The sequence below is a fragment of the Lepidochelys kempii genome, chromosome 7 (genome assembly GCF_965140285.1).
Source record: "Lepidochelys kempii isolate rLepKem1 chromosome 7, rLepKem1.hap1, whole genome shotgun sequence".
In the NCBI taxonomy this organism is placed as follows: domain Eukaryota; kingdom Metazoa; phylum Chordata; order Testudines; family Cheloniidae; genus Lepidochelys; species Lepidochelys kempii.
The window spans coordinates 75,825,903-76,297,902 of NC_136386.1; the positions used below are offsets into that span (position 1 = coordinate 75,825,903).

At 41.6% G+C, this 472,000-nt stretch overlaps 2 protein-coding genes and 2 long non-coding RNA genes across 12 annotated transcripts; 3 read left to right on the plus strand and 1 right to left on the minus strand.

Moving 5' to 3' along the window:
* The first annotated feature begins 57,240 nt into the window (after window positions 1–57,240).
* On the plus strand, window positions 57,241–250,923 carry PHYHIPL (phytanoyl-CoA 2-hydroxylase interacting protein like). 3 transcript variants are annotated; one of them, XM_073353378.2, is made up of 7 exons: window positions 57,241–57,330; window positions 82,511–82,585; window positions 160,078–160,149; window positions 232,389–232,585; window positions 243,083–243,257; window positions 244,313–244,430; window positions 249,591–250,923. In XM_073353378.2, the coding sequence occupies exons 4-7, from the start codon at window positions 232,421–232,423 to the stop codon at window positions 250,123–250,125; spliced, it is 993 nt and encodes a 330-aa protein (XP_073209479.1). In that variant the 5' UTR covers window positions 57,241–57,330; window positions 82,511–82,585; window positions 160,078–160,149; window positions 232,389–232,420; the 3' UTR covers window positions 250,126–250,923. The 3 variants fall into 3 exon arrangements, with proteins under 3 accessions (XP_073209479.1, XP_073209478.1, XP_073209481.1); XM_073353377.2 differs by lacking the exons at window positions 57,241–57,330; window positions 82,511–82,585; window positions 160,078–160,149 and adding exons at window positions 187,854–187,958; window positions 194,645–194,911 and having other exon boundaries at window positions 249,591–250,922; XM_073353380.2 differs by lacking the exons at window positions 57,241–57,330; window positions 82,511–82,585; window positions 160,078–160,149 and adding exons at window positions 193,933–194,005; window positions 194,645–194,911 and having other exon boundaries at window positions 249,591–250,922.
* On the minus strand, window positions 250,635–450,618 carry FAM13C (family with sequence similarity 13 member C). 6 transcript variants are annotated; one of them, XM_073353371.2, is made up of 20 exons: window positions 450,537–450,618; window positions 449,856–450,065; window positions 448,283–448,466; window positions 439,299–439,434; window positions 402,935–402,978; window positions 347,061–347,099; window positions 340,782–340,838; window positions 334,701–334,899; window positions 324,683–324,804; window positions 312,293–312,356; window positions 294,918–295,008; window positions 284,352–284,562; window positions 282,390–282,528; window positions 278,776–278,857; window positions 276,738–276,949; window positions 268,456–268,539; window positions 258,627–258,722; window positions 256,936–257,135; window positions 254,024–254,125; window positions 250,635–252,538 (listed from the first exon to the last, which is right to left on the minus strand). In XM_073353371.2, the coding sequence occupies exons 1-20, from the start codon at window positions 450,559–450,561 to the stop codon at window positions 252,415–252,417; spliced, it is 2,421 nt and encodes an 806-aa protein (XP_073209472.1). In that variant the 5' UTR covers window positions 450,562–450,618; the 3' UTR covers window positions 250,635–252,414. The 6 variants fall into 6 exon arrangements, with proteins under 6 accessions (XP_073209472.1, XP_073209471.1, XP_073209470.1 ...); XM_073353370.2 differs by lacking the exon at window positions 450,537–450,618 and having other exon boundaries at window positions 256,936–257,132; window positions 449,856–450,119; XM_073353369.2 differs by lacking the exon at window positions 450,537–450,618 and having other exon boundaries at window positions 449,856–450,116.
* LOC140914766 (uncharacterized) lies at window positions 321,495–337,256 on the plus strand. The gene is made up of 3 exons (XR_012159975.1): window positions 321,495–321,725; window positions 325,816–325,915; window positions 336,868–337,256. It is a non-coding gene; the product is annotated as an uncharacterized LOC140914766 (long non-coding RNA).
* Window positions 349,804–422,901, plus strand: LOC140914767 (uncharacterized). 2 transcript variants are annotated; one of them, XR_012159976.1, is made up of 3 exons: window positions 349,804–349,928; window positions 374,154–374,246; window positions 377,834–380,487. It is a non-coding gene; the product is annotated as an uncharacterized LOC140914767 (long non-coding RNA). The 2 variants fall into 2 exon arrangements; XR_013636073.1 differs by lacking the exons at window positions 374,154–374,246; window positions 377,834–380,487 and adding an exon at window positions 421,815–422,901.
* Window positions 450,619–472,000: the final 21,382 nt, after the last annotated feature.

The following is a 472,000-nucleotide window of genomic DNA, read 5'->3' on the forward strand; positions in this document are numbered from 1 at the left end:
TGAAGGTCCCATTGGTCACTGTTCCCCGTTCCCGGCCAATGAGAGCTGCGGGGGCAGTGCCTGGAGGTGAGGGCAGTGCACGGAGATGTGGTGCCGGCCTCTTCCAGCAGCGGCGCGGGGCCGGCAATCCCATGGTCCGGATCCAAAGCCCTGACGGGTTGGATCCAACCCACAGGCCATAGTTTGCCCACTCCTGGGATAGATAATAAGACAGAAAATATCATAATGTCTTTATATAAAGCTATGGTACGCCCACACCTTGAACACTGCATGCGGATCTGGTCGCCCCAATCTCAGAAAAGATATATTGGAATTGGAAAAGATACAAAGAAGGGCAACAAAAATGATTAGCTTCCATATGAGTAGAAATTAATAAGACTGGGACTTTTAATCATGGAAAAGAGATGACTAAAGGAGGATATTATAGAGGTCTATAAAATCATGACTGGTGTGGAGAAAGTGATTAAGGAAGTGTTATTTATTCCTTCACATAACACAAGAACTAGGGGTCACCCAATGAAATTAATAGGCAGCAGGTTTAAAACAAACAAAAGGAAGTATTTCTTCACACAATGCACAGTCAACCTGTGGAACTCCTTGCCAGGGGATGTTGTGAAGGCCATGACTACAATAAGGTTGAAAAAGAACTAGATAAATTTAATGGAGGATGGATCCATCAATGGCAATTAGCCAGGATGGGCAGGTATGCAAACCCATGCTCTGAAGTGTCCCCAGCTTCTGATTGCCAGGATGGGCAATATGTAGATCACTTGATGTTCATTTCCTCTGAAGCACCTGGCATTGGCCACTGTTCTGAAACAGGACACTGGGTTTAGATGGACCATCGATCTGACCAAGTTTGGCCATTCTTATGTTTTCTTAGGTATGCACCTATTGGCATAGTGCTATTGTATTTTTAAGGTACAAAATTTTCACCCATCATTCATGGATTTAATAATTAGGTGTAAGTGGTCACAGTTATCCTGCATTGATGCACAATAAATGTGTTTATATAAGGGGAAGTGAATTATCTAATGGCTTGTCTTCATGGGGACACTGGAAAATTAATCCAAATTAACGAAATGTGTGCATTTTAAAGTGAATTCAAAATTAAAGTGAATTTAATTCAAGTTAGCCAATTAAGGTTAAATCAAATTAAGGCCACTTCACTTCTGAATAAGTGTGTCCCACATGGATTTACTGCAGTTAAACTTATTCACTTTAAAATCACACCTTTTAGATCATTTGGATTAATTTTCTTGAGTGTCCCTGTATAGGCAAAACTTTAATTTCTTTACATGTACTTGAGACAGATCTTTCACACATGCATTTTGGATGAAATCTTTTCCCCTCTGAAGTTTTTGTGAGTTTTACCACAGACTTCAGTAGGAACAGGATTTGTCCCATAGTGTACTTTTCATCTGATACATTGTCTTGCCAAGCTTGTAGTCACTAAGTTCTGAACAGCTGTATAGATGCTTAATGTACCAAGTTCTATGTGCACAAGGACCTCAAACGCTATACATTTCATTTATTTATGCTTTTCCACAATTGGAAAATATAATTGTAAGGTTTTGTGCCTCACTTTTATTTTATGTATAGTACCTCTGATAATTGGCGCATGTGTAGTCGGGATTTTTTACAAGCAGAAAATGTTCTTTGCCATCAAGATGGCGGACTACAGAGTGTTATGGCAGGAAAATTTTGTACAACAAATTAATTTTGCAAAGCCCTGGACAAATTCCCACTGCAGTTTTCACCACTGCAAGGTTAATCCATGCCATTTCCATTGGATATTCTCTTTTATGAGGGGTTTATAATGTAGCTATTTGAATTTGCTTAGGGCTGAAACTATTTTTGTTCTTTATTGTAGCACTTTGTTAATAATGAAATCATGCTCCGGTACCAATACAAAAGAGAAGAAATAATTTTATAGTAGCAACACAACCAGCCTGTCACTTGGCTCCAAAGGCAATGAGAGGAAGTTTACAGCTATAACAAGGATACACAGAAAGACAGATTTGCTAGTGTGGATCAAATATAAGAACACTATTAAATTGCTGTAACTAAGCTTCAAAAGCTGCTAGAGAAGGTAAGATTATCCAAATAATCAGAGAAGTGAAGCTAAGTAAAACTCTTGCAGATAGTGTCCAGTGCGGGTAAGGAATTTTTAAAGCAGCTGTTTTCCGGGGTAACCATGAGCATGGGACCTGGGAGGTTTCTGGCACTGACTGCTGGCTTGCCGAGCAGGGCAAGTCCTAAGTCTAGCCCAGGCTGAGGCACCCCTTGTCTGTATCCTCTTTCATTCTCACAGTGGGAGGGTGGTTACATTCAATTGGATCCTGTAGGCCAGATTTATGGGTTTAGGCTAAGGGCAGCCAACCTCCTTTCCCATTGCTAGTTTGACTTGCGTCTGGTTTTCCCTGCAGTAGGCTCATAATGCCTGGCAGTTTTGGAGAGGGAGTTGCTGCCATTACTTGATATCAAGTGGCAGCCTGTGGCTTATATCCATCCTCTTTTGAGTGTTTCAATCTCTTATACAATGAAGAGGGGATCAGTTATAGCACATGATTCCGTAAATCAATTTATCCAGTTACCTTCCAACTTTAAATTAAAATAAAAATCCTCTCTAACCAGGGCATACACATGAGCGGTCTGGTGTAGAAAAAGTTTGAGAGCTTGGTTGTAAGAATCAGATGAATAATAGAAACTTTTAAAACCTCAACTAAGCAGTCACTATCTACTGAGGTCCTTCATCACTAGTATCTGAACATCTCCCAGGCACTAATGGATTTTATCCTCACAACAACCCTCTGAGGTAGGGAAATACTATTATCCCCATTTTATAGATTAGGACCTGAAGCACAGTATAAATTGACTTGCCTGAGATCACACAGGAAATCCATGTCTCAGCCAGTCCCAGGCCACTGTTCTAGTCATTAGTCCTTCCTGTCATCTCTTCATAAAATATACTAAGACTGTGTATTGCTGTTAGCTCCTGGGTTGGGTCCTGAATGCCTCTGTTCTGTCATCTTGGGAGAGCAGCTGGGAAACTCCAGCTACTAATTCCCAGATTTGATATATATGGGGTAAAACAGCAAAGGATCAGTGGAGAATCCTCATCTCGGGCATATGCTTCCTCAGTTAGACTTAGGAAGAACTGCTTTTTTTATTTCTCACTCTTTGTGTTTGGGATGTGTTGCGGGATCTATTTATTTGCTGAAGCTTTTTCTGAATATGTGGTGTGATCTAGGGGGTTGGGATTTTTTTTCATGTGGGGAGTTCTGCTTTTCAGTTGACTTCTTGTTCTTGTTTTTAATATTGTAAATGATCCCAGAGAATGTCAGTGAAAGCATATATTAAAAATCTAAATAAAAAAGCAGGACAATCATTTGTCACCATTTGTTTCCACTGTGATATGCCAATCATAAGAGGACTCAACTGTTCTTAATTAGAAGAGATTTTTCCTCCCCCTTTGAAGAGAGAAAAAGTATTGAAAGGCAGACTCTAAAGTTAGAAAGTAAGCTTCACTTGCTGTTCTTATTTCATGATAGTTCATTTTATTATAAATGTTTACCATCAGCAGCAAACGTACAATAATGGGGAAGAAATTAATCATAGCTTTCAGGCAAATAGAGCTTTCTAAAAAGATGACCCCAGAGCAAATGTAATATCCTATTAATTAAGCAGCTTGCAGTCCTTGTGGGCCTGTGTATGCAACTTAAAGGCAAATTTTTAGCTGGCCTTACTTCATTTGTTCTGATTTTGTGAAGTGCTTTGGGAAGGGGCTGCTACTATAAAAAGTATAAATACAATCATTTAATAAAATTTTTCACATCTTTTCACATTGTCCTTTCAAATTAGTCTTAGAGAAAATGTTCTGAAAACTCCTTGGAATTACTGAAATTCCACTTAAGGAAATACAGAGTGAACATGTCTGTACCTAGGATTTGAGTCATTGTGGGCCATAGCCATTAAAAAACAAAAAGAAATATCCCAGAATCTTCAATACTAAATAGAGTCAAAGTAGAGAAGAGTTACCCTCAACAGCAAATTTTGAACTGAACACTGTTGCTTGTGACAATGTAGCTGAATATTATGTTAGTTAAAAATCATTCCTATGTCAACAGTTCTCCCACTCTACTCAAGTCTGTAAGAATGGGACTATTCACTCTGTGGAGACGTACATAACAATCCCAGATGTTTAAGCAAAACATCAAGAAAGATAAATAGCTTGTGATGGAAATTATCCACTTTCTGCCAAGAACTGTTGAAACATCATGGAAACTAACCGACAGAAAAGACAGAACATAATAAAAAAGCAGTTATATAAAAGCTGAAAACTTGCTGTTTGTAACAATACATGATGAATGTTGAGGAAAACACTGTTACCGTTAATGTAATAATCCAAGAATCATATGAATTAATAAGGATTATTATTAGACATTTATGCCATTATAAAAGGCAGAAAAATTAGTGGCCTGTGAAAGAGGGAAGGTTTGGAGGGGGCTGCAACTTGACTTTTTTGGTGGGCTAAGGGAAAATGCTAAAATGGAAACTAGCTAGGAGAATGGAAGCTGACACATGCATGTGCAATGTAGAACCTATAGGGAAAGGGGAGTTTACTACCTATTACCTGAGAGCTAATTGCTGTATTACTGTTAAATAGTAGAGATATTTTAGCAACTAAGTATTAAATAGGAAATTGTACAGATTTTGAAAAATCTCTCTGGGGGTATGTAATGAGGCAGTGTGGTTCCCCGGCACCCCGGAGAGGGATGCCAAAGTGGGCGGAGCCAGTGGAACCTGCACCCGCCCCCCAGAGGTCAAGGTGCAGGACAGGATGTACAAAAGCCCCACCCCAGAGCTCACTAGAGCCCAGCTGCCGGAGAAGCCAGATGCCTGTGGCCTAGATCCCGGCTGGGAGACTCCTGCAACTAGCGACCGACCCGAGGTCTGATGCCGACCAGACCCTGGAGAAGTGGTTAAGCCTGCACGTGGCAAGTTACCCAGAGAAGCTGCCAAGCCTACTGCTCGCCGGGTACCCTGAGGAGCCCATGGTGCTTGATTCCTTGGAGGACACCGTCCCGACGCAGGTACCTCTAGAGGGGGAGGTAGGAAGTAGCCTGGGGGCAGCCGACCCTAGTCTGGCTGCAGCACATCCAGAGCCTAGGTCAGTGTGTTGTGGCCAGGAACCCCACTGACAAAGCAGCGGGCCTTCTTCCACTGCTAGGGCCCCAGGCTGGGATGCAGTGGAGTGGGAGGGCCTGCGTCCCCCCTGCCACCCCAACGTGTGGGTGGCAGTCTCCCCCTTTCCCAGGCCCTTTGGAGCCAGGGCCTGGGCTTGTTGAACTTAACTGTTTGCTCAGCCTCTGCCTGAGCCATAGACTCTGTACTGCCCCGCCCTGACCCAGGACCTGGGCCTTTCAAACTTACTTGTTTGCTCGGCCCCTGCCTGAGGGCCTGAGCCACAGACTCTTTGCGACCCGCCCTAGCCCAGGGCCTCGGCTTACTGCTTTACGGTTTGCTCCGTCCCTGTCCAAGGACCAGAGCGTGGGGCTCGCTACTGTGCGCCAACCGGGTGTGCGTAGCCCTTGTTTTGCCTCTACCACGGCCGTGGTGCGAGAGCCCGCAGCCAGACCAGTTCCCCGACAGAACTGGACCGACGTAACAAGGCGTTGTGGTTCCCCACTGCCCCGGAGAGGGACGAGCTCCGGCCGAACCCTTCTACAGGGTATAATTGATGGGATCAGAAACAAGACTAATTTTGATTATATTCTGCTTAATCTCCATATGAATGCTAAAACCTACCACAAATAGCACATGAATGTAAGAAGGCAAAATAATATGGAAACAGGGCAAGTAAAAGTGTGAGAACATTAAATTGTGACTGCCTTGAGTACGCCTTTCTAACTCTATCCAATAATATATTTTAGGATGTCAGGAGTAAAGTCACATTTACCTCTGTGCAGTAATGACAAAGTCGCTCCTGACACTGTCCAGTTAGGACCCCTATTCTGAAATATAACTTGGATGCAATATTGTACCCCTGGAAATGAAAGTTCAGTGCTACAAATGCTGATTTTTCAGATGCTATAAAGTAATTTTTGTTCCAACATCCAGAACATACTGACCAAACTCACAACTTAGGGTAAATGTTATGAGGTTACTGACTGTTAAACTTTGTTTGTGGGATGGAGGGAGATGGGTTGCTGCATATTCATCTTGTGTGGGCCAGTAGATATCTTCACATACAAATAATTTCTGCAGTTCCTGCAGTATCTGTTTCCAGCAGAACAGCAACAGTTGCCAACTAAGTAGAACTCAAGATATCTGCCATGTATGCAGGCTGCTCTTGTATATAGTCTCTAGTAAAGCGTCACATTCTGTCTTTACTGAAACTGGTTGCAGACTCTCCCATGTTGTGTCAGCCCTTTTCTTGCATCATATGTACATCCTGCCTCTAATCTTTGAATGTTAAGGACACAGCTGTCATTGCAACCACACACAGCTTCATGAGCTTTTTGCTTGTACGAACACAACATTGCCTACTTTTTGTTTGAAGTGATTAATGAGAACAATGTCAAAAGCAGTTAGCAACATGGATGAAAACTTTACAGGATGCTTTTTTTTAACATGATTAAAAATAATGACTGTAGATGAAATAATGCTTCTGGCAATACTAATTTTCTTGGCTGCTGGTGTTGTCTGCTCACCTCTCGTGGATCTTGGCTTTCCCGTTATTGGCTCCAACTTTCTGCTTTCTCTTGGTTCGCAGTCAAGTTTCAGACAGATGCTGGTGGGAAATTTTAGAGCCCTTTAAATTTTCAAGTCAAGATTAAGAAAGCAGAGATTAGTATCAAGGTGCCTGATGCATGTCTTGGAGCACTCCAAAAGTATCAGCAGCCAAGGTACTGATGTTAGCTGGTTGCCAGTGTGCCAAATGAAACCCATGTCTGTGTAAGGGCCACATAAACAGTGCCCCCTCTGGTTGTAAGCACAGTTCTGGTAGGTATAGTTGTCTTTAAGTATCCACAAAAACAACAAGGAGTCCCATGGCACCTTAAAGACTAACAGATTTATTTGAGCATAAGCTTCGTGGGTAAAAACCTTACTTCTTCAGATGCATGGAGTGAAAGTTACAGATGCAGACATAAATATACTGACACATGAAGAGAAGGGAGTTACCTCACAAGTGGAGAACCAGTGCTGAAAGGGCCAATTCGATCAGGGTGGATGTACATTGCGCTACACTGATGACATCTTCATCATATGGATCCACGGGAAGGAGGCCCTTGAAGAATTCCACCTGGATTTCAACAATTTCCACCCCACCATCAACCTCAGCCTGGAACGGTCCACACAAGAGATCCACTTCCTGGACACTACAGTGCAAATAAGTGATGGTTACATAAATACCACCCTATACCAGAAACCTACTCACTGCTATACTTACCTACATGCCTCCAGCTTCCATCCAGGACACATCACACGATCCATTGTCTACAGCCAAGCCCTAAGATACAACCGAATTTGCTCCAATCCCTCAGACAGAGACAAACACCTACAAGATCTTTATCAAGCATTCATAAAACTACAATACCCACCTGGGGCAGTGAGGAAACAGACTGACAGAGCGAGACGGATACCCAGAAGTCACCTACTACAAGACAGGCCCCACAAGAAAAATAACAGAACACCACTGGCCATCACGTACAGCCCCCAACTAAAACCTCTCCAGCACGTTATCAACGATCTACAGCCTATCCTGGAAAACGATCCCTCACTCTCACAGATTTTGGGAAACAGGCCAGTCCTCACTTACAGACAGCCCCCCAACCTGAAGCAAGTACTTACCAGCAACTACACACCACACCACAGAAACACTAACCCAGGAACCAATCCCAGTAGCAGATCTTATTGCCTACTCTGTCCCCATATCTACTCTAGTGACACCATCAGAGGACCCAACCACATCAGCCACACCATCAGAGGCTCGTTCACCTGCACATCTACCAATGTGATATATGCCATCACGTGCCAGCAATGCCCCTCTGCCATGTACATTAGTCAAACTGGACAGTCTCTACGTAAAAGAATAAATGGACACAAATCAGATGTCAAGAATTATAACATTCATAAACCAGTTAGAGAACACTTCAGTCTCTCTGGTCACTCGATCTCTGACCTAAAAGTCGCAATATTACAATGAAAAGACTTCAAAAACAGACTCCAACGAGAGACTGCTGAATTGGAATTAATTTGCAAACTGGATACAATTAACTCAGGCTTGAATAGAGACTGGGAGTGTATGAGTCATTACACAAAGTAAAACTATTTCCCCATGTTTATTCACTCCTCCCCCCACACTGTTCCTCAGACATTCTTGTTAACTGCTGGAAATGGCCCACCTTGATTATCACGACAAAAGGTCCCCGCCCCCCGCTCTCCTGTGGTAATAGCTCATCTTAAGTGATCACTCTCCTTACAGTGTGTATGGTAACACCCATTTTTTCATGTTCTGTGGGTATATAAATCTCCTCACTGTATTTTCCACTGAATGCATCCAATGAAGTGAGCTGTAGCTCACGAAAGCTCATGCTCAAATAAATTGGTTAGTCTCTAAGGTGCCACAAGTACTCCTTTTCTTTTAGCATATATTGTATATCTTAGAATCTCTTGTCCAAGTGAAAAAGGGAAAGAATTGAGAGTCTCTCTATCTCTGCGGGTATGTCTCTACAGCAGCTGGGTAGCTGCTTCCCAGCACAGGTAGACAGACAGGCTAGCTCTGATTAAGTTAGCGCACTAAAAATAGCAGTGTGATCACAATGGAATGGGTGGTGGCTAGGGCTTGCCACCAGATTACAAGCCCGCCTGATCCCCTGCGTATGTACACAAGCAGCTAGCCCGAGCTGCCACTTGTGCTATCAAGGCCACATTGCTGTTTTTAGAGTGCCAGCAAGCAGAGCTAGAGTATGTCTGACTACCTGCACTGGGAGGCATGCTCCCAGCTGCTGTGTAGAAGTAACTTTTGGGAGCCCAAAGCAAGTTTTATGAAATATCACCAAGTCAGTGACTTCAGGAGGTAGAGAACTTTTCATGACGGCTACATCAACTTTGTGTCACTTATAAAGAACTGGGGTGAAATCCCAACCCCGATGAAGTCAAAGGGGAAACTCTCCTAGACTGCAGTGGCCAGAATTTCACCCCTGGTATTTAATAAAGAAGCACTCCTAAATGTTTCCTATCCCTAATAGTGTTATAGTTAATAAGCGAAATCTGCATGTGGCCTGTGTATAAAAATCTCCATCTGAAGATCTCGACACACTTTACCAACATTAATTTAGCCTCATGGTAACCCCTCAGGTATACAGTTCCCCCATTTTACAGGTGAGGAATTTCAGAGGCCATGAGATTTAGTAACTTGTTCTAAGATCTGCACTCAGGTATTTTCAGGAGATGGGTGTGGTATCCCACTCTATTAGGGGCCGTTCCTCCACTGGTGCGAATTGTCATAGCTCCATTGAAGTCAATGGACTTCAGTATGTATCAGTCTGGATATGCATCTGCCTCGGTAGCTCTTCCCAAATCCCAGTGGTAGCACTGGCAAATTCTAATGAAATAGCAGTGTATTTTGGAATGAGAATATCTCTCATTGTCTACATTCTAAAGAATGCATTTTAATTACTGCTAGATTCCGGTGTGTGTGTGTGTTGGATGTGGGAAGTTAGATGGACTGTGTACCAGTCCCCAACACTGAGCATACTTTTAGAAACCCATTTATTAATGATCGTCTTCTTCATTATTTGTGGTGTTGTAATGCCTAGGATCCCCAGTCATGGAGCAGGACTCCTGTGGTAGGCACTGTACAAACATAGAACGAAAAGACAGTCCCTGCCCCAAAGATCTTACAGTCTGAGGGTTAGACAAGAGATAACAGATGGATACAGACAGATGGGGAAGTACGAGGAAACAATATTGCCTAAAAAGACCAGTCAGACTCAGGGTGGGGGAAGCAGAGTGAACAATGCATTCGCAACAAAATTCATGTTAGTTCCATGATGGCTTTTTTTGTTTGTTTGTTTTTTTTCAGTGAGTTTACTTATGAGGGGATCAAGTAGATGGAAGGAAAGGGAAGAGGAACTCAAGGAGACGGATGAGGGAAGAAGTGACACAGCACAAATACTACAGTGATGAGTGTGGTATAAAAACCTACACAGAATAGAATAGGTGTGAAATAAAGCTCCAGTGAAGAGACACTGAGGGAGAGGGTGGGAGAAGGAGGAGGGTTGGAGCAAACGGTCAATCAGCATATGGCACAGAGAGAGAACGTTCTACAGTTTTCGCAGGAATGTCCAGAGGTCCCAGTTGGAGTCTCTGGTGGGCTGCTTTCTGCAGTTTTTCCCAAAGGCCACTGGAGAAGGGGAAGTGAGGCAGCATGTGGATCCTAGTGTCCCCAGATTGTAGGTGTGGGATTCTGGGTCCATGGGGAGCTGGGGGAGAGGGACCCCAGCTGGGCCATATTTTACCCTGTCACCCCAAGGGCAAAAGTCCCTGCTTTGGCTGCTTCTGGTCTTACTGGCTGGATTCTCTGACATGGGAGGACAGATTTATTTTCTTTTTACCTTTCACTGTTCTCACCACAATGCTGTTAGTCTTAATAGATAATCCTGGACATGCCGTGTGTGTGTGTGTATTCTATAGAACTTTCTGCAAATTCTGCCTGTTGCCACAGAATTATGCTCTAGAATCTAAGCTCTCATTTAAAAAAGAAAAAACATTGTTTTTAGCCTTCTTGGCTGTGAGGTCAACTTTAAAAATGCAGACTCAGTGTAAATGGAGCAGTGTTTCCTCAGTGCCTGCAGATAGCCTGAAACAATAATCCCAAGAGGGTGTGAACTGACCCTTTCACCTCAAATGGGTGTTAATTTAAAATCCTAAAGATGACTCATATATATATATATGATATAGATATTCATGATTTTCTAGATTTGAAGGTCAAAAGGACCAGTTTGATACTCTAGTCCGACCTCCTGTATAACACAGGCCATGGGACTTCACTGAATCGATTTCTGCTTGAAATCCTGCAGCTCTGATTCAACTACAACATTTCTTTAGAAAAATATCCAATCTTGATTTTAAAATTTGCAGTGATGAAGAATCTACCACACCCCTGGTAAATTGTTCCCATAGTTAATTATCCTCACTGTTAAAAATTTGCACCGGGTTTCTAGTCTGTTTGTCTAGCTTCAGCTGCCAGCCATTGGATTTTGTTATACCTTTGTCTGCTAGATTGAAGAGCTCCCAGTTATCAAATTTCTGTTCCTCATATGAGTACTTATAGACTGTAATTGTCACTCCTTAACCTTCTCTTAGAAAAGCTAAATAGACTGAGGTCCTTAGACTTTCACGATAAGGAATGTTTTCTAATCCGTTAATCATTCTCGTGGCTCTTCTCTGAACCCTCTCCAATTTATCAGCATCCTTCTTGAACCAGAACTGGATGCAGTAGCAGTTGAACCAGTGCCAAATACAGACATAATATAACCTCCCTACTCCTACTTGAGATCCTTCTGTTTATACATCCAAGAACCACGTTAAACTTTTTGGCCACAGCATTGAACTGTGAGTTCATGTCCAGCTGATTATACCCATTGATCTCCAAGTCTTTTTCACATGACTGATTCCCAGGATAGAGTTCCTCATTTCACTGCTGATTATTTTAGAAACATCCAACTAGTCTGTTTATCCCATTATTTAAAGTTGACTACATCCTCTCTCTGGCCCATACACACTTTTTGTACTTATTTAATTGGTACAAAAATTATATGTAGACAAGCTCTAAATTCCAAAAGCCCCCACTCTGCCCCCTAGCCACCTGCCAGTCCTCTAATTTCCCTGACAATATCTACAATGCATGTGTGACTGAATTCTCAATACAAAAATCTGTGGCCTACTGAAAACTCAAATGGAACAGAGTATAAAAGTTTTAATAGCAACATAAAGAACACCGGAGTTTCCGCACTGACTGTATTCTTATATGGATTTTTAAAATTTTATGTAAATGAAGCTGCTGCAGAATTTCTCTTCTAACTCGCCTCGGTGCTGCAGAAACCAGGAAGATTGCTGCAGAGTTTAGATTCAGTTTACTGTGGCTGGGAGTATGACAGTAAAAATGGTTGGAGTTTACTTAGTTCTAGACTTATGTTTGAAAGTGAAGGTTTTGCTGCGGGGGGGAACCCATTTCAGCACAATAGGGCTTTTAAAATAATGTAATTGTTCTGTTGATACAGTGCTCTGAATTTTTAAGAAAAGATTTAGGTTTTGTCTGTAACTCAAACAGCCCATGTGCAGGAGATGTGTGCTTACCACAAAACCGCTTGTATGTTACTGTCTTTTCAGGAGCAGTACATTGGTGAACATGTGCAATGAAACCCTATAATTATTATTATACTTTGTATTACTGTCAGAGCTGGGAGCCCCAGGCATGGACCAAGAGCCAATTGTGCTAGGCGCTGTGCGCACACAGAACAAACAGATAATCCACTCCCCAGAGAGCTTAGTCTAACTGTGCAGACAGTTATGGGGTCACATGTGTCCATATTTGGGCCACAACTAGGATGCTAACAAGGAGCCTTTTCCTGCTAATATAATTAGTTGAAAAAATAGCATGTTATTGTGAATTTTATTTAATAACAAACACAACAACACTACCCTATTCCAGGGCTAGGTTTGTCAACTGTGTTTAAAAGTACATGACTGTAAAACAAGTATTAGCAAAATGGGGGGAGGAGGAAATGAAATCCCTCCATTCCAACATATTGTTCTGGATTCTGCACAAACTGAGAAAGTGAATGCTTCATGCACATGTGGTGTAACAGTTCCATATGTTTTTAAAGTTCAGAAGCATTCTACATTGATGAGGTTGCTGTGATATAATCAGACCTCAGCACTGTGGGAGAGAAGTCAGGCATTATTCACATGCACCATGCAAATCAATAGTAAAAATGGTCACAAGTAATCTTTATTCCCCAATCTGTGCTTATTTGCTACATTTTTGTGCAAACACAACAGCAAACATTTACATTTTAAAAATAATCATTTTAAACATCCAATAGAAGGATTGTCGTATGTTTAAAGTCACCAGTACTACTGCAAGAGATAGAGTTAGAGTTAATAGAGGGCAGAGAGTTTCCAGCAACAGGGCTGGAGCTAGGCAGAGCTTTCTCAACTCCCCTATTGTGGCAGCAGATGGAAAGGTTGGCAAGAAGGGAAGATAGTGCTTTGATAGTATGCCATACTTCAGAGGGCTGGCTGCATCGGATGAGTTGCTAATTAGCTAAATTCAGGTAAGTGCATTAACTAGGAAGAGAGGAACAACAACAAACACTGTCAGGATGAGGGAAATGCCAGAGATATGCCAAAGTGGCCACAAAAATGTAACCAAACAGTTAATGGTGTTTTGAGGGTTTTCCCTGCTTTTGACCCTCTGTAACTTTTTTCCCAGGCCAGAAAATCAGAATTATGGGTTTCCATTAACTGTTTCCATTAACAATAAACAAAAAACTTCCATTTCAGCTTTCTGTAAACTTCTGCAAAACATGCTGAAGTTTCAGAACTTTGCTGTGTCCTGAAGCTCTGACAAATTGAATGTAAAAGAAATAGCAAAGTATATCCCTCAGGGAATTACTTATTCATTGCATTTAACTTTAATTGTCTGAGGCTCCTGCTGAAGGCATTATTCTGTAATTTGAGTAGTAAAGGAAGTCAGTATTAGAGAGAGAGAACCCATTTCCCTTTCTGTTATAGAAAACTGTCAAAAGCAGGAGAAATATTTTGTGAAACATTTCAAAATATCTAACTTTAAATTTTGCAGCATTGTTTTGTTTTGTAAAACATTCATATTGTCAACTGAAATTTTATCAACATTGATGCATTGCTATCTCTCATGATGTTATCAATAGTCATAACATTCAGTGTTTTTTAAAGCCTAAGCTCCTGAAATCAGGTGATACATGACCGTCTCAGCTTAAGAGTAATTTTACAGCCCACATAGTTGAGGAGAAAAGCTTTACAACATGATCCCTAAAGGGTTAAAATAAGAAGGCAAATAAAAAGACCCACACTCTATTGTTTTAAATTAGGGCTATCAAGTGATTAAAAAAATTAATCTCATTTAATCGCGCTGCTAAACAATAATAGAATACCATTTATTTAAATTGTGTTAATGTTTTCTACATTTTCAAATATATTGATTTCCATTACAACACAGAATACAAAGTGTACAGTGTTCACTTTATATTTATTTTTGATTACAAGTATTTGCACTGTAAAACACAAAAGAAATATTTTTTTCAATTCAATCTTTTTCATGAAAGTTGAACTTACAAAGGTAGAATTATTTACCAAAAAACCCTGCATTCAAAAATAAAACCATGTAAAACTTTAGAGCCTACAAGTCCAATCAGTTCTTCTTGTTCAGCCAATCGCTCAAACAAGTTTGTTTACATTTGCAGGAGATAATGCTGCCTGCTTCTTGTTTACAGTGTCACCTGAAAGTGAGAACAGGCATTTGCGAGGCATCGTTGTAGCTGGTGTCACAAGATGTTTACATGCCAGATGCGCTAAAGATTCTTATGTCCCTTGATGCTTCAACCACCATTCCACAGGACATGCTTCCATGCTGATGACGGTTCTGCTCGATAACGATCCAAAGAGGTGCAGACCGACACATGTTCATTTTCATCATTTGAGTCAGATGCCACCAGCAGAAGGTTGATTTTCTTTTTCGGTGGTTTGGGTTCTGTAGTTTCTGCATCAGAGGGTTGCTCTTTTAAGACTTCTGAAAGCATGCTCCACACCTCATCCCTCTCAGATTTTGGAAGGCACTTCACATTCTCAAAGCTTGGGTCGAGTGCTATAGCTATCTTTAGAAATTTCACACTGATATCTTCTTTGCATTTTGTCAAATTTGCACTGAAAGTGTTCTTAAAATGAAAAACGTGCTGAATCATCATCTGAGACTGCTATAACATGAAATATATGGCAGAATGTGGATAAAACAGAGCAGGAGACATACAATTCTCCCACAAGGAGTTCAGTCACAAATTTAATTAACGCATTATTTTTTTAACAAACGTCATCAGCATGGAAGCATGTCCCCTGGAACGATGGCTGAAGCATGAAGCGGCATATGAATCTTTAGCGCATCTGGCACGTAAATATCTTGCAACACCAGCTACAACAGCGCCATGTTAATGCCTGTTCTCACGATCAGGTGACATTGTAATTAAGAAGTGGTTGGCGTTATCTCCCGTAAATGTAAACAAACTTGTTTCTCTTAGCAATTGGCTGAACAGGAAGTAGGACTGACTGGACTTGTAGGCTCTAAAGTTTTACACTGTTTTGTTTTTGAGTGCCATTATGTAACAAAAAAACCCTACATTTGTAAGTTGCACTTTCATGATAAAGAGTTTGCACTACAGTACTTGTACGAGGTAAATTGAAAAATACTATTTTTTGTTTATAATTTTACAGTGCAAATATTAGTAATCAAAAATAATATAAAGTGAACACTGTACACTTTGTATTCTGTGTTGTAATTGAAATTGTTATATTTGGAAATGGAGAAAAAATCCAAAATATTTAATAAATTTCAATTGGTATTCTATTGTTTAACTGTGTGATTAATCACGATAAATTTTTTAAGTTAATCGCATGAGTTAACTGTGATTAATCGACAGCCCTATTTTAAATATTTCATTATTGTGGAGGGCCTTGACTCATGATTTTGAATTTTGGGGGGGTTGTCGATACTGCTACCACAAAAGCCTATCTGAATATTAACAGTGCCCTGTTTGAAAAGACACCATGGAAGATTTGCTGTTGTCCACTTCTAAAGCTTTATCATCAGTTTGGAAAGGTATTTTCAAGTTTCTTTTTGAAATAGAAAATAAAGTTTTTAAAGGGATCATAGGAATGGCATATGTGAAGGAGCAGATCCAAGATGGTATGCTAGTATTTCACAGCTACTTTGGTATGGAGTCAAATGGGAGGTATGTGCCCATCACATCTTTAACCTAGTACGGAGGGTTAAAAAACTTCTAATGTCTGTAAAGTAGCACTGTAGGTCAAATTTGGGTCATATGGACAATTAAAAGCTCCCTATAAATGTCACTCTTTTAATTATTAAAGAGACAGATTTATCCTACTTCATCAAACTGTCGTAGTTGAAGCTGTTTTGTGTCAGTTATTAGCACAATATACTTACATCTGAATTAAGTCACATCTGAGGATAGTGAGCTGTGAATTGTATTTTAAAATCCCTCACTGAGCTATGAGATGACAATTCTGCCTGGAGGCATCCATCTGGAATCTTAGAAAATCATGAACCAGATGTATTTCATAAGAGTCTGGAAACATGCCCTGTAATAACTTTACAAAACACAATTCTGGCTGAACTAATACCCTTCATTAGGTCAATATAAAAATGGTAGATATTTAGCAATTCAAAGCTTCTCTTTAAAAGATCGATCACATTAAAAAAATACCCACATATTTTAAAGGCCTGTCTTTTCCTTACAAGTATGGTTTAAGAAAATTGCCTACTGCTTATTGAATCTTATATCTTTCTTGAATTTCTCTGATAATTAAGTGGAGAAATACTTTCAATGTTACCATACTATTTTAAAAAGCGGGTGTCTTACAGAACAGAAAATTAGATGTAAGTTAAACATATTTATGGTGAATATGTATAATTGATAAATTCCCTTGTGTATATGGTCCATATATTATAGTTCATTATTTCTATTTTCCCCAACTGGATCAGGTGACTTTCACCATTTCAGAAAGCGATGTAGAAGGGTACAGGTGGATTTAGGATAACCAGCATCTTGTAGTTTATTTCTGTGGATGACATTGCAATACTGTAAAGTGCTGAATCGTTAGACCTAAGGAGCTCTTCTGAGAAACGGTAGATATTTTTGGTCTCACCATTGTCCTCATGGGTACACCTGCTTATTGCCAATTCTCTCTATGGTAACATGAAAGCAAAATACAGTGCTGGATACTGAAGATTTAGTGTAAACTCCTGTTGATCCCCCTGCTGCTTGTACTAAGCCTTAAGGAGGATTAAGGGAACTAACATCCTGACATCAGCTTATTTTTTTTAAATAGTATAGTCTCTCTTTATTTAGTGTTGGGTTTTTTTCTGAAAATACAGTGGGCTGCTTTGGCTGTAAATCTAGGGTTTTAATAAAGGTTTTCACCATATGCTGCTGCTACTTTTTATTGGAAGTTGCAGAGAGGTTTGTGAGTTCATTGATGTGAAGAGGAGGATCCCCCTGAAAATAAATCAAGTGTAGCCTTTGTGATTCTGGGACGCCAGGGGAGGAGGAAATTTCTTGTGACCATAATACTCAGATAGTTTCCAGAAGATTGTTACACAGTGTTACCATCTCTCACAATTTTATCAACCGTCTTATGGTATTTAGTGTTTTTCTTACAACCCCATCCCCTGGAGTCAAGTAATTACATGAGAATCTCAGCTTTTTTTTTTTTCCCCCTTTAAAGGAAGTTTCTATCCCTCATGGCTGTGAATAAACGTTTGAATACATGATACAGTGCACCCTAGAGGCTCAGAACACAGAAGGCAAAGGAAAAGAACCCAAAATTTATTATAATTTTTTTTAATTTCATGAATTTAAAATCAGTCTCAGGAGTTTTGAGGCCTGACTTGTGATTTTTGAATCATTGGGGTTGGAAGTACTGCAGGGGTTCTCAAACTTCATTGCACTGCCACCCACTTCTGACAAAAAAAAAATGACTATATGACCCCAGAAGTAGGGACTGAAGATTGAGCCTGCCCGAGTCCCACTACCCTGGGTGGGGGTGCCAAAGCTGAAGCCCAAGGGCTTCAGCTCCAGGCAGGGGGCCTGTAACCTGAGCCCCACCCCCCCAGTGCAATGCAATGCTTCAGTGCTGAAGCTCTCGGTCTTCAGATTCAGCCCTAGGCAGGGGGCCTGTAACCTGAGCCCTACTCTCCAATGCTGAAGCCCTCGGGCTTCCAGGTGGTGGGGCTCAGGCTTCAGGCCTGGGCCCCAGCAAGTCTAAGCCAGCCCTGGCGGCCCCATTAAAATGCGGTCATGACCCACAGTTTGAGAACTGCTGCTGTAGAGAACTAGGAGTTTAATGGCAATATAACATTAGGTCAAAGACTTGTGTATCAAAGCAAGTGATGGTACAGTGGTAACAGAACTGCTACCTGAATCCATCAGTCATTATAGGCTAGATCCACAAAGGGACTTCGGCGTTGCAACACTTAGCATTGCAACACCTAACTTCTAGGCACCTTGTCACCCACTGGAATCCCACAGCCATGAGTTAGGCACCTAGGCTCCTTATACCGTGCATGAGGAGAGTTAGGTGCCTAAGAATGGGATTCACAGAAATCAGCATACTGAGCAGGGAGCTATCTAAGCTAGCCAATAAGAAATGCTGAGGAGAGGGTGTGGCCTAAACCCTGCCCCTCAAGAGGACCTAAATGCTTAAGTCTGGCCCAGAGGGAGGCACCTACCTCTGCTTGGGATTCTCAAACACAGAACCTCTCCTGCAGTTAGGTGCCTGAAGAAATTTTTTGTAAGAAACACTAGTGGGCGGGGAGTGGGTGCCCCCTTATAGTTTTCAGCCCATTGGTTAGAGCACTTCCCTGGGATGTGAGAGCGCTAGTTTCACTTCTCCCCTTGGCTTGATCAGGAGAAGGGATTGGAACTTGGGTCTCCTACCTCCCCGGTGAGTGCCCTAACCACTAGGACATTGGGTATTATGCACCAGGGTTCTCAATCTATCCTGCTTAAGCTGTTCCATTGTGTATCAGTATTCAAGTAGTCCCTGGAGGCCTGGACTGGAACCTGGGTCACCCACCTCCCAGGTGAGTGCACTACCCACTGGGCTCTAGAGAAGTTTTCACACTCTGTCTTTGGTCCAATGAATATTTAAGAATCAGTGGAACAGCTCCAAGAGCAGAGCTCTGCCCTAGAATACCCTTCAGTCCAGTGTCTAGAGTACTTGCCTCAGAGGAAGGGAGACCCAAGTTCACATTCCTTCTCTGCATTAGGCAGAAGGGAAGTGGAACTGAACTCAGTTTCCCTGCATTCTAGGGCAGTGCACTAACCACTGGTCTGAAAAAGTTAGAAGGGTCAGGGTCAATGTTCCCTCTAATTTTTGACAAGCTGTGTGTGCAAAAAATTTCTTCTGTGCAAATTGTTGGGCTTCTGTGCAAATTTTTGTGCGCGTGGTGTTTCACCGTGTGTGTGGGGTTTAGCTTAGAGGGTACAGTGGTCGGGGTACCATCATGTTGTTCCCACCATCCGCAGCTGATTTATGTGGGGTTAGGCATGCTCAGAGCAGACAAGATAGGCTGGGGATACCTAGTTTGAGGATCCTGCTGTGGCATAGGCATGAGATAAGCACCTAGACTTGTACAAACTTAGGTGTCTAGTAGACTTTAGTTTTCTACAGAGTTAAGTGGTAGCTGAGTGGGGTTTTTGAGAAACTCAGTGGTGCTTAAATGTTGGATTTAGGGGCCTAAGGCATCTAGATGCCATTAGGAATCTCTGTCCTTTTGTGGATGTGGTCCTATGGCCCTGTCTACTAAACACTGGTCAGCAAAGTTATGTGACAACGTCACTACTTCAATCATGCTTAAATACAGGTGCTGCCAGGATTTCCCTTGTCAGGAAGGCCTCACCTTGCTATCAACTAGTATGTAAAATAGTTCATATCTAGCAAAAGGAGGGCTGGGGGTCATCAACTCTGACTCCTTCTCCTGCCCTAAACACAGTTTACAAAGCCTTTTTCTTTTATGTGCTTAGTCTGGCATAGAGAATGTGTCCCTTGAAACCACTCCCCTTGGTGTGGTATCCAATCAGAACCAATGTCCAACTGGAGTCGCCCCATCTGGGATTCCTTGGCCAGACAAAGGGATTGCTCGCTCCCATCCACCATGTCTTTGAAACAAAACACAGCAATACGGCAATGAAGTAGTACCCCACCCAAGTACTAGGGTTATTGCAGCAGTTCTAGCTAAGCCCCTCAGACCCCAATGTTAATCACCCCCGCCCCCGTGTGGAGCTATTAGCTTAATTCTCCATGCATCTGAATAAGTGGTTTTTTTGTCAAGGAAAGCTTATGCCCAAATAAATCTGTTAGTCTTTAAGGTGCCACCAGACTCCCGTTGTGTTTGTGGATACAGACTAACATGGCTACCCCTCTGATACTTAATTTCTTTAACATTTTTTACCACCTAAATGAATTCTGAGTACAATTCTGACCAACAGAGTTAGTGTTATCTTTTTTATTTTTACAATCTGCACCAAGGATACATCTAAGCAAATTGTATTGTCTGACTGGAATATTAAAGACAGTCCCAGTACATCCTCCGTCCCTCTTAATTTGAAGAATGATAGGGACACTTCACTCTTCAGAACTGGAACTTGGGCAAAATTCTTCTGAAGAAGAAGAATTGTAAAGAACAGTTGTTTAGGTTAAACTATTAAACTCTGAACATTTAAAACATAAAATCTTAAGAGTTTCCTATTCTCTTCCCATGGGGTGATTACAGCTGTCCGAAGTGGGATGAAGTCAACAGAAGAAAGCTTTTGTCTTCCTGTGATTGTATGCTGTCTAGCTGTAGTAATTTCACAAGAGTAGGAATGTGTTTTGAGTCTTATGGCTCCTATTACATTAGGAAAATCCTCCCACAGCATGGGCCTTTCCAAATATCCCTCCTGAGTTACTGGAATGCGAGCCTTTCAGCTGATTCCTTGTGGTCTTCAGAAATGGGCTGCAGTCACATGGCCTGACGAGTGGCACTGATTATTGCTGCTTTCTCTAAAGGAGACAGAATTAAAAAATAACAATGAAATAGTTATCTCTAAAAGTGACTCTCTTCCATGCTAAAACGTGGGACAGGATGGCTTTTAAGAGGCAGCACTTTTAATAAATAGAAAGTGAGGACAAGCAAAAGAAATGGGAGAGTGTTTCACACAAACTTTTGGGAGGGAGGTGAAATATTCCCATCTTTTTGACCCGATTCTTTCACACAGACCGTGAAAGGTCCAATTAAGAAAAGACATGCCAGAAAAGATTAAAAAACAAACAAACCCATAAACGGAGGGGAAAATGTATTCAGCCTTCTTCTGAGGACTTTAATAACCCTAAATACGGTTTAAAAGCATTTCACAATCACACACTGGCAAAGTGCGTTATGATCATGGCCAATTTCCCTCCCACACATGTGCAGTCTCAAAGGTAATAGGGCTCTGAATGCTGGACAGTTAATGCATTGTAGGAAAATCTGTTGGAGACTGTTGCTCTTTGTTGTGAGGTGCTTGTAGTTCAGAGTCATCATTTCAGAAAAATTCTTGGGGGGAGGGCAAAGTTGTGTCGGTGCCCCTGCTTCCACCTCCCTGCTGAGACTGTGGCTGCTTGTGGGGGTGGGGTGCGGAGGGGGGGTTAGCGGAGGTGAGCAGGGAGGTGGCAAGCTGGTCCTATCCCAGGAACAGGGTGGGAGAGGGGGGTCACATCTTACCAATGGCTGACCGAGACAGGGATTGAGGCCCAGCTCTCTCTATGCATAGCTGTGGCCCAGATGCAGCTGCTTCTGCTTTCTGGCTGGCTGGCGGGGAGATGGAGGTGGTGATGACAACGTGGCACTTAGGAGCCCCACCCCACCCCACGGTAGCCTCCACCGGCCCAGGCGAGATAATGCAGCACCAGCTGGTGAAACTCTATGAAAGGTTGGGGGCAAACCAAGATCTGGAGGGGGGGAGGCTGGGCTCTCCTCCCACCCCACCTTACCTCACCTCATGTAGCCCTGTGGTAGTTTATTAATATTTAACACGCTGTCGTGAATAGTAGATTTAATAGACAACCCGCTGGCTGCCTCTTCTGTTGGCTTTTGTTATTGCCTGAGATTTGGCAATTCGTCAAAGCTGAATTTCTCTTTTCTGTTGCCATTTCTGTGGTGGGGATGGGAAAGTCTTGTACAGCGCAAGGGGATGGCCGTCAACTCTGGACCTTGCTGCATGGCATTCTTTCCATTATAACATGATCTCAAGAGGAACTCTTGGAGAATGAAGTGCAATTTGTTCCTCTCTGTAGCTGGTTGCAGTTAAAGAAACACTGTCAGCTCAGAAATTGCATTTAAAAAAAATCATCGTGTGCTTTTAGGCTGGGGTTTTATTCAGGTTTGAGGCATTTTTCTTTATGCAAATTTTAATTCACATAAAAGATTTTGAAGCCCACACATCCTAGTACTTGTTGCTCATATGCAGAAATCCACTAGGCCTAAGCACTATAGAATCCATGTACATTCTGTACTGTCGTGGTATTGATTCTTTCTCCTCTCCCCTTGAGAGTCCACTGCTTCAAGGAGGCTGATTCCTCCCTCCTCCAGGACAGACCCCCACCTGAAGACAGGGAGCAGTTGTCCAGAGAGGGGAAGGCCCCAGCCTGCCCCAAAAGGATGCCCCATAGCAAATGGCTCTTGGGAGGGTGGCTCTTTTCACTGCCACCCCACATAAGGGCAAACTTGCAGTGCAAGAGGGTGGGTCCATGGGGTGTGTCTGTGCACACCTTGGGTCCTAGATTGCATTTATTCAGCTGTGGTCTGGGGCTTGGGCCCACGCCAGTTACCCTGCTGGTATCTGGGCTGAACAATGTAGCAGAGAATCTAAACCATCCTGAGCCTCCACCCCTTAAAAAAAAAAAGTCTTGATAATATGATTTTTAAAATGAAATAAAAAGGGAGAAGAGGGTGTGAAACATCATACAGTACACATTAGGATTTTTTACACAAAACTGTTGTTACCAAATCCTTTCAATGAGACAGATTTGGAGATTAGGACTCTCAGCAGTGGAGTAAGCATATAATATATTGGGTACATGTGCATATGTAACCCACTGGTGAGTCTGAGTCCCTCTCTGTCCACTCTTTCTGATCTATAGGCCATGATTCCTTCAGAGACACCAGCTACAGAGCTTTAGCTCAAGCAGGTCCTTAGTCTGCATCTTGGCTGACACATCAGAGATTAAACTATCTATTATAGATAGCTGATATAATTTCTTGATTTCACTGTAATGATGGCTATTTTTATAATTTAAAAGTGTAAGCCCCTGAAATACATACATCAAAAGACATTAGAATAGCCCAGTGAAATTCTCCAGTAACATACTGACCACATAGAACTCTCTCAAAAAGTATACACCATATAGATTACAAAGCAGAGAGGTTTTTTAATATGCTGACCTTGCTCAGTTATAAGTCTCCGAGAAACAGCATGCAGTACTTCAAACTTTTCAAAGTGGTTTAATTGATATGATTTTTCCTCTATATTTTCCAGGGGTCTCTGAGGCCTGAACAGTATTCACTCTGGTTAATTTTGCTTACTGATTTACAATTTCTACCAGTGTTTTGGCATTCCTCCTTGCTTTGAGTGTAAATTTATCCCCAGTGGAATGTCAATGAAAGTTAACATTTATAATCACATGGATTTCCACCGGGGATGAATTTGTCCTCATCTGTGTGTTTGTTTTGTTTTTTTGAATGTTTGGAATATTTTGCAAACCTTTAGTAGAAGCATTTTTGGATCTGGGATAGGCTCCATGTAGGCTGTTACTCAGTTACTAACTCCTTGCTGCCCAAAGGGACGACCTTAGAGCATTCCTGATATATAAAATCACCATTTACCCTTCTTCAGTACCTTGGGGAAATAAGTAGCAACTGCAGACTCCTAACACCTAAAATGATTAATAATATTATAAATATGTTTTATTAAATGTTGGAAATGTCACCAAGTTAGTTCCAGGGGTGGCTCTGGAGAGGGTACTGTGTCTTTAAATGGAATGGAATGCACTTTGGAAGCTGAGTTTAGAGACAGGAAAAGGAAGTAAGAGCTGAGCTCAGAAGAAGCAAGCATGTGGCTGCAAAGGCACTCTAAGACCTGCCCAGAAATAGTCAAAGGAAGCTTTGAGGAAACTCTCATAAGGGTGATACCCCTGAAGACACACACACACACAGGGTGAGTAGCCAAAAGCAGAGAAGGAGGGGCAAGGGGGGAAATGTTTTATACTGCCCCACCCCACCAATCTGGGGAGGAGGAAAATACCACCTTAGTGTTTCAGAATAAATAAGTCACTTTGGGTCAAGAGGGAAAAATAAAGCTGTTCCATGGGCAGTAGAGCTTGCCCATTAACTTCAGTGGACTTTCATAAAGTGTACTGTACTTGCTAAGTATTATTCTCCAAGCTTCTTTGCAAAAGCTAGGAGAAGAAATTTGATCTCATGAGTTTGGCTTCCTAGTTGTGCAGGAAGGAGCCCTCGTGCCACACATGCAAGGCTGCTTGATATCCAACCACCATGAGCACTGTCAGCTTCTTGACCCTGAGCCACAAGACCATTCGTGTTTCAAGATAAAACCTGCATGATATAATGGTAGGCTAGAGAGGCTGAATCCTGTCTCTCTTACGCATTAATAGTAAATCTTTCTAAAGTCATCTCAAGCATGGGCGGCGGGTATCATAGGCTGGGGTAGGCTGTGCCTCCCCAAACAGTCAGACGTGGCCCTGCCCATGCTCTGCCTCCAGGCCCCTCACTCCTGCTTCCTGCTCAGCATGGCTCCACTCTCCCTGTGGGGTGGCCCCGCTCAGGCCAGCGTGCTACCTGCCCTTCCGGGGCTGGGGAGAGCTAGCCTAGCCAGCTGTGGGAGAGGGTGCTCTGGCCTCCAGCCTCGGGCGTGGAGGGGGTGGGGTCTTGGGCAGAAGGGGTAGGGCTGGGTGCTAGCCTCCTCCAGCCAGCGGTTCACGTGCCTCCCATGATCTCAAGGTGTTTCTGTGGTTAAGGAACAAACTAAAATGTCAGTTTGGGGAGAATATTTTTCGGGTGGTAACCTTTCCACATAAATGTAAATGGTCCCAGCATTCCATGGCTGCTGTTGTGGCAGTCAAAATAGAGTCCCAATTTAATTTACCATAACTCTTTATAGTATTAGGTACTTTCATAACTTACTATCTCTGGTAGTTGCCTGTTTAAAGTCCCAGTCAGTATAATAGGAATTATTGTGCCCAGCAGAGATATGCAGGATCTCAGAGTTAACTCCATTTACTCTGTATGATGATTAGCTGGTCTGGCAAAATTTCTAATGTAAGGCCTGATTCTTAGAAGTGCTAAACATTTGCAACTTCCCTTGAAGCCAAAGGGATTTGTAGGTGCTCAGCACTTCTCAGGACGAAGGAAATCCGGTGCTCTGCTTAATACAAGACAATGACTTTATACCCTCTCCTTGCTTGATACCTGTCATGCTATCGAGTTACAATTGTTGGTGGCTCCAATGCTATATTAATCAGCAATGGAGATAACTGACAGTTTAATAGGGCTCCATTAGGATTTTTCTGTACAGGGCTGCAGTGTCAGGGCTGTGGCCAGCATTGCTTTTATTTAACATCCAAATGCTTGGATTAGAAATTGTGCAATTTTTTTTTGATTCAGCCTTTCTCGAAGATATAAAACAGGAGAACTGGGCTGCCGTGCAGGGGAAACGCTTTTCAGAGCCATGTGTATCTGCTTAAAGGTAAACCAAAAGGCAGCCCTACAATCAGAAGGGGCCCCTAAAGCTGTGCAGCATCTGACTCCACTGTTTAGATGCTCGATCAAAGCAAACGACCTTACGCTCCACAAAGGAAAGAGCAGCTGTGGTGGCACTGAAATGGCAGGCACAAAAGAAAAGTGCGTGTGATATAAAAACAATTTATGTTCCATTTGGAATTATTTTTGATGTAGTATTAATGTAAAAAATATTCCAAACCTTGGGCGCTATTAGGTTTTGATCTGTACGGCAACAGCGCGAATATCTTGGCGTATGCAGAGGATCTGGTCCTGATCATAGACGACCCCGAGTATCTCCAACAAATGTTTGACATCACCAGCCAGGCTGCCAACTGGGTGGGACTCCGCTTCGTGCTAGGAAGGCGCATCCCTGCATATCGATGGCAGTAGACGGGACTCAGTCCAGGCGACATCTTTTCAGATCCAGGGTGAACCGCTGATCTTCGTCGAGGACGGGCAAGCGTACCAACATCTTGGCAGGCCCACGAGTTCCCGCATCCAGCGGACACCTGAGGATACCATCGCGGAGATCCTGCGAGATGTGGCCAGGATTGACTCCTCCCTACTGGCAGCATGGCACAAGATCAACGCCTTGAACACCTTCCTGATCCCCCATATCTCCTTTGCCCTGAGGGGATCTTCTGTGGTTCCTCTAAATGAGACAGACAACACCATCAGGCAGCTAGTAAAGAAGTCGATGATTTTTCCCTGGAGAGCCAGCAATAAGCTGGTGTATATCTCGCACAGGCAGGGTGGTGCCAACGTCCCTCATATGGATGATCTGTGCGATGTTGCAGTGATCACTCATGCCTTCCACCTTCTGATGTGCCCAGACGCCCTGGTGAGGAACATCACAGAAAGTGCCATGCAGGATGTCATCAAGAAGTGAATAACCAGGACCCCCTCCAACCAAGATGTTGCCACCTACCTGAGCGGCTCTCTGGAAGGCAAATTTGGAAGAGATGGGGAGACTTTACTTAGTTTTGGACTCGTGCCCTCACTGCTACACGACGACTGGAGAAGCGTATCGGCTGCCACTGGACGTGGTGCAAGGAACGCCAGGAGCTAGGAGTCCTGGTGTCACAGGTGAAGAACACAGACCATACAATCCTCACTCCAAAATCTACAACCATGCTGGAAAGGACCCTGAAGGATACCATCTGCTGCCAGTATGTGGAAAACCTGAAGCGGAAGCCAGATCAGGGCAAGGCATTCGAGGTGACATGCAAATGGGACGCCAGCAACCACTTCCTCTCTGGGGGCAGCTTCACCCGATTTGCCAACTGGAGGTTCATCCACAGGGCCTGGCTCAACTGCATTCCGCTGAACAGAGCTGTCAGCCATGGAAATCGGGACAAGCAATGTAGGAAGTGCGGCTATGCCAATGAGACACTACCCCACATTCTGTGTAGCTGCAAGCCCCGTTCCGGAGCCTGGCTGCTGCGACACAATGTGATTGCCTGGTCAGAGCCATCCCACCACCCATAGGGAAGGTTGACGTGAACTCTACCATCCCCGGAGTGGACAGCCAACTGCAACCAGACATCATCATCAGCAACGAGGACTGAAAGAAAATCATCATGGTGGATTCACAGTGCCTTTTGAGAACAGGACCCCAGCCCTCCACGATGCCCGAGCTCGAAAGGTGGAAAATACGCCTTTCTGGCCAAAATCTTGAGAGCTAAGAGTTACCAGGTTCAGACACACGCTCTGATTGTCAGAGCCTTGGACCCCAGTAACAAGCAAGTTGCGGGAATGCGGAATTGGTCAATGCTATGCTCATCTGATGTGGCAACCCATGGTGTCAGACGCCATCAGCTGGTTGAGGGACATCTACATAGAACACATCACTGGACATCGGCAATACCAGGAGGGATGAGCTGGACAGTGGATGAGAAGCACAGTAAAGAAAGTAACTGAAAGACTTCCCTGATAGATTATATTTCCTAAATGAACAACCTACCCTAATTCTCAATTACTGATGGACAATCTCCACTCATTGATATATATTTTGCTTTCCACAACCAAATTTCTGTACAACTTCTCATGAGTGATGTACCCAGATACTTGGATGCTCATATCTAAACTCTGTTCTTAAATTTATTCACCTAAATTTGGGTTATTGCTGATTAAGTACTCTATGCGTCATGTGACTTCTAAAAACAAACTCTGTATTTGTGGATAATCTAAGCATTATACCAGAGATACAGACAATCTTTTCTCAACCTATGTATTACATTTTTTTTTACATTAGCTTTAATAAAAATTTTAACTTGAAAATATTCAAAACCTTGGGCACTATTAGCATTGTCTAGAGCCATGAATGGTACAAGCCAGTGACTCTCAACCTTTCCAGACAATTGTACCCCTTTCAGGAGTCTGATTTGTCTTACATACCCCCAAGTTTCACCTCACTTAAAAACTACTTGCTTAGAAAATCAGACATAATAATACAAATGTGTCACAGCACACTGTTACTGAAAAATTGCTTATGTTCTCACTTTTACCATATAATTATAAACTCAGTCAATTGGAATATAAATATTGTACTTACATTTCAGTGTATGGTACATAGAGCATAGAACATAAGGACATAAGAATGGCCATACTGGGTCAGACCAAAGGTCCATCTATCCCCATATCCTGTCTTTTGACAGTGGCCAATGCCAGGTGCTCCAGAGGGAATGAACAGAACAGGTAATTATCAAGTCTATAAACAAGTCATTGCCTGTATGAAATTTTAGTTTGTACTGACTTTGCTAGTGCTTTTTATATAGCCTGTTGTAAAACTAGACAAATATCTAGATGAGTCGATGTACCCCCTGGAAGACCTTTGTGAACCTCTAGGGGTATGCATTTCCCTGGTTAAGAACTACTGGTATAAACCACATAGCACTGCCAATAGACCTCAATCCTGAACTGCATCCACGCTTACTATATACCAAACTGCATGCTGATTTGGTGCTATATGCCAGTAGAGAGGACGAGACAACATAACTAACTTTTACTGGTGACCGCTACAGAATTTGAACCCAGATATAATTGAGCATACACCACGAAACCTTACATTTATCTACATAAAATCAAGATGCAAAAGGCTGAACTCGGTAGTGTTGGTTCAGTGACCAGAAACATCAGTAATAAAACACAACTGCTCTGACTTTCAAAAGTGCTCAGCACCTGGGTTGAAGGTCTAGTGCTTTAGGGACTGGACTGGGACTCAGGAGATATAGCTTCGATTCCTGGCTGTACTCCATGTGTGACCTTGGGCAAGCCACTTCACCTCTGTAGGCCTCAGTTCTTCCTCTGTAAAACACTAGTTTTCTTCCATTCTTTGTCCGGTCTGTTTAGACTGAAAGCACAGACTGTCTCTTACTATATGTTTATACAGAGCACTAGCGCATCAGTGCCTTGATCTGGGCTGGGGACCTCTGGAGGATACTGTAATAATAATAATAGACTAGTAGATTTTTCTTGAATGGTAAATGACTTTTTTTCAAAAATGAAAATCTGGGTGACATTCTACTTCATGTTCTCTGCTAGATCTAGATTAGAGATAGGTCTGCGCTACAAAGTACTGATCCAGATTTAAATCCGAATTTTCCCCAAAGATTAGATGTAGGGTTTTTGTTTGGCTCCTCATAGGCATAGAGGCCATCTTCAGTGTATGGATCTGTATCTCAGCTTCTCCAGGATTCAGGAGTATTCAAATCTGTTCAAATCAGGCCACTCCTGGATGGAGTTCCCTGTCATCTACAGCCCTGAGTTGCACTTTTGTCTGTTGTTCTGTGCCAGCTTCCTTTGAACTGTTGTGTAATTCTAAGAAGTCTGAATGGTAGCATCATTTGATCTTGCATATTGTGGCAAGGCGGCCCAGAGGGAAGGATAGGGTTTTGTTTTCATGACTAACTGGAACAACTGCTGTATAGTTCATTATATATCATCTAGTAAGGATACCATATTTTCAGATCCTCAATTAGCTGTTAAGTTAACCTGGCCCACTTTCCTCACTGTACTTCGGGTGTGTATTTGGCACCAGTTTAATCTTTCTAGGTGATCCAAATTGCTGCATACCTAATAATTTCAGAAATATTTTATCTAGAACCAAAATTCTCAACAGAGACAATTTTCTCTGGACACATATTGAGCTGTAACTTAACACATAGCTGTCCAGTAGCTTGTGGCTTGTAAAAATTCTCTGAAGTTCTTAAAATTACATTGTAAAATGTGGCCACTTCCAGCATTTACAATTTGAGCAACAGAAAAACAGGGACTATGCAAGCATTAGTAACTTTTCCCAGCAATAGTCAAATGCACTATACATTTCCTTCTTACACATGAATCAGAAAGGTCCAGGTTCATATGAAAATACAATAAAGGGCAAATTAGTTCACTAAATGCAATAGAACATTCACATAACAAAGTCCTAGTTATTTTTAAATATTTCCCAAATATCACTTACCAAAGTCTATTTTCTTAACCTCAGTGATAGTCCTCTTAAAGGTACATTAAGGGACCAATCCTGCACTGAAGTGGATAAGATTAATGTCGTGACTAAAGGCCTTGAGACTGGGCAACCCTTTTTTTCTCCCAGAAAAGAACCTGCTCTCAGTTCATTTGCTGAAAAGTAAAAACACAACATACATTTTCAAAGAGCTGGTGCTTAACAATTTTCAGCAGGACATCTGCTTGTCTCTACAAAAGAAGACTGGTTTTCAGAGGGTTAACTGTCCCCTTTTTTTTATAGCACAAAAAAAATTGCTTGCTTATACAGCTATAGATTATCATCACTCCACTATGACCATCTTTGCTGTAAAGTAATCCATTCTGTAACTGATAAATCTTATTTTTAAAGATGATTCCAAGATCTGTGTGGAAAATTCCTCCCTTATCAAATCACCTCTCATTTCTAGGTATATATTCTAACAGCAATTTAATCAGTTAGTACATATACTGATAACAACTGACTCAATCAACCATTGTGATAGGAAATGTCAACAGCAGGTTAGGTAATCTCTGTTTACAAAATGATTTTGAAATAACAGGCATTTCAGAGTCATGACTCAATTTGGTTTAAATAGCCAACTTCTTAAATTGGCAAGTCAGAACAAATTATATGTTGACTAATAAATCTATAAAAGCAGTAAGAAATTAGAAAATGAACTCCTAATGCTGTACAATTTCTGATCACTCAGCAAAGCTTAACACACATTGGAATATGCAGTTTTCTAGGAATATAGGCCCTGGTCTGAAGACTTACACATGTGCTTAACTTCATGTACTAAAATGCTCACACACAAGTCTTCGCAAGATTGGGACCATAGTTAGGATCCTATTTTCTCGTAATGTTGAGTTGCACAGAGTTTTCTCTTTTGCTTTGGGGACTGAAATAAGTTTTGCAAGTGATGTATGTCTACATCCCTAGATATAGAATTGTGGTTTGTATGTGCCCATGTTTTGTAATGTTCCTACACTAATTACTTTGAATCCTGTTAATGTTTGTAATCCCTGAGTTTGCATACACTTTGTATTTCAGTTTACATATACTGTTCTTAGTGTTTGCCTTAGTCGTTTGTAACCATACTTTGGAGTAGAGATGAACCCGAATAAAAACCTTGAGTCTAAACACCCTCAAACTTCGGTTTGTCCAAAATCTAAATGAGAATTCACCTGACTTTCACCATCTCTACTGTAGTAAAGTGGTTGTGAACTTTCACGGTTGATTTTGTCTGTGGCGGAGCAGCTCTTGGAAGCAGCATAGCCCAAATGTTCACACTTGGTTACCCAAGGTTAAACACCTACCCCCACTTTAGGCAGCTATATAAGTGGAGTGATTGACTGTCAGAGGTGGTGTTTACCTACAGCTCCTATTAAGTCACTGGGAGCTGCGGGTGCTCAACATCTCTGAAAATCGGGCCATGTTTATCTAAGTGTCTAATCTTAGTTACCCAAGTTTGAAAGTTCTGGTTCTTTTTTGAGTGATGGCTCGTGTGCATTCCACTAGGTGTGTGTGCACGCACTGCGTGCACGATCGTCGGAAGGTTTTTCCCCCAGCAGTACCCGTCGGGTCGGCTATGGAGCCCCCTGGAGTGACGCCTTCATGATGGTGTATATAGGTCCCTGCCAACCTACCAACTGCTCAGTTCCTTCTTACCGCCAGTGACCATCATTGGAACAGCTCAGTCTCTTGCATTCGCAAGTGCCTACCTAGTGGTTCCTTCTTCTTAGTTGTAAATAATTTCATAGAGTCGTAGTTATAGTAGTTAGTTAGCTAAGCTTACTTTGGGGAGTCCCCCCTCCTAGTTTTCCCCAGACACCAGGGCATGCCTCGGTCGAAGGGGTTTAAGGTGTGCGAGAGGTGTGGGAAACCTGTGCCTCGAGGCGATCTGCATGGTTCTTGTCTTAAATGCCTGGAAGAAGGTCATCAGACAGACAAGTGCTCAATTTGCAGGAGCTTTAGACACAGGATTAAGAGGGAGCAGGACTATCATTTGAAGCTCCTCCTAATGGAGTCGGCCCTCTGCCCTCAGCCGGTACTGGAAATGGCACCGGCAGCATTGATGTGCCTTGGTGGAGGACACCCCGGGATCGAGAAGGGACTCCTCCAAGGAGCATCGGCACCACTCCCCAGCTCGTAAACCCAGTTCTAGCAGGTGGCTCTGTTCGTAGTCCCTGGTGCCGTATAAGAAGAAGAAGGCAGACGGGGGTCGTTCCCCCATCAAGAAGCCACAAGAGGATTCCAGCGGGGTGCGTCCCACATCGGGACACCCATGGCCTGGCCCTCAGGACCCGGCACCATTGACTCTGGTCCCGACTGGAGGTCCTTCAAGTCAGGTAGCAGTGACTCCCCGGCTCAGGAGAAATTGGAGAAAGAACTTGATCTCTCCTCCCCTCCACGCCAGATGCCTTTAAGGCAGCGCGGGACCTTATTGCCATGACAGCACAGTCCCTCGCCTTGCAGCCGCGAACACCAGCACCGATCCAGACATTGGCTCAAGTTCCGGCACCGGCACCAGCACCGGCACCATCTGCAGCATCAGAGGCGGCGCAGCATGTGGCACCGTCTCTGGCACCTTTTGCCGCACTGCCCCCTGCTCACCGGGGCAAGCCCATAGTGTTACGCCGACGTTCCCCACTGCCCCGGTACCGCTCCCTGGCACCACCGGGCTCCGCCCCGCACCATGGTCAGGCTCAGAGTACTGTTCCGAATTGGAGGCTGAGTCTTCTGTCTTCTGACCCAGCTGGTACAGCACCAGTTCCGGCAGCACAGAGTTGTGGACTCATCGGCACCGATGGTATCCTGGCCACCCCAGTGGCAGGGCTGCGTACAATGTCCCTTTTGGACTCCTTGGGCCTATCAGGCTCAGGGACAGGGCTACAGGGCCGCATTGGTGGCATCCGTGCCCTGTGTTCCCACCTCAGTGACATCGGTGTCATGCCACGCCCACAGGGCTCTGGGGGACGCCCCATGGGACAAGGATCCTGGGCTTTCACACCCAGGCACAGCATCTGAGCCAGCACCACCAGTGGTACTGGAGCCGCCTCCAGTCACAGGGTGGACCAACACACCCAACCCAGCCTTTAGGGAGCTGTAAGGTCAGGAAGACCCGGTCCCATGGACCACCTCCTCCTCCTCACCGGACAAGGCGGTGGCAGGCACCACCACCACCCTCCTGGCGATGGACACCAGGGTGCACCAGGACCTTCTTAGGAGGGTGGCCCAAAACCTAAACCTCCAGGTGGAGGAGGTCACAGAGGAGTCGGACCCGATGGTGGACATTCTTGCCCTGGAAATTCCGTCTAAGGTGGCCTTGCCCCTGATAAGAACTATCCAGAACACCACTAAGGTGCTCTGGCAGACCCCATCCTTGATACCACCCACTGCTAAAGGGGTGGAGAGAGGTACTTTGTCCTGCAGAAGTGGTATGAACACCTATTCACCCGCTCCCAACCGGGGACTCTAGTGGTTGATGTGGCAATCATAAGGAGCAGCAGGGACTGCCAGGTCCCACTCTAAAGTCACTGGACACTGAGAAACTGGACCTTTTTGGCCAGAAGGTCTACTCTACCAGGGGGCTCCAGCTTTGAGTTGCCAACCAGCAAGCAGTACTCAGCCGATATGCTTTCAATTCCTGGAGCGCATTGGCAAAAGTTTCAGGAGTTGCTCCTGACTGACTTGTGCCAGGAGTTTAATGCGCTTCTAGGGGAGGACAGGGAGGTGTCAAGAACCTTCCTCGAAGCTGTGTTACACTCGGCAGACTCGGCAGTTCGGACTATGGCCACTGCCATTACTATGAGACGTAGCACGTGGCTGCAGATGTTGGGGATACTGGCAGAGGTCCAGAACAACATTCAGGACCTGCCCTTTCACTGTGCAGGCTTGTTTGCCAAAAATACGAACTCCCGCTTGCACAGTCGTAAGGACTCACAGGTGACCCTGAAATCTTTGGGGATCCACACTCTTGCACCCCAGAGAGAGCCATTCAAGCCTCAGCCCCCTTCCCACTTCTACTCTGGGCCCCTGAGGTGGGACTCATCCAGGAGACGGGGCAGAAATAATAGGAGGTACCCATCGCAGCCCTCCTCAGGCCGAGGCCAGGATTCTTCCAAACAGCCCCCTTGCCCAAAGCCAAACTTTTGAAGGTGCGCCCGAGGACAGAGCACCAGTACCGAGCTCAGATCCTTACCCCCCCTTTTGTGAATCAACTATCCCACTTCTACCATGTTTGGTCCCAGATTACGTCAAATCACTGGGTTCTGAGCATGGTGGAGGTGGGATATTCTACCCTATTCTGTTTCCTCCCACCGTCCCTTTCCTGTCCCTCTTCAGGGACCTTTCTCATGAACAACTCCTTTTGCAGGAGGTGCAATCGCTCCTCACTCTAGGGGTGATAGAGGAGGTTCCTCAAGAGTTATGGGGAAAGGGGTTCTACTCCCAGTATTTCCTCATCCCCAAGGCCAAGGGTGGGTTCTGGCCTATCCTGGATCTGCGAGACCTCAACGCATTCATAAAGAAAGCGAAGTTTTGCATGGTCTCCTGGGCCTCCATTATTCCTTCCCTGGATCCGGGGGACTGGTACGCTGCCCTTGACTTGAAAGGTGCGTACTTTCATATCTCCATTATCCCGGCTCACAGACGGTTTCTTCACTTTGTGGTCAGCAGCCAGCACTACTTTGTGGTCAGCGGCCAGGGTACTCCTGTTTGGGCTCTCGGGTATTCACCAAGAATATGGCGGTCGTGACAGCCTTCCTCCGCAAACATCAGGTGCAAGTTTTCCTGTACCTGGACAACTGGCTCATCAAGGCCAAGTCACAAGCACAGGCTGCGGAGCATGTGTCTTTGGCTCCTGCCACCTTCCTCAGACTGGGGTTCATACTGAACGTGCCCAAATCCACACTAGTGCCAACGTAGAGAATAGAGTTCATAGGGGCTCTCTTGGACTCCACGCAAGCCAGGGCATTCTTGCCTGAGCCGCACTTCCAAGAGAACTTCCGCCTGTTCCCCACAACAACAGCCAGAAATTGCATGAAACTGCTGGGGCATATGGCAGCTTGCACATACATGGTCCAGCATGCCAGATTGTGCCAGATTCGGCCCCTCTAGGCATGGTTGGCACAGGTGTACAGGCCCAGCAGGGACCCACTGGACAGAATAATTACCTTCCGCCTTCACATTCTCGAGTCTCTCAGCTGATGGCTACAGCCACAAGTGGTCTGTGCGGGAGTACCCTTTGCCAAACCACATGCCAAGTTTTCCAGGCCCGCCTTCAGTGCACATGTGTGTCGGTGCTGACGGACAACACCACAGCGATGTTCTATATAAACAAACAGGGTGGTGCTTGCTCCTCTCCCCTGTGCCAGGAAGCCCTCGAGCTGTGGGACTTCTGCATCGCCCACTCGATACACCTAGAGGCATCATACCTTCCGGGAGCGCAAAACAAGCTAGCCAATCTCCTTAGCCACTCGTTTCACGATCACAAATGGTCCCTCAGGGTGGACATCACTCTCGATTTTTTTAGTGATGGGGCATTCCCCACATAGACCTGTTCATGATGCGGAGCAACAGGAAGTGCGAGCGGTTCTGCTCCTTTCTGAACCACAGCCCAGGCTCCATTGTGGACGCCTTTCACCTTTCATGGACAGGTCACCTGCTGTATGCATTTCCACCCTTCCCTCTCATACACAGAGTCCTCCTCAAGACTCGCCAGGACAGGGCTTAGTTGATCCTCATAGCGCCAGCGTGGCCCCACCAGCACTGATTCACCATGCTGTTGAACCTCTCAGTGGATAGACCAGTAACCTTCCCATGTGCCCGGCCCTCATCACACAGGGCCACGGCCGTCTACAACACCCAAACTTGGAGTCCCTCCACCTCACAGTGTGGAAACTCCATGGTTGGACTCACTAGAGCTCCAGCATTCAGACTCAGTTAGGGAAGTTCTGATGGGAAAAAGGAAACCCTCCACATGTGCCATGTATGTGGCGAAGTGGAAGCAGTTTTCCATCTGGTCTCTGCAGCAGGGCAGCCCTTTGCAGCAAGCATCAGTTCCTCTTGTTTTGGACTACCTACTGTATCTGAAGCAGCAAGGGTTGGCAATATCACCTGGTGGCCATTTCAGCCTTCCACCTGGGACAGCGGGTAGGTCAGTCTTCGGGAATCCCATGGTGGGCCGGTTTCTCCAGGGCTTGGACAGGCTTTATGCTCAGGTGTGGCAACCCATCCCCCAGTGGGACCTCAATCTGGTCCTGTCCATGCTCATGAGGCTTCCTTTCGAGCTCATGATGACCTGCCCTCTGTCCTACCTTTCCTGGAAAGTGGCCTTTATGGTGGCCATAACCTTGGCCAGAAGGGTCTTCGAGCTCAGAGAACTGACTCCCGAGCCCCACTATACCATCTTTTATAAAGACAAGGTGTAGCTATACCCTCACTCCACATTTCTGCCAAATGTAATGTCCCAGTTTCATGTGAATCAGGACATATTTTTACTTGTGTTCTTCCCTAAGCCACATGCCAGTAACAGAGAGTGAATGCTCCATTCCCTGAACATCAGGTTTGCCCAAGCCTTCTACATTGAGTGCACAAAGCCATTTCATAAGTCACCACAGCTCTTTATTGCAATCGCCAAGAGAATGAAGGGGTTTCCCATCTCTTCCCAGGGCATGTTGTCGTGGATCATGTCCTGCATCAGAACGTGCTATGACCTGACTACGATTCCAGCCCTCCTCTGATGGTACACTCCACAAGAGTGCAGGCTTCATCCGCAGCATTCCTTGCGCAGGTCCCTATTCAGGACATATGTAAGGCAGCAATGTGGTCTTCCATCCACAACTTCACGTCGCGCTTCGCCATCACCCAACAGGCGAGGGATGATGCAGCCTTTGGCAGGGCAGTCCTGCACTCAGCAACCAGGTGAACTCCAATCCCTCCCCTAGGGAAACTGCTTGGGAGTCATCTATTGGAATACACATGAGCAATCACTCGAAGAAGAAAAAACGGTTACCTACCTCTCATGTTGGTCATGTCCATTCTAAATCCCTCCCCTCTGTCAGCGTATTCTGGCAAGAAGGAACTGAGCAGGTGGTGGGTTGGCAGGGACCTATATACACCGCCAACCTGACGGGTACCGCTAGGGGAAAAACCTTCCAATGATTGTGCACTCGGCTCATGCACACACACCTATTGGAATGGACATGAGCAACACATCTCAAAGAACAACAGTTCTGAGAGGTAGTAACTCTTTTTTATTTAGGGATACTGAAGTCTGTGACAGTCTCATTTTTCATCAGCCTGTTCCTTTCTGGCAAACGCTGTTATCATAAGCTTCTTGTGTCTTTCCAAGCTGTGCTCTAGAATGTATTTGGTCTAAAAGCAGCCCCATGTAGTCACAACACTTAGATCCATTGTTATTTCAGTCACAATGCAGCACAGGGGTGTAGGGAGCGTGGATGAGGGTGGGGGCAGATTTCTCTCTTTAAGACTATAATTTCAGTCATTCTTCATCAAACTGCGTCTCCAGCCTCACCACCAGCCATAGTCATTGCCAGCTGTTGCCCACAGAGCTGCACCCTCTGCCCTTTCCCATTATTGTCCCCACAACATTTCCTTTTGTTATTCCCTACAGGCAGCTGAGAAATTGGAGCTTCAAAGCAGCAATTATGATCATTGTCCTTCAAAAGTACGGTTTCTCCCCAACCACATAGCCAGCTGTTGCCATTACCACTCGCCAGCTGTTATTTAGATTTGCGCTGTCTGAATCACAACTGTTCTTTCTTCAGGCCTTGTAATCTACCAGCTATTTTGAAATGGAAAAGGATTATTCTCTCCTGTCTCATCTCCTATACAAGGCTGGTGGACTTATGTAGTTCGTTAATTTACTCTGATTTAGAAGACGAGCATGGAAGATATATGGGCCCAAACTCTTCAGAGTAGGATCTCAGTTTTTAGGTATTGCTCCTCCACTGAGCGTCTGGTGCTTTTGAGGTCTCTCCATCACAAACTCACTGCCACATGGATACATAGTAGACTGCTCGTATCTCAGCAGAAATTCCAAACTAGCAGCTGCTGTAATGTGCTACTTTGCGTTGTAAAGGCATCAAGTGTTTTCAGTCTAGCTCAGATATGAAAATTCAACTGCAGATCATGTATCAAATTACAAAGTGGTACCTACAGAAGTGTGGGTAGACTGAGTAATTTGCTACCAATTATGGTTTGTACTGTGTCTGGTGAAAAAAGATAATTGCTGAAATGTAGCCATCTTAACCCATGTCTCATGTATTCCTAGACATCACATTTGTTGACCTGCCCACATTGACAGTGTCACAGGTTTTGAGGAATGAAGCTTCCTTCCAGAATAGGGTGAAATCTGCATTTCATTGGCAATCTTTCTGCTGATTTTCAGAGAACAAGACAGCTATTTTGTTAGCATGTTTTTAATCAGTTTAAACTCACAAGCCTGTCAGATGGTCAGTAGCTGGAATTTACTTGCAACTGTTATCATCTGCTAGCTGTGAAAAGCAAACAAAACTTTAAGCTACTTAAGGAATGGGATATAAAATAATACTGGAAAAGCTTATGCTGTTACATAAATGATTGGTGTGCTTGTGGCTAGAACATTGCATTCAGTTCTGAGCACCTTTATTGAGAGGGATGAGTGTCTTGTGATTAAGGTCCTAGCTTTGGATGCTGGAGATCTGAGTTCAGTTCCTGATTCTGCTACAGAGTTCCTGTGTGACCTTTGCCAAGTCACTTAGGGCTAGTTTCACAAAGGAACTTAGATGTGGTGATGCTGAGTGTTGCCACATCCAATTTTTAGGTGCCAAGAAAGTTGGAGTTAGATGCTTATGCTCCCTAGACAATGAATGGAGGGAGACAGGTGCCTCAGAATGGGATTCACAAAGGTCAGCCTCCTAGGTGGCTCCTCACCTGGGCTAGCCAATGGGAGATGTCAATCCAAGGCTACAGGGAGGCACCTCCCTCTAGTTGGGATTCTCATCTGCAAACCCTCTCTTAGTGTTAGGTGCCTCTGCCATTTTAACAAGAAGCTGGGGGGGGGGGGAGAAGTACCATCTCCCTCATAACTTGTAGCCCAGTGATTAGGGTTCTCACCTGAGATGTGTTAGAACCCCCCGGTTCAAGTCCCCCATCCACCTCAGAGGAGAAGGGATTTAAACTGGGATCTGCCACCTCCCAGGTCAGTGCCCTCACACTGGGCTATAGGATATTCTGATGTGGGGGCTCTCCCACTTTTCCCTTGAAGCTGTATCACTGTGGATAAATTTTTTTAAAAGGTAATTGGAACCAGGGATGCTGGAACAACTTTTATAGCGGGGGTACTGAGAGCCGTTGCACTGAACTGAAAACCCTGTATATAATGGAAACCACTTCAAGCCAGGGGGATGTGGCAGCTTCCCCTGTCCCAGCACCTATGTTTGAAAGAGGATGACTGGATCCTGGGTCTTCCACCTCCCGGGTGGAAAGTCAGTGTTCTATCCGCCAGACCACAAAGTCATTCTCATGCTCTCTCTCTGGCCCAATAATTCTTTTATTATTTGTCCACACTGGAACAGCTTCCACAGGACAGACTGAGAGAGCCCCATACGTCAGAATATCCTATAGTACCCTCGTGCTGCTGCTGCTTTTTGTAAGCTCCCCTATATGGGGGCCTGATTCTGGGATTTAGGTTCCTAAAGCTGCAGTTGGGCACCTAAATCCTTTTGTGAATCTAACACTTAAACTCTCATATCTCCACATGGGGATAATAGTACTTCGTTTCTCCCAACTCTTGTCTGGGTTGTCTAGTTATATTGTAAGCTCTTGCAGGCAAAAACTGCCTCTTGTGAAGTGTTTGTGCAGTCCTGTTACAATGAGGCTCCAATATCAGAGAGGGCCTCTAGATGCTACTATAACAAAAATAATAATAGCTTTGTAAACCGTGGTTTTTTGGGGGGCGGGGTGGAATATTTGCTGTATTTCCACCAACAATGTAAAGGATGGACTGGATGAGGACAGGCAGAGGATTATTTTATTCTGTGTTTTTTCATATATAGTTGGGAGCACAATATGCCTCTTCCCCACCCTCCACCCCCCAACCCCTATGAACCATAAAACATTGCACAATGTCAGCTTTCCATGTCAGATTTTTCTTCCTGGATTACGTTGTGTGTATTGAGATTTTTAGTTAAAAAGAGTAAATAAAGCGTGAAAATGAAATTTTTGCTAGCGTGTAACTTGTGCACCCTCTTTTACCAAAAAAAAAAAAATGTTTCTGGGATTTTTTTATTTTTGCATTGAGTTTTCATTGACAATGGGGAGCTTCTCATGGATCTGATCCTACATTCCTGTGCATTAACCAGGTCACAGTGTTTCTAGAAAAGCAGTTTACCAAGCACTTATTTCCCATCAGAAGGTGAATTTATTTCTCTATGCCTGAATGTAGTCCATTAGAAAGATGTAAAAATGTCTTAAACATTTTTAATAATTCTGTTCAGAGAGTATTTAGGACCTTACATTGAGACAAATTAGAATGCATTGGGTGGAATTTACCTAATCCACATTGCTAAACACTTAGCCAAGGGTGTTTGCATATTGCAAAGGGCTTTGCACAGGGTCTCTGCACTAAGGTGAATCTCACCCCTTAACTCAAAAAAGTGTGAATATTTTTAAAGCAATATTTCCTCATCACATAAAAGGAAAGGTGCTTTCAGCATGGGCTTCTTGGCGAGGGGCCCCTTTCCTTGGGAATAGTCTACTCTCAACCCTAAAACAGCCTAAATCGGTTGACCTTCCAGGCACGCTCACCAACAGAAGTTGGTCCATTAAAAATAAGCCCATCTCTTTGACAGGCATTGGTGGCGGTCTGAGGCAGTTGAGAGTGGAAGGTTTGGCTGGTGAGAGTGGAGAGTCTAAGTCATTCAGAGATCCCAAGGCTAGAAGGGGCCATTGGGAGCAGTCTCTCTGGCCTGTTATACAGGAGGTCAGAGTAATTCCCCAAATAATTCGTACAGTAGGTCTTTTAGAAAAACATCCAGTTTTGACAGTTGCACTGGTCTACTGACTGATAGCTAGATGAGGTGCACTATGGTGGAAAGAAGAGGTGGTGGTGCTCCTGCTCTGGGGGATTAAAATGTTGTAATTCATATAGTAGTGCTGGTTTTAAATGAACTTCAAGAGCTCCCAGAGTTTCAGACAGGGGCCTTGTGGTGTAGGGTTTCTTTTAGTGTGAAATCCAAGAGTAAGATTTTATGACGCTCCTACGTGAGTGAAGGAGCACCAACCCTACGGAAAGGCTTTTGAAAATTCTACATCAGATAAATACATTTGTTACGTTTCCCAGGGCAAACTAGTTCCGATGAAATATGAGCTGATCTGAGCATTTGCCAATGCTCAATGAACTAGGTTAAAAATAATAATCGTTTTCATTTCTCTGTGAATCCTGATTTTCATCAGGGTGAGAAGCAAAGTGCCAAACAGTTGAAAACAAATTTCTTCTTGAGATACTTCTACCATGACCAGATCCAGGAAGCAATGCAAATCTCACAAAAGAGTATGTTCTTGTGAAATTTCCAGCCAATTTCTGGTTAAGTTCAGCAGCCAAACGGAACCTCAAGACTGTGAGGATTTGTCTGTAGCTAAATCCTCCCATTTGTTCTCAAATTACCCTTTTGGGCTGCCATCAATGGTTTTTGAAAGACAGAAGAAAACTGGCAGTTCAGCTATTTATTGTGCAGGTTGCTGAGAGACGCACAAAGTCAAACTCATAAATCAGTCTGCTCTTTGGAGATACACGCCTGTACCAGAGCACAAATTAAGTCTTGTGTGTATGAACCAGATTTTGTGTAAAGAGGCAGCGATATGTCTGTAGTACTTGGGTTACTTTGCTGCAGAATTGCATCATGCATATGTGTGTAGTTTGCCATCTACTAACACACCATAGTTGTCTTTGGTGTTGCCTTTTTCACAGCCTTTCCCTGTGGTTATATATTCACAATTAAGCTTTTTATTTCCCACGTGTATTAATTTAATATATATAAATATGTGTAAAGTGGATAAATATCACCGTATTACTTCTAGCACCTCTAGGTGCCTTTGTATTTTTCATAACCTCTCAGGCATTTAGCATTACCTCTAGTTTAGTATCATTGTGAATGGAATGTGCTCTCTACTTAATTTTTCAGGTAATTTACATAACTTAAAATAGGATCCAAACTCACTCTTTGGGGACTCCATTAGATGCTTATCCCTATCCATGTAGACTCTTATTTATAATTATACTTTTTTATGGCCTTCTTTGTATCCATTTAATTGCATTTCAGTCAAAGTCAACTTAATTAATGGTTTCCCTTAGGATATCTTCCAGCACTATATCAGATTCCTTACAGAAATGCATAAAACATGACATTCCATCCAATCCATTTGTTTTTTTTTTTACTTTTGCACTTGTGTTTAAAATTGCAATAATTTTCAGTACAGCCAGGTGCTTGTCTGGCAACGTTTATCTTTAATATGAACTTATGGTGTTTGATAATTATGATACTTTTCACCACGACCTGATTCTGGGTTAGCATTTCATGCTCTATGTAGCAAAGCAGCTATTTCCTTGCCCTGCCACCTGTTGAAAGTCTGCTTTTGACACACAGTTTTGGGAATTTTACTCTTCAAGGAAGACGCTACCAAAATTTCTAAGCATCTCCCTGTGGGTGGGCAGGGAAATACCTGAGCAGGAAATGTCTATATAAGACTTTTTTCCCCTGTAACTATTTGTTTGACTATTTTACAATGGTTGCAAGTTAACATCTCTAAAAGGAACTGCCTTAAATATCCTCTTCAGTTATTGGAACTGCAGCAATCCCCAGTCTCACTGTCATCTTTTGTCAGTTTTTTATCTGCATGTTACCAAAATCTCTGGGGATCTGATCCTGCTTCCTTTTAAAACCATAGGAATTTTGCCATTGACTTCATTGGGAGTAGGATTGGAGCCTAATGCTTGCTTGGCCTGAGCCCTTTCATTATTTTATCAGATGAAAAAATCAATTCAAAATTAGTTTTTCATTAAGATTACAAATTACTGGCATTAACTATACAGTCATCCTTGCTGATGGCCAATGGGTCTGTTTTCCTGGAAATTTCTTATTACATATAAAAATAGCCCTACTCATCTTTACTACACTTAGCAAGTGATATTTCATTATGCTACTGTGGAGCTCCTGGACATTAATCTCTTACTTAGCAACCTACATTTGGCCTCTAGAATATCTCTTACCTTTCCCTATGTCACTAGTACCTACATGTACCACAACATCTTGCTTCTCTCCAGCACATCCTCACCCTTATAGCACATATTAGTTCATTTTTCCCTTCCATGTTCATTATTTTGGTTTGCTCCTATATTGTTTTTTCTATGTATGTTGTTACTTCCTTCTTTTTTCTCTTTTCTGTCTGGCTCAGTTTGAATCTGAGCAGCCAAGAAAGTAATTTTTGGAAGAAGAGAAAGTATTGCTCAGGTCTAAAAGGGGGTGAAAACTAGGCAAGCATTTCTGGGCAAGCAACTCAAGATTTCACCAATCATGACAGCATTGTGCAGGTAATGTCTAATCTCGGATTAAACTAAAGAGACATTGTCAAGTTGTTTTTTTCCCAAAATGTGCTAGGAAAATAGGAATTGCTAATCTGAACCAGATTAGTGGATCCACTGTTCCCGTATTCTGTCAGAGAGAGTAGAGACATCAAATGCTGCAGAAGAAGATGCAAGAATGTAAGATGCAAGACAATTATGATGCACTTTCAAATCCTTACAGCATATTCTAGTTGTGAAAGTTCCGCTTGTCCCTCATAACTTTGGAGAGTCTTTACTCCATCAGTGATTTTTTTTTTTAAAGAGAGAGACCGTTTTCTATAGGAGTTTTAAAAATATTTTCTCTCGTGTGCTAATTCTACTAGGTTACATAATCCACACATAAAATATATGGTAGGCAGCTCACTCTATTTCTAGTACTTGCCACAGCATCATCCAATTCTTAGGAAACCTCATGGTATTTCAATCAGTGAACTGTGGCAAAACTTTCTCTTGGCAAGTTGAAAGTTATTTGTGAATGTGGACTGCTCAGTAAGGCCCCAATTCTGTAATATGCTACATGGGGGTGGAGTCCTGGGGCTATGCAGAATATTGTGGGAACAGGGCCTTAATCAGCACATGCTGGGGGGGCTGGGTATCTCTGGCATTTCATTCCTCGTTCTTCTACCACTTCTATTGACTCAGCTCTCTCTAGATATTCCTAGGTTTGAATGCAGTTGGAGAACTATACTGCAAAGTTGTTAAATAAGAATGGTAAAACCAGTTTCATAAAGCTTTAATTCCTTGAGGATTAATTCTGTAAGCGCTTTAGTTGAAAGCTTGACTGCATGATGTTTCCCCTTGAGTTTGTATTAAATATTTTAAAAAGGAGCTTTTGGTTGAAAAGTATTATTTAAAGCCTTTTGTGACTTCCAAACCTGTTTTCTGTAACCCTTGATATTTGCAATGCCTTGCACTGAGCATGTTTAAGGTATGTTAGGTGATTAACCACCACAGAGGATACAGTAGATGAACACTAGCTTAAACCCAAAGGCATGAGCATCCAATAGGCAAATTGTGGCAAATCCTCCTTTTTTAGTCATCACATTCCAATTATGAAAATTTACTCCATTTGCACACAAGCTGAGTAATTGACTTTTACCATCCTTCGTCCATCTGCTTCACCTGTGCATGTACACACATCCATGTGAATACACTGAAGAGCTGAACTGTGGAATTATTCTTGGAATAGCTCCCTCCTGAGTGTGTTTCTTGTGGGGATAATGTCCCAGCACCAGCCAGCCAATGTTTCTGAGAAATGCTGGTACCCCCTACACTATGGAAAGACCAGAGGTGGCAGAATGCGTGTCTCTCTTGCAACTAAGTGTTTGCAGGAACTGTAGCCACAATTTCTGTCAATCTATTGAGCCCATTTAGATGAAGGGTATGTCTGCATATAATACGCTTTGCTTATTATTTTGTGATGATGTTGAGGGTACAGCAAAATGTGTGTGTTTTTTTCTTCTTGCTGCTGATTATGCTATCCATTCAACAGGTTTGGTTGCCTATAAGCTTTAGTTAATCGCTGGTGTAACTCCATTGACACCAGAGTTGCATTTAGCCATATGTACTCAAGTGACCAATGTTCCAAGACCCTCAAGCTCACTTTTCATTAATGTCTTGCTGATAATATATGCAGCTAGCTGAAAGGAAAAAAATGTCTCCCATTGTTTCATTTGAAGAAGTTAGTTAAGATTAATGAGATTATGCCTCTGTCATGGAAAGTGTAATAATTGAACATCAAAAGAATGGATTTATCATTCTGATGACGAACAAATTATTAAAGTCAATTTCAGGATTTTTTTATTGCAGTAAGACTACTGGGCTTCAAATTCTAACTCTGGAAACACCATATGCAACAGATTTGTCATGTCACTGACAAGTAAAAGTATAGTAAAAGAGGATTTTTTTATTTGCCTTTTTTAAGTTCTTTCCCTCAGAATGTCTGGTAATTTTGTTAATACATGTAGTAAAGAAGCTGGTAGCATTTCAGAAGCCAGCTTTTCTTGGTTATATTAAATCAAGCCAGATTTCAAAATTTAGGTCACATAAACAACAGAACTGTATTTATGTATTAATTCCTTATTAGTTAGTCCCAATTCACAATATAGTTTAAACTCTGGAAGCAACAATTGTTTAAAAATAATAGTACAATTTTAACATGAAGTTCATACCTAACAGGGGTAAGTATTTTATCTGAGAATCAGGCTAGTCAAACTGGGCTATAGACAACTCCCTCTAGGTTTCAGATCAATGTCCTATAAGAAAATAATTTACTGTCCTCTTTATAACAGCATCCTCTCATAGTGACCTGGGGGGAGTCCTCCATTGCTTGAGTGAGACCTGTTTAATAAGAGATTCAAAATTCACTTTCTCTCCTATACTTTCCTCTAAAGGTAGGGATAACAAGGGTTAACATAATGGGCTTTTTTTTAAAATACTGATGTCTAAACTAAGAAAATAACAAAAGGACCAAACCTAAACAGGATCAAGTACAGACAATTTATTTTTCCCATCAAAAGGCTACCTCCTCCATCTTGTGATCCCATTGTGCTCCTCTCCATCCCCCTATTCCTGCTCCATATTAAAGGACAGTGAAAGAGACCTTTAATATATAGGGTCTTATTTCACTCTCTCTGATGTGTCAGGACCTCCAACAGAAGGGTGGAACCTCTTTCAGTCCACAGGCCAGGGATCTACAATCCCCAACATTCCTTTGAAAAAATGACGGACTCTCAGCTTCTCCTTGTTCCTAAGCTTTCCATATAAGAAGGAGCTCTTGCATTGCTCTTTCCCCCCTTTTTTTGTTTTGCGGGCATCCTGGAAGAAGGAGTGGAGTCTGAAAGTCCCCTAGGACCTGCATGTAGGACCGTATTGTAAGAAGGAAGCCAGCAGGAGTGACTCCAGAAGCAAAGCCAGCAGTTAACGAAATGTCCTGGCAAGTCCAATAAATGTTTAAAATGGCAGAGGACAAGCATTTAAAAAGAAATAAAAAGTTGGCCAGGGTACAGCAAGACCCTCTCCTGCCATCTCACACATGAGTGGGATAGATTCAAATCCTGTGCTCCTATGAGACATTCCCCCAAGCAACCTTACTCTCTGTTTTGTCACTCGTTCTCAGACTGTGTGTTCTTCACAATGTTTCTCTCTCTACGCTAGTTGCAGTAGCAGATTAAATTGATTTAAATCCAAGGGTCTGGTTTTCCCGCTCAGTGGTTTTAGATCAATGTAATTCCATTGGCTTAATGGAAGCTGTTCCTGATTTCAGACAGGGAGACAGAGGGCAGGTTTACACTACCGCTTACATCGATCTAACTTACATTGCTGAGGGATGTGAAAAAGACACTGCCCTGAGCAAGGCAAGTTACAGTGACCTAAGTACTGTCAACAGGATTGTACTTGGGACAGTTGCACCTTCCAGCTGCAGTGTAGACCAGCCTTTAGTGTATATACTCTTCAGGGCAAGGACTGTCTTCCTCTGTGTTTGGAAAGTGCATAACACAATTAGGATGTTACCACCACATAAGTAATATATTTATTTAGGGGACTAGCCAGTCCCTCCCATTTCAACCTCCTACCGATACTATTTTTTATTTGTTTTACCTGCTTGAAAGAAGAGACCTAACCTCTATCTGTCTGGTGCCACCCCTGCAAGCTGGTCCTATTGGGGGGGGGGTTAAGTTTTGGGTAAGCTAAAGCAATTGTGAGAACTTTTCAGTTATTTTTTTATTATTGCCATTGGCTTGCTTTGAAACCATTTGAAATGCAATCATGTTGGCTTATGCTCTATTAGAAGCAGAGGGGAAAGGAATTTGTGTTTGCCAAATGAAAAAGGATAAAACTGGTATAGTGATACGTTGCAATAATGCTGCAAAAACTACCACAGTAAATAACTGTGGTAACAATCTCCTTCTTGTTGTGCAAGTTCCAGCATAGACTTTCTTGTGCTCCTCATCCTGACATCGCTGTTCTGAGGGACACTCATCTTTACAATCATTAAGAAATGTTTCTTCTTAAGATTCTAAGACAAGCAAAAATCATAGAATATCAGGGTTGGAAGGGACCTCAGGAGGTCATCTAGTCTACCCCCCTGCTCAAAGCAGGACCAATCCCCATTTTTTTGCCACAGAACCCTAAATGGCCCCCTCAAGGATTGAACTCACAACACTGGTTTTAGCAGGCCAATGCTGAAACCACTTAGCTATCCCTCCCCCGCCCACAATGGAACTATAGGAAACAAAAAAGGGTTCTGAACCAACATGACATTGCAGTAGGGTAGTTCTATTTGTCAATGGATGCTAAATATGCGCAATCTCTGCTTGCTGTACTGCCAACAGCTCTCTGCCATGCGTATGTCTGTCTTTTTGGCAGAGTTGCTTAGCTTACTTACCAGCCATTAGCTATCAGTATCTGTTAGTAACTTAAAGTTTTGCTTTGGGCTGTCTATGAAACCAAACCTTGGGGAACATCCAAGTGGAGCCTTTCACCTCTAGGTCAGTGGTTTGAATTTGGCCCACGTTGCTCGTGACTGGAAGTCATTATCATCTGAGGACTGTGTGACTGTTTATGAGTTAGAATTCCGAGTCTTGTCTGTAGTAGAAAAGTGTGCCTTCCACAAACACCACCACCGCATTTGGCACAGACGGGTGTCTGTTAACAGTCTGAACTAAGAAGCTAAAAACTGAATGGACAAGGAGACTGAATTATTCTTTCATCACAGAAGTGGTCCCTCCAGACATGGGTACAAGGATATTACAGAGGGGTGTAAAGAAGCTTTCAGTGATGCTGTCTGTGCTGTTTATGTTCCTTGGGTAAAGTGGTTCAGAGTTTCAGGGCTGACGGCTGCATCTTCTATGAAGAATAATTCATTTAACATTCTGAAAAAAAGAAACATTCTTGAGATTGACAAGTAATGGCATCCCTGCAGTTTCAGAGATGCATGGTGATTTTCATGCAGTGCTTTCTGGAGAAGTTTCACTTAATCTGTTTAGATGGCTAGAATTAACAGAAAAAGGCTGGAGATAACATCTGATGCCTTCAGCCTTTGAAATCTGGAAAATTCAAGGGCCTCAGTACAGCCAATCTCATGAGGACAATAACCAGTATTACTCCTCTTAAACCTGCTTAATTCTCATTCATTAAGGTGAATAGTTTATCATCAAGGAAATACGACAGTACAGAATCAGGCAAAATCTAAAAGCTCTGCATGCTGTCTATTAAAAAAAGTTCCCTTTTCCTTTAGCACTTCCTAGACCAGTAAAACAGATTACTGTCACCTTTGGCTGAGCTCAGTATATTCATCAGGCACAGATGCTCTCAGGGTTCCTGCTGGGGTGAATGTCATCTTTTTTTCTTGTTTCTTTAGCAGGTACCCAGTTACTTTAAGTGAATATATTATGACATATCAGTTGCAGCTCATCTGTAAGGGAATGGCAGAATCTGATAAACCTGTCGCAGAAGGCTGAAGGAATGGGAAAATTAGAGAAAAAACAAATAGCCAGACGTTGAGATTTTCAGGGGATTCAGCCATACCACCTCGATGGAAATTAATTCGATCTGTGTGGCTAAATCTTTGAGTTGGTTTTGAAAATATCCACCGAGATGTTTATTGGCAGAAAAGGAAGCCTTGAGTGATCCAATGGACCATTGTTTTAGTAATCCCTGATTGGCTCCTTGATCCTATATAAGGCCATCGTGCATGCCAGGAAATGTCCAGGCAACAATGTGGATCCCTCGCTAGCTGCCATGAACACCTTGTTTCTCTGCCTCTAACTCTCAATATTGACCAGAGCTTCCGACTTAGATCCTGACTCCCAGTTGACCCACAGAACTCCAACACTGACCCTGAGACCTGGTATTGACCCTCAGTCCAATTTCTGACTCCGGCTCTAATCCTTGGCTTGACTCCTGACTCACTCAGGCTCTGGCTTTGACCCTCATGTTGACTCTTGTCTCAGACATCTGCTCTGACCCCTGGTTTTGGTTCCTTGCTCCCAAGCTCCTGCTACTACTTCTGTCCAGAATCCTGACAGTTTGTCTGGACCACCCCATAAGCTGTGGAGAAAGTCGGCCCTGTGGGGACATCTTGGCACGTCCGAAGGGCACCAGGCACATCTGAATGGAGTAATAGCCTCCAGGAAGAACTTTTCATGTTGGGAACACAAGTTATGCAGGTCTCATCTGAGAACTGGGCCCTGCAGGTACAGATCCCATGGCTACACAAAGAAAACACAGTGCTATGGGCCTAACTGGCAGAGTATGCCACCAAGAACCAGACATTGCAAGAGCAGACCTCCCAGGTGCAGGACAAGAAAACAGCACTCCAGATGCACTGTGGCTGTGCATCTGGACCCTGGGCCTATAGTTCCCCTCCTGGAGCATTTCAACAGAGACTGCCAAAAATTTAAGTATTTCCTCAATTAGTGTTACATGCTGTTCCTGCTTTGTCCTGGTTCTACCGCAATGACCAGGCAAAAGCAGGACTCATAATTAGTCTTCTGATGGGAGAAGTGCTGGATTGGGTTTTGCCCAAACTCAAATGATAGAACTCGACACCGTCAAACTGGGATGCTTTCCTTTACCTATATTTTCGATTACTCCACTATGCTTGCTCTGCCAAAGCAGCTCTGCAAAAGCTATGTCAAGGGCAGGGACTGGCCACTTCCTATGCCACCCACTTCAGGCGACTCTGTATCTGATACAGAGTGGAATGAAGTGACCTACCTATTCTGGTGTGGATTATGTGAGAGATCAAAGATGAGCAACTCATGTGAAAACCTCCACCAACCTCGATGTCACCTGACACATAGACAACATGCTGCATGACCTAAGCAAAGAAAGGGGGGGAGCTCCATTGCCCCCTAGCTGGTGTTCCCAAGTGCCCGTCTTCAGCCCAGTCCTAGAACACATGCAAATCGATGGAGCCCATTGTCACATGACCTCCGAGGAGAGGGAGTACTTCCTATACCACAGCTTGTGTTTCTACTGTAGAGAAAAATCCGAACTTCCTCTGACTGACTCTCCCTCATGGGATCTTACACAGAAAACATCAGGAAATGCCCAAGCCCAGGCGTGGTGGCAGGCGGGAGTTGGCCTGAGAGGCCCTGCGGTTTCCATCCCACTGGTTGCCCCCCACTTCTTACTGAAGCAAGTCCAAGGCACAAGCCCTCACTCCAGTTGCAAGTCCAGGTTTGTCTGAATGTCACAGAGAAGCCTCAATAAACTCCAGCAGAGGACACTCAAGGACTCAGACAATTTTATAGATGCCAATATGGCACAAGCCTTGGGCATCTCTGTGCAATGAACTTTGGTTCCATCCCTGTCTCTATCCAGCCATACGTTCTACCTCTATGAACCCTGCAGCCACCAGCTGGGTCTGGCAGATGCACGAGGTCCAGGAGGAGCTTAAAATACATCTTGAGAATGCAAAGAACTGCAATGACCCACTGATTGTCGATGTCGGGGAGGCCTGGTGTTTGCTGTGGGACAGAATGAGTAGCTGTCAACACAACTCCTCTGCATGGACCAGCCCTATTGCAAATTGGACCACCAGTACTTTTGCTCATACCCAACTGGACCACCATTATCTCAGCCCATACCAGCCAAGTGATCAACCTCAAGGCTGTTTGGCTCCAATTACCTAGATCTTTCAGACTACACCCAGTAGACATATATCAATAACCCCTCTGAACGCAACCACCTTCCCCCGCAGTAAAGGCCCAGAGTCACAACAGATATGTGATCTGGTATCTCATTGATTGGGAAGGGTATGGCCCCAAGTACTGATCCTGGAAGCTGATGTTCCAGGTCCACACACCTGACCTTATGGCAGCCTTCCATGCAGCCCACCCAGATAGGTGGTGATGTAAGAATCAGTGGAACTTGAACCCAGGCCTGGAGAGCTACTAGGTAACCCACAACCTTGCACTGCCACCTGGTGGCAGCTGTAACATAGCCACTGCCTGTGACCTACAATTTTCAGGGATTGCATGCCATTGGAAGTTCCACCTCAAGTGATCTGAGAGTGGTTTTAGTGATCCCTAATTAGCTCCTTGATCCGATATAAGCCCATGGGGCTTACCAGGAAGTGTCCAGGCAACAATGTGGATTCCTAACTAGCTGTCATGACCACTCTGCTTCTGAACTCCTGGTATTGATCTCAGCTCTGACTTGGATCCTGAAGCCTGATGGACCCCCTGAACCTGAACTCCTGGTATTCACCCTTGACCCGATTCCTGATGGTCTCTGGCTCTGACTCTCAGCTTGACATCTGACTCGGACTCCGGCTTTGCCCTCAGACTGACTCTTGACTCAGACACCAGCTCTAACCCTGGCTTCAGTTTCTGGCTCTCAACTTCCTGCCACTAGTCTTGCCTACCTTCGCCCAGGGTCCTGACACTTAAGGAAGGGCTCAAAATTAAAGACAGGCTTTGCTGAAAAGGGATGGTTATTATTCACATGCTTAAAGTTGAGCTCTTGTTTGAGTGCTTTGCTGGACTGGGGCCTATGTTACCAGCTCTCTGAATGCCAGACAGCCCAGGATTTTCCATAGCTGAAGCCTAGTGTTCCGTTTCCCTTGGATATGAATGGTCTCCTTTTGTTTTGCTTCTGTTAGTTGATGTTTATACAATTTAAAATTTGATTTTTTTTACATCATTTGCTTCGCGTGCTTGAAGTTCACTACCACATCCTTACGCTCCCCAAGTCCCCGCTCTCCACCGCCTCTAATAATAATAAAACCTGAAAAGGCTCATTATGTTCTCTTTACAGCTACAACAAAATGGACGTAGATTTAGTTGTGCTGTTCCCCTCAGATACCTGGCAGAGCTCCCTCCCTCTGTCTCCAAGTTCTCCTTGTGAAGAATGAGCACAGTTGATCACATGGATAATGCTTAGCTCATCAGAGTATGTGTCAGCCAATGGATTTTTCCTTTGGTCTTCAGTTCTCCACCACCACTTTTTGCATTCTCTAAGTGCAAAGCAGTTACGGTGCCACAATTTGCTTTTTTTTCCTGGCAAAACCGAATAGAATTTCATAAGGGGACTTGCCCATCTTAGAATTTATCAACAAAATATTTTGCACAGCTCTCGATGAGGCACCAAAGTATTTCCTCACTTATGTCCAGTTTGAACCCAAGACTGCTGTGAAGGAAAGATGGATGCTTCATTAACTTAATGGTAACTTTTGTTGTAATCCTTGAATAACTTTGCATAGACAAGATCCTGCTAGCTAACTTCAGAGTTTTCATTGTCATCTGGTGTAAACGAAACTTTCTGATTTAAAACCTAATCTGATTGTAAAGGAGTTCTTCGTTCCCTGAGAAGCTGCCGATACAAGTTACTCATGAAGAGACCAAACAGCATATACACAGTGTGCAGTGTAGATAAGCATATGGCATGTGTACCTTTAAAAGAAGAGAATATTTATAATTCTTTTTATGTTCAAAAAAGTTGATGTTTAAAACTGAACATGACACATATTTTCATACTCCATGCGCTAGATACCCATGTAGCGCCCTGTTTGACCTCTCCATTGCACTGCACAGCATGAAGAATAGGTAAAGGGTTTCCATTTCCCTATGGAAAATTCACAAAGCCAACATTAGAAACCACTCCAGTCTAGTTCATATTAGGAAGAATGGGGAGCGGGAAGTTTATGAATTGTAATGGGCCAAGCAAAAATATCTCCATTTCCTTCTAAAAGGGAAAAGGAAAAAATGAGAAATCTCATGCACAATAGGATAATAAACTTTTTGGCTGCTGGATTAATGTTTTTAATAAGCAAGGAATTCTGTTGTAGTACACATGATATTAAATCCCCTTGGCCACAACTATCTTCAGTGCAAATTTCCCAGGATATCAATTTCAAAACAAGTGAGTGTAATCAGCATAAATGAAAAACAAAAAGGATGCATTATATATTTAAGGTTTTGAATATACCGGGATGACTAATCTCAAAATATAAAATAAATTGGAGATGGCAAGAACTGAATCCAGAAGACATGAAGCCTATGCGTTGTAGTGACTTCTTATTTTTCTGTGTGTATCTTTACCTTCCTGCAGTGACTGCTTCTTGTCAGATTTCTTCACTTCATAACAGGAAGCACTAACCTGTTCCCGGAGTATTTTGTTCTAAGTGGTATGTTGAAGCGCTGGAAATGTTTATTGGCAGATGTTGTGTGTGGTCCCTTTAATATAACAATGTATCAAGCCCATGAATGACCGAAAGCAAAACTAGATTAAGGTATAGACACTAGAGGCTCAAGCCTAGGGCCACAGCTCTTGGAGTCATATCATGAGGGAGAATCCTAGGTTTCAGTTTAAAACACAGTAAGTTTCTAGACTTCATCGTTGTAAAGAAAAGCTTGAAAATGTTACCTAAGTGTAACCAGTGCAGTGATGCCTACTTGAGTCTGCAGACAACCTGAAACAAGAGCTCTGAAGGGTCTGAATAATTACCTGTGATCTCAGGGAGATGTGATAACTCCCTCTGCTCTCTGGAGCTCTACTAGACAGCCCAGCAGAGGAATCTGGCGTGTGGCAGGAGAAGAGTGAAGCAAGCCAGACCCAAGCAGATTTACCCTACTTGCTGGGTTACGTGTGCCCCCCCTGCTGCAATTCCTGCTCCTCCACAGGGGAAGAGCAGCAAGAAGGACCCTTGTTGCTACCCCTACACCAACATTCCACACAAAGATGGACTACAAGCCGTCAGGAACAATATCCCCGATCATGTCACGGCAAACCTGGTGGCTGAACTTTGTGACTTTGTCCTCACCCATAACTATTTCACATTTGGAGACAATGTATACCTTCAAATCAGCGGCACTGCTATGGGTACCCGCATGGCCCCACAGTATGCCAACATTTTTATGGCTGACTTAGAACAACGCTTCCTCAGCTCTCGTCCCCTAATACCCCTATTCTACTTGCGCTATATTGATGACATCTTCATCATCTGGACCCATAGAAAAGAAGCCCTTGAGGAATTCCATGATTTCAACAATTTCCATCCCACCATCAACCTCAGCCTGGACCAGTCCACACAAGAGATCCACTTCCTGGACACTATGGTGCTAATAAGCGATGGTCACATAAACACCACCCTATACCGGAAACCTACTGACCGCTATTCCTACCTACATGCCTCCAGCTTTCACCTAGACCACACCACACGGTCCATTGTCTACAGCCAAGCTCTACAATACAACCGCATTTGCTCCAACCCCTCAGACAGAGACAAACACCTACAAGATCTCAATCAAGCATCCTTACAACTACAATACCCACCTGCTGAAGTGAAGAAACAGATTGACAGAGCCAGAAGAGTACCCAGAAGTCACCTACTACAGGACAGGCCCAACAAAGAAAATAACAGAACGCCACTAGTCGTTGCCTTCAGCCCCCAGCTAAAAACTCTCCAGCGCATTATCAAGGGTCTACAACCTATCCTGAAGACAACCCATCACTCTCACAAATCTTGGGGGACAGGCCAGTTCTTGCCTACAGACAGCCCCCCAACCTGAAGCAAATACTCACCAGCAACTACATACCACACAACAGAACCACTAACCCAGGAGCCTATCCTTGCAACAAAGCCCGTTGCCAACTGTGCCCACATATCTATTCAGGGGACACCATCACAGGGCCTAATCACGTCAGCCACACTATCAGAGGCTCGTTCACCTGCACATCGACCAATATGATGTATGCCATCATGGGCAAGCAATGCCCCTCTGCCATGTACATTGGTCAAACTGGACAGTCTCTACGTAAAAGAATAAATGGACACAAATCAGATGTCAAGAATTATAACATTCATAAACCAGTCGGAGAACACTTCAATCTCTCTGGTCACGCGATTACAGACATGAAAGTTGCGATATTACAACAGAAAAACTTCAATACCAGAGTCCAGCGAGAGACTGCTGAATTGGAATTCATTTGCAAATTGGATACAATTAACTTAGGCTTGAATAGAGACTGGGAGTAGCTAAGTCATTATGCAAGGTAACCTATTTCCCCTCAAATAAATTGGTTAGTCTCTAAGGTGCCACAAGTACTCCTTTTCTATTTCCCCTTGTTTTTTCCTACACCCCCCCACCCCATTCCTCAGACGTTCTTGTTAAACCCTGGATTTGTGCTGGAAATAGCCCACCTTGATTATCATACACATTGTAAAGAGAGTGATCACTCTAGATAATCTATTGCCAGCAGGAGAGTGGGGTGGGGGGGAGAGAAAACCTGGATTTGTGCTGGAAATGGCCCACCTTGATTACATACACATCATAAGGAGAATGATCACTTTAGATAAGCTATTACCAGCAGGAGAGTGGGGTGGGAGGAGAAAACCTTTTGAAGTGATAAACACCCATTTTTTCATGGTCTGTGTGTATAAAAACATCCTCACTGCATTTTCTACTTTTATGCATCCAATGAAGTGAGCTGTAGCTCACGAAAGCTTATGCTCAAATAAATTGGTTAGTTTCTAAGGTGCCACAAGTACTCCTTTTCTTGTTGCTACCCCTGTTGCACTCAAGCAAAAGAGGTTTTCATTATGGTTCCTCTGGCAGAGATGAGAACCCCATGCTACGACCACTCCCAGTGGAACAGGGTGACAGCTCAGGGGCAGGGAGATGGAGGTGGAGCCATGGGATGACCCTGTGCTGTGGTGTGCCTAGGGTTTAGATTGCTGTAATCTGGCCCTGACTAAAAGGATTGCTGCTGTGAAGACCATACTTGCATCAAAGTTAATGCAGCTATAATCCACCCCATCAAAAGGATGTTGTTCATTTTCTTTAAATAAGTTGCTTCATTAGCAATGGCTGTCATATTTTCAACCCAGTAACAGAGAATTTAACACTGGGAAACAACTTCCTTTGTTGATTAGTGCAGCCACTCCTGGTGCCTTAAGTAATGGTTTGTCAACGTTACCATTATAATTCCTGAGTTTTAGATGACAAGCATCTTGATTGTTTCACGCTCAGCAGGTATTAGAGGCTGGCATTCAATTCTGCACCGGCTAAGACGGATACTTGTTTGTCCAGTGCTCCGTTAGGAGTGTGCAGATTACTGGGAAATAGTTGGGAACATCTCCTAGCATTGCATTTCCTTACAGATTAGACAGAAGTTAGCCCTGCATTTTTATCTGTATTCTCCTGCTCAGTGAGTTGTAATCATACAGAGGGCCAGACTCTCAGCTGGTGTGAATTGGCATAGCTCCAATTAAATCAACTGAGTGAAATCAATGTATTTCAGTGAAGCCACACTGCTTCACACTGGATGAAAATCTGGGCCATTAGCTGTACAAGAAAATATTCAATACACTTGGAGACTGGAGTATTACCATAGAGAGCCACTAGATGGGACACTTGCATTAGATTATCTGGGAGTGTAAATTGTTGAAGGGCTGGTGCTTTTGATGGTAATGAAGCACATCTATGTGCAAGAGATGCATTATGACTCAGATCTTTTTACACCACTCTAACAGAGATCTCACAGTTCCCTTGCAAGGATTCGGGCACTGCCAACCACAGCATCAGTGGCTGATATGCTTGTCGGGTAGGTGTTTTGTGAAATCTTCTTCAGCATCTTTTCTGCACGCACTGCTTCTGAATGGTGATTCTTCTGAGAAGGATGATATGGCACCGGGAAGTCTGCTGTCATTCTCAGGCATACCACATTCCCAGTGCAGCAATTGGGGAATAAGGGTGTGATCGCTGATCTGTGAATGTGCAGGTCTCTTGGCAGTAGCTACAGTCACTTTTTTTTTTTTAAAGAACATATTGGCTCTTAAAATGGAAAGAGGGTGTAAATATTTAAATATATGCCTAAAAATGAAATGGTCAAGCCCTATAACTGTTCATGCATGTAAAAGCTCATCTTTGCTCCAACAGATTCCAGGCCATACACAGAAGGGAATTCATACTCTGGACTTTCTCCTGATTTGCCCACCACCATTTGGCTACTGCTAAGCCATTAGCTATTTTGATGATACAGTATTTATATAATGTTTGGCAAAGCTGAAAGTATGTAGTAAATCCCAGTCTGGCAAGGGAAGTTAAATAAAATCAAGAAGATATTGCAGATGGAGGCTGATGATGAAAACAGAAGAAAGTCAGACCAGCCTAGAGATCAAGTAAACTAATGTTATTGCCAGGAGAATATTCCTAAAGATGAGTGTTGAAATGTTGATAGCAAAGATCTTTAGGTATCAGTTATTTAACTACCAGTTCAACTTTATTTAAAGTCAAAGTTTCACAGAAAGGAGGCATTAAACCCCACTTTATTATAAAACCGCAATAGGATTAAGTAGGGTGAATTTACAAGATCTCCAAAGCTATAAACGTGAGGTGAATTGGATGACTTGATGGTACTGGTTAAAGATGCAGATGAATTACCAGTGATGTACAGACCATGGGAAAAGCTTCTGCTGCGGCTGCAGTGTGCTGAGTGTATCCTGACTTGCTGCAAGATAGCTCAGCAATAGGAATTTATTAAGGACTTTCTCTTTACCGTGTTCTTATGTAGAATAGACATGTGACCCATTAACATGCATGGTTTTTTTTCAGACTAATACTACTATGAAGTACATGATACAGATCCTTGAAAGCAGTTTTGCACACCTTTTAGGTTTTGTCTGTATAGAACTGTTGTGCCACTTTATATCAATATAGTTAACACAGTACCATCCCCTAAATGTGAGCATAGTTTTACTGGTGTAACTGCTTAGACTAGTATAGCTAGTCCTGTATGGAAAGGGGAACAAGCTATATAAATACATCTTTTTACTGGTATAACTGCATCCACACTGAAGATTATGCCAATATATTTATTTCAGTTTGGCACCCCTAACTATACTAGATATATTGGTACAAAATCTGTATGTAGCGCAGTCTTTATACAGTCAGCAGAGCAGAGTTCAGTTTCTCATTCAGTTACCATAACTGATACATGTTTTTATAAAAGTTCAGCTACTCAGTATCAATGACAGCTAAGAAAAGAGCAATAAGAATATGTTAAATGTGTTCCTATGCCTTATGATTATCCGTAGCCACTCTAGATACCCTGGCCACAAAATCAAGACAAGTTTCATCCATGTTAAAAATGATCATCTAACGATTGGCATATACTTAATTTCAGAAACAAAACTATGCATTTTTATTACTGCAAATGTCTCATAAAGGGAGGCAGATTATGAAGGATGGAGGTTGGGAAGTCAAAGGTGTTAGAAAAAGAAAATATCCACAAGCAACAATGAGTATCTGTGACTCCTTGTCTAATTTCTGCTCATTGCTGAGGAGGGTAATTTATGTGTATTCAGACTTGCCACTAGGACTACGCACATCTCAATATCTTTTACTGTTTGAGTAAATCATCTGAGTCCTTTAATCCCTTTCCTTAGGCTAAGCAGTGTCTGCGTAACATCTATTCCAAGCTTGCTGAATCAAAGATACTAGGAGTGTTTTTCCTCAATTCATAACAACATCACTTCATAATATAAACCTTATACTTATGGCAAAGCCTTGTTGAGATTTGAAAGAAAGTAGATCAGATGTGCCAGAATGCTAGAGATAGTCCTGGAATAGACACAACTGCCCAGGATGTAGACAAGAACGGGTAAGTATCGCTGTGTGCAAGGAAACATCTTGTGACCACTTAATACCTCAAAAGGCAGAAAAATATATATACCTAGGTCTTATGTAGTGCCTTTTATCCCTAGATCTAAGAGCTTCACAAAGCAGATAAGTATGGTTATTCCCATTTTAAATATGGAGAAAGTGAGGCACAGGGAGGTGGAGAAACTTGCTCAAAGTCACCCAGCAGATCAGTGCAGAGCCAATGCAGAACCAGCTCTTCTGAGTCCAACTCAACTGAGTTCCTATCCACTGAAACACATTGCCTTTCATACAGGGTGTGATGGGGTGCACTCACCCCGCACTGGACAGGAAAGGGTTAACTCCTCATTTTGGGCTGAGGAAGCCATGCCCCCACATTCCTACTGGGCATGCACCAAGTGCAGTACAAGTCACTAAAAAGGAGCAGCCCAGCTCACTCTCAGCTGACCGCCGGAGAGGAAGGACATCTGTTGCAGGCTCCTGCCTCAGAGCAGTGGCAGCCCCTGAAAGCGGAAGCCAGAGGTGCTGAGACCCCGGCAGATGCCCTGATACCTGCAGACACCCCAGGGACTTGGGCGCCACCACAACCAGCCCAGGCAGAGGAACCTGGGAACCCTGAAGTCACCCAGGCCACGGATGCAGGAGTGACAGTAGGAAATAGCCCAGGGAAGGGACTAGCCATAGTCCCAAGCATAGTCGGTGTCTTGTGGTTGGATCCCCTCTGACTCAGTGGCGAAATCACTTGCTGCCTCCAAGGCCCTGGGCTGGGACCCGGGGAGTAGGGAGGGCCCAGGTCCCCCTACCCCAGCTACCAAACCCTCCTCCCCCGCCCCCCCCCCACCCGGGTGGTGGTCCACCCCTTTTCAGGCCATCATGCCACCCTATAAATCAGGGTATCTCTATTGATTCTGGCCACTAGGCCTGGCTGCCCGGCAAACCAGCGTAGCTTTATTGACTCTGGCCTCTAGGCTTTATAGCCCTGCAGAAAAGGGTCACTTGGTTGACATTAGCCCTTAGGCCTCACTGCCTGGAGACAGAGGGTGGCTTGAAGGATGGGGTATACTCATCCCCCACTGGACACAGTCCCCACACCCCGTCACACAGGAAGAACCTTATCAATTGAACTGGAACTCATCTTTGAGGGGAAAGGGATAGGAAGTCAACTCTAGAACATCTGTCCTAATTGTATTGTCAGAAAATCTGTAGATGCATGTAGTTAATATCGTTCAGCAGAACTATTATCCATTGTTATTGCTGGCTGTACCACCAAAGATTTAATGTGAGCTGTCCTTCACTTCTTGAGCCAAAGATAAGCATTCATAATGGACACCATGGTCAACAACTGGGCAGTAGTGGCTTTAATGACAAGGGATCTCAGATACCATCTCTTACGATAGTATATGCCTTTCCCTGAGCTAGCACCTTTGTGGCTCAGTCGGGATTTCCTAGTCACTCTTCACTTGCCCCTACAAAGCAAATTTTCTTACCATTAAATAGATGCGCTGAGACTTCAAACTCAGAGTTGCACCATATGTTCTTTCTGCATTCTTACCCATACGGACAAGGTAGATTAATTTGATGATATGCCTTGGATGATGGACAGTCCTTTTATATAGGAATTAGATGAGGATTCTCATATAGTATATAATGGAATTTATTTTCAGAGAGCCTGTCTCAACATTAAATCCAAACATCTGTAAGTAAAAAACAAAGTGAAATACGGGAGCTCAAATGTAGTCACATACTTGGATATTCCCTAGGCCAGGGGTAGGCAACCTACGGCACATGTGCCAAAGGCAGCACGCGAGCTGATTTTCAGTGGCACTTACGCTGCCTGGGTCCTGGCCACCAGTCCTGGGGGCTCTGCATTTTAATTGAATTTTAAATGAAGCTTCTTAAACATTTTAAAAACCTTATTTACTTTACATACAACAATAGTTTAGTTATATATTATAGATTTATAGAAAGAGACCTTCTAAAAACGTTAAAATGTATTACTGGCACGCAAAACCTTAAAGTAGAGTGAATAAATGAAGACTCAGCACACCACTTCTGAACGGTTGCCAATCCCTGCCCTAGATTCTTAAAGGTACCAAAATGGATATTGTTATGGATGTCATTGATACCAGTGCTCTCAATTCTGTATTGATAAGATATCAGATAACTCAGCTCAATCAAGTTATTAAGCATAGATAAATTGGCACAATACAGAAAGGGTTAATACTTCACCCAATCTGGAGAACAGGCTTGCTGTTTACATTTTCACTCTGTTCCAAAATCTTGAACTAAATTTTGCCCATATTTATACCCCACTTGTTTACAACAGAGAGAAGATTTCACAGATTTTATTATATTAGCACAAGCCTGTCATTGCTTTTCTTATCTACTTTTCTGCATATTTTGAAAGACATCTCTACTAATTGTACCAATTATCCCTAGAAGATAACCAACTGTGCTTAACACACCATTTATATTTGGCATTGCTTCTGACGGGTTCTGCATACACAAACAACAGAGGTTACAAACAGTTTTACCAGCTAGTACGTTTTCACAATAAAGCTTAATGTGAGTACAGAGCATTGTGGGGAATACAATGTTAGTTATACATTATACTAACTATGTTAGTCATAGTCATACAGCTTAGCATGAAAGCAAAACATTCTGAGTAACTTATCATATTGGCTAACAATATTAAAGAGAAAAGGCTGGTTCCTTGTACCTGCTACAAGTACTTTGTGCTGCTCCACTGGCACAAAGCAACCATAAGGTCAGCTTTGTGTATGGGCAATCATAGGAGGTGCAGAACCAGCTTAATGGCCCCCTGCCTTCTCCTCCTCCTGGCTGCAAAAAGAGCACTTTGAGGTCATTGGCAGTGCAAGTCATTTGTGAGATCGGGATCTTAGTGTATTGCAGGTATGGAGTGCTGCTCCCATCCTACAGGAGTGTTTATATTTATCACCCATGTGTATGGCCTGGTGCTGGCTAGACCTGGTTTTGTAGAGACCATGTGGGAGAAAAATAAAGTAAATGTCTGAGGGCAACAGCTTCCTTAGTCCCCGAAGGGCTTTCTGAAATTCTGTGTTTGAATGCTCATTTTTAATGGGATAATGTCTACTTAAAATCTCACCTTGTTTGGAAATGTTTCCACGCTGCTCTTACAAGCAACACCTAAGATTGCTATGGCTGAAAGAGAGTCATGAAAAATAATTACCTCTTTTGTTTGTTTAGTTCATGCATTTGGCAGCACTTTATCAACAGTCAGTTTCAATGTTTCCCCTGCATGGTCAATGAGTCAATTTCCCCTTTTCTTTTTGTGGGGAGGGTGGCTTGTGGGACGAAAAAAGGTTAGGATAATGTTATTGTAACTTAACAGAAAGTATGGGCAGATTTACAACCTGATAACTACCTGAAAATTGAAAGTGACTAGATTTTGAGTTGTTGATAGTGTTCCTTTAAGGCCCAAGGTATGTTTGATCCAGAATTGTAAATACTTAGTTTCTCACAAACTCCCCATAGGTCAGGAAGCCTGATATTTTCACAGGGCTTATGGTGCCAGTGTTGCTTTGAAGAAACTTCTTGTTGCTGTTAATGAGTTAGACAAAGAACATTTCCCATTTCTTTTATAGAATAACATGTCTGATTCATATCTTTGTTTTCAATCTTCTTGACTTCTAACACTAGAACCATTTGCATAGTCAAAACAGATTTGCTTCTTCAGCCTTTAATATGCAATTAGAACTCCAATCGATCACCTAGCCTTTACCTTCTGATGTTATTAGCTAGTGTCTGTTAATTACTGAGGTTTGGCTGATTTCCAGACTGAATTAATTTTGAGAAAGATAAGTCCTGAAATGAATTGGTACTGCATCTGAACCATTGTTGAGCCCTGTGACAGAGTGCTAGGAACCTTGAGCTGACCCAGTACTCTGGTCACTAAAGTACTAGCTGTTTCCTCCATGGAATGGATTTAATTTCCATGCTGTTCAGAGGGAGGGAAGATGGGGTGGTACCTTCCCCTCCTTTTTCCCTCCTTGCCCTCGGGCTAGTAAGAATAAAAAGTGAACCCATGCTGTAACTGTGCATTTTCAGGCTTTCTCTGGTGGAGGGCCTGAGACTGTTCATAGAATTGTGCGATAGGGAGGTTTGCAGATGTCTGGGTGACAGCTGGAGTAACTTTTAATACCCTTCCAGCCTTAACTATCTTTATAATTTTGTGTATGGAAATAACATAGTTCAGCTACACAAGAGCAGTTTAACACTGTGCACTTAATGGTATCCATTCCCAAATAAAAAGAGATCCTTTTTCTATTGGGCCCTTATTTTGCTGGCTGTCTCCAATAAGATGTCTGTGCAGCAAATGGCTAAATGAGAATACAGAAATCCCAGCTGGGGGGTTACGTAAGCCTTCTGCTTCCAAACCTGGAGCTCGGATAAAGAATTACTACATCTCTACTGTTGTGCCTTTGTGGGCAGACCCCAGACAAATGCCCGCTTGTTCCTGACATAAAATGTCCCAAGTGTCATAAGCCTGAATTGAAACACATTTGGCATTTTTGGTTACATCAGTAACACACACAGCTGCACGCTGAATAGGGACATTCTATAATTTAGCTGATATGTAAGTGGTAGTGGATGGCACAGAAAAAGCCAATCCAGGAAACCTGTTAAAGTTTCAGTGAATCACATCCAAAGCCTTCCAGAAATTGCCACCCTATGTATGTCATCACTCTCAAACTGCCAGTTTTGGAGTGTGGGGGAACAACATGGGGCAATGACCCCGTAAACAAGTGACATTCCTTCTCTGCTGTGCACAGGAAATACAAACTCTTGATGTAATCCAGAGTCTCCTCTCCTTGGGCTTTGGCCTTACAGGGATCTTAAATACCAACAACAGAACATTACACTTCAGCCTAAGATTTCAGCCCATGATTGGCTGTTCCTAGGATTTCCCTACAGGTTCTCCTGTATCCCAGAGTCTATTTCCCTCTGCCAAAGAGAGACACTTGGATCCCCTTCTACCCAGCCTTGAGCTAACAATGTTAAGCCGCAGTCAGCAATAATTGCTCTCCCTCTTTATGCTATTTCCTAGCCCGTCTGAGAAACTGTAAGGTTAAACTTCAGCTGGAAGCTGAACTGCAAAAACTTTCCCCAGCTCACTGTCATTTCCTCAGCGAGGCCAGGGGGCTGTGGCTGTTTCTTTGCACAGAGAAAGGAGAGTATTAACTTGCTCTCTACCAACTGCAGGATGAGGTTTAGACACAATGTTGCATCCATCAATTAAAATTTAAACAGTACTGCAGTACCTCCTTCACTGTGGCACCTCTAGCTGTGATCAGCACTTTCCTGAAGTGTACACTGTACAGATTTCCATAATACTGCCACATAGTAGAGAGTCATCTTCTCACATGTAGTGCTCCCCCACCATCTATTGCTTATTCAGTCTCGGCACTGCGCCTCTGTTCTGTTGGGCTGCACTGATTGCAGTCTGAAAGTCACAAGGATCCCATTCATTGCAGCACTGCAGAGCAGAAGGCTGGTCCTCTCTGGTTTATCTGCATTGTACTACTACTGTGACAGGACATTTAATTCACTACTGCAGAGCTGTACTTGAGAGTCTGTTACTTAGAGATCACAGAGCAAGATACCCGGGCACAGGTCTCTGAAAACAGAAGAAGGTATATCTGGCGGGGGTGCTCTTTTGAGAAACAGTATTGCTGAGGGGGAGGAAGGGAGGTTGCAAGAGGCAGGAGGTGAGAATGAAACAGGAAAGCTGAACATCAGTCACAAGTTCTGACTTTAATCCTTTCGTGTGTAACCTCAAGTCCCTTGTGATTTCAGATAATCCAGTTGGCGACATTTTAAAGCTAAAAAATGACAGTATGAACTAAGCTTAAAATTGCTGGTAGTTACTGAACTGCCAATCTATTTTTTAATAACATGGTCTGCTCACTACACTGTCTCTTCAGTTTTTTGTAACTGTTTTGTAACAACCAACTGTAACCAGCATAAATAATTTACTGCATGGGTTACTACAGTAAAAGTGCTATTCATCAGAAAAAATTAAGGGATAATATCATGGTAGAAGAGTACAGTAGGCAGTATGCCATAAACAGCTTATATGGATGACTAAATGTCGGAGCATAGTGGGGGCATTTAATAAGCACAAAAGCTGCTTCATCTGAGTATAAAAAACAACACGAGAAAATATTTTGTTTTGGCTCACGAGGATTTGAAAGTTCCATGCTGCTGCTGACCCCTTGGTCTTTCCACTGATCTTACTGGGGAGATGTGGATTAGGGAAATAACTGCTTGAGAGAGAGTTCGAAAAGTGAATGATTGGCCTTGTCTTCAATGGTGTTTTTTATTATGTGTTAGCATATGTGGCGAGGCCAGATCAGACCTTTTGTTCATCATGGGCACTGGCTAGTTTCTCGTGGAAAAACTTGAGCCCTGTTAGCCTTTCCTTAAAGGCCAACATCTACTCCACCACTGATTTTCCCCTCTGCAGCGGCTTTCCCCTGCCAATCAGGCCCCATTGGGTCCTCCTTCCAGAGAACAGTTCTAAAGGGAAAAACCTTGAGAATACTTGGGGAACTTCCCTGTAGGCAAACAGCAGATAAGGTAAGTACTCATCTCAGTCATATGGGTGCTGATCTGCACAAATTTTCAGAATCGTTTTAAGTGTCCCGTTAAACCTTTCCGCCAGCCCATTGGTTTATGAATGATACAGAGGCCCAGAAGAGTCCAGCCCCATATTACTCCCACAAGACCTGATGAAGCATGGACATGAAATTGGCTCTATGGTCCGCGAGGCCCTTGCTGGGGAAACGCACCCTGCTAAAAATTGTCAGAAGAGCATCAACAACCATGTCAGTTTCTATGGAGGATGGAGTTATAACAGCAGGTCAGGGAGTGGCATAGTATATCACCACCAATATGTACAGTATTTCTTTTTTGTCACCTTGGTACATCATCCCACTGTATCCACGGCCATGCTCTGTAAAGGTTCCTATAATATAGGTAGAAGCATCATGGCTGCTTTACACTTATCCTGGACTTTTCCTGCCCTCTGGCAGAAATCACATTTTGCAGTAATTTTTAACTGTCTTAAAACTTCAGATCAGTAAAAATTCTGCAACAGCCTACGTTTCCTGTGCTGGTTGCCCAAATGTCATGAGAAAAGGATATTATGTGCCAAGTTCAATCACAAGTACCTTTTGGGGCACCACCCAATTGATTCCTAATACCCCAAGTCTCAATCTCTCCTAGGGGGAATCCATTTTGTATAAAGGAGGCCTTTTGTCCCACAGAAATCTCTCCATGCATTTTTCAGTAAGAGGATTTTCAGAGTTGGGGTGGGCCGCAGTAGCCCTCAGCTTCTCTGCGGAAGGATTGGCCTGTAGCTCTGTTTGGGACACAGCTTCTGGGGCAGGGTAGTGTAGCCTGCTCCTCCCCACTGGATTCTGCCTCTCATCTTTTGGATGGGGGGAGTAGATCACTGTATCACAGTCTGTCCACATGCACTCCTTCATCCGACCAAGGTGATGTTCTCTGGCTCCTTGTATGAACCAATGATCTGTGGATGCATTCAAAGTATGAAATTTCATATCCACCAGTCATGCCCCCCCCTGCAACCTCAGTGTAGAAAGATCAGTGTTTCATGGGGTGGGCTAGATCAGACAGCCAGTCACAGTCAATAGTTTAAGATTGCAGCCTTGCTAGCTATCAGTTATGGTCCTTCAATAAGGTGTCAAAGGCCTTTCCATGCCAGGGCAACATAACAGACTTCACAGTTTGATAGTCCTATTCCACTCCATCACAAGAGGTACAGCAATATTTATGGTACAGAGATTTTTTTTGTCTGTGCCTTCTGCATTGCAAAATCACTACAGAGTAGTTAGTGCAAGTCTTGTGATATTTGGTGTTTTTCTTAAAGCCCCAGCTCCAAGAGTCTTGTGAATACATGAGAACTTGAAGCCTGGTCTAGATACAGTTTTTGTATTGTTATAACTTTTTTGATTAGGGCTATAATTTTATATTAATATAGTTATATCAGTACAATGCCTAGTGTGGGCACAATTATACCAGTAAAAAGTGCTTTTCCTAGTGTAGCTTAGTATCCTTCCTGTACAAGAATAACCCATTCTGGTATAACTTTGGTACAGCTTTTTTGTGTAGACAAGAACTCAGTTTTCATTTTTTTTTTAAAGGAAGTTCTAGCTTATGTGGTTGCAGAAAAAAACTTGCAAATGTACCCCTTAAAGGTTCAAAAACAGAGCGAATAAAAGAACCCGACGTATATTATTTATGAAATCTCATGATTTTTAGCCAATCTCATTATTTTTGGTGGCCTGAATCATTTTTGGTTGTTTGGCATTGGCAATGCTGGAATTAGATTTTGGAGGCCTCACCAATATTACATGACTGAAGCGAAGAAATAGAGTAGTCTTTTGCTAGCAAATCCTGTATATCACACAATTCCCCCATTGCTTCACTTCATACATCAGCGGAGAAGCAAAGTGAAGTTGACAAAGTATCCAGTCATTCGAGCAGGCATGATATGTCAGAGATTGGAGTTAGTCAACTTCAACAGAGTAGAGGAAAAAAAGTGCTGATCTACCGCAGCAATCCACTTTGAGCACTATGCTTTGAGTTTCCCATTTGGTGAAATTTATAGGTACATTGCCTTGCCTGACAGGAATGCTGAACCACAGGGATTTCCTAAGGAGAAACTTTCACATGCAGAGTATGAAGTTTCTCACTTTTCTTTTAGCTGTAGTGGCATTTCTCAACTCCACTAATGACGTTATTAACCTGATATAAACTCCTAGAAGAAAAGGCAAGCTGCTGTGAAATACTTGCAGCCTTGCTTCCTGGAGTTCAGAAAAATTGCAGTTTTCTTAAAACAATAATAATCTGAAAGCTAATATCAGTTGGTAGTTTTCACATTGGTGCTCTTTTTGTGGCTTCTGTTTTGTTACAGTATTAGGATATTTCAAGAAAACCTGTCCAACATACTAGCTGTTAGACCAGGGAGAAACAGGAAGGTGGAAATAAATCTCCAAAATGGAGGGCTTACTTGGTTAGTAATCTTAATTAAATATAACTGTTACAAATATATAGGCATTTGCAGGAAGTGGTAAAGGTGGAACAATATGAAGTATATTAAAGATAATGGTTTACATCAATCAGTGCTAAATGTTGTTGGTAGTTACTGGGACATGGATACTTGGAATAGGGAAGGGATATTAAAGTACCTACAAGGGTTCTCAAACTGGGGTTGGGACCTCTCAGGGGTTGCCAGGGGGGTTGTGAGCTGTCAGCCTCCACCCTAAACCCTGCTTTGCCTCCAGCATTTATAATGGTGTTAAATATATTAAAAAGTGTTTGTAATTTATAAAGGGGGGTCACACTGAGAGGCTTGCTATGTGAAAGGAGTCACCAGTACAAAAGTTTGGCTGAAGTTTCTGGGACTCTTTGCGTATGTCTACACTTCAGTTAGACGTCCTAGACTGGCCTGTGCCAGCTGACCTGGGCTTGGGCTAAGGGGCTGTTCAGTTGCAGTGTTAACTTTCATTTGCAGGGTCCTAGAGTCTAAGCACCAGCCCAGGCTTGAAAGACTACACCGCAATTAAACAGCCCATTAGCCTGATCCCCGCGAGCCTGAGTCAGCTGGGATGGGCCAACCGCGGGTGTCTGATTGAAGTTAGACATATCTTTACAGGGTTTGGGCCCATCACACCCACTGCCTGTTGGATGCAGTGCTCAGGGGAGACCGTAGGGGAGAGGTTTGAGCTATGTCACCCTATTGTTAATTCTTTATAAGCAGGGAAGAGTTTTGTTGGTATATCTAAAACATTGATTTGGGAATTGGATTAGAGGTGTTGACCCATGAATAGGTTCTAGAAGGACATTAGAAGAACAAGTCTGAATTGTTTAGGTGGTAAAGGGTTCTTTAGCAGTGGTGGTTGTTTCTACAGCACAAAACTGAGATTTCTTTTAGACACTACAGACGTGGCTTGTCAGGATGTTTGCTGGAGGGGAGTTTCCTGGGGATGAATGATATCTGTGTAATCAATCAGTGTATCAAAAGGGATAGTTTCTCTGGTGTGGTATCACCTGACAGAAACATGCAGAGCAGAAGCAAATCTTTGTTTAATGTTTGCTTTGTTTTATTCTTTTAAGGTTCCCTCTTTCCATTCAATGTCCTGCTTCAGTGTACTGTGAGGCCTTATTAAGTCAAACTATTCCTGGGTTGAGGTCACTAGAGAATTGGGATCATAGTAGAATCCCTTAGGGTGGCGTATATCAGATGATCCTTCATGCCTGGATATTACCAATGAGTTGATCACAGTCATTGTGAGCTCCTTAACCTTGTCACTAATTTCAGATACACTGGAAAGTTCAGAATTTATTCATTTTACAGATCTTTTAAAACAACAATTCTGTTCTTGATATAATATTTCTGTCCTCTTCGAAGCTCTGACCCTTATCTTTGTGAAGGCTTAAGGTAAAATCCTGTCCATACTGAAGTCAATGGGAATTTTGCCATTGACTTCAATGGCGCCAGGATTTTACCTTTATTACTTCTGATATATTCCTGGTTTTACCATGGGGAGCTGTGTATGTTTTCCTTTTTTTACAGATTCAGTTTGTAGATAAAACATGCCTCCCATTAAACTCTTCTTCCTTGTGGAGCATCCAACTGCACGAGAAAAAATATGTCATTTTATCTTTTAAAATTGTTTTAAAGAGAAGATTCAAGGCTATAGAAGTTTCACAGACACCCATGACATAAGGAGCCTTTTCTGCAGGGATAGGCGACATATAATGTCTGATTGCATTACCTGGAGGCTAAAAATGACATGAATCTCAATCTAGATGTTTCTGTTTATAGTTTGGAATAGATGCCAAGATGTACTGAAGAAATAAGAGCTATAAAAGGAAAGTAGACTGAATGATTCGAGGCAAAGATAGTGCTCACTACATAGGAATCTTTTAAAATAAAGGAATCTTTGTTTTCTGTAAATGAACTGTGTTCAGCCGCTCCCCTGTCCCTCACATCTTTCTTTCCTAGATAGGATTTAATGTCTGTTATTTTTATGGGTATTACAGTAGATATCAATGAGAGTTTCTTAACTTTTGCAGGAATTTTGTCTGAGATTCACTAATGCACGTTTGTATAAAATAGTCACCCTGTGGATCTGAATAATTTTAAACATTCCTAGTTTGCTTTTCTTTTACATGTAGCAGCTTTCCACTCTTGAGATGATCCGAAGTACGTTTATTTTATTTATTTTGATGGGAATATGGTGCCTAGCAAAAACCTTAGGCACAGATATGAATTTTAAACTATGTACAATTGATTTAAAAAAATAGAAAACTAGCTTGTCCTTAACAACCCCCTAATGACAACAGAAACAATAAACTAGCTAAACTATCAACTCCCTTCTCTAATTGTCCTCACCAAAGGCCTTGCATGCCATGAAGGTGAAGGAATTCAAGCTATCCTGTCTCCAGTGTCAGGAAAAGCAGGAAATTCAACATCAAGGAACCTTCATAGTTAATATCCTTCCACTAGCTCCCTCTTTTTGTAATTACAGTTATTATTCATTTGTATTTCAATAGTACCAAGAGCTGAGATCAGGACCCCATTGTGCTAGCCACTGGACAAACACACAGAAAGGGAAAGTCCCTGCCCTAAAGAACTTAAAAACTAAACAAACATGACAGATATAAAGGTAGGAGGGAAAACAGCGGCACAGAGGGTGACTTATGCAGGGTCACACAGCAGGTCAGAGGCAGACCCAGGAATTAGAACTTCATGTCTCTTGGGTTCCAGTCTGACATTCTCTGTCCAGTAGACCATGCCATCTCTTGAAACCGAGGGACTCATAACTCAAGCAGCAATGCTAATCACAGCTAAATCCTCTGAAAGAATGACAGGTTTCAGAGTAGCAGGCGTACTTGTGGCACCTTAGAGACTAACAAATTTATTAGAGCATAAGCTTTCGTGGGCTACAGCCCACTTCATCAGATGCATAGAATGGAATATATAGTAAGAAGATATATAAAAGTTGGAAGTCACCATACAGACTGTGAGAGGCTAATTAGTTAAGATGAGCTATTATCAGCAGGAGAAAAAAACTTTTGTAGTGATCATCAAGATGGCCCACTTAGACAGTTGACAAGAAGGTGTGAGGATACTTAACTTAGCGAAATAGATTCAATATGTGTAATGACCCAGCCACTCCCAGTCGCTATTCAAACCCAAGTTAATGGTATCTAGTTTGCATATTAATTCAAGCTCAGCAGTTTCTCGTTGGAGTCTGTTTTTGAAGCTTTTCTGTTGCAAAATTGCCACCCTTAAATCTTTTACTGAGTGGCCAGAGAGGTTGAAGTGTTCTCCTACCGGTTTTTGAATGTTATGATTCCTGATGTCAGATTTGTGTCCATTTATTCTTTTGCGTAGAGATTGTCCGGTTTGGCCAATGTACATGGCAGAGGGGCATTGCTGGCACATGGCATATATCACATTGGTAGATGTGCAGGTGAACAAGCCCCTGATGGCATGGCTAATGTGATTAGATCCTATGATGGTGTCACTTGAATAAATATATGGACAGAGCTGGCATCAGGCTTTGTTGCAAGGATAGGTTCCTGGGTTAGTGTTTTTGATGTGTGGTTGCTGGAGAGTATTTGCTTCAGGTTGGGGGGCTGTCTATAGGCGAGGACTGGTCTGTCTCCCAAGATGTGTGAGTGAGGGGTCATTTTTCAGGATAGGTTGTAAATCTTTGATGATGCGTTGGAGAGGTTTTAGTTGGGGGCTGAAGGTGACAGCTAGTGGCGTTCTGTTATTTTCTTTGTTGGGCCTGTCCTGTAGTATATCTTCTTACTATACGTTCCATTCTATGAATCCGATGAAGTGGGCTGTAGCCCACGAAAACTTATGCTCTAATAAATTTGTTAGTCTCTTAGGTGTCACAAGTACTCCTGTTCTTTTTTCTGAGAGAGTGGTGGCCACAATAGATAGCTTGAGAGTGACCCATTCAGTTTCCCTTTGGTTATTATTGTGCAAATACAGTAGTGCCTGAAGATTTTATACTACAGTATAGGCTTGCTGTTACAATGGATTTAAATCAGTTTTATGGTTTCCTTTTTTATTTTGAGAAATGCTAGTTTTATTGATTTCTAATATATTATTAAAAATAGTTGTTGAAGCCATTTGCTTCATGCAGCAATGAAATTTGCTACATTAAGTAACCATTTTTTGGAGACTGGGTGCCGTACTGTGGGGATATGTTCTCGAGGATAGTGATAACTACTTTGCTCCCAACCCCCATGCCTTACATGCTCGATCACTGTAAGCAGCATTAACAATAGCAGCTGGTGAAAAGGTAGCACAGTGCTTCTACTATAGAAAGGAAAACGGAGAGAAAGATTGATTGGGTGAATGTGATAGCTGTGGAATAATTCAGTGTTAATAACACACTTCCCATGTGTCTGAAAGGGCTTGTCATTAAAAATATACCAAAAAAAGCCCTTTCATGCAGAATTAATTTCACTATTCACAGACCAGCAGGCAGACAGACCTATTTGATGGCTTCACATATGCACCCACGCTGGAATATGTGCCCCTACAGAGATTTTTTTTTTAAATCAATCTGCACCTTGCTACTGTGAAGCATCGTAAGCAAGACCCAGAAATATGTTATAAATAGGGCCCTACCAAATTCACTGTCCATTTTGGTTAATTTCACGGTCATAGGATTTAAAAAATCATAAATGTCATGATTTCAGCTATTTAAATCTGAAATTTCATGGTGTTGTAATTGGAGGGGTCCTGACCAAAAAGGGGTTGTGGGGGGGAGGTTGCAAGGTTATTGTAGGGGGGCTTGCGGTACTGTTACTTCTGTGCTGCTGTTGCTGGCGGTGGTGCTGGGCACCTGGAGGGCAGCGGCTGCTGGCCGGGAGCCCAGCTCTGAAGGCAGAGCCGCCGCCAGCGGTGGCACAGAAGTAAGGATGCATGGTAGGGTATTGCCACCCTTTCTTCTGTGCTGCAGCCTGTAGAGCTGGGCCCTCAGCCAGCAGCCGCCACTCTCCAGCCACCCAGCTCTGAAGGCAGCAGAGTAGAAGAAAGGGTGGCATAGTATGGTCTTGCCATCCTTACTTCTGCGCTGCTGCTGATGGGGAAGTGCTTTCAGAGCTGGGCACCCATCTGACAGCTGCAGCTCTCCAGCCACCCAGCTCTGAAGGCAGCTCAGAAGTAAGGATGGCAATACCGCAACCCCCCTAAAATAACCTTGCGACCCCCCCCGCAACATATTTTTGGGTCAGGACCCCCAATTTGAGAAGCGCTGGTCTTCCCCATGAAATCTGTATAATATAGGGTAAGAGCACACAAAAAAACAAATTTCAGTCTGTGATGTTTTTCATGGCCATGAATTTGGTAGAGCTCTAGTTATAGATAAACATCTCAGGGATGGACTATGTTTAGAAGAAGTCAGATTGGTGTGATGCTGAGGTTACAGCATGGATAGTTTCTGCTTCATGAACCATGTGCAATGCCTAGACAATATGTTATATTAAGAGTCTGCAAAGATGTATCAGTTCTTCTTCGACTGATTGTACACATCCATTCCAATGAGGTATGCATGCACCACGTGCACGGAAGTCGGAAACTTTTTCCGTTAGCAGCTCCCGTCGGGACGGCAGGGGAAACCCCTATAGTGGTGCTCTCATGGCAGTGTATATATTACCCTGCCGGCCTGACCCCCCCTCAGTTCCTTCTTACCGTCCGTGGTGGCGCTGGAATGTTCTCTTGCTCTCTCGCTTGCAACTGATCCCTTAGCCTTTTCGTACATAGTTATCAGTTAGTTATCAGTAGTTTAGAAATCTTTTGTTTCAGGTGTCTGGAAGCTACTTCCAGCACCAGCCTTGGGCTGCAGGGCATGCCACAAGCCCAGGGTTTTAAAGCTTGCTCCACGTGCCTCAAGTCTTTGCCCAACAGCGACCCCCACGACTCCTGCCTCCGGTGTCTGGGAAAGTCTCAGCAAGCTGAGTGCTGCAAGATCTGCAAGGCCTTTAAGCTGTGCACCAACAAAGAAAGAGACTTTTGCTTTAAGCAGTTGCTCATGGAGGCCACGTTACAGCCTCCAGGCTCTGACTGTCCGGCACTGGCCCCAGCGCCCTCGGTGCAAAGTGCCTCAGCATCCGTGCGTGACCCGGCATCACCCAGGCACCGAAAATCATCGATACTGAGACAGGATGACAAACTTTGGCACTGGTCGACTTCTCTGGCTCCAACTAAGCGGCACAAGCAAGGGGAAAGAGGGCGCTCACCCCGGAGAGCTGACAAGCTGCTCAAAGACGCTCCCGGCATGCAAAGATGTATTGCGGGCCCGAGCCACGAACTGGCACCATTGACTCCAGCGCCACAGGCCCCGTTGAGTCCAGTACCCAGCCAATTTAGTGCCGACAAAGAGCTGGAGGAGGTCCTCGAACACCCCTCCACACTCAACACTTTCAAGTCCGCAAAAGACCTCACTGAGTTGTCGGTACCGAGCCCCCTCCCGTGCAGGGAGAAGCCTCCGGCACCACCTAAAGCTCTGCAGCACCTCAAGAAATGCCAGCCCCGCAGGGCCTGAGGTGACCCAGGTCTGTGGGTACGCATAGGAGGGTCTAGATGAGGACAACTTACAGCACCTCACTTCCTCCTTTTCCCCAGACGAGGCTATCATGGGTACATCAGTCTCAGGACCGCCACCTATAGACCACAGGGCTCACCAGGAGCTGCTCTGCAGAATCTCCCTCAATATGGGCCTTCAAGCGGAGGAAACGGTTGAGCACGAGGATCCGATGGTGGACATTCTGACCTCCAAGGGTCCCTCCAGAATCACGATCCCCCTCATAAAGACTATACAGTCAAATTACAGCACTATTTGCCAGACCCCGGCCTCCATCACCCTGATGGCTGGGGGGGTAGAGAGGAAATACTTCACACCCCCCAAAGGCTACGAGTTCCTGTTCTGCCACCTGACTCCTTGTACCCTAGTCGTTTCAGCAGTCAACAAAAGGGAACGACACGGCCAACAAGCCTCGGCCCCCAAGACCAAGGAAGCTAAGCACTTGGACCTTTTTGGTAGAAAGGTCTACTTCTCCGAGGGCCTCCAGCTGCGCATAGCCAACCAACAGGTGATCCTCAATAGACAAAACTTTAATTCTTGAATGGCAGTGTCCAAGTTTAAGGATTGCCTGCCCCAGGATGCACACCCTGAGTTTGCGGCTTTAGTTGAGAAAGGGAAGACGGTAGCTAAGACTTCCTTGCAAGCCTCCCTCGACTCGGTGGATGCTGCGGCCAGAACCATCGCCTCGGGAGAAGTCATGCAACACTGAGCGTGGCTCCAGGTGTTTGGCCTTCCTCCAGAGGTCCAGAATACCCTCCAAGTCCTCCCTTTGGAAGGTTTGGGCCTCTTCTTGGCGCAAACAGACACCAGGTTGCATGGCCTCAAGGACTCCAGGGTGACACTGAAGTCACTAGGAATGCATATGCTGGCGACCCAGAAAAAACCCTTTAAGCCTCAGCTGCCGCAGCAGAGGCCGTACCAACCCCGACCTAGGCAGGAGCTGTATCACAGGCGGGGCAGAAATAACAGGCGCAGACAAAACAATGCACCTAACCAGGGCCAGAATAAGCCTCAACCCGGTAACAAGCAAGGGTTTTGAAGGCACGCCTGAGAACAGCCTACCAACCCAGTTCCCGGATCCACTCCCAAGGTTTTCAAACCGATTATCCCACTTCTACTGTGCGTGGTCCCAAATAACATCGGACCAACGGGTCCTACGCATGGTACAGGTGGGATATACTCTCCAGTTTTCCTCCTCCCCTCCCTCCCAACCACCTTCCCCATCCCTCTTTAGGGACCCGTCTCACGAGCAACTCCTTATGCAGGAGGTTCGTTCGCTTCTTGAGATAGGTGCGGTGGAGGAGGTTCCACAGGAGCTATGGGGAAAGAAGTTTTACTCCTAATTTATTTTCTAATCTCCAAGGCAAAAGGGGGGTCTTCAACCCATTTTAGACCTTCATGGAGTCAACAAATTTTTGGTCAAGCTCTGGTTCCACATGGTTTCCCTGAGCACTATTACTCTGTCTTTGGATCCGAAGGATTGGTATGCTGCCCTCGACATGAAGGACGCATACTTTCATATTGCTATTCATCCGGCACACTGACACTTCCTCCAGTTCGTCATAAACCAGCATCACTACCAGTTCACAGTTCTCCCATTTGGCCTCTCCACAGCCCCCCGAGTGTTCACAAAATACACGTTGGTGGTGGCAGCCTTCGTGCGGAAAAGGCATGTTCGAATTCACCCATACCTCGACGACTGGCTTCTCACAGGTCGTTCCATGGAAGAAGTTCAGTCCCACATGACGATGGCCATAGACACATTTCACAGGCTGGAACTTGTCTTCAGTGTGCCCAAATCGTCTCTCATACCCACCCAAAGATTAGAGTTTATAGGGGCAGTCCTGGACTCAATACACATAAGAGCGAGCCTTCCAGAGCCCAGATTCCAGGCTATAGAGCAGATAGTAAATTCAATGCTGCGGTATCCCACTACTACAGTCAGGTGTTGCCTACAGCTAATAGGACATATGGCAGCATGCACATACATGGTCAAGCACGCCTGACAGACTCAGACCCTTACAAGCATAGCTCACGCTGTCTTACCATCCATACAGAGACCTCCTGGACCTTGTGGTGACAATCTCGGCTCAGGTGCTAGAATCCCTGCGCTGGTGACTGGACCAACCGGTGGTCTGTGCAGGGGTCCACTTCACCAAGCCCCAAACTTCTCTGATGCTAGTAATGGACGCATCAGATCTGGGCTGGGGCGAACACTTAGGGGACCTGAGGACGCAAGGCTTGTGGTCGAGGGACGAGATACCTCTCCATATCAACCTGAAGGAGCTCAGGGTGGTTCGTCTGGCCTGCCAAACTTTTCACCCCATATTACAAGGTCACAGCATGACAGTCCTGACAGACAATACCACCACTATGTTCTATATAAACAAACAAGGCGGAGCCCACTCCTCAACTCTCTGCCATGAGGCTCTCCTTCTCTGGGATTTCTGTATGGCCTGCTCCATTCAGCTCAAAGCATCCTACCTCCTAGGAGTGCGGAACGAGCTTGCGGATCGCCTCAGCAGGTCTTACCACATGCACGAGTGGTCAATCAGGTTGGACATCATACAGTCAGTCTTCCAGAAGTGGGGTTATCTCCAACTAGACCTCTTCGCCACTAAGAGCAACAGTCAGTGCCCTCAGTTCTGCTCTTTCCAAAACCACGGTCCGGGTTCGGTCACCAATACGTTCTTAATACCATGGGGCAGGAGTCTGAAATATGCCTTCCCTCCTATCCCGCTTGTCCACCGGGTCCTCCTCAAAATTCAGAGAGACAGGGCGACGGTAATCATGATTGCCCCGTCTTGGCTTTGTCAGCATTGGTTTACAACACTTTTATAGAGTCGTCCGTGGATGCCCCAATTGCACTGCCCCTCCACCGAGACCTGATCACACAGGACCATGGGCACCTCCTTCACCTAAACCTGCAATCCCTGCACCTCATGGTGTGGAAACTCCATGGCTAAATTCCATGAAAAGACAGTGCTCTCAGTTGGTGAGGCAAATTCTCCTCGGCAGTAGGAAACCTTCCACTAGGGTGGCCTACCTGGCGAAATGGAAAAGGTTTTCCTGTTGGTATGAACCCAGTCACTTTCAACAGCTCCAGGTTACCATCCCAGTTATTCTAGAATACCTCCTACACCTTAAACATCAAGATCGAGCCCCTTCCTCCATCAGAGTACACCTGGCAGCCATTTCAGCTTTCCATCCAGGGGACTATTTAGAAAAACTGGACGTGCACAAGTCCATGGGGCCGGATGCGCTGCATCCGAGAGTGCTAAAGGAATTGGCGTATGTGATTGCAGAGCCATTGGCCATTATCTTTTAAAACTCATGGCGATCGGGGGAAGTCCTGGAAGATTGGAAAAAGGCTAATGTAGTGCCCCTCTTTAAAAAAGGGAAGAAGGATGATCCTGGGAACTACAGGCCGGTCAGCCTCACCTCAGTCCCCGGAAAAATCATGGAGCATGTCCTCAAGGAATCAAGGAATCAATTCTGAAGCACTTAGACGAGAGGAAAGTGATCAGGAACAGTCAGCATGGATTCACGAAGGGAAAGTCATGCCTGACTAATCTAATTGCCTTCTGTGATGAGATAACTGGTTCTGTGGATGAAGGGAAAGCAGTGGACTTGTTATTCCTTGACTTTAGCAAAGCTTTTGACACGGTCTCCCACAGTATTCTTGTCAGCAAGTTAAAGAAGTATGGGCTGGATGGATGCACTACAAGGTGGGTAGAAAGTTGGCTAGATTGTTGGGCTCAACGGGTAGTGATCAATGGCTCCATGTCTAGTTGGCAGCCAGTATCTAGCACAGTGTCCCAAGGGTCGGTCCTGGGGCCGGTTTTGTTCAATATCTTCATTAATGATCTGGAGGATGGTGTGGATTGCACCCTCAGCAAGTTTGCGGATGACACTAAACTGGGAGGAGTGGTAGATATGCTGGAGGGTAGGGATAGGATACAGAGGGACCTAGACAAATTGGAGGATTGGGCCAAAAGAAATCTGATGAGGTTCAAGAAGGACAAGTGCAGAGAAGAAGCTGGATATGAGTCAACAGTGTGCCCTTGTTGCCAAGAAGGCCAATGGCATTTTGGGATGTATAAGTAGGGGCATTGCCAGCAGATCGAGGGACGTGATCGTTCCCCTCTATTCGACATTGGTGAAGCCTCATCTGGAGTACTGTGTCCAGTTTTGGGCCCCACACTACAAGAAGGATGTGGAGAAATTGGAGAGAGTCCAGCGAAGGGCAACAAAAATGATTAGAGGACTGGAACACATGACTTATGAGGAGAGGCTGAGGAAACTGGGATTGTTTAGTCTATGGAAGAGAAGAATGAGGAGGGATTTGATAGCTGCTTTTAACTACCTGAAAGGTGGATCCAAAGAAGATGGATCTAGACTATTCTCAGTGATAGCAGGTGACAGGACAAGGAGTAATGGTCTCAAGTTGCAGTGGGGGAGGTTTAGGTTGGATATTAGGAAAAACTTTTTCACTCGGAGGGTGGTGAAACACTGGAATGCGTTACCTAGGGAGGTGGTGGAATCCCCTTCCTTAGAAGTTTTTAAGGTCAGGCTTGACAAAGCCCTGGCTGGGATGATTTAGTTGGGATTGGTCCTGCTCTGGGCAGGGGGTTGGACTAGATGGCCTCCAGAGGTCCCTTCCAACTCTGTTATTCTATGATTCTATGACTCTGGGCGCTCAGTGTTTTCTAATCCCACAGTGGGGCGATTTCTCAAAGGTCTGGAAAGGGTGTTCCCATATTCTTGCCCACCTGTCCCAAACTGGAACGTGAACTTGGTCCTCTCCAAACTCATGAGCCCACTATTTGAGCCCCTGGCCTCTTGCTCCCTCCTCTACCTTTCTTGGAAGGTGGCGTTCCTGGTGGCCATTACATCAGCAAGGAGGGTGTCCGAGGCTCACCTCCGAACCCCCTTACACAGTGTTTCATAAGGACAAGGTGCAGCTTAGATCGCACCCTAAATTTCTCCCCAAGGTGGTCTCCCAATTCCACATGGGTCAGGACATTTGCTTACCAGTGTTCTTTCCAAAACCCCACACGAGCCTGAGACACCACAGCCTGCACACCCTGGATGTCCGGAGAGCCCTGGCGTTCTACATAGTGAACAAAACCTTTCCACAAGTCGACCCAATTGTTTGTCGCCATAGCTAACAGAATGAAGGGTCTTCCTGTTTCTGTGCAACGCATATCGTCCTGGATCGCAGACTGCACTCGCACGTGCTATGAGCTGGCCAAGTTTCCAGCCCCAGCAATCACGGCCCATTGAACCAGAGCACAGGCATCTTCGACAACCTTTCTGGCTCAGGTCCCTATCCACGAGATCTGCAAAGCTGCCACCTGGTCTTCAGTACACACGTTTATAACCCACTATGCTATTACCCAACAGGCCAGAGATGATGCGGCAGTTGGCAGACCTGTTCTCCAATCAATTGTTCCATGACTCCTACCCTCCTCCTATGGTAAGCTTGGAAGTCACCTAATTGGAATGGACGTGAACAATCACTCAAAAAAAGAAAAGACGGTTACCTACCTTTTCGTAACTGTTGTTCTTCGAGATGGGTTGTTCACATCCATTACAATACCCACCCTTCTTCCCCTCTGTCGGAGTCAATGGCAAGAAAGAACCGAGGGGGGGTCAGGCCGGCAGGGTAATGTATACACCACCATGAGGGCGCCACTCTGTGGGGCTCACCTCCTATCCCGACAGGAGTTGCTAAGGGAAAAAGTTTCCAATGTCCGTGTACACTGCGTGTGCACACCTAATTGTAATGGACGTGAACAGCACATCTTGAAGAACAACAGTTACGAAAACGTAGGCAACTGTCTTTTTTTTCTGCTGAAAACCTGGTATGGAATGGCATCACTGTAAAACCAAAAGCCAGTCAAGAATGGACCAATCACTGGAAAGGAAGGAAATATATTTAGAACGAGATTTATTATAAACAAACACTATGAAAATCGGAAAATTCCAAATTTGGAAATTCAGAGATAATGGTCCATAAACTGCCTCCTCTCTGCCCCATAGTGTGGATTCTTCAGTGAAATATATTGCAACTTTTGCTAAGTAGTTTTCAAATATTTGTCAACTCTACTTTGTCCTCTCTGTAAGGTTATGCTTTTCTGACATGCCAGTGAATTTAATAAACAACTAGGCCCTTAACCCTTTTAGAGGGTTTTTATATGTATATTTGCAAGTAGCATATTGAATTTATAGTCTCTGCTGGAGACGGACTGCTCATATAAACTTTATAACAAGAATTTCTGTGGGACTTATGGAGTTGGCATCAGAATTCGCTTGGAGCCTCTCTCCTGTATCAGATCTTCCTTCTCCTTCCTCCATCAGAGCACAAAGAGTTATGAAAATATGTCTTCAGATGCAGCTTGATTTGGCTTGGCTCAGCTCTAGACTTTAAAAGCTCTGTCCAGCTGTTCATCTTCCTGGGCAGAGTTTAATTCCATTCCACTGAGGGCCATGGTATTCTTTGTTAGTCCACCTACCTAGGTTATGTTTATTGTCTTCTCTCTCTCTCTCTCTTAGGGTTTTATACAATTGCGGATCACTGTGGTATCTGAGTGCCTTCCACATACAATCAATACCATCAGTGAAGTCCCTAGTGGAGTTATGATTGAGACCTCAATATTGATGCAGAAATGATATTAATAAAATTATTATAACTTTGTTTTAATATTAGGTCATTACCAACTTGTTTGCTGAAGATTTACTAACTATTAAGATACAGCTACAAGTATGCTATAGTCATGATGCTTTAAAATACAATACCTGTGTATGTTTTTGTTAGTTATGTTATAAAATTTTGAGGCTGGTTAAAGAAATTGCAGAATGTTTTGCTTTCAATCACCCAAAGACTGCCAGTGCCAAGAGGACAGCCCTCATTAGCCATAAAACTAGGTTTAATACCCCTAACAGTGTCTGACCTCCCTCTCGTGTAAGTTTGTTAATCCTTATCTTAAGAAAACAAACCATGAAAAACATTAATCTTCTAGGAAAAGACCTGATTGTGAAAAGGAATTTATGGTTGTGTTAGCGGACCAATAAATCTAGTCTAAAGTGGGCTTTTTCACCCTTCCAAGAAAATCTCAGTAAACCCACACAAAGAATTCTAGAAATATCCTTGTTGAAATAAATGTTATAATTACTCTGAAAACTTCATTCAGAATAGCCTCTAGGAAAAATACGTGTAGTTGATAATACTTTAAACCATTATTTTTTAAATGTTGAAAGGGCATATTTACAAGTATTTTAACTAAATGCAAAATGCCTAATGTAATTACTATATAAACTGTAAAATGCTTGATGTACCAATATGGAATTTAATGATCTTGATAAACTATTTATGTAAAAAGCCATTTAAATATAAATATTTATATTAATGGAGAATTAATTAATTTGTTGTAGTTCTTAAGCAACTCCTTCACCCAACTGAGGAAGACCAACCCAAGGAAGACATCCCCAAGACTTCAGCATGGATTGGTAAATGGAAGTTAATTAAACCACTGCCAAGGGATTAGAATTAAAACACTTACAATGCTGTTATTGGGATATGAAAATGCTGTTGTAACTTAAGATACTAACAGTTTATCCTATTAATCACCAAATGGTTAGACTACATGCTCCTGGAGAGGCTAAACATTGGTAAACAGAGAAATAGTGGGATTTAATTGGATTTAAGAGTCTTAATATTTGTAGCTGGCCTGTCTCAAGACAGCTCCTTACATGGCTTTTTTAAAGTAACTGATTTAAATATTTTCTTTGATTTAATGGAATTTAGTTAAGATTGCTTAACCCTTCTCCGTAATTATCACCTGTTAGGTTATCACTGATAAACTAAACAGGGCCCACCTGCCCTTAAACAAATTCTTTTGCCCAGTTATAAACAGTTTGTGTGTTTATGAGATACTAAAATGGGCTAACAGTAAATTTAGGAAACCATATAATTTGGTTTTAACTCACCAAATGAAGAATGCCAAAGGTGGTCCACTCTCCAAAATGTAATCTTTGTTAAAAGTTCTCCACAGGGAGACATACAGCAGAGGCTGTAACAGAAGTAACCAGTTTATCATCTGTGTACTGTCATTTGTGTTGTTTTGTTTAAAGTTTGCTTTTCTTTAATAATAAAATAGCCATGGTTCATAATTGTGGTTATTTTGCTTGGTTTGAATCATGGTGTCCTCTAAGGTATGTAAAAAGAACCCCAATGAATAAAATAGTGGAAGTCACTTCCTCTGAGATGGTCTCATAAATAACCTGTATCAATAATTACATCTTTTAATTTTGGTTTTCCCTGGCTTGGCAGTAAGAGAAACAAGCAGCAACAGCCGGTCTACCATTTCTTGTTTCTCTGGACTAAATATTTTTAGTAATTTTAAAAATAAAATTAGTTGGCATCCAACAATTTAAAGTTATCCCTACAAAGTCTGTGACATTCTCCCTTTTTTTTGTTGTGAAAACTATGCTTAGGGTTGGGAAATTATTTGTTTTGTTTCGTATCAGATTTTATTATTTTCACCACTTTTTTAGTAGGTGTTTAGGAATAAAAGGGTCTGTCAGTGTTGTGAGTATCATTCTTATGTTTGAAAGACTTTTTCAAAGAGGAAGGTTTTTCTAAAGATGGTCAGACTCTGGATTTTCCTGATCTCCTCTGGAAGTTCATTCCATAGTTGGATTCCCTCGACTGAGAATGCTTTATCGCCAGCTCTCACATGCGTTGTACTGGGCTTAAGGATGTGCATTGTCCCAGAGGAACTCAGCTGTCACAGTGGTTCATAGATTGAAAGTCAGTCTTTGATGTAATGGAGCTTGATTTATTACTTGTTTTGAAAATTATTACCCAGGCCTTAAACTGGCATCATAAATGACTAGGAGACAGTGGAGGGACTTGAGCATGGGCTTAATGAGCTCATGGTGGCCTAAACCAAGGAGAAGGTGGACAGCTACATTCTGTACTAAACTGGAACTTGAACATCTCTTCACATTCAGCTTCAGATACAATGAATTACAGTAATCCAGCCTGGAGGTAACAAATGGTGTCATCCCATCATGTTACTATGGGTTAATATCTGTAGTTGTCCTGTTTCCCAAAGAACACATCCGTGTTTATTAATTAAGAGTTTAGAAGCTATCCTTAGTGCTTTCTAATGGGAGAATGATTTCTGGTTAATGTATATTGGGCATGGAAGGGCATACAGAATTCACTTTGTAACATATGACCTCTTGTATATTTTTGCTTACATAATCCATGGAATACTGTACAGCCTTTATTATAAACTGAAATTTCACAAGATGTCCTCGGAGCTTATGCATAATCCTTCTTATGGCAGCAGATTATACAAATGACAAGTTACTTGAAAGATGTGCAGCCCAGTCTGATGGGGATAAGCAAGTGGTAGCCTTGCTTTTCTCAAAGACATTCTGAGCTTCCAAAACAAGACAAGGTTCCATCCAGTACAATAACAAACAGATTTCCTTTGATTTTAAGAGGATGCAGTGTCTTTCCCTAGTATGAGTTATCACCGGTCTTTTTAACTCTAGCCTCAGCTGAGGATTCTAAGACTGTCATGGCAAAAATTTGAGACTCCACTTACCTAATTAGGTCTAACATTTTGTGTCTAGCTGACTTTGAACCAGCTGTGTTGATGTGCAGGACTGGGGTAAGATCCTCATTCCTGTTTTAGCCCCATCACAGGGGTAAAAAAGCTGGAATGACAGAAAGAGGCTCTAACACCCTAGTTCAAGGCTGGGGAGAATTCACTCAGCACAATGATTGCTGGAGAACTATCCTATGAGACTTGGGGTGCGAGGGCCTAGCAACAGTGCTGTGGAGATTCTGATTTGTCCTGGGGAGGATTCCATGATTTAGGATCCTATGTGTTCTCTAAATTACACTGGGGCCATTGAAGCATCTGGAGCAGTTCATGGTGGTTTAAGTCCATCTTTGCCCCAACCCCAACCTCCACAATAGGGGCTGCAAATTCCCCAGTCACTTATAAAGAATAAATAGAATCATAATGTCACTGACTGGGGAAATCTGTTTTTCTGAACATGGTGTTAAAAATATACACAGAAAACGTTTTCTTCTGGCCTCTAAGTTTCTCTACTCTGAATGGGCATGTTTGGCTTTCAATTGCTAATTGGTGTTCTTACCGTATCACATAGAAGCCATAGTCATGGACCAAGACCCCATTAGATCCTTCTCCTGCAGCTCAGTGGAAGAAGGTCAGAACTCTAGAGGCCTGATCCAACTCACATTGTAGCTAATGACACTGTTTCTATCCATTTCAATGGAAACTAGATTGGACACTAAACGGTCATTAAAGACCCACTCACTGGTATGTAGCGTGCATGATCTCATTGGATACCTGGAAAACATTGAACATACATAACTGATTTGCAGTCTTCTGTGTTGCATAGTAGAAGGTAAGCACGGGCCCCTTAAGTATTTGGAGGTATATACTCGTAAGGTGGTGTAGTCTTCTGTCACCATATGTATATTCCAACTTGAAAAGTTTAGATACTTGAGTATAACAATTGATAATCCTCCTTGTACCTGAGATTTAAATACAAGAGACACAATCCCAAAGGACATACTTAAATAATGATTTCACAAAAAGTGAGATAAATGTAGGCTGATAACTAAAAATAAAACTAGTTTCTACTTAAAAAGAAAAGAAATAAAGCCAGTTGTTATGTCTGCACTAGAGGACTAATTCATTCACCTTATATAAACACTTGACATAATGATCTTCCATCGGTATAGTGACTTTTATCCCAGTTCCTTGTACATAGAAATTGCTTTGCTCTGCCTACCATTGAAATGCAGCTGCCTCTGGGATAAAACATGTCCGTTAAACAATAACCAGAAAGCTACCTATGAGAGGAAGTGAAGAAGACATCATCTATTTGAAACTCCAGGGGAATTTTAGGAAGGCAAAATGGAATGTCTCATATTGAAATTTGTCCAGAAAATTGAGGGTTAGCACTCTTGTTTCTACAGAAAGTGCCAGAGGAGAATTCTTATTCACAAGTAGCGTGTTTTAAACAGTGCATCACCAGCATACAGGGCTTCCTAATGTCAACTAGCATTGGCTCAAATGCTGATTCAGAGCAACACCTATTATAAACCCTCATCCCCACACTACACAAGATGTCCTATATCCACCATTATGCTATCACATCAGTGTTTTAATGTTTAGCCTGACTTTGAAAAATATCATGCGGGCAAGTTCTGTTGTTGTTCTGTCCTGTTTAGGTACTTATCTGAGGCCTACTATCACGGCACACCATAAGCATTAAGCACCACGACTAGCATCTGCCACACATGGTTTTTTCTTCTCTCATTCTTCTTGGGGTGGGACATAGAACATGGATTCTTTGTTCATGTGTGATGTACTCTGAGGTTATGTGAGCGAAGGCAGCTGGGAGGAGTGTATTGTGTACATGGAATGGAGACTGGTGAGGTTTGAAGTAGTTCTTGCCTCCTGGGGTAGTTTGTTCCGCCTGCCCTTGACAAAGCTCTGTCTCTCTCACAAGTTAGCTTTACTCCTGCTGTAGCAGTCTTGTCCACAGCACTGATCCTGGAACTTTAGGCAATATTTTAACTATCTTCGGACAGGTCATTATTACATAAATATATGACCCAATTTAACACCCATACAGTAGCTGCACATATTACTGTATATCAATGTCTCTGTAAAATATAGTCTAATACTCGTTACTCATAGACCAAATATCACAATGTATTGTAAAGAATATTAACAGTTTGTACATCTAAACTACATCTTCTCTGTTCATCCTTGTAGCCATAAAGTACAGCACCAGGGTAGAAGTAGTGTATCTGTGGCTTTGAGAATAAGCTTTAGTATGCTCGATGTGGTGCAACTTAACTTCCAGCCTCATAATGAGAAAACCCAATGAACTCTTGAATAAAATCAACCCGCCAGTAGGTGCTCTAAAGAGCTGGGGGTGGGGAGCATCTCTTCAGTTTCTGCCCTCTAGTTTCACTTAAAATAATGAATTTTAGAGTAGATGCTGACCTACATATGTGGAGAGGCTGTGCCTGTAACCATTTTTGGGAGGTGAACGGTGGCAGGACAGAAGTTTTATACTTCTTAGCTATTTACTGTCCAATCTCATTAAATCCATGCATTAAAATTCAGTGGCCTTTGAATGAATGGATTAATTCAGTGTTATTTTATCACTTTCCTTCTGCACCCTGCAGCTGTGCAGTCTAAAGTTATCTTGTTTTCTCATTTATAAGTGTTGTTAAGGAAGCTCCCTGGAGATGAGGCAGTGTACTGAACATGAAAGCCTTTACTGAACTGAATTGCTGGGAACAATCACAATAACAGCTCTTTAAAGCTGCAGCATGGGCAAAAGTACAAGGGAAAGAAACATTAGTCTCAGATATTTCCCTTTTGCCTTTTTGGCTAAGCATCTATATGAAATGCCTAAAAGGATACAAAAAGGAAAGGAGTACTTGTGGCACCTTAGAGACTAACAAATTTATTTGAGCATAAGCTTTCATGAGCTACAACTCACATGGTTCCTTGAATGCATCTGATGAAGTGAGCTGTAGCTCATGAAAGCTTATGCTCAAATAAACTGGTTAGTCTCTAAGGTGCCACAAGTACTCCTTTTCTTGTTGCGAATACAGACTAACACGGCTACTACTCTGAAACCTAAAAGGATACAGTGCAACAATGTGCATGTATTGAACTTGTGCATTTTTATTGCTGGATTATCATGAATTGGGCATTCTGGCAGAGAAGTCTAAGGCAAAAAAGAGAAAGCTGATAGTATGAGGAGTATACTATGAATATAACATATTCAGATTGGTTTTTTTGGGGAGGAATTAGAACTCCTCTAACTAAGCAAAGCAGAATTTAGGTGCCTCTTCCAGGACTTTTCACTTGTGCTCAGTTCTCTAGGTGGGTTCTCGTAACACATACTCCCTGTTAATTAACGTTCCCATATATTTCCAGCCTAGGAGAGAATTTTCAAAAGTGCTCTGTGATTTTTGGTTTCCTCATTTGGGAGCCATGCTTGGAAAACCTTGGTTTGATTTTCAGGAGATCTGAGTAGCCACAATTTTAATCAAAGTCCACGTACTCAAGATGCCTGTCCTCAGCACTGCTGTAAAACAGGCACTCAAAGGCCGCTTTTGAAAATGTTGGCCTTAGTACAGAGTTTAGTTCATGATTGCAGAATAACAAATGAAAGATTATGCAATGCAGTCTACCAGCAGGATGGTTTAATTAATCTTATCAGTTTTCTTTTGAGTGCCAGATAAATTAGAGAGGAATCCCTAGCTCTTCACTTTGCTCCTTGACTGAATTCTTTGGACTCTACAAAGAGATTCTTTTCAATAACACCTCAGGAAAACTCAGTCATAACCGAGCCTGGGTCAAATAAATCTGAGGCTCTGTGCAAAGACTGATGCCACTAGGTGCAAAAGGCTATGATTAAGTGTGCAGTCTTTCACCTCTCTACACGTCCACCTCCAAGCCTATCCTAAACTCTAGGGCTGTGCCTGCAGAAAGAGGGGCAGTCCATGACGGGCCAGGGGGAGAACAGGGAATGTATCCCAAATTGGTGTGTGTGTTTGTGGCAGAGTTAGGAGAATACAGATTTCCTATCAAACAGTGGGGAAAACAAGGGGGAAACCTGTGATGTTGCCCAGCCAAGACTGTGATAAAGTGAGCCTGGGAAGGGTAGAAGAGCCTATGGAGGACTGAGCTCAGGAATGGCCTGGGAGAAAGGTCCTAGAGCCAGGCCAAGGTTGGACATGGTCCAGGGTGGCTGCACAGAGTCTGAGAAAACAGACCTTAACTACTTACTACAGGGTCCCTGACTGGCACCCAGAGTAGCGGCGAGCCTGGGTTTCCCTACCAGACACTGAGGAAGGTGGTGTGAAAGCCCCCTCAGACACGGAGCATAAGGACTATTTGAACCCAAAATCAGGCCGAAGACCTGGCCTGAAATCACTGGACTATTGTTTGGTGGGACTTGTTGTCCTTAAGAGATAGGACTGAACGTGGCCTGGGTGGAGTCAGAAGTGGAGAAGGCCTCTGTTCGGCAGAGATAACTGAGGGGAGTGCTCAGCAATGCAACACCTTGCCATGAGGGGGCACTCTGATCACTGAGTCACTTGTCTACAGTCCCTCTAAGCCATGTAGGGACTAAGATAAACTAATTAGCCTTCTCCCATGTGAACTCTTACTATTTTAAAACTATGGGAAGGATTCTCCTCTCAACCACAGCCCCTGCTGCTGTTGTGGCAAGTCCCTTAGCAGACTTGGATAAAATTTCCCCACTGTAGGCACTGAGTAGGAGAGCTGTAAGCCCCTTCACAAGCCTTGGCACAGAGGGCATGCTGGGGGTGGAGCAAGGAATGTGAGGGGGTGTGTAAGTGGTGGGAGGGGGCAGGGCTGCAGGGCAAATGGCTAAAGCCATTCAGGGCAGCTGCAGGTTGTTCTCCAGATAGAGCTGCTGTATTTCAGGGTATTTGTTTATTGTATGTTCTTAACTTGGGATAGCTAACAGGGGAGCTAATAGCAATGAAGACCCACCACCTCATCTTTTAACTTGTGTTAGCAGCTTAAGTTCAAACCTAGGTTTCCCTTTAGGTTTTAACTTGAACTGCTAATCAATTAAAAACCCAGTTGCTATGTCTTCACTACCATTTTAACCCAATTTGATTAACACGAGTTAGCTAATTTGAGGGCAAGTCTACACTACAAAATTAAATCGACCTAAATTATGTTGACATACAATCATTGCAGTAATTAAATCACTTTTGCATGTCCACACTACCTTCTTTGTGTCGGTGTTGCGCGTCCTCACCAAGAGTACTTGCACCGATTTAACTGTCAGTGGGGCATTGTGGCACAGCTTCTGAAAGGCAGCAACAGTCAATGTGAGCAATGCAATGTCTATACTGACATTGCATCAACGTAACTACATTGACCTAAGCACTATGCCTCTCACAGAGGTGGAGTTTTTAAGTCGGTAGTGCATGAGTTACATCGGTGGGAGCTACATTTTAGTGTAGACGCTTACAGAGTTAAGGCAACCTAACTCTGTCGTGTAGACCAGGCTTCTGTTAAGCACACACCTCTTTTTGCAGTGTAGACTTACCATTAGCGCAGCTCTCTGGGCTGCCTAAATTGTTCCGGGGCTATTTTCAGCCCCCCAACCAGCCCAGAACCCCAAGGATACAAAGATGACTTAAAGTTGTCTATGTGTGCTGGGTCTCCTGGGGGCGCAGCACACAATCCTACCTGGTGACTTGGATTGTTCTATTGCTGCAATGTAATTGATTTTAAACTAATTTTCGAAGCACTTCTGGAACACAGATGGGTGTGGTACACAATAACTCCTGCCTTTATGTAGTAACCTGCTCAACAGAGTGGAAAATACGGCTCTGTAAGGATAACAGCACTTATGGGACAGCAGAAGTCCACAGGTAACTGCCATAATGTAGTAAGGAATATATCAATCCAACTTAGTCTTTCTTCTCTCCTGTATTCTCTTTACCAGTGCTGCTCGATAGGCCAACCAGTCTTATTACTGTGGATATGATTAATTCTGTAAAATCGTATTCCCCATCATTACATAACTTTCACTAATGTAGTTCTTCTAGTAGTTTGCTACAGTATTTAGTTTATCCACAAGTTTCTCTTTTCAAGGCATGCCTGTACATTCATAAATTTGGGGTAGCATCTTTCCACATCACACTTATTTCCTAATTTAACACACACACACACACACACACACACGCCTTCTAGGGCAAGATTTTCAATAGTGCTCAGCACCCATAATTGGGGCCAATTTTTAAAATAGCTTCAGCTCCCATTTAAGCATCTAAATGAAGCAGTCAGATTTTCAAAGAGTGCTCAGCACCAAGCAGCTCTCATTGAAGTTCCAAGTGGGAGCTGAATCGTTTTGAAAATCCAGCCACTTATTAAGTGCCTAAATAGGAGCAAGGTGCTGAACTCGTCTGAAAATCTGAACTCTGGCAATGAGAACAGCATCAATGCTTTCTAGTCATGAAGACAAGGAAAATCCCACTTTCTCATGCACCAATTTCAAATTGTGCAAGTCTCTCTTTGGTGGGAGTTGAGGGGGAGGGTGTATTTATATTGGCATGTTTGTGTATTTTTTCAAGGCTGGAGAAACTTCTTCTTCCTGTCTTGGGTTATCAAATTTATTCCCTCTTTCCTCTAGCTTTTTTCAGTGTGAGCCCAAGATTAAGGATAATTTTTCCTCCCTCCTGTTTTCCTTCAGAATTTTTTTCCCCCTAATCTGACAGCTTCTCCTCACTGCTTCCACCTGGGTCATTCTGAGTGCATGATCATAGACTAATAGGACTGGAAGGGGCCTCGAGAGGAAATGCTAACAAACTGCAAATCCTTCTTAGAACAGGAAAAAGAGAAGCAAAAGAGAAACAATCCCAGGAGGGTCTATTATATTTCCAAGGGCAAACTCTAGGCTCCAGAGTAGCAGCCGTGTTAGTCTGTATTCGCAAAAAGAAAAGGAGTACTTGTGGCACCTTAGAGACTAACAAATTTATCTGAGCATAAGCTTTCGTGAGCTACAGCTCACTTCATCGGAATGCATCCGATGAAGTGAGCTGTAGCTCATGAAAGCTTATCCTCAAATAAATTTGTTAGTCTCTAAGGTGCCACAAGTACTTCTTTTCTTTTAGGTTCAATATAGTTATTCTTTTCCCCATTCTGTGTTTTTAATTTTCTGTTTGAAGATGATGTTACAGCAGGGAACGGTAACGTGTAAGGGAAGCTGAAGAGATCCCAATGGCAACATTCTTAGATAAACTGTTAGGGGGAGAATTTTAAGAAATCTATATGTGTTTAGCCAACTACACACTGAGATAGTTTCCTGTTTGTACATGGAAATATTTTACAGCCCTCATTCCATAGCTGGTCGGTATACAATAGCCAGGCATCCCTATGTGGAAAGCAAACTACTATTAAAATGGTGAATTCTTACCAGATACACTCTTTCGTCTATATCCCCAATGAGCAAATAAAGTCATTATCACATACTGAAGCTAAAACTAACTGGGGTATCACCTAAAGCCATTTAAAATGGAGTTCATTTATGAATAGCAAAAAGATAAATCTGAAAGGTGGATAATCAAAGCAGTTCACCATAGAGGTGGACTGATATGTTCTCACAACTGGCCATTGAATGGGCTGACGTGCAGGTATGGTAGGCTGAATAGATCTCATATTTATCAAGCAGAAGGCATGATTCATCACTCTGTTGCTGAAATTTTGAGTAATACAGTAAAAAGCTAGAGTAATGCAGTGGTGAATCATATGCATCGTTTTCAGCATCTCACCAATTCACCAGTATCAATTCCAGAAAAATGTGCCTTTATTTGATTTGAATAATGCAATATGATTAGAACAGTGCATTCAGCATAACTCATTCAGTGACTCTCTTAGGCCGTTTGAATAATCATAGCAGGTAAGTCTGCATGAGCACCATGTGATCCCTTGTGATAGGGTTCTCTTTCCACATTTCTGGTGATAAAGACAAACTTATTCTCTTTTTGTGAATTCGGTTGTAGTAGAAGTCTTTCTCTCCCTTGATATAGAGAGCATTCTTTTCTGTCAAAGGGTTTCTAAATATTTCTCTACAGAGGACTCCAAATTGCAAGTCCCCTTAGTGCAGAGAAACAGTGAAGGAAAGATCTACTAGATGGTAGCTGTCTTTGTCTGAAAGTAAAGCATATTGTTTTCAGGATATGTCATATACTACCCCGAGAATGAAAAATCCTCTTCCCCATCAGTCTTAGGCAGGATTGAAAAGATGGTTATTTGCCACTGTACATACTGTTTTTTTCCTTTTTTAAAATCTATGGTACAGCCAATTATCTGAAGAACAGTTCTGTCACAGTTACAGGGCTAGCTGTACCTGTGACCCCCTGCTGTCTCTGGGTGCACCCCCACAGGTCTCAGGCTTCATGTCTTCATCTTTCTCAGGAATCCAATGATTCTCCCACTGTTAGACCAGCTCTTGAGCGATAGCACCCGGTGTATCGACCATGCTTACCCTGCAGGTCCAGCTGGGTTCAGTACCTGTGGTTGTTCCCTTTAGGAGTCTATTACCAGTGGTATAGTATATGGAGTGACCAGACAGCCTTCTTAAAACAAAGTAATGTTTAATCTTAGGAGCAAAGCATAACATAAGAGAAAAGGGATTTTAAAACAATAACAGTTCTATAGGCATGTCTGTCTTACCTAGAGTGTAACTGTCTTTCTGATGGGGAGACGCCAGTAGTTCTTATTTCTCAGGTTTCATACCAACCTCTGGATCTTAGTTCACCTAAGCTCTCTGTCCTTCTCTCGTAGAGGGACTGCCTTTAAATCCAGCCAAAGTTCTTTGCTTTCTCAGCTCACATGCTTGAGCCTGCTGCCCAAACCAGTTTGAGGAGCTCCATATTGGGTCAAGCCACAGCAGCATCGAAGAAAATGTCTCTTGCATTGTCTCTCAAGTGTTTGCTGCTAAGTGTATATCGGGAAACCTCTACCTTCCTGAGTGCATTTCCTGACAATCATGCTACTGAATCAATTCAGTATTTTATAAAGTAAACATCAAATAACCTAGTCAAGATACAGCATTCATAAATTATTACAGACAAATTCAAATCCATCATATGTATATATTAGCTTTTATATATTTTAATCTTTTATGTGACATTGTTGCTTTTATATATATATAGGCACATTTTAAATAATAAGAATGAAGTAATTGCAAAAGTGAAGTAATGTAAACTTCTGTAGTGAGTAACATTTTAATTTGCAAGAGTAGATCAATAAATTAGTTTAAGCTTTTGATTGTTTATATTTTTTTGAAAAGTACAAAACAGAACACATACAATGAACTGAAGAAAGACTCTTAATTAGTATAAGAATCATTACTATTCTAATCTATTACTTTCTGTTTGTAGTCTCAGCTCTTTCTTTTAGACTTTATTTTGAAACAGGGAGTCATAAGAGCTTTGTGTACTAATCATGTATATAATCTAGGGGTGGCCAACCTGTGGCTCTGGAGCCATATGTGGCTCTTCAGAAGTTAATATGCGGCTCCTTGTACAGGCGCCGACTCCGGGGCTGGAGCTACAGGCTCCAACTTTCCAATGTGCTGGGGTGGGGAGGGGAGGTGCTCACTGCTCAACTCCTGGCTCTGCCACAGGCCCTACCCCCACTCCACCTCTACCTGCCCCCTCCTGAGCCTGCCGTGCCCTCGCTCTTCCTCCCTTCCCCCCAGAGCCTCCTGCATGCCATGAAACAGATGATCGGGAGGTGTGGGAGGGAGAGGCGCTGATTGGTGGGACTGACAGTGGGTGGGAGGCCCTGGAGGAGGGGGCGCGGGGAGCTGATGCGGGGCTGCTGACCTATGACTGTGGCTCTTTCGCAATGAACATTGGTAAATTCTGGCTCCTTCTCAAGCTCAGGTTGACCACCCCTGATATAATTAATAAAACATTTGTAGTAATAAAGTTATATGAAAGATATATCAAAACCAAATGTTACGTATCCATTTTGATTTTCAAATGCAGTGTAACTTTTAATGTCAAGTTACTTCTGCATGAGAGCTGCGTTTTAGCTGATCCAATGGTACAGGACATGTTTGGTTCCATTTGCTAGGTATTACATATTTTGCTGCTAACAGACATCAATAATAATGCATAGATGTTCACTGGAAGAGTTGCATCATTTCCCAGTCTCCAGCATACATATTTTTGAGAAGGGATATATCTATGTATTCAGGATTATGATAAAACTTTGCATATATTTCTCCTACGTTTTTATAGTTTGTGGCAAGAAAATATGATGGGGCAGAATAGATGCTGATTGGAAGCATCCTCACATTTACTATGATTAGCTAAACCAGCTTTATGTAAATGGTCTAGAATTAGGCCCAAGCGCTCATACTAACTGGAGCATAACAGTATATTCAGCTTTGTGATTTCAGTGGAGCTTACTAAAAAGATAAGTTGTTGCCAACATACAATAGCTTTTGAAATGTGGTTAGAAAAATTTTCAGTATTTAAAGAGATTGTGCTAGATAGCTTAGCACACAGTTGTAGTTTCTGATACCTGATCTCTCTGCATGAAGCTTTTGTTTTTCTGCTTAATGTTTTAAAATAGTGTTGGAGGTATGCAAATTGAGATGCTAACTTCAGTCTCAGACAGCTGCAGAGGTTCTAAATGTGAATTTGTTGGCTCACAATAATTTGTCAACACACTCATGTTCAGTCTCTAATTCCAGGCTGAAGAACTCCTTTGTGTAACAACATAATAACTAGCGGTCAGATGATTTCTGACTCCCTCAGTCTCATGAGTATATGAATAGGACATAACGAAAGTTGGGAAGAGACAGGGAGTGATGTGTACTTGATTATGATAGTAAAGATAGTTCTTTCTATCTCATAATAAATCTGTAACAATCTATCACTGCTTCTACAACACATTGGTAGGGGGAAACAACTATGAACAGAATTATCAGAGAACATTGTGATCTGAATGCATGTTTATTCTAATAAATTAATATAAGCATGCTCTATATGGCATTAGCAAAGTGGCAGAGAAAATAAAGCAATTTTGTCACTCAACCAAATCTTCATTTTGAAAAGAACGTTTTTAATCAAGGATGTTTGGAAATGACAAATTAGTGCTGATGATGGGAGGAGGTAGGGTTTTTTTTCTCTGCTCATCTTTGTAGTTTCAGAAGAAAGAAGAATGCCATCTAAATAAAAAGCTCATGAGAAATGATAAGATATATAAACAGACCTATTGTCTGTAGTTCTGATGTACTGTCATTTTAATAATTTATGAGAGTCACTTATCTTTCCTGAAATGACATTTGCTCTTTTGCTTAAGGACAACAACAAGATTGGATTGTTGTTAGCATAGTTAGTCAAGGCACTGAGACAGGTATAAGATAAAACTTGCATCCAGTAGTAAGTTGAATGGACCTAATTGCTCTCAACCCTCCCATACCGAAATAAAACAATGTCTGATCTTGTAGACCATTAGCTAGAAAAATTCCAGTTGAATACTCCAAAGTCAAATGTGCTTTGCCTGCAGAGGGACTGCAGATTGGGTCTCTAAAAAGAACCTTTACCATATGGTGAAAACCATTTGGTCCTTCAGACAAAACTTCGTTCTCCCTTTGTCATGCATTTCCATCCCCAACCTCCTAAATGTTATTAAATTAAAATCACTGTGGAGGAGATGTATGTGGAAAAGAAAGGTTTCAGAGTAACAGCCGTGTTAGTCTGTATTCGTAAAAAGAAAAGGAGTACTTGTGGCACCTTGGTTAGTCTCTAAGGTGCCACAAGTACTCCTTTTCTTTTTGTGGAAAAGAAAGTCACACACTGGGGTTTTTTATAGTTGTTTAACTGTGTTAACTGTGCAGTGATTTTGCAAAAGCTTGTCTCTCCTACCAACAGAAGCTGGTCCAATAAAAGATATTACATCCCTCACCTTGTCTCAGTGATTCTGAAAACATACCCATACGCTCTCCTCCCATTATCTTCTGTTTTGGACCATCACAAAATGCATTTTATGTAACTATGTAGAAGTCAACTCTGGGATCCCCCCAGTTCTATTCTTCTTAAAAGTCTGTGCTATACACCCAACATATACTGCATATACTTCATATGCTACCTGAAGCAGGGGTCTCAAAATCAAATGACCATGAGGGCCACATGAGGACTAGTACATTGCCTGAGGGCTGCACCATTGACCACCCGCCCACTGCCCCAGCCCCACCCCCACTCCACCCCTTCCGTGAGGCCCTGCCTCTGCCCCACCTCTTCCCACCCTTTCCCTGCCCCCATTCCAGCCCTTTCCCTGAAATCCCTACCCCAGCTCCACACCCTCCCTGCCCCCATGGGGTGCAGGAGGGGTGCAGGGTGCATCAGGGGGCTCAGGGCAGGGGTTGGGATGCAGGGTGTGGCAGGCGGCTCAGGGCAGGGGGTTGGGGTGCAGCAGGGGGTTGGGGTGCAGGAGAGGGCTCAGGCAGGGGGTTGGCTACAGGAGGAATTTGGGCGGCGGGTCTAGCCCGGCGCGCACCAGGGGCAGGGCAGGCAGGCAGGCAAGCAGGCGGGGAGCCTGCCCTGCCCCCACACTGCTCCGGGAAGCGGCCAGGACCTGCGGGGTGGGGGGCACACAGGTCTGTGTGTTGCCCTGGCCACTCCTCCAGGTACCTCCCCCGAAGCACCCATTGGCCGGGAACAGGAAACCGTGGCCAATGGGAGCTTCAGAGGAGGTACCTGGAGAAGCCGCAAGGACAACACACAGACCCCTGTGCCCCCCACCCTCCCGTCCTGGTCACTTCCTGGAGTGGCTCCCCGCCTGCCCTGACCCTGGTGTGTGCCGGGCCAGAGCCGCTCTAGGTAAATTCTGTGGGGGAGAGGGCCTGTGGGGATCTGGCGGGCTGCAGAAAATAACCCCGCGGGCCACGTGTTTGAGAGCCCTGACCTAAAGCCAAGATAGTGCATGCTAATGTGTATCAGTGGGAGGAACTAGGCAAAATGTAAAGAAGAAAAAACAGCTGTTCTTTTGAAAACTTTATCTTAACCGTAAGAAATCTATTTGTAAAGTTTTCTTATGGCTTAATCCAAAACCCCTTGGAGTCAATGGAAAGACTCCCAGTGATTTCAGGGAGCTTTGAATCAGGGCATTAAAGCCAAATCTTGCATTGTTCACTTTGGAAAAACTCCCATGAACATCAATGCCCCGACTAGGGAGGGAATAATCATCTAAAAAGAATGGTGGAAGCCCTAGTACTTCAGTCATTTAAAACTGGATTCGATAAAGCTGTAGAGTACTGAACAGACTTTTACTGAGAGGGGATTGATCTAGCTGAACTAATAAGTCTTTTTCTTCTCTATCATGTACAATTCATGATGAGTCACATAAGGTAAAAATCCTGTTACTCTTTGAAGTCATTGGCAAAATTATCATCAAAGTCAGTGGGTACATGATATGGCCCTTAGTTCCCACTCCGAAGACTGCCCGTTAAGTAAATGCAGCATCCTCTCTGACGGTCACCTTTCCTGCCAATATTGAATTATATAAAGCCTTCAGAACCTGAAAATGTGTAAAGATCATTAAGACTGTGACTAGAAATGGGCAAACGATTCATAGTTAGCAATCTGCTAGACAATTTTTCCCCTTTTCTCTGTTTGTGAATTATTTGTGAACTGGTGATTTTAATGAAATTTTCAGTATTTAAAATTGCTTGATGAGCACTTTTATGCAAGCATATTCGAGCCTATTAGATGTTTGTGGACTACTAGTTTTGACATTTTCTTTGGCTGTTTATGCTATGGGGTTAGTCAGTTAAGTCATGTGGAATTATTTCTGATTCCCGATTGGATAACTGAAAGTCGTATTGTAAGAGGAATCAGGAATTTAGGCTCCAATTCAGAAAGGTATTTAACCGTCTGTGTTACTTTAAATATGTGAGTCATAGAATCATAGAATATCAGGGTTGGAAGGGACTTCAGGAGGTCATCTAGTCCAACCCCCTGCTCAAAGCAGGACCAAACCCCAACTAAATCATCCCAGCCCGGGCTTTGTAAAGCCTGACCTTGTGATCTCTTTGATTTTGTATTACTGATGTGTTTAAGATTATACATAATTAAGTACCTAGCTGACTCTCAGGGCTTTAATCCCCATACCAACAAAAAAAAGTTTAATGTAAACATGTTTTAAAATTTAATTAATTTGACAGAAACCCCTTAACAATCTGTCCCCAAAGACTGTTTGTAACCATTATTGTCTCTGGAATGTGAGATGTTTTAAGGAATACCTGCCTTCCTCTATAAGATATGTGTTTCGGTGTTCTGGCATACTCCAGTACAACCAGCGCACATGTTACTTGTGAACGGAATGCAGATCAGAAAGAGCTGGGATAGAAGGTGGGACAAGTTAGTAAATGGTTTAAAAGAAGAAACAAAGCTGTTCCAGAGTAAAGGAGTACTTGTGGCACCTTAGAGACTAACCAATTTATTTGAGCATGAGCTTTCGTGAGCTACAGCTCACTTCATCGGATGCCACAGTATGCCAACATTTTTATGGCTGATTTAGAACAACACTTCCTCAGCTCTCGTCCCCTAAAGCCCTACTCTACTTGCGCTATATTGATGACATCTTCATCATCTGGACCCATGGAAAAGAAGCCCTTGAGGAATTCCACCATGATTTCAACAATTTCCATCCCACCACCAACCTCAGCCTGGTCCAGTCCACACAAGAGATCCACTTCCTGGACACTACAGTGCTAATAAACAATGGTCACATAAACACCACCCTATACCGGAAACCTACTGACCGCTATTCCTACCTGCATGCCTCCAGCTTTCACCCTGACCACACCACACGATCCATCGTCTACAGCCAAGCTCTGCGATACAACCGCATTTGCTCCAACCCCTCAGACAGAGACAAACACCTACAAGATCTCTGTCAAGCTTTCTTACAACTACAATACCCACGTGCAGAAGTAAAGAAACGGATTGATAGAGCCAGAAGAGTTCCCAGAAGTTATCTTCTACAGGACAGGCCTAACAAAGAAAATAACAGAACGCCACTAGCCGTCACCTTCAGCCCCCAACTAAAACCCCTCCAACGCATTATTAAGGATCTACAACCTATCCTAAAGGATGACCCAACACTCTCACAAATCTTGGGAGACAGGCCAGTCCTTGCCTACAGACAGCCCCACAACCTGAAGCAAATACTCACCAACAACCACATACCACACAACAGAGCTACTAACCCAGGAACTTATCCTTGCAACAAAGCCCATTGCCAACTGTGCCCACATATCTATTCAGGGGACACCATCACAGGGCCTAATAACATCAGCCACACTATCAGAGGCTCGTTCACCTGCACATCCACCAATGTGATATGTGCCAGCAATGCCCCTCTGCCATGTACATTGGTCAAACTGGACAGTCTCTACGTAAAAGAATAAATGGACACAAATCAGATGTCAAGAATTATAACATTCATAAACCAGTCGGAGAACACTTCAATCTCTCTGGTCACGCAATCACAGACATGAAGTTCGCTATCTTAAAACAAAAAAACTTCAAATCCAGACTCCAGCGAGAAACTGCTGAATTGGAATTCATTTGCAAATTGGATACTATTAATTTAGGCTTAAATAGAGACTGGGAGTGGCTAAGTCATTATGCAAGGTAGCCTATTTCCTCTTGTTTTTTCCTACCCCCCCCCAGATGTTCTGGTTTAACTTGGATTTAAACTTGGAGAGTGGTCAGTTTGGATGAGCTATTACCAGCAGGAGAGTGAGTTTGTGTGTGTATGGGGGTGGGGAGGATGTGAGAAAACCTGGATTTGTGCAGGAAATAGCCCAACTTGATTATCATGCACATTGTGTAAAGAGTTGTCACTTTGGATGGGCTATCACCAGCAGGAGAGTGAATTTGTGGGGGGGGGGGGGGTGGAGGGTGAGAAAACCTGGATTTGTGCTGGAAATGGCCCAACCTGATGATCACTTTAGATAAGCTATTACCAGCAGGACAGTGGGGTGGGAGGAGGTATTGTTTCATATTCTCTGTGTATATATAAAGTCTGCTGCAGTTTCCACGGTATGCATCCGATGAAGTGAGCTGTAGCTCACGAAAGCTCAAGCTCAAATAAATTGGTTAGTCTCTAAGGTGCCACAAGTACTCCTTTTCTTTTTGCGAATACAGACTAACACGGCTGTTACTCTGAAACCTGTTCCAGAGTAGTCATTGACAGCGTTAGAAAAGAAAAGGGCTCAGAACAGGCTTTTAAGCAACAAAGCCAAAGGCACTAATGCTAGTTACAGGCTGTAAGAGAAGGTGTGGAAGCAGTTCTGAGAATGCCCTAAGTCTCGCGTGAAGTTTCAGAATGACTGTTTCCGGTTTCATATCAGATATAAGGGAGACCTGTTCGTCCTTAGTAGGCTGCAGTTTCATAGCTAGTTAGGCTTAGGTTGTTGCAGTCTGAGGTCCCCAGTTCTGACGTGTGTGTAGTCCCATTGGAGTCAATAGGACTACCCAGCTAAGCAAAGTTATACATGTGGTTGAGTCTTTTAAGATCAGGACCTGCTACTACTACTTTATACATTACACAGAATTGTCTGGACTTATAATTGAAAGAAGGACACGTTTAGTTATGTTTCTGATGTATAATGTGTGTGCTATCATCTTTATTTAAGCTCTTATTGCTATATAATCGTTTTGCATTCCAGGATGTTTTAAAAGCTCCCTTAATTTTATTACATTTTTTAAATTATGGCTTTTCTGACATAACTTTCTAAATTAAAGTTGATTTTCAGAATTTCTTATTAAGACTTCTCTTCTGTTATTTCAAGTTTTTTAAAAATCAAACTGAATTATCATAACTTACTACCAGGAAAATTAGCAGAGTCAGTATGTTTTAGCCACCAACTAGAAATTGCTTAATATATTTGAAAAAGAGTGTATACAGAATCTGGCAAAATATAGACTATACATAAAATATAGTCTTTTGTCTGGCAAAAAAAAAATTTCCCTGGAACCTGACCACCCCTCCCCCATTTACATTAATTCTTATGGGGAAATTGGATTCGCTTAATATCGTTTTGCTTAAAGTTGCATTTTTGAGGAACATAACTACAACATTAAGTGAGGAGTTACTGTAATGTGTAAATGTGCAGCTAAATTACAAAGACAGCTTTGATGACAAAATAAATTCAATTATTAGTGTGATCCCTGGCAATCATGATAATAATAATCTGAGAGGTTTCCTCTGAATACACACTTTTTCAAATATATTAAGCAATTTCTAGTTGGTATATATATACACACACAGTATAAATTTTAAACAAACAATTTAATACTGTACACGGTAATGATGATTGTGAAGCTTGGTTGAGGTGGTGAAGTCAGAGGGTGGGATATTTCCCAGGGAATGCCTTACTGCTAAATGATGAACTAGCAATTGGCTGAGCCCTCAAGGTGTTAACTCGTTGTTAATGTAGCCTCACACTCTACAAAGCAGCAGTAGCATTTTTGAGTAGCAAAGCTCATCTTAAATGTACTGATTTCAGCTGGTATATTGGCACCTGTTTCGGTTTCTTGTATTGAAGCTACAGATGTAGACTGTTTGATTAATGTGTTAGGCAAGCAATTGGCCTGGAAGTCTATTCCCTTGTTTCTATAGAAGTGAGCCTGTCATAAATATAAAGGGAAGGGTAAACCCCTTTGAAATCCCTCCTGGCCAGGGGAAAGCTCCTCTCACCTGTAAAGGGTTAAGAAGCTAAAGGTAACCTCGCTGGCACCTGACCAAAATGACCAATGAGGAGACAAGATACTTTCAAAAGCTGGGAGGAGGGAGAGAAACAAAGGGTCTGTGTCTGTCTGTATGCTGGTTTCTGCCAGGGATAGACCAGGAATGGAGCCTTAGAACTTTTAGTAAGTAATCTAGCTAGGTATGTGTTAGATTATGATTTCTTTAAATGGCTCAGAAAAGAATTGTGCTGAATAGAATAACTATTTCTGTCTGTGTATCTTTTTTGTAACTTAAGGTTTTGCCTAGAGGGGTTCTCTATGTTTTTGAATCTAATTACCCTGTAAGATATCTACCATCCTGATTTTACAGGGGGGATTTCTTTACTTCTATTTTTTATTAAAAGTCTTCTTGTAAAACACTGAATGCTTTTTCATTGTTCTCAGATCCAAGGGTTTGGGTCTGTGGTCACCTATGCAAATTGGTGAGGCTTTTTATCCAACAATTCCCAGGAAAGGGGGGTGCAAGTGTTGGGAGGATTGTTCATTGTTCTTAAGATCCAAGGGTCTGGGTCTGTAGTCACCTAGGCAAATTGGTGAGGCTTTTTACCAAACCTTGTCCAGGAAGTGGGGTGCAAGGTTTTGGGAAGTATTTTGGGGGGAAGGACGCGTCCAAACAGCTCTTCCCCAGTAACCAGTATTAGTTTGGTGGTGGTAGCGGCCAGTCCAAGGACAACGGGTGTAATATTTTGTACCTTGGGGAAGTTTTGACCTAAGCTGGTAAAGATAAGCTTAGGAGGTTTTTCATGCAGGTCCCCACATCTGTACCCTAGAGTTCAGAGTGGGGGAGGAACCTTGACAGAGCCACCTTTCCAGTTGTAATCCTGCAGTTGTTGTTATGCAACGTTAACTTTGTAAATGTTCTTAGGCATGAGACAAAATGATCTGAACATCTAAATATAATGAATGAATATAAATCACTTTTGTCAATGGAACAACCAAATAATGCCATTTCTTAGTATCTAGATGTTGAATTGATTTAGAAGGTGTGAGGTAATAAATGTATTAGATGCACATTTAACACCAGACTTTAGAAAGAATAATGTAGTCAAAATTACAATGGTAAAAAAATTACAAGGTATTAATAGAAAACAGAAACTGCAACTGTAAACAGAAAAGAAACTGAATATTAACACCTTCTAGGATAGTTCTAACAACATTTCCGGTTCAGAATAATTACAACTTTACCATAAGCTTCACATATAGAAGTCAATAAATAAAATGCTATATATTACATTAGAGTTACTAACTTTTGACAAATTAAGGCCTTGATCTGGCAAACACTCATACACAGGCATAACTTTTCTCATTTGAGAAATCCTGTGGGCTTCAATGAGACAGCTTGTGAATAAAGTTACACCTGGCCATAAGTGTTTGCAGGATCATGATTTAATACTAGAATTCAGTGTTGCCACCACACTGCAGAATGGAGCATTTCACGATTTGTCCTAGTTAATTTCTGTGGTCAGAAATTTTTTCTTAAGGTCCTTTTCTCCCTTCCCTTCAAAATGGCTATCACACTTAATCAAGTCATTTGACAGATTATGCGAGGTGAGAAAAAAACAAGCAGGCAGTGTCACAGAGACCAGCAGCACTTATTAATGGTGTTCCTCAGATACACTGTTATCAGGGGAATTGAAGGGTTCCTACAGGGTTTTTTAATTGATTTGTCCCCTTTATTTTTCCCCACTTTTTGTTTTTCTGTTAATGTTATTTTCAGGGGTGGCTCCAGCCGCTTCCGGATGGGGGAGCTCAGTTGGGTTGTCGGCGGGCTGTGCTACACATCTTGTGGGCACACATTTATATTTTTAACAATATGCACTTAAACGTGTGTTTTATCTGTGCTATCCTCAAAAGGGGAATAATACTATATAGACAGATCACTTTTAAACTTCAACTATGGAAGCCTATTAGTGCAACATTTATTCACAGAAAATTAATGGGGAAGAAACAAAGCCAAGAAATAAATAAACTAATAATACTAACAATAACAACAATAAACAAATGCAAACTTCTGGAAAAAATATTGGTTGAATAATATTAATAGCTAATTACTTTAAATTGGAATGTACTGTATTATATTTTAAAAGTAGCCACCTGCATATGGCGAAGTAGGATATTTGGAAGATTTGGAGACTCAGAGCCATTATACAACTCTCACTGTGGTCAGTCTGGAGGACCTCAGTACTAGAGAGAGTTAACTGAGCACAGCTGCTGTAGGAGGCATTACCTGGATTCCTTCCCTCTGTCCTTCCTCCTTAGCAGTGGGTGGAAAGGGGGGTGGATGCTGTGTCTATGCGGCTCCTGAGCCCAAGCCAGTTTGCAAACCTAAGCTAGGGTTGCCAACTTTCTAATCGCACAAAACCAAATGCCCCTGCCCCAAGGCCCTGCCCCTGCTCTGAGGCCCCACTACCACTCACTCCATTACCATGCCCCCTCCCTCAGTCAATCACTCTCCCCCACCCTCAGTCACTGTCACTGGGGTGGGGCAAGCGGTTTGGGATGCAGGAGGGGGATGAGGGCTCTGGGTGGGGATTCGGGCTCTGGGGTGGGGCCAGAAATGAGGGGTTCAGGGTGTGGGGGGGTTTCTGGACTGGGGCAGGGAGTTGGGGTGAGGGCTCTGACTGGGGCTGTGGGCTTTGGGATGGGGCCAGGGATAAGGAGTTTGGGGTGCAGGAGGGGGCTGGAGCAGGGGGTTGGGGTGCAGGTTCTGGGAGGGAGTTAGGATGTGGGAGAGGGTTTCAACCTGGGGGTTAGGGTGTGGGTGGGGGTTCGGGCTCCAGCCGGGCGGTGCTTCCCTCAGGCAGCTCCCTGTCTGCTCTAGCGCCGTGCAGCTCCCAGAAGCGACCAGCATGTCCGGCTCCTAGGCGCAGCGGCCAGGAGGCTCTGCGCACTGTCTGCATCTGTAGGCACTACCCCCACAGCTCCCATTGGCCCCGGTTCCTGGCCAATGGGAGTTGTAGAGCCAGCACTGGGGGTAGGGGCAGTGTGTGGAGCTTCCTTGATTTCCTCTTCTCCTAGGGACCTCAGGGGCATGCCGGCTCCTCCCTTAGTCTTCCTTAGCCCCACTGCACTGCCAACTGGACTTTTAAAAGCCCAGTCAGCACTGCTGACCGGAGCCACCAAGGTCCCTTTTTGACTGGGCATTCCGGTTGAAAACTGGACGCCTGGCAACCCTAACCTAAGCGTTGTCAGTTTGAGCCAGAGCATGTGCAGCTTCAGCAGGCACATGGCAGGGACTGCGTGCTGAATCAGGTGGGGAGGAAGCAGGGGCACCATTTCAGATTTTGGTTGGGGTGAGGAGGAGGGAACTTTCACTGTGATTCTGGGGCTACTTGGGCACCTGAAAACTCTAGAGTTGTTTTTGTTTTTTGCAGATAACTTAGAAATTAGCTGACTGGAGCATTATATCTAATTCCTTTATAAAGAGAGAAAAAAAATACACAAATACAAATACACAAACACCAATTAAAGCCATATTTTAAATTTATATGTAAATTCAGAACAATCAGGAGATAATACAGCAAAAGATTCCCAATCCCAAGCCTTGAGATACCAGTTTTGGTATCTTAACACAGATGTCAGAAACACAAGTTTGATACTTCGTATGCTATTTTTTGTAGAGGTAAATAAAATCTGCTTACTTTCTTTTACAGACACACTCTACTAAATTGTTTTTCACTCCACAAAAAATGTATTTGCTTTACTCTAACATACATGATTAATTTTTTTCTCTCTTTTATTAAGAATGGAAATGTATTCTAATTATTTTGGCATTTATGTTTGGTATGTACATGACTCACTAACATTTGACTCCATCATTACTGTTAGTATCAGACTTGGAACCACATTTATTTTTGTATGAATTTTAAGTTATTTTACAGATATAATTAAAAATACAATTTGAAAATAAGCAACCTTAATCTGCACAGTGTCTGAAGTTATGTGGTTTGCTAATATTTGGGGGGGGGGTTTGAACCTGGCACTGCTAAGGTGAGTATAAGCTACATTTACATTCCAGAAGGATACTATTATTTTATTGTATCATTATAAATAATGAATGACAAAAGTATGGTAGTAAAAGTAATAATGATAATTACTCCAGCCAGGACAGATTAGGCATTTTAGAACTCACTACTCAAAGAATTAAATTTAAGCATGAGAGAGAAATAAAATGATGAAATACACAGAGTAATATAACAGTACTATAATCCTTAACACATTTAGAAAGAATAAAATTACAGAAAATGTTTGTGTATTGCGCATTTTGACAGGAAATACCAAGAAGTATCAACTACTACAATAATAATACAACTGTGTCTGAGAGAGAGAATATGTGTTGAGGGAGTGTATGATGGAGAATGTGTGTGTCTGAGTCGCTCTGGGGAGGCAGAGGGCTGTAATCAGCTCCCTCGCCGTGAAATGCAGCCCCTACCAGCACCTCTTGTCGCCTGCCCGCACCTTGCAGTTTGGGGGGCAATGCCACTGTGAAGCGCTGGTGCTGCTCCACTCCTGCCTGAGCCTTGCAGTTTGGGGGAACAATGCTGCCCCCCCACCCCCAAACTACACCCATGTTAAAAAGTGGCAGACATGACCTCCTGGTGCTCCAGCCCCCCACCCCAAAGGTTCCAGTGCCCTTGGCCAGCGTGCTGTCTCTTTAAGCAGAGCACTCAGGAGCCTGAATGCTTGTTCAATACAGCAGCAGACGCAGGTCTCACTCCTCAGCCAGAAGCACCAGCAGAGACAGGATCCCTGTCCCCCATCGCAAGCTCAGCAGAGACCCACTTGGGCATGGCCACATTTAGCATCAGGGAAGCTCCCCACCAGCCATGGATCAGCTTCTCAAAGGAGGGAAGACTGCTGTGGAGGCAGGAAGTGGGTAACCGGAGAGCACCAGCTACTGGCTGGCTGCCCAGCTCCTGGAGGGGTAGCTAAGGGGGGGAAGGGGCGCTAAGGCACATTTTGGGATGGCTATAGCCCCCGCAAGTTCCCCCTAGCACTGCCCCTGCTCATTTTTATACTAGCTTTTCATATTTGTTTGATTTGTTAATTTTTACATGAAAGTCACTGCCTTTTGGAGAAAGGAATATGGAAACTGTCCTCAGAATTTTTCAGTCACTGAATTCAGCAGTGCCTGCTTGAGAACTGGGCCTTACAGTGCCGCAGAATTCTGTGAGCTCTGATTGCTGATAATACTTTTCCATTATTGTTGAATAATTTTGCATTTTGAGAAAATGTGCAGAGTTCCTCCAACCTTTTGTTTGTCTCCTTGATAATCTCATCTTGAGAGGCTATAATTGCCAGGGAATTTGATGGAAATTGCACAATATTTTGAGTCATGTAATTTGAAGTTTGCATCCATCACTGCAGAATAATTGCTTCTTCAAAGACCAGCCCTTTTGTCTACAAGAACAGTGTCTTTATCCAACCTCTGACTTCCAAAGGCATCTTGGCTTTGATGCAGGGATTGTATAATTCAAGACTTTTAAAAAGTACCTTATAATAAAGGTCTTCTATGGCTTGAATTTAATTTTCCTCATCAAAGTTGTGAATGTACAGCTGAGGGATTGACATAAGAGCTGTGCAAACCCATCCAAGTTTGTTTGGAAACGGGTTTATAATTCTTCTGATCAGAACCAGTTGGCAGGCTTTTAGGCTCCAATATGTAGTTCGCTCCATGTGGAACAGGAGACTGCTCCACACAAGCCAGGAACAGGACATGGCTTTGGTTGGAAACTTTATGGAAGCTTGTGTCTTCAGTACATCCTCAGGCTGTCCTCAGTCACTCAGCAGTCTCTGCTATCAGGGTACCTTTGGAGCCTTGGTGGCAAACTAAAGCTACCCTTCTCTGCAGCAGAAACCTTAAAGGAAAGGCACCACCTAACCAGTGTTACATGCCCAGAGCTGTAAGCCCCTGTGTTACTTCTCTGCCTCAGCAAGAGTGAGCTTTGCTGGAGATTAGGCTGTGTGTCAGACCCCTGCCACACCAGTCTCCCTTCCTCACCAGCAATCTCCCCAGGCATGGGCGGCGGGTATTGTAGGCAGGGGTAGGCTGTGCCTTCCCAAACAGCCTATGTTGGCCTTGCCTATGCTCCGCTGCCAGGGCAGGCCCCCTCCTGCAGTTCCCAGTGCTCTGCCTTGGCTGGCCCAGGCTGGCTAGGGCTGTCTGGCATGCCTGCCACAGGGAGTCAGGGCAGCTGGTGCTGGGGCCGTGCCACCTGGAGCACGGGGCCAGGAGCACTGCCGCTTGGCACACTGGGGCTGTGGCCTTGCCCCTTGGCTGCATGGCGCTGCGGTGGGGGTGCTCTAGGCATCTGTGGGGGGAGGGGGAAAATGGGGGGCAGATAGGGAGGGCACAAGGGGAGGGGCTTGGGGCTACCCTCCCCCAATGGCTGGGTCACCTGCCGCCCATGTCCACAGGACACTGTCAGTCTTAACTTTGCCTAGCAGGTAACAATCAGTGAACTCCAACCCCCAAGCTTCTCGGAGATGTGCCTCTGAAATGAACGTTTACCCAAGTGCATTCACAGAAGATATTAAGTATGCTGCTCTTTTAGAGTCAGTACATTAGAGCTTATTAACCTAATTGAGGTAAACACATCCTTCCCTTCAAATGCAGCACTGAGTTGGTTCGTAGTAAAAATAAAACAAGTTGATTAACCAATGGACATAGGTTATTTTATTCCAAGTAGAAGGAATAAAGTCAGAGAAATGGTTACAAAGAAATAAAAGGAAAAATATACTTTCTAATGGCCAAGATATAACTTATCAAGCTACAGTCTTCGTTCAAGGTAGTTTCCTCCCAATCTTCCTTTTCCAGTCATAGCTGGCTAACTCTTAGCCAGGATCCCACAGAGTCCAAGGTGCTGGTGTTTCTTATCTCCTCAAGTGACGGATAATCCAAAGTCTTTCTGGGTGTTTTAGTCACAGATTTTAAAGCATAATATCAGTGAGTATCCATAATTCCACATTATCACATACATTTCACAATAACATTATTGAACAGTGTGTAATGAGTTTTCAAATAATGCCTTGCAAGGCATGTATTGTACCGATACTATTGCTGTCATATGCAGGGTGTGGACACAGGCATGCCTAGGGTCACAACCAGATTTAGAGAATTTAACTCAGCATCTCTCTGAGAAACAGAATGAAAATAGCTAATGATGAATCATGATGGGTGATGGTTACTACTAATGCTATTTTATATGTTTATTTTGGCATGAAAATGCATTGGATGAATGATCCTGATCAGATAATACTTTTGTGTTTGCTGAACCAGTTAATTGTCCTATTCTTGTTAAGTGCCTAGAGCAGAGATGGGCAAACTATGGCCTGCGGTCCACATCTGGCCCTCGGGACCATCCTGCCCGCCCCCTGAGCTTCTGGCCCACTAGGGGATTGGCTAGAGGGCAGGGGAGTTTGGGGGGTGGTCAGGGGCGTGGATAGGGGTCGGGCATTCAGAGGGTGGGGAATGGGGGTTGAATGAGGACAGGGGTCCCGGGGGGGCAGTCAGGAAGGAGAGGAGGGGTTGGATGGGGCGGTGGGCGGCGGCCAGGGGACCAAGGGGGGGTAGATCGGGCAGCGGTCCCTGGTGGGCCGTCAGGGAACAGGGTGGGTTGGAAGGGGCAGCAGTCCCGGGGGGGGCCGTCAGGGGGCGAGAAGCGGGGGGCTGGATGGGGGTGGGGGCTGGGCCATGCCTGGCTGTTTAGAGAGGCACAGCCTCCCCTAACCAGCCTTCCATACAATTTCAGAAACCCGATGCGGCCCACAGACCAAAAAGTTTGCCTGCCCCTGGCCTAGAGCAATGGAGACAGATATTTTATAAATTGAAAGTTTTAAAAATGCTCCTGGTTTGTGGGAATTGGAAAATCCAAAACTGAAGTCTGAGTTTTGCCACTGACTTTCTCTGTGTTCTTTGGCAAGTCACTTAACCTGTCTGCCTATTATCTCCAGCTGAAAATGGGAATAACATTACTTACATACGTATTTCACAGGAGTATTAAAAGTATTTTAAAGTATTTAGAAAATATTTGTGAAGTGCTTTGAATATGAAATGTGCTGAGTTGTTATTAAGGTCAGCTTCTATTAAATGCATTTCAACTTGGATCCAAGGTATTGGAGTAACTTTTGGTAACCACAAAGAGCATTGCAAATGCACACTTATTTTGTGAAGTAGCACAGGTACTGTACCATTTTAAAGCCACGCCCTTTTCTGTCCTGGACTTTTTGGAAGAATTTTTACAGGGAGTAGCTGAAGAAGAGAACTATTGAAGGCCTGGAAGAAAAAGCCTACTCACATGAAAAATATGCTGACATTTAGCAAAATGGTTTACAGTTCTTAGTGTTATTTTTTAAAATGAGTAGTCTGATGTGTAAAGTATTTAATTTTTATTATAACAATGAATACATGAGAAAATGGCTTATCATGAAAATAAAGTTGTATAGAGCTAAAATTACCTACAAACGTTGATTTATAGAGCATATTTAAAGAAAGCCTTCTGGATAAATAGCTGGACTGGGATTTAGGAGATCTGGATTTAATACCTAGCTATGCCACAGATTTCCTATGTGACCTCGGGCAAGTCACTCAACCTCAGTTTCTTATGTGCAAAAAGAGGGTAATAAGAATTTCCTTTCTCCCTATCTTTGTCTGCTTTGTCTGTCAGATTATAAACTCTTTGAGACAAAGTCTATCTCTTATAGTGTCTGCATAGCACTTTACAAAGTGGCTTTCCCCCTTTCCCAGCACCTCCTCTTTTATCTGCTCTTGGGGGAGAAAGCAGGTGCACAGGACCCACTCGCTTACTTCTGCTCTACTCCTACTCTAGTGTGTAAAGAAGGTTTTGACTTGCATGTGTGTGGAGTAGCTCAAGGAGTAGAATCTTTCTCTTGTTCTACTTTGAGATAGTTTTAGCACAATATACATTTTGCTTATTATATGCCCAAATTTCACAGATAATTTATGGAGTAAGTAATTGTAGAGGCCTGTTGCTATTTCAGTATGCACAGGCTACAGGTATTCTAATAGTAATGCATCTTATTAAACAGCAACTTCTAATAGTTTTCGCTATGTGATTGTGTACTAGTAGTGTTGTCCGCAAAATTTCTTCTGAAGTGCTTGCAGTATTTATTGCTGGATTTAATGAAAACTGAACCTGTTTCAGTCAGAAGCCACTAGAGACCTAAGAGTTGTGTAAAAACATAAAATGTCAATAAAATAAACTTGGCAACATCATTAATGTCCATTTCAGTATACAAACCAACTTTACTGACTGGAACTGAACCAGAAATTCTGAAGTCTCCAAACAGCTGTATTTTCCTTAGTGGGTTTCTTATTTGGACCTGGTGGCAGTGTAGGAAAGAGAGAGAACAACTTATTCCTTAGCATATGGTGCACACACACTTACAATGCACCGCTGGGGCTATAATTTCAATAATATTGAAACATTCTGGGCCAGATTCTCCTCTTATTTATGCTAGCATAAATTAGGAGCAGCTAATGTAAGAGGAAAATCAGTTCCACTGTATGCACAATTGAAGTGCCCTATTTAAGACCACACGCTTATACATTGGGAAGCCACACTAGTTGGCCTAAGTTCTGTATAAAGAAAAGGAGTACTTGTGGCACCTTAGAGACTAACAAATTTATTTAAGCATAAGCTTTCATGGGCTAAAACCCATTTCATCAGATGCATGCAGTGGAAGATATATATATACAGAGAGAACATGAAACAATGGGTTTCAATAGTGTGTATGATAACACCCATTGTTTCATGTTCTCTGTGTGTATATATATATCTTCCTACTGTATTTTCCACTGCATGCATCCGATGAAGTGGGTTTTAGCACACAAAAGCTTACGCTCAAATAAATTTGTTAGTATCTAAGGTGCCACAAGTACTCCTGTTCTTTTTGCAGATACAGACTAACATGGCTGCTACTCTAAGTTCTGTATGTGGATGTATACAGGTCCTATGGAACTCAATGTGAGCCACATGAAAATGGCAGATATTAAGTACCTTAGTTGGGTAGATACTAATAATCTTAATTGTCTAAGTGTGTGGTACCCTGTACATAACAAAAATGTGCTTTAGAAAAATTAGAAATTGGATTAATCTGCTCATTAGGGGCAGATTCAGTCACCCTTACTCCTGTTGTATAGTACCTCACTCCCTTAGTGGCCCCATTGACTTCAGGAGTAAGGAGCATGAGTAAAAGCTGTCAAGATCTGGTCCCTAGCCCCCAGTTAGTCATCCTTCCTAATACTGAGGACTACTTTTTTTATGCGAGTAATCCCGTTGATTTGATTGAAACTGCTCATATAAACCAGCATAGCAGAAGCTTGTCAATCCTCATTCAGTTAAAAAAATCATACATTAAAAATGTATTGTTTATCAGATGTAAAAAAAAGTATTAGTAATAATTTACACCTATAAAATGTCTTTCTTTCAAGGTGCTCTACAAGCCCTAATTAAGACTTGCAGCTCTCTTTGCAGTAAGGAAGTCTTATCCCCCTGTTACAGACAACTTAACTGAAGTACAGAGCGCTTGTCGTGCCCAGTGTCAGGTAATCAGTGGCAAAGCACAGCATAGAACAGGGGCGGGCAAACTTTTTGGCCTGAGGGTTGCATCGGGTTTCTGAAATTGTATGGAGGGCCGGTTAGGGGAGGCTATGCCTCCCCAAACAGCCAGGCATGGCCCGGCCCCTGCCCCCATCCGACCCCCCCCCCACTTCTTGCCCCCTGACGGCCCCCCCGGGACTCCTGCCCCATCCAACCCCCCCTCTTCCCTGAAGGCCCCCCGGGGACCCCTGCCCCATCCACCCCCCCGCCTAACTCTCAGTCCCCTGACCGCTCCCAGAGCCCTCGCCCCTATCTGCCCCCGCCGCCCCATCCAACCCCCCCCGCCTTTCTAACTGCCCCCCCGGGACCCTTGCCCTATCCACCCCCCTCTGCTCTCAGTCCCCTGACCACCCCCGGACCCCTGCCCCTAACTTCCCCCCACCACCCCATCCAACCCCCCCTTCCTTCCTGACTGCCCCCCCCGGGACCCCTGCTCCATCCAACCACCGCTTCTCCCTGTTCCCTGACCACCCCTCCTCTCCTTCCTGACTGCCCCCCTGGGATCCCTGCCCCATTCAACCCCCGTTCCCCACTCTCTGACCACCCTGATCCCATCCATGCCCCTGACTATCCTCCGAACTCTCCTGCCCTCTAGCCAACCTCTCCCTGCCCCCTTACCGCACTGTCTGGAGCTCTGGCGGCGTGGCTGTACCGACCAGCTGCCACGTAGCACAGAGCACTGGGTCAGGGCAGGCTCTGCAGCCCCACCGCCCAGAGCATTGCACCGCGTGGCGGCGTGGCTGTGGGGGAGGGGGGACAGCCTCCCGGGCCAGGAGCTCAGGGGCCGGGCAGGACGGTCCCGCGGGCCGTAGTTTGCCCACCTCTGGCATAGAACATAGAAATCCTTAAAATCTCAATCTGCTGATGTAGTCACTAAGCACAATGAGTCCCTGCTAAATCACTACCTGACTTCTAATGATATATAAGAAATTTTGTCTCTTATTTAATTGTCTAGCTCTTGATATGCTCTTGAGGTAGGAGGACCACAAATAATAATTATACATGCAAATATTTAGTGGAGACATTTACTGGGCTGATCTGTTCTTGATCATACAGAGAAGCAACCTTTCCAATTACCGTATAGGGATCTGAGTGGCAATCTGAGGTTTCTGTGAGGTGTTGTGAGGAGATTTTGATAGTCAAACATAGTGTAGCCAAGCTTCACCTTTAGAAGCCAAGCCAGTCTTTCATGTAAAGGCTCATTTCAAATAAGGGACATTGCTGGCAAATTCTAGTCTGTCACTGTGCAAAGCATAGATCTGCTTATAGAATGCTCTTCTAAAAGCAAACTAATCAATATAGTGTGTTTGTTTTTCTGTGACTGTACAGTAGCAACAGTAAGCAAGGCAGGAATACTATACCACAGCGAGGTTTATATTCCTTATGGGACTATATGCTCTATACATGGTAGCCTATTAATATTCTACTGTATGATGTCCTTTATGAAAACAGAAAGATACATTATTTATTGTAAAGGGGATATGATACTAAATGCTACTGTGGATAAGTAATGTAGCCACAGTAAATTCCCATGGTCATGACATGATTTATTCATTTTCATGCAATACAAAAAGCCTGTCACATGGTTAGATTTCCATCAGTCATGAGACTACGTGCACTACAGAAAGTTGCTGTGTATTCTGTACTATATGATGACCTCTGTGGAAATGGAACCGTAAATTATTTAACTTGTAGGTGATCTGATACTAAATGCTACAGTGGATAAATCATGTAGCTACAATGAATTCACGTGATCATGACATGGCATTCATTAACCATTCATTTGGCCCTACTTCTATGGAACCTGCCTCTCTCCTCCGTTCTAGCAGAGGGACGTCTGGCAGTGGAACTTGTGCAATTCTGTTGTACAAGGAGGAAGATGCTACACAAGGCTACACTGTGCCTGTCTGCACAGTGTGGAGCCCAGCTCCATGGGGGCTCCATCCACAGCTGCAAATTGGGGGACATTAAGGAGTGGAGAAAACCTCCATTTAGGTTGAAGCAACTTTCATGGAGTGGTTCTTCTCATAATCTACAGCCTGGGATGTATTGAGGAAATAATTCTATCTTCCCTCCCAGTCCAGTTAAGATGCCCAGTGCCCCGTACAATTATTCTGGCTGGGTGCAAGGAGAGAATTTCCCTCATTCTGTTCTGCATAGAGCAATGCTTACTTGGTACATATAAATATTAATAATAGTTTCAGAAATTATCATCTGCTAATTTTCCCACAGTGATGGCTATCTTCTGAAGAACTGGCACAGGACAGTAACACATGCCGAATTACCAGCATACCAACTAGACTTCCTCAGATTCACCAGAAAGGGGATGTGGAATATAAGAAACAAGCTGATAGTGAGCTCAGTATTCTAGTGTATCGAAAATGTGCCCTATCTTTTTATCTTGCTGTAATTCAGGGCCAGCTCTTGCCACTGTTGCCTATGCTGAGCAGAACCTACTCCAGGGATATTCCCCTGGCTTCAGTGAGGTGGTTTGCAGAGTAAGGGTGGCAGATTCTGGCCCTGTAATGGATTATTTTTAAACAGAGTTGTATACCATAGGCTATCTACAATGTGCTCCATCCACTTAGTGTAGTGTACCATAGTGATTGTAATATAATATGATGCATTATAATTATTAACCATAGTTTATCTTTAACAGAGGGTGAGCTTAATATGCAAAACAACAATAAAGATGATGGGTAAAATCCTTGCTCCACTGAAATTATTGGGAGTTTTCCCACTGACTTCAATGGGGCCAGGATTTCACCTGAGAGTACTTCTTTAATGTATTTATGCTCACAACATACCTCTGAGGTAGAGATGTTTTGTTATCTCTTTTTTTTATAGATGAAGAACTGAGGCACAGAGGTTAAGGCCGAGATTTTTAAAGGTATTTAGGCATTATGGCACTCAGCTCCACAATGCCTAACTGATTTAGAAGCCTAACCCTGGGTGTAGTTTGGGGAAGCTTGAGGGGATGTCCCCCCCAAAAAAACTGCAAGCCTTAGGCAGGCATGGAATTTGCTCCCCCCATGCTGTGCCCTGTTGGCCTTACTGGAGCTGCCCCCCTGAAATATAGAAGTCAAACTACACCAGTGCCTACCCCTATTTTCAAAAGGGATTCGGGCACTTAGGAGCCTAAATCCCTTCTGAAAATGCATTAGACTCCTAAATCAGTACCTTTTAAAAATCTGGGCCTCAGGGACTTGCCCAAAGTCGCGCTGGAAGTTTCTTCCAGTGGTTACTGCACTAGCACATACTTCCTCTCATCTGTATCCTTGCACTTCTGGTGAGAAAAAGGTCTGTTGTTGATATTGTACATTATATTGTAAGCTACGGATACAGACATCAACAGTACAAGGAAGAGAGCAATATCTACTGATATAGTCCTTGTTTACACCTAAAACTTGGGTTGACCTAGCTGTGTCTCTCAGGGGTGTGACAGACGCAGTTTAGCCAAGCTCAACCCAGGTGTAGACACCATTAAGTCAACAGAAAAATTCTTCCATCAACCTAGCTACTGCCTCTGTGGGGGGTGGGTTTACTATAGCAATGGACAAAACCCTTCTGTGGCTATAGCAAGTGTCTACACTGTAGTGCTAAAGTGGCAACACTGCGGTTGTGTGGCTGTAGCATTCGCAGTGTAGGCATACCTGTAAAGTTGAATCCTGCTTGCCTGACTCATTTGAGCCATACCCATGTAAATGCTTATTTTTGTGAAGATTAACAGTAGAGTAGTTAGTTTGCTCTTGGCAGTTTTTATTCATCATGTTAATTCTTTTAAATCACCATCAGTGTTCCTCTCAACATTTCTTAATTCTGTTTTAATCCTAACACTCCTTTACACAGCTCTGAAAAAATATTTACGGTCTTTATATCAAACACATCATTATTTTCACGTAAAGGGCTCCTGACCTTCTAAGGCCACTTCTATACTTAAAACTTCTGCAAGTATAGTAATGTCCCTTCAGGGTGTGTTTTTTTTATTGACATTTTTATACCACTATAAGCCCTAGGGTAGATGCAGTTGTACTGGCAAAGAAGTGTGTTTGTTTGTATAAGGTGTGTCTACACTATGAGGGTTTGCCAGTGTAGCTAAATTGGCAAACCTTTGCTAGTGTAGATTTGGCCTGAGTATTATGTCTGAAATATAAATTCATTTTCTTTTCCTGCTGCCCTCTATCATTTCCTAAATACTGCTAACTAGTTCATCAGTCCCATTAATCAGAGCTCACCCAGGATAGATTGCTGTTCCTCTGTCTTGTTTGGATTAATTTCATTTTCATATTGGTCATCCTGATTTTCTGCATCTCCAGCAGTCTGCAGTAAATGATTCATTTGTGAAAGAGAAGTTTTTATTAGTGGGCTTGTCACCTGAATCTTAGGGAGATGGGCTGTCTATTCTCTTATTGCTTCGTATTATCTTTGGAAACAGATGTACTTGTTTGATCAATGTCTAGGTTAATACAATAAAACCGTCTTATTGGATCTGTTGATTAAATCCTACAAATTGCTAGTCAGGCACAGCCCTGTATGTAGGGGTGGTGTGGAGTCCTTTCACCCATGGAGAAGTACCGGCGGCCTTTCTGCCTCTATGGGATCCCCACTGTGCAGGGGGAATGGGTACATTGCTAAACCTCTATAAAGGGTACAGCATACACCCTCCTAGGCAGCCAGCACTGTGGCTCCACCCAGTCTCTGCCCCTCCCAACCTTCTCTGAGATACCGTTCACCCCTCGGGGAGTGATAAGGGAGCAATCCCTGTGATCCCCTGAAGCTAGGGGCTGACATTCTGCCTCACATTAGGAAGGACACACATGGTGATGGAGTGGGTAGGATGACCGCCCTAAATTAGTATAGGTTTTAATAAAAAATATTTGATCTATAGAAAATGTTAAATGACTTATGGTTTTACACAGACACACACACACAGAGACACACACACACGTTAATTAGTAACAAAAACTAAGCAAACAGTCCACATCAAAAAATGTATTCAGGGAAACATAGGTGCTGAAACAATTTTTATACAGGGGATACTGAAAACCATTGAACAAAACTATATACCCTGTATATGATGAGAATCACTTCAAACTGTCGCATCCCTCCGTTCCAGCACCTATGGAGGGAAACATAGTCCTTTTTCCTGTTTGTGAATGTCCACAGACTGATTTTTTACAAATTTATTTTCTATTCAGAATTGTTCAATGAATATTCTGGGCGAACAAATGTCTGCGTATAGATTGTTCCTGGACTGTCTGCAGCACATGTAAATTCAAGTGTTCCAATATTTGAGCTCTGTGATTGGTCACTTAAATCTCATGTAATTATTCCTGTTTCCTAATTGGATGGCATGACCTTTATAAAATACTTTATGCTTCCACCCAAAATGATTTTTTATTTTATGATTGAGTCTTAGCTCTGGGTGTGAAACTCTTACTACGAGCATTCATACAGCCAGAACTTTGCTTGTATGAATATCTGTAAATGCTGAATAAGAATGGGTGCAGGCATGGGCCCTGATTTTTAAAGGCATTTAGGAACTGCCATGCTCAGTGTTGCAATGCCTAAGTGTCATTTTCAAAAGGCACTTAGAAGCCTAATTCTCTTTTAGCTGTCTATGGGATTTTGGTTCCTAAGTGTCTAAGTCCCTTTTTGAAATGACACTAAGGCTTCTAACCAAGTTAGGTTGCTGAGTGCAGCAGTGCCAAAATACCTGTAAAAATTTGGGCCATGTTATGGTTTGTCAAACTGAAGTTGGAGAAATGTTTGTGAATAACTTCCCTCACTGCTCACCCAGCTACTCTATTTTATATAGGTTCTTTTACCAGCTACATCATGATAGTGCCTGCATGCCTTTCAGTAGCACATAAAGTGATGACAAACATCTGTCACATGTGGCTTGTCCTCTCTCTTTTGTCCTCTCTCTAGGAGGAGAACTGTATGTGTTGTTTAATGTGGCTTTTTGTCTGTTAAATGAACATGCTGTTCTAAGTTTGTTAGCAAAGTGAAGTCAGGTTGAAGAAGTGTTTCTTGCACTTGGAGCAGAAGGTGTTGAGGTTTGTGATGGTCCTTAGTTCCTGTGGGAGTTTGTTCCAGTCTTGGGCTGGCACCCAGGAAAGGTCTGTCTCCGATCAGAAAAGTTTTACTCTTATTATAGAGACTTTCACTGTTCCTAAGGAGTGGAGTTGTTGACCATAGTCTTTATCATGGAGTTTTAGGTCATCTTTTAAGTGTTTTGTGCCCATGCCATTAAGTGTTTTGAAGATAAGGACCAAAACCTTGAACTAACTTACTTGATAGTCAGTGCCAAATGTGGAAGACAAGTTTACTGTGCATCCAGTAGCCTGTGTTGCCGCGGAAATGTGCTGCAGTGTACTATTAGTACAGTTTTTGAGTATGATCAACAGGAAACAAAGGCACATAGCTGAAATTCTATGTCCCCCTACTTCCTCATGTGCAACGCTCAAGTAAAAAGATTTTGCACAGGGGAGTTCTGCAGGGGTTCCTTTGCCACAAAGTGCTCCATAATTGCAACTGTAAGCAGGGGCTCCGTGGCTCTAGCCTCATATATAAAGTGATCCCTTCCACTATAGAGCAGATGTAGGCCCTGTATATCAGTGTTCCGCAGCACATGAGGATCTGCAGGCTTGGATCAGTTGTTTGCATCCCTGCCTGTTCCTTGCTCAACACAAACACATTTGTTTTCTGCTCTGTGGCCCTTACTTAGCCATAGATTTGTGTCTATGTGCTTATAATGAGACTGAAGTTTAAGATAGGCTTGAATGTATGTGAAATACAATAGATAAGGAGTTCAAAAAAGAATCAAATCCAAGTTCTGTTGGTGTTTTTAGTAGACTCAGGTGAATCTCAACTACTGAGATCTATGCATGATCTTTGAACTGTTTGATCTGGTTTTGAGGAGGAGGGAGGGCTTGAAGGGTAGATTTTCAAAGGCACGGAGAAAGGATAAATGCTTAACTCCAACTCTCATTGAAAGCCAATGGTGGATAGGTACTAACCTGTGCCTTTTGAAAATCTCCCCGAGTTCTGAAATCTCCACTAGTGTTTAGATCTGAAATAGTTAAAAGTAAATTAATTTCTCATGTTGTTAGGCTTTGTAAAAATGTAGTTTCAAAGATACATGTCCAAAGACACATTTTTATATTTCACATTTAAGTCAAAATCTGCCTCCTCAATACTAAAATGTATCCTGCCTTTAAGAAATGAATAGTACAAAGAACCCTGACCGAGCCTGTCAGTCATTTTAAAATCCTTCATCATGAACTTCGATGTGTTTTTGTGAAGATTGAGTGACATCCATACATGCCATATTTAACAGAATTTGCAGAGTGAAATTAAAGAATGCATGTGTAAATTGGAATTGACTGCATGAACAAAAAGCATTAGCAAATTAAAAGAAAAATTATTTTAAAAAATGTTATCTCAAATACAATATGCCAGTTGCTGTTTGACTTCACTGAGTACCAATTCCCAGCATAGAAAGAAATTTATAATACAGATTTCAAAATACTTTTTCATCAAGAAAAAGATCCTTGATAATTTTCTCCAAATAAAAGGCCAGATTGTCCCTCTGACTTTAACCAGTCCTCCAGCATCTTTGTTTTTGTAACTTAAGCCATTTAGGTGTTGAGGGTGTACTGAGGTACTTAATCAGCTAAGTGACTACAAAATGATCCAAAAATATGGAAACATAATATACTGTAAATTCATTGGTATCCATTAAAATTGTTCCACACCAACAACATGACAATGCATCCCTTTTTAGCTGCTATATTATCTCCATCTTGATAAAGGTAAGACAGTAGCAACTCCTATGACGAGAGACTATGTGCTTAAATTCATATCCAGAGCTTAAATGTTACAAGATAGGAGTGGAATACAGCAAACATTTCAACTGAGAACTCCTTGGCAAGTCTCAGTCTTCACAAACAACACATCTTGGGGAGTTAGACTAATTAGTGGCTGTGCTAGGATGTCCTCATCTTTAATGAATCTTTGATAACTGCCTGTTCTAACAAAAACCTCATGAAAATTGTGCACAGATTTGGAGCATGGGGGGATTGGCTGCGTTCACTTTTCTTACTTAGTTTTGTGCTTCACAGGCTATTGGCAGACCATGTGCCCCCAAGAATAAGTTATTGTTTGTGAGGAGTGGTTACTTCTTTACAGTAGCTTTATACTATAATCATTCAAATGGTACTAGAAAGCTGGAACTGCTACTTCGATGTACTATAAGGATAAGACAAAGATTTAGAAAATAAAGCACAACATGCCTGCATCACTGTTCCATTATGGAGACCAACGTTGAGCACTAGATATTAGGAGGGAAATAGTAGATGGGGTAGGGCAATCACCAAGCATAACCAAAAGCAATACACAAGATTTTTTCAATATCTGGGTTGCACTGTTCTTTTCCTTCTTCCTTATTTATTTGGTATTAAGAGATTGGGGCCTAATTTTTCTAGGTGTTGTAAAAACACATAGTAATCGACAATGCTAACCATAATGAGTTTATAATCTAAACAAACAAGACAGATCAAGGGTAGAGAAAGGAAAGTAGTAGTAGTCTCAGTTTACAAACTGAGAACCGAGACCCAGAAATTATGCGATTTAGTCAAGGTAATGCAGGATGTCTGTGGCAGGGTTGGGAGTTGAAGCCGGATCTCCTGAGTGCCTTAATCGTAAAGCCACTCTTCCTAACACTAATATTTCCTCAAAATGGAGACATCTTATTTTTGGGACTGAAAGGTCTGTTTTGGTGATGCATTGAAATCATCTTAAATTAAAGATTGTCCCGAGAGAACATTAGTCAGACATGGTTAATTTGTACATTGCTGGTTCAAAACCTTTACTGTATGTTATGACAGCATGGGTTGCTTTTTCTATTGTATCTGTAGAGAACTATTTTAGAATGGCATCTTGGGGTGTCTATCAGGTACCAATTTTGAAACCTGGAGTTCATTATTGTGGGTCATGGCTGATACTTCTGGGGATTGTGGGAGGAAAGCATGCAGTCTCTGCTAGCGGTGATACTTCAGACAGCATAAGCTTAGAGGGGGTGGATATTCAAAACACTGGTAAGTTTGGCGTCTTCTAACTGAAGGTATCTAGTTCAGTCGGAAGAGCATGGGTGAAATGTTTTTACAACAGCCAAAATTTACAATGGAATCTGTGATGGGGTGTTCGCCCACACTGGCCCTGAAGGGGTTAATGAAGGCCTGATGGGCCAATTAACCTATTAGGCTGAAGGCTGAGAGGAAAACCCTAATTTAGGGAAAGCTCACCTGTGCAGGAGCAGGCAGGGCTTCTATAAAGTGCCTTTGGCTCTAGCAAACCTAGAGAGGGGGAAAGCCAGGAAGGTAGAATAGGGCTCAGGAAAAGGCATTAAGGTTTAGAAGGGAACAAAACTTGGCGGCTGGCTAGAGGATCCCTGAGCCACAACTTGGAATAGAGGGCAGGCCTGGGTTCCCTTGGTAGCCACTGAGGGAGTGGCACTACAAGTCAGTCAATGGTATAACTGCCTAGGACTGCTGGCAATAAAAAAGAATGTTGATACCGAGAAAGGGGAAAATGCTTAGAGTGACCTGGCTGGAGGTCTGAGTCGCAAAGAGGCAGCAGCAGCTCAGGGAACAAGAGAGGGGCTGCAGACCCAGAGAGAGAGACGGTGTGTAATTGCAGGCAGGGGTGTTGACCTGGTGAGCTATTCCCCAGAATGGCCAGGAGGAAGTGCCATTCTAGCAGTGAGTGGAGCCCTCTGTCACAGGATCTTCAGAGTAATACAGGGAAAGTTACATTCTAGAACAGTAACTGTATGTAGGTCTTGAGTGGGGCAGAGTGAGTTTTCTATTACCTGAAGTGTACATGGAGTTATAAAAAATGTGTGCTCTTTATTAAACAGTGCTAATTAAAGCACGGCAACTTCATCTGAATTATTGATCACAGCATCTACGCAAAGAAAAGAAAACCAAATACAAAGTGCTGGTGTTGGCTCCGATGTCACAATGGAGCCATTATTTTAACAGAGGAACTAGGTTTGGCAACACTGAATTTTTGAAGGTAGGCTGGGGAATTCATCTTCTCCGGCACTTGCCCTTTAGAGCATTTTCCTCCTCAGAGCCATAGATTCTCTTTCATTTCTCTGCAATATGTCTGACATGTCTACTGTGCCTTTTGCTGTTCTAATTGAGGCTTTCCAGCTAAAATGCTGGAAAATTGTGATTGTATCCATTCTTGAAGCCTTCCTGACATCTCTCATTTTACTAAGTGTCCCATGATTACCTGTCTTTTGCAGTTCACGCTTCTTATATTGCTCATCTTTATCAGATCTCACCGTGCTTTGCATGTGCCAGCTCACTGCTACATAATCATTCCCAGCTGCCTTCTTTAAGGTGTCTTTTCAGTCTGAGCTCTTGTACATCTTTTTGCAATGTCAAATAAATCCTATTCAAACAGCAGCATTTTGGGTGCTTTGTTCAACTTGCCATCCTGCCGTGCATCAAATTGCTCACCAGTTTTGACTGTGCACTTCCTTGCCACTATGTGCAGTATATTCCTGGGAGGCTGAGGTGAAGTGCATATGCAGCAAGCCTGGAATTTTGAAAATAATTGGCTAGTGACTTGCTCTCAGCCCCTGATGGTGCAGAGCAGCTGGGGATGCTATTTTTTTTTTAATCTTTCCTGCAGAATATGTAATACTGTAGTTTGAATTCCTGGGGAGCTGATCTTGAGAACAAAGAATGTATTTTCTCTTGCTGAGATGTTGAAATGGAGTGCTTTCAGGGAACAGCTGATGCTCAAAGTAGAATTCAATGAGTTATATAATTATGCATTGGCCTTTTCCAATCAATGTCATGCCATTAGATTCTAATAAAAATGCTCCTTCTTATTTTAGCACCAAAGACCCTCAATTGGCATGATGTCATGCTGTGGAAAAGTATCAATAAGCCCCTGTAGGCAACTGTAGGAATCCCAAGGGTTGTTACGTGCACCCTCCTGTTGAGTGTTAAGCTATTTTTAATATTAATGTCTTATTTATCAGGGCCTTAATGTTCAGGGTTCAGATAAGCCTTCAAAGTGTGGATGCTTATCCAGACCTATTGAGGCCTTGAGCACCCCTGCCCTCAGACAACCTCCTGTCCTCAACAGGCTCCCCTCACCTGCATCTGCTTTGTGTGGACCTGTTACCTCCTTTCTCAAATGTTCTGGGAAAGAAGCATATTTGTTTCCCCACCCTGGTGTCTTCAGTGGGGAATTCCCCCTCCCCCATTAGGGGGCCTTCAGACTCTCCCTCCCATGTGTCTGTTTCCTGGCAGTCAGTTTGACCCCTTATCTCCTCCTCCCCACCCCACCCCACCCCCCGCCCCGCACTCCCAGTGTCATGTCTCCAGGTTACCCATGCCACCACAACATGTACCCATCCTTCCTTTTTCCTCCTCTGCCTTGAGACTGTGATCTTGGGGTGAAAGGAGACTTTGGCCAACCCTTCCCTATATATGTAACATGACTTACTGCAGGGACTGGGACCAGGCTGTCTGGGCCACAATGGGACAGCTGACAAATGTATAAAGCTTTTTGCTAGTTTATTTTATTTTTCTAAGACTCCTGGACAATTAATCTGAATAACCTGCTTCCTTCAACCTTTGTTTTCCTTTTACTGTGCTACATTTAGTGAATGGGCATCTGTTCAATTTCCAGATTACACCTTTGAAGATGGTTATTCTCTCCTGTAGTACTTACTATAATTGCAATATACAGCTATTCAAATGATCCATATTTCAGTAAGGTCCTCCATGGCTTTGGTGTTTTAGCTGAGAGAATTAACTTTTCAAAACGCTTTTTACTGAGTTCAAATGATAGTTTTTATGATCAGTGCAGTAAGAGAACCCCAAAGACGGACGGTTTTGTTGAACTATTTGTTAGATTCAGTCACTCATAAAAAAGATTATTGCAACTTTCTGTACCTAGCTATGATGTCCTAAGGGGGAAATTAACTGGAATGCAAGGATGTGGCACTATGCAAACATTGACAGTTGTGGACAGACCACATGCACTCCCTGTGTGGAGTGGGACTGCCTATGAGTTCCACAAAAGCCAGCGTGGAGGGAGGTGATGTGCTGCTGAATCCAGTACTATAGAATCATAAAAATGTAGGGCTGGGGGGGGCTTTGAGAGGTCATCTAGTCCATCCTCCTGCACTGAGATGGGACCAAGTAAACCTAAACCATCCCTGACAGGTGTTTGTCTAACCTGATCTTAAAAGTCTCTAATGATGTGGATTCCACAACCTACTCTTGGATGCCTATTCCAGTTCTTAACTATAGTTAGAAAGTTTTCCTACTATCTAACCTAAATCTCCCTTGCTGCAGATTAAGCCAATTACTGCTTGTCCTATCTTCAGTGGATTCTTTTTATAACAGCCCTTAACGTATTTGAAGACTGTTTCTTTTCTCAAGACTAAACAAGTTATTTTTCAGTTTTCCAGTATAAAGTACCAAGAATTTTAGTCACGCAAAAGGGTGCAATTAGTGCTAAGATTGGTTGGGTTATTTTGGTTGCCAAGATTTGTTTAAAACATCTCCAAGAATCCAGACAATATTGGGAGGAAAACTGGAATCTGAAAGGCTGTTAGTCACAAATTAATTAAATGAGGGATTTGTTGGCAACTTGTCTGTTAATCATCATATCCTGTTATGACAGATACGTTTTACAGCAAGTGAAGAGCATTGGAAGCATCATCGTTTCTGTTACGATGCTCAATTCTGCAGCAGATTTTCATAACTCTAGGCTGAGCTTGTAAGGAAATGTTTTTTTCTATGAATTTTTTTTCCAAAAATGAAGTTTTAGTTTTCATCTAAAATTCTTGGAAAATGTGCTGGTTTTTGACAAACTCAAATTCACCATGAAAATTTTTTTCATTAGGATTTTCATTTAGTCAAAACAGCCATTTTCCAGAACTCCAGAAAACATTCTCTGATAGAAAAATGTTGACTCTCTAACAGTAGGACTTACTGCAGTAGCTGTGAGAATCTCCAGTAGCCCTTGCTGTGTATCATACAGGGTGGGATATTTGTTGTAAATCCATGGCTTGCTTTTATTTTGGAATTGGTGCCTATTGAAAGGAAGTGGAATGACAGCTCTCAGGTTGTGATACTGAAGTTCTCCATCTGTTCACAGAATAGCTAGTAGATACCAATGTATCTTTACTCTAACCTTCAGGGACCACCCCTAGCATTGAGAGGGTAATTTAGTCTTTTCAGCCCATTCATTCATTGACGCTGCAGAGACTGCCAACAAAGCTAACAATTAATGCGAATTGTGGTAGGTGTTTTTATGTGGACACCTGTCCCTGAGGAACTAGGCTGAAGTAACTCATTTCACTGTTTCAGAAGCCATCAGAATCCTGCTGGAGCAGCAGTGTATATAGTTGGGTAAACCATTTTAGGGGCCTCACTGAAACTGTATAGTTCCTTCATATTGCATATGGCATGTAAAGAGCAAATGCACAACACTAACAGACATCAGACACTAGCAACCTTTAATAACTCCAGCATGGGCTGGGTTCACACCAGCAGTGTTGAGTTGAAAGGCTCCATATTGTTACCTCAAATCATCTAGTTCCCTATGAAATGCATGTTCATTAAAGCACACATTTAGATTAGGGCTGAGTAGCACTAGCAATCTTACCTAACACAATCCATAGAAGGCTTTTGTTTCCGTTCAGAAAAATGAGCTCCTCTTTACTGTTCTCTAATATAAACCATATATGCATTAATTTGCCAACTATTCATCCGATCCAAATTTAGAGCCAAAATCTACCCCACCCCTACAATTTTCATTGAAATCAATGTGAGTTGCATGCACATATCTAAGGGCAGAAATTGGCCTGGAGAATCGGTCTGGTCCACCCATGAAATGTTCAGACTGTTTAATTGAAAGAATCCCTCTGATAGGTGGAAGGCTATACAGTTTTAAAATGTAGCATTGGATTGGACATTTAAATGACTGGAAATGAGTATACATGTTTGAGGTTTCACAGTTATACTGTATCTTTTTGCTAATAAAACTAATGGAAAATAATGGAGAATAGTTTATTAGCATATGAAAATATGTAAAGTTAATTATGCCTGATTATAGAGCTTGTGGGGATTATTTGGCAAATCAAATAAAGACTCTAAAGAATCTCTACAGAGATGAATGTTATAACTGTGTAACCAAAATGATATATTTAATTTAATGTATAAACACTGTGCTCCATTAACAAACAAACAGGATGATTGAATATGACTAATGTCAAAATCAACCTCCACAAGGGCAAATATTTACTTAGGATTAAAGTCAAAATTTCAGCTGCATGGAGGCCAAAATAAACAAAATCCAAAACCTGGATATAGTCTAATTGTATCAGGAACAATAGTTTGGATCATTTTTGCTTCAACCAGTCGATGTACTGTATAAAATCCCAGAAGGTGTAATAGCGCCAAGGATTTATGCTTGGAGGGACATCCTGTTTTCAAACACTAAATAATGGGAAACACTTGAAAAACATCACAACCCTTAAAATCAAGAGACGGTGGGGAAAAATTTGCACTTTGGAGGCATAGGCAGAAAACCCATAATTATCACTATGAGCCTAATGCATCTGTAGTATTGTAACAACTAGAAACCAAACAATACAGCTATAGTTATGTGCAGGGGTGCAGAGAACCAACACTTATAAGCATTAGGCTCCAGTGATATACAAGCAAGTCTTAGGATAAAAGATAAGAAACGTAGAATTCTATTGCTCTTCTCACATACAATCTTCTTTCATTTTCTTGAAAACTAACTCTGAATGCAATCTGTGGAGATGAATCACTGCTATGTAACTATAACAGTATGAATACCCTAACAGGAAAGCAGTAAAAGAGATTTTCTTAGCAAACCTGGTTGAACCGAAAAAACTTAATATTTGAGAAGTGAAGTCTGAATCTTTTTTCTTTTAAATCTTCCTTGTATCCCTATAATTCTAAGCAGGAAAGACTGCTAAATAGAGTTAAGTATTCTGGTGAAAGAAACATTTGTGAACGTACCTGGCTACCAGCCAAATGTTGGAGTCTAATGCACTGTCGCATGTGACATGTTAATGCTCTTAAAAGCAACCTGGACAAGTCTTATTAGTTATGTTTCTGGCCTCTACATGAATTACACTGGAGAGTCCTTACTGTTCTGCAGATCTAAAAAAATAAACAAAATAAGATTTGTTTGAAAAAAAACAACTGTCACTCAATAATACTGCATAATTTCTTCTGCTGTATTTATTCAGTCAACACCCGAGTCCCTCAGTCTTTTCTCTTTATATTCAGAGGTCCCTAGGCTTATAATCCACTTGGCAACAAAATGTAGTTGACTAATTACTTTGAAGTGCAGTTGGGAAGTAAAGTGGTTGATTAAAAGATGATGCTAGGTGGCTATTGTCTGTGACTCATGAGAGAACAATAGTCAGAAAACATCCCTTTCGGAGGGTGTTAGCCACTACAGTTTTCATTTCTGATCTACAAACTATATATAAAATACATATATCTTTCATTCTTTGTAGTAAGAAAAATAACAGAGGGCCAACTTCATAGATGGATAACAAGCTGACTCTGACCAAACAGTGAATCAGATTGTGGGCTGTGCTTTCATGAAGGCAGGGGGGGAGAAAAGGACACAAAGCGTGCACAGCCTGCCCAAGAGCCAGCCACTATTGCAGTCTGTTCCTGAAGCCCAGTCCCTCCCCAAGCACCTCGTGTGACATTAATGCTCAACAGCACTGCCCCTAACTTAGGCCATTGCCACAATTTGGATTAGTGTACACAGGCTCACAAATTCACCTTCCTCTGCAGCATGGGGCATGGGTCACTTGCAAGTTTAAACTAGTGTAAATGGTGGATTCTCTGTAACTTGAAGTCTCTTAAATCATTATTTGAGAACTTCAGTAACTCAACCAGAGATTAGGTGTCTATTACAGGAGTAGGTTGGTGAGGTTCTGTGGCAATGTGTAGAGTATATGATCATGATGCTCCCTTCTAACCGTAAAGTCTATTGGAGTACTATGAGGCAAAAAGTTAGACTGTATGGCTGGCATACGTTGATATAATTTCTGGTCATCTGACTCCTGCATAATTGGGAGTGCATAATTTAGAAAAGGAACCTTCCAGACCACAAGTAAATGAAGCACTCGAGTAAAATTAGTGTCATTGGAGATAACAGGCCAGGGCCATAGGTGTTAAATATTCACATACCTCTGTTGGCTCAGTGGAGCTACACTGATTTACACCATCTGAGAATATGCTTCATTGGGAGGGAAAATTGGTTTAAAAACAACTGAAGACAAGAGTTGGCTGAGAAGATGTAAAGAAAGGAGGAATAAGGAAATTGGGTGATGTCAACAGAACATAAAAAGCAAGAGGAGTGGATGCTATTCAAGTAGATTGGACTTTCCTAAATAGATTAGAACTCCTATTTATGAGATTAAATATCAACACTTAAATCAAACTAGCATTTCCTCCCCACTCATAAGAGGTGTTGAATTTTAAACTGAGTTAGGGCTTAATCCAGCTCACACTGAAGTCCACAGAAACTCCCATTGACTTCAGAAGGAGTTGGATTGGGCCCTGGACCCTTGATGTGTTTCAAGTTATTGAATTATAGCTTTAATATTAATTACTGTCTCCTTAAAGGTGGATGGTGGGAAGCAGCCTGACATTTGACTAACTTTTTCTCTAGCCAATCAGTTTGAATGTGGGGAATGGGCACAGGAAAAATGGTGGTAATGGGAAACAAGTAAGGTTCAATGCAGTGGTAAATATGAAGCAGTAAGTAGCACATGACATCCTCAGAAGGATCCAGTATAGCTGTAGCATGTTGGTTCTAGGATGTTAGAGATACAAGGTGGGTGAGTTTACACATAGCTCTTCTTCAGGTCTGGGAAAGGTACTCCAAGCATAACAGAAAGCTTGTCTCTCACCAACAGAAGTTCATTCAATAAAAAATATTACCTCATCTTCAGAAGAAAGCATACAGCAAGGTGGCAAAACCAGATGACTCACGCAGTTAAGTAGGCTACCCATGGTGATAGTTTTAAACCTATTTCCTAACAAAGTTTCAGAAAACCCTAACAAGGCAAGGCAACTGGACAACATAGCCACAGATGTTATGCCGACAAGTGCAATGTAATGCATGTTGGAAGGAACAATTTGAACTTCTCATCTATGTTAATCAGAGTTGGATTACCCAATATGCAGACTAAGCATGTGCTTAGGGCACCAGCAAAGCAGAGGGCACCAAAAACAATGAGGTTTGGGGTTTTTTTGGAAAAAATATGATATTTTAAAAAAAGCATCAAAGTAGTCATCATGGAGAAAAATCAGAACTTTGTTAGACTTCCTTACACTCCACTACACCCTCTTCCCCCTTTTTTCTGTTCTTTTTATTACTTATCCCCACCTAAACCAGGGGGGCATCCTACTAATGTAGATCGAAATAATGCGAGGAAATCAGATCCTGTCATGTATTGCAATAAATTTGCTTTATTATTCATTTTTTTCTTTCTTATTTATATATATATATATACACACACACACAAAAATAGTGTATGTTGTGTAATTTTGGGGTTTTTTTAAGTTCAGATAACTGAGATAAGGGGCAGGATGAAACGTAACCAACTGAGTGGAGCACAGAAACATAAACTGGCAGAAGAAAAGAAACAAAAAACTAGTGAAATGTTTCAAAGTGAATCCATCAGAAGTAACATCTTCTCTCAGTAGCACAGACATCGTTCCAAAACCTGTAAGTGTTTCAGAGACTGACCCTTCTTCTGTTGGTGAAACAAACACCATTCCAGAACATGTGGATGTGTCAGAGACTGTAATTGATCATCCTACTCTGGTGGTAAAACAGACCTTGTTCTAGAAGGTGTGGATGTGTCAGAGACTGAACCTGCTCATAGATTTATAGATATTAAGGTCAGAAAGGACCATTATGATCATCTAGTCTGACCACCTGCACAACGCAGGCCACAGAATCTCACCCACCCACTCCTGCAATAAACCTCTCACCTATGTCTGAGTTACTAAAGCCCTCAAATTGTGTTTTAAAGACTTCAAGGAGCAGAGAATCCTCCAGCAAGTGATCCGTCCCCCATGCTACAGAGGAAGGCGAAAAACCTCCAGGGCCTCTGCCAATCTGCCCTGGAGGAAAATTCCTTCCCGACCCCAAATATGGCGATCAGCTGAACCCTGAGCATATGGGCAAGATTCACCAGCCACATACCCAGGAAAGAATTCTCTCTTGTAACTCAGATCCCACCCCATCTAACATCCCATCACAGGCCATTGGGCCTATTTACCATGAATATTTAAAGATCAATTAATTGCCAAAATCATGTTATCCCATCATACCATCTCCTCCATAAACTTATCGAGTCTAATCTTAAAGCCAGATAGGTCTTTTGCCCCCACTGCTTCCCTTGGAAGGCTGTTCTAAAACTTCACTCCTCTGATGGTTAGAAACCTTCGTCTAATTTCAAGTCTAAACTTCCCAATGACCAGTTTATATCCATTTGTTCTTGTGTCCACATTGGTACTGAGCTTAAATAATTCCTCTCCCTCTCCGGTATTTATCCCTCTGATATATTTATAGAGAGCAATCATATCTCCCCTCAACCTTCTTTTAGTTAGGCTAAACAAGCCAAGCTCCTTGAGTCTCCTTTCATAAGACAGGTTTTCCATTCTTTGGATCATTCTAGTAGCCCTCCTCTGTTTCAGTTTCAATTCATCCTTCTTAAACATGGGAGACCAGAACTGCACACAAAGTATTCCAGGTGAGGTCTCACCAGTGCCTTGTATAACGGTACTAAAACCTCCTTATCTCTACTGGAAATACCTCGCCTGATGCATCCCAAGACCGCATTAGCTTTTTTCTTGACCATATCACATTGGCGGCTCATAATCATCCTGTGGTCAACCAATACTCCAAGGTCCTTCTCCTCTTCCGTTATTTCTAATTGATGCGTCCCCAGTTTAAAACTAAAATTCTTGTTATTAATCCCTAAATGCATAACCTTACATTTCTTACTATTAAATTTCATCCTATTACTATTACTCCAGTTGACAAGGTCATCCAAATCTTCCTGTATGATATCCCGGTCCTTGTCTAAATTGGCAATACCTCTTAGCTTTGTATCATCCGCAAACTTTATTAGCACACACCCACTTTTTGTGCCAAGGTCAGTAATAAAAGGATTGGTCCCAAAACCAATCCCTGAGGAACTCCACTGGTAACCTCCCTCAAGCCTGACAGTTCACCTTTCAATATGACCCGCTGTACTCTCCCTGTTATCCAATTCCTTATCCACCTTTCAATTTTCATATTGATCCCCATCTTTTCCAATTTAACTAATTCCCCATGTGGCACGGTATCAAATGCCTTACTGAAATCTAGGTAAATTAGATCCACTGCGTTTCCTTTGTCTAAAAAATCTTTTACTTTCTCAAAGAAGGAGATCAGGTTGGTTTGGCACGATCTACCTTTTGTAAAACCATGTTGTATTTTGTCCCATTTACCATTGACCTCAATGTCCTTAACTACTTTCTCCTTCAAAATTTTTTCCAAGACCTTGCATACTACAGATGTCAAACTAACAGGTCTATAGTTACCTGGATCACTTTTTTTTCTCCTTTTTTAAAAATAGGAACTATGTTAGCAATTCTCCAGTCATGCGATACAACCCTGAATTTACAGATTTATTAAAAATTCTTGCTAATGGGCTTACAATTTCATGTGCCAATTCCTTTAATATTCTTGGATGAAGATTATCTGGGCCCCCTGATTTAGTCCATTAAGTTGTTTTGAGTTTCGCTTCTACCTCAGATATGGTAATATCTACCTCCATATCCTCATTCCCATTTGTCACCTCACCATTATCCCTAAGATCCTCTTTAGCCTTATTAAAGACTAAGGCAAAGTATTTCTTTAGATTTTGGGCCATGCCTGGATTATCCTTGACCTCCACTCCATCCTCAGTGTTTAGCGGTCCCACTTCTTCTTTCTTTGTTTTCTTCTTATTTATATGGCTATAGAACCATTTTACTATTGGTTTTAATTCCCTTTGCAAGGTCCAACTCTACTTGACTTTTAGCCTGTCTCACTTTATCCCTCATGCTGTAAATAATAGGAGAAAAGATCCTGGTATGTGAGTTGATTTCATTACCAATGATTACTGGATAGATCATGGACCAAATGGCTGTCAACACCACACTGGGCCATTTGAGAAATCACATCGGACTTTTACCAATGGCAAACAAGATATTGTCCACAAAAAATATTTTTTGGCATGAAAGCGAATGGTGAGAAATACACTCTAGAATGGCTACTGTATTCACCATCAGCAGGGTCTGTGTACTGTTTTGTTTGCAAACTTTTTGCATATAAACCTTCAAATCCCAGTTTGCTGTAGATGAATTTAGTGATTGGCAGAATACTGTTTTAATTTAACAACATGAAAATAGCACTAATCACAGAGATTCAATGCTGACATATTTAAATCTAAGACAGGGCTTTGGATTGATACAAAAATTGGAAGAACAAATTAAAGGGGAGCATGAATACTGGCAACATGTCTTGCAGCGTGTTATAGCTGTTGTTCAAACATTAGCTGAATGTGGTCTGCCTTTCCGGGGATCAAATGACACATTTGGATCATTGCAGAATGGAAATCCCTTGGGATTGTTAAACCTTGTGGCTCAGTTTGACCCATTTTTAGTAGGCCATATCTCAAAATATGGGAATGCTGGCAAAGGTAACCCATCATACTTATCCAAGACAGTATGTGATGAACTCATTGGTCTAATGAGTGACAAAGTTTGTTCAACTATTGTGGATGAAATAAATACTGCCGGGTACTTCAGTTTATCTGTCGACTCTACACCTGATCTTTCACATATGGATCAATTGAATATTGTACTAAGATATGTGTCTCCCACAGATGGAAAACCAGTTGAACGATTTATAACGATTTATAACATTCCTCAATTTGAAAAGCCACACTGCTGAAGAAATGGCAAATCAAGTACTGCATTATCTGTGCCAAGTTTGCAAAAGAGATTTCTCAAAGTGCAGAGGTCAATCTTACGACAATGCTGCCAGCATGTCAGGGCGTTATCAAGGAATGCAGAAGAAGCTTTTAGAAACGAACAAATATGCCATATTCATACCATGTGCTGCACACTCTCTCAATCCTATTGGCAGCAGTGCTGTTGATTGTTGTCCAGTGGCAGTAAGTTGTTTTTTTTTGTTTGTTTGGTTTTTTTTCCCCTCAACAGTCCAGTTACTTTATACATTTTTCTCTGCCTCAACACACTGAGGGGCAGTTCTTAAAACATATTTGGGCAATGATCGTGTGTTGAAACCTCTTTCTAATACTCACTGGGAGGCACATGCAGTGGCAACAAATGCAATTCTGGAGTCCTACTGAAAGATTGTTGATGCATTAGAAAGTATAGCTGAAGACCAATCGCAAAAGGGAGAAACTATACGAGAGGCAGAAAACATTGCAAACAAGATGCAAGAACTAGTGTTTGTATTCATGTTGACCATGTGGAATGAAATTTTACAACACTTTTACCACACAAGTCAAGCTCTCCAAGAAAAAGAATTGGATTTGAAAACCGGTGCAGACCTCTGTCAATCATTAGCAGACCACTTACACGCTTTGAGGAATGATTTTGAAAGATTTGAAGACCTATCAAAAGATATCTTGCCTGATACTAACTACAAAGAAGCCCAGTCCGCAAGAGAATCAGGAAAAAACAAGCAAATGATAGCAGTGCAATAGAAACAGCATTGAATCCTAGAGACCAATTTCATATATCTACTTACTACGCTATAATTGATACACTTGAACCTCATATGAAGAGGAGAGGTGAAGTGTACAAAGAAGTATCAAGTAGATTTTCTCTTCTAAACAATATGGACTTATCTATGCACTATAAGGTGGGTAGAAAGCTGGCTAGATTGTCGGGCTCAACGGGTAGTGATCAATGGCTCCATGTCTAGTTGGCAGCTGGTATCAAGTGGAGTGCCCCAAGGGTCGGTCCTGGGGCCGGTTTTATTCAATATCTTCATAAATGATCTGGAGGATGGTGTGGATTGCACTCTCAGCAAATTTGCGGATGATACTAAACTGGGAGGAGTGGTAGATACGCTGGAGGGGAGGGATAGGATACAGAAGGACCTAGACCAATTGGAAGATTGGGCCAAAAGGAATCTGATGAGGTTCAATAAGGATAAGTGCAGGGTCCTGCACTTAGGACGGAAGAACCCAATGCACAGCTACAGACTAGGGACCGAATGGCTAGGCAGCAGTTCTGCGGAAAAGGACCTAGGGGTGACAGTGGACGAGAAGCTGGATATGAGTCAGCAGTGTGCCCTTGTTGCCAAGAAGGCCAATGGCATTTTGGGATGTATAAGTAGGGGCATAGCGAGCAGATCGAGGGACGTGATCGTTCCCCTCTATTCGACATTGGTGAGGCCTCATCTGGAGTACTGTGTCCAGTTTTGGGCCCCACACTTCAGGAAGGATGTGGATAAATTGGAGAGAGTCCAGCGAAGGGCAACAAAAATGATTAGGGGACTGGAACACATGAGTTATGAGGAGAGGCTGAGGGAGCTGGGATTGTTTAGTCTGCAGAAGAGAAGAATGAGGGGGGATTTGATAGCTGCTTTCAACTACCTGAAAGGGGGTTCCAAAGAGGATGGCTCTAGACTGTTCTCAATGGTAGCAGATGACAGAACGAGGAGTAATGGTCTCAAGTTGCAGTGGGGGAGGTTTAGATTGGATATTAGGAAAAACTTTTTCACTAAGAGGGTGGTGAAACACTGGAATGCGTTACCTAGGGAGGTGGTAGAATCTCCTTCCTTAGAGGTTTTTAAGGTCAGGCTTGACAAAGCCCTGGCTGGGATGATTTAACTGGGAATTGGTCCTGCTTTGAGCAGGGGGTTGGACTAGATGACCTTCTGGGGTCCCTTCCAACCCTGATATTCTATGATTCTATGATTCTATGATCTGACTAACAATATTCACAAAGTTCCCAAAAACTAGTTGACTCATACCCTGTTGACTTGAACATGAATCTCTGTGGAGAAGTACGGCAGTTATATGTTATATAGTACGCCACTGTTATATGTGCGCAAAGTTTAACGAAACAGGAAAAATGAAATTCAGTCACATTGATCTTCATGACACACTATTGAAAGACGGAATACAATGTGTATTTCCAAATGTAGAGATTGCACTGCGTATTTTTCTAACATTGATTACTAACTGCTCCGCAGAATGCTCTTTTTCTCAGCTTCAAAGAATAAAAAACCCTCAGAGAACAACAATGTGTCAGGACAGACTTGATTCACTTTCCCTATTGTGTATGGAAGTGGACATGCTTCGTTGAGTCAGCTTCGATGAATTTATCCAGAATTTTGCAATCCGATTTTGCAATCAGAAAATCTAGAAAGAAGCTATTTTAATTTTAGCATAGTATTCAACACCAGGGTTGAATTTATCGCAGTATATTGTGCAGCAGATTTGCTGCACCACCAAACACTTACCAGTGATCGTCTTGCCTGCATTTCTTGATGACAATAATATAAAGCCATTAGAAGGTGCTGTTGAAGATCTCAAACTTTAATTATAAAATAAGTGAAGCATTTTTGGAGGACAAGCTTTAATGTCTTTTTACAATGGTGATAAAAGGAAAATAAACCTGAACAGAGTTGTTGCTGATCAGTGTAAAGACATTTATCCAAAATGTACAGTAATTTGAGAAAAATGAGCGAGAGAGAAAGCAGATAGCAAAAGATACAAAAAAGTTACTCATCCATTCGTAAAATCTGTGCTGTTAGCATCATTTTAAGTCATTATATTCATCTGCTCTAATATTGGTTCTAAATATCCTCATCTAATTTAAGAGCCACTGGGTCTATTTAAAATAACTGCAGTTTTGTCCATTTTTCTGGGTGTTTTTAAGTGGAAATTCTGTATTAAAATAGATAAAGGTCTGAAAGGTGATACAGATAAAGTAGCCAAAGCTGGCCATTTTGATACAGGTTTTCCTTTTTAATAGCCATGTTTGTATAGTTGTTGGATTTGAGGGCATAGAATTATCAAGCCACAGGTATTTCATTCTTTTAAACCTCTTCACCAGTAGTCTCTCAGCTAGTTAGACAGTTTAAAGGCAGAGATAGGAAACCTGAGCTAAGGGTAGGGTCTGGCTTCATTCTAATCTAACACAAACCAAATTACTCGAGCTGATAATGCACAATGAATATTAAATCACATGAAGTGATATGTAGTATTTTTGTGACTGCCTAGAAAAGTCCATTGGCTGCATGGACTTTTCATAGCTCTCTCCCATGGTGATAGCTTGAAGCTGGCTCCTTCACTGCAGCAAGACCTAGCTGTGACAGGGTTGGGGTAACCCCATCTGGTGTGGGGAAAGTGCGCTCCATCCCCCTTAGGGGGTGGGTGTAAGTAGCCTGCATTTGTCTCTCTGGCAAAAGTCAATATACTCTCCCCTATTAGCAGGGCAACAAGGCCTAGAAGCCAAAGTCCACAGATTCATCCCCATCATCAAGGCAGTAAGGCCGAGCTGCCCAAGTCAACAGCTTTGCCCCTGTTAACTGGGCAGTACGCCCTAGTGGCCTCAGTCATGGAAGGGGGGCACTATGCACAACAAGCCGGGGCGGGGGAGGGTGGCAGCCCAGGCCCAGCAGCCTGAGCGCTCCCTCTCCACCAGGCCCCAGCCCCAGGGCCCTGGTAGTGGCAAGAGTGCTTGCCACTGAGTTAGCAGGGGGACCCAACTGAAACACACTGATTCAGTGGCCCAGTTAGTGAACCAGAACTTTATCAAATTCTCCCAGGTAACCACTGTTGCCATCTGGGCATCTTCACTGTCCCCAGAGACTCCAGAATCTGTGGGGCCTCTGTGGATGCCCTGGTATCTGCCTGGGTTGCACCATTTCCAGCTCCCACGGGCTCAGGCTTTGGCTGATCCTCAGCTGGCACCTGCAGCATGCATCCTTCCTGTCTAAAGATCAGCCCACTAAACTAAGCTGCTCCCTTTTATACTAGTGCATTTGGAGCATGCCCAGTAGAGTTGAGGGGGGGTGTGGTTTCCTCAGCCCACAATGTTGGGTTAACCCTTCCCTGTCCAGTGTGGGGCGAGTGTGCCCCATCACATTAGCTATAAGCCATAAATCATAAAGTAAGGTCATTTTCATTGTCCCCATTTTACAGATGGGGAAACGGAGGCACAGAGCTGTAAAGTGATTTGCCCAAGGTCACTCGCACATCCGTAACAGAGCCATGAATAGAACCCAGGTCTCCTGTGTCCCAATCCAGTGCTCTAGCCACTACTATTGAAGGAAAATAAAATGGAAATAACTTCATTCAAGTTAGAAGTTTCCAGTGAGAGCTTCACCCCTCAGCTTCATGAGGTAAGGGTGGGGAACTCCACCTTCATTTAATTATACAGATTGAATCCTTTAACAATTTACTGTTTAGCTTCCCCATGGATCACTGCGCCGCTTACAGACTTTGTGTTGACTGCCAGCCAGATACTCAACCAAATCTTGGCTTGTGTACACTCCTATTTTCCACTGATTACTTAAGACTCAAATAAAAATACTGACCATCCAACTTGAAAGTTTTGAGTAGTATTCCTTTAAAAAATAACATTACATGCACTTTAACTAAACCTCAGAATTCTTGAACAACATTTTTTAAAACAACAATTTGTAAAATGTCTTGACCTCATGTCATTCTGTACCAGCATCTGTTTTCATCAGTCACATTGATCCATATTATGTGAAAAACATAACAGGACAGTGAAGAGATTTTAAATAGGTAGCTCAGAAGGCTGATAAAGGACTACAGATATTTGCACTTTTAAGGCACTTTTTTGAATTCATTCTGGATGGATGAGGCATGCTCTATGTGGTCCACAGGTGGGAGATAAGTTTCTTCTAAGGCCTGTTGTTTTCTCTAATGGCCCTTTAACCTGAATGGGCCCTTCCCAGCCAGCCATCAAGACAGAGAGCCTTTTGCCTAGTGGGCATTCCCCAGGTGTAAACACATTTGAAATACAGATACATCATCAAGATTCCTAACTTCAGATACAAATATTATACATGCATATAAATAGGAAAATCATATTCAGCAAATCATAACCTTGTCAATGATATCTCACATGACCTATGTTGCATAACATCATAACTGTCATCGTATCATAATATCACTATGAAGAATATGAGGTGCAGTGTCACAATGTCATTTTTTATCAATATAAAATAGTATGCACAAAGACTGATCTCAGATGGACTTTCCCAAACATTTCAATCCAAGCACACTGGTTTAAATAAAAACAAGTTTATTAACTACAGTAAGAAAGATTGTAAGTGATTACAAGTAATGAGGCATAAAAGTCAGAATTGGTTACAAGAAAACAAATAAAATTCAACTAATACCTAAATTAACAAGCTAAGTGGATTCAAAGCAAAAGTCTCTCTCATCACATGTTTTTAGCAGTCTTAGTGGCTGAATCTTTCAGTCAAGATTCCCTACCTCAGTCCAATTATGCTTCCTTTGTTGTCACTGTCATGAGTAGAGATGGAGGGGGAGAGAACTTGGGGTATCTGTACCCCATTATTATACTTTTCCTTGTCTTTAAGAATCATCTTTAGTTGTGGAGACAAGAACTTCTAGTTGTTTCTTTGCCAAGATGTAAATATCTTGCTCTCACCTTTTTCCTGCCAAAGAATGGCCACTTAGCCAGCTGATGGTTCATCTGATATCTGTGACACCTGGCAGAGGCATCAGTTTGCTTTTTGTCTCTAATGAACTGGTGTGTGGCTGCTTCCCTAGATTTGGAATATGACTTAGTAACATCATACAGTAGACTTATAACTTTACATACAATGTTGCCACACATATTTTACCAGGACAATAATGATCAGCAAATTATGAGTTTTCAAATGATACCTTACAAGGTATAATTTATACAAAATGTATCATAGTTTTGAAAAAAGTGTGAACATAAGGTTACAGACTGTCAGTTGCCTTCTATGACTTTCCTCAAATAGTTGGGTTTTTTCACTAACAGCTTTCATCCCTTTCCTTTTATTTAGCTGTGATTGTGTCCTTTCTTTATTTTGTCATGTCACTCCAACAGTACAAAGTTTTAATCAATTTTAAGTGTGTTTCCTTGGCTAATTGTTTTTCCACACTGATTTAATTAGTTTGTGTTTAAAATGTTACCAAGTCCTATGTAACTATTCAGTGGTGAATAGAAAACCTGTTGTTCTAGATCATGTGTTATGTGTCTCTCTTTATGGCTTGGGAGTATATAACACTGTTTTCTCAGTCAGGCACTCTTTCCCTAAAATGATTTTCACAGCCTGCATTTTGTGTGCAGGCGAGCAGACATGTGCTGTTTTTCAGTGTAAGCGCCTGTTTTGCCAGGCTGCTCTCCTCTCCCTTCCCTGCTGGAACTCTGAATTGTTGAACTTTTGAACTGCTGAAGCAAAAAGGAAACGAGCATTTGTGCTGCATTTTTTTTTTTAGAAAAGTTGTCTAGGGAAACAAAAACCAACAGAGAAACACTGTCCCGTTGGTTAAAGAGCTGATGGTAAATAAGAGCCTTTTCTCTCAAGCTTCTATTCTCTTCCTCATTGTCTCAGTTATGCATGACTCTCTATATAAGTTTCCTGTCTGTTGCTCAGTATTTTTTCTATTTCATTTTGACTTGTGAAAACTCGAATAATGTCTGCCAGGTATTCCATTAAAAGACTGACACTCAGGATATAGAGCTTAAACCATTGCCTAAACTAACTGTTGTAAGATTCTGATGATCTAGCCCATTTCTGATGAGTCACGCATGCTACAAAGATTATAATAGTCTGTAAGGAACTGGAAAGGTAGCAGGCTGAATTAGGAGCTTATGGAGTTTGTTGGGGAAAAGAAACAAAATAATTCATTTGTACAGTAATGTTCGTTCTTTATCCAAGCCTGCAAATAACCAATCATTTTAGGAAATCAGCCTATTTGCTGATGTGGTGTTATTTATTATTTGTACTAAAATATATATTTTAAATATATGATGTCCTTTCTATTATATGTCAGCCATAACCTCCATAAAATTAGGTCAGACTGATAGTCTGACCTCAGAATGCTATGCTGCTAGAATGCAGCAGACAGAAAAGATTAAATGAAATGTTAGTCCAAGCTCATCCTATTATTAGGGCCCTACCAAATTCACAGCCATGAAAAACACATCATGGACCGTGAAATCTGTATAGTATAGGGTAAAAGCACATAAAGGACTAGATTTCACGGGGGAGACCAGCGTTTCTCAAATTGGGGGTCCCGACCCAAAAGAGAGTTGCGGGGCATTGCAAAGTTATTTTAGGGGAGTCACAGTATTGCCACCCTTACTTCTGTGCTGCCTTCAGAGCTGGACAGCTGGAGCGTGGCGGCTCTTGGCTACATGTCCAGTTCTGAAGGCAGCACCCCACCAGCAGCAGCGCAGAAGTAAGGGTGGCAATACCATACTATGCCACCCTTTCTTCTGCCCTGCTGCCTTCAGAGCTGGGCAGCCAGAGAGTGAGGGCCCAGCTCTGCAGGCAGAAGAGCAGAAGTAAGCGTGGCAATAACATACCATGCATCCTTACTTCTGTGCTGCTGCTGGCGGCGGCTCTGCCTTCAGAGCTGGACTCCTGGCCAGCAGCCACCGCTCTCCAGCTGCCCAGCTCTGAAGACAGCACCGTTGCCAGCAGCAGTGCAGAAGTAAGGGTAGCAGTACCATAACATGCCCTACAATAACCTTGTGACACCCCCCCCCCCACACACACACACACACAACTCCTTTTTGGGTCAGGATCCCTATAATTACAAAAGCATGACATTTCAGAAATCATGGAAATGTACTATGTTTAAAATCCTATGACCGTGAAATTGACCAAAATGGACTGTGAATTTGGTAGGGCCCCACCTATTATCATATTAAGATGAATGCATGAGGAATTCTAATCTAGTAGTTTACTTACTTTATAAACAGATTTTTGATGGATTTCTTCTCACTTGACCTAAACATAGCCCAGAACTTCTTGCATGCCTTCTTCAGAATGATGTCCACATTTGATGAGATATTACATCTTTTAAAAGGCGAACCGAAAAGAGAAGTTATGCCCTCATTTCTTAGGTGAAAAAAGCATGGATTCAACTTAACTCAACAAATCCTGGATCGGCCACAGAGGGCATCCTTTTAGGTTTATTTAGTGAAGCTGCAGACTATGCTTTTGAATTCCAGTTTCACTAATGGGCAGAACAGATAAAATGAATTCCATCCATCCACTGGAAAAGGTACTTTCACCAATTGATGAAAATATCTCCAGTATCTGGCCAATAGTTGTTGGAAACCACACTTTGCTTAATTCCTTTACCAATTCTAAGGCCATGTGTATACGTACAGTGTTGCCTGCAGCAGTCCTGTTGGCATAAAAAAACCTGCCACCTCCTTGAGCAGCAGAAGCTATGTCAGGAGGATAAGCTCTCTTGTGGACATAGCACTGAGCACTTATGTCAGTGAAACTATGTGACTTGGGGGTGGAATATTCACAGCCCTGAGTGCCATAAATTTTGCCAACATAGGGTGTAGTGTAAACATAGTCTCAATGGATATTCTCTCTGCTTTTCCTTCCTAGTGACTAGAAAGAATTCTGCTATATTCTGCATTCGCTCACCTCTGCCAGGAATGTGAATGGTTGATGAAGTTGAAAGCACAGTTGTGAAAACTACTGTAGCAGTTGGCTTCCTCTTTTTTCTTAACACTATATTAATGAATCCTCTTTAGGATAAGATAAGGTATGTGATTTATACAGCCCTTGACAAACGGGCATCTGGCTACCTTCCTGATTTAGGGTTGGTCTATACTGAAAAGTTACATCAGCATAGCTCTGTCTCTGAAGGGTGTGGAAAAATCCCCCCTCCTAGGAAATTTATTTAAGCCCATTTAACCCCTGGTGTTGACAGTGTTAGGTTGATGTAATAACCAGCTCTCGGGGAGGTGGATTACCTACGGTGATAGGAGAACCCCTCCTGTTGCTGTAGTAAGTGTCTGCACTGTCCCTGAAACACTACAGCAGTATAGATTCAGTAAGGTATTCAAGCACTTGCCTAAGGCCTGGTCTTCACTAGGAAATTAGGGCAGTATAACTATGTTGCTCAGGTGTGAAAAATCCACACCCCTGAGCAACATAGTTAAACTGACCCTACCCCCAGTGTAGACAGCACTGTCAACAGGAGAATTTGAATTCCAGTGTCAGCTGTTCCACTTTCAGCAGTGTCAACAGGAGAATTCCAGCTACTGCCTCTTGGGGATGTGGAGTACTTATGATGAAGGGAGAATCCTTCCTGTTGGCATAGGTAATGTCCTGACTGAAGCGCTACAGCTGTGCCATGGCTGTATTTTAAGTGTAGACAAGCCCTAACTTTAATCATGTAAGTCAGTCAATGGGACTACTTATGTAGTTGAAGTTAGGCCCATGCTTAATGCTTTGTTGAATCAATCCAGTCCTGAGGACCCAATCCAGTGCCCTATAAAGCTGATAGATCTTTCATTAATTTCAATGGGCACTTAGGAACTTCTTCTTCTATTGGTTGCCAGCTCAGGTCAAATGATAAAATTTGCCAAAAATGCAATTTTTTATCTTCATTGTTCTGTTTCTGTGGAACCCTTTGGCCCATGACATCAGGAACACCACCATCACTTCATTGTTAAAAACCTAAACTTAATTCATCCTGTAGAGTTAATAATTAGTTGAAATTAGCTAATAGCCAGTGAAAATCAACAGTCCACATTCCCTGCTGGCACAGCTCCATTATGCATTAACTTTTTCATTTTTACATGATTTTTAAATACCTAGAGATGTTGCATCATGACTAAATCCTATAAAGGCCTATGCTGCTAAACCCATAAAAGCAAGGACATTTGGATTTAATGTTTTAACTAGGGCATTAACTTGCCTCACTATGTTTAAATGAGAACTTTCACATTGGTGCAAACTTGAAAAGAACACATACAAAAATAAATGTATACTTGACAAGTATTTTTCTTGGTTGCCTAATTTATCCTCCCCTTATTACCCAGCTCCTTCACTGGCTAATAGCTGGACTCACTGATTCACTGCTTCAGGAAACAGATTACAAAGAAGAAAAAGAAATGTGCCAAAATTTGACACACAAATCAATAAATCATATGGTCCTTTAAAAATAATGAAGGAAAAGACTCCCATTGATCGTGGCTGACAGTGATTAGAAATGCATGTTCCCTTGAAAAGGGCAAACGAGCTGTTGATGGACTGCAGATATTGTATGTGTAGCTTACACTGTAGGGTATAACAAAAATTAATGAGTCAGACACATGACATGTAGGATCCTATGGGATTTCACAAATTTCTATAGAATTGTGTTGGTGAAAAACTGAGTTTAGAGTGCAAGTTTCACAAAGCACATGTTTGCCACACTTTTCATTTGCAGGAAACAAATAGCCAAAACATAAATGGTAGTTGGAAGATCTATGTGAGCAGATGGAATACTATGGTGACTATGCATTTCATCTGAGTGGGTTTTTGTTGTTTATTTTTTAATGAAAACATGCTAAATCTGCTGTAATCTGATTTAGGTCACTGACATTCGCATAGAGGAAGTAAAATTGACCTTAAAATAACAGCAACCTCCTCCTTCCTGTAATAGTCAGAATTTTTTTTCAAATATAAGTATTTCCCGTGGCTCAGTACCCATTTCAGTAGAACTAATTTTCAAAGGTGCTGAGACGTGCAGCTCTCATTGATTTTCGGAGCTCAGCACATCCATCCTTTCTTCCTTAAAACTTTGTGGTGTCTGAAAATCAGACCACAAATTAATAGTCAGAGAGCAAGCTGTTCAAGAAAGGTTAACTAGCCTAGTTCAAAACCAGGCTATCTGTCGGCATTTCGTGTGTCAGCATATCCAAGTGTCGCTGGTGTGTTTTCTGTATCTTCCTTTGCAGCACATTAATATTTTTATTTGTGATTACTTGAATGGATTGAGCATAGGAAATGCTCAGTTTTTCTTGGTTTGGAATACAATGAGCATGTCTCACTTTATCAGCATAAGCTTATTGACACTGAGTTTTATTTTACCTTTGACTGCAGACCTCTATTTGATTATCTTCCCATGGTTTTTGCAAGATGAAATATTCAGAAATGATTTTAAAATGATGACTGTGGAACAGACAGAAGATCATTGCCAGCTGCAGGAAGAAGCTTTCTGATGCTGGTGATTAGAGAGCTGTGGCTGCAGTAGAAAGTACAAATTCTCTTTTGGGGGGGCTCAGTGTTTTGCTCAACAGTGCAAGTCTTCCATTTGATGTGTCATGAACAGCATCAACATGCCCACTTGGATTTCCTTCACAAAATGGTGAAGTTCTATTTAAGATGTAGAGAAAACTCTAAGGAGCACTTTTAGAGAGTAAATGAATACCAGATGAGGACAGAGGGGGCAGTGGGGATGGGAGACAGTGGCTCCCTGGTATCATCCTCCTAACACATTCTCCTCTTAACAGTGTGATTACACATGGGAATTAAAGGTGTGCTGAGCACCATAACTACACCTGGGGATGCATAGAGAGATGAGTAAGACTGTGACCAAGGCCAGAAAGGGCAGTTTTTGTAGCATAAGCTTAAGCATAAGCATAAGCTTATTGACACTGAGTTTTATTTTACCTTTGACTGCAGACCTCTATTTGATTATCTTCCCATGGTTTTTGCAAGATGAAATATTCAGAAATGATTTTAAAATGATGACTGTGGAACAGACAGAAGATCATTGCCAGCTGCAGGAAGAAGCTTTCTGATGCTGGTGATTAGAGAGCTGTGGCTGCAGTAGAAAGTACAAATTCTCTTTTGGGGGGGCTCAGTGTTTTGCTCAACAGTGCAAGTCTTCCATTTGATGTGTCATGAACAGCATCAACATGCCCACTTGGATTTCCTTCACAAAATGGTGAAGTTCTATTTAAGATGTAGAGAAAACTCTAAGGAGCACTTTTAGAGAGTAAATGAATACCAGATGAGGACAGAGGGGGCAGTGGGGATGGGAGACAGTGGCTCCCTGGTATCATCCTCCTAACACATTCTCCTCTTAACAGTGTGATTACACATGGGAATTAAAGGTGTGCTGAGCACCATAACTACACCTGGGGATGCATAGAGAGATGAGTAAGACTGTGACCAAGGCCAGAAAGGGCAGTTTTTGTAGCACTGCAGAAAGGCAGCAGACTGTGTCCTCTTCTCCTCGGCTAACCCCATTGATTAGGTCAGGGGTTCTCAACCTTTTTTTCTTTCTGAGCCCCCCCTCTTCCCCCAGACATGCTATAAAAACTTCATGGTCCACCTGTGTCACAAAGGCAGGTTTTCTGCATATAAAAGCCAGGGACAGTATAAAGGGGTAGCAAGCAGGGCATTACCTGGGGCCCCACACCACAATGGGCACTGCGAAGCTAAATTGCTCAGGCTTCTGCTTCAGCCCCAGGCTTCAGCTCCGTGCGGCAGGGCTGGAGGCCATACTTCCTGACTTGCCATGGCTTCCCAAAGACCAGCTTTCTTTTGGAATTAATATGCAGGAAACTCTGTGAGATGAGGCTTGAAAGTGAAACAAAGGAAAACTGTCTCCCTTCCCCAGTTTTTATCATAGGGGAATGATATAGTGCTCTGTTGTTAGTCCAGAAGCCAGCACAAATATCTGCTCTTTAGAAGACAAAACCTCACTTAACAAAAGGTGCAAATTTGAATACTGCATTTGCCACAAAGTATCTCCTTTCAGTGTTCCCTGATGTCTTATAACAGTGGTAAAGAATCAAATAAAGAGTTTTTCTTCTAATGCTGAACAAGGAATTTTATTAAAATAAAGGAAACACTTCTCTTGTCTCACTGCTTCACTGGAGAACTGTCACTTAGAACTTCCCCATCCCACTCCTCTCTGGCTTCCTGCTACAGCTTTAGATAAATAGTACCAATATCATCACACTTGGCATCTCTAGATTTTCTGCTGAGAGTCCCAAGGCAGCTGCCACCCTGTTGTGGATTTCTGTGCCTGCGGGTGTCAGCCCCTCAGGGCAGGGATCTGCTGTTCTTTGGTACACTCAGTGCTTAATTTGCAATGAAAGAGGTGCCAGGCCTCAAGCAATTTTTTTTTACTTTCATAACTGATGTGGCAACTGGGCAGCACTACAGATACATGGACTCCCGCTTAGCCCCTGTTTATCCATGCTGAGAACTTCCTAATACCATAGTTATTAGACCAAACCATAGCACAGTACCTAATGCTCTTCTCTTGGAAGTTGTCCAAGCATGGTTAGGACATAGATACTGCATCTCGTTTTTATGCTCATGTAGATTCTGAATGAGTCTCTAATTCAAATGTAATGCTATATTTATTACTACTGGACACGTGGCCACATTTTATAAAAGTGTTTTTTATAATTAAATTCATAGAATCATAAAAGAGAAGATTGTTTCATGACACAACAGTCTCTGTCTTGTAGGATGATGGATTGCTTTCCAACAATGTAAGATTATTGATCTATGTTTGGGGATGAGGGAGAACACACTCATTGAGGTGTCTTGTTATTGCATTATTCAGAGCATAAATGGAACAGTATGCACCAGAGTGTCATACATGTAAGTGTTGCTGTTTACCCCTCTACATTCCATGTAGCTAATACCAGGTTGTAGGAGAGCTGGAGCAATGCTTTATGAATGAGAAGTGTGGTTAGATCTCCCATCCATCCATCCATCCCTGCCTGTAGTCCAGGTGGACTACTCGTGTTGTTCTCATCACATCTTTTTCTATAAGTTCTCTATGATTTTGTTTAAGCGATATCTTATGATTTTCAAATTATTCTCTGAGAAAGGTAGGCAACTTGATAGGCCAAAGTTAGAAAGAAGAGGAATTGAAAAAGCAACAGGCCTCTTTTCCTTTCATCAGTGTGGATTATCTGTGCTGTATATCTGAATAACAGGTACTGTAAAAGCTTTGGTTTCTTTAATGTAGTTCTCTGTGTCTATAAATTAAAATTCATTTTAAACTGATTATGAACATCAGCTGCCCACAAAAGATTAGGAATCCTTAAGGAGCATTTAGCCAAGCTCTAATCTTGTATACAATTAAAATCCTCCTGCAATTAGATCTAGGCTTTGAAATTCAGATTGATTAAGACAAAAGCTCCTTAAAGAGAATAGTGAGATATTTTATTGTATGTAAATGGTATATAAGCTCAAGGGCATACACACACACACAGGGAGAACATGATGGCATGCTTCAATGTAATGGTTTGATTGGAATGAGTGTGAGCAGTCCTCTCACTCACTCACTAGTCGTGAAGGGAGTTTGTATGAGAGATGCTTCCTCATGCCAATAAAATATTTATAAAGCCCAGCACTATTGTATATTCCATGTATGTTAAAATATTTTATGAATGTTTTAGAGAGTTTAAAAATAAATGTATTTGGACTATGTTTTGTATCCTTCCACATGCAGTAGCCTTCTGCCTTAGTTGCTAAGGCTGGGAAATAAAGAGTCTGAGAGGTAGGTGCCCAAATACCACTGAAATTCATTTAGTTGGGTGCTTAATTCCCTTAGGACCCTTTTTCCTGTCCAAAAGCCTTATTACAGGAAGCCCAGAGGAAGATGTAAAAATCTTTAAAATTACCAAAAATAGCTTTGATAAACCTTAAAATGACATGATTTTAAAGTCCTGTATCTCAGGACTCTCCCCTTTCTCATGGTATTAAACACCCATTTCTAGCCCTGGAATGCAGTGAGATACTGTGCTTTAAAGCTGTAACATATTTTTATGTTACAGGCTGAGGGATGTGCTGGCCGCCGCTTCCCACAGCCCCCACTGGCCTGGAGCAGTGAACCATGGCCAGTGGGAGTTGCAGTCAGCCAAACCTGTGGATGCAGCAGGTAAACAAACTGGCCCAGCCCGCCAGGAGGCTTACCCTGGCGGGCTGCATGCCAAAGGTCGCTGATCCCTGGTTTAGCACATGGTTCCACAGTTTATTGCACTGATATCATCAACAACACCCCCACAAAAGTTAGGGAGCAGAAAGAACTTTGTCTTAAAAATAACTGTGAAACAGAAGAACGCTGCCACGGAAATCTTCCCTGCACTGGTATAAGCATAGGAAGCAACCACCCTTGTTGGAGACACTCATGATAAAAACAACGAGGAGTCCTTCTGGTATCTTAGAGACTAACAAATTTATTTGGGCATAAGTTTTCGTGAGCTAAAACCCACTTCATCAGATGCATGGAGTGGAAAATACAGTATCACTTTTTCCTCCCTTGGTATTCACCCCTTCTTGTCAACTGTTGAGAATAGGCCACTTCCACCTTAATTGAATTGGCTCGTTAGCACTGCCCCCCCACTTTGTAAGGCAACTCCTATCTTTTCATGTGCTGTATATTTATACCTGCCTACTGAATTTTTCACTCCATGCATCTGATGAAGTGGGTTATAGCCCACGAAAGCTTATGCCCAAATAAATGTATTAGTCTCTAAGGTGCCACAAGGACTCCTCATTATTTTTGCTGATACAGACTAACACAGCTACCACTCTGAAACTCCTCATGATGTATCCCTCAATATCTCTGAGGTAAAGGTTTATTTGTGGTGTTATACAGACTGGAATTCCGAGGTTGTATTCACATAGGAACCACAGTGTAGACACAGATGTCACTAAGGAACGTGTCTTTTCCTGGACAAATGGCTTGATTTCCTTTTTCTGTCCCAATATCCAGTTGTACATTGCAATCAATATTTGCACGGAACTTGTTTCTTTGAACAAACTGAGTGTCTATCTCTTACCACTCCCAAGTTTATATAATAATCTACTTTGAATTTAGAAAACAAGAATGGCCATTCTGGGTCAGACCAATGTTCCATCTAGCCCAGTATTCTGTCTTCCAACAGGGCCGGTGCCAGATGCTTGAGAGGGAATGAACAAAACAGGGCAATTATAGAGTGACCCATTTACTGTTGTCCAGTCCCAACTTCTGTCAGTCAGAGGTTTAGGGACACCCAGAGCATGGGGATGATTGTGGGGAGTAAGACTTCTCTTTGGAGACAGAAGAATGAAATAATAGGTCTTTTCTTGGTTAGGACTGAACTCACACAGGAAAAATGATAAGTCAAAAACACCCAATCACCTGTTGGTGAACACTTTTCACGAAGTGATCATTCTATATCTGACCATTCAGTCCTCATTCTCAAAGGAAACCTGCATGTTAGGGGGCTTATTCCTTCACCCACTTACTTCCCTGGTCCTTCTCGCATGAACAGAGAGCAACAATACCCAAAGTCCAAAGCTGCAAACAATTCGATGTTTATTGGGGTGAACTTCCAGCAAGCATGATTCCAGTTTCCTTCCTTAGTGTCCTCCTTCCCAGCTCTGACACCACAGAGCCTTACACCTGTGTCCCTGTTCCCATTCCTGCCCTTAGCAAAACATGATTCCAACTTCCTTACTCCCATTCCCTGTTCCCATTTCCCCCTTTAGCAAAACATGATTCTAATTTTCTTACCCCCATTCCCTGTTTCCATCTCCCCCACCCACACCCACCCACTTCCTCATTGACTACAGATTATATAGTAAAACTTGAGTTCTGCTTAGCTATACCTTAACCAATCATTTTCCTGAAATTTAACTAACCAATCCTAACATATTGTAACATGATTATGTAACCAATTATATCCCACCACCTTAATTAGTTTACACCCAGCAAAATTAATTATACAGCAGACAGGAACAATCACAGAACCAGACAGAGATTATACAGACAAACAATAGCAAAGTGCAAACTATAATGACATGACAATACAGAAGTGAGGATTTCACATCCCAGCTATTGATAAGTGAGTTCTTGCCAGACAGGATGCTATCAAACTAAGTTTCCTTTTACATTTTCTAGGCACTTCCCTTTCTCTAGAGGTGATAGGAATACAATCCTGTCCTGATAGTGCCTAACAGCCCAATAGCACCTTATTTCAATGTGACTAGTTTGGAATGTGAGGATGTGACCGGTCGCTTCCCAGCTTATGGCTGCCTCTGCTGCTTAGCCAAAGGCCTTAGCCTAAGAACAGGGCCTCAGACTGTCACAGTAAGAGAAGGCCCTTACACCAGCAGATAGTGATTTTGATTCTCTCTTTTATACCTCTATAATTAGCCAAGTGATAAGAATATACCTAAATTCTTAGAGTATAGGCCTTTACAGACAGGCCTGAATATCTATATCCTAACACTGCATAACACCTTCAAACGATGAGCTAGGGAGCTTAAATTCATAACTTTGCTAGATACTAAAAATCATGGACTGAATAGGGACACTGGATTTATAGTTTATTACAACAATCTCTAACCCCCTCCCCCGCTGCTTTTTTTCTTACCTTTGCCCCCTATGACCGGAGAAATGTTAACTGGCCACTTCATCTTAAAGGGTCCCTTGAAATATGTGTTAACTTATACATTGTCTTTAGCGGTGATATTTGAGTACATTTCACAGTCCTAAAGAAGAGCTCTGTGTAAGCTCAAAAGATTGTCTCTCTGACCAACAGAAGTTGACCCAGTAAAACGGTGGCCCTCAATCTTTACAGACTACTATACCTTTCAGGGATCTGATTTGTCTTGTGTACCCCCAAGTTTCACCTCACTTAAAAACTACTTGCTTACAAAATCAGACATGAAAATACAAAAGTGTCACAGCATGCTATTACTGAAAATTGTTACCCTATAATTATAAACTAAATCAATTGGAATATAAATATTGTACTTATATTTCAGTATATCATATACAGAGCAGTATAAACAAGTCATTGTTTGTATGCAATTTTAGTTTGTACTAACTTCGTTAGTGCTTTTCATGTAGCCTGTTGTAAAACTAGGCAAATATCTAGATGAGTTGATGTAACCTGTGAGTACTCCCAGGGGTACATTTACCTCTGGTTGAGAACCATTGCAATAAAAGATATTACCTCATCCCTTTCGTCTCAGTGGAAGGTGAAGACATTTTGGGGTAAGTTTCCATCCCCCTCCCCTCCCCGCCATGTTTTTATACTTATAGGTTTAAGTGACTTGTTCAAAAGAAAATTCTTCTTTTTCTCTGATGGGGCATGCACAAGGGGGGACAGGGGCAAGCAGAGACATAGTCCCCCACCCCCAATAATTGGCAAGGGCACAGAACTCCTTCAGTCCCAGGACTGCCATGGGGAGGGGGATAGCTCAGTGCTTTGAGCATTGGCCTGCTAAACCCAGGGCTGTGAGTTCAATCCTTGAGGGGGCCATTTAGGGATCTGGGGCAAAAATTGGGGATTGGCCCTGCTTTGAGTAGGGGGTTGGATTAGATGACCCTGATATTCTGTGAGAGCCAGCTCTTGGGGCCGTGGTGCAGGGCACAGAACGTGCATTTGCAAAAGTGGCCAAATTTAAATTCCTGCACAAGCCCCTGATAAAAAAGTAGACTTTTCTATACTGTAATCTTATTCCTAAGCAAAATACAATGTACATTAGTGGGCTTGAAGCATGTCTCAAAGTTGACTGTGCACTGGGCCAATTCCTGGCATTTGTTTTAGTTTCCTTGCAATATGTCTATAAATGTGGTGATAAGCTTTTTGGAGAAGGATTTATGAGCTTTCCTTGGTAGCCTGGGTTTGTCATTGTATTACATACAATGTTTTATTGTACTTGGTTTTACATTGATTGCACAAGTAGTTGGGGAGAAAAAAAGTTGGATTTCTCATATTGTTTTTTTTTCTAGCTGGTGCAAATGGTGGAACCCAGGCAGGAATTGCTGACTTTGTGTTTAGTATTTAAAATACTGAAAAGCTCCTGTAATTTTTGGATAAGGTCTTCTATCTTCTGTTTTCTTTTCCTCATTGCTAATAGGAAATTCTTTGTCCTGTTTCCTAAAGTGAAGAAATCTACCCTTCATTAAGTTTGCAATTGTTTAGCACTCTGAAGCATAAATTGATTAGGAAATACTTCACAATCGCCCTCAAAATGCAAGCCTTTAAATAAATGTTTTTTTAAGCTATTCTTACACTTTCTAGTGCTTTTTATAGTGTCTAAACATGCTTTGTACACTATTCTTTGACTCTGCTGGGCTCCTGGAGAGGAATGAATTAGAATATTGTGAATGCTTTATATATTTAGAGAACTTTTTTGTTTGTATCTTTGTCTGAACTTCTTGGACTGAATTAATTAATGGCAACGTTTCAAGGCCAAGCTGAAATCCTAGTTGACTTAACACTGGAGCTCAGTTTGTATTCTACATCAAGGAAATGTTTGGAAAGAAGAGCACCATTATCAAAAAGATTTATGCAGATAGTTCTGTTCCTTAGAGCAGTATATCTTTACGGCCGGAGTTAGGGTTTAATGTTAGAGTAATTGAAAAGGAAATGCAGTCTTTGAGAGAACAATTTTATTGAATTGAATGCTGGGGGTTTGGGAAAGAAATCTGAAAAGTATGACTTCTCCCCAACCCATGGTAACTTCATGGAGTGAGTAACTAAAGCAAATTTAAGAAGCTGTCCTTTTCCTAAAAGCCTCCACAGGTTTTAGATTTGTGCAGGGCCATAAGGCTATAAGTCAAAGGTTCAAAGAGGTCTCAACTTAGACTCTAAATTTGTATTTGCAGTTTTTACAAATGTAATCATTTGTGGGGCAAAAAGAACAGTTTTGAGGGGACAGATTCACAGCTGGTGTAAATGATTATGGCTTTACAGAAGCTAATGGAGCTATAACAATTTATACCAGACACGGATCTACCATGAAATGTTTGACTGAGCACTCTTATGATAAGGATGTTAGAAACTGGAATCCTGTTATTTGGTCCACAAGTGTAAGTGTATTCACAAAACTGCTGGTGAAGTTGTAGGGGCTCATTTTGAAAAAATGGCCCATCGTATATTTAACCCTATGTTTCACTCCATTTTGCACCAGGGAGTGGAAGAAATGGTGCTTGCTCCAGAAAATTGTGTTAAATCCAGGGTGGATTGATTTAAATCAAAGAGATTTTAATCGCCAATTTTAATTATGATTTAAATCAGCAGCAGGACCTTTGATTTAAATAAATGTTAATGTTTTGCATTTATACTTTTTAGGAAATTAACTAAAGCAAGGTTTATTCTCACTGGATGAGATACATTAAAACATGGTGATTTGCAGTTAAATATAGCCTTTACGATACTTTTCTTCTAACCAGGAGGGATACACCAGATCTATACACATTTAAGCAATTATATAGCACAACTTATATTGCTTCAGATTCTTAATGTTAACCTTTTTAATGTTAGAAAATGGTGAATGATGCATTTCTTATTTACTAGGGCCCAGATTTTAAAAGATATTTAGGCATTGCTATGCTGTGATCAAGGAGATCACTGGGGATCAACTGATCAAGGAGCCCAAATGTCATTTCAAAAAGAATTTAGTTACTTAGGAGTCTAAATTCTAAAGTCGATGAACTTTTTAGGCTCCTAAGTGCCTACATTTCTTTTTGAAAATGAGATTTGGACTCTTAAATCACATAGGCGTTGCTTTGCTGAGCACAAGCAACGCCTAAATACCTTTAAAAATCTGCACCTAGATGATGTCTGTTTTACTTTTGATTCTCTATTTGGATGGAAATTCAATTAAAAATGCACAAAAACACCATTTAAAAATTTTTATTACATAAAATTACCTTAAATGTGTTGGATACATAAGAAAAAAAAAGTTTACCAAAACATGTTTTGCCTTTAAAAGTGATTTATTAAACAAAGCAATTGTTATCTGTAGTTAATTGAAATGATTCTGGTCACCACAACCTTTAGAATTTTAGAACTAGCAGATCTCATCCACTCATACCTAGTTTTTATTACTAGATTGAAAGGAAAACAAGTTTTTCTGCTTTTTTCAAATTCCAATTGGTTTCTTAACTTGGATGAATTAGTTGAATATGCTGAAATAAAGAAGATATTTATCTGCAGTAGAGGCTATTGCTGTCAAAAGCTGGTTTAGCACTTCAACAAACTCTGGTTCCAGATGACTTCCACCAGTTCAGTAGTATGACTTTTTTTAAAATGTGACAAAACCATGAACCGCTTAATACTTTCTTGAATTTAATTTAAATTATTTGACTAGATCATCATATGTTTAGGCCTTAACATAACTTATCAATTTCAAATTTAATTTTAAATAGGTTTTTTTAAAATAAACATGTATTTAATTTAATTTTTCAAAAAATCCATTTTTAATTTAAAAAAAACCCCTGATTTTTATCCACCCTGATTAAATTGCAGAATGCGTGAGTGCCATGTACAACGTGTAAATGACATCTATACTCATGCAAGGCCTTCAACATGGACAATGCAGTTGTGATTTTGTGGGATACCAGTGGACATGTCAGGCCAGAAGTGGAATAAGCCAAAGTTTCCCTCTAAAACTAGTGGATTTTCTCCAGTGAGTGCCATGGAAGCAACATTAATTTCTGCTCTATGCTGTGTGAGCTCCATTGGAAGTGTGATGGAGAGCATGTGCAGAGAGGGGGGAACCAATGGCAGTGTGGTCACAGAGCCAGGCAGTAGAAAGGAAGGCCAAGGAAGGTTTCTTAATGCAGTTAAGAGCAGAAAATTTTCAAACTGGGAAGAGCTTCCTTGCCAGTCCAGAGATCTTCCAGGTTGATTACGGCTATCCCTTGTATTTCTTTCGATTGCCTGGGCCTGATTCTCCACTTCCTTGCACCTTGTATAGTCACTTAATGCTGTGTAAGGTGAGTACAATGTATTGATGGCTGCACCAGGTGCAAGGCAGTAGAGTATTAGTCCTTTTGTGTGGATGAGACCTTGTTTTTATCCGTTCCGTGCTAACACTCATCCTTCTGGCTAAGAGGAGATTGACATTAGTGGTTTCTGAGCCATGGGAACGTAGATGTAATTTTCCCTTTAGGAACATTTGTATAGAAGAGGATTGTTTGGCCTTTTATATTGATTTAAAATAGAAACATTCTCACTACTGCAAGGTTAAATAAGTGACATAATTCAAAAATTAGGAAACCATACAAATAGTGACCTCAGTCTAAATTTAGGACAGCCCTAAACCTCTGACTGCCAGAAGGTAGGAGGGGAAGACAGTGGTAGATCACTCCCCTGTATACTCCCACTGAATTCTGTATACTCCCACTGAAGCTCTGGTATGGGCAACCGTCAGAGACAAGACACTGGGCTAGATGGATCTTTTGTCTGACCCACTATGCCCGTTCTTATGTTCCTGTTATCTCTCAGAGAGAGTAATTAACATATGGAATAAATTAAACAATGTATTTTTGCTTTCAAGAGAAATGTACATTAGAATTGTTTCTGGAGGAGGAAATGGTGTATGGTGAATACGCAGAAAGATGAGGTTATGATCAGCCAATTGAGAATAGGTGTATTGGGCTAAATGGCTGTTTTCTGTTCTAAAAATGTTTCATGATCTCATGTGGAAGAATGTGTAAAATACTATGATCTCCTTGTGCAAATTCACCATATTGGGTGAAAACCTACCACAAAGGTCGGACATGTTTATGCATGTACAGTAAAAACAGTGAAATATGCACTGTCAAAAACCACACCCAGGTAACCTTATATGGAAGTGCAATTTACAAGTTGAATGGGGCAGTTACATAGCCCCGAGCCACTATGATAATTGCGGGTACTGTATTGACAAATGCTTTTCTCACTAAGGCCAAGGTCTTAGTGCATGACCCTCTTCTTGGGTCTGTCAGGGGAAAGGACAAACATATGCCACGAAATCTAGGTGACAAAGGTGACAAAAGAGAACAAAATATAGGAAGCCAGAAGGTATTGTATTCATTTGTCACTGAAAAGAAATAGGTAACCAGAATGTACTGCATGAAGAGCAATCATGTGAGCCTTTTGGCTGGAACTTCTGTAGCTTTAATCTATTTGTGAAGGTTCCTGGGGAATAAAATTCCTTTGTCTGGCTAAAAACCTTCAAATCATGTAGCATACAGAAATCTGAGTCTGATACACATATGTGAAACTCAGAAAAATCACACTAATTGTGCTCAGCTCTGTCTAGGCTATTGTTCAATGCCAGTAAGAGATGGTTTTTAAATGTCTCAAGACCTTGATGTATGAGTTTGCTTTTCCCCTAGCAACGTAGCCCCTGAAGCATTATAGCTGTAGCTTCAGGGGATGCAACTGCTGCTCTGGCGTCATCAATCAGCTCAGATAGCAGGTGAGGAAACGGAGTATTCGGCTCCTGAGGGAGACAGGAAGACTCTGTTTCGCTCTCCAGTGAGCCCTTCTAAACAAATGAAGGAGCAGCAGCAATTGGGACTGGAGAGAATGAAGTCCATCCCTCTGCTCTGGAGGAAATGTGTTTTGGTAGGACCCCTCTTCTGAGAGCATGGAAACGGGAAGAAATTGCATAATCTCAGGTGATTTTTGTTCACCGCCAAAAAAAGCTCACCCCAAAGGCACCACAAGTCTTGTCCTCAGAGTCTGGAAACTGTTAAAAAGCATGCAGTGCAAGACTCTGACTTTCCAATAATGGGTTTTTGCTGAAGGGCTGTGTTTTCAAAGGGGCTTGTGCCCTGTACAGACACCTCCATTTAAGCATGCAAATGATGTTTGTGCAAAGAGGTCCAATAGTTATGTTGCTAACTTGCTCAATGTGCATGAGCAAACAGTTAACTTGTGCAAATAACTGCGTGTGCAAAAGTGACTCACCACTGCAGTGCACTTAACCTGCTTACTTCCCTGGTTGTAGTGGCCAATTACATCTTGGGATTTTGTGGTGGAGTTTGGTCATTTTCAGGTGAGGCACCTGTGAATTGTATGAATGGGGGTAGGCTCTGAAGGCATTTAGGGGAAAAAAATTAAAGCATTTATCATTCCTATATTGTGTACAGTTTTGATCATTAAAAAGCAGGACTGGTTCCCCTGGGATATTTTTACTTTAATTATGTTGACTAAAAAAAACCCCAACCACTTATGCTCAAAAGAATAATTTACCATGTGTCTTTTTCAGTTCTTTCTTTTCCCCTCACTTTTTCTTTTCTTTTGTATATTTTCCTATTATATTTTCTAAAACCTATTTAAATTTGCTATTTACTTTCTTTGCTCTGTTTGTCTCATCTGATTTCTATTATATTTTTCTCCTGTGACTATCTCTTTTCTCCTTAGTTTTTCATTTCTATAACACTTTCCAACACTTTTATGTATTCAGTGATTTTACGTTAGCTCTTTTAATTTGCATTCCCCCATATATTTATTTTAATTCCTTTGCCTGAATTTTTTTTCTCCCTGTCCTCTTCCTCTTTTCTCTGGTCCCTTCCTTTTTCTCCCAGCTTATCTCTCACCACAATGCTGTGGGAAGGACATGTGCCATTGAGATGCTAAGCCCCCTCCACTCCCATTGACTTCAGTGGCAATGCAGTGTGCTCAATCCCTTGTAGCATCAAGAACCAAGTTAGAAAATGTGTCCCATACACACGAAATCCAATAGTACCTCCTTTTCTGAGCCGAAAGGACTTCCCTGGTCCGACAGAAGCTAAAGAATAAAGACAAGGAGAATTGCTGGCTCATTGAAATTGGCGTGCCCCATCCTCTTTAACACTGGATGGCCATGGATTTCCTCCAGAATTATAGCGAAAGCCCTGGACAAGTCAATGCTTACATTCCTGCAGTACAGTGTGTGCAGTGACACAGGGAGTCAGTTGGGCATGTGCCAAAGGCCATAACAAAGGCCAACAAATAATTTCTATGTCATGAGAAAATCATGACAGCAGGAAAGTGTGCAGTTTGGGTACAGAGAGACCTCCTCCACCCACAGCCCAACATGATTGGTAGTAGGGAGACTGTGAGGCCCTCTGCAGAGGAGAAGGACATCAGAAGCACTGAGTTCTATGAAGAGTCAGGGGTGCATGTTATCTTAATAATGCAAACCCCAGACCCAGATCTGCCTAGTTTTTTGCTGGAAACAATGGCTTTTCAGTCTGTTTTCTGCCCCCATGCCCCCAAAGCAGGTTTGTCTGGCTTTAGCTAGTTGCCAAGGTGGGTGGAGCTGGTGATTTTCCTTGTCAGCCAGTCAGGCTGCATTCCCAGCTTCAGCAATGCCCCTGTTCTCTAAGGATAGTTTCAGAGAAAGCTAAGGGAGGAGTCCAGGTCTAGATGAGCTGAGCACAGTCAGCAGGGGAAGGAAAAAAGGAGGGAGAAATGCCCACCAACACCAGCAAGCCGAGCAACTGCATCTGCTAAGCAAAGAGGCCAGCCAGCCAGCCCTGCCTGAGTATTAGGTAGTGGGGTAAAGGGGAGGAGGGAAAACTGAAGGGAGGAGAGGAAAGGAAGGCTAGGGAAATGGGAAACTGGGGGACTAGAAAGGGAAGATGGATCAATAGACCAGGGGAACCAAAATAAGAGAGTTGGAAGAAGGGGACTGATGGATAGTAGGCAAAATCAAATTGATGGCGGAAGATAACTAATGGATGGAGGAGGAGTGGGGAAAGAACTGATAGTGGGAAGGAGTGGATTGATGTAGTTGTGTAGGGATAATTGAGGGATGTGGAGGGTGCCAACTTCAGAATTTTAAAATTTGCATATACAATTTTTATGTGCATTTTTCTTAGGTTTTTTACTCTGTCAATGTAGGCAGGTTTTGTCTGGGGAAAATCTCAAGTTAATTTATAATAAAATTGCACCCCTCCCCCACATCTCCATCCACGCTCAAAGTAATGGAAATAGGTTGGAAACTTTCCTAAAGGCAACATTCAAAGGCAAGTGTTTTCTTTAAATCAACAGGAGAGAGATTTGCTGCATATCAACTCAAGTTTCCCATCCGTTCATAGATATATGGCTGCTTCTGTGGAATAAGTAAGTTTTACTGATTTTTTTTTAAATTGTTTGTTTATGTAATTGTATGTGTATGTATGATGGGGAGGAGGGGGAGAGACTGAGATGGTGCCCTCTTCTGGATGGAAGGCCGGAGCTGCTCTCAAATATGTGTCATAAGCCCAAACACTGTTATGACTCAATAATATTTCTTATTTGTATAACTGGCACCAAACTCCAGGAGCTAAACTCTAGGGAACTCCAGATGCTCAAGGACAAGTGGTTTTTCTAACTGGGCCTTCTATTGTACTGGTTAGTGTTTACATAAAACTGTGTGCACTACTGGATGGAATGTCAGACCTACTCATGTGACCCTTAACTTGAGAGGTAGATGCTTGTATTTTGGAATTTAAGAATATAAATCTTATGCCTCCTTATGATTGTAAAGTTCTTGGTGACCACTGAAGCACTTTAAAATAAAGATTAAATAGTACTCCTGAAGTAATACTTATATTCAGCCATATTATTACCTTAAACACATTTTTTTTTCATTTTCTGTATGTCTAATTCACATATATACTGCATTAACCAACATCTTAATCTGATATAGGTCAGTGTGTGTGCATATGCTGTTTGTTTTTTGTATTTAAATTCATATTGGAATGCTATATATGTGTGATATTGTGTCCTTATTTTGATAGTGTTTAGTATTTGAGAAAGTGATTGGCCTCAAACTTATACAAAAAATCATATATACAAGTTACTTTGTATTTCAAATCTTATTTTACTGCATTTGTTCAGGCATGTTGTTTCCGGAATTCATTTTGGTGCTTGGAATTCATGTCTGTGGCTTCTTGAACCAATAAAATGATATTTTAAGGCCTTGTTCTGGAGTTCCAATATGCACAGAGCTTTTAATGAAGTGAAAATTCTGAACATGGAATGGCTAAATACGAAGGCCCTAAATCAGCATATAATCATATAATTGAATAATCTGAAAAAGAAAAACATTCAGGGTTCATAACTGTGTGTATATTTAATATTGCTAATGAAGCCTTCACCATAGTATTTTAGATATTGTGAATGATAAGTGAGTCAAAATCTTTGTAACTAGGGGAACCGTAGGAATGGATTTTGACTTTTTTAACACTACCTAAACAGGTTTATTTGACAGAGTTCAAATGTTTCATGAATAGTTGACTGCAAACATGCTTTTGTTCATACTTAACATTTCCCTATCTTTAATAGAAACCAGCTGGCTCACGTGTTTGCAACAGTCTCATTTTCCAGAGCAATATTTTTGAAGTCTGGGGTTGTAACCCAAATGTGGGTTGAGAATCTGTTGTCCTGGCCTCAACAATTTTCTACAGACCACCATTTTTTACTTTCAGTGGGGGAAAATGTTTCTCTTCTTTATGTTTGTGACAATAATATTCTAATGTAAATAGCTGCGTTAATTAGCCTATTATTTAGCCTTAACTATATCTCACTAGGGAATATGCAAGTCATTAAATTTTCAATAAGAATGTATAAATTACAGGTTTTGATATTTTAATTGTGAAATTATCACATTTGTATGAATATGAATATAAAACCTACTTTGTCCATAATACAGCATTGGCATTTTTTAGTTTTGTCGGTTTTCTTTTACTGAAGCAATATTAAGATTTCTGTCATAAGTTCACAAAAGGATTTGCAGATATAAAGCCATGGAAGAAAAAAATAGAGTAGTTTAGTAGTCACAGAAGTAAAATTTTGGTGGCAGGTGGAATAAAATTGGGAACCCTTGCTCTGGAGGTTAGCCTAACAAGCAGATAAGCAATAAGAAAAGGAGTACTTGTGGCACCTTAGAGACTAACCAATTTATTTGAGCATAAGCTTTCGTGAGCTACAGCTCATTTCATCGGATGCATCCGATGAAGTGAGCTGTAGCTCACGAAAGCTTATGCTCAAATAAATTGGTTAGTCTCTGAGGTGCCACAAGTACTCCTTTTCTTTTTGCGAATACAGACTAACACGGCTGTTACTCTGAAACCAGATAAGCAATGTTACTACTTAATGTTAATGGAAATTCCTCTTCAGTTCACTAAATAGTAGCCTGTATTTATGCAGCTGGAGGTTTTGAATTCAACCTCTCAATGCATGTTTGTAGTTTAGCTGGTGCTGATGATTAGCTGTGGATTAATGGTGAATTTTTTCAGTGCAATTTTGTCTTGTCTTCTTTCTGTGTTAAACATTCAAATTCCATATTTCTTGTGCATAGGGAAATCAAAGTGCAAAATTAGTGGGTAGCACAGTAAGAAAGTTCACTTTTCTTATTTTTCTAAGTCAGGACTTTTTCATATGCACTGATTAGGCTTAGTGGGATTCAATTTTTATATTTTTTTATAATTTTGACAGGTCACATGGATTATTTTAAAGCTTATTTTTTCCCCCAAGTTTTATCCTTTTTAATTTTCACAGCTGTGGAAAAAGATGGGTTTTTAATTTTTCCCTGAGCTATATTGATTTCAATTTTCAAAGTTGGGGGGAATTATGGGGTGTGTGTGTCAAACAATGGGGGGGAAGACAATAATTATTTAATGACACTAGACTCTGAGATTAAAAATATTAAACCTTTATAACCATTACAAAACAAATTATCACCATCACGAGTCAAAATGTACCAAGTAAATATCCATAAATCAAACACTAATAAGTTCTCAAACAGCATTTTTCTAACATTGCCTATCTGTAAATGTTGATTGTCACTGATGCAAATATTTTTTCATTGTTTCATTGTATGTGTGGTGAAATTGATGTTTACCAACATTTACTGATAAAAACCTAAGCCTTCCAACCCCGACTGATAATAAATATCCACTATTGCATCATCTTAATATTTGCAGCGTGGCCATTTTCCATAAAACAAAATGGAACCAAGGATTAAGCAAGCTCTATCTTGTACGTTTTACACTCAAGCCCTGTGAATGTTGCAATTTGCTGCTCTCTGTGCATCTTGTCAAAGATTTGCTATTCCCTGAACAAGTTCCCTTTAAAGTGTTAATCGTGCTTGGCCCTCCAAAACAATGATGTTGTAGTTGTTCGTGCTGTTATAGATTCTTATGATAACACATTGAACTTATGAGAGTGCACTTGCCACTGGATGACCATCAGTAGCGTGGGTACTGAGTTGGGTGAGCATCAGGTAGAAACTTGAGAGGTAGCCTTATCAGAAGAAAACTCTTTGTGGGAAGGCGTGACAGTGTGTGGGAGTAGAGAGGGTAGTAGGGCTTAATTTGTGCCAGGGTTAAGTCCCCCCACCGCTAGGGTTGGCAGTTCATAGCCCTGGCACTTCTGAGCTTGCTGCATCAGTTATGAATGTTAAAAAAGAGCTTGAGCCCCTGCACCACTTTCATTACAAATTAAGCACTGGAGGATAGTCACAAAAATAAGGAAGGGTGTCTAAAGTAGATGGAGGAGGAAGTATCTTCGACAGACAGACATAGTTCTCAAAGAGAGAACTTGATCAGAACAGAGTTCTGAGACTCTGAGAACAGTGTTCACATCTGTCTGTGTATCTGGTGCAGAGAGCTCCTGGTCCAAAACATGTTACCTAAGGACCCATCTCTAGAAGAGCTAATTGCAAGAAGTAGTTTTAGAAATACATTCTAATTGCATTTTTTGTAATTTTCTAAGTTGTGAAAAGTACCAGACTTGTGTGGAATTGATAACTTCTGAAGGTTGCCCACTCATATAAACAGTTACTGTGAATATTTATGTGGCTCTTACTTTTAAAGTCTAGTGTTCTTTAAAAAGAAAATGTACTAAACAACTTTAGAGCTCAATTTAAAAGAAAAAATTACATACAAACTAAATATAATAATAACAAAACATTGTCAAATGATTTTGACAGCACAGACATGTTTTCTCTTAGGGCTTGAATCATCTGAGAAAAACCACCATAGTGAGCATTACACCATTTTTCTGTGAATATTTTGGACATGAATTATCTTTTGCTGTGTGCTAGATTTTCAGAGGAAAAAAACTTTAAAAACCCTAAGAATGCCTGTTGCCATTTGAGTGGGATTCACATAAAATCCTGCCTTTGGCACTATGAAATACTGAGCTTGGTTCTCCAAAACGCTAGCTAGACTTAAAAAATGGACTGAGATTTATTGAATCAAATGTTAGCAGCTACCATATTGTTGTATTCCCACATTAACACTAATATTGGCAAAATCTGCCATACCAGCTGCCCACAGATACACTCTAGGCCTGGCACCTTTGTTGTTCCTTACATCTGCAATTATCATTCTAATCCAGTTAACCCTCAAGTACTGTTACTTTTATGTCTTTGGTTTATTTAACAGAAATGAGCTGGCTTTCTTAATATGAAAAAGATAAAAGATAAAAAGCATTGTTAAAATAGATTTAAATCAAGTAAGTCAGGATTTTCAGATTTAAAACAAGCATGAAGTGGTCGCTAAAAATATTCTCATAAAATATGATGAGCATACATTGGGGTAGTTTAATCTTAATTAAACTATCCAGTCATAGTAAATTGAGTCTCTCCCCTTTGCTTATATTTTTCCTAAAAATTGTTCTTCCATTAACTAGTTTGTAAGATTGGGGTAATTTACCAGAGTGACTATTGGTGTGATGGCAAGATAGATCTATTTGACCCTTTTTATTTTTAAAGGCTTTTTATGGTTCTCATCACTCTAGCCTCTAAACACCTCACCCAACATTAATGGAATTATGCTTGCTACACCAACACTGTGAGATAGAGAATTACTACTAAAATTATGGGAAACTGCTGCAGAGTTTAATTAAGGGCTTGATCCTGAACTGTTAAAGTCAATGGGAGTTTTGCCTTTGACTATAGCAGGAGCAGAATCAAGCCCTAAGTGACTTGCTTAAGACACAGGAATGTCTGTGGCCAAGCAGGGAAAGAACTCAAAACTCTAGAGTCCCAGTGCAGTGCCTTAACCACAAGAACATCTTGGAAATTCCTGGTTTCTTTTTAGCATTTCCCCCTCTTCATTAGTAGTGGATACTTTGCTTTGTTGCACATGTACAACTGCATTTGGGGGGTGGGAGGCATCGCTTTCTTTAGTTACATCCATGCAATCCCATAACTGCCCATGTACTCTTTGCAGAAACCCAGTCTTGAGGGTACACTTTGGACCAATCTGGAAACTGAAGCTGGTGCAGAATGCAGCAGCTTCGCTGTGAAATTGTGTTTCTCAATGACAGCACGTGTCATCTGTGCACCAAGATCTGCTTCAGTTTGTGGACTGAATTTAACATGTTGGGTGTGATCTATAAAGATCAAAATGGCTTAGGACCAACTTGAGAGACCACTTCTCTCTTCAGGCCATACTACCACACTGCAATCAGCAGTCACTGGACCTGCATTCCCCTGGCAAGGAAAGTGATAGTGTTATCTGTCTATGGTAGACAATTCTGAAACTAGCTTTCTCCCTGGTCCAAAATGGCCTAAGTCTATTGACCGTTTGTGACACAGATGCTTATTGGTGGTTCACTACTCTGTCAGCAAATCTTGTCAGGGCTGGCCTACTCACTACATCTAACACACTGTTGTCACAATATATTCCCAAAAGGTGGCATGTAATATGTCACTGGAAAACTAATAACTCACTGATCATAATATTCTTGCATGACATATGTACAGTCAGCCCACAAAAGATTATACAGAGGTACTGGAATTATGACTAAAATGTGTTTAAACCAGGTATGTCAGGGGGAGTAGATAAACAGTTTTTTTCCAGTCACTGGAATGTGTTTCTGCCTGCTTGAAGGTGTGACCAAAGAAAATCACAATTACATGCCAAGCAAACAAAGCCATCGGGTCAGCAAGTAGGGAGAAACTGATCACTTAACAATCTCAGTGTGGAATGAAGACTGTAGCCCTAGGAATCCTTCCTGCATCTTGAAGCAGGGTCAACGAACTTTGACAGAGAATTTTCAAAGGTTCACTGGACTATAAAGAGAGGCGCAGAGAGCTGCTGAGTTCTCCTTCACCTGAGGAGACAAGGAAAGCCAGTGCCTTAAACTCTGTGGGGATCCTGACTAAAGGTCTACTCAGCCATTGCTGTAAAAGGAAGATTGGTGAGGAAACTACCTTGAACAAAGACAGTAGCTTGTTAAATTTGGTCTTAGCCATTAGAAAACCATTTTTACTTTTGTTTGTAACCCTTTCTGTCTTTATCCCTTATACTTGCATTCACTAATACTTTGATTAAATAAATTGTTTTATTTTTCATCTAAACCAGCCAAGTACTTTGACTGAATAGAAGTGATTGTTTAATTCCAGACAAGATAACAAGCTGCTGTTTCTGTCTCTTTAAAGAAGCAGGGAACTTAACTTCTGTGGCTGTTCCAGGAAAGACCTGGACACTGGAGGGAGGGTGAGAAACAATTTTGGGTAAATTTGGGACTAAGGAGATGTTGGGGTTACTCTGCAAACAGTAACTGGACAGTGGAAGCCAGGGTGTGACCTGTATGCTTGTGTGTTGGCTGTTACTCTCGGGGCTGTGAGCACAGCAATGTAGCATGTAAGACACCCAGAGTTGAAGGGCAGGTGGTGATGCAACCCCTTACTGGTCTGGATTGAACCCCCCAAAATCAGATCTTTGGAGCATGCTGCAAAGTGCATTTATTTATGGGGGCTGCTGAGGAAGTGGCATCTGAGGAATATCAAAAACAAGGGAGAAGAGAGGGGAGTTATGATTCACTGGTGTAGAAGGAAAAGCCAGAGATTAAAAAAGCAGAAAAAAGCTATTAATTCAGTGTCCAGCAAAGCAGCATCTTTGATTCTTAACAAGGTAATAACATCTACAGAGGCATATACCAAACAAAATCAGCCATCCAGTGACCACCAAACGATATTGCTCTACAGATGATGCCTTCAATACAAATAGCTCAACACATTCAAATATTCTTATTGGAGGCAATGAATCATCTAGCAAACAGAACAGTCATAAATAAGAGCTTCCATTCATATAAATTCAGTTATTTCCTCAACCAAGCTGCATTTTCAGCCAAAGGAAATATTTGGATAACAATGTCACGCAGCTAGAAGGAAGGGTGTAGGGAATGCAACAATATTGCCAATTGACAGCATAGGTCATGAAATAATTGACATCCAGACTTCAGTGCCTCGATGCAATTTTTCAGAGCCGAAGCATTACCATTCTCTGTAACCTTTCTAAGGATGTTGGCACCTTAGGCTTAAGTACCCGAATGTCACAAAGAATACAGATATCTGGACAGCCAGCTTATTGCTCTTGAAGGAAAACAATTCAGCAAGTGGAAATAGAACACTGAAGTCATATTCTTAGGAAGCATAGTATGGTTTAAGACAGGTTTCAGAGTAGCAGCCGTGTTAGTCTGTATTCGCAAAAAGAAAAGGAGTACTTGTGGCACCTTAGAGACTAACACATTTATTTGAGCATAAGCTTTCGTGAGCTACAGCTCACTTCATCGGATGCATACTGTGGAAAGTGTAGAGACTAATCAATTTATTTGAAAGCTTATGCTCAAATAAATTGGTTAGTGTCTAAGGTGCCACAAGTACTCCTTTTCTTACTTTCCACAGTATGCATCCGATGAAGTGAGCTGTAGCTCACGAAAGCTTATGCTCAAATAAATTGGTTAGTCTCTAAGGTGCCACAAGTACTCCTTTTCTTTTTATGGCGTAAGAGTAATTTTTAATATGAAAGTCTTTTTTGAGCATAGAGCTATCTCACTAATGTTGTTCATGTCTCTTCATTTCTCCTGTTCAATGTCAAATTTGAGAAGAAATGCTTGAAAGTCTAGAGATTTTCGAAAAGACATCTATTTGTCAGCAACATAAACAAAAAGTGTTTTTATATTACGAATAATTAGAATACACATTCCTATGCCATGCATTACTCTTTTGTAAGCTCTGTCTTACACTTTTTAAATAAATCATGTTGAATTCACTTGCACTTTTTACACATGGCACCATGGAACCTCGTTAGCAGGCTTGCTCTGCACTCCTTACAGGATATGTGAGGGCAAAATGGGAAACTCACATAGTATTGTGTGAGCCAATAGTACTAATGTTAATTTGATCGGTCACGATCCTAGACCGTGTGATCATATTGGATCATCAGTACAATGGCAAATGTGCTAAACCAGCATTATATATTTCTTAATTGACTGATTCTGCTTTGGTCATCAGTACAATTCAGTTAGGTTTTTTTGATCTGTAAGATAAGAACAAGGAGAAATTTCAAGAGGTTTATCCATTTTTATACTCTTTCCCCATAATTACTTCTCTTCCTTTCTCTCTTTGGCCATTCTCCAAAACTTTTAGCTTCAGAGCTAATCTGAGAGGATGGAGAGCATATTTGTAGAATTATGATATGTGGATGTGTAGTAACTTCGAAATGTAGCTGAATTTGGGAGCTTCTTCCATATTCTTCTTGATCTCTGCTGTGACCTTGCACCCCATAATGCTTTATAGAAATATGCTTATGAGGGTAAATATGACATAACTGGAACATGTTTTATGCTATATATGCAATGTAACATATCTTTGCAAAGGTTATGATCTACTGAATATATTCATCCTATTTGTATGCATGTATCATTTTTATATCTGAAGTTATGAGCGTTGGCTCTATGCTTGTATTTAAAGTGTTTGCTGTAGGAAGCACATAAGGCAGATTTGGTCAACATAGTGTGAAGGGGTTATTCAAGTAATAGGGAGTACTTAACTAGCAATGGACTTTGGGAGACACCAATCCACATCTGAGCTTCCCTGGGAATGTTCAAACTAACATGTAAACAATGGCATCGGCCTGCAAAAAGCTGAGTCATTCATAGACATGTGACTTGCCCAGGTGGCTACAGACTCCATCTTGTTGCTGTGATTTTGCACAGGAGAACAAAGGGGTTTCTGCCCACAAGAGAGAGAATATAAAAGGTCCTGGAAACCCCTCCATTTTGTCTTCAGCTGGCTCAAAAGATAGCCTCTGCACCCCAAAGAAACAAACTGGAACAAAGAACAGTAACTACGGGGGTGTGAGTGATTGCTGGACACAGACTAGGAAGGAGTCTGGTCTGTGAAAGAAGCTTATTGGCACATCTCTGAGGGTGAGAGTTACCTGCATTTAGTTTCCTACTGTATTAGGCTTAGACTTGTGTGTTTTTGTTTTATTTTGCTTGGTAATTTACTTTGTTCGGTCTGTTATTACTTGGAACCACTTAAATCCTACTTTTTATACTTAATAAAATCACTTTTTGCTTATTAATTAATCCAGAGCAAGTAATTAATACCTGGGGGAGTAAACAGCTATGCATATCTCTCTATCACTGTTATAGGGGGTGAACAATTTATGAGTTTACCCTGTATAAGCTTTATACAAAGTAAAACGGATTTATTTGGGGTTTGGATCCCACTGGGAACAGGGTGTCTGGGTGCTAGAGACAGGAGCACTTCTTAAGCTGTTTTCAGTTAAGTCTGCAGCTTGTAGGGGACATGGTTCAGACCTGGGTCTATGTTTGCAGCAGGCTAACGTGTCTGGCTCAACAAGAGAGGGTACTGAAGTCCCAAGCTGCCAGGGAAAACGGGCTCAGAGGTAGTCTCAGCACATCAGGTGGCAGTCCCAAGGGGGTCTCTGTGACCCAACCAGTCACATCTGCCTTAACCTTACAAAAATTAAATGAAATCTTCCAGTATTTTAAATTTTCATTAAAAATGAATACAAACAGAAAAGCGTAGACAAGTTTGTTAGAATTTGAAAGCACACGTGTAAGTTTTGCAATTGGGCAACCAATGAAATCAGTCATGAAACACATCTCAGAATTCTTCTAATAGTCCTTCAGTCTATAATACAGGGAGGCACAGGACAGGGGTGAAATTTCTCAATTTATTCTTACCATTGGGAATCTTCTGTCTTAACCTGCTCATTATTCAGAGATAATTTGCATAATGCCTTCTGTTTCTGCAAACATTCTTGCCAGCAAACATCACTAGAATGTATATGAAGAGCAAATACAAAATGGGGCATGAACACAGTTGAAGTTAACTCACAAAGTTTGAACAAAAATCAGTTGCATTTTTGTTGCAGTATTTGCTCACCTGTATTCAGGCCTGATCCCAAGTGCATTGGAGTCAATGGAAACACTCCGAGTAGTCATCTTAAACTGACTTTTGCAAACAAGGTTAAAAGTCCAGATTTATGCCTAGTAATAACAGTCATCATGAGGAAGATTCCTTTATGGTTCTGATTCATGCTACATGTCTGAAGCTTACAAAATATTAAGATCATTGTTTTTCTTCTGAATCTTCCTCCTGGAAAAAGAAACTCTCCTCAAATCACTATCTGCCACCCCTATCCCTGAACACTGCTTAATCTCTGAGCTGTTCAGCAGCTACACATGTACTGGCTTGTTGCCAGTTTATCTGCACGCCAGCCAGCCATTGCCTATAGTGACAAAAGAGAGTGGAAAGAAAGACAAGGAAAGAAAGGAATAGAGTGGGAAAGTGATAAATATGGAAGAGAAGGGAGAAAGGGTTTCTCATCATTTTCCCTTTGTTCCTCTAATCCCTTCTCTGATAGTCTCTTCATTCCATTTTTCCATTTCACTTATTTCATGTTCTCCTCTCCCTCCTCGCCTCTCCTCCACTAAGATGTTTAACTTATTTTGAAGTCACCCACTCTGCCCTCATTTTTCCTTTCAGCCTGAATGAGGATGAATGAGCAGTCCTGGATGCAATGCTGCTTCTTTGTAGCAGACAGTCAGAAGCTTGCAGTATGAGATGTGGATTCAGCACATTTGAAGACCTAGGGACTTAGTAGTATGGCATGACTTTATCAACCAGCATGCTAAAGAATTGTCAGTGTGCGCCATTAGGGTTGAGCAGGAGGGACATTTCTCATTAGTCCTCCTCCCACCTGAATCCAATCCTAAAACAACCCTTTTCAATTTCTAGCATACAATTTTTTTTTTTAATTTAGGATGTACATTATAATTTCCTATGAATCAGATTTGGTTAACTAAAAACCAGGCTGTGGATTATCTGTGGCAAGATACAATCCTTATTTAATTGCCTCTCTCAATATATAGGTAAGGACATGGGTCATTTTTATTTTATTTATGGATTTATTAGCTTTGGATGCACAGCAGAGAGGACGTTGGGGAAGGCAATATCCAGGCTGTATTGAGGCATCGATCCCTCTGTATTTTGCAGTTCAAACTTTGCACTTTACACATGCCTTTTCCTTGTTGTTATATAATGTGAGATTACATAATGGAGAACTGTAAATTACATAATCATTAACCATGTTATACTGTAGCTACAACTGGTGAATCATTATCAAATGCCTGGGGTTAGAAGGGGGGCATGTACATGCTGGAAACTGATTATGTTTGCTCATGATTCATGAGTAAGATTGAGGAGAAATGGTAGATTTTTGTCAAATGTCTTCATACATCTCTGAAAATAGAATCAAATGAGACAGGCAATTCCTTAAATAGTCAGTATATTACATCTAAACTGCATAACCTCTTGCAGTCTATTTTTTGTTATTGCCTCATTTGGGGCCTGTTTCTGTGCTCTTACGATAAGAAACGATCACTTGCATGAGTGCTGCATTGAAATCAGTGGATGTATGTGCTGCTCATTGAGTGAGGATTGTAGGGTTTGGCCATTGTGACATTAACACTTTTGTGTTTCATTGTCACCTAGATTGTGACTTGCCTCTGTGAGAGGCATTACAGTCCGTGTACAATTGGGGAACTAAGTTCCCTGACTAGTGCAGCATTTTCCCTGAAAGTGGAAACAGTTGCACTTGCTCCCTGATGTTCCTCCCTATTTCCCCAGGTGAAGCAATGGTGAGTGAGAGAGAACAAAGAAACCCAAGGGAAGAGCAAAGTCCTCTTTTTTTTTTTTTTGGAAGCTACCAAGAGAGGCAGAGCTCAGAGGGAGCTCTCTGCAGCCTCCCTCTTTCAGCTGTTGTTGTCTGCTGTGGGAGGGGTGAAAAGAGGCAGCACAGCCTCTGAAAGGTTGCACAGTACAAAGTATCTTCTGTGTCTTGAACCTGATCCCCAGTTCTTGCTAGCCTACTGGAAAAGAAGAGCTCACTGCTCTGACTGTGAACACTCTCTTAACTGCTGTGTCTAGTAGAAGACAACTACCTGCTGTGGTTCAAGGGTCAAGCGTTGACCGAAATGTGGCTCTTCCAGCATGTGCACAGGAAAGGGGGACAGGCTAGGGAGCCTCTGAATTTGTACAGGACTCGGACAGAGTGTTAGTGGTCCTTGCGTATAAGGAGCAGCTGGCTAGCACCGCTTGTAACACACTAAGCCTCACACAGTGTCCACCTGACTTAGAATCATAGCCTGTGCCTTGAATCCACATTGCTAGTCACCTGCTGGCATCTGACGCCAGCCAGCAGGTGTAGAGAAAGGAGACGGCTGGTTATACCACTTAAAAAAAAAATTAGCAGGCACTTGCCCCAGCTTCCATGCACCCCTAAAGCATTTTGTCTGTATCTCCACTTAATAAGCAAAAAGCTACAAGTGGCTTCTACTTAGCCATCTCACCTATGCAGGCCCCTCCCCCCATAGTGCAGCTGCTCTGCTTACAGCTGTGATTCGTGCACGGTTCCCCCTGCCCACCCCAAATGTATTTCTTGGGCCTCCTGGAGGTGCAGTGTTCAGTGAAGTTGTGGTGTTACTGAAATACAAGACTATACCGCAAAGGTCACCGTAGTTGTTGATGGGATCTATCTTATTTTGTTAAAGAGATTTCTCTTTGAGAATTGTATTATATTCATAAAAAATATGCGTTAGTAAATGTGATAGCTCCCAGTCCTGGAGTGGCAGAAGAGGGTCTGCATAACCTCCCTCTACCCCATCTCCCACTCTGATTCTGTGAAAAAGACTTCTCTGAGACAGATGGCTGTGGTCATCTAACGGTACATTCTCTGCATGTACCCTCTCCCCACTTCCCTCAACCACTACACAAATAGGGATTATGCTACAGAAATTATTTCTATGCCATAATCATCTTTTGAAAATAGGAATGATGGGCTGCATTGGTTATTACCTGAGCTTATAAAATATGTTTTATCTATCTAGAAGTAATCTTTTCACTTAGGGGAAATGGTGCAATGGAAAGTTTTGTGACATGAGGTTTTTGTTTGTTTTTTTAATTTTGCTAGCTCTTGCTCATTCTCCTTGAGAAGCTCGGGTATGAGATCGGGTATAAATCTGAAAGAGCTAAATGACTTCATAGTGTATTACCATTTCAGGATGAATAAGCATTCAGGAAAACAGCCTGAGGCAAGGGGGAACTGATGTGATATTTGAAAAGCATGGCTTTATAGTTGATAGGAAAATCTCTCTGTGGGAGCATGCCCAGTGCTGACAGTTTTGCCATAGGGTTCCGATAGATCAAGTGGTAGGAGAACTCTGCAGCTGGTAAAAGTGGGGAAAAATACAAAACCACAGTTTTATAATGACTGAACGTTGATATGTGGATTTTTCATTGTAGCAAGACTTCCAGGGTCTATGGAGTTAGGACATAGTACAAAGGCTTAAGGAGAAGGCTGCTCTGCTCAGAAAGCCTGACTGTTTCAATGACCAGTGCTGACGTAGCCAATCCTACAAATCTGGGGGGTAGGGGGGGATCACTATATGAAACTTCATGGGAATAGGCCTAATAAGGCACCCTTTTCTGAGGCGAATCACCTGCTGGAGTCACTAAGAGTTTTCTGTGTGACTAGGGAGCACGGAGTTGGACCTAAAGAGTAAGGGAGAAGTCCAAATATTGTCTAAAATGGTGGCCTCTGATTTAATCACAACCACAACCACAATACAGTTATCCATAATTTGTTTCCAGTGGGGTTTTCCACTGAGTTGCATTCACAGCTCTGTGGAAAACTTGCATAATGCTTCCTTCTAGATGTACGATGTTCCTAATTTTAAGGAGCACTGAGAACCTCGAGCCCTATTGTAACAATCTCACCACCAGCTCTCATCTTTTCCTTGATCCTGTTAGCATCTCCCTAGGTGTTTGTCTGCTGCTTTTGCCCATAACTTGTTTACAGAGATGAAAATTGAGGAGTAGAAGATTAGGCTCCAGAATGTCTCTCGCCTCCTGTACCCATCTTACTTGAGGATGCAGGGTGCCTTTTTTGTCTTGAGGATGCACTGAGAAAAACTTCTCCCCCACAACTGCAGATTTCTTAATAACAAGGTTTACTAAAAACAGAAAATGGAGTAAAAACAAAGAAATAGTTGGCGTAACATACCTAGATTTACACTTCACTTAAACTAGGCAAGGCAGTTTTAGTTGATAGAAAAGAAATGGAAATGCTTGCACATTCCAAAAATCAGTCTGTGACTCTGGCCTCAGTGTTGAACTTCTAGCAGTCCCTAAAGAGAGGTCCTCCTCTGTCACAAAGCTCAGAGCTCTCTCTTTTTCTCCTGTCCTTCCCTTACTCTGGGTCTCTTTCCTTTCCAGACAGCAGTTGCCCATCATCTGGGGCAGCCATGCCCATTCTCCAAACATATTTTCCCCTATGACCTACTGTACCATCAATGTTTTTCATTTTCTTCTTTGTCTAGCCAATACCTAAAAGATGATCCCTTGAGTATACAGTGGCTTTTAATCCTGCCTTTCAAATGTGTATTGTCCCCCTTCAGCAACTGCATTTCAGAGACTTGGCCATCAAATAAAATAGTTTCTGATGGGCCATACATTGTGTTCATTTGAAGAACGTAGTTTCATCTGTCTGGGTGGAGCTTTTCTAAAGATGAAACTATTCTCTGCGCATGTCTACACTATAAACTTTTGCTAACGCAGTTAGTACATCACTTGTGCATATGCATACTTGGCTCCTTGTATCAGCGCTGCATGTATCACCAGGTGTTTTTGTTGCACAGTGTGTGCACCAGGGGTAGGTATCCCAGTGTGCAATTCATCACCATCCAGCACACTGTCTTTTGGGAAGTTTTAGCATGTGTGGTGGGGAAGAATTGAATCATGCAAGGGTGACTGGGACTCCGGGGTCAAGTTCCCATCATGCAACATATTCACCCCATAATGCTATCTCTATCCCAAAAAATTTTTCACCTATTTTGAAAATCCTAAAAAATCCCATGTGTGATTTGTTGCTGTCTGCCACATCTGACAGAAACATGGAAGTTACACAGCTTTACACTATTGTCAGAAACATTGTGGGCAAGAATGCCATGATCCTCTGGTATCTGTAGCGTCGTAAGAAGAGCCACAGGAAACATGACAGTTTCGTGGAGTCTGATTGATCGGGACATAGTTCAAGATTGTTGGTGGCATTCTCTGAGCAGCTGCAAATGGTGGAGTGCCATTTGTGGGCCTGAAAAATGAACACTGACTCGTGAGATTGCATTGTAATGCTGGCTTTGAATGACGAGCAGTGGCTGCAAAACTGTCATATGCACTAGGCCACATTCATGAATGTTTGTGCAGAGCTTGCCTCAGCCTTCCAGTACAGACACACCAGAATAAGAGTTGCACTGACCATGGAGAAGCAAGCGGTGATCGCGCTGTGGACTTGCAGTGCCAGATTGCTTCTGGTCAGCGGGAAATAATTTTGGAGTTGGAAAATCCAACTGTGGGGTCCATTGTCATGCAAGCATGCAGGACTATTAATCATCTCCTGCTATGCAGGACTGTGAGTCTTGGCAATGTGTAGGACATGATGGATTTGCCACAATGGGGCTCCCAAACTGCAGTGGAGTGATAGATGGCATGCATGTCCCTATTTTGGCACCAGACTGCCTTACCACAGAGTATATCAACAGAAAAGGCTATTTTTTATGGTTCGGCAAGTGCTGGTGGATCTCTGGGGACATTTCTCCAACATCAGTATTGTCTGGACAGGGAAGGTGCATGACACTGGCATCTTTAAGAGCACAGGACTGTTCAGAAACCTACAAGCAGGGATTTTCTTTCCCAACAGGCAGATTACCAGTGTGCCAATAGTGATCCTGAGGGACCCAGCCTAACCCGTGCTCCCCTGGATCATGAAGCCGTATACCAGCCTATTGCAACAGCACCAAGGAAAGATTCAATTACTGGCTCAACAGATGCAGGATGACAGTTGAATGTGCTTTTGGTAGGCTGAAGGGATGCTGGCATGTTTACTCACAAGCTTGGATCCCAGTAAGAAAAATATCCAAATGGTTATAGCTGCCTGCTGTGTACTGCATAACATCTGTGAAGCAAAGGGGAAATAGTTGCCACCAGGGTGGAGGTGGAGCAGCTGTCTGAGTTTGAACCGCCAGATACAAGGGCTATCAGAAGAGCTTAATGTGGAGCTATGCAGCTCAAAGAGGCTTTGAAGAGGACACTAACAGCGAGCCCCAGCAATGCATTGTGGTGTACTATGCTTTATTAAGCTCTGAAGTTCGAGGGCCTGTTAGGAACCGAGTGATGCTTGGCACACATCTAAGAATGTAACTGTACCAGTGCACCTATTAATATTGTGGTGTTTGCTGTACATTTATGATTATTACATTCTGTTGGTCACTAATCCTATGAGTTGTGTCGAAGTACACAATCACATGTTAAGTGGGTGCTTTGAATACTGCCAGCCATTCTGCAGGATATGTTGGGAACTAATAAAGATAATTCATCTTCCAAACAGTAGAGCTTTTTGAGTAACAAACACTTTAACAACATTTTGTGCAAGTTAAAAGCAAGTACATTAAAATCTTACTCAATTTATGGAACTGGGCTTAAAGAAGGAGAAGGAACATTCTTTTCCATGTTAGCTACACATACACTGACTTGAGAGACCCAAGGCTAATGTATGTGAAGCTGTGGTTGTCCTTAACGTACCCCAGTATGGAGTTGTAAGGGTAGGGATGTGGCTCCTGCTGCCATGTGGAATGTTGGTCAGTGGGGAATGTAGAGAGATGCTGAAATTGAGTTCTCCATGAACTTCAAAGGGAGACAAGTCCAGGATTGTTGAACCTGTACGTCCACAAAAACAGCTATTGAGTATAGGGTGATGGCCTTCAACACGGGCATCATTTTTCACAGGGTGAGGGTGATTTTAGCTGGTATCTCACTCCTGAGGGTAACAAAGACACAGAGAGCACAGCTGTTGCTGGCATCCCAAAGCCACCCTGGCCCATATACTGCGCCATATACTGGTGCCTGCTGAAGTTATCACCAACTGGTGTGGGAAAGTGTCTTACCACAGAGGAAGAAATAAGGCTGCCATCCCCAGGAGCCTTCAGGAGAAGATTCCAGAGTGCCTCCATGGAAGTTCCATCGAGATCTCACTTTGTTCATAAACAAACTGCTCTTCCCATCTCCCCCCTCACTCACCCTCCGCCCAACTCTGTAGGAGAATGAAAAGCTGAAACTCTACCTCTTTACTCATACTAGAAGAGGTAGTGGTACAACAAATTCATGAAAAGTCTATAGCGGTGTCCTGCTAAGTTGGGGGTGTTATCATTGTAATGGAAAATATATTTATAACTTACCTGAGGCTCCTTCCCCTGCATCGGGCTCATCTGTGCTCAGCTGCCAGGATTGACTAGACTGTGGAGTCTCAAATGGATTCTGACTTGTGGCATAGCTGGACCTCTCAGTCGCATGTCCCCCATCCTGCTCCTCTTCCTCACTGTTCCTGGCAGGGGTCTGTGACTCAGGGTCCAAAAAGGTAGCCACAGTGGTCTTGGAGGATGGTGGAGTCTCCATCAAATATGGCAAGCAGCTCATTGTAAAAGTGGCAGGTCTGCGGCTCAGCATCGGATCGACTGTTGGCCTCCCTGGCCTTCTGGTATGCCTGCCTCAGTTTCTTCTCTTTCATGGAGCACTGCTGCTGATCCCTGTCATACCTCTTTTCCTGCATTCTACATACAATTTGCTCATCAATGTCCACATTTCTGTGGCTGGTCCATAGCTGTGCATGCACAGCCTTTTCTCCCCACATGCCCAGGAGCTACAATATCTCCTGTCTACTTCAGAGCGTGTGGGTATCTGGTGTGGTCAGCTGTGATGAGTTTACATTGGTGGGAGACAAATTTAAGTGTAAACACACGCACAACTAAGTTGATGCAAGGTGGCTTACACTGACCTAACTCTGTAGTGTAGATCAGGCAGCCCTGATGCCCCTTGGTTCTCAGATATTTTTATTGGCTGATATTCAATCTATCGTACTCCAATTCTTTCAAAGGAAAAATAAATGCATGCAATATGTTCTGTAGTACTGTCTATGAACAAAACTCTAGCAATGTGTCGTCATTCTCAGGAGATAGCTTGTTAGTTAAACATAAACAGCCTTCTCATCCTCCTCCTCTGTGTTTATTCCCAGCATCTACTATAAATGCCATATAAATTGCATCTTTTACATTATTTATTACATTGGCATCTTCATCTGTGTAAGTTTTCATAACAGATTTAATTTGACTGAATTGGTCTGTATCTGTTTATTTCTTTCTGATTATATAGTTGCCAATTTTTAGCTTAGGTAGGTAGGTAGGTAGGTCCTGGTGGTACTGATCTTACCAGTTCCCTGTGGGTCAGCTGTTCTGCTCATAAATAAATAACTCCTGCACTGGTTCTTCTTTCAGTGCTTGCTCATGTCGATTCCATTCTAGGTGTGTGTGCGCCCACGTGTGCGGTCGTTGGAGATTTTTGCCTTAGCGGTATCCGTAGGGCCGGATGTGGTGCCCTCTTGAGTACTGCGCTCATGTGCTGGTATATCAGGTGCCGCCAGCCCTACGCCCTCTCAGTTCTTTCTTACCGCCCATGGTGGTTAGTCGGAGAACTTTTCCTTGCTTAGCAAGGGCTAATGGTTTTCGTCTTTGGGCTTTGTATATAGTTAATTCTTTAGTAGTTAGTATTAGGTAGTTCCATGGTCAGGAGCCTTCCTGCCAGTGCTGTTGATTCACAGGGTCCTTGTAAAAGTCAAGCAAGACACAGCAAATATTATCCCGGTAGCCCCCGCATGGCCTTGCCAGCACTGGTTTGGCATGTTGCTGAGCCTTTAGGAAGCCGCCCCACTACACCTGCCTCTGCTGTCCCAGAACCACGGCAGTCTGTTGCACCTGAACCTGGTGGTACTGCACTTGATGGTTGGCTACTGCATGGCTAAGCGCGGATGAACGGGCATGCTCGACCCCATGTTCAGCAGGTCCTTCTGGGCAGCAGGAAACCCTACACCAGGGTGACCTATCTGGCAAAGTGAGAAAGGTTCATGTGTTGGGCCTTGGAGTGGCATATTCAGGCCTCAGAGGCCTAGCTGCAGGACATCCTGGATCATTTGCTGCACCTCAAGCTCCAAGACTTGTCCCTCTCTTTGACCAAGGTCCACCTAGCCACCATTTCAGTGTTCCATCTGCCGTACCAGGGCAGGTCTATCTTCACCCACCATATGATGGCACAGTTTTTGAAGGTCTGGAGCGCCTCTATCTGCACGTCCGGGACCTAGTTCCCCCCCGGGACCTGAATCTTGTGCTGTCAAGGCTCATGGTATCTCCCTTTGAGCCTTTGGCTTCCTGCTCTCTCCTGCTTCTCTCCTGAAAGGTTTCGCTCCTGGTCACGATAACATTGGCCTGCAGGATGTCCGAGATCAGGGCGTTCATCTCGGAGCTGCCCTATACGGTCTTCTACAAGGACAAGGTCCAGCTGCGCCCACACCTGACATTTCTGCCTAAGGTCATTTCCCAGTTTCATACTGGCCCCAACATATACTTACCAGTCTTCTTTCCAAAGCCTCATGCATCAGATGAGGAATGCGGGCTACACACCCTGGACATCCAGAGGGCACTGTCCTTCTACACAGATAGAACGAAGCAGTGTCGTAAGTCAACACAGTTGTTCGTTGTGGTAGCAGACAGGATGAAAGGTTGCCCAGTGTCTGCTCACAGGATCTCATTCTGGATCACGGCCTGTACCTGGTACTGCTATGAGCCGGTGAAGGCACCTCTGCCGGCGATTGTGATAGTACGCTCAACAAGGGTACAGGCATTCGGCAGCCTTCCTGGCAGAGGTACCGATCCAAAAGCTCTGTCGGGCCACTACCTGGTCGTCCATCCACATGTTCGCTTCTCATTATGCACTGACCCAGCAAGTTTGAGACAACGCTGGCTTTGGCAGAGCAGTGCTGAAAGCTGCAAGACTGTGAACTATGAGCCCAGCTCCGTTGATACTACTTGTGAGTCACCTAGGCTGGAATCGACATAAGGAAGCACTTGAAGGAGCAAAAACGGTTATCAACCTTTTCATACCTGTTGTTCTTTGAGATGTGTTGCTCATGTCCATTCCATTACCTGCCTTCCTGCCCCTCTGTCGGAGTTGTCGGCAAGAAGGAATCGAGAGGGCGTAGGGCCGGCGGTGTCTGATATAACAACACCTGAGCATGGCATTCAAGGGGGCACCACAGCCGGTCCTACAGATACCACTAAGGCAAAAATCTCTGATGACTTTACACGTAGACGCACGTACACCTAGAACGGAATGGACATGAGCAACACATCTTGAAGAACAACAGTACGAAAAGGTGGGTAACCGTTTTTTATGGAAATCTAGTCTCATCATATTTAGGGTTTTATCATTTACCTCTTTAGCATAATGTATAGCAAATTGAAGAATATACCATTGCATTTCTGAATTTTGACCAAATTATTACATTTCATGACTATCTAGTTAATGTATTTGTTCCTTAGATGATTATATGTACTTCCTTCCTTCCTTCCTATAAAAAGAATATCATCCCAATGAGCAGCAAAACTCTGAATGTTGCAAAACCATGTTTTAGTATATAGAGAGCCCCCACTTACCAAGAGTGGAGTTTGTGTTCTGGTGATGCTACAAGGTAGAGAATGGCAAAAACTGAGTCTAGTTGCTGTCTTTAAATCAGAGGAAAATACAAAATGTAAATTGATGCATGTTAGAATATAAAGAAAAAGCACAAATATTAGCAAAGCAATTGCTCTGAGAATGAAATGATGGTTTAATACACTGACGGGTTCTTTAACCATATGTAGGAAACTTGAAATTTCCTTTTTGGCACTTAACTCAAACTTTAGATGCCTCTTTGCTGCACAGGGAATCCAAATCATGATAAACATGGGGTATGACTCTGCCTAAGGCAACCAAACGGTAAGGGTGATTTCCCAGTCTTTAAAGGAGCACCCCCTTTTCTGGATACTACTGGATCACCCCTGCCAGAGATGAGTTATTTCCAGTACTGGGTTATTGCCAAGTTAGGGGGTGGTTTTGTCACATGGGCCAGATGTCCACTACTTAGTATCCTGTTCTTTACTATAATTTCAACCAATTTGCCTGGTACTGAAATTACAGGCAACCTGTAATTGCCTGGATCACCTCTTGAGCCTTTTAAAAAAATTGGTGTCAGGTTAGCTATCCTCCAGTCATCTTGTACAGTAGCCGATTTAAATGATCGGTTACATATCAGAGTTAGTAGTTCTGCAATTTCATATTTGAGTTCCTTCAGAATTCTTGGGTGAATACCATCTGGTTCTGTTTTATCAATTTGTTCCAAAACCTCCTCTAATGACACCTCAATCTTTGAGTACATGATTGTGCGTTAGCTGAATTCAACTGATTAAGACCTAATTAGGAACAAATAGTTGCACAGTATGTCTAATGGTTAGAGCAGAAGAGTCGGAGTCAGGAGGTCTGGGTTCAATCCCTTGCTCTGGAGGATGTGTTGACATTGAGCTTCCTCTTACCATTTCACTACTACCTAGTCAGCTAGGCTCACAGTAGATTGGTGGTGGTTTTAGTATGGACAAGGTACCACTATTTTTACCACTGTTTCATCTAACCCTGCTCAGTGGAAATCTAGATGGCATGATGGTAACAACGCTGGCAGCCGACAGCACTCTGTCTACACTGGAGCACCCACTTGTTGCCATCATTGGAGCTGCACTAATGTTAATGCAATAGTGGGAGAGAGTAAGAAAAAGTAGAATGTAGGCAAGGCCACAGGGTGATCTCAGGTAAAGCACTTAACCTCTGTGTGCTTCAATTTGTCCATCATTAAAATGGGGATAACAATTCCTACCTCCCTTACAGCTGTCTTGTAAAGTGCTTTGGAATCTTCAAATGATAGAATCGTAGGACTGGAAGGGACCTTGAGAGGTCATCTAGTCCTGTCCCCTGCACTCGTGACAGGGCTAAGTATTATCTAGACCAAAGAAAGGGATGACATAGCTACAGTATTATAAAATAAACTTGGTGCACAGAATTATTAATGGCAGACTACAACTTTTAAAAATATCTTTGTGGAAGGAGGAAAAGAGGGAAAGGAAAGGTTCTAAAAGTTACTACAAGGGAAACTCAGCAGGAATTTACTATGCTTCAGTGAAAATGAGGAAAATTGAAGACAATTGACCACAGTGTGCTTACAAAAGTAACCATAAAAATTAATTGCAATAGAAAAGAAAACTGAAGAGAGCAAAACAGGCTTTTATATGGCAGGAGTTGCGTCCTGAAGGAAAAAAACAAGGGTAGCAAGATGATGCTATTTGCTATGTGGGGGTTAAGGTGATACATATTAAGTCTCCTTGTAACTCCTAAGGGGACATGCAACAAAATGTTTAACCAAAAAAAAACTTTACTTGAAAACTTGGTAATAAGTAGATAAAATTTGGAAACAGGTCATATTCGTACTGAAGTGAATGGGGCTTTTGCCATTCACTTTAATGAGAGCAGGATTAGACCCTTGAATAATGACTTGGTTAAGAAATACACAATGTAATTGTGAATTTCTGGAAAATAGGAACTCAGAATTACTTAATTAAAAATAAGCACTTGAACAGGCCCTTGTGAAGTGCACCCTAGGGTATCTATAGAATTTTCTAAACAGCTAGTAATTATTTTTTAAAAATCAGAGAATTGGAGAGGCATCAGGGGACTGGTAGAGTGTGAGCATATCACAGGTCTTTAAAAATGGAATAAAGAGTAACTCTGGAAACCACTGTCCTATGAGCATAACTTTCAGGTTCAAAGAAATGGAGTAACTATTCAAAGCAAAAAAAAGTACTTGCATATAGGTGAATAGCATCATGAGACCAGATATAACAGAATAAATCAAGTTAGACAAACTAGATAGCCTTTTTGGTAGTTTTTTTCGTAGACAAAGCTAGAAGATATACAGAATATAGAGTTAACATTTGGACTTCAGTAAGGCATTTGATACAGTGCTGCATGATAGCCGAAGGGAAATAATTAATCCAGTTGGCCTGAGCAGAAATACGATTCAATGGATCAAAAGCTCATCACTGAACGACAGCAAGTAATTATAAATAAGGCTGCATTTATGTCACGGAGGTCATGGAAGTCATGGAATCCGTGACTTCCAGAGACCTCCGTGCAGAGCCGTCCCTAGGGCGGTGTGGGGCCCAGAACATAAGCGCCGAGTTTCTAATCCGCCGGGGGGTGCTCCCCTCCCCGGCTCTGCCTAGGCCCCATCCTGCCTCTTCCCTGCCCAGTTCCGCCCCCTCTCCCGAGCACACTGCGCCCTCGCTCCTCTCCCTTCACCCCTAGCGCCTCCTGATACCACAAAACATCTGATCTATGATAGATGCTAAGAGGGAAGATCAGGCGCTGATCAGTGGGGCCTTCCAGCAGGCAGGAGGCGCTGTGGGGAGGGGGAGGTTCTGGTAGGGGGGCTCCTTGCCTCACCTCACCTCCCCACCCGCCTCCTGTGGGGCCCCCCAAAGCATGGGGCCCAGAGCAGTCTCCCCGATTCGCCATACCCAAGGGAGGGCTCCACCTCCCTGACATTCTCTGCTTCATCATTAAAGCACTCTGGAGCTAACAGCCAGTGGGGCCCTGGCAGGGTTCCAGTGACAGCAGTGGCAGGGGGCACCCTGCAAAGTTCCAGGGACAGGTGACAGACTCCTGAGGGGGCCCTCCTGAGGGTTCCAGTGACAGGTGACAACCTCACACAGGGGAAGGGGGATGCCTCAGGCAAACACCTGGGGTGTCCCGTTTTCTCTTTGGGAAATATGGTCTCCCTGCAGCTCCCAGCTGCCGTGGGCGGATGGGGAACCCCACAGCTCCCAGACATCAAGGTGGTGGGGAAAACCATGGAGCTGCAGCAGCAAAAGTCAGACAGGTCACAGCTTCCGTGAATTTTTGTTTATTGCCTGTGACCTATCCATGATTTTTACTAAGAATAACCATGACAAAATCTTAGCCTTAATTATAAATGATAGTCCACATAGCCAAGGATAAGCTTTCCGTGGGGTCCTACAAAGATCGATGTGGGGTCCTATTTTGTTCAATATCTTCATAAACTATGTGTAGGGTAATGAACTAATTAAATTTTCAAATGATACTAAACTAGGAAGAGTGATAAACAATACAGGGGATATAGAAAAATTATAAAAGGATCTAGAGGTTCTCTAAAGATCTAGGATTAATAAAATGAGGTTTAACTTGTGTAAAAGCAAAATAATAAATTTGAGGAATGAGATTTCTAAACAGCAACACAATGTCTTGAGGACTGTGTGTTCATAAGCCAATAAATAGATTACATGTAAATACAAGTATAGGATTTTTGTTTGACTGACCTCCTCTTCTTCCAAAGTTTGTTCATGTTTTATAAAGGAAAACTGACCTTCACATCAGAAAATTGAAATTTCAAAAGAAAAGAAGCATCTTTAAGTGGCATGAATAAACTGGTAATTAATTTGGCATCTTCCTGTATGTCTGAGGTGAGCAGAATGGGTACAGTTTTCTTTTAATTGCTTACAGTGCTCACACTGGGATGGAAATTGGATATCCAGATTACAGAATAGGGGTTCAGTATTTTGGGTCAGGTGTCATGTATGTCATTTGAATAGGAGGGCCAGATTAAGTCATACATACTATATAGGTTTGTATATAGGTTTGCTCTCCCCCAGCCTGAAACAACACTTCAAGATGTGTGCATCTCAATGGAGAGTTAACTACACCTAGGAGTTGTGAACCCTGCAAACAACCAGTTCAGCAGAGGACTCTATATGTGGCCAGCCCACCTACCCAAGTAGGTGCACCCTGGCTGCCAAGCTAAGTACTGGGGGGAGGGACAGGGGCTGCTGCCACCTCTGAGGGAGGGAGATGGGACTCTTAGTGCTGCACCTCAGGGGAAAGGGTCCTCTGTTGCCATTCCTGGAGGAAGAAAGGGGACCCATGCCACTGCCCCTGTCTCTTTGAGTGGAAATAGGGGCTTCTTCCCATTCCAAGCAAGAGAGTAAAAAAACAGAGGAGTCTCATGTCATGGCATGTCTAGGTCCTTGTGTTCATGCTATTTTGACTGTGATGTGAAAACTAGGCTTTCTTATGCCATAAATTAATTGTACCCAGGCACACCTTATATTAAGAGGTCTCAAATTTTCTTCTTGTGATGCTATCAGCTGTCAAAGTATCTGGCTTTTACCCTAATCTCAAACTATTTTGTGATTACATCCCCCACAATCCTTTGGAATGATATCGCATAAACCATATTGTTACAATGTAACTGCTGCTAAAGATGAAGAATGACTATAAGATAGAAATATTTATTCCCAGGTAAATAAAATATAACATTTGATTAATAGCTGTTAGGGTCCGTCCTAAATTCAGGACCCTACCTTTGATGTTTTCCACATTTCTGTACTTAATTTTTTTATCCTGATGAAATGCAAATACCAATATAAACAGAAAACGGATATAAAATCCCTTTCTTCCACTCCCGTGCAAGCTATCTACATAGCTTCTGTGCACTCTCTGCTTCCACAGCCCACTGCATAATAAATAGATGCCTCTCTTACCTGGGGGCAGGGAAGACCTGGGAATTTGGGGTCACGCCATTGCCTGGAAAAGATTTTTTTTTCCAACTGTAAATGAAACCTGAAAATATGGAAAGGAATTGTTTTCTAAATTACAAAAATTCAGTCGCCCCACGGAGCCCCCTGCCCCACTCAGCCTCTGAGCCCACTGAACTCACAGTGGTGCCAACTGTCATGATTTGTCCTGGGTCTCTTGATAATTATTGTTTTCCTTAAAGCCACAGCTCCTGGAGTCAAGTGTGTGTGTGTGGGGTGATTATTTCAGCCTTCATTTTTAAAGGAAAAAGTACGTTTCTAGCCCAGATGACTGTGGAGAAATCTTCAAAATGTGACCCCAGTGCATCCTAAAGGCTCAAAGAGCAGAAGGTAAATAAAAAGACCAAATCTGTTGTTTTTACATAATGTCATGATTTTAAAGCCAAACTCATGGTTTTTGGTGAGTCTGACTCATGATGTTTGAACATTTGGGGTTGGCAATACTGGTAGTGGTAACCTAGCATACGAAAAGCAGAGCACAGTAATGAGAAGGAAAGGGTACACAATCTCATTTCCCCCCATGCTTCCGAATCCTTGGATGGGACTGGCTTTTCTGCTAGGAAGCATGTGTGTAGAGGGTATGTGCCCAGATCACAGGAGAGCAGTGTGAATTTTTCTTTTAACTGGAAACCCTACACCAACAGCATTGTGACCCACCTTGAAAGTCATGGCCCCCAGGCTAAGAAACAGCAGCGGAGATGATTTACCATAGCCAGAAAAAGTGTGTGACATGTCTCACGTTTCCCTGATACACGTGACACGTGCTACCAAATGCTGCCTCCGCTACTGCATAAAGTTGCAGTGCATAACAGGCGCGCTCCCTCGTTCAGCTGTATAAATCACTGTCTGGAAATATCCTGTTACTCTGTTGGTGAAAATGCTAAAAGCTAGCTAGATTGATGTTGTGGCAAAATCTCTGCAAGCTCTTGCAGTCCTAAGTACACAGCACTGTACTGTCTCTAATATTGTACTACTACTGTCAGCCCTTCCCTTATGTAATGTTGACCCATATTTGTGGTATGTGACATTTTTGCTAAACACTGTCTGGGATAATCTGTCATAGAACAAACTTTCTGCTTATATGCTGAGACTTTGTCTTCTTTGACAAACATAAATGGGCTTGAGTGTTACTCCTTATTAGGAGGACAACCACAGCACCGTACTTTCTCAGGTAAGAGAAATATTAAGGAAAGTGCTGTGTGCTTTGAGACACTTTGGGACAAATTATTCCCTGATATGATTCCATTAAAGTCAGTGGAGTGGCCCTAGGGATGAATTTGTCCCCTGGATTTTAAAAAATGCTTTGATGCCCGTCCTTTTATGGGGCTGGCTATTGGCTGTACACTGGCAAGTATTTTTGAAGTGCCCTCAAAATGCTGCCACAGCCAGATCCAGAGAGTGTGTGCTCCATGCTTCTGAAAAGAAGAGCTGTGGTAGGTTTGGCTGCCCTAATAATGCACTGAGGTCCACCAGTATTTGTGGCTTAACCATTCTTTTCTTCAAAAAGGCATACTAGTTTTGGTATAAAAATGGGTATAGATAAACTGGAGGCTGTTTGCTAAAAGGCAGCTGAGAGGCTAATGGCCGTGGGGGAATTGGAACACACCCAAGGCTGGCTGTTCTCAGAGCTCAGTACAAAATCCATCTTTGCTCAAAAGTTTTCTGTAGGTAACAGAAAAGGGGGATGGGGGGGAAGAGAAGGAAGTAAAGACCTGTGTGGGAGGGGTAATGAGGCAAGGGGAAATAGGAATTCTCCAGGTATTCAAGAACAGGAACAACTTCAAATTAACTGTAAATTGTAATACTGTGTTTGAGAACTAGGTAATATGATTGTGGGGGCTGTATAAATGTCTTTCATCGCTATAGAAATGAATTAATAGAGGAGGAGAGATTGAGAGACTAAAGAGCATCAACTTCAAGGAATAAAAGAAGTTCTTCAGGGTGGTGCAGGAAGGAAATATCTGGAGCAATTATGTGAAACTGAAGTAAGTAAAACTCAGCCTTGAAATCAGGAGAGTTTTGTGCAGTATGAACAGTTACAATAGCATGGAGCAGGGGTGGCCAACCTCTGGCTCATCACGAGTATTTGCATAAATGCAGAGTGAAGTGCAACATGGGTAGTTGTCCTACTGTGCAACTAACCACCATCCAGCATGGGGTGTATTGACAAGATTTTGCAATGCCTCTTGGGGCTGAAACAAATTGTGCAGGGATGACTGATACCATGGGTTACACTTCCCATAATGCAGTGTTTTTCCTTCCCGTAATTTCAGCTGCAATCTGTAATATTTGATGCCTCTTTTCAAAATGCCTGCAAACCCATGCATACCTCCTCACTGTCTGCCATCTCTGACAGAAGCATGAAGCCTGCACAGCTCTGCACTATTGTCATGAGTAAGACTACGTTTTAGTCACGGGTATTTTTAGTAAAAGTCATGGACCGGTCATGGGCAATAAACAAAGAGTCACAGCCCCATAACCTGTCCATGACTTTTACTAAAAATACCTGTGACTAAATCTTACCTCCTAGGAGGGGGACGCTACTGAAGACTGCTGCTGTGGGGGTGGCGGTGGCAGCCTGGGACCCTGCCGCTGCTGGGGGGGGAGGTGCGGGGCAGCCAGGGACCCACCCTGCCGCCACTGCTGGTCCGGGCGGGAGACGGGCCTCTCTCCTATCCCCCAGCAACATTCTTCAGGAGCTCAGGCCCCTTCCCCACCGCCACCATCAGTCTGGGTGGGGGACGGGCCCGGGCCTTCCCCCCTACTGCTGCTGCTGGTTGCGGGATGGCCTGGGGCTCCACCATCACTGGGGCCCGGGGTCGCACCGCAGCCGGTCTGGGTGGGGGGGCCTGGGGCCATGCGGTTGCCGCTGCTGGTCTGGGGGGGGGGTGGCCCGGGGCCCCTCCACCGCTGCTGCTGGTCCCAGACCGCTGCTTCAGGGCAGTGAATGGGACCGGCTGCCAGAGCAGTGACCAGTGCGGCTGGTCCCCAGGCTGCTAGGGTGGTCGTGGGGTCAGTCACACCTGCGCTGCAAAATTCATGGGGGTCACGGAAAGTCACAGAAGCCGTGACTTCCATGACCTCTGTGACTGATCCGCAGCCTTAGTCATGAGCATTGCAATACAAGGTGACTGATCCTACAGTATTTGTGGAGCTGCAGGGAACATGATTCCTTAGAGGCTAGATTTCTGTGGGACACGGAAAAAAATAATTCAAAGTTGTTGGTGGCATTCATGGAGTAAAGTTGCAGATGGTGGAGTGATGGTTCTGGGCCTGAGAAACAAGCTCTTACGGGTGGGTCGCATTGTCATGCAGGTTTGGGATGATAAAGTAGTGGCTGCAGAACTTTTGGATACACAAGGCAACATTCCTGGATCTGTGTGCCGAACTTGCCCCAGCTCTCCAGTGCATTGACGCCAAAATGAGAGCCATGCTGACAGTTGAGAAGTGAGTGGCGATTGCACGTAGAAACTTGGTACAGATGTTTTGTGAATGGTCAGTCAGGAATCAATTTGGAGTCAGGAACTTCACCACGGGGCAGTTGTCATGCAAGTGTGCAGGGCCATTAATCACCTCATGCTACTCAGAACTGTGACTCTGGGCAATGTGCAGGCCATAGTGGATGGTTTTGCAGCAACGAGTTTCCCATTTGGGGTTCCCAAACGGCAGTAGGGTGATAGCACCCAGATCCCTATTTTAGCACCAGACCACCTTGCCACAGAGTATATTAACAGAAAGGGCTACTTTTCTATGGTAATGCAAGCGCTGGTGGATCACTGTGGATGCTTTACTGACATTGGTGTGGGCTGGTCAGGGAAGGTGCGTGACACGCACATATGACAATACACAGGACTTTTCAGAAAGCTGCAAGCAGGGATTTCCTTTCCCAACCAACGGATTACCATTGGGAATGTTGAAATGCCAATAGTGATTTTGGGAGACCGAACAAACCCCTTGCTCCTGTGACTCATGAAGCCGTACACCAGTCACCTTGACAGCACCAAGAAGCGCTTCAACTACAGGCTCAGTAGGTGCAGAATGACAGTTGAATGTGCCTTTGATCGTCTGAAGGGTTGCTGGCAGTGTCCATGTACGAAACTGCACCTCAGTGAGGAAAAAAATCCCAATGGTTATTGCTGCTTGCTGTGTCCTGCATATTATCTGTGAAGCAAAAGGGGGAAAGTTTCTGCTGAAGTGGAAGGTGGCAGTGGAGTGGCTGTCTGCTGAATTTGAATGGCCAGATATAAGGGCTATAAAAAGACTTCAACAAGGAGCTGTATGGCTCAGGAACATTTTAATAGTGAGCCAAAGTAGTATGAGTTGCTGTAGTGTGCTCTACCTGGCCTTGTTCTTTTGGAGCCCAGTATGAATCTTGCAGTGAGTGCTGTGTGCATAAGAATATAATACTGCCAATGCACCTATTAATATTGTTTGAGAACGATGTTATGGGTTCCATGTCAAAATGAAGTAACAGGCGATTTGGGGGTGTCAGATCTGCCCTGCACCAGCCAGTGTATGTTGTGACCTAATAAAGATGAATTATGTTCCAAAAAATAGAATTTAATTCTGTAACATGAACCAGGTAACTAAAACACATTTAGAACTTTATAAAACTTAAATTGAGTTGCTTTAATTTATTATGAAGGGGTAAGAACAGTCATTTCCATTTTCAGGTACACCTACACCAACCATGTCCTTTTCACAAGTCAGTATATGTGGAGCTTTGATTGTCTTTAATGTCCCCTGAGGTGGAGTGGTAGGGGTAATGTAGTGACTCCTGATGTCACGTGGAATGTTGAGGATGGAGGTGTAGGGACATCCTGACATTGAGTTGTCTATGGGCTGCAGAGCGGTGAGCATGGGATTCTTGGACCTGCAGGTCTACAACAGCATCTTTGTTTGCTGCCTGAGAGGTCCCATTATGTTCTGGGGACTCTCCCTCTCCTTTCCTTGCTTGGATTCCCAGGCTTTTTTCCTCTCCTCTCTTTCCATCTCCATGCTGTCTGCAAGGATCAACTTCCATGCCCTAGTCTCATTCTCTGATGCAGCACAGGCTTGCAGCATCTCCTGGAATGTGTCAACCTGAGTTCTCTTCTTTCTTCTCTTTATCTGGCTCATGCCTTCTGTGGGTGTGGAGGGGGAAACCCTCAAGGCTACAATAGGATCAGCTGCAGATACAACCCAACCCGCAGAGCTACCATTGTTAGTGTATACATGACAGAAATCAAAACTTAGGATACTGAACTCACCCCCTTGATCCCCAAAAGTTGTAAGCACTACATTCTCACTTCTCCTTGGGACTGATACAGCACGGTGCCAGTCAGAGCACCAGCCTAGTGAGTATGGCTCTGGGGAGAGGAGTGTGGGGTTAGCTCACAGGCATGAGTATATGTTCATAGGACAATGGGGCTCAATACAGGCACAGTTTTCCACAGGTAGTGGTGATTTCAGCTGATCTCTCACTCCTGAGGGTAACAAAGGCCAAGAAAGCACAGCTGCTGCTGGGGTCCTGATGCTGCCTGGGCCTGTATGCTGTATGCCTGTGTACTGTAATGATGCTTGCTGAAATAATCACTGAATGACAGGAAAATATCCTACCACAGCGGAAGAAATAAGCAGCCCTCCCCAGCAACCTTTGGCAGAGGATTACAGAGTACCTCCATGAAAGTTTAATTGAGATTTCTACGGAGGATTCACGGGACATGCCAATGCACATAAACAAACTGCTCTGTGTGGTTCCCTCTGCTTAACTCTAGAGGGAAAGAAAAGCAGATAGTAACTCTATCTCTCTCAAAAAGAAAAGGAGTACTTGTGGCACCTTAGCTGTAGCTCACAAAAGCTTATGCTCAAATAAATTTGTTAGTCTCTAAGGTGCCACAAGTACTCCTTTTCTTTTTGCGAATACAGACTAACACGGCTGCTACTCTGAAATTTATCTCTCTCGGTTGTTTCACTACCTCTTCTAGCAGAAGTTAAAAAATAAAAAAAAAAGGTAAATCAACAGATGTGTCCTGCTACTTTGGGGGTTCCATCCCTGTAATTTCAAAACAACCTGCATACTTACCCAGAGGTTCCTTCCTCTGCATCAGACTTGTCTGTGCTCAAGTGTCAGGACTGGCTGGACTGCGCTGGAGTCAAAATCATATCCTGGCTCACTGCGTGGCTGTATCCCCCTCTCACCTGTCCCCCATACTCCTCTTATTGCTCGTCCACTCTTCCTCCTCGCTGTTCATGGCGGAGGCTGTGATTCAGGCTCCTCCGAAGCATCCACAGGGCTCTTGCGGATAGTGGTGGGGTCTCTGCTGAGGATGGCACACTGCTCTTTGTAAAAGCAGCAGGTCTGCAGCTGAGCACCAGATAGATTGTTGGCCTCTCTCGCCTTCTGGTATGCCTGCCACAAATCCTTAGCTTTCACATGGCACTGCTGCTGGTCCCTCTTGGAGCCCTTCTTCTGCATGCCCCGAGCAATCTGCTCAGAGAGATTGATGTTTCCAGGGCTGGATCAGAGCTGTGCCTGCACAGCCTCTTCTCCCCACAGACTCAGAAGATCCAAACATCTCCTGTGTACTCCAGACAGGAGTGTGTTTGCAGCGTGTAGCTGCCATGGTCAGCTGAGCAGTTGCACACAACAGTGGGGAGCTGCTAGCTAGGCAATCAGGACAAGGAATTTAAAATATTTATGGGACTTTAAAGAAGAGGGGTGGCCACCTGGCCCCTGGGCAGCAAAGTTCACAGCAGTGACCAGAACGGTCACTGTTGGGCATTGTGGAACAGCTCTTGGCGACTAATAACAGTCGATGTAAGTAATGCAGTGTCTACACTGCTATTGCATCTACCTAACTACATTGCCCTTGATGCTACAGTACTTGGAGAGGTGGTGTTATTAAGTCAGTGTAGCAGGGGAGTTATGAAATTTAAGTGTAGCTGCATCCACAGCTAGGTTGGGTAAGCTGCCTTGTGTAGACCAGGCCTGAATGTGTATAGTGCAGTGGTGGGCAACTGACAGGCTGCTAGTGGCCTATCAGGGTAAGCCCCTGGCAAGATGCCAGACTATTTGTTTACATTTGCATGGCTGCCTACAGCTCCCAGTGGCCCACCACTGGTATAGTGCTTCTGCAGTTCACTGTAATTTTGGGGTGGTGTTAGTAACATATTTGTTCAGAAATGGAAAATCAATACAAATACATGTGTGAGAGTAACCCTGAAATAAGAAACCACACTGTGTGGAAGCAGGCCAAAAAATACAAACCAAAACCAGAATGAAGTTTCCTATGTCCATGTAGGGCTACCTAAACTTTGTCTAGTGAGGCTAGCAGCTACATGGACTGCACTTAACTGACCTAAACTAGAGGAAATTGCACCCACCCTCACCTTTGAGTTGGAGATACAGCTTGTGGAGACACCATACCCTAACACCGCAGCTGTCCTTTTAATCCCCAGTACCTTCTGCAGCATCACATGAAAGGGACCTGAGGTTTCTCTCTATTGTACACATGGGCTACAGTTTTAAGACTGGAGATAAAAAAAACTGGAGATAAAAGTGAATCCAAGTGCTGCAAGGGTATTTAATCCCTACCCCAACCATGATTATCATGGGGATTGTTCATAGCATTTTGGGGGGTTATTTTGTTCCTGCCCCTCCCTTGTACTCCTAGAAGGCTGTGAGGGGCCAGACCTACCTCCCTCAGCACACAGAGCCATGTGCAAGACACAGAGCCCAGAGCAGGAGCAAAAGGCCTGAAGATTGCAAGGGCAAGGGTGTAGCAGGAATCCTGGGAGCACAGGCTGCTGGGGTGAGCTGTACCAGGAGCAGGTCAAGCCCCTGGCTGGGCTAGCTCAGGCTGGGTGGCACTTCAATGTCCCAGGGAGGCTGTTTTGCTGTGTGGCCTGGCCCTTCCTAGGATTTCTGCCTTGCTTCCCCCTCCGGCTGGGACATCACACCCACGTGTGGCAGGGGCCCGGCCACGTGAGGGAGGGGCGCTCACATGGTGTGTAGTGGGGAATGCTTGGGGCTGGCCGTGCGCGCTTGAAGGTGAGGCGGGGGCCTGTCGGTGTGAGGAGGGAAGGAGTGAGGGGTTGGGGTGAGTGGAGAGGAAGGAGGGGGTGCGCTGGGGAGAGCCGAGCGGTGCAGAGGGGAAGGGAGGAGATGGGGTGAGTTGGGGAGCGGTGCAGGGGGGAAGGGAGGGATGAGGATGGGGGAGTGGATTTCCTCGTCTGGGAGCCAGGTCCTGGCAGGCGGGGAGCTGTGCACTGCCAGGGCCGGTCTGTGAGCTCCGGAGGAGATGGCGCCCGGAGTGGCAGCCGCGGGGACCAGGGCTGCAGCGTCCCCGCCCAGCGCTCCGGGGTGAGCCCGGCCTGAAGCCGCTGCTCGCTGCCCTGGGCCTGGGGGGAGAGGCTGCAGGACCCCTCCCGCCGCGGGCGCCCGGGGAATGGGGCGGGGGGGCTTGGTGCTGGCGCAGCTGGGACTGCCGAGCCGCCAGAGCCGTCGCATAGGCAGGGCGCGGGAGCGGGAGAGGGAGGCCTTCGGCCGCCGCCCGCTGCACAGCGAGGTGTTTGTCCCGCTGTGGCTTTGACTCAGCAGCCCCGGGCGGCGGCCCCTTTAAATGCAGAGCCTGAGGTGTGATGAGTGCGCGTCTCTCTGCTGCCCCCTCCCCTCCCCGCTCCGCTGCAGTGACAAATCCGCTCGCTCCTGCTCTGCCTCCACCCCCTACAGCGCGCAGCTCTGCACCCACCGCGCCAGCTCGTCCGCCCCTCTCCGCCGGGAGCCAGAGCCGCTGCCCACCGTGCGGCCGCCCGCAGAAGCCGAGGGAGGAGAAGGAGAAGGGGACAATGGAGGTTCCGCGCCTGGATCGCAGCAGCATGAGCAGCCCCACCAGCCCCTGCGAGGATGTGATCAAGAATCTCAGCCTGGAGGCGATTCAGCTCTGCGATAGGGACGGTAAGTCCGGGCTCCATGGGGCTAATCCTCGCAGACGCAAAATGCTGCTGCCCGCTGCCCGATGGAGGCTAATGCAAATTAATCCCCGTGGCGTATGGTCCTTTGTTACCCCCCACCCATGTATTTGTAGGTGTAAGGACCCCACACACACACACACACACATCCTCCTGCCGTTGGAGAACAAAAGAAAAGGAGAAGGTTGCACCTTATTGGGGGAAACCCATCCCTCTTTGAAATGTTCCCTTACGATGCAGTGCATTTACCTGTGGGGCTGTCGGCTCGCCTGCTTCCCAGTCTTGCCCTTAACATGAATGTACGTTGTGGGTTTTATTCCAAGAGAGACATTAAAGAGCTAGGGGTAGATTTGCAGCGAGAGTCGGAGTCTAGATACTGGATATTGGTTGTAATGATTTCCGTTAGCCAGGATCGAGGCTGAGGCTCAAACTCCTTTGTATCGTTTTGTATCACTGGGTAATGCTTGTACCGAACATAGGCATGGGCGTCTGGTAGCTCTCGTTGCCTAATACAGAAACTTGTTGCCAATTCCTTTTTTTGTTTGTTTGTTTTTGAAGAATAACCCAGAGAATGAACTAACGATCTGTTTCTCAAAATGGGGTTTGGAGTGGTAACGCGAAATTGGGAAGGAAGGAGGGGTTTACATATTTCAGCACCATAGACAGATACAACCTTCATGATTCTGGGCAGTGTTTCAAAAATTGCCAAGCATCTGCACTGAATTGGCCTGGTACATCTGGTATAATGCATGACTGATGCTATACATTTTGTGTATTAATATTAAAACCTTTGTTCTGTACATAGAGTTCTAAGTCTAGTGCTCAATAGAATTGGAGAAAACAGATATGCAAGCTAAGTAGGAACAAAATTGGTGTACAATGTAGGTAGTTGTGCTAAATGGCATAGCTGGACTGTTAAACAAATGAAGTTTTGTTTTACAGTGCAGAAGCAATTTTAAGGATTAGCTGAGTTGAAGTAGCCCAAACAATTATAAGGTTGTAGTGAGGAGCCAGGAAGGAACAGTTTACATACTGATGCACAAATACTGAAGACTAGAAATTATAAGTGAGGTTAATATGAACTATGTACAGTTATGTCTAACTTCCAAGAGTGACATGATCAGGAACAGAGAAACTTGTGTTCCGAAAAATGATCTGAGAGTATTATCTTGCAGAACAAAATTTAGTCTTGTGTTCAGTTAACTGAATTATTCTTGTTTTCTCGCTTTGACATAAAAAAGCATTAATAATTTTAACATAATTTGATAGTATTTTTCAGTGTAAGTGGTGAAAGAACAGAACTGAATTTGGCTTATTTAGTGACTTCACTGAACATTTGGGTTATTATGGTCAGAAGTTATACTGCTTGGATTAATTTAACTTTTTTTCCACATAGATATATTTTTGCAGCAAAATTACTGTAGATATCAATTGATTATGGAAATAATCATTCTGATTTTCTTTACTATTCTGTTAAAAGCATGTTATTGTTAAATGTTTCAGTACTTTTGATTTAACCAGACTTGATTGTCTCAAAGTTGAGGATCTGTAAAGTCTTGATTTTTTAAAATGTTGTTAAAGAAACTGAGAAGGTATTTCAGTAGAGCTTTCAGTTACTTTTATGGCAACATAAGAAATTCTTTTTGTTTACATATTTTAAATTCAAGATAGAATGTGTGCTTCTATCGCTACATTTATACCTAAATCACTGGTTAGGGAAACTTAATTGTATATATATGTGAGTGGATCACAGATAAAATAAAGCTTTGGTTGTATGTTGATAGATGGAGCAGCATACTGTGAGAAAATTAACTCTACAGTTACAATTTCCCCTAAATCTGAAGGAATAAATTGCAGTTGTTTGACAAAATACCCTTATGTGTGATTCCCTATATTGGAAATAAACAAATTACGTAATCTTTAATTTTTGCCTGCCCCAAACTAGGCTGATAAAGTCTGCTATGTTAATTGCTGCAGTCTTCTAATTGATTTAGCATACTGTAATTAAGCAGTGCTCAATTTTTATGGAAGAGTCTCGTGCAGACTAGCAGATCCAAATAATTAATTTTTCTTTCTTTCTTTTTTTTTTTTAATCAAGAATTTCCTGTTTAAACTGTCATCACTGGAAAACAACAACTTTTGCTTCTGTAGATCTGGTTTTACAAGCTAATCCCCATGCGTATTAAGCCCCAATATGAGATTGCGTCATTGCTTCACGCAATACAGATCTAAATTTTAAAAAGATGCACCTGCATTGCCCATGTAAAGTCTGCAGTTGTGTGCCTAATTGGGCACAGAATTGTACTTGAACATACTTTAGTATTTCCAACAGGTGGCACTTAAAAACCAAAAATTCATGCTTTAATGTGAACACAAAAACAAGTAGATGAGCCTGGGGACGTTGAGCTGTGTAGTTGAGAGTGCAAGAACATATTTAGGCATTTAAATTGGAAATTATATTTAACCCGTGCATTTGTGTGTATACATATTATTTGATTTATGTTAATACACCTTCTTGTAAGGTTTTTGGTGCTCATGGCGAAATGTGCCCCCATTGAAGTCAGTGAGGGTTTTCTCAGACAAAGTGTCTTACAGATAAACGTGACTTTGAATCCTTTAAAAATGTTTTTTTGTATGCAAATTGTATAAAGCTAAAAGAGTGGGCACTCTTTTTAAAAAAAAGTGTGGAAAAAAACCTATGAAAAATAGAACTATGCATGTGCCAGCAGGTTCTACATGGGTCAGCTGGAGCACAACACATTAGAGCGCTTTTGCAATTGCACCCCTCTAATGCCTTTGGCTGGGGATTTGTAGACAAGACCTTAGTGTAAGGAAGTTTTTTTTCTCAATAGTTGTACAAAATGTCCTCTTCTTTATTCAGTTTCATCATTTTTACCATAGTATTCCTCTCCTTTCCCTCCTTGTTCGTCTCCCTCAATGCTGTATACACACTTGAGATATGGGTACAGGCAGTCCTCAGACTTACAACACAATTGGTTCCTTACAATTGCGTCATAAATTGGAACTCGGAACCGCAATCTCCATTGCGGGACCGAGCATTGTAAATTCGAAACCTATAGTCATAAGTCTAATCAGGGTGTCTACGTAGACACGTCGTAAGTGCCGTTCATCATAACTCGAACACTGTAAAGTCGAGGACTGCCTGTAATTGGTTATTAACCACATTAGCTGTCTTGTAGCCAAACTATACGTAATTAGCTCTTTTACTCTTTCCTCATTAATTAATCCCTTCACTCCCCTGCTCGTTTCTTTTACTCGTCTCTGAACTGCTTCCAGTTTGTCTGTAAAGAGGTGCCTGAACTGAACGAAATATTCCACGTATAAATACAGCAAGCCACATGGGGTATGTCTGCACTGCAGCGGGGAGCGTGTCTCACAGCCCAGGTAGACAGACATGCTAACTCTGCTCAGGTGGGCTTGTGCTTGGGCAACTTGTCCATGCTGCTGCCTATTCTGCAATATCCATGCCACTATTTTTGGCATGGTAACTTGAACAGAGCTAGTGTGAGTCTCTACCCAAGCTGGGACTAGATGCCAGTTCATGCCCAGGCCTCACTGAACACTTACAGATGCATAGCTAGAAACCAGTCTTGCTTACCTGTGTGAGCATTACTAAAATAAATACTAGATAGTAAGTTGATTAGAATGAGTTTATTGTTTTATAAATTGTTTGTGGGAAACTGTATGTATTCTCACTCAACTATACCCCATGTTATACTGTGATACCTAGTATCTGCATTGTAAACCTCTGTGACTACATAACTCATCAAACAGGGAAAAAGCCTTGTGTAATGCAGATGATGGTCTGTAATAAGATGTTAAATCCTGTCCAGTAAACACAAATGAGCCATTGTGCGAGGTCAAGGATAAAAGACTTAAGCGCATTCCTCCCCATCCCACTTCCATGAAGAAGGGATCTCCGTGGGAACGGTTTCTGTCAGCTTGATGTCTGGGGGAAGAAGATATAAAAATGCCTCACAAGGAAAAATGATCATCTACTTGCTGTTTGAACTCTCATAGGGCCAGAAACACTAAACTAAAGCAGAGATCCCTAGGGTCAACCTGGGTCTACCCTGACAGACATTTTGAATGGACATATTACTACATCTCTTTAGGAATCATAGATGGTAGCTCATTTATGTGTATATGTTTATTTGCTTTAACCTGTAAATTACTCTAATTTCTTTTTCCTAGTTTATAAATCTTTAGATAGTTTATTTCAGGATTGGCTACAGTGTTGTCTTTGGTGTAAGATCTAGGGTATCAACTGATCTGGGGTAAGTGACTGGTCTCTTGGGACTAGAAGCAACCTGAATATTTTGTGATTTTTTGGTGAAAGTGACCACTTACCACAAAGTCCAGGATGCCTGGGTTGCAAGATAGACTGGAGTGCCCAAGGCACTGTCTGTGACTCCATGGTAAGACTGGTATAGTGATCCAGGAGTTCACATTTGTTACTGGGTTGGTGAAATCTAATTATACATACCACCAGTTTGGGTTGTCTGCCCTGTTTTTGACTGTCTGCCCTGAGATAGTCACTCGTGGTTGTAAGCTACTCCAGACAGTGTGACAGGAGGGTCTGTCCCAGCTGCAGTGTAGACACACCCACAGAGAGGGTATGTCACTTCCCTTCTCTGTAATATATCTTTGGGTTTGCAGCTCAAAACTGCATTATCTTTTTTCCCAGTTAGTCTGCAAACTTTTGTCTAACTTCTGTTCACTATTTATATTTTGGACTTTTTACTGCTTTCCATATTTCTCCCTTCCACTGAGTATGTTTGTTTCAGATTATTTTTTCCCAGATGTATTATTCTGCTTCTTCCCTAATGGAATATGTTTTGTCATTTTCTGCCCACGTTTCTAAACTCCTAAGTATTTGCAGCTCCTCCTAATTTAATATTATCTATTAATCTCACTAATGTGCCCTCTCTTCCAGATCATTAAGTAAGACGTTAATTAAGACTGGAACTAGCCACAAGTTTCGTGGTACCCCACTAGACATCTGACCCCATTTGACACTTTGCCATTTATCCTTATCCTTTGTTTACTGTCTCAGCCAATTTTCAGTCCATGTATCTGTGTTTCTGCTGAGTAAGATTTCATGAAACATGGTTTCACAATCATTTTTGGGAGAGGGCACCTACTGCCTTCTGCGTCTGAGGATTAAGAATCTCAAACCATCCCATAACAGGGATCTTGGATAATCACGAGATGTTTTGTTTTGTTTTTATCTTTTAAACAAAAGACAGATACGCCTCTCTCCTCTTTTCTATCTGTCTCCTAGTGTTTGGTCATCTTATCTCTACCTTTAAACTTATCTCTTGTACTTTGATTATAGTAATTACATATCGGTTATCACCTCCTCCCCGTTCAGCCTCTCTGGCCTTTTTGATCACTTAAACTTGTGATTTCTTTTAGCTCTTTAAATTAAAAGTGTTGAAAAGGCAGAAGTACTTTTCTTGGGCAAGAGAAGCATCTTCAAACACATCGTCATCGCCTCTCTCTTCCTTCTTGATCTGGACCTCAGGCTTGCCTCCTTTGCACATGAACCTGACATAGTTTATGCTGTGCTCTCTTTCTTCTTCCACCTCATACAGATCATATTCTAGGCTCACTTAAATGACTTCACTGAAGTTATTCTTGGTTTACACCAGTATAATTTAGATCAGAATCTGTCCTTACATGTATCTAAATGTACATGTCAGCACTTTTTTGATTCCACCACTGGTGAATCTTCAGTCATGTTCTTATTGCCTCTCACTTTGACTGTTGCAGCTGTATTCTTATTAGCTTCTGAAAATCCAGATCTGTAGACTCCAGAGTGTGCAGAAAATAGTATTACCTACCATGTAACATGTGCAAAGAAGTGTGGCTACATCACTTTATCTTCAGTCCTCTCCAGTACCTCCCCATTCATTTTAGGATCTAGCTCAAGTAATGCATTGTTTTTAATTTTTTCCGTAGACTTGCTCTCACCTATCTCGCTGAGCTGGACTTTCCATTGGTCCTCTCCCTTCTCTCTTTGTTCATAATACTACTGGTTTCCTCTCTCCACTCAATTGCTTCAGACAATCTCATGGCCTTTGGGGGTTTCTCTACCTCATTAATTTTCCATCTGATCTTTTTTTCAAATCTGGAAAGATTTCTCTTCTCATTTGCCTGTTCCTCTTAATTTCTCTTTCTCTTTATTATGAATGATCTCTGTACAGTATGTTGGGATACAGTTTGTATGACAAGTATTATACCCTGTTCCTATCCCCTCGTGCCAGGGACAGCTCGGGGAGTGTTACCAGGGCATCAGTATAGGGAAGAGGACCAGCCACAGGAAAAGGATATTTAGGGTTGGATCTCAGCTGCACTGTGCTCAGGCTTGGTGGAGGTGCAATGTGGGACAGGGCAAGGCAAAGCTGCTAAGCAAAGGTTACCCTCAGCAAACGTTAGAACCACAGGCTGGAAGGGTCGCTGGGCACTCTTGCTGTGCCCCAACATACACCAGAATGCTGCATATGGAAAAGGGGTAGGAAATGGGTGATGTGAAGTAGTGTAGCCAGTATCAACCAAGGACTTGCTGTGCTGGGTGACTCCTCAGCTGTCTGATTAAGGCAGCTTTAGGTCCTCTCTGTGCTACTGGAATGGTGTGAAGAGGACTTAATCAGGACTGAGGATCTGACCCATTGTGAGTGGGAGATATGTTCTCCAAAACTCCTTACAGCTGGATTTTTTTCTGTCAGTCTACAAGGTACAGTGGGTAGGCCCATTGTGCTGCCAGCATACATGGCCTTCTGTGTTTTGTGTGACCTAGAAACCCACATTTAATTCTGGCTGAAGAGACCAGAATCAACCATAGATTTACTTTTCATGTTCCTGTTTGAAATATGTTCTGAGCATATAATGCACAGACTGATTTTTCCTAATATTTAGGAACATATTAAAATTAATTGTGCCATCATTGTCAATATGATATATCACATATAATACTTCACTGTTGCAAATGAAAAGAATGGATAAAATAATTATATTGGAGCAAAAGAAAAAGCTTTCCCAATGTCAGTTTCTGAGGTATTTGTACTATATATTGTTATGCATTGTCACACCTTTTATTTGACCTTGAAACTCTTTCTTTTAACATGTTAGACTTGGTTAAAATTCATTGTAGTGTTTGCAGTGAATCAATTTTCATTGTGGTGCTTGTAGCTGAATCATTAATCAATTTTATTTTATTGTTATCACAAAGTGTTCTTGTTTTATTTATGCTTCAATGCATAAGCTGTTTCGCATGGATGTTTTTAAAAACAACCATTGGCTACATTGTTTTTATAAACTACTGAAGGCTTCTCTGAACCTTGACACTTTTAGCTAGTGATTAAAAAGTGAAACCATGAAGCTAGTTTGGTCTTACTTTTTTACTTCATTTTTCTGTTGTTTTACAGGTGCAAGTATTACCAGAACTGCATTCTCTCACCTAGTGTTTGGTATTGATTGACATCGGGAATTTGCTTCTCTTATGCTTGCTCAGACTGACGAAAAATGGTAGCTCTGGGAGGAGAGCCATGGTTTGAGAAACTACTAGGTTCTGCACTCTAATGGACCCCACTAAATTTGTGAAAGTTGCAGGCCCCAATCCTGCAAACATGCATTGCATAACTTTACTCACCTGAGCAGCCCCATTGATTTCAATGAGCCTTCTTGCATGAGTAAATTTATGCACGTCTATAAGTGTGCATGATCAGGGCCCTAATCCCGCCACCTTTTCCTATAGATTTGATTTTGTAGTGTGTATTCTTTTTTGCTTCTGCTTTATTCAAGTATATTTCTAATATTGCCTTCCCCGCTCTTTCCTTTCAAGTTATTATTCAGTGGAATTTTGTCCAGGCTTGATTTCTGACTGAAGATATATTTCTGAAGGATTTTTTGTTTGTTTGTTTGTTTTTTAACATTTCATTTTTATGTGTACTCTTACATGGAGACATATGGAGAACAAAATTGGCAATATAAAACATGGGTTAAATGTTTCATTGCGGGCCAGCTAAAAGAATAAATGCATCAATGGAGTGTTGCATACTGTGTTTTTGGTCCTTTCTTAACCTGATTAATGTAGCTTCTACAGAGAGAAATTATGCATGAGTTTGTACCAACTTCAGCATAAAATTCAGAAAATAGTGTGAAAGCAGATTATACTTTAATACTATTAAAATGAATCTGCAAACATAAAGTAAATAATATTCAACATGCATGCTTTTAGGATGGAGTTTATTTCAGTGATTTAAAATAAAACTCACCAGGAGATGAGAGTAGATTTCAGATTTTTAATGCTTTTGATATGGTTTTTGACTTTTAAATTTGCAGTGTCATTTTAAGAAGGACATTGCATCATGGCAATTAGAGATTGAAAAACCTATCCATTCACAAAGTCCATTACTTTGAAGAAAAGATATAGTTTGATATAGTTTCCTGGTATAGGACACTTCTGATACAATATTAAATTTTAGTAAGAAGATTCTAGTTATTATTCAAAATTCTTATCTTTCATACAAGGTCATATTTTTAGAAACAGGACTTTACAAAAAGAACTTCATGCTGTTATATAGTCTTTGAAAACATATCCATACTTTAAGGCTATTCTGTGTTCCACCAGTAGGTGGAGACATCTGAAACACTACATAAATTTCATTTGCTTCATCTTTCTTTTCACTACCCTAAGGGTCTTTCTTTTCTCTTTCCTAAGTTTGTTAGTCTCTTAGAACAATATGGCTGTATGGTAGGGTGACCAGATGTCCCGATTTTATAGGGACAGCCCCGATATGCAGGGTTTTTTCTTCTATAGGTGCCTATTACCCTCCACCCCATCCCGATATTTCATACTTGCTATCTTGTCACCCTACTGTATGGACGCCATCTGATGATCTATTGGATGTGTTATATATGTCTTTTTACTTCACTCTATCATTCTGTTTAGGGAATATATGGAGTTTTTAATGTTTGGTTTGCCAGCATGTAGACGTAGAATACTTTCCAGAATACAGGGGCCTAATTATATGTTTCTCTGCATCTTGTGCAGCCATTTACATCTGTACAAAGTAAAATGCTGCCATTCAGATTTGATGTAAATAGATTACACAAGGTGCAGGATGGAAGAGAATCAGGTATACTTTCTATTTTTGTATATTCTGTGTTCACCTTATTTCAGGATTGTTCGCTGGATCAGGGAGATACAGAAGGTAAAGTAAACAAAGATCTCAGTCTTTCTACTGAGGCTCTCAGTCTTAATGTCATTGTGTTCTGGTTGAGAGGAAAGTGTTAGGCCAATACAGAGAACCTAAATCCTTTGAGGTCATTCTGTTTTTCCAGCGTATTGTAGTGTCTGTTGTTTGCATAGTATGAAACTGGAAAATATTATCTAGGATGGTTTGAAAGAACACAAATTAAAAACATGCACTGTGGATCTGAATATTAATAATTTTAAAGGAACATATTTATCCAAGGAGAACTAGATTACTCAGTGAATTTGTATTGGGTTATGCAGCTTTCCTCTGTTGGATGGATTTGAACTGGTGGCCTAAATTGTTAATGAGAGAAAGTTGTTACTATCTGATGGCTTTTTGGTGGTCAGCATGATATGAGTTGTGAGGGTTAGTTCAGTTTGAGTTGATGGGTGTTCTAAAAGGAAGCTCTTTGTGCAAAACATTAAACTGAGCTATTTCTTTTTTTTTTTAAACTGTGTCCTTCATGTTACAGTTAGATTGACAGAGATGTTTAACCATTCAGAAAAAATGAAGTTTAGCGTTGGTATAAAGAAGGTGTAGTCTTCATTTTACACAAATGTTTTGGAAGCGAACTACAATTAATCAGTACATCGATTTGCAAACCAGTGTAAATCATTGCTCAGGGCCAAATCCTATTCCATGGAACAAGTCTGGGTACACAGGCTGGGGCATAGGAATTATGGGTGTATTGAAGTGAAGAAATGTTCTCCATGCAGGCTGCAGACTGCCAGTGAATCCTGTGTGTGGCAGTAGCTCGCCCACATGGTGCACCACCCTTTCCCAGGAGAACAGCTAATAGGTCCTCATAGGTTGGGTTCCAGCTGCTCTTCCTCCATCCACCTCACCTTTGCTGTATCCAAGTGACAAGTCCCACCTCTCACTTTGGTGTTGTCTTCACTGCAGAAAAAAGGGTATGTTTTTAACTCAAGTTAAAATCCTAGTGAGGACAGGGAAGTTGGAGTTTACTCAGGAGTTAGCAGGTTAATTTAAGCCTACGAGGAAGCACAGGTTTTAACTCAACCTGCTAACTCATGTGTAAGTGGCAACTACCATGTCTTCACTAGGGTTTTAACTCAAGTTAAAAACACCATTCCCCTACCACCACCCCCTGCCCCCCGTAGTGCAGACAAGGGGCAGGGTTTGCCACTTGACTGGTAAAATTGTGCAAACTAGTGTTAGTTTGTACTAATGTTAACATGAAGTAAAATGAAAGAATACATGGCTTACAGGTATGAAATGACAAAATCTCTGTGTATGGACATATACATAATGTTAGTGATGAATAAATTAAACACAAATGATGTGTAAATGAATGATTATGTCTATAATGTAATTTTTTAAAGTTAATTTTACAAGCAGTAGAAAATTAAGGGCCAGATTCTAATCCCATGCTCTCGTCTAAATGAAGAGTTACAATGCTGTTGTTCCTGATTACTCCCGAGGAAGCTTTACTTCAGAAAAGGATCTGGGGGTTGCAGTGGATCACAAACTAAATATGATACTCCTGGGGAAATTCTGTGCAACTGTGTGCATGCAGAATTCATGTCCCCTGCAGATTTCTCTGCTTCGCCTCAGAAAACGACAGAGAGGCAAGTGGAAACTACAAGTGTAGTCACACGCCCCTCCCCAGTAGCCTGGACGCATCGTTTCCCCCCAGAAACCTCCCCTGGATGCAGGAAGCTCTGCATCTCCCACTCCCTCCCTCGCCCCCGCTTCCTGCCCTCATTGCTCCTCAGCTGCAGAGGAGGGGGTCACTGTACGGGAAGCTGATCCCCCATCCGCCCAACTCCCATGCATCCAAACCCCGCCGAGCCTTACCCCCTGCACTCCCCCGCTGTTGAGCCCCTCCTCCCTGCATCCAGACTTCCCCCACACTCGAACCCCCATCCCAGTGAATCCCACCCCCCCCACACCTGGACCAGCCCAATGAGCCCCCGCACCTGGACTCCCACCCCACTAAGCTCCAACCAACTGCACCCTCCACCCCACTAATACCCTCTCCCCCAGCATCTAGACCCCCTGCTGAGCCCCCTCACACTGCTGCCCCCCACAGAGCCCCAACCACCTTCATCTGGACCACCCTGCAGAGTCCCATTGCCTCTGCACTCAGAACCCCCCAACAAGTCCCTGTGCATCCAAATCCCCCCACACCTGGATCCCCCACCGAGCCACTCACAGCCAGATTACCCCATACCTGGATCCCCACACACTAAGCCCCTCCACACTTGGATCCTGTCGGGCTGAGCCTGCCTGCCCACACCTGGTGTGCCTGGTGCAGAAGGGCAGGGCTCTGAGGTGTTTCTGGGGCAGGCCTAGCTCTTGCACTGTGTCAGGGTCTGGTGCAGCCTCTCTGCTGAGTCCCTGTCCCGGGGGGTGGGAGCTGCAGGGTGATATGCCACCTACATGCAGCCAGTGGTCTCCCCACTGCCATGCTGGACCTTCCACGTTTATTTATTGACAAATAAAATGTTCAGAATTTTGCCAAATTTTAAAATATTGTGTGCAGATTTTTAATTTTTTTGGCACAGAATTCCCTCAGGAGTACTATGAGTCACCAATGTAATACTGCTGCTGCAAAAAAGAAAGCGAACATCATTCTTGGATGTACTAGCAGGAGAGTAGTAAGTAAGACATGAAAAGTTGTTCTTCCACTCTATTCTGCACTAATAAGGCCTCATCTGGAGTATTGTGGAGTCCAGAGGTGAGCACAAAAATTATTAATAGCACAGAAAACTTGACCTACAAGAAGGATTGAAAAAATTGTGGTTTTTTTTAGTCTGGAGAAGAGAAGACTGAGGGGGGACATAACAGTCTTTAAGTCCATAAAAATTCATTATTAAGAGGAGGGTGATAAATTGTTTTCCTTAACCACTGAGGAGAGGGCAAGAGGTAATGGATGTAAATTTTAGCAAAGGAGATTTAGAATAGAACATTAGAAAAAACTTCCTAACTGTAAGGGTAGTTTAAACACTGGAACAAATTAGCTAGGGAGGTTGGAGGTTTTTAAGAACAGGTTTGACAAACACCTGTCAGTTATGGTGTAGATAATACTTAGTCCAGCTTCAGTGCCCGGGACTGGATTAGTTGACTTAAAGAGGTTCCGGCCAGTCCTACATTTCTGTTATTCTGTGATTTAGACCAGTATAACTGAGATTAGAATCTGGCCCTAAGTGGCTTGCCTGGGATCACATATTCACAGCCTTAGTCTGTTACATCAGTTTTTCTTTGTTATTAATCTTTGAGACATATTCTTAAAGGATGGCTGTACCATTTTATTCATCACGGTAATCTGAAAACTCATGTCATGAGAAGCCCCAAGCATTTCACATTTTACGATCTGCACCTCACTAATGCACACAATTGATAATGATAAACATGACTCTTCACTTTCCAGACAAGATTTAATAGTGGAGCGTTCCAGTGAAGTCTTGTATTACTAAAACATCTTTACTTTAAAAAAAATTATAGTACAGACCATTTACATGCTTATTCTGAGGTATTATCAAAAATAATTAAAGTTCACTTGCTAATAAATGAACAAAGTGTATGTTGTGATGCATTATTCTCACTTTTTAAAATGTTGTTTCTTGGCTTAGTTGCTCATTTGCAAAATTCAGTATTTACCAGTGATTTCCAGTATTAGTATGAGTTGTGAAATTCTACTGTTTTTAAATAACTATATAATTCATTTCATTTTAAAATCACTTTTAAAGTAGAATAGAAGGTGGTTTACACTGGGATTCCTTACTATCTTTGATATTTTTCAGCAGTGCAGAAATTCCAATAATAATTAAAACTTTCTTAAAAATACATCTTGCAGTAAATAAATGCTCAGAAGAGCTGCTTACAGTGTACTCTGTTTGCTTCCGGTGCTGAATAAAATAGGAGCATTACTTTAATTAAGAGTGAATATTGAGGTGGCTTAGTGTTATGGACTGCCATGAGGTAGACTTAGGTTTGATTCCATGCTATGTCTACACTACAGACTTCTGCCTACATGGCTGTGTCAGATGGGGTGTGCAGAGGTATGATTCCTGACCAACATCCCTATGCCAGCAAAAGGCTCTAGTGTAGATGCAGTTGTACAGCAAAACTGCACTTTTACCAGTATAGTTTGTTTGCTGATAGAAGTGGTGTCCATACTAGGAACACAATGCTGCTGTAGTATACCTGTACTGCTAAAGCGATTCTAGTGTAGACTTGGCCCTAGTCCCTTCCTTCTGAGATCACCTGGAAGTGGTGTGGATGCAGAACATTGTGTTTGCAGCTGGAGTGCCTTGCTGCTCTCACCTGCAACTTGCTGGGCTAATTAAGGGAAACTACTTTTTGGCACAGATGAGTTACAAAGGGAGTCCTAATCAGTCCTCTTTAGCCTTGACATGGGGCTTTGCGTAAAGCAGGGGAAATCTCTGCAGATCCACATACTTCTGGTAAGGATGTAAAGTACCTCCCTTTCTCCCCTGGCCCCCGGGGAAAAAAGAGATGTTACAACATATTGACCTAATCTCCAAGACTCATTCTTTTTATTGAATTGTGGATTTTCTTGCACCTTAGTGGAAAAATGTGCACCCACAGAAATTGTTCAAGCTTCTATTCAAATGTCCTGTTCCACATTTAAAATTTTCTATTTGGAATTTCTCTCCTATTTTTAGTGCAAAAGGGAAGAATTTGTGTGTGTGTATAGCGTAGCAACTTCATTGAATTTTAAAGTGACACAACTCAATTAGAATATTAAAAAAACAAAAGGAAACAAAACCCCCCATAATGATACAGTAGACCTGACTTCATGTGATAAACAATACTTAATAGAATTGCTGAGGGATCCCATTGTCAGAATTTCTATCTACCAAAATATATAAGGTAGGGAGAAGCTTTAAAAGTCTTCAAAAGTAGCTGCAGGGACTTGCTTGAGGTGCCATTTTAGTACTCACTCCATTGAATTCTCCTGGCTGCTTTTGATTCTTTAAAAGCTTTGTTTTAGATTTTAAACGCTTATTTGAGCATTATTGAATAAAAATGTAAAAGCTGAAAGCTTTTAAGGCTTTCAGAGTATCCACTGTGTCCAGTTTTGGGCCCCACACTACAAGAAGGATGTGGAAAAATTGGAAAGAGTCCAGCGGAGGACAACAAAAATGATTAGGGGACTGGAACACATGAATTATGAGGAGAGGCTGAGGGAACTGGGGATGTTTAGTCTACGGAAGAGAAGAATGAGGGGGGATTTGATAGCTGCTTTCAACTACCTGAAAGGGGGTTCCAAAGAGGATGGCTCTAGACTGTTCTCAGTGGTAGCAGATGACAGAACGAGGAGTAATGGTCTCAAGTTGCAGTGGGAGAGATTTAGATTGGATATTAGGAAAAACTTTTTCACTAGGAGCATGGTGAAACACTGGAATGGGTTACCTAGGGAGGTGGTGGAATCTCCTTCCTTAGAAGTTTTTAAGGTCAGGCTTGACAAAGCCCTGGCTGGGATGATTTAATTGGGGATCGGTCCTGCTTTGAGCAGGGGGTTGGACTAGATGACCTCCTGAGGTCCCTTCCAACCCTGATTTTCTATGATTCACTGGGAATTGTTTCTCAATGGAGTAAGTTCATTATAGCCACCTTGGTCACTGTGTGCAGGATTTTGCTAAGCAGGTTTCATCCCAGCCTCTGGTTTTATGGGTTCCAATTTTGTACCCACAATTCACTGTGGGTCAAAAATACAAGTAGTTGGACATCTACGGTCAAATTTACAAATGTACATACGTGACTAAGTCACCCATTGACTTTCAATGAGACTTAGGTTTCTAAGTGCCTAAATCACTTTTGAAAATGTGACTTAGGCTCCTAAGGCAGTTTGATGCTTTTGATACTTTTACGCCTAATAGTTCTTCTCCCTTAATAAATAGTTGGTGCAAACTTGAAGGTACAAGTACTTGTTAACACAGAGGCTATTCTGCAAATAGTTTTTAAATAACTATTTATTATAGTTATAATTGCATTATAAGATCTCGTGAGGCCTGTGGGTTCTGTGCTCCCTGAAAGGGACATCACGGAATTTAATTTATGTTAATAAAACAGCAGAAACAATTATGTCTAGACTAAGTTTAATAATACTAAAACAACTTGTACATGACGTGAGTTTAAAAGGACATTTACTGATTAGAGTGGAGTTGAGGGAATTGTGTTTCTCTTATGATCGCAGAACAACATTCTGTGGGAAGATGGTGAAGGTATCTGAAATTTGATCCTGAAATTCATAGAATCACAGGGTTAGAAGGGACTGGAAGAGTCATCTAGTCTAACCCCTTGCCAAGCTGCAGGATTTTTTTGTGTCTAAACCATCCAAGATGATGGCTAGCCAGCCTCCTTTTGAAAACCATTATTCAAAGTAATTGTTCTTGGAAAGTTCATTGCTTTTAAAATATAAGTCTCGAAGATATTTCATTAGCAATATCATGTTTGTGGTGTTTGGCAGGTAATTCAGAAATTTGCTTTATCGTGAAATATGCCTTATTTTTACTTGATTTTCTTCTTGTTTCTGTTTACAGAGAGTCCTACAAATTATTGAAGCCGATTGTTGTAAATAATCATGTCAATATACAAGCATAATTTAATGTCGAGGATTATTAGTGGTTTATAGAGTAAAACAGCATGCTATTATTATACTCTACTGTAAAAAATACAATTAATCTTTTGGGTAACATTTTTCACTTTAGATTAGAACAGGGGTTCTCAAATTTCATTGCACCATGACCTCCTTCTGACAACAAAGTTACTATTACATGACCCCAGGATGGGGGGGGGGTCGCAGCCTGAGCCCCACCACACCAGGTGGGTGGAGAGGGGGCCGCAGCCCAAGTCCCGCTGCCCCGGGTTGGGGTGGAGCTTGGGTTTCACCTTTAGCCCTGGGTCACAGCAAGTCTACTGCGGGCCCTGGTGACCCCATTAAAATGAGGTCATGAGCCACTTTGGGGTCCCGACCCACAGTTTGAGAACCACTGGATTAGAAGATGTCCCTGTTGTACTTCATGTATTACATTTACCCCTGGTGTATTTCAACTGACCACAGTGGAGTTGCCCCAGGGATGAGTTGTTCCTGCTTTTTTCTTCTTCGTTTAAATATTGTCACTTTTTAAATATATAAAATCAAACTTTCCTAAAAAAATACTGGCTTTTATCATCTTTAACTTTTAAATGGAAGGGGTAAATATGCCCTGGAAACAACAAATCTTCTCATGTAAATTAAATTTTTAAATTAAAATTTATGTTCCACAGAAATGTTGAACTACGTTATTTGATTTTGGTTGAGTAATTAGAATGATTGTCTCTATGAACAAATATTTGCTTCTTGTTTAATCTAATCTTGCCTTCACCCTGCACTGATTAAATGCATAAACTATAAACCAAAGCCCTGCAGCTTTGCTGATATAATTGTATTCTAAAATATAAGAAATATATAAGTGTAATCTTTTGATTTTATTTACTACTACAAGCCTGATTCTTCCACACTTACTTATCTGGTGTGTTCCCATTGATGTTAGGGAAACATGCTTATATACATTTAGGGAAAATAGACTCCTGATATTACATCTAAGTGAACTTGCAGAATGGACTCTGAAAACAGTATTCAAGCACTTTTGTTTAGGAAAAATAGCTGTTTGAATCCGGTTGGTCATATACCAGGTGACATACCGGTACTTTTTAGACTTTATACTAAATATATTTCTTTCATTGAAAACTAGTCATGTAAGGTTGGATGCTGCCACCAGGTTGCCCATGGAGTAGTAAGTTATTCCACGAGCAGTCCTACTGAAATCAAGACTTCACTGTCCACCTGTATGTTGGCAACTTCAGGACTGAAGTCCATGGTGCTCTGCATGAGCACAATAGTCCGTCCATATTCTGTCAATTGCAGGATCAAAGCCTCTGTCTGTAATTAGTCCTATTGAGTTATGGGAGCTAGTCATGGAATGAGTTACAACTCCATAAGAGAGGTGGTGGCAGAATTGAACCCTACAGGATTGGTGTTTAATACAAGAAGTTTCTTCACTACAAAGTCCAAAAGGTTTGTCACCTTACCTCATATCAGACCAATCAGATTGAGACTTTATTTGCCCTGGACAAAATTTGCTTTGTAATATTCTTGAAAACCATTTTCAGATGTCTTATTTGGAAAGTTCACTTCGATGTAATTTCTCTATTCTCCCTAAATATGTATGTGAATAATTCCACTAACATCACTGGGAATACACATGTATCAAGGGGAACATGTAGACCTTAGTGATAATCCACCAAAATGATTAGTATTGGTGCTTTTCAACAATAATCCACCAGGTAGGCAAATAAATAAACTATAGAACACTGCAAGATTCCGTCCATGTGTCTCACTTGTATTTAGACTGTAGTTACATTGTTTGTATCTGACTTAGACTGTCAGATTAGTATAACAAGGATCCTGTCTTCTTTGGGCTAAAACTTACTTACCTTTTGCTGCATAACATGAATGCAAACTTGTGTATTCATATTTTGGGCATGGATCTGTGCACCATGCCAAAAAAAAAAAAAAGACTGGAACCAGGATATAGTTTATATTTAGAGCCAAATTCTGCTCTCGGTTATAGCAGTGCAATCCTATTGAAGTTTCTGGGGTTGCATGGTAGGTATGGGCAAAATTTAGCCCTTAGTTAAACAAGGTAACAGGAGAATACAAATATGTATGAGATTTCCAAGACCATTCATTAAACATATTGCTAATTAATAAGACTATTTTTTTATTTAGAACATAAAAGGGAACATACCGTATCACACTGAGAAAAATACAACCGTACTATTAAACATAAAGAGGAAAACAGGAAAAGATTTAGAAAGGTTTATCTTTCTAACAGGATTTATAGAGGTAGCTAGGCATCCTTTTTTATCTAATATATGAATTGGCTTTACAATGGTACTGATTCATAAAACAAGCTTTATGTATGTGATCTCTATTAGGAGCTCATTTCCCAGGATTTGGGGAGACTTTAAGCAAAAATGACATCCATTTTTGGTAGGAGGAGAATTATTCAAAAAATATTTAAACTTTTTTTTTAATCACTCTGGTGCTAAATTGGTTGGGATAGAAAATTGAAGTTTGACATAGGAACAGCTGTCTTTTAGAAGAAACACCTTTGAACCAGTACTCTAGTGAAAATTTGCTTTGGTTTGACCAGGTTCTGAGTCTTTGTTATTATACATCCTGTATGTGATTCTATTTGTCTGACATACATGGGCTAGGGTATAACACTGAAATATTTGGGATATAAGCACATATTTAAAGTTAAATGCTTTCCTCATTTGAGATGTATGGTGTCAATCCTGTAAGGTGCTCTGTGCAGCTAGGCTTGTTTGCCTGCCCAGAGCTACATCATCTTCAGATTGTAGAAGGAGAGGTATCATATTGTATTGTGCAGTTAACTTAACTTTAACACATGCAACCTTAATTTGCAGTTTCCTGACCCTTGCCTCTCATTTCCTGACATTTAGAAGCTTGACCTTGCAACTTCAGAGTCCTCTTATAATTCTTTTTGGAATAGTAAGTGGTTTTCTCAAAACTAAATCATGCTTTTCTTTTGTTGTCTTGTGTTGGCCCTTTTTGCCTGCTGTAATTTACCATTTTTCTGTCTTCTCAAAGGTCTGATTTGTGGGATCCTTTCAAAACAGGTCTTTAAATGTATCAGCAATGGTGAAAACAAAGACAGGAAAGAAGACTTTCATACAAAAGATGGCACAGTCCTTCTATAAACAGTAGTTTTATTTATTTATTTTATGAAGCTGGGAAGTCCATTTTGGATACGTGGTCTTTCGAGTGTTTGAGAATCCTCGTTGCTTATCAGAAGGGGCTTCCTCATCCCAAAATACAGATGGTCCTTTTTAAGAAATGGATTTCCTCTTATGACGCTCTTTTGCTTATAAGGAGTATAGGTAATGTCCCTCATCCTTTTGAGACTGGAGACAACATTTTCTTTTTCCCTCAGGCTAGCGTATTTATTATTTCAATGTGATGCCATTAATTCCTGATGAAAGTTTGCCAGAAAAGACTCCTGTTGATAGCTCTGTTTGTGCTTGTTAATGTGATTCTCAGAAGGGCTATTGATATCCTAGTGCACTGTAGCCTTTGTCTTCAGGGTTTTAGATATTTGCTTTTCCTCTACAAGGAACCACTCTTTACTTCTTATCTCTAAATATTTATTTCAATTTTTGATTTATAAATCTCCTTTCAGAATTTATTGAGTATATAGGTTTAGCTTTTCATGTTGCCCTGAATGGTTAGTATCTCCTCTTATTCATTTTCTGGCTCACTTTCTTAAAGAGAAAAGGAAAGGTATGAGCTTTACCATCATTGCTGCCAACCCCACCTATCTGGGACCCTGCGATCCAACATGATGCTATTTGGCCAAATTGACCTGATCCTGAGAGATGTGCTGACCAGACTGGGCTCCAGCTCTGGCTAATCCCAACCACCACCTGGGATGTGAGACTTTGTTCTCATCTCACCCTCATCTCCCTTTGTGTTCTTCCTTTCCCCACCTTATTTCTTCTCTTCCCTGTGCCTCTCCTTTTTCCTTCCATCTAATAAGAGTCATCCAAGACTGTGTATTTTGCACCCGTGCTATTAGTCTGTGAGCAATGAGCCAGTTAAAAGCAGTGCCCTAAACAGCCTGATGCTGGTACTAATTTGCCACATCTCAGATTGGTTAATAAGACCATGAGCCATGCCTGTGTCATTCCAGCAGTGAGATTGAAAGTGAGAATCAACACCAGAAACAGAAACTGTATTTTCTTCTTTGCTGTTTTATTCTTTCCCCTCTTGCTGTTTTAGTTATGAATTAGAGTCGGACTTTAACAACAAGAGCTTCAGCTCATCTCAATTAACTCCTCCTCCCAGTTTTTCCTTCTCATTTGTATTTTTAATAAAATATTTTTTAAAACTGTGTTTGTCTTGGTATTAAGCAGGCTGAGGTATCTGTATAGCAAATCCCAAACCTTATTTAAAGGTGTTGGACAGTGACAGCGTCACGTTGATGCCTTTGACTCTTTGGGCCCAGTAATTCCATCAAAATTAATACAACAGGCCACATATACACCCTTTGCTTCCTGTGCGAGTGGCTGTGGCCCCAACTCACTGGAATGCTAGTGCAAGCTGTTCTCATTTTAGATTTCTGAAAACCTTCAGAACAGCCTTTAATATCAGCATCATGGATTGAACAGTCCTCATCTGGATCACCCAGCACCTCCCTCTTCCCTCTCTCACCATGGTGCAGACCCCCTGTACTTCAAGAAGGACCTTGAGATGGCAGATTGAACAGACTAATTCTTCTTAAAGACAGGCACAGCAGGTGCCTGTTTTACCTGGATGAATCCCACATCCCAAGCAGGTACTCAGTTTCCCTCTCGTTCTGAACTCAAATTCGAAAGATGCAAGACTGAAACTCCATCTCTTAGAACAATTTATGAGAGTGGTATCACCTGCAGAAGACTTGGGCTCCATTGATTAGATACTCTAATGGTCAAACCTGCACTATCCAGTGCTCCATTGAGCTGGCAGATGATGCCCAAGACCTTAGTGGAGAAGTCTACACTGAGTAAATAATCAGCACCAACCATGGCACCAGACCCATCAAGACCATCAACACTGAAGGCAATGCCCCAGATGTCAAAGCACGGCACAGAAAGACGATGCCCAGAACTCAGGGGCAGGAGAAAGAGCACAATGTCCTCTCACATATAGAGATGCAGAAAGGCTTCGGGGGAAGAGGGGATAAATCCTCCAAAACTCATTCAGCACTGAAGCTGAGCAAAAAGGAATAGACTACATGGCAGCAGACTCCATTGGTACCTTGCCCAGTGTATCATACTCCTGTTCAATCACATTCCATTTTCGCATACATTCTAGTGTTAGATACCTGCAGGGCCTTCTTCAGACCTGCCCCCAGGTTAGTGGCCCAACTCCAACCTGGGTCCTCAGTGGGGTCCTCCTTTGGCTCACGGAGCCCCATTTAGAACCTCTGTCAGGTTTTTTATTATACCACCTTACCATCAAGCCAGCCTTCTTAGTTGCCATCACATCAGCACAGAGTCAGCGAGATCCAAGCTGGACTGCTGTACTAGTCACTTTAGAGGGACAAAGTGGTGTTAAGACCACACCCAAAGTACATTTCCAAGCAGTCTCAGAATTCCATCTGAATCAGTCAGTGACCTTACCAGTCTTATTCCCGAAACCTCACTCTTCTCCTCCAGAAAAGAAACTTCACAGTCTGGACATCTTCAGAGCTTCACACTCTTACCTAGATAGTACTTAATTCCTTCTCTTTATGGTCATATCAGGTGTATTGAAGGATCACGCAGTCTCTTCCTGGGGACATTCAAAGTGGATTGCATAGTGCATTTCCACCTGTTACCAGTTGGCTAGTGAGTCTTTCTCCCCAAACCTCAAGGCTCTCTCCACTAGAGTACAGGCAGCATCATCAGGCTGCATCATAAATGTGCCAATCTTGGAGATTTGCAAAGCAGCCACGTGGAGTAACCCACTGACCTCTGTTAAAGATTATGCACTTGACATGGCAGCCAGGGCAGATTCCAAGTTTGGAATCTTTGTTTGATTGATCAACTATGACTGCTCAGTCCCACAATCTGGAAGAAGATACTGCTTGCCTGTCATGTACAGTGGGATCCACGCTGACACATACTCAAAGAGAGAATGGTTACTCATTCTACAGTAACTGTGGTTCTTTGAGATGTAGTCAGCATGGATCCCTGGTCTGTCCTCCATTCCTGCTTTTTTGAGGCCTTAGCACCACAGACTTTGAATTGTGAAGAAACTGAAGAAGATTGCAGCTGCCTTGCCCGTTATGCCCTCGCACAAGAACATGGCAAGGCCCCAGTAGATAATGGTACCCAAAAGAATCTGGTTTTGTGCTCACGAGGTGACTACATCATCTTGAAGAACCACAGTTACTGTAAGGTAAGTAATTATCCTTTACCCTTTGTATGGAGCAGATAGACTTTTCTTCTTTCAAATAGAAGGAATTATACTCCTAAATCTTTAGGAAAATGTGTGTCTATGGTAAATTGAATTGCTGTACATGTGTGGAATGCACTTGCTTTTGAAACATAACTGCAGAGAAACATGCTGTTTGCAAAATATTTACTGAATTAGGAATTTAAAACAATGTAACAATAACTATGTGATGTTGATGTTTGGTTTTGTCAGTAAGAGTAGTGCAAGATGCCTCATGCTGGCGTATTTGTATATTTTGTTGATGCCGTTTTCAGTGTTCCTGAGTTATCCTGGAGTGGATTTTTATGTTTAAGATGTACCAGTATAGCAGAGGGAAAGCTTACCCCTAAACAATTCTCAGTCTTCTGGTTTGTGATTTGAATGCTGATGCACAGTGTTAGTAGCATCTGGTGTACCATTTATGGAAAAGAGCAAAAATTATCGGAGAATAGAGAGAGAAAAAAGTTTAAGTAGAGATCATTTTTGTTGTATTGCTGTTTTATGTACACACATGCCAGATGCATAACCTTATAATAAAGCAATTTAGTGTGATAACAGATTGGTTGTTCAGTATATATTCAGTGACACTTTAAGAAAACGAGCAAGTTAGGGAAATTTACAATAGCATCGCTTTACTCCCTGAAAACATACTTGACAGTTTGCCACAACAGACTGCACTGAGCGTTGTCTTTCTCTGAGTGGTCAAGGTAAGTCGGACTAGTGAGCTTTTGCTTACATCCCACTTGAGCAGGCATGAATGGTTAACAGAACTCAGCATTTTTAAGCCCAACCAGGTTATCTCAAGGCTTCTATTAAGTATCCTAGTCTTGATCTTTCTTCTAGAATGTTCACTGTTGTGGTTTTCCCAGTTTCATTAGATTTCTCTCTTAATGGGAGGCCAAAGAATGCTCAGGGACAAAATCTGTGTGCTCATTTGTGGTGAGGCTGACTCTGTCATGCCAAAAGTGCACAGGTATCACCGAGGTATCAAAACCTCCAAGCCATGCAGCACAACTGCAGCTGGAGAGGAGCAGCCTTTCACCATATAAGATTCTCTAGTCCAGTTCGGCCTGTGTGTGACCTTAAAAATGGAACTCACTTCTACGACATATTTCTTCCCTCTTCTTTTCTCCCAAACTTATCTTCTCTGATAGCCAGGGCTTTTGTGGCAGTCAAGGGAGTTAGACCTCATCAGCTTTGTCAGGCAGAGTGAAAGTAACCTTAACTCACCTGTCATCCCTTTCTTACTTCTTCATTCAAAACGGATGTACTGATGTCCATCATATTGATAAGGATTGTCTCTTCAAGGAGGTTCCTGACTGGATAGGCATTTTGTCCTTAAAGAGCTTCCAAAGCTATCCCAAAATATCACAAAGATATGAAAACAAAACACTTTTGCACTACCTAAGACAGGACAGTTACCTCATAAATGTTGAGGAAAAAGTCAGATTATTCTGTCCAATATATTCTCTCCCCCTAATATCCTGGCTGATTTCCAATTTGTAGGATATATAGTGTCAGAATACTTGCGCGTTGCCTTTCAAGATTCCATATACCTGTGGCAATGCTGTACTAACTGTGGCTCGCAGGGCAGTTTATTTGGAGGGGAATTTAACCAAATGCAAACTTACAGCATTTCTAATAGTAGTGGATACCTCTTTAGGGAACTCATCTGCCACGGGCAAGTTTTTTTGGCCCTAAGGAAGCCAAATGATTGGCTAAAATGATCCTCTGGTCTCTTTGGTCATGCCTTCTATGGGCTGAAGCAGAATTTGGACCAACTAATAAATATTGTTGCCCAGCATCCCCTCATGGTGGTGGCGTCGGGATTTGAATCTTTCAAAGGGAATTTCCCTGTCCAATCTCTATTTCATTTCTTGTTCTTTCTTGAAGTGCAAGTCTGAAAGTGCTCAGGAGAAATGGTCTTGCTTTGAGTCCACACAAAAGTTAACAATATGAAACGAAACAAAGCTCCTGTTTGCACCCATAAGAGTTCTGTTAGGCACAGCAATATTAGGACTAGTCTACACTAGAAGCTGCAGCACTTCTAGTGAAGATGCTCTGTGCTCACGGAAGAGAGCTCTACTGTCAGCATAATAAATCCACCTCCACAAGAGCCGCTAGCTATGTGAGCAGGAGAAATGACGTAAATTATACCAAAGTAGGTGGTAGTGTAGAGCTGGCCTTAGTCTAGTCTGACTATTCATTCGTAGTAACTTATCTAAAGAGACAAAAGAGAAACTATTCTCTTCAGATTAAGTTTGTTGTTCCTTTGGATGGAGAAAACCCCTCTTCTCCCTAAAAATAGGAAAAGGGGGTAAGCCTTTTTGGGGATACTGTGAAGAGTCACTAAGCTTTCCCCAGTGAGTCTACTCTGATTATGGTTCAGATTATTCCAAATAAAAGCGAAATGAATTTATTTCTGTAGCCAATTTGCCTCCCACTAGGGTTTTTTATCTCCCAACCTAAAGGTATATCTTTTTGTAAGTGCTATGGGTTTCCTGGCTGGGAAACCCAACGGGAACCTTAGACAACCAGTGTCAGCTTTTTAAAATTCTGCCGTTTCATTAGTCACTCTTGCCTGTACAAATACAAAACCATGTAGAGAATGATTTTGTCTATTGGAAGAATATGCAAGAAAAATATCTGATGTGCCAGTTCAAACAGTAGGTCTCTAATCTATTGTGTGAAATTCACCCCTGTGCAGAAGGCCAGCACAATGACCTATGCACCATTTATGTCACATTTAAACCCTCAAAATTGGGCGTAAGTGGAATTTAAGTTCTGCACCTGGCTATGTTTCATCTATTGTGCATATTATCGTCCTGCAACCACAGTAAAATGATTCAGTTTGATTTCCTTATCAAGCTTTTATTACCTCACCTAAATGCCAGTTTTATTTATGGGCTAAGGTTTTTTGTTTGTTCATTTTAATATGCTATATACAAACCTGACTATTTGACTAATGCAAGTTCATCTTTATGTATAAAATTCCATCCTCATGAGTGGATCAGAGATGAGGAGTCATGACATTGTTTCTCTTTTACAACTTGGAAAGTGACTTCTCTATAGATTTTTTTTTCCTGCTCCAAATAAGGATATCTGTTTTCTGAATACCTAGGTCCCAGGGGATCTCGGCAAGGAAGTGTGATCGGACTGAAACTGGGCACCCCAGTTTTGAAGTTTGTCAAAATGCAGGCCATGTTAAATGCAAAAGATATTCCATTCCCTTGAGCAGAGTAAATGATATGCTGCAGACACCTTAGATGCAGACACCAGGCTCATGGATGGTCACATGTATATCCACATCTAAACTGTAACGTTAAAAGTTACAACTGAACAATAAGTAATCCAGAATGCGAAGTCGTTTGTTGACGCTCCCTAAATGACATGTTTTCCAAGATCCTGTGAAATTGCATTGCAGGTTGGGAAACGTAATACTGTTCTCACATTTCTCATGGAAGATTACAGGAAATTGCACCCATGTTTTGCACATCAGGACTCAAAAATTACCAGAGATTTACCCCTGAGCAGGAAAACCTCAATATCCCTTGCATATTAAGTCTTCAACAAGAAGTCAGATAAGGCACTGGAACTGCACATGGTGGGCCAGATTCAGAGGTGATGTAAATGGTAATGTACACTACACATTGTTAAATAGTTATAATTTACTCACTGATGGGGCATGAGGATGGGATTGTAGCAGGGGAAATAGCCAACAGGAAGGTTTAAAACAACACTGAGGGCCCTTTTATCACTTTCTTACACCCTTCTGTTGGTTGCTTTTCCTGGTTTAATGCTTGCTAGTATGTAAATTGCACTTCTATTTATACTGGTTTAGAGATGTATAATTATCACCATTATTTATGTTACCTCTGAATTTGGTGAGGTGTTTCACAGGAAAACTGCTTAATTCCAAATTCTGTTCTGATATGACAGTTTAGCATATGTAGATACACATAAAGTCCTAGACACAGATATGGAATTAACTATGGGTTGAACACTAATCATGTGCCAGGGAATTATCAATATGAAAACTCCTCCCACAGTCCTCCTAGAACCGGAACCAGAACATCTAGGTCCAGGGGGCAGGCAGAGGATAATTTTAAAAGATATCCACTGGTCTTTTCCTGCATGGCCATCCATAAACAACAAATAGTATGTTCCACACAGGAGGATTTCATCTTAAGTGATTATTATGCCTTCTTTTTATTGTCTCTGTTTTAAAGAGTGCCATTGCAATTGAGTGAATGTTTCAGAAGTTTGTTTTGCTTTGATAATACAGTCATGCTTATTATTGCTTTAGGGATTTTTGTTTTGTTTGTTACTTGTTGATAGGTGCTCATTATTTCATTGTATTCAATCATTTCCAGGTACTGTTTTCCATGGGTTTGTTTGACTGATGGATAATTCTTCATGCTTACACAGTATAGGAGACTGCACAGTTACTGATGTGAGAGGTGGTGGATATCATGCAAGCTGAGCTATTTGCATTAGGGATGGAGTTATGGAAGTGAAAGCATGATTTGATTGCTAATACAAATCGCAGCAACTCTGTAGCAAGTCTGAATGCTCAGTAGTCTCACTTCAGTGTGTCTGGTGCGTAGCATGAGTGTATATTTTAATGTGTTGACCAAATGATGAATTATATGCAAAACAGAGGTGAGGAAATCGTATCATATATAAAGCAATTTATATAGGGACTTGCTTGCTAGTCATGCGATAGTTAAATATCTTTCCATTGTTAATGCCTCATTTTAAATGTTTAATTTGACTGTTAGGGTAATATCAAAGTCCAAAAGCAACTATTATTTTATTTTTCCAGTTTTGTAAAATATTTCTTCCGTGTATATTTAAAAAAAATGTATTAGAAGTGAATGTCTTCAGGGTCTCCTTGTGGATAATTTAAAAAGCCTTTGTGTGTTGAATGAAAAATCAATAGGCAAGTTCTCCATGCTGTGGACTTCTGTCTTTTGAGTATTAAGGGGAAAGTGAAGAGCGTTCATATTACTAAAATCAGATAATGCAGTGTATGCACAATCACCATTTTTCAGCAAGAGGTTCCAATAGGATTTTTCTGTTTCATTCTTCCTCTACTGCAGACCTAATGGTTCAGCTGCTTGTTTTCCAGGTAGTGAGACAAATTCAAAAGCAATCCCAGACATCTTTCAAGTCCTTTTCAGCTTGGTTTTATCACTTCCCAAGTTCTATCATTTGTCTCCAACAGTGGCAAGTGAAAAACCATGAATGGTCAACAGAAACATCAGTGCTATTTTCTTTCTTTCATTTATAGCTAATTTCTGAATTGGGGATATAATGAAAACACTGAGTTAAGTATGTATTTTATATAATTTATTTCTACTCAATTGCCAGCATTTTGGTTCAGCTTCAGTTGTGACAATCACAACTGCTTTAAAATTGATTAGACAATTTAAGTTGAAATTTAACTCTGGATGTGGCAGAGAGAGATAAGCTTGTGAATAGGAGCATAAAGCATTAATCTTGTGGTTCTCCAACTGATGTCAGTGAAGCTGGCATTTCGTGTTTATTCTGTGGCTTTGAGCATAAGATTTTAGTCTTTCAAAGTGTGAACAGTACACAAATTAGTAGCTTCCTTGGCTTCTCGTGAAAGAATCAAGAATTCCTTGGACTGTTTAATTATTAAATAACTAAACTCAGACTTTGTGAAAACAGATGTTTCTGAAGTGTCTGGTCTCTAGTTTCAGGGGAAGACATTTCCCATTATGTGACACTGGTGAGCGGGTTCATTTGGTTGTTAGTCTTTTCTTTTGAATTTTCACCCAGAGGACATGTGACAACAGTATTGTTTTCATATTTCCCTGTTGCCGTTCCCAGTGTTGGAGCATCAGGAAAATGCAAAATGAAAGGGGTAGCTTTAAACAGAAGCTGCCTCATTTTAATTTTCAATTTACAGCTCACCATTCCAGCATTATGTAGGTTATTTTCATTTTTGCCTCTAAGTGATGTTTCAGCAAGGAAAGATCAAGTCATCCATAAAGAACTGACAGAGAGGCAAATACGAAAACAGCTGGCTACCAAACCAAAGTGGTAAATTCTTTTTAATTGTGATTTTGGACTACCTCAGAGCAAGTATCTACTGGTTAAATTGCGACTTCTGTTTACCCTAGCGTTTATTTCCTTTTGTTAACCTATCCTTTGAGTGGTTCACTACTAGATTTCAGCATGAATGGGTGGGCATGTATCAGTAACATCCTGAGATGAGAATAAAGGGACAAATTAGATGCTGGATAGAAAAATCACTCAAGAGTGAGTGGCAATGGGAAGCTTTAAATGGAAATTTACAAGTGTGATTGGTCAGTTGCAGAACCTCGCATATTCATAATGCCTATGCTCCAGTTAAGTGTGTAGGCTCCACTTCAGTCCCGCTTAGCTTTTGCATACCCCTCATACTACCCCTCAAGAGGGCTAAATTTCATCGAACGTGTAGAAGCAATTTGGGTGACAATATTGAAAACAACTTCCAAGTTCCCAACGGTGAGGTCTGTTCCTCTTGGAGACTGTTCTGCAGTTTACATAGTTGAAGCCTCGTTGCTTGAGTGATTTAAAACTGGATTGAACAGCATTAGAGAATATATTGTAAGAAGCAACCCTTCACTAAATGGCAGGAAAATAGACAAACTAACGTAAAAGGTCTTTTCCATTTCACTTTCGTCTGCACTGAACCTTATGTCAGTCTTATAAAAGTGAAATAATTATTCTGGGTGCAAAGAACCAAACTAAGGAGTATGTCCAGTTAACTAGTCTGGTATAATATATCCAGTTTACAGATAAGTAAAAATAAAAATATTTTGAGGGTGGGGTGGATATTGTAAAAGAAACATTGAAATAATTCTCACAGTGCACAGCTGCAATAAAATGGGAAAACTACCACCTTGTACTAGCAGAGTTTTGAAAAAAGAAGAAAGGTGCCATTCAAATCAACCAGATAAGATCTGATTGATGCCTTGATAGCCTTTTCCTGTTACTAAAGTGTTTTACATATTTAGGGGTGTTTATTCTGGAAGTCTGATCTTAATGAAGAGTGTGAGTCAATAGTGAAACATGAAATATTGTCATGTTCATAAACTGTGTCTCTTCATTTTTTTCCGACGTAGATAATAACATATAAAATATACATTTGCAATTCAGATGGGGGAATGCAGTGCCCTGGGGGAAAGACCAGATCTCCAGAGCCATCATCAGCAAAAGAGCAGGGTGAAATAATTACATGATAAAGTAGAACGTCATGGCTTAGAATATTTTTTTCAGTCTCTCACAAGGCCTCATTATTTGCAGGAGATGTGTTAATTGTGTTTACAACTGCATGGTTGTTAATTTAGGTATATTAAACTCAATATTGAGTTAAGAAAAGAAATATCAGTTTGCACTACACAAATGTTGACACTGGGAGTAGCATGTCTGCAACTTCAGTAGAAAAGGTATTTTTAGAAAAAAAATGTTATTTTTGGAAAGCAGCCTTTTTTTTTCGTAACTGACTTTTGAACCTCAGAGGAGGAAAAATAATCTTTTTTCCCCATGTGTTTCTTTTTTTGGAAACACCTATTTCTGCAGTCACATCAATCTAAAACAACTATCAGACTTGGAATTATAAAGGTTCAGCTTTCAGTTTCAATGCTGCACCGGTACAGGTTGTCAAGGCTTCAGCTACTTTTACAATCCTGACAGTCTTTTTCATTTAACTCTTCATATATGGTATTAGTGGCTATCCCTTGTTGAGGGTAGCACTTATTATTTGTTTTTAATATTTTGGTTCCAGCATTTTGATGCCATGTTACATATATAAAATTATTCATTTATCTTAATGTGTGTGTTCGTGTGCGCATTGTCATAAATGAATGCAGTGCTCATGAAAGGTGTTGGACGCACAGATCTGGGGACTGAAGTCTTTCATCCGCAAACACAGCATAGGCAGTGGTGGCACAAGCTTACCCAGACTGCTCTGCCAGTGTGCCTCAACCCTGACCTTGAGGGACAACAAACAGGAGTGAAAGGATAGATTTAGTCACAGTGCCCATTCAATCCTCAGTTTCTCTGCTGTGTCTGACAACTAGTGTCAGTTGTGATGGTGCTTTCTGGTGATGTGGATTCTTCACTAGAAACTGGCTCTGGACCGCTGTCTTATTTCACTTCAGGCACTGAAATGTCATCAGGTGGTAATGACTTTAATTCAATAGCAACCTGAACTGGATTGCACTTGAGACCACGTTGCACAGTGGGCATGGGGAGCTCAGCAACTCCCGGGAGGTGTTCAATACCTGGTAAGATCAGGCCTGTAAAGGTGAAAGGTTCTGTATCCTGGTACTAATCCTGGGATGCTACGGAGTTTAAAAATCAACAGTATTTAAACTAATAAGACAAAATTAATTTAAAATAGTTAAGAATTGTATTTACATAGGAGTAAGGGGCATGACAGCAGTATACTTTGGAACATCTTATTATACAGAATATTATAGGTACTGACTTTTGGATCTCCCATTTCCTGTGGTGTGGACTTTATAGGCGAGGTAGTGTAACTTACGATGGAGGTATGTGTTTGCCCATTTTATCAGGAGTTATTTACATGTCAGCTCTGCTGCTGGATTTTCATCATGTGTTGGTGATTACAGACTCATGCCTCTAGGTCACACTGCAGTCACTCACAGAGAAGGTGCAGCGAGGTAAATCTAGCTATGTATCAATCAGAGGCCAGGCTAACCTCCTTGTTCCAATAAGAACAATAACTTAGGTGCACCATTTCTTATTGGAACCCTCCGTGAACTCCTGCCTGAAATACTCCTTGATGTAAAGCCACCCCCTTTGTTGATTTTAGCTCCCTGAAGCCAACCCTGTAAGCCGTGTCGTCAGTCGCCCCTCCCTCCGTCAGAGCAATGGCAGACAATCGTTCCGCGCCTTTTTTCTGTGCGGACGCCTTACCAAGGCAAGCATGGAGGCTGCTCAGCTCACTTTGGCAATTAGGAGCACATTAAACACCACACGCATTATCCAGCAGTATATGTAGCACCAGAACCTGGCAGAGCAATACCGGGCGAGGAGGCGACATCAGCGCGGTCACGTGAGTGATCAGGACATGGACACAGATTTCTCTGAAAGCATGGGCCCTGCCAATGCATGCATCGTGGTGCTAATGGGGCAGGTTCATGCTGTGGAACGCTGATTCTGGGCTCGGGAAACAAGCACAGACTGGTGGGACCGCATAGTGTTGCAGGTCTGGGACGATTCCTAGTGGCTGTGAAACTTTCGCATGCGTAAGGGCACTTTCATGGAACTTTGTGACTTGCTTTCCCCTGCCCTGAAGCGCATGAATACCAAGATGAGAGCAGCCCTCACAGTTGAGATGTGATTGGCAATAGCCCTGTGGAAGCTTGCAACGCCAGACAGCTACCGGTCAGTTGGGAATCAATTTGGAGTGGGCAAATCTACTGTGGGGGCTGCTGTGACGCAAGTAGCCCACGCAATCAAAGATCTGCTGATATCAAGGGTAGTGACCCTGGGAAATGTGCAGGTCATAGTGGATGGCTTTGCTGCAATGGGATTCCCTAACTGTGGTGGGGCCATAGACGGAACCCTTATCCCTATCTTGGCACAGGAGCACCAAGCTGGCGAGTACATAAACCGCAAGGGGTACTTTTCAATAGTGCTGCAAGCTCTGGTGGATCACAGGGGACATTTCATCAACATCAACGTGGGATGGCCGGGAAAGGTACAGGACGCTCGCATCTTCAGGAACTCTGGTCTGTTTCAAAAGCTGCAGGAAGGGACTTTATTCCCAGACCAGAAAATAACTGTTGGGGATGTTGAAATGCCTATATGTATCCTTGGGGACCCAGCCTACCCCTTAATGCCATGGCTCATGAAGCCGTACACAGGCAGCCTGGACAGTAGTTAGGAGCTGTTCAACTACAGACTGAGCAAGTGCAGAAAGGTGGTAGAATGTGCATTTGGACGTTTAAAGGCGCGCTGGCGCAGTTTACTGACTCGCTTAGACCTCAGCGAAACCAATATTCCCACTGTTATTACTGCTTGCTGTGTGCTCCACAATATCTGTGAGAGTAAGGGGGAGACGTTTATGGCAGGGTGGGAGGTTGAGGCAAATCGTCTGGCTGCTGGTTACGCGCAGCCAGACACCAGGAAGAGCACAGGAGGGCGCGGCACACATCAGAGAAGCTTTGAAAACCAGTTTCATGACTGGCCAGGCTACGGTGTGAAAGTTCTGTTTGTTTCTCCTTGATGAAAACCCCCGCCCCTTGGTTCACTCTACTTCCCTGTAAGCTCACTACCCTCCCCTCCTCCCTTCGATCATTGCTTGCAGAGGCAATAAAGTCATTGTTGCTTCACATTCATGCATTCTTTATTCATTCATCACACAAATAGGGGGATGACTACCAAGGTAGCCCAGGAGGGGTGGTGGAGGAGGGAAGGAGAATGCCACACAGCACTTTAAAAGTTTACAACTTTAAAATTTATTGAATGCCAGCCTTCTTTTTTTTGGGCAATCCTCTGTGGTGGAGTGGCTGGTTGGCCGGTGGCCCCCCCCCACTGCGTTCTTGGGCATCTGGGTGTGGAGGCTATGGAACTTGGGAAGGAGGGCGGTTGGTTACACAGGGGCTGTAGTGGCAGTCTGTGCTCCAGCTGCCTTTGCTGCAGCTCAACCATACACTGGAGCATACTGGTTTGGTTCTCCAGCAGCCTCAGCATTGAATCCTGCCTCCTCTCATCACGCTGCTGTCACATTTGAGCTTCAGCCCTGTTTTCAGCCCGCCACTTACTCTCTTCAGCCCGCCACCTCTCCTCCCGGTCATTTTGTGCTTTCCTGCACTCTGACATTATTTGCCTCCACGCATTTGTCTGTGCTCTGTCAGTGTGGGAGAACAGCATGAGCTCAGAGAACATTTCATCACGAGTGCGTTTTTTTTCTTTCTAATCTTCACTAGCCTCTGGGAAGGAGAAGATCCTGTGATCATTGAAACACATGCAGCTGGTGGAGAAAAAAAAAGGGACAGCGGTATTTAAAAAGACACATTTTATAAAACAGTGGCTACACTCTTTCAGGGTAAACCTTGCTGTTAACATTACATACATAGCACATGTGCTTTCGTTACAAGGTCGCATTTTGCCTCCCCCTACCGCGTGGCTACCCCCTCAATCCTCCCCCTTCCCCGTGGCTAACAGCGGGGAACATTTCTGTTCAGCCACAGGCAAACAGCCCAGCAGGAACGGGCTCCTCTGAGTGTTCCCTGAAGAAAAGCACCCTATTTCAACCAGGTGACCATGAATGATATCTCACTCTCCTGAGAATAACACAGAGAGATAAAGAACGGATGTTGTTTGAACGCCAGCAAACATACACTGCAATGCTTTGTTGTACAATGATTCCCGAGTACGTGTTCCTGGCCTGGAGTGGTAAAGTGTCCTACCATGAAGGACGCAATAAGGCTGCCCTCCCTAGAAACCTTTTGCAAAGGCTTTGGGAGTACATCCAGGAGAGCCGCAAATACCAGGGCAAAGTAATCCTTTCACATGCTTGCTTTTAAACCATATATAGTATTTTAAAAGGTACACTCACCGGAGGTCCCTTCTCCGCCTGCCGGGTCCAAGAGGCAGCCTTGAGTGGGTTCGGGGGGGGTACTGGTCCAGGTCCAGGGTGAGAAATAGTTCCTGCCTGTCGGGAAAAGTGGTTTCTTCGCTTGCTTGCTGTGAGCTATCTACAACCTCATCATCATCATCATCATGTTCTTCGTCCCCAAAATCTGCTTCCGTGTTGCCTCCATCTCCGTTGAAGGAGTCAAACAACATGGCTGGGGTAGTGGTGGCTGAACCCCCTAAAATGGCATGCAGCTCATCATAGAAGCGGCATGTTTGGGGCTCTGACCCGGAGCGGCCATTCGCCTCTCTGGTTTTCTGGTAGGCTTGCCTCAGCTCCTTAAGTTTCACACGGCACTGCTTCGGGTCCCTGTTATGGCCTCTGTCCTTCATGCCCTGGGAGATTTTGACAAAGGTTTTGGCATTTCGAAAACTGGAACGGAGTTCTGATAGCACGGATTCCTCTCCCCATACAGCGATCAGATCCTGTACCTCCCGTTCGGTCCATGCTGGAGTTCTTTTGCGATTCTGGGACTCCATCATGGTCACCTCTGCTGATGAGCTCTGCATGGTCACCTGCAGCTTGCCACGCTGGCCAAACAGGAAATGAGATTCAAAAGTTCGCAGTTCTTTTCCTGTCTACCTGGCCAGTGCATCTGAGTTGAGAGTGCTGTCCAGAGCAGTCACAATGGAGCACTCTGGGATAGCTCCCGGAAGCCAATACCGTCGAATTGTGTCCACAGTACCCCAAATTTGACCCGGCAAGGCCGATTTAAGCACTAATCCACTTGTCAGGGGTGGAGTAAGTAAATCGATTTTAAGAGCCCTTTAAGTCGAAATAAAGGGCTTCATCGTGTGGACGGGTGCAGGTTTACATCGATTTAACGCTGCTAAATTCAACCTAAAGTCCTAGTGTAGACCAGGGCTTAGATATTCCAGTGTACCAGGACCCTTCACCCTGTCCCCTACCGCTTAGGCACTTTATAGGCTAGACTTTTCTATTCTTCATTGCATGTGTGTTTATTTGAAGATTACAAAGAAAGCTAAAATATTTTTACTGTGGTTTTAATTCTTACATCCGCCACATCCCCTAACATTATAACTGTGTGATGATATCAATAATAATATTTGTCAGAGAAACACAGCTAACAAATCAGAGGTTGTCATATTCTATCTTAGATTCTTAAATTCTGCTCATATCACACTTGTATTTTGAATTCCTGATGAACAGCTTAACATTTTACTAATATGAACAATCAGGCCCAAATTTTCAAAAGCCTGTGAACAGGTTTTGTCTGGGACCAACAGTAAATACATAGTACTGATGCATAAGCACAAATATGGGATTTGCACACATAAAACAACCTCTGCTTTACTGCATAAACTTGGTGTGCACTTCTGTAAGTTTAGATCATGGTGTCCAAAGTCATAGAATCATAGAATATCAGGGTTGGAAGGGACCCCAGAAGGTCATCTAGTCCAACCCCCTGCTCAAAGCAGGACCAATCCCCAACTAAATCATCCCAGCCAGGGCTTTGTCAAGCCTGACCTTAAAAACCTCTAAGGAAGGAGATTCTACCACCTCCCTAGGTAACGCATTCCAGTGTTTCACCACCCTCTTAGTGAAAAAGTTTTTCCTAATATCCAATCTAAACCTCCCCCACTGCAACTTGAGACCATTACTCCTCGTTCTGTCATCTGCTACCATTGAGAACAGTCTAGAGCCATCCTCTTTGGAACCCCCTTTCAGGTAGTTGAAAGCAGCTATCAAATCCCCCCTCATTCTTCTCTTCTGCAGGCTAAACAATCCCAGCTCCCTCAGCCTCTCCTCATAACTCATGTGTTCCAGTCCCCTAATCATTTTTGTTGCCCTTCGCTGGACTCTCTCCAATTTATCCACATCCTTCTTGAAGTGTGGGGCCCAAAACTGGACACAGTACTCCAGATGAGGCCTCACCAATGTCGAATAGAGGGGAACGATCACGTCCCTCGATCTGCTCGCTATGCCCCTACTTATACATCCCAAAATGCCATTGGCCTTCTTGGCAACAAGGGCACACTGCTGACTCATATCCAGCTTCTCGTCCACTGTCACCCCTAGGTCCTTTTCCGCAGAACTGCTGCCTAGCCATTCGGTCCCTAGTCTGTAGCTGTGCATTGGGTTCTTCCGTCCTAAGTGCAGGACCCTGCACTTATCCTTATTGAACCTCATCAGATTCCTTTTGGCCCAATCTTCCAATTGGTCTAGGTCCTTCTGTACTTCGTCTAGATGGAAGGGCATCTGGGTCAACTTTCAGTGGCGTTGCTATCAGGTAGCCGGAGCGATGCTCCAGCAGCAGTCGTATTGATGCTGTATGGGACCACAGCTTAAAATGGTCAGGCCATGCCCCTCCCTACCGTCTCCCAAGCACTCGATCCTATGAAACTTTCAGCAAGGGCAAAAACCTTTTGCCCTCCCACTAGCTTCCGCTAATTAGTACCACTGCCTCTAACCCCAGTGCAGTTGTCAGTGGTAATTCCCCCACACTCCTCTTTTCCTCTTCTCTTTGTCTTTCTCCCCATCTTTATCGTCTTGTTTCTTATCCTCTGTCTCTTCCTTCACACCATACTAGCCATGTATCTTCACTGCTTTTTAGCTGTCTGTGCTGTGTCCTTTTCTCTGTTTTTCTCTTGCTCTTTTCTGTTGTTGATTTGCATCCCTCTACAGTCTTATGGAATGTGAGTCTGGCAAAGATCACCTCATCCCTTAACACTTGCTGGCGGCTCCACTGCAGGGAAGCACTCATTAGGAGTGCAGGGAAATACCTAATTTTAGTTCAGGTGTTGCTTGTGGGGTCAGTGGACAATTTGTTCTCTCTCTCTCTTTCATGTGCATTTGTAGAAGTTAGAAGAAGCTTCCTGATGAAACTGCAGTGGAGTTCAAGTGTACAAACATTACAGATAGAACCAAGGGACGAAGTGAGACTATCACAGTGTCAATATTTGGTGCTTGTTGCAAGTACGACAGTACCAGATTTTATATTTTCATGCCTCTTGTAAATGTTGAAAGCGTTGTTTTATACTTGATGTTTGAGAATCATTGCTAGGACGAATTCCATTTCTAATCATATTTCTTGCATTTGACAGTCAATAACTGCACTATGAAATTAAGTCATTTCTGGTCCTGTTAACTTTTCACTATTGGCCACCAAATACTTCATATGTCTCTGAGGAACCATATATGTAGTGGCACAACATCTTTGTTATATAATTTACTATGATCCAGATTGTGGAGCCCTTAACTTCATATTGATGAGCATTTACTAATGTGAGTATTTCCACTGACTTCAAGGTGACAGCTCATGTGAGCAGGTGCTTCTCCCCACCCCCACCCCCGAGTATGACTTACAGAATTGGGCCTTAGTGTGCTCCTAAGCTGTGTGTATGTACTTTTGTAAAAGAATGGTTGGAAGGGACCAGTGTTTGCCTGTGTTAAAAGTTGAAACAGTCATAATCTAGTGCATATTTGTCTAATGCAGTCAATGTTTATTTTTACACAGGGAATAAATCACAAGATAGTGGGATCGCAGAGATGGAGGAACTTCCAGTCCCACACAACATCAAAATAAGTAACATCACATGTGATTCTTTCAAGATTTCATGGGACATGGATTCTAAATCCAAGGACCGTATTACTCACTATTTTATTGATCTAAACAAGAAAGAGAACAAGAATTCCAACAAATTTAAACACAAGGTAATTTTTTTTTAAATAGCAAACAGTGGAAATGCATGATCTTAGAATAACTAAATGTAAATGTTGTGACAATCCTCCTGACTGCCCCAGAAAGCCACATGCTGAATTCACTGGAAGGCTGGAATTTTTAATAGAGCTGATTAAAAAAATTCCAACAGAATATTTTTGGAAAAACTTGTTTAAAAGAAATTGAAATGAAACATTTTGATCATGTTAGAACATTCCATGTAATTTGTATTATATTATCATTCAAATTTAAAAGTCAAAGCAACAAAAAACATTTCAGTTTTATAGAAATGAAATGTTTTGAGTCAAAATAATTTTTTGAAAATTTCATTTTGCAGGTATGTTGAAATTCTTTGTTTTCATTCCAATTGAGACCGAAAACAGATTTGAAAACAGAATTTCCTGCAAAACAGAAGTTCTGGTTCCCCTACAGCTCTTATTTTTTGTTACACAGTTTGTGTATTGTGCACCTCTGTGTATCCATGACGTCCAACACAACAGCAGTACGTGTCTTCGTGACACAAGACTCGGTAATTGGAATTAACTTTTTGGAGGGTTTCCAGAGGTCCTTCTTCTCCTCTTAATGCTTGTTCAGAATGACTTAGCACACGTGCTCACACATTTCAGCAGCTCTGACCCGAATACTTACTCTCCATTCTTTCCATTAGTTCTCTATTCGGTGGTACATTGAATTTGTTTGCACTCATGGGGACTGATCCTGTATCCCTCAACTCAAGCAAAACTTCCATTGACTTCACAGTATTTTAAAGTTCCATTAGAAATGTAGTGGGATGGACTGAGATGGAAGTCAAGAGAGGACAACCTTATCAAGGCAGAATCACCTGCTGATTTAAAATGTGTCGGTAGGATCAATAAAAGATGAGTGGTATCAGAGCACAAATACCCAATGGGACAAGATCAGAGCATGATATCTTTAATGTTACTCACACCTGTACCACTCAGGGCTTATAAACTAATGAGGTAATCAGGAAATTTCCGGTAACTTATGTTGACCTTTTTACCTGCAAAAGTATTTTTACTGTGACCACAGTTATCTTTACATTTATAACCCTTCTCTCCTCCTTCATTTTTCCTGTCTCCTTTCGTTTTCCATACTCCTTTGGTTTTATGAGGATGGTTGGAAGTAATGTTTTGTGTGTGTTGTGTACCTGAAAACCATCATCGCAATTTTAAAGAGTGAGTTTTAAAACATTATCCAGTCCCTATCCTCAACTGGTGTAAATTGGCATAGCTGCATACACTTCAGTGCAGCTATGCCAATTTGCACCACTGAATGATATGACCCATTTATGGTTGTGGCACCAAATGAATTAGAACAGGGTTTCTTGCTGTTTATCTTGCTTTTGCATTGGCAGCCTTTTTAAGTTAAATTCCCACTTCATGCTGCAAGAAAAAACATACTTTTCTTCTAATAAAATGCTTAGTTAGGTGGATGCTTGACCTCTGGGTATCTCTCTCTTAATTCATATTTTTTTCCTCTAAGCACAAATTAATATAGATGTGTTGATATAAAAGCTGTGACTGTCCAGAAAGGATCAATAGCAAATTAGTGTACCTGTTAACGTCAACATTTAAATCAGTTTAGAAACTGTTTTTAGATACAAGTAATGTAATAAGGATAGGCCATTATTTTGTTTTTGTTTTTCTCAGCAGTTGCCTAGCGCCTCACTGAGGTAAACTACTTGGTCAAAAGGAAGTGAATAACTGCTTTTGTAAAACAGCAGAGTGGTGTTGGTGTCAATTAAAATGATGGGTAAATAGGATCTGTTTTGTGTTGCTGCATGCAACTTGAATCATGTTGATACTAATTTGGTTAGTGAGCGTGTGAAAGCTGGATTTCTTCTGTTCAGATGGATGGAAATAAGTACAGTTAGAAGGGTTTTAGTGGAGAATTCTAAAGACCATTATTTTAATAGTTTAATAATAGTACATGTCAAAGGACATTGTGGTTCATTTAATCTGTCTTTAGTGCTAAGAACAGTTTCAAGCCGCCTGCCATATCTACAAATAAGTTTGTTTCAGAAAAGCATGGCACAAGCTTAAGTACTCTGCTAAATAGGAATAGGGGATTACTCAGTGTGTTTTATATGTCGACTCACAACGCCTTCCATATATTATTATTTGTAATAGTTTATACTTATAGCCCCTTTTCACCAGAGTATCTCAAAGCATTTAACCAAGGCGAGTAACTTATTATCCCCATTTTACAGGTGAAGAAGCTCAGGCACAGAGAGGTCTACACTTAAAATTTAGATTGACCTAACTAACATTCACATCCCCTGAGTGGCATAATTAAGATGACCTAATCCCTGGTGTAGATGCAGCTAGGTTGACCGAAGAATTCTTCTGTCAGCTTAGCTGTTGCTGCAGTTCCTGTAGAGTGGGCATGCCCTGAGTGACTTGCTCAGAGTGACAAAGCAATGAGTAGCAGGGCTAGGAACACAACTCAGCTCTCTTGACTGCTCTACCCACTGATCTATCCTGCCTTTCATTGTGAAGAGGAAGATCTTGACTCCCAGAAAGCCATAACAACATATGCAAATAATAGTTTATTTTTTGAATGAAGTTTTGTTCTTGTTGTTTAGATGGTCACGTAGCCCCTGTGTGGCAGAGTCTACTCACCACAATGGTGCCTCCTGCTGGCCGTCACAGAGATTAGCTCTGCCAGCCGGTGCGCCCACTCCAGGTGGTGCCTCTCCTGTTGTTTCCTCCACCTGCAGACCCACCTCAGTCCAAGTACCACAGCAGGCTCTTCATGACTCGGCCCCGAGTTGTGTCTCCATCTGGGTTTCCCCCTTCTAGGTATCACTTTCCACCAGTCTAGCTACTGCCCCAGTGGCTCCCTCTTGCTCCCCCCGATCATTGCCAGCAACTACTCTGTCCAAGATGCCACCCTTGCTGTACCCTACTGGGAACACAGTCCTCGCTCCTTAAGCTCCCCACAGCAACTGACATTGCGCTGCCCTGCAGCTCCTTTTGTACTAGTCCACTAGGCCCTCATGGGCAGCTCCGTGCAGCCTCCCTTCAATTGGCTGCTTCCTGTGCAGCCTCCCTAGGCTGCTAGGAGGACTGACCTCCCCTACTCCTTTCTGGGAGGGGCTATGGCAGGCCCTGGAGGCCTACATTAACCCCTTCCACTTAGGTGGGGAGTGAACATCCCATCACACCCTGTTCTATAGCCCACTGAAGTTAGTCTTTCCGTTGTGTCCAGTGGGCTTTGGATCAGGCAAATAAAGCACATACTTTTGTATTCTTATTTTAATGCAGTGGTGCTGTCCAAAGAAGGGTCACTAACTCTTCCTCATTCATCACTCTTCAAAGGTCCCATCCTCCAGGACCTGGGATAAGACACACCATATCCCGCTATCCAAATGGGGAATGACACCGGCAGAACAATTTTTGTACTCTGTTACTGCAGCTGCTTCAGTATACTTTAACCAACTACACTTTTAAAAGTGAACAGAAATTGTAATGATAGAAAATGAAATCCTTGAAGAATGAAGTCCCCCAGATGATTGCCTGGTTCTTTAACGAGGGGCTATAGCTGTGTTGATGTGTCCACACTATGAACCAAAATGAGCTTGGATGTAGACATCTTGAACTTTGCATAACAGTTACGCGCTGCACCTCTGAAAAATCAGGTCATTTATTTAGATACCTAATGAGTCACCCTTACATAAAAACTTGCCCTCAACTTTTTTGTGTCTGTTTCCCTGTTGGTAAAAATGACATATTATTTATCCCTTAGGAGGATGTTAAGCTTTAATTTATTAATATTTGTAAATCACACTGAGTTCCTAAGATAGTGCATGTTGTTATTTATTACTGTAGTGTCACCATATTTGTAGAAAATGGAAATGTGTACGTGAGGAAGTCTGTAGTTACTAAAATAGATTTAGCAATAACAATGATACTATTTTATCTTCCATGAGAGGATGTCAAAGCACTTTACAAGGCTTGAGCCTTAGCACACCTTTTTGAAGTATGGAAATATTGTTATTCCCATTTTACATATGGGGAAACTGAGGCACAAAAGGTTAAGTGCCTTGTCATGGTCACAAGTAAATTTTTGGCAAAGCCAGGAATTGAACCTAGCTCCACTGTCTTCCACTCTTGTGCTTACCAAGAAGAAATGGTGGCAAAAAGGAAAGAAGGCAAAAGCCCTGGTTTTCAGGTGCATTCTAGCCCCCTTTTACTCTTCTCTGCCATAAAGGGGCTGAAAAGCAGCCAGATCTCTCCAACAAGGGGAGGGAGGGTGACTTGCACACACCCTCTAGTGCTCTTACTATTTTGTGCCATCAGACTATTTCTTGGGGACTGTTGCAGCCCCTCATATACTAGAACTGTCCTATCTTATGCTGATAGCCAAACTAGCCTCTGGTAACCACAGAATCCTGATGGTGCAAAGGTGACATTCAGCTCCTCTGCATATTCTGACTCAGCTGACCATTGGGGCCAAATGGCAAAGGGGCCAAAAAAAAGAAATAGTGCCAAGTGACATCTCAAAGTGAAGATTTGTTTCTGAGGTTAAGGTAACGGTCTTGAAGAAAGTCCCTGGATTAGAAAAGTGATCATGTTAGTCCTTTTTATAAAGGTTATTATTTCCCATAAATATAGTAGAGGTAATTTTTTTTTTTCCATTTTGTGACTGGAGGTCGATAGGGCCTTTCTGGTACTCTAGAAGAATTTTCTGATATACACTAATGTGATGGCTGTGAATATACATTTTAGAGGCATGAAGATGTAGAGCCTTCAGTGGCAAGCCCAAGAAGGCAGCATTAATGGTGGCAATAACCACTTCTATGACATGTGCACAGAAACTAGATCCAAGATGAAGACAATTTTTATATGTCCCCAGGAAATATGATAAGGAGGCTAAATAATGATTGCATCGCTAGCAGACTGCTGAGTTCATTAGCTTTGCTGAGTGCAGTCTGGCTGGAGTCCTATAATAGCTAGTTAAGATGTGGTTTTGTGTAAGGTCTACTGCTGGGGACATGAATGTCATTTTTTAATTCTTTCCTTGTTTTGCTTTCTCATCCTTGTTTTTCTGCTTCCCTCTCGCTGTGTTTCACTTAGTTAAGGGGAAAATCCCATGAGTGAACATTGTAGTTTTCTCAAAATCCACACATTTCAGTCTGGAGACTCAAAGTTTAAGGCTGCACATTAAAAAATAAACCCAAATACTAAAATATGAAAATGCACAAAGAAGGTTACCAAACAACCTTTACTGTCCCATCCTGCTTATTTGTTGCTGTATGCTGAGTAGTGACATGATGAGGTATGTGTGGAGGACTTTACAACCTATGACCAGGGACATCTTAAGTCTTTATTTGCAGAGTTTGCTAATAGAGTCAAGGACTCTGAAATATGTGACTGGTTTTGTATGGCAATGGCTGTGATTCCTTAACCACACTGTACCCCTGGCCTGGATTCTGCATGTTTTCCATTTATTAAAGAGGACGGACACCCTATTTACAGTAGCTACATGCCCATGCCAAATTTCACAGTACGACACCAATTTACAATTGAAACTTCCCACATTGGGGTGAGGGGAGAATCATCCCCAAAAACCATAGAAAAAACTGGAACTGGAGCTTTCTCAGCCATCAGTTTAAGAGACGGGGCAATTGAGTCTCTGACAAAAAGAGTTTTTCCCTCAACAGGTTGTTAGGAGGCTGAGTAAAATAAGTATTAAGGGGGGAAATTTTCTTGATGTGTCACATTCCTGCTAGTTTTTCCATTTCCAAATAATCCTCCTACACAAACAGGGAAGACGAAATCTGTTATTTCTGATATAAAAACAACAGGAAAATAAAACTTTTTTCTTAATTTAAAAAAATCCTTTCAGACCATGTTTATCGGTCATGCAGAAGCAAAATCTTGTGGGTTTTTTTTTTTATTTCTAGCTAGCTGGCATTTGTGCTTGGATGAAGCTAGGTTAATTTAAAATGTCCACTGTTCGTATGGCAGCAGCCACTTTAAGATGCTGTGGCTCCCATCTGCCACCCAGTCCATGCGCAGGGAATTCCTTCCACACTCCATCCCAATTCACAGAATCATAGAATATCAGGGTTGGAAGGGACCTCAGGAGGTCATCTAGTCCAACCCCCTGCTCAAAGCAGGACCAATCCCCAACTAAATCATCCCAGCCAGGGCTTTGTCAAGCCTGCCCTTAAAAATGTCTAAGGAAGAAGATTCCACCACCTCCCTAGGTAACGCATTCCAGTGCTTCACCACCCTCCTAGTGAAAATGTTTTTCCTAATATCCAACCTAAATCTCCCCCACTGCAACTTGAGACCATTACTCCTTGTTCTGTCATCAGCTACCACTGAGTACAGTCTAGATCCATCCTCTTTGGAATCCCCTTTCAGGTAGTTGAAAGCAGCTATCAAATCCCCCCTCATTCTTCTTTTCCACAGACTAAACAATCCCAGTTCCCTCAGCCTCTCCTCATAATTCATGTGTTCCAGTCTCCTAATCATTTTTGTTGCCCTTCGCTGGACTCTTTCCAATTTTTCCACATCCTTCTTGTAGTGTGGGGCCCAAAACTGGACACAGTACTCCAGATGAGGCCTCACCAATGTCGAATAGAGGGGAACGATCACGTCCCTCAATCTGCTGGCAATGCCCCTACATATACATCCCAAAATGCCATTGGCCTTCTTGGCAACAAGGGCACACTGTTGACTCATACCCAGCTTCTCGTCCACTGTAACCCCTAGGTCCTTTTCTGCTGAACTGCTGCCAAGCCATTCGGTCCCTAGTCTCTAGCGGTACATTGGATTCTTCCATCCTAAGTGCAGGACTCTGCACTTGTCCTTGTTGAACCTCATCAGATTTCTTTTGGCCCAATCCTCTGATTTGTCTAGGGCCCTCTGTATCCTATCCCTACCCTCCAGCATATCTACCTCTCCTCCCAGTTTAGTGCCATCTGTAAACTTGCTGAGGGTGCCATCCACACCATCCTCCAGATCATTTATGAAGATATTGAACAAAACCGGCTCGAGGACCGACCCTTGGGGCACTCCACTTGATACCAGCTGCCAACTAGACATGGAGCCATTGATCACTATCCGTTGAGCCCGACAATCTAGCCAGCTTTCAATCCACCTTATAGTCCATTCATCCAGCCCATACTTCTTTAACTTGCTGACAAGAATACTGTGGGAGACCATGTCAAAAGCTTTGCTAAAGTCAAGGAATAACATGTCCACTGCTTTCCCCTCATCCACAGAGCCAGTTATCTCGTCATAAAAGGCAGTTAGATTAGTCAGGCATGACTTGCCCTTGGTGAATCCATGCTGACTGTTCCTGATCACTTTCCTCTCCTCTAAGTGCTTCAGAATTGATTCCTTGAGGACCTGCTCCATGATTTTTCCAGGCACTGAGGTGAGGCTGACTGGCCTGTAGTTCCCAGGATCCTCCTTCTTCCCTTTTTTAAAGATGGACACTAGCCTTTTTCCAGTCGTCCGGGACTTCCCCTGATCGCTATGAGTTTTCAAAGATAATGGCCAATGGCTCTGCAATCACATCTGCCAACTCCTTTGGCACTCTCAGATGCAGCTCATCCAGCTTTTCTAAATAGTCCTGAACCACTTCTTTCTCCACAGAGGGCTGGTCACCTTCTCCCCATGCTGTGCTGCCCAGTGCAGTAGTCTGGGAGCTGACCTTGTTCGTGAAGACAGAGGCAAAAAAAGCATTGAGTACATTAGCTTTTTCCACATCCTCTGTCACGAGGTTGCCTCCCTCATTCAGTAAGGGGCCCACACTTTCCTTCACTTTCTTCTTGTTGCTAACATATCTGAAGAAACCCTTCTTGTTACTCTTAACATCTCTTGCTAGCTGCAACTCCAGGTGTGATTTGGCCTTCCTGATTTCACACCTGCATGCCCGAGCAATATTTTTATACTCTTCCCTGGTCATTTGTCCAATCTTCCACTTCTTGTAAGCTTCTTTTTTGTGTTTAAGATCAGCAAGGATTTCACTGTTGAGCCAAGCTGGTTGCCTGCCATATTTACTATTCTTTCTACACATCGGGATGGTTTGTCCCTGTAACCTCAATAAGGATTCTTTAAAATACAGCCAGCTCTCCTGAACTCCTTTCCCCCTCATGTTATTCTCCCAGGGGATCCTGCCCATCAGTTCCCTGAGGGAGTCAAAGTCTGCTTTTCTGAAGTCCAGGGTCCGTATTCTGCTGCTCTCCTTTTTTCCTTGTGTCAGGATCCTGAACTCGACCATCTCATGGTCACTGCCTCCCAGGTTCCCATCCACTTTAGCTTCCCCTACTAATTCTTCCTGGTTTGTGAGCAGCAGGTCAAGAAGAGCTCTGCCCCTAGTTGGTTCCTCCAGCACTTGCACCAGGAAATTGTCCCCTACACTTTCCAAAAACTTCCTGGATTGTCTGTGCACCGCTGTATTGCTCTCCCAGCAGATATGAGGGTGATTGAAGTCTCCCATGAGAACCAGGGACTGCAATCTAGTAAATTCTGTGAGTTGCCGGAAGAAAGCCTCGTCCACCTCATCCCCCTGGTCCGGTGGTCTATAGCAGACTCCCACCACGACATCACCCTTGTTGCTCACACTTCTAAACTTAATCCAGAGCCACTCAGGTTTTTCTGCAGTTTCATACTTGAGCTCTGAGCAGTCATACTGCTCCCTAACATACAGTGCAACTCCCCCACCTTTTCTGCCCTGCCTGGCCTTCCTGAACAGTTTATATCCATCCATGACAGTACTCCAGTCATGTGAGTTATCCCACCAAGTCTCTGTTATTCCAATCACATCATAATTCCTTGACTGTGCCAGGACTTCCAGTTCTCCCTGTTTGCTTCTTCATTTGTGTATAGGCACTTGAGATAACTCGCTGGTCGTCTCTCTTTCTCAGTATGAGGCAGGAGCCCTGCCCTCTTGCGCGCTCCTGCTCGTGCTTCCTCCCGGTATCCCACTTCCCCACTTACCTCAGGCCTTTGGTCTCCTTCCCCCGGTGAACCTAGTTCACCTCCACCTCCCACACCACGCCAGTGCAGGGAATCCATCACCACTGCCTCTTGCTTGGATTCCCTCCTGCCACAACCCCAACCAGTCCTCAATTTCCCTGATCCCTTTTCACCATTTGACCTTGATACACTGAATCCCTCATTCACAGCCATCCAGGTGAAAGCAACCACTCTGCCTATTTCCTTAGGCAGCGGTTCTCTCCCAGCAGTTTCTCAAATGCAGATTCTCTCACCCCAGTTTCTGCTCCCACAATGACAGTCAGCCCTTGTAGCGTTCAATCAATGAATACTGACGGTCTCTATTTGCTATTCTGATGAATGGAAACATTGTGAATACATCACAGCTCTTTTTTATTCAGTGCTCTGGTAATAAAAATAATACTAATTCTAAAATTACCTGCCCGTTCCCAAGTATGCTGCTATTCTAATATCACATACCATTAAGTTTGCTTACACATAAATGGGGAATAGAAGATTACAGTTAAGTTAATCAGTATAGTCCGTTTAATTATTATTGCACAGCTTGTTCCTAAGATCAAGGCTGTTACTATCTTCTGCAGGATTTTGAACGACGCAGAAATCAGCCATGTTTCCTGCATAGTACTGGCAAGGAAACCTTTGCATACCAGCTACTCCCTTGTGGCGAGATCTAAGCTGCTGTCCTTGATGTTGTGGAGTTCAAGCAGTTCAGCATCTTGTGAGCTTCGCTAGCTGCAAAAGGGAGTCTTCATTATCAGCACAATGTAGTTTGACGCTCTGCCACAGCAAAACAACAGCGGGGGGGAGGGGGAGAGAATAGAACCCAGAAGACTATAGGGATAGACACAAAGCTTACAGCCCAAATTCCGCATAAAGGCATGCATTTGCCTTTCCCGTGTGCTATTTTTAAACAGGCTTGTTGTGAAAGAAAGAAAAACAGCACTGGTTTTGAAATATTTAAGAGTCACTGTCTTTATTTTGTGCTGAGCTGTGCGAAAGGCTGGTCTTCCCTAATGCTGGTGTAAATCAAGCAGTAAGCTACTAAGGTCAGTGAAGTTACATTTAGTTAAAAGCTGTGAGAAGAGACTTTTTTAAGCTTATGTTTTGACAGCCTTAACATTTCCTTAGCAGGATAGTGTATCATGATCAAATTATTGTCTTCACCCCCACAGGCTTGCATTTTTAAGTACAAATTGATATCCTTGATCTATCGTGTATATTCTATGCTGCAGGTAATATTATTATTCTATGTTCATATAGACCCAATATTAAAAGAATCCACTTAGCTAAAGGCTAAATCTCACTCCCCTTCCTAATGTGTGTGGCATCCTATTAACTTCACTGCGTTACTTGTGTGAGAAAAGTTAGCAGAATTTGGGCCTAAGGGGTTTAAAATAAGGTTACTGAACTTCATCCCCCCAAAATTAACTTATATGACCTTCTGAATATAGTTTTGCTCAACTAACTGATCAGACTTTTTTGTCCCATTAGGATGTACCCACTAAACTGGTTGCAAAAGCTGTTCCTCTCCCTATGACTGTTCGTGGACACTGGTTCTTGAGCCCAAGAACGGAATATACAGTAGCAGTACAGACGGCATCAAAGCAAGTTGATGGGGATTATGTGGTTTCTGAGTGGAGTGAAATCATAGAGTTTTGTACAGGAGGTAAGATTGCTGGGAAAAGATACAGCACATAGGGACAGAAAGAAAGCAGACATGCTGTATGAAAGGGACTAGCTTCTGTCTGGATCAGCTATTGCGACACAGAATAATTGGCAGCAGTCAGTACCTGTCACATCTGGAAATGGAAGGGTTGGTTTAGGCGGCTTATTTTCTGTTCAAAATGTATAATTCAACGGTGGTTGCTCTTTTGTTGGTGCCTTGTTGGGAGGTGGGGAGGGAGACACCTGGCACACTTCACACACTGTCCTCCTAGTGTACCCGCATACTGAGCAGTTGACCAAACATTGCACTTGGTGGCACTCTGGGTGCGTGGTGAACCAAACTGAAGCAGGGCCATCCTTGCACCTGTCTTTAGCCTCAAGAGCTATGAAGCTTCCTGAAAGTGCTTCTGTTCAGTGTGGCTGCACCCAGCACCCTATAGCCCTTAGGCAGTCTGCCTGTGGAAAGCCCCAGAGCACCACCATCTCCACGCCACAGAGCATACATTTGTCTCCTCATTTACTAACACACATCTTCATTGGGATGAAATTCACCCCAGTGTGCAGATCCTGCCTGTAGGAAAGCCCTGTACTCCTCATTAAGAATTTTAGTGAGTCCTTGTCTGTGCTACCTGCACTGGAGTGAGTTTAACCCTGTATTGGTTGGGCTGTATGAGAGCCCTAGTACTTCCTCTGGGGTAGTGTGTTGTGCTACCAGGTTATAGGCACGTGGGAATTAGGGAGCAGTTTCTAATGGAAAATACCATTAGTAGGAGATAATGCTGACAACCCCTTGTGAAAATTATCACGTATCACAGTCATGAGAAGTAGTGTGGTCTGGTGAATGGGGCTTCTGTTCCTGGCTCTGCCACTGACCTGTGGTGTCACTTTGGGGCAGATTTTTGAAGCTCTAATGCCTAAGTCCCAAAAATCTGGCCGTTTGCTGCTCTTTGCCTTCCCACCCTTTGTCTATTTTGTACAAGTCATCAAAATAAGTTTAGACTTATTTAGGAGATGATGATGTTTCTTTCTTACTAGCAGATAGTCTTCTCTTCACAGATTATTCAAAAGTTCATCTAACACAGCTTTTGGAAAAAGCTGAAGTGATTGCAGGACGTATGCTTAAGCTTTCTGTTTTTTATCGGAATCAGCACAAAGAATACTTTGATTCTATCAGGTAAGAAACAAACACATGCAAAATTGTCCACATTAATTCCATCTAAGTATTAAAACTATACACAAAAGCAACTCATTTATGTAAGTTTGTACAATTCAGTACTGAATCTCAGGAAATAAGTTTTTGGAGTAAAAGCTGTGTTTTCACAGCACCTGCTGCAATGACGTTTCAGGACTGAGCAAGCCTCTAGGCACCATCATAATCTAAAGACTAAGTAATGATGATTGATGATGTACTAGAAACTAAGAATGAGATTTCTAAAGATAGGGGGTGTACAATTTTGCACATACATTTGCCTGCAAGTACTTGATGTATACGTATGTCTCAAGTATCTGCATGTGTACATTGTAATCAAGCATATGCAACCTGAATACTGTCATTTAAACTCAGATCCACAGAGAAACGTAGGTGCTGAAATGTCTACTGGATCGGGCCTCGCAAGTGCGATAGCTAGGAATGCCTACTCTGAGGCTCCTGCAGGGGCTTAGGCTCCTGATTCCCTAAACTAAGTTGGCTGTGCACATGTTCACTGGCAGAAAGCCAGGTGCCTAGGGATTGTTAATGGTGGAAACTCCAGCACATAGGGATTTTAGGTGCCTCCAGGGTTAGGCGGCAGCTGTGCAGGGAGTTTGAGGATCACAGTGGTGTCTAAGAGTTGGACGTAGATGCTGACAGTGGCAGTCAGGCACCTAAGTCTTTTTGTGGATCTATTCCTTACTGACTTTTGAATGCCTTGCTGTGCAACCTTAATGGTCTCTTGATGGGGGTTTTTTGATTAACTTCTACCCATACAATGTATTTGCTTATTTTGTGTAATAGTGCTGAAGTTACAATATTCTTCTGCATAGGCAGCAAATGTAGACAGTTATCCAATCAAAATATAGATGCCATCACCCCCCATGCTAGAGGTTAGCGTTCAGAATATTGACTGATCATGAAACAGTAAGACACCATGAAGTGGCAAGAATAGTATTCTAAGAGAAAACCGGTTTGGGGGTACATTGCAATCCGCTAAGCAATGCAGTAGAGCCCTGTTTTTGTATTGCCTTTCAGTGGTAGAATCTCTGATTACTTGCCTTAAAGAAATTTAAACATGCTTATTTCTTATATTTTAGCATATGTTAAAGATTTTGGGCCTGTGTCAACACTGCATTACCTCAGTTTTACTCAAATGTAACTCAGCTGCTCCAGTTTTCTGCAAGTGTTACTTCACTCAGACTGAGTGCTGGATAAGGCCTTTTGAGTCCTGTAATAAGAGCACATCATCCTTTTGGAATGCCCAGGTTTACATGATCCTCATACCTACTGGGTGGGGTCACATGGGTGAATCTGTCACAGCTCACAGTATGTGCGCATTTGAGTTCACAGAGCTTTGGAAGCTCTGAAGGTAGCCAGATACACCCCTGCTGAGCCCAGCCACCATCACCTGGATCCTCTGCAGAGTCCCATTGCCCCTGAACCCCACAATGAGCCCCTGAAAATCCATATCTCCCACTGAGCTGCCCACACACAGAAACCTCTCACCCCATGCCTGGATCCCTCCGCACTTGGATCCTGCTGGGCTGAGCCTGCCTACCCACATCTGGTGCGCTTGGCACAGAAGGGCAGGGCCCCAGGGTGTTTCTGGGGCAGGCCAAGCCCTTACACTGTGGCTGGGTCAGGTGCAGCCTCACTACTGAGTCCCTGTACTGGGGAAGGTGGGGACTTCAGGGTGATCTCCCACCTCAATGCAGCCAATGGCCTGTGCTCCCCACTGCCATGCTGGAGCCACATTTATTTCTAGACAAACAACATTTGCAGAATTTGGGTGCATAATTCCCTCAGGAGTATAGAATACATGAAGATGTTCAGAAACAGGCAAATTCAGGGTCTTTTAACAGTTGGCAAAGAATTTCTGTCTCAAAAGGTACTATGTTGTGCTCTAGACTAAGCTGTTGGTGACCACTGAACCTGGCAACAACGTTTTAAAAAACAAATCATTCCATCACTTGTAACCGTTCAACTAGCATTCCCTGCCTCAAAGTGTTGTTTTGCCTTATGATTCAGAAGACCTCTGATGGGCTCCATGGGTTTTTAAGTAGTAAACAGTAGTGCACAGAGTGGTGCATTTAGAGTGGGAGGGTTCCGATGGGTGTCTCAAGAGAGCGTACAAGACCTTGGCATGTTTACTAGGTAAACTTTGATCCTGCAACACCATTACAGGTTGGTTTTTTTTAATGTGGCATATAATTAACGTACACTTTAATCATGACTGCTTCCTTTAAAGAAAGTATCAACTCCCTAGCGAATACTAACAATTAGCGTAATCGGCCACTGGATGTCAGTATCTTGTCACAGAAATACAGCTTCAAGCACATTTTTCAGGTTGCAGCGAAGGTGACCTTTATCTTTTTTTTTGGAATTTGTTTGAAAAGGAGAATAAGTTGCTATGAATTAGGCCCTATCTTCCCAGAGCATTACTTCTGCAACGATAAAGATGGTGGTCTTGAGAGGGTCAGAAAGCTTCTGAAGTTTGCCTCACAGCTATATGAAAAATTGTAGTTGGAAGAAGGTATATGATTAGAAATGGTAAGAATTCTCAGGTGCTAGCACTATAGGTGATAAAGCCATTGTTCCATAAGCCACTTTAAACCATCTTTGGACAGCTAGTATATTTACCAGCATCAGGGTTAACAATTGTCTTACAAAGTAACTATGTAAGAAACACTGCTTCTGTTGAAATTAGTAGCATAGCTCCCATTCCCTTCAGTAGCAGCAAGGACTAAACCTGCATTCCATGAGCATATAAAAAATGAAGCAGCCTATTGTTATAGTTTAGCTGAAAACAAGAATTTGTAGTCGGATTTACCGTGGACTGTCGCAAAAAATAAAAATCCACCCCACCCCACCCCTGAAACTACAGTATGCCAAAGCAGTGAGCAACCGGTACGAGTCGTCTGTTAGCCTGTTGGGTAGTTCAATTTTTACAAGCAAACAAATTTTTTCCTGTGCCGGTTCCAGATAAATCCGATGCTGGGTTTGCCTGATGTTTAAATTCCTTACAAGAGTACAGCTGCCATTGAATTCAAAGGGAGTTTTGTATGTGCTGTATTGGGCGCTAGCTATGGCAGGTGGGCACTAGTCTAAGGTAGTGCACATGCAGATGTATTTGCCTGGCTGAAAACAAAATTTTCTCACAAAGGCTGTGTGATGGGTTTGGTCACAGATACCCCCTTGGGGCTGTCACCTGATGTGCTGAAATTACCTCTGAGCCTGTTGGCCCTGCCAGCTTGGGACTTCCAGAACCCTGTTTTGTTGAGCCAGACACACTAGCCTGCTACAAGACAGACACAGGGTCTAGTCCACACCCCCAAAGCTGCAGACTTGACTGAAAACAGCTCAGCAGGTCACCTAGCTCCAGCACCCAGACCTCAGTGTATAAGATCTGTATGAAGCTTATACTCCACCCAGTAGGTCTGAGGATCAGGTGTGCAGCCCTTTCCTGGACAAATTGCGCATCAATTTCCATTTGTCTCCCCTCAAGACTGTCACTCAGTGAGCTGGGATACCACTGAGAATAACCCTCCTGCCAGAACAGGTGCCCCTCCACTCCTGTCTTGCTGAGTTAGACACTCCCTCAGCTCCATCACAGACCCAGAGGTTGGGCCATACCTCTCTGCAGTTCACTGAGATTCACTCAGGGGCTTCTCAGTTAACAGGGACTTTCCCGGTGTTCAGCCTTCAGCTACATCAAGTCAGTCAGCCATTCTGTTTGTCCTTATACTTAGAGTGTGTGACTGAAAAGCGCTCACGTGATATTTATAGCACAGTGGCATTGGAGCTTCACTTGCTACCACCAGCCTGAGAAACAGCTCATGCCCCACGCTACCAGATGGTGGCCTGACTTGAGCATGGCGTTCTTAACACAAGCAATTTTCGTTGGTGAATTAATGTTAGAAAGCTTTCTGAAAACTGTTTTAAGACTGGTCAATTTGCATGAAGGGATGATGGCGGTTTAGCACACCAGATAGGTGGCAAGAGTTCTGTGAAATGTAAAGGAGTAGGTGGACATGAGACCTGGGATGGAATTGTCTTGTGGTTGAGACTTAATAGCCTACAACCAAGGCAGAAAACGAAAGGAAATCAGTCATAGCTTTGACAAGAGAAGTGACCTAACCCAAGTGGTGATAGTAAAATATTTTTTCTAGATATGAGGATTCATTGCACTTTGAAAGCATTTAGGCAAACAGAAAGTGTGATACACCCTGGACATGTTTGTGTACATATGTGTATATATATAAAAAGTCTGTGCACTTCACTAACAGTTGAACTGCAATGCAAAAGGGATCGGATTTGTGTATTTTTGGGTTTAGGATAATTACAGTCGGAAAGAACTAAATTATATCTCGTCTTGGGCCCAGTCCTGCTTCCACTGAAGTCAATGGCAGCCAAATGGGGCCATGTATTAGCAATGTGGAGAGAAAGATTCTTTAGAAGAAAATGAAATGGGGTCTTAGTGGGGCCAAAACTGATTAATTCTCCTCAAATTTATTAGACTGAGATTATCATTTTATTATCACCACTTCTAACTTCCAGAGCTGCACAAGCAGGACTCCACAGTGGTTAAGCACAAAATCTGTGAAGACCTATTTAAATAAAACAGAGAGACTGTTTGTGTCTGCTTAAATTACTCCCGATCGTGTAAGTAGGAGCAGAGTAAGCCGCAGGTTTTGGAGGGCATGTGGGTATTCCCCTGCCGTAGTGTCACTGGAAAAAAAAAAGGGGGGGGGGAACTAGCTATCATGTGAATTTGTGTACAGCATCCACTGAAAACATTAAAAAATATATTAATTTGTAACTTTCAATGTAGACTTAAAATCCCACTATTGTTACAGTTGCTGAGGAAAAATATGGTGGGTGGGGTTTCCTGTACTGTTTTTACCTCTTCATCCACACAACTCACCTCCAGAAGCAGAGACAAGATGGAAAAGCAATCCCTTCTCACCCTGGTCATGTCTTCATTTATTTGTCTTTGCTTTCTCTTGAGAGTGGGGTGGCGTTAACCTTATTTTTCAGATGACTGGCTTCTCTTTGTGTCCCTTGTGACACGTGGTAGTCCTATAAGTAATCAAACTTGTGCTCTTCACTGCAAAACAAACAATAATAGTCATTCATTTTTAGAGACCAACATGGAAATGCAATGCAGCTTTCTGTCAAGGATAACAGTGGTAGCCATGGCTCTCCAATCAGTGGGAAGTTGGAAGGCATCTTCTTTAGCTGCAACACTGAGTTTAACACGGGGAAGCCACCACAAGATTCACCTTATGGAAGATACAGGTTTGAGATTGCAGCTGAAAAACTTTTCAATCCAAATACTAACTTGTACTTTGGGGACTTCTACTGCATGTACACAGCTTATCACTATGTCATTCTTGTTATTGCCCCTGTTGGGTCACCAGGAGATGAATTCTGTAAGCAGCGCCTTCCTCAGCTAAATTCAGAGGATAATAAATTTCTGACCTGCACCGAAGAAGATGGCATCATGGTTTATCACCATGCCCAGGATGTTATTTTAGAAGTAATTTACACTGATCCTGTGGATCTTTCCCTCGGCACAGTTGCAGAAATTACTGGTCATCAGCTAATGAGCTCGTCTACTGCAAATGCAAAAAAAGATCCCAGTTGCAAGACCTGCAACATCAGTGTTGGACGTTAATCCCTACCCCAATATATAGGAGCCTTTGAACCTCTGTTGTCCATTTCCATTGTCAGACGTTCTCTTCAGAAGCATGCACATGCCGCTGTCACCAAAAGCAAACACCAGTTTTTCAAATTCATTAATAGCATTTTTAGTATAACTTTCCTCCTTCCTTCTAATAGTTTATAGCATTAGGGGAACAGAAGTCCTGGATTTTCTTTCTGACAACATTTACACCTAGATGCTGCAATTTTTGTTTGTTTGTTTGTTCCTGACCAAACATAACAAAAACCTATATAAACCGCTTTAGCAAAATAAAAATAATGGCTTATAATGGTGTTTAAATATGCATTTATTTTAATCTACTGAACAAACACTGGGATAACTCTCCAAACAGCATGAAAGGTTGTAATTGCAGCATGATTTAAATCTCGAAGCCTAGAAATGTCAGCACTTCCAACTTGTTGTTTGACAGTGTTATTTATATTAGCTAACTGGAAACAAAAATTGTGTTTAAACATCATAAATATAATAGAAAAATATTTTATTTGTACTGTTGTATAAAATATTATACAATCATATAGAATATATAGAGTACATTTTAATAGCAATTGTATACATGTCATGAAACCATTTTCCCTTATCAAAGATGTAGTTTGTAAACTTCAAATAGTTGTGTATCTGTTCCTGTTGCTCTTAGATTACTTTAATTAAACAGATTTAGAAAGGAGATCATTCCGATTCATAAAAGTTATAAATTGTCAAGTCAATACAGTGAAACAGCAAACCTCATAGAAATAAAAAAAAAAATCCACATTGTGTAGTGGTCACACTTTTTCCTCCAAACCATTTGAAAATGTGTACTACTTAAAATCATGCTGAAACATTACATACAATAAAAATACAAACATGGTTGGTATAGAATAGACTTCAGAAAATGAACATTTCCTTAAGATAGCAAAACAGGTGGTTTATATGCAGTTAATACAAAATGGCAATTTAAACAAAACACTAAACATGATGCAACAATTTCCCTTTCAAGCTCTTCCTTCATGTTTGGTTTAGACATTTTCCCATTATATGTCTTTGATTTGTAATGAAAAATACAAAATGCTGACAATCCTTCTGTGAAATATTGCACTTTACTCAGAAATGATCTATCACAAGAGTGAGGAAAATCCCTTTACATTACAAAGTGGGGTGTGCTGAAGGATGTATAATTCCAACAGAAAAATATTTTTGTAGTCTTACTTTTAGGAAGCAAGGCAGCCAGAGTTCCTCATCTCACAACCATGACTTTCAATTATATACTGCATACATTTATCTATCCAAAATATCTTGTCAGAATACAATAAACTATTCTCCTCATTATTTTAATATAGATATCTAACACAGGAAATACTTTAACATTTTACAAAGTGCATGCTTCCAAACAAGCTTTGGTAGTCAGAAAAGCAAAATTTTATAGCTTCAGGCAAAATAAAGTGCTAAGTTTAATACAGAACTAAAAATCAGCGTGTATGATCAATTTATTTTACTGAATTTTGTTTAGGGTACTATAAAAGTACTGCCAACCATATTTAACAGGCCAGCACCTAGTGCCTTTACATTGTCTTATACTCCCTTTGGCAAACCTGAAACAAGCATTCCTTCCCTAACCACTGAGTCCTTGTTGCTTTGCCAAATAGATGTTTTCTCATTTGCAAAAAATGTGATTGCATTTGGCAGTTATTTTACCACTTTCTTTTTCTCCAGCAGCCTCAATTTACTCAACTCCAAGAATTCAGGGCCCAATTTTGTCCATGTATATGCACCTCTCTTTGAAGCCAATGGGAATTGCACCTATGTATCAAAGGGTAGAATTTGATCTACAGGTTTTTAGTTAACATATGATGTTCTAAGTTGTTTTGCCTACAGAAATAGTGGATTATACTGCTTTTGAGCGAGACAGAGTGGTGGATTTCTGATTACTTTTAGAATCTGGAGGGCATGCCCTAATGGTTTATAAATGTTAAGATAAAGCGGGTTAGACTAAGGGCCAAAACAACTTTACAGTGTCCCTTTAACTTCTAACATTATCATAGTGCACTTCAAGGCTATTCCAAAAGGAAAAATATAGTTCACTCCCTCCCGTTTACATACTCTTACACACATTGCCATCCTCTCCTAGTCTCAGTTAATAAGATTATTAAAGTGCATCAGATTCTCAGTGTATCTAATAACTGTGCAGAAAGACCCAGACCTGTACAATTATTTTTGTTTGTTTTGGTTTTTGCTAGCAAACACTAGCTATGTATTTCATTGACTTCAAATTCCTTTAGAGACATCATGCTTAGTGATGAGAACCTCTAAAAGCCTGAGTTTGGCTTTCGTGTGCTTGTATTCAGAGTACTCTTCAGCCATAGGTATGCGATCTTCCTTTTGCGGACTCCTGAAACAGTCAAACAGAGCTCTGTCATTTTATGACACAGAAGAAAAATGAGGTTTAAAATGATTTCTGCTGTGATTTTTTTTTTACATTTTTTTCTAATTTTAGATGCCCATAGACATATGAAAAAAGCACACTCTTGTGAAGTAGGATTATAGGAATGGCAATTAAAATACTGAATTCTGAAGTTTAGATTATACAAGGTAATCACATTTCTTGTCAACTGTGTAAGTAATAATTACTTCACTCCAAAATATGCAGATATGTTGTTGTACAGGATTATGGAAAATATAACTACCATGGTACTACACTATGGTTTTCTTTTTGAACTATATATAGGCTAGCCCCAATACTCAGGGAAATCCGTGGAAAAGCTCCCATTGATCAAGGGCATTGGACTGAGCCCATAGAGTCTAAGACCATACACGTTCTTTCATCACAATAGGAAATCATCCTGACCTACCTGAGATCACTCAAGGAGTTGTTTTCATTCAGGACTTGTCATGAATTCAGTAGCATTTAAGCAGATTGAACAATTTAAATATTATACCCTCACACATTGCTCCTCTTAAGATGAGCAATATTGTGATGTGAAAGTGTGAGGAGGCCACATTTTTGAAAATTCTGAATGAAAGCTCACCTTATTTTAGGCATAATCTGGAATTTACCAATAAACCCCCAAAAAACACCCTCCTCCGCCAAAAAACAAAAACAGAAAAAACCTCATCGGTAAGGTCTGTGTTATAAACAACAAAATGGCTCCTCTCTGCTCATAGGGACTAATCCAAAGCCCACTGAATTCAGTGGAAAGACTATTGATGTCAATGAGCTTTGGATCAGGCCCACACTACCTGCACCTCTGGCCACACCTAGCCCATTTAAGAAAGGGGAGGGGTGGGACAGAGCTGCCTGCCACCAGCATACCAGTCATGGTAAAAAGTCTCCAGGAAAATGACATTTCAACTTTACATTTATCAAAAAGCACTATATGTATTTGTCTGCATATGAATTCTGTAAATCAGGGGATCCTAATAGTACATTTGTGGCAAACACAGCTGCTGCTGGGCTAGCCCAACCCCTGACTAGGGGGTCACATTGCTCCTTCTGTCGGTAAGTCTAAGGAAGGAAATTTCTGGACTGATCCTCTGGCAGAGTTCCCTGTGGATCTTTGCCCTCTCACAGGATATGTTATGGGGGCTATCCTAAACCTGGAAGAACTTCAAGGATCTGCATAGATCCTGGAGGAATTGTCGGAGCAAAAAATCATCTCCATAGAGACCCGATGCCTCCACGGTGCTCCCAGCAGTCTCCTTCCAATCCTGGGCTGTAGCTACCCTTGGGACTCTGAAAGCACAAAAGATAACACAGTCCCATCCCCTCCCTCCCCCCAGCCCAATTACTACAGGTAAGTCCCTGCTGCCTAAGAATATGTTCTTTAATGGAAACATAAACATCTGCTTAAAATACATGAAAGAGGTTTTTGTTTACCTTCCTGTTTGTTTAAAGAACTGTTCCTCAAATTCTCTCAGAGCTTTGCGAAGCCTTTTCTTGTCCGCTCTTGTTTCTCTGAGATGTTCAAGAAGCACAGGCCTACAAAGGAGGTAGAGGAAGTTGAAGCCTATGTGGACTTAGAAATAGTTAAAACATTAGGGCTGGATGTGGCCCTTCAAAATGTGCACAGTGACAGGTGTCACCTGAGTGCAGAATTAGACCTGTTAAGTTCAAGGAATCCTAAAATTTTCTTCCAAGTCTGATGTAATGGACTTATGACAGCACAAGTGTAAATCTACAGCATTTCCTTGCTTTTGGTGTCATTCACACTCCTCTAATAAAGGGAATGCAGAGAATCTATGGAAGGAAGCAATAAAACACTCCGACCCTAATCTTGTGGGTACCCTTAGTTCTATGTGGAGTTCATGGTGTTCAGCATCTCACAGGAAGCACTTGGCACCTTACAGTTTCAGGCCCGTAAGTAAAAAGGGGGATACACGATTAGCAGCATAGGACCTGATCCTGCAAACACCATCAAATGCAGTGCTGTTTATTGTGAGTCAATGGAACTGCAGACTGTAGTAAGAACTACGCTGGGCAGCGTTTGCAGGATAAGGTCCTTAGGCAGAAGATAAAACACTTTCAGAATATGTCCGAAAATATACTGTTCCATAATAATGTGATGCGCTAAGAAATCTCAGCAGCACTTCTCCATGCTGCATCATTTACACAGTGAGAGTTCCACAGAACAACATACATTCTTTTTATCTTCACTCACTTAATAGGACCTAACTGCCTTTATTCATGTCTCTGACTCTCAGGTGTCAATCAAAACACATGGGAAATATAAGGAATAGTATAAGATACAGTAACTCCTCACTTAAAGTTGTCCCGGTTAACGTTTCGTTGTTACGTTGCTGATCAATTAGGGAACAATGCTCCCTTATAACGTTGTTTGGCAGCCGCCTGCTTTGTCCACTACTTGCTGGAAGAGCAGCCCGTTGCAGCGAGCTGGTGGGGGCTCGGAACCAGGGCAGACCAGCAGCTCCCCGCTCCCCTAAGTTCCCTGTGCAGCAGCTGCCCAGCAGGCTACCAATTGCCGGCTTGTTCAGCTGTCCCTCCCCCCACTGCCGTGTGCTGCTCCTGCCCTCTGCCTTGGAGCTGCTCCCAGAGACTCCTGCTTGCTGTGGGGAGGGGAGAAAGAGAGGGGGGCTAATATCAGGGTGTCCCCCTCCCCCTTGCTTCTGATCCCATTTACCCCTTCTCCATATAGAGCAGGGTGGGAACTGGACAGGGCTTAGGATGGAGAGAGCTTGCTGGCAGTAGCTGCTATCTCAACTTCCTGATCTTTTTAAAGGCAATGTACTTAAAAGGGGCAGTGCACATCTCTCTCTGTCTGCCATGCTGTCTCTCCTCCCTCAATTCGTGCTGCCTTGCAGAGTGAGGTTACATTAACAATGTGTTAACCCTTGAGGGCTTAGCCGAAAGCTAGTTCATTATTCATCAGTAAGGCATTCCATGGGAAATATCCCACCCTCTTCCACCCTCTAACTTCACCACCTCAACCAAATTTTACAGTCATCATTGCTGTGTACAGTATTAAATTGTTTAAAACTTATACTGTGTGTGTGTGTGTTTGTGTTTTGTCTGGTGAACAAAATTTTCCTGGAACCTAACCCCCCATATTTACATTAATTCTTATGGGGAAATTGGATGTGCTTAACATCGTTTCGCTTAAAGTCGCATTTTTCAGGAACATAACTACAGCGTTAAGCGAGGAGTTACTGTATGAGATCACATTCATCCGTAGGGTTTGTTTTCATCAGTGAGCACCAGGGCTGAATGATATCAGCACACGTGTATTCCCACAACTAAACAACTTGACCATAAACTGCCCTTTTCACAGAAACACAAAACATAAGATTCCAAATCACTGTTTCTATCACTTATAGGAGTTTGTTGACCACCCTTGTTGACAACAATAATTTTCTTCAATAAAGATATAGATAGAATTATGTTGACACGTAGTGAAAATACATGAACAATTATACCAGGCCAGACCATGAATTTACAATAATTCTTACAGTCTACTATTGTACGTTTTAGAAATGTGATAATATAATCCAGATTCTTCAGTTGAAAAGGTGTCCTCTTTCACACCAGCGACACTACAGTTGTGAAATATGAAATGTAACCAATACAACTGCAATATATAAATGAAAAAAAAAAACTAGCCTGGTTGGTCAAGCCACCACTAATACTGAAGCCTCCTCATCCAACGTGTGTTATTCCACAAATACCTTTTAAGAAACTAAGTAGATAAATGTCTAAACTTTCTGACAAAAATAGGTAAGTTGACAAATCATTTATATTATGTCATCATGTGGGCTCTACCTATTGGGGGGAGGGATAGCTCAGTGGTTTGAGCATTGGCCTGCTAAACCCAGGGTTGTGAGTTCAATCCTTGAGGGGGACACTTAGGGATCTGGGGCAAAAATTGGGGATTGGTCCTGCTTTGACCAGGGGGTTGGACTAGATGACCTCCTGAGGTCCCTTCCAACCCTGATATTCTATGATTCCGTTGCATATATCATTCTCTCTCATATATGTATATTTCCCTGCCTCTCTCCTTCTGGATTTAGGCAGTTCTCTCTAGAGCTGTCTGATTACACGAAGTGTGGCAAAGCACAGGTAAGCTGATCACATAAATATCCTGTCTCTGCTTTCTCTCATAAAAAGGATAAAACTCAATCCTTAAGGTCTAGAGCTTCCTGATCCTTGGGAGATTTTGACAGTAAATACAGATCTTGCTGTGACTAGAACATGTAAGTGCGTGGTTGGGTTGGTTGTTTTTTTTGGGGGGGGGGCGGGGGAGCGAGAAGATCAGGAAGAAAAATTGCAACGCTCACATTGTGGCCTCATGTAAATTGGACAGAGACGGGGCTGGTTGTTTGATTGCCTTTTTTTCATCCAGAGGTGAAACAATTGCAGGCTCATTCTCCTCATCCGAGCAACACAGATAGTCATCTACAGGAAGGTTAGATGCCGGACTGGATGATAATTCGTGGCTGCTTTGAGAACGGTCTTCATCTGAATCTTCTTCCTCCTGCTTGTAATATGTAACATCATCATCAAATTAGCTGTCTACATACTATTTATTGAAAATACAAGAGGTTACAGGTATTAAAACCAATAGCTAAACACACTTTGAGATTTCTCACTACAACCTCTAGTGGGGCAAATTCCGTTGTAAGGCATTACTTGCCATGACTAAATGTGGCAGAATCTGGCCCTTACTTCCATAAGTAGCTCTACTAATTACTTACTGTGGATTACTCATACAACAAAACATTTGCAAGAGCATGCTTTTAAATAGGATTTAGGGCATGATCCTGAAACCCTTATTCATTAAACTAGTCCCATTGAAATCAATTAAACTCCCCATGAGTAAGGTTTGCAATGAGAGAGCCCTTTGTTTAATTGTCCGTAAAGTAAACTTGTACCATTTAGTGTCAACAGTTCATAAATTAAAGCTACAATATGCATAAAATAATAATTCTAGAGGTATTTTTAGAGTTACAAATGGTTTTAGCAATCAAAAAAGAATGACCATATTGCAACACATTTTACAGTTGTACTACAGTACAAGAAAATGATGAAATTGTCCACTTCTTAAAAACTGTTATTTATAGATTTTAAAAAATGCATTGACCAAAGTTCATTCAAAGTAACATGAAGGAAGCTTTAAAGAGATTCTGAAGTAATAAGGTTATGGCTGGGATTTTCAAAGGAATCAATGAACCCATTGAAATTCAATGAGAGTAGGATGCCTATAACTCCCTGAAGCTCATGTGCAAGTCCCATGCTAACATTACCACAAGATGTGGAACAAGGCTTTGTAATTAGTATTTTCTTTTATAGTGACCAGACAAGCGATTTACAAAGGGCTACTGCAGCTCACATTCAGTGGTACTTCATCCTGCAAGAAGTGCTACTGAAATGGGGAATTCACAAGGTAAAGCACTACCCAGTGAGAGTAAAGGCACCAGTTCTGGACCAGTTCTACCTCAGCAATTTTTGACATGTATTTTATATTTTTTAAAAAAAAACATTGTTATTTTTAACAATCAGAATCATATACATGAAAAGCTTTTTTCTTTCTTTCACACTGGTATAGCATTGATCAAAATGTTATGCTAAGATCTTAATGTGCTAAGTAATAAAAGTATTTTCAACAAAGATCAAGGAGGATATATTAACAGTATAATACAGATAGACACAGCTTTCATTTTGTGGTGTAGATTTGTTTGTAATGGTGAAGGTTAAAAGCTGAACTCCCTCATCTGATCCCTTCCCCACCCATGTAAACTGATTGATTCAGAAATTGATGTTTTACATCATGACCTCTGGCATGCTTTGGGGTTGAATCATGTAGGATGTTTACTCCTCTTTAAATATCAACTGGATGATTTGATCAATAAGCATTCTATAAGCCCGGCATGTGTAAGAGTGATTAGAATGTCACTGAACTGGCATACAAAGCACAATTCAGAATCTCGTATAGCTTCTTTACAATAAATACTAATTCTTTCCAACTTACAATTGTTGTAATCAAAGATGGTGTCGAGAGAAGTTGCTTGATAATTCTGTATCTGTCATAAAGAGGCTTCATAAGACTCCTCTCTTGTTTAGTTACCTAAAAAGAAACCATAAGAAAGTACATTCTTCTCAAACACAAGCATTATGGGCCATATTCTGCTCTCATTTATACCAGTGTAGCTAAGGAGAATTTGGTCTGACATGTAATATTGCTTCAGTTAATATTTATGCGTATTTATGGTAACAGTAGCATAATTCATAAAACATCACAGTGTACAATTTGAAAACAAAAGTGTAATGTAATTTTTCTAATGAAAAATATACCACGTGGAATCTTTGCCTCCTTGAGGCATTCATTTTGGGAAAAGGGTGAACTGGTTACAGTTCCCCTTCTGAAGATGCAGATATTGTTAAAGGAATTAGTTTTCTCTGTTCTCTCTCTAGTTAACCCCTGAGCATCAGATGCACCTAATTTAGGAATAATGCTTTTTTTTTTTTTTTTAGTTTGTGTACTATGAACTCAATCCAACCAAAAATACTTACAGCCTATCAAATTGCATAAGTCATGTATAAGGCTATGGATTCTGGTTGTACAACAGGCCATCCTACTCTATTAAAAGAAAGAGTTGGCCAGTCACAGTAGCCCAAAGAGGAAAAAACATACCTAATTTATTTAACTGTGTACGATACCTGCATCTTTGGCAGGGGATTAGACTAGATGACCCAACTCTGTGGTTCTATGATTGCATCATACCTGTTGTAGGGCAACATTGTCAGAAAGAACGAGGAGTACTTCTGGCACCTTAGAGATTAACAAATTTATTTAAGCATAAGCTTTCGTGGGCTAAAGCCCACTTCATCAGGTGCATGCAGTGGAAAATACAGTAGGAAGACACACACAGAGAACATGAAAAAATGGAGGTTGCCACACCAACTCTTAACAAGACCAATCAATTAAGGTGGGCTATTATCAGCAGGAGAAAAAAAAAACTTGTGTAGTGATAATCAGGATGGCCCATTTCAAACAGTTGACAAGAAGGTGTGAGTAACAGTAGGGGGAAAATTAGCATGGGGAAATAGTTTTTAGTTAGTGTAATGACTCATCCACTCCCAGTCTTTATTCAAGCCTAATTTAATGGTGTCTAGTTTGCAGATTAATTCCAGTTCCGCTGTTTCTCATTGGAATCTGTTTTTTAAGATTTTGTTGAATAATTGTGACTTTTAGGTCTGTAATTGAGTGACCAGGGAGATTGAAGTGTTCTCCGACTGGTTTTTGAATTTTATAATTCTTGACGTCTGATTTGTGTCCATTTATTCTTTTTACATAGAGACTGTCCGGTTTGGCCAATGTACATGACAGAGGGGCATTGCTGGCACATGATGGCACACATCACATTGGTAGACGTGCAGGTGAACGAGCCTCTGATAGTGTGGCTGATGTGATTAGGTCTATGATGGTGTCCCTTGAATAGATATGTGGACAGAGTTAGCATCGGGCTTTGTTGCAAGGATAGGTTCCTGGGTTAGTGTTTTTGTTGTGTGATTGCTGGTGAGTATTTGCTTCAGGTGGGGGGCTGTCTGTAAGTGAGGACTGGCCTGTCTCCCAAGATCTGTGAGAGTGAGGGATCGTCCATGCTCAAATAAATTTGTTAGTCTCTAAGGTGCCATAAGTACTCCTCGTTCTTTCTGCTGATACAGACTAACACAGCTACCACACTGAAAATTGTCAGAAAGGAATCACCTGCAAATGAGTTCATCTCCTCCCTGTGCTCCTTAACACCCTATTCTCAAATCCCTGTCAATCCCCACACTGACCATTTAAGCACCCATGGGAGTTGCTGCCACTCTACTGTGTAGAAATCATCTCCACAACTTCAGGTGAGTATGTGGGGGCAGAAGTGGAAGGATATGGACAGGCTGCAGGCATGGGCAATAGCCCAGAAATGGAAAGTTATCGAGGTATATGGAGTAAGGAAGAGAGAGCAGCGGAATGCTGCTGTATGCCATCAGCCTGTCTAATCTAATCCAGTTATAGAGTATCTCTAATGTATCCTTCACTGTAGTCTGTGAGTGCTACTTCTACCCTAGCTTGTTGCCCTCTGTAGGGGAAGGTGGTGCTGTTTTTACTCCCAATCATCACATTCAGTTTCATTGCAGTTGACAGGCCTTCTTGCCCTTGACTTACAAAATGGAGAAAAATATTTTTAAGGCTACAGCCCCTTTTAGCTTCTCCTCTGGCTGACTTTTCAGATAAGGAGGGAAGAGCCATCCCCCCCTCTCATTAAGACATCATCAGACTTTCCCAGCATGCTCACTGGTGACCCCAGTAACATTCCTAAGCCTGCTGTTTTAATAGTAATTAGCAACTTGGCCGTTTTCTTTAGTGTAGTCTTTCACTGCACTCCTGCCTCCACAGTGAAGTTTGTAGAACAGTGACATTTTGTTTATGGCTGATCTTTAGTATTTGCTAAAAATATAAAGGTAAAATCTTATTTCTAACAAGTTGAGTTTCTGAATTTTTTCACTAAATATGTTTTTAATTAGTGTTTTCCATTTTTAAGCAGTTAGTTAGCCTTCAAAGGTAGGTACTTAGAAGTACATTCCTTACATTTGATACAACTGTTTGATACATACAAATGCATGTGTTGTGCTGGTTGCTATGGGCCAAGCTTTCAGAAAGGGACATTCTACATTTGTGTACAGGTCTATATCTATATATGCATAGGCAGTTGCCATTAATGTGCATTCATGGCACAATAACTACTAAGGCTGTATGCCTGCACACACAATAGCTACTAAGGCTGATTTGCCCTTGCAATCGAGTTAACTGTACATATAGACGTAATCGCACAATTGTGTAAGGATCTTGGGCCTGCTCTGACAATTTGGCTGTTACCGTTATGAAGTGTAAGATTTTCAGTAACTGTCGTATGGTGGGATAACACTGCTTAGAATGTTTTGTTATCCAATCAGCATGCAGGATTTTCTATTATGATGCTATAATGTTTACTAGGTAATGTTCCGTTATAGTGCTGTCTCCAGGTTCTGGTTCTAGCATTACATGGAAGTATTCCTCAATCTATGTTGTGCAGTTGTGTGCACATCCTGCAAAAAACCAGCATGGAACACGCAAAGTGAGTTGGTGTAGCAGTTGCCCTTGCAAATCTTTAAAATGATACCTTTGGACTAATTAAATGTAAGCAGTATTTGCTATACTTAGTAAAGGAGATACTGGTTGAAGTTTACCCCGTGCACATGGCCTATACACTAATTAAGTCCCAGTTAAGCCTCAGCCTGCACGAGAGGGGATTTCACCCACCCACCACCATGAATAGAAGAGTAACATTTTTTACTTGAAACAACTGTTGTAAATATCCTCATGTTGACTAATACACTGTGCAAACTTCTTCTTAATGGTATTTTTTTTCTGTAAAAAGTGAGTGAATACAAAACACCTAGGTATAATTACAGATGGTATAACCAAGTAACGGAAAGGAAAACTGCATTCCACCCCCTCACATCCATATGATTATCATAGGGGATATGATAGCTGCTCTTGTAAGTATACTTGTAGAAATAATGGGCGAGATCTTCAAAAGAGTTCAACGCCCAGAAAGGACAGCAAGGGCAACTCAACAAAGCAAAATATCTGTGAAGAGACCCTGCCAAATATTCTGGGCTAGCAGTTGATTTTTAAAAGAGCATATAATACAACCCTACAATACTAGAAATGTTTTTATTAAATTGCTGAAAATGTCAATGAAGTCAGATTTTATGGTGGTATTAACACATTTTCCTGCATAGTTAGCAACCCAAACACTGTAGCCTTGTGCCAGATCCTCTACAAGTTCACCCTTGGTTCTCCAACTTCTGATATAATTAAAGTTATGACTAGCTTGTAAAAAATAAATCATGGATTTTATTAGGCAATTTAATATCTTAATGTCAGCACAATGTTATTTTCTTCCTGGAAATAAACACCTGACTTCATAATTGGTTAGGCTGGCATGGCAAGCAAACAACTCTTCTGTATTTGAAAATATTAGTAAAGCAGATTTTAGGTGGGAGACAGTACCAGTAAGCAGCACTACACATACTAAATTAGCTGAACTGAATGTAGGGCAACAGCTATCTCATGTCTCGCCATGTTTAGCCTAATCTAAACATCTTTTCTGCACCCCATTGTACCATTTCTCAAAGGGTCTTTGATACTGCTTGTGTCATAGATGGCACTTTCAAACAAAATGATCTCCGCCAGCTCTTATGTTCGAAAGGCCAATTTAAATTAAATACTTTGGGCCCTCCGTTTTGTGTCATCAAAACATGTGGGCACACATATCAGTAGTCAGTTCTGATGTAGTTTGTAGTTTCTAACCCCTTTTTCTATGCTTCCCCCTCCACCCTGATTTAGGTGGACAGAAACCGGTAGAGATCTACTAATAATTGCACCTGAAAAAATTTGGCCAGTTATCACACCACCAAGAACAGAGGCTGGGCTGAGACCCTGCTGAAAAACATTATTTTCAAACTCATTTCACATAAGTGAAGTACAGCTTTACTTCATACAACTGTAGGATAAGTAAAGAATTAAAGTTAGCTTAAGTTTGGTTAAGGAAATGTATGACTAACCTAGATGATCACAAAGGTCCCTTCTGGCCTTAAAGTCTGAGTTTATATATGTGTTGTAAAGAAAGGCCCTGACCAGCAAATAGAAGGAAAGCCTTGAAAATAAAAAGTGGTAAAGCCAGAAGGAATAAAGCAGAGAGGACGTCTGGTTGAAAGAATAACTAATGAGATAAGAGGCAGTTTCTAAAAAGAAGGCCTCTGACCATAGGGGTGACTGCAAAAGGCTTTAAATCAAATACAGAGAATCCGTCTGAAAATGAGCCAAAATGCCCCTTTTCCAACCCACACCCCAGTGTTAAAGTCTGTGTGAACCGAGGTGGAATGGGAAAACTGTAGGTCATCAAGAAGGAGGGGAGGAATGGAACTCTCCAGTTGTTTTTTAGCTGAAATCAATAATTGGCAATAACATCCCTTGATTGTTAAAGGGTATAAAAAGTAAACGCTCAAAGGGGTCATTGCTAATGCCTGCCTGACCACACTGGAGCCAACCAATATGGATCTAAGCACCCTTGGGCTTAGCCTGTTTGTAACTATGCTGCTTATAAATGTTTTGTTACTGTTTGGATGTAATAAATTGCTTATTATTTAGGCTTTTTAGACACGTTTAGAGCAACTGTATAAAATACCATTTGGTCTCAGGACTTAATAAAGGAATTTATGCTTAAACTGGTGTTTGGTGGTTTCCCATATTAATAATTTCAAATATTATTCAAATAATTCCAATAACAACAACAAACTGAAAACAATTTTGACAATAGTCAGTTGAATCCTTTTAGTCACAATTTTAGGGTTACATAGTCTACTTATATTGTAGCTAAACTCAAATGTAAGAATACTTTCAAGATTTTAAAACTGAAAGGACCATAGACCACATTCTGCTGCCAGCCATTACAGAGTAAATCAGAATATCTCCATTAAAGTGAATGGCATAACTTCAAATTCACACTGGTTCAACTGAAATCATATTCTAGCCCCAAGGCTAAACTGTCAAGGCCTGATTCTCCTCTCACTAGTGTAACACTATTGATTTTAGTGCAGTTATTCCTGATATACACTGGTATAAATGGAAGGATAATTGGGCCATGTGATGGTAAGAGGCCAGCACAATTCATGCTTATAATTTTGAGGGGCTTCCTTTCACAGATAAAAGGCCAGAGAGGTCCAATCTATTTCCACTGAAGAGCACCACGTCTGATGTTAGAGTCAAGTTCCTGTCTCACCTCTTTCAGAACAATGTGCTGTGGTAAATATAGGTACTGTTAAGGTCTCTTCGAAAGGCAAAGAATGCCCAGCTTTGCTTAAGACTTTTCCATCTCATTGCTGTACATTATTATCCTACTAAAAAGGGTTGTCGTTCAAGAAGTCTGTTGCCCAGGATGCTTTATTTATTACTGTATATGACAATATTTTCCTGCCTATCCAACAGTAAGTAGATGTGTGAACAAAACCATAATTAGCAAGGGCCAAACACATCAGCCACAAAACCAAACCATTTTGCATGCTTGCCACTGAAATTAACCACCCTTCCATTCCATCTCCTAAAAAACCCAACCCAACCCAAGACAAAAACAAACCACTCCAACAGGTTACCTGTTTGTATTATGTCCTAAAGCAATCGGGGGGAGGGTTGCAAGATATCAGAAATTTATTCCAATCTACAGCAAAGAAAAACTCGCTCCCCTATACGCTTATCCTTCAAGGTCAAGCATTCTCTGTCAACCTCTCAAAACACACAAATTATATATAAGTGTATCATTGTTATAACTGAAACTTTTTTTACTCTTATAGTAAATGTAAATAGGGGTGCAAGTCACAAAAATGACTGCAAATAAGGGATTGTTAACCTGAAAACACAGTTTTAAATGTTGCCAAACTGTTGTTTGGCAGACCAACAAAGGTCAAACTTTCTAGAGCTGAGGATCTACCACTGAGAATTCATTGCCACTTACTGCCAGGAGTTCAATGCTAGGGATATACAGTGAGAATATCTTAGGCAATTGCAACAGCTAAGAAGGGACATAGCTGTTTGGAAAAGAGTTGGATCTAAGGCCACTTTATAGAATTGCTTCTAGCATGCATGTCTCAAAGCACCATTGTTCTCAGCACAAATATGGCACATGATAGGCAGACTCTATCAGATGTGTGGATTTGCAGATCATGCACCAGAACATTTTGGTCAGTCTGTGGCTACTGAATAACCCTATCTGGGGTACAGGATGGACATCATCAGCTTTCTTTAATACAAAATCCCACAATCCTAATGCAACCATTAGTGATATCCCTTCCTGTAAGCCAACATAACATTTACTCTGTACAAAAGGACTTGGTTTCCTTGTCCTTGGTAATGAGTGGGGACATAAATACAATCACTTTCTTTGATGCCCTTCTGTGTCTTTAGCACAAAATGCTCCAGTTTCACAACCATCAGTTTCACCAGTAATGACTCAGCTGTGGTTTTATTTTTCGTCTTTATGGTGTTATTACTCATAACTGGATCTATTTGAAAAATGCAAATTATTTTGTATGGGATTTTTTTAAATTTCCCTTTTTTCAAAATTCCCCATAATCTATTTTTCTTCTTTTGACAAAAACTGAAAAAAGTTGGGTTTTGAAAAATATTTTCTTTAAAAATCATTTTTTGAAAACCAAATTTAAAATTTTACTGAAAATTTTGGTTTTCCATCAAAAAGCTCCAACATTTTTTACCAAAATAACATTTTTCTATGATTGTCTATAAATTTCTATACCAAGAAAAAACTGCTTGCTTCCTGAAGGCGACACTTTCATCTTTGCACGTCCATTCCTCACTGGTTGTAGCTACTGAAATCTATCAGGTTTCTACACTAACTCTCACTTTTTGTCTTTCTTGCATAAAGAACCCATGTTTCCCTGGGTGCTTTTCCTATCTGGGCTTTGGACTATGTACTTGAAAACCTAGCGATGTTCCAGGAATCTTAGAGTCATCTGCTCCACAAACACACAGGGAGGAAGGGAAAGGACAAGAAATATCCTCTACTTATGCTTCTGTGCAGCAGTCAGGTATGCTTTTCACCGGGCAATACACAAACTACAGAGAGTGGAGACAAGGTGGGGCAAACATGGGCATATACTGCACCTCCTAAAGAGGGGTAGCATCAGTGCACTCCCACAGTACCCTGAAGTGGAGGCCCCACTGGGAACATGTAGCTCTGTGGTTCCTCCAACAGTGGGGCTGTGTCTTTGACAGACAGCAGAACCCTTACAGAGCCATTTGATATTTCAACAAATCTCTTAGTGCTACTTCTTCGAGACTTACTTTGGTGGTAGGCTGTTCTTGATCTTGCTCCCACGTTAAAAGGGAAATTGTGGGACCTTCCTTCTTACAGCAACAAAGAACTGCTTAAATTAGGTGAATTTGAAAAAAAAACAGCTCAACTTGTAGAAGCTGCTGACTCTTAAATCAAACATAATGAGAGGGCACCCTAGAAAATGTTACATATACTTCTAATTACTGGCTCTGAAGTGCAGCACTGTGATTGATAAATTCTCACCTTATTAGGACAGCTCTTCATGCTCAGGGACTGATGGTATCAGCAGCATTTATGATCAGTGCTAGAGCATGAAATTTGCCTACTAAGGTATACAAGTCCATTTTTCCCAACAATATTCATTAGTTGTCTAACAGGCAGATTCTCCACTGAACAACATGCTTCCAATAAAGTCGTGAGAACACCACCAGTTTACTCCAGCTGAGAATCTGGCACAATAATTTTCAATATTTTTATATATATACCACCAGGTAAGAAGCAGGAACATGTAATTGCTGTACCAGTTAAAATAAGCAGCCCATCTAGTCTGGTACTCTGCCTCCGTCAATAACTGTTACCTGATGCTTCAAGGAGGTACAAGAAACTCCCTAACTGACAATTATATAATAACCCCTTTTAGAGGAAGTTTCTTCCAATCCTAGACAGTTAGTGGTTGGATTGTGCACTGAAGTATGAGGTTTTTAGCCTCTTGAGTATAATTATTTTAAAAGCAATATACAATTGCTAAATATAGAAAAAACTGTCTAACAAAACTCTTATCAGCACAATCTTAAGGTATATATTTTAGTAATTATCCTAAAAAATCATTATATGGTGACTACTATTAAAAAGGCAAGTTTTGCCCAGCAGTAAACCACAGTAACTAAACCACAGTAACTAGACCACAGTAACTATGACAATGTAGTTCTGAGACTACTGCTCGTCTCAGAATAGGATAATGAGTGCCACATTTCAGATTCCTTTCTGTGGTAACTAGGTCAATAACAACTTCCTAATGATGACCACTGCACATCTAGGAAGTATCTTTAGATGGTAACACCTGACATCTGAAAAGAAAATGAAAAGATACGATAATATATCTTCACAAAATGTCAACTGCCCATCATTTTAGGCATATTTATCTCCAACACACATAAATTTGCCATTCTCACAAGTAGTTACATCAGAAATGCCAAATCATGAAACTGAACATTTAATCAATATAAATTATATCAGACACATCAATCCCACATCCTCTTAAGATTCCTGCACCATGAGCTTTGGTTAAATAAAGTGCTTAGGCATGTGCTTAACTTTAAGCACGCAAGTAATTCCACTGACTTCATGTTCCATGGAACTTTAAAGTTAACCACGTATTTGAGTGCTTTGCTGTATCTTGGCCTATTTTAGCAGGTTTCTCAGCATAGGGATAGGCTTAACATCTTCAATAAATAAAGGAAAATGTAGGTGATAACTCATAACATTGTCACATTCTGTAGTGTGGTCTGACTTGTAAAACTTTTCTCCTATGCTGTAAAATGCTCTAATAATGTATAAATTTCAATACCAAATTACAGGTCAGACCGCACACCACCTAAGTCAAGGTGCAAATTGTGGAAGATCAGAACGGGGTCCTGAGCATTGTTACCATTATGTTTGCAATATTTTGCTATTGAAGACCAATATAATGCCACCAAACACTGGCTTTGTTATTTTATTTCTAAAAAAACTTGGTCACAGTTTAGCATTTTCAAGCAATGAACATTTACATCTAAAGATTGCTTTGAACCAACTACAGTAATGTTGAATGTGTAAGAGTGATCTAAATATATTTAAGGTGTAATCTCAAAAGTATTTGTTAAAGAAATTCTACGTAATATAATTTGAAATTTACCTATCTTTCCATGGCATACTTACAGGTCGTCCATGAATACTCTCAAAATATAGCAGACATTTCTGAAGACTGATTTTTTCCAAAGCCATTTGCTTTTTTGTCATATCCTATTTAAAAGAGTTATTTATAAGGTTATGAGTCAAGATTTCATCTCAAGGATGTAGGAATGTATGTTTTAAAATGTACTTTTCCCAAACACTGATATAAAAGATCCTGTTCCTGCTCTCATTGAAGTCAATGGGAACTTTGCACTGAAATCAGTGGGAGAAGGCCCCAAGTTTATGTGAATCAAATGCATGTATTAATTTCTTGGGGGCTGATCCAAAGCCCACTGAAGTCAATGAACAGGACTTTGACTGCAATGAGCTTTGGATCAGGCATTTAGACGAGAAATAATATATTATACTCACTTTGCATTAGGGAAGTGAAGTCTTATTTAGGAAAATCCCCATGGACATCAATGAGAAGTTAAAGAATGCAAGAGCAGACCCCGGAAAATGTATTTAATGATCAGAAGTTTCTTTGTTAAGTATATAACTTTATAAAAATCTGAACCTTTGATTTAACTCATTTTCTTTCAAGATATCCAGTTTGTAAATGAGATTAAGTACCTTGCAACCTCCAAAAAGTATATTGGGACAATTATGTCCTTACCAATAAGTAAAATTTTCTGAGGACCCTGATTCAGCAAAGCTGAATATGAGTTTGTAGCATAGTTGGGACAGCCCTGTCGAAAATGTACAACACTTTTCCAACAATTGCAGTGGATCTGGGGCTCTCACTCTCTCACACATGGCCACGGTTTCTGTGGTCTATTGAACACCCAACACTATTCATTTTCAAAACTTGGGAATTCTACTAAACAGAGACTCACTTGAGAGACTGTTCAATACTGCCAAAGGCATCTCTGCAGATCACTGATACCAGTGTCATTCCCAAGAATGCAGGGAAGCTGATTTTTTTCAAATACAATTTGCAAATGCTAATCTACAAATATTAATATTTGTGTCTATATGCTGCAGAGTGAAGGTCCAGTCCTGCACTCCTTACTCAGGGAAAATCCCATCTGAGTCCCATAGAGAGTTTTGTCTGAGTACAGGCTGCATAATTGGGCCTAAAATGTGCAATCCAACACAAAAACAATTTTCTTTGCATTTTCTGCTGTAATTTTGTAAATCAATTATATAAGGCCAGAACCTCAGCTAATGTTAATTAACACAGATCCACTGAAGTCAGTGGAGATATACCTAATATACGCCAGTTGGGGATCTGGACCGTAGACTTTAGTAATTATCCGGATTCTAATTCATGGTGAATGACACTCACTATAAATGGTTATGAAAATTACTTTGGAGCGGTCGTTCCCACAAGAGCTTTGCACAGAGGGCCTCTGCACAAAACAGGATAGTCAGTCTCCTCAGCAACATTGTCCCCCCCACCCATGTGGAAGCACCCTCTGTGGCTCCAGGGATCTGTGGGTGGCATGTGGAGAACAAGGAAGAAGTAGGGAATCCACAGAAATGTTAATTCAATATGAATCACCTGTCCCACCTCCAGCCCATGAAACCTCTCTCAATGGAGCGTTCAAGGGGGAGTCCTGAGCAGGGCCTAGCCACAGTCTCTCAAAGTGCTGTTCTGTACCACTAAGTGGGGCCACAGTAGGGAGCAGCATGCAGAGCTGGTGCAGTTTGCCATGGCTTCTGGCAGATCCCCAAGATCTGTGGGAGTTGGGGCCAAACCTCCTACATTTTCCATGTCAGGGAGGGGAGAATTCACCCACTACATAGGAGGAACTGTGTGATGAGAACCTTTCCTCTCCTCCCCACGACTGCACATGTGCTATATTTCTGCTGAAGAGGGTGATTCCCCACTCAGTAAAGTATTTGCTGAACACAGAGTTGTATTTAGTGTGAAGCTTTTTAAAAGCATAGTGAAACGTGGCGTTTAGACCTGTATCATCAACCGCTAAGGGAGCCATCCTGGTCCTGCTGATGTCCAGGAGAGTTTAGTCCTTCATTTCAATGGGAGCAGATTTTGATTTATTTACGGACAATTCCAAGTTATCTCAGTTGGCCATCCAGACACTAAGGCACCCAAAAATCATTTATCACTTTAGAAAACCTTGGTCTTAAAACTCTGCACAATTTGATCACTTAAAAAAATTCCTATTCATTTTTTTTTCTATAATAGCCACTATTTGGCATTCAGGCACCTAATGAAAGTGCAAGCTGCCCCATCACTAGTTTAACACGTAACACAAGTTAATTCTTCCAATAACTATTATGTCTATCCTCCTCTGAGTGTGCCTGTGACAGCTGGATGATTAATAGTAAACAGAGTGTGATCAATAATATTGAGTCCTACACGCGGGGACCAATATCAAAAGGGATACTGCACAGATCACCCATGTGGACCTATATTATTTACTACTTTCATTAGCAATCTAGAAGAAGGTTTAAATTCAACCATGATTGTATTTGCTGACAATTTTAAAAATCAGAGGGGGAGCAAATGAGAAGAAAAAGTCCAAACTGCAATGGCTTAGAACAGTAGGCTGCGTGCAACAGCATGAGATTCAATGCTGATAAAACAAATGCATAGTTGTGCAGTGAGGGAGAAGAATAAATAAAAAGCACAGATATAAGCAGGGGACAGATAACTAGAAAGTAGCCAGTTTGAGAAAAGCCTTGGGTGAGAGATAGCAAACTTGCTAACTGAACACAGGTTTGCAGTATGAATTTGATGAAATAAAAAACATGGCTAACATTGTTCAATATACTTAGGGAGTTTACATATGAAATTAGGGAAGAAGATTGCTCTCCGTAATCCTGAGGCAACGCATTTGAAACTTTACATGAAGATCACCTCAGCACAATTCAAGTTCTGATGCCCCTATTTTTGTCATCGTTATGTTGCCTCCGGCACTCCTCTGCATAGCAAAATGTGAGACAGTACAAAGCTGGGCAACAAGTAGGAGGCAATGACTGAAATTTAAACAGAATGAAGAGAGACTACCCGGATCGGCGGGTAGTGATCGATCTATCGGGGATTGATATATTGCGTCTATCAATCCCCGAATCAATGCCTGTAGTCCACCTCGGCAGGAGGAGTAAGAGGAGTCGACAGGGGAGCTGCTACAGTTGACTCGCCACCGTGAGGACGGCCAGGTCAGTCAAACTAAGATACTTCGACTTCAGCTACACGAATAGTGTAGCTGAAGTTGAGTGTCTTAGTTTAAATCCCCCCACAGTGTAGTCCAGGCCTCAGGTCCTGATCCTGTGAGATGCTGACTTCACTGGAAGTTGAGGAGACTCAGAATTGTGCAGGAAAAGGCTCTAAAATAGTAACATTTATATAACCCAGAAAAGTAAAGGTGAGAGCAAGAATGAGAGACTGTCACCATCTCTGAAAATCTTTTAACTAAGCATATACATGAAGACAGAAATTTAATTTATAGTCTCAGAAGAGAATGAACAATGGTCCAAGTCTAAGGAGGGAAAAGTTTAGGCTTTTGTCAGGGAAAGTTTCTTAAGAGCAACAGAAATTGGGAAGTGGAATAAACTAAGAGAGCTCTAGATATTCCAGAGCAGGTTTGACTTAGAATAGTCCTATAAAATGCCGCCGGGTGGGGCCATTATTTGATTATAGTGTTTTGCCCATCCTATTTTCCACTATTCTCCTTCACCATTCTGGTCATAAAGCAAACTAGCCCTGAACCTAGTAGTCAGCCAAGTTGCTCAGTTATTCCCATTTTATAATTATTAGTAATAAAATATCACTAAAATCAAATTGATTAAAACATTAAGAGCCAGATTCTGATACATTTGCTCAAGTTGGGCAGTACCTTATTTCTGGAGTAGTCTATTGGTTTCAGTGGGACTCACTTGGTTTCAGTGGGGCCATTTGTGGAGTAAAATACTATTCTGAATGAATAAGAGAATCAGAAATTTGCCCTTAATGTTTGGCCTCAATCAGTTTGGTCTAAAATAACTATGGTTTGCAGCATAGAACGTGATCTCATTAAATCTTTAGACCTCATTAGATCAATTCTATGTTTCATCCAATTAAAATAACAAGCAAATAGTCTTCTTGACTTCCTGTTTCTCAGTTGCTGGTGGTGTTAGTTAGACTCGCACCCCAGAAGTGGCTGCATTCTGGTGATAGATGAAGTGATTCCAATAATATAGTTTTATAATTCTGCAAAGCACTCTGAGACTTGAGAAAGACCCTGGAGTATTACACTCAATAAGAGAGAAGAGAAAGAAAAACAAGAAACTGCGTAATGACAGATAAATACCCTAAATGGATTCACAAATATAAAATGAGCAGATTTGCAGTCAGGAGAAAAAGATGGGGTGGAGTGTATTCAAAGCACATGTAGTACAGATCTAACTGTTGAGCAACGGGAGCAAAATGATTAGCTCACTGTCCTCTGAGATGTGCCCCCTGGAGCACAAGTCAGGATGTTTGAATTCAGGTTCAAACTTTCCCAGTTCAGAGTTTAAAATCCAGTTCTCTAGTTCAAGCCCATCTTTAATTATACTATTGATTTTAGCCCCCAGGGCCACATACTAGAGGCCATGTGACCTAGTCATGGGGACCTGCAAATAATACAAAAGAGTAACTTGTTTTCTGCTCAGTGGTTTAATAAGTGCAGGAGACAGCAAGAAAACAGCTTATTGTAGACACGCTGGAATTGATGAGCTAGTAGTCACTTATTTTTTGATATATCTGGCTCTGCTCAAATATTTTACAGCTCTGGATAAAGAAGTCTACTTGCAAAAAAGACAATCTAAAAAAGAATTCCTTGAGCCAGATTCCACTTTGAGTTACCCCCATAAAGCCCCTTTAAAATCAAAGGGGCTATACAGAGGTAATAGGGAGCAGAATTTGGCCCCTTATCTTTAAAGAGGAACTGATCACAAAATTAAAATGTAATAGTAGCTTAGGTACAAGTACTCATGACTTGATCACATTTATAACATGCAAGCAGAACAACAACTTGGGTTTAGAGGGGAAGTGAAGGTATCTATAAAAATAATATATAACAAATGGAAGAAAGGGGAAATTCATATGAATTAATATAAATCAGAAGTTTGGAACTGTAGAAAATGGATAAGGAAAGCAAAGGGTCACAAGGAGAAATCTATAGCCAGCAGAGTTAAGGATAATTAGGAATCTGTATATAACAAAATGAGTCCTGAGAATGATATTGGTCCATTACTCAATGGAAATGGTAAAATTATCAATAATAATGCAGAAAAGTCAGACGTGTTCAATAAATACTTCTGTTCTGTATTTGGGAGGAAAAACAGATGATATAGTCTCATCATATGGTGATAACACTTTTTCCATTCCACTAGTATTTCTGGAGGATGTTAAATAGAAGCTACTGAAGTTGGACATTTTTAAATAAGCACTTCCAGATACTAAGAGTTTTTAAAGAGCTGGCTAAGAAACTTGCTGAACCATTAATGTTGTTTTTCAATAAGTCTTGGAGTACTGGAAAAGTTCCAGAGGATTGGAAGAAAGCTAATGTGCCAAGTTTTAAAAAGGGTAAACAGAATGACCCTGGTAATTATCATCCTGACAACCTGACATCGATCCTAGGCAAGATAATGAAATGGCTGATCCAGGACTTGATAAATAAAGAATTTAAGGAATGTAATGTAATTGATGTGAACCAACATGGCTTTAAGGAGAATAGATCCTGTCAAATTACCTTGATATCTTTTTTTGATGAGATTACAAGTTTGACTGATAAAGGTAATAGTGTTGATGTAAAATACTTAGAGATCTCTAAGGCATTTGACTTGATACCACACTATATTTTGATTAAAAAGCTAGAATAATATAAAATTAACATCACACACATTAAAAGGGGTAAAATCTGGCTAACTGGTAGGTCTCAAAAAGTAACTATAAACAGAGAATAGTCATCGAACAGGTGTGTTTCTAGAGGAGTCCCACAGGGATCAGTTCTTGGCTCTACATTATTTAACATTTTTATCAATGACCTGGAAGAAAACAAAATCGTCACTGATAAAATTTTCAGATGGCACAAAAATTGGGGGAGGGGGGGGTAAATAATGAAGAGGACAGGTCACTGATTCAGAGCGATATGGATGGCTTGGTAAACCTGGTGCAAACAAACAATATACCTTTTAAATACAGCTAAATGTAAATGTATACAGCTAGGAACAAAGAATGTAGGCCTTTTTTACAGAATAGGGTTCTCTATCCTGAGAAGCAATGACCCTGAAAAAGATTTGGGGGTCATGGTGGATAATCAGCTGAATGTGAACTCTCAGTGGGACACTGGCCAAAAGAGCTAATACAATCTTGGGATGCATAAACAAGGAAATCTCAAGTAGGAGTAGAGAGGTTAATTTACCTCTGTATCGGCACTGTTGCGATTGCAGCGGGAATACTGTGTACAGTTCTGGTGCCCACTATTCTTGTGTATACTTTACCTGATGGTAAATGTGGTATTATGATATAGCTGTATATATCTTGTATGTGCCACCGACAGACAAGTGGTGGCATCACTATCTACTTTGCTGTATATACTTTATCACTGGCTGGTAAGTGTGGCATTTCTTCTAGGTTTTAACAACAGAGTAAGATTCATCAAGTGTCCAAATTGGAGTGCATTTTAAAATGGAGAAGACATTTTTTTTAAAAGTTGCACAAAATGGTCCTTTTCTCTAACTCATAGGGGTCCCACAGGATACAGAGCCCATAGCCTATAAATACTAACTGCACACCACAGTATCTCGCCAAAACCCATGGTTTTCAATGACACTGCTTTGCGTGTGCCTCAGGGTGTGACACAGAATAGACACTTGAACCTCTTCAGGCTTGTCTTCAGAGCACAGCAAAGCACATTAGCGATTTGTAGCACGCTCTACTGTGCTTCACACTAACTGCCCCGAGTAAACCCTGCTAGCATGAACTAACAGGTGCTTAGTTCATACCAACAGGGTCAACATGGGACAGCTAGAGCGCAGCATGTTAGAGCTCTATAAATCACACCCCTGAAGTGGGCTTTACCACACCTTCTAAACAAGCCCTTAGTGATTCTTTGTCATCACACAGTCTGTGTGGACTGGAGATATGGCTGCCTGTGCTCTATCACCAGCTTTGATAGATTGGAGAACATGCTTTTCATGTACCTGTAATCTGAAATAGTGAAGCTATTACAATTCCTTTCTAATACAGATATTGACATTCACCTCCAAACACGGTGCACTCAGTGCTACCTGCAAACCCTGCTGAAAAGAATGGACACTTCAGGCTAGATTCACAAAGAACTTAGTTGCCTAACTGCCACTTCAGGCAAGTAAAGGCTCAACACACTCTGCCATCTGTCCAGTTTTATGGGCTCAGGATCATCCTGGATGTCCCAATTTTTTGTATTTCAGAGGTAGCAATGCTAGAGAAGAGGAGAAGCGCAGTAGTGCATAACTAGCGCAGTAGTGGGAGTGGGAGACCCAGGATCCAATCCCCCTGCTCCAACTGCTTCAACAGGAGAGCCTCAGGGTGCCTTATTTCAGAATACCCCATAGTGCAGTGGTTAGAGTACTCACCAGAGAGGTGGCAGATCCCAGTTCATATCCCTTCTCCCCTCAGGTGGATTGGGGACTTGAACTCTAACCACGGGGCTAAGAGTTATGAGGGAGATGGTACCCCCCGCCCATCGTCCTCCTCCATCCAACTTCTTGCAAAAACAGCATAGGTGCCTAACACCAAGAGAGGGTTTGCAGCTGGGAATCCCAAGCCGAGGGAGGCATCTCCCTGCAGCCTCAATTTAGGTGCCTATCTCTGTGAGAGGGGTGGGGTTTGTGTCACACACTTGGCATCTCCCATTCTCTAGTTCAGGTGGGGAGCAGCCTCGCCTGCTGGTTTATGTGAATCCCTTTTGAGGTGCCTCTCTCTCTCCGTTCATTGCGTAGGAAGCCTAGGCACCTAACTCAGGCTTCGTGAATCCCAGTCAGTGATATTCTAGGCATCTAAAAGTTAGGCGTGGCGATGGTGAGCATCACCACACTATGTTTCTTTGTAAATCTAGCCCTTCTTTGTCTTTGTAACTCTTCCTAGAATCGTCACTCCAGAAAAAGTGCACTAGGGTCAGTGATTTTGTGAGTGCAAAAATATGCTGTCGGGGTTGTGCTACTGTGGTGTAAGACCTGTAGGATACCAGTGCAACATGGCAGTTCAGAATACACCGAGTAGGGTACTGACAGCTAAAAACAATATTTGAGGTCTTCCCCAGATGCGATTATTCTGCAAGGAAAACACATACCTTTATAGTCTCAGGGAGGTTAAGCTGTTGTCTTTTCTCCTTTAATCGCTTCATTACGATATCCATGGTTTCTTCGACGGATGGACTTTGTTCAGTACTTGCTGCTTCTTGCTTCCTGGTCTCCTTATATATTCCAGTGCTCTCCTGCTGCACAATTCTTTTGGGTGCTTTAGGGGTACAATTTTGCTCTTCTGACATTTTGAGTTTAAGCTCTGTTCAAAAAAGCAAGTTACTTGGCAAATGAGTTTTTAAATAAATATTTGTCAAAAGGTTTCTTCTGACACTATAGGAAAAACACCCCAGCTCCTGTGTTAGTTTGTTAACATACCACAATCATTTGGAAAATTAATAATCCTTAATTTGAGTTTTTAATTCCCCTGCCCCTCATCTGAGAGCATTCACTCAAACAGGCGGGAATCAGGTGCAGCATAAACAGCAGAAGTTGCCAGGTGGCATAGAGCTGCCGCTACCCCATATCACCACCCTTCCAAGCCCCTTACATAGTGGGTGTGACCATGGACAAGGAAGTAGGCCAGGCAGCCACTATGCCTGGCTGATCTCCACTGCCAGAATGATGTCCAGCATCAGACAAGGCATCCATTATATTATTGTAACATGATGTTACAGTGGGGACCAGTTTGGACCCTGGCCAGCCTTGGATTGAGTCTAAACATGACTTAAAGACACCCATAGTTCCTAGGATGTGGGAAGAAGTGAAGAGCTGTGGACAGGGCACTGGCCTGAGCCTTCGGAGCTTGGACTCTATTCCTGAATCTGCCACTGGTCTACTGGTTGACCTTGGGCAAGTCATTTCACCTCTTTCTGCCTTACTTTTCCTGATTCTAAAATAGCACCAATAAGTCTTACTTTCTTTGTAAAAGAACCCAATACAAAAAAAAAAAACTCACACAAGCATTTAAATTTACTATTGCGAGTACTCCCACTGAAATCAATGGCACTTCTCATGGTAGTAAAGTTAAGCATGTGTTCAACTGTTTGCCGGATCAGGGTCTTTAAGGTGTATGAAAATTTACGTATGAGAATTGGGTTTTATCATTTTGAAAGATAATCAATTCAAAGTGGCAATTTACAGGAGATTACGCGTGTAGTTTGGCCATTTTACAGCTATTTTGCTTTTCTTTAGTTAAAAAAAGGTTTATTTTAAAAACGTCTTGCGACAATGCAGACTAATCACTTGATATTTAAGAGAGGGATTTTCAAATGAGTTCAGAGAGAGTTTGGTGCCCACCTCTCACTCACTGTCAATGGGAGTTGAGTTTCTAGACCCTTTAACCACTTATCAAAATCCCACCCTACAGTACTGAAGTGTAATACTATGATTCACTTAATGGTGAAAATGGATCTAACACAAAAATGATTCTTTTATTACTTAAAAATAGCTTGTGTTTTATTTTATTTTTTTTTAAATCAATAGTGGCTACATTTTCCCCTTGGTTACGCATATGTTGCTCACCAGGGAGCATGGTCAATGGAGCCACGTACAGGCTGTCAAGGGAAAAATCTGACCTTTGGTATTAAATCTCATTTCAGGCAAGAGGCTATTTTTATGCCCAAATAATATGTGCTTTAAAATGGAGTTCTGTAATTTAAATTCAACAAACCCCCTTTACCACTGCAATGTGAAATGTATCAGTATAACAAACCCATTAACTTGGCAATTATGTACAGTATGCTAATGATGCTGAAACAACAATCAGACAAACATTGAGGCTAATATTTAAAATTGTATCTCTGTTTGCAAGAATGTTGATAGTTACAAAGAAGCTCTCTCTTTTTCAGCTCTATTGAATAGGGTTGAACTGACTCTCCCCAAGCATGGCTGGGAGAGATTGGCGCTGCATATGCCATTTCATCTTTCTTTTTGTCATTAGGGAGCCTTAGTGAAATAGAAGTAGGGGGCAAAGAGCAGAAAACAAATACTAAAATGCTCCTACTGCATTAGCACAGCTTTACAAAGTTTCCAGTATTATGAAATTCCCCACTGTGCAATAAAATGGAACTATACGCTATTATGTACCTTTGAGCTGTTTACGACCTTTAGCCAAGTCATTCATCCATTTCAGGACTTCAGGATTGGAAGTTTTGTCACCATGTGAAGGCTGCACATAAGAGAACAGAAAAGAACTGATGATGGGACTGTTCCTTTTCCTGTATTCTCTATGGACTGATCCTGCAAAGAGAGTCAATGCACAGTGCATAAGGTTCAGCATGTGCGTGAGTCTTTGCAGATTCAGGCCTATGTTTGTAAAAATCAAACTTCTGCTCCATGGAGCAGGAATTCTGACGATACTCCCAATATACTTATCCAATAAAGAAATAGCTTCTTTAAAATACAAAATATTTCAGAACATAGATTCCATGTGAATCATAGTGAAGGATGAGATATATTTCTTTCCCTTATACAAAAAAGAATAGGCATCTACCTAATCCTTCTACACCCCCTCCCCCAATAGGGTGGTCATTGTCAACATTTCTATTCAAGGATCCCCTCCCAGGACCTCATTGTTATTTATCAGGATCTATTCAGGACTCTCTCCCATTTAACAGTATGAGAAGGGCAGGGTGGTCACAACAGCCTGAGACCAGTTTGTGACCGGATACCTTAGGTCAAAAAAGTATTCCCTAGCGGAACCCGGAAGATCTCCCCCATTCACAGCCACACTCTTCCAAACTGAAGGAGACTGCATGGGATTCACTTTGGTGTCTATCCAGGTGTGAGGAACTGTGACAAGGTGCCTTATAGTGACAGCCTATATATGAGCCACATCAGGTTACCGTGGTCCATGTAGATGGTGATTCTTCCACACATCATATGGCCAGAAATACTTATGATCCCAAATCACTGCTAAGCATTATATTACATACACTGTCCATTTGACATGTTTGGCTCAATTATGCTATTAATCTGTCATGTTTATTATCTTCTTGGATTGGGGCTCGATAATGTAAAGTGCTGAGCATTTTGCCCCTGGTCTTACACACATGCTAAACTGTATGTGAGAGTAGTCTCATTGACTTCAGTGAGATTACTTACATGCTTAAAGTTTAGCATGTGCAGGATTTGCAGGATGGCAGTCCAAATGCTCAACACTTTTCCGGATGGAGCCCTTACTGCAGTCCTTAAGACCAGGGTGCCTAAAATCTTTGAAAAGTAATATTTTATGCATTTCAGCTCAAATTTTTCACCCAATTTAATTGAAAAACCTGTAAAATGTGATTTAAATCTGTGCAAACACTGCTACCAAGATAATCTTCCTCTCCTACTCCAGCCATGTCTTCTTCTCCTTGAGTCTCTACTGGCTTCCTTTCCACTTCCCTCCTGTATGTAGTTCAAGCTTTTCTCCACTGTCAAAGCAAAAGACTGCTCCTGACTACAGCCTTTCACTGCCTTCATCTCCTCCCTCTTTTGATTCCTGTCAGCATTTACTGTACAGTGGTAGTTGCACAGAATCAAAACAGAAACTTTTTAAAAAGACTGAACACCCACAGTAATTTAAACATATTGTGTAGGAGAGAACGGCTTTGGGAGGGGGTTAAGCAGGGGAGAGGAGGGGGGGATGCTGTGAGCCTTCCCGCCTGCCTAGTTCATCTGCCACATGCCTGTTTTTAAAAAAGTCATATAGTGACTTAACTGCTTCCCTTGCTGTATGTGGCAGTGAGACTAGTGATTCATCCACTCTCCTTCCACCTGACCGAGTCTTAAGGTCACACACTCACTGCTCCCCTCTCTGTATCTAGTACTATTAATTCATTCACTGTACCCAGTGGGACTGCTTACATATCCCAGGTCTTTGTGAGGTCACTAGATGGACACCCCTCTGTATCCTGAAGGACTGCTTACTTACTCAAGCCTCTATGAGGTCAGTGATGTGATCACCACCATACCCTTCAGGATTGATCCTGATGATTTATATGACAGAAATATTATCTATGTGATTGCCCTGTGCTTTCTTCATCAACTCTCCTGAAGGTCAGAAGAGGATTATTAATTTAGCTGTGGTAATATTAAGAGTACTACACTTGACACTCGCTTCTGCTTCCCAGATCAATGGTTTCCCCCAACCCTATTCAAGTATCTATACAAAAAGGGATGGATGAAAATCTTTTCATTTTTATTACTTCAGGGTTGCCCCGGTGTTTATTTGGGTTTACCAACTAGTAAGTACAAGTGTTATTCAAATCCCAATGTTGGCCATCTAGCTATACACTGGCAGAAGGATCTTCAAATACCTTTTAAAATGACTGCAGCAATACAGGGCCTAAAAAATCATAATTCTCTGAATAGATATAGACCACAATGAAAGTCGTTCATGCCCACTACCTTTCATTGACTATCACTTATACCAGCCCCATGACATACAAAATGGGGAAGTAAACCCCACTCAGCTCCCTGACTTCCCCTTTTTAGACAAAATTCCAGGGAAATCTCCAGTTTGAGGGAGTGGAGTCTGTTGATCCTGTGCCTCTCTCTGTAAACTACACAGAGGTGTAGCCCTGAAAAAGGTTGCTGAATAATGACCAGTGATGAAGATGATGAATCCCAAGGTCCGGAAGTGGGGTCAAGGCTGTGGCATAATATTCTGATTATTTAAATTTATTTTACAACATCTATCTCTACCTAGCTATAAGAAGCTCAATATGGAAAGGGATAAATATGTCTGTTTTTTATGTTCCATGGCTGCCACCAAAATCTCATAGATGCAGCAAAGTTCTTCTGCTTTAAAGAGTGCTATCTTCCACCATTTGAGCTGAAGGAGAATCTCTAGAAGATGTCAGTAATATTAGGGCTTATATTCTCTTTACTGACCAATCATTAGAGAGCAATATAATGTCAAACAGAGAAGGAGGTCTGATTCCAACAAAGTAAGGTTGGAAGGTGCTTATTATTTTTACACACTATAGCAGTAGCTGTAATATACCATAGTAGTAGCAAAGGAGCACCATGGCCTCCAAGGAAACTGTTTTCCCTTTCAGACACCAGCGGAATTCTCTGACAGATGATGGGATACTACCGATGCCACAACTTGTGTATGGGGAAACTGCACAAGAGGATGAAACCTCACAGACCTCCACTCACACCACACAATATCCTATACCCTAGAGATGAATGACTCCTTAGCTTTTGCTTTAGCCAGAGTCAATACTTGGGGCTCTCTCTACCATATATTGTACATCTCAGGACAGGGATACCACTTAGCCACACACCAGAGCCTTCATTTTTTATTTGACAAATGACTTCTAAAGAATGTTATTGTTTTGTTGATTTTTTCAAAAGATAACTCAGTCTGCATGAATGAGAAAAACTACATAGCAGAACACAGTTGCCAAGCAAATAATTTTATCTACAATGCAAGTAAGAAGCTATTTATAAGTATCAGAACTTTCCTTTGTCTTACAGATTTTCAGGATATTTTAAAGTAGTTAAATGTTACCATCACCCATCCTGATTGATGGATACTCCCCAATGAAGGTAACTCAAAACAGAGCTTCACAATTTTAGCCTGTAATCACTCAGATATCGTTTTTTCCCCTATTATTTTGCAAGAAGCAATTCTTCCTACACCTTTAAGGACGATATCCGTAATACATGGAGCATTCACCCCATCTTATTTTCTCCAATTATTTTCTTACCCGATATTTTTTTTCTTCTTCAAACTTTTCTTCAAACTTCCTGATTTTTCTCTTCAGACTTTGAAGATGTTTGGTAAGTTGCATTACTGTCTGCGGTTCTTTGCAGTCCTCACAGTTACACCTGGAAGAACTTCTTGGCCTGCAAAAGTAGAAGTAATAAAGTCTCTGTTAATGCAAACAACACTTCTGAACTCCTCCCATGAAATCAGAACTATAGTCACACAGAACCATCTCTAGTCTAAATCACATGTAAATTGTGTTAGAACTCCAGATGTTTCTCCTATAGGTAGGCACAAGGAGAAATGGTTAGGCTTTATGAAGTAAATATATGAAATATCTGTTTTTCTTTGAAGGTGGCATAGTGTTTCGTGGGCAGCACCCACCTTTCCTACCTTACTTTGATCATTAAGTGTGGGATTCTGAAAAGGTCTCAGCATTGGCCTAACTTTTGAAAATCGTTTTGAAAATCCCACCCTAACAGGCCAGATTTTGATACCTTTGTTCACACTTAATAATAGCACCTACTCCATGAGTAGTCCCACTGACTTCAATTAAATTCTTTGTGGAGTAAGGTGTGATGCGATGTGAATAAGGGGAACAGAAAATGGCACTTCTTTTATATGAAGTGCATTTAGGGCCAATTTCAGGAAGATACTAATTCCCGAATCAGACCCTAGGGCAGCCTATCATGATTTCTGTAGATTAGAATTAATTACTGGCACCAACTGGTGAAAATGTAGTACTGAAAATCAAAGCTTGTCACAACTCCAATCCACAGGAAATATTAATATTTCAAAATTTATTTTTGTTCCAAATCAGAACAAACATTTTTTTAAAAAATTTCCCATAGAACAAAAATTCAGAAAAAAAGTTGAGTAAATTGAAATATTTCATTTCAATAAAATTAAAATGTTACATTCCAATTTTGACTTTTTTCTTATTTTATATTGCATTATAATTTATAATATAATGAAAGAAATTCAAAACAAAATTAATTTTCAAAATACAAAAATCCTTATAATTATTCTTTTAAATTTTAAACAGAATTTTGTCAAAATCAACATGTTCTCACAAAATGTTTAGATTTTGGGAAAATGGCATTTTCTGGCAGGAAAATATTGTGTCAGAAAGTTTTCAATCAGCTCCACTGAAAATGATTCAGACTAATTTCCATGCACCAAAAAAATGGGTTTGATGAACAAAAATGTTATTTTTTTAAAGTTTGTTTTATTTCAAGTTAAAATATTTGTACATTTTAATTTTGGACTTTAAAACATAGACGTGTTCATTTAAGAGTTAGTCACCATAAGTTGCCAAGAACTTGGAAAAAGCACTAACTATTTCATTATTATAGTGCCTTCTATTCTACAGGAATTTAGCATTGCAATGGAGAGTTTATCCTTACTGGCAATAGGCTTAAACATTTTGTAGGATATTTCATGTGAGACGTTTTAGATTTGTGAATAAATAGGCTTGATTATTTCTATTTGCCTAAACTTTATTTTTAAGATTTAAAGAAAACAGAGTTCCAGAATGAAATTAATTCTAAGAATTTCCGAAAAGGACTTACAAGGACTATTCAGATGTTTTGTGACATTGCCTTCCATTTCCAATGAATGACTCATGCAGTAATTCCATTGCAGTTGAACTTTTCTGAATTAGACCTTTAATAACCTTTTTTACCCTGTATTCACTTTTCAGACTGATTATGAACTAACCTTTAAAAATGTCATTACTAAACTATAATTAACTGAGATTGCAGCTAATGTTGTACTTCGTTCATATTGGAAAATGTTAGGTCATATTTATGGTATTTCAAATTAATCATGCCAAATTATATTATATTATGAAACATCCCTGTTTAGAGCAAATGACATGACCATATATGAGAAATACGAAGAGTCAAATGTTCTAGACTGTACAAACATAATAAAAAATAAAGTTAAAAATGTATTTTCTTACATCATGAAAGGCTGAGCACTTGGTGGGGAAGGGGCCGATTCTGTGTCTAAATTAAATCTCTGGCTTTGACTAAAGATTGAGCAGCGTGGTGACAGAAGGGGATTATCTCCATCAGTAATATGATATAGTAGTCTACTGGTCCCTAAGGAGCGATGATCTTCTGGGCCGTTGTCTGCATCACTCTGCCAGTCTCTATGGGCTGGTACAGGCTCTATAACGACAAGATCAAATCAATATGGGACTGAAGGTCTCTCACAATACACCCTAATTCGTTAGCTATAGAGGTAAATAAGAATCTATGTGAACAAATGTGTTCATAGAAGCAAAGTGTGCTGCTTGAAAACTTTTCAGTTGATACAATGAATAATATATGGTATAGCAATGCAGCATATACTGGTAGAACATGGTACCAAATCAGAGCATAACAAAGGATACATAGGTTACAACGACTGGTGTAACACCGTACTCTGAGGTCCACAATGGAATATAGATAGGTGTCTGTGTGTGTAAAAATAAACCATAAGGTTTTGTTAAAAGAAAGATAGTAAATTTCTCAGAATAAAAGCATTGTCTCTGTTTTTATAGATCAGTTTTCGCTGAAATGCACTCTTTGCAGAAGAATATGAAGATAGATGTAAAACAAGACTCATTCCCTAATTTAGGGCTCAGTCCTTTGCTCAGGAGGAGAATAGGACACATCTGCAGAAGTAACACATTTTAGGACCCTATCATGCAGCATATTGAGTGCTACTAGCCTGGTGACCCATATCCTGTAGAATTCTGCTCTTAATTCTCAGGGTAAAATGCCACTCAGCAGAAAATTACTAACCCATCATGTATTACTAACCCATTCAGATCAATGCATATGAACAGAAGGTTGAAACTGATTGGGTAAACAGTAAAATGTAAGTGCTGCACTCTGTCTGTTGCCTTGGGGTGTTAGGTATATGACATTATGCTAGCAATGTCCCCAGGCATTAATGGGCGCATAGGCTCCTAAGGAGCGGATTGTGCCTAGTGTATAAGAGAGGGAATGCAAAAGGAGCATTTTCAACAGTGAGCTTAATTAACCATTGGAACAACTTGCACCAAGGACGTGGTGGATCCTCCATCACTTGAAGTCTTTAAATCAAGACTGGATGTGTTTCTAAAAGATATTCTGTAGCTCAAACACAAGATCCAGCTTGATGTAGGGAACACTAGGTGAAATTCTGCAGCCTCTGTTAAGCAGGAGGTCAGACTAGATGATCATAATGGTCCCTTCTGGTCTTAAATCTATCTGTCTATGAACCTCACCTCCCTCCTTTTGCTCATTGGCAACAAGACTTGCATGGTACTGTACTATCCATATCCTGCCCTGACTCTCCATTGAAAGGGTGAGAATCCCGGTTCCCTCTTCCTCAACCTTACACAAAATAGGCCAGAATTTCATCCTTAAGTAGGTCTTTTTTTTTCCTGTGGGGAGTGCTTTTATGAGGATGCTGCTTCATGATGGAGAAATCCTGTACCAATCTACAAAGCCCTGTTGAAAATATATGTACAAACAAGTTACAAAAGCCAGAATAGAATTCTCAATGCCAAAAGAGAGTTTTCTCTCAGCTACATGGGTAGAGATTTTCATCTATATTAACAGTTAATGTATTATAGTGTAACTAGGCAAAGTTGATTTTATTATTTTCCCTCTAAAATTGTATCTATATGTAAAAATGGAGTCTGCAATTATTTTTATATTTAATGTAGGTTCATACCATGAATTAGTTGTGTATCATACATACATTACAAGGGATTCCTTATAGCATATATTTCTCGGATATTTCAGCAGGAGAAATTGAACATTAATTTGCTCCCAGATCTGCAAGGAGATGCCAGTTAAGCAGCAGATCTGAAAATGTTCCTTCACCTTTGCTTTTAATTAAAAATGAAATTTTAATCAATGATGTTACAAAAATTCAGAAGACATACCTCTACCTCCTATTAATTTAGAGCACTACGTTGTGGATTTCCCCGTGGTGGAGGGTAGGACTTGCAGAGATAAAAAGGCCATTTCCCTTAAGATTTTGATGGAACTGTTATACTGTATTTTAATTAATATCTGCACAATAGATAATGAAGCTCTCTGAGCTTGTTTAGCAGTGGGAAAATAGTGGCTCCAAGCAGCCTCCCTCCTTGAAAGCAGAAAATTGGGCACCTTCAAAATAAATATTATTTTATCAGACATAGTCCAATTGTTTCTATGTTACAGGCAACACAATACCAAATGTTCCTAAATTGTGTAATTATGGGTCAGCACAGGTCATGCACAGTCTCTGCATGGCTTTTATATCTTTTGATAAATTTGTTCATACTGGTTCCTCTTTCCATGGGAATTATTTAAGGGGATGAGAGTACAAATGGGGAGAAAATGTTTTTTCTGTCCTGCAAAATATTTCAAGATTTCAAAATTGTTCTCAGTCCATACTGGGATGAAACTGAGACCTTGCAAAAAAACTGCTGCACAGAGAGAAAGGAAATAGCCAATACCCCAGTGCTTATGGCACCCTTCTGGGATGTGGAAGACAGAAGACCCGGGTTCAAGTCCCTGCTCTACCTGATTCATGGCCCAGGATGGAATTTCTGGTCAAATGAGAGCATGAGAGAGAGACCAAGCCCCACCTCAGAATAGCCAATAGCGAAGTGACTAGGGCACTCCCTCATCTCAGGTGTTTGCCCTAACCACCAGGCTTATTGGCTGTGCTGGGGTGGGTCTCTCTCCGTCTTTCCTCTTGGAGCTGTTGGGGCATTCTCCTGGGATGTGGGAGTGCCATAGCCACTGGGCTATTAGAATATCAGGGTTGGAAGGGACCTCAGGAGGTCATCTAGTCCAACCCCTGCTCAAAGCAGGACCTAATCCCCAACTAACTCATCCCAGCCACGGTTTTGTCAAGCCTAACCTTAAAAACCTCTAAGGAAGGAGATTCCACCACCTCCCTCGGTAACCCATTCCAGTGCTTCACCACCCTCCTAGTAAAAAAGTTTTTCCTAATATCCAACCTAAACCTACCCCACTGCAATTTGAGACCATTACTCCTTGTTCTATCATCTGCTACCGCTGTGAACAGTCTAGATCCATCCTCTTTGGAACCCCCTTTCAGGTAGTTGAAAGCAGCTATCAAATCCCCCCTCATTCTTCTTTTCCACAGACTAAACAATCCCAGTTCCCTCAGCCTCTCCTCATAATTCATGTGTTCCAGTCTCCTAATCATTTTTGTTGCCCTCTGCTGGACTCTTTCCAATTTTTCCACAACCTTCTTGTAATGTGGGGCCCAAAACTGGACACAGTACTCCAGATGAGGCCTCACCAATGCCGAATAGAGGGAAAGGATCACGTCCCTCGATCTGCTGGCAATGCTCCTACTTATACAATTGCCTATTCTGGGGTCGGTCTCTCTCTCTCTCTCTCTCTCTTTTGTTTGACCAGAAATTCCATCCTGGACAGAGAAACCTTCCCAAGGAAACTTATCAAAGCCAAGATATTTCTGTGAAAAGTTTCAGTTTCGACTAATTGGCACTTTCTGATGACAATCTATTTCACTGAAAAATTTCCTGACCAGCACTAGTTGTGACAAATAAGGCCAATGTATCTTGTTTGCAATTCTATCCAATAACTTTTGGCTTAATAATTTCTACTTCATTGGTCAAATTCTCCTCTCCAGCACACTAGTAGCTCCTCAGGCTCAGTGGAGTGGGAGAACTGGCTATATTGTTTAATTTGTCTTCACAGGGAAGATGTTGCTGCTTATTGTTGGCCTGGCCAGATAGCTGCACACACAGGTGCTGGAACTAGGGGTGCCGTGGGTGTTGCAGCCCCCCCTGACTTAAAGTGGTTTCATTATATACAGGGTTTACAGTTTGGTTCAATGGCTCTCAGCACCCCCACTACAAAAATTGTTCCAGCATTCCTGGCTGAACGGGCAACCGTAATTCTAATTATTTAGCACAACACTTTGCAACCATTATAACATGCTTCTACCATGCTTTTAATGTCATATAGTGTCTGAATAAGTAATGTGGTAAACTGTAAACAGATACTCTATTCACTGTATCGATTAATATTCCAAACAGAACTATTTATATTGCTCCTAAAAATGAAAACAAGTAAAATAAAAATGCAAAATAAAATATTACAAATGCATTTCATTATGTTAAAAATGACAAAATACTCTATTCCAGAGTTACAAAACATCACTTGTTAGCTAACAGTGTAAGCACTATAGAATCCTTTTAAAGTAGCTCAATATAAATGACCATTTTACATTTTGTGAACCCATCAAATATAGTGTAAGTTGGTGATTTATAATGAAATGTAAATGTAAATGAAATTAAAAGTTTACACTTTCTTCTATAACTTTCATGGTTATCAACTGACAAAAAACAGATTATAAGACATATATTTTGCAGAATTTATCGAGTATCCAAATCCTTCCTTCAGTGAAATATGCAGAAAGGAATTTTGAAGAAATGTAGGCCATTGTCCCTGCCTAAGTTGGTGACTTGCACAAACAATTCACATGTGAAATAAACAGAGATTAATGAATGCTACATAGCAAAGGTAAACAACATTATCTTCTGGCAGTGAATTCTTTCATTGGTTTAGAAGACATAATACAGTTACAGTACATGAATCTAACCTACATTTTTTTTCTCAAAAACAATACTGTGCTGTCCTCTGGATTGAACTGTATTAACTTCTTTCAAATTTCACATAATTTTCCAGCTTTGAGAAACATAAGGAATCATTGTGGGGAGGGGTGGAAATAGCTTCTGCTACTGACCATCTATTAGCATAATTAAAAGGAAGTACTCTTGTCAAGGTTCCTTCCTCACTCTGAACTCTAGGGTACAGATGTGGAGACCTGCATGAAAGACCCCCCTAAGCTTATTCTTACCAGCTTAGGCTGAAAACTTCCCCAAGGTACAAACTTTGCCTTGTCCTCGAACCCTATGCTGCCACCACCAAGCATGTTAAACAAAGAACAGGGAAAGAGCCCATTTGGAGACGTCTTCCCCCAAAATATCCCCCCAAGCCCTACACCCCCTTTCCTGGGGAAGGCTTGATAAAAATCCTCACCAATTTGTTCAGGTGAACACAGACCCAAACCCTTGGATCTTAAGAACAATGAAAAATCAATCAGGTTCTTAAAAGAAGAATTTTAATTAAAGAAAAGGTAAAAGAATCAGCTCTGTAAAATCAGGATGGTAAATACCTTACAGGGTAATCAGATTCAAAACACAGAGATTCCTCTAGGCAAAACCTTAAGTTACAAAAAGACACAAAACCAGGAATATACATTCCATCCAGCACAGCTATTTTACCAGCCATTAAAACAAAAGGAAATCTAAACGCATTTCTAGCTAGATTACTTACTAACTAACAGTTGTAAGGCTGCATTCCTGATCTGTTCCTGGCAAAAGCATCACACAGACAGACAGACCCTTTGTTTCCCCTCCCCTCTCCAGCTTTGAAAGTATCTTGTCTCCTCATTGGTCATTTTGGTCAGGTGCCAGCGAGGTTATCTTAGCTTCTTAACCCTTTACAGGTGAAAGCGTTCTGACTCTGGCCAGGAGGGATTTTATAGCACTGTATACAGAAAGGTGGTTACTCTTCCCTTTATTTTTATGACACATCTTATTCTGAAACCATATTAAGTACCGGGTTTTGCACTGTCAAACAAAAATGGCAGTGTTAACATTTTGGCAGGTCCGTGAATACCACAAGGGCAGCAGAAAGATTTCCATATTTTGCACTCTGATTTTGGGGCTCTTGGTGGAGGCTGTTCACAAATCTGTACTTCTGCCAAATACAAGGTGTGATGAAGTGGGAATTTTTTGTAATATTTTATGAGTCCCGAGCGGGTCTTAGTTTTCCCTATATGTTGCATTGTTGCCCAGTGGAGGGGCAGGGAGGCGGGGGCGGGGGGGAAGAAGACTGACTGTTCTCAGGGCAAGCTAAGGCCATGTCTACACTTTGCTGTAGCTCACGAAAGCTTATGCTCTAATAAATTGGTTAGTCTCTAAGGTGCCACAAGTACTCCTTTACTTTCACTTATGACGGCAAAATTTATGTTGCTCAGGGGTGTGAAATAACACAACTCTGAGTGACATAAGTTTCAACGGCATAAGTGGAAGTGTGCACAGCACTATGAGGTCAGACAGAGATAGACAAAGTTTGAACAATGGGGTTCATTACAGCTTGGCTGGGCATAAGGCAACCACAGCACTACTCGTATCCCTAAGCCTAGATTAAACACACAAACTGGCCCTAAAAGTAACCTGGGCTCCTAAATTGGACCTATGATGGGATGTACCAGGCCCTTCGAGGTGCCCTGCTAGAGGCGTTGCGGTCCTACCACAACCCACCCCAGAAAAGGAGCAGTAAAGGTGGGTCCTCTTGGCCTGGGAAGCATCCTATCAAAGCTCAGCAGGCTCAAATAAAAGGAGTTACAGGGGCTGAGCTAGTCAGTTCCTGGCAGGGACCAGAGGAGCAAGAAAGATGCTTCTTACTGGAACTCCAGGGAGAACCAGAAGATGAGTTCTGTTGACACTGGCATTCTGCGACGAAGAACTTCAGCCATGAGGTAAAGGTGAAAAGAAAGGGGGTACGTGGGAAGTAGCCCAGAGAATAGCAGCAGCAACTATTGCAGGAAGCAGCATGTGGCTGATATTTATAGGGTTTCTGGGTCAGGACCTGGAGTACTTGGCAGGTACAGGTCCCCCTACCGGCCATTGGCAGGGTGTCCTAAGCCCCAAGAAGGGGATAAGGCTTGTTTAGAGGCCCAAGTGAACGGCAGGACTTAAAAAGTCTCCAGGGAGAAAGCCCTTAGGACACTGCTCTATACCAAGGCAGACAGAGACTTAAAGCTAGCCCAGAAGGGGCTGAGAACTGAGCCCAGAGGAATGGCTAAAGACATTACCAATGGCACAGGGACAAGCCCGGTTGGACCTCTTACCCTGGAAGGGGTTTGTGCATTCATGCATATTGATTGTGTGTGACTTGGCTGGAGGGCTGAGCCACTGAAGACCCGCCTGACAAGGGCAACAGCAGTTAGAGAGCACCGTGAAGAGAGAGAGTGAGTGCAGGTTCAAACCCACCCGGCAAGAGGTGCTTGCAAGAGGTGAGTGTGTCCCCTGTCACAGGACCCAAGCACAATTCTAAATAGGGCCCATAAAACAGCCCCAAGTCAACCATAGCCACAGTCCTAAACTCATGGCATCCTAGCACTAGCCCAAGTTCACAAGATGGCCCCAATCTTAACAGTTTCAGGCCAAAATCCTCGCATCAACTCTATACTCCAGCCTGGGCCCTGAAAAGGATCCCAGGCTTTAGCTTAGACCAATGAATGGGCCCAACATTTACTCTAGCCTGTGCCTATGCCTGCCCTCACAAGTTGGACCTAACCTTAGTGAAAAATCAAAAGCTAAAACCATCCTTAACCCAAACCAGCAAACTGGCTCCAATCCTAGATCTATCCTAATCCGACAAGTTAGCACTAAACCAGAGCTCATAATCTGACATTAAGCTAAGGGCTAGTAACTCATGCAAAACATGCAATATGCCTGATCAATAGGGACACCAAAACTACCATAGAAACAATTTCAAGTCTGTGTTCTCACATGATGTTCTTAAACAGTTAAATAAAATAAAAATTATCCACATCTGTTACGTGTGAAAAACCACATATATAAATATAATATACATATGCATTAAAATATATACTGTGTCAGTGACTGTGAGAATTAGCATTTTTCATAAAAGATGTGTAAAACTTCTTATAGTTCAACCACTCACAGTTAGATACATACTCTGTGTTAGCTGTGTAGCCACATACCCCAAAGTTATGCTAAGTAATAATTTACATTTATTAATTTTATTTCCTCCTATTTTAATATGTTTGAATACACGATCATTGAAATTCATCATAGCTTCCTTATACAAACACTGGTTCAAGGAGTTACGGGTTTGTAAGTAAATTTGAACATGCTTGTCCCACACAGTCTTCAGGGACTTATATAATGAGAATCACTAAACATTTTGGGATCCCTAGGAAAAAAATGCTGTCCTAAGCACTCCATTGTTTTGCCAGTATGTTCTAGTTAGCCTTGGTTCATAAAAATGGTATTCCCTTTACTTTTATTAATTGGAATGTGAAATGAGAAGTGAAATTTATTACGTAATCATGTTTAAATTAAAAAAATATGCATTTTAAATTTTAAATATTGCTATTTATTCACGGAAAAAAACGCAGATTTGGTCGACTTGGAACAGTTTCTGAATTTCTACGGCATTCTCTTACAATCCGGGAGACCTAACTTCACTCTCTGTCTCCACATAAGGCGGAAGGAGAAACTGAACCCAGGTCTTCCACATCCCTGGAGAGTACCTTCACCACTTTACTAAAGATTAGAAGGGACTGCAGGTCCTTCTCTCCTCTCCTTCACCATCTCCCTAGCCCATGTGTTTTGGCAATCTAGTCCTCCTTGGTAAAATTCTGGCAAAATGCCCCCAAATTGAAACATTTCAACACAACTCTACATTTTTTCAACTTTTTGATTCAGTGAAAATTAAAAAAAAACAAAACACATTTTTGGTTTGACCCAAAACATATTTTTTTCCAGTATTTCAAAATTTCCAATGAACTGAAATATCCATTATTTGCCCAGCACTAAATATACCCTAAAGGCCAGATTCTGCTATCAGTTATCCTGGTATAAATCCACTGACTTCATCCAGATTTACATTGATATAACTGATAGCAGAATCTAGACCTTTGCGACTACTGTATTTCAACTGATTGAACTGATAAATTCCACCAGTAGTTTAAGAGAGAGAAAAAGGACCAGTGTTGTTTATGTTAAAATAAGAAGCCAGTAAACAAAAACAGCAAGAAGCAGGTGCTACCGCAAAACAATGTATATCAAATGCATATCAATGCATAGCCAAGCTTCCCCTAAAGCACAAGTTGGAAACAACTGAATAGCAGATCATGCTCTATTTGGACTGTGTGAGAGAAATGCTACATCTTCTAGTATCCTGCTGTGTAAATGTAAATTAACAGATTAATGCTGTAAGTGTTATTTGAAGTGGGAGATTTTTAACAGTTTAAATGCAGTCAGAATCAAATCAAAGGTAAAGATTGCAGAGTTTTCCATTTAATATCAAGTGTTCTCTGATTATGAATTATGAAACTGCAGAAGCAAAATATTTATGTTAAATTGGAAAAGGACAAAAAATTGACTTTGCCAATGAATGGAAAAGCCAATGCAGTTTTAGTGCAAACTACAAAACCCCTTTGGCCTGTGTAGCATTTGCATGGTCTCCATTCTTGACTCAAATATACTGGTGAGAAACTAGGCTTGTTAGGAATTCCTACAGCTGTATTTGAAACCTGTTAAGTGTTTTTCCACCTATGTTGCAGCAGCCAGAAAAAACACCCACAAAACCAAACAACCTATTCCTAATCAACTCAGAAGCCAAAACGTTACACACTCTTTTTGGCTACAGTATGCATCATCCTTTGCATTGCTTAGATTTTCAATGATAAGGAATTACATGTACATGTAACCCTAATTTTTTGCAGTACATAGACATCATTTGAGAATGTCTAAAGTGGAATAGCGTAAGTAATAAAAATAATATAAAATAATCGCATTTTACAGAAAATCCAAACAAACAACAGCTTCTGACATAAGCTTTTCTGAACTCACCTTTCTTTTATCCATAAAATTACCTTGTAGAATTAGGTTTAGACCTTGTATTACTGACCTATTTTGCCTTAATGTGGACCATACACAATTTAAGATTACATATCATTCCAGTATGTGGGTATGTTAGTCTCATTAACTATGACCTATTTTTCAGAGCCAATGATTCTCCTTCTGCCTAAAATCATGATTCTGCCATCTCTGTGATTATAAGCTATGAACAGACAGAAAATGATGCCGAGTGTTAGGGCCATTTATTTGGAGGAATTCGTTTCCATGTGTAGGGCTAAGAAAAGAAAAAGGAACACATCATAATATGCAAGATGGACAAGGCAGATTCATGAATGATTAAAATCAATGTGCTGTAAAACTCACCTTCACTATCTCTCTGCTGATGCATTAAATTAAAATCAATAAATAGGAGAAATGAAGTGACATTGCTCTGACAAAAAAAACTGCAAAACAGAATTACATGAAACGGCAGAATATCACAATGCAGTGTAACACAGTAAAGAAATAAAGAACGTACTCTCTTGAAAGAAACAAGCAGCTCAAACTGAAAAAGAAGGAATTTGGACTCTTAAAATTGCCTCTAAAGCAAAATGCTGTACCTAAGTAAAGTAAAAGATTGTTGCAATTTATTTCTACCCTTACTAACACATCTTATCCCTTTGTTTACATTTTTTAGCATTTGCAGCAGCTCATTGTGCTTCAGCATTCACACTTAATCTGTGCTGTGTTCCATGGGGCTGCAAATATTAGATTATACTGGAACATAAGACTATCTTATAATTGCAAATGAGGACACATCATGACACAGCAGCTTACCTCCACAACTGGCCCCATCAGCTTGCACACCGGATTGAATTGAAGAAGGGGCTGGAGGATCCCTGAAAGCCTGCAGCTGAGGAGTTTCTTCCTGGGTTGGCAAAAAGGCAGAGCACAAGTCAGTTTCAAGGGCTTGTAGCTTTAACACAGAATTCTGCAGACAAAAGCAGAACATTGGGCTAGATAGAAAACAACAGAAATACAGCGACAGGTCTTCAGTTCACTGAGTCCATTAGCAGTATCTGCAGAAAGGGCGATCCACTAACAGCTCTTAAAGGGATGTGTAAGAGATCAAATTTGCATTATTCGATGTGTATCTTCATGTCCTCTGCTTATCTAAATCCTAACTTATATGGATAATTTAACACACGTGGGGGGAATGGTGATTTCGTCAGCAAAAGACAATTTGTTCTAGGAAGCCAATCTGAGACGGTGTCTGTTTTCTTGGTCTTGGAGCAATATGCTGCTATGCAAGCATTTCATTCATTGTGCTGACATCAGGATCTGATGACATTATGCCCCTCCCAGTTTACCATTCATAAAAAAAACCCTAAAAACAAAACCTCTCTACAGCATATTGTGAAGCATCCCGCAGTGAACAAAGAGTTACAGACAGCTACACAGTCTTCCTCAGGGTTCTTGGAAGAGGTTGCATTTTATTTGTTCTTGTACAGACATTTTTTGTATGGAGGTTGTCGCTGGTTCTATCGGGCTATCATATCATTTTCCATCAGCTGCAAAGGCAAAATTAACAGATCTTTGTCGCTCACTGCAGACAACTCAATGAGGACAAGGCTGCTTATCTATACCAGTACCTTCAGCTACTGTTCCACGCTTGGTCCATTTTTCATTTTAAATCTTCAATGCTGAGTGTAATATTCAGATGTACAATCTGACACAAGCATCTTGCTGTGATGCAAATGCTCTGAAAGCCTAATCACCACCTGACTGGATTAAATGAGTCACTCCTGACACTCTGTCTGTTCAATTACTCTCCCTCAAGGGGAATACAGATAGCAATGGAAGATGCATGAAAATACAGAGGGCTGTCTAAAAGCTCACATAGTTGAAACACATAAAACCAAGACAAGTGAAACAATAAAGCACTTGCTGACAAAATCAGCATTGCCCAAAAATATTTGTCCTCATGCTTATGTACCCTTAATTTTATATCCCTAATTACATCTGCTAGGGTTATCAAGATGTAGATTCTTTCTGAACAGGGATGACCCAAACATCTATGCAAATTATAGCTTCCCCTGTGTACCATAATCAGTGACGCATCATGCAAATTAATAAGTCTATGCAATTTTTACTCTCTTGTGACATAGCCACTTTATAAACCCCATGTCAGTAGAGTTTTCTGTTAAAGGTACATTTGGGCTGTGCGCAATAAAATAGAAATTTGACAGAAGATTCCCAGCTCTGATCTGCTCCCTCTGTGGCGTTCAGGCAGTGCAAGGGAGTGGAAATTGGCTCCTTGTTGGGTATACCCAGGGAGGGGGAATCTCCACCAGGCATAGACTGGCATAATCTGGGTCCAGGCCACTCTTCCGCAGCCTCCAACTCAGTCTGTGTGTAAGCGGGGGATTTGTCCCGCCATAGTAGGGAAATTTCTCTATGTACGCAGTATCCTGGCTGAACCAAGTGACGAAAGGATCCAAGTCCCCACCTGAAAGCACTTTCATAGAGTCATAGATATTAAGGTCAGAAGGGACCATTATGATCTAACCTGACCTCCTGCATAATGCAGGCCACCGAATCTCACCCACCCACTCCTGCAATAAACCTCTCACCTACGTCTGAGCTACTGAAGTCCTCAAATCATGGTTTAAAGACTTCAAGGTGCAGAGAGTCCTCCAGCAAGCAATCCATGCCCCATGCTGCAGAGGAAGGCGAAAAACCCCCAGGGCCTCTGCCAATCTGTCCTGGAGGAAAATTCCTTCCCGACCCCAAAAATGGCGATCAGCTGAACGCTGAGCATGTGGGCAAGATTCACCAGCCAGATACCCAGGAAAGAATTCTCTCTAGTAACTCCGATCCCACCCCATCTAACATCCCATCACAGGCCATTGGGCCTATTTACCATGAACAGTTACAGATCAATTAATTGCCAAAATCATGTTATCCCATCATACCATCTCCTCCATAAACTTATCGAGTCTAACCTTAAAGCCAGATGGGTCTTTTGCCCCCACTGCTTCCCTTGGAAGGCTATTCCAAAACTTCACTCCTCTGATGGTTAGAAACCTTCATCTAATTTCAAGTCTAAACTTCCCAATGACCACTTTATATCCATTTGTTCTTGTGTCCACATTGGTACTGAGCTTAAATAATTCCTCTCCCTCTCCGGTATTTATCCCTCTGATAAATTTATAGAGAGCAATCATATCTCCCCTCAACCTTCTTTTAGTTAGGCTAAACAAGCCAAGGTCCTTGAGTCTCCTTTCATAAGACAGGTTTTCCATTCCTCAGATCATCCTAGTAGCCCTTCTCTATAACCTGTTCCAGTTTCAATTCATCCTTCTTAAACATGGGAGACCAGAACTGCATACAGTATTCCAGGTGAGGTCTCACCAGTGCTTTATATAACGGTACTAACACCTCCTTATCTCTACTGGAAATACCTCGCCTGATGCATCCCAAGACCGCATTAGCTTTTTTCATGGCCATATCACATTGGCGGCTCATAGTCATCCTGTGGTCAACCAATACTCCAAGGTCCTTCTCCTCATCAGTTACTTCTAATTGATGTGTCCCCAGCTTAGAATTAGAATTCTTGTAATTAATCCCTAAATGCATAACCTTACACTTCTCACTATTAAATTTCATCCTATTACTATTACTCCAGTTTACAAGGTCATCTAGATCCTCCTGTATGATATCCCGGTCCTTGTCTAAATTGGCAATACGTCTCAGCTTTGTATCATCCGCAATCTTTATTAGCACACACCCACTTTTTGTGCCGAGGTCAGTAATAAAAAGATTAAATAAGATTGGTCCCAAAACTGATCCCTGAGGAACTCTACTGGTAACCTCCCTCCAGTCTGACAGTTCATCTTTCAGTATGACCTGCTATAGTCTCCCTTTTAACCAATTCCTTATCCACCTTTCAATTTTCATACTGATCCCCATCTTTTCCAATTTAACCAATAATTCCCCATGTGGCACCATATCAAACGCCTTACTGAAATCTAGGTAAATTAGATCCACTGCATTTCCTTTGTCTAAAACATCTGTTACTTTCTCAAAGAAGGAGATCGGGTTGGTTTGGCTCAATTTACCTTTTGTAAAACCATGTTGTATTTTGTCCCATTTACCATTGACCTCAATGTCCTTAACTACTTTCTCCTTCCAAATTTTTTCCAAGACCTTGCATACTACAGATGTCAAACTAACAGGCCCGTATTACCCGGATCACTTTTTTTAACCTTTCTTAAAAATAGGAACTATGTTAGCAATTCTCCAGTCATACGGTACAACCCCTGAGTTTACAGATTCATTAAAAATTCTTGCTAATGGGCTTGCAATTTCATGTGCCAATTGCTTTAATATTATTGGATGAAAATTATCTGGGCCCCCCGATTTAGTTCCATTAAGCTGTTCGAGTTTCGCTTCTACCTAAGATATGGTAATATTTACCTCCATATCCTCATTCCCATTTGTCATGCTACCATTATCCCTAAGATCCTCATTTGTCTCATTAGAGACTGAGGCAAAGTATTTGTTTAGATATTGGGCTATGCCTAGATTATCCTTAACCTCCACTCCATCCTCATTGTTTAGCAGTCCCACTTCTTCTTTATTTGTTTTCTTCCTATTTATATGGCTATAGAACCTTTTACTATTGGTTTTAATTCCCTTTGCAAGGTCCAACTCTACTTGACTTTTAGCCTTTCTCACTTTATCCCTACATGTTCTGACCTCAATAAGGTAGCTTTCCTTGTTGATCCGTCCCATCTTCCATTCCCTGTATGCTTTCTGCTTTTTCTTAATCATCTCTCTGAGATGCTTGCTCATTCAGCTTGGTCTACAACTCCTGCCTATGAATTTTTTCCCTTTTCTTGGGATGAAGGCTTCCGACAGCTTCTGCAGCTTTGACTTGAAGTAATCCCAGGCCTCCTCTGCCTTTAGATCCATAAGTTCTTCAGTCCAATCCACTCCCCTAACTAATTTGCTTAATTTTTGAAAGTCAGCCCTTTTGAAATCAAAAACCCCAGTCGCAGATTTATTTTTGTTTATCCTTCCGTTCAGTTTGAACTGAATTAGCTCATGATTACTTGAACCAAGGTTGTCCCCTACAACCATTTCTTCTATGAGGTCCTCACTACTCACCAAAACCAAATCTAAAATGGCATCCCCTCTTGTCGGTTCAGCAACTGTTTGATGAAGGAATCCATCAGCTATCATATCTAGGAAAATCTGAACCCTATTATTATTATTACTAGGACTTGTCCTCCAGTCTATATCTGGGAAGTTAAAATCTCCCATGATCACGCAGTTTCCATTAGTATTTACTTCATTAAAAACATTAAAGAGGGCTCTATCCATATCCAAATTAGATCCTGGAAGTCTGTAGCACACCCCAAGCACTATCCCAGGGGAGGATCTAGTAGTTTTCTTCCCCAATGTGATTTTTGCCCAGACGGACTCTGTCTTATCCATTCCATCGCTTCTTATTTCTTTACAGTCTACCTCATCACTGATATACAAGGCTACTCCACCACCTTTGCCTTTATTTCTGTCTTTCCTAAACAGCACATACCCTTCAATACGTGTAGTCCAGTCATGACGACTATTCCACCATGTTTCCGTTATCCCTATAATATCTGGTTTCACTTCCTGCACCAATAGCTCTAGTTCCTCCATTTTGTTACCGAGGCTCCTCGCATTGGTGTACAAACATCTTAATTTTTGTTGTTTGGCCTCGCTCACATTCTTCACCCGATTAGGCATGGACATTCTACAGCCAGTATGACCTATTAGACTGGTATCCACACTGCCCTTCCTCCTTATGTCCATTCTCCTAAGCATGGCTGTATCCTTTCTTACTTAGTTTTCTTCCCTCTCAATGCTAAAATCTGGCGTGGAGATTACCTGGACAGCTCCCCCAAATTCCTAGCATAAAGCTCTCTTTATCAGTTGTGCCAGCCTCCATCCTAGAAGTTTATTTCCTTCCCTACTCAGATCCCAAGAGAACTGTCCTCTGTCCATGAATGCCTCCAAGTGGCCATACATCCCAAAGCCCTCCTTATAGCACCACTGCCTGAGCCATCTGTTGATAGTTATAATCTTGTCACATCTTTGTTGCCCTTCTCTAGGAACAGGCAGAATCCCACTGAAGATCACCTGAGCCTCCATTTCCTTAAGCGTCTTCCCCAGCCTGGCATCGTCTCCCTTGATACGTTCCAGCGAGAATCTACCGGTATCATTTGTTCCCACATGAAGGATGATCAGTGGATTCTTTCCCGCTCCCTTTAGGATCCTCTTCAACCTTAGTTCCACATCCTGTACCTTAGCACCTGGAAGACAGCACACCCTTCTATTCTCTGGATCAGCTCTGGTTACAGGCCTGTCCATTCTCCTCAGTAAGAGTCCCCGATCACGTAGACCAGCCTTTTCCTGGTGACGGTGCAATTCTCCGGTCTATCCACTGTTCCCTCTGGCTGCAAGTTCTTTCCATTCCTATTCTCCCTGGCGCCTGCCCATCTTTACTTTCCCTCGTGGTGCCAAGTGAATAGGACTCACATCACACAGGAAGGACTGAGCTCAGGGGTTCCTGGATATTTATCTCAGTACTCAATGGGCACCTCTGGGATGGGATGAGGGTGCCCCTATTCTAGGATACTCCTAACTCACTGGTAACCCTTTAATCACTGCAATTCACTTAAACACACACAAAATCCATTTACACCAAAACCATTTCTTGGGGATTAAACAACACTGCACAGCATAAACATTGTGAGAAACTGGCTTTGGTAAGGTTCAATGCAGTAGTCTCTGAAGTGCAGTAAATTTCACAGTTACAACAAATGTACAAGTCCAGTATCTTCTTCCTGGACTTGGATGTGTTGCTAGGTATGCATGTCAATGAGGACTAACACATTTTCATTCTTCTCTTGCAGGGTGTAGTACATTGCTAAGACTACCATTGGGGCTGTAACATTGATGCAAATTAAAGGAGCGCTGGTACGAAGAAATATGTCATTGGCTAGGGCATATTGCTTGCTTAACCCAGGACCGCACATCACTAACCATTGTGGGCCAGTAATGACTTATCTCCAGGGTACCCTATCTCTGAAATGCCTTCCGTGGTCATGGTTAGCCTCATCAACTTGCTTGCATAATGATACCAGCACTACCAGTTGCCTCACTTCTCCTTCTCTTGGGTCATATAAAACCCAGGACAACACTCCACGGTGAAATTTAAGCTGTTCCCATGGCTGACTTAATTTCCTGGATTGTGGGTCCTTGATTCCAAATGTCCAGTTACATCTAGTTCTAACTTCTGCTAGGACTAATCTGATGTTACCCTGCTGCTGCAGAACCTGAATTTCTTCCCAGGAGTACACTGAAATCATTAGGTCATTCCTGAAAGACAAAGGATTTCTCCCCGATGCATTCTGGGAAGTTTTCCTCACACATTAATAACCCTCAGGTTCTGGCTCCTCCAGCCACAGGCATACCTGCACGACATCTTCAGGGATTACTAGGAAATCCTTTTCTAAGTCCTCACTCACCTCTGGGTCTTCCATTAGGGACAGTCAATACAATGAGTCAGAATGGGTGTTTTGTCTTCCCAGCTTGTAATGCACTTCAAAAATGCTCAACATCATCCAGGTTGGTGGTTGGCAGGTATTGGAAAGGATTGTGATCTGAAACCAACGTGAACATTGAGTATATCAAACTTTTCTGTGACAGCCCATTTAACAGCAAGAAACTCCAGCTTAAAGGCACTGTAGTTCTTGTCATTTTTCTCTGAATGCCTTAACCTACAGCTTGAATACACAACCACATGTTCAGCCCCACCTCCCCCTTTGTTTTTGACTCAGTATCGCATCTAGGCCATGGAGGCTCTTATCTCTGGTCACTATGAAAGGCAGACTGAAGTCAGGATATGAGAGTACAGCTGGTGTCATTAACTGTAGTCTTAGCTCATTGAAGGCTTCTTGACAAGGCAACATCCCACACAAAGTGTAGTGCATGGTCATTCCCCTTCTTTCAGCCCATTTGGCAGACTAGCTGATGTAAAGGTGCAGCAATGTGTGGAAATCTGGGGATGAACCATCTGTAGTAGAGACAGGCCAGTTTTTCAATGTATTGGTCTTCTCTTTGTCTACCTGGATGCCATCTGTCAACATCATATGGCCCAAGAATTTGACTTCCACTTGTAAGAGGCAACACTTGCTAGGTTTCAGTTTCAAGTCATGCTCCTTCAAACATGTGAAGATCAAATCCAGCTTCTGTATATGACTTTTGAAGCCTCTGGAGAACACAGTAATATCATCTAGATATATCAACAAGGTGTCCAGAATGTAGTCTGCCAACACTCCCTCTGTTAGCCTCTGGAATGTAGTGGGCACAGTGCACAAGCCAAATGGTAATCATGTCCATTCAAACAGCCTGAAAGGAGTCGGTACTGCAGTCTTTTCCCTATCTTGTGCTTCCACTGCTACTTGGAAACAGCCCGAAGTCAGAGCAAGGGTTAAGAATACTCTTGCATTTTCCAATACATCTAATGATTTCTCCGCACGGAGCAGTGGGCAGATGTCCTAACATGTGATTTCATTCAGTTTCTTGAAATCACAACCAAACCACTCTGCCATCCTTTTTGATCATGATTACTGCAGGCAATGCCCAGGGACTGTGGCTTTCCTTAAGAACACCTTGGAATACCAGATTGGGGACATGCTTTTTAACCTCTTGAAACACTTGTGGAAAAATTCTCTCAGGTTTCTGCTGTATTGGGTTAGTGACCACCGTGTGTATACAACCCATAACCAGGGTGGTATAACCAAAGTCTTGATCATCCTTAGAAAAGACTTCTATTGCTTCTCTACTGACACCCTTAATTCACTCATCTGTGCTGGAGTCAGCCCTTGGAGCTCCTAAATTGGAACGGGCAGTTTCCTACCACGTCCTTCTCTAGCAGAGGCAACTTGTTCTCCTTTCTTGTCACCAGCAGCTTATCTCAATTCTCTGCAAAGGTCACCTCCACCTAAGAGATCACTTCCTCAGACCGACGTACCCCTGCAACTCTGGTTTGAAGATACAACTCCACAGCCTATACATTTGAGTTTAGAAGTCTCACTGGTATTCTTCCTTTGATGGCATTAGCCAGTACATTGGCTATCCAATAGGTAGGCTTGCCCCAGACATAGGATCTACAAGCACTTGATATCCATTGATATTTCCTGATACCCAGCAGTGTCCATCAATGATCTTCTCATTCTAGGGAGGAATGACCACTTCTGTCTTCCGGCCACTTTAAAATATCAGATCTGCCCAGCAGGATCCAGAGAATCACACTCTCTCTCCACTCAAGCCAGTACTCTATTCAGTGCAGCATTTTTCTTAGAGTGCTCATGACAGTTCATCCCCCCTGGTTCTCTCTCTTCAATAATGATGTTCATCACTAGAATCTCTGGGACTCCATCTCTGGGACTTCCTCCAGAGACTGTGGCTTTCAGGATGAAGATGCATTTTTTTGCGGTGTCTCACCCATGTACTCTATGTCTGCTTTGAGGCGTACCAGCACTGGGATTGCCAGTCCATTAGCTGACATTAGACATATGTGTTGTGTATAATTGGCTCCTTATCCTTCAAATATTTTCAAAAATGTGACTCATTCATTGGCGGTGACTTCTGAGCCAGTGTCTAATGAACAGCTGGTCTTCACCCCTGCTATAAGTACTTCAAATATTAAGCATCCAGTAACAGTGCTTGCAAGAGCAAGACATTAATTCAGAATTAATTACTTAAATTTCATCACTATTCATTCAAAAATTATATATTTTATATGATTTCTGTGGTCTGAAATAGTAGATACAGCTCTTCCTGTGCCACTTCCATGAAGTGTTAGGGCTACATGATCTGCATAGATGCAGCCCACTTATTATTTACATTATCCTATCACCCAAGAGCCCCAGTTGTGATCAGAACCCCACTGTGCTAGGTGCTGTACACACAGAACTAAAAGACCATCCATGTCCTGAAGAGCTTATAATCTAAATAGACAGACACAGGGTGGGGGTAGGGGTAGAATACACAAGCAGAGTGAACAATGTGATGGTGGCAAACATCATGTTAGTTTCATATTTTTTTCCTTTAGGTGGGTATGCTTTGGAGGGGCTAAACTAATTGGAAAGAAAAGGAAGGGGGACACTGAAAGAAAGAGGGGGTGAGGGCACAGGACAAGGGAAAAGAGGGTAAGACAGGCAGGTGTGGGGTGATGCAGAGGTTGAAAAGACTGTGAGGAAGGCTGTGTTAGAGAAAACAGCCAATCAGCACACGGTAGAGAAAGCCCAGTCAAAACCGTATAAAGTTCTTTAAACATCTGAAGTTCCTTGCTTTGGCTGTTTCTGCACCTACCAGCGGGCATCTCAGGCTGCTGCCTCTCTGCAGCTTTCTCCCAAGTCCATGTGACAGGTGGAAAGGGAGATAACACATGGGTCCTAGAGTTTCCAGAGTGAATGTATGTGGGGTCTCCCATGCACAGTTCTGGATTCAAGGGGTGTCAGGAGGACGAGCTGCCCAGCTGGGCTCCACTCTACCTACCCCTCCAGTACTGCAGTCCCTGCTTTGGCTGCTTCTGATCATACCTGCAGTTGTCTCAGTATCTCTCACCAAAGCCTCATCAGCCTACATGGCACCAGAGTGGAGAGCCTTTCTGCAGTGCATAGGAGATGCACCTTGTGTGATCATCCCCTGTGCAGCCCTGTGTGCATTTTAAGTGGTGGTGGAGAGAGTATTTTGCTAGCCCTCCACACCAGGGCTGCTGAATTTCACCCCCACTGAATAATGTTTGGAAACAACAAGGTGGCTAATTATATTAAAGAAAACCTTTTTTAAAACGATCTGCTACCAGTTGTCTTGGTAAGTGATTCTGCCTTAGGGCCCCCTCCAGCTGAAAACAGCCACAACCAATGGTGCGGATCATGAGTTTTAGTGGGCAATAGCCTTTCTTCAGTGGCCATGGTGGCTTAGTTAGGCATTCCACATGTGTCAATCAGCCAGTAAGAGTTTGGGAGAGGCTATGGGCCTGATTCTCCACTCCCTTGAACTTCATGCTCAGTTACACAGGTGCAAAGTGAATGGAAAATAATACCAATTCACAATGGTAGTGTTTTACCATTGGCACAGGTGTAAATGACTGCAAAAAGTGCAGGCTAATGGAGGGTCTGATCCTATCACTGAATTTCCTCTTGTGCTTCTCCCTGATGACAAAGGCATACAAGGGAGACCTACTTAGTGTCTCCAACTTGCCTAATACTGAGGGTGAAGGCAGAGGTAAATATGGTTGGCCAGGGGAATGTAAACAACTTATTTCCATAACAAGGGGAAATTATACTCCTTAATTTAGAATCGTCCTATTAATTTTTTTTTAAATTACCCATAGCACTTACGGTAATCTCCAATATAAAAGCACTCACACAGACTACAATGCCTAACATTGTATTTTAGAAACGCTTATGCTGTAATTTACCAGCTGGTTTGTATTCAGCTGCTATAAATTATATTTTTCACCATCTGTGGAAGGTGGGTGGATGGTGGATTTTCACTGACTGGGGAAAGACTAAAAATAATTAACAACAAATACACTTATATAATTTCCTGAATATGCCCTGGATAACGACTTGTTACAGGGATATCAGCATATATAATTCTGGTTAGTGTAATGTTAACAGAGTGCTGCAGAGACTGAAATATCCCATCAGCCTAACTATCTGCCCTTACCACCAACAAACTGGGCAGCCTGCTCAAGCTAGTGTGCTAAAAATAGCAGCAATAAATTTGCAGCAGAGGTGGCACTAGTTAGCTGTCTGTGTACAATCATGCCTGACCATCTGGGTCTGAGCCCAGGTGGCTAGCCCTTGCCACTGCCCATACCACAATGCCCACACTGCTATTTTAACGCGCTAGCTTGAGTGGAGCTTGGAAGAGGTATACTAGGCCAGCCCCTGATATTCTGCTCACACTTCTACAGGTCACTATCCTAGAGATATGGGTGTACCATCAATGCAGCATTCCGATATGGAGTCCTCCTCCTGAGCCCAGCTTCCAAGCCCTCACTCCTTTTCTTTTCTCTCCCAGTGTGAAAGGTGGCCATTGCTAGGCATAGCCAATAAGTACCCATGGGTGGACCTCATGTGCCAAAAAGAACATTTTATTTCTACCTATAAATGTACAGCCTCCACCAAAATGGACCTCCCCCGCCAGTTGTCTGACCATTAAAAAGTGGACTAGCTTTAGAGTTGTAGAACACATTCAGAAAGCTACAGAAATCATTGAGGATTCAGAAATAGAAGCTGAGATATCAACATTTGCATTGATTAGAGACCTACATGAGATCATGGACAAGGAGACATAGCTTGTTAGTTAAAATTCTCTCTTTCACTAACCCTTAGGAAAATGGCCAGTTCCTAGAGGACTGACTGACTATTTGCCAGGTTTTTGTCCAGGCTACTAAGGGAAGGAGGTTGGTCAGAGAAGCAAACAAAAAATTAGATGCAGTTTTATACAGCTACAAAGAAAAGTTAAGTCACAAAGCGTGCTCACCAACCCTAACAGTATTTTGGTAAGATTATAAACTGAGAGTCACCTCCACTTAAGACAATTAAGCAACATTGATTTACACCAGCTGAGGCTAATACTTAGGACCTGATTCTGACCTCATATGGTTCTATGCTAGTGCAACACCACAGACTTCAGTGCAACTATTCCTGATTTACTTCAGTGTCAATGAAATAAGAATCTGGCTCCATACAGTGTGACATGAATGTCTAACACAAGCTCCTTGAAAGAACACATCGTAACATTTAAAGTTATGCCTTTTTAAACTTTCTTAAAGTCAGAAGAAGAATATTTATGAGAAAATCTGCATGAATATAGATCTTTACTTCAAACATATTTTGGAAAGCTCACTGTAGGGTCACCTTAATAAGAGTTTGTGCTTTACAAGTTTGAGAAAGGAGTTAATATCCTCTGGAAGGCAGTTTATTCAAACTTTAGCATCCTTTCAAAGCAATTAACAATTCAAAAGAATGGAGTGAGTGCCATTTAATTCCATTGCAGTGTCACAAGAAAAAAGTAAAAGCTTCATTAACCCAGATCAAAGAAAAATGTCTTGACTGCTTGTATTAAACTGAAAATAGATTATTACAGTTCATAACTTTAAAAAATGAGGAAATTTTCAGAATGCATTAAGGTGACAGAAAATAGAAATGATATATGATGGCATTCCTAGGTAGTAATTTCCTTTCTATGTGGAACCTACGGACAATGATAAAAAAAAAAGCTGTGAAAAAAGCTAATGTCGTCTTGGGATGCATCAGGAGAGGTATTTCCAGTAGGGATAAGGAGGTTTTAGTACCGTTATATAAGGCACTGGTGAGACCTCACCTGGAATACTGTGTGCAGTTCTGGTCTCCCATGTTTAAGAAGGATGAATTCAAACTGGAACAGGTACAGAGAAGGGCTACTAGGATGATCCGAGGAATGGAAAACTTGTCTTATGAAAGGAGACTCAGGGAGCTTGGCTTGTTTAGCCTAACTAAAAGAAGGTTGAGGGGAGATATGATTGCTCTCTATAAATATATCAGAGGGATAAATACCAGAGAGGGAGAGGAATTATTTAAACTCAATACCAATGTGGACACAAGAACAAATGGATATAAACTGGCCACTAGGAAATTTAGATTAGAAATTAGACGAAGGTTTCTAACCATCAGAGGAGTGAAGTTTTGGAATAGCCTTCCGAGGGAAGTAGTGGGGGCAAAAGATCTATCTTGCTTTAAGATTAAACTCGATAAGTTTATGGAGGAGATGGTATGATGGGATAACATGGTTTTGGTAATTAAATATTCATGGTAAATAGGCCCAATGGCCTGTGATGGGTTTTTAGATGGGGTAAGATCCAAGTTACCTGGGAAAGAATTTTCTGTAGTATCTGGCTGATGAATCTTGTCCATATGCTCAGGGTTTAGCTGATCGCCATATTTGGGGTCGGGAAGGAATTTTCCTCCAGGGCAGATTGGAAGGCCCTGGAGGTTTTTCGCCTTCCTCTGTAGCATGGGGCACGGGTCACTTGCTGGAGGATTCTCTGCTCCTTGAGGTCTTCAAACTACAATTTGAGGACTTCAATAGCACAGATATAGGTGTGAGGTCTTTTTTAGGAGTGGTGGGTGAAATTCTGTGGCCTGCATTGTGCAGGAGGTCAGACTAGATGATCATAATGGTCCCTTCTGACCTAAATATCTATGAATCTATGAATCTATGAAAAACACAATGAGATCTGCACTCTGATTATATTATGGTATGGAGGAACTGTGAGGTTGCAGAAGGACTTCGGTGACACAAAAGTGACTTTATCCTAGTATGACATGTCTATTTACATCTTAGTTTCCCTTCTTCCCCCATTTCTAAAAATGTGCCCAAAGCCTCTAGCTCCATGTACAAACTATTACAGCTCTTCTATATATTCTTTAGTTAAAATACCAATCAAAAATTAAATCACCCTTGACTTTCCCCACTCCAAAAAAACCCTACCACCACCAAAGACTCTTTTAATGTTTCCCTCAAACTGCCACTTCAAGAAAAGTCGGGGAAAATACTATGACCTAGTTCAACAAACTCAGGTTCAGTTCTTCCCTATACCTTTATTGAAGAGCAAATTAAGAGTCCCCCATTGAAAACATCCTTCCCCAAACATCCGGTTGAACAGATGTACGAACTGTCCACTTGAGCATCCCAGATGATCCAAACCACTGGGTTGGACAATGGAAGACAGGCTGCATCTGAGACACAGATCCCAAACCATGAACAGTTTGATGGATCAGTATTAATCCCTTAAACTACACACAGCCTCAAGCACTGCTGTGAAGGAGGCTAAGACAGCCTGCTTCTCCTCTGCCTCAGAGATCACTAAGCCACGCCCCCCTGAGAACTTTCTGGACCATAAATGTTTTTATATGCTACAGAAATTCTCACTGTAAGGAATTATCGTATTTCACAGAGAAGATCACTTGCATCTAGAATGGACTCTCGGGATACTAAGAACAAGCACAGAACTGAAAAAACACCACCATCACAACACAACTTGGCCCATTTGCACACGTAGCAGTCATGGAAGCATAGAGAAATCACATATGTTTCTGGACCCCTGCCCCCTGTACCTAGGAAAATAAAGTAGAGAGATATTGGTTTTTGAAGAGCAAGATCTATCAATCGCCCTAATATCCACCATTATTATTAAATTAGTCTTAAACCCTGTGAACCTCATTGTTACTGGATACCCAGAAAGCTCCAGTGCCACAAAGCAGCCAGTCAGGCAAATTTAAAGTCGTGGGAAAAGACACCTGGAAAAGAAGGGAAGAGAGGTAGCAAAAGCTGGGACAGAGCATGAACCCTTCATCTGGTCTGTCCTTTCTCAGTTTAGAAGGCAAATGGGGAGACTGGAAAATAACCAGAACCTCCAGTTGGTATTCTCTGGACAGGGGCGTTTCAGGCCTCCCTGTCACATACCAATTACCCCCATAGGCCCCAAATGGCCATGCTCTGCCCTTCCCCAAGTATACAGCCTGTGCGAGAGGTAGGGGATTCTCTTGTATCTGGATTATTTTTAAATAGCACATTTGTGTTTAATTATTGATGGACTTTTCAGATTTGTAAAATTGTCTGGGGCAAAAAGCATGATAAACCACTCTTTCAACCTTGAAAATCCTTTCATAGAATCATAGAATACCAGGGTTGGAATGGACCTCAGGAGGTGATCTAGTCCAACCCCCTGCTCAGAGCAGGACCAATCCTCAATTTTTGCCCTGATCCCAAATGGCCCCCTCAAGGATTGAACTCACAACCCTGGGTTTAGCAGGCCAATGCTCAAACCACTGAACTATCCCTCACACTGGGAGTCGGGACCCCTCAGGGGGTCTCAAGGTTATTACATGGGGGGGTCACGAGCTGTCAGCCTCCACATCAAACCCCGCTTTGCCTCCTGCATTTATAATGGTGTTAAATATATGTAAAAGTGTTTTTAATTGATAAGGGGGGGGGTCACACTCAGAGGCTTGCTATGTGAAAGGGGTCACCAGTACAAAAGTTTGAGAACCACTGCTTTAAAGTAATTAATATAGAAAAGAACTGGATTAGTATCAACTTGTTTGATTTCTGTATTGCAAGAAAATAAAAAGTGGCATTAGAACAATATAAAAATCCCGCCCCTCTTATTAATCTGAAATCACAGTTCCAGCTAAAAATAAATTAGAATGTTTTCAATACATATTCTCGGCAAAGAACAATAGAGAGCTGCAGTATCTGTTTTGGCAGTTTGTGCGTCTTGAGGCTTATGACATTTTAAGTGCAGAATTTCCTTTATGTGGAACAAACCAGGAGTAATAAGACACACACAGATCTGCACTGTGCTTGTATCATGCCATGGGTGAGCTGTGAGGAGGCAGAATGCCCTCAATGACCCAAGGAGTGAATTTATCTTGGTATGGCACATGCCCACTTGGGTTTGCATTAGTCCTGAAACAGTCCTGAAATATAGAAATTCTGATTATGTTCCCGTGGACTATCCCTCTACCATTACAAGTAAACATGATCCATATTAACAGTATATTTTAATTGCTTTTATTTATTGTCTTTACTGCATGTTTATCATAACATTTGAAGTACGTTCTGCATGAATTTTAAATTCTGATATTTTAATTGTGGAAGTTTCACTGGTTTCTGCAGCTGAGCTGTCAGAAGAACTAACAATTTATTGAAGTAAATTTCTCACGCACTTTACATCCTGGCACCAGACTACCACAGGACATTTCCACATGCCTCTCTTCCAATGGTTGGACATTGATGGTGTCTTCTTATTTATATTATAAATTTTAATATTGATCTGAGCTATGGTGACATCAGCACACAGAAAAGGACTCCGACTAATGAACTGATTACACCTGAATTTCTTTAAAAGGACAGATGGTGGTTTTCTATTAATATACGTCAAGGCCCTATTAATAGGAATGGATGTTCTCTGGCTCATTGTGGTAACAATCTTCTTCCATGGCCTGAAAGTGACCCCCTCCCCTCATCTTCCTTCCCCTTTTATGTCTCTGCTGCCTTATCCTACACCTTATAAAATAAAGTCTCTTGTTCAGAACTTTTCAGAGTGTAACAGGCCTTTACACTAGTATGAGATTGCCTTTATTTGTGAAGTGGCTTTGTAAGGTTACCCATTACCTAGGCCAATTGCACAGCCTGTATTTTGGCTTCCAATATGTTGACTCAATTGTTTGAGTTTGACATAAGGCTGCCCATTGTTTGATACACAGTAGGAGCTTGAAAGTAGCAGCCGTGTTAGTCTGTATCCGCAAAAACGAAAGGAGTGCTTGTGGCACCGTAGAGACTAACAAATTTATCTGAGCATAAGCGTTCACGAGCTGCTCAAATTAATTTGTTAGTCTCTAAGGTGCCACAAGTACTCCTTTTCTTTTTAGTATGAGCTTGCTGTCACACAAAGAGCTTCTCTGTGTCATATTCTTTGACATCCACGTTAAAACTAACTATTATTTCAACAGTCAGAAATATGTGCAATTCCTTTTGTTTTCGTTTCTTCCTTTTCTCTCTCCCACAATCTGCTCCTCTGATCACTGAATAAATGCACCTCATGCATCAATCTTTTTTCATCTTGCCTAGTGGCGTTTCCTGACTACTTTGTCCCCTCCCACTCCTTAATATAGCCTTAATTTTTAAACAAAATGGAAGTGCTGTTCTAATGCATTTCAGTTGTGATGTGAGGACCAAACAAAATTATAGCAACTTAAGATCTCTCTCAGTATTGCTAACACCAATCACTTAGAAATCATGATTCAGACACTAGAAATCATAAGATTGGCTTAAAATCATGAGACTTTGAAAAAATTGGGGTTATTTTTATTTGCCTTCTGGTTTTTGAGCTCTTAGGGTTCGCCCTTGGGTGATATTTTCAAATATTTCTCTGCCAACATGAAAGCTAGAAACTTACTTTTTTTTTTTAAATGAAAGCCAAAATTCTTATGTAATCACATGCTTCCAGGAGCAAGGGTTCTATGTTAAATGTCAAATACAGTGTGAGTTTAGCAACACTGCATTTATGCAGTTAAAGTTTTGGTTAAACTTACCTCATTTAAATTCTGCAGTTGTTCAGTAGGTTCCTTTGGTGAAAGAAATGCGCACTGATCTATTCTACAACAGAAAAAATAGAAAAATTCCATTGAACACCCCATTTTCCTCTACTGCAAATATTTAGACTTTGAATATCTGAATTTACATTACAGCAGTTATGTAGTTGTTTCTGTGATAAGATTATACAATATTGTATTGAAAAGAAATAAAATTTCCCATTAAATTTACCTCAGGATTCTGTATAACTCATTTAAATACACAATGAAGGGAAATACTGTTCAAAGTAATAGTGATTTTATTTGGAATCATTTGTGATGCATTTATACCACAAATGCAGTCCTGAAAACTATCACAGTTACTAATTCAGAGGAAAAAACAAAAACCAAAAAACACTAAAAATCTGGGATCATTCCTTCAATGAATGGGTGCACAAAAGGGACCCTGTCTGGTGACCAAACCATGAGCAACAGGCAGCAAACCACTCATGGATATGCCTAACTTTAAATATGGTTAGCCCTCTTTATTTCAATGGGACTACTCATATGCTTAATTTACATGCTTAAAGTTAGGCCGAGGTTTAAGTATTTTGCTAGATCAGAGCCATAAAAGATAAATCTTTCCAGAATAACTTGATTATTATTAGGGCTAGCAAGCGATTTAAAAAATAAAGTGTGATTAATTGCACTGTTAATAATAGAATACCATTTATTTAAATATTTTTGATGTTTTCTACATTTTTAAATATATTGATTTCAATTACAACACAGAATACAAAGTATACAGTGTTCACTTTATGTTTATTTTTTATTACAAGTTCTTGCACTGTAAAAAAAACAAAAGAAATAGTATTTTTCAAATCACGTAATACAAGCACTGTAGTGCAATCTCTTTATCATGAAAGTTGAACTTAGAAATGTAGAATTATGTACAAAAATAAGTGCATTCAAAAACAAAACAATGTAAAGCTTAGAGCCTGCAAGTCCACTCAGTCCTACTTCTTGTTCAGCCAATTCCTCAGACAAACAAGTTTGTTTACATTTGCAGTAGATAATGCTGCCCACTTCTTGTTTACAATGTTACTTGAAAATGAGAACAGGCCTTCACATGGCACTGTTGTAGCCAGCATCACAAGATATTTATGTAGCAGATGTGCTAAAGATTTATATGTCCCTTCATGATTCAAATACCATTCCAGGGAACATGCGTCCATGCTGATGACGAGTTCTGCTCAATAACAATTCAAAGTATTTTCCTCATTGGAGTGTTGCTCTTTTAAGGCTTTTGAAAGCATGCTCATCCCTCTCAGATTTTGGAAGGCACTTCAGATTCTTAAACCTTGGGTCGAGTGCTGTAGCTATCTTTCAAAATCTCACATTGGTACCTTCTTTGCATTTTGTGAAATCCGCAGTGAAAGTGTTCTTAAAATGAACAACATGTGCTGGGTCATCATCTGAGACTGTTATAACAGGAAATATATGGCAGAATGCAGATAAAACAGAGCAGGGGACATACAGTTCTCCCCCAAGGAGTTCAATCACAAATTTAATTAACGCATTATTTTTTTAACTAGCATCATCAGCATGGAAGCATGTCCTCTGGAATGGTGGCCAAAGCATGAAGGGTCATACGAATGTTTAGCATATCTGGCGTGTAAATATCTTGTGACTGGCTACAAAAGTGCCATGGAAATGCCTATTCTCACTTTCTGGTGACACTGTAAATAAGAAGTGGGCAGCATTATCTACTGTAAATGTAAACAAATTTGTTTGTCTTAGCAATTGGCTGAAGAAGAAGTAGGACTGAGTGGACTTGTAGGCTCTTAAGTTTTACATTGTTTTGTTTTTGAGTGCAGTTATGTAACAAAAAAAATTAACATTTGTAAGCTGCACTTTCACAACAAAGTGATTGCACTACAGTACGTGTATTAGGTGAATTGAAAAATAATATTTTCATGGTGCAAATATTTGCAATCGAGAATTTGATTTCAATTACATCACAGAATACAATATGTACGAAAATGTAGAAAAACATCCAAAATATTTAAATTTCAATTGATATTCTATTGTTTAACAGTATGATTAAAACTGTGATTAACCATGATTAATTTTTTTGAGTTAATCGCGTGAGTTAACTGTGATTAATCAACAGCCCTAGTTATTATTATTTCTTTTCTAAAGAATGACAGAATCAGGCCCTGATCCTGCAAACATTTATGGATATGCTTAATTTTAGGCACTTCAGTAACCCCTGAAATTGACTCCACTCAGAGGGTATGTCTACACTGCAATTAAAAATCTGCAGCTGGCCCATGCCAGCTGACTTGGGCTCATGGGACTCAAGTTAAGGGGCTATTTAATTGCAGTGTAGATGTTCAGGCTTGGGCTGCAGCCTGGGACCTGGTGAGATGGGAGGGTCACAAAGCCCACAGTGCAGTCCAAACTGGAACATTTACACCGCAATTAAACAGCTCCATAGCCTGAGCCCTGCAAGCCTGAATCAGCTGGCACAGGCCAGCTGCAGGTGTCAAATTGCAGTGTAGACATACCCAGAGATCTTTATGATCCTTCAGCTATGGAAGTTCTCAGGGCTCGATCCTCTCCTTCATCCTGCCCAACTTCTATGGGAAGCTGGTAGGGGAGACTGCTGAATTGTAGTTCATCCTGTCCCACAACATACAGCTCTAAACCACCTTCACGTTAAGTGAAAACAGCATCATCTCCAAACAGTCTATAGGCCTTGCCAAGATCAATAACTGGGTGAAGGGCAGCTGTCAAGGAGTAAGTACCGAAGAGGAAGAATTATTTGGTGTGATACAGTATCTATGGCTATAACTAGGCATAATGGGATGAAACAAAGAACAGGAAAATGTAGGCTGAATATCAGGGAAAGTATCCTGATGGTGAGACATACATCTCTGTGCCCATATAACGCTGTCCTCGGGAGCCAAAAAAATCTTACCGCGTTATAGGTGAAATTGCATTGTATCTAACTTGCTTTGATCCACCAGAGTGTGCAGCCCCGATCCCCCAGAGCGCTGCTTTACCGCATTATATCCAAATTCATGTTATATCAGGTCGCGTTATATCGGGGTAGAGGTGTATTTGGCTATGGAATACTCTCCCAAGGAAAGTGGAGAATCCCCAATGCTTGGGACATTTAGAACTAGACTGGATAAAACATTAGTATGTGTAGTCTAAGGAGCAATTTTGCATTGACAGGAAGATAGAGATGGACTGGAAGTCGTAAAAGGTCTCTCTCATCTCTAACTTGTATGATTCTAAATATCTATAGTGTACAGATTCTTGTAGAAATTTCAAACCAGTAGATACATTGAGCAAGTTAACCAATGGTACAAGTGAGCACCACTTGATGGACATCTGTGGAGCAGTACCCCCACAAGACAAATTCATTTGGCCTATTGACTTAATGTTGCACTTGTGAATTCAACAAGCTACTCTCATACCAATTGCTCCATTGCTTCCATAATGTCTCAAACAGAAAAGGCAGGCATAGGTCAAAAACAAAAGAAGCATGAGAGGAACTGATGTGGCGTGGACTTCTATAAAGTTTGTATTGGCTCTGTGTTGGCTGACCTGCTTAGCTCACTCATGGCTCCACCTCTAATGAGCCCCACAGTTATTTTAAGCTCATGGGGGAAAAAAACTTTCTAGCACCCTTAAAGCATCATCTGTCGGTCTCAGTTGCTATTATTGTCTGCATTTTTGGTGTGTGATGGTCTTGCATTCCACTGTTTGTATCGTACAAAATAATACTGGAGTTAATACTCTCTCACTGCTGTGTTCCTCAGACCCTCACACACACTAGATGTTTCCTGAAGTTTCTCTAGCCAGCAAAATATTTTTTCCACTCTGTGAAGACCACTTACTTAAATGGTAGTTCATGTGCATGTTGAGCTAAAAACACCCCATAGTCCTTTTTTACAATTAAGCTTAATAACTCTGCTAGGTAAATGCAAATTGACTGATGGTAACCTGGCAACAGTGTACATGTAATTTAATAACTTAGAGCCTGTCCCTGCTCTCATTTAAATGAGTTACAAAGCAACCACTATCCTCAAAAGCAGCAGGATGAAACCCTTATTTTCCATCTGAGCTGACATATTAAAATTGCTTTAAGTGCTAACAGAAATTTAAAATAATTGGGACAACTCTGCCTTCCACGTAATCTAGGTCATGAAAAATAAGAAAATATAATTCTCTGTGTTATTGCTACTTTTCATATTTTATAAAGCGGCAGAGTAAATATTTAAAGGGCTTGATCAGTGATCTCACTTACACTTCACAGGAGTGTAACTCCGCTGATTTCAGCAGAGATACTCCTGGTTTACATCATGGTGTAGATGACATAAGGCCCATATGGAATATCTTCAAAGTTTGTGGGCATGACCCAAAAAAAAAAAAAAAAAAAAAGGATAAACACATCAAAATAAATACAGCTCCTACCAGCACCAGGGTGGAGTCAATTTGTAACAGCTCTGAGCAGTTGTTTAAGAACAAGGCCAGAAGAGGTGAATTAAAGATCACGCATGAAGTCATTCTTAATGTCATATTTTGAAATAAAATCAGACTTTTAATTGTAGATGCTGTAAACACTGGAGAAATTTGAAAAATTGCATAAGGACTAATGAAGCAAATTCTCTGGATTGATGGATTAAAAAAATACATATCTGAATTCAAATATTAGACTTGATGCTGCTTTCAAGGGCCCACTGCAGCTTCGGATTAGACTTTGTGCGTTCCCTAAAACAGCTTGCTTGTGTATATTTCTAGTGTGCAAGCAGCACAGCCAGCGTAGCAGTAGCTACTTCGTAAACTGCAGTGGCATATGTAGACCCTATTCACATGCTACCCATCGTTTCACACCCACTGTCTTCTGAGAAAAGAGGCATCTCTGGCTGGAGAGGAAACATTTCATGGTCAAAGTGGTAATGATCCACGAGCTTCAGACCCAAACTGCTCAAGTAAGTCAGATCTTTTAAATACATGGTAAGCCTGAAGTTTTCCCAGGTTTTTTTTCCCATTCTTTAGGATAAGAAGAACTGTAGGTCCGTACGGAGTGAAATATTATTTAGCTTGAAAAAGAGGGTGTAATAAACAATGGAAGAACAAAGTGCCACCTCATATTTGAGAAATGCAGCACATAACTCTACAATTGCTCTCCATTTTTTAAAACACTTCCAATCACATTTAATATGTGAAGAATATTTTTAATAGCACATTTTTGGGATTGTACATCAGCGCTCACACAACAGCTTTCCCATCCTTTTGGTTAAGGAGAAAATCCCCTAATCCCGACATTTGCTGCTAGGGAGGGCTTATACATTTTATCTCCCCAAGATGCAGATTGCACTCTACAGTAATCCAAATCCAATTATTTGTGGCTGGTAGAATAGTATTCAATGTAATTACTAACAGTATTAGAAACTCAATTTTAATGGGGGTGCACCAGTTTCCTCAAGGCAGTTGGTGTTTAATATTTTAAAGTGACTTTAATGCTCATGAAATATGCTGGACAGACAGCTCTGAAGACTGAGCAGATATGCAAAGGCTACAACAGGATAGTACTTCTCCATCACCCTAACCATTTCTCTAAACTCTGAATTAGAATATGCTCTTCAAACCTGTTCACCAGACCACCTCTCTTGCTGCATTCAAATACCTCCTAAAACTCACCCTCTGCTGTCTTGCCTATGAGAAATGAGTGGGAGGAAAGGACCCAGTAAAGGAACAGACACCATCAAGATGCATACATGGGCTAACAGGTGATCTTATTGTCACCGCATCATCCCTCTCCCGTTCCTCCTACTGCTTATCTGTATATGAACCTCACTTGTTGTGTCATGATGAATTTAGATTTCTCTACTGAGCAGGGACTGAGCCCAAACTTTCCAATCTGGATGGCTCTTTAATCTATATTTAGGCATCTAAATAAAAATGGCCTATTTTTGAGAAGTGTTGAGCATCTGCAACCCATTGACTAGTAGTATATGTAACGAAAAAACATTTACAATTCAGAACTCTGTAGACTTTTAACTCCACCCAAAATGAAAACAATTGATACAACATAAAGAAGAAACTCAATAAAAAAAAGGAACCGTTAGTGGCACAGCCATACTAGACAGCACAAGACACCATCAACTCTTGTGCCATTCTGTGCTTGTAAATAAGGAGAATGAAAGCATCAAGGTTTCTACACAGCAGCCTGTCCAATGGTCTCCCAGCAATGGGAAGCAAAGGGGTGCCCTCAGTCTGAGGTTCCGGTCCCATGCTCCAGGTGACAGGAAAATCTCCTGGTCCAACAGATGGACAGCCCATGAAGTTTCATTTTATCTAAGCATTCATTCTTTTTACCAATAGTCTGGCAAAAACTGAGCTGGGAATTATTAAAATCTGTCTGTTGTTCATTTAAAAAGTGAGTGCTGGGCTGGAATCACTGTGCACTTGGAAATGGTGAAAGCAATAAACCTAAAACAAATGCTCTAGTACATTTTAATACTGATGGACAATGGGCCTGACTTGGAGTTACACTAGTGCAGAACTGGAAGAAATGCAGCGGTGAATCAGGCCCAGGATGTAAAAGCTGGTGAACTAACAAGTGAACTGTAAAATTGTTTAGCTAGTTGGGGATCCCTGGTCTGCTTGGTATTCTTAATCATGTACACTTCACTCTTCTTTATATCTTTAGACGTTATGCGTGGTTTGTGTTACCTTCAACATCTTTGGTAATTACTTGGGACTTCATTACCTGTCTGTGCACCGAACGGATATTGGCACAGCTGCCACAAGTCTCACTTGCTTATGGTCCCGTTCAACATAGAATCATAGAACTGGAAGGAACCTCAAGGGGTCATCTAGTCCAGTCCCCTGCACTCATGGCAGAACTAAGTATTATCTAGATCATCCCTGACAGGTGTTTGTCCAATCTGCTCTTAAACATCTTCAGCGATGGAGATTCCACCACCTCCCTAGGCAATTTATTCCAGAGTTTAACCAGCTAGGAAGTTTTTCCTAATGTCCAACCTAAACCTCCCTTGCTGCAATTTAAGCCCATTGCTTCTTGTCCTATCATCAGAGGTTAAGAAAAACAATTTTTCTTCCTCTTCCTTGGAACAACCTTTTACATACTTGAAAACGGTTATGTCCCCTCTCAGTCTTCTCTTCTCCAGATTAAACAAACCCAATTTTTTCAATCTTCCTTCATAGGTCATGTTTTCTAGACCTTTAATCATTTTTGTTGCTCTTCTCTGGACTCTCTCCAATTTGTCCACATCCTTCTTGAAATGTGGCACTCAGAACTGGACACAATACTCCAGTTGAGGCCTAATCAGCGCAGAGTAGAGCAGAAGAATTACTTCTTGCATCTTGCTTACAACACTCCTGCTAATACATCCCAGAAGGATGTTTGCTTTTTTGGCAACAGCGTTACACTGTTGACTCATATTTAGCTTGTGGTCCACTATGACCCCCCAGATCCCATTCCGCAGTACTCCTTCCTAGGCAGTCATTTCCCATTTTGTATGTGTGCAACTAATTGTTCCTTCCTAAGTGGAGTACTTTGAATTTGTCTTTTGAATTTCAGCCCATTTACTTCAAACCATTTCTCCAGTTTTCCAGATCGTTTTGAATTTTAATCCTATCCTCCAAAGCACTTGCAACCCCTCCCAGCTTGGTATCGTCCACAAACTTTATAAGTGTACTCTCTATGCCATTATCTAAATCATTGATGAAGATATTGAACAGAACCAGACCCTGAACTGATCTCTGTGGGACCCCACTCATTATACCCTTCCAACATGACTGTGAACCACTGATAACATTCTCCTCTCTGGCAGAAATCCTCTTGAATTTTGACTAAAGGAGGAGTAAATAATGCTGGAAAAGGGATATCTCCTAGTTTGGTGTTTATTACATGCAGCTCATTTTTATGAGGCAGAATTTGCAATGTGTTTCACCCCTAGTTCTTCCCCCAAAGAGTTTATAAACTAAGGCTCTTGGTCTTGGAACTGTGAACATGCAAGTGTAAGTGTCCTCCTGGGTGATTCCTATTGCATGATCAAGTACTAATTTAGTGCAAAAATTAAGAGATGACATACACTGGGGAGTGGAGGAAGGATAAGGGTAAAGACAATAAGATCATGGAGTCACATGGAGTCACAATGTTTACATAGCTTTATATAAAACAAGATTTTTGAGAAAGGATTTAGTGGAAAACAGTAGACAGGTGGGATTGCCAGGTGTCTGGTTTTCTACAAGAATGCCTGGTCAATAAGGGACCCTGGCAGCTCTGGTCAGCACCACTGACTGGGCCGTTCAAAGTCCGGTCAGCGGCGCAGCAGGGCTAAGGCAGGCTCCCTGTCTGCTGTGGCCTCCACACAGCTCCCGGAAGCAGCGGCACGTCCCCCATCTGGCTCCTACATGTAGGGGCATCCAGAGGGCTCCGCGCGCTTCCCCCGCCCCAGGCTCCAGCTCCGTAGCTCCCACTGGCCGGGAACCATGGCCAATGGGAGATGCGGGGGTGGCACCTGCAGACGGGCCACTGCATAGAGCAGCCTGGCCTGCGCCTCCATGTAGGAGTCAAATGGGGGACATGCCACTGCTTCCAGGAGCTGCCTGAGGTGAGGCAAATACAATATATTTTCATTTAGCCTCATTCTGAACCGATTTTGTTGAAAGTTAAAACAAACAAAAACCCACCACTGTTTCTTCGGCCTGGAACAACCATCCACGATGGAATATTTCAGCCCAGATGCTTCAAGTTTTTCAAAGTTATAAACAATTGAAAACAGGATCTTAAATAGTAGAACTCTCATTATATGAACGACTCGTTAGATAAACCATTTTTATCTCTTGATCTACAAGGTACATGTGTATGTGCTTAAGCAGTGAGCAGAGGTGCCACACACTCAGAGTGTGCGTGTACTGACCTTCAGTAATTTATTTCACCAATGACTACAGGGACACTAACAGCACGGTATGTATGTATAGTACTGTTTGATGTAGTGCAATCCATTAGCAAGATTGTAATAGGCACACTGTATGCATTGAATGGTAAGAAATATACACATTATCATTATATTAAATTAACTTACACGTGGTACATACTGTAATTTTGAGATGTTTAATTTTATGAACACCTCAATTCCCAGTTAATTAATAAAATAGGGGTTTTACTGTAGTGGAAAGTGTTATGCAAACAACTAGAGGCAGTGCTATCAGCTCTGCCCGCAATTACCATTTCTCACTTTAACTTCTTTTTTTAAAGAACAGCTATGATATCACATCCATAAAGGGAATCTTCTTAGAAGAACAAAGTAAATAAGAATTTCTACAGCACCTTCAGACCAAGGACCTCAGCCTGCCCACAAACATTAAAGAGGCTACCCTCATAACACCACTGCAAGTTAGGAAAGTAAGTATTAATATCCCCATTTTACAGATAGAAAAGATGAGACACAAAGGAAGTAAATGATTTGCTCAAGGACACACAGAAAGTCTGGGACATAGTTAGCCAGCACCTCCTCACCCCCTGTCCTGTGCCTTAATCACAAGACCCCTCCTTCATCCCATCCAGAACTGATTGAGTAATTGCCTTCAGCTATAAATATTGGCTATATTAAGCGGTTGTTAAACTTTAGCAACCCAAGGACCCACATTTTGATTAAAAATTTTTCAGGGACCACCAACCGCCCGCACCAGCCCTTGCCTGGCCCCTTCCGCACTCCTTCCCTGGTGCCCCAACCCTGCCCCTTCTCCGAGGCCCCACCCCTGCTCACTCCATTGCCCCCCCTCTGTCGCTCCCTCTCCTCCACCCTCACTCACTTTCACCAGGCTGGGGAAGGGGTTTGAGTTCAGGAGGGGATATGGGCTCTGGGAGGGAGTCTGGGTGCAGGCTCTGGGCTGGGGCAGGGGCAGGGGGGTTGGGTTGTGGGAGAGGGTGAGGAGCTTACCTCAGGATGCTCCCGAAAGCAACCGGCACATTCCTCTGGCTGTGGCTCCTAGGTTGGGGGGAGGTGCAGGGGGGCGTGCTGCCCCCGCCCTGAGCGTCGATTCTGCAGCTCCCATTGGCCAGGAACTGTGGCCAATGGGAGTTGTGGCGGGGGTGGGGGGTGCCTGTGGGCAGGGGCAGTGTGCAGAGACCCCTCTGCCCCCCCACCTAGAAGCCACAGCCCAGGGGTCCACGCACCCGAGTTTTAGAAATGCTGTGCTATAAGTATCTGAATTCTGAAATGAGGGATGCCATTGTGCTCAGTATTTTAAGTAAACTTTAACAAGAGGAATGACCATAACAAGTCATTTTCTTAGCCTTGCTGCCTTATGGTATGTTCATTTAAGCTTCTGTGTCAGAGAAAATTTCCTAAGCGTCGTTTAGCTACCTAGGACATGGGTCAGGGCACACCTAATGAAAATGCATAGTAGTTTTCAACTCTTAAGACACTGGTTCAAATTGGGAGATTGAACATGAGCTCGCAAAACTTATACAAGTTAGATACCAGGGGACAGATTCACTTAATGTAGTACAGGGAGCTATGAATTACACCTTTCTCTGATAGGTAAGTCCCAAGAACTCACCTCAGTGAGTTCCTCCTTCTAGCGACTAACCTCCTTGAGTTCCTCCTTCTAGCACAGTGAAGGCAACCAGCAGCTTCCTGCCAGGGGAACTGTGGCCCAGATCTTCAAATGTATTTAGCTATCTAACACCCATTGAAATCAATGGCAGTTAGCCACTTAAATAGCTTTAAGATCCAGGCCTATGCCAGGGTGTACCGCTGACATCAGCACCCTCCCTGATTTCTGTCACGATCACATACTCCCACTGACCAGCAGCACTCACCGCGCTAGCCCTCTACGTCCACCCTGCCATAAGCCAGTTGCAGCATTTTTGCACCACTGTCCCTTGGATAATTTATTAGTGCCCTCCCTCAGGTATTAGACCTGCAGAAGCCTGAATGGATCTAGCCCACATTACTGTGCATCAACTTATACTGGGGATACCAGCAGTAGAGGCTGAAAGCAGTTCACTTTGAAAGCCAATTAAATCCTCGGCTACTCTATTAAGACTGCGCCCAAGAGTGTGAATTAGTGTCATTTGGGATGGTTGCTTACTAAAAAACATAACTGAAGGCGATCAGCTTATTTCACATAAAGCACCAAACTGCCATTAGACTAGAATTGTCACTACTAACCTAGTCCCAATTTGAACCAGTGCCTGAGAAGGGAAAAGCACTATATATTTCCATGAGCTGTCCCCTGACCCATCCAGCACTCTGGGGAAGAAAGCTGCTTCTACAGGCCCTCTAAAAAGTGATTCTTTTCCTGACTCCTCTTGCCACTTGGCCCCTTGCATAGATTGGATAATATTCTCCAGCAAGATGCAGTAGGGACACTACTCAGCGTGTTTTTATGAACAGTTGGCACTAGGGACTTCAGAGTGACTGGGGTTGGTACCCTCTCCTGATTCAGGCACTAAAAGTACTAAACGCGGGGTGCCACTTGAGACAGTGAAAAAAGAAAATATACAAGACAGTCCCTCCTACGTTCACCCAAGAGAACCATTATATCCAGCTTAGTGGTGTTGAGCCATCCTGTAAGAGATCTGGTGTTTCAGACTGATTTTTAAAGTGGTGACTTAAGAACTGCAGGCTCAGCACAGTGTAATCTTCAACACTGAATCCAATCCTGTCAATAAGGGCCAAATCTTCTCCTTGTGACATAATCTACGTGAACACATTGGACACTGGGGAGGCTATGTAGGCTGAAACAGAAAGGAGTCCTTCCTCTAGGCTGCTTCATAGCTGCTATGGATCTTTGGCTACAGTAGCTCCCAAATTGCTGTGCCCCATTAAATGGGGGTGAGTTAGGTCATGAATCTGTGTAGTCCCCTGCACTGCAAACACCTCTTGTATAGGGCCCAAGGAATCCCCATTGAGCTCTGAGGTGAACAGGGGGTGGGGCTGCACTGCATGGGACCCTCCCTGATGGAACTAGACTGATTCCACTGCATTCAGGGCCTGATTTATCCCTAAGTGAATCACAGTATCAAAACTATGCCTGCGCTTGCCATTCCCTGACTTCTCAGTAGAAACACAGATCTGAGAATCAGTGAGGCAAGGGAGGAGGGGAAAGTGACAGGATGTTTCTGAAACTGGCCCAAGGGAATTGAAAGTTCTGAATTAAGATGAGGGAACAGATGTTCATCTTGCTTGGAAATTTAAAGTTAAAGAAGTATGTTATCTCCATCCGCTTTACTATCTGTGAACAGCTCTAGGACTCTAAATAAAGAATACAACTGCCAATGAAAGTCAGGAACTTGAATATTTTATACAGCAGGCAGCATACACATTGGCATTTCTTGCAGTTAAAGCCTACCTTGGTTGAAGGTTTACGACTGTTTCCTGGCATCTGAAAGCCACGTTCTGGGTGTAGTCATTAGCAGACATTCCTGTTTTCCCCTGACATTCTGAGAATCCTGGCAATACATTCTCCTTCTCCTGCAGAAACCAACAGAGCACCCTGTCAGCACAGGCCTGGCTGATGTGAACATTTTGCTTTAAAAAAAAAACCAAAAAACAAAAAACAGCTGAAGGAAACAAAGCTCATGGGGCGGGAGGCAGGGGGAGAGAATGCTCTATACTGATTTTTTAAAGAGTTATTCCCCTGACTATGGTAATAACAAATGGATAGCAATAACTATAAAAGGTCCCAAACCACTGTCATTCTTCATTGTACAATGTTTTCTGAAAGCAGATTGTGTACAAAAAGAACCAATGGGACAAATCTTCTGTTTCTATTCATTCATTATTTAGACAGCAGACATCAATGTGTGTCCTACACTTACTGCTCAATATGTTTATCTATAAATATTTATATTTGATTCCAGATCATTCAATCAAATAACGAGAAAGATTTCTAGTATGGGCCCCATCTTGAAAACCCTGACTCACAAAAGTAATCTTGGTTCATATGAGTAAGGGTTTGTAGGATCAGCTTTCAAATTTGCAACTGATTTTTTCAGTTTACTAATTTACTTTATTTACTAAAAAAATCTTACTTTAGAGTGAGGGAAGGTGCGTGGGACGGAATCTGTTGATTCAGTCACCTTGCCATGGGGATGCTGTGTGTCGGGGGTGGGGGGTGGGGAAGCCAGGTTGGTTTCGTGAATGGAATCCAGGACTGGGAATTAGGAAGGCTTGAATTTTAGCTCAGGGTCTCGAAACCTAGCCCTGTGGACTTGAATTAGTCACTCAAACAGTCTCTGCCTCAGTTTTGTTATGTGCAAAATGGAGTAATAATACCTCCCTATCACACAGGGGTGTTATAAAGATTAGTAAGTTGATACAGTGTTCTGAAAATTTAAAAGGGCAAATAAATTTTTTCTTCTCCATTATTATTTTTCTTCTCCATTATTATGCTAGCAATTTAGAAATCTGAAAATAAATGTACTTTGCACAGTAACATGTTTGTTTCCACTGCTAGAGTATTTTATTTTGCTGCTGTTTTAGGGCCCAACCCTAGAAATCCACCGAATGACTTCAGTGAGACTACTCATGGAAGAGTTTGCAGAATGAAGCCCCCTCCTCTCTGTCCAGGAGCAACGAAAAGGTACTCTGGCCCTTTAAGATCTTGTTCTCCTAGTTTTCTGGCCAATGTTGGCTATTCTTTAGCTCCCTGTCCTAAGCTAAGGGCCTGACTACATAGACCTCTAAGTCCAACCCTTTCCCCTACTTTGTAGGGTGGAGGGAAAGAAATACACCTAGCTGCTATTCCCAGCAATCTCACCCTACCCTCTGCGGGAGTTGCTGGGTCCGTACCTTAGGTGGTTCATTGCCAACCCTTGCTGAGAAGTTTCTCAGGGTACTCCTCACCCACTCTGTCGGCTGATTCCTTCTGCCTAGGTGGAAGGCTTTCACTCCAGCTGTTGCTACTCAGGCAATTAGTCACAGGAGTGGAGGTAGACACTCTGTCCATCAACCAGTGCTTAATTTGTTCCAGGGCTGAGCCAGGTGTCTTGGCACCTCTAGGCTTGCCTCATCAGTTATAAAAGTAAAAAAAAAACAAAAAAAAAACTGCTGGAGTCCCAGCAACTCTTTCATTACAAATGTAGCACTGTCATCAACCTATTTTTGGTGGTTGCCATGTAGGGTTCATATACCTCAGAGACCCCTACTGCTTCAACAGCAAAAATGCCTGTTTTCATTTGCTTCTCTGTCTGTCCTGTGTCTGACACATTACCCATGAGGTTTGTTTAAATGTGCACTATATTGGGAACCCATCTTTACATGAACACATTTCTGTTCACACTGCTGCCTATTCAAAAACTACAGAATTTAAGGCAATTTCTAAAATGTCTCTGCTTAGGAGATACTCTCAGTGGATGTCCCTTTGAAGTTTTTTATGTTGAGGGATGAGTTCAATTGAGTTATTCCTGATTCAGAGTGGAGTAAGTGGGACAGGAATCAGGCCTCAAGTTGCTAATAAGAAGAGATTATACTTGTGGTTTCTACTTCAGGATAGAACCTCAAGTCCAAGAAGTGATCGTTCAGAACCTGCAAGATCTACTGTCACTATGTTTACCGCAGCAGCCTAGGACACTATAACAATATTTTTGATTCATGTATAAGACGGCTTTGGTGCATGCCAACTACCATTTGTTCTGGGCAAGATAATATGCTACTTGACTTTCATGGGGTTACTAAGAAACCTTGTTTGTTAGTTTCCTTTTTTTAAAAAAATGTCCTTCAGAGCTTTATGACATAGATCCCCCTGTATTTATTTAATTTAGTTTAGCATTGAATGACTAATATTTTATCCAAAAATGGTAACAGAGATCCACATTACAGTGACTGGCACTTTTTGCAGCTGTTCCAGTTTTTCCATTATTAGCTAAACAAGATTTTCCCTGGGTTATATAAAATGATGATATACTCTTGGAGACAGAATAGGTCAACACAACTGTTTTAATTAAAGCTCAAGGTAAAAGCAGGCTGAACCAGTTCAGCTGACTCTATTTACCCCCAAACCTTGGAATGTTTTGTAGTCCTTGGGCAGAATAGGCATTTTACTATTATTTGTGTTACAACAGCAGTGAGAGGCCCCAGATGAGACAAGGACTGTATTGTGCTAGATGCTGTACATACACGTAGTGAGAAACAGTCCCTGCCCCGAAGAGATTACCATCTACATAGACAAGAGAAAGTGTGGAAGAAAGGAAGTATTATCAGCACCATTTTACGTAAGGGGAACTGAGGCCTGGTGAGAGTTAGTGACTTGCCCAAGGTCATGCAGTAAGTCTGTAGCAGAATTTGCACTTACACAGACATCTCCTAAGTTCCAGTGAAGTCACAAAACCCTCTGTCCTCCACTGTCTATGCTCCACCACTAGATTAGCTAGTTCAACCTTCCAAGGCTGAGTTGGACCATAAGAGTTCAGCACATGGGGAAGATCCTTTGTAAAGAAGAGCAAAATCTGTCCCCTTGTATAATTGTAAAAGGCTTCCCTCTCTCTCATAAGCAACCCTCAGCCATGCAATCTTCTCTCGGACTTCCTGGTACCACCACCATCAGTTTCAGTTTGTTGTGACTGGGGCAATGAATTGAAAGGCAACAGAAACCCAACTTAATTCACTTAAACATGTACACATTTATTTTTTAGAATTTATTTCATTTTTACCCAGTAATTAAAAAGCACTGGCAGAACGGGGACCCAGCATATCAGGATGTTTTGTGTGTCTCTTCCAGAAGTTTTAGCTCATGGAAGGAAAAAGGAATATCCCAAACTGATTTATCTTCAGATTTTTTAAGAAGAATGTTGCCTGAATAGTGTTTTCTTGTTGCCTGAATTTTCTTGTTGCCTGAATAGTGTGTCAAGTGTACAGCAAATACCACAGTAGTGATTACACAGCACTGTGTCTTCTCGGCAGTGACCAGAGATTTCTCTTTTTCACATGCCATTTACCACACGCAACATTCATAAATCTTAACCCAAAGATAAGGAGAAACAAATACATTACAATGAAATATAATACTATTGGATGCCCTTGACACACAAAGGTTGGATTTTGTTGCACTACAAAAGCACAATTCTGGTACAAAATTGCCTAAAAATCAAGTTTGTTTCTGTTAGGGTTACACCATAATCCTAAGATGATGTACACTATTCTTAGAAAGATGCAATTGGCTCCTTATAAACCACATGTGTTCAGGACCTCGATTTTACATTTCACCTGAAAGAGAGCATCTCTGATAGTGCAGTGTCCCTTCCTGCTATTATGCTGAGGCTGTTTTGTACAGACCTGGAGGGAAGAATGTCTTCTGCTGAACCATATGTACAATTTAACACAGATCTCCCATCCAAATCTTGAACTGGACCCACTTTCTTTGACTTATGAAATCTGATAGTATCAAAGCACAAGGTGTCATGGCTAAGTGTCAGTCAGGGTCCAGACACCCCATGGGGAGAACAGGCAGGTTGAAACCCCCCTCCCCCAAAAAGCAGTTGAATCAACTGATCGTACACAATGTCATTGTGCTATAAATATATGTCAACTAAGGCCTTTTATGAAAGCAGGTAATGTTCTGAACTTAACAATCATTATGAGATATGTTTACAGACTGTGGTTATGAATTTAAAATATTAGTGAATATATAAATGGTGCTCATAATTTGTGCTGTAACATTCAGCTCCTTCTCACAGTGGGGTGGTCGGCAGTCAGGCAGGAGCCTGTAAAATGCTGTATCCCCTCTATACATTAGGGGGTACACTGGGAAACTGTTCAAAGGCAATAAGTAACTTGTATTAGAGAAGAGATTTTACCTAATATAGAGGTGTAAAGCCTGAGGTTGTGTCTTTATGTTTATTTTCTGTGCAACTTGTATGTTTGCTTCCCCTGCTATTTCATCTATGATTTTTTTCTCTCAAATAAGCTTTTAGGGTTTGTGTTTTTTTTACCCCAAGCAGGTCTCTGGTGTGCAAATTATGAGGAGAGTATATGTCAGAGTGAGTCTTTTTTGCTGCTGATGTCAGGGATCTGATCCATAGCAGCACAGCATTAACACACCCAAGGTTACAGAGCAGACCGTGACAGAAGGCCTCTTATTTTGGGGATCACCCAGACCAATGTCACAGGTGGTAAGATAAAAACAGCCAGGCACTGGAGGAGGTCCTTAAAACGTTAATGGATGCATAAAATAGTGCATCTTGGTGTTTTCTGAACCTTTCAACTCATTTGCCTCATCCTCATCAGCTCATTTAAGGAATCAGTAGTGAATACCACATTCACTTATTTAATTGCATTCTTGTGGTGAATTTTAACACTAGCAAAATCATGCCTACATGGTACCCTGTTAAAGTACTGTTTGCTCTTTAAAAGGTGAGAACACCAAAGAACTCCTAGCCCAAAGAGCAAAGAACTCCTAGCCCATGCACAGGTACCGTACACAAAGCGGGAGACTGCTGAGGCCTTCCTTCTTTGGCTCTCCCACTCAGAAACCTGGCACAATTGCAATTGTTCGCTCTGAGTCCTGAACGTGGGACTGGTCCAAGCTGGCAGCTCCCCTGGGATGCAAGCCACTCCAAACAGGATAAGAAATAGGTAGTGTACCAATAGGTATCATTATAGTATTGCCTTTAAAAAGTTACAAATCGCTGCAACTGGTTTATATGGAAATCAAACAGTGAAAATGTTGGGGGTGCACAACAATGCAAGGATCACCCTGGACTCCTTCCAGCAACATTTTTACTTCATACTAGTCCTAGAAGGCCACAGGCAGGGTGCCCTGCCCATAGAAAAGGTTGGCCGGAGACAGAAACCACATGCTCTCTCCTTCTCAGAGCACCCAGTTTTCTTTTTACCTCACTGATCAATAGCTATGATCGAGTCATGAAAGATGCTATTAAAAATATATCTATGCATGGATGCAGAGTTAAAACCTTGGTGAGAATTTCATGCCTAAGCCACCCACAGCCGGTGTATATTGACACAGCTGCATTACTCAGTTCTCTGACTCTTGTGTGTTTAAAACCATAACTTTAATGTTGAATTAATAGGGGTGCTTTTGTATTAATGTATTTTTCCATTTAATTTATACCAAAGTACTGAATTTCATGTAGCATCTGCATTTCTGTTTCTTGGGATTTGTGTCAAGTTACCATTTACTTTTCTTAGTCCTTTACCCTGGTGATTAGACTGAGAAATAGGACTTATTTGCTCTACTTATTAGCTGGTGAGCTCAGAATCAGTAAAGAATTTAAAGGTGAATCATTTCATAATCCAAATTCATGTTAATGTGAATCAAAGATGAGCTACAGAGGAAGGGGATTAATCAAGAAAAGCAGACTTTGAATTCCAAAACCTCACTTCTTATATTGTCTCTCCAGACTATATACTGTACATACTTGATTTTGGTATTCCAATGGCCCATAACATTTGATTTATAGTAGATTAATACTTCAGAATCACTAAAGTGGCTCCGGGAAACAAAACAGATATAGACCATAGGAACCATTTATAGATCCACAGATTTTAAGGCCAGAAAGAACCATTGTGATGATCTACTCTGACCTCCTGCTGAAATCTGGCCATAGGACTTCCCTGTATTAATTCCTGTTTCAAATCCAACAGCTGTGCTTGAGCTAGAGCATATCTTTTAGAAAAATTTTCAATCTTGATTTAAAAATTTCCAGACATAAAGAATCCACCACAACCCTGGGTAGGTTTCTCCAATAGTTAATTACCCTCTCCATTAATGCACTTTATTTCCAGTCTGAATTTGTCTAGGTTCAACTCCCAGCCTTTGGTTCTTGTTATACCTTTGTCTGAGAGATTGAAGAGCCCTGTATTGTCAAATTTCTGCTCCCTGTGTAGGTTCTTATAGTCTGATCAAGTCTCCCCTGAGCCTTCTCCCTGATGCACTCAAACTGTTTGATGGAGATGTAAATTCACCTCCCTGTGCTTGATGCCCCTGCCCATATTCCCTAGAATGGATTCGCATTAAGGGAGGATAGGTTGTGATGCCACTCTGCCCGCCCCTTAGCCTTTCTGGTAGGTGGGGTTTATGCGAGGTCTTCATACCCTTACAGAAAAACATGTATAGATTTTAAACAGAAGATGATAATTTCTGTATAACTGTTGTGAACTGTCAACTAGGATTTAATCGAGAATTATATACCAGCTATTGAAATCTACAGTACAGCTCAAAATGCCCATGGAAAGGCTATTATTCTCTATTAAATTCTTTGGTCTAGTTCTGCGTTATGTGCAAAGTTGTCTCTAAATCATCTTTATAGCAGGCTACAATACTCCCTACTAGTATATTTGTGTCTATCACATGGCATTTGTGTCTGTACAGATTCAACTACATAGTCCTCTTCACTCAGACATGTTATCACATTAGATTCTATATAGCGCTGGTCAAAATTTCTATCCACAGGAAATTCTGGCATTTCAAAATTATCAGAATGAAAAAATCAAAGTTTGAATATTTGCCACAAAATGAAATTTCTGAAAAATTTTCTTTTGGGTTAATAAAAATGTTTGGCTTTTTTACATTTTTGTTTTATTTGCATGCTTTATTGTATTATATAATTTTATATTATTTTAAAACAAGGGCTTAATAATGGTTTTTAAATTAACATATAATATAAAATAAAAATTAATATATACAAACTACAAACCAATATAAAATAATAATTTTTAAAACAGTCCTTTCAAAATAAAAATCAGAGGGCTCCACTCTGAAATGCTTTGTTTCCATTTTTTTCCTAGAAAAAATGTCATGAAAATTGACCAGCCCTAGCTCTATAGAATCTTTTAGGTTTCATGCTTCTCTCCCACATCTGTCCTTCCTGTTCAGTTCATAGCCACATATCCCAGTATCCCACTGATCTCTGAAATTTGTTCAAGTTTCACAATGCCCATTATGGGCTATATGTTCAAAAGAACTCAGGCTCACTTTTGGACATCTTAATGAATGGCCAGATTTTCAGTAGTGCGCAATGCTAAACAGCTCCCACTGGCAAGAACGGGAACTGAGTGCTGAGGTCTTTCGAAATGTGATCACGTATCAAGCTCCATTGCCAGGTATTCTAGTTTGCTTTCCCACCTACTCCCATCCTTGTAAGTTTCGTGCATTGGCATATAAACATTTATAGATTTATTTTTGGCCATGTGCTATTTTTATTTTGATCTTTAGTCTGACATCCTGTTACTTTTCTAGGATTTACCTCTGCCATTGCAACATGTCCCAGCACCAGTTCACCTGTAATTTCTGCCCTATTCTTTTATGTATACAGAGATACCGCTCCCTCTACACAGCCTTTCCACTACCATAGCCATGCATCTGGGTTTCCACTGATGGAAACTTATAGACTCTGGCCCTATGCACACAGATTGCTGTGTATCAAACAAGTGCACCAATTCTGTCCCTAACTCTCAATAGCTCAATACTTGTTCTGTTATTAAAGAGCTAAATTCTGTCAGGAGCAGCTCAAGGTGTTGTAACTGCTCAGAGCTTAGTAGCTACTAACACAGAGATGTGAATAATCATCAAATCTCTGGTATGTCAAAGCAAAATCTGTAATTAGATATTGTCATGATTTGAATAAATGCTTCTTTACGCATTGTAGGAGTGAAATTGGGGAGAGGATGTCATTAAAGGAACATTCTGTGTCAATAAAAATAGGGAATCACTTGAGCTAGAATGACAATCATTTTGTGGAGAGCATTCTCATTTTCAAATGAACAAAATTAGGCAGCAGAGCCAGCCAGATGCATATTGGCTGCCTTATGTGTACAGTTGTGAGCTTGCTGAGAGGCTTGGTGGTGGCAATATGTTTAGAAGGAGCCCAGGCGTGCACAGTAGCACACTGTTTCAAAGCATCAGTCTCTTCCCCTTTTTCAAGATAATGACAACTTGCCATATAATCAGCAGCTACTAGAAAAACAACAACACTTTGTTTTCAATTTCAAGTAAAGCAGAGAGTCAGAATGGAAAGAAGCAGATTAGATACAATCAGTTAGTAAAACAGACAAAGCGCTTTAGAGTTTGAAGGTTATAGTATATTGGAGCTCTTGACTTGAAAACCTGCCCCTGAACATTTCTACAAGCAGAGCCCTTACTTTTCATAAGCACTTTAAACAACAGCCTGGGTGCCAGATGTGCACTTGGTTCAAGAAAACAACAAAACGAATCTAGAGGCTCATGCAGCCACACCGGGCCTGCAGATGGGGCTTAGTGAATGCATATTCTCTTATATGAGAGTGAACTAGGAGTTTGTAAAATGTGCGCCTTTTTCCCAGAAAGCCTCAATCCAGCAAACTGTTCCATGTGGGCAGACTCCACTGAAATCAATGAGTCAAAGAGGTCTGCCCCTGGAGAGCTCATTGCTGGATCAGGGCCCAAAGTATAACCTAATCAGTGATGAGCGTACTTTAACTTTCTGTGATGAAGTAACATTTATTTTATGTGGGGACGAATCATATTCATAGTGCTAATTCTGTTCGCTGAGATACTGCATCAGTGCTCAGTTCAGAGGTGGGGGCAGAATGGTACCCACGCTTCTCACTGATTGGAAACAGGACCTGGGGAACAGCAGGTATGAGTGGAACTCATCACTTTTTTGTTTCCCAATCCAAGCACTGTATCACAGGAAAATGTCATGGTTTATTGGGGGGGTTTCCCCTCCAGACTCAGGGTAGCAAGAAAAATCATTAACAAGAGGGTAAGAGACCAATCATCTCTCCACCTTACTTTATGCCCTCATGATGAGCTGCTTTTCCTGATACACCAGTGAGAGTCTGTCTACCCTTTCTGGGAGAGTCACTCTCAGCTGTAGTGTAGACATACCCCGAGTATATTATTTTCACTAATTTTTCATACTACTGAATGGGATAAAGGGATGAGATGTAACATCTTCCAGCCACCTTACCAAATATCTCCTAATAATTAAGAATTAATAAAACGTTACAGCATTTAGAGGTTTGACATAGACCCCAGTTTAAATCTCTAGCACAAGCCACAAAAGAGAAAGATCTTGCCATTATTCCAGCACATCCAGGAAATACAAGAAGATAACTCAGAAGGAGAAATAATTTGCACATCCTCACTATGGGCCATACTGTGACAACCTTATTCACAGCAGTGAGAAGTTGTGGATTCACAATCACTATGTCAGGGAATTCTCACTGATTCTGCATGATTCCCTTAGTGAAAGAATTACTTCAACTGCAGTGTCACTTGTACCAGATACATGGCCCAAATCATTGTGGAGGTGAGTCAGAGCAGGGATTAATAATGCTATCATTTGCATCACTTTGCATTTAAAACATATTCCTGCTATGACACTGCACCATAAATATCTAGCAAAAACAGATCAGCTTTATTTTATTACCTGACTTTCTTCATGGTTCTTCCCATTTTCTAGTTTTGCAATGGTTTTGGGCTTTCTTAATTTTAAGTTGCCCATTCCAACCCGTAGTGTGCAGTCATGGGCTGTCTGTTCCACGTGCTGCTGGGTGTCTTGTAATGCTGGTTGGCTGTCCTCTAAGACTGTAGTATTGTTGGGATAGTTTTCTTTGTTGTTTTCATCTCTAGAAGAAAATAAAACCAAAAGGTGTAAGGCAGGATTTTAGCCATCTCTCAGAACAATACTGAGGAGGACTGGTGCCAAAGTCTCAGTTTTGATATGTTAGCATTGCCAGGGTAAGGACATATACGAGCTAAACATTGTGTACATTAATAAAACAAGTCTCCATTATAGTCTGGAGTTTATTATCCGACCATATGCTAAATGCATTAGTACACATTTGTATACAGAGTAACTTAAGCAACTGTAATTTAGGTGCCTGTAAACTATGTGGCCTCAGTGAGGCCTGAGCTACACTATAAAGGTAAGTCGACATAAGTTGCCTTTCACTGACCTAGTTGTGCATACATCTATATTCAAATGTGTTTCTCGCTGATGTAAGCGTCCTGTTCCAGCAACACAGTAACACCAGCTCCCCAAATGGCTTTGAGCCACGGTCGATCTACTGCGCTCGACATAGTGTGAGTGCAGACACCGTGATCTATGCCAACCCTAGCAGTCGTCCAGAAGCTGTGCCACAATGCCTGACACTGACCGCTATAGCCCTGTGGTCCTGGGGAGCAGAAGCCAGCCCCCCTCCCTTTATAAACCCTGCATATTTTTGAAATGCCTTTTCCCGATTGCCCAACTCGACATGCACATCTAGCAGCTCGACATGCACATCTAGCAGCTCTTCCTTCTTGTGTGCAACTGCCCAACTGACCATGCTGACGCCACGCCATGCTTTAGATGAACATCTGGGCCTGTGGGGAGAAGAGGCTGTGCAAGCATAGCTACGGAGTAGTTGTAGAAACATGGACATCGACAGGCAGCGAAGGGGCACATCAGGGATCAGCAGCAAGGCCGCGTAAAAGCAAAGGAACTGCAGCAGGCCTGCCAGAAGGGCAGGGAGCTCAAAAGTCGATTTGGTGCCACAGACCTGCTGTTTTTAAAATGATCTGCATACTTGGCAGAGACCCCACCAGCATCCCACAGCGTGACGTGGATCCCTCCAATGAGCCCAAGACACAGACCCCTTGTTGTGAATGGCAAGGAGGAGGAAGATGGGGGACAAGCAACTGTGGGGTCCAGCTATGCTAGCTGTGGGGTCCAGCTAAGCTATCCAGATTCCAGCCAGAATCTGCCCAAGACTCCACACAGTCCAGTAACTTCCTATGGGTGAGCCCTATTCAGGGGAAGGAACTTCAGGTAAGCATATGCAGGCATTTCCCATTGTAATGTTGAAATGTCAAGTTGGTGCCTGACCCCAGCATAGCAGGACACAGGTATTGACTTATACTAGAAGAGGTAACAATATAACTAAGAGAGGCGGAGCTGTTATTTGCTTTTCATTCCCTGCAGAGTTAGCTGGGCTGCCCATGAGCAGTACTTGGTTTATAGACACAGGTATGTGCCTTGAATTCTCCTGAGAGAGATCTTGTTGCAACTTTCTTGGAGGTACTCTGCAATCTTCTTCTGAAGGTTTCTAGTATTGACAGCCTTATTGCTCCATGATAGGACACGTTCCCACACCGGTCTCTGTTGACTTCATCAGGTACCAATGCAGTAAACAGGCTAGCAGAGTATGGGTCCAGGTGGCTTAGGAACACAAGTAGCTGCTGTGCTCTCTATGCCTTCGTTACTCTCAGGAGTGAGATAGCTAAAATCACCATCACCTGGGAAGAACAGCACTGGTGCTCACTACCATTAACATGCACTCATATACATAGAAATAGGGCCAAAATTTTACTGTTGCATGCCACCAAACAATTCTTTCCTCATATCCCCCCCTTCCCTACACCTGCCCTTGGCCATACTCACCATGGCTGGGATTGGATAGCCATGTCGTGCACAGGTGCTCCAAGGCGGAAGTAGCAATAAGCATGTCTTGTTTAAAATGTTAGGGAGAGAAAGGGAAGGAAGTTCTGAAACTTAACTTGTGCTTTCTGCTGTCACTATACATACAATGAAACCTCTGTGTGTTTATCCATAGATGCTGCCAGTGCATTCCTCCATACCCACAGATTGCCTGACCATGATAAGGAGGAGAAAGAAGAGGACACAGGAGGAGATGTTCATCAAGATCATGCAAACCAGTGCTGCATTGGACCGTGAACAGAGTACTTGGTGGGTGAACATTGCAGACAGCCTGGAGAAAGAAAGAGCAGACAGAAGAAAGGCCCAGGAGTTCCAGCAGAAAAAGGACAGGGAGCACATCAAGGGACAGTAGGAAAACCATAGCTTGTGAGAGTCACAGTTGCTGTATGGGTAGCCAAAATGGACTGAAATGGACATGAATGTTCTGTCCCCTTATTAAGTTCTGTTCCATTAATTTATTTTAGAAGTTTTTATTGAATGTCTTTTTAATTGCACTTTTTTTGCACTGGTTTTGTTATGTAATAAAAATCTATTTTTGGTAAATAATTGATCTGTATTATTTCATAACATATGCTGAAGAATGCATAGCACTACTGAAAGCTCCCACTACCTGTTATTGTAGAGGTCAAAAAACTCATAGGATCAGTGACAAACATAGTGTAATAATTATAAATTCACAGCAAGCACCATATAATTAATAGGCACATTACCAGACAGTGTTATATTAATAAATGTACACCAAGCACTATACAGTTCCTAACAGCCCCCAAAATTTCAGGACACGTAGAGCACAGTCCACCCAGTGCATTGCTGAGGCTGACTGCTAAAGTGCTCTTTCAAGGCCTCCCCTGATTGTACAGCTCCGCATTGAGCTCTAATAGCCTTTGTGGCTGGCTGTACAAACTCAGGGGACAGACACTCCATCTCCACCATGGCAGCAATTTTTCCCCCTTTGTTTCACAGATATTATGCAGGACACAACAGGTACCTATAACCACTGGTTTTTTTCTCTTGCAGAAATCCAGTCTTGTGCATAAACACCACCAGCATCCCTTCAGCCACCAAAATACATTCAGCTGCCATTCTGCCCCTGCTGAGCTGGTAGCTGAATCTTTCCTTGGTGTTGTTCAGGTGGCTGGTGTATGACTTCATAAGCCAAGGAAGCAAGGGATAGACTGGGTCCTCCTGGATCACTACTGGCTTTTATCATCACCAACGGTAATCTGCTGGTCATGAAAAAATGTCCCTGCTTGCAGCTTTCTGAACAGTCCTATGTTCACAAAGATGTGTGTGTAATGAACCTTCCCTGACCAGTCCACACTGATGTCAGTGAAGCATCCCTGGTGATCCACAAGGGTTGCATAACCATAGAAAAGTAGCCCTTTCTGTTGAAGTACTCTGGGGCAAGGTGGTCTGTTGCCAAAATAGGGATACACGTGATATCTATTGCACCACCGCAGTTCGGGAGTCCCACTATATCACGTACATTATTGAGAGTCACAGTCTTGCGTAGCACAACACAATTAATGGCCCTGCATACTTGTATGACATGTGGATTTTCCAACTCCAAAATGGTTTCCTACTGACTGGCAGCAATTGGGAGTTGCAAGTTTCCACAGTGCAATCGCCACTCGCTTGTCAACTGTCAGTGCATCTTATTCTGGTATCCCTGCACTAGAGCTGGGAAGAGCTCAGCATCCAGATCCAGGAACGTAGCCTTTCACATCTGAATATTCTAGAGCTACTGCCGATCATCCTGAACCTGCATTACAATGCATTCTCAGCAGTCAGAGATCGTTTCTCAGGCCTAGAAGCAGCATTCTACTGTCTGCAGCTTCCCCGTGAATGCCACCAACAACCTTGAATTGGTTCTTGCTATGTCCCACAGCAATCTGTCCTCCACAAAATTGTCATGTCCCCCCACTGCTGAGGTTCTTCCTATGGCTCTGCAAATACCAGAGATCATTCGTCCTGTGTTTGCAGTTCTCATGACAATAGTGCAATAGTGAAGAGTGGTTTAATTAGACCCTGAGACACTCTTGGGAGCTCAGGCTCCATGCTTCTGTCAGAGATGGCAGACAGACAGAAGTGCTGCTGGGTTTTGTGGGATTTTTAAAAAAGGCCTGAAAATTATGGGGTAGGGACGGCATTATAGAATGGAGAAAGCTGATTGATGTGAACTTGACCCCTTGCTCCCAGTCACCCCTATGCAACTCACTTCTGCCCTACTATGCAGTGCCAAAGTTTCCCAAGAGACAGTGCTCCAGATGGTGGTGAGTTGCACACTAAGATACCGCACATTGACCCAAGTACTCCTGATGAGTACATGCAGTGCCAACACAAGGAGCCAAGTGCACATGCATGAGTGATATACTAACTGTGGCAGCTTTATGCCAACATAACTTGCATCAACCAATGTTTGTAGCATAGACATGGCCTTAGAGATGCTACTTTTTGCCTTCCCTACTAAAAGTCAAAAGCATCTTTTCCCATATAATCACCTAATGCCACAGGCTTCGGAAGCCATTAGTTTAGCAGAGCTGTAGCTCTTCTAGTATTTTGGTCTTTCTTCTCACACAAACCGTTCCTTCCTACATCCATGACCTCTTTCTGCAAACTCCCTGCCCCCTCCTTTCATATCTTCTTGCTCTTTCCACTTAGTTTCTTACCTTTCCTATGGGCTACTAGATTTCCTCCATGTCTATTGAAATAAGGGAGAGAGAAGGGCACATGAAGTAGGATTTGGACAGCCAGAGTAGGCTAGGTTTTGAGCTGAGAGGCGGGAAAGCATGCCAGTCTCATTTTTCCTACCTCGTGGGCTTCCAGACATGTTCCCAGCCATACTGCTGCCCTTCCCTCCACTCCCTCACAGGCAGTCATTGTCACTCCCTAGAGGAAGGCATCCACCACTCACACTCCTTTCCCCCACCCCAACCCCGTATCTTAGTCCAGAAAAAAAAATGAGATAAGGTTGGTAGTTTGTGGGAGGCAGCTGGATAAGTTGGTGAAAATTATATCAGAATCCCGATTGCAGGAAAGGGTTACCATGCAGAACAGCAACTCACAGTCTCGGTGGTTTAATTAGACCCTGGGACACTCTTGAGAGCTCAGGTAAAAGCTGGGGCTAGGACAGAAGTCTTCCATCTTTGGCAAGCAGAGTACAACCTTTCTACCCAGATGCAGACTTTGCTGTAGTTATCCATGCCTTTGTTACTTCGAGGTTAGACTCCTTTAATATACTCTGTATAGAACTACACATCAAAACCATTCGGAAATTTAAGCTAGTGAGAGAGTAGGGCTGCCCACCTATTAAGCAGTGCATCATGAGAGAATAGGTTACTGGCCATGCTCTGTACTCTACACTGGCTGCCAGTTTTCAGATAGAAGCCAGGATGTCAGTTTTAACCAATAAAGCCCTAGGATCTGTGACCTGACTACCTGCGAGATCACCTCTTTCCCTGTCTGAACTCCCAGAGCTGAGATTATCAGAGATGCTTCAGTTGGAGCCCCTCAGGAGTTTAATAGAGAGTAGTCTGTTGACACAGCGTTCTCTGTGTTGGGACCCCAGCTAATGAACCAGCTTTTCCCTGCTTGGCTCACTAGAGCCCGGATGTGTTAACCTTGTAGGCACAGTGCGAACCCCAACTTTTCCCCCAGGGAAATGGGTTGTGGATAGAAAGTTTGGTCCAGGGTAGCTATTATTGTTACTGGGTGGATTGCTCTCTCTTGTATGGACAGTTCTATAAATATATTGAAACACAGTTGGTTTTAAATTGTCTAAATTTTAAATTGTCTGGAATGTTAAGCTGTGTTGTCCAAAAGCAGAAATACACAAATATACCGTGGGTGATTTTCATCGCAAAAATACTTAAACTAAACTATTCTGTAATTTAGAAGAATTTTTATTCACAGCGATGATGTTCCTTGAGTTTTTGGGTACCATTAACAGATGATCCCTGATAGATGGGGATGAAAGAGAAAAGTCAGATCCCTTGCCAAGGGTTTTCAGATAAGATATAGAGTAAATACCTGTGGATGGAGTTTGCTGCTTGGTCTTCATGTACAGACTCTGTATCCTCTTCACACCTTGAAAATGGATATAAAATCATTATTCACTTTCTGCCAGTTGTACACTTTATCTTTTCAGTAACAAAACTGGTCAGTTTGAAGTGACACGTACAATTCTCTAAACATTCCTCTTTCTCAAGCTTTAACTGAAGTCAATTCATGGCATAGTTTCTCTGTTTGCAAAGTTTGTTGTGATATTTTAAAATCTGATTTTCTACAGAATTAGATACACCATTTGCTCTCTCTCCTTTGTCTTACTAGAAATAAAATGCAGCTTCTACTGTAAAAATTGTAGAAAATAAAGGAGACATCCTCCTTTTTAATTGCTAATAGCCTACTTTGCTCAAAGTATTATAAACAGTAATTAACACACCAGTGCAGTTTTTCCTCCAAGACCTATTAAAGAAATTAACAGTTGTAGAGCAGTTGGCCTTTGTAATGCTACTGGAAAAAAATCCCAGTATAAATTAAATTACTGAGGTGAAAAATAATCCAAAACATTGAGATCAAATCTCAATAGAATTAAGTATTCCTAAAGCAAAACTAGCATAATAAGGAGAAAATGCCGAAAAAACAGTTAAAAACAGTTAAATACCCAACTGTTGACCAGAGATTCAGAATGACATCAAGTATAGATTAACTTTGCAATGCTCAGTGCAAGACAATCTGCTGATCCAAACTGCAATGCACAATGGGGGCTTCTCTTCCCATCTAGACCCTGATATAAAGAAGATTCTACCTTCCATTCTATTAATTCTGGACAAATGTTTGCCCCTCCCAGCCCCCCCACTCCCTTCTCCTCACCCTCTGCTCATACTCACACTGCACAAACACTTAACAGGCCTGGATTACTTGATGCTAGCTGGCAGAAGAATCTATTCATTATGTGGGAAGCAACCTGTAATTCAATTGATTAATTAATTATTGACGAAAGCCGCCTGGCTCTGGAAAGAACACGTTAAATGATAAACGTGTATCCCCGCATGGCAATTTGATGGTAAGATTTTAATATGCTCCTCTCCCTGCCAGTCTTCTGCTGGTATCTTTATCAACAGGCAAGCTGATGATGAAATTATTTAAAGGGATACTCTCTCAAGCTGTTTACACTTCCTACATTGACCTACCTATTTTTTAGAGGGGGGGCGAGAGGGGGAGGAGTTAATAAACGCACCCACTGAGGATGCCTTGAGTGCATTTCTTTTAAAAGGAAAAAATATTTTTTCTCTTTAAAATTACTGAGCGCCTTTGATTGGGCATGAGTATGACCCCCATGCTTGGATTCTGCCTATAGAACTGCAGACAAGGAAGAGAAGCAATGTATACTGAGTAATACATTGCAGTTGCAGAAACAGTTCCAATGGCAAGCCTCTCCATAGAGCTCCTGTTGTCAGAGGAGTATTGCCTCCTCTATTCTCCTATGGTTTGATACTGGTAGGGGAGTGGCCCTGAGAGCCACTCTCCAGCTAACCAGTGTTAAAGGGAGAAAGCCACTTGCCAGAAGAAATCTTCATCTAAAATTGGGAAGGGAAAAATCAGTTGGAAAATTTGGGGATAGGAGTTGGGAACTTAGAAGGGGAAAATCAGGGAAAGGAAAGAGATGGGAGAACACAAGGAGAGGAGATAGAGAGGAATAATGTTCCTTGACAGAGGTGGAATGGCCCTGCTAATCAGCCCAGTGAAGACACCAGAAGGGAGCAGAATGCCACCAAAGCTCCCCACAGGAGACTAAAATAAGTGAGAGGCCTGGACCGGTTTAGGAGAGGAGCAATTATTGGGTGGGGAGGTTGTGTGGCTTGGCTGGGGCATATCTGAATCAATTAAGAATGCCAGTAGATAGGGTTTCCACCCTGCTTTGAATAGAAGCTCTACACTGGCCTGGTTTCTCCATTCCAAGCTAAGCTTGTAACGGGAACAGAGACCCAGAGGAAAAGGTAGCTTTATACCATCTTTACATTTCTCCTGTTCTGGTGGCCAGTTTGAGCTGCTCTTACTCATACCTGGCTCTCTGTGGCTCTAAGGGACCACTCTGACAGCCAAGAATAGTCAGAGCATGTAGGCACTCATGGCCATGGCTCTCTTCACCAGGAACATCCCCTACATGAAGGGACTGTGAGAGATGCAGCATACATACATCAACTGAACGCCCTGGGGATTCTCCCCTCTACTAAGCAAATCCCCTGTGTGTTGGTTCCACCGAGTTTGCTCAGGGGTGATCCTGTGAACTACAGAGCACTGAACTTTACTTCAGTACAGGTAATTGGTTGAAATAATAAATAAAAACAGAATTATAAGACACCTATGTGAACATTATATGATGAGGACTGTTAATCCAGGGGGACAGTATAGAAATACACAAAATAATGAATAGCATAGAGAAGACAATTGGGTGTTTCTATTTACTCAGCTCATAAGAACAAGGGGGCAATGAAATTAAAAGGTATCAAATTTAAAACTGATAAAAATGTTGTTTAAAAAAAAATACCAAGTTAATCTGTGAAATGCACTGTCACAAGATATTGCTTGAGGCTAAGACCCTAGCAGGATTTTAAAAAGGATTAGTGCATTGCACTACATGGAAAATGAAAATATCCACTGTTACACTATATAGCATTTTTTTTAAGAGCAGGGAGATGTCCCTTAATGGTAGGTTATTCCATTAATGACCTTCATCTGACACATCTGGCACCAGATGATCAGAGACAGCAGAGCTACTAGATGGACAGATCCAATCCAATATGGCAATTCCTATGTACTGTTTTTCCAAAGAATGTGGGATTTAGTGGATGTATTGTGATTTGTTCCTTCTTTGTCCTTTCCGAGGACCTGGAAAGCTGTATCTATTTTGGGGCTATGATATTTAAGACATGCATATAAACCAGAGGTGGGCAAACTACGGCCTGGGGGCCACATCCAGCCCACAGGACCGTCCTGCCCGACCCCTGAGGTCCTAGCCCTGAAGGCTAATCCCCAGCCCCTCCCCTGCTATTCTCTCCCCCTTGCAGCCACGTCGCCACGCACGCAGTGGGGCTGAAAGCTCCTGCCACTCTGAGTGGCATGATGCGGTGGTGCGCAGCAGTGGGGGGGTTGGGTAGGGGGTCCCGGGGGGGCAGTCAGGGGACAGGGAGCAGGGAGAGTTGGATGGGGGTGGGGTCCCAGGGGGCCTGTCAGGGGGTGGGGGTGTGGATAGGTCAAGGCAGTCAGGGGACAGGGAGTGGCGGGGGGGGGTGTCCAAGGAGGGGGCAGTCAGGGAACAAGGAGCAGGGTGGGTTGGATGGGTTGGAGGTTCTGAGGGGGACAGTCAGTGGGCGGGAAGTGGGAGGGGGCGGATAGGGTGCAGGGGTGGAAGCCAGGCTGTTTGTGGGGCACAGCCTTCCCTACCCAGCCCGCCATACAGTTTTGCACCCCGATGTGGCCCTTGGGCCAGAAAGTTTGACCACCCCGATATAAACAGTAACTTCTCATTCACCAGATGCACATATAGTCCACAAGGAGACTGGCAGCTCTGGACTTTTGGCTTATCTTGAGAAAGGTCCCTGGAAAAAAGTGAAATTTGATGTTTTATATCAAGGTCCTGTGTACTGTAGGATTCTGGAGCATCTGCCCCTTGCAACAGAATTGTGCTTCAGAGTGTAAGACCAAGATTGGATGCCTAAAGTTAGGTACCTAGATCCTCATTTACTCTGCTAAATAGAAGTGACCTCATTTTCGGAAGTGCGCAGCATGAACAATTTGCACTGAAGTCAATGGGAGCTGTGTGTTCTCAGAACCTCTGAAAATCTGCCATCTTTTATTTCAATGCGTAAGTAGGGATAAAAGCGTCTAACTTTAGCACCCAAGTTTGACAATTCTGGCCCAAGCAGGTTTTTTAAAAGAATGTTTCAAGCCCCCAGGGTTTATCAACTTGCTAAAAATAAAGAAAAAAAGGACAAATTCGATGTGAAAACAGGGTTCTGTTTCTACTGTGCTCTAGCAAACTTCTCCAGTGCCCCACACTAAGTGGGATATACCATTTCTCAGATGCCTTTGGACCAAGGACCTGCTATTCCGCCCGGTTGCCACCAGGTCCCACTGCAGTAGTGGCTGCTGTGCACATACACTAGCACTGCCAATAGGGAAAAGGAGGAGGAAGGGTAACGCCAACAGACCCCAGTCGTCGGCGGGCGGGATCAAACCTGAGGCTTTTGGAGCTTAGTGCATGAGCCTCTACCACATGAGCTAAAAGGCAACTGACTATTAGCTTCAGAGTAGCAGCCGTGTTAGTCTGTATTCTCAAAAGAAAAGGAGAACTTGTGGCACCTTAGAGGCTAACAAATTTATTTCTGCCACAAGTAGTCCTTTTCTTTGGCTTTTAGCTAAGGCTGTAGAGCAGACTCAACCTCTAAGTGGTCTCGGTGCCACTAGATGGGACAGAACACCACACCCAGGTGGTGTGTGGGTTACATATTTCCCCTAGCTGAGGAAGCGCGTTCCGAGCTTCAGAGACTTCCCAGTTGAAATCCCGGACAAGCCCCCGCTTGTAACGCCGACAAGACCCTGGTCATCGGGATCAAACCTGAGGCCTCTGGAGCTTAGTGCAAGAGCCTCTACTACATGAGCTAAAAGCCAACCAGCTCTTAGCGAAGGCTGTAGCTCAATCAAATCAATCTCTCTCTCTCTGTCTCTTCCCCCACCCCCACTAGATGGAACAGAACACCACACCCAGGAGGTGTGGGGCTTACTGGCACTACAAAGCAGGCCTCTCTGCAATGCTTCCTCTAGATGGTGACAGGAAGCCTGGCAGAGAAAGACTTGCACCTTTGGTCCTAGTGGCATGACCAGGGGAAAGGCAAAGATGTGCACAGGCAGGGGGAAGCCCTGAGGCTGAGGAAGAGAAAGGAGCCGTTGAAGGACTGAGGTTGAGAAGGGGTGGGGAAAGTATTAAAAATGTGATGTCCTACTTCGTCCCTCATTTGGAAAGTCCCACATGTTGTCCTTCATTTTAGACCTCGCTGTCCCACAATACAGCATTTAAAGGTAGAAATGTATAGTGGCAAAACTAATTAAAAATAATATTAAAAACCATTTTCTGATTTTTATGCCATTTAATTTCATGCTGATTACTGTAGCACTACTAAAATGGGATAAAATACATACATGAAGCAAAGAGAGAGGTATATAGGAGGTTAAAGGTGTTTGGACCCCTAGAAAAATGTTACATCCGTTCTTCTCTAGTCAGTTTGACAGCACGTATGGATTGCTCAAACTGAGTTACAACCTCCACTGCTTTCAAAATATATAATATCCCCTGCAACATTTTAGCAAACAGCTCATAATCAACTTAGGCTTTTTATTCCCAGCATTTCGGCAATGTGAAATGTACCTTACATGCAAGCTAATCTATAAAATTATCTCCCTTCTGACAAACTGCTGGCCACAATTTAGCTGAGCAGTCTTCTGAAATATAATCAAGTGTGTGTGAAATTTGGGGATAAAATACACAAACAGGGTCACAATGCATATTTTTCAGAGCCAAAAAGAGCTATACTAATGTCAATGAATAATACAGAATAATCACATCTGAAATTAAAGCATGTTCCTTTAAGGAAAACCAGAAGTATATTTAATTTTTAAATTGTTAATGGCATCTCAGTGTTTGTAACTTTACGATGTTTTCTACTGTTCTGCTGTCTGTCCACCTTCTTAAGATAAAAAGCCAAAACATATTTCTTTAAAACCAAAGTGGGGGGAAAGTGCGTGTAAAAAGTTTACTGCATTAATTGCAAAGGGAAACTGCATTCAGATACTGAACCTGTCTAAATAATGTAGTGTTTTGCTCAAAACATGCTTAACAAATATTTTTTGCCAATGCTGACAGTAAGCATAGCCCATGTGCTCTTAGAAAACTGACACTTCTGCTTGTCATGATCATCAGTAAGAAGAATTAGCAATATTTTCTCATGAGATGTACAGTATACATACAATCATATATTCAAACACATGTAAGATATATAAGGCAGAAAACAGCAACAAAGATATTCTTTCATAATGCTACCCCATTGCTAATGGATAGTTAACCATATGTAAATATTGTTTTATATCATATTCAGCATATTTTCAATAAATATTAAAATCACAGAAGACCGTGCCCCATAAAATGTTACAAAAAGCTTTTTCACTTTGGAAATAGTATTTAAGATTATTCTCTGCCCTGCTTAACATATTCTTATTTAATGGTACAGGTATATATATTTATTCACTTACTCTGCTAATGCTGTATTGTTGAAGGAATGATCCTGAATGCTGAAACAGAAACAAGAAAACATCAGATAGTCAATAAAGCAGGCAGCCTCCCCAAATGTTTTTCAGTTGCTGGAACACATACGGAAACATGGCATTGCAACACAAGGCTCTGTGTTAGCTCTACATGCACATGCCGTACGCTGGGCTGCTCTGCACATGCTCATAATCAAAGAACCAGAGGGATTAGCCCTGCAACACTCTCAAACCACAAAGCCCATCCAGCAGTGCTTTGAATATATGAACACAGGTTGCCAGGAGAGTCTCAGAAAGGGATCAGGCACTCTGCAGTTACAACTATGCTGTTAAATAGCAACTGGGGTTTCTAGCACATTGATACAAGTGTTTGGTATTCTGATTCTTTAAACATTTATTAGCAGTCTGCTCCTTATACACTATGTTGTGTTTATTACTTCAAATAGGGATGACCAATTAAGGTTCTCATGAGACTTTTCTTCAGTTGTCTCTTACAAATTCTGCTGATAGCCAAACTCCAAGGGAAGTTGTGAAAAAAATTAATCTGAATTGGAAGGAAGGGGTGCTAAACGAACAGAGGATTTTTAAATGAGCGGCATGGAAACTGCTTCTGCGAAAGAGGAATGGATAGCAAAATCCAGATTAACCCTGTAGTAAAGTGTCTGCAAACCTGGTTTTATAAATCTAGAGAGGTCAGATCAGGATACAGTTAAATGTGCTGATTCTGAGATAACCTGGAGTTTCCTGTCTACCTGCATCTTAGAAATCTGATAAATATACTGCTAGATCATCCTACAGTAGAAAAATATATTCTTGCTGCTACATGTTTTGCCAAATAATGGAGTATTACGAGCATTCTTGATGTGTGACGATGGTACTGCACAGACTACAGCAAGAAACCAAGCAGAGATTCGGAGGCGGGGCTTCCCACTCACTGAAGCAGCCTGTGCTAGCATGATGTGTGAGCACAGTTTACAATCATGGTTAGCACGAATGAGGATCCAAAGCCACATCAGGACAAGGCAGCTAGAATTCCCCTTCCCTTAAATAATATTGACGTGGTCTCTTATTCTTGTCTCTTCCGAGCTCACTCACCCAATGCATATTGTTTTATAGACTCAAACTTTAAGGCTAGAAGGAACCGTTATGATCTTATATTCTGGACTCCTGCACATCACAGGCAACAGAGTCTCAAACACCCACTCCTGTAAAAGACCCCTAACCTCTGGCTGAGTTACTGAAGTCCTCAAATCATGATTTAAACACTTTCAGTTACAGATAATCCACCATTTCCTCTAATTCATACCAGCAAGTGATCTGTGCCCTATGCTGCAGAGGCAGGCAAAAAAAACCCAGGGTCCCTTCTAATCTGACCTGGGGGGAAATTCCTTTCTGACCCTATATACGGTGATTAGTCAGACCCTGAAACCCAGCAGCCTGACACCTCGGAAGGCATCCTCTTTAGTAACTCAGAGTTCTCCCTATCTTGTGCCCCATCTCCAGCCATTGGAGATATTTGCTACTAGCAGCCGCAGACAGGCCACATGCCATTGGCCTCCATACCCTTATCAAGTTCAGTCTTGAAACCAGTTAGTTTTTTGAACCAAGTGCTCCTCTTGGGAGGCCGTTGCAGAACTTCACTCCTTTGATGGTTAGAAATCTTTGTCTAATTTCCAGCCCAAACTTGTTCATGGCCAGTTTATATCCATTTGTTCTAATGCCAATATTGACCCTTAACTTCAATAAGTTCTCTCCCTCCTGGTGTTTATCCTTCCGATGTATTTATAGAACACAATTGTATCTCCCCTCAGCCTTCTTCTGGTTAGGCTAAGCAAGCCAAGCTCCTTAAGTCTCCTCTCAGAAGATAGGTTTTCCATTCCTCTGATCATCCTACTAGCCCTTCACTGCACTTGTTCCACTTTCAATTAATCTTTCTTAACCATGGGAAACCAGAATTGCACACAGTATTCCAGATGAGGTCTCATCAGTGCCTTGTATAATAGTAATAACACTTCCTTGTCTCTACTGGAAATCTCTCACCTCATGCATCCTAGAATTGCATTAGGTTTTTTCACAGTTGCCTCACATTGATGGCTCATAGTCATCCTGTCATTGACCAATGAACCCAGGTCTTTCTCTGCCACAGTCACTGATAAAACAAGAATTTTTGCTATAAACCAGAACGTAAGTACCTAAGTGCATGATCTTGTACCTTGCACCACTACATTTAATTCCATTTCTGTTACTCCAGGTTTCAAGATCATCTTGGCTATGCCATGCTGGCAATACTTCCCAGCTTTGTGTCTTACACAAATCTTATTAGCACACACTCATTTTTTGTGCCAAATGTGTCCCACTGTATAGGGAGACTTTGGCAAACCAGTAAAGTGCCTAAAATCACTATGGCTTATTGCTAAAAGCAGCCAAGTCAGCAGGCTGTAAATTGGCCATCCAGCAGTCTCAGTTTAACCAAGCGGGGTGGGTGCCACAGAGAGGGCAGCTTGACCCCGCGTCCTTCCGGATAAGAATTGTGTTGAAGTTGCTGATACATGCATCTTAGAAGAGCAGAATGTGCCCCAGGAATGTCTACTGGGGCCTCAGGGCTGCAAACTCTGGAAAAACCCACACCTGGTTAATTGATAATCAGAAGGAACCTCTCACTTGACCATTGAAACTGCTTACTTAACAAGTTTGCTTTAAGGGACATGTCATTCTATTACTAACGTATAAATAAGGGGGAAAAGTTTGAGGTAGGGGGACTCTTCAGGACTGGACTCTCTCTCTCTGGATGCCTCTTGTGTTTCCCACTGGCAGATGGATTACCGCTGTGCCACTCGAGAGCCACACTCAGCTTTGGTAATTATCAAGGGTTGGGGGTGTTTTACTAACCTGTTGCAGACGTGTGTATAAGTGCTTGAGACTAAGTAAAGTTTAGCTTTAAGTGAAAGCATGCTTGTGTTGTCCTGTTTGTGTCAGCCGTCTATCGTGGACGGTCGTGTCTCCCCTGATTTATTTCCTGACACCACCTCACACAGAGTAAAAGTTACCAAGAGCTCTGGGTTGAAAGAACCCCAGGTAACACCACAGCAATCTGTCCTCCAAGAAATTGTCAAGTTCCCCAATGATGCCATTCTTCCTACGACTCTGCAAATACCAGAGGATTATGCATTCCGTTCTTGCAACTCTTTTCACAATAGGGCAGAGCTGTGCAGGTTAGATGCTTCTGTCACTGGTGGCAGACAGCAAGGGGTGGTGAGTCACGTGGGTTCTTGGGATTTTTTTTAAAAAGCATGAAAATTATGGGATATAGATGACATTATGTGATGGGGACAGTTGCATGCTGGGAAGTTGACCCCTTGCTCCCAGTCACCCCTGCATGTCTTGTTTCTGCCCCACCACGCATTGCCAAAACTTCCCAAAAGACAGTGTGCTGGCGGCTTGCACACTGGGATAGCTACCATGGTGCTCCACACTGTGTATCGACACAAGCACTCCTGGTGAGTGCACACAGTGACAATGCAAAGAACCAAGTATGCAAATGCACAAGTGATATACGAACTGTGGTTTTATGTCAGTGTAACTTGCGTCTACCAAAGTTTGTAGTGTAGACACAGCCTTAGATGCTTAGCCACTAGAGTATTACGACTCTCATGATTTTATCACAAGTCTCATGGTATTTGGTGTTTTTCTTAAGGCCCCAGATACTGGAATCAAGGGATTGCATAAGAGTCTCAGGTTTTCTTTTTCTTTTCTTTTTTTTTTAAAGTTGGTTTCTAGGCCTCATGGTTCCAGAGAAAAGTTTGAAAATGTGAAGCTACTGTGAGCCTAAGGGCTCAGGCACCAGCAGGCAAAAGAAAAGAACATAAAATGCATTATTTTAAATATTTTAAATTAGATTAATAATCCCATGATTCTTAAATCAATCTCATGGTGTTTGGGGGCCTGACTTGATTTCTGAATGCTTGGCGTTGACAATACTGCTGGTATTTGAATTTAATGTGGGAGCCATTACTTATGGACAGTAAATTGCATCAACAAAAACAAATGCTTGGTTGAGGCAGAGCTAAAAATCAGATCCTATGTATTTCGCAGACATGCTGAAAATGTTTCACAACCTGGGGGGGATGGGCATAAAATGGTCTCGTAAATATAATCTCTGCTTTCCTACACACAAATTTAGATCAAATTCCCTGCTGATTCATACCCTAAATAAATCCACTAAAATAAAATGGGATTACATTGCTGTTACTTAAGGCACAATTTGACCTTAATATGGAGTTCTGAGTGATTTTCCTCAAGGAGCATAGTATTCGCAGTGATTTGGATTGGAGGACCCCTACATTGAAAGGCACCATCAAACTGTTTAAATTACTCAAACTATTTTTAATGTCAAACCTCTATTACTAAATTGCTTTCCAAGCATATATTTTACACTGGTTTGTGACTCATTTGCAGGCATAATTTAATTTATTTTGGACTGGAGGATGCTTTTAGCCAGTGTTTCTGGAAAGACTCTCCATGAAAAAGCTACTGCTGTAAAAATCATTTGGTAAAAACTTTCTCTTATAAAACAGGTTATTAAAAAAGAGCCACATTAATAAATACACAGAAGAGAAGGCCTACTATAAGGTGCAAAAAGAAAATGTGTATTTGTGGCACCTTAGAGACTAACCAATTTATTTAGCATAAGCTTTCGTGAGCTACACCTTCATCAGATGAAGTGAGCTGTAGCTCACGAAAGATGAAGTGAGCTGTAGCTCATGAATGCTTATGCTCAAATAAATTGGTTAGTCTCTAAGGTGCCACAAGTACTCATTTTCTTTTTGCGAATACAGACTAACACGGCTGTTACTCTGAAACCTACTATAAGGTGGATGCACAACTGGTTGGAAAACCATACTCAGAGTAATTATCAATGGTTCACAGTCACGCTGGAAGGTTATATTAAGTGGAGTCCCACAGGGATCTGTCCTGGGTCCAATTTTATTCAATATCTGCAGAAATGATTTGGATAGTGGCATTAAGAATACACATATAAAGTTTCCAGAGGATACTAGGCTGGGAGGGGTTGCAAGTGCTCTCAAAGACAGGGTTACAATTCAAAATGACCTTGACAAACTGGAGAAATGGTCTGAAATAAACGGGATGAAATTCAGTAAGGACAAATGGGCACTTGAGAAGGAATAATTAATTGCACAAATACAAAAGACTGCCAAGGAAGGAGTACTTCAGAAAAGGATCTGGGGATTATAGTGGATCAAAACGAAATATAAGTCAACAATATAATACTGTTGCAAAAAAAGGTTAACATCATTCTGGGATGTAGTAGCAGGACTGTTTGTAAGCAAGATATGAAAAGGCCTTAACTGGAGTACTGTGTCCAGTTCTGGTCACCACACATCGAGAAGGATGTGGACAAGTTGGAGAAATGATTAAAAAGGTCTAGAACACATGACCTACAAGGATAGATTGAAAAAACTGGGTTTGCTTAGTCTGGAGAAAAGAACATGATGATAGTCTTCAAGTACAAAAAAGTGTTATAAAGCTGTTATAAAGAGGAGGTTGGTAAATTGTTCTTTAGATCCACTGAGGACTGGACAAGAAGTAATGGGCTTAAATTGCAGCAAGGAAAATTTAGGTTAGACATTAGGAAAAGCTTCCTAACTGTAAGGGTAGTTAAGCAACGGAACAAATTACAAAGGGAGTTGTGGAATATCGGTCATTGGTGGTTTTTAAGAACAGGTTACACAATGCTTAATTTGTAATGAAAGATGCTGGGGCTAAAACAATTTGTTTTACATTCATAACTGATGCAGCAAACCCAGAGATGCTGGGGCTACAAACCGTCACGGCTAGAGGTGCCGGGGCTCAGTCCTGGCAAGCCCTGGCACAAATTAAGCACTGAGTTAGACAAGCAAATGTCAGGGATGGTCGAGATAATACTTAGTCCTGCCTCAGTACAGGGGACTGGACTAGATGTCCTACTGAGATCCCTTCCAGACTTACATTTCTATGATTCTAGTGAAAACTGGATCACTAATTGTGTTATGGCTAGGTTTAGGGTTGGGTTGATTATGCTGCACTGTGCCCAGGAGCCACTGTAGGAAGGGAATGTGATTCACAGATTCATAATTCCTTCCCTGATCTCCCCTTGCTCCCAGATGGAAATAACTAACCTCTACTCGTTAGATTTCCTACGGGCTCTGGCTCTCTGCTGGCTCTCCCAATTTCTCTCTGCTCTCCCCCCATCCATGCCCTCCCCCCTGCTCTGGGCATGCAGCCCCTGCTCTTATTCCCCTTTCCCCTCCATATCTGGAACGTCAAAGAGTGGAGCACTAACATGACCACCTAAAATGGTGGGGATTTTATTCTCCATTAGTCCCTTGAATGGCTAGTCACAATCCAAACCTTACTTCCTAATTTTCAGTATAGCTATTTGAATTGTTTTGGTCTGAATTATATACAATGGCAATTCAATGTACTAAAACACAGGTACATTTCACTGCAACATATAGATAAGGCACTGTACCTATCATTCTCAAGCTTTGAGAAAAAAATCTGCTACTGTACATGCAGCTTTGGATTTAAGCACAGAATTCAAGACTTATTTTTAATAACTTCAACTTTTAAAATTATTCATATTCATCTTGTTATTTGCAAGTAAAGTTTTATCTGTGTTGCATTATTTTCAAGCTTTAGACAATTTCGCTGCTCTATATATTTTTGTAAAATCATAATTTTGGAGAGACACATTCTCTCTAAAAAAGCCAACCCTTCCCATTAAATACCCACTATTGATTCCACCACAATTTTGGCAAAATAGTATCAAACCATCTAAAATCTCACATGCTGGCACTCAGAGGATTGGTTTTGGAAATTTTCAAGCAAGTAAGTTTGTGCATTTTGGAGAGATGAGTATTCAAAAATAAAATGAGATTTTACTTCTGAAAATTCATTCATATATTTCTGTCCTATCATAGCTCTAAAACAGCTTTGACTAGAAACTCCATATTTGTTTTATTCTGTTGATCATGATTATTCTGCAGTAACAAATACTAAACACTAGCCCAGAAGCACAAAATATTCATGTGTGCAAGTGCAGAGCTCTGCTTTCTCGATATGCAGCCTCATTTTTATTCTGTTGATCTTACTTGTTTTCGGGTTGGGAATTATTTAGATATTAACCACACTTTTCATATATTTAATAAAGCCACATGGTCAATGTGCACATTATGAACATTGTTAGTCATCTGTAGGCACTAGAAACACACAGCAGTCCAATGCCTGCTCTGCAAAAAGTACATGGCCCAGGTTGTGATGGAACAAGGGGAGGCAGGGAGACATAGGTGGAGGATAAGGTGGATTCAGTCTGAGAAGAGCAGAACAGGGAAAGCCAATGGAGGTCACATCATCTGAAATGGGAGGGAAGAATGAAAGCATATGGAAACTACAGGTTGTGAGGAGAAGGAATGTATTTCCTTTGTGCTTGGTTTGCAAGGCTGTGGTTGTCGAAGTGACTAACCATGCATCCGCAGACTTTCTAATGGTTTGGTTTCTTCTACAAAGTGGAACCTTACCTTGGAATTTCCAGGATATGATTTTGTGTTTTGAGAAAACTACCATGTTCTCACCACAGATTTTTGCCTGAAGTAAATAATGAAATATTTCAACTTTAAGTCTGTAATAATGACAATTTTGTCCTGGGAATTAAACTCTTTTTTCAGGAACATTTGAAGGAGACATACATATTTACAGGGAAATCTGAATTCTCTGGTGCACTGGGAGAGTTAGTATTTCTCCATTTGGTGATTTGTTGTCAGATGATGCAAAGTACGGCACAGTCCTATAGAGTGTGATTAGCAGTGATTGCAGTCTTTTTTTAAAATCTGATTTTCCTCACAGCCCAAGATTACTCCTACTGAAATGCTGCATAAATGGCAATTACATTTAGCACTCTATTTTATAACATACAACTGTACTGAAGTTAAAAAGAATGCAGAACACTTCAAATGCTCACTAACAGGATGTATGTAATGATGCACTGAAGACAACTCCCTGGGGCTTCTGGGAGGACCTTATTAAAATCCCATCGTCAAACTAAAGGGAAATTGGAATGATATCCCTGTCTTTGATGGATCCCCTCCCCTCCTCTGGATTCAAATAATCCCTGCCAGAGTTAATTTATCCCTGAACCTCATAAAAATACTAAAGAGCAAATAATTGCCTTTGGGATGCACTAGGTCTTGCCAAATAGCAGCTTCCAACCCCACATGCTCCTGCAAAGTCTTTACTTCCACTCTTATGTCCCTCAAATCACACTGGTGGGGCACTTTTCTGTACTACACAGTATACTTTTTGTGGACCCAGAGGTGCAGATTTAATATCAGTTTGTTTGCTACCTCCCTCTTTAGTCATGGTTATGACAGAATATATTTGTTTCAATAGAAAACAAATTTGATAGATTCCCCAGTCACTCAAGGTATAAACCAAGCAAAAGCCTTGGGAGTAAGCAATCACACGCCAGTTTTCTGCAGTGATAAATACTGAACACTCTGCCAGCTGCACAAAACGTTCATATGTGCACCGCTCTGCTTTCTTGATGTGCAGCCTGGCTTTGCAGGGATAATGTTAGCAGAGACATGAGAACATTTTTTAGACAAATTAAACCAAAACACAGTGATTATACAAGGAAGCCAGTTTTGAGCAGTGACTCCAGTTTTCTGTATCTTTGATTCTATCAGTGACCTAATTAGCACATCATGTGAATAGCAATGGAAGACAGCACTCAGATGCTCTTGCTGTCTCACTTCAAACAAGATACACAGTCAAGCTTTCTGTGTAACCTACATGTGGAGTTGCTGTCATAAAATTATACAGAAATAATCCCATAAAAATTTAGGGGCACATTTTCTCAGGGTGTTTTACTGTCTTCCTTAGTGAACATGAAAAATTATACAGGCACATACTTGAAACTGAACTTTCCATCTGCCAGCTCACCAATATCTGCACACATTTTTTATAATCTAACACCTGCCTGTATGAAAGTATTGGACTTAGAACCGTGCAAGAACCAGAATTCCCATTCTGTGGGAAATTTTCCATTTTCAAAAAAACTTTCATTCCAAATGGAACAAGAAATCAGATACGCAACATATTTCACATGAAGGATATTTTTTTGAAAAAAAAAATCTGGTTTGGAAGAACTGAAAATAGAATTTTTTGAAAATTTCTCATTTGAGCTCCTCACCAAGTGGGCTGCTGTAGAGCCTGGGGATGCAGGTGAGCAGGAAACCTGATTTCCATCAAAACATTTGATTTAATTGAATCAGCATTTTCAGAAAGAAATCTGTTTTGTTGCAAAATTTTCAACCAGTTCTAGCTGGAATGGTCCTCCACAGAACAGAATGCCCCCAACAGACTTTGCATAGTAAATTCTAAAGATTGAGCATCCACAGATATTGGAGTAAAATATGCATAAACCTATTTTGTAGAGCAAAAGTCACTGTTTGCAAAGTACATTCCCTAATTAAATTGGTTTAGGTTTCATTAGGTCATTAATGACTTTAGTCCAGAGCATTCTTCCCCTGTGGTTTTTGTTTCAGATCATTCTGCCTGGGGTAGAGTTGAACCGTCAACTACTAGAATGGCATAGAAATGGGGGAAGGTGGTATGGAGTCAGCTGCCCAACTCTGCCATACAGGAGGGATGAAATCTCACCTCTGTGTGCGACTTTAAGGTTTACCATCCGGGCCTGTACATTTACATATAAGGTCTTTTGATGTGCACTTTACTAAGCATTTCACATTTTGAAGCAGACATAGTTGCTCTTTGGACATTTACATCCTGAAGTTTGCTTAAGCAGTTTGCAGAGTTTCGGATTGCATATACATTTTATATAACATTTTGTGTACTTAGAGGCCAAAGCTGAAAATGTGTCCTCTAAGAAGCAGCATTTGTACAGTGCCAAGTGCAATAGGGTCCCAGTCCATGTCTAGGGCTCCTAGACCTTACATCAATACAAATAAATATAAAAATAACTGCCACAAATTTGAAATGTTGTCACTGGTGATGCAAAAAAATTCTTAGCATTAAACCCAGAAAAATAATGCTTTTTCCTGTATTATTTGGAGCCTTGAATTAACATGCTAAGGAGTCTTGTCTACCTCAAGACTGTGGGAATGGGTCTTTAACCTTGGAAGAGTTAAATATCTCATATAAACAACTCCAAAGCATCCCAGTGCACCATGCATTGGGTTTCTAGTCAAACCACATTGTGCCAGATAAACAATGGATGCTGGTCAAACCAATAGCCCTAACATGACTGCAGTCATCCCAAAAGGGGCTGTGGTGTGGTCACCGACAGGGAGGCACATATGACAATACTGCTTGTGTGGGAGATACACCAAATTCAAACTGGATTAATGCCATGGTGGCTTAAGCCCAACAACTTTTCTGATTGGATCAGTGCTTTACAAATGGTAAAAGTGCTGTGTGATGTGCCCAGAATGCCTCAGCAGATCAGTACAACATTAGAAAAAAGGATTACTACTTAAGGCAGAAAAGTATTGATCTTTTCCATGACTCATTTAAAGAAATCATCACAGGATGTAGAAATGACCTTTTTGAACCACTCTGTGTGGTTGGATCCTCTGACTGAAGCATCAGTCGGCCCTCTCGCTTCATGTGTGTGCGTGTGTTGGGAAGAGAAGAGGAGAAGGCTGCTCTTCCCAGGTGACGGCCAAGCAGAACATCAGAATATTAAAATTATTCTATCGTCTGTCCAGCATTTGCTGGAAACCACTAGAGCTATTTACATCCCTCTGTTCTCTCCAATGTCTCTGATGGTGAAGGTACAGGTCACACATGCTTTCCTTACACTCTCACTAACATTTGGCTACAGATTTCATAAAAGAGCAAAGAAATTACATTGACATGGAATACCAAAATTATTAATATCTATATAAAATATATTAAATATATTAAAATTGGAAAGCCAAGCAGTCAGAAGTTAAGACATGCCAGAATTAAGGTTGCTCATGCATCTTTAATTTATCTTTATTGTGTGTATGCATTATGATAGTTCTGACCAACATTACAGAAAAATCTGTGCCAGAACCAGGAACAGAAACATTTCTCCACCTGGGGCACAGTCCAGTGCCTTAAACACAAGAGAGTATCCCTTTTCTTCTTGCAATCACCTGATTTATTCATTTGTCATGTACTTAGAAACCATATGGTAAGGATGCCAGATTTAAGTTTGTATCTCAGGTTTTTCCAATATTTTCAAATGCAAAATTGAAAGTAATAGTGAAACTGATAACTCTTAGTCACTCAAGCTCTCAAAAATTGAAGGGTGGAGAGCAAGAAAGAGCGTAAGTAAATCTTGGTATATTATAATTACAACGTTAATGCCTTTGTTTTCAGTGCATTGCACCTTTAAATCTCTACAGAGCCATGCACCCATTTTGTGTTCATTTCAATGCAGACCAGCACAGAGGAGGCATATACACTATGTGCTCTCTCTTGGCTCTTTACTTTTGTTGTTTTATGTTTTGCTGTTCTCTTTATCCAAAATAAAGGTCATGCTGACAGATCCTCTTTAATTTTCTCTATGAAGAAAAAACGCAACACAATCCACCCTACTTAAATGGTAGACTTTGCTTTTGGGTGCCCCATTGCAGATCTTAAATCATTAGTTATCTGAGAATCTGAACTGATGAGTAAACTATTTACTTGGAAAAACATCAAAATGCATGTGGACATTTTCCTTTCTTCATAGTGGGTCAGGGTAAGACCTATGTGGGATCAGGCATTTTGTAAGACCTCCCCAATACCCAATTGGGGCCTCTAGCCACTACTGCAAATAACGAACAATAAGATGCTGCTCAACCAATAGTTTCACCTACCTTAAAAGTGTACATGACAAACTGCCACAATAAAAGGAACTCTAAGGAGAACAAACCAATAAATCCTGTCAAATGCAAGAATGATGTTAGAAGAACTTATGCACAGAAAGCAATATGTACTTAGCACAATTGCTGCTTACTGTCAGAGTTTATTTGTAGTGACGTATAAACAGAACCTCTCTGATGTGCTAGTGGTTCTGTACCAGTGATCTGTGTATTTTCAAAGGGCACTTGACTTTCTCCTCTGCTCCCCACTGTCCCTCTCATTCCAGCCTTGGATTTGTCCTAGGGATGTTTATAAACTAGTTCAGATAAAGTACAGACAGATGCAGACCTTCACCCAAAATTCAACCCAAACCTTTTTTTAAGCTCAGAAAAATTGCGGATGTCTGTTTTTTCCATTGATGTTCATATTCACTTACCTCTAGCCTTCCTGGTTCTGATGGGGACCAGAAACTGAGGAGTCAAAATACTAAGAAAGACTATTCTCTCAGAGCCAGATTTTCAGCTAGGGTAAATCAGTGTAGCTCCATGTGGAGCTATGCCAGATTACAGCAGCTGAGGATCTGGCCCACATTTGTAGCTTAAGTTAGCTGATCCCAGCCATCTGATTCACATTCACAGTTTAGAGCAGCAAGTCAGACTGATCTTCCAACACATTGAGAGTTTCTCCCTTCACTATCCTATTTCTCTCTTCCTCCCAAGAGCTCTTTGATGCAAAGCAATAATAGCTGGCTGGTGAAGATAGACCTTAAACGTCTCAGCATGTAATCAAATCAGAGACTATACATTTAATGCTAGATTGCAATATGCTATTACAGTACTGTAACAATCTCCTTCCTGTTCATGAATTACAGTAAACTACAGACTGTTGCTCCTATTGACACGGTCTAGGAAGAAACAAAAAAGCCCCTCAGCTGGGCCATACCTGATACGCGGAGTATCTTACTCCCACCCTAAACAGGACACAATAATAGCAGAGACATTTCATGAGTACCACAATTCTTATCCTCAATTGTTTTTACTAAACTTATACCATGTATGGTTCAAATAGTATTTGGAGTTTGTGGGTCTAAATCAGTTTCTCAAATTTTGCAGAGACTCATCCCATGAAACAAAAATTCAATTAGTTATCACATATGCTTTAGTGCATCATTCAGGTACAAATGCAAATCTTTAGCAGTGGGTAGTGGTCAGCTGTTACTCTGCTCATACCTTCATGGGATTTACTTTCTCCATTCTGTAGAAGTATTATGCAGTTTCAGTTACTACAATCAGTAGTTCCAATAAAATCAGCATAAGAGACCAGTCTCAGGTCCAGCGTCAAAAGCTCTCTCGGGTTTTCTTTTAGTAAAGCAAATTTGAAATAGGTTCTAAAACCCTGCCAAGGGATGAAGGAACGTTTTGTGTCTTGAGGTCAGGTGCTTGAACCCTACATAAAAGTGCAGGATTCAGGTAGAGTGGTAAATATATTTTGTTAACTCCAACCTGGCTTTGATAGGGTCAGAATATCTCTCTCGCAGAAGCAACTAAAGGCTGGGACACAGGTGGTCCTGCAGGGAAAAGGCTTAAGCTAACGTTTTTCTATTATTATTTTAGTTACTAATAAAGCCAAACCCTAGAAAAGGGTATAAGTTTGGACTACAAACATGTACACAAAGGTGTGTGCAGATTCTGTACAGGATAGCTGTGAACTCCTGCTTACTAAATATCAGCAAAATGAAATGATTCCATTATAATTAATACATTTTTGAAGGCCCAAGGCACTGTTACAGCTTATATGCTTTGAACCACAGAGTTCACAAACAACTGACTGCTTTGTTTAACGTCCTGCTCAATCTGCTTTATCTCGTCTGACTTTCCATAATTCATTTTAATCAATTGTTGTGGTGCTTGCACTAAACGTTTTGTGTTTTGTTTTGCTTTTTACAAGCAAATAAGTTATTATTTGGGAACGGCACATTTGCTGTCTCACCCTGCTCATCCTTTTAGTAAGCCTCTCTTTTGGTGCGCAGATTTTAAAAAAAAAAAAAACTGAGTTAAATAAGTCACTCAATTTATGCCAAGGATTTAGTTCATGGAGTCACAAGCAGGTCCAGGGGAGTTGTGACAATGACAGCTCTTCCTTCCTTTATGGACATTTGGGAGAAACAACCTGTGGCAATTTCGCTTCTGTAACCTGGGACCAGAAATAATCAGCTGTCGTGGAATTCATGGCTTGAATTTGTATTCTGTACACCCTCTTCACTAGCCCAAGACTAATATTTTCAACCACTTAACTGGGAGCTTACCCTATCACTGGGACAACATGTTTTCTCCTTTTTGTGGTCAAGTTCCCTGTACACACTTACTGCTATTTCAAACAACTGCTTGCGTGTTATATCCTGTCTCCATCACGGCCTCATTATTTATTACTTTTGATCCATCTGAACTTAAGACAACTCATTCAAGTTTATGAGGTGACTGAAAATATGAAAGTCTTGGGCAAGGTAAGTGGGTTTATGAGATTACACATGTAAAATATGGATTCTTCTACGACTATTTAATTCTCATTAGCATGTCAGATTTTCTGCTTTTGATTGTTCACATATTTCATGGTGTCATCAGAAATTGAATCTGGTAGTTGTGGTTCATATTGGAGATATTTGTATTTCAATATTTTGAGGGTGATAATCCTTACAGTATTTTTAAAGGTGTTAATTGAGCAACAAATCCTGAGACCCGTATACTGTTTTTAGTCAGATCCATTCTAATTGACCTCACTCTGTGTAAAGAATAAAACTCAGTTAAGACCCAGACCCACGGTTTAGCCCTGGCTACACAAATGTCCATATTTTTTTTAAACCAAGCATGTTGGTGTGTATTTTATGCAAGTCTTCAAATATTTTTTCTGAAATACTTTTTTTCCCATGATCCTGTCAATGGTTTATTTTCTTTATGATAAATTGTCCTTCTTTATTTCTCTCCTATTTCTATTTATCCCTATTTTTATTGCCTGTTTATTTTTTTAAACCAACTAATTATCCAGTTTCTCAGTAAGAAGATGCATTTCAGTTTAGCACTGATAATCAGTTAGCTCTTCAGAAAAGCCTGAAAATGTGTCTAACCCACTTTAATAAAAAAAAAACAAAAAAACTAATACTTTTTTAAAAAGGAAATTCTGGTTCACCCAAAGGCAGGTTCTTAGCAGGATATGTTCTACAGTTACTTATAAAGAGAATGTAAAATGACTAGGATAAGAGACAACACATTATTGAAATAAAAACTTTGCGCACAGTCCTTTCAAACAATATTCCATTTTTGTAGCACAAAAAAGGGAATCTATAGACAGTGTAAGTAAATAATGTGGTGATCTCTTATCTAGATATGTTTGAACTAGCCTCCTAATTACATACGAACATTTTCCTTTGTGAGTTAGTTATTTCAGGAGAGACCCACCCAATGGAAAGCAATGATATGCATTGGAACACAGGGGATTAACTAATTTCAGTTGTTTAAATTTAAAAAGGCACTCCTGGTAACTACATACCTATGTATTGTTCTTTATTTTAACTCCCCTCCACCACTGCCTTGTAGGGAGAACCCCTTTTAGAAGCTTGAAAATATATGTTTATATCCTAGCCAGTTCGCTTGTTTCCATTTCCATGTAGGAAATAAACTAAGGTAATGCTGCTCTCAGCTACATCTGTGCAAAGTCACTGGCTTTGATTTGCCCATGGCCCACACCCAGCAGGCCCTTGACACGTCCTCTTTTGCCCATTATACTGGATGGGATTAAAGAAGATGCTGGTGTAGGAGGTGGTGAAGTTCACAGGCCTTCTCCGGCTGCTTTAAAGTCACATAGTACAGATTATGCTTATGTGATGCAAAGTGGTCTTAGAGGACTGGAGAATCCGGCCTATTTAACTTTGGCCATTGTGCTTCAAGGGGTACATGGGCATAACTGAGTGCAGAATTGGGCCTTCTCTGTTTTGCTGCCTTTCTAGTGTGTCTGTTTCAGTGATATCTATAGGAGCATTTGCAGGCTTATTCCTGCGCTGCTGCTGGGGCTGGGCACCTGGCTAGCAGCCACTGCTCGCTCTCTCTGCTCTGCTATGGGGGGGAGGGCACTAAGGTAAATTTTGGAATGGCAATAGCCTTCACAAGCCCCCCCACCCCCAGAGCTGCCTCTGAAGCAGGAAGATCTATTCCTTGCTCTTCTGAGTTACAGATCAACACCATTAGTGGCTACTGGATATAGTCCAGCACAACTCAGAACTACTGTCCCAGCTTTGGAAAAGAACAAATTTCCAAAGTGGCCAGACAGGAAGCGATTAGACAAACTGGATAAAAGGGCTAAAAGAGCTTATGAACAATTTTACTACAGACATCACTCAGTTAGAGAGCTGCCAGGTCCAGAACCTGGTGACCATGTTCATGACAAATTGGATGGAGAAAATGGACAACTCCAGCTGTTGTAAAGGAAAAGAACTTCGCACCCAGATCACCTGTGACCAAGACCAGCTGTAGCAGGTTGAGCACTCACCGCGTGGCGCCTCCTGCTGGTCGCCCAGGAATTAGCTCAATTCCAGTACTCAGAACACCTCCTGCTGGTTGGTGTCTCTCCTGCCTCAGGCCCCTGCATCCCCCCCAGACCCTCTTATCTTGGGGTGCTGCCCCACAGCAGTGCCCCCACATTCTAGGTCTTCCCTCCCAGGGAAATCCCCTCCCCCTATGCCCACCTTGCCTCAGTGGCTACTGCCAGTCGTCATCTAGCCCCCTTTCTCTGGGGCAAACTGCAGTCTGTGTTGGCCAGTCATCATTGGCAAGCGGGTTGGACCAGCTGCCTCTGCCTATCCCCAGGCTGCACCTCTGCAGCCCCAGTACCTCCTTAGGCCTTTCTGTCAGGCCTTAGCCTGGGAGGTCACCAGGCCTGAGCTCCACAGCTCAGCCAACCCATTCCCCAATACCGCTCTGTCCAAGTTACTCTTTGCTCCTTCAGGCAGCTAGATCCATCTCTCTCCAAAGCTAGAGAGAAACTGACTGCCTTCTGGCCCTGCAACTTTTTTATAGGGCCCAGCCTGGCCCTGATTGGCTGCCTCCCAGCCTTTTCTTATTGGCTTTCTGCCCCAGCCCTCTCCAAGGGCTGGCTTTTAACCCTTTCTGAGCCGGAGCAGGGTGACTGCCCCACTACACCAACAGTGGAGACTTCAGCAGAAACCATTGACATCTACAGTTTGTTCCTCAGAAACAGAGCAAACTCTGCACATGGCAACGCAGAAGACGACTCAAGGATTTCAAACCAACCATAGCTGGTCACTACAACTAATAGATGGTCAAATGACCAAGCTTTTATGCTTTTGGGTCACGAAATTAGAAAATCCGTACTGTTCAGAGACACTTAGACTGATCTCTAGTGAACCTCAAAGACAGCCTGATAGTGTAAATATTGTAACTGTTAGGAACGTAGAACTTAAAGGCGGAGATGTAACGGAATGCTAAACTATTATACTGTTTAGCCACTAGGAAGCACTGTCTATAAAACCACCTTACTTAAATGAACCTCGGCCATACCTGGCAGACCATTAAAAAAGTCTTATGATAAACACATCTGGTGTGTATAAGCAAGCTCTAGCCAGTCCATAGCTAGAACAGGAACATGACATGTTCTCAAATGAACTCACACAGAAAAATGATAAAAGACAAAAAATACCACATCACCTGCAGGTGAACACTTTTCACAAAGTGATCACTCTATATCTGACCTCTCAGCCCTGGTCCCTTGAAATATGTTTTAACTACTTATGCTAAACATCTGTTCCACCTTGTATTTAGCTGTGACACTCTGAGTACATTATTGTGGATTTTTGGATTTATTATTTTCTGATTTTGGTTTTTTCCATTTAAAAAAAATATTAATTCCATCTCCTCTGGTCCTGGGACAGGGGCTGGGGAGAGAGAGCTCCTCTGGCACCGGGGCTGCAGCAAGGAGACATTTTTATTTTTTGTATTGTGCTGGGTTGGTTTGTTGTTTTTTTAAGCACTGGATTCTGTGTTATTGTTTTGATTCCGCGATTCCATCCATGTTCTCGTTAATGAAGATTTCATAGGGCCCTACCTCAACCATATTGTCTCTCTAATATCCTGGAACCAACACAGCCACAAAAACACGGCATACAACAATGAAGGAATATAAGAATTTTCTCATCCATGATCTAGTATTGCTTCATAACCACTGATGATTTGGGGCAAATTATTTCTTCTCACATAAATCCTTGTGTCTCATGAAAACTATTTGTGACTCAGCTGTTTCCTATGTAGATCTGCTTGAAGTGAAGCAGAAGCATATGGGAAAGATATTTGTGCTGGAAGTGGTAGAGCCACTTTCTTATCAGTTCTCCTAGCTTTGAGTCAGGAGCGATATGAAAATCACTTTTCCTTTTCTGAGCAACTGAATTATTTGCTGTGAATCATGCTGTCTGCTGTTTGTGACACTGTATTTTCTGACTCAGTGTCTGCTGACCCTGTGACCCTCCAATCTCTCCGCTGTGCTGTGAAATTCGTTTTCAGTTTCATATCATGATGTGTGGAAGTAAACTCAAGAAAGTTTTGCTCTTAATTTTAAAAATGATTTTCATCTCCCAGTATTGCAACCAACCAGCCAAAGATCATTCCTGACAGATGGTCTTATTTAATTTATAGGAGGGCTTTTTAATTTTGGGTACAGTCACAATTTTCAGTAACACTCAGACAGTGATAACAGAGCCAATGAAAAACAATAAATTACAGTCAAGGTTGCAAGGACGGTGTCTATTTCTTTTATACAAATTGGAGGGAAAGGAGGATTGGGTTTTTTGTTTTTGTTGTTCTTCTGGAGATACCTCCAATCCTTTTTAGAAACTGGTACTGAATATTGGAATCTAAAAGTAGGAATGTGCAGAAAGGTTCAGAACTAGAGGAACACATTTCTGTTCTCTAGTATTTAAAGAGCAATGGCCAACATTGTCAGATCTGGGTGCCTAAAGTTAAGAAGATCCATAGATTTTAAAACATCCAAATTTGAAAATTTTGTCCCTTGTGTCCCAATATTTTTATTTGGTCATAACTGGAGCTGTAATTATAGTTTTTAGCCCCTGGTGCTCTGCCTGAGACAGACTACAGTTACGCCTAAGCTTCTATCTGCTACAAAAATAGAACAGAAAGGAATTAACAAAGCAGGCAGTCACAATGGGGACTGACTCCCCTTCCAGGTCTGCCAACTAGCAGCTGCTCAGAACAGCACTCTCCCTGCAATTCTTCCCTCTTTCTGAAATCAGTATCACCCTCCAGGCCACATCTGGTCCAATTCTTGTTCCTCTGCACAACAGGTACCTGAAACCCCTCTCCACCCCTCTTCCACCTAGACCCTCTGCTATTTCCCCATTACCCAGAGCATCCACATATCATGAGCCAGGGCAGCAAAATCATGAGATTGGCTTAAAAATCCTCCTGATTTTTAAAGTTTCCTTTGCCTCCTGGTATTTGAGCCTTAGGGTGTACTCAGGTCACATTTCCAAGCTTTCCTCTGCAACTAGAAGGGCTAGAAAACTACTTCAGAATAAAAAAATGAGAGTTGAGATTCTCATTTAATCAATTGACCCCAGGAGCTAGGTGTTACAGACAGACCCAGGCAGGTCTGAACATCTTCTTAATATTTCACAAAAGGAGGGTTGTGTGTGGTCTCTGCTGAAAGCTAAGAACTAGCTGACTGTCGTTATTATGAGATGTTTGTGGACATCCATGGAGACAGCCTGTGTTCACTGGACTAGATGCAGAAGTTTACTAGACTGGACTAGATGCATACTGGAGATTTATATTGACAAACAAACAAACTCCTGAAGAGGTCTCAGAAGGGAAAGGGGGAGCAGGCTAAGTGACAACAACTTGTGATTGTATAAACTAAACAGTAACAAGTCTCCAGAACCTGATGGTATTCACCCAAGAGTTCTGAAGGAACTCAAATGTGAAATTGCAGGACTATTAACTGTCATCTGTAATCTATCATTTAAATCAGCTTCTGTACCAAATGACTAGAGGATAGCTAATATGATGCCAATTTAAAAAGGGCTCCAGAGGTGACCCTGGCAACCACAGGCCAGTAAGCCTCACTTCAGTACCAGGCAAATTGGTTGAAACTATCGTAAAAGAACAAAATTGTCAGACACATAGATGAACATAATTTGCTGGGAAATAGTCAACATGGTTTTTGTAAAGGAAATCATGTCTCACCAAACTACCAGAATTCTTTGAGGGGATCAACAAGCATGCGGACAAAGGAGATCCAGCAGATACAGTGTATTTAGATTTTCAGAAAGCCTTTGACAAGGTCCCTCACCAAAGGCTCTTAAGCAAAATAAGCAGTCATAGGATAAAAGGGAAGGTTCTCTCATGGATTGGTAACTGGTTAAAAGATAGGAAACAAAGGGTAGGAATAAATGATCAATTTTCAGAATGGAGAGAGGTAAATAGTGGTGTCCCCCAGGGATCTGTACTGGACCAGTCCTATTTAACATATTCATAAATGATCTGGAAAAGGGGGTAAACAGTTTGGTGGCAAAATTTGCAGATGATACAAAACTGCTCAAGATAGTTAAGTCCCAGGCAGACTGCGAAGAGCTACAAAAGGATCTCACAAAACTGGGTGACTGGGCAACAAAATGGCAGATGAAATTTAATGTTGATAAATGCAAAATAATGCACATTAGAAAACATAATCCTAACTGACGTACATATACAAAGATGGGGTCTAAATTAGCTGTTACCACTCAAGAAAGATGTTGGAGTCATTGTGGATAGTTCTCTGAAATCATCCACTCAATGTGCAGGGGCAGTCAAAAAAGCGAACAGAACGTTGGGAATCAACAAGAAAAGGATAGATAATAAGACAGAAAATATCATATTGCCTCCATATAAATCCATGGTAAGCCCACACCTTGAATACTGTGGGCAGATGTGGTCACCCCATCTCAGAAAAGATATATTGGAATTGGAAAACGTTCAGAAAAGGGCAACAAAAATGATTAGGGGTATAGAACGGCTTCCGTATGAGGAAAGAGTAATAAGACTGGGACTTTTCAGCTTGGAAAAAAGGCAGCTAAGGGGGGATATGATAGAGGTCTATAAAATCATGAGTGGTATAGGGAAAGTAAATAAGGAAGTGTTATTTACTCCTTCTCATAATACAAGAACAAGGGGCCACCAAATGAAATTAATAGGTAGCAGGTTTGAAACAAACACAAGCAAGTACTTTTTCACACAATGCACTGTCAACCTCTGGAACTCCTTGCCGGAGGATGTTGTGAAGGCCAATACTATAACGTGGTTCAAAAGGGAGCTAGATAGATTCATGGAAGATAGGTCCATCAATGGCTATTAGCCAGGATGGACAGGAATGGTGTCCCTAGCCTCTGTTTGCCAGAAGCTGGGATTGGGTGACAAGGCATGGATCACTTGATGATAACCTGTCTGTTCATTCCCTTTGGGGCACCTGCCATAGGCCACTGTCAGAGGACAGGATACTGGGCTTGATGGACCTTTGTTCTGACCTAGTATGGCCGTTCTTATGCTAAGAGCCGAAGAAATGGCCCAAGCGGTTATCCGTTACAGGAGGAGGAGATTGTTAGCTGGGGGAATCTCATGAAGAGTGGGTCCCAGCTCTCTGAATTGGACAAATGCTACAAGAACACATTGATGGGTGAGATGTATCTTATTAAACAGGAAAGTAACTTGTTAATAAGGATAAGCTATATATGGTATTTACATTTTTAGCTATAATCTAATGCTTCCAAATCCTTACACTTGCTTTTGTTTGAATCTTTATCTCAAGCTCTGTTAAATACACTTCAGTTTGGTTCTATTAGAAACCTGTCTAAGTGCCTTGTGCTAAGGAAAGTGAAACCAGTGAACTGGAGTGAACCATTTCCACAGAGGCAGCAGATCAGTGTACACTGCAGGTGCCCAGAAGATAGGGGACTGAGCACTCAAGTGTAACAAGGTGGGGTATGTAATTTGCTAGTCTGAAGAGGGAACAAGTGGGGCTTGCAGAGCCCAAGTGGAGTCTCTACCCCACCTCTATGTACTGCCCCACATTAACCACTTCCCACCTCACTGTCCCCCACAAACTTCTCTCCCACTGACTGCTCCTTCTCTGAGGCTGGATAAAGAAAACAAGAGTAACTTACTGCTGGCATTAATACCTGGTACTCATCCCTGTGCAGATGGTGACCAGGTTTTGTGTGGGTTCTCTGCACAGTCATGAATTTCGCCCCAACTTAGTTGTCTTTCTCCTCTACCCAGAGACAGTAAGACTTAGAACATCTCTTACTGCTACTGTTTTATTCCATCAATTGTTCGATGTTTTGAAAGTAGGGGCCAAACAGCGACATTACTGATTTCCTCATCTTGGAAATGTTTTCAGATAATGCATCCTAGATACTGGAGAAAATACTTTCAATGCAAAGTAGGGCTGGACCAATAGTTCTTGATATAACATTATGCATAACTGCATGTGCCAACAAAATAAAAAGACTTCTTCTCTATAGCTACCAAAAAATAGTAGAAATGTATGACTCAGTAAAAGTGACTCAAAGCTGGGACTTAAATAGGTTAATAGCTTTCTTTTAAATGTCAGCTTTTAAATTGAGGTCTATTTTGTTTGTCATCTCTGACTCTCTGTTTACTACACAATTTATGATGGATTAGCAAAGCAGAAGTGTAGCACATTATATATTTAAAGTTTTAAAAGTAAACACATAAAATGGACAATAAGTATTAGTTAAATGCCTTTATGATTAATTCATAAAATGATTCCTACTAAACCCTTTAATTCTTAACCAAGAGTAAAAGGCAAGTGTAACTAGGATGGCAGACTCTGTGGATGCAGGGCGACTTTCATGAGTCACCCCATTATCAGGTGCCTGAACCCTGCACAAAGGTACACTGTAAATCACTTCTGAGTCACGATATTAGTTTGACTTAGTAACTTTCAAGCAAAATATAAGGGCAACTGGATCCTCACCCAGAAGTTAAGGTCCGGCACAGGGAGGCCCTCCAGGCAAATCTTAGGAACAGCTAAGCTTGGGGAGAAAGTTTAAGCAGTAATGTGTTTTATGCTATTATTTTATTTCCCGTTAATATCGAACCCATGGAAGGGGTGTGAGTTTGGTCTAATACATTATGAGTATACTCTGTTTGGAGTTGAGTACATAAATACACCAGTAAAATTAATCCACTATTTACAAGTTTGTAAAAATAGAAACACTGGCTGTGGAATAGGCTGTGGAATAGACTAATTACTATTATTCTCATTTTACAAGGAGGGAAATTTAGACACAAAGAGATGAAGTCACTTGCCCAAGGTCAAGCAGAAGGTAAATGGTAGAACAGGGAACAGAACTCAAGTCTCTTGATCCAATACTCTGTTCAATGGACCGGAACTTCTCAAAGTTTTTAACATCAGGCCAACTTTTATCAAAACAGACAATCTCAGCCACATCTTCCCTAATGCAGGAGATAATGTACATACATACCAACTTTCAACAAAATACTTGGATATGAAAGTACTATTGGCAGAGCTCATAGTGTCCCTTATATTTAGGTTGCTTAACATTTTTCATTATAAAAGATTCTTAGAAATTATCATAAAAAGACTGTAACACCTCAATTGTTTACAGCAGGCCTCTGAAATTCAATAGGAAGAAAGCCCTCAGGTTAGGGTTGCCAACCCTCCAGGATTGCCCTGGAGTCTCCAGGAATTAAAGCTTAATCTTTAATTAAAGATTATGTCATGTGATGACACCTCCAGGAATAAGTCCAACCAAATTGGCAATAGGGTAACAGCAGTGCTTTTTCCTTCGAAAATTCCAGTCAGACTTAGCCAAGTTATAAACCATTGAAAGTTGCCATTTCCCTTCTATTGCTTGTGTCAACAACATTTTGGCAGCATGGCAAAGCAATAACTGAACACAAACATTCTAATCAAATGCTGCAGCATAACTGGGGCAAGGGACTGAGCCAGGCTCTCCCGCAAACCCCTCACTCACTCTGGAATCAGTGTATGGACCCACTTCCTCCATCCCGTCTGGGCGCACCACATGTGTGATTATGTAATTAAGACTGTACCAGAATGCATATGCAATGGGGACAGAATTCAGGTTGCACAGGCAACCTGAATTCTGGCTTTTCCTAACGTTTGCAGTGCTAGACTTTGCCACATAAATAATGTTCTTTAATGTGGTTTTCAAAAGTACAGCTCTCATAGCTTTACCTGGACGTGTTTCAGTGAGACGGAGAAGCTTGTTTCACTGTGCAAAGCGTATCCCGATGCAGAAAGGCTGCCCAAACTGCAATGGAGAGTGATCTCTGTGGGACACAGTGGAGGTGGAACAAAAGCTCAAGGGCAGCCCATTTTCCTTTGAGCTCCAGTTCCCTCAGGCTGTCCCCAGCCCATTCTCCCTTAAGTCATAGTCTCTCTGTTCTGTCCCTCTCACCTTGCTGCTGGCAAGGCCCTGACATTGCTGCTTGCTCATCCACTCAATAGAGGCACATACTGGTTTGGCAGCAGCTGGGGGAGCATGGGAGTGATAGCATTCCTGCCCTCAGTGCCAGAACCCCAGCAGGCCTCGTTTTGTCATAAGAAGGAAATGCTGATTGGTCCCTTGCTGTGATGGAAGCTTGTGATGAGGCAGGAACTAGACTCTGTGGAGTAATCACACAGAGAAATTAACAGAAAATGCCTTCCAATGAGTCACATTTTCTTAATTTTAATATTGCAATTACAATAAGACGACAACTTTCAGAGCCCAGGCAGACACTGTCCAGGCCCCATCGGTGTGCCCCAGCCAGGCCCCATTGTTTGAAAGAGCCTGTACTGGACCACATAGTAAATTACTTAGAATTGCCTTCTTAAGTATAGCCTGATAAGACAGTACCAGGGTCAGAGGGTGTCATGCAGCTAAGATTAGCTAGCATCAAGCAGGACAAGCTTGTCCTATGGAATAATAGAGCCTGTTCTCAGGTTATCATCTCTGGAAAAATCTATTTAATTTCTGCTCCCTTGACAAATTGTCCACTAGTCCTTTGCAGGGTTCTTGAGAGTCGTCCATCCACAGTCAGTAGCAACTACTGGAGAAGCTGTGATGTCACCAGGAGTGTGATGGGCTGTATTCCTCACACTGGCCCTGAGAGGGTAAATTAGGCCAGGCAGGTCTAATCAGCCAATTGTGCTGCAAGTAGGGGAGAGATGTAGCATGAAGGAGGCCACTAACTAGAAGCAGGCTCAGCTGGGCAGGAAGGTAAGGGTCATGTATAAAGCCTAGGAGCTGCAAGTAGCAAAGAGGGGCTGCAGGAAAGGAGACTACAGTCACACCCTGAGAGGAGGGAGTTGTTTATACCAGGGTTGTTTATTTTAACAATCACAGTTTAAGTTACATTTCTCTCCCCCCGTTCTCCAGGAGGAAAACTTCTAGTTGATTACGATCAGTGAAAGTGTATTTGTGTGTTTTGATGAACTGAGTTTTCCTAGCTATCCTCAGCATCCTCTCTCTTGCTTGTGCACCCTGCAGATCTCAGCACATTTCTAGTTGTTAAAGAATATGATAAATTGAATAGAATTAAATGTGTTTGTCAATTCTGATAAACCATGTGAGGCTTCAGGATTCTCATTTCATGCTTCAATCCCTGCCCCTGCAGGGTTCCAGAAAACAATTAAACTGGTTTAAAAACCTTGTTCTATTTTTGTGCAACTACATTGTTACACATATATGTGAGCTTCCCACCCAAATAATTTTTGGCTCAGAACAAAATTTGAGTATTAGATATTTATCAGATTATTTTTTAGGCGACGGTCATTCTTATTTGCTGGGGAGAATTCAATTATGCAAATATTTTACCAATCACATATTTCATTAACTCCTGGTTTACGGTCAGGTTCTTTCAAATTTCTTATTGTAATGTTATTTTCAAAGTACATTGTAGATGCAGAATATGATGCCTGTAGAAAGGATGAGTCACTGCATTGCTGCCTCTTGAAATGAGCAATCATAATCCTTTTTCTGTAATGTCCCGATACGTACAAAAGTAACTATCCTTTATAATAAGATGTTTTCCAAATATAGTTTTAGAAATGTTTTTAATTTATTATACATAAATATTGAGAAATATCTAATGTATTGACTAAACCCAGTTTTAACCTCATTATCTACTAATGTATTATCATGTATTGAGATGACACAGTTGATATTAAAATTGTATACCAGGTATTTGTGTAAATATAATTGTGCCTTTTTTTCATTGCCAGGAAGGTCAATAATTAGTTGAAGCATCTCCATGTCTCTCTGGCCCCAGCATAGAACCCATCTGCACTGTCACTTCATTTATTACTGGCCATTGGCCTATTTAATATTCATGTGTGGTACAAAGACTCAAGTCTACCAAGCAAATCTAGTTAAATCTGGTCCCTATGTTTAGGCCTTCCAATCTCACTGATAGAAGATATCCTGATGGTTTGAAATCTCCTCCAGCTTTGTCCCTAGTACAGATGCCCCACTGACTTTTGCCTAGCTGGTAAATAGCTTGTATGTTTTTGATTAGCTGGGCACAATTAAAACTGAATTTAGATAGCTCTCTTTGATTAAAATTGTGACCAAAGAGGATACTTTCACTATTTTAAGCACTCTGGAGCAGTCTGCCTCAGGCACCAGGCATTCAAAATCTCAAAAATAAGAACAGGAAGCTCTACAATCCCAACATCCTCTGTGTGTGCGCCCAGCTCTTAATATACATTAACCAGCCTACAGTATTAAAAAAAGGAAGAGGAGAACTAAATTTCTTAGTATAGAAACTAATCCATTAGAAAAATAAGTATTTTAGTATATTAATATACAATGCCAAAAATAAATTTAACCCAAACTCACTAGCTCCACATGGCATAAGTAATATTGTCATTTTAAAGTTAGGCAAACCAGTTTTTCCATTAACAAAGTCTTTAGTTTTGTGTATGTAATTAAATATAATGCAGGAATGTGCCCCAATGTTATTCCAGGCATACGCCCTGAAGGGTGATGTAAACAATGATAAAGGAACGTTAAGGTTGCATGGTTAAAAGAAGTCTGCAGTTTCCAAAGTTAAATACATCCCTAACTGTCTCTTGTGTTTATAGATTATGGTACAGCCTTCAATTCCACCATCACATGCTGTTACTCAGCTAACACAACATAATACAATTACAGCTCCTCCGGATGCACAGCTCCAGGTAATGCACATCAGAGCAGGACTCCCCCGGCATGCCTTAGGAAGGGCACAGGAGCCTTCTCTCAACTGCTGCACACTCTGTTAGATGCAAATAGGCTGAGGCCCAGGGACATCAATAACCCCTTGTGTCTCCTGTTGGCAAGCAGCCTAATTTCCAGCCTGCAATGTATTGTTGCCTTCAGAGGCAAGAGAGCAGTGGGAGCAATGAAAGGGGGCTGCGTCTTGGAACAAATCACTATGGATGCCCAAGGGGTTAATGAAGCATATCTAGGTAACTGCAGAGCTACTAATGAGAGACAGAATGGGATTTCCAACTCCGGTACTCCCTCGTAAGTCAGCAGCTGAATTAGGTGCCAGCCAGGAGCTTATTGCTCTTCTACACAAACACTCTCCAGTTGCCTCACTGTCCCCTGCACTTCTTCATATATTGCCTCGTACATCCCCACAAGCTCTGCCTTTCAAAGTTCCTTGCCTCCTAGGGTTCTCAGAAGGGAGACACTAGGTGTTCCTCTACAGTGCACCTTAGGAGATATTACTTAAAATGACTGCCAAATATTTAAACAATTTATGAAAGGATCCCAAAGCTTCTAAGATTTACAAACTTCCCAGATCTTGTCATAACTCAGAAAGCAACAAGCCAACTTGATTATTACTTTACCATTTTCTGTTATTGGCGTGGACAGCATGACCCATTTCTTTGTACAGAGCTGTCATCAAGTTGTGATGCACCCAAATAGATTCAGGAATCTTCCATAATCAAACACACAGCAACAAGCCAACCCTGTCGTGTGTATTTCTAGTGCGCTGATTTTAGAGTATGATCTGCACTATCAGTTCAGTTAACAAGGCACATCTCTTAGTGCAGGGGAGTCATCAAACTGCAAAGCATCCAAAAGGATTAAATATTTCAGTTTCCGGAGTCTTAAAGCCATAGTCAATTCAAAGAGGTCGACCCAAAGCAATATCAAAAGCAGACAAAAATCTATTTAATATGAAATAAAAGCATCTTCCTGCTTACATCCGAAAAAGAACAAATTAGAAGTGCATCAACACTGTTTGAATGCCATCCAATACCATCTTCTTAGAAACTTATGTTTAACACATCACAGTGATAAATCCCTAGGCACTGAATATGCTTTCCCCCCCCCCCCCAACTATACATTTTCTATTTCTTATCTAGTATATTCTCTCCTGTTTCTCATTCCAAGTAACATCTACTCTGGGATGAAGAATCTGGAAGTTTTGTTCAAAACAATTTATGAGCACTTGAAGAAATGTTTATAGTCTCCCTATATGTCAATCTAACAGAACTCCATGGTCATTTGTATAAACATAAGAATATAGGAATGGCCATTCTGGGTCAGACCAAAGGTTCATCTAGCCCAGTATCATATCTTCCAACAGTGGCCAATGCCAGGTGCCCCAGAGGAAATGAACAGAACAGGTAATCATCAAGTGATCCATCCTGTTGCCCATTCCCAGCTTCTGGCAAACCGAGATTAGGGACACCACCCCTGCCCATCCTGGCTAATAGCCATTGATGGCCCTATCCTCCATGAATTTATCTAGTTCCTTTTTGAACCCTGTTATAGCCTTGACCTTCACATCATCCTCTGGCAAAGAGTTCCACAGGCTGACTGTGCGTTGTGTGAAGAAATACTTCCTTTTGTTTTAAACCTGCTGCCTATTAATTAAATTTGGTGACCCCTAGTTCTTGTGTTATGAGAAGGAGTAAATAGCACCTCCTTATTACTTTTCCACACGAGTCATGATTTTATAGACCTCTATCATATCCCCCGTTAGTCGTCTCTTTTCCAAGCTGAAAAGTCTGAGTCTTTTTAATCTCTCCTCATACGGAAGATATTCCATACCCCTAATAATTTTTGTTGCCCTTTTCTGGACCTTTTCCAATCCCAATATATCTTTTTTGAGATGGGGCAACCAGACCTGCATGCAGTGTTCAAGATGTGGGTGTACCATGGATTTATAAAGACGCAGTATATTTTCTGTCTTATTATCTATCCCTTTCCCAATGATTCCCAACATTCCGTTAGCTTTGACTGCCTCTGCACACTGAATGGATGTTTTCAAAGAACTATCTACAATGACACCACTCAAGGAAGAGATCATGGAAACAGCTAATTTAGACCCCATCATTTTATATGTATAGTTGGGATTATGTTTTCCAATGTGCATTATTTTAGGGAAAATTATAAATTCCAGTCGTGAGCAGAAGAATGGTAACCAGATGCAAACACACACCAAAATAACCCTTATTAAAGTGAAATATTTCCACATTAGAGTGTTTGTTCAATAAAACAGGAACAAATAAGATTATACAGGTAACATTCATACCCCCAGCTTCCATTCTAGACTGCTTATTGCCTTTGACTATTAGCTTTGTCAGCAGTTGGCCAAAAAGTACATAATTGTTTTCCATTTATTAACAAAATATGTGGATTTAATGGCGATTAAAGAAAGGGATTTTCTTAGTATAGTAGTCCCCAAATTGTGGGGTGGGCAGAGGAACGTCCGGGGGTGTGGCAGGGCCCAGACCAGCCGCCACGGAGGGCAGGGATGGAGTGCCACCCAGTCCCGCTCTGCCCCCAGCTCTGCTCTTGCCGTGCCTCCAGCAGCAGCTCTGCCCCCAGCTCTGGCCACTGTCCGTGGCCCCGTTGCCAACCACAGCCTCATTCCCGGCCCCTGCTCCTGACCGTGGCTCCTGGGGGGGTGGGGCACGGGCAGGTTAGATTAAGGATAAGGAGGTTGCAACTTTAAAAGTTTGGGGACCACTGTATTAGTATGTAGATGCGGGGGAGGTAGGGGTTAATAGGAGCCTATGTAAGACAAAGCCCTGAATATCGGGACCATCCCTATAAAATCAGGACATCTGGTCACCCTACCCCTGTGCTGGGGGCTGCACGAGGGAGCAGTAAAGAGCTGTTTTGCTGGCTGTGTGTTGTGCAGGGAATTCACTTCCACCATGGGATTGAATTCAGCTAGTTTATGGGCACTCTACACTGTCAGAGAAGCGTAAAGTGCCCTTATAAAAGCTACTGATTGGGCCCACTAATTTCATTGAAACACAAATTGAGTATAAGATTTGGCTTCTATTATTTAGGCTAAGCAGCTAGTGCTTGGATAGATTATTTTCATCAGGCATACATTATTTATCTGCTAGTGTACTGTATACATTCCATTCCAAATTACAGAACTAATGATAAATCTCCCCAGTGATACACCAAAGTACAAGAAACAGTCCCAAAAATATTAAATTATTCAACTTGATGTGCTTCAGAGACATTACTTTAGGCAAAATACAGTTAGACGATAAATGGTTTTATTTAATCCATTCTCCATTCAAGCACAGCTCATTTTGGTGAACAAACAACAGAAACTTCTCTTCCCTTTCGGTCTTTGCTGAGATGTAAAACTAATTTATATAAGCTAATGGAGCTCTATCCCCCTAGTTTCCTTCAATTCAAATTCTGCAAATCAGTGTTTCTCAAAAAATAGGGAACTATAATAGAAGACAAGAAACACAGCACAAGGTGACTGTATCATGACTATCCCATATCATTGATTCAGCTAAGAGGAGACCTCCACGGACACCGCAGCTCTCACAGCTGCTCCCCCAGTGCTGAAGAGGAAGAACAACTACTACAACCACCATATCAAGCCCCTCCATCAGCTCCTTCTGAAAGGCAGAGTCAATGAGGACTGCCCAGAGATCCTGGGCAGGCTAACACATAGTCCGTTTCTTCCTCAGATGATTGTATGTCACTTATTCGCAAAAGGCATTTTAAAAGAGCATTGTTTTGAAATTACTGAGCTCTCCCTGACTATTTGCTTTAAATTTCAGCGGTCAGCCAGAAGAAGAAAGAAAGAGGTCATGACATTCAAATAGCCGTAGAAAAAGGACAGTGTGTTGAGGGGCGTGGGAGGAAGTAGATTACAGCCATCTGTGAGTCTCCAGATGCTGGGAGCTCCTCAAGGACAATCTGGGTTGAAGAGCTCCCACGACAGCAGTGTAAGTGGCAGGCATTGCAGTAGAACCTGAGAGTTACGAACTAACCAGTCAATACACACCTCATTTGGAAGTGGAAGGCAGCAGCAAAGACCCCCAAAAAAGCAAGTACAGTACAGTACAGTATTAAATGCAAACTAGTAAAAAAAATAAGGGGAAGGTTTAAAAAAAGATTTGACAAGGTAAGGAAGCTGTTTTTGTGCTTGTCTCATTTAAATTAAGATGGTTAAAAGCAACATTTTTCTTCTGCATAGTAATGTTTTAAAGCTGTATTAAGTCAATGTTCAGTTGTAAACTTTTGAAAGAATACCTATAATGTTTTGTTCAGAGTTATGAACAACCTCCATTCCCAAAGTGTTTGTAACTGTGAGGTTCTACTGTATATTCACCCCCCCCTCCAAGATGCTGAGGTTATTTTATATTTTAATCTATTCTGATCCATTGAGTGTATCCATCCACCCACTCTCCTCAAACACTAGCCACCATACAGGACAGTCACTGCAGACTGGAAATAATCATTTCAATGTTATGAGTGGCTTGGTGATTGCTGAGGAGTGGAAATTGGAGCATGTGAAGCTAGTAGTTCATTTGGATCAGCTCTCCACTGTCCAAATAGCTGTGCAGCTTCCAGAGCAGGTTTGTATCTTCTTTTTTGGGCAAGGGTGATAGGCCTACCTCTTACTGGAAAAGGGCATCCAATGAGAGAGCTCACATCCAAGGCTTTCCAGGGATCTTGCTAGTTGGGAATCTGGAGATATCTTGTGGTACTGTTAAGTAGTAATTGACACTGTAACACTGGATGTGTCTTGAAATAAATGAGAGGTTTTTAGGTAAAACAAGCTTCAGTCTAGTTTGAAGTTATGTTTCAATTATATTTAAAGTAATGCTTGAATTTAATAGACAAGACTACCTACCACCACAGAAAGTATCTATCAGTACAGAGTGAAGTCTTTTTTCTTCTTTTAGCATGAGCCTCAGAGCAGATTAGATCTGAGATAACATAATAGTAAACTCTGCTGTGACTAGGGAGGTTACACCCTTAACACTGCTGTGATAATTGGACCTACAAATGTACCCTATTTGTGAGCTCAACTGTAAAAAGTGAGTGTAAATTCGTAAGATTAGTTCATAAGTGTCAGGGATGGTCTAGCGAATACTTAATCCTGCCATGAGTGCAGGGGACTGCACTAGATGACCTCTCGAGGTTACTTCCAGTCCTATGATTCTATGAGAAGATGCCACAATAACATAACAAAAATTGTTAATGGAAAAATGTAGAAAATGGGAGTAGAAAGACTGAGTTCAACAAGGGCTGTGTTAAGATCATGCCTGTTAACAAGAACAATGAGAGACCGAAAAATCAATGAACCAAAATTGGCTTGTCAGATATGAGGCCTAGTTGGTTGACAAGATAATAAGGGGATGGGCTATTCTGCCCATCTCTCCCTGTTAGGGTGCTTAAAGGAAGAGACTTTGGGAGAAAAATATGACACTGGAGCAAGCTTCATGACAATCACTGCCACCCCCACTGCTCCTGGGGCCCCAGACATATTTTTGTCCTCATCCTAAAAGATGTCCTGACCAACCTGACCCAAGAGAGGGACTCAGATGACATTGCCACTTCTACTGGCTTTGTCCGAATCCCAACCACCACCTGGGATGTGAGACTTTGTCTCCTCTCACCCCCAAATGTGTCCTTTTCCTTCCCTATCTTATTTCTTCTCTTTCCAATCTCTCCTTTTGCCTTGTCTAATAATAGTCTGTCTTAGTCAGTCAACACTGCATATCTCGTGACAATGCTCTAAGCCTCTAACCAGACAGGCAGCTAAAAGCAATGCTCTAAAGAGCCCAACGCTGGTAAGAGTTTGCCAGGTCTTGGAGGAGCTGGTCAGACAATGTACTGCGCCCGTGTTTCTCCAGCAGCGTGGCTGAAATGAAAGTCAACATGAGAGGGACACAGGCTGCATTTTCTATCTTTGTGTGTATGTGTGTTTTTTCAGGAAATGGGATCACAGGAAACGAGATCAGACTTTAATAACAATGCCAGCCGCAGCCTAGCTCAACTAACTTCTCTTTTCCCCAAAATGATGGTTATTACCATATTTAATACCATCGAATGTCAAACAAGGGTTTTTCCTTCTAAAAACCTCTCTCCAGCTAAAGGCACAGAGAACAAGAGATGTTGTTAAAATAAAAGCCTTGCTTAATACTGTACATTTTAAATGCTTTAGATATTTTTCCTTCTTTTATGTATCTTTAATAAAAGGTTTAAAGAATTTTTAATGATGTGTTTGCCACGGTACTGAGCAGGCTGGGGTGTCTGTACCTTGTTTATCACTGTTGATGTTGGACAGTGATGGGGTTACGTTAAACACCTTTGACCCATTTATTCCATCAAAACTAATACAACAGTACTTAACATTAATATTACTTAAATGTATATTATCCTGATTTTAAAATGTGCATCTAGGTTAAAACTTTGAAAAACTATCTTAATTCTAGAGTACAGTACTTTTGTGCCTAATGAACTACACCCCCCACCCCACCATATACCCCTTACTAAAAACATAATTCATAAGAATGAAAGTAGAATTCCATACACCAGCTGAAGACTCTACAGTTCTACCATCAATGTTTAAAATAAACAAAGGCAGCTTGCTATACACAATATAAAATAATTCAATGGTTTAATTTCTTAGCCATAAAATGTATTTAATCAGTTTGCTTCTGATTAGTCATGTTCAACATCTTTTATTTTATATATTTGAGTTTCCTAAGTATTTACACATTTCCTCCAAAAAAAGAAAAAAATCACATTTTTTGCCAATAAATTTGGTTTCCAACTGACAAACTACAGAATTACCCAACATCATGAATGTGTGTGATTTTGGTCCCAGATAGAAATTCACTGTGTTCCACAAAGAAACCTCAGAAAAGACTACAATATCCCTTTTTTCCTTTTTTGGCCACTTTTCTTGGCAGTGACTCTAGCACCAAAAAACATTGCAATTAAATCCTTTCACCAGGTTATAAATGTACAGGTTGCAAATAAAAACCTACCATTAAATAACAAACAGTATATGAATGGTATAAATCAAATATTCCTGTTATTCAGAAATCTGCAGAATTCCCAATGTTATTCCACTCGAGGCTCTGTGCTGTTTAAACAATGAATACACAGTAATGCAAATCTGAGCAGATGTTATATAGAAATGGAAACTCTGATGGATTATTTCAAAAGGGAACAAAATTATAACAAATAGAAAAAATAAACTAGATAATTTAATAAATACAAACCAAAATACTTAAGATGCTAACTACAGAATGACAAATGAAGAACAAAATGTAAGTTTCTAAGCTTCTGAGAGAGACACTATTGAAACGTTTAGGTATACTGCCATTTTATCATTTGTTTTGATATTCTATCAAATACAGCAAGAGGTTTTTAATTTAATTTATTCCCATTGATATTTTTTTTCTATTTTGAACTGAGTTGACATAACAGAATTATTTTCTCCACAAACCTACTGTCATAAAAAAAGTCTCAGGATAACTAATAGAGGACACACTATCGTTTAGTTTGAAGAAAATGTATCCTGCCATGGCTCAGACATCTATTAATATGTCACAAAGTCTTGCCCTCTGGACCACTTGGACCTAATCCTGCCCACAACAGAAGCTCATAAGCAATTAATGGGTGCTTAATGGGCAACGTGAAATAAGCTGTTGATCAAACGGCCTGATCCTACAAGAGCCTGGGATAAAATTTTCAAAAGCACCTTCATGACTTAAAAGCCTAAATCCTACTGACTTTCAATGAGCTGAAGGCAGCTAAGCGCCCACCTCACTTTTGAAAATGGGACTTCGGCATTTATGAAAACTTTTACCCATAATGGCCTTCTGGCATCCAGCACATTGCAGGACAGAGCCCTATGTCAACTTCCTGGTAGGCAAATATTCACATCGCAAAACCAGCACCACATTTGACAAACTAATTGGCATTGTTTCTCAAAGTCCTGAAGGTAAGGCTAAGGACTTAATTGTGAACAGAGACGCAATTACCCTCCAAGCCCCGGAAGTGGTCCCTCTGGAAGACTCTGAAGCACTCTGTCGGAGTGCTATGGGAAAGCTTGCACTACTGCAGCACGTTCTGTACCTGTTCTATGGATAATGGAACTCAGTGTGTGAAAGTTGATGGTTTAACAGTCGCACGCACACACACACACACACACACAAAATGCAATAATATATAGAGTGCATACCTTGGAATTGATAAAACCTCACAGGCCATCATTCTCTCACTGGAAACTTCCTTTCGTTATGGAAAAAGGGCTCCACCCATATTGAAGTGAGGGAAGTATGAATAAAATACAAATACCTGTAATGGTGAAAGGCTGAAAAGCTACTCGGGCATCAAACAGAACTTTTGTACCTAACTGCCTCCGACACCCTCTGCAAGACACTGCACTGCTGATGAGAGGAGAGAAGCTAAATTCCCCCTTTATGGCTTCAAGATTCAGATCTATGGTATAGCCTACTTTGTAAGCAAACACTAGTGTTATGGGATACACAAATCCCAGATTTTCTAAACAATAGAGAGGTTTATTGAGTCACAAAGGACATTGTGTTACTACATAGATCAGATACTAGGGTTTGTGCCAGCTTTAATAATAGAACCTATTGAATGCTGGAACTCCCAACATACCATAAATGTCTAAACTTATGTCCCAAATTACTCAAACATTTGTCTTTACATTAATATTTGAAAGGGTGCAAAACATACAATCTGTTCTTTCTAAACAGACAACCAAAAGCCCTTGAACTGCAGCTACAGAGTTTATTCAAAGTATCTATACCCTTTCACAAAGGAACAAATGTCAACATTATGGGACCTTCAGAATTGTCCTAGACCTGTTATTCCATTGGCTGACCTTAATGTGATTATCAACCTTTATTTTCTTCTCACTGTAATCTAATTCTAAACGGGTGTTATCCTGAACAAGGCACTTGATGACAATCACATTTGTGTCAGAGATCAGGAAATGTAATACTATAAACAAACAACTTTCCTCTGTGCAAAGGAAAATCCTGTGCCATATTTAAAATGTGCAAACCTTTCAAAAATCCTGAGGTAGCTCTGTGTCACCTCTTAAAACATTAAAAAGTTTCTGTCTTGAAACTGAAGTCTGTATATTAACTGAGTTGTATGATTAGAGACACATTGAAAACCCTCCTAAAATACAAAGGAATGAATGCACTTTACAACAAATCTCTGTAATGGACAGGAATAGCTTAGTTAAACTACTTGTGTGTTCTTTCTTTTCTTCCATTTACTGAACACAGATTTTCTCTGAAGGTGGCCTCTTCAGATCCATATACTTAAGTCTCACATTATTCTGCTTGATTTCACTTCTACCATAAACACTGGTGCATATATATCCAGAAATACACACATGTAATGAAGATAGGGACTGATCCAAAGCTCATTGAAGTCAATGGGAGTCTATCCATTGAATTCAAAGGATTTTGGTTCAAGCCCGTACTTTACAATGATTCATTACTGTACTTTATTCTATCACAGACAGAGTGAATTTAAATCTCTGGATGATGCCATACTGAGGCAGCAATGTTTTATACAATGTTCTGGAGCTGGTGATATTCCAAAGTTAAAGAGCTACAGCTAACTGGAGATGGGCTGCATTCACTGCCAAAGACCTGATTCAATAAACCCTCATTTACTATAACACTTACTGTGCTATGCTCCAAGGTATGCTAATGATACTGTGCATTAATAAACTATTGAAATATAATGATATAAGTGCTTATTTCATTCTGGCTTTTTTATCTTGGAAATTATTTGAAGCTGCCTTTTCAGGCTTGTTTCTTTTTAATTTGAGTGGGATTTTAAAATTTATTAAATTTTATTTAAAATAAATAAATAAATAAACCCTACAAATGGGTAACATATCCCCACATGATGGGATTTAAGTTGTTAGCCTCGGGGAGGACAATAGCTAGTAAATAGCTGTTAAGACTTGTTACAGATTTCCCATACTGCTTCTGAGGGGGATCACCGTTGGTGACACATACTGTATTTTACATTTCTATGGAAATCTTATTACTTGAAGTAACATTATATGCATATTACTTGCGTTAAAATACATGGTTGCCTATTACTGCTGTGGGTAATACATTAGTTATTAGTCCCGTAGCTTGTGCACAAAAATAGATATAATCTTGTGATGTGGCAAACTATTCTAAGCCCTTTAAGCAGCAAAACAAAAAAATTATAAAAAGATAAATTATAAATCAACCAATCAGTCTGCTCTCTTTTGCCTTCTGAGCAGCCGTCATTCCTCCAGTTCTCCTGTTCTGCATCTCTTTCATTATTTCAGTTCTGCAGTTGGTCAAACAAAGGATGTCCAGTTGCTGCCAATTTCCCTCTATTGTGGTATTTTCAGGAAACCCCAACTTGTCAGGAGTTATCAGCTAGCCCCTTTGTTTTTACCAGAGGGGAGCTAAGTGACTCCAATACAGACGAAGATAGATTGATATTGCTGACCCTTAACCCAGAGTATATAGCCAAGTGTATGCTAATGTCAGAAGGACTGCAATTACAGTAGGAATTCATTTGTAATATTAAGTCACTATAATGTATCTAATCTCTGCATGAGTATTTTGTAATTTATTTCACCATGGGATAAGGATACATTATTTCTACTGTGGTAGAATCATGGATCGGGGTCCCACTGTGCTAGGGGCTGTGCAAACACAACAAAAAGACAGACCTGGACTGAAGAGCTTATGGAATATCAATATGTTGTATGAGAATTGTCAGTCCACTTTGATAGCTATACGGTGGGTAACAGTAAAAGCTCAACCTTCTCTCCTCAGCAATGTTGGAGGTTCCACAGTCTCTCTTATTTCAAATTATAGGCAGAGATCACAGTTTGTACAGGCGCATTGAAAGTTTGTTTTGTTTTACAGTGGTGCTCACCATCCAAGACTCTGTTCACAGCAGCTCCAACCAGATTAGAGCTGAAGAGGAAGACCTGTGCCTAATCTGTGGGTGGGACAGGGCAGAAAGGTTAATTAAGCCATTGGGCAGAGCCCACCAATAGGCACAGGAAGGAAGTGAAAAGGGGGAAAGCAGAGAGGGAGAGGGAGATTGCAGTTGCTCTCCCCCAGCTTGTAAAGGTGCCACATATGCTGTGAAGGTCATGGGACTCAATTATAAATAAACTGCACAAGGTGTTGAACCAGCACAAGGGTCTCTGCATGGTTTGTAGATGGAGACAGAAGCAGGACCGAGGAGACCCTGTTACACTGCCATGTAATCACAGAATATTAGGGTTGGAAGAGACCTCAGGAGGTCATCTAGTCCAATCTCTTGCGCAAAGCAGGACCAACACCAACTAAATCATCCCAGCCAAGGCTGTATCAAGGGGCCTTAAAAACCTCCAAGGATGGAGATTCCACCACCTCCCTCGGTAACCCATTCCAGTGCATCACCGCCCTCCTAGTGAAAGTGTTTCCTAATATCCAACCTAGACCTCCCACACTGCAACTTGAGGCCATTTCTCCTTGTTCTGTCATCTGCCACCACTGAGAACAGACTAGCTCCATCCTCTTTGGAACCCCCCTTCAGGTAATTGAAGGATGCTATCAAATCCCCACCACCACCACCACCACCTCTTCTCTTCTGCAGACTAAATAACCCCAGTTCCCTCAGCCTCTCCTCATAAGTCATGTGCCCTAGCCCCCTAATAATTTTCATTGCCTTTCACTGGACTCTCTCCAATTTGTCTACATCCCTTCTGTAGTAGGGGGGACCAAAACTGGACGCAATACTCCAGGTGTGGCCTCACCAGTGCCGAATAGAGGGGAATAATCACTTCCGTTGATCTGCTGGTAATGCTCCTACTAATACAGCCCAATATGCTGTTGGCCTCTTCACAACAAGAGCACACTGCTGACTCATATCCAGCTTCTCACCCACTGTAATCCCCAGGCCCTTTTCTGCAGAACTGCTGCTCAGCCAGTCGGTCCCCAGCCTATATTGGTGCACGGGATTCTTCCTTCCTAAGTGCAGAACTCTGCACTTGTCCTTGTTGAACCTCCTCAAATTTCTTTTGGCCCAATCCTCCAATTTGTTTAGGTCACTCTGGAACCTATCCCTACCCTCCAGCGTATCTACCTCTCCCCCCAGTTTAGTGTCATCTGCGAATTTGCTGCGGGTGCAATTAATCCCATCATCCAGATCATTAATAAAGATGTTGAACAAAACCAGTCCCAGGACTGACCCCTGGGGCACTCCACTTGATACCAGCTGCCAACTAGACACTGACCCTTTGATCACTACCCATTGAGCCCAACAATCTAGCCAGCTTTCTATCCACTTTATAATCCATTCACCTAGTCCATACTTTTTTAACTTGCTGGCAAGAATACTGTGAGAGACCGTATCAAAAGCTTTGCTAATGTCAAGATATATCACATCCACTTCTTTCCCCATATCCACAGAGCCAGTTATCTCATCATACAAGGCAATCAGGTTGGTCAGGCACAATGAGAGCACAATCAACAATATGAGTATCGTAATATCTGCCTATTGTACTGAACACAAAATATGTGACAGCAATGGTTAAATGTTTAAAGGCCTATGAACCATATAGGCCATTGACCAGTCAAAAAGACCAGCATTACAACCTGATGATGTGATTGTTGCAAGCATCTAAGCATACAAACAGAAGCAAGTTAATGTAACATTAGGCTAAAATGAAATCTTAACAAAAAGATAATTAGTAAAATATATCAACGTCATTTAACCCAAAACATGCAGACCAGCTGCAATAAAAAGCCCAAGACAAAAAATCCCACACAGAGTAATGATGCGCCTTGTTCAGAGCCATTGCAACCTACCTGGTGATGGGATAGCCTGCATGCTGCCAGTAGCAACTGTGTGTGCTGATACATGGTATGCTCTAAGTGTGCAGTGGGGAGCCACATGTTGGCTAGCATATCAACATTATCTGGCTTAGCTCTACACTTTGAATTACACTACACAATCACTCAGGACATGGAGTACCTTTTCCTTTCTCCTGTTGGTTTGCAGCTTTGGAATCTGGCCCAGAGTAAGGAAACGCTGACTGTAAATCTTTGTGCAGCTCCAGTCCCTGGATCTGACAGGGTCTGGCTGGCCTCCCAGCATAAATTAGAGCAGCCCCACACCTACTTATTTATGCCATCTGGTCATTGCCTCCAAGGGACTGTTACAGCAGCCAGGGGTTTTCAAAGTTCTGGCCATGTCTCCAGTGTGCCCACTACAGTGAAAGAGGTGTGGGGAGGGTGGAAGAGGGAGGTATGGAGCCCCCTGTGCTGTCTTCACCACCTGTGGATTCCCCTATAACAGGTGCTGGGTTAGGACAATGATATAGTACCTTTACTCCTCCAGAGCTGGTCCTGGGCCAGGATCTGGCCTGTACTCTCTAATTTAATAAGTGAACATTCTGAATTTATAAGGAAGCATTCAGTCCTCTTAGCATCTAACTGCTCTTGTAAATCTTGCCATTCCGTGATGGAACGTTGCATCAATTACATGATATTTAGCTCTCCAAGAGAAATATTTAATTCAACAAAATGCTTTAAAATCCATACAGGGACGACAAAAACATAGACTTAAAATTAAAACTCACTGAGAGAGCAACAGAAACAAAAACCATCCTATGTCTCTCATGTAGAACTTTATGGCACCTGGGGACAGAATCTTTTTGACGGATTCTAGTAATCTACCCACTTCACACTTTTCACTGTCTGCCTCTTCACAATATCTGTATTACAAGCAGCATTACCTTTAAGATCTGTAATACCACATCTTCAATCCTGCTAATTACTCTCAATATTTGACCTCCTTTATATCATCTCTCAGATTGACCAACCTGAAGGCATAAAATATTCTCAAGGACCATCACACTATACAAAAAAACACCCTAAATTACCATTTTATTGTATATAGAGTTCTAGGATCTTACAAATTGACCTAATGAGGATTTCCTGCCCTTCATGGTAAATTCCATTTAATTTAAAAAAAAAAAAAAGGCAGGGCAAGGAGGGGACAGCACTCCCTGAAGAATTTTAAGGCTCCAGGAGTTGTGTTGTACTCTCAGTTTTAATGCAATTTTGCATCTTACATTATTATTTTACATTTTTACTCTGTAGAAGTAAAGAATGAGAACCTGCACTTTATAAGTGACATGGGTGACCCAGCATGCGGTTTTTCAGAAAATGGATGCACGTTAGTGAAACAGACAAATCAGCCTGCACACTGAATTTCAATCTGGATGTTGTTTTTAACAGTCAGTTTTGAAAATTCTCTTAAGTACAGTAAGTTGTGAGCAAAGGCAGCAGTTTTCTCACAGCCTTCTCTAAAAGTCTATTAGTCCTTTTCCTGATTAATCTAATCCATTAAGACTGCACAATATTAATTTTTGCTTCATAGAACTGTGAAGACAAGCCATGTAATATGTTTGCTCCTCTGTATTTACATCCTCTTGATCCACTCATATCAACTCATCACCCAAGTTACAGAAATGTTTCTCAGAATTGCTAACCAAGGCAGACAAATGAGACATCACACTGGATTTAATAAAAGAATATTCTAGCACTGGATGCAGCCAGGTCCCATTTACAATTCTATCAGCCATCCTTTACATCAATAATATTTGAAGTCTTCCACCTGGAAGCTGTTAGCATCAATGCAAAGGGAGATTCAATGGGCTGGTTAAATAAAAAATCAGCCAGTTTTGCCAGCCAAGAGAAACATGTAGGTGATATGTGGAGTTGGCCAGTCTGAAGTAGCTCAGCATGAAGTTTCCACAAACCCAGGAATACAGTAATTGCCTTGGAAAGCTAGTGAACTTTAGAATGAGGAAGAGGAATGATGCTGCTGAGATGCCCATTTCAATAAACCACAGTGAAAACAAAAATGCTCCTATGTGAGTAATTTAAAAGTATATGTAGCATATATTCTAAGTACACTGCAGCCACACTGACTGGTAAAGTCTGTACTATCAAAATTAGTTTATGCAATGAGCTCTACACCTTAAATCAATTGGAAATTGTAGCTGACGTAGAATGAGGTGGCCTGCTCAGGTGTTTGCTGCTGAGAGCATATTAAGCTTGTGTTCTGTAACCTGTACCAGCTGCCAACTCATTTCCAGGTGTAGTTTTTAATAAACAGAATGATTAATAGGTTGCATCCTCCTGACGACCTTAGTGTCTGCCAGTCTCCCTGTGTAATGATTCTAAGGCATTGAGCTATCAGCCCTCTCTTGGTATAAACAGGAGAGACTGGTTGTAGAACAGTCTAAACTTTGAAATCTGCTTCCTACCCCAATTCAGCAGAGCTTGGTTTGGATGCCCTTAGGAGAGACGGCAGAATTATTCCTGTTTTTAGGCTTTTTCTGGAGAAGACAGACCGTGAGAGTTAGAAATGAGGGAGACTGGCTTGGGAAGTATAAGGGAGTTGTTAGTAGAGGCTGCATTATGTAGTCCTGCTGTTTAATAGAGATAATGCTATCCAGAGAGCCTAGACTGGGGTCTGAAGGCCTCTGGGAGTTTTGCTTTCAGTTTTATTTTGTTTTTAATTTCTTTTAGAATATTATGAGTTAGCTTGAGCTGGGAAAAAAATTCTCATTACATTCTTCAGTGAATAATGCAGCATTAGCTACATCACAACATCCTGCAAATTTCTGTCAATTTTGCCAAATTGCTCGGACAACCCCTTTCTCCCCCACAAAAAAAACTCTGACAAAATCAAAACATTTTGTTTTGATTGTTTCTAAAGAAACATTTTGATTTTTTCGTTCAAAATGACTTTTCATTTCAAAATTTCTTTTAACTTTATTTAAAACAAACAATGTTTAAAAGTGGCAGAAATAGAAACAAAACTTTTTAATTTTGCTAAAGAAGAAGGATTTGTTCAACCCAACATATTTTTCAGAATTGCCAGAGAACCAAAAAACCCATTGTTTCCCCAGCTCTAGTGTTAGCATATGAAATGAATGTAGTACAAGTGCAAATAAACAGTGCTGAAATTTTCAAAGGAGCCTACAGGAATCAGGCGCCCAGTTCCCACTGCAATTCAAATAAAGTAGGGTGCCAACTCCCTTAGACATATCTGAAAGTCCCTGCCTAAATAAATCATGCAGCAAGTTTAAAGTTATGATACTTCCAATAGATCAGAGTACACTTTGGACAATACTCTTGGTATAAGACTGAACTTGAATAATTTTGCCACTTCCTTCTGGCAGTTTATTCTGAATGCTTTTACATACTAATTTTAAATTCTGAGCACACTACTGTCTAGTAGAGCGGGTTGGAAAGGACATATTTTCAGTGTTCAATCAGCTTTTGTGTTTAACAAATAGAGCTTTTTGTCAATTCCCGCAAATTCCTTGTTTTGTCAGAATCAGATGGAATTAGATTTCCTCAAAATTACTATAATCCATAAATAGCTTTGAAATTTTTTGCTCAAAGCTGAAAGATACAAGAAGAAGAAAAACCCACAAACATTAACACTATTTGGACACCTAGATGCAGAAATAAGATTTGACATACAGAATAAATGTAACTGGTTTATTGAGAATACATTATAGGGGGGGCCCTCATGAAGAAAATTCAAATGGCTCATGCACAGTACTAGCAGCATACAACTTATTATGCAGATACCCAAGGACAAAATGCAGCCCTGGCATAAACAGGTGCAATTCCATTTATAATACATTTCTGAATAAGAATATAATCTGCAATTGCACTAGTTAGAATAATACTCAGCACCGTAAGACAATCAGTAAATGCGTGAGGTTAGGAAGAAATTATTCACAATGGTGGGGTGTTTCTTTTAAACACCTTCCACTGAAGTATCTAGTATTCAGCATTGTCAGAGTCAACATAATGGTCTTAGATGGCCTGATACTACATGGCAGTTCCTATATTCCACTGTAGTCGATAGAATGGTGCCCGTTTACGCCAGGACTGAATGTGGGTGCTAAGCTATAAAATGTGCTATGCAAACTAGAGATAAGCCCAATTCCCTCTTGATTTTGGGGAAGTGCTGAATTTTGCAGCTCAAGGTCATCTATAGTGTAAGTTTCAATTTAGATTAGTATCTCTCTCTACCTACAGAACCTGAAGCACTTATGAAAACATAGTATAATTACACTAAAATCAGTAGGGAAATAATAGTCCATGTTATTCTATTCCTTCAACCTCACCTACACAGTTGATACACCTCAACCTCCTAAAAAAGTTATTTTTGCTTTTGGAGATACCACCGCAGCACTGATTATATGGGGATCTGTAATTATGGTAAAATCTTGCCCTGACAAAATTTCTGGGAAAATCCCATTTTCCTCATCCTAACATTTTGCCATGCTTTCTGCAAAGAAAGTTGTGTTAACCTGAGCCATGGTGAAAGTTTAGACTGAATCAATCTGCAAATTTTACTATCTACTTTTCAAGGAGAGTGGAGGAAAATATGGAGGTCTATACTCGCACAACAGGTTTATACTTGTTGGATTGATAGACCTGTACCCTTCTGCTCTCTCACTACCAAAAATGAACTAACTGGTTTACACTTGTGTAAGGAGAGCTGATAGAAACTTCTCAAAGGGTGGCATTGCCATATTCAGTGCCAACAAATAAAAAGGTTGGGGAAAGTTTCTCAGTTTTCATTTTGTGACTTGCTTGAAAGATTCCATTTTTACCCTGAGACTGAAACATGAAACCGAGAAATTTTGCACAGTATTTCTTGCAAGTGGGTGCAGTTATACAATTAATGATATCCCCTTCATTGTCACCTAATTCTGCTGGACTAGTTTTACATGTGTGTTAAGATCTGTAAGTCAACATGCCTAGGCCTCAAAGTTGCCTGACTTGTCTCCTTTGAACATCTGGTGGGCTAGCAAATATAGAAAAAGAGTAAATCTGGACAACGAAAACAATTAAGGCTGGGTTTTTCAAAGGGCTATGAGAGATTTAAGTGTCCAACTCCCATTGAAAGTTGAGCACCTAACTCTCGAAGGCCTTGTCAGCACACAAAACTTGCATCAGTTTAACATATGGGGCAATTTAAAACGGCTTTAATTAAATCAGTGCAAAAGACTGTGTGGGCATTTATTTCAGTTTAGCAAGATTTATTTCAGTTCAGTATAAATCTATTAGAAGCAAGTTGAAGATAAACCAAAGTAAGCTACTCCTAATCAAAATAAAAGTGTCCCTGTAAGGGTTTGCCTTCTTTAACTAAGCTGGTGCAAGCATGTGTGTAGACAAGACTTTATGTTTCTTTGAAAATCTCAGACTAAAACCAGTAACAGAGGGTATTGGTGGTGGGAAGGGTAAATCAGATTTCCAAATTACTTGTAATAGTAATCTCACATTATCAAGAAATTATTCAAACCTGGATTTTCTGCTTCCAACATTTCCTGCGTGAAAGGAACGCTACCAACGCTGAAAACAGAACTTAGTGTTGAACCAAAGGCATTAAAGAAAAGATATGGCACCCAATCCGACATTACTATCACAGGTCTCAAAAAACTCAATGTTTACCCTGAAAGCAGAGAGAGAAAAATCTAAGTTTAAAGCATGAACTAAAAAAGATAATGTCCAGTATTAGTGAGCCATTTAAAAAGTCCACATTTACCAACTATTACCACAGATTGGCCCTATAGTTACCATGGCTAACTCCTATTGTAGGTATAGAGGGTTGCTGGTATCTCAGAAACCAAAGGAGTGACAATTGCCAATTATTGTTGTTTTTTAAATGCTGAGACAGTAGACTGTTGACATCAAAGCAATGATGATTAGAGGTCTGCACTCTAACCATTGATAGGAGGAGATCATACATCAGTGCCAATAAGGTGGTTTCAGTTCTAGGTCCTAGTCTGAATCTAGACTGTGTCTAGTCTAGCTTCAATTAGATGAGCTTGGAGTTAGCCTTTGGGTAGCTTATCTAGGAGCTTGCTCTGGAATGGGAAGTTTGACTCTGGGTGGTAGCTGGCTAGAACCAGGTGGGTTTCTTCAGTGCTGGTTGTTGGACTATTGTGTGTTTGAAGGAGTAAAGGAAGATTCTCTCTCTGAGTGAGGCACATTGGCTATTTCAGTTAAGAGTTTAGGACTCTATTTCATAAAACAGGCAAGACCTGAGTCACATTCACAAATCTTAGGTCATGATTCTTTTAGGATGTCCAGAACTTCCTGATGAGTGAATATACTGAACTCCAGGAATGTATGTGGGCTGTTGGTTAGTTGATGGGTACAGGCAGAGTAGATTCATGATGTTTGAGAAGACTTCTAGAATGTTTTCTGTGAAAAGAAAGGATAGTACTTAGCAGCACTTGATGCTTGGTTTTGATATAGGTACTCAAGATTGGATAGCTTCTTGAGGTGTGATTTGTAAGCTTCAGCTGTGGCTGATGAGAATGTTCTTTTGGTCTGTAATATGGCCTTGGCATAGGGTTGGAGGAATTTGTTATATTTCATCCTGTCTGTACCATCCTTTGTTTTTCCACCATCAGTGCTGAAGTTTCTGCCCCTTTCTTTTCATCAGGTGCAGGATATCAGAAAATCAAGGAAATCTGTGTGGGCAATAGGGAGGAAGGGGCCATTTGGGGCCCACCATGTTGCTGGTGGAGGCTAGCATTCAAGCACAATGATTTATCAGGTCCTCAACTCCTCATTCTGTAGGTGAAATGCTCTTGTCCTTTAGCAGGCTTTGGAATTTTTTTGGCCTCCATGAGTCTTGTCAAATCAGGGTAATTGGTCTTTCTTGTTGCCTAGGAGTACATGATCTCTGACCACTGCCTCACTGAAGCGATGGTCTGTCCAAACCAGTGGCTGGGTTGTGAAGATCAGATCCAGATTGTGACAGGCTTTGTGGACTGTACTAGCAATGACCTGTGAAAGTCCTACGGATGTAAGTGTGGAGATACATTTTATGGTGTTTGCATCTGCAGCCTTGTAGATGTGCATTTTGAATTCTCCCAGGACAATATGTCTAGGGTATTTCACCACCATTGCTGACAAGATATCAGTGAACTCTTATGAATCCTTTAGTCTGTGGAGGTCCATAAATAATAACAAAAATCTGTTAGCTTTAGCTTGTTTCTATTGCTAGATGAATTAATTTGAATAAAGTTGTCTTCCCTGAGGCACCTCTCTTGGATTTGATGTTTGCAGAAAAGATGAATGCAGCACTGTCTGTCTTCTTGACCCATCACAAACTCAGACAGGATATCCATTTCTGGTTGGATGAGGTTGGGTAGCACAGGGCTCATGGTGTCATCTAGCCTCATTACTCATAAGGTTGTGTATTGTTTGTAAGTGGCAGATTTTGCATTCATCATCATTAACTTTAATTCGTGCTGCTTTTTACTGACTGCTTTCGGCCTGTGCCTAGATCTTGTGCAATGTATAGTTGTTAGATGTCTGGAATTTGATTTCTTATGTCTGCTTTCTATTTCCTTGGACAGTTCCTCTCAATATGAGCTGTGATAGGTAGAATCATAGAATATCAAGGTTGGAAAGGACCTCAGGAGATCATCTAGTCCAACCCCCTGCTCAAAGCAGGACCAATCCCCAATTTTTGCCCCAGATCCCCAAATGGCCCCCTCAAGGATTGAACTCACAACCCTGGGTTTAGCAGGCCAATGCTCAAGAAGTGCTTTGTGCCATCTGAGGACTTGAGTGGAGAAACGGTTGTCTGGTTCACCAGAAGCCATGAGAAAGGCAGGTTTGTTGGATACTTTTTGGAGCTGTAACCTGGTAGATTACTGGAAATGGTCAGAGTTAGGACAGCATATTCATGGAGTAGTGGTGGCTGTGCAGAAAGCATGGTGGATGCAGAGGAAGTAACACAAATTACTTTATTCACCATTTTTGTGCTGTTTTACAACCATATCCCTGTCCCTCACCACCATTCCAAAAAACACTGGTTGCACTATTTCATGCACACTCCCCCAAATGCCCTTGAATTTAACTGACAGCGCAACTAATCCAATCAGCTCATATTTATGTATAAGCAAGTAAAAATTGACAATCTAGTGCCTATGAAATGAAACTGCTGCTACGAATTCTCTCTGAAAACACTGCAGCACTTCTAGAAGTGCTGTAGAACTTGTGCATGAATATTTCATCCCTCCAGAACAAACAACAAAACAACCACCACCACTTGATTGATTTGTCCTCAGTATACAATTTTAATTAAAGCAATTGAAGTTGTCCAGCTAGGCATGCTAGGAGACATCAAACACTTTTTTGTAAATCAGATTCCTAAATCGATGCCATTTGTACAGGCAGTCAAGTTAAGTCACATTGGAGTAAAACAGAAAATCAGTTAATCGGTATATGGAAGCACTTTTAAAGGGCATTACATTATACTAGCTTAATGAAAAACATTCCCTGCTATATAACGTTAAAATAACAGAAATCATTAGCTATCTAACTGGCAGTCTGACTCATCATCAGATTTACAAAAATGAAAATATCATTTTGCTAATCTTATTTTCCAGCCACATACATCAACTTTATGTCTTCAGAGCAGACCACTAGGGTAACAACTGGAAAAAAAAAAGAGGCAGCATTCTAACAGGAATATAAAAGAGAAAGCTATGCCTTTCTCATACAGTGTTTCTTCTCAATGGGTTTGCACTGTGGAACCTGTCCCAGACACTACATGAATGCATTATATAATAAGTTACACGTAGCCATATTGTATCACTGTCCTGAAACTAGGTGAACAATAATTAGCCCTATTATCAATCTCAGAGGCAGCTGTACAACACAGAAGCCGAAACGGGTGTATTTCCCTTTCAAGGTGATTAATTGATCTTCGTAATGGGGTTACCATTGTAATTTCTTTTTTATGGATGTATTTGTTACTGATTCCCCCTGGGGTGCCACCTGGAACTGGGGTACCACTGAGCCCTCTGATCCACCAGCCTGGGCTCCCTCTTAGTCTGTACTGCTGTGACAAGTTGCAAAGCCCTCCAAGCTTTCACCAGCATTCACACAGATAGGGACACACCCAGGTGCAGTTACATGTAGGCTCTCTAACCACCAGCTTCCCAGCCTGGGACCCCAGAGCAGAACCTTCCTGCCCTGGTCAAATCTGGCCAGTATATGGGTTAAATACCCGGTCCGCCTCTCCCTCAATGTGAAGAAAACAATGCACACTTGTGGTAACCAACCACAGCTTTTCCCCAAGGACTCCAGTCAAAGCTCACTAGTTTAGATTACAACATAAAATAAGTTTATTGACTACAAAAGGGTAGATTTGAAGTGATTAGAAGTTATAGCAAACAGATCAAAGCAGATTACCTAGCAAATAAACAAAACCGCAAGCTGAGCTTAACATACTAGATAGGTAGGATATGAATTGGCAAATTTCTCACCTTGAGTGATAAACAGGCTGGCAGATTCTTAAAACATGAGCTGCCGTGGCTTTTCAGTTTGGGTTTCCTCAGGTTTTCATACACAGGCTAGAAATCCCTTTAGCCTGGGACCATCACTGCCCCCCTTTTCAGTCTTTATTCCTCAAGTGTTTCCAGGTGTGTTGTTGTAGGGAGACTGAGGTCCCCACATGATGTCATTGTCCCCCTTTTATTTCTTCTTCCCACTTGCTGGAAAGCTCTTTTACTGTGACCTGGGTCAAAGAGTTCCCATTGTGTAGTGCTATCTCTGAGAGGTTTCTATTGTATACAGTTCCTGGGGTAATCCTTGTGCTTGCGTGCATTTCCTCAGTAAGCCATTAACATTGTTTGGCCTCTTTACTGTTGTACCAGAAAGGCTGCTTGTGGGTGTTTTCAACCTCACAACATGTTTCAGTGGCACATACACAGCCAACTTCATAACTTCACACACAATGGAAGCACATACAATCCAATGAGATATTAATGTCTAGCAGATCAAGACCTTTAGAATGATACCTCACAAGGCATACTTTATACAAAACATATCCTAATTACATGACAGTGCTGAATATTGGAGTGCCAAGGTGTCACAGTATTTATCAAAAGATTAGACATTAACTAAAATAATTATTTTTAAGAATACTTAATTGTGTGTCCGCAACACATTTGATTACCAGTGCAGAGTAGAGTGGGACAATTACTTTCTGTATATTACATATGAAACTCCTTTTAATACAGTTCAAAATAATATTAGCCATTTTTGCAGCTGCATCACATTGTTGACTCATTCAATTTGTGATCCACTGTAACCTGCAGATCCTATTCAGAAGTACTATCTACCTAGCCAGTTATTTCCCATTTTGTAGTTGTTTATTTAATTTTTCTTTCTTACGTGAAATAATTTTCACTTGTCTTTATTGAATTTCATCTTGTTTACAGTTCTCTAGTTTGTCAAGGTCATTTTGAGACCTAATCTGATCCCTGCAAACCCTACCAGCTTGGTGTCATCTGCAGATTTTATAAGCAAACTCTCCACTACATTATTCAAATCAGTAATGGAAATATTGAATAGCACCAGATCTAGGACTGACCCCATGGGATCCCACTAGATATGTCTTATTGAAATCAAGATAGATCACATCTACTGCTTCCCCCCATCCACTAGGCCCATCAAAGAAGAAAATTAGGTTGGTTTGGCACAATTTGTTCTTGACAAATTCATGCTGGCTATTTCTTATACTCCTATTATCCTCTAGGTGCTTACAAACTGACTGTTCAATAATTTGTTCCACTATCTCTCCAGATATTGAAGTTAGGATGACTGGTCTCTAATTCCCTGGGTCCTCTTTGTTCTACTTTTTAAAGATACGTGTTATGATTTCCCTTCTGCAGTCCTCCAAGACCTCAGCCATCTTCCTTGAGTTCTCAAAAATAATTGTTCACCTTTCCGAGATTGCTTCAGTTAGCTAGGCTGAATTGCATTAGGCCCTGCTGACTTTAATACTTATATAAAAAATCCTTTAACCTAATCTTTCCCTGTTTTGGTTTATGTTCCTTCCCCCTTGTTGTCAATATTAATGATGCATACCACAAAACTTTCCCTTGCCACACAATTCACTCCTTGAGAGTTTACTTTTACGTGACAGGTCTCTTCTGTGAAGCAGTTGGTATGATAGATAGCCAGCTTCGCACATGGAGTAGTGGGTCCCACCAAGTGCCAGATGGATAGCTGACCCCTCATCTCCAGTACAGCAGGTAGGTGTCAACCAGACCCAATAGTCCTTTCACATGGGCCCTGTATTTTACAGTTTAAAGTGCACCCTGGATCTTCCCTGCTATCTGTACAGTGGAATTAGTCTCATGATACACCCCTTCTCTTTAAGATCAGCTGTGATTTTACAACCTGATGGTGTACTATCAGGAGTAACTTGTGGGACAGCTTTAGGGTGCCGTTACATTTGACATTATTGTTCACTGTTGCCCACTGGAAAGATTACTAAGACCCACTGGTACTTATCAACTGTGTCATCTTCAAGGATTTGGCCACAAGGTGGCTCCTGAGAAAGATTTCAACTGGAGTATGTGTGGACACCACTAATGTGATGCCTTTGTGGGGGTTTTCTGTTTTTGTTTTCTTTTTTAAACTTTCATAGTTCTAGTTTTGTTCTCAAGAGGGGAAAATGTTCAGGCCAGCTCTTACTGTATCACAACCTGTTAAAGGAAAAGGAGTACTTGTGGCACCTTAGAGACTAACAAATTTATCTGAGCATAAGCTTTCATGAGCTACAGCTCACTTCATCGGATGCACTCATGAAAGCTTATGCTCAAATAAATTTGTTAGTCTCTAAGGTGCCGCAAGTACTCCTTTTCTTTTTGCGAATACAGACTAACACGGCTGCTACTCTGAAACCTAACAACCTGTTAAATCATTAATAATTATTAAGCATGTAACTTTGGATTGCTAATAATATAAACAGGCATACTCAATGTTGGCCTCTCAAAATTGATCTACAGTTTCCTCATCAAGAATTGACTCTGTAGGTTCCCACTCTTGGGTAGAACTCAACACTACAAATCTGGAACTGTCTAGATTGTTCCAGCCACATGTACATTCTTACACAGGCCTGACTGACTGATATGAAATGATATGAGTTTGCAGCACCAATGTACCTCTCAAATCAGCAGCTGTGTTTGTGTCTGAGACATGGAAAGGTCCCATTGAATCTTTGGATGGGCAGGGAGAGATGAAAGTGAGGATATCCCTGAGCTAAAGGAGAACCTTAGAAGAACACTCCCACAGTCTCCTACTAAACACAGTCCACACATTTAGGCTACAAAAACATTAGTTAGAAGATATGGTCTCAGTGAACAAAGATTTATTTATCTCCATAAAAATGATCAAAACCAATTTAAAGATTAAATACATGCAGCACTATGCTCTGTAATTGGAGGTAATATCCTTTGAATTTTTTCTCCTATTATCTACCAAATGAAATTTTGTATCTGCTCATTGCTCCATTAGCATTTCCATAGCTTTTGAGAGATGCTGGTTTGTACTCTCTTTAATTGCTTTTTCTAAGAGCTCATATTATTCCTAGTTCACTCAAATCCATTTCCAAACTAATGCAGTTTATTAATGTGCTGTATATTTGGCATAGCAAGCAGCAGCATGTCAGGTTTTCCAAAGCACTCTGGGAAATAATCTGCAGCCCCCAAACCACACAAGATCTTCCATTGTTTTTCATTATAGAGGATAATAAGTTTGGCATCCATTATAGTGCTTTAATGGATTTTTAAACAAAAATGGAAGCAACATTTACAATAATTTTTCAGTGGCTAAATCATCACTCAGTGTATTTGTTGTAAAAGCATTTCTCTTCCCAAAATTTTTCAAATATTTTCCCCATACCACTTCAGGATGATGCTGAGACCTTTCAATATTTGTCATAAAAAACAAGAGACACCCACCACAGACTCCAGAATAGCTAATAGCTGGTGATTAGGGCACTTCCCCTGGATTTGGCCACCCACATTCAGGCAGAGCAGGGCTTAATTTGGAATAGGGACTTGATTCCAGGTCTCCCACTGTGATGCACTTATCTCAACATAGCACCTAAAACCTTCATAATCACCACTGTGATATGATTATGGCATGTTTTGTACAAAGTATTCCTTCTGGGGTATCATTTGGAAAGTTATAATTTGTTGTGCATCCTTGTTCTGTCAAAATGTGTGTATTATCATCATTATATATGGAGTTATGAGAGTCTGCTATATGTTTGTCACTGAAATATACTGTGAGTCTGGGAAATGTCCACAGACTAGCCCCTCAGAGAGGGCAAAGAAACTGTAAACACAGAGGCCTTACACGCCAAGCCTCAAGTGGACAAAAGATATGAGCAAGAATTTTCTGTTCATGTGAAGGACAATGGGAAGCTCACGTAGGCCATGGGGGCTGCCTAACTCCATGATGCAGCATGGATTTTTCTAGCACCTGTAGAAAAGTATAAATGAGGGGCAGACACATCACTTCTCCTGCCTCTCCTCCTCCAATTCCACACAAGGAAGCCAGATCACTGGGGAGACAAAGAAACTCCATTGACACTATGGAAGGGGTTGATCCTAACTAGGTGCTCCAGCTAGAAAGAACTGCTGTGAAGTTTGGGGTGAGAGAAATCCTTCTGCTTTTAATATTTAATTTAAAACCAGTGTGTTTCTGGCTAAAGTGTTTGGGGAATCTACTCAGGCTAACCAGAACTGGTGTACGATCAATTTCTTTGTCAAACTGATGAACCTTAGGAGCTTGTACTGTTCAGTAAGTAACTGAACAGTACAAGATGGTACATTTCTTACTCCTGAGGGGATTCTGCGCTGCTGTAAATGTGCAGAATTTATGTGCCCCACAGATTTCTTTGCTTTCCCGCAGAAAAATGATTTTCTGATGGGGAAGCAAAGGGAAGCCACAAGAGCAGTCATGCGACCCTCCCCAGCAGTATGTTTTAGGTGCCCAGGGCAGCTGGCAGAAAGGGAAATCACTGAGGGGCTGGGGAAGACCTGGCTGGTGACTCCTACCCTGTGCCAGGCTCAGCTGCTAGTCTGGTTGAGCTGGGGAGGATGGGACTTCGTCTTCCCCCGCACAGCATCCCAGGTTGTGTCAGACCCACCCCTAGATTTCTTCCCCAGCTGTAGGAAGCTCTGCAAACTCCCCCTCACCCTGTGCATCCAGCACCCATCACTCCTCAGCTGCAGGTGGAGGGATCACATTACAGGGAGCTGCTCCTGAATCCGTCCAACCCCGTACATCCAGACCTCCTCATATCCAGACCCTCCCACTGAGCCTCACACCCCTACACCAACACCCCCCCACGAGGCCCACTACCCCTGCATCTGGACTACCCCAATGAGCCACCTGCACCCAGATCCCCACCCTACCAAGTTACAACCAGCTGCACCTGGATCCCCACCCCACTGAGCCCCACTCCCCCAGCATCTGGAACCCCCCCTCCCCGAGCTCCCCACACCCAGACCCCCCTGCCTAGCTCTATCCCACACACACCCAGCTCTCCCTCTGCTGAGCCCCAATCACCTTCACCTGGACCCCCTGCAGAGTCTCATTACTGTTGCACCCAGAACCACCCTCCAACAAACCCCTGTGCATCCAGATTCCTCCCCCCTCAACACTCCCCCACTGAGCTGCCCACATGCAGATTGCCCCACACAGAACCCTCTCAACCCACACCTGCGCCCCCCACTTGGATCCTGCCTTGCTGAGCCTGCCTGCTCACACCTGGTGCATCTGGCATGGAGGGGCAGGGCCCTGGGGTGTTGCGTTGTATCAGAGTTGGGTGCAGCCTCATCGCTGAGTCCATGTCCCAGTGTGGGGGAAGAGAACTGCACAGTGATCTTCTACCTCTGTGCAGCCAGTGGCCTGTGCTGCCCAATGCCATGCTGGAACCTCCACATTTATTTGACAAATAAAATTTCCAGAATTTTGCAGAATTTTAAAATATTGTGCACAGAATTTTTAATTTTTTTAGTGGAGTATTTTTAATTTTTCGGTGCAGAATGCCCTCACAAGTAATTTCTGGGATGCAAGGCTGGGACCAGGGATGTGGAGGTTACCCCATATGTAATTCAAGAGTGGCTGGTATATGGTATATGTCTGGGGGGTAACTTGCATGCTAGAGGCTGGGGGTAACTTGCATACTAGAGGATGGGGGTGACTGGCCGCTCACACAGCAAAGCAGACCCTAGTGCACACCAGAATGGAGAATTAAGGGGGAACAACAATCCAACAGTCCAGATTGCATATTGTGGCATAGAATCATAGAATATCAGGGTTGGAAGGGACCTCAGGAGGCCATCTAGTCCATGTCACGCCCAAACCCCAGGCGAGTGCCCTAACCACCAGGCTATTCACTATTCTTGGGTATATTTCACTCAGCCTCTCCTACTGCAGTTATTCCACTTTGTATGTATAAATAGTCACCAGGCCAGAGACAGAGAAACTGACTTCACAGCCTGATTTTTAGGACACTCATGCTGAGCCGATCACCAGTAAATCCCTTGACTAAGAATAATTTCCTAGTTACAGAGCAGCTGCCAACAGCTTATCCCCCGGCCCAAATCAATGCACCATTGCATGGTACCAAAACCATTGAAACAACACTTAGATAACTGGCGTTTTCATCTTACCTTAACTTGTAACTGGTTCTTTCTGCGTCCTCTCGGTTATTTTTCTGAAAAAAAACCAGAACATTCAGAACCCATACGCTTTCAGACAGAGACCACCTTGCCTGAGGTCTTGTCCATTTTTAGGAGAAAATGTAATGCTTTAATAAACATTCCTTATTCATTCAAGTGCTTGTAATTTTCTTGTAATAGCTAAGATTGCACCTTATCCTTTTCTTAGTTCACATTCCTTCTGAGGGAACAGAAAACGCATTTACAACATTTCAATAGAAATGGTCAGGAAAGCAATCACATTTTAAATATTAAAATATATTTTAATAACTCTACCAAATTATTATTAATGGCATTATTTCTACATATGGAACAGTAATACATTAACTCAACAATAATAGAAGTGCAAGAAAATTGCTCGGAAAATTAGAGTGCATTTGTATGGAATCTATATTGAAGTAATAATATAGAATGGAGCCCTATTTATTAGAAAAATCAGAGGTTTTTTTCTATTAGTCTACATTTTAGTATTAAGTAAATTAGAGATGGCTCAGACTTTAAAACTCTCGTTCTGAACTTCCCTCAATATTGAAAGTTTAGTCCAGGTCCAGCATTTGTGACAGGCTTTTAGCCCTTTAGTGGACTGAGCCAAAACCCTGTATTCAATCGTCCTCAACTATAGGGAAAGCTTGAATCTAGATTCAAAACTTGGTAAATCAGTCCCATCTATAACATACATTTATCTCTTCTGTTCCATGTCCAGAGGGTCATGGAATCTGTAAAAGCCTGCATGAATTAGGCTTGTGTTCTCAATGGTAATAGATTTGATTGTCCTATAACTGGTAACCTTGGTAAGAAACTGGAGGTATTGCTTTGAATTTATGTAAAAACTCTTAGGGGAATGAGGGAAGCATCTGTGAGAAGGGCCAATGAACAACTGTAGATAAGCAAGACAATGCAATGGCAGTCTCTAAACTAGCTGGAATGTTCTGCCATTTAAGATAGCTAGGCTAGGTTTTTGTTTTCTAAACATCTTTAGTAGAGTTTTGGTTTCATATAACCAAAGGCAGGTATAGTTTGGACTCAGATTTTGTGTCACCTGAACCACCAACTTTCAGGGGCAAGGCAGAAAATTGGATAAACGGTTCTGGTTTGGCCATATCTCTATTGCTGGAACTGTATCCTGCAAATCTTGGTGGTGGTCCAGGGGTCCCATCCCTGGTGAGGTAAACAACAAGGAGGTTAGGAAACCAAAACAATTTACCATTTTATAACTTGGACATACAGACAATTTCTTTCCAATAATTTTTTCTATGATCACAGAATCTTTAACGTAACTTTCTCATTATTAGTGAGGCAGAGACAAGACAGGAAGAACTTAATCATATATGTATAGAAGAGACTGATCACAATATAATTGATCCTAATCTCTGTGAATCAATCTTACACAATTTATTTTTGATTCGGAAAATCTCTACTTTAGGTTTCAATTGAGCAAACCACTTAAGCACATGTTGATCTTTAAGAATTTAAGAAGCATGTTTCTTAAAATTAAACACATTTAAGTGCTTTGCTAAATTGGACTGGCACGTGCGTAAGCGCTTTGCTGAATCAAGTCCTAGATTTATACGCACCAGGCAATGTATGCTAAGAGGAATTTCACACATTGCACAAGCCTATCCAATTTTCATTCATTTATATTGTTATATTAATAATGCCCAGATAAAGAGGAAGATAAGGAGTCCAGTAGTCAATACAGCATTTAGTTCAATGCTTTAGAGCACTGATTATGTTCAGCTTTGAAATTAAAGTTTACAGCACTACATATTTTCTTTCCTCCCTCCCCTTTCTTTCTTAAAGCCACAGCCAGGGTCCATCCATAAGAAAACCACAGTAAAGATTCCTCTGACCGTAAACAGGAAGTTGTCAATTTGTCTTGTTTAAATTTCAGCCTCACACCTTACTATTTGCGACTTTTCAGAGCTGGAGAATGCAAGCTGTAACAGCCAACAAACCTTCAGCCAAAATGAAACTATGTTCATACACTTCCGCTCCTTTTCTTCACATTAATCCCAGGGAAGAAAACCCACAAGACCCAGCTAAACTCAGAGACCAAAAAAAAGCCCAAAACAATGAAAATCAAACTGCTATCACGGGTCAGACCAAAAATGGAACATCAGATGATATTGCTAAGCAGGACGTCAACTTCTGTTATACCCCCAAAAGATCTTAATAGCTGCCTTTGCCCCCTTCGTAGTCTGTTGCTTCACAGGCAGCTTCTTCACCAAAACCTTTTTTGCTCCTGATTCAGGAAAGCATTCCTATTAAGGAAAGCACTTCAGCACATGATTAATAAAATGGACTTATGTTATAAGTACTTTCTTGAACTGGAGCAGTTATTTGTCAGATTCTTCCTGGAATCAGACCACACTGGAAATATGTATTAATACACTGTGTTTCTGCTGTAGGACTAGAACAGGTATATAAACAATATATCATTAGAACAGACAATTTCAACATTTACTTCATATCAACTTGAGTACACTGAATTGTTCTACTATTTCACATGGGTTTCTCTAAGTAAAAGTGGTGATTCTCCAAGGATCTTGGCAACTGTTGCAAGAAATTGTGCCAATTAGTGATTGCTTCCAAGAATTTAAAAATGGGTTCTCTGAAGCCAAGATAACAGATATCACATTCTTTTACTGGAACTAACTGCAGATTAAAATCTGTTTGGAAAGTAAATGATATTCTGTGTCCAACAATATTTTTTCCAAAGAGTTGCATTATCAGGCCCATTTCAAACTAGGCTTCGGCTCAGAGGCTTTTTTAACCTCTTGCATTGACTGTTAACCATCAGGGATGCGGTTCATGAAACCAACTGGAAAATCCCTTTGCATCCATATAGTTTTGCGATCGGCTTAGTATTAGATTTGAGAATCATATATGCTGAAGACAAGTCTTCAGCTATGTTCAATGCAATCAGTCTGTTGTAAGTAAGAATGCAAAACTAAGGGCTACTTTCAGTCATTACTATTATTTTATTAGTATTGAATAGCACAAGATAAACCTTCTGCCCTTTTTGTAGCTAACATTTCTAATGAATGAGTAAAGCCTCTAGGATCTTTTGAAAATCCCTGTGTGATAGAGTGGATTCTGGCTGGAACATGGTATATTAATACAGTGTGTTTGGAGTCCTTGAAACAGAGAAGGAATCCTGATGTTCCAAGAAGACTGGAAGGAAACTGGGCCAGTGTATGAAGTTTGGTGTTGTCAAGCACAGGAATACAGGGTAAATCTGCCCTTAAGGACAGGTATTTATTGAAATTTTATTTACATATGGAGGTGTCAAGCACAACTAGAGTGATTGCTCCACCAGCACAAACCTAAGTCTGCCCACTTGTGGGGAAAGGGTATTAAAAGATCCAGAAGAGTTTTATTTTCTTTCAGTGTGGATCTCAAGAAGACTAAATCTGAGGTAAATGATCAGATAATAGCAGGGTCTGTAAGGGAAGGTTCACCCCCAGTTTAAGGTTTCCTTATGAGCCTCCTTGGAGCTTACAGTGGAGATGTGCTGAATTAGCAACCTCCCTTAGTTGCCTTAGCTTTATCCCCTCCCCAGCAAGTACCTCTCACCTTTTATGGTTGTGCTGGCCCTCTTCAGCCCCATCCCAGTATTCCAAGAGTTGCAACTAGGGGGACTTTTCACCACTGATGCACTCTGCCAGGATCTGCACCAGCAAGAGCCATCATATACGCTAATGAATTTACCTGCAGGAGTGGGATCTTTAGAGAAGTTGTAACACACTCTAAAGATACACACCTTGTTTACCCACCACCTTCTCCACAATGTTTTGAATCAGTACTTTGTATTCTTTTTGTTAACTAGCAATTATCACTTGGTTCAACTACTCTCCAGACATTCAGTCATCCACAAACACATCACTTTATTTACTAAACTGCTGAACTGAAAATAACCAGAATTTATATTCATATTCACAGTTCGAGACAAAATTCAAATATTTAGATTCGTATTGCAAAAACAGCAGGCATTTTCCATGGGAGGTAGTTGATGACGATCAATACAAACTCTTATTAAGATTTCATTTTATGAATATAATTATATAATGCTCATAAGCATCTTTTATGGATGGGTACCTTTAGAGATCTCTTTAAAATATTTCATCACTATGTCTAATATGGTATTTAATAGTCAGTGCAGTCTTGTGGTTATATGATCTCAGACTAAGTCACCCATGGCAAATATCTCTAGTTTATCACTCAGTTTTCTTGTGATGCATTATTTCGATGCAGAAGAAAGTCATGCATCACCAAAATGTGTAAATTCGTTTGCCAATGCTCTACTTGCATTATAAATTAGTGACATTAGAATTCAGGAGTACCCGTTAGCTGTTGGGATTACTTGTTATTAAACAAGTGGAGTTTGAGAGAGTTTAAGCAGAGGTCTATATTGGTTTGACTGAGAAGAGGGTGACATTATAATTACAATCCTGAAAAAACATGGATTTATAAAAAATAACCAAACGTTCAAAGATAGATGTTTAGCATCTACCACCACAATTAAATACTGGGATTAGAAAAAGATATTTAAGTATCACTGAAGTTGTCAAAGTTTACTACAAATTGTTACTCGCAAAGTATTTTTGCTTTTGCCATCTTTTCCCTTCTGATTTAAATGAGACTTGATGCGGACAGCCTTTCTGAACTTCTCATAATACAATGCCACCTTGCCAAGTCATAAAATGTCTAAGTTCATAAGAAATTTAGTGAGATACTGTCAGTTTGAATTTGGCCAAAAGTTTGTAAAAGTAAGCTTTAAAAAAAAAATGAAAAAAAATCTATGTTTTTTTTAATTAATGGAAACTGTTTTTAAATTAAAAAAAAGTACCCATCCAATGTGTGAAAATTGAATCACAGCATTGTGCCAAGTGAGAGAGAACTTGAAACTGAGCTAAATCTGTGAGCACAGTTTGTCTCACTGTTGCTGCACATAAGCAAGATAACACTGTTATGAACCTCAAAACAAGCTTTGTTGTAATGACCTAATTAAATGGGGCTGTTTTCATTCTAAATTCCCTTTTTTGGGGGATGTATTTTAAAATATACTTTGGCTTTGTGTTAAATTTTCCTTCCATCTTGCTCCTTCCCCACTCCCGCAAACAGAAAAAAAAATACTTTTTAGACCTTGAGATAACATACATGGATCTCATTTCATTGTAACTTCAGAGATTTGTACAGAAAACTCAGATTGTATCATCATAACAACAATATGATCCCTAGTTCTCCACAGAATTGTGCTGAGGCAAATTTCAAATATGCAACATTATCATGAAGTCCATACTGTTGAGAGGTGCTAGGCTCTTTTTAAGCTAAGGTTGAAGCTAATTTCATCTTAAAACCAACTTTCAATCCACTCAAAATCAGACCCATCTACTTGAAACTTCAAACAACAGACCCTTTCTCAGGATAGAATGTTTCTGGTAAGTTTCAAACAAATTACACAAGGTATTTTGAAGATATGGGAATTCAAACTCTTCTTGTTACCTACCTTTGAGAAGTTCTCTCACAATGCTTCACCTATAAAATCAAGAATTGATCTCGCTGTGCTACACTAGTGGAGTATAACTGACTTTTCGGCAGGGGGGCAAGGGGTGACAGCAAGAAGCTAGATAGTAACAGGTCTTTGCATAAATACCAAAACAAGCACAATTTAAAGAAAAAAATTAAGAACATGATATACGATATGTATCATACACTGCTTGGTATGCCTGTAACCAACAAAATTGTATGAAATCTGCTTGGAATAGGTGAGGATAGCCATGGTGAGAAGTGACAGACAAGGAATCACTTTGGAGACAAGGGACTCCTGTCTGGAAGAACTAGGAAAACTACACAGGTTTGGGAAGAATGTTTGGGAGAGTGCAAGGAGAGGAAGCAGTCTGGATTGGAATACATTCCATCCCTGCACAGCTTCCAGTTCTGAGATCCACTAGAGTCCCTGTGTTATTTATGTCTGCCAGCTCTTCTGTTACTGAGAAATTCGTAAACTATTTTTGAAAAACAAAAAAGTTCCCAGGCCAAACCCCCTTCACCCGCCAAAAAAAACCAACACAACCCTTTAAATTGGAATTAATTTTTCATATATGCCAGCAACCTCTGTTGAAAAAAGCAAAAGAAAACCCTAAGAATATTTAAATGGAAAAAAAATCTTCATGAAAGCACAGAAATTCATCAACTTTAAAACAAAACAAAGCATTTGAAACTGTGGGAAAGCAAATTAATGCTTTCATAGGTACATTACTCCAATACTGTCTCCAAAGTGAGCTCTATTTTTTCCATATAAATCTCTTGTCATGATTGCCCCTTAGAAGGTTTGTACATATATAGGGAATGAGATTTTTCAAAAGGGCTAGGGGAGTTTGGCATCAAAACCTAATGGAAAGTCATAAATTGAGTGCCTAACCCCCTTTTGTGCCACAAGAATCTCCCCCGATACATTAACTCTATACCTTATGACACTTGCATAATTAGTAGCACATGGAATCTTTGTGAACAGTAGACCTGGTTGTCTTATCAGGAATTTGTAAACTTATATCTTTCCACAGGCTGTGTATTACCAGAAAAAGCTTGGAGTCTGCACAAGTACCACACGGTTCAACTAGTTAAAAGAGTTGAACTTTTGCTAGTCATGGAAGAGAGGAACTAGTGTAATGGATGGATAAGGCTGTTTCCATCTCTGATTGCTTTCACCATGGAGATCTGAAGGCACAGTTAAAGTTGCTTGGGTGATATTAACTGCATTTTCCATAGTTTCCAAAGTGGTACCTTAACTATGAATGTAGATGCTTTCTAAAGTGTTTGGTTTTTTACGGAAATGCTTTGGTTTAGCTGTTTTTTTTTTTTTAAATACAAACTAGTGTTACATCTGATGAATATTGACTCCATTTAACAAGGTTGCTTGTTTGTTTTAAAATAGACTTGTCAGTATAATCACATTTTGTAATTCCAATTATGTTATAATTGCATTTAACTTCAGAAGACTTGCCATGTGAACTCATCAGTATACCACATGGCAGGTGTAACATTGTGTAAGAAACCAATATTGTGTGTGTTGCTCAGTAGCTACTTTTCCAGCCAGCAGCAGGATCTATTGTGAAGGAATTATACCATGAATGTGTGTACTGGCATACTGTATACCCATCTCTCATACAAATTAATAGAAAAGGCACAGTAACTCTGAAGTCACATTCAGGTCAAGGTTCTACATTAGTGCTAGCCTATTGTATTTAAACTATCAGGAATTTCTACTTCATTACATTTCAGGACTGCAAGCTTAAATGTTATTCCTGCATAGTTCACCTCAGCAGGAACCAGACCTAGATGTGCTTCAGTGACTCAACTGTCAATATTGTCAATATATAACTTTCCCCTCCTTAAATTACCAGAAAGGCATAAAAGCCTGCCAACGTTCTGCAACTGTGCCAAGAAATACTAAAGAAGTTTCTCCTTTCATGTGAAATTATTTTAATTTAGTGGATTTTCTGATCACCACATTACTGTACCTGCCACTGATTGCGTGTGTGTGTGTCCATGCGTGCTTGCACATATTTACTTCCTCATTATGCACTAGTGTCAAGTATCAAATTGTGCACAGTCCAGAGAATCTGATATTTACTCTCAGGAGCACCGGGTGTGGTGTTCAACTAATTATGAGTGAATATCGTTAAATCAAAGGACAAAACAGATTTCTGAAGTAACCAAGTTATTTGATCAGTTTGCTTAAGAAAATGGAAGGGAAATAGGGTCTCAGTGGAACACTGTTCCTGGCAGACAAACAAAACCAATTTCACATTTTGCAGAAACCATCACAGATTTTAAAAAACTAGCTAATTTCACCAGTATCAGACAATGAGAGCACTTCCTCTTTTAATGCAGTAGGGAAAAGAGTGAAAGACCTGATCCGTATTTATATGCACCCTTGAAGCACACACTACTGAAGATCAGATAAGAGAAAATTAGAGTCATATACTGATCTAGTTGTTACTATTTTTTGCCAGACACTTGGGAGGGGAGAAGAAAGACAATCAGTCCCACACGGTATTGTGTAGGAAAAGGTGTAATGCTACATTAAAGATGTGTTCTGATTAAATTTATCTGAATAATTTTAATTAAAGGACTTTATCACAGTTGTTCCTTCTTAGGATATTAATTTGTTATTTTATGTCACTCAACATACCACACATCACCATGAAATAGTAAGATAACTGTTTCTTCATTTGATTATTTTCTTAACTAAACTAATTTTATTTGTATTCATATTTCTTTTCTACCTTTGTGGGTATTTCAGGTTTTTATGCACTGTTCCAATACCACAAAAATGTTTCCAAAGTGACCAGTTAACAAAATATGATACATATTATGTTTGGACCCAGCAAAACCAACTCATGACAGCATTATTGATTTATTTTTGGACTCAGCAACCAAAAATGAACCATTTTTCCTAATGCCACATATGATATAATTTTCTTCACTTTTATCTTCCAGGTATGAAGATTGATATATTTAATTGTTGCATTCATATGACGGACTTAACAAATTGACCTTGACGAGCATTAACTGTTGTAAAGTGTATTGAATAGAAAAGCCCAGCTAGCTATCTAGACTTATTTCAAGTCTAATTGGGTAGGCTAATGCATGTACTAGCAACTTCCTTGCTCCCTATTAACTTATATTATTATATTATCAGCACATATTATGAATTGGTTCTTGGAAAGAGCAATCCAAGAGAAACAAGGCTGTACTTAGCACTTGGTGCAAAGGTAACTTGGTCACATATATTCTTAGAGTTTGAAATGTGTAGCTCAGCCTTTTACTTAATAAAATACAAAGAAAGAGAGAGTGGAAGATAATCGTCAGGCAAAGAGCTCTACTGTCTACTGGCAAACTGCATGAATTCCTGGACTTCCTTAGTTAATTTGTAGCAATATAGAGTACTCTAAGGCTGAACATAGTTCTAGAATGTAACCTTAAATAAGTGTTTTATGGTCTAGAAACAAAAATCATTCCCAAAGCAAACTCTCCTGTTTCAGCTTTGGATGTAGACAGATGAATCAATCATATGTACAAACATGACTCATGCTGCATCCCTGTTATGCTTAAAATGTTTGTTCTGGCCCAGACAACATTAAAAAAATTGAAGAAGCCTATTTAAGTGGCACCTCCTGAGTTAAAGCAACAGTGCCAGATGGCATCAATGCTAGTTTTAATTTAACATTCAAAAGACAAGGTGCACTAGTTATGTTTCTCCTCCATCAAGGTGTTCAGCGTATATAATGCATTGCAAGTCCTAAACCCAAATTTCCTCCAGTTCCTCTTTTGGGAGCTGATCTGAAGCACATAGGTATCTTTCCATTGGCACCATCAATGACACTAAGTGTCTTCATTTTTTCCCCATCTTTGTTTCCATTAAGTAGGCAGAAATATTAGGATCTAATAGTATTCAAGTAGCCCAATGACAGTTTTATATATGGCAAGGTCTTTAGGAATAGTTTGAGTGTTCTTAGTCTTACACAAGACAGTCACAATTCTAATAGATCTAATTCACTTACAAATCTTGGGCCAGATTCTGAGCTCCCTTGTACCAGTATAAATTTAGAGTAACTCCATGGAGCAAATAGTCAGCTGGTGTAAATTGCCATAGCTCGACTGCCCCATGGATTTTCACCAGTATACTCAAGATCACCTTATGACTCCATAAGGACTGATACTGCAAGGCTTGAGATGGGACTGATTAATAAGAGGTCACAAGTAAGTGAAAAGCGTTGATCTATGGATCAAGGAGTCTTGTGGCACCTTAGAGACTAACCAATTTATTTGAGCATAAGCTTTCGTGAGCTACAGCTCACTTCATCGGATGCATAAAGTGGAAAATACAGTGAGGAGATTTATATACACACAGACCATGAAAAAAGATGAAGTGAGCTGTAGCTCACGAAAGCTTATGCTTATGCTCAAATAAATTGGTTAGTCTCTAAGGTGCCACAAGTACTCCTTTTCTTTTTGCGAATAGAGACTAACATGGCTGCTACTCTGAAACCGATCTATGGATCAGAACTAAAAGGTCCTTTTTTGAAAGGAGAATGCGCTACGTCACTATATTGCCTTTTTTTCCCTTTTGGTAGTTTCTCCAAAAAAAACTGTTCATTGCCTTCATGGACCTGGCAACACTGTTTGTATGCAGTTGCTTTTAGTATGTACTAGAAGTCCACAAGTTGCAACACCCCTATTATATAACAGTTTAAATGTCCATATTCTATCCAGACGAGCACATTTAATCCTGTAAAACTCTTGCCTTGAGCACAAAAAATTCTAACATATATTGTAAAAGTAATTAGTGCTCCTTAATGAATGTATTCCTTTGAAATCCTTATAATGGTGATGCACATTAAGTTTGATTGCAGTCTCAATTTATAACGATACTCAGCTGCTTCTAGGGCAACTTTTATTAAAGTTTGATAGTGATAGATGCTAAGACACTGATTCTTGCTGACTTTGAGCCAACACATGCTTTATTAATTATTATTATTATTACTGCAGTCTGATGTAGCAAGAAAAGGATAGATTTCTTATTGAAAATTTGGAACTAAACTAAGAGAAATACAAGAGCTTTCCCACAGTCCATTTGGGATTCTAGTTCCTCTTCCCCTCCTCTCTCCCCAAGTACTTTGACTGCAATAAAACAAAAATTAAGCATTCTTTGAAATGATGTTTGGGATTTCTCTGTATCCAGGCAGCATGTAAAATTTCAGTGCCTCTTTTTATTTAAGCTGTCCAGGTCCTTGTTATTGTTGGCTCTTACCAAGCAAACTTATTGCATTATGCAGCTTTTGCCAACAAACATTTAGATTTCTTCCTTGTAGAGTTATTCCCAAGCCCTTCCCTGCCTAGTTCCCACAGTGCTTCATTAACTGAAGAACTGAAAATACATTTTGTTTGTGTAAGGATAGATATTAATAGAGAGAGTCTATGCTCATTTCCACTGTACCCTGCTAAGGATGTGTAAAATTACTTGCCTAGTTAGAGCATGGGTCAAAACCTTCAGTTAATGGCCACTGGAAAGAAGTAGGAATAAATATTTAAAATGGGACAATAAGAACTAAATTAGGTCTGGTTCCTCTAAAAAGCATATTAATGTTGACTATTCTATAGATCATCTTTCCAACTCCCAAAAAAAGAGTCTAGGTTTGAACATAAATTTCTTTAAAGAAGTATCAGAGTGGGTACAACAAAGAAGAGTTATTGGGTTTCCTCTGGGCAGACTGATAGCCTTAGAAAAGAAATATCACTGGTTCTCTGCCCCTTTATTGGTAATAGACATGGTGTATATGCAGGTGATCCAATCAGTTCCCCTGGTAGCGAAAGCTGAAGAGCAAGAAACACCCAAAGAGAGGTCCTGGTTGGTGAGGCAGGGAGAAGGAAAACCATGCCAGGTGCTTTGTTGCAACAAAATGGTGAATTCTGCCACTAAAACAGAATTCCATTGCATCTTGGGAAAAATGCCAAGTTCTGGTTCCTGGGGCGTTGCCTTGTACTCTCCCCTCTGCCCCTCATTTGTCTGTATCTAACTGTTGTCTCTGGTCTTACACCTAAATCGTATGGCTTTTGGAGCAGGGACCATCTTTTTGTTCTGTATTGGTATAGCACCTAGCACAATGGGATCCCAGCGCATGACTAGGACTCTTAGGTGCTATTGGAATACAAATAAATAATTCATAGCTTCTTAGGGATCCTGCATTGTGTGGCAGTCTGGGGCCAGTTTAACCCCAGTAGAAGTTAAAACAGCTCTGAGACTGCTCTAACATACAACCCCAAAAAGCCATTTTGAGCCTGCAGGAATAGCCTTAGCAGAGAGGCACCCTAGCCATGCCCTTTAGGGCAGAGAATGTGAGTGTATGGCATAAAGTCACTGCTGTACCTGTGTGTCTCACCAGGAGTTCCCATACCAGCCCCATTAAGTGTGACTAAGGGTCAGAAAGACAACATAGGCACAGGCTGTATTCTCTTATCAGTGCAGTCCCACTCCTTCCTCCTCACTCTTTGCCCAGGGGCAATCTCTCTAGTACCAAAATTCCAGTGCAGCCATGTAGATTTCCCCAGGATCCACATGGAGATACCAACTTTGGAGCAGGCCTCTCAGCCTTAGCTAGAGGAAGACAACCCCCATTCACCCAAGAAGATGGAGCAGGGGAGTCTAAGCACAGGGGCTGCTCCACATTCTATAGCGCAGCTAAACAACAGTGGGGTGGGGTGTGCTGTACAGCTGCAGTGCAATTTTTTTAATCTTCATTGAGAACTAATCTAATCGCCTTTTATGATGAGATTACTGGTTCTGTGGATGAAGGGAAAGCAGTGGATGTATTGTTTCTTGACTTTAGCAAAGCTTTTGACATGGTCTCCCACAGTATTCTTGTCAGCAAGTTAAGGAAGTATGGGCTGGATGAATGCACTATAAGGTGGGTAGAAAGCTGGCTAGATTGTCGGGCTCAACAGGTAGTGATCAATGTCTAGTTGGCAGCCGGTATCAAGTGGAGTGCCCCAAGGGTCGGTCCTGGGGCCGGTTTTGTTCAATATCTTCATAAATGATCTGGAGGATGGTGTGGATTGCACTCTCAGCAAATTTGCGGATGATACTAAACTGGGAGGAGTGGTAGATACGCTGGAGGGGAGGGATAGGATACAGAAGGACCTAGACAAATTGGAGGATTGGGCCAAAAGAAATCTGATGAGGTTCAATAAGGATAAGTGCAGGGTCCTGCACTTAGGACGGAAGAACCCAATGCACAGCTACAGACTAGGGACCGAATGGCTAGGCAGCAGTTCTGCGGAAAAGGACCTAGGGGTGACAGTGGACGAGAAGCTGGATATGAGTCAGCAGTGTGCCCTTGTTGCCAAGAAGGCCAATGGCATTTTGGGATGTATAAGTAGGGGCATAGCGAGCAGATCGAGGGACGTGATCGTTCCCCTCTATTCGACATTGGTGAGGCCTCATCTGGAGTAGTGTGTCCAGTTTTGGGCCCCACACTACAAGAAGGATGTGGATAAATTGGAGAGAGTCCAGCGAAGGGCAACAAAAGTGATTAGGGGTCTGGAACACATGACTTATGAGGAGAGGCTGAGGGAGCTGGGATTGTTTAGTCTGCAGAAGAGAAGAATGAGGGGGGATTTGATAGCTGCTTTCAACTACCTGAAAGGGGGTTCCAAAGAGGATGGCTCTAGACTGTTCTCAATGGTAGCAGATGACAGAACGAGGAGTAATGGTCTCAAGTTGCAGTGGGGGAGGTTTAGATTGGATATTAGGAAAAACTTTTTCACTAAGAGGGTGGTGAAACACTGGAATGCGTTACCTAGGGAGGTGGTAGAATCTCCTTCTTTAGAGGTTTTTAAGGTCAGGCTTGACAAAGCCCTGGCTGGGATGATTTAACTGGGAATTGGTCCTGCTTCGAGCAGGGGGTTGGACTAGATGACCTTCTGGGGTCCCTTCCAACCCTGATATTCTATGATTCTATGAATTCTGGCAACTGTATTTAAACAGATGTTCAGCTCTCAACATCCAGAAACAGGTAGGTATGGCCTTCATTCGGAGCCCCTACGGATACAGCCCAAGCCTGCAAACAAAGCGCTGTCACTTCGTGTGCGTTTCTCCAGACAGAAATAGGGCAGACACTGACCCTCAGAGTAGGGCTGCAGATTTGACGGGGCATTTTTTTTTCAATCAAAACTTATGAAGCAGTCACTAAACCCTTGACTTGTACTAAATTTACTGTGCCTGCTCTGTGATTTTTGATTAAAAAATGCCCTGACAAATGAAATTCAACAAAATCTCTTTAAAATCCTAGCAGCCCCATGTCCTTCTCCCTCAACACTGCCACCACCATCACCTCCTCGCCCCACTCACCTTCAGCAGCATCCTCTGCCTGGCACTGCGACCCTCATCCCAGCACATGGAAGAGGTGACACCTCAGGGGAGGGGCTGGCCGGAGCACAAGCCTGACCCACATTCACCCTGTGCAGCAGCAGCTCCTGTGTTCCACGGGGCTGGCTCATGGCTCCCCGCTCTGGCACTGTTACCTGGCACCCAGGAGCATAGCACCATTCTGGTCTGGCCCAGCCACACCATCATCATGACAGGCGCTTGGGGCGGGGCGGTAGTGGGACAAATTTGAGTCATGGCTTTGTGACCTGGTACAAATGGTTGCAGTGCTACTTGCTAATATTTGGCCTTGGAATCCATGAAACCTGTGTGGGACTACAACCTTGTGCACCAGCTCACACCACCTGAAGTGGGAAGCCAGGCTGAGTTCTGTGGGGGACAGGAGCTGTTGCTGCAGTGGGAGCTCACTCTTTGACAGTCACCCTACAGAGCCTCCCCTCTGCACTAGGCCAGCAACCCACCTATGGCTACACCTTCCTGCGTGGAAGTCATGGACAAACGGAAGTCATAGTAACTGGGACATTTTCTTCACTGTGACATTCCGTAGAGTGAGTCAAAAACCTAACCAAATGCTGAAACTTACGGCTAGTCCATACTAGAATGGCTACAGCGATTATGGCTCACATAACATTGTTTACATGCTAGCCCACCTGTGAGGAAATCAATTATTAGGAAGCCCATTCTGGATTGGACAGCCAAATCAAAGCACGTGCTCGAAACATGTTTCAGAGGAGACTAATACATAGACACAAATATGGGCCAAATGCTGACCAGGTGTATAATATAGTAAGTCCACTTGCAAGACACAGATACATTGGGGCAAACAGTATAGTACATGGTAGCAGTTTCATTGTTGTCATAGCATGCATAGAGATACACCTCTCTTTCCCATTTACTGTTTTTAAAGAAGAGCAAAAACAACTCTACTGGGTATAAGTTTCAAAGACCCACAAATTGTAAATATTCAGACAGAACAAAGTAGGTAAGTGGTGGTTACCTGTAGAGGGCATGATGCAGAGACTATTGAAGTTGGTGTAAAGACTCAAATTGACTTGAATGGTTTTTGGAATAGCCCCGGAGAGTTTATATTAGGACTGCATGAGAATATCCTCCTGAGTTACTTATAAACAATATAAATTCACTGATTGGCTGAAGAGGTGTGGTAGTTTGTTTGTTTTTTTTAAATGCAGATCTAGTGATATGCAACCTAGTTTATTTGGACAAAGTGGAGGATGTAGCAGAAGATGACAAATTTATTACTGGTGCATTAATAAGATTTCACAGGGATGATATTGCTTTATCTCCAGCTGGTTAAAAACAAACCTCTATGATAAGAAGAAAGTTTTGTGTTGATGTACTTTTCTATAGTGAGTCAGTAAGTGTTTAAAAATAGTTGTCGTAATGGCAGGTTGTTTGAAAAGGGCTTTTAAGTGACACAAGCAAGATTAGATGAGGTTCCTTAAATTAAACAAGACATTTAAAGAGCATAAAAAATGTCTGGTGATTACATAAATTTTCCTCTCTCTTGCCCTTCCCCTTCCTGAGGCTTTCAAAACATGACCTGAAAATATAATCCAGAATAATGTGTCAAGATGGTTTGTTCATAAGCACAACACGTTGGCATCAGCAAACCCTTTTTATTATGTGTCATGTTTCATATTTTATAGCTTCCTTCTAAACTTTTCTGAAGAATTTTGACTGAACTAATTAATGAATTTTAGGTGATTGAGCTGATTGTAGAATTAAGTCAAAATTTTATTTTAAAAATAGCATGTTGCAAATGGTTATTGTCACTCTAGAAAATGACAAATAGAACATGAGAAAGATGTTCTGACTGCATTACTATATTACTTGGTTTTTAATTGTATAATATGTTGCACGTTTGGAGGTAAAAAAAAATGGTAGATGAGAGCTGTACTTATGTACTTATCTGGTCTTTAAATTAATCTCCTGTTCCTAGTCCTGAGCCTTTGGGTTGCTATAGAAACTGCCACAGCCTCCAACTGTGCTTCCTCTGAAACTTAATTGCATTCCGAGTTTCATAAACTGTCTGTTAACCATGGCCTGGCAGATACGAGCATGTTGCAGACTAATGAGTTGAATTAATAGTCTAACATGATGTAAGCTTTCTTCCCATATTACTTTTTCATATGTGTCAAATCTCCCTTTTCAGTCAATTAAACTCTGGGTGTGTTGCTCTGTTTGGAAAACATCAAATGTAAAAAAAATTTATGTAATCAGAATAGCCACAAGAATTGGTTAGATTGTGTGTTGTGTTTTTATTTTACTTTATTTTTAAAGGGGCACTGATCTGAGGCAGATCCTCATGTGGTGTAAACTGTCATTGCTTCATTGAAGTCTCCGAATTAAGGCTCTGTATGGAGGTGCATTTCTGCTGAGTACCTTGGTAATTACAGTAAGCTTGTGCTGTAAAGAGCATCAATTCCTTATCTGCCCAGTATAGGCCATGGGGGTTCTCTTGGTGAGATTAAAGAGTGAATCATTTAAGTGAAAACGATTTTCATTGCATTGTCTTCTAATTTAAACTAGTGAACTAAGGGTCTGATCCTGCACCACTCAAGTCCAATGCGAGTTTGCACTGACTTCAAAGGACACAAGATCAGGCCCTAACAGAGAAAGCTAATCTTAGCTCCAATGCTACTAATCCCTAGCCCATAGGAGATAGGCTTTAGTTCTTGCAAAGAGAACAGGATCTGCAACCCTAAGCATTCAAAAATCACAGTCAGGCCTCAAAATCATGAGATTTTTTTAAATGATAATAAATTTGACTAATTTTTGTTTGTCTTCTGGTTTGAGACTTTAGGGTACACTCAAGACACATTTTCAAGCCTCAGAAACCACAAGGGCTAGACATTTCTTTTTTAGGGTTTTTTAAATGAAAGATAAGATTCTAACTTAATCACATGAATCCAGGAGCTGGGGCTTTAAGAAAACCTCCAAATATAATGAAACTTGTGATGCTAATTTGAGAGTTGGCAACACTGATAGTGTCCTAGGCTTCATGAGAAAACTAGGCCCTGTTCCTGCAGGGAAAACCAAATGATACAATGGTTTTAGCTAGCTTTCTGTTTATGGATAGTTGACATACAAGACAAGACTTTGAGTTTCACAGATTCTTTGTTCCAAATTGTTCAAATCCTATGGGCCAGATTTTCAAAGGTATTTAAGCACCTCATGGGATTTTTCAAGCGTGCCTATCTGCATCTTTAGTTGCTTAAATACCTTTGAAAATCTGGCCTATTGTGCTAACATGATTCAGCCTCTGAGTGGTTCATAACTTTTTGTTGCTCTCACTATTTGTGCTGTGTGGTAGTGGTGTTTCTGCTCCGACTAGATAACTGAAGCTTTCATAACTAGGAGAAAAATCAAGATGGCCTTGCTAGAACTTGACGCATGAATTCTTGCATAAATATATTTGTCTGAACATTTGAAACTTTTGCTTTCTGTGAAAATTCTTGTGAACAAAAAATCACAACAGAAATACAGTGGAAGTGAATCTGTGGGTGGTGGTGGGTTTTGTTTCCCCCCCACACACACACTTTCCTTTTTTTCCTGCAATCTTTCACTAGCCTGCACCTCTTTTGGATACTGCACTAAACATGCATCTGGGAACATAATGCTGGGACCTCATCCTGAACATCTAATCTTTCCTTTTTAGCTGCTCCTTTGTCTTCTACACAAACGATAGGTGGCAAGAAATTCCTGTTCAGTGGCATAAGGAGCTTGTGCACACTAGCGCTTACTTTGGTATAACTTAAGCTGCTCAGGGGTGTGAAAAAGCCATCCCCCTAAGCGATGTAAGTTACACTGACAAAAGAGGCAAGCTCTAACTGGACAATAGAAACAAGGTGGAGGAGTCTCCCCTCTCAGCTCCAAATTGAAGGTACACACTTGTAAAACTCACAGTGCCATCCCCTACTGGCATACTCTTTACTCGAGTAGTAACAGACCTCTGCATGTGTCAGAGGTCTGTTAGTACTTTCGAGTCTTGATTGTGATCCTATAGCCAGTGGTGAGCTGGAGCCGGTTCGCACGAACCAGTTGTTAAATTTTGAAGCCGGTTTAGAACTGGTTGTTAAAGGGGTGGGCAAACTCCAGCCCGTGGGCCACATCAGGCCTGCGGGACCATCCTGTCTGGCCCGCCTGAGCTCTCAGCTGGGGAGGCTCCCGAGAATCCCTTTTTAAATTTTTACTCACCCGGTGGCGCTTCGGGTCTTCGGCAGCACTTCGGCGGCGGGTTCTTCACTCGCTCCAGGTCTTCGGCGGCACATCCTTCAGTGCCGCCGAAGACCCGGAGCGAGTGAAGGACCTGCCGCTGAAGTGCCGCCGAAGACCCGGAGCGAGTGAAGGACCTGCCGCTGAAGTGCCGCCGAAGACCCGGAGCGAGTGAAGGAACCGGTTCTTTAGCTTTTGGCAGCTCATCACTGCCTATAGCTCTTAGTCACAATTAGCTACAATATTTCTGGCAGCTGTTTTTGAGGAAAGCTTCCTCAGTTTTGTGCTGTCCAAACCAGATTTAACAATGTAAACTAATCAACTAATTGAGCTAAGCCATTTAACTTTTTCTTCAGGAATGTTCATTCAAGTACTTACACTCTGAAGGTGCAACTCCCTCTAAAATTTAGACAGTTGTCTTCTACTCTATGGCAGTTGTTTTCTTAAAGAACCAAGGCTATTTCTGCTATCAAGTGAATTTGTGCACTTGTCAGCCAAAGACAGGCATTCAAGACTCAGGGCCTAAAGTAGGTTTTTACTGTTTAAGCTGATTTTTCATTCATTTATTTAAGCATCCTCCTGCTTTACTCTAGAGAGCATCACCAGACTCTCTGCATTCTTACGCATTTCTTGCACTCTCTACAGCTCTTCATCAAGTCATATAGTTTTCAGAATTTCTCGGATGTATGGACTTCCCTTCACCTGTACAGCCAAAGGAACCACACCTGTAGAGATCCCACATGGTGGAACCCTCCCTGCAGGAAAGTACGACCACACAGAAACCACTACCAGCACCGAGAACCAACCACAACTTCAATCCACTGTCCCCAAAGCAGCACTCACAAAGATGGCTCTATTGTCATTAAAGGAAGGCTTGGATAGCTGGATGAGGATAAAATTGAAGAAAGTTAAATGAAAGCACACTGACCACCATGAAAGGGAGAGAGACATGGAAGAATTGAGAAAGAAATGTAATAGGATGTTGAATAAAAGATAAGAATCTTTAACTGAAAATGAGTTGAAGAAAGAAAAAGAAAATGGGACAGAGCAGAGACGAACCAACAGAACCAGAAAGAAATCTATGTGGAAATTAAGTTAATTTATAGTTTTCTGTCAATGTGTTGAACATATGGAGGATTTGATTGCTGCCCAATATGTCCAACTTTTGTTGAAAATACAAAAGAGACTAAGTCAGCTCCAACCCTCATGCGCAGTGTGGAAGGTGAGGGAGAAAACTATTCACTGCTGCTTTGCTGGACTGAGATGGCATCAGGGGCCCCATTCTGCCACAGAGGCAACTCCACTGATTTCAATGGGAGTTGTGTCCTGCAGGGGAGAATGAGGTCCCAATTTTGAACTCCACATTTAGAGACAGGAGAGTTTCAGGTATGGTACCCTACAGCGAGTGCATTGCTACAGCTATCTTTGCTCCAGTGGGAACACTTTACATGCCCCTACAAAGTTCTGGTACCCGTGGCTTCTGGAAGCAACACAATTTACTTGATCTTAAGGTGTGAGACTGAGAAATCACATTTCTCCCATTCTGTATGTTCTCTTCTATTGTTCTAAAACAGTTCAGTAAAGATATATTAAGTCATTAATTACTAAAAATCAAAGATTATCCATTTATTTCTGTCACAAAGAAAAAGCTACTTGCTGTATGTGGATAAGTATAACCCATTCATTGATTTATGGACACAAATGAAGTGAGCTGTAGCTCACGAAAGCTTATGCTCTAATAAATTTGTTAGTCTCTAAGGTGCCACAAGTACTCCTGTTCTTTTTGCGGATACAGCCTAACACAACTGCTTACTCTGAAAGTCCTTCAAGAGCATCACAAATCCATAGGATATTCCAGAATGCTGTCTCTTCCATTTAGATCTCTAGTGGAAGATTTACAGAGTCACATGCAAATAGACTGCACCTAATGGACCAAGGAAGACAATGAAGCTCATTAAGAGGTTTATTCCAGCAGAAAAATCTCTGAAATCAGTTACATACAAAACGTTTCTTGGCATGCTAGTTCCTAGTAGGAATCAATCATTTTTTAGCAAAATCACCTCATTTGGGGGGAGGATGTTTGAAAAAAGAACGCAACACTTGGCAGCAGGGAGGGGGGTAGGCACAGAAGAATCTTTCCACAACATAAGGGTTGAGAGAAAGTTTAAAAATAAAGTAGATCTCTAAAGTATGGCACAGGATCCTGAGGAGGAGACAAAAAAAAATTAAGAGGCACGTTGTTTACTTTGTAAGTGTATTTCACTCTAGTAGAGATAATTACTGAGTACACAGGGGAGGGCAGGAGTTATCGATTAAAATTAGGAGGGAAACCACTTATTCTAGCCATGCTATTAAATTTATGTTTGATTGCAGTGATCTATGTTCATTCATCAGAGAAGAATAACCCAAGACTGAGGGAATATGAGGGAACTCAGTAAGCTGCTATCAGAACCACGCACTGAAATTTAGAAATTATTTTTAAGCTCAGGCAAGAATATAGTGCCAGTTCTTCCAAAGTGAGGGGGGTAGGGTGCAAAGTTGGTAACTATGACCTTGTAAGTGTGACCCTCTTGCCTAGGCAAGACACCAGAAGTGAAAGTAAGCTGGTCCGGTACAGCATAACAGTAAGAAAGTGGCCACCAGTACACAGCCAACTGTACCGGCAGGACCACTGATGGGGGCGGGGAGGGAGCCAAAAGGGGCAGCTGCCCCGGGGCCCAGCAACTTAAAAGGGCCCAGGGCTTCCGACAGCAGCCTGAGCCCCAGGCCCTTTATATCGCCGCTGGAGCCCCAGCGCTCGCAGCAGCTGCTGCCGCTACTCCAGAGCTCCAAGCAGCCAGAGCCCCAGGCCCTTTAAATCGCCACCGGAGCCCCGGGTGGTGCAGGCCGGGTGGCACTGAAGGGCTGGCTGGGGAAAACTGGCCCCAACCCCGCCCCTTCTGCCCAAGTCCACACCCCTTCCGGGGGCCCAGAGCTGCCCCCCACAACCTTGCCCAGGACCCCAGCCACCCTGCATACTGGTAAGTCCTTTAAGTTACTTTCACCCCTACAAGACATGTAAGTCAATCATTTGAGGTCAAAAGGTAGGATATAAACATTTATTAGAGTAAGTTTTGTCAGACAAATCTGGTTGAGGCTTTTTTTTGGCAGGGGAAAGAGTGAGGAAACATAGAAAGTCAAAAGACATTATCTAGAACTCAGTGAAGCATTATGTGATGTGTCACAAGAAATCGGTGGATAAAATGTTGTAGCAACACTGACTGTGTTACTACAACAGAACTCCCCAGACTACCGTTTCAGCCTGTTATATTGAAGGTACTTCTGCACAAATAGAAAGAATACAGACAGTTAATAGCAATGGAAACTGTTTTTTAGAAACTGTTCTTTTTTAAAATCTGTTTTCCCATGCTGGCCCATCTTTTAATACCCTTCATCTCTGCATGCAACTCCTGCTGCCATCAATGGTCACAATACACCTTTAAAAAGTTTCTACTAACAGCTTTTGTGTAAAGGCTGTGCCGTCTCACTAAGCCTGCATTTGTGATATTAGCTCCATCTTTTCTGTGGGATCAAAGGGATGATTCTTGTCCTCACATCAAGGCTCTGTACAACTTCAGTCTCTGCTCTTGTTTCTTCTCTCATTCCAGCTCTCTCACGCTTTGCTTCATGCAGGAGGCCAACCTCGCTGCTCCAGTTAGTTTCTTTCTCCCCCTCTACTTTTCCTTCCTACCTACAGACACTAAAATCTCTTTAACTGTCTCTTCATTCAATCTCCTGGAATTCAAGCCTACTTCTTCCAGGAAACCTACAAATGCTAAGCCAACATCAACTTCCCTTTATTAAAAAAAATTAAGTTATAATTTAACACGATCCTGTATGTTTCCTAGAGTGTTATTGCTTGATCTTTGTCCATCTCTTAGATTGTCAACTCATTGTCACAAGGACCATGAGTCCAATTCTCTATTCACATCAGCATAACTCCATTGATTTAGAAAAGTTACACTGATGTAAATCTTTAGCAAGAGAGACCATAAATTAGGCCTATCAAGTCCTTATGAATCTAGCCCTCAATCCCAAACCTGGGAAGGAAAGAAATCATATGAGCCAATCGGGGCCGGGGGGGAAGAGAAGTGATGCATCCGATGAAGTGAGCTGTAGCTCACAAAAACTTATGCTCAAATATATTTGTTAGTCTCTAAGGTGCCACAAGTACTCCTTTTCTCTTTGTGGATACAGACTAACACGGCTGCTACTCTGAAACCTTTTTTAATTGTGTGGGTGATTGTGTGGTAGGAGAGAAAATGTTACAGATATAAATGTAGAAATTAAAAGTGAATAAAAGGAAGAAGGAGAATTAAGACCCTCCCCCAAATCCCTTCAAAATATCCAGATGCTAAAATTTAAAAGGACCACGCAGCAAGGCCAGGAACAGATGGTGCAGGCCCAGCGACAACAGAAACAGGAGCTAGGGTAGATGTAGGAAGAGTATCCTTACACTCTGCATCCAATCCATCCGTATAGGCCCAAGCTTAATAACCCAGTGGTCTATCACCTCTATGTTTCAAAGTCCTCCCGCTGCTGTATTACACCTTGGATATTAATGGCATTGCCAGTTTAGAACAAGATTTGCCTTTCATAAAACATCATGGTAAGTTTTGTGATAGCGGTCACTAGAATGACAGTGTCCAATAGCTCAATTTGCTTCTTTGAATCTCAAAGTTAATTTATGAATAAAGAATAAAACTGGTGAACTGATTTTAATGAATAATGGAAGGAGGTGCAACTGGATCTTCCCCTTCTCCTACATCTGCCCTTTCTGGAGAACTTTGAGTGAATTGGTCATTCCTACTATCAATTTCAGTTGTTTAAGAGTAGTTGTCAGACTTGGGTACATGGAGAGAAGCTGGGGAATTATGTTGGTGTTTTAAAACACTTTGCAATTATTGGTGCAAACAGCCTTCTAAGAAAATGTTGCATTCACACCTGTATTTGTAAAGAATTTGATCTAAAGCAAATTGACTTCAGTGGCCTTATGATCAGGCTCTAAGCGCTCAATCCATTGGGATGCTGAGTTCCTCAGCAGCCATTGGATTTCAAGCTATCTGAGAGGACCACCACAAGAGGAGCAAAAGACATTCTAGTTTCAATATCGGAGGCTTGCCCTCATAAATTGCTATTACCTGGAATGTCACTGGCTTGAACTCTGCCTGTTTTCTCTCAGAACTCTTCCATTCCCTGCTCACCTTCTCTTCCACCCACCCGCAAAAGTTGTGTTTAAAAAAAAGGCAATTGACTTTCAAAGCTGATATTCTGGCTATTTCGGGAACTATTGCAGATTCTTGAATCTGAGTCACTCTGCAGCTGCTTTTTGTAAATTCACCCAAGTTGCTGTTAGAGTATGTAAAGCAGAACTCAAAAGTGGCAAAATTTGTACCATATCTGGTCAGCAGATAGGGGATCTGAGTTTTCTTGAGCACTAAAGTGAAAAGCAATGGGTCAAATCTTCAACTGGTGCAAAACAATGTGGAGCCACTGATTTCAATGGAGCAGTTCTGGCCCATTGTTTTCCATTGGGGTGGAGGGGGGGGGAGAATCTTTCCTTCCTAAAACTCTAGTTTACTTTTTACTTATTACCAAAGAGGCTCAGAGAAGAGGGAGAAGAATGAATTGTGACAAAATTGAAAGGAATTGGGGGGGGGGCGAGAGAGAGAGAAGAAATGGAAATACTATAAGGGTATTTCAATAGTCTCCAGACTGAGTATTCAGCTCACTACATATGTGCTGCAGCAGTGTTAATTAAGGATACTGCAACCCTCAGCTCTGCATTTACTTGATATGTCGGCTGATGTTACAGAGTTAATATGCACAATTTTATCCCTACTATTTACCCACTGATTTCCCCCTCCCCCCATTTCAATTTACTTTAAAAAAAATTAAAAACCCAACTGGAGGCTTTAAACACATACCCCATTGATCCTAAAGCCTTCAGCACAATGGTGGCATGCCAGCCATGGAAAGCTTTTTTTTAATCCAGGACTAAGATTAGACTTCAAATTTAGCTTAGAATTTTCCCCCTAAACAGCTTGTAATTAGTTTTCAAAAAGGATCCTGCTGCTTATATTAGAATTCACTCATCTGAAGAAACCAAGATGTGGAGTTCTTTCCTCCCTTTCCACAGTCTGACCTGACCTTCCATATCCTACTTTGTCTGAAAAGTTGCCTTTTCTAGTAATATTGGCAATGGCGAACCTCTAAAGAGAAGCAGTTTAATACAAAAATGCCCTCTCCTACTTATACACAGAAGAGGCTGCAATGCATGATATACAAGAGATTTATTTGATCCTTGATGCTGATCCAGTCTCAGCTGCTGTTGCTACTTTCCTTCCTCCTTTACACAAATGTAGCCGACAGCAACTTCTGCTGGAGGAGAAAGCAGCAATAAGTTTTTTAAAAATTCAGTCTTTAAGTCAGAGCAAAGTGTTAAAATAAAATTAGAGCAAAAGCAACCTTTGTTGTGACATTAAAAAAAAATCCCTCTTAATTTTTCCTCGTAGGTCATTATGAACATAGGAGAACCCTAATGATTCGCTTTAGACACTGCATATTACTGAAGGTTTATTTGAGTGTGGTTCATTTCAGCTGCACTGTATTTTCATGTTCCTAGCAAAACATACCAGGCTTCATAAGGAATGATAATTACATGGAATTGGAGTTAAGTCTCAATCCATTTATGCTGTCTGTGGTCCGAAAACATGAGACATTCATCGCTTCATAACTCCAGCTGACTAGAAGCTCAGGGGGGAATGCAGCTTTCTGTTGCTAAGAGTAAATTTTAGGCAGACCGAAAGACAGATTGTTTTAGCTGACAAGTCTCTTGGTAATTGAGAAGTTGCTAGAAGTATCCTCATTCTAGATCTACTGAGAGGAGGAAAAAAACCCCTATTTTGTCTGTAATATCCAAAATTACTAAGGGCACGTGAAGGGAAAGGTAAACACAGTTCACTGATTATCTAGTGCATAGCAGTTTATTCAATTGTCAACAGCACAACTTTCTTAATTCACTTAAAACTTCATACATGTACTAGTGTGCCATGTCTAATGGTTAAAGAGGGCAATTAGATACTGCATTGTAGCAGTTCTACAAACTGTTAATATTATTTTAAATACAAATTTGTCTTGCAGGCATCTTAGTAAAGCATCTAAACCATTATGGAATATAAATGTGAGGGTAAATAGCTGGGAATGTATTTGCTTATATTGAACATAAAGGGTCATAGTTAAGTGTGTTTGTGTAGAATGTGAACTCCATAGTTCCTGACTGCCAAATATTTTAGGATTTTTGCTCACCAAAACATTCTGATACAGTTTTCTGTTTACAGTGTCAGAAATACACCTACTTTAAGGGACAGGAATATTTCGATACACCATTATGCCTAAAGGACTGTGGTGTTAATCCTATAGATTTACCACAGATGGCAAAACACAGAAAAATGTCGATTTAGGACTCTCTATTTCTATCCTGTGTCTCAGCAATTGGATTTCTTAACTTTTTAATTCTATTTTAATGTTTTTGTCTGGGAATTAAATGAACAACTTTGAGATTCATAATCCTTTTCATCAGTCAGTGCAGGGGAGCCATTTAACAATAATAAACAGTGAGCTGAACTTACATCAATAAGTATTGCTCCTGTAACTCAAAACCACAGGGCTTTTTATATAAGAAAGCCCTAACTTTTGCATATTTCACTGTGTGTCTGGCAAGAAATCCAGCAAATGAATCCCTGAGAAGTGACAGATGAACAGAGTTCATCTTTTGAACATAAAGGCTGTTGAAAGCCAGACTTGTAACACAAATAAAGAAGCAAGTCAGGCATTTAAAAAAGAAAATACTCTGTTCATCTGTCACTTCTCAGGGATTCATTTGATGGATTTCTTGCCAGACACACAGTGAAATATGCAAAAGTTAGGGCTTTCTTATATAAAAAGCCCTGTGGTTTTGAGTTACAGGAGCAATACTTATTGATGTAAGTTCAGCTCACTGTTTATTATTGTTAAATGGCTCCCCTGCACTGACTGATGAAAAGGATTATGAATCTCAAAGTTGTTCATTTAATTCCCAGACAAAAACATTAAAATAGAATTAAAAAGTTAAGAAATCCAATTGCTGAGACACAGGATAGAAATAGAGAGTCCTAAATCGACATTTTTCTGTGTTTTGCCATCTGTGGTAAATCTATAGGATTAACACCAACAGTCCTTTAGGCATAATGGTGTATCAAAAATATTCCTGTCCCTTAAAGTAGATGTATTTCTGACACTGTAAACAGAAAACTGTATCAGAATGTTTTGGTGAGCAAAAATCCTAAAATATTTGGCAGTCAGGAACTATGGAGTTTACATTCTACACAAACACACTTAACTATGACCCTGTCTGACCTTCCAGCCCCTTCTACTCTAATCCATCTACTCTTCCAATATGCTCTAGAGATCCTATAGTCTAATGTTGCGCCTCTCACTTTTCATGACAACCTACAAGCCACTACCTGACCACATACTGATCAAAGACCCAGGCCCACTGTGGTCCACAGATCAGCATCTCAATTCTTAGCAGGGGAACAACCATCTGTGACTAAAGCAAGAACTGAGAAGATCTGGGTTCAGTTTATGGCTCATTGTGTCTGACCTTTGTCATTTCACACCATCTCCTCTATGCCTCAAATCTTTTCTTGCAGAGAGGGTATAATAACTACTTCACATGGGTGTTTTAAGGCACATTTCATTAGTTTCTGTAAAGCACTCTCATGCCAAGATGGAAGGTGCTTTACAAATACAAAGGCAAGTATCTGGGTATCAGTTAAGGGGTCAAGCCCACCCATGTTCCTGCCGTGGTTCTCTTATCTCTAACATAGGGGTAGATGTTGTCTCTGTACCCAGTTTAGTGTTCCAGTAGGTGTATTAGAACTTGCTTAGTCTAGATCATTCCCTGGCAACCGCACTGTTTCTAACTCATTCACCTTCATATTTCTCTGGTAATTCTTAAACAGGTTGAGGCTTCATTACTGATGAGAGAGAGACAGTAGCCAGCATATAGCAAATGTGATACATTTTCATTTCTAATCACCTAGATGAAAAGTTTCTGAAGTGTTTGTACTACTTAGAATACTCATTACATGGATGGCCATCTGAAATTAAAGGTCAGAATTAAAGCTGTTGGCAGAACCTTAATGTCAGATGTTTCCATCTTTTGTGTGTATTTAAGTTATCATGGCCTAATGAGTTTGTTTTGTTCAGTGGGAAGCACATTTCCTTCCTAAATTCTATTAAAGGGCGTCTGGAAGTTTGTGTTGTTTTATCCAACACCTCTAAAAGGTCATTTTCATAGGCATGTATGTTTGGGAAAAATAAGTCTAGGAAAGAGTGAAGAAAGACCTTACTATACAAGAAAAGAAAGCAGAATATTTCAATGAATCAGCAACACTAAAGCTGCACTTCACAACCCAGGAATCAGCAGCTGTAGGGCTACTCGTGTTCCTGGGAGAAACAAAGAAGTTCCTCCTCTTTCTTTACCCTAGCCTTTCACCATTCCTCATGTGTTGTCTAGGACTGTTTGTATTTGCAGCATATTAATACCTGATCGCTGAATTTTGGTAGTTATTGTTTACATTTCCAGAGCTGTCATGAGCTATTTGACAGAAATTCAAACTCAGAGTAGTTTAAGTTTTGGGAGCGCACACGGTCCATTTTGCCTTGAAGTGGAGAACAAATCAAAACAGACACTGCTTCAGCTGCCAAGCTGAGCCTCAGAACACTAATATGGTCGTAAGAATCTCCACTGCCTTACTTCACGCAGGAGTACAATGGTCATTGCCACTGATGTGGTGACTGACAAAACTTTGCAAATTTCATAGCCATTAACTTGTGAAAAGGGACCTTTGTGCTTGTGGCAGGAGAAAAATTGTGAAACTGTATTAACAAAAACCCTTTAGTTGCAACTATTTCACAGGATCATTGGAGGAGGTAGGGCATGGCAGCTGTCCAGCGGCATGCATGTACACAAAATGCCAGTCATTAGTTACAGTAACCATGCCACTGTCAGAAAAAGTAAGGGATTCCTCTCACTCTCAGTTAATCTGGAATATTTATCTGTTTTAAGCAGTCAGACAGAACAGACAATCTACACACAAAGAAAGGTTTGTACTGCAGGCAATAGGCTATAAAGAAATCATAATGAACTGGCAGAAGTTTACCAATCCTTTTTAAATCTATCTGTATATATTTCTTTATTGAACCCGTTAAAAGTCACATGCTGAAGAGCTGTCTCAAAATCCAAGTGATTTGAGGAGCTCATCCGCTAGACTCAGATCGTCTGGACTCTTTCAGGACCACCATCAGGCATATAGCGAAGAGCAGGATTCAAATGAAATTTCAAATGAGAAGAAGAGTTAAGTTTCAGTAACATGAGAGACAGATGAGCAACTGAAATAGAGGTCACTGCATTGGGATTTTCTTCTGAATGTGATCTGGACTGAGGGCAAAGAAACATCTAGGACAGGACTAGTAATTGTATAGACAGCAAGGAACAGGATGGGCCATGAATTCAATCTTCAGACGTGAGGATTCCTGGTGTATCTATTAAAACTCACTATTGTGAATGCTGGGGAAAATGCAAGCTCGGAGGGCTTTGCAACTTGTCACAGCAGCACAGTGTGAGAGGGAGCCCAGTCTGGTGGGTCAGAGGGTTCAGTGGTACCCCAGTTCCAGGTGGCATCACAGAAAGTACATAAAATCAAGGGGTAATGACCCTGGTATAAAGTGGCAGAACTCTTATTTTGTAACTGTTGGAAAGATAATGCATCACCGCCAGAGAACTGGATGAAATTTGTCACACACGTACACACTCTGAAAAATGTGGTGTGTGTCAAGTTATGGTGAATTGTTTCAAGGGGGGAAAAAAAAGGGTAGTATCAAAATGAACTATTGTGATATTTCTCACCTGTTACAATCATTCAGACTAGATTCACAGAGGGATTTAGGCAGCATTCAAGGAAACCGTGGTAGTACCACCACCTTATACTCAATAGCCCAGTGGTTATGGAACTTGTCTGGGATACAGGTGACAAAGGTTCAAATCCCTGTTCAGGAACCCAGATGTTTACCCTCCAAGATGAGTATCCCTACAGCTGGTCTATAGTCACTCTCTCTGGCCCAATGCTTATTTCTGCACAGTAGGAGAGATCGAGAAAGACCACACCAGAATACCCTATAGCCCGGTTGTTAGTGAGCGGGGACCTGGGTTCAAATCCCTGATTCAGAGTGGGGATTTGACCCTGGGTCTCCCACATCCCAGGTGAATGCCATAACACTGAGCTATAGAAGAGAGTACTGCCACTTTTGATGGTGGAGAGTCCAGCCCTTTCGTTTCCTTTACATTTATTAAAAATTTCCAAACATGAAACATTTAATGTCAAGAGAAACAAACACTCTGTTTGATCCAAAATGAAACTAAATATTCCGATTTTCCAAAAAAAAAAAAAAACTGGTTTCAGTTCGGGTTGAACTGAAATTCTCACTTTTTCAGAATTGCTAGAGAAATGAAGTCAGTTATTTGCACAGCTCTAATCACCATTCAGTAAGACTCTGGTATCATTGGCGGTGAGGTGGAAAAAAAAATGGGTTATTTGTAGTATATAAAGTACTTGAAATGAGGAGCAAATATAGTCAGCATCATTTCAGTCAGGTATTCAGAACCACAACTGACATTTTAAGATCCATCTGAAGCTAACATGCAATTAATAGCTTAGGACAGATAAAGAACATTATGCTGACACCAAGTGGAAGAAAACTGTCAGTTTCATTCCAGGATTCTAATATACCTAAGTGCCTTCATTTTATGTTTTTACACACACAACCCCTGGGTTTTACAAAAGCCATTGACTGGGTTTTTACACTAATCATCACCCAAATTTTTTGAAGTGTTGGAACACCCCAGACCCAATTGCTTGCTCTGGAAGGAGAGATGGCAGTTACGTCACCTGGTGTGGGACTTCGTCAAAGGATTTTCGGAAGTCCAAGTACACTATATTCACTGGATCATCCTTGTCCACATGCTTGTTGACACCCTCAAAGCATTCTAACAGATTGGTGAGGCATAGATTTTTCCTTTACAAAAGCCATGTTGATTCTTCTCCAACATAGTGTGTTCATTTGTATGACTGATAATTCTGTTCTTTACTATAGTTTCAACCAATTTGCCTGGTGCTGAAGTTAGGCTTACTGGCCTGTAATCACCAAGATAGAGTTTCCAGAAGCAAAGTCGAACAACAAAGACTGTGTCTGACTACATTTCAGAACATAAGGGTTTTTCTGAAAGTTTAAACAAAACAAAACAAAACAGGAGAAAAGAGCGATATTTACCCATAAAACTGCAAAGTTAATTTTTGGACCAACTTTCATTGTTTTAATTTTTGTAATAAACACTGATAAAGTCCTGGGAAATATTAAACAAAATTAAAAATGAAAATGAAGATCCTCTATTTCTCAACCCCCTCTGCAGCACCTATAGCCACAACATAGCCCTTAATCTCCCCAAATTTGACTAAAATGTCTATATTTTAAGAAGTCCTGTTCAGAAATCTGTCCCCCAAAGGACAGACCTGCATAGGGATCTTTCATTCCCGTTTTCTATCAGTGTTTTGTATCACCATTTAAAGGACAGATACAAAAGTGGTCAGCCTAATTAGTTATTGGTCTGATGTATTTGATCAGTTTTGTAGTATTTTACTTACAAAATTACAAGATTCCATTTTGAACAATTTGCCCTTTTTGTGCTTGGGGAATATACATGCTTATGAAGTGAAGCACATACTATGAAATGAAACCCAATATCCAAGACTTCCCCGCTCTTGTTCCTCCCAGAGCAGTTTGTATCAGCATGCATTTCCCTCTCATCCTCCATCATCATGTTTTGAGGCGGGAGAAACCCAACAGTCCTCCTCAAGAGTGGGAGAGCACCTATGTTAGTACTGATGAAGTGAAATATTAATTTAGTTGGGGAATTTCAAGGAGGTGGTCGCCTTTTTGTCTTCCCTCACCAATCACCTTGCTCTTTAGCGCTGCCCCTTTCCAGAGTGCACAACCCCACTACACAGGATGGTCAGCTGTAAGTTCCAGGGGCACAGTAGGAATAAGTCCACTGAACTGGCACCTCCCTGTCACACACACACTCCACAAGGATTGGCTGAGTTTTTCCCCTCCTTTCCACCCAGAGAGAACAAATTAGGCATTAGTTTTTATTTTAAATGTCCAAGCAAGACAACACATTCAGGTTACTGTCTGAATCTCACTTGCACAAGCTAAAGTATTATTTACCTGAAACATATTCCTACCTTTGAAAAACAAACAAAGACCCAATGCCCCATAGATCTGCATAAGCAAAGGACTTTTCCTCCATGTAGGTTTCACTGATACATTTCCCCTCCCCCAGTGGACTAAATGTTTTCCTTAACCTGAAATAAGTCAAAGAATGGACAAATATAAAGAAAGTCAATGAGAGAGAGAGAAATTTCCTGTCCCACTCTGCAACTGGATTGGAACACAAAGCTGCAGCGGATTCTGCAGCATGCAGACATCCATTGAAAAAAAGTGTAAACAAAACAATATTTCCTTTTCATTATCTCACACTGCAGCCATTGCCTACTTGTACCTTCAAGTAACAAGAAACCCAGTAGCTTATATAACCAAAGTGACTCTCAAATACTGGCAAATTACTTCCTGCTACCACAAAAAAATATATTATATATATACATATATCCTGAGAGACTAGCTTGGCAATAGAATTAATGCTGTTTTAGTGCCTCATAAATTGAAGGAAGCCTCAGACAGATCTAAGAGCTTCATGGGGGACACCAGATCCAATCTTCTGAAAGATCACCACCACCAGCAGCACCTCCAGAGCAGCTTCTGCAGCCTGGCCTACCCTGGTCACAATACCACCGAACACCTGATGCCTGGGCAATAGGCAAAGAAAGAACTCTGTTCACTTCAACAGGTATGGTTCTCAACCAAGCTTAGAGATGGAACTGGGCCAAAAAATTTGGATCCAGCTCAGGATCAAACCTTCCCCCAAATTCAGGGCTTTTGTATCTGGTGGTTTGGTTGAGGCAGAACACAAAATTAATCAGTGTTAAATGATTCCTGGTTGCAATTATGTTAATGAAGCTGTGAGAGGAAATATACATCTAGAATTTACTTTCGCTCCTCCCTGCCCCCACCCCCACAAAAAAAAATCACTGCTGGTGCAATTAAGTCCCTTAACACCACATCAGCTGTCCCTATGAAAATATTTAGTGGGTTGCTTTGCAGCCCATGGTGATGTGTATTAGCATTAATACAGAGATCATTCATTCATGATCAGGATCTCTAGCCATTTAAACTAACAGAGCATTTCCAATAGCTGTCAATCGGAATAGCTCTGAGGTCCTCTTTCTAAGTCTAGAGACATAGGCAAAAGCGTTTTGAGTCCAAGCTCCACAAATTCAATCCACTGGAAAATTGAGATACTTTTTTCAAAGCCATTTTGTAGTTAAAGGAGTATTTAACTTGCCACGGGACTGGTGGCACAGCAGTATGTCAGATTCATTGTTGAAGCTTTTGTTTCATGGCAATTTTTGAGGTTTTGACATTTGTTTTATTCTGCACTGGAAGGAAAACACCTTTTGGACATTTTCCTGAAGTGGATGAAATAAATGAATGATGTCAAAATGTCTGTTCTTGGATCAAGCAGCTCAGGTTTTCAGTCTCTGACCAGAGTTCTGGACCACAAAAAGCCTTCCTGACCAAACTTTGTTGAAACCAATACATCCCTGTGAAATATTGTCAAAAACGTTCTGACCAGCTCGAATCATCATAGTCTATATAGTCTCCTAGAAGGCATGTAACGAGTTCTGGAATCGCGACAGCGATGAGTGAGGTTTGACCAACTCAGCATGCAGTCCCCTCAACATTCAACTCTACCAACATAGGATAAAGGAGGCCAAACATATATAAGAAGGAAGATAAGAGAAAAATCTGGCCAGGAAACCTGTTACTAGTGCTGTAGTCATTCCCTCCAATTGCTCCCTTTCCTGAATGCAGAAAGACAGACAGGTAGGTCACATTTCTGCTCAGTTTTATACTTGCCAGCTAGCCAAAGCTATTAACTGACACTAACTGACACTGTCACTAAGCAAAAGCTTAACTGACACTATTTTGGGGGAGGAATCTCTGTGGCTGTTGTACAGAGATAGGGAGAGCAAGCAAGCAAGCCTGGCAATTCACCTCTTCATTTAGATTTTTGAGATGTATTCTAGACAGGTCAAGGGCAGCAGTGGGTAGGAAAGAGATTGCAGTAGAATCTGACACCCACACAGAGAAGTGGGGACAAAAGAGCATGACAAAGTGCTGTAACAAGGTTGGATTGGTAGCTATTCTACCTAGTGAAATTAAATTAATCTTGTCCATCCCATGCAGCTAGTGATATGCTATATGGTAAAACAAAGACATGGCTTGAAAGGCCTCCGGTTAAACACACACTTAAGTGTCCAGTCTCCTTTCTAAAATATTGTGAGGAAGAGGAAGTGACTTCTCAGTATCCCTGCAACTTGTGAGTGTTGACGAAGATTATAAAGCTTTGGTTTCCGATACTCAGTGCCCATGCAATCCAGGCAGCACATTGTAATGCAACACCATCACCATGCCTGCAGGCAACCACAGTGAACAGAAATGGTCAGGAATGTTTAGTGACACTTGCAACTACATGTTTTGTTTAAATTGGATTATTTAAAGTTTCTTCAGGTTTTAAAAATATTGTCATCTCTATGCATCAGTTCTTCAGAGCCTGTGGTGGGAGAGCACTTGGATTCACATGTCATTCCATCCAGTTCCAGACAGTCCCAATTGCACCAGTTCCCTGGAACTCTGTGGGAGTCTTTTGCCCATACAGAACTCCTCTGGAGGAAGGGTGTTATAGGATTGGATAGCATACTTAAGTACTTTTCCAGGCAAAGAGTGACAAGTCCTTTTTACTTATCTCAGATTCTTTATCAGGGCCTGGAGAAAGCTATGCCTATGTCTGGAATTTCTGTGTGGTAGGAGTTCGTTAAAACTCTATTAATATAGGTATGTAAAGAAACACTAGCAGCATCACCTTGAGCGGACAAAACCCTTCCCCACCACACCACACCACAACCTCCCCTTCTTTTGGTGTAAACCTCTATGAGAGTAACTGGTGTAAGGAAAGAGTCTGCATTAGAAATCCTTTCTGCAAGAGAAGGTATGAAAGTTAAGTTCCATTCCAAGAAATGTATCTGGTTTGCCGATTAGTGTTTTGATGAGACCTGTGCATGGACTTTTACCGGGTTTGGTTTTAGGTCTAAAGAACTTTAAGCAGTTATTTAGACAAATAATATATGAAGGGATGCCTATCCAAAACTCTACATGCTCCTGCCATAACTTACGAGAATAAAATTAGATCACCCACAGAACAAACTCTGTCGACTCCCAACACACACTTTCTTTGAGAGGCTCACCTCAGACAGAGTGAGAGAACCCTACAGCTGTGCCCTATTTTGGGGCTTCATTAAATAACTCAAAAGGATCTTTCAGTGAACCTACTTCCCTGTCATCACAATCCTAGACAGACTGAAGTGACTGCTAGACATTTTGGGGGGAGTGAGGGGTGGGGTGACAAATTAACTTTTAAAGCAAAAGAGCTGCCTTTTATAGTGCCTCTTGTTTCTTATGTGTTTTCACTGCAGATTTGCTTTGATTGCTGGCACTTCCTATCTTCTTGACACTTTTGGTTGGTAGAGGCAGACAACTAGGCAGCTATTAGCCTAATGCTGCATCCCGTACAAATTCACGCAAGAATTCCCAACTGACGTTGATGAAATGAAATGCAATGTAAATAAGGGCTACTTTCAGGAGTAAAGTTTGGCAGGATCAGGCTGGGGCCTAAGAATACTGCATGTTGGACTGCAACAATTCTATTTTGAGGTCTTAAGACCCAGGTCCTACAGCGTGGAAACACAGAACTTAAAATGTTGTTATTCACCTTTCCTTTGTCCCCAGCAAGTAATTAACATGCCCTGTGACATTATTCCCAGATAGATAGTTGCCCAGAGTTAATGCTTCCAGTGCTGAGATGGACTGTACAATACATGTGAAAAATAATATAAATCTTAGCTTTAAAGTAAAAGTCTGCTAGGTGCCCTCGCTCTAGCCCTCCCTCCACCCCCATCCCTCAATACCAGCAATGGCTGGAGCTCAGGAAAGTGAGGAATCTCTAGCAGTGCCTAGAGCCTGACACAATGCAGACCTCTTGGACAACACATCTCTCATAGTGTGGCACATCTTATATTGCAAGATTCAGTCCTAATCTGCAAAGCCCCTGGTAAACCAGCCCAGAGCAGCCAGATGTGTCACGCTGTATAGTAATTTCATGATTTAACATTAGGTTATGAACCTAGATCTCACCACTATGTTAACACCTTGGGCTACTCTACCCTCCTACAATGGATTTCTAAAAAAGATCTATATTGAACAGCAACAATACATAATGGAAGGAACTTGAAAAAAACTACCCACATAGACCAGTACTATTATAGAAGGAAAGTCATCCATACTAAGTGCAAAATCATAACTGTTTTGACAAACACAATGCAACAAGGAGACATTGAAGAACCAATATTATTCTATAGCAGTGCATGCCTAAGGACAGTCAAAGTGAGTCTTTACTCAATAGCTTCTGAAAAGGCATTTTTACTCTTCTGCCTTTGCTTGTCATCACTGTATAGGAGATAAAAGAAAAGAGTTACCTATGAAAATTCTGCGGGCAAGAAAATGCTGCTATAGGATATTTCAAGTAGAAAAATGTGGTGATTTTTATACTTGAGCTTTAACTCTCATTTACATTCTTTAGAAAACAAACATATAAAGTCTCCCTTGTAGATTAGACATGCAACTGATATTCACTTTGTCAGGGTATAGCTATAGTGATTTATTACTGCTTGTATACAAGCCTAAGGTAGAAATACATTACAACCTAATGAAGCACCTTTGATTATCTGTTAGAATCAATCATCATCTTCCTACCTCAGTGTTGTCTCCTTGTGTGTGTGACAAATGGCTGTCAGAGTCTGCAAATAGCATCTCATGGTTCTGGAGCAAATGCAGCAGGAGTGCATTACAAAGCATTTGTTTTTCATGAGCCAAAGGACTGAAAGGAATTCTAAACAGGAGAAAAGTAAATAGATTAAGTTTCGTAGTGCTCAGACTATGATCCATTGATCAGTTATCCACGAATCCCATTCTTGTGGTCTGGAGAATTTTTCAAAGCAAGTGATTTTATCCAGTTCTCCAACATATTCTAGGACATGATCTCGGTTAAAAAGCTCTTGATGACCGGGACTATATTTTAATTACAGGCATGTATATGCTTAGCATAAAGGAGCCCTGATCCTCAATCGGTGGCCTTTATGCACTGCAGTAGTACAAAGAAACAAGTAGTGGGACCTGTTAGCAGGGGCCTGGCACTGACCAACTTGTTCATGAAAATACTGTTAAAAGGACAAAATATAGAAAGCCACCACCGCTAAGTTTTTAATGTTTTAAAAAGTGATTTCAAATTTTTCTCACTAAAGTCATATTACACATCTTTCTGTGAGGGTCCATAGGATAACAACCCTGTGCAATCTTGTCAAATCATACTTAACTTCCATGGAAGCACCACAATGCAGGACACAGTCTAAAAGTGGCATGAGGGAAAAAAAAGCTGTGTTCCAATGCATCCTCTGAAGCTGCATTATATTAATAATGGATGTAATAAAGTTATCATTAAACATAATGGAAACATGCAGAAATCTACTTGTAGATAATTCTCTGAATCATTTAATTAAAATCAAGGGATTTATTAGTGCCATGGTAATTTTGTTTCCTGAAGGAACTGTACATTTTTCCCCATAAAGTATTTGAGACGGTATGGGCATTTACATAAGCACTAGAGCTAATTCAGCTTCATGCACTGTGCTAAACCAACTCCTGATTCCACTAAATATTAATATTTCAACAAGAAATTCACAAACTCTTGGGAATTAAGTACAAATACACACACCACTCTTTTGTTTGGCAAATCAGAAAGCACATTGATTATTCAAATGTGATTTAAACATACAAATGTACATATTGGGGCTTAGTTCCAGTGCCTAATTCCTGTCTACCTGCGGTAAAACTCCCCTTGAACTCTGAGAACTTTGTCTTAGAAAAACTTCAGGATTGAACAACAATGGCTATATGGATTTGAGGGGGGACCCGTTACCTCTCACTATCAGGACACTGCCATGCTTCAGTTTCCTCACTCTGGGTAGGTTAGTCCTCTGGCCAAACTAAGCCCCTCCCCTTCTGGAGGGCGGGGAAGTCCAGAAGATGACAGACAAGCCAAAATTACCTCAGACAAAGAAGTCCTTCACCCAGGTCCTCAGTGCCTGGGCCACATTCTTCTCTGCAGATTGTGAGGGCTCAAAGAGTCCATCCAAACACCAAAACCTTCACATGCTGCGGCATGGTTCAGCCCACACAAGCAGCCCTTTCTCTAACACAGAACATACTCCTGTCTAGACTTAAGCCATGTTTACACAGTAGCGTACTTAACTCTTCCATAGATATAGAAAGTTTTTCCATCACCTTCAGGCGGTACGAAGTTGATGGAACAATTCTAGTCACGTCTATACCAGGGGTTAGATAGGCCTAACTACAGTGCTCAGGGTGCAAAATTTTTCACAGCTCTGAGCAACGTAGCTAAGTTGATCTAATTTTTAATAGTGTAGATCAGACCTTACGCTCCTACTCCTGTCGAGTACGTGCCCAAAGTCCATGCCAGGCTTTTGCTATTAGTGCATAAACATACCCTCCCAAACTTCTTTTCCCCACAGTCCATCCTATGCCACTCCCTCAGCTAGGAGCCCCAACACTGAGTTTGTCCAGTTTCTTCACATACAGAGAGGAAAAAGCCTGTGTCCATTCCACTTTATTTCTCAGGAGACCCTGTTCTTAGGCTCACAGTTCCCACATTCCCATAATGTGAATCTTAGTTCAGGTCTAGAGTTCAAACTCTAAAATTCATGGAAGATATTTATTTAGCTCTAATTTTTAAGTAGCTTAAGAACAAAATACTCCTTTTCAGATATTGCTGCTGAGTAGTAGAGCCATGACACACCTGCAAATTTGCATGTTTTATAAAAAGAATCTAGTTAACAAATCAGATCCAGGAACATATTCCTAGAGACAATACAACTATTGTAAAGTTGTTCTACTGAGTAAACAGGATTAAGAATCTCCCTTGGCCTTTGACTTTTTTTTTTTAAACTATCAATTTGTGTTGAAGACAAATGGTGTTAGGAGGAGATCACCACTACAATGTATAGTTTGGAGGCAATTAAAAAGGGATCCATGGGAATCATTAAAGATTGTTTTATCCCAAATTAAATGTGCCATATTGAACCCAAAAGTCTTTAAATTTACCAAGCCCTGTGCCTTATCACCCCAACAAGCTAGAAGCGGTGCTAACCTAGTGAGTCTGTGGAGACTGTGCCTAGATATCAAGCCAAAAAGTAAAAGGTGCTAAACTGGTAATCTTACAACTAGAACTGGTCATAAAATTGGGAGGTTTCCTTCTTGTCAACAAAACACACCAAAAAGCCCCACAACATTGAGAAGTTTTTCTTTTTGGCAACTAAACCTCACAAGTTTTCACTCTGGTAATTGTTTGGAGAGTCTTCATAGAAATTTTATTCATAACGAAAGTTGCAAAGATTTTGACAAGCCCTACTTGTAAAGGCATAGGGCTTGGTACCAGTCCAGAAATCTGGAGGTGTTGAGCAGGAGCTAAGGTCAAGGGCTACTTGTAGGAATGCTTCTCTCCTAAAAGCAGAGTGAGAGATCCACCTACTGTTTCGATCAGCTGCTATGGATGGATTGGAGGACACAGAAGGGATGAGAAGAGATGAAAGCAAGTGGGAAATATTACTAGGTGATTGGGGGGGGGGGGAGAGGGTGACTACAGGGAACTTGGGGAGGGAAAGATCAGAGAACAAGCAATGTTTAGCAAAAACAAGGTTGAGTGAATGGCCAGTCTGAACTATGGAAGAGTTGGACCAGCGTCAAGCACTAAACAAGAAGGTGACAGGACACAGAAGGGAAAGCTGAAGTCGCTAAGGATGAGGGAGAGGGTGATGAGGCAAAGCCAGGTGTCAGAAGCTGAGAGGAAAGTGGTTGGAGAGGAGACAGGGAGTGGTAAAATAACTATATGAAGGGTAAAAGCAGAGAAGAGTCTGATTTGGTATTTTTCTATGAAGGATATGTGGAATACGGGTGGAGTAAAAGGCCAGGAGTGACAGAAGCAGGAGACAGATTTTGCAGAGAGGTCAATGTGACTAAACAAAGACTGGGAGCACTCTTCTCATCTACACTTTCTCCCTCAGACACACCCCATGCCCCCCTCCCATTTTTTTTTAATTTTTTTTGTTTTGTTCCCAGATTTGGACCTCATCAGACAGCGCAGTGGGAGGAAGTACAGGAGCCGCTGCCATTTGTATATAAAGATTGTGACTTGAAAAGCGTTTCAGCCAAATACCATCAAAGCATTATGAGACAATGTCAATTCATCATTCGTTACAGCACTATGAGAAAAAAAAATTCGGGAAGAAATCAGCCTATGAAGTATTCATGGGTTTCAACATCAATCATTACATTAGTTTCCTGTAATTTAATGTGCAATGTTGTCACATGATGTTCATACATTTTTAATGATCCTGGGACTGTCTTCCCATTTAATATCAGTCTTACAAAGTGTTACTTTTTCCACAGTGGAATTGTACTAGATCACAGTGACTAAGGATATACAGTTCAGATTCTATACATTGTAAATTGTAAACACAGTGGCATGTTTTATATTCTGAGTCTCTGTGTCCTCCGTTCCATGTTCTGAATATTAAGCTCCAACTCCCACCATTGATTCTATGCACGTGACAGGTGTCTATAGCCATAGAAATCATTAGATTAGGACAGGCGATCATCATGGCAAGAATTTGCACCTGGAACATAAGTGGGGCACACTGTAAGCAGCAGGAGAGTTTGTAAACTATCTAGTTTATTTAATAGTAAAGCAGATGAACAAAGAAGTTTCTGCCATACCCTGTGGAAGAACTTCAAACACACAAGAAGGAAAACATGGGGTGCTGCATGACTGTAAGAACTAACTAACTAACTAAAAATTGGGAGGGGAGTCCACAAGCCATTTTCAGCAATATCAGCTGCTCATTTCTGCCGATCAGTCTGGGATTGTTAGAAGAAACTCCGAAACGGACATTGGGAAGTAGAACAGGCATCTACCCAGCCTGACTTTGAGCCTGTCACAGTCTCAGTTTACTCTCACTCTCAGCACAGTTCTCTCAGCCTTCAGTACACGCAGGCTGCTGAAGTGACTTAGTCAGAGGTCCACCCTTTATTGAGTGTCAGTAGAAACCCAAACACCTTCCACCCCAGTTTCACCGGGACCACCCTTTCCTTGGTGAGGGTCTTCTCTTCTACAGCACACTTATCACTCTCCTTCTCCCACATTCAGCTTCCAAACCTCTTGGGGGGTCAGTCAGTCCCTTCCCCCTCCAATCAGTAGCATAAGTTGCTGTAGCTCCTCAGAGGGTGGTAGCGTAGGAAAAACCTAAATCCATCCTCCACTATGAGTTCCCAGTCCTGGGGACCCTAAACTACTGGTTTCTTCCACCTCATAATTCAAGCTAAGAACATAGTAGCCATACTGGATTGGACCAATGATCCATCTAGCCCAGTATCCTGCCTTCTGACAGCTGCCAATGCCAGGTGCTTTGGAGGGAATGAACAGAACAGGGAATCACCAAGTGATCCAGCCCCTGGCGCCCACTCCCATCAGAGGGGACACCTAGAGCATGAGGTTGCATCCCTGACCATCTTAGCTAATAGCCATTCATAGATAAGTCCATGGAAGACAGGTCCAATTCCTTTTTGAACCCCTTTATAGTTTTGGCCTTCACAACAGGCGCTGGCAAGGAGTTCTACAGGTTGATTGTGTGTTGTGTGAAGTAGTACTTTCTTTTGTTTGTTTTAAACCTGCTGTCTATTAATTTCATTAGGTGAGCCCTAGTTCTTGTGTTATGGGAAGAGTAAACAACACTTCCTTATTACTTTCTCTATCTCATTCATGATTGTATAGACCTTTGTCATATTCCCTACCCCACACTTCTCTTTTCCAAGATGAAACATTCCAGTCTTTTTAATCTCTCCTCATTTAGAAACTGTTCCATGTACAGAGAAGGGCAACAAAAATAAGTGTCTTTTCCTATTCTAATATATCTTTTTTGAGATGGGGCAACCAGAACTGGATGCAATATTCAAGGTGGGGGTGTACCATGGATTTATGCAGTGTCATATTTTCTGTATCATCATCAATCCCTTTCCTAATGGTTCCTAACATTGTTTGCTCAAGGTACAACAGCAGTCCAAAAAGGCTGTGTTTTTAAAGAACTATCCACAATGAATCTAAGATCTTTCTTGAATGGCAACATCTAACTTAGACCCTGTCATTGTCTATGTATAGGTGGGATTATGTTTTTCAGTTTGAATTACTTTGCATTTATAAATATTGACGTTCATCTGTCATTTTGCTGCCTACTCACTCAGTTTTATGATATTGCTTTGTAATTCTTTGCAGTCTGCTTTGGACTTAACTATATTGAGTAATTTCCTAGCATCTGCAAATTTTGCCACCTGTTTGCCCCTTTTTCCAGATCATTTATGAATATGTTGAACAGCACTAGTCCCAGTAGAGAGCTCTGGGAGACACTGCTATTTACCTCTCTCCATTCTGAAAAATGACCATTTATTCCTACCCTTTGTTTCCCCCATCTTTTAACCAGTTACTGATCCATGAGAGGACCCCATTACTTTGCTTGAGAGCCCTTCATGAGGGATGTCGTCAAAGGCTTTCTGAAAGCTGCCCTGCTTCTTCCCAGTGCTTCTTCCTGTACTCCCCCCTCTCCTGCTCTTTATAGAGCACTGACATCCAGCTCTCCTCTCCACACATTTTGATCATAAGCACATCTTTCTCTTCCCCCACACCATCACGTGATGTAAGCATTCACTCACTCCACTAGAGAAGCAATCTAAACATGGCCCATATGCAGCTGAGCCCCAATCCTCATAAAGGGCCAGTTCATGCTGTGACATTCATGTCCAGATTTTTAAAGGTGTTTAGGGTTAAAGACGTACAGAGGCACTTAGTGGGATTTTCAAAGCACCTAAAAATCAATGAAGTTGAGCACATAGGTGCCTAGGACCAGATCCATAAAAGGATCTAAGTCTAACATTTAGACATTGTTGAGATCCCCAAAAGCCCTGCTCAGCTGCTGCCCAATACTGGAGGTGCCTGAATTTCTGCCAGTGAGCATAGGCACAGCTAGCTCAGTTGCACTGGCTGGGTACCTAAACCCCAGAAGGATCCTGTACTAGGTGTTCCCCCATCCCTCTTGTCTGCAACTACTGATCTGGTAGGTGTTTTAAGTATATACCTAAACCCTCACAAAATAGCTGGGGATTAAGGAGGCAGCAGCCTCCCTCATAACTTGAGTCTGCTGGTTAGCACACTCACAGACTCTGGAAAACCCAGGTTCAAACTCTGCCCACCAAAAAGCAGCAATTTGAATGTAGCCTTCCCACTGCTCAGGTGAGTGCCCTAGCCTCCAGTTTGTGAACAGTCTGGGGTGATCCTCTCCTATGGAAGCACTTCCAAGGTGTATAAATATTTGTTGGGCCAGAGAAAGTGAGAATGAGTCCATAGCCCAGTAGTTAGGGCAGTCACCTGTAAGGTGGTAAACCCAAGTCCACATCCTTGTGCCATTTTGCAGAGGAAGGAGTCGAATGCATTTCCCACATCCTGGGCAAGATAAGGGAGGTGTCTGCCACCATCTCCCACCCTGGTGCCTCTTGGAAAAGTGGCTTAGGACTAAGTCCCTCAGAGTGGTGGGGCTTAGACATTTGCAAGAGATGAACTTAGGAGTTCCCCTCTAATTGTGCTGGTTTTTGGAGATCCCATTGTTAGATGCCCCCCACACACATGTATTGTTGGAGAAATCTAGGCACCTAACTGAGGGCTCTCCATTACACTGGGTGGCAAGGCCCCTAGCAGTTCTGCAGTGAATCTGGACCCCAGGTATTTTTGAAAATGCTGCTAGGTGCTCATCTGCAGCTAGATGACTAAAATACCTTTAAAAAACTAATGAACTAAAGAAAAACAGAGAAAAGCATCCAATAGAATACACAAATACCAATTAAACATTGCAAGTTGCTGGGGGAAGAGGTTGTGTTTAGTTTTTCCACTCAATACAAAAAAAATTCCTGTGAAGAACAGTTGGCATGTTTTTGAACCAGTTCTATTATTCATATAATATCAGTGTATCTTCTGCTTTATTGATAGCAAGAGAAGATCCATACCTGAAGAGCTTTCAAGCCCATATGCAAAGCAAATAATGCAGCAGCAAGCAGAGGGATAAAGCTTGAGGGTCTCACAGCCTGAGTTATTTTCCTGTTAGTTTTCATTGTGAGAAGGTAGTTTCCACTCCCTTGGAGGAAAAGGGCCAGGATTTATAGGCCTCTGGAAATAAAGTTATTTTAGAAGAGGACTGGGAGGAGAGGATGGGGTTATGGAGGTGGTTCCAACCATAGGGAACTTGATAGAAAAAAGTAGGTAGAGGGAAGAGGTAAGCAGGGTCCATTAAGCAAGGGGAGAAGGTGCTTAAGTCACATACAGCAAGCTAAGGAAAACCAATGGAGAGAACCAAAACAGGGTCAGGACTTTCTTAGAGAAAGAGGAAGATGGATATTTTTGCAAAAGCATTACACACAGTTTTGCAAAACTACTGTGTACCAGGTGAAAGGAAGCCGGGGAAAGGGAGTGCAGAAGGCCAGAGGGGAGAAGTTTTTAGTAGCTGACTGATATATGCACCCACACAGTAGTGAAAACAAATCTTCATGTTGACTCAAATCAGTAAATGTTAATCTTTAAAAAAAAAAAAAGTCAAGATCTCCTTGTTATACCAAATGGAGTTAGTGTCAGTCTTCCAGAAACTTGATTGGCTGACAGTTTATAGAACAGTTGTGGAGTGTACTAATAGTCAAGCCTTAGTATTACTCAGAGAAATATACAGGGAATAGTGCATGGTTTAAGTTCCCTACCGTCCCCAAGGCAACTAGGATCTGATCTACCACACCAGGCAGTACCATTGAGAATCACTCTGCACAGAAGAGCCTCAGCTGGCTTCCTCAGAAGCTTTTGCCTCCTCCCAGAGAAAGCTGGGCCTGGGACTTTGCAGAATTCCTAATGCTGTAGCTAGTAAACCACTAAGGTAAGTTCCCTAGCAACCTTACACTCTTAGGTACCCCATGGTGACTAACACCGTTTGCTAGGGAACCAACTAAGGTTTCCTTAACTACAATACTAAAGGTTTCTGGGATGTCCACACCCGCTGCTTTTAAATTAGAGGCATGAGTCAGTGTTTCTTCACCTCTGCTGCCCTCAGAGGGAAAGAGGGGTCTGGTGGCTTCCTAACACCTCTGAAGACATTTGGGATCAGAAGAGGGGGAAGTGAACCCTTAATGGGTGGCTACCCTGAAGCTGGTGCCACCTGCAGAAAAAGGGGAACTTCCAGCACCCATGAGGGCACTGAAGAGGTGGGATAGGCCACTTACCCACCCCCAGCCTGAGAACAAGGAGGCAAATGAAGAGTGCCCATGCTGGGCAGGGTAAAGCCACGTCAGCTGAGCCTTTGGACCTGTGCTGATGTTCCAGGCAGATGCACTCAGATTTTGGGGTGGGCATGAGGCTTCTATATCAACATTCTGTATAGCTCTGCTTCTCTTTCATTCATTCCACAGTGTACAGCAGGTTCTTTCATCAATATCTCTGATGACTGCCGTTCTTGTTTTTAAGAGAGGGATCCAAGAATACAAGCAAAAACAGCTGTAAAATAAATCTAAATAAGTAAAATACTTACTGGAAAAGGGTGGGCCCAAATACAATGGCAAGGTTTTCCAGGGTCATGTGATTCATTTCACTGTGTGATGCCACCTTCAACAGAAAGGTAGAGAGGAACTGGAAAAGGCTGTAATGGGCCTTAGGCAGGCTGCTTAATAACCTTTTCAGATATTGTGTACACTCAGCCATGTGGTTCTTATTATCTGTGAAGAATTAAGTTTTAATTCAGTTACTAACAGATGGGTATTCTAAGCATCCAGCATGGCCACATATATACAAGCTTACCAGGTATATACCAGTTTTACTACACAATTTACTCTATTGTAAAGGTTTCCCTCAACAACAACAAAAAAAAAAAAGATACTAAGGGAAAAAAGAGCATATATGCCTAAAGCCAGTAATTTTCAGACTAATCCTCTAATTATTTCACATTAGCTTTAAACTATGAACATTTCCCTAGTTACTGGAGTTTCCTATGGAGCACTCTAGGTCTTTGGACTCTATCCTGTATCTGTGGCAGTCCTCCTCTCCTGGCAAGAAAATATAGCGTTTCCTGTTATTTCTAGTGGAGAGTATAAGACATTACCAACTGGCTATACATGATAACCAAAGACCTTATGGAAAAAGCCGTGGGAGGATTGTCAGCTGTGACTCTCGCTGGAGATCTGCCACATGCTGTGTGACTCATGCTCAGAAAAGGCTGGGAAATTATACCCTTTCAGCACCATATCAGTCTTCATTTCCCTACTAATTGGTAACATTTACAGTTTCAGGGTATTTTCCACCATAAATATAGTACTGCAGTTACAGAAAAGGTTTAAAATTCCAAGTCCAATGACATTCATCTTTTCACTTTCCCTGCACCAAAAATGAACATTTTAATGGTAAATATGAGTTCACAAACACAACTCACTTTAATAGGAGGGATGGGATGAGAATGATTGAAACCCCTAAATACTTTAGCTGTGTTAGCTCAATACTGTGCAATAGCTAAGGCAATAACTATGGTCTTGGATAATTGTAAATTGAACGCCATTTGCAACATACTCTAGAACCTCAGAGTTACAAACTGACTGGTCAGCCACACACACCTCATTTTGAGCCACAAGTACGCAATCAGGCAGCAATGGGAGGGAAGCAAATACGGCATATACTATTTTAAACAAAGGGAAAAAGTTTAAAGAATATTTGACAAGCTAAGGAAACCGTTTCTGTGCTTGTTTTATTTAAATTAAGAGGGTTAAAAGCAACATTTTTCTTCTGCCTAATAAAGTTTCAAATAGGTATTAAGTCAACGTTCAGTTGCAAACTTTTGAAAAACCACCATACTGTTTTGTTCAGAGTTACAACCAACCTCCATTCCCCAGGTGTTCAAAACGGAGGTTCTATTGTAAGTCAATTGGACACACTGACTAGGAGAATCCACGAAATGACCACCCTTTAAGGTGTGAAGTTATGCAAACACTCGCACATTTGTTGATTACAGTGTTTAAATTCTGCTGTGTGTACACTAGTCAGCCATTTCTGGACAAAAAAAGTAATCCCAGGTGCAATACCATGGAAGTTTCAAATTAATTTAGCCTTTGTTTTACCTTCAAAGGTTTTAAGAAGGTTAGCCTGTAAGTTGTCTGGGAAAACAGCCACTGGAAGCTCCTTGAGGAAAAGTTTAAGGATGCTTGCAACAGAATCAATGTCACCATCATTAATGAGGTCCACCTTCTCACCTTGATCATACTTCTGCTTCAGTGCTTTGATTTTATTCACTGAGCCACTGATTCGAAATAGACCTACGTGATCCAAGCCTATTAAAATGAAATAACCATTTTTTATAAAATACATAAGGAGGAAAATTAAAACACAGTTTATAGATAGTGTCTCCAGAGACCTGAAAACTGCATTTTGGAAGCAAATAAGTTAATTGTTCAATCTCACACACCCCAAAAGAGAGTTGTTTAATTCAGTATTTCCAGGGTTTTTTTGTTTGGTTTTGTTTTTAATTACTGTCCCTTCATTACCACCCTTTAACTCCACAAGGAGTTTTCAACTCTGGTTTGGTTGATATCCAGGGAGTTTGACTCAGCAGGTCACTTTTCCTCATTCTAAACCAACCCAATCAAAATCCACTTAGACTTGTTTATAAAAAGAGTGGAAATTTACATGTTCTCCCATTAGCTGCAATTTTCCTTTGTGGTCCTGCTTACCCAAAGCAAATTAATTATAGCTCTTTATTTTGACTAAAAGTTTCTAGAAAGCAGAACAAGTAATCAACTTACCAAACATTTCTAGGTATTCCACCATTTGTGTCACAACAAAAGGAACTTGGCATTGTGTTGCCTCTTGTGCAAGAATCTCAAGGGGAACACCAAAGTTGTTTCTTCTCTTGGTGAGCTGGAAATCTGGTGCCACTTTATTTGTGCCTTGCTTAATTTTAACTGAAGACAGCGATTGCTGCAAAATAAAAACAAAGAACCCCTTTGTGATAATACAAGCTGCTTATCACTGTGCACCTCCTCAGGGCTGGACATGGCAATGTGGTAGCTCTGCTTCAGTTTCCACACAACTTTTTCAGCCTACGCCTTCCATATAGAAATGAGTTGGCCCTCCAGTCAAGCCACTCTAAACAGGGCCGGCCCACATTTTGGCACGTGAGGCGGGGAGCTCAAATGACGCCTCCTTCCCCCTCGCTTGGGCCAAAACTTTGAAAGGTCTCAGTTCTGCCTTCTTCCTGTTCTACTCCTCTCATGGTACTGCTCTCCTACCTACCCCAACAAATTTAAAATGTTTTGAACAAGGCATTTTAAGTAACATTTAACTTTCAAACACCTGAACAGCAAATGTAACTTTTCTTGTCTGCACAGCAAACACTGGCATTTTTATCTGCTTGAATAACCAAAGTGGGGCTTTCTGTTCCTTCTCGATTGCAAAGATTTGACTGCTTCCTGAAGGTCCACAGTCTGGGCCAGCTCATGCTCTATTGAGATGTTTGCAAGGCCGACCAGCCTCTCCTGTGTCATTGTGGAGTGTAGAGGTGTTTTCAGCTTGGAGAAGCTGCGTTCTCCACTGGCAACTGTTACAGGAAGTGTTAGAAGCATGCGCAGAGCAACAAAAGCATTTGGAAAGAGGGTGGTCATCTTATTTGTGCACATATATTCTAGAACAGCCTTTGAAGTTGATCCTGCTGAAATGTATCTTGAAAGGGCTTTCAGTTCATCACCTAAATCACTCGCATCAATATCGCACGTCATCATGTGTCAACACTGTCTCTAGTGCCCTGCATTGCTGGTATTGGTCTTCTTTGGGAATAGTGAGGAGTTTTGGAACATCATACAACATCCGAAATATACTGCTGTGTTCCTTGAGCTGAATGAAACGTTCAACTGACTGTATTGCACAGTCTAGCACCTGGGTAAATAATTCAACTTTGAATTGTTGTTTGGGGTCTCTTATGGGATTATCCTGTGCCTCATAATCAAAATGTCATCTTCTTCGGTAACTCCTGTATTCTTGAATGGGTGGGAAAATAGTTTCAGTGTGAAGTTCCTCTGCCAACTTCTGTGAACTCTTCAGAACATTTTGAAATCCCTCATCTGACTGGTAAGACTGTAGGTATGACTTTGCTTTGTCCAATTGTTCCATTGCTCCAGATATATCAAGGTCAACACCTTGGAGTCTCTTGCTTACAACATTTCAAACAGTATATCATGCCACAACACTAAGCCACACAGAAATTTGAAGTTATGTATGTTTCTGGTGATTCCATGTCCCTCTGCCACTGTTCTCCCACAAACAGTTCCTGTCATAGCATTATCTTGCATAATGGCAACTATGGCATCATCTATCTTCCCAATTTGGTGTTTGATAGGATTTATCGTCTCCACTCCACTTTCCCACTTGTGGCACTCAGTGGTTTCAGTGTCAGAGAAGATGTTCCCAGATGTTGCTTCAAAATTTGCCATCAATGAGTTGATGCGGAGAAAAATACATAGATGCTTTGAATTATATTAAATTCAGCAGCCTCACTAGAAGCTGATGCTGCATCACTGACCACCAAGTTCAATGAATTAGAACTGCATGGGACAAAAAAGCTTGAGGGTTGAACTCTCGGATCCATGTCTGCACTCCTCTGTTTTCTCCTCTCATGTTGGCACCACTATTGTAGCCCTGACCTCTCATGTCAGCTATTGCAATTCCCGTATCTTCCAGCTTTTTACGAAGCACATTTGTCATACCAGCTCCTGTAGTATCATCAATGTCAATAAATTCTAGAAAATGCTCTGACAGTCACCATTGCAGGGACATTTTCACTAGGTTCTGTTGTTGTTACAAAATGCACCGTTCAAGTAATTTGTTCTGTATGGCTGCTCTCAGGTGTGCGGTCCAGAACAACAGAGTAATATCTTGCTGACTTCAGATCTGCCACAATCTTGTGTATACATTTCTTGGGTGGTGACTCTTCTTCAATGCTCCTGGAGTACAGCATCAAACTCGGCCATCAGCTCCACAATTTTAAGGAAGTTTCCATTGTTTGGCACATACAGTTTGATCTGAAGTGCCACGCAGTGCTAGATTTGGGGTAGCAAGCATTCTCACAACAGCAATGAGCCTTTTCAGAACGTTTTAACAGTAAAGAGACTCTAACGCAATCTTCTCTTGATGCTGATCATCTATGGTGGCCTTTAACCTTAGTCTCATCTCAAGCTCTTTCCACCTATGGAATGCTCTCTGGCAGTTTGCTGCCTTCTCATGGCATGCCAGATTTCTAGCCAGATTTTTCCAGTCCTTTGTTCCTGTAGAACCCAATGTGGCTGGAACATTAGACTGGAAGAGTTTGCAACAAACAGTATGCAGCATTCTGTGGTTTCGAGTACAAAAGCCATGGCCTCTCCCCTTTGTCACCATTAGGGATTTCATGCCAATAATGCGTTGGATGGTAACTTCTATTTTCATTGTCTTTGGGGAACATGAAGTTTTTTCACTTGCTGTGGCCCATGCAGTACAAGGAAGTCCCTCAGGCTACTGCTTAAGTGGGTCCACAGTCCTGGATCATCTAGACTTAAGGAACTAAACTCAGCAGCAGCAGTTTTTTTATGCCTCCAATACACTCTTCTCTGATCTACACTTTTCTTCAGGCATGTGCACGGTTACATCCATTTGAGATGGAGATATGGATGCTGCAGTAGCTGCCAGGTCACCTGCACTCTGACTAACTGGAAGATCAGGCATGTCCTCATCACTCACATCCTCACTAGGACGGAAGGCTCACCGTGAACATGTATGTCTATGTATCTCCTGAGAGCTCCTTCCTGCTTAGATAGAAAAGCTTCCTTTGCTTGCTTTCTTTTTCTGAATGCTGCCCCAGAGGGGCGTTTTCTTCTTTCACTCATGACTGCTGTTCTGTGCCAGCTAGAGTGGCTTTCAACACTCAATTGAGGGGGACAAATAAGCAGGCTGGTAGCAGGGCCTGAGTGAGGGAAGATATCAGCATCTGAAGGGCCTAACTGGCTGCTACTACTTCAGTTGACTGTTCTCCTCAAGTGGGTTCAGGGAAGCTGCAGGAAACAGGAAGCTCCCTGAGAAGCTGGTGTTAATCAGTCCAGGCTCCTGGGGGTGCTAGAGAGATACATAAGAGGCAGCTCCTCCTCTCTCTCCCTGCAGCTTTCTGTTATTCCCTCTCACCTTTTCGCCTGTCTGCCTGTTTTGTCTCTTGTGCCCTCCTTCCTCCTGCACAGCACTCCACCATCTCTGCGCATCTCGAGCGGAGAGAATACATGTGCACCAGCAGCAGACAATTTTCTACACTCTGGGTCCTAGTGGCGCCCCGCGCACCCCACAGTCTGGCACCTGAGGCGGCCGCCTCAGTTTGCCTCACGGTAAGACCAGTCCTGACTCTAAAGCATTCAACCCTCTCTGGGGTAGCAGAGTCACTTAGTCCAAATCCAATAAACATACCAAACAAGAGAATTCTCAGCCCTACCAGGCTCAGACTTCAGCCCCCCCTTCTCACAGGCAGGATCCCAGCCACGAACAGCCTGTTTTCCCATTTAACACCCAACTCTATGGCTCTTCTCTAATCAGTCATCCAGGAAAAGCCAAGCTCCTCCCAAGGCAAGCTACAAACCATCTGCAGTCTCTGGTCCCAGCCAGGCTCCTTAACTCACACAGCAGCAGCTTGTCTGCTCCCCTTCTCAGAGAGCTATCCCCTGCTGGGAACTCAGCACAGGTGTCGTGAGGTAGGGCTAACTGAGCCCAGGAAATACACTTTAGCCCTTTCCTATCTATCTGTTGGAGGGTTTGATCTACTCTACCATACCATCTTTCTTTGATAAAACTGATATTGGTTACAAACAGTCAAACCTTACCTGTGAACTGAGCAAGTTAGAACCAGGGAAAGCCTATCTTAGGCCCTAATATGGTCCCCGTTGCTATAGTATCTGAGATCCTCAAACTGTGTGTATATTTATCCTCACAGAACCCCTTTAAAAGTAGGGAAGTACTATCAGGTCCATTTTACTTATCGGAAATTGGGCACAAAGAGGCCAAATGACCCACCCAGCAACACGTAGGAAGTTTGTGGTGAACCAGGTATTTAATCCCACCTCTCCCAAGCCCTAACCACTGGACTATGCTTCCTCACCAGTTATCTTACTAAAGACTACTTGTTGAGAATGAGATCAGCTCATGTTAGTAAAACAAGCAGGATTACCCTCAAACCTTTTTTCTTTTTAAAGTTGCTTTGTTGTTCAACAACCAGTGAAAATAGCATTGCAGTTAAACTGTGTCGATTGAGTCTTACAATCCTTTTTGTAGTAAAATGATGTGTGATGCATATTTCATATGGGTACTATTAAAAAGTGCAGTACGAGGTGAGATTTTTCTCTTTACTGTTAACACGTTATACTGTTCAATAGGAAGATGGATGTTTTAATTGCTCATATTATCTTCTTCATACCATGAATATGAACGCCATTGTCTAGAGGACAGTGAATGTATGGTAAAAATGAGTTCTCCTGACTCCAGGTCAGAAATAATTTCTCCTTTATACACACACACACAAATAGCATTTATACAATTAACTAGAAAAGTTTAAAATGACCATTTTATTTTTCTACCAACCCAAATCTATCATTTGCAAACTATTTTATTCATTGAAGAACCCTGTGTATGCTACAAATTTCGTGAAAGAACATTGCTGCCAGAACTGCTAAACATTTTTGTACCACTTTTGCTTAATTTGCTATTATTTTTGAATAGCAAATTTATTCTCATGTGAGAACTTTTGAAAGTGGGTAGTTTCCAAGACTGAATGATCTGACCTCTGGCATGGTTTGCATAAAATAGATGAAGTATAACAATTCCAATATCACATTCATCTGACATTGATTTTTAGTGATGTTAGGAAGTGTTGTATATTGAAATCATTGAATTGTAGGACTGGAGGGGACCTTGAGAGGTCATTTAAGTCCAGTCCCCTGCACTCATGGCAGGACTAAGTAATGCATGTCTACAGCTCACATGCCATTTGTGATGGAGTCAGATCTTGGACTAAATTGGTGATCCATTTGTTCTTGCAAAGACCGTTGTACACAAATTTATTGCAAGAAGTGTACAGCCACTAGAGATCAGCCCACTAATATAACTCTTACAGAAGAAGTCCCATTGAATGAGTTTATGTTGCAATAAAAAGGGAGGTGCAATAAAGAAAGCAATTGGAATTTTGACCAAGTGGCTGCAACGTCATTATAACAGTTAAACTTCAGACAAGGTAACTCCCAAAGGCAGCCTATCCTAGTAGTAAGGAAAGGAGCTGACACAAGCAAACATGAGCTGACACAAGCTTCCGTACTGTCAGTGTTCATATCCAAGTAATGCAACATACTAGGCGTGGCCAGCCCAAATAAATCCCAGGCTTTAAAAGGTCTGAATCATTCTAAGACCTAATGAAAATCTGCAGCCCCATTCAAGCTACCGCACATGAGAAAACTCCTGAGTATTGCCACAAAAGCTTAGGTCTCCCTGGGAAATGCTTCTGCATAGAAGGTCATTTAATGCCAAGTTTTCAAGAAAGGGACATTACTGCAACTTCCAACCTTTGAGGTCAGGAAACCCAATAATGGTATCCCTACCGAGGCAAATCGAACCTCAGCTACTGAGAACTTCCATACAAAATTGTAATCCTGGTTATACAGCCGTACGTTTTGTGACCTAAGAAAAACATGCATCTTTAGCAAGTAGATTACACCTGCTCAGCATGATCATATTGCATAGCTTCAAATAAGGGATATCAGCACAAACTGATGACTGCAGCAGTAACGCCACATTAATAGAGTAACAAGGAAGAATAAGATTTAGGAGAAAGTATAGCATGTTTGTAATAGTAGGAGGGCAAAACCACTAGCCGTTTCACCTGGCATGGCCTTTTATCGATGCACCAGCACTTCTGAGAAGTGGGATCAATCAACAGCAGCCTCTTTAACCAGAGGGAACTACCACTGGCCAGTAGTCCTGTGATCCATATTAGGCAAGATCTAGGATGGTGATGAGATGGCAAAAATTAGCTAGTTGAGCAATAAACCATAATTGCTTATCTCAGACTATGATCACCAGTAGGTTAGGTAGGAGACACGTTTCAAAATAAAAATAAAGGCTATAAATCCTAATGCTTCAGATATGGGTCAGAACAATTTATGTAGTATGTATATTTCATTGTTTGAAAAGGAAATCTTTTAAAATTTTCATCGCTTCATCCCAAAAGGCTTTAAAACTAATATCTTTTCAACTATTTTATTACCATGTTTTAAAAAAATATTCCATAAAAATTTATATTAGCAATGCCATTCTCTCACTTCACAAATTCACTTTCTAACAATGCCAGATGTTAAGACTTATTTGACTTGGCTGTGTTCAATTCTGTTGCCATGGCATGTATGCACAAAATGGGTTTACCACAAGTATATTAGCAAGTTTAATCACACTGTCGCATTGAGCTGGTGTCAATCTACTTAAAAAAGCAAATACTAACATGTAAAAAGAACCATAATTTTGTGCTCCATTCACACTACAATGACTTTAAAGTGAATGAGATTAACCATTGTATTGAAAAAAAAAAAACCTACAAATCTAACAATCTCTCCCTCCCATGCTGCTGCATATTACAGTTGGGCGGGCGGGGGGGTGGAACCAGCATATTTCTCAGCAGCTTTTGTGAATGCAGCTAGGACACAGAACAGAATAAATAAGCCAATGAAAATCCACTTACACAAACCAAAAGAGAGGCACTTGTTCCCATGTTAGACCTGCATTGGTGTGCTCTGCGTTTTCAGATGTCCCACTCAGAAGACATTGCTTCTGTTCATTCATGCAAACTTAACCACAGCCATTCAGAATGTTCACGTGGAGAGTGATGATAGTTAATTTGCTATTTCTAACTTTAGTCTAGAATATCACAGATTTCTACTGAAGGTAGAAACCGAGTGCTGGTAGACATGGATTCCTTATGGTAAACACTTGCTGCTACAGCGTCATATGGCAAAAGCTCACTCAAGTGCACTATCAAAAGATGTTTCCATGGCACCTAACGCCCACACAATGTCATAGCTTCCTGAAAACTCAGACTGATTATTTGATATTCAGTTTCCTTTTTAACATGCAAGATGTTAACAAAACAAACTCATTGACCAATTGTCCTCGCCACCCGCAAACAATGGTGAAGAGCATATTCTGAATTTATGGAGTAAGCAGGGGGCAAAACACATGTAGAGTTTTAGTTAAGTGCTTTCATTCCTCATTTAATTTGTGAAGTTTTTTCTGATTTTTAGGTGGGACAGGTAACAAAAACATGAAGAGCCTTTGCTAGGCAGGGAGAGAAAAGGACAGGGGGGCATAATACAGTAGCCACTATCCAAGCACTCCTCCTGGCCAGAGGCTGCTTTGCAGTACTTTACCTCTATTTTCTTTCTTTTCACAGGGCACTAAAAATACATCTCAATCTCCCCTCATGTCAGGGACCACTGACATTCAAATATTCAGCCATATGGGACACAGCAGGGCTTCTTCCCAGCCTAACAAGCACTCACTGCCATGCCCAGTCATCTTTAAATAGGTTTCTTTATCTAAACCTTTGCACATAATAGCTAAGACAGTTCCTTAGCTTACTTTTTATCATAAGGTTTGATATGAGGGCTCTGCTTCTAGTAGTTTCTCAGTCCCAGCTAACTCCCTTCTCATAGCCAGTTCTCATTCCATCAGATCTGCTGTCAGCCAGCTGTTCTCCTTTTGATCACCAGGCCTACCCCCCTGAATACCTAGCCACTTACATTGGGGACCCACCCAGCTCCCCACCTGTGACTCCTCCCCAAAGACAGTCTTCCCCAATAACTCCTCCACTTACTGCCCTCTGACAGGCCTTTATAGCCCCAGGCGTAGCCCTGCTCTTTTTAAGTGGCTCAGCTGGGCCCACTTGCTTTGCACAGAGTAGGGGGCCTGGTTTACTGACAAAAACCAGTTACCCTGTGACAGGCAGACTCAAAGAAAGAGAAACAAAGATATTTTTACCCTGCTGGGGGCTCATGTATATGGAGATCTTATCCTGACATTATCCCACTAAACACAAGGCTCTGTGAGGGATTGTCCCCCCCCACCACTCCAGCAGAAAGTCCTGCCCATATGAGCCTCTCCTGCTACCCCAACACAGCTTTCTACTGGGGTAGGGTAAGGATGAGCCTCCTTACATATATGGGATGCTCTGGGCAGTGACATGCCACCCCACAATTTTGTGTTCCAGGGCTTGAGGTGGCCAAGAAGGAGGGGCTAGGCCCCCCTCACCCCACTTGCCCTAACACACCCAATAAATGGCTTTATTATCAAAATGGAAATTTCTGCAGGAAATGTCTGTCTTTGACTAAGTTTTTCAGATTCTCATAAAAAAATCCAAAAGCCCTCCCCCTTCCACAAAACACACCCTTTGGTTGTTAGGCAACCAAAATCTGAAACTTTCATCCAAAACTGAAAGCCAAAAACAGTTTGCTTTGGGGGGTGTGTGGGGGGGGTTAGTTTGATATCAAAAGAAAGGTTTTGACTCAAACATTTTTTCTTGATTTTCATAAATCTGACATGGGAAATGTTTTTTTCCCCAACCAGCACATAAGAAAGATCTCTAACATTGGTTACACTTACCTCATGTTTGCAAGGTTTTCTTCATGACCAGGAGCCCAGAGAGTTGTTTTTTTTTTTTAAATGAAAACCTAGATCCTGTGGAAAGTGGTAGCTCTTGCCATGGGTTAGTGGATTATTCAAGCTCTGATTAACATTCTAGCTCATTTGCAAATACAGATGTCTGCAAGAAAAGCAATAACTCTCACTGTATTAACAAAAATCCATTTGTAAATATAGGAAATAAAAAGTAACCCAAACAAAATCAAACCAAACAGCCTTCAGGGTTTGAACAGTGTTTCGTTATTTGATCAGCTCTGCTTATTATCATGTTGTAAATTACCTGATTGCAAGGTGGAGACAGATCTTTATTGCTCCTGTACCTGGGTATATTGTCTCCCTGTGCTCCCCAATCAGGAAATCAAAGCAGACAGACTTGTTCTTGGGGGAGGTCTGTGAAATGAAAGATGTGTATCTACTCAGTGTTTGTCTAGAGCTAGAATCACTGGAGGAACTTCTCCCAATCTCTTACTACTTCCAAAATACAAAAAGCTTTCTTAAAACCATAGTTAGAAACAGCTTCTCTCATGCTCCAGAGATAGGCTTATAGAGGTAAATGTTGGGAAATATTGATTTCACCATACACACAAACTGATGAAAAAATATTTCCCTAGATAATCTAAACTTACAGATGGGCAAAGCAAGAAAAATGCTGCTTGAAAATTTATTTAATGTTTGCTTAGGATATTTTGACATGTGATGTTAACAATGTGTTTAACCAATTATAAAGCTTTAGCTTTTTGCTTCTCAGTGTGTCAATAATTATTGTCTGAGCCACCCACGACTTTCTGTAACTGAATGTTTAAATAAATAAAATAGGAAAAATATTATCCATCAAAATTACATTAAAAAATTGAGTTCTGTGAAGTCTATCTATAGATTTGGGAAGTCAGGGGTTCAGCCAAAAAAAAAAACCAAAACCCCACAGCCCAATTAAAAAAAGAACATGAAAACAGTTTAAGAATTATAATTGATGTAATCCTCCTCTGACCTAGTAGATAACGTTAACCCTAAGCAAATCCTTTTAAAGCAAGTTGAAAAGCACTGGTAGGGGAAGAAGGTCCCTGCCCATCAGGACTGAATGCCTCCCAGGGAAAAGAGGCACTTCAGTCTGCTTGAGAGGTTTGAAGTAAGGGCAGTATTATGGGAAGCCGCCAGAAATCTTTCAAGTTTGGTGCTGCTTCAGCAAGGGCTGCTGAAGGGTTGTAAATTAGTTAGGGGTAGTGAAAGATGATTTGGCACAAAAGGGTTTAAGGTCAAAAGCAGAGTTAACAGACCACCTTTAGAGACTGGATCTGAGACTTGGTCCTGGGGGAGTGGAGGAAAAAAAAAATAAAATAAAAGTTTCAAAGTGCAACCTGCCTTTCCACACTCTTTTGTTTTTCTGAAGTTTTAATGGAGGGTACTTTGGATACTTATGTGAGATGTCAAGAAGGAAGTTTTTGTTTAATGATAAAACCCAGTTATATACATGTAACTGTATGTGCAACTCTGTGCAGTCACATTGGATGGAAGCTTGGTAATTAAATTATCCAAGGGGGTCAGGTAGAGTGGCTACTATCACCACTATGCTTCTGTCCACAGAAGCCTTTATAGCTATTCTGAGGGAAAATGGGCCCTTTTCCCACAGAAATGGTCTATAAGGGACTGCTGCAGGCAGCAGGTAGAGAGAGAATCTGAGCAAAATTATTTGACTATTGGGTAATGTAATCAAAATCACTAAAGGATGGAAGAGGTTTCTTTTGGAACTTAACTTGGCTGCCCCTGGTTGTGTCTAGTTGTACAAGATGGAAGTGTAATCGGGGTACAGTTATGTAAAAAGAGTAATTACAGTGCAAGGGATGTTAGGCAAAACAGAATTTTGTGTGTATGTGTGCACAGGTAAAAGAAAAGGAAAAGGGGAGGAATGATGGGAACACTGAACCTTGGGATGGCTCTGGGGGATCAGATTGTTGCTTTGGTGGGTTCTGCATGAAAACTCTGTAGGCATGGGGGAGGCAGTTATACCTTGTGTAAAATTAATTTGGCTAATATGATGTTATGGAGGTTAAACTATATGGAAGGAATTTGCATTTTCCCAGGACATGTGCAGTGTATATTGGAAAAGGAGTAAAAGAAATGCAAATAAAACATGGTACTTCATTAAAATCCTAATAGGGCTCCAAAAGGAGCCACAATAGGTTGTGCTTTCTTTTTCAGATCGCTGTGTTTTGGAGCAGGAGATGAAAGTGGAAAGTAATCAGAACTCTGGTGGAAGTAAAATGCTTCCCTTTTAAGACAGTGTCTGAGCTGCTAACAGCTTTGGATCCAAAAGCAAGCTAGTAAGCCTCTGTGTGTAAATGCAAATTACCTAGCTGATGGGCACAAAGGAGCTGCAAATAATGAATACATCCAGTCAGCAAACAAGCTACTAGAAGACTCAGATTATGGCCCTTCAGGAAAGGGAGGTGAAAAATACAAGTCAAGCCTGAAAATAAGGGGAACAGGTTAACCTTAAGGGGTGTGTGTGTGTGTGTACAGTGCTAAAATCTGAAGCTGTGTCTCAGCTATTACCTGAGAATAAACTTAAAGCTTGGTACAGCAGAGAAACTATTGCAAACTTGGTCTGTTGTACAAGAGGGGAAACTGAGGTACACCATCTCATAAATTTCATAAATGACCAGTGAGTGAGGTAATTCACTAGCCTGACTATAGAACAAAATAAGGACAGTCTGGAGGTAATTCTTCTGTTTTTCCTGCAAGTAGCAAGGACATTTGTAAAAGAAAGTGGTATTATTATTAAGCAATAATCTGTCCCCACCATGGAGAAGGAAATTGTTTCTTTTGTTTTTCAGACACTCTACAAGCAAGCTGGCGCCAGCGGGAAAAATAACCCAGAATACCATGGATCTATGTTTTGTGTTGTTTGTCTGTGGTGTTTGTCTTGTTGCTAGCATTGTTGTGTTTTAATGAACAGAAAACCTCATGATGTGGGTGGGGGATGGCTTCCAAAGGCTGGCCTTGGGGGGGAAGATGTGTATGGGAATGCAAATTCTCAACTAGGAGGCCAGCACCTGTGTAATAGCTACCGTGATACCTGGAAATGGAATGGCAACTAAGGTGGCCCCCACAAGCCCTATGGAAATAATGAGAAGGGGAGGAGCTCACTGGAAATCAATGGGGGTGTGTGTAAAATAGTGTAAATTAATAGAAGATGTTTGGATGTGCCCCTCTCCTATGACTATAGAGGAGCGGGATCAATGGCCTATGCAAGGGGTGGACAATTGGGTGTACTGTGTATAAGGTGTTTTGCTGGGAATGTACATATTACTGGGGGCACAATTACACCAGCCCATAACCAAACTATACCCATCTACATGCTGCTATATGGACTTTGGTGCACAAATGGATCTGTGAATCTTATTGCTGTGAATAAGCCAGGGCTTACTGCCTGATTCCATACCAAGTGGTCAAGCTGGTTTGGACAATATCCCATTTCTCTGTGAACATTCAATGGACTTGTGATATGGACAAAAGCATACAAAACTTGAAGGAGCAGCTTGTTGCAACTGCCAGCAACTGGACACAAGATCGTGACCCCATCGAAGGAGGAGAGGCAGTATTTTGGGGGTGTCTCGGATGTTGGACCATACTGCAGTGGTCAGGACTCGGTGTTGCTGTGGATTTTGTATTGTTAACTGTACTTGTGTTACGTTGCATAGGGAGATAACCTATTAGGAATGTAATAAGCCCTCCAAACCCTGCAGTGTACTAGACAACCCGGACCCAACCTTCTCAGGCCCACTCTAATGGGAAGTCTGGAACACTAATTGGAATAGGTGTGGTATGCCCGTATGAGAGAAGGTGCAGGGCACTATACTACACAAGGGGCAGTGGGACAAATGGAATATCGACACCTTCCACCTTGATGCCTGGCCCTATCAGGAAATGTGTCGCCATATGTCCTATGCTTTTCCAGGGATACCTGGGCAGGAGGATCCCAAAAGAAAAAGAAAAAAAAGGGGTGGAGTGTTAGGATATAGATATTCAGGCCTGTCTGCAAAGGCCTGTACTCTAAGAATTTAGGTGTATTCTTATCACTTGGCTAGTGATAGAGGTATAAAAGAAAGAATCAAAATCACTGTCTGCTGGTGTAAGGGCCTTCTCTTACTGTGGCAGTCTGAGGCCCTGTTCTTAGGCTAAGGCCTTTGGCTAAGCAGCAGAGGCAGCCATAAGCTGGGAAGCGACCGGTCACATCCTCACATTCCAAACTAGTCACATTGAAATAAGGTGCTATTGGGCTGTTAGGCACTATCAGGACAGGATTGTATTCCTATCACCTCCAGAGAAAGGGAAGTGCCTAGAAAATGTAAAAGGAAACTTAGTTTGATAGCATCCTGTCTGGCAAGAACTCACTTATCAATAGCTGGGATGTGAAATCCTCACTTCTGTATTGTTTTGTCATTATAGTTCCCACTTTGCTGTTGTTTGTCTGTATAATCTCTGTCTGGTTCTGTGATTGTTCCTGTCTGCTGTATAATTAATTTTGCTGGGTGTAAACTAATTGAGGTGGTGGGATATAATTGGTTACATAATCATGTTACAATATGTTAGGATTGGTTAGTTAAATTTCAGAAAAATGATTGGTTAAGGTATAGCTAAGCAGAACTCAAGTTTTACTATATAATCTGTAGTCAATGAGGAAGTGACGGGGTGTGGGTGGGCATGTGGGTGTGTGAGATGGGAACAGGGAATGGGGGTAAGAAAATTGGAATCATGTTTTGCTAAAGGGGGAGATGGGAACAGGGAATGGGGGTAAGAAAATTGGAATCATGTTTTGCTAAAGGGGGAGATGGGAACAGGGAATGGGGGTAAGAAAATTGGAATCATGTTTTGCTAAAGGGGGAAATGGGAACAGGGAATGGGAGTAAGGAAGTTGGAATCATGTTTGGCTAAGGGCAGGAATGGGAACAGGGACACAGGTGTAAGGCTTTGTGGTGTCAGAGCTGGGAAGGAGGATACTAAGGAAGGAAACTGGAATCATGCTTGCTGGACGTTCACCCCAATAAACATTGAATTGTTTGCACCTTTGGACTTCGGGTATTGTTGCTCTCTGTTCATGCGAGAAGGACCAGGGAAGTAAGTGGGTGAAGGAATAAGCCCCCTAACAGATGTAATCCTCCTCTGACCTAGTAGATAACGTTAGCCCTAAGCAAATCCTTTTAAAGCAAGTTGAAAAGCACTGGCTGAACACAAAATGGATTTTCTGTTCATTTTTCATGGGTTCTTCATCTCAGGTAGCACAACCAAGAAAAAAAGGAGCTATGAGTCATCATTTATGAGCCTGGAATACTAGCTGTTCAGTCTCTTTGGTTTGTTAATTGCCATTATTCTTTGAGAACTCATTTTCAAAAGCAACCTGCTGTGTTTGAATATCAAATACAAATAGGCCCATTTAAAATGAAAAGAAAATACATTTCAGTTCCCTTGAAACAGTGGGGGGCTAGATTTTAAAAACATGCACCTGAGAGCTGATCCTGCAAGATGTTGCATATCATTGACATCAATGGGCGCAAAGGGCCCTCAGCATCCCATCAAAGGTGTTCAGTACCCTGCAGGATTGAATCTTTCAGTTGCATGCCCCCAAACAGTCACCAGCTCACTCACCAGCGTAAGAGCCTTTGCTCAGTTTCAATAGGTGGCAGTACTGTAAGTACAAAAAAATGCACATCTAAACTAGGGTGTGAAAAATAAAGGAGTGATCATGTATTCAGGGCTGTGACAGAATGCTGGGAGCTAGCACCTGAGCCAACACTGGTACCAATTAGAGTGGGGAATGGAATGAAAGTATGTAATCCGGTGAGAAGGTGGGGGAGCTAAAAATTAGTCCACCAGCTGAAGCCTGATAAGATAAAGGAAGGAAGTGCTAGGAAGAGAAATAGGGCTGATTAAGCCTAAGCTTAAAGATCATAAGGAAGGGAGATCTCTTCTCTGGCCTTCGGGAGAGGGGCTGATGGTACAAGAGACACTGTAAATAGCATTACTGCAAGGAAATGTAATAGGTGTTAGTAGAAGGAACTGAAATAAGCCATGTACCTAACCTGTGAAGTCTGAACAGGTGGGTAGAAGCCAGGAGCAGTGTATGGCCTGCTCCAAGGGTACAAGTGCATTCATTATTAGTTAATGGCATATGTTGTGTTACTTATGATGTAAATCTCTGCCATTAAAGAATCAGGGGCTGCCAAAGAACACTACTGGTAAGGGGTTTGCTCTCTCTTTGGTATAAGTGGCTGAGTAACATACGAGAGTGACTACTTACAAAAGGTTCTTGTTGCTGGTTTTTAAGTGTCCTTTATATTATAAAAAGCAGGAGTCCATTTCATAACCCAGTTGTGACAAAATGCATCATATGTTAAACAAGAATAGGAAAAAAATGAAAGAATAATTGTAGATCATAGCTAACAGAGGGCCTGCTCCTTCAAGCACTTACAACCAGATGGTATAAGAGAAACCCTTTGCCTGTGTTAGTAGATCTAACAGGCGCAGATAGTTCTGCGCATCTGTACATGCAGAATTGGGGCTTATTTGTTTTTGCTTTCAATGATGAAATGGCTCTTAAAGGGCTTCTTCCCAGACCTATTGCAGTCACGAAAAGAAGAATAAAAATAGGAAGAAAAAGGAATAATTGCTTGTTTCTCCTGGTAAATGAAAAGGTTAGCTCAATATTTTTACAGGAATATCAGAGATGCCAAGATCACAAGTGAGTCTAAGGCAGCTGTAGTAAATCGGTGATCATTCAGCATAAATTATAGAAAAGCAGCAACAGTAAAAAAACAAAAACTTTTTTCATTTTATAGTTCACTGCAACATGTGATTAGGTTAACCCACTGGTCTGTATCTTGTTTTGGCACACAGGAAACTATCCAGCCATTCCAGGAAATAGATTTTATTCTAAACCTGTAAGATCTTATTTTTCTATTTTAAGGAAAGGGGTACAAAATGATCTTTTTTAAAAAAAAGAGACATTATAGTCTGTTGTTCACATATAGGCAGGCAGAAATACCAGTTGTCTATGCATGTACTTTTCAGTATGGCCACAGTGTGGTGATGCAATACTGGGAATCATTTTAATAAAATGTTACTTTAATGATTCTATATTCAGTAGCAGAGTCAGCAGTATTTTGGCTCTGGTGAGTAGAATGTTCCAGTCTGTCACAGGTGTTAAACAGATACTATGACTAAAGTCTATAGTGCCCCAATTGCTACTTTAGGTCCTGATCTTGTAAGTTGATCGGCTAAGATGAACCCTTGGCCAAACATGGAGGACCACTGATTTCAATAGGGGATTCACTTGCATGGAATAAGTTGCAGAATTTGGGCCTTAGAAGCCCAAAATAAAAGTACCCAGCAAAAAAGTCAAATTTCCTCACACACAAAGCAAGGAAACTAAAAGCGAATACTAAATCCCAACCCTTAGTCAACCATAGTGTGCCTAGGTATTGAATCTGTCAGTAGACAGAGGGTAACTGACTGGTCTAAGACGAGGGAACGCCTTTAAATGTGGCACTTCACCCATAAATCTGAACTTACTTTTTTATCATTTTAAGTATGTACTTAAATGTTACCTTAATATACTTTGTGATCATTTAATTCCATTTGCTGCCTACATTCAGTGTATTTAAAAACATTTTTAAAAGTCAATGGGTGCAGAGTGGAAAAAAATTCCTTCTAACATGTCAGTAGGTCTGAAGATCCTATAAACCCCAAATTATTCAACTTGTAAAAAAATGTTGCCAAGCTTGCCATATATATATATTTTACAGTGAGCTGGGAAAGTGTTTTTATATATATATATTTAAAAAAACACTTTCCCAGCTCACTGTAATTGCTCTTTTGCTAAAGATGTTTTTGCTGTTGATGGGCAAGGCACTTTGAGCTGAGCTTCACAGATCTGTAACAATAAACATGTAATAAAAGTCTGTCTAAAAATGTTAACATCCCTTAGGTTTCTGTATCTCAACTGCTTTTTAAGTCTTTGCCTTTTAAGCACTAAAGTAAATGACTCCCTATGTTTATACAGTAATTCCATGTCATTGTTTATTTTGCAAAGCTCAGCTATATTTTGGTTAGATGACCTCTTACACTTAAGTAATGACTGCTTCAAACCATAAAAATAGAAAAGCTGAAAAAAACAGTGCTTTATTTGTAAAAGGGGAAGCCAGAGGAAATTGCATTTTCTCTTCATTGGCTCTAAAAGTTCAAAAAACTTTCCAGCCAAGGAATGTATTTTTCCATTCCTTTGTGTAATATTCAGGGATTTGTATGAACATTTGCTAAATATATTAACATGCATGACACAACAATAATCTCAGTTTGAGACTTCAAGATCTTTGTGTGCCTTCTTCCCACAACTATATCACTGAAGTATCCTGAAAATATTCAGGGCCAGATTCATGCTCACAAGTTTCCCCTCAGACAAACCAGTCCTACTTTTACCAGAACTGAAAGCAGGTTTCCAAAGTGAACCCAGCTGGCTATCACTTTACATTGTATTCATCGGCTCATGAGCCACTTCTAATGAAATTTGATGTAGTTGTAAACACTGATGTTCTTTAAAGGTAACAGGAGAAACTAGGAACTGGGGAGAAACTACTGAGTGCTCCCTGTCTAGCTGGCTGGAGAAAGGAAATACTGTATATAAGGACTTAAACTGAGAAAGATAGGAATAGACTGTTAAGAATTCCATCAGCAATCATTGGCAAGGAATAATTCATGAAAGAGATAGTGTTTCCATTTTAAGCTTTCATTCTCCTGAATTTCCATTCTGCCTTTATTCCATATTTCAGTTACACTAAATAAAAAACCACCACTCTACACTGAATATTTTGATGACCAAACCTCTAAACTCCCCTTGAAGAGCATCAGAATACGTTTTCTCTGATCTCCTTCTCCAAACTATATTACATGCAAGTGGTGCTGCCAAGAACCACACGGTCATATCCAAGAAACAGATTTGTCTGATTCTAGCATGTTTCACCCAGATGGATTTGTTGGGAAATTATATTCAAAAATATAGGCCATAATCTACACTGTTAAGCCATTTGATGTGGATTGGAAACAACATCCTCTTTCGTACTTGTTATCTTGTTGTGAAGGCCAAAATTACCATAGGTTCAAAAATAATTAGATAAATTCATGGAGGATTGGTATAAATGATTATTAGCCAATGTGGTCAGGGGTGGAACTCCATGCTCTGTGTACCCCTATGCCTCTGACTGCCAGGTGCTGGGGCTGGACAACAAGGGATAGATCACTTGATAGTTGCCCAGTTCTATTCATTCCCTTTGAAGCATCTGGCATTGGTCACTGTTGGAAAACAGGATATTGAGCTAGATGGACCATTGGTCTGATCCACTGTGGCCAATCTTATTTTCTTATTATTCTGCCCACCTCCATCCTGCAGTTACCAGATGGTCTTTTTCACCTTGTGAATTACCAAAGGTAAGGTTGCTTATGGCATATGCCCATTTCTGCTGTCTCCAAGTGACAGCTGAATTATGTGGATAAGTGGGTGAATGGATAGGGGTGAAGATGGAAAAAGAAACAAAAGAGAAGGAACAAGTGAAGGTGACTTTGTATCTGTATATAAGTGTAAATATTTAATAAACTCTCCCATATCTATTTTATTTTTTTAAGGCTTTCAAGTAGTCACAAAACCAAATCCTTATCTGAGATCTCCCTTGTCAATTTTGTAGAGCTACAAAGATGCAAAAGAAGGGCAACAACTAAGCTCTTGTGAAAATGTCATGAAGATGAGTTGGAGCCTGTCTCTGTTCCTGCAATATTTTTTAATGTAATTCCCTCTCTAGACCTAAAGCCCTCTTAATGGTCTTGGCTGGTGCTCTAGGTTTATGGGGAAATAACTGAACATTACCTCACATTATTAAAGAGCACCATTCTATGCGTGCACCTTGAGTAAGACTTCCACTGAAACCAGTGCCAGTTCTGTATGAAGAACAACTACAGAGTAAGTCTGAAAATCATCATGTAGGAGGCCTGCACATTATTTAAGATCCACCTAAGCCCATATCACAACATTTAAAATGAGGGTTAGGGAGGCATAAGACTTTGTGAAGGTCCTTTGCATGGGATGAATTACACTCATGACGGGGTGGAGGGAACCTGAGCCTTTTAGATCAGTAAATAGAACAGAAATGATAAACTGTTGAGACAAACTGACAACCTAAAATTGCTGTAGCTGCCAATGCATCCAGTAATAGCATAGAAATGAGATAGATCTGCTGTGCTTTGGAGTGACTGGTTTTGAGCATTGCTCTAATTACAGCACCCTGTATTTAAAGGGCCTACACTCTTTCTTTCTGCAAAAGAGCTATAGAGAAGTATTTAACTGGGAAAGTTAGTTAAGTTACCTCCCTCCACAGTATTGCTATTACTGACTTGCAAGACTGACAACAAATTACTGTCCTGTTTCTTCAGCTGCTATGGTATAAATAGCTGACACCCACTCAGAAGTGCAAGATCCCTCAAAAAGCTGTTTGACTAGAAAAAATTAAATTTCTGACTGGAAAGAAGTTGCTCCTTTGTCCATGTAAATTTTGGTGCTATTCTGAATTGCTTGTGCATTTTGTCCTTTGCCATTTTTAAAGCAGAAACATGTTATACTATCTGATAAAATGCACATCTAGTAAATATTGTAAGTTTCTTAAGTACACTCTCTTCCACTATAACGAAGACCTTGGTGCCAATGGCAGTTACATGCAACGATGTAGGGTAGTATACACTGCCTATGGCTCCTCTGGTCATTTAGTAAATCCTCAAACTTCAATATTTATGTAAATGGTGGGATCGAGGAACAGCAGTCTCACACGGGGGGGGGGGTCTGAATCAAATGAATTTACTTTTTAAATAAAATGGGTAAGCGTGAAAGTTGGTGTCAAAACGCTTGCAGTACTCAAGTGGCTTCCATCTCATTTCAGAATACCTGAATTATTTAGCATCTTTAATTACAATAAATACTAGGCATGAAACAATCACTTATTAATGCTTACACTGAAATTACTATGACTACGATAAGGTTATTTAGAAGACTCATAGATGAACAAATTACATTACCATTTTTGAGCTGAGGTGGGTGATTGGCTCTTGGGAAGCGTGGAAAATCAAAAGAAAGAAGTGGAACAAAACTTTCACAACAAATCCAAACCACTGACTTTTTTGACCCTCTGAGGGCTTTAAAAAAAAAAATCCCAGTGGGTGCTTCATCTATATTTCCTCAGAATTTTGAAACCTGTATTTACGTTAAGACAAGACAATTACTAAAAAGGGGCTTCATCTCCTTGGGTTGAATTGGAATGCCTAATGGAACTGCTACAGGCATCTCCTCAGTGTTTCTCAGCAGGGGTTGTAACCACAAAGGGTCTTTCTCAATTTTGAATATAGTCTGGTATGATTTTGCTCAGGAACCCAGAATCATAGGACACTCTGAATCCAGGAAAGTAGGAATCACTTGAAGATAGCAGATAGGAGGCAACTAATCTAAAATAACAACATTGATTCAATCAAGACAGAAGGTTCCAAAATTATAAACCATTTAAAAAGCCACAGGTACAGATTGACTTTGCCTGACCTATCCACAAAGCCCCCCCCATGCTTGTACCTCTCCCCACACCACGTAATAGGTGGCACAGGTGCCACCCTCTACTTCTCTGGACCTTGTGGAGATGCTCTCCAAGTCCAAAATCCATGTGGCAAAAAAGGGAAAGACTGGTGCTAAACATATATTGCTCTCTTGCCAAACCTGCAGAGATTCCTTGGAAAATGTAATTATTTAGGTAGAGCTCCAGCTCATGGTGCAAGGGCAGCCACACTGGCTAAGGATGGCGGGGGCGGGGTCCCAGAATAGATGTGCAAGCACATGGCTTCCAGTGGATCAATGGGAATCTCTCTGGTTTGTAGATGGGCCCCATGACCCAGGCTTATGCACGGAGTGGCAAACCCCACTGGGAGAAGAACCCTGTGAGATTATCATTGTGGATACTACTTTCACAGCCCTCGCACTTTGTCCCTTATTAGAACCAGCTGAAATTTTTCAAAATTTGTGACGACATTTTTCGTGAATGCCTCCCATTTTTTTCAACTAACTATTTTTTTTATGCAAGTCTGGGCTGAATCACACGGAACAAAAAGATAGAGGATACAGATTAACTTTTTGGCATATGTTTGAGTTTTTTGCCTCACTGACCCATATAATGAGTCGTTCCTACTAGTTACCACTAGTAGCAACCTCAGCAGTAGCTTTATGCTCTATGAAAGAAACTGCCCTTAGCCAGAAAAGAAAAATCTGTGAATCCATTTTTGAAAGAGGGCTGAATGAGAACATGACCTAATGCAACTTGATATGCATGTCACATTGCAACAATGTTTAAAGTAACTGCAAAAAAATAAAGTGCATAATTTGGATATGCTCTCTCACTATAGGTCAAGCTACAACACTGGCCACTTATAAAGAAGTTGGCTAGCTATTAATATT

Excerpts from the sequence above, each read along its gene's own strand:
- FAM13C (XM_073353369.2), bottom strand. The coding sequence starts at position 450,102 with ATGTATTTTATAAAAAATGGTTATTTCATTTTAATAGGCTTGGATCAC. Across the intron at positions 439,435-448,282 it reads TTTGGGCCCACCCTTTTCCA|AATTCCTTTCAGTCCTTTGG; the intron begins GTAAGTATTTTA and ends TCTCCTGTTTAG. Across the intron at positions 334,900-340,781 it reads GCAGCAAACTCCATCCACAG|AGATGAAAACAACAAAGAAA; the intron begins GTATTTACTCTA and ends ATTTTCTTCTAG.
- PHYHIPL (XM_073353377.2), top strand. Across the intron at positions 194,912-232,388 it reads TCAGCTCTGCGATAGGGACG|GGAATAAATCACAAGATAGT; the intron begins GTAAGTCCGGGC and ends ATTTTTACACAG. Across the intron at positions 243,258-244,312 it reads CATAGAGTTTTGTACAGGAG|ATTATTCAAAAGTTCATCTA; the intron begins GTAAGATTGCTG and ends TTCTCTTCACAG.